General features: G+C 45.9%; 1 protein-coding gene across 3 annotated transcripts; it reads right to left on the bottom strand.

Moving 5' to 3' along the window:
- Window positions 1-155,642: 155,642 nt before the first annotated feature.
- Window positions 155,643-503,096, bottom strand: AGMO (alkylglycerol monooxygenase). 3 transcript variants are annotated; one of them, XM_073676470.1, is made up of 14 exons: window positions 502,704-503,096; window positions 467,479-467,606; window positions 445,960-446,111; window positions 379,127-379,230; window positions 370,578-370,673; window positions 361,843-361,909; window positions 356,359-356,424; window positions 354,081-354,160; window positions 324,960-325,094; window positions 324,156-324,272; window positions 322,657-322,739; window positions 321,518-321,623; window positions 203,683-203,777; window positions 155,643-155,963 (listed from the first exon to the last, which is right to left on the bottom strand). In XM_073676470.1, exons 1-13 carry the CDS (start codon window positions 502,827-502,829, stop codon window positions 203,697-203,699), a joined length of 1,341 nt encoding a protein of 446 aa, XP_073532571.1. In that variant the 5' UTR covers window positions 502,830-503,096; the 3' UTR covers window positions 155,643-155,963; window positions 203,683-203,696. The 3 variants fall into 3 exon arrangements, with proteins under 3 accessions (XP_073532571.1, XP_073532570.1, XP_073532569.1); XM_073676469.1 differs by lacking the exon at window positions 203,683-203,777 and having other exon boundaries at window positions 502,704-502,849; window positions 502,942-503,091; XM_073676468.1 differs by lacking the exon at window positions 203,683-203,777 and having other exon boundaries at window positions 502,704-503,086.
- Between the last annotated feature and the right edge of the window lie 19,882 nt (window positions 503,097-522,978).

The raw sequence follows: 522,978 nt of genomic DNA, 5'->3' as shown, positions 1-522,978 counted from the left end.
TTTTAGGGACCACATCACATTTGAAGTGACTTTGATGGGCCTATATGGCAGAAAATGCACAAAAGTGACACCATTCTAAAAACTGCACCCCTCAAGGTGCTCAAAACCACATTCAATAAGTTTATTAACCCTTCAGGTGCTTTACAGGAGTTAATGGAATGTGGAAGGAAATAATAAACATTTAACTTTTTTTCACAAATATTTTACTTTACCCCCAAATTTTTCATTTTCACCAGGGTAGCAAGAAAAAATGGACCCCAAAATGTGTTGTGCAATTTCTCCCGAGTACACTGAAACCCAGAATGTGCTGGAAAACTACTGTCTGGGAGCACAGCAGGGCTTGGAAGGGAAGGAGCGCCATTTGACTTTTGGAATGCAAAATTGGCTGGAATCGATAGCGGATGCCATGTCACGTTTGGGAGCCCCTGATGTGCCTAAACAGTGGAAGCCCCCAACAAGTGACTCCATTTTGTAAACTAGACCCCTCAAGGAATTTATCTATATGTGTGGTGAGCACCTTGAACCCCCAATGGCTTCACAGAATTTTATAATGTTGAGCCGTGAAAATGAAACAACAAATTTTTCCCACAAAACTGCTATTTAACCTCAAATTTTTGCATTTTCGCCAGGGTAACAGCATGAAAAAATGGACCCCAAAATTTGTTGTGCAATTTCTCCTGAGTACGTCGATACCCCATATATGGCAGAAAACTGTCTGGGAGCACGGCAGGGCTAGGAAGAGAAGGAGCGCCATTTGACTTTTGGAATGCAAAATTGTCTGGAATCGATAGCAGACGCCATGTCACATTTGGAGAGCCCCTGAGGTGCCTAAACAGTGAAAACCTCCCACAAGTGACCCCATTTTGGAAAGCCCCTTGAGGTATCCATCTGCTGGTGTGATGACCATCCAGATACCAAAGGTGCCTTACAGAATTTTAAAATATTGGGACGTGAAAATTAAATATTAAGTTTTTTTCATGAAAAAGTTGATTTAGCCTCAATTTTTTCATTTTCACAAGGGTAAAAGGAGAAAATGGACCCCACAGTCGAATGTGAAATATCTCCTGAGTACTGTACGCCGATACCCAATATGTGGTCAGAAACTACATTTTAGCCATAGTGCAAAGCTCAGAAGGGAAGGAGCGCCATATTGGAGAGCAGATTTTGCTGGAATGGTTTGTTGGTGACATGTCGCATTGTCAGAGCCCCTGAGGTGCCAGAATAGCAGAACCCCCCAAAAGTGACTGCATTTTACAACCTACTCCTCTCAATGAATTCATCTAGCGGTGCAGTGAGCATAGTGACACCACAGCTGTTCTATAGAAATTTATACCATTGGGTGGTGAAGAAAAAATAATTATCACTTTTTTACCACTAAAATGTTGTTTTAACCTCAGATTTTACATGGAAAAATAGGTAGATAGGTAAATAGTCACTACACCCATAGATGAATTCCCAGAGGGGTGCCATTTCCAAATTGGGGTCATTTCAGGGGTGATTCTGCTGTTCTGGCAATTTTCAGAGCCGCTAAGTGCCAGAACAGCAGAATCTCCCCTAAAGTGGATCCATTTTGGAAATGATACCCCTCTGGGTTTAGTGACCATTTTAACGCCATGGATGATTTCCAGGAAAGAGCACGCAGTGGAAGTTATAGATTCTAGAGAAACTCCCCCCTCCCACCCCTGGAAATTGTTAAGTGAGCTCTACTCGACTGTGGCATTCACCAAATGCTTGAATGACAAAATGGGATACATTTTTCCAGTTTAAAAATGTGGTTGTGTGTGGAAGATTTTAAAGCTGTCAGTCAGGCATAAGGCTGGCAATGATGGGCATTGTGGGCAATAGTAGCGGGTATCACGCCTCATCCCTCTCTTAGAACATACACGACATCTTCTCTGGGGGTTCCTTCTTGTTTCTGTTGCTGGAATAAGTGCAATAAAATGTCGCTCTGAGTCTTTTCACATCTTCAGATTCTAATGGATGAGCGGGGCTAACACTTTCAAAAACAAGATTTTCAATGACCTTTTCCTGATAATAAAGGAAAGTATCTGAATTTTCTGCTTTTTTGTATAACACAAAAGAATTATATGTGGCCACCTGAAACAAATAAATAACTAACTTTTTATACCAGGTATATGATTTTCTTGATATTTGGTATTGCTGTAGAACCTGGTCTGCAAGGTCCACACCCCCCATGTGTTTGTTGTAGTCAATGACCGACATAGGTTTTTGCTTTGGAGTAGTGGATCCTAGTTCTACAGAGGCCACTTTGGCATCTGTGTGGATCAAGATGAGGATAAAAATATCTTTCTTATCCTTATACTTGTAGGCAAGCAGCTCTCCGTTGCGTACAGCCCCTGACTGCCCCTTTTGGAACTTTTCATTGACCAATGATTGTGGAAACCCCTGACGTTTTTTCCGAATGGTCGCTCAAGCCCCTATGTTGTGTTCAACCAGACTTTTAAATAGGGGTATGCTGGTGTAGTAAATGTCCACATACTGTACATATTGTAGCCTTTTTGTAAAAATTGATTTATCAGCTCCCTAATGATTTTTCCAAATGTCCCCAGATAAGTAGGGCATCCTGGTGGGTTTAGTTGGTTATCTTCTCCCTCATAAATGCAAAAAGCTGATGTGTATCCGGTTGAACTTTTGCACATTTTATAGAGTTTTATTCCGAACCTTTCCCTCTTAGATGGGATAAATTGCTTGAGGTGCAGTCTTCCTCTGAATTTTACAAGGGACTCATCAATAGAAATGTTTTGCGTTGGGGTGTAGAACCTTAAGAACTTTTCTGTCAAGTCTTCGATGTTGGGTCTGATTTTATACAATCTGTCATGTTCTGAGGCATTTCAGGGCAGGCATTGACTATTGTCGTTAAAATGCCAAAACCTCAGGAGTAGTTCCTTGGAAGAACGACAGAAAACATAGGGGTGTCTTGAACAGGGCGGCTGGACAAGTAGGAGCAAATGCTTGGCTTTTTTGGCAAATGTAAATCCTAAACAATTTTTAATTTCCAGAACATTAGTTGGCGTCCATAAATTTGACCTAGCATTATAGGTTCGTAGATCCTGGCTGATAAATTGAGACGCATATAAATTTGTTTGCATGACAATATGCTCTAGCAAGCTGTCTGTCAAAAGCAGATTAAAAAAATTAATTGGTCTTGTACTGGTCAATATGACGCGCCCCCTGGGCGGTGGGGTACTCGGTAGCCGGGACGGTCGGTGGTGGGGGATGTCACGGTGGCAGTGACTCGGTCATTTGACCCAGGGCGGTCAATTAAAGGGGAATAAAGTAAAAGGAATAAAGTTTTTATATATAATGTTCGTGACGCCACCTGTGGTATGCGGCTATATGGAGCCGCCGCTGCGGTGCAGATCCTCTGGAGCTGATGGTGACGCAGCAGAGTTGGTTCAGCTCTCCACAGGCAGAGCTAAGCTCCAGGGCAGGATAGTAATGTTATGAGGTAGAGGTTGTTGGTGCGGTGTAGTGCAGGGCTGGTGATGGCGCAGCAATAATTTCAGGAGACAGTGGGGTGCAGTCTTCAAGATTTACTCACAGTTGTTCAAGACTCCAGTTTACCAGCGTCAATGTGTAACCTCCAACGTCGTCCTGCGTTCACCAAGGAAGGGGTTCAGCAATCCCTCAGGTAATTCAGGAGTACTTAACGGGACCCCTTTCTGTGTGCCTTCCTCGGTCGTCTTCCTGCGCTTGCTTTCACCCTCCTGCCCTGCGCCTCACAATCAGTGTCCCAAGCCAGTAGCCTCGGATCTTAGCGGGCAATGTGCAGTCCCCTAAATCCTATGCAGCCACCTTTTCGGCTATATAATTGTGGTTTTGGGCAGCTGCACCTTGAAAGTATAGTAGCCTCCGGATTTGTAGCTGAACCTTGTAGTTCTCCACTAGTTAGGGGCTGGTCCCCTCTGCGGCCTGATCCCTCCACGTCCTGGTAGATTCGGGCGCACGGGTGGCTTCCACACTCGCCGTTCCCCTTGGATCCCCTCCGTTCCTCTTGGAGCCTTCCCTCTGCTCCCGTCCTCTCTCTCAGTCTGTTCTCCTGGGCCTCCCAGACTAGGCCCGCTCCTCCTGAGAAGAGCTCCTACAGAGCTCCTGCTCCCAACTCTCTCTCCAAAGACTGCTCTCCTCTGTCTGAACTGACTCCTTCAAGATGGTTCCCTTCTTATATTCCTACTGAAGGTGCTCCCCTTGTCTACTTCCTCCACCCACACCCACTACATGGTTCCCCCTCTCTGGGTTCCCCCCACTTCCAAACAGGGACAGGGCTCAGCATTGTACTCTTGCATATTGCCCCGCCTGCTGGTCTGGAATGGTGCAGTGTTGGATGCAGGTGGGTGGGTCCCAGGCAGCACTCTATCCTTACCTGAGAGTGGGGCACCACACCTCTGGGTGAGATGCAGTACCTCTGTGGCGACTGAACCCGCAGGGGCGCCACACTTGTGTTTCAGGATGGATAAGAATCACCACTTGTTACACTGTTTCTCCTCTGATCTCTCACTGACAGGAGATCAGAGGAGAAACAGCGTTTTTATGAGGCAGATCACCCAGAAAAATTTCCTACTACAACAAACTTTCCCAGTGATTTCTCTCATTGGCTGGCATGACGCTGACGTCATCAGGACCTGAAGCAATCAAGTCTCGATGAGGTCAGGGGTCACAGCCAGCATTCTGTACTGGAATCCCCTCGTTATAAGGGTCCCGATCAGTTCAAAACCAGCTGTTACTATCTTCTAAATGCCACGATTTCTATTGATCATGGCATCTAGAAAATAGGAATGGGTTAACATCATGGGAACCTGATCCAATCACCTGTCAGAGCTGTTGCTCTGCACTAGAATTGCAACGCTTGCAGGATCCTGGGGTTCCTGAGCGCTGCCAGACCACCGACCGTTGATAAACGTAGGCGCTTACTGGGCTCTGTGCAGTGCCGACATATATCTACAGTGGGCAACCGGGAAGCGGTTTAAGAAGCACTCCTCCTCCCATCCAAGTTTCTATCCTCTTAGTATATTGCAGTAATATTATACAGCACTGTGTATTTACAAATGCCCATTTTGCCTTTCTACCCAGTTGATTCGTCTCCTTGCTCTATGTAGAAACAGGAAGCCCCTTGTCCAGAAAATCAAATTGTATGATTTGTACACGATTAATTTGCATTTTAATGCATGAAATAAGTATTTGATATAATAGAAAAACAGAACTGAATATTTGGTTGCCATTACAGAGGTCAGATGTTTGTAATTACAGAGGTCAGATGTTTCCTGTAGTTCTTGACCAGGTTTGCGGACACTGCAGCAGGGATTTTGGCCCCCTCCTCCATACAGATCTTCTGCAGATCTTTCAGGTTTCGGGGCTGTCACTGGGCAACATTGAGTTTCATCTCCCCCAAAGATCATCTATAGGGGTTCAGATCTGAAGATTGGCTAGGCCACTCCAGGACCTTGAAATGTTTCTTACAGAGCCACTTCTTAGTTGCCCTGGCTGTGTGTTTCGGGTCATTGTCATGCTGGAAGACCCAGCCACCACCCATCTTCAATGCTCTTACTGAGGGAAGGAGGTTGTTGGCCAAAATCTCGCGATACATGACCCCATCCATCCTCCCTTCAGTGCAGTCATCCTGTCCCCTTTGCAGAAAAGCACTCCCAAAGTATGATGTCTTCTTGGGAAGGTGTTTATGGGGTTGTACTCATCCTTCTTCTTCCTCCAAACACAGTGAGTGGAGTTGATACCAAATTTTGTTTTATTTTCATAAATATCATAAAAAAGAAAAAAGTTTGAAAAAAAGGATTTAATTTTTAACTTATTTTTTATAGGAGAGAATTTTAAACAGTATTATTGAAGTTATACATGAGAAGAGTCACAACGACGATAATATCGGTTGGTTTTAATTTGCAGCAAATAGTGACAAAAAAACACTATTTGTGTTTAAAAGTGAATAAAAAAAAATATAAAAAAATACTATTTGCACTTTACTAAAACAATGTATGTTTTTATGTATTTTTTATACATTTTTTATGTATTTTTTTAATTATTGAAGTTCATTTATGATTATTTTCACCTAGAAAACTGAAGTTTACATGTCCTAATAGGCAGAAGCTCTTGTCAGCCTTTGAGTACGTTGGCATCCAGCGATCTCATTACCTGCCATGTTGAGCTGAGAGATGATTTTCCCTTTCTCTGTCAAACACCTTGGACACCGCAGTCTCTATTGACCTTGGCTTCTAAGGAGGTTAAACATCCGGGATCTGAAGTTTATCTGATCTTGATCTTAACAGCAAAAGCTCGTGTTACGGGTCCGGGTGGTGGAACCTCTGTGCTTCGGGACAAGGAGGGACCAGAGTGGCATAACTAAGTGCCTACTCGGACCGACCCAGGTCACACGGCAGCTTAGTCGAGTCCGTGAACCAGGGAGGGACCGGGCAGGTGAACCAGGTGCCACTCTGGGACTGACCCTGTGTGACAGCAGGTGACTCCCACGGGTCAGATGACAGGAGCTGATCGGTACAGCGGATGAGCACGGCAGGAAGGCTGGCGGGTGATCCGGGTAGATAAGCAGGCAGGTACGGCAGATAGCCAGACAGGCGCTCCGGGTAGGCAAGCAGGCGGGTACGGCGGTTAGCCAGACAGGTGCTCCGGGTAGGCAAGCTGGCAGGCACGGCAGGCAATTGGCAAGTGCTCCAGGTAGGCTGGCTGGCGGGCATGACAGGTAACTGGCAGGTGCTCCAGGTAGGCAGGCTGGGGGGCACGGCAGGTTTCTGGCAGGTGCTCCAGGTAGGCAGGCTGGGGGGCACGGCAGGTTTCTGGCAGGTGCTCCAGGTAGGTAGGCTGGTGGGCACGACAGGTAACTGGCAGGTGCTCCAGGTAGGCAGGCTGGCGGACACAGCTGTTAGACAGACTGGCGGGCAGGACTGTTAGACAGACTGGCGGGCTGGACTGACAGGCAGACTGGCGGGCAGGACTGACAGGCAGCGGGACCTGAGGGCTGAGGAAAGTGTTAGCACACAAAACAACAACCTAGCACAGACACTTCCATTTTGGAGGAGGTGCCTTATAAAGGGGAAGTCCTCCGGCCATTGGCCGGGGACTCTTTAGGAAGGCGCGCACGGCCCCTTTAAGAGGGAGGGAGCCCGCAAAGTGCCCAGGAAGCTGTGCGCGGTGCGCGCCACAGCAGCAGCAGGAGGGGAGCAAGAAGACGCCGGACTGGGACCGGGTGGTGAGGGGAACGGCGTCTCTGCCCGGCAGGAGGCAGAGACGCCGATGCTACAGTTTGCCTATCAGTTACCACCATGTTCGGTGACATAAATGTATGGCATGGTACCTTAACAAAAAACAATTAGATGTGGAGGCTTGATAAAGGTGCCCATGAGCTTTGATGATAATTTATCTCTATAGATATGATAATTAGTTAAAAAAATAAATGAAATTAATAAGTAATAGATTTGGGCATTTGAATCAAATAAAATAGATCATTAAAAATGTAAAATGTAGAAGATTTTGCATAATGACATTTTATCCCTGTAGGCAGATAAAAGATTTTTTTATTGTTTTTAATACATGAAACTTTTTATGAAAACATTGTTTCAAATGATGGAATTAGGGCTAACATTATTTATGAATCAAAGGCAAGGAAATTCCCATTGTATCTTTTCTTCTCCTATTTAGCATGAATTACTTTCTTTATATGACATGCCATATGTATTGTCTATTAACCCCTTTACCCCCGAAGGTGGTTTGCTCGTTAATGACCAGGCCAATTTTTTACAATTCTGACCACTATCAATTAATGAGGTAATTACTCTGGAACGCTTCAACGGATCCCCCTGATTCTGAGATTGTTTTTTCATGACATATACTTCATGATAGTGGTAAAATTTATTTCATATGATTTGCATTTATTTGTGAAAAAATCGGAAATTTGGCAAAAATGTAGCAATTTTCAAAATTTTAATTTTCATGCCCTTAAATCAGAGAGATATGTCACAGAAAATAGTTAATAAATAACATTTCCCACGTGTCTACTTTACATCAGCACAATTTTGGAAACAACATTTTTTTTTCTTAGAAAGTTATAAAGGTTAAAAGTTGACCAGCGATTTCTCATTTTTACAACAAAGTTTTCAAAACCATTTTTTTTAGGGACCACATCACATTTGAAGTCACTTTGAGGGGTCTTTATCATTATGACAGAAAATACCCAAAAGTGACACCATTCTAAAAACTGCACCCCTCAAGGTGCTCAAAACCACATTCAAGAAGTTTATTAACCCTTCACGTGCTTCACAGCAATTAATCGAATGTGAAAAGAAAAAAATAACATTGAACTTTTTTTCACTAAAATTTTACTTTAAACCCCAATCTTTTTATTTTCACAGGTAACAGGAAAAATTGGACCCGGTGAGCGCTTTGAACCCCCAAGTATTTTGCAAAAGTTTATAACGTAGAGCCGTGAAAAATAAAACACTTTTTTTCCACAAAAACGATGTTTTAGCCGCAAATTTTTTATTTTCATGAGGGTAACAGGAGAAATTAGACCCCAAAAGTTGTTGTACAATTTCTCCTGAGTATGCTGATACCCCATATGTGGGGGAAAGCCATTGTTTGGGTGCACGGCAGGGCTTGTAAGGGAAGGAGCACAGTTTGACGTTTTCAGCGCAAAACTCGCTGGAATTGAGAGCGGACGCCATGTTGTGTTTGGAGAGCCCCTGATGTGCCTAAACAGTGTAAACACCCCCACAAGTGACCCCATTTTGGAAACTAGACCCCTTAAGGAACTTATTTAGATGTGTGGTGAGCACATTGAAAACCCAAGTGTTTCACAAAAGTTTATAACATAGAGCCATGAAAAAAAAACACTTTTTTCCACAAAAATCTTTTTAGCCGCATTTTTTTTTATTTTCACGAGGGTAACTGGAGAAATTGGACCCCAAAAGCTGTTGTGCAATTTCTCCTGAGTACTCTGATATCTGATTTGTTTGAGAAAACTACTGTTTGGATGCATGTCAGGGCTTGGAACGGAAGGAGTGGCGTTATGAAAAGCAGACTTTGATGGAATGGTCTGTGGGCATCATGTCGCGTTTACAGATGTGCCTAAACAGTGAAAATGCCCAACAAGTGCCCCCTTTTTGGAAACTATATCCCCCAATGAATTTATTTAGATGTGTGGTGAGCACCTTGAACCTCCAGGTGCTTCACTGAAAATTATAAAGTTGACTTTTTAAAATAAAAAAAATCTAATTTTTTCCACAAAAATGTTATTTTATCCCAAATTAAATATTTTTCACAAGGGTAACAGGAGAAAGTGGTCCTCAAAATCTGTTGTGAAATTTCTCCTGAGTACGCTGATACCCCATGTGTGCTAGAAAACTACTGTTTGGGTGCACGTCAGGGCTCGGAAGGGAAGTAGTGACATTTTGGAATGTAGACTTCTGTTTTGACGACCTGTGTAGTGGAACCTTGTACAGTGCTGGGGGTGCTGCCATCACCATGTATGGTGGTCAAGAGAAGGACATCCCTCTTGTTCTTATACTTGATCATCAGCAGGTGGTCGCTACATTGGGCTCTGCTATGACCCCTTCTGAGCATCTGCCCAATTAGCGTCTTCGATAGCCCTCTCTGATTTTTGCGGACAGTACCGCAGGCTAAGGGACATGAACAGTGGGATGCTGGTATAAAAGTTATCCACATAGAGGTGATAACCTTTATCCAGCAGTGGGTGCACCAAATCCTACACAATTTTCCCACTCACTCCCAGGACAGGGGGGCATTTAGAGGTTTCAATCCGGGAGTCCTTCCCTTCATAAACCCTAAACTTATGGGTGTACCCTGAGGTACTCTCACAAAGTTTGTACAGCTTAATTCCATACCTGGCCCTCTTACTGGATGTCCCTTTGGGGCACTTCAGCAAACGTGTTGTTGAAGTGCTCGATGACCATCTTAACTTTGAAAACACAATCAAAGTTGGGGTCAGCTTATGTAGGACACCATGCATTATAATTGCAATGCAAGAAGTTGTGGATGGCTTCACAATGTGCTCGGGTCATGACCATTCAGAACACTGGAGTGTTATACCAAACGTCAACACTCCAGTATTACCAAACTTTTTTTTTTCAAGATCCCCATGTGAAGGACCAGGCCCCAAAACTTCATCATTTCTACTACGTCTACAGGAGACCAGTTAGAAAATGACGAAGAGCAGTTTTCTACCAAAAACTGTTGAGCGTACAAATTACTTTGGCCCACAATAAGGTTTAATAAATCCTCAGAGAAAAAGACTTTTAAAAGTCTATTTCTGTGAGGCTGGTGGTGTCAAACTTGATTCCTGATTCAACTACAAAATCAGGAATCAGTGGCTCATAATTTTTGGAGGACGAGGTCCATACGGGGTCAGTAATGGGGAGCGCTGGTTGATCTTCTGTCCTGGGGTGTCTTCGTGGCGGTTCAGCAGCACCTGAGGAGAAAGAAAGCGCCTGAGGAGCACCTGAGGAGGAGAAAGAGGAGGAGGACGATGACGAGGAGTCAGATAAAGAAAGATGAGATCCTCTCCCTTACTGTCAGTGTCGCAGGCAAGAAAAGCGTATGCCTCCTCCACTGAATAGTGGGTTTGGGACATGCGGGACATTTTTTTTTATGCATGTGGCGTGGGCACCACAAGGCCCAGCACGGTGCACGATCGGATCGCCTGACCACTAGTGATGAGCAAGCATGTTCGCTACTGCTCGGTGCTCAGCCCCAGCATATCACTGCTCGAGATGCTCGGCGCTCGCCTAGTATTTCCGGGGTTGCTCGGCGGGAGCTCGGGACTCCTCCCTGCATGTTTGGCGCTCTTTACAGAGTCCATGTGTGGTGCCCTGCTACGCACTGGTGCCACAGAACCCAGAAAGATGCATGGATGGACTTCTCCACAAGAGGCCCTCACACATTCACACACCTCCACCCTACCACCTCAGACCACCAGAGGGAGCCCTGATATGGATATATATAGGGAGGGTGGAGCTAGGCAGCTCAGTTTAGTTGGAGTTAGAGTTTAAAGACAGAGCTCAGAGTTGAGCAGAGAGCGTGCTGACGCTCAGAGAGCAGCGAAGAGGCAGCAAGCTGGCTACTGTGCTTAGGCGAGCCAAGGCCTACAGCACGTGTGAAGGCCTAGTGAGGGCCTTGAGTGGGCCGAAGGTGAGATGAGAAGGAAGAAGTAGCAAGGGGGCAGAGGAGCATACCAGGCTCACCCCGATATATATAACAGACACCGGGTCCGCGCCTACAGGGACCCTTTACACCCAGTAGGAACCACCGGAACCCCTAGAGGACTACAGGTCCCAGGTTCACCAAACACTGATTACAGTACCAGGGCTAGGAGTCACGGAGGCCCCAGCGTCCAGGGAGAGTGATCTCCAAGAGAAGTCCCTACCACCAGGTCAGCAGGTGCAGAGAGAGACAGTAACCAAGCTAGGCCTAGTTCCAGGCAGGCCAGAAGCTTAGCGAGTAAAGCCACGGATCAGGAGGCCCTATACCCGCTCACTGGGGAGAGTCCAAAAGTGCGCCCTTTGTCCGGAGTACCCTGGACCGTGCCTGCAACATCACCAGTAAAGGTACTGAAGCTTACCCCCATGTGAGTGTTCGTCTTTTCTCCGGGACCGTCCTGCCGTCTCTCCCCTGCACCACCATCCATTACACCCCACGCTGCCCTGGAGCTAGCTCTACCTGTGGAGAGCCACACCATCTCTGCTGCCGTAACACCAGCTCCAGAGGACTGCTCCGCATCGGCGGCACCCCTTAGCCGCATTCCACAGGTGGCATCACGAACACTTTAAATCCCTTATAAATACCCCCCTTTTTACTGACCGCCCTGGGTCATGGACCGGGCCAGCTACCGAGATATCCCCCAGCAACCAGAGGCCCGGCTGCCGAGTACCCCATGGCCCAGGGAGCGCGTCAGCCTTGGCGTCACGAACAGGATTCCGTGCCCATTGCCTCCAGGTACTGTGCACCTTAAAAGACTGTAATACTCACTGTGGTGAAGGTTTCCCACCATTCCCAAGATTTCCCGCCATTGTCCGCCATCTTCCTGTCGCTGCGTGGGAAGAAGAGGGGCGTATCCGTGGGAATCGGAGAGGCGTAACCACTGGAAGCGCGGGAAGCCCAGGACACGCCCCGCCCCTGATGTCGAACCAGGAAGTGTCAGGTCCTCGAGGGAGCCCAGAGGACGCTCTGACGTCTGAAGCGAGCGACGCAAGGTCCTAGAAGAAGACCGTCGCCCGCGGAGCTGCGGCCTACCTGAAAAAGAAAGTGAAGATGGTAGGCTCCGGTTCACTAGGGGGGTGCAACCATGGCCAATGACCAGCAAGCCGCCGAGCACCGGTTAATGCTCCTGATGCCCAACTTGCGCCCGGCGCTGCACAGACCAGAGCGGCCGCTCCACCAGCAGCGGTTGTGACTCCGTTGATACCCATGGCCCTGCCGTTTATCCCTGGCTTCCCCAGTATAATGGCAAACCAGACACCCTGTCCAGATTCAAGAGGAAAATATGCGGTGTGCAAGATATATATTCTATGACTGGTAAGCAGAGAGCCGCTGTCGTGCTGGGACAATTGACTGGTGCCGCAGAGCGGGAAGTTGAAACCGGGCCAGCCGCAGACCAGGAATCAGTATCCATCATCTTTAAGAGACTGCAAACTGTGTTTGAAAACTGCACTGAGACGGATCTCCGAATGAGGTTCTACCACTGTGTCCAGAAACCTGAGGACAGTGTCCGGGACTACGCCTGGCGCGTACAGGAAGCCCTGCGGGCCCTGAAGCAGGTTAGTCCAGCCATCATACAAAACAAAAATAAAATGCTGACAGAACAGTTCATCCGGGGGTTGAGGTCCCAGGAGGAGAGCAGGACTGTACGGTGGTGGGCCTTAGACCATCCAGATGCCACCTTTGACACCCTTAAGGACATGGCTATAAAGGGTCTGCAACCCCTGGAAACATCAGATACTGCTATCCAGCGTTACCAGGGTGGGGCCACCCCAGTGCCCGCAGCACCCAATGCTCCTTCACTAACGGCTGAAACAAAGATGCAAACAGTGCCCCCTAGCAAGATGGACAGCCTACGCTCTGAAGTGCGTCAGCTAAGTAAAACCCTGCCCACTGTCCTGAGCACCCTGCAGCTACAGGAGGAGCCCGAGCCGGAAGGAAGGATACTACTCGCCGACAGCCCTCAGGATGTCCCCTGTATGAGAAGAAGAAGGAGGACAACGCCACCCCATAGGAGGACAACGCCACCCCGGAGGAGGACAACGCCACCCCGTGGGAGGACCAACGACTAACGTTGCCCTCCAGGAGAATTTATCTGCTACCGCTGCCAGAAGGCAGGCCACACCGCGCGGAACTGTCCTTTAAACGAGCAAACCCTGAGGGCCGACACCCAGGAGTAAATCAAGCAGGCCCATCAAGCTGGTACCATCGGTTCGTGGGAGGAAGACCTTTCCTGTCCATTGTGCTGGATGGCATCGCGACACCTGCCCTGCTGGACACTGGATCTCAAGTAACCATCATACCTGATGTCCTCTACAAAAGGTACTGGCTCATAGATGAACTCCTGCCGCCAGCCCCGAACCTCTCCGTGTATGCCTCTAACGGCCTTCCTCTTAATCTAGTAGGGGTTAAGGATGTGACAGTGAATGTGGGGAGAGCGGAACTAAAGGACTAAGGACTGATTGTAGTGAAGTCTAATCCAGATTATACAGACTTGTATATGATACTTGGTACAAAAATTGTCGGTAACTGTTTGGGAGAAGTGTTGTTTTTGCTCCAACAGATGGCTGACACTGCCAGACCAGGGCAGAGGAGGGCGCTGCAGAAAGAGATCCGAGCCCTTATGTACCAGCAACAGGTAAAGCTAACAGGTGGTGAAATTGGTGATGTACGGGTGACAGACCCCATACTCATTGTGATTCCCCCGATGAGTGAAATGCTGATTTGGTGTAGGGCAGCAATATGTCTCAAAGGACAGAAGTACCAGGCGGTAGTGGAGCCCATTAGCTCAGAGCACAGACCTACACTCTTAACTACTAGAGGGGTAGTTGATGTACGCAATGGGAGGGTACCTGTACATCTCCTAAATTGTGGGGAGGATGAAGTTAAATTACCAAGATACGCCACTGTTGCCAGGTTGTATACTGTGAATGATGAGTCCATACACACAGTGGAATCCTTGACCCCACCAGATACAGTGGAGGACAATGACTCCGAAGCTCAGTTGGAGGATTGGTGTCAACAGCTCCATGTTGGGTCTGACGCCACTCCTGTCCATCAAAAACAAGGAGTATACAGGGTGGTCCAGGAATATGAACAGGTATTCATCAAACACCCACTTGATTTTGGGAGGATTAAAGGGGTACAACACCATATACCCACAGGTGACCATCCACCCATCAAAGAACGTTACAGGCCAATCCCACCAGCACACTACCAGAAACCGAAGGAAATGTTGCACGACATGAAGAAGGCAGGGGAAATAAGAGATAGCTGTAGCCCCTGGGCAGCTCCCCTGGTCCTGGTCAGGAAAAAGGATGGAAGCATGAGGATGTGTGTAGATTACTGGCAGGTAAACCGCATAACACATAAAGATGCCTACCCTTTGCCCCGTATAGAGGAATCCCTGGCTGCATTAAAGTCTGCAAATTACTTCTCTACCCTTGACCTCACTAGTGGGTACTGGCAAGTAGCAGTTGCGGAAGAGGACCGGGAGAAAACGGCCTTCACTACCCCGATGGGACTCTGCGAATTCAACAGTATGCCGTTCGGACTCTGCAACGCCCCTGGAACGTTCCAGAGATTGATGGAGTGCTGTTTGGGACATTGTAACTTCGAGACCGTGCTGCTATACCTGGATGACGTGATAGTGTACTCCAAGACGTATGAGGACCATTTGAAGCACCTGGCGGAGGTATTTGAAGCGTTGTCCCAGTATGGGATGAAATTGAAGCCTTCCCAGTGCCACCTGCTCAAACGGAAGGTTCAGTACCTGGGGCACATCGTCAGTCCAGAAGGCGTAGCACCAGACCCGAAGAAGGTCACTGCCATCCAGAAATGGCCGGAACCGAAGAATCTCAAGGAGGTACATCAGTTCCTGGGACTGGTCATGTATTACCGGAGATTTGTGAAGGACTACACCAAGAAGGTAGAGCCTTTGCAAGATCTCCTGGTAGGACAGTCCAACAGAGGCAAGAACCCCCCCTTCCTGTGGGGTAAAGAGCAGGCTGAGTCCTTTGCAGTGATGAAAGAGATTCTGACTGGTGAGGAAATCCTGGCCTACCCTGACTACAGCCAACCATTCCTGCTGTACATTGATGCCAGCAACGAGGGACTAGGAGCTGTGTTAAGCCAGAAGCAGTATGGCAAAGAGAAGGTGATTGCCTATGCCAGCAGGAAGCTCCGTCCTACCGAGAGGAATCCAGAAAATTATAGCTCCTTCAAGTTGGAGCTCCTGGCCATGGTCTGGGCCATCACTGAACGATTCAAGCACTACTTAGCCTCCAGTAAGTTCATGGTTTACACTGATAACAACCCCTTGACACATCTAGAGACAGCCAAGTTGGGAGCCATGGAACAGCGTTGGATGGCCCGTCTGTCAAACTATTAGTTCACCATCAAGTACCGGGCAGGCCACAAGAATGCCAACGCCGATGCCCTATCCAGAATGCCTCACCAGTTGGATACTGAAGAAGAAGTAGATGACCTGGAGGAGATTGAGCTACCTGCCTTCCATAGAAATGGGATGGTCCACGAGCAGCGCACCTCCAGGAGGTATCGTGGTAAGACACTAAACCCTTTACCTCACCACAGTTGGAAGGAGACCCAGGACAGCGACCCAGTTGTCAGCCGTATTAAAGAACTGATAACCCAGGAAGGTTCCTCCCTGGAGAAGGATGCTTCTCCACAAGCCAAGCTACTGTGGAATGAGAGAAGCCGGCTATTCATCTATAGAGAGAAACTGTGCCGAAGGTATGTCAACCCTAGGACCCATGAGATGGTATGGCAGATCGTAGTGCCCAGGACAGACATCCAGATGGTGTTGGAGGCCTACCATGATCAAGCAGGGCACTTTGGCTGGAAGAAGCTGGAAACCCTCCTGAAGAATCGGTTTTATTGGGTTGGAATGCAGAGTTCCATAGAGAGGTGGTGCCGGGATTGTGGACCCTGTAGCCTCAGAAGAAAAGACTACAGCAGCCAGAAGGCACCCCTGCAGTCCATCAAGACAACCCAGCCCCTGGAGTTCGTCGCTCTGGATCACGTCAAGCTGTCACCCAGCAGGTCAGGCTACTCGTATGCCCTGACCATGGTGGATCACTACTCACGGTTCCTGGTGGTAGCCCCCGTCAAGGATCTGATGGCAGAAACTGCAGCAAGGACTTTTCAAGCCTACTTCTGCAGCCCCATGGATACCCGGATAAGGTGCTGACGGATCAAGGCCCTGCCTTTGAAGCCAAGCTGTTCAAATAGTTTTGCCATCTGTACGGGTGTAAGAAGATCCGGACTACACCGTACCACCCCCAAACCAATGGGTTATGTGAAAAGATGAATAACATAGTCATCGACCTGTTGAAGACCTTACCCCTAGAAGAAAGAAACCAGTGGCCAGACAAACTACCTGACCTGGTAGATCTCTACAATCATATACCTGTGAGTTCCACCAATTGTACTCCAGCGTACCTCATGAGAGCAAGACCCGGAAAGTTGCCCATGGACCTGGAGCTTGGAGTGGTCGAGCCAGAAGCAGATATGTCCACTGAAGACTGGGATGCGACTCGACAGGAGCAGTACAAGAGAGTACAGGCCTGTGTCGAAGACAGTCTAAGTAATGTGAGAGATAAGCAGGAAGCACAGTACAATAAGAGTGCACCAGCCGAACCCTTGACACCTGGAGAAGTTGTGCTGAAATGAAAGAGAAGAAGCCACAAACTTGATGACCAGTGGGAAAGGGAACCTTACACTGTGTTGAATTCCAGATTCGACAATAGGAAAACCTGCCTAATTAGCAAAGACGGAGGAAGAACAACTGCAACGGTATCGAGAGACCATCTGAAGTTGTGCCCAAGTCCGCTGAAGCCCCAGGAGGAAGTGCCTTTCACCGTACCGGAGGAGCCTTAAGAAGAAGTACTCCATACTGTCTTAGGAGATTTCCCGGCAGATTGGCCTCAACTGGATGGAGCGGTAATAATACATGTGCTACACTTCTACCAACAGCCAGAAGACTCTCCACTGCAAGTAAGACCCCTGTAAGTGCCCCGGAAGAGCCTGCTCAGGAAGAATCCCCGGAAGAAGGATCACCGGTAGAAGCAGAGCCAGTAGGCCCAGTAACCAGTGTACTTGCCAGTCCCGTAGAGAAGTTAAGGCAGTCTTGCAGTCCACCAACATATAGAGCGAAAAATAGCACAAGCATCCACACTACACGCATTCCAGTACTACGTAGGTCATCATGGAGTAAAAAAGGCCAGACCCCTGTCAGGTATAAGGAGTAAGTTAAAAATACCTGTAGTATAAATAGTTACCCAGTAGGGTATTGCATAATATTTATTGTATAAACTGAAAGATATGTGTATATTTGGTTACTCGTAAGGGTATATATAAAGGACTCGGTGGCTGAGAACTGTGAGCAGCCCAAAAACTGTCATGTACATAGTTGCACTCCCTGGAGTGCCCCTTAAGTGACCATGGAACAAAAACCGGTTTGGCGTGGCCGAAGACGTGGTCCAGCACCTGGATCACCTACAGTGCTGGCCAAAAGTATTGGCACCCCTGCAATTCTGTCAGATAGTACTCAGTTTCTTCCTGAAAATGATTGCAATCACAAATTCTTTGGTATTATTCTCTTCATTTAATTTGTCTTCAATGAAAAAAACGCAAAAATAATTGTCCTAAAGCCAAATTGGATATAATTCCACACCAAACCTAAAAAAGGGGGTGGACAAAAGTATTGGCACCATTTGAAAAATCATGTGATACTTCTCTAATTCGTGTAATTAACAGCACCTGTAACTTACCTGTGGCACCTAACAGGTGTTGGCAATAACTAAATCACACTTGCAGCCAATTAACATGGATTAAAGTTGACTCAACCTCTGTCCTGTGTCCTTGTGTGTACCACATTGAGCATGGAGAAAAGAAAGACCAAAGAACTGTCTGAGGACTTGAGAAACCAAATTGTGAGGAAGCATGAGCAATCTCAAAGCTACAAATCCATCTCCAAAGACCTGAATGTTCCTGTGTCTTCCGTGCGCAGTGTCATCAAGAAGTTTAAAGCCCATGGCACTGTGGCTAACCTCCCTAGATGTGGACGGAAAAGAAAAATTGATGAGAGATTTCAACGCAAGATTGTGCGAATGGTGGATAAAGAACCTCGACTAACATCCAAACAAGTTCAAGCTGCCCTGCAGTTCGAGGGTACAACAGTGTCAACCCATACTATCCGTCGGCGTCTGAATGAAAAGGGACTGTATGGTAGGATACCCAGGAAGACCCCACTTCTTACCCCGAGACATAAAAAAGCCAGGCTGGAGTTTGCCAAAACTTACCTGAGAAAGCCTAAAACGTTTTGGAAGAATGTTCTCTGGTCAGATGAGACAAAAGTAGAGCTTTTTTGGAAAAAGCATCAACATAGAGTGTACAGGAAAAAAAAAGAGGCATTCAAAGAAAAGAACACGGTCCCTACAGTCAAACATGGCGGAGGTTCCCTGATGTTTTGGGGTTGCTTTGCTGCCTCTGGCATTGGACTGCTTGACCGCGTGCATGGCATTATGAAGTCTGAAGACTACCAACAAATTTTGCAGCATAGTGTAGGGCCCAGTGTGAGAAAGCTGGGTCTTCCTCAGAGGTCATGGGTCTTCCAGCAGGACAATGACCCAAAACACACTTCCAAAAGCACTATAAAATGGTTTGAGAGAAAGCACTGGAGACTTCTAAGGTGGCCAGCAATGAGTCCAGACCTGAATCCCATAGAACACCTGTGGAGAGATCTCAAAATGGCAGTTTGGAGAAGGCACCCTTCAAATATCAGGGACCTGGAGCAGTTTGCCAAAGATGAATGGTCTATAATTCCAGCAGAGCATTGTAAGAAACTCATTGATGGTTACCGGAAGCGGTTGTTCGCAGTTATTTTGGCTAAAGGTTGTGCAACCAAGTATTAGGCTGAGGGTGCCAATACTTTTGTCCGGCCCTTTTTTGGAGTTTTGTGTGAACCGGAACCCCTGGAGGACTACAGGTCCCAGGTTCACCAAATGCTGATTACAGTACCAGGGCTAGGAGTCACGGAGGCCCCATCCTCCAGGGAGAGTGATCTCCAAGAGAAGGCCCTACCACCAGGCCAGCAGATGGAGAGAGAAACAATAACCAAGCTAGGCCTAGTTCCAGGCAGGCCAGAAGCTTAGCGAGTAAAGCCACGGATCAGGAGGCCCTATACCCTCTCACTGGGGAGAGTCCAAAAGTGCGCTCTTCGTCCGGAGTACCCTGGACCGTGCCTGCAACATCACCAGTAAAGGTACTGAAGCTTACCCCCATGTGAGTATCCGTCTTTCCTCCGGGACCGTCCTGCCGTCTCTCCCCTGCACCACCATCCATTACACCCCACGCTGCCCTGGAGCTAGCTCTACTTGTGGAGAGCCACACCATCCCTGCTGCCATAACACCAGCTCCAGAGGACTGCTCCGCAGCGGCGGCACCCCTTAGCCGCATTCCAAAGGTGGCATCACGAACACTTTAAATCCCTTATAAATACCCCCCTTTTTACTGACCGCCCTGGGTCACGGACCGGGCCAGCTACCGTGATATCCCCCAGCAACCAGAGGCCCGGCTGCCGAGTACCCCACGGCCTAGGGGGCTCGTCAAATGACCATGCAGGGATTGCCTGCCACTCACTGTAATGCCATAGCCATGTTGGTTGTGGCATTACAGTGATTGGCTGGCCGCACAGCGTCATCAGGTCTATATCAGACCTGGCGCCACCATGCTCGTCACAGTCACTCCAGAATCAGACAGTGTAAGGAGAGGTGCTGCTGAGCTAGGGAGAGATTTGCTTGTTTTTAGTTAGTGTTGACATACCAAACTATATTAGAGACACATATCCATCTCAACAAACAGTCCTCCTGAGGACTAATCCATCTGCAGAGATATCAGGCAGGCAGTGTATATAGGCAGGCAGGTAGTGTATATAGGCAGGCAGTGTATATAGCAGACTGCAGTGCATATAGCACAAGAGGCACCATTCCAGTTCTGTCTGCTCCTGCTGCTGTTAGATATTTCTAGAAATAGGCCCAGGTCTCAGGTGCCAGGAATAATTTTTTTTGGATATTAATCCTCATTATTTGCTTCAAAAGCAATCCAGAGAACACAGTTTTTCTGCGCCATTTGCTTTTTGGCATTGCAGAATACAGCCAGGTCCTTTCCATATTACAGCGCTAAAAATCCAGCTATTTAAAACTGTGGTTTGTCCGTCACACGGATCACACATAATTTCGCTGAAAATACTGCCATTTCTGGCCTCCATTAAAAATGTTTTCAGTGTATCATTGAAGCAACTGACATCAGTTTGCTGTTCAAAATAGTTACCTACAGGCCAGGTATTTAAAACTGTGTTTTCTCTGTCACACAGATCACATATACGTTTTCAGAAAATACTGCCATTTCTGGCCTCCATTAAAAATTTGTTTCAGTGTGTCAGTGAAGCAATTGACTCCAGATTGCTGTTCAAAATAGTTACCTACAGGACAGGTATTTAAAACTGTGTTTTCTCCGTCACACGGATCACATATAAGTTTTCAGAAAATACTGCTATTTTTGACCTCCATTAAAATTTTGTTTCAGTGTGTCAGCAAAGTTTTTGACACCGGTTTGCTGTTCAAAATAGTTACCTACAGGCCAGGTATTTAAAACTGTGTTTTCTCCGTCACACAGATCACATATATGTTTTCAGAAAATACTGCCATTTCTGACCTCCATTAAAAAAATTTCAGTATGTCAATGAAGCAATTGACACCAGATTGCTGTTCAAAATAGTTACTTACAGACCAGGTATTTAAAACTGTGTTTACTCCATCACACAGATCACATATACTTTTTCAGAAAATACTGCCATTTGTGGCCTCCAGTAAAAAAAATTTCAGTGTGTCAGTGAAGCAATTCACAGCAGTTTGCTGTTCAAAATACTTACCTACAGGCCAGGTATTTAAAACTGTGATTTGTCCGTCACACGGATCACATATAAGTTCGGTCCAAATTCAGTCATTTGCAGTGAGCGTGGAAGATATTGTCCTCCATTTAAAATGGGCAAGGCGCGTAGCAAGAGATGGGGAACTGGACGTGATGGTGATGATGGTGCATGCAGATACCGAGGCCGTGGGCAAGCTGAAATTGTACCACAACAAACACCCACATCTTCTTGCTCGACCTTCCTGTCCCAATTAATAGGGGACTGCAGAACACCACTATTGAACACAGAGCAGTGTGAAAAGGTTATTGGTTGGATAGCAGATAATGCTTCAAGTCACTTAGCCACTACCACCACCACCACCCTTTTTTCCACACAGTCAAGTCTCAGTAGCTGTGAGTATGGACCACATATTCCTAACCCTGAACCTCCTTCCTCCCACCATGCCGAGTGCCCAGAGACAACTGATCTCGCACTTGGACACTCCATCTCGCCCGGTACACTTGAAGCGGGGCAAGAGGAGATTGCATGTAGCGATGCCCAAATATTTCAGCAGCCACGATCACACGAACGTGACGGTGGGAACATGTCACAAGAGGTGGATGATGATGAGACACAATTGCCAGAAAGTCAGGAGGAGGACCAGAGTGCGGAAGTGGAAGACGAGGTGGTGGATGATATAGTAACTGACCCAAGCTGGCAGGAGGACATGCAGACCGAGGACAGCAGCACACAGGGGGAGCGAGGCAAAGCACCCCAACAGGCAGGAAGAAGCAGTGTGGTGGCCGCAGAAAGAAGGCAGGCAACCGTTCCCCGTAACACCAGCAAGAAGGAAGTTGCCAGTACAACTGTTAGGTCTTCCCAAGTCTGGTTGTTTTTTAAAGACTCTGCCGATAACCCCAAAAAGGCTATTTGCACCACCCGCTAGGCCAGCATCAGCAGGGGTGGCAAAACGACCAGCCTGACCACCACCAGCATGATCAGGCACATGGCAGCAAAGCACCCGACTTTGTGGACCAAACCCCAGGGTCCAGGAAGAGTGTCTGCAGGTGGCAGCATTGCTTTTCCGCTGTTGTGCATGTCCATGGTGCAGGCGAAGATGCCTCCTGCCCTGCACCTGTCGATGCACACTCTCAAGTAGCAGCATCTGGAAGCAGGTCCACGTCCTTGCCCCAGCGCAGAGTTCAGTTGTCCTTACCCCAGTCCTTGAAATGCAAGCGCAAATACGCAGCCAATGCCCCACAGGCCACACTACTAAATTCCCACATTTCACGACTGCTTGCGCTCGAAATTTTGCCTTTTAGGCTCGTGGAGACGGAAGCATTCCGCAACCTGATGGCAGTGGCCGTCCCTTGGTACTCGGTCCCCAGCTGCCACTATTTCTTCCGGTGTGCCGTCCCCACATTACACAAGCACGTGTCCCAAAACATTAGCCGTGCCCTCAACAACGCAGTTACCGGGAGATTCCACCTAACCATGGACACGTGGACAAGTGCTTGTGGGCAGGGACGGTACATCTCGCTGACGGCACACTGGGTTAACATAGTGGAAGCCGGGACCCAGTCAGACCTTGGGACGAACACATCCTCCCGACACCAAGGATTGCGGGCCCTAGGTCAATCAGGGTTGCCCCGACAGTCTACAGCTCCTGCACCTCATCCTCCTCAGCCTCCTCCTCTTCAGCCTCCATCTTCAAAATGACCACATCAGTAACAAGCTAGAAGCACTGCAGCACTGCCTCGGCCAAGCGACAACAGGCTGTGCTGAAGCTAATATTCTTAGGTGAAAAACCACACAATGCTGAAGAGTTGTGGACAGCTCTGAAAGAGCAGGCAGATCTGTGGCTCACACCACTGAACCTACAGCCAGGCATGGTCGTGTGTGAAAATGGCCGGAACCTGGTGGCGGCTCTGAGGCAAGGTGAGCTCACACACGTACCATGCCTGGCCCATGTGCTTAACCTCGTGGTTCAGCGGTTTCTCAAATCCTACTCAGAGCTGCCGGATCTGCTTGTTAAAGTACGCCACCTGTGTGCCCATTTTAGAAAGTCACCTACAGCTTCCGCCGCCCTTGCCGTGTTTCTGCAGAGTTTGCAGCTTCCGACTCACAGACTGGTATGTGATGTCCCCACATGTTGGAACTCTACGCTCCAGATGTTGGGAAGGATTTGGGAGCAGAAGTTGGCAGTTGTTGAGTACCAGCATCAAGAAGGCCGTCGGTTTTCAGTTCAGACACCACACATAAGACCTCAGGAGTGGACATGAATGTCAGACATACAGTACAGACCAAAAGTTTGGACACACCTTCTCATTTAAAGATTTTTCTGTATTTTCATGACTATGAAAATTGTACATTCACACTGAAGGCATCAAACTATGAATTAACACATGTGGAATTATATACTTAACAAAAAAGTGTGAAACAACTGAAAATATGTCTTATATTCTAGGTTCTTCAAAGTAGCCACCTTTTGCTTTGATGACTGCTTTGCACACTCTTGGCATTCTCTTGATGAGCTTCAAGAGGTAGTCACCGGAAATGGTCTTCCAGCAATCTTCAAGGAGTTCCCAGAGATGCTTAGCACTTGTTGGCCCTTTTGCCTTCACTCTGCGGTCCAGCTCACCCCAAACCATCTCGATTGGGTTCAGGTCTGGTGACTGAGGAGGCCAGGTCATCTGGCGTAGCAGCCCATCACTCTCTTTCTTGGTCAAATAGCCCTTACACAGCCTGGAGGTGTGTTTGGGGTCATTGTGCTGTTGAAAAATAAATGATGGTCCAACTAAACGCAAACCGGATGGAATAGCATGCCGCTGCAAGATGCTGTGGTAGCCATGCTGGTTCAGTATGCCTTCAATTTTGAATAAATCCCCAACAGCGTCACCAGCAAAGCATCCCCACACCATCACACCTCCTCCTCCATGCTTCACGGTGGGAACCAGGCATGTAGAGTCCATCCGTTCACCTTTTCTGCGTCGCACAAAGACACGGTGGTTGGAACCAAAGATCTCAAATTTGGACTCATCAGACCAAAGTACAGATTTCCACTGGTCTAATGTCCATTCCTTGTGTTCTTTATCCCAAACAAGTCTCTTCTGCTTGTTGCCTGTCCTTAGCAGTGGTTTCCTAGCAGCTATTTTACCATGAAGGCCTGCTGCACAAAGTCTCCTCTTAACAGTTGTTGAAGAGATGTGTCTGCTGCTAGAACTCTGTGTGGCATTGACCTGGTCTCTAATCTGAGCTGCTGTTAACCTGCGATTTCTGAGGCTGATGACTCGGATAAACTTATCCTCAGAAGCAGAGGTGACTCTTGGTCTTCCTTTCCTGGGGCGGTCCTCATGTGAGCCAGTTTCTTTGTAGCACTTGATGGTTTTTGCAACTGCACTTGGGGACACTTTCAAAGTTTTCCCAATTTTTCGGACTGACTGACCTTCATTTCTTAAAGTAATGATGGCCACTCGTTTTTCTTTACTTAGCTGCTTTTTTCTTGCCATAATACAAATTCAAACAGTCTTTTCAGTAGGACTATCAGCTGTATCCGCCTGACTTCTGCACAACACAACTGATGGTCCCAACCCCATTTATAAGGCAAGAAATCCCACTTATTAAACCTGACAGGGCACACCTGTGAAGTGAAAACCATTTCCGGTGACTACCTCTTGAAGCTCATCAAGAAAATGCCAAGAGTGTGCAAAGCAGTCATCAAAGCAAAAGGTGGCTACTTTGAAGAACCACGAATATAAGATATATTTTCAGTTGTTTCACACATTTTTGTTAAGTATATAATTCCACATGTGATAATTCATAGTTTTGATGCCTTCAGTGTGAATGTACAATTTTCATAGTCATGAAAATACAGAAAAATATTTAAATGAGAAGGTGTGCCCAAACTTTTGGTCTGTACTGTATGTACCATCCTCCAAAACTTTGAGGACTCCACCAAGATGTTGTGCAGATATGACCCCATAATTAGCGTCACCATCACACTTCTCCATCTTCTGAAACGCTCTGCTCACAATCAAAGAGGAAGCATTGCAGGCAGAGCATGATGAGATGGAGCAAGGAACCATACAGGGTGATTACACACAGACCAGCTTCATCTCATCCCAACGTGGATTGGGTGACAATGAGGAAGAGGAGGAGGAGGAGGAAGGACAGGAGCTAGTTTCATGCGCTATAGACGGTACTACCTGCACAACTGTAATACCGTCTGTCCAGCCTGGATGGTTAGAGGACAGAGAGGAGGAGGAGAGCATGGTCAGTCATCCTCTTGGTGAGGACACGGAAGTCTTGCCTGTTAGCATTCTGGCACGCATGGCTGAGTTTATGTTACCCTTTCTTTCCCATGACCCTCGCATTCTCAAAATTTTGGGTGACGATCATTACTGGTTGGTGACACTTCTAGACCCAAGCTACAAGGAGAACTTTACATCTCTTATTCCTGAGGTCGGACAGGTCTACAAAAATGGGGCAATACCAGAAAGCCCTTGCTGCGTAGCTATTAATAAAATTCTCATCTGAAAATTCAGGGACAGGCACAGGCCCTGGGTTGCGGGGTACTCTGACAAGGAGTGCAAAGTTTGGGAAAATGCTGAGAGAATACCGTACCGTACCAAAGTCCTCCGTAATTCCTCTGTGCCTTATAATTATTGGGTATCCTAGCTGGATACGTGGAATGAACTGGCTCTCTACGCCTTGGAGGTCCTGGGCTGTCCTGCCGCTAAGAGATCTCTATAACTAATCTATTTGTCTACCTGAGAAGAAGTGAGATCCCCTCTCGTCTTCAACATGTTTTATCAGAGTGGGTTTTTAGTGCTGCTGGATTGGGCCAGACTTCTCACCACCACTGAATGATAGCAGCATAACATAAACTCAAATCCAGTGTCTTTTTTTGGGAGGTGTATTCCCATGCACCTCTTCACACTCACACATGGGTATACGCTATCTGATTTGGGCAATTTGCTCTTGTCCTCCTCCTTCTCCTCATCCTCATCCTCCACCACTATATCACCAGGGTGACCATGGTCTGTGATGCAACACCTACATAATCTTTTTTAAGGGTGTTTATGATGCCGGTAAAAAAAAATAATTATACAGTATGTTCATGTATACCCCCCAGGGGTAAATGTTTGTCAGCCCATACACTTAGTGCATGGGCATTACAAGTATAGGAGGCCCGCTCCTTTCTAATGGGAACATTTTTCATGAGGCCCTCTAAGTCTCTTCCTATGGGCATTGGAGTGCCTCCCAATTTTTTGCAGCCCTTGCATTCACTGTATAGGCCAACACTATGGGAGACCCTCTCCTTTCTAATGGGAATTTGTCGTTACTGTGGCCCTGCTCTACGTGTCTTTAAATTGTTAGTGGGGTTTTTCCTAAATTTGATCAGCTGGTGGACTCACTGCACACCCTATAACGGTATAGCAGACCCTCTCCTTTCTAATGGAAACATGTCGTACTTGTTACTGTGGCCTTGCTCTGTGTCTTTAAATTCTTAGTGCGTTTTTTCCTAAAATTGGTCAGCCGTTGGACTCACTGCATACCCTATAACTGTATAGCAGACCCTCTCCTTTTTAATGGGAACATGTCGCACTTGTTACTGTGGCCCTGCTCTATCTGTCTTTAAATTCTTAGTGGGGTTTTTCCTAAATTTGGTCAGCTGTTGGACTCACTGCATACCTTATAACTGTATAGCAGACATGCTCCTTTCTAATGGGAATTTGTTGTTACTGTGGCCCTGCTCTGTGTCTTTAAATTCTTAGTGGGGTTTTTCCTAAATTTGGACAGCCGTTGGACTCACTGCATACCCTATAACTGTATAGCGGACCCTCTCCTTTCTAATAGGAACATGTCGTACTCGTTACTGTGGCCCTGCTCTATGTGTCTTTAAATTGTTAGTGGGGTTTTTCCCAAATTTTGTCAGCCCTTGCAGTCACAGCATGGGCATTACTACTATAGGAGACCTACTTCTTTATGATGGGAACATTTTTTTTTACTGAGACCCTCCTCTATGTCTCTTCAAAGGGGTATTGGGTTGCGTCCTAATTTTTTTCAGCCGTTGCAGTCACTGCATGAGCAATAACAGTATAGGAGACCCACTCGTTAATAATGAGAACAGCGAAGCATAGCCGACTGATGGCTCTCTAACAATAGCGAGGTCCGACTGCTGGCCTTTTAAGAATATTAAGGGCCACCTGATGGCCCTATAAAAATAGGCTTTGTCACCTTTAGAGTCCCTCCATCATAAATGACGCAGGATGTGTCTGCTGATGTGTCACACACCACATTGCCAGATAAGGTTATAAAATGTTAAAATGACATTTCCCGGTGAATGCATTTGTCTTAAAAAATAACGTAAAATCAAAACAAAACAGTAGGACTTTTCTTTAGTATAAAAAACAGAGTCGCCAATGTAACCTCAATGTAATCACATTGTTCAGCTTCTGCACCTCCTCCTCCATCTCCGAAATGACCACATCAGTCACAAGCTGAAAGCACTGCAGCACTGCCTTGGCCAAGTGGCAACAGGCTGTGCTGAAGATAACATGCTTAATGCTTAGGTGACAAACCACCCAGCGCTGCAGAGTTGTTGAAAGCTGTAACACAGCAGCCTGATCTGTGGCTCTCACCGCTGAACATACAGCCACGAATGGTCATGTGTGACAATGGGCGGAACCTGGTGATGGAGAAATGACAGCTGGAGTAGATACTGTTTCCCTCTATGCCAGTCCTTTCACCGAGTTATAGAATATGTCTGTGGTGAAATACAACTCCCACTGAGAAGCTGTTTCAGATTGAAAAACATTGGGCCCACCAGAGAATTTGATTCTGAGGGCTCACCTTTCTCCCATGCTCAAGAGCCCCATAGCAGCTGCAAAATTAGCATTATCATGAACTCTCCTGATGTAGAAGCCAGGGCACACCAGAGGATTCTCTGGTGGGACCGTCCAACCCTGCCGAGAAGCAGTCCTGGCAAAGAAAAGTGTGTGGGAAGGTTCCCGGACACTCTATGGCTGCTTTTTTACTGAGGTGGAAACCCACGCAAACACAGTAAGAACATACAAAATCCTTGTAGATGTTGTCCTTGCTGGGATTTGAACCCAGGATCCCATCGCTGCAAGGCTTCAGTGCTAACCACTGATCCAATGTGCTGCCGTTCACCCTCTAATATCTAACAGGCTGGAGAAACTTGCACCTACTGTCACTCTATCTTCAACTCCTTTGTGAGAAACTAATGTATTTGGGCAGCCACTCAGTCTACCAAATAAAATTCCCGAAAAGGAAATTGGGGATGTCTTTGCTACTGGTACTGGGGGCAGTGCTAATACCATGGCGTCGTACCATAGTTTACTTGAAATATTCCAGGCTGGTAGGAGGCAAGCAAATTCCCACAGAAAAGTACCAGCAGTAATGTTCAGGGACCCTCGCTTGTAGAAGGCGGAGACAACACCAGAAGAAATAGTGACGGCTGGGGACCGAGTATGGACATGAGCCATGAGGTTGTGAAAAGCTTCCGCCACCACGAGCCTAAAAAGCCACATTTTAAGTGCAAGCAGCTGCCCAGAAATCTGGAAGTTTAGTATTGCAACCTGTGGGAGGCTGGCTGCATACTTGCGCTTGCATTTCAAGTAACAGAAAACTAAGCAGATGGTGGCCTCTATCATCATCATGGCTTCACCTCGGCACTGTGAACTCTCCTGAAGGAGAAGCCAGAGCATACCGGAGGAGTCTCCATTTTTCTGGTGGGTCCGTCCAACCCTGCCGACAAGCAGCCCTGGCTAAGAAAAGTGTGGGGGAAGGTTCGCGGACACTCTATGGTTGCTTTTTTAATGTGGATCGGCCATGCTTATGCATGTTATTTCTCAAACCGCATTGCAGATCAGGCCATTGCCCAACTCTGTAGTCATGAAATTAAATGCGCAAAGAAAGATGTTTGTGTGTCAAAGCACCACCGAGAAGTGCGAGTTGATGTTAGACGGGCTGCCATTGCTTCTGCAACAAGCTGCATTAGAGGAGTTCCTGGGAGAAATGACACCCAGAGTAGATACGGTTTCCCTCTATGTCTTTCACCGAGCTAAAGAATATGGCTGTGGTGAAATACAACTATCAGCAAAAAAAAGCTGTGGACTGACTCCGTACCGTCCCTGACCACATTCACCTGTCCATGTGTTTGTGGTTTGGTGGTCCTTCCAAGTAAGTGCACTGGGGAGGGCACGGGTAATGTTGTGGGACCCGTGCTTGTGGAAGGCGGAGAAAACACCGGGAGAAATAGTGGCGGCTGGGGACCGAGTATGGACACCCGGCCACCGCCGGCATGAGGTTATGAAAAACTTCCGCCTCCACAAGCCTAAAAGGCCACATTTCAAGTGCAAGCAGCTGTCAAAAATTTGGCAGTATAGTATTGCAGCCTGTGGGTGGCTGGCTGCATACTTGCGCTTGCATTCCATGGAATGGGGTAGGGACAAGTGAATGCTGCACTGGGACAAGGACGTGAACGGTGATTGTTGCAAGTCTGCAATGACAGGTGCATGGCGGGAGGCATCTTTGCATGCGCCAAGGATCATTTATGATGGGCACACTTTTAGGCAGTGATCTGGGAGTCAGAGATGCTTCCAGAAGTCTTCCCCATGCTGTTCCCATGTCTTTTCAGCACTGTATGCATGTGTCTGATGATATCTCACACACCACATAGCCAGATAAGGTTGTAAAATGTTAAAATTACATCTCCCAGTGAATGCATTTGTCTTGGTTGAAAGCAATGCAAAAGTGCAAAAACGCACCAAAAACGCTACGTGTGAACATAGCCCAAGGTGTGGAGGAGCATTTTTGTTTTTGGTTATTTATTTTGCCTTATATACAAGTCATTACCCAGGAAAATCCATTTTGGTTTTGTTTTTGTATGTTTTATTGTGAGTCCGTAAAAGTGGCGTAATACTCTGACAACATTGCTGACAGCAGTGATCTGGGAGTCAGAGATGCTTCCAGGGGTCTTCCCCATGCTGTCCCCATGTCACTTGAGCACTGTTCCCATTGATTTGGCCAATTTTTAGGCCCTCTGCAGACCGCCGGGGGGAGCCGCCTGAATAATGCTCGAGTTTCCCATAGACTTACATTGGGCTCGTTGCTCGGGTCGAGTATTCCAATGTGCTCGACCCGAGTAACGAGCACCTGAGCATTTTAGTGCTCGCTCATCACTCGTGACCACCCTGTACAAAAGAAAGAAAGTCAGTGGAAAAGCGATCAAGTACTGGAAGAAAGGGGGGTTGCGGAGGGTTTTAAAAAGAGGGGGGAAGGAGGAGAGGAGGGTTGGGGTGGACGAGGAGAGATCAGGTAGGGATCTACTTACTGATGTCTTCTCTCTTCTATCTTCTTAGCAGCAGCAGGCAGCAGGGATTGTGGTGTCACAGGCTTCTGTGGCACCACAAGGCCCAGCACAACGGAGATCAGCAGCATGACTGCTCTGTACAAATCTTCAGCGAGTATGAGGGCGTGCAGGTTGGTCACAGGTAGGTCATAGGGCTGTCACCACCCGGTCCCAGGGCGGTCACACGCTCTGATTGGTGCGATCGATGTCATCGTCGATCACACCAATCAGAGCAGGCTGGGGCCAAGCCTGGCATTGCCAAGCACCAGCCTAGGATCAGTACTGTCGCAGCACCGATCCTAGGCTGGACATCAGTGCTTCAGGCAATCTGATTGCCTGAAACACTGAGAAATACTGCGATTGGCTGTTCAGAATTGAGCAGCCAAATCACAGCGATCATACTTGCGGGGGAGGTAGCAACACTCCCCCGAATGACGACACCATCTACCCTGAGGTAAGATGGCGCTGTAAATGTGATGCTTATTAATACTTACCTGATCATTAAGGCTCAGGGCTCAGAGACGTATTATTATACCTCCCATCAAAAAGGGGTTAAACAAAATGTCCTCCTTTGTGATCAGCCTTTTTTTTAACTTGTTTTATTGGGCAAATGTTAAATATTAACAATTTTTAAAATCTGAATAATAATTGTATAAGTTTTGATGTTTTTAATCTTTAAACACTAGAGGGAGAAGCTGCGGTAATTTTCCATGAAAACCTATTGTGGTGCTAGCTCGCATTACGACTGCAGTAAAAGTGGGTGGGACCTGCTTACGTGTGTGATGTCACTCCTCCACGCCCCTTCTGGGCATTTACATAAAGTTAAGGAAGAATCCAGATTAGGTTCACAGTGAGGAACCATTTTGTTGGTGACTGTAATGTGGACACCAAGGACGGATGGCAGCGCCGATTCTGTTAGTTATGTGGACACCAACGATGGCTGGCAGCGCCGATTCTGTTAGTCATGTGGACACAAAGGACGGCGGGCAGCGTCGATTCAGTTAGTTGGTGCTGCTCACCGTATCACACACTGGGATTAGATTTGCGGACTGTACAACGCTCTGGGATTAGATACATGGACTCTATCAGACACTGAGATTAGATAAACAGAATATATCATGCGCTGTGATTAGATATACGGAGTGTATCGGACATGATGGAATTAGATGCATGGTTTAGCGGACTATATAGCACAGGATAGCATTAGATACAAACTCAGTGGTGTGGATCACACATGACTGGATTAGATACATGGCTCAGTAGAGTACATCACATAAAATGGGATTAGATACATGGCTCAGTGGAGTGGATAACACATGATGGGATTAGATATATGGCTCAGTGGTGTGGATAACACATATGGGATTAGATACATGGCTCAGTGGAGTGGATAACACATGATGGGATTAGATACATAGCTCAGTGGAGTGGATAACACATGATGGGATTAGATATTTGGCTCAGTGGAGTGGATAACACATGATGGGATTAGATATATGGCTCAGTGGTGTGGATAACACATGATGGGATTAGATACATGGCTCAGTGGAGTGGATAACACATGATGGGATTAGATATTTGGCTCAGTGGAGTGGATAACACATGATGGGATTAGATATATGGCTCAGTGGTGTGGATAACACATGATAGGATTAGATACATGGCTCAGGGGAGTGGATAACACATGATGGGTGTAACGGGTCTGGGAGGCGGAACCTCTGTGCAACTATACAAGGGGGCGGTCCTTGTAAGGAAGCTGGTGGCTCCCAGGGAAGACGGGCAGGTAGTCACGGCAAGTGACAGGGACAGTCTCTGGGGAGAAGGGCAGGTAGTCACGGCAAGAGACAGGGACAGTCTCTGGGTAGAAGGGCAGGTAGTCACAGCAAGTGACAGGGACAGTCTCTGGGTAGACTAGCAGACAGGTAGCTGGTGGACGCTCCCAGGTGAGCGGGCAAGACTCTCTGGATGGGCAGGTGGTCACAGCAAGTGACGGCAGAGCCTCCAGGTAGGCTAGCAGGCAGGTAGCAGGTGAGCGCTCCCAGGTGAGCGAGCAAGAGTCTCTGGTCAGGCAGGTGGTCACTGCAAGTGACGGCAGAGCCTCCAGGTAGGCTAGCAGACAGGTAGCAGGTGAGCGCTCCCAGGTGAGCGGGCAAGAGTCTCTGGACTTGCAGGTGGTCACGGCAAGTGACGGCAGAGCCTCCAGGTAGGCTAGCAGGCAGGTAGCAGGTGAGCGCTCCCAGGTGAGCGGGCAAGGGTCTCTGGACTGGCAGGTGGTCACAGCAAGTGATGGCAGAGCCTCCAGGTAGGCTAGCAGGCAGGTAGCAGGTGAGCGCTCCCAGGTGAGCGGGCAAGGGTCTCTGGACTGGCAGGTGGTCACGGCAAGTGACGGCAGAGCCTCCAGGTAGGCTAGCAGGCAGGTAGCAGGTGAGCGCTCCCAGGTGAGCGGGCAAGAGTCTCTGGACTGGCAGGTGGTCACGGCAAGTGACGGCAGAGCCTCCTGGTAGGCTAGCAGGCAGGTAGCAGGTGAGCGCTCCCAGGTGAGCGGGCAGGCTGGTCCATAGACAGACTGACAGGTGTCGGAAGGCAGACCGTCGGACCGCAGGCTTGCAAGCAGGTAAGCGGATATCAGGCAGGTATCAAGCAGGAATCTGGCAGGTGACTGGCAGGTAACTGGCAACGGGACCTGAGGGCTGAAGCAGAGTGAAGGCTTTGCAACAACATTGCTCGGGCACCTCCATTTTGGAGGAGGTGCCTTATATATGGTGAGGTCCTCCGGCCATTGGCCGGGGACTCCTTAGGACGGCGCACGCGGCCCCTTTAAGAGAAGGGGAGCGCGCGCGCGCCCTAAGCACAGTGGCCGGGAAGCAGCGCGCGCTGCCAGCAGAACGGGAGGAGGACGCCGGGCACGGAGTGGAGAGGTGAGGGGAACAGCGTCCCTGCCTAGCAGGAGGCAGGGACGCCGAAGCTACAGTACCCCCCCCTTTAGGCCCCCCCTTTTTTAGGCCAGACAGAAATTTATCAAGGATGAGAGGGGCATGGATGTTTTCCCGGGGCTCCGACGTTCTCTCCTCAGGACCAAACCCCTTCCAATCTACCAGAAAAAAGGTTTTTCCTCTTACCCTTTTGGTGGCCAGAATGTTCTCTACCTCAAACTCGTTTTCAGCGGAAACCGGAGCAGGAGGCGTACCTGTAGACTTGGAAAAAGAGTTAAGTACCACGGGTTTGAGGAGAGATACATGGAAGGAGTTAGGGATCCGCAAGTTGGCCGGGAGTTTCAATTTATAGGCCACTGGGTTGATTTGTTTGATAACTTCTAGTGGGTCGATGAACCGAGGCCCTAACTTGTAGGAAGGAATCTTGAGCCGGACATACTTGGACGAGAGCCAGACTTTATCTCCAGGACGGAATTGTGGAGGATCCAGGCGTTTTTTGTCAGCGTGTTTTTTCATCCGCTCGGACGACTGAAGGAGTGCGGATCGGGTACTCTCCCAAATGGAGGAAAATTTGCTAACGAGAGATTCCGCAGCCGGATTGTCCACCGAGGTGGAGACGGGAAATGGGATCCGAGGATGCTGACCGAAGACTACTAAAAACGGGGATTTGGAGGAAGATTCGCTCTCGTGATTATTGTAAGAGAATTCGGCAAATGGCAGGAGATCCACCCAGTCTGAATGGTGGGCATTAACGAAGTGCCGGAGGTAACTGGTCAGGATCTGATTGATCCGCTCCACTTGACCATTGGACTGTGGGTGGTATGCGGAGGAGAAATCCAGGGTGACGTCTAGCAGCTTACATGTGGCTCTCCAGAAGCGTGAGGTGAACTGAACCCCACGATCCGACACGATGTGGAGGGGCAGGACATGGAGACGGAAGATGTGGCAGATAAAGTCTTTAGCCAGCTCGGGTGCAGATGGGAGGCCTGGCAGGGGAATGAAATGAGCCATTTTGGAAAAGCGGTCAGCGACCACCCAAATGACCGTACAACCGGTAGAGACAGGGAGATCTGTTATGAAGTCCATAGCTATATGCTGCCAGGGGGCAGCAGGTACTGGAAGAGGAAGGAGGCGACCGGCTGGCAGGTGTCTCGGAACCTTGTTGCGGGCGCAGGACACACAGGCAGAAACAAAGTCTATTACGTCCTTGTGCAGGGTAGGCCACCAGTAGTGCCGGGTGATAAGATGGAGGGTCTTTCTCTGACCGGCATGGCCAGCAAGCTTAGACGAGTGACCCCAGTGTAGGATCTTCTCCCGATCAGGTACCGTTACGAACGTCTTACCGGGAGGGAGACGATTTAGACTCACGGGGGCCACCTGCATTACTCTGGCGGGATCGATGATGTGTTTAGGTTCCTCCTCAAGATCAGACACCAGAAAGGATCGGGACAAGGCGTCAGCTTTGATGTTTTTGTCAGCCGGGCGAAAATGAAGAACAAAATCAAAGCGAGCAAAAAACAAGGACCACCGGGCTTGGCGCGGGTTAAGTCTCTGGGCACTCTGGAGGTAAGCCAAGTTCTTGTGGTCCGTGTAAATTATTACCGGGTGAAGAGCCCCCTCGAGCAGGTAACGCCATTCCTCCAATGCCAGCTTAATGGCCAATAACTCTCGGTCTCCTATAGAATAGTTGCTCTCGGAAGAGGAGAAGAGTTTGGAGAAGAAGCCGCAAGTTACCATTCTCCCGGAAGACGATTTTTGGGTAAGTACCGCTCCGGCTCCAGAGGAGGAGGCGTCAACTTCCAGGAAGAATTGCTTGTTGCCGTCCGGGCGATGCAGCACCGGGGCGGAAGAGAAAGCCTGTTTTAAGGAAAGAAAGGCTTCCTCCGCTTCGGGCGGCCATTCTCTGGGATTAGTGCCCTTACGGGTGAGCGCAGAGATTGGGGCAGTCCGGGAAGAGAAGTGCGGTATGAAGAGGCGGTAGTAGTTGGCAAAGCCCAGGAACCGCTGAATAGCCTTCAACCCCTCTGGTCGAGGCCACTTCTCGATGGCAGACAGTTTCTCAGGATCCATTCGTAGGCCGGTCTGAGAAATTATGTAGCCCAAAAACGGAAGCGAGGTCTGCTCAAAGAGGCACTTCTCATATTTAGCGTAGAGGTGGTTTTGCCTGAGCCTGAGCAGAACCTGACGAACATCCCCCCGGTGTGTGGGGAGATCCGGAGAGAAGACCAAGATGTCGTCCAGGTACACCACTACGCAGGAGTAGAGAAGGTCCCGGAAGATGTCATTGACCAACTCTTGAAAGACGGCGGGAGCGTTACAGAGACCGAAGGGCATTACCAGGTATTCATAGTGGCCGTCCCGGGTGTTGAATGCCGTCTTCCATTCATCCCCCTGACGGATACGGACCAGGTTATACGCCCCACGGAGGTCCAGCTTGGTGAAGATTCTAGCCCCCCTCAGACGGTCAAATAATTCCGGAATGAGCGGAAGGGGGTATTTATTCTTCACCGTGATCTGGTTAAGGCCTCTATAGTCTATACAGGGACGGAGTGAGCCATCCTTCTTTTTGACGAAGAAGAAGCTTGCTCCCGCCGAGGAAGTAGATGCGGGGGCATTTATGCATATAGCATTTATGCATACTTTATCGAAGTGCCATAATTTAGCAAAGTGCCCTGGCAGTTAGAAAATGGCATTGCTAATATTCATCTTTCTTCTCTTCTTACAGGTATATATTTTTCACTGCTTGTGTGATCTGTCCTGAAAACTGCATTATATCTCCATGCAATGCTCTGCAGCCTATCAATTTCTGGTATATATTTTTCACTGCTTGTGTGATCTGTCCTGAAAACTGCATTATATCTCCATGCAATGCTCTGCAGCCTATCAATTTCTGGTATATATTTTTCACTGCTTGTGTGATCTGTCCTGAAAACTGCATTATATCTCCATGCAATGCTTTGCAGCCTATCAATTTCTGGTATATATTTTTCACTGCTTGTGTGATCTGTCCTGAAAACTGCATTATATCTCCATGCAATGCTCTGCAGCCTATCAATTTCTGGTATATATTTTTCACTGCTTGTGTGATCTGTCCTGAAAACTGCATTATATCTCCATGCAGTGCTCTGCAGCCTATCAATTTCTGGTATATATTTTTCACTGCTTGTGTGATCTGTCCTGAAAACTGCATTATATCTCCATGCAATGCTCTGCAGCCTATCAATTTCTGGTATATATTTTTTCACTCCTCTAGCTTTTTTATTCCATGATACTTAAAGGTCATCACACTTACTTTAAGAGTTTATGATCCATGCCGAGTTTACTAGTCTGTTTTTTTTTTTTTTTCCCTGCACTTTATGGTCTCCTGTTGTCTTTTAAGCTAGTGATTGATTGTTAATGAGTTAAATCTGTGCAGATCTAAGCAGATACGTCCCTATATATTGAGACTTAGTTAAGGGGCAGCATTTATGCGGGGGCATTTATGCATATAGCATTTATGCATACTTTATCGAAGTGCCATAATTTAGCAAAGTGCCCTGGCAGTTAGAAAATGGCAGTTGGACAGGGCAGGAGACAGGTAAGACATGCAAGACAAACCAACAAACTTGCTTACAGATCATCTTTTTTGCAAACAGTATTCACCATTTGTATCTGTGCCATTTATTTTCTGGTTGCTACAATCATCCACATTCACCGTTCTCCCACAAATGCGGCACATTTCATCCATATTAATCCCTCACTCCTCTCTTCTCCTATGTACAGTTGTCATACTCTCTTCACAATGTTATACCACGCAGATCCATTCATTCCCACCATACAACGCAGGAAACGCTCTCACAAATCACTCAATCATCTGCTCACTCTCTGTATCTTCCTTCTATTAGTCGCAGGTGATATTTCTCCCAACCCAGGACCCTCCAGTAATAATAACACTAACTCTTTCACTGTTACATTCAGAAACCCTGCTAATCTCATTAATATTCCCTGCATATCTTCTGTCTCATTCAACTGTGCCCTTTGGAATGCACGCTCAGCTTGTAATAAACTCTCTTACATCCATGACTTTTTCCTCTCTAATTCCCTCAACCTTCTGGCTCTCACTGAAACCTGGATCCAGCAGTCGGACACCACCGCTGCTGCAGCTCTCTCCTATGGTGGCCTACATTTCTCTCATACCCCGCGACCTGACAACAGATCAGGTGGAGGTGTTGGTCTGCTTCTTTCAACAAAATGTACTTTTCAGGTTATCCCCCCAGTACCCTCCCTTATCTTCCCTTCTTTTGAGGCCCACACAGTCAGACTCTACCGGCCCTTCTCCCTGCGAGTGGCGGTTGTCTATCGCCCCCCAGGTCCCCCCCGTCAATTCCTGGATCACTTTGCTGCCTGGCTTACAAATTTTCTATCCTGCGACATCCCCACGATAATCATGGGAGACTTTAACATCCCAATTGGCGATCCTCTTTCCCCATCTGCCACGCATCTTTTATCATTAACCTCCTCCTTCGGCCTTTCACAGCTTGCTAATTCTCCTACACATGAGGACGGGAACACATTGGACCTGATCTTCTCCCGGCTTTGCTCAGTACATGACTTTACTAACTCTCCCCTTCCACTCTCTGACCATAATCTTCTTTCATTCTCTGTCAAGAACTGTGACTCTACTCAAGACACTCCCACCGTCCACACTTATAGAAATTTACGCGCCATTAACACCCAGAAATTTATAAAAAGGTTGCAATCATGATTGGCCCCAATCTCCTCCCTCTCATGTCCCGACTCTGCATTGAAGCATTATAACAAAATAATGCTATGCGCCCTGGATGAAGCCGCACCTCCTACACAAAGAACAATTCGGCATAGACGGCGACAACCCTGGCACACGCCTCAAACACGTCTTCTCCAGAGGTACTCCAGGTGCGCTGAACGGCTGTGGAGAAAATCAAATCTGCCCGAAGATTTCCTCCACTATAAATTTATGCTGAAAACATATAACTCTGCCCTTCACCTCTCCAAACAAACCTACTTTAACAACCTCATCATCTCACTTTCCAATAATCCTAAACGACTCTTTGACACGTTTCATTCTCTCCTCAATCAAACAGCACAGGCCCCGACCACCGACCTCAGCGCTGACGATCTGGCTAACTATTTCAAAGAAAAAATTGACCATATCCGACAGGAAATTTTCTCCCAATCCCCAAATGTTATGCATGCTCCCCCCCGCCACATTGTATCTTGCTCATTTTCTGACTTCGAACCAGTCACGGAAGATGAAGTGATCAGGCTCCTTGCATCTTCTCGCCCTACCACCTGCACCAGCGACCCTATTCCCTCACATCTCCTTCAGTCCCTTGCTCCAGCTGTCACCTCTCACCTAACTAAAATTTTCAACCTTTCCCTCTCATCTGGTATCTTTCCCTCTTCTTTTAAACACGCCAGCATACAACCATTACTTAAAAAACCATCCCTCGACCAGAACTGCACGGCCAACTACAGACCTGTTTCCAATCTTCCCTTTATCTCTAAACTCCTGGAACGCCTGGTCCACTCCCGTCTAATCCGCTATCTCTCAGACAACTCTCTTCTTGACCCTTTACAATCTGGTTTCCGCTCTTTACATTCTACTGAAACTGCCCTCACTAAAGTCTCTAATGATCTACTAACAGCTAAATCTAATGGTCACTACTCCCTGCTGATTCTCCTGGATCTCTCTGCAGCATTCGACACTGTGGATCATCAGCTCCTCCTCACTATGCTCCGCACTATTGGCCTCAAGGACACGGTTCTCTCCTGGTTCTCCTCTTATCTCTCTGACCGCTCCTTCTCTGTGTCTTTTGCCGGCTCCTCCTCCTCCCTACTTCCTCTTACTGTCGGGGTTCCTCATGGATCAGTCCTAGGCCCCCTTCTTTTCTCCTTATACAATGCTCCTATTGGACAAACAATCAGTAGATTCGGTTTTCAGTACCATCTCTATGCTGATGACACCCAATTATACACCTCTGCTCCGGACATCACCCCTGCATTACTACAAAAGACCAGTGATTGTCTTTCTGCTGTGTCTAACATTATGTCCTCCCTCTACCTAAAACTGAATCTGTCAAAAACTGAACTCCTCGTCTTTCCTCCCTCCATTAATCTACCTGTGCCCGATATTGCCATCTCCGTTTGTGGCTCAACCATTACTCCCCAGCTACAAGCCCGCTGTCTTGGGGTCATTTTTGATTCAGATCTTTCTTTCACTCCTCACATCAAATCACTCGCTCGTTCATGTCATCTACACCTCAAAAACATCTCAAGAATCAGGACTTTTCTCACCTTTGACTCGGCAAAAACTCTTACTGTCGCTCTTATTCATTCTCGTCTTGACTATTGCAACGCTCTACTAATCGGTCTCCCTCTTACTAAACTCTCCCCTCTCCAATCCGTCCTGAACGCAGCAGCCAGGATCATATTCCTCGCCAACCGCTACTCAGATGCCTCTTCCCTGTGCCAGTCATTGCATTGGTTGCCCATCCAATATAGAGTTCGTTTTAAACTTATCACGCTTACCCACAAAGCGCTCCATGCTTCAGTACCCCCCTACATCTCCTCCCTTGTCTCAGTCTACCACCCTACACGTGCCCTCCGTTCTGCAAATGACTTGAAACTAAAATCCTCCATAATCCGAACTTCCCACTCCCGTCTCCAAGATTTCTCGCGTGCTGCGCCAATTCTCTGGAATGCACTACCCAGGACAGTTCGATTAATTCCCAATACCCACAGTTTCAAGCAAACCCTAAAAACACATTTCTTTAGACTGGCGTATCACCTAAACACACTCTGTCCATCCCAGCTTTCCCCCATATTAAAATCTTCTTCAACTTCGGGTTCAAACCAACCATGCACATAAAAGCCTCTGTCAGGACTGCACACATACTGGCTGGCGACCAGTCCATGTATTATTATTTATCCTATTCAGTATATCAAGGCTGCATTATACAATATATGTACTTTTTACCTTTTGTGTCTCCCCCACTTCCTCATAGACTGTAAGCTCGCGAGCAGGGCCCTCACTCCGTTCGATATGAGATATGCTTATTCTGTATTGTCTGTATATGTCCCCCTTAAAATTGTAAAGTGCTGCGGAATATGTTGGCGCTATAAAAAATAAACTTATTATTATTATTATTAGATTTCCGAATGAATCCCCGGGCTAGATTCTCCTCAAAATATTCTGACATGGATCGGGTCTCAGCAGCGGACAAAGGGTAAATGCGCCCACGGGGAGGAGTAGTGCCGGGCATCAGGTCGATTGGGCAGTCGTATGGTCTATGAGGGGGTAATGTCTCTGCCTCCTTTTTATTAAAGACGTCCGCATACGACCAATAAGGAGCCGAAAGACCAGGTAGATTGGCTGGAGTTGGAGAAGGACGGACAGGATGGACGGGAACTAAACAAGTCTTATGGCAGTCCTGTCCCCAGCGAAGGACTCCTCTGGTCTGCCAATCAAGCACGGGTGCATGTCTCTGAAGCCAAGGTAGGCCTAGTAAGAGGGCGTGAGAGAGTCCAGGCAGAACATAAAAGAAGATGCTCTCAGAGTGCAGCATTTCCACCTGCAGGGTTATGGATTCGGTGATGAGTTGGATGGGACGTGGTAAGAGGCCCCCATCCACGGCAGCGACAGATAAGGGTACAGCTAGAGGTTTGGTGGGAATGCGGTATTTCTCTACCAGAGAACGAGAAATGAGATTTCCGGCAGCTCCAGAGTCAAGTTGGGCTAGTTCAAAATAATGGTTCTCCCCGCAGATGATAGAGACCGACAGCAACAGAGATGGAGAGGGTTTACTCTTGTCTAGGACGACCTCTCTGAGCGATCCTAGACACAGGCGTTTCCCGACCTCTCCGGGTAGGAACGGATCCGGTGCTCCTTACTGCCACAGTAGAAGCAGCTCCCCTCGGCACGGTGTAACTCTTGACGGGTTTTGACCATCTTGGTCTGGTCGACCTGCATAGGCTCGGGTGAGTGCGCCTGGGGAGTAGCGGGAGAAGTGACAGGTTTCTGAAAGGTAGAGGCTAGACGTGGAAACCTCCTCTCACGGGTGACCTCTTTGGCGCGTTCCTGGAACCGGATGTCAATCCGGGTGGCAAGAGTTATTAAGTCGTCGAGAGTGGTCCCGACCGGCGAGTTCATCTTTAATACGGCCGGACAGACCCTCCCAAAAGACAGACACCAGGGCGTAGTTATCCCAGGCCAGCTCCGAAGCAAGGGTACGAAACCGTATGGCATATTGGCCCACGGTGAGATCTCCTTGATGGAGGCGTAGCAGAGATGATGCGGATGAGGTCTTCCGTCCGGGTTCGTCGAAGACTTTCCGGAAAGCCGTGAGAAAGGCTGGTAGGTTGGACACCAGGGGGTCTCCTCTCTCCCATAGAGGATTTAGCCAAGCCAGTGCCTCCCCCGTGAGATGGGACATGATGAAGGCTACTTTGGCCCGGTCGGAGATAAACTGGTGGGACAGGAGTTCAAAGTGCAGGGTGCACTGGTTTATGAAGCCCCGAGCTTGAGCGGGGTCGCCTCCGAAACGTGGAGGTGCAGAAAGCCGGGGTCCGGGGCAGGATGCCATGGTATTGGTGGGCAGCGGCGCTGCCGGGCTGCGAGTAGAGATGAGCGTTGTTCTACTCGAACTGTTCGAAAATCTCAAATTCGAGCTGTTTTGGGCGGTGTTCGAGCCGTTCGGCGAACACGAACAATTTGAGAAAAATTCGGCTGTTCGAGGTTATGTTCGATAACTGTTCGTGCACCAAAATCATAACTGGATTTTTTCTCAGTAATGATGAAAATTAATGTTAATACGCAGTTTGAGTGTACAGCGGGGTGGGGGGAGGGGCAGGGGATGGATCTCCGCAGGAACAATGAAGATCTCCATTTTTTTTTTCTCTTTCCCGCATTTACAGTGGGGAGGTGCAATCTGTCAGCCTATCAGCAGCGCACACACGGAGCGAAGTGCTTTTTTTCACACAAGCAAGGGCATATGTCATTGGCAGTGTATGTCACATGTCCTTGCCCTATAAGACCAAGCCATTTTCCCCGTCGCCACCATTTTCTCACTGCTGCAGCTGCGTGTTAGACGGCACCGCTGTTGCTGTGTGCGCTATACCTTGTTAATTTCAAGCCAATTTTCGCACAAATATACAAATAGCTTGGGAGTAGGGAATAGTTGTGATTGCAGTCCTTTTAAGGACTAGGTTACAGCATTTCCTACGACTTTTATCAGGGAGGTCTGTGCTCTTAAATAGATAGGTTGTGGGAGTAAAGACTAATTGTAATTGGAGTCCTTTTCAGGACTAGGTTACATCAGTTCCTATCAGTTTTTGCCAGGCAGGTCTGTGCCAGTGCTGTGCAAGTTTTTTTCACAGCATTTGGCTGAATCTAGCAAAGCTAATCCTTTTTGGCCTATTGCAGAGTGTGTTAGTGAATGGAGTAGCCTATCTGTGTTGCAAGATATACCACCTGTGTATAGAATACCAATTTTTTTACTGCACCTAGTGAAGTAAAATCTTTTGGGCATAGCATCATTCTATTAGTCCATCTATACTGACCTCCATCAGGTTGCAAATTGAATATATTTTTTTTCTGCATCTAGCTCTGAAAAAATATTGGGCTTCTAGCTGTGTGTGGGACTTGTTGTATTAGTCCATCTATACTGACCTCCATCAGGTTGCAAACTGCATATATTTTTTTCTTCATCTACCTTTGAAAAAATATTGGGCTTCTAGCTGTGTGTGGGACTTGTTCTATTAATCCATCTATACAGACCTCCATCAGGTTGCAAACTGAATATATTTTTTTCTGCATCTACCTCTGAAAAAATATTGGGCTTCTAGCTGTGTGTGGGACTTGTTGTATTAGTCCATCTATACTGACCTCCATCAGGTTGCAAACTGAATATATTTTTTTCTGCATCTACCTCTGAAAAAATATTGGGCTTCTAGCTGTGTGTGGGACTTGTTGTATTAGTCCATCTATACAGACCTCCATCAGGTTGCAAACTGAATATATTTTTTTCTGCATCTACCTCTGAAAAAATATTGGGCTTCTAGCTGTGTGTGGGACTTGTTGTATTAGTCCATCTATACAGACCTCCATCAGGTTGCAAACTGAATATATTTTTTTCTGCATCTACCTCTGAAAAAATATTGGGCTTCTAGCTGTGTGTGGGACTTGTTCTATTAATCCATCTATACAGACCTCCATCAGGTTGCAAACTGAATATATTTTTTTCTGCATCTAGCTCTGAAAAAATATTTGGCCTTCTAGCAGTGTGTGGGACTTTCTCTATTAGTCCATCTATACTGACCTCCATCAGGTTGCAAATTGAATATAATTTTTTTCTGCATCTAACCCAGCCAATAGTTTTGGCCTAATACCACAGTTTGGCCACTCAGCTCTGCTCGGTTCCCATCCATTGTTTTTTTGTGCAAACAACTCCAGAGTTGTTAATTAGTTAACCACCAAAATGAGTGGAAAAAGGCCTGCTGCTGGTGGAAAGGGGAATAGGCGTGTTGGGAAGGGGAAAAAAGGTTGTGTCCGTGGGGTAGGTGTTAAAGCAACAGTAACATCTGCAGAAGAAAGACCATCTTCCAGCCAAACTAAAATGTCTACTTCTTTTAGCGGACAATGTGATAAGATCCCTTTCTTACGGCCACGCCAATTGCTACAAATTCCAGATGAGGCACAAAAACAGCAGGTGCTTCAACGGATATCAAGTGCTCCTTTAAGTGGGCTCTCCTCCACATCAACTTCAACATCACAAATACTCCAGTCCTCAGAGGTGTCACCCCAATCGCACTTGCTTCCTCACAGCTCCCAAATCTCCAGCTGCCCGTCTGAGTATGAGGTAGAACAGATGGTTGAGTCTGCAGAGCTGTTTACTCATACTATAGCCTGGGAATCAGAGGTCGACTCCAGCGCTTCTGTGAATCCAGACGAGGAAATGATCTGCACTGATGCCCAGAATCTTTATGAGTCGGATCCAGGACCAGACGCAGAAGGTTCTGACCATAATGTAGACCCTCATTCCCAAACTGTAACTCCTGTTGGTGGAGACAATGAGGAAGACGATGATAAGTGTAACATACCTGGCGGCGTCCTTGCTTAGTGGTCCATCTCCCACTGTGCAAGAGCGCGCACTTGATCTCCTGTCCAGAATGTCTCTCTGGCTTCCCTCCATGCTGTCTGTTTGTGTCTGTTTCTGCTGCTTAAGGGCGGCGCCCGATCACTTCCTGCTTTTTGTACCTGCTGTGGGTCACACCCCTTGTGCGTCCTCAGCCTATTGCTGTCTGTCACCTGGTATATAGCTCAGCTGCTCCAATCAATCCCTGCCTGAGCATAGTGTTTCATTCAGTGTGTGCTTGCACTCTGAAGGTGCCAGGTCCCGTTCTGTGTTCTCTTGTCTGCCTTTCCTGGAGGCTGTATTTCCAGGCCTGTCTGAACACGCTCCTAGCCTGTTCCTCCCGCCTTCTAGGGGCCGATTACCTAGACCCGCTCCTGTATCTTGTCTGTCCTGTCTGAACACGCTCCTAGCCTGTTCCTCCCGCCTTCTAGGGGCCGATTACCTAGACCCGCTCCTGTATCTTGTCTGTCCTGTCTGAACACGCTCCTTGCCTGTTCGTCCCGCCTCTCTGGGGGCCGTATTCCCAGACCCGCTCCTGTATCCCTCTGCAGTGTCGGTCTCCTCCGTACACTCAGTTCCAGTCTGAACTCTCTCCTATCCTTTACCTGTTTTGCCTCTATGTCCGATGTCCGTTCCCTTCCTTTTTCTGCAGAGTCTGAACTCGTACCTAACTCCTGCTTGTTGTCTCTGTACTCCCGTTTGTGAGTTTGTGGTCCACTCGCTACTTCACTGCAAGTACCCTGTTGGTATCTGGCTCTGCCTTTCTCTTCCTGTCTGTTCCGTGTGAACAGAGCCCTGTCCCCCCTGCTCTGCCTTGCTCACCGCTCCGGCGGTTCTAGCCTGCTCTGACTCCTCTGCCCACTGCTCCGGCAGTCCTGTCCTGCCCTGCTTCTGCCCGCTGCTCCGGCAGTCCTGTCCTGCCCTGCTTCTGCCCGCTGCTCCGGCAGTCCTGTCCTGCCCTGCTTCTGCCCGCTGCTCTGGCAGTCCTGTCCTGCCCTGCTTCTGCCCGCTGCTCCGGCAGTCCTGTCCTGCCCTGCTTCTGCCCGCTGCTCCGGCAGTCCTGTCCTGCCCTGCTTCTGCCCGCTGCTCCGGCAGTCCTGTCCTGCCCTGCTTCTGCCCGCTGCTCCGGCAGTCCTGTCCTGCCCTGCTTCTGCCCGCTGCTCCGGCAGTCCTGTCCTGCCCTGCTTCTGCCCGCTGCTCCGGCAGTCCTGTCCTGCCCTGCTTCTGCTCGCTGCTCCGGCAGTCCTGTCCTGCCCTGCTTCTGCCCGCTGCTCCGGCAGTCCTGTCCTGCCCTGCTTCTGCCCGCTGCTCCGGCAGTCCTGTCCTGCCCTGCTTGTGCTCGCTGCTCCTGCAGCCCCGTCCTGCTCTGTTCTTGCCCACCGCTTCGGGCGTTCCCTCTCTGCTGTGGTTGTCTACCGCATCTGCGGTTCTGTGACCCAGTCTGTACTGGGTCTTAACCTTTCTGTGCTCCAGCCCGTCCTTTCGGCCAGTACCTCCCTGCCTGCATACTCGCCTGTATCCACCCATCTCCATACCTGCCGTGTTTGCTTATATCCACCAGTCTGTGCCAGCCTAACCTGCCTGTTCCTGAGTCCCAGTGTGTACTGGGTCCTATCCCGCCTGTGTTCCTACCTGCTAGTGCCTCCCTGTCTGCACTCTAGCTGTGCTTGCCTGTACCCCTCTACCTGTATTGTTCCTGAGTCCCAGTGTGTACTGGGTCCTATCCCGCCTGTGTTCCTACCTGCTAGTGCCTCCCTGTCTGCACTCTAGCTGCGCTTGCCTTTACCCGCCTGCCTGCATACCAGTCGTGCCTGCCTATACCCTCCAGTCTGTGCGCCAGCCTAACCAGCCTGATCCAGTAATCCCTGTGTGGGTCAACCCCCGTGTCCGGAGTTTGACCTGGAGTAGCACCTGGTTCCTCTGCCCGGTTTCTCCCTGGTGCACTGGCGTCGTATGCCGTCGTGCCATCTTGGTCGGATCGGCCAGATACTTAGTCACGCCCCTCCAGGCACTCTCCGGTTCATGGTCCAGTGGAATCACTACAATCACACGCACACGCCGCTCAGCCCGGGCGTGTGCATAACAGCATGCTCAGGCCATGGTTCCCGTTGAGCCCCACGGCCTTCGCTCTCTGAGAAGTTTTCCAGCGAATACATGCATTAAAATAAATAAATAAATATATATATATATTTTTTCCTTTAGCTGAGTTCCAGGCGAATTACGCACCCGTCCAGATGGATCTATCTGCTCTCGTTCCCGCGGATCCGCTACGTTATTATGGGGATCCTAGACAAAGTCGTGCATTTGTGGAGCAATGCATGCTACACTTCAAGTTCTACCCTCTATGTTTTCCCACCGATCGGGTTAAGGTGGCATTCATTATGTCTTACCTGGCGGGTGATGCCTTGGAATGGATCAACCCCCTATATGAAACACAGGATCCGATCCTCCTGGACCTAATGGCCTTCCTGGTGGCCTTTCTAATGGTCTTCGATGATCCTAACCCGGAGGCTCCTGCTGAAGCTTCACTTCCCAATATCCCGGAGCAGCCCCAATGGGTAATGTGTGTGGGTAGCGCAATAGTCCTCCAGCCCAATGAGACTACTGCCCACCCAGAATCCTCACAGGGTGACTACGCTTTCCGGAATACTTCTCCCAACCTCAAGAGGCAGTCCAGACGTGCTAGACGTAGAGGCAAGCCGTCACGCCAGGGTCTGTCCTCCCTGAGACCTCCTGACCCCAACCTTGAAGTCCCTACTGAAGCTTCATCTCCCTGTATCCCGGAGAAGCCCCAACGGGTAATGTGCGTGGGTAGTGCACCAGTTCTCCTGCCCGAAGAGACTTCTGCCCATCCAGACTCCACACAGGAGAACTTCCTGCACCCGGCATCAGATGCTTCACCCACTTTAACCGGTGTGCATGTCCAAGGATGCTCCAAAGCTGTGGTTACCTCAGAGTCTGTGCACCTCTACTACATGGCGGAGGACCCCCTGTTGCCTCCTGAATCCTCCGGGATACCACTCGATGACAAATGGAGAGAGAATTCTCTACACCCGGTACTCGATACTTTGTCCGCTTCGTCCTGTGAGCCTGACAATGGGTACCCCAAAGTGGTAGTTACCCCCGAGTCTCTACACCCCTCCGACCAGGCGGAGGACCTCCAGTTGTCTCCTGAACCCTTCGGGGTGCTACCTGGTAGCGAAAGGACAGAGACTCTCCTATACTCTGTACCTGATACCTCGCTCGCTTCGTCCAGTGAGTCCAACCTAGTGTACTCCGAAGCAGAGGTTACTCCCGAGTCTCTACACCCCTCCGACCAGGCGGAGGACCTCCAGTTGTCTCCTGAACCCTTCGGGGTGCTACCTGGTAGCGAAAGGACAGAGACTCTCCTATACTCTGTACCTGATACCTCGCTCGCTTCGTCCAGTGAGTCCAACCTAGTGTACTCTGAAGCAGTGGTTACTCCCGAGTCTCTACACTCCTCTGACCAGGCGGAGGACCTCCAGTTGTCTCCAGAACCCTTCGGGGTGCCACCTGGTGGTAAATGGACAGAGACTTTCCTATATCCTGGATCTGATACCTCGCTTGCTTCGTCCAGTGAGTCCGACCTAGTGTACTCTGAAGCAGAGGTTACCCGTGAGTCTCTACACCCCTCTGACCAGGCGGAGGACCGCCAGTTGTCTCCAGAACCCTTCGGGGTGCCACCTGGTGGAGAATGGACAGAGACTTTCCTATACTCGGTACCCGATACCTCGCCTGCTTCGTCCAGTGAGTCCGACCTAGTGTACTCTGAAGCAGATGTTTTCTCTGAGCCTCTGCACTCTTCTGACCCGGCAGAGGACCTCCAGTTGTTTCCTGAATCCTCCGGGGTACCACCAGAAAACAAAGAGACAGTGTCTTTTCCTCATTATGTACCTGATAACCCGTCTATTTCTTCCTGTGAGCTTGACAAGATGTACCTCGAAGCAGAGATTACCCCCAAGTCTCTGTCCCCCTCCAACCCGGTGGAGGACTTCCAGTTGTCTCCTGCACCCTCTGGGGTGCCACCTGAAAATATGTGGAGAGAGACTTCCTTGTGTGCTGTTCCTGGTACTCCACCCGTTTCGTCTGTTGCTAAGGGTGGCTGGATGGGAGGTAGCATCCTAGCTACCCAGAGGAGACCAGTTTTTCCGGTGGACAGGGGAAGTGATCTCTTCGAAGTGAAGAATTGGCCCTCGAATTCCCTGCGGAAGATTCTGGCAGGCCTGAAGAAGAGGGGGCGTAAGGGGGGGGGTACTGTAACATACCTGGCGGCGTCCTTGCTTAGTGGTCCATCTCCCACTGTGCAAGAGCGCGCACTTGATCTCCTGTCCAGAATGTCTCTCTGGCTTCCCTCCATGCTGTCTGTTTGTGTCTGTTTCTGCTGCTTAAGGGCGGCGCCCGATCACTTCCTGCTTTTTGTACCTGCTGTGGGTCACACCCCTTGTGCGTCCTCAGCCTATTGCTGTCTGTCACCTGGTATATAGCTCAGCTGCTCCAATCAATCCCTGCCTGAGCATAGTGTTTCATTCAGTGTGTGCTTGCACTCTGAAGGTGCCAGGTCCCGTTCTGTGTTCTCTTGTCTGCCTTTCCTGGAGGCTGTATTTCCAGGCCTGTCTGAACACGCTCCTAGCCTGTTCCTCCCGCCTTCTAGGGGCCGATTACCTAGACCCGCTCCTGTATCTTGTCTGTCCTGTCTGAACACGCTCCTAGCCTGTTCCTCCCGCCTTCTAGGGGCCGATTACCTAGACCCGCTCCTGTATCTTGTCTGTCCTGTCTGAACACGCTCCTTGCCTGTTCGTCCCGCCTCTCTGGGGGCCGTATTCCCAGACCCGCTCCTGTATCCCTCTGCAGTGTCGGTCTCCTCCGTACACTCAGTTCCAGTCTGAACTCTCTCCTATCCTTTACCTGTTTTGCCTCTATGTCCGATGTCCGTTCCTTTCCTTTTTCTGCAGAGTCTGAACTCGTACCTAACTCCTGCTTGTTGTCTCTGTACTCCCGTTTGTGAGTTTGTGGTCCACTCGCTACTTCACTGCAAGTACCCTGTTGGTATCTGGCTCTGCCTTTCTCTTCCTGTCTGTTCCGTGTGAACAGAGCCCTGTCCCCCCTGCTCTGCCTTGCTCACCGCTCCGGCGGTTCTAGCCTGCTCTGACTCCTCTGCCCACTGCTCCGGCAGTCCTGTCCTGCCCTGCTTCTGCCCGCTGCTCCGGCAGTCCTGTCCTGCCCTGCTTCTGCCCGCTGCTCCGGCAGTCCTGTCCTGCCCTGCTTCTGCCCGCTGCTCCGGCAGTCCTGTCCTGCCCTGCTTCTGCCCGCTGCTCCGGCAGTCCTGTCCTGCCCTGCTTCTGCCCGCTGCTCCGGCAGTCCTGTCCTGCCCTGCTTCTGCCCGCTGCTCCGGCAGTCCTGTCCTGCCCTGCTTCTGCCCGCTGCTCCGGCAGTCCTGTCCTGCCCTGCTTCTGCCCGCTGCTCCGGCAGTCCTGTCCTGCCCTGCTTCTGCTCGCTGCTCCGGCAGTCCTGTCCTGCCCTGCTTCTGCCCGCTGCTCCGGCAGTCCTGTCCTGCCCTGCTTCTGCCCGCTGCTCCGGCAGTCCTGTCCTGCCCTGCTTGTGCTCGCTGCTCCTGCAGCCCCGTCCTGCTCTGTTCTTGCCCACCGCTTCGGGCGTTCCCTCTCTGCTGTGGTTGTCTACCGCATCTGCGGTTCTGTGACCCAGTCTGTACTGGGTCTTAACCTTTCTGTGCTCCAGCCCGTCCTTTCGGCCAGTACCTCCCTGCCTGCATACTCGCCTGTATCCACCCATCTGCATACCTGCCGTGTTTGCTTATATCCACCAGTCTGTGCCAGCCTAACCTGCCTGTTCCTGAGTCCCAGTGTGTACTGGGTCCTATCCCGCCTGTGTTCCTACCTGCTAGTGCCTCCCTGTCTGCACTCTAGCTGTGCTTGCCTGTACCCCTCTACCTGTATTGTTCCTGAGTCCCAGTGTGTACTGGGTCCTATCCCGCCTGTGTTCCTACCTGCTAGTGCCTCCCTGTCTGCACTCTAGCTGCGCTTGCCTTTACCCGCCTGCCTGCATACCAGTCGTGCCTGCCTATACCCTCCAGTCTGTGCGCCAGCCTAACCAGCCTGATCCAGTAATCCCTGTGTGGGTCAACCCCCGTGTCCGGAGTTTGACCTGGAGTAGCACCTGGTTCCTCTGCCCGGTTTCTCCCTGGTGCACTGGCGTCGTATGCCGTCGTGCCATCTTGGTCGGATCGGCCAGATACTTAGTCACGCCCCTCCAGGCACTCTCCGGTTCATGGTCCAGTGGAATCACTACAATCACACGCACACGCCGCTCAGCCCGGGCGTGTGCATAACAGCAAGACTCAAATACCTGATTGGAGCGACAACTTTAGTTTTTTGTCAGGGCAGGAACAGGTTGGCTCTGAGGACGACGGGTTTGATAATGGAGTGTGATGATGATGAGGTTGGAGATCCTACTTACTGTCAACCCACAGTCAGCCAAGAGATGAGGTCAGCAGAGGAGGTGGAGGAAGATGCTAGTGACGACGAGGTCAGGTTGCGCCTTCCTGGACAGAGACGTAGTACTGGAAGCACGTCAACAACAGCATCCTCAAACACAACTCTGCCTCTCACCACAAGTCGTGGTGGCTCTTCAGGTCGCATGGGTGCTAAGCCTTGCATAGCCTGGGCATTTTTTCAGATCGATAAAGATAACCCAACTCGTGTTATCTGTAACATTTGTCAGCAAAAGCTAAGTAGAGGCCAAAAAATACATAGTTTGAGTACTTCATGCATGAACCGGCACATGGACATGAAGCATAAGTTGCAGTGGGAAGCTCAGTGTGCTACAATGCGGCCTAGCCGGCCGGGCCAACCACCGTCTGCCATATCTTGTGCATCCGCGGCCTCTTCATCCTCTGTGACTGGGGGGACAGCAGTCACACCTGTTTTGGGGCGCAGACCTGCCACCTCTTTACCCGCAACAGCCAGCGTGATTGGCAGGTCATCATTTTCTTTGGAGGTGGTAACACCAGCTGGTGTTGAGCGCTGTCCGACATCGATAGCACCACCTTTGGATCAAGGCAACCTAACATGTCCGCCTGCATCTTCCTCACAGACCGGCAGTTTGCCGGGGACACCCTTATCAACCCCGTCTAAGCACAATAGCCAGCCCTCGGTCCCTCAGATGTGGACAAGTAAAAGACCATTTCCTCCTAGCCATGAGAAAGCTAAGAGGTTGAATTTCACCATCTGCAAGCTCTTGGCTACAGAAATGCTGCCTTTCCGCCTGGTGGACACAGAGGATTTTCGAGACCTTATGTCCGTCGCAGTGCCCCAGTACCAGATGCCCAGTCGGCACTACTTCTCAAAGAAAGGTGTGCCTGCGCTCCACCAGCATGTCGCACACAACATCACCGCTTCTTTGAGAAACTCTGTGTGTGACAGGGTGCATTTCACCACACACACTTGGACGAGTAGGCATGGACAGGGGCGTTACATGTCGCTGACTGGGCACTGGGTAACTATGGTGACAGCAGGACAAGGGGCTGCTGTCCAAGTCTTGCCGTCCCCACGAGTTGTGCGTCAATCCTCTTTATGTCAAAGTTCCTCCACTGCTTCTGCCTCCTCAACCTCCTCTCGGTCTTCCACCTGCACCCAAAGCCTCTCTGGTCATGCCACAAGCTTTCTAACTGCGCAGAAGGGATCCTGCACACCTCCTTACTATGCTGGCAGTAGGGCTCAACGTCATCAGGCGGTTTTTACATTGAAATGTCTGGGAAATGTGAGTCACACAGCTGAGTTGTGGTCAGCTCTGGAGAACCAATTTCATGAATGGTTGTCTCCACTGGACCTGAAACCAGGGAAGGCCGTGTGCGACAATGCTGCAAACCTGGGTGCGGCCCTTCGCCGGGGCAATGTCACACACGTGCCTTGTATGGCTCACGTGTTGAACCTGGTTGTCCAGCAATTTTTAGCCCACTATCCCAGACTAGATGGCCTTCTGCAGAGGGCACGGTCGCTGTGTGCTCACTTTCGCCGTTCGCATCCCGCAGCTCAGCGACTTACATCTCTACAGAAGTCGTTGGGCCTGCCACTTCACCGGCTAAAATGCGATGTGCCTACCCGGTGGAATTTAACTCTGCACATGTTGCAGCAACTGTGGCAGCACCGACAAGCCCTGGTGCAATACGTTCTGACGTATAGCCTGGGCCAACGAGATCCAGAGGTGGGGCAAATCATGCTGGAGGAGTGGTCTCAGATCAGGGACCTATGCACCCTTCTGCACAGTTTTGAAATGGCGACGAAGATGTTTAGTGCTGACGATGCCATTATCAGCATGACTATTCCGGTGATTTACATGCTGGTGCACATGTTAAACAGAATTCGGAGTCAGGTGGTGGCACAAGAGGAGGTGGAGGAAGTAGAGGAGGAGGAGTTGTATGCGGAAGGGCTAACATCTGCAAGGTCCATACGGTCGGCAGCACCAAGGCGGCAGGCATGTGAGGGTGGGGGAGATGGTTTTACCAGGGCGCATGGTAGCAGCCAAACTAGTGAGGAAGGTGCAGGAGCCCAGGAAGAAGTGGAGGACGAACTGATGGAAGACTCATCAGATGAGGGAGACCTTGATCACATTTCTGTTGTGCGAGGTTGGGGGGAGAGGACAGAGGAAGGAAGCATGATTGTTACCTCGCCACCAACACAACAGGGACTTGGTGCTCCTGGATGCGCAACACACATGAGTGCCTTCTTGCTGCACTACCTGCAACATGACCCTCGAATTGTGAGAATTAGAAATAATCCTGACTACTGGGTTGCCACACTGTTAGATCCCCGGTACAAAAGTAAATTTGCAGAAATTATTCCTGCCATAGAAAGGGATGCACGCATGCAGGAGTATCAGCAGAGACTGTTGCAGAATCTTACATGTGCTTTTCCACAAAATACCAGTGGTGCACGTAGTGAATCTCACAGTTCCAACTTGCCAACCGTGGGACCGTCAAGTGTTCAGCACTCAAACCGTAACAGAACCACAGTATCTGCTGGTAACATCAATTTTGCGGAATCATTTCACCACTTTTTTAGCCCATCCTTTGCAAGGCCACAGGAGACAAGAAGTCTGACATATAGTCAACGCCTAGAGACGATGGTACAGGAGTATCTCCAAGTAAACATTGAAGCCACGACTGTGTCACTGGACCCTTGCTCTTTTTGGGCTTCCAATCTGGATAAATGGCCGGAGCTAGCCACTTACGCCTTGGAGATCTTGTCATGCCCCGCAGCCAGCGTTCTGTCTGAACGTGTGTTCAGCGCTGCTGGTGGTGTGCTGACAGATAAGCGCACGCGGCTCTCCACTGATAATGTAGACAGACTCACGTTCATAAAGATGAACAAATCATGGATCCGAAACGACTTTTCTACCCCTGTGTCATCCTGGGGAGAGTAAAAGCTTGATGATTGGTTAAAATCACCCTACCAACCGTTTTAAGCTTTCAAATTACTAATCATGTTTATCTGTATCTTGGCTGGAAAATAATTTGGGCTTTGTAGCAGTGTGCAGCACTGATTCTATTAGGCCATCTATAATAAGCTCCACCAGATTTAAAATTACTAATCATGTTTATCTGTATCTTGACTGGAAAATAATTTGGGCTTTGTAGCAGTGTGCAGCACTGATCCTATTAGGCCATCTATACTAAAGCTTCACCAGATTTAAAATTAATAATAATTTTTACCTGCATCTAGCCCGGAAAATAATTTTGGGGCTCCGAGATGCGCAAGACACATAAGTGCCTTCTTGCTGCACTACCTGCAGCATGACCCTCATATTGTCAGAATTCGAAGTAATCATGACTACTGGGTTGCCACACTCTTAGATCCCCCAAACTTTTCGATCAACCTTTTAATTTTAATAAAGACCAAAAAAATGGTCATTTTTGAAATTATAAGCATTAGCAGGTTGTTAGAAACTGAAATCAAACAGTTTTCAACTCAAAACTTTATTCTAGGTGATGTTACATTTTCACATAGGACCCCTTGTTCGAAAGGAGCTTCTGAACTCTCTCGTCCATTGAATTTGTCAGGTTTTGGATGGTTTCTGCTTCAATTGTTTTGCATGAGGACAGAATACCCTCCCAGAGCTGTTGCTTAGATGTGAACTGCCTCCCGCCATCATAGACACTCCTTTTAATGATGCTCCAAAGGTTCTGAATGGGGTAGAGGTCAGGGGAGCATGGGGGTCACACCATAAGTTTGTCCCCTTTTATGCCCATATCAGCCAGAGATGCAGATGTTTTATGTGCAGCATGAGATGGTGCATTATCATGCAGAAAAATGATCTTGCTGTGAAATACACGGTTCTTCTTCTTGAACCATGGCAGGAAGTGCTGTTTGAGAAAATCCACATACATTATGGAGTTCATCTTTAGCGCCTTCAGGGATCCTAAAGGGGCCGACAATCTCTCTCCCCATGATTCCAGCCCAAAACATTACTCCACCTCCTCCTTGTTGGCGCTGTAGCCGTGTTTGCGTGGGGTGTCCATCAACCAGCCATCCTCCACTCCATCCATCTGGACCATCGAGCGCTGCACGGCACTCATCCGTGAACAAAACAGTTTTGAAATCAGTCTTCATGTAATGTTTGGCCCACTGGAGCCGTTTCTGCTTGTGTGAAGTGGATAGAGGAGGTCGACAGGATGGCGCATGCACAGCTGCAAACCTCTGAAGGACCCTGCATCTTGTTGTTCGGGGGACGTTGGAGGCACAAGCAGCTTCAAAAACTTGTCTGCTGCTATGACAAGGCTTTTTTGCCGCTGCTCTTTCAACCTGACGTAATTGCCTGTAGGAAAGAGTCCTCAATTTGCCCTTATCAGCACGCACACGTGTGTACTGTGAATCAGCTACATACTTCTTGATTGCCAAGACACTTCATCCTGATCATCGCACAATGTTGATTGTAGTCATGCCTTGACCTAAACACTCCACAATTTGTTGCTTCTCAGCAGCCGACACATCCTTTTTCTTTCCCATTTTGGCAGAAAACGTAGGCTGCTTAATAATGTGAGACAGCCTTCTTAAGTAGTCTTGCCTTTCATTGGACACACCTGCCAAACTAATTAGCACAGGTGTCTGCAATTGCTTACAGTGATATAAAGAGCCCTGACACACATCACCATCAATGAGTTTAACTGACAAACAAACAAATTCTTCCCTTATCACTCCTAAACACTTTTTGCATAATAATTTGGAACACAGTGTACATGTGCTTTTCCACAAAACACCAGTGGTTCACGTAGTGAATCTTACAGTTCTAACTTGCCAACCGTGGTCTGTATGGAGTTGTTCAATAAAGGGCCCAAAATTAAGATAACATAGATGGGAGAGGTCTCTATGAATAGGAATTCCTAAGTATTTGATACCCTGTGAGGGCCAGGCAAAGGGAAAGTTGGACTGGATGGAATCCTATATGGATTTGGGGAGGGAGACATCGAGGGCCTCAGACTTCGCTGCATTGATTTTAAAATTTGACCATGTAACAAAGTGATCTATTTCAGCCATAACAGCAGGGATGGATATATGTGATTGAGTGATATATACTAGGACATCATCAGCAAATAGAGAGCACTTGTACTCGGTGCCTCCCACCTCAATCCACCTAATATTGGGGTTATGGCGAATTGATGAGAGCAGGTGCTCCGTCACTTGGATGTATAAGAGAGGGGACAGAGAGCATCCCTGCCTTGTCCCATTGGTGATTGTGAAAGGTGATGAAAATGTTCTGACGCGCCCCCTGGGCCTTGGGACACCCGGAGCCGGACCCTTTTTGGTGGATGCTGGTGGTTGTAGTCTCCGTGGCGGCAACCCGGTTCCGTGGCTCAGGGCGGTCAAACCAGTGGCGGAACTATTTATGTGGTTTTGATGTTTAAATGTCCGACTACGCCACCCGTGGATTGCGGTCAGAGTGAACCGCCGCTCCAGGGCAGACCACTGAGGCTGGTGTTGTGGGTGCAGCAGAGCGTAGCATAACTCCCCACGGGAGGAGTATAGCCTCAGGGCAGTGTATGCGGAGGATGGGGGTGATGGTGCAGGGCAGCATCAGTAACGACACGGAGTCAGTGATGCAGTCCAGGGCCTTTACTCACAGTTCTTATTATCCAGACCACGTCTGCAGGTAACGGCTGCCCACGTCGTACTGTGCTCACCAGGTGAGGGGCTCAGACAACTCCCAGATAACTTTGGAGCGCTTCACAGGACCCCCTTTGTGTGTCCTTTGTCTGGCCTTTCTTACCAACCCTTCTGTCCGGCTGCCTCGGGCCTCCTCTTGGTAAACTTGGCGCCAGTTTCCCTGACCCTATGTGGTGCCTTCCTAGCGGGTGTAGCGAGGGGCTGCGCCACATAAAATGTCACAGCCTCCGGTTTCTAGCTGAGGGTCATTTCCTGCCTCCACTAGTTTCGGGGACCGGTCTCCCCCTTTGGCCTGACCCCTCCACGCAGGTGGATTCGGGCATGCGGTGGCGACTCGCCCGTCCGCACCTCTGGGATCCCTTCATTCCTCGTTCCTGGAGCCTTCTCCGCTCCTCTTCCTTCCTTCTCCCTCTTCCAGGCCTGGGCCTCTGTTACTAGGCCCGCCTCCGGAGCAGAGCTCATGCAGAGCCCCTGCTCCCTGCCACTTCTGCTCAGACTTCTCTGCACTGAACTAAGATGGTGCCCACCTTTTATACTCCCTTCTCAATGCACCCAGGAACTGCTTCCTCCCTGCTCCTGCACTACAGGGTTCCCCTTCCTCAGTGTTCCCTCCCCCCACTCCAGCCAGGGACAGGGACTGTCGTGCTCATCTCAGAGGCATATTGGTCGCCCTGCCCCACGGCAATGTGGTGTAATGCATGCAGGTGTCGGGTCCTGATCCACACTCCATCCTTACCTGAGAGTGAGATATCACACCTCTGGGTGAGGTGCAATACCTCTGTAGCAACCGAGCCCTCAGGGTGCTACAGTTCCATTTATCTTCAGCCTAGGTGACGTATTGTGATACAGGGCCGTGATTTTGGCTATAAAAGGGTCCCCTAGACCCCTACCCCAAGCTTTTTAAGAGAATCATATATGGCGTGCCAGGAGACTCTATGGAATGCTTTCTCAGCATCCAACGAGAGTATCTAATTACAAATTTTTAACTGCATCTAGCCCAGAAAATACTTTGTGCCTAGTAGCAGTGTCTGCTAGTCAGCGGATTATCCCGGCTGTTAAGCAAGCTACACCACCTGTAGTTTGGACACTTAATTTTTTCAAAGGAAATGCTTCGGGACCACGGGATACTCAGTGAAGAGCATCAGGAGGCACCCCAAGGCATAGGGGCTGGGACTGGCAGTAAGATGCCTTGTGGTGGACAGCCGAGCTCGATCCTTATAAAAGCTTTTTAACTGCAGCAGCTTTAGTGGACGCTACTGGAGCTGGAATTACGCGGCTGCTGGCATGAGACTTGCCCTCCAATAGATCCTTGTAAATGGATTTAAAGTGTATTCATTCAAATTAGAGAGACAATTTAAATTAAAAAGCTTAGAGCTGCCTCCACCACAGGGGGGCTCGCTCGACCCACCAGCGGACAGGCACCAGTATTGGGAGAGGGGGGCTGGCCGTCAGGGTTCACCGCGGCTCTGGCACAAACCCGGCGACACGGAGGTGGCACGGGCTGGAGCGGACTGAACGTGTCGGCTTCTCACTTTTTGGATTTTAGAAGGGCATGACATGCCTATATCTGTGTCTCCCCCTCCTTTTACTCCTCCACCTCTTTTCTTTTCGCATGACTATATGTACTTGTCACTTTTCCATGTGTTAGTTGTGTCTTCTGAGCAGTTTGTCAGCTTTTGGACACCTTTGAAGGTGTTTTCTATGTGTTTCTATGTGTTTTTGTTTGCCTGCCATTGGTTTTAACGGTGTTCGAAGGTGTTCGACGAACAGTTCGACGAACAGTTCGGCGAACACACGGGTGTTCGACGAACCGAACCGAACTCGAACACTACGGGGGTGGCTCAACACTAGCTGCGAGTCATGACACTAGCGGTGGCTGCTGGTGGAGCAGTCAGAGTGTCCAGGCGAGAGTTGACATTCCGCAGATGACTCAGGATGGACTCCTGTTGGGACCTCTGACGGGACAGTTCATGACATAGGTCCGAGAGTGAGGGAGCTTGGGTGCCACAGGGTTCCATGGCCCGAGCAAACTGTAACGGGTCTGGGAGGCGGAACCTCTGAGCAACTATACAAGGGGGCTGTCCTTGTAAGGAAGCGGGTGGCTCCCAGGGAAGACGGGCAGGTAGTCACGGCAAGTGACAGGGACAGTCTCTGGGTAGAAGGGCAGGTAGTCACAGCAAGTGACAGGGACAGTCTCTGGGTAGACTAGCAGACAGGTAGCAGGTGGACGCTCCCAGGTGAGCGGGCAAGAGTCTCTGGACAGGCAGGTGGTCACGGCAAGTGATGGCAGAGCCTCCAGGTAGGCTAGCAAGCAGGTAGCAGGTGAGTGCTCCCAGGTGAGCGGGCAAGGGTCTCTGGACTGGCAGGTGGTCACGGCAAGTGACGGCAGAGCCTCCAGGTAGGCTAGCAGGCAGGTAGCAGGTGAGCGCTCCCGGGTGAGCGGGCAAGAGTCTCTGGACTGGCAGGTGGTCACGGCAAGTGACGGCAGAGCCTCCTGGTAGGCTAGCAGGCAGGTAGCAGGTGAGCGCTCCCAGGTGAGCGGGCAGGCTGGTCCATAGACAGACTGACAGGTGTCGGAAGGCAGACCGTCGGACCGCAGGCTTGCAAGCAGGTAAGCGGATATCAGGCAGGTATCAAGCAGGAATCTGGCAGGTGACTGGCAGGTAACTGGCAACGGGACCTGAGGGCTGAAGCAGAGTGAAGGCTTTGCAACAACATTGCTCGGGCACCTCCATTTTGGAGGAGGTGCCTTATATATGGTGAGGTCCTCCGGCCATTGGCCGGGGACTCCTTAGGACGGCGCGCGCGGCCCCTTTAAGAGAGGGGGAGCGCGCGCGCCCTAAGCACAGTGGCCGGGAAGCAGCGCGCGCTGCCAGCAGAGCGGGAGGAGGACGCCGGGCACGGAGTGGAGAGGTGAGGGGAACAGCGTCCCTGCCTAGCAGGAGGCAGGGACGCCGACGCTACAATGGGATTAGATACATTGCTCAGTGGAGTGGATAACACATGATGGGATTAGATATTTGGCTCAGTGGAGTGGATAACACATGATGGGATTAGATATATGGCTCAGTGGTGTGGATAACATATGATGGGATTAGATATATGGCTCAGTGGAGTGGATAACACATGATGGGATTAGATATATGGCTCAGTGGTGTGGATAACACATGATGGGATTAGATACATGGCTCAGTGGAGTGGATAACACATGATGGGATTAGATACCTGGCTCAGTGGTGTGGATAACACATGATGGAATGAGATACATGGTTTAGCGGACTATGTAGCACAGGATAGGATTAGATACACAGCTCAGTGGAGTGGATAGCACATGTTGGGATTAGATACACACTAGGGATCTACCCTATCCTAGGGATAGGTCATCTATGAAAAACTAGTGGACAACCTCTTTAAACTCCATCTCTTGGTAAAATTGACCTTCAGTTGAATATAGAACTGAACAGGATTAAACAGTCAGGACTAACCCTGTGTTCTTCGTAGGTGTTGTACAACACTGTGTTTCAGGAATATGCAGAAGATCCCGGGAAATGACAATCAGCGGAAGCAAGATGAGATTTAGTGTTCCTAATTCCCAGTGAAGCCACAATTGCACATAAGAAAGACACAAAGCTGCAGGCTATAGATGTCAATCTTCTCATTAAACCACTGAAAGATGAAAATTCTGCCCCAGTTAATACTTATTTACCCTTCCAAAGAGACAGCAACTATAGGCTGTCACTGCAATCGATGAGCAAAGACCTTGCCGCTTACCACTGGACAGGTGATCAATGTCTGACCTTCAGGGTCTCACCCAATGGGACATTATCAAATCATTAGAATAGAAAAACCAAAGCAACCTGCATACTGCTGCTGTATTTTATGACTGAAACAGCCAAGTAGTGTAATCAAGATACTAATCGGGCATGCAAAATTATTATACCTCAAAAGGCCAGAAAAACCTCCGAAAGAGTCAGATAAAAAATTAGATTGAGGGAGAGTCCCACCTGGGCTACATATAAACGAGGTCATATAATTTCCGTGTATAGGATGCTTTGTCTCCTCAGTGTCCCTCCTTCCTGTTGCAGCTGAATCTCTTCCCACCTAGCCTGATTGACAGTTACTTTGTTCCCCTCCCTGCTGCTGATACATTTCTAGTCACAATGTCTAATTGACAGTCTTCAGTGACCTCCTTCCTGCTGCTACTGAATCTTTACTCATCTAACCAGATTAACATCTCCATAATATCCCTCTTTTCACCTTTCTACTTTGATTGACAGCTCCTCAGTGACCATCCTCTCTGCTTCTGAATCTCCATCCACCTAACCTGATTGTGTGGCACCCTGCTGTTCACAGGTACCACAGGACCCAGGGTGCATGAATGGACTTCTCCACAAGAGGCCCTCACTACATACAAACACCTCCACCCTTCCACCTCATACCAGTAGAGGGAGCCCGTTAGGGACATATATATATGGAGGATGGAGCCAGGTAGTCAGTCAGTTGGAGCGAGTCAGACAGAGAGTGAGTCCGAGAGCGTGCTGACGCTGAGAGCAGCGAAGACGCATCACGTCTGCTGCTGAGTTCTGAGGGCCCCGAGTGTGGCCAAAGGCAAGAGGAGGAAGGAAAGAGGAGTTGAGGGGGCAGAGGAGCATCATAGGCTCACCCCGATATACAAACCGTACACACAGTGTCCTTTATACCCAGTAGGGATCACCGGCATTCCAGGAGGACTACAAGTCCCTGGCAGACCTGAAGCTAGACCCATTACAGGACCAGGAACCACGAAGGCCCCAGCGACCAGGGATAATGGTTGCCAGCAGAAGGTCCTACTACCGAGCGACAGGTGAAGGAACAGCACGACACAGAAGCTAGGCCCAGTTGCAGGCTGGCCAGGAGCTTAGAAAGAGGGAGAAACGGACCAGGAGGCCTTATACCCGCTCACTGGGGAGAAGTCCTGAAGTGCACCCATCCTACTGAGTACCCTGGACCGTAGCTGACATCCGAACCAGTAAAGGTATTGAAGCAAATCCCCTGTCTCTGTCAGTTACTCCTGCTGCGCCATCCCGCCTGCACTACAAGTCCCAGCATCACCACCCACCAAACTCCACACTGCCCCGGGGGCCCGCTCCACCTGTGGGGAGCAGAAACACCTCAGCTGCCATCCCAACACCCCCGGAGGTCTGAAGCAGCGCTGGTAATCATTACCAGGTACCACAGGTGGCGTCACGAACTATTTACTTTATTTTTATCTCTATCCAAGTTACAATTCCCTTTTTGGTTGACCGCCCTGGGCCACGGACCGGGCCAGCCACTGTGACATATCCCCCCAGCATCCATAGGCCCGGCTGCTGAGTACCCCATTGCCCCGGGGGCACATCAATTGACAGCTCCTCAGTGACCCTGCTCCATGATGCTGAATCTCCACCCACATAGCCTGATTGACAGCTCCTCAGTGACCCTCCTCTCTGCTTTTGAATCTCCATCCACCTAGCCTGATTGACAGCTCCTCAGTGACCCTGCTCCATGCTGCTGAATCTCCACCCACATAGCCTGATTGACAGCTCCTCAGTGTCCTTCCTCTCTGTTTCTGATAGATTTGCTTGTGTATTAGGTAGTGTAGGGAGAAAAACCGTACATTACACATATCCATCTTAACAAACAGTCCTTCTAAGGACTAATCCATCTGCAGAGATATCAGGCAGGCAGTGTATATGTGACGCCCAGCTGCGCTTGGTATCACAGATCCTGGAAGACTGCATTGATGGAATCCTCCACAAGAGGCCCCCATAAACATTCACACATCTCCACCTTCCACCTCAGACCAGCAGAGGCAGTGCAGTCTGGAGACGACAGAGAGTGATTCAGCAGTTCCTCTGAGGAGCTCCTGCAGTAGTCAAGCCTGGAGGTTAGTCTGCAGTGGAGCACAGTCCAGACTCAGTTGTAGCTCAGAATAGTGAGCTTTAGGTGTGCCGGTGCCATAAGATCGGTAAAGCGCGGCAAGCTGCCGTTAGTGTGAGTAGCCTAGTGAGGGCGCGAGTAGGCCGAAGGCGAGTGGAGAGTTAGTGCATAGGGGGCAGAGGAGCTTAACCAGCTCACCCCGAAGCATTTACCGGACACCGGGTCCGAAGCTTACCGGGATCTCTATGACCCAGTAAGGCATTACCGGAATCCCTGGAGAACTACAAGCCCCAGGATCGCTAAAGTGCCGATACGTAACAGAGCCAGGAGACACATAGGCCCCGTAAGCCGAGAGCGTGCACTCCAAGAGAAGGCCCAACCACAACATCAGCCAGCGCAGGACAGAGACAAAGTTAGGCCTAGCTCCAGGCAGGTCAGAAACTTACTACGCACAGGCAAGGAGCAGGAGGCCCTACACCCGCTCATTGGGGAGGATCCTGACATGCACCCTTCACCCTACAGTGCTCCGGGACGTGCCTGAATTCCCATCAGTAAAAGGTACTGAAGTGACTATCGTGTCTGTCCCTGTTCTTGCTCTGACCCGGCTGGGTCTCGCCTGTCCTGCATCCCCCTTCATACACTGCCCTGAGGCCTAGCTCCACCTGTGGGGAGCTATACCATCAAGCTGCCTTATCACCGGCCTCAGTGGACTGCGCAGCGCTGGTGACTCTCACCAGAAGCCACAGGTGGCGTCAAAAACTTTTCTTAAAAATTAATACATTTTCAATGTTTTAAAGAGAGACCCCAGGGTACGGGCCCGGGAGCCGACCACCGCGACATCCCCAATGCAAAGGCCCGGGTACCGAGTCATCCCCATCCCCTGGGCTGGTCATATATAGGCAGACAGGTGAGGTATATAGCAGACTGCAGTGCATATAGCACAAGAGGCTCCATTCCAATTCTGCCTTCTGCTGCTATTAGATATTTCTATACAAAGGCCCAGGTCTCAGGGGCCAGGAATCCTTTTTTTTGGATCTTAATCATCATTATTTGATATCAGAGGTAATTGACAGAGTAACCACAAATAATACTTTTGAACTAGCGGCCGCCATGAGAAATAACACAATGAATAAGTGTGATACTCATTGGTCCTTATGGAACACTCATTTTTCCTCTAAAGAGTCCAGGTAAGATCTAAGACTTTTCCCAAGGTAATATTAATACCAGATACCTCTTTTTCTTTTTTTTTACCTTTTCCTGAAAATAAAGGGTTCTTTGATTTATGTTCAGATTTTAAGTAGAGTGCAAATGGTTCGGTTGACCTAATGTAAATTCACATTTATTTCCTATATCCCTCCAATCCTTCCCCAACCATATACCCTTGCCTTCCCTTCCTACTGATCTTGTTATTTGCATGTTTTTAATCCCATTGTGTGTATTGTATTCCCCCCCATTAAAAAACAATAAAGATAATTTGAAATCCTCATTATTTGCTTAAAAAGCAATCCAGAGAACACCATTTTTCTGCGCCATTTGCTTGTTGGCACTGCAGAATACAGCCAGGTCCTTTCCATATTAGAGCGCTAGAAATCCAGCTATTTAAAACTGTGTTTTCTCCGTCACACGGATCACATATACGTTGTCAGAAAATACTGCCATTTCTGGCCTCCATTAAAAATTTCCTTTAGTGTGTCAGTGAAGCAATTGACACCAGTTTGCTGTTCAAACTACTTACCAACAGGCCAGGTATTTAAAACTCTGTTTTCTCCGTCACACGGATCACATATAAGTTCGCTCCAAACTCAGTCATTTGTAGTGAGCGTGGAAGATACTGTCCTCCATTTAAAATGGGCAAGGCACGTGGCAAGGGACCAGGAACTGGTCGTGATGGTGATGGTGCATGCAGAGGCCGAGGACAAGGCCGTGGGCAAGCTGAAATTGTGCCACAACAAACACCCACATCTTCTCACCTGACCTTCCTGTCCCAATTCCTAGGGGACCGCCGCACACCACTATTGAACCCAGAGCAGTGTCAAAAGGTTGTTGGTTGGATAGCGGATAATGCTTCCAGTCACTTAGCCACCACCACCACCCTGTCTTCCACACGGTCAAGTCTCAAGTCTCAGTAGCCATGAGTCTGGACCGCATATTCCTCACCCTGATCCTCCTTCCTTCCACCATGACGAGTGCCCGGAGACAAATGATCCCACACTTAGACACTTTGAAGAGCTGTTCACTTTTCCATTTATAGATTCGGGCCTCTCGCGATGCCCAAATATTTGAGCAGCCACGGTCACACGAAGGCGACGGTGGGAAAGACACAATTGCCAGAAAGTCAGGAGGAGGACCAGGGTGCGGAAGTGGAAGACGAGGTGGTGGATGATGTAGTAACTGACCCAACATGGCAGGAGGACATGCAGAGTGAGGACAGCAGCACACAGGGGAAGGGAGGCAGAGCACCCCAACATGCAGGAAGAAGCAGTGTGGTGGCCACAGACAGAAGGCAGGCAAACGTTCCACGTAACACCAACACAAAGGAAATTGCCAGTACAACTGTTAGGTCTTCCCGAATCTGGTTGTTTTTTAAAGACTCTGCCGATAACCCCAAAAAGGCCATTTGCACCACCTGCCTGGCCAGCATCAGCAGGGGTGGCAAAATGACCAGCCTGACCACCACCAGCATGATCAGGCACATGGCAGCAAAGCACCCGACTTTGTGGGCCGAACCCCAGGGGCCAGGAACAGTGTCTGCAGGTGGCACCATTGCTTCTTCTGCTCTTGTGCATGCAAGCCAATCCCCTGTCCATGGTGCATGCGAAGATGCCTCCTGCCCTGCACCTGTCGTTGCGCACTCTCAAGTAGCAGCATCAGGAAGCATGTCCATGTCCTTGTCCCAGCCCAGCGTTTAGTTGTCCATACCCCAGTCCTTGGAACGCAAGCACAAATATGCAGCCAACGCCCCACAGGCCACACTACTAAAGTCTCACATTTCACGACTGCTTGCGCTCGAAATGATGCCTTTTAGGCTCGTGGAAACAGAAGCATTCCACAATCTGATGGCGACGGCCGTCCCTTGGTACTCAGATCCCAGCCGCCACTATTTCTCCCGGTGTGCCGTCCCCGCATTACTCAAGCACGTGTCCCAAAACATTAGCCGTGCTCTCAACAACGCAGTTACCGGGAAAGTCCACCTAACCACGGACACGTGGACAAGTGCTTGTGGGCAGGGACGGTACATCTCGCTGACGGCACACTGGGTTAACATAGTGGATGCTGGGACCCACTCAGACCTTGGGACGGAACACGTCCTCCCGACGCCAAGGATTGCGGGCCCTAGGTCAATCAGGATTGCCCCCGCGGTCTACAGCTCCTGCACCTCATCCTCCTCCTCTTCAGCCTCCATCTCCGAAATGACCACATCAGTCACAAGCTGGAAGCACTAGAGCACTGCCTCGGCCAAGCGGCAAGAGGCTGTGCTGAAACTTATATGCTTAGGTGACAAACCGCACAATGCTGAAGAGTTGTGGACAGCTCTGAAAGAGCAGGCAGATCTGTGGCTCACACCGCTGAACCTACAGCCAGGCATGGTCGTGTGGCCGGAACCTGATGGCGGCTCTGAGGCGAGCTCACACACGTACCATGCCTGGCCTATGTGCTTAACCTCGTGGTTCAGCGGTTTCTCAAATCCTACCCGGAGCTGCCGGATCTGCTTATTAAAGTACGCCGCCTGTGTGCCCATTTTAGAAAGTCAGCTACAGGTTCCGCCGCCCTTGCCATGTTTCAGCAGCGTATGCAGCTTCCGGCTCACAGACTGGTGTGTGATGTCCCCCTGCCTTGGAACTCTACACTGCAGATGTTGAGAAGGATTTGTGAGCAGAAGAGGGCAGTTGTGGAGTACCAGCATCAACAAGGCTGTTGGTATTCAGTTCAGACTCCACACATAAGACCTCAGGAATGGACATGGATGTCAGACATATGTACCATCCTCCAAAACTTTGAGGACTCCACCAAGATGGTGAGCGGCAATGACACCATAATTAGCATCACCATCCCGCTTCTCTGTCTTCTGAAACGCTCTCTGCTCACAATCAAAGAGGATGCATTGCAGGTATTTGTGCCTAGCAATGTTAAGAATAGGTTGCAGAGGGAGACAGGGCTTTTGGAGTCTAAGTCCAGGATTCGCCGCACTGAGCATGCCCGTGACCTGGCGGATCATGATTGGTGGTTTGGCACCCACCTGACCCGGTGACCTGGCACCGCCTGATTGGTCCACGGGTGGCGTCACCAATGGCGCATCGGTGGGCAGGGCTTAGTCTTTAAAAGGCCCGCCCACAAACATGGCGGCACGCTCTGATCATTGAGCAGTGATGCTGATGTGTGGACGACTGTGTTCCACGTAGCTTCCATAAGCAGGTGTAGTGGAAATAGGCAGGCTAGTGGAAATAGGCAGGTAGCTCCATCTTGCAGTCTGGCTCTGCCATAGGGGTCGCCTAATACCCTGAGAAGCCTGCAGACGCCCTGTCCACGGCTATCGCCTGTCAGCCACATGGAGTAATACCCTGCAGTCCGGTAGCACGCTGGCTGGAGGCACGTGTACCCGTCAGCGTAGTCAAACACGCATGCTAGCGCCGCCATTGTAGTCCCTGTGCTGTAACAGGACTACAGATAGTTTTTCTCCGCCTATCTCTCGTGCTGCTAACGGAGATAGTGCGTATTGCTATACCCGTTCCAGTGTGCAGTAACACGGAAGGGTTTATCATTTAAGTTGGTTGCTTTCCTTTTCACCCGGAAAGTGTTCAGCAGCAGTCCACCAGGCTGCATCGCGGACCACGGGGTCGGTTGCGTTCCATTATAATAAAGTTGTCTGCAACCGCCCTCCTAACAGGGTGATTACACACAGCCAAGCCTCATCTCATTCCAATGTGGATTGGGTGACAATGAGGAAGAGGAGGAGGAGGAGGAAGGACAGGAGCTAGTTTCATGCACTATAGATGGTACTACCCGCACAGCTGTCATACCGTCTGTTCAGCGTGGATGGCCAGAGGACAGAGAGGAGGAGGAGGAGGAGAAAAGCATGGTCAGTCATCCTCTTGGTGAGGACACAGAAGTCTTGCCTGTTAGTAGTCTGCTACGCATGGCTGAGTTTATGTTACGCTGCCTTTCCCATGACCCTCGCGTTCTCAAAATTTTGGGTGACGGTCATTACTGGTTGGTGACACTTCTAGACCCACGCTACAAGGAGAATTTTATATCTCTTATTTCTGAGGCGGACAGGTCTACAAAAATGAACAACAAAGCATAGCTGGCTGGTGGCTCTCTAACAATAGCGAGGGCCGACTGCTGGCCTTTTAAGAATAGTAAGGGCCATCTGATGGCCCTATAAAAATAGGCTTTATGACTTTCAGAGTCATTCCATAAATAAAACAGGATGTGTCTGATGATGTGTCTGATGATGTGTCACACACCACATTGCCAGATAAGGTTGTAAAACGTTAAAATGACATTTCCCGGTGAATACATTTTTCTTAAAAAATAATGTAAAAAAAACAAAACAATAGGATCTTTCTTTAGTATAAAAAACAGCGTCACCAATTTAACCTCACTTTAATCACATTGTTCAGCTCCTGCACCTCCTCCTCCATCTCCGAAATGACCACATCAGTCACAAGCTGACAGCACTGCAGCACTGCCTTGGCAACAGGCTGTGCTGAAGATAACATGCTTAATGCTTAATTGACAAACCGCCCAGTGCTGCAGAGTTGTTGAAAGCTGTAACACAGCAGCCTGATCTGTGGCTCTCACCGCTGAACAGCCAGGCATGGTCGTGTGTGACAATAGGCGGAACCTGGTGACGGAGAAATGACAGCCGGAGTAGATACGGTTTCCCTCTATGCCAGTCCTTTCGCCGAGCTAAATACAACTCTCAGCAAAAAAAGCTGTGGGCTGGCTCCATACTGTCCCTGGCCATATTCACCTGTCCACGTGTTTGTGCCAGTGACGACACCCGGTCGCCGCTGACATGAGGTTATGAAAAGCTTCCGCCTCCACGAGCCTAAAAGGCCACATTCAAGTGAAAGCAGCTTTAGAGGACTTCCTGGGAGAAATGACAGCTGGGTGAAATACAACTTAGCAAAAAAAGCTGTGGACTCGCTCCGTACTGTCCCTGGCCACATTCACCTGTCCACGTGTTTGTGGTTAGGTGGTCCTTCCCAGTAAGTGCACTGGGGAGGGCACGGGTAATGTTGTGGGACTCGTGCTTGTGGAAGGTGGAGACGACACCTGGAGAAACAGTGGCGGCTGGGGATTGAGTATGGACACCCGGCCGCCGCCGGCATGAGGTTATGAAAAGCTTTTGCCTCCACGAGCCTAAAAGGCCACATTTCAAGTGCAAGCAGCTGTCAAAAATTTGGCAGTATAGTATTGCAGCCTGTGGGAGGGTGGGTGGGTGGCTGGCTGCATACTTGTGCTTGCATTTCAAGGAATGGGGTAGGGACAACTGAACGCTGCAGTGGGACAAGGACGTGGACGGTGATTGTTGCAAGTCTGCAAGGACAGGTGCATGGTGGGAGGCATCTTCGCATGCGCCAAGGATCACTTATGATGGGCACACTTTTAGGTAGTGACCTGGGAGTCAGAAATGCTTCCAGAGGTCTTCCCCATGCTGTTCCCATGTCTTTTCAGCACTGTATGCATGTGTCTGATGATGTGTCACACACCACATGGCCAGATATGGTTGTAAAATGTTAAAATTACATTTCCTGGTGAATGCATTTGTCTTGGTTGAAAGCAATGCAAAAGTGCAAAAACGCATCAAAAACGCTACGTGTGAACATAGCCCGAGGTGTGGAGGATCATTTTTGTTTTTGGTTATTTATTTTGCCTTATATACAAGTCATTACCCTGGAAAGGATGTTCCTTAACATATTTCCCAGGAAAATCCATTTTGGTTTCGTTTTTGTATATTTTATTGTGAGTCCTTAAAAGTGGCGTAATACTCTGACCACGTTGTTGACAGCAGTGACCTGGGAGTCAGAAATGCTTCCAGGGGTCTTCCCCATGCTGTCCCTGTAGCACCCTGAGGATTCGGCTGCTACAGGTGTATTGCACCTCAACCCAGAGGTGTGATATTCCACTCCCGGGTAAGGATGGAGAGTGGAACTGAGCTCGGTAGGCTGCATGCACTACATACATCCCATTTCCGAGGAACAGGCCGACGGTACTCCCACTTAGAAATGTGCAGGTACGACCGAGTCTGTTCCTGGCTGGAGTGGGAGGGGGGTGGTACATCCCATGTAGTGTAGGGGCAGATAGGGGGAGCAGCCTGGGTAAAGTTAGGAGCTCATTGGGTGCTGGTCACCTGAGCTCACACATAGAGGGTGTATATAAGGTGGGCACCAACTAGAATCAGGGTCAGACGCAGAGAGTCAGGAGCAGAGGAGAGAAGAAAGACCAAGACCCAGAGTGAGAGAGGAGAAAAGAGAAAGACCCAGAGCACAGAAGAGAAGGGACCCAAGAACCCAAATCAGAGCACCGGGTGAGGAGTCAGCATCAGGGTACCGGAACCCAAGCTGGTGGGGGCAGAAAACAATCCCCAGCCAGAGACCGGAGACCGTGGGCAGTGTCTGTCACGGTCACCCACCACATTCACCCCGAAGGCACACCACATGAAGGGTCAGGGAACCCAGGGCCAAGGGTGTCCCAACAGAAGGCCCGAGGGAGCTGGACCTAGGTGGATCACTGGTGGGGACGGCTGAAGAAAGGACAGAGGGAGAGCTCAGGGCCACGCTCCGGACTTGTTTGGGGGTTGGCTGGATCCAGGACCTGGTGGACGCAGCACGGCTCGGGTGGTCACTAGCAGCTGGAGTGACCAGTACAACATCTGCAGTAAGTAAACACCCTTAACTGCACAACCCGACTCTGTCTTCACTGCCGTCTGCACTATACCACCACAACCCCCATCCTCTGCGCCTGTCCCCTCTGAGGCTATACCCCTCCCGTTGGGGGTTATCCCACCAAGCTGCGCACCCACCATCAGCCTCAGCGGACCCTGCTGCAGCGGCGGCCACAGTGACCGCATCACAACGGGTGGCGTAGTCGACACAAAAGAACTTTAGTAACATCTGTAGAACTGCCACATCACACTGAGCTTGACGCCCTGGGCACGGGACCGGGTCACAGCCGCTCGGAGACTACAACCCCCCCCCATCTGATCCGGTGCCGGGTATTCCCCTCAAAAAGGAATATGTCCCAGGGGGCGCGTCAACTTTGGCGTAGTCGGCAGGATTACGTGCCCGCAACACCCGGGTACTGCGTGCCTGAAGAAAAGTGCAAGTTTACCTCAGAAAGAAGTCTCCCGCCGGTTCCGGAGGGTCCACGCCATCGGACTCCATCACCAGTCGTTTCCCGCCGATTGTCCGCCATTTCCAACTTGTTCCCGCCATCTGCAGAGTTTCCCGCCACTGGGCGACGCTTCCCGCCAAAACCGCAGATTTCCCGCCTTGGAAGAGCAGCGGACGCCATTATGGGCGTGCCAAAGGAGGGCAAGAGGCCACCTCCCATCGTGGGCCGGGACATAAAATGGCGCCAAAAGTGGAAACCGCCCCCACCAACAGAGACTGTGATGCTGGAGGTGTCTGTCAGCGTGAAAGAACTACCCCTGGAGCTGACAGTCACCGAGTTGCCCCGGGACCGCCCTCGAGGTGGGAGGAGACGAGAGAGAAGAGAAAAGATGGGTGTCGCTTGGAGCAGTCTAGAGCGAGCGCACCCGGAGGCAAGAGGTCTAACGAGGAGTAGCGGAGGAGCTTACCCGGAGATGGAGAGAAAGCAGAACAGCACCGGCCCGCTGGCCAGGAGTCTGCTAGAGACCGAGGAAGGAGGGCAGAGCAGCACCGGCCCGCTGGCCAGGAGCCTGCCGGAAGCAGAGCAGAGCAGCACCGACCCGATGGTCAGGAGCCTGCTAGAGTCCACAACCCCGCTAGGTCTAGCGGAGATCTTAGCGCAGCTCCCCCGAGACCGGGAGTGTGCACAGACTGCCCTGGAGGGCCTCGCACGGAGGATGGCCCGGGTACAGCGCGAGATACTGGCGGAGTGGAGCCGGGAGATGACCCAGCAAGCTGAGACCAGTCAACGGAGCACGCTACCCTGGAAGAGGAAGCTGACCGCCTCTGAGGATGGCGCGGGAGGACCCAAGGCCGGAGACGGCGCCGAGGAGGGAGCCGAACGCATGGAGGCAGGTAAAGGGGACGCCTATACCCCAAGCCGTGACACCGCTCACCTGCCCCAGCTCCCCGTCGCAGAGCCCGAAAGTCCCCCTGCTGTGCCCGTAGCCGCCACGTCACCGCTATGGACTAGGCCCCGACCGGAAGCCGCCGCAGCGACCCCTGTGACGTCACGCGCCTCGACCCGGAGCGTGACAAAGCAGGAAATACCACCAGCCTGGTCGCAAGGCCTAGTACCCCCGGGCGCCGCATCACCAACAGCGCCCCCTACCTCCGCGGAGCCTCCGGCCTGGCCGCAAGGCCAGGTAGCCCAGGGCACCGCCGTCCTAACGGTGCCCTTCACCTTCCAGGTGCCCCAGGCCTGGCCGCAAGGCCTGGGCAACCCGGGCGCCACCACCACCGCGCCCGCGCCCGCAATACCAAGGGTGCCACACCTGGGGGAGGACTTGTTCAGCCAGCTCACATGGCCGGACGGGCGGCCCTTCATCTGGCCCGAAGGATACCATGAGCTGGAACGGCAGCAGAGACTAAGACCCCTGGATGAACCCCTGATTCCGGCTCCGAAGCCCGTGGCACGGATCTCGCCCCCGCTAGCGGAAGCACAGTTTGAGTGGGACCCCACCGGAGAAGATCTAATGGGGTTCACTCAGGAAACTAGGGCCGCTGCAGCAGAGCGTGCGGAGTGCTGCCGCCAACAGCTCGAAGAGTTCGCGAGGGAGCGGAGAGAGAGGCGGGTCCGGGAACAGCAGGCCCAAGTACGGAGTGCCGAGCAGAAGAGCCGGACCAGGAGGGACCCCCGTGCAGCGCACAGTCCCCGTACCACCGGGACTGTAATAAAGTTCAACCAGCAGCACGGGTGGGGCTTCATTCGAGACAACAACACCCACGGCGACGTCTTTGTCACGCGCAGAGACGTGGAGTCCCATCTGCCGGAGGGGCACAGAGGTCGTGACCTCTACATCGGAGATGAGGTCACCTTTACCCGGCACAAGTGTGCCAAAGGACCTTACGCCCTCCACGTACACCGCCTGACGGAGGAGGAGTTGCGGTGCGAGGAGGAGGAGCAAGAGGACCCGGACGGGTCTGAAGTTCAAAGAGCAGGAGGAAGACGCCGTTGAGTGCGGCAGAGCAGGTGCTGTAAATAAGTTACCCAATGGGGGTATAAAGAAACTGAAACTGTTGCTGCTAAAATAGTCCCCGTTGGGACCAGTGAACTGTTTACCCGTTAACCCCTTCATCCTACAGGCTGAGGACTGTGAGCAGCCATTCCCTTCCCTCTACCTGGCCGAGGACTGAGAGCGGCCAACTTCCCCTGTATATAGTTGCGCTTCCTAAAGCGCCCCCTACCGGTTTTATAGGAAAACCAGTTTTTCTAAGAGACTGTCGTACTTTTCCCGGACACACGTTGCACAGTGTCCGGAGGAGGAACCTGAAACAAGAAACGACTACGAGAATGTTTTATCTGAAAAGTTTTATATGATGTTTTATATATATATAATGTTTTATATGTTTATAAAAATTTTGTATGTTTTGGTGTTTTTGTCTTTACAGCCCGAGGACGTGCTGTGATTTACCAGGGGGGAATGTAGCACCCTGAGGATTCGGCTGCTACAGGGGTATTGCACCTCAACCCAGAGGTGTGATATTCCACTCCCGGGTAAGGATGGAGAGTGGAACTGAGCTCGGTAGGCTGCATGCACTACATACATCCCATTTCCGAGGAACAGGCCGACGGTACTCCCACTTAGAAATGTGCAGGTACGACCGAGTCTGTTCCTGGCTGGAGTGGGAGGGGGGTGGTACATCCCATGTAGTGTAGGGGCAGATAGGGGGAGCAGCCTGGGTAAAGTTAGGAGCTCATTGGGTGCTGGTCACCTGAGCTCACACATAGAGGGTGTATATAAGGTGGGCACCAACTAGAATCAGGGTCAGACGCAGAGAGTCAGGAGCAGAGGAGAGAAGAAAGACCAAGACCCAGAGTGAGAGAGGAGAAAAGAGAAAGACCCAGAGCACAGAAGAGAAGGGACCCAAGAACCCAAATCAGAGCACCGGGTGAGGAGTCAGCATCAGGGTACCGGAACCCAAGCTGGTGGGGGCAGAAAACAATCCCCAGCCAGAGACCGGAGACCGTGGGCAGTGTCTGTCACGGTCACCCACCACATTCACCCCGAAGGCACACCACATGAAGGGTCAGGGAACCCAGGGCCAAGGGTGTCCCAACAGAAGGCCCGAGGGAGCTGGACCTAGGTGGATCACTGGTGGGGACGGCTGAAGAAAGGACAGAGGGAGAGCTCAGGGCCACGCTCCGGACTTGTTTGGGGGTTGGCTGGATCCAGGACCTGGTGGACGCAGCACGGCTCGGGTGGTCACTAGCAGCTGGAGTGACCAGTACAACATCTGCAGTAAGTAAACACCCTTAACTGCACAACCCGACTCTGTCTTCACTGCCGTCTGCACTATACCACCACAACCCCCATCCTCTGCGCCTGTCCCCTCTGAGGCTATACCCCTCCCGTTGGGGGTTATCCCACCAAGCTGCGCACCCACCATCAGCCTCAGCGGACCCTGCTGCAGCGGCGGCCACAGTGACCGCATCACAACGGGTGGCGTAGTCGACACAAAAGAACTTTAGTAACATCTGTAGAACTGCCACATCACACTGAGCTTGACGCCCTGGGCACGGGACCGGGTCACAGCCGCTCGGAGACTACAACCCCCCCCCATCTGATCCGGTGCCGGGTATTCCCCTCAAAAAGGAATATGTCCCAGGGGGCGCGTCATCCCCATGTCACTTGAGCACTGTTCCCATCGATTTGGGCAATTTTTAGGCCCTCTGCAGACCGCCGGGGGGAGCCACCTGAAAAATGCTCGAGTTTCCCATAGACTTACATTGGGCTCGTTGCTCGGGTCGAGCATCCGAGTATTCCAATGTGTTCGACCCGAGCATCGAGCACCCGAGCATTTTAGTGCTCGCTCATCACTAGTAGACTCATTAATTCTCTTACTCTTTGGCTTGACTTATAAAATGCTCATTTTTAACATCACAATTATACAGTAATTCTGACATATATTTTCACAGTAAGTACACCAGCCTCAACAGGTTTAATAAATCTATTTAAAAATGAATGCAGACTACACAAATCCAGCCATTCCAGCCCTAGAGCAAGATTGGAAGAGGAATTCTGTCTAATCTAGGCAGTCAGTATAGCCGATTGATTACGCAATTTTTTATAAAATGTTTATTTATTTAAAAAATAGATTTTGTGATGCCTTATCTAACAAGTAAGGAGTTTTATCTACCAAAGTGTACAGGTAGTAACCTGCCTAGTGTGTAGCTAGGGGTTTGAGTCTCCGTATGGAGGCTCTTCAACGGAGCGGCAAATACCTCTTTCCGCAATCATTTAATACATAATGATTAATGAACTTAACTTTTACATACAAAGCTTTATCAAATGAAATAAATGTAAATAATTTTTATAATTTATTTAATGTATTTTTTAATTTATGTAATATTTATTATATGTTTCTGTTTATTGTTTTTATACCATTATTGTGTCACCCGGTGAGCAGCCTGACTCAGAGCTCTCTCGATGTCCAGTTTTTAAACACAACAATTATCTGAAAAAATCTCATTTGAGTTGATATTTTAAAAAATCAGGGAGTTAAATCGGTCTTGAGAAAATATCGGTCCTGATTCATTTTTGCATTTGCGCCTATTATTTGCCAAATTATTGGTATATTTGACTGTTTTTCATTTGCGCTATATTTCTTCTTTTAATTTGCAACTTTTTAAAGTCTATTTTGTATGTGATAAAGAGCAATTTTGATTTTGCACAAAACTCATAAACCACACTAGTCATTTTTAAGGATTTGGATAAAAAAAAAAAAAGAAAAGTAACTTAAAAGAACGCAAATGATGAATCCGACACATAGTTTGCAATCTGACAATGAAAATAAAATTACTTAAGTAAGTTAGTTTCTTGAAAGTAGATGCCCAAAGAACACTAAGGAAGGGATTTATTAAAATTTACTTTTTCTGCGTAAGCTGCCAACTTTTTCTGTCACTTTCCCAAATTGGCAGGAAAATTATTTGTGACTATTTTATGCCACAAAACTATTACAAACAACACATTTTTGTACAAATAAAAATTATAATTAAGTCGCTGTAATAATAATAATAATAATAAAAAAAAAATGGTATTGCTTGGAATAGTATTGGCATGGTGAATCATATTGGCAGGTCATTTTAACAGTGAAATGATTCCCACAAAAACACCCAAAGAATGTTGCTACTCACCCCTACTTGCTAACTAGCCATGGTGCCATATTTCTCTGTGCTGCGCACAGCTTCTGGTTTGCTACCTATCTTCATCATCTACATAAGTCTTAGCTTTATTGGGAGGAAATATCCAGTTTTTAAGCACTTGGGCATGGGGCTGCATGCTATTGTTGACTCCATACTTCCCTCTTAGAACAGCCATGTCACAAACAGCTTAGTGTACATTTATTTTAAAAGACACAGAGCAATCCCGTCACTTATACTAGCGGCACCTCAGACTACTAACCAGCAACACCCGGAGGCGCTTAGGTTACCATGATGGTATCTCCAGGGCAATAGGGACAAAGCAACCAATAAAAAATACAGCCGTGTTAGACATGAGTGGTCCATGCAATGTTATAGTACTTTTTTGTAAGAGGGTAGCCATTCATTTTAAACCCTCTATGAGAAATCTCATGTACACACCTTGTTTTTTTTTCCTGACAGTTTTGTCAAAGAGCTGCGTTTTTGCAAAATGTAGCATGTCACTTCTTTCAGCGTTTTTTCAGCATTGAAAGCAATGGGTAGTGCAAAAAACGCTGCAAAGATGCAGCAAAAAACTCAGGCATCAGGTTTTGCTGTGTTTTTGGTGCCAAAACCTGAGGAAGTTGAATCAAGTAATTTTTTTAGGTTATTTTTTTATGCACTAAACTTCATCAGCATGCACAAGAGACAAATGTACCCTCAAAAAAACGCAGTAAAAAAACGCAGCAAAAATTAGGCAAAAACTCAGCAAAACCTGCTTTTTTGATGTGTTGCTTTGCTGCCACGAGAGCTGGTTTTGCCTGAGGAAAAAAAATACATCACAAAGGCAACGTGTGAACATAGCCTTTAACCCCTTTCTGATGTGGGGCGTATTAATACGTATCTGTGCCCTAGGTCTATTTGGCCAGATATGTATTAATACACCCTGGCGGTTGCGCCTGTACAGAGGCTGTGCGGGCGCAGTCGCCGCCGGGTGTCAGCTGATTGTCACAGCTGACACCCAGTACTATGTGCAAGGAGTGGTGCTGCACCACTCCCTGCACATTAACCCCCAAAATGCTACGACTCCGCAGTCACATCATCACCACCATTGGGGCTGCTGCAACCCCCTAACCTACTGCCTCCTTTCCCATTATCCTCTACAATGTAAGCCTGCAAGGGCAGAAACCTCTCCACCTCTGCTTCAGTCTGTCATTGTTAGTTTTTTCATTGTAATTTATATTTTTATTTTGCATTGTCTGCAGTCTGATGATGGCTGCAATATGATTATATATGGGGTTGACCTGATACTGCAATTGATCACTGTACTAAACTTGGTGCTGCATTCATGTACTGATGATGCTTATGGTGATGTATTCATATACTGATAGTAGATATGGTGCTGTATTCCTATACTAATTGTGTTTCTAGTGATGTATTCATGTACTGATGCCGATTCTGGTGCTGATGAAATATTCATATACTTATGGTGCTTCTGATTATGTAGTCATGTACTGATGGTGCTTTTCGTATTAATTTTTTATGGTGGTTCTGGTCCTTTATTCTTCTACTGATGGTGGTACTGTTGATATAGTCATGTACTGATGGTGGTTCATGTGCTGCATTCATGTACTGATTATGGCTCTGGTGATGTATATTCATGTACTGATAATTGTTCTAGTGATGTATAACTATACTGATGATGCTTATGATGCTATGTTTCTGAAATGATGGTCATTCAGGTGCTGTATTCCTGAATGTTGATGGTAGTTGTGATGCTGTATTTCTGTACTGATGATGGTTCTGGCTATGTATTCCTGTACTGATGGTGATTCTGGTGATGTATTCCTGTATTGATTGTGCTTCTGGTCATCCATTCTGTTATGATCTGCAACATGTACTAAGGAAAGATAGGGGAAAGCTGTCCCTACAGTAAGACTAAGCTGAATCCCTACGATGTAGCGGACTGCCTGTTCCTAGTGAACAGACCCGCCTTAGTCCTCGGCTAGTCTGAGCGAAGACCTATAGAATTAAGGGAGGGGTCCCTAAAAGAACTAAGGACTGGGACAAAAATGGGACACCTCCTAAACAGAGAAGTTGTTGCAGAACACAAAAAGACAAACAGACAAAAATGTACTAGAGGTCCCAGAGGACCAAGCGAACTTGACAGAGAAAGGCACCAGGCTAGAGAAACAGTCAAACACTGAAGTCCAACACAGCCATAAGGGCGGAGCTGGAATATAAAGGCAGATGGTCACGTGACCGCAAAACACATTTGGAAAAAACAAATAGGAGGGTTCTAACAGTACCCCCTCTTTTATGAGGAACCTCCGGATCCTCCAGGCCCAGGCCTATCCAGAAACCTCCTGTGGAAAGCTTTAACAAGCCTAGGAGCAGAGACATCATCCGTCCTTACCCAGGAGTTGTCTTCGGGACCGAAACCCTTCCAGGAGACAAGATACTGTAATCTCCCTCTATGCCATCTAGAGTTCAGGATACGAGAAATTTCATATTCGCCGTCTTTCACCACAGGAGGAACTGTAACAGTGGCGTCCCTATCAGATACATCAGCCTTTTTCAACAAGGAAACATGAAACACAGGATTAATCTTCCAGGAAGTAGGGACCTCCAACCTAACAGCAGACGGGTTAACAATCTGAAGCACTTTAAATGGACCCACAAACTTAGGACCCAGTTTTTTAGAGGGAATCCTCAACCGCAGATTCTTTGAAGACAACCAAACCATGTCACCCACAGTAAACAAAACCTCCTTACGTTTCCTGTCAAAATACTTCTTGGACTTCTTGTTAGCCTCTTGAAGGTTGCAATGTACATTAGTCCAAACTCTCTCCAAATCGCCGGAAAAATTCTCTTCCTCCGGCACCGCCGACCCCAATTTGGAGAAAGAACCAAAAGACGGATGTCTCCCAGTACAATAAAAAAAAGGAGAACACCCAGCAGAGGAGGATGTATGATTGTAAGAGCAAATTCTGCGAGAGGCAGAAACTCAGACCACACCTCTTGATTGTCCACCACAAAACAATGCAAAAACTGTTCTACATCCTGGTTCTTTCTTTCAGTCTGTCCATTAGACTCAGGATGACAACCAGACGAAAATGACAAATGGACTCCCAACCTGTCACAAAAAGCACGCCAAAAGCTAGCCACAAACTGAGGTCCTCTATCAGAAACAATATCCGTGGGAATGCCATGGAGCTTGACAATCTCCTTAACAAACGCCTTAGCGAGTGTCTTGGCGCAGGGCAACTTAATGAATGGAACCAAATGACACATCTTACTAAAACGGTCCACGACCACCCAGATGACAGTAAAACCCTCGGACACAGGAAGATCAGTAATAAAATCCATTGTGAGATGCGTCCAAGGTGCACTAGGAACCTCCAGAGGGCAAAGCAACCCCGCAGCAGGAGTATGTGAAGCCTTTGATCTAGCACATACAGTACACTGACGCACGCACTTGATGACTTCCTTCTGCCATCCAGGCCACCAAAAACTGCGACTGATAAGTCTCTTAGTCTCTGAAATTCCTGGATGACCTGTCAACCGAGACTCATGACACTCCACAAATAAATCTCTCCTAAAGTTCCTAGGTACAAACAACCTCCCATGGGGAGTGTAAGATGGAGCATCATCTTCAGCTTTCAGAATCCCATTCTCCAAAGCGGAGTCCAAAGCCGCCACCACAACTCCTTTCTGTAAAATGCTCTCCTCCTCCTCGGCACTGACCGTAGGAGAGAATATGCGAGATAAAGCATCAGCTTTAACATTCTTAGTACCAGGGATATAGGTAAGAGAAAAATGAAACCAAGAAAAAAATAGTGCCCACCTAGCTTGACGGGCATTCAAGCGCTTGGCAGCATCCAGATAGATCAAATTCTTATGATCTGTGAAAACCTGAATAGGAAATCTAGCGCCTTCCAAAAAATGATGCCAATGTTCAAACGCGAGTTTAATAGCCAGCAACTCCCGATTTCCAACATCATAATTCAGTTCGGTTTCCGAAAAATTTTTTGAAAAGAAGGCACAAGGATGTACTCCATCCCTGTTCTCCTGAGACAAAACTGCTCCAACCCCCACCGAAGAAGCATCAACCTCGACCAAAAAAGGCTTGGTCTCATCAGGCTACATAAGGATAGGGGCAGAACTGAACCTCTCTTTGAGATACTCAAACGCTTCAATGGCCTCAGTAGTCCACTGGACCGTATTCGCACCTTTCCTGGTGAGATCGGTTAGAGGTTTAACAATTGCAGAAAAATTCTTAATGAATTTCCTGTAATAATTGGCAAAACCCAAAAATCTCTGTATAGATTTCAAACCAATTGGCCTAGGCCATTCCTGCACAGCCTGAACCTTCACAGGGTCCATCTCAAAGCCCTCGCTGGAGACAATGTAGCCTAAAAAACTAATTTTCTGCACAGCAAACTCACATCTCTCCAGCTTAGCAAAGAGTGAATTATTACTCAATAACTGCAAAACTTCACGTACACTCTGCCAATGGGACTCTAGATCTGGTGAATAAATCAAAATGTCATCCAAATACAGAACCACATACTTACCAATCAAAGGTCTCAGGATGTCATTAATAAGGTTCTGAAAAAATGCAGGTGCATTGGTAAGACCAAAAGGCATAACCAGATTCTCAAAATGACCTACCGGAGTGTTAAAAGCAGTTTTCCATTCATCACCCTCCTTCACTCGTAACAAATTGTATGCCCCCCAGAGATCAATCTTAGAGAACCACTTGGCCCCCACCAACTGGTTAAACAAGTCAGGAATTAACGGTAATGGGTAGGAATTGCGTACGGTAATCTTATTAATTTCACGAAAATCCAGACATGGACGTAAACCGCCGTCCTTTTTTTTAACAAAGAAAAATCCAACTGCCACAAGCGACTTAGAAGGTCTAATGTGACCAGCAGCCAGGCTAGTCTGTATGTATTCCTCCAAGGCCTTTCTCTCAGGGATAGTTTGATTAAACAAGCGACTCTTGGGAAGAGTAGCACCCGGAACAAACTCAATGGCGCAATCATAATCCCTATGAGGAGGTAAAACTTGCGACTCCTCCTCCGAAAAAAACCCCCAAAAATCTTGAATAGGTACCGGTAATACCCCTTTTCAGCAGCAGAAGGGAAGGAAGGGAGACACAGATCCATTACTAGTGGGTAGACGGAGCCCCACAGGATAGTTCACCTCAGATTAGAAAAAGTGACGACCGACCCCTCCAGCTTAGGCTCCTCCTACTCCCATGTCCTCCAGTCTAAAATTTGAGGTTGCAGAGGATAGTCGCTGCCTTTGCAGCTCCTCAGAAGAATTTTTTATTTTAATCCGGAGACCTGGACCCCCCGTGGTCTAGAGGTCTCAGGGGGTCTCGGCGCTGCTGGGACCCTTGACCCTCCCCTGGCAGATCAGCGTACCCCCTAAGGAGGTCCCCGCAGAAGCCTGCCGGCCCTGGGGGATACAGGGCGCTCCCTGGCGGAGACGCACACCGCTTCTGTGGGGTCCCTGCGCGCTCCGCCGTGGGGGGGAGCAAAGGGCTACGGCGCCACACATCCCTGTGGCGCTCAGCTGGGTAAGTGCTCTCAAAGTTTGAGTGCTTCAGTGGCTGCGGCGGCAGCCGCTGTTACTGTTTCAAGTGGTGACTGCTTTTTTGTCCTTGCAGGAGGATATCTCCGCTGCAGGCGTTTGTGTTATTCTCTGCTGGCAGGGGAGCAGGGGAGCAGGGACGGAGGAGCGCGGGCTCCATTAGTAGCGACGGCGGGGGCGTGGCTTCGCGCCTCTGCTGCCTGTCATCATGGCCTCAGACCGGAAGCGCCAGGAAAGCGCGAGCTGGAGCTGACCCAGCCCCCTCTTCTTCTTCCGGCCATTACCTTGTGCAACCTCCTGCTCCCTGCTCCCCGCTCTCTGCACCAGACACCGAGCACTGTGGCTTAAGAAAGAGCAGTCACCGCGGCCAGCTGGTGAGTCACTTCTGCCTTTTAAGGCAGAAGATTCCTTTTTCACACTATTGCAGCGCAGAGCACCTTACTGCTGGCCTGTTAAGGCAGACAGGGTGTGCTATATACGGCGCTGCTACTTCCCCGCTGAGGAGGCTCTGGGATTCGCACACCGCTGTCCTTTTAAGGCAAAGGTGTATTGCGTGGTCAGCAGCATTAACCCCTTCTGAGGGGTCTGGCCTCATCAGGGCAGTTAACCGTTTCTGGACCCTAGTCTGTTAGGTTAACTTTTGCTCTGCAGGCAGCTGGGGTAGCTCTTCTCCCTCTAAGGAGGAGCTTTAACCCTTCAGTGCTTGGGTTTTTTTTGTATAGGAACAGGCTGTGGTAGCAGAATCACACATCCTCGGTTCCTGTACCCATTGTAAGGGGTTATTACCGCCTTATCCGCGACGCTCGCAACTGTGTGGGGGCATGTCGGATCAGGGACCAGGGGGCACGGATCTCTCTCCCGGTCCGCTTCAGGATCGGTCACACGTATCTGATACGCCGGGGTCTTCGGCGTCAGGTTCGACACTGGTCGGGGGTCTCAGTGATGTTAAAGTGGAGGCGCTCACTCGCTCCATTGACAGTCTGTCTAACCTCCTGGGTCATTGGGTATCAGCTAAGTCCCAACCGACATCACGAGGCAAGAAGCTCCACAGGCCTGTGGTGGCGCTGTCTCCTCCGCGCAGTGCGTCGGAGGCTTCGGAATCACCGACAGACTCTGCTGGTGAGATCTCCGATTCTGATGAAGAGGATCGGCAGGGTCACTCTGCTTCGCTTTCGGGCCGCGTGGACGCTTTTATTGGGGCTATGCGGGAAGCGTTACAGCTGTCTGAAGAGGTGACGAGGCGCCCTGGCAAGTCGGCCCAGCTGTATCAGGAGTCGCGTCGGGCTCGTTCGACGCTGCCGGCGCACGATGAACTTAACGAGGTGGTGGAGAAGGAACGCCTGTGTCCGGATAAATGCTTCCAGGGGATGCGGTTTTTTGATGCCCTGTATCCCTGCTCCACGGAGACGATTGCTAATTGGGTCCCCTCTCCTGAAGTGGACGTGCCATTGTCTCAGCTGAGCAAATCCTCTTTGCTTCCTGTTAAAGGGAAGGCGAGTCTACAGGAAACGCTGGACAGAAGGACGGAGTTAGCGGCGAAGTCCATCTATGAGGCCGCGGGTCATGGATTCCGAGCGGCCTTGGGGGCCATGTGGGCTAGTGAGGCTTCTCTGCGGTGGTTGGATCAGCTGCGGACGGCGTGGCAAGATGGGACTCCGCTGTCTCAGGTGGAAAGGCTTTTCCAGCTGTTGGAAGAGGCGGCCCGATATGGCAGGGATGCAGTGCTGGATACTACTTCGGTTCTGTCCAGGGCTCAATCCTCGGCCGTCACAGTCAGGAGAGCACTGTGGCTTAAACAGTGGACTGGAGACGCTGTATCCAAACAAGGTCTGCTGAGTTTGGCGTACAAGGGTGGTCAGTTTTTTGGTTCGGACCTCACGGAGCTGATTGCTAAGGCCAAGGCCAAGGATTCGGCTTTGCCGCAGCGGAAAGCAGCGGTTTCTATGTCTGGCAAGTCAAGTGCCGGTAGTGGTTGTCGGTCCTTTCGGCCCAGGGGACGGTTCGGTCAGCCCTCTTGGAGATCGGGTCGTCCCTCGTCTTCCGGGAAAAAGACCACCCAGAAATCCCGTACCCCCTGGAAACAACATTTCCGTCAGGACAAACGGGAGGTTGACAAAAAGCCCGCTAAGGCAGACTGACGCCAGGAACCCTCTCGAGGGCTCTCGGGTGGGAGGTCGTCTGCTACAATTCGGGTCGATTTGGGCGTCCCATGTATCGGACGCCTGGGTGACGCGGGTTATGTCGGCAGGCTATTTCATAGAGTTTCATTCTCGACCCCCAGACAGGTTTCGTCAGTCACGCATCCCGTCCGAGCCCAAGCTGGCTGCCGCACTGCTGCGGGAGGTCGACTCTCTTCTGCAGCAGGGTGTGGTGGTTCCGGTTCCGCCGGAGGACCGGGGAAGGGGGTTTTACTCCAACCTTTTTGTGGTTCCCAAAAAGGAGGACAAATTTCGCCCCATTCTGGACCTCAAAGAATTGAATGTTCATGTCCGGACCCGGAAATTCCGTATGGAGTCCCTTCGCTCTGTCGTGGCGGCCCTGTCACAGTACGATTTCTTGGTGTCGACATCCGCGACGCCTATTTGCATGTCCCTATCGGCAGGGCTCACCAGCGCTTCCTGCGTTTCGCCATAGGTCAGGCCCATTACCAGTTTGTGGCCCTACCATTCGGGTTGGCCTCGGCGCCCAGGGTTTTTACAAAGATCTGGCGCCGCTCATGGCGCTTCTTTGAAGGCAAGGAGTTACGATTCTCCCCTACCTGGACGACCTGTTAATTGTGTTGCCCACAGTGGAGGAGGCGGTGACAGCTTGCGATCTCTCCCTTCAGCACCTGGAGGACTTCGGGTGGCTGGTCAATTGGAAGAAGTCGTCATTGGAGCCGTCGCAGTCAATCCTGTTCTTGGGGATGCATTTCGACATGGTACGAGCAGTGGTGTCCCTGCCTCCGGACAAACAAGCGAACCTTCGTCACCATGTCCAGACTATGAGGTTGGCGATGGCGATGTCCCTTCGGAAGTGTATGCGCCTTCTGGGTCTGATGGTGGCGGCAATGGAAGCAGTACCGTTTGCACAATTTCATTCCCGGGGTCTCCAAGATCTTATTCTGACCCGTTGGCATCGATCGCCGGCTTCGCTAGATCGCTGTGTCGGTATCTCCCGCAGGGTGCGAGAGTCTCTTGGATGGTGGTTACGTCTTGAGGCTTTATCCCCGGGGAAATCCTTCCTCCTCCCTCGATGGTCGGTCATTACCACCGATGCCAGCCTGACTGGCTGGGGGGGGTTTGGAGCGATCTCTGGGTTCAGGGGGTCTGGTCGTCAGAGGAGTCTTCTCTGCCGATCAACATCCTGGAGTTGAGAGCGATATTTCTCTGCCTCCGACTTTGGACGGTCCCTTTGAGCGGTCTGCCGGTCCGCATTCAGACGGACAATGCGACAGCTGTCGCGTATATCAACCATCAGGGCGGGACGAGGAGTTCCAGACTCATGATGGAGGTCTCTCGGATCCTGGTATGGGCCGAGTCCAGGGTTCAAGCCATCTCCACGATTCACATCCCAAGAGTGCTAAATACCACGGCGGACTTCCTCAGTCGCGAGCAGGTGGATCCCGGAGAATAGAGTCTTCATCCGGAAGTTTTTGCACTGCTGTGCTCCCGTTGGGGGACTCCCCAGGTGGACTTGATGGCATCCAGGCTGAACGCCAGGATCCCAACGTTCATGTCCAGGTACAGAGACCCGGAGGCTGTGGCGGTAGATGCTCTAGTGGCCCCATGGGACCAGTTCGAGCTGATCTACGTGTTTCCGCCGGTATCTTTACTTCCTCTGGTGATCCGGCGGATCAAACTCGAATGTATTCCGGCGATTTTGGTGGTGCCGGATTGGCCGCGGAGGGCGTGGTATTCAACGCTGGTGTCTCTTCTGGCGGCGCCTCCTTTTCCACTGCCTCTTCGCCCGGACCTGTTAACCCAAGGGCCCATTCGTCATCCGGACCTGAAGTCGCTTCGTTTGACGGCGTGGCACTTGAGACCGAGATCTTGACCCGTCGTGGGTTTTCGGCCGAGGTCATGGCCACCTTGCGGGCGGCCAGAGGTCCAGCTACGACTAGGATTTATCACAGAACTTGGGAGGCCTTCTATTCATGGTGTTCTGAATCGTCAAGGAACCCGAGGGTTTTTTCCATTCCCAACTTCTTGGCTTTTCTGCAGTGTGGTTTGGCCAAGGGTCTGGCGGTTGGTACCTTGCGGGGTCAGGTATCTGCACTATCCGTGCTTTTTCGGAAGGCTATTGCCTCGCGCAGGGATGTGCGTTCTTTTTTTCGCGGGGTTGCTCGTCAGTTTCCGCCTCGGAGGGCGTTTGTGGCTCCTTGGCGGCTCAATCTATTCTTGGAGGCTCTTCAACATGGGCCGTTTGAGCCTATGGATTCAGCTACGCTTTACTTGCTTTCTTGGAAGGTGGCCTTCCTGGTGGCGGTCACCTCTTTGAGAAGGGTTTCTGAGTTGGCGGCACTGTCTTGCTCGCCCCCTTTTCTGGAGTTCCACTCAGATCGCGTGGTGCTTCGTACCCGTGGCGATTTTCTGCCTAAAGTGGTGTCGCGTTTCCACGTCAATCAGGACATCGTGTTGCCCTCCCTCTGTCCGAATCCGAAAAGTCCAAAGGAGCGAGCCTTGCACTCGTTGGATTTGGTGCGGGCTTTGAAGTTCTATCTTACAATCACGCAAGGGTTTCGGAAGTCGGACTATCTTTTTGTGATACCTGCTGGTCGTCGGCGTGGTCAGCGGGCTTCCAAGGACACTATAGCTCGGTGGATACGTTCGGCTATCCTGGAGGCGTACCGGCTCAAGGGCGAGCCTTGTCCGGTTAAGGTTCGAGCTCATTCCACGAGAGCTGTTGGTTCGTCGTGGGCTTTTCATCAGGGGGCCTCGGCACCGCAGCTCTGCCGGGCGGCTACCTGGTGCTCCGTTCACACTTTTACTAAATTTTATAAAGTGGACGTGAGTACTTCTGCCAATGCGGCCTTGGGACGCAGGGTCCTGCAGGCGGTGGTAGTTTAGGTTATCTCTTTATCTAGTTTTGGCGCTTGTTGCACGCTTGACTATGTTGTTGGGGTGTTGGCGATTCTGCCACTGTTTCCCACCCTTGAGTTCTGGACTGCTTTGGGACGTCCCACTAGTAATAGATCTGTGTCTCCCTTCCTTCCCTTCTGCAGCGGAAAGATGGATTTTGGTAAGACCTTACCTGTAAAATCCTTTTCAGCGAAGGAAGGAAGGGAGACACAGCACCCTCCCATGGCAGAAGTGCATTATTGTTTTCCAGATGCGGCGCGACTCCTCTCTGATGGCGGTCATCTGGGCGGGGGTCGGCGCGCTAGGGCTCTGTTCCAGCATTGCCAGCTCATCGCAGTTGTCAGGTCCAGTGAGTAGTGCCTGCGACTGTGTGTTTTTTCTGTTATATGCATAACCTGTTCTCTCGCATTTCAGAATTTTCGGAAGGGGTTGTGTTGTTCCGCTGGTGTTGTCTGCTCTTCCTTAGCTTGTGTACGGTCTGAAGGACATGGGAGTAGGAGGAGCCTAAGCTGGAGGGGCCGGTCGTCACTTTTTCTAATCTGAGGTGAACTATCCTGTGGGGCTCCGCCTACCCACTAGTAATGGATCTGTGTCTCCCTTCCTTCCTTCGCTGAAAAGGATTTTACAGGTAAGGTCTTACCAAAATCCGTCGTTTCCACAGCCGCAATGCGACCATTACAACATTTATCATAGCACTTCAGACTCCAATACTTAATCACATTAGTAGACCAGTCCAATAAAGGATTGTGCAGTCTTAACCAAGGCAATCCTAGAACAACCGGAGAGGGTAAATTATCTTAAACAACCCAGTCCAAAATTTCTTGGTGAACTCCATTGATAGAGAGGGAAAATGCAGCAGTCTTGTGAGTAATACATTTCAAAGGAGTGTTATCAATTGCAATCACAGAAATAGGAGATGACAAAGGTTTGGATTTCAATTTAAGGTTTTCCAAAAACCCTTTATCAATCACATTAAGTGTTGAACCACAATCCACAAATACCTGAAATTCAATCAAATATCCCTGCAAAGTAGTACTCCCAGAAAGAAGTACTCTGCAGAGCGTAAACAACCTATATGGGCGTAACTGACCTTTTTTTTTCTTTACTTAAACGACGCTCACAACACTTAATCAAATGGTCAGCTTTACCACAATAAAGACACAATCCCTCGGTAAACCTCCGGTCTCTTTCCTGAGAGCAGAGTGACATCTCCCCAACCTCCATTGGTTCTCCGCCGTCAGAGCAGATTTTCTGGGGACTAGGAACTGACATTACAGGAGTCTTTACCTCATTGAGCCTGCCCCTCAGTCTCCTGTCTATACGAACAGCTAACTGCATAGCATCCTGCAGAGTCTCAGGTGCAGGGAATGCAATTAGCAAATCCTTAACCCTTTCACTCAGACCAGCAAGAAATAAACATTTCAGCACAGGATTATTCCACTTAACTTCTGAAGCCCATCTCCTGAAGTGTGTGCAATAATTTTCAGCATCATCTGACCCCTGATTTAAACGTCTAAGTTCTGATTCAGCAGATGAGATTCAATCAGGATCGTCATATAATAGCCCCATAGCAGAAAAAAATTCTTCAACAGACCTTAAACACGGATCATTAGGCTGGAGACAAAAAAAGGCCCACCCCCGTGGTTCAATGCGGAAAAGTGACATAATAAAACCAATGCGCTGTGACTCATTCCCAGAAGACCTTGGTCTCAAATGAAAATATAACAATCAAGCAATTTTAAAGGAAAAAAAATCTTGCTGTTTACCATAAAAAACATCAGGCAGTCCTACCTTGGGTTCGACAAAATGCGCTCCGGAACAGCTACTCACGTGTTGCTGAAGCTCGGCCACCTCCAGAGACAATCCCTGCAGGCGCTGAGCCAAATCCTGGACGGAAACCATACTGATCCCCGAATTTCTTTCCTTTTAGTTTTTTAGGCTGGACTTACTGTTATGATCTGCAGCATGTACTAAGGAAAGATAGGGGAAAGCTGTCCCTACAGTAAGACTAAGCCGAATCCCTACGATGTAGCGGGCTGCCTGTTCCTAGTGAACAGACCCGCCTTAGTCCTTGGCTAGTCTGAACGAAGACCTATAGAATTAAGGGAGGGGTCCCTAAAAGAACTAAGGACTGGGACAAGAATGGGACACCTCCTAAACAGAGAAGTTGTTGCAGAACACAAAAAGACAAACAGACAGAAATGTACTAGAGGTCCCAGAGGACCAAGCGAACTTGACAGAGAAAGGCACCGAAGCACCAGGCTAGAGAGACAGTCAAACACTGAAGTCCAGCACAGCCATAAGGGCGGAGCTGGAATATAAAGGCAGATGGTCACGTGACCGCAAAACACAAAAAAAAACAAACAGGAGGGTTCTAACACATTCCTGTTGGTAGTTCTCATGATGTATTTATGTATTGTTGCTGGTTCTTGCGATGTATTCTGATCCTGTACACATGTAACAGTCCATAGCTTGTCAGATAATGTGATGTATGGCTATGTTAATAAAATACTGCAGCATTTGACAAGTTAAAGGGAACCTGTCATGTCAAAAAATGCTATTAGCCTGCAGATATGAGGTTATCTGCAGGTAAATAGCGTTTTGGGACATGAGAGGTTGCCTTTAAGGATTACTACATCTGTATTTGTGTTATGAGCATTAAGTATAAAATTCATTACTGCAACATATGCGATTTTCATACTTATGGTCACGTGCCAACTAGCTTCTCGTCCTCCTTTTCTGAATGAAGCAGGGGTTTTCGTTTTTTCACTGATTATTGAGATAATTAGGAAGAGCAGCTGGTCGGCACTTGACTGTAAGTGTGCAAATTGCATCTGAGAAGACATATGATGACTACTCTAACTTAAACTGTGTATAAAACTAAATTTTTGCCTCCCTCCCCTCCCCTGTAAGAAAACCTAGACTCTGGTTTAACTCCTGTATCTATCCATCATTGAAGGGAAGCTCAAGGACTAGCGATGGCTGCATACTCTATAACAATGTCATGGTTAGTCAAACTGTAGATGAAAATATACAAGACAAAAAAGAAATATATAATGAAGATCAATCTATACCTGCCTCCTCTCAGCTCTGATAGTCAATGACAACTGATGATATAAGGGCTCTCATCAGCCTTGATAATGTTTTTTTTTGGTTGTGCCTCTTGTAAGAATTGTGTATTACAGGAGCAATGAGTGACCTTGCTAATACACAGCAATAAATTGTTACAATATGTTTATATAACAGTACAAAATAGTAGCGATTATAGAGCCAAGACATAATAATATACAGTACAGCAACAAATATTCACTGAGCATGTGATAAACACTGCAACAATAATGTCAGCTGTATGAATATTCACTATACGGCCGTAAGTATGTGCCCCCCTTCTAATTACTGGATTCGGTTATTTCAGACCTTAGAAGGGAATATATTTTATTGGGTTTCGCTGTGACGTTGACAATTCAGTACAAGTTGTGTCCTTGTAGTGAGGTTCTGGACATCTGCAATGGCTGCTGGCATTATGAAACAGGGACACCTTAACAAGATAGAATGAAAGGAGGAAATAAAAGACATAGGAAAGTTAGAAAAAAAAAATAATGAACAGAGAGGGAGGGAGAAAGGGAGCAAGAAAAACAAGATTAAAACATGTGGGAGGAGGTGAAGAGCCTGTCAGAGAAGAGTGAAAAGCAGAGAGGGAAGGAGTGTGGGGAAAAGAGAAAGGAAAGAAGAGAGAAGAAGAAAAGGAGAGATGAAAGGAGAATGTTACTCACCTTTCCCAGCTCCAATGTCGGACTTTGCTCCCTCTCCTGACTCCTATCCAGCTACCATTGTTTTCTGCTAAGCTCAGTCCAGCATTTTTAGGTGATTTCCATGCCTACAACTCTGCTGTATCAAGATTCTAGATTACCAACCCTTTTCAACTATTCTTGGTGTTATTCACACCATTGTCTATGCTATAAAGGCACCTAATAAAAAACTCCCCTCTGCTAAAAGATATCAGTTTGCCTACACCTTTCTGCTATTCCTGTGTATGTATCTGCACTCCTGCTGGAAGACACCAGTTTGCCTACACATCTCTGTTGTTGCTGTATAATAGCACATCTGGCATAGCTGCATCTACTGCTTCCAGTTTTGCTTGCCCATCTGCCGTCTTCAGTACTCTGCTGCACTGGTCTTTGCTGACCCACTTGCCATCTGGCAAGTCCCACTCATCGGCATCATCGCCCTCGTTTCGTGTTGCTCACCTTGACCTGAGGTTTAGAGAACGCACCTCAACAGGCGAGCCCTTAACGGACAATATAAGAGAAGAGAAACGAAGGTTGTAAGAAAGGAAAACATAATGTTGACAAGAAAGAAAGATGGGAAATTAGTAAAAAGGAAGAAACAAAAAGGAATGATGAAGAGGTGAGTTGGAGAGGAACGAATAGGAAGAAAGCAATTGAGAGAATTAGCAAAACAGAAGAAAAGAAAATTAGCAAAAAGGGAGGAACAGTGAGGAATTGAGTGAAGGAAGGGCAAGAAAGAAAGAAGGAAAGAGAAAGAAAGAGAGAGAGAAAGAAAGAAGGGAAAGAGAGAGAGAGAAAGAAAGAAGGAAAGAGAAAGAAAGAAGGAAAGAGAAAGAAAGAGAGAGATAGAAAGAAAGAAGGAAAGAGAGATAGAAAGAAGGAAAGAGAAAGAAAGAGAGAAAGAAGGAAAGAGAGAAAAAGATAGAAAGAAAGAAGGAAAGAGAAAGAAAGAGAGATAGAAAGAAAGAAGGAAAGAGAGAGAGAAAGAAAGAAGGAAAGAGAAAGAAAGAGAGAGAAAGAAAGAAGGAAAGAGAGAGAGAGAAAGAAAGAAGGAAAGAGAAAGAAAGAGAGAGAGAAAGAAAGAAGGAAAGAGAGAAAAAGATAGAAAGACAGAAGGAAAGAGAAAGAAAGATAGAAAGAAGGAAAGAGAGAAAAAGAAAGAAAGAGAAGGAAGGAAAGAGAAAGGAAAGAAAGAACTAAAAGGGAATGAAGCTAACAAAAAGGAAGAAAAAAGAAAATGATAGAGTTAGTAGAAAATGAATTGCGAGGTTAAGAAAGGAAGGAAACAAGAAAGGAGAGGACAATCCTATTGTCGGCCATGACTGTATATATAGTATATATAGTGATGGCACCATTCTGCTTACAATTGTATTGATAGAAGGAATGATATATATTTGTAGTTGGGCTTCATCTGTCTCAACCGCTCAATCAATACCTGAAACAACGATAAAGGTGGAAATACTCCCAAGTATTCAAGGTGTGTCTGTATCTATACATGCAAATATCTTCTTCATGGAGGTCATGAACTTTGGAGCCACCTATCAGAGGTAGCAATCCTAAAAGTCAATATTGACCCTTTAACGAGCCTTGTCACATGACTGATAAAAGCCAAACCAGACACTCTATTTGCAGCCACATGTTTCGGGGTATTGCCCCACATCAGTGTTAAGTACTGTGAGAGGCCTCTGCAAAAGGGGGGTAAGGAATTCTGACTTTTAGGATCGCTACCCCCAACAGGTGGCAATAGAGTTCTATTCCTCTTCCTCTCCCAGCCACTTTACACCAGCTTTGCACCCTCCAGGAGAAACCTTCCCACTTAAGACTCCCTGTACCTCTCCAGTGATACATTGTGTTGGCTACAAACAGCGTTTTTCAAGCACTCCTTTACAAACTTGTGAGCGCAGCTTTCTTTTGCCTTGTTCCCATGAAGAAATTAAGATGGAAGGAAATAAGGAAAGGAACAAGGAATGTATTAAAAAACTAGGAAGCAGATGAAAAAGATGATACTTTTTGAAAATGCAGAATGGGCCCTGAGCTTTCTCTTCCCGCAGCACCGAGCCCCCAGCCTCTGACATTAATGGAAGCCTCATGAGCTTTTCTTCATCCTTCTGAAATGACAATCTGGTTGTTTCAATATGTTTATGGTTTGATATTGCTGGATGGATTATCCTTCGCCATAATCGGATTTGGGCTGAAGCCTCCTCTGCTCCTTATCTTGAAGCCTTTTTCCATTTTCAGCTCTAAGTCCGAGTTTCCAAGCTGGTGTGTTTTTTTGCTTTGGATAAAAGACCTAAACTGTCACTGACTCATTGTATTGTGGATGAGCAGGAGGTCAGGCTCTTACTTAGAAGAACCTGCGTCCATAGACATGACATCACATCTGGCCAGAAGACGACTTCATAAATAAATCATCAGCACCAAAAAGAGGTTAATTATCAGATTAAAATTTCAGTTTCTACTAATGTTCCCAGAATCAATCTTCAGACTTGGAACATTCTATTTACAAAATAAGCAGTTGTTACAATGTAGCAGTCGCAGCCCTGACATTGTATCATTGCACTTCTACTATTAACACTTTGGCGACCAAATTAATGGCTACCAGGGGACTGAACATGGCCCTGAGTCTCAGATGAGGGCATTTGAGGACTGGGGTAAAGATTATTTTTAGTTTAGGCACTGCATTTATCTGAGTCGTCAGCGCGCTATGATATTATCATTGGATTATTATAAAACGCTATTGTTTTGATAGTTGTAGCAATCAAATTAGAGTCTGTGTCATCAAAGCAAAGCTCGGCGCTCCTTCTCATACAGCGGGTTCACAATTTGATTTGCATGTGGCAGAGACAAGTCTATTAATGTAATAGAGATGAATTTGTCATTTTGCGCAGCCCATTTGGGATAGCGCTATGTGTTTGCTGCAGTTTCATGGTTCATACAATTTACAACAAACTTTGCATAAAATAATAATACTGGTGAATATAAGAAAAATTGTAATATATCAGCAGGAATATGCTTCTTTCTCCACTTATGAGCCACTTCTTCCACATTATATCCTGAACTCATCATTAACTCTGAAACATTATTAAAATTCCTATTGCTAAATATGACATGGACCACCAGCTCAGAGAAAGATCAGATTATAGGTGACTTTTGAAGTCCATGAAGAGTAAAAGGGGGAATAGGAGAGATAAGCAAAGTAAGAGCAAGAGGCAAACACAGTTCATTCAGCTGTTATCTCATCCCAGTGTTGGATTCACAGCTACACTGCTTAGTACTGCTGTGCAATGCTCTATATGCTGCTGTTTTCTAATGTTACTCTCACCCCAGTGCTGGATTAACTACCTAGCACTGCTGTATAATGTCCTCTATGCTGCTTCTGCTTTCTAGTATTACTCTCACCCCAGTGCTTTATTCACAGCTGCACTGTTTAGTACTGCTGTGCAATGCTTTATATATGCTGCTGCTTTCTAGTGTTACTTTCACCCCAGTGCTATATTTAATACCTAGTTCTACTGTATAATGTCTCTGCAGTATAATGTCCTCTATGCTGCTTCTGCTTTCTTGTATTACTCTCACCCCAGTGCTGGATTCACAACTACACTGCTTAGTACTGCTGTGCAATGCTCTATATGCTGCTGCTTTCTAGTGCTACTTTCACCCCAGTGCTATATTAACTACCTAGCACTACTGTATAATGTCCTGCAGTATAATGTCCTCTATGCTGCTTCTGCTTTCTTCTATTACTCTCACCCCAGTGCTGGATTCACAGCTACACTGCTTAGTACTGCTGTGCAATGCTCTATATGCTGCTGCTTTCTATTGTTACTCTCACCCCAGTGCTGGATTAACTACCTAACGCTGCAGTATAATGTCCTCTATGCTGCTTCTGATTTCTAGTATTACTCTCACCCCAGTGCTGGATTCACAGTTACACGTCTCAGTCCTGTTGTAAAATATGATCCATTTTGCGGTTTTCTATTAAGTGTTTTATCTCCTGCAATGTCACAGAACAACATAGATGACCAGCTATCCAGTAGTTTACAGCAGAAAAGCTGGGTGACAGGGTGGAGAAAATGTGATGTCAGCCATACCAGGGGAGGAGTCCTGAGGAGATAATTTGCATATTCCCACTGCATTTTGGGGTAAGTGAAGAGTCTCCGCGAGCTCAAAGAACACTGGATTTTGGCTGTTGGAGCTGGAAAGAGGACATCGGTAAACAAGGGGAGGAGTCCTGAGGAGATAATTTGCATATTCCCACTGCATTTTGGGGTAAGTGAAGAGTCTCCGCGAGCTCAAAGAACACTGGATTTTGGCTGTTGGAGCTGAAAAGAGGACATCGGTAAACCGCGCGCCGGTAGGCGCGCGCATTTTGAAGCTTTTTTTTTTAAGCTTTATTCACTGTTTTCAGAACATTAACAATAAGAACATGGAAGAGTCCAGGAGCCATTTGATGAGCTGCATATCCTGCTACATGTTCACAGACTTGCCAGTGGAAAAGCCAAACTTCACATGCCAGAAATGCAAGCTTGTGTCCCTGTTGGAGGAAAAGTTGCGAAATCTAGAAGAGAGGTTAACTACCTTGAAAATTATTAAGGAAGGTGAAGAGTTCTTAGACAGAGCAGAATTATCTCTTCATGATTCAGAAAGAGAAGAAATTCGAACTGCACCTGACGAAACAGAGGAATGGAAGCATGTGACCCACAGAAGCAGGAGGATCGAGAGGCAGTCAGCACCCATACTGCTCAGGAACCAGTACCAGGCTCTCACGCAGGAGAACCATGAAGAAATACAGCAAAATAAGACTTTGCCAGCAATGAATAACCTTGTAAGTCCTCAGAATCCTCCTGGATGGAGAAAGAAGAATGTTGCGAAGAAAAAACGGAGAGTGGTGGTCATGGGGGATTCCCTGTTAAGAGGAACAGAGGTCGCTATCTGCAGACCAGACATAACCTCAAGAGAAATGTGCTGTCTTCCAGGAGCAAAAATTAAAGATGTGTCTGACAGGATATCAAGACTCTTCAGACCTACAGATCACTACCCATTCCTGCTAATACATGTGGGGACAAATGACACCGCAAGAAAGGACCTGGAAACCATCTGCAGTGACTTTGAAGACTTAGGCAAGAAAGTGAAAGAATTGGGAGCGCAGGTGGTCTTCTCATCCATCCTCCCAGTGGATGGCCATGGAACAATGAGGTGGAATAAGATTCTACAGGTGAACAACTGGCTACGTCGATGGTGCCGTCAACAAGGATTTGGATTTCTGGATCACGGAATGAATTACCTATACGATGGACTACTTGCTAGAGATGGGGTGCACCTTACGAAGACTGGAAAACATGTATTTGGAAGTCGCCTTGCTACACTCATCAGGAGAGCTTTAAACTAGAACAATGTGGGAAGGGAAGCAAAAGGCCAGAAAAAGTCATACAGCTGACAAATACTATTGAGATCTCTGCTACTGGAAGTGGAAAAGAAGAACAAAGACAAAAAAATCTAAATAATAAAAATATGGGAGGAAGAGAAACCAATCACAAACTAAAATGTTTTTATACAAATGCACAAAGCATGGGCAACAAACAAGGAGAATTGGAACTACTAATGCAGGAAAAGGAATATGATGTCATTGGAATCACTGAAACTTGGTGGGACGATACACATGATTGGAATAAAAGGCTAAAAGGATACAACTTATTTGCAAGAAACAGACTTGATAAACGAGGAGGAGGTGTCGCATTGTATGTTAGAAAAGCGTATATCTGCACAGAGATTGAAGCTTCAGAGACTGGGAGTTCTGTGGAAACTGTTTGGGTAAGAATACAAGGAGAGAACAACGGAAAGGACACCATTGTAGGCATTTACTACAGGCCACCTGGGCAAGCTGAAGATATGGATGAACTCTTTATGTATCAAATGACCAAGTTCTCCAAAAAATATGACGTAGTGGTCATGGGAGATTTCAACTATCCAGACATTTGTTGGGAATCTCTCTCAAGTAAAACTAACAGGTCAAGCAAATTCTTATCCTCTCTTGCTGACAACTTTATCTTCCAAAAGGTAGGGGAGAAAACAAGGGGATCTGCTACTTTGGATCTAATCCTTATAAACAGGGAGGAAATGGTTGAGGAGGTAAAGGTGGCTGGGACCCGAGGAGGCAGCGATCATGCTATTATAGAATTTTGGATAACTAGAGGAGGAAGACATGTGAAGACTCAAACTTCAAGGTTAGATTTTAGAAAGGCAGATTTTAAGAGACTCAGAAAGAGAATAGGAGGGATCCAATGGCTGGATGTCCTTAAGGACAAAAATGTCCAGGAAGGATGGGAAATTTTTAAAAATGAGATTCTCAAAGCACAATCGTTAACAATCCCGAAAAGTAGGAAGAATGGGAAGCATTTAAGGAAACCAGGATGGATGAACACAGAACTTAAACACATGCTAAAAAGAAAGAAAGAAATGTTTATTAAATGGAAAGAGGGAGGCATATCTAAAGAAGATTATAATGCAGTCTGCAGATCCTGCAGGGCACGTATCAGGTTAGCTAAAGCTGACAATGAATTAAGGCTCGCAAGAGATGTCAAAAGCAATAAAAAAGGATTTTGGGGGTATGTCAAAAGTAAAAGAAAAGTCAAAGATGCTATAGGATTTTTACAGGATGAAAATGGAGAAATGGTAAGAGAGGATGTTGAGAAGGCCGAACTTTTTAATTCCTATTTTGCATCTGTTTTCTCTCAGAAAGAAAATGTAACATCAACTGATCTTCACTGTCCTTTTAAAGGAATAGAGGAATCAAAGTTATCTGTAAACAGAAAGATTGTGAGGGAATATTTAGCTAACATAAATGAGTTCAAGTCTCCAGGTCCAGATGAATTACACCCCAGAGTACTGAACGAGATCGTAGAAGAAATTTTAGAACCACTCTCCATAATCTTTGAAAATTCTTGGAGAACAGGAGAAGTCCCAGAAGACTGGAGAAGAGCAAATGTTGTTCCTATCTTCAAAAAGGGGAAGAAGGTGGACCCAGGGAACTATAGGCCGGTGAGTCTGACTTCTATACCAGGAAAGATCTTTGAACAAATTATTAAACAACATGTATGTAAGTACATGGATAAGAATGAAGTGATTAACCAGAGTCAGCATGGGTTTGTAACTAACAAGTCATGTCAGACTAACTTAATTTCCTTCTATGACAGAATCACTGACTGGGTGGATCAGGGAAATGCTGTAGATATAGTATATCTTGACTTCAGCAAAGCATTTGACAAAGTATCTCACACCATCCTTATTGAAAAAATGACCAAGTATGCAATGGACCAGGCAACTGTTAGGTGGATTCATAACTGGCTTAGTGATCGGACTCAAAGGGTGGTTGTAAATGGCTTCACATCCAGCTGGATGAATGTCTCAAGTGGGGTACCACAGGGCTCCGTCCTGGGACCTGTATTGTTCAACATCTTTATCAATGATTTAGATGAAGGAATTGAGGGTAAACTGATTAAATTTGCTGATGACACAAAGCTAGGAGGGATAGCTAATACTAGAGAAGAGAGAGAGAGGATTTAAAAAGACCTAAATAAACTGGAGCAGTGGGCAGCAACCAACAGAATGGTTTTTAACAGGGAAAAATGCAAAGTACTACATCTGGGCAATAAAAATGAAAAAAGCATATACAGAATGGGAGGAATAGAGCTAAGCAACAGTACATGTGAAAAAGACTTAGGTATACTAATAGATCATAGACTAAACATGAGTCAACAGTGTGATGCAGCAGCAAAAAAGGCAAATACAATTCTGGGATGTATTAACAGAAGCATACAGTCTAGATCACGTGAAGTCATTATCGGTCTTTACTCCTCTTTGGTCAGACCTCATCTGGAATACTGTGTACAGTTTTGGGCACCACATTTTAAAAAAGACATAGACAAACTGGAGCAAGTTCAGAGAAGAGCGACCAGAATGGTGACTGGTCTGCAAACCATGTCCTATGAGGAACGGTTGCAGGATTTGGGAATGTTTAGCTTGCAAAAAAGAAGACTGAGCGGAGACTTAATAGCTGTCTACAAATATGTCAAGGGCTGTCACATTGTAGAAGGATCATCTTTATTCTCATTTGCACAAGGAAAGACTAGAAGCAATGGGATGAAACTAAATGGGAGGAGACACAGATTAGATATTAGAAAAAACTTTTTGACAGTTAGGGTGATTAATGAGTGGAACAGGCTGCCACGAGAGGTGGTGAGTTCCCCTTCAATGGACGTCTTCAAACAGAGGCTGGACAGACATCTGTCTGAGATGATCTAGTGAATCCTGCTTTGAGCAGGGGGTTGGACCAGATGACCCAGGAGGTCCCTTCCAACTCTACCATTCTATGATTCTATGATTCTATGATATTGGTTGCAACCCAGTTTTATCCGAGAGTCTATTACAGTTTGCATGGGAGTCATTACCCAGCTTTTCTAGATCTCTGAATGGATACTATCATTTTCAGCTCCCATAACAGTACGGTTCTCTTTTACTGTACAGCAGGAAAGCTGGGTGACAATGCGTTGCAGTGGCAGCTACTGTCTTAAAACCCAGCTTTTCCTGTACCCAGAATGGTAAATAGCATCCTCTGCATCCAGATTAAATGATATAGCAGGAAAGCTGGGTGACAATGAATTGCAATAATAGCCACTGTCTTAAAACCCAGCTTTTACAGAACCCAGAATGTTAAATAGCATCCTCTGCACCCAGATTAAATGATATAGCAGGAAAGCTGGGTGACAATGATTTGCAATAATAGCTACTGTCTTAAAACCCAGCTTTTCCAGAACCCAGAATGGCAAATAGCATCCTCTACGCACAGAATAGCAGGGACGCTCAGTGACAAATCTTTTAAGTGTTGTGACAGAGGCCACGTTGGTTGTCACCCAACTTTCCCGAAACACAATTTTTGAAATTAGAATATTTTCTGGGCTGATCTGTGTCGCCCATATTTCCTGCCTCTGTCTTCTTCTCCCATTCCTGCTGCTAATTCATTTTTTCCTGTTTTCTCATTCTCCATCTATAAAAAGCCTCGATATACTAATGACATCAGAGAACGCGCGCCCGATCGGCACCTGACCTCGCAATCCCATCTTTGTCTCATTTTTGCTTCCAGTTAAAAGGGTTACATTTCTATAAATACCAGTCTGATCTAATCAGCCGGATACGGAGGTTGTGCTGTGCGACCCCCGGACATGCAGAAGGAGGCGTCCTATAACCTGCTCATTATAGAAATGCAGGAAACGTATAGGAAAATGTCACTGACCCCTGTAAACTATAAAGTATGGATCCTGTCAATCCCAGAGGAACAGAGAATTACTGATATGGAATCGGAATGTTACTATGTATAACGACAAGTGTAAGAATTGGGTTGTGGGGTCCGGGCTCTGTGCAGCCCCTTAGATTCTGCCGCTAAACTCATCACCTGTGCTACCTACAGCAGACTGGAGCCCGTTCAGACTGGAGTATGTGCTTTGCCTTGGATCTTTGGTGCTAATTACACCGCTGTTACTTTCTTTTATTTTTCTTTAGAAATTTTGCACTTTTAGGAATTTTGCACCCAAGGCCACCATCCATTCTCTCTCTCTATCTCTTTGTATTCCTGCTGCTGCCCTGAATATTTTAAATGTTCCCAGGGAGTGTAACTCATAGGCTAATAATGCAGAACATTCCGAAGCCACGCCCCCTGACACACCCTGACACGCCCCCGAGGAGCCTGTGAGCCACACCCACTAGTAAAGGCCATAAAACTAATGCTAAATAAAAGGCCTATATTTCTGAAATAGTATAAAACAAAACTGGGACACTCAAGGGAGTAGACTCTCGGTCTCTGTATTCACTTTACATAGCACACCCTGCTTGTTCAGCGTCTGCAGAATTTACCCTGTAAATTTACATTCTAGGTGGAGTCATCTTTTAATACCATTCACTATACAGTGATACAAAGTTTCTCCCAGAATGCAGTGCAGCCTATCACATGGCCCTAATATGAACCCCACCCCCCCTAGGCTGGAAGGGGTGTGTCTGCTAACAAACTTGTTGATGGTTTCCTAAATCAATCATCTGTGAAAAGAAATAAATCAGATTCAATTATTTATTGAAAGACTTGAAAGAAAATAAAAAGTAAGTACTCCCCACCCCATTCTTCAGCTCCACCCCTAAATAAAATGTCTAGATGCTGCAGATTTTATGGCTGACTATAAGATGCTTTCAGACATGGACACAATCCTGGTGCATTATGGGATGGCGGCAATCTCAGGATTTTGCAGCTATTTATAAGTGAACACCTTGTTTACCGCTTAGAGCCGCTCGACAGCTCCGTCAGAGGATCTGCCAGATAATAAATGATCCGCCACGTCTCACAGATGCCGTCACCACCTCCAATTCTATCTGTAATAACAACTGTTTACAGAATCAGCCGCCAAATCCAAATTTTATTATGAAGTAAAAAAATATATATATATTAATATTGAAATATTCAGGAAAAAAAGTGAAATCTAAAGACTGGCAGATGTATCTCCATTTTAATTAAAATGAACTATAAATAAGAACATTTTAGACAGAAAGACAGACAGATAGATATATAGATAATAGATAGATGATAGATAGATAATAGATAGATGATAGATAGATAATAGATAGATGATAGATAGATAATAGATAGATGATAGATAGATAATAGATAGATGATAGATAGATAATAGATAGATGATAGATAATAGATAGATAATAGATAGATGATAGATAGATAATAGATAGATAATTGATAGATAGATAGATAATAGAGAGATAATAGATAATAGATAGATAATAGATGATAGATAATAGATGGATAATAGATAGATAATAGATAGATAATAGATAGATAATAGATAGATAATAGATAGATAGATAGATGATAGATAGATAATAGATAGATAATAGGTAGATAGATAGATAATAGATAGATGATAGATAGATAATAGATAATAGATAGATAATAGATAGATAATAGATAATAGATAGATAATAGATAGATGATAGATAGATGATAGATAATAGATAGATGATAGATAATAGATGATAGATAGATAATAGATAGATAGATAGATGATAGATATATAATAGATAGATGATAGATAATAGATAATAGATGATAGATAGATAATAGATAGATAATAGATAGATAATAGATGATAGATAATAGATAGATAGATAGATAGATAATAGATAGATAATAGATAAATATATAGATAATAGATAATAGATAGATAACAGATAATAGATAGATAATAGATAGATAATAGATAGATGATAATAGATAATAGATAGATAACAGATAATAGATAGATATATAGATAATAGATAAATGATAGATAATATATAGATAGATAATAAATAGATAATAGATAGATAATAGATGGATAATAGATAGATAATAGATAATAGATAGATAATAGATAATAGATAGATAGATAATAGATAGATGATAGATAGATAGATAATATATACAGTACAGACCAAAAGTTTGGACACACCTTCTCATTTAAAGATTTTTCTGAATTTTCATGACTATGAAAATTGTACATTCACACTGAAGGCATCAAAACTATGAATTAACACATGTGGAATTATTTACTTAACAAAAAAGTGTGAAACAACTGAAAATATGTCTTATATTCTAGGTTCTTCAAAGTAGCCACCTTTTGCTTTGATGACTGCTTTGCACACTCTTGGCATTCTCTTGATGAGCTTCAAGAGGTAGTCACCGGAAATGGTCTTCCAACAATCTTGAAGGAGTTCCCAGAGATGCTTAGCACTTGTTGGCCCTTTTGCCTTCACTCTGCGGTCCAGCTCACCCCAAACCATCTCGATTGGGTTCAGGTCTAGTGACTGTGGAGGCCAGGTCATCTGGCGTAGCACCCCATCACCTTCCTTCTTGGTCAAATAGCCCTTACACAGCCTGGAGGTGTGTTTGGGGTCATTTTCCTGTTTAAAAATTAATGATGGTCCAACTAAACGCAAACCGGATGGGATAGCATGCCGCTGCAAGATGCTGTGGTAGCCATGCTGGTTCAGTATGCCTTCAATTTTGAATAAATCCCCAACAGTGTCACCAGCAAAGCACCCCCACACCATCACACCTCCTCCTCCATTCTTCACGGTGGGAACCAGGCATGTAAAGTCCATCCGTTCACCTTTTCTGCGTCGCACAAAGACACGGTGGTTGGAACCAAAGATCTCAAATTTGGACTCATCAGACCAAAGCACAGATTTCCACTGGTCTAATGTCCATTCCTTGTGTTCTTTAGCCCAAACAAGTCTCTTATGCTTGTTGCCTGTCCTTAGCAGTGGTTTCCTAGCAGCTATTTTACCATGAAGGCCTGCTGCACAAAGTCTCCTCTTAACAGTTGTTGTAGAGATGTGTCTGCTGCTAAAACTCTGTGTGGCATTGACCTGGTTTCTAATCTGAGCTGCTGTTAACCTGCGATTTCTGAGGTTGGTGACTCGGATAAACTTATTCTCAGAAGCAGAGGTGACTCTTGGTCTTCCTTTCCTGGGGCGGTCCTCATGTGAGCCAGTTTCTTTGTAGCGCTTGATGGTTTTTGCAACTGCACTTGGGGACACATTCAAAGTTTACCCAAATTTTCTGACTGACTGACCTTCATTTCTTAAAGTAATGATGGCCACTTGTTTTTCTTTACTTAGCAGCTTTTTTCTTGCCATAATACAAATTCTAACAGTCTATTCAGTAGGACTATCAGCTGTGTATCCACCAGACTTCTGCACAACACAACCGATGGTCCCAACCCCATTTATAAGGCAAGAAATCCCACTTGTTAAACCTGATAGGGCACACCTGTGAAGTGAAGACCATTTCCGGTGACTACCTCTTGAAGCTCATCAAGAGAATGCCAAGAGTGTGCAAAGCAGTCATCAAAGCAAAAGGTGGCTACTTTGAAGAACCTAGAATATAAGACATATTTTCAGTTGTTTCACACTTTTTTGTTAAGTATATAATTCCACATGTGGTAATTCATAGTTTTGATGCCTTCAGTGTGAATGTACAATTTTCAAAGTCATGAAAATACAGAAAAATCTTTAAATGAGGTGTGTCCAAACTTTTGGTCTGTACTGTAGATAGATACAAAACAAATCTGACAAGCATCTGAAAATGCAGCATGTAAGCTACTGTACCTGCAGTATATAAAAAGGAGTGCCGCAGCCTCTGTATGCGCCAAGATATATGCAGACATTTAATATATAAACTTTAAACTGCATTCATGCCATATAGAATATACTTTGAGGTAGCCAATAGAAAACAAATTTTATGCAAATTGAATTAAAGTAAAATTTTGTGAAATTTGCACGTCCCAATGAATTCTAATAATTTGCAAAACCAAAAGAAATCCCACTGACCTTTTAAACATTGCAGAAGATTGCATAATCCAGAGAAGGCTGACATGATCTCAGGTGAAACCGATGGGGCTTCCCCACAATACCTTGGAGCTGGTATAGCATAGTCAGTAAGTGGAAAGTGGAAAAACCTGTATAAAAGCCGAGGCAGGGAGTGCAGCAGCCATTTTAGGGTGATTTAAAATAATGAGAGGACATCAGAGCTCATAGTCCAGCAATACAGATAGCAAGGGAAAGCCATAAAACATTGGACAAATACTCCAGACAGTAATGTGTTGTATGCCAACCAAAGAGTGCAGCTTCACAATGAATGTCTTATTATTATTTATTATTATAGCGCCATTTATTCCATGGCACTTTATACATACAAGAACAATTACACTAATCTTGAACACAATGTGACAGCGACTGGTACAGGAGGAGCGAGGTCCCTGCTCGCGAGGGCTCACAATCTACAAGGGATGGGTGAGGATACAGTAGGTGAGTGCAGAGCTGGTCGTGCAGCGGTATGGTGGATCAGTGGTTACTGCAGGTTGTAGGCTTGTCTGAAGAGGTGGGTCTTCAGGCTCCTTTTGTAGGTTTCCACGGTAGGCGAGAGTCTGACGTGTTGAGGTAGAGAGTTCCAGAGTAGGGGGGAAGCACGGGAGAAATCTTGTATGCGATTGTGGGAAGAGGAGATAAAAGGGGAGTAGAGAAGGAGATCTTGTGAGGATCGGAGGTTGCGTGCGGGTATGTAACGGGAGACTAGGTCAGAGATATATGGAGGAGATAGGTTGTGAATGGCTTTGTATGTCATGGTTAGGGTTTTGAACTGGAGTCTCTGAGCAATGGGGAGCCAGTGAAGAGATTGACAGAGAGGAGAGGCCGGGGAATAGCGGGGGAACAGGTGGATTAGTTGGGCAGCAGAGTTTAGGATGGATTGGAGGGGTGCAAGAGTGTTGGAAGGGAGGCCACAGAGCAGGAGGTTGCAGTGGTCAAGGCGGGAGATGATGAGGGCGTGCACTAGTGTTTTTGCAGATTCGTGGTTGAGGAATGTGCGGATCCGGGAGATATTTTTGAGTTGGAGTCGGCAGGAAGTGGAAAGGGCTTGGATATGTGGTTTGAAGGAGAGCTCAGAGTCCAGGGTTACCCAAAGGCAGCGAGCTTGATGAACTGGGGAGAGTGGACAGCCATTGACGTTGATAGATAGGTCAGTTGGGGGGGTTGAATGAGATGGCAGAAAGATGATGAATTCTGTTTTGTCCATGTTAAGTTTTAAAAATCAAGCAGAGAAGAAGGATGAAATAGCAGACAGACATTGTGGGATTTTAGTTAGTAAGGAGGTGATATCGGGTCCAGAGAGGTAGATCTGTGTGTCATCAGCATAGAGGTGATAATGAAAGCCATGAGACTCTATGAGCTGTCCCAGGCCGAAGGTGTAGATAGAGAAGAGCAGGGGTCCTAGAACTGAACCTTGGGGGACACCGACAGATAGGGGGCGAGATGAGGAGGTGGTGTGTGAGTGGGAGACACTGAATGTCCTGTCTGTTAGGTATGAGGAGATCCAGGATAGGGCCAAGTCTGTGATGCCAAGAGATGAGAGAGTTTGTAGTAAGAGAGAATGGTCCACTGTGTCGAAGCCAGATGACAGGTCTAGGAGGAAGGGGACAGAGTAGTGTCGTTTAGATTTGGCGGTTAGTAGGTCGTTGGTGACTTTAGTCAGTGCAGTTTCAGTAGAATGGTGCAGTCGGAAACCAGATTGTAGGCGGTCGAAGAGGGAGCAGGAGGAGAGGTGGGAGGACAGCTCAGAATGGACGTGTTGTTCCAGTAGTTTTGAGGCATAGGGGAGAAGTGATATGGGGCGATAGCTAGTCAGAGAGGATGGGACAAGGGAGGGCTTTTTGAGGATGGGTGTGATTGAGGCATGTTTGAAGCATGAGGGGAAGACACCAGTTGATAATGACAGGTTGAAGAGGTGGGCTAGGGCTGGGATGAAGCTAGTGGTAAGGTTTAGGATGAGGTGGGATGGGATTGGGTGAAGTTTACAAGTGGTGAGGTGTGATTTGGAGAGTAAAGAAGAAAGTTTATCTTCCGTAATGGTGGAGAAGGTGGTTTTGGAGGAGGAGGGTTGAGTAGGTGTGGGGAGGGGCTGTGGGGGCTTTAGGCAAAAGCTTTGTCTGATGGTGTCAATCTTCTGCTTGAAGAATGAGGCAAAGTCTTCGGCTGAAATAAGAGAAGAGGGAGGAGGCACTGGGGGACGGAGGAGAGAATTGAAGGTGTTGAATAGTTGTTTGGGGTTGTGAGACAGGGAGGATATGATACATGCGAAGTTTGTTTGTTTTGCTGCAGTGAGTGTGGACTTGAAGGTAGTGAGGGACTGTTTGAATGCAATAAAGTGCTCATTGGAGTGGGACCTTTTCCATCTACGCTCAGCAACCCTAGAGGCCCGTCGCAGTTCTTTAGTTACGCTGGTGTGCCAGGGTTGTCTGTTGATTGTGCGAGCTTTGGTATGTGTGAGGGGGGGGTGACCAAATCGAGAGCTGCAGCTGTTGTGGTGTTGTATAAAGTGGCAGCAACATCTGCATCATGTAAGGAACTAATTTCTGTAAGAGGGAGAAGGGATTCAGAGAGTGAGTGTAGGTCAAGGTGTTTGAGATTTCTGCGAGGGTATGCAAGTTTGTGGAGTGGGGATTGTTGCCCTGGAGAGGAGAGGGTAAAGAATGTAAGTAGGTTGTGGTCAGAGAGAGGGAGAGGTGAGTTAGAGAGGTTAGATAGGGAACAGGTGAAGATGAGGTCCAGTGTGTGGCTGTCTTTGTGGGTGGGTGTGGAAGACCACTGAGTAAGACCGAAGGAGGAAATGAGGGATAGAAGCTTAGAGGTAGCTGAGGGGGAAGTATCAATGGGGATGTTAAAGTCGCCCACGAGGATAGAGAGATGTCAACGGAGAGGAAATGAAGTAGCCAAGTGGTGAAGTGGTCAAAGAAAGTGGTGGTTGATCCTGGGGGGCGGTAAATGACAGCCAGTTGGAGGTTGGAGGGGGAGTAGATGCGCACGCAGTGCACTTCAAAAGTGGGGAGAGTAATTGAGGGCGGCAGTGGGATATGGGTGAAGGAGCAGTTATCTGAGAGGAGGAAAACTATTCCTCTACCGTGCTTGCCGGTGGGGCGGGGGGTATGGGAGTGGTGGAATCCGCCATACGAAAGTGCAACAGGAGAGGGGGTGAGCCAGGTTTCATTGATGCCGAGGAAGGAAAGCTTGTTAGTGATGAAGAGGTCGTGAATGTAGGAAAGTTTGTTTCCTTAAGATATTTTATAAAATGAAGGCACTTAGCGCACAAATTGGACAATTCTGGAGTACCCAACAGCTAAGGTCAAGATGTACCTTTCTCTCGAGGGACCCTAATCTCTCAAATATGCCTCTCCTAGGCCTAAAGCAGAAGTACCTTCATTTTATAAGTATAATCTATATAGCAGTAATGCAGATTACATTTCACATATGTATTTTTTGGTTTGCATATAACATAGTAATGGCAGATTGCACCTGTTCACACTTCATTCTCAGAAGGTGATAGTCTCTTTTGGGTTTTTGTAGTAATTTGCTGTAGAACTGCAGCAGTGAAAAAGATGACTGTAGTAGTCTGAAAATAATAAAGAGATCAAATTGATAAGGAGAGAGAGATAGGAGAGGAGACGCAGTACCAGACTCAGAGTGATTGAACAGTGATCCAGTGGAGCTGCATCTGTTCTGCTGCATTTGAGTTACATATACACATAATTGAATTCTTTCTTAATGCACTAGAAAGCAGCAGCAAGGCAGTACGATAGTTTTTACAGGGAAAAAAAATGAAATCAGTGTCAATCAGAGACCATGTCCTTGCTTGTCACAGGCGAATGTTCTGAGTATTTGCATTTCTTGTGCAATCTTTTTTGTAAAGGGGGAAATCATTGTTTTTGAAAAGTACAAAAGAATATTCCCCATAATCCAGACATTTAAGTGCGACTGTCTATCTCTCAAAGTGTTTGTGCCACAAACAGTTTTTTTTTTGCACATCTGTTTTACAAGTCAAATTTTACATCCATAAAGACCTTGCTAATACAGTGCCTTGTTGCAGGTGCTGGATTTTTGTACGTGTATACATCTAGCATTTTTTATACTTTGTCATATTTGGGAAAGCAGATGAATTTTGTTAAAAATATAGAAAATTAAAATAGAAAAAAATGTAGACATGTGCATGTCTGTTTTTTCACATTTCTTTTACTTGTACAATTTGACAACCATACATGCCATACCTATACTACTACATGCTGCCAGATTTTGTTTTCAGTATGTGTATCTCCCTACCTAGCATTTCTTGTTATATCTTTTTGGTAAGGGCTTAGTTGGGTTTGAAAAGATTTTCAAAAGTTAATTTTAATTATAGTGTTGTACAAAATATATGATAAAGGAAAAAGTGGCAATGGCAACTGATTGGGAAACAGTAGCAGAAGCACCACCCCCACTGACATCAGCCATCTGGGCAGTAGTATTACCAAACACAGGCCACAACTGGCCTCCTTTTCTTCCTGCAAGTATATTATGGCACAATACTCATCTCCGTCAAAGCAGGATGATGTTACCTCTGACAGCGACACCATCAGTTTGAGTCAGTGTTCTACACAAAATGGGCAGGACTGATCATAAATGACTAAGATGAATCATTTTAATAATAATTTTAAAATCATGAAAGGTCTGTACTGTTGATTACCACTGGGTTACGGCCCTGAAAGGTCTCTGGTGTGTACATACACAACAGTCTCTTCTCCATTGATATCTCTGTAGTCCATTTTCTCTACCTGTTTATACAGCCAGGACGTTTATCCTTTTTCCACTACAGATGAACTATATGCTATTATAATCCATGAAGGATAAGTAAAGAGCACCTTATAGGCTTTTCATAAGGATCAGTAAAGTAGTGAATGTAACATAGTGTGACTTACATTGTTTGTAGCAAGGACAGTTTGTGTGTGCAACATTAATTATATGTAGCATGGAATGTGTGAAACATAGTCTGTGTGTAGCAAGGAAAGAGTGTGTAACATACATTGTGAGTATTGCATGGAAGGTGTGTGTGTAACATACAGTGTGTGCAGCATCTATAGTGTTTGTGCAACATAGCATGTTAGTGTAATACAGAGTGTATGTAACATACAGTGTGTGTGTGTAGCATGGAGTGTGTGTGTATGTGTGTGTAACATACACTGTGTGTAGCATGCAGAGTATTTGTGTGTTTGTAACATATTTCTGTGTGTTGGTGCAGTATGTTAGCATTTGGGGCCAAACTTTTAATTTTGTCTAGGGCCAAATTTTTTCAAAAACCAGCCCTAGTTTGAAAGATGGTGGCACTAAATTGAGGGATTGACAATAAAGTAAACCTCTTTATCGGGGTCCGACACTGACAATGAAGAGCCCTTGACCAGGACTTGTGTCTGGACCTCCGTCTGCCAGGCACTACCTGCTCACAGACACGTACATGCATTTACACATTACACACACATACTGTATACAAAGTACAAGCACGCACACAAACATACAAACATACTGTATATAAAATATGCTCATGCACATAACACAGGTATACACAATGATATTTTTTTTGTTCATTCATTCCTAGTTGTAACAGACAAAACATTTTTTCTGCATGTTGAGGTTTTGTTGTATATGCAGTTTTTTGGTGGCATTTGACCAAACATGTACAGTATGTCAATGTTATATGTGTATTAACTTAGTAATAATATAATAATATTAATAATAATAATAATAATAATAATATCATATAGTCATATCTGGTCCAACAAAATATTAGACTAAGAAGCATGGAGTTCAAAGGTTTGAAACCCATTATAACTCCCATGTCTGATAGACTTTCTGTCCTAATCTTTTTATGGAATATACATTGACGAAGATATTTTTTTAAACTTTTGGAATAAACAAATTGAATTAATTTTACTTACACAAATATGTGCAGTATATATAGAGACGTATCTCTATGTATTAGTATAATATTCATGTAAGTAAAAGAATACCGTTTTGATCTTTAGGCCACGTTGACGCGGTCAATATTTTACATCAGTATTTGTAAGCCAAAATCAGGAGAGGAACAATCAGAGGAAAAGTATAATAGAAACACGTCACCCACTTCGGTATTTTTCACCCACTCCTGGTTTTGGTTTAGAAATACTGATGTAAACTATTGACCAAATACTGATCGTGTGAATGTGGCTTTGGCAGAGAAAATTCTCCTATTCGTAACAATGCAGTCTGTGGTTCTCTGCTAAAGCTTCTGCCTGCCATGCTACTGGTTGTGAGTTTGAATCACTGGGAAGAACACTCTTTAAGAAAAGCACATAATTAGTATATTAATAATATATGAAGGCATCTAATGCCCCCCAATATCCTGAGTCCTGGTGGGAAACATCCATTGCGACTGGACTCTGCTACCACTCGTGCCCCTTTGCAGATGAACATGTAGTATCTCCCATGTTCTATACAACATTATAGACAGAGATGAATGACTTAATTTGATGCAAATCAAATTTGTGTAAAGCTTTAGGAAGTATACTGGACCCGACAAATACGAACAACTTGTGAATTGATTCACGCGAATCACAAAAAAAATGTCCACCGCCATTTTATATAAATCAGAGGATTGCATGAATCAGAGAAGGCTGATATGACCTCAGTTTTGGCTGTGTGTGCATCCCCGTAATGCCTTGCAGCTGTGATATCACATGTTGCAGCTTAGCCAATAAGGAGGGACTTTCATAGCCTGTATAAAAACCGTGGCAGGGAATGCAGGAGCCATTTTCTGGTGAATCTGGATAGTGAGGGATTTCACAGCTCAGCAATAATGACAGGAAGAGAAAGCCATAAAACACTGAATAAACATTACAGATATTTCCAAGAAAAAAGAGAATTCTCTATAACTAAGAGCACACACAGCACTAGAAACACATAAGAGTGCGTTTTCTATCACTATGTGGATTTTAATTGTGTGATATACATGGAATAAAATTTTAAGATTTTATCTATTTTTTTTGGATGTGCCAATCAACTTTGTTTTTCATGGACATATTTTCTGGGGGTCAACAGTATTTGAAACAGCTCCTATCACACATAAAGGACAGATTGCATCATTCATTGCATGGTGAGCAATTTATTCAATACTAGGGGTGAGCAGACCCATGGATGTTTGGGTGCTCAAATTCGTTGGCGTCAGCCGAACTTTAAAAAAACAAGTACGGTTCGGGTACCAGAATGGTAGCAGAACTTGATCTCGAACTCGATTCAAGTCAATGGGGGGCCCAAACATCCAGTGGTTCCCACGCAGTCCTCTGTCTGACAGTGTGGGAAACACTGTCTCTGACCGACGGTAACCTCACTGAAGTCACCACTGGTCACAGCCGCTGGGTATTGTAGTTCCCGCGCTGTCACACAGAGGACAGCATGTGAGCCAGCAGCTGTGACCGGCGGTGACAAGGTTACCACCGGTCTGGCGCCGGCTGACATGAGTGTCTCCTGCTCTTGCTGATAGCAGCAAGAGCAGGCAACGCTGAAGAGAGCATTTATCAGTCTTTGTCTGTGCATAGTGGTAGCTTCAGTGCTATCCACAGGCACCAGAGACAAAGAAGAAGATGGACGTGGATTACTTTGTGGGATCATTTTATTAATAAATGGGTGAAAACAGCTAGTGTGGGAGGAGCCTTTAATCAAATAAATTTTTTTTTCTGTTTGTGTTTATTTATTTTTACTACTGGGCTAGTAATGGGGATGTCTGACTGACACCTCTCTATTACTAACCCCAAAAACAATTATCCCAATTGCCACTGCACCAGGGTAATCGGGAAGAGCCGAGGCTAGTGCCAGAATTGGCACATCAAATAGGTTGAGCCACTTCTGGGGCAGCTGTAGGCTGATATTTGTAGGTTGGGAATGACCCAATAACCATGGGCATTTCCAGCCTATTAATGGGGGGACCCTAAAAAAATGACATGGGGTCCGCCCTTTTTTTAATAACCAGCTAAGGCAAAGCAGACAGCTGGGGGCTGATATTAATAGGCTGGGAAGGGCCATGGATATTGGCCCCTTCCCACCCTAGTAAGACCATTTCTCAGCCACCCCAGAAATGGCGCATCTATTAGATGCACCAGTTCTGGAGTTTAGCCTCTGCTCTTCCCGATTGCCCTAGTGCAGTGGCAATCGGGGTAATGGGGAAACAATTACCTTCTTTCCCCCATTCATTAAAAAAATAATAATAATAAAAAAATAATCCACAGGGTCCGCCGTAATCCATAATATGGAGGTCCCACGACGATCCCAGTCTTCATCCAGTCTATGGAGTTCTGTTCAGAGAATGGAGCTCCATATACTGGAGCAGCAGCCACTGCCGAGTGAGACCCAGCTGCTGTGAACTGAGGTGACATCAGTAAGGTTATTTCAGCTCACAGTGGCCGGTTCTCAAGAGGGCAGCCTCACTGTAAACGGAGGTAACCTTACTGAAGTCTCCTCAGTTCACAGTAAAAATAGATATATGGCACTCCACGTGTGAGATGTGGTGCTCAAGCAAGGTTCCAACCCGTCGTCAATATAAAAAAAGACTTGGCACTCAGAATGAATTGCAGTGAACTGGAGAGACATTCATTCAGGCAATCATAAATGGTTAAACGTTTTTGGTCCTATGTGTATTCTCTGCAGCGATGTGTGTCACATCCACAGCGCTACTAGAAAGCAGCTTACCTCAAACCCACTGACAATCAGTTCTGATGAAGGTCCTAGAATTCCTTCTGAGTGGCAAGTCTTTTTCTATAGTCACCTCAGTTCACAGCGCCCGGTTCTCATGAGGGCAGCGCGAGTGCCGGACTGATGAGTGACCACGAGTCCAGCCCTGGAGCTGCCGGGAGACCCGGTGGCTGTGAACTCTGGTAAACTTTAAGGTTACCAGAGTTCAGAGTCACAGGCTCTCCTGGCAGCTGTGAGGCCCTGAAACCTTAAGGGAGCATTTCATTTTACTGGATTTTCCAGCAGCTGGAGCACCTGGAGGCTGTGAACTTAGGTTACCTTGCGTGCGTATTTTACTGTTCTTGTTAATAAATAAATGAAAAAAATGACATGGGGTCCCCCTTATTTTTATAACCAGCCAAGGGAAAACAGACAGCTGTGTTGCTGGTCTTATTATGCTGGGAATGGCCAATATCCATGGACATTCCCAGCTTATTATTATATTATTCATAAAGCTGTCTGCTTTGCCTTTACTGGTTATAAAAATGGGGGGACCCTAAAAAAGATGATGTGGGGTTCCCCCTACTTTTAATACCCAGCTAAGGCAAAGCAGACAGCAGTGGACAGATATTAATAGGCTGAGAAGAGCCATGGATATGAGCCCAGCTTAATAAAATCAACCCTCAACCATCCCAGAAATGTTGCATCCATTAGATGAGCCAATTCTGGCTCTTAGCATCAGCTTTTCTCGATTGTGGGGGTAATGGGAATGTGGGGTTGATGTCAGCTGTGTAATGCTGACATCAAGCTCATGGGTTATTAATGGACAGGCAGGTCCGGCTCCAGGTTTTTGTGGGCCCTGGGCGAAAGAGTCTCAGTGGGTCCCTTTAACACATGCCGTGATTCATGATGCACAGATACCTCAAAGAAATATATACTGTATATAGTACAGTGCCGAAGATTTCACTTCTTACATTACATGAGCGATATCTATTGTAAATTCTACAATAGCTCAGAAACTGGTGAATTCTCTGAACGCACTGTGCAGACCGGACAGTATAGTCCTCCATACAGTATTATGGGCCCCATATATTGATCCATGTAGAATACAGGTCCCCATATAACGCTCCATACAGGATATTGGTCCCCATATAATGCTCCATACAGGATATTGGTGCCCATATAACGCTCCATACAGGATACTGGTCCCCATATAACGCTCCATACAGGATACTGGTCCCCATATAACGCTTCATACAGGATACTGGTCCCCATATAACGCTCCATATAGGATACTGGTCCCCATATAATGCTCCATACAGGATACTGGCCCCAATATAACGTTCCATAGAGGATACTGGCCCCCTTATAATGCTCCATACAGAATACTGGCCCCCAAATAATTCCCCATGCAGAATGTCACCCCCCCATATAATGCCCCATGCAGGATGTCACCTCTCCCCCCCATATAATGCTCCATGCAGGATGTCACCTCTCCCCCACATTTAATGCCCCATGCAGGATGTCACTTCTCCACCCCATATAATGCCCCAAGCATGATGTCACCTCTCCCCCCAATATAATGCCCCATGCAGGATGTCACCCCCCCCATATAATGCCCCTTGCAGGTTGTCACCTATCCTGCCCATATAATGCTCCATGCAGGATGTCACCTCTCCCCCCCATATAATGCCCCGTGCAGGATGTCACCTCCCCCCCATATAATGCCCCATGAAGGATGTCACCCCCCGTACAATGCCCCATGCAGGATGTCACCTCTCCCCCCCATATAATGCCCCATGCAGGGTGTCACCCCCCCATATAATGCCCCATGCAGGATGTCACCTCTTCCCCCCATATAATGTCCCAAGCAGGATGTCACCTCCCCCCCCAAATAATGCCCCATGCAGGATGTCACCTCTCCCTCCCTCATAATGCCCCATGCAGTATGTCACCTCTCCCCCCATATAATGCCCAATGCAGGGTGTCACCTCTCCCCCCCATATAATGCCCCATGCAGGATGTCACTTGTTCCCCCCCATATAATTCCCATAATGCCCCATGCAGGATGTCACTTGTTCCCCCCCATATAATGCCCCATGCAGGATGTCACTTGTTCTCCCCCACCATATAATGCCCCATGCAGGATGTCACTTATTCCCTCCCATATAATGCCCCATGCAGGATGTCACTTGTTCCCCCCTCCGCCATATAATGTCCCATGCCTCCATACATATATAAAAAAATCAATTGCTCACCTCACTTCTCACCTGCTGCCGCTGCTCTGGACTCCTCACCCGTGCCGGCATCTTCCCACTCTGCACTGTGACGGCTCAGGAGAGAGCGCGGTGTAAAGATGTCACCGCGTCCTTTGATCTGAGACGTCACAGTGCAGCAGCCGTGGAAGAGACCGGAGCTGCTGCAGAGGCACGGGGAGAGGTAAGTATTGTGCCGGGGCCCTGAGCAAGCGAGGGGCAGCGGGCGCTGACACTGGCACCGCACCGCTCACGGGTCCCATAGCGCGCCGGGGTGCCCGACGGTGAGTGGGACCCCATGCCTCATCAGGGCCCCGGCACTTGCCGGGTGCGCCGGGTGCTGACGCCGGCCCTGTGGAGAGGCATCTATCTGACACCCCCATTACTAACCCAGTAAGTAAAACGAGAAGAAAACAAACCGAAAAAAGGCTTTATTTGAAAAAAACTCCCCAACAATTTGCTTCTTTCCCCCATTTGCTAAAAATAATAATAAGAAAAAAATAATACTAATCCACAGGGTCCACCATAATCCATGATATAGAGGTCCCACAACGATACCAGTGTTCTTCATCAAGTCTATGGAGCCCCGTTCAGAGAACGCAGCTCCATAGACTGGAGCAGCAACCAGGGAGCCTTTAAGGGAGACTTTAAGGTTACTGGAGTTTCCAGCTGCTGGAACACCTAGAGGCTGTGAACTCTGGTAACCTTAGTGCGCATCATCCGGGTTTTACAGCAGTTGAAAACTCCAGTAACCTTAAATTCTTCCTTAAGGTTTCTGGGCCTCACAACTGCTGGGAGATCAGGTGGCTGTGAACTCTGGTAAAGTTACCTGCGTTCACAGCCACCGGGTCTTGCGGCAGCTGGAGTATCAGACTATTGAGTGCCAGAGTGCCGAGTGCCAAACTCGCAGTTGCTCATTAGTCCAGCACTCTTGCTGTCCTCGTGAGAAACAGCCGCTGTGAACTGAGATTACATTAATTGCAGCGTGAGACCCAGCAGTGACTGCTGCTCCAGTCTATGGAGCTGCGTTCTCTGAACGGAGCTCCATAGACTGGATGAAGAAGACTGGAATTGTCATGGTACCTCTACATTATGAATTACGGCGGACCCTGTGGATTATTATTATTTTTTTTATTTTTTTTTTAATAAATGGGGGAAAGATGGAAATTGTTGGGGTGTTTTTTTTTCTAATAAAGATTTTTTTTCTGTATTTTTTTTCTTCAAATATAGATTTTTTTTTTCGGTGTGTTTTCTTCTTTTTTTACTTACTGGGTTAGTAATAGGGGTGTCTGCCTGATGCCTCTCCATTACTAACCCGTGAGCTTAATGTCAGCAGACATTACACAGTTGACATCAACCCCACAATCCCATTACCTTGATTTGCCACCACACCAGGGCAATCGGGAAGAGCAGAAGCTAAACACCAGAATTGGCTCATATAATGGATGCGCTATTCCTGGGGCGGCTGAGGGCTGGGAAGGGGCCAATAACCATGGACCTTCCCAGCCTATTAATATCAGCCCCCAACTGTCTGCTTTGCCTTAGCTGGTTATTAAAAATAGGTGGACCCCACATCATTTTTTGTACGGTCCCCCCATTTTTAATAAACAGCAAAGGCGAAGCAGATAGTTGGGAACTGATATTAATAGGTTGGGAAGGTCCATGAATATTGGCCTCTTCTCAGAATCTTAAGTCCAGCTCACAGCTGTTTGCTTTCCCTTGGCTGGTTATTAAAAATAGGGGGACCTCACGCAGTTTTTTTAATTAACTTATTTATTAGTATTTTTAATTTATTTATTAGTAATAAATAAATGAAAAAAATGTGGTGTGGGGTCCCTCCTATTTTTAATAACCAACTAAGGGAAAGCAGACAGATGCAGGCTTATATTAATAAGCTGGGAATGCCCATGGTTATTGGGCCATTCCCAAACTACAAATATCAGCCTTCAGCCGCCTCATATTTGATGCGTCAATTCTGGCTCTTAGCTTCGGCTCTTCCCAATTTCCCTGATGCGGTAGCAATCGGGGTAATTGTTTTTGGGGTTGATGTCAGCAGCTGGCTGACACCAAGAACCGAGGTTAGTAATGGAGACAGGGCCGGCTCCAGGTTTTTGTGGGCCCTGGGCGAAAGAGACTCTGTGGGCCCCTTTAACACATGCCACGAGTCATGATGCACAGATACCGCAGAGAAATATATATATAGTACAAGGCCGAAGATTTCACTTCTTACATTACATGAGCAATATTTATTGTAAATTCTACAATAGCTCAGAAACCGGCAAATCCTCTCAATGCACAGTGCAGACCGGACAATATAGTCCTCCATACAGTATTATGGGCCCCATATATTGCTCCATGCAGAATACTGGTCCCCATATAACGCTCCATACAGGATACTGGTCCCCATATAACGCTCCATACAGGTTACTGGTACCCATATAATGCTCCATAAAGGATACTGGCCCCCATATAACGCTCCATAGAGGATACTGGCCCCCTTATAACGCTTCATACAGAATACTGGCCCCCACATAATGCCCCATACAGGATGTCACCTCTCCCCCCCATATAATGCCCCATGCAGGATGTCACCCCCCCTTATAATGCCCCATGCAGGATGTCACCTCTCCCCCCATATAATGCCCTATGCAGGATGTCACCTGTCCCTCCATATAATGCCCTATACAGGATGTCATCTCTCCCCCCATATAATGCCCCATGCAGGATGTTGCCTCCCCCCCATATAATACCCTATGCAAGATGTCACCTCTCCGCCCATATAATGCCCTATGCAGGATGTCACCTCTCCCTCCATATAATGCCCCATGCAGGATGTCGCCCCCCCCATATAATGCCCCATGCAGGATGTCACCTCTCCCCCCATATAATGCCCCATGCAGGATGTCACCCCCCCATATAATGCCCCATGCAGGATGTCACCCCCCCCATATAATGCCTCATGCAGGATGTCACCTCTCCCCACCCATATAGAGCCCCATGCAGGATGTCACCTCTCCCCCCATATAATGCCCCATGCAGGATGTCACCACCCATATAATGCCTCATGCAGGATGTCACTTGTCCCCCCCTCCCTTATAATGCCCCATGCCTCCATACATATAAAAGAAAAATCAAATACTCACCTCACTTCTCATCTGCTGCCGCTGCTCCGGACCCCTCACCCGCGCTGGTGTCTTCCCGCTCTGCGCTGTCTGTGACAGCTCAGGAGACAGCGCGGTGTAAAGACGTCACCGCGCCCTCTGACCTGAGATGTCACAGTGCAGCAGCCGCAGAAGAGACTGGAGCTGCTGCGGAGGCATGGGGAGAGGTAAGTATTGCGCTGGGGCCCTGAGCAAGTGGGGGGGAGTGAGCGCTGACACTGGCACCGCACTGCTCACGGGTCCCATAGCGCGCCGGGGTGCCCGACGGTGAGTAGGCCCCCCCGCCTGCTCAGGGCCCCGGCACTTGCCCAGGAGCGCCGGGTGCTGGCGCCGGCCCTGAATGGAGAGGTGTAAGTCAGACACCCCCATTACTAACCTAGCAGTAAATATAAATAAACACAGAAAAAAATACTTTATTTGAATAAAGACTCCCCCACATTCCCTCATTTACCCATTTATTAATTAAAAATAAATCCAGGAAGTTCCGACGGTAATCCAATAGTGAAATGTCCCACGATGCCCATCGAATCCTATAGAGTCTCATTGTGAGAAAGTTCTCAGAACGAGACTTCATAGATTCCCTATAATGATGTAGATGGAGACACTCTGGACGCCATCTGGCCTATGATCCAGGTTCGTCCGTCTTTTTATTAGGCGTGCATAAAAATGCCATCGGCCACAGTTTTGTGCACTTTTGAAAAAAAAGGCCACCGCTGAACAGAGACCAGATGGAGTCCAGAGTAACTCTGCTGCCTCATTATAGTGAATGGATCCCTTGGGGATTTCATCTGAATCACGTCACTTGGAGATTTAGATGGAAACCCCGATATAAGTGCTCAGCGAAGAGTGCAAGATAAATGTGATCCAAAATGTTATGTAAAATATTCCCAATAAAAGCTTCAGCTCCATTTGCAAAAAAAATCCCCACTCAGGTCCGTCATCTGTTAACAAAAATATAGGGGTTTCCACATTACTGGAAGCACAAATCTCTGGAAAAACTAAATGGCTCCTCGCCTTCCAAAAGAAATCCAGAGAATTCTGCGCTCCCAAATTCAAATGTCACCCTCCCTTCTGAACTCCAGTGTGTGTCTAAACTGCAGTTAGCGTCCACATGTTTGTCATTCCTGTAGTGAAGAGAGCCTGCCTAATTTACGGGTCGCTACAGTGTACTGGTCACTACAACGGCAGTTTGCAGCCTTCACTTAGCAACATCCACTGCTGCTTGTTTCTGGAAAACACACATGGAGTCAAAATCATCACTATACCTGTAGATAAATTCACAAAGGGGTATAATTTTCAAAATGGGGTCACTTAAGGGGGATTCTGCTATTCTAGTACGTAGAGGCTTTGTATATGGAGTCCGCATACTATTCTAGGAAAATCTTCGCTCCAGAAGGCAAAAAGCGCTCCGTCCCTCCCGAGTCTCGCCGTGTGGCTAAGCAGTACTGTACAGCCACATATGGGGTATTTCTACATTCAGCAGAAATTGTGGGACACATTTTGGTGCAATTTTTACCCAGTTCCCAGTGTGAAAATATAAAATCTGGGGCTAAAACAAAATTTTCGTGGTAAAAATGTAATTCTTTACTGCCCAATGGTATTAGATTCTGTGACAAACCTGTGGTGTCAATATGATCACTGTACCCCAAGATGAATTCATTGAGAGGTGTAGTTTGTAAAATGGGGTCACTTATGGAGGTTTCAGCTGATCTGGCACCTCAGGGACTCTACCAATGAGACATGGCACCCTCAAACCAGTCCAGCAAAATCTAAACTCCAATATGGCACTTCTTCCCTTCTGAGCTTTGCACTATGCCTCAAAAGTAGTTTTAGACCACATATGGGGTATCTGCGTACTCAAGAGAAATTGCACAACAAATTTTGGGGTCCATTTTTTCCTGTTACCCTTGTAAAAATGCAAAATTTAGTGCTTATTTTCACGGCTCAATGTTATAATCTTCTGTGAATCACCTGGAGGTTCAAAGTGCTCATGACACATCTAAATAAGTTCCCTGAGGAATCTAATTTCCAAAATCATGACACTTGTGGGGGGTTTCAACTTTTTAGGAACGTCAGGGGCTCTATAAACGCAACATGGCATTTGCTAATTGTTCCAGCAAATTTTACATTCAAAAAGTCAAATGGCGCTCCTTCACTTACAAGCCCTGCCATGTGCCCAAACAGTAGTTTTCCTCTACATCTTGAATATCTGCATACTCAGAAGAAATTGCCAAATAAATTGTATGGTGCAATTTTTCCTGTTACCTTTGTGAAAATGCAACATTTGGGGCTAAAAAAACATTTTTGTAGAAAAATGTGATTTCATTATTTTCACGACTCAACGTTGTAAACTTTTGTGAAGCACCTCGGGGTTCAAGGTGCTCACCACACATCTAGATAAGTTCCCTGAGGGGTCTAGCTTCTAAAATGGTGTCTCTTGTAGGGGGTTTCCACATCAGGGGCTTTCCAAGCGCAACGTAGCGTCCACTAATTATTCCAGCAAATTTTACATTCAAAAAGTCAAATGGCGCTCCTTTAGTTCCAAGCCCTTCTGTGCGCCCAAACAGTAGTCTTCCTCCACATATTGGTTATCTGCATACTCAGGAGCAATTTAACAACAAATTGTATGGTGTAATTTTTCTTGTTATCCTGGAGAAAATGCAAAATTTGGGGCTAAAAAAAACATTTTTGTGGAAAAATGTGATTTCTTTATTTTCACGCCTCAACGTTATAAACTTCTGTGAAGCACCTGGGGGTTCCAGGTGCTCACTACACATCTAGATAAGTTCCCTGAGGGGTCTACTTTCCAAAATGGTGTCACTTCTGGGGGTTTCCACTGTTTAGGCACATCAGCGGCTCTCCAAACGTGACATGGCGTCCGTTAATCCGTTAATTATGCCAACAAATTTTACATTCAAAATGTCAAATGGCGCTCATTCCCTTCCAAGCTCTGCCGTGCGCCCAAACAGTGGTTTTCCCCCACATATTGGGTATTGGTGTGCTCAAGAGAAGTTGTACATCAAAATTTGGGGTCCATTTTCCCCTGTTACCCTTGTGAAAGTAAAAAAATTTGGGCATAAAGTAAAATTTTTGTGAGAAACAGTTAAATGTTTATTTTTTCCTTCCACAATCCATTAATTCCTGTGAAGCACCTGAAGGGTTAATAAACTTCTTGAATGTGGTTTTCAGCACCTTCATGGGTGCAGTTTTTATAATGGTGTCACATTTGGGTATTTTCTGTCATATAGACCCCTCAAAGTCACTTCAAATGTGATGTGGTCCCTAAAAAAAAAGTGGTTTTGTAAATTTTGTTGGAAAAATGAGAAATCGCTGGTCAACTTTTAACCTTTAGAACTTCCTAACAAAAAAAAAATTTTGGTTCCAAAAGTGTGCCGATGTAAAGTAGACATGTGGGAAATGTTACTTATTAGCTATTTCGTGTGACATGACTCTCTTGCAAAATGTTCAAAATTTTCGCCAAATTTCCGATTTTTTCACAAAGTCAATCTCAGAATCACCGGGATCCATTGAAGTTACACTGGTCAGAATTAAAAGTTGGCTGCTCAGGAAGGTGAAAACAGGCTTCGGGGTGAAGGGGTTAATTACTAAATGGGTAAATGAGGGGGAGTGTGGGGGAGTCTTTATTCAAATAAAGTATTTTTTTTCCTGTGTGTCTGTACTTTTTTTTAACTAGTCACTTACCATGTTAGCAATGGGGGTGTGTGATAGACGCCGCCTCATTACTAACCTCTGGGCTTGACGTCAGCAGACATTACATTGCTGACATCAACCCCAAATATTACCCCACTTCCCAGCACACCAGGGCAAACGGGAAAAGCCGGGCAAAGCCCCGGAATTGGTGCATCTAATGGATGTGCCTTTTCTGGAGCGGCTGTGGGCTTCTATTTTTAGGCTGGAGAGGGACAAATATCCATGGACCTTTCCAGCCTGAAAATACCAGCCCCTAGCTGTCTGCTGTACATTAGCTGGTTATTAAAAATGGGGGGGCCCGTTTTTTAAAATTATTTGTTTAAGTAATTAAAAAAAAACGCGTGGGGGACCCTCTCTTTTTGATAACCAGCCAAGAGTAAGCAGACAGCTGAGGGCTGCAGCCCACGGCTGTCTGCTGTAACTGCACTTGTTATAAAAAATTGGGGGGGCCCTATGTCTTTTTTTTTTTCTTTCTAACATGGTGCGCCGGCTAATCACAATGATGGTGCCAGAAAAGCTTGTTGATTGGCTGCGCCTTTCAGCAAGATTTATTAATCTGGAGAGCCCAAACAGTAAACTAGATGTACAGTATGAAGTCGGGGTTCAGTACCGGACACTGGGTGTCTGGTTAGGACCCCGAACTTTACAGTTTGGGTTCGCTCATATCTATTCAATATTTTTTCAAACATTACAGATGTGTGTGTGTGTGTATGAGACCACAGAAAAGAAGAACAGTTACCATCCATTTACCTGTAGCCCAATATGGGAAGGTCAATTGTACATTTACACTGTGTTTCTGTTTGGATACAGGAGACCTCAGAGTGTCATACATGTCTTTTAAGGGCAATTGGAGGCTTTTTTGTACTTGCGATTCAAGTGAAATCGATTCGCTGTTAATCTATTTTTGGGGAAAAAAATTGACGAACCTGGAGAACTTGAATTTCAAAAGATTCTCTCATTTCTAATTATACAAAATTCATGTTATTAATCTACAACAACAGTTCCAGAAATGTCCTCTAGATGTCAGTGTTACAATGCAGGAACCAGGAGCAGATCCTGCGCCAAAGAGGGAATGAAAGATTATATTATTATTATTATTATTATTATTAATAATGAATGTTTTCACACAGTTTAATATCTAATATCTATCTATTATCTAATATCTCTCTATTACAGGCGCATCTCACAAAATTAGAATATCATCAAAAAGTTAATTTATTTCAGTTCTTTAATACAAAAAGTGAAACTCATATATTATATAGAGTCATTACACACAGAGGGATCTATTATATAGAGTCATTACACAGAGAGGGATCTATTATATCGAGTCATTACACACAGAGGGATCTATTATATAAAGTCATTACACACAGAGGGATCTATTATATAGAGTCATTACACGCAGAGGGATCTATTATATAGAGTCATTACACAGAGAGGGATCTATTATATAGAGTCATTACACACAGAGGGATCTATTATATAGAGTCATTACACACAGAGGGATCTATTATATAGTCATTACACACAGAGGGATCTATTCTATAGAGTCATTACACACAGAGGGATCTATTATATAGAGTCATTACACAGAGAGGGATCTATTATATCGAGTCATTACACACAGAGGGATCTATTATATAGAGTCATTACACACAGAGGGATCTATTATATAGAGTCATTACACACAGAGGGATCTATTATATAGAGTCATTACACACAGAGGGATCTATTATATAGAGTCATTACACAGAGAGGGATCTATTATATCGAGTCATTACACACAGAGGGATCTATTATATAGAGTCATTCCACACAGAGGGATCTATTATATAGAGTCATTCCACACAGAGGGATCTATTATATAGAGTCATTACACACAGAGGGATCTATTATATAGAGTCATTACAAACAGAGGGATCTATTATATAGAGTCATTACACGCAGAGGGATCTATTATATAGAGTCATTACACACAGAGGGATCTATTATATAGAGTCATTCCACACAGAGGGATCTATTATATAGAGTCATTCCACACAGAGGGATCTATTATATAGAGTCATTACACACAGAGGGATCTATTATATAGAGTCATTACAAACAGAGGGATCTATTATATAGAGTCATTACACATAGAGTGATCTATTCTGTTAATGTTGATGATTATGGCTTACAGACAATGAAAACACAAAAGTCATTATCTCAGTAAATTAGAATACTTTATAACAACAGCTTGAAAAATGTTTTTACTATCCAAAATGTCCTACTGAAATGTCTGATCAGTAAATGCCCTCAATACTTGGTCGGCTCCTTGTGCATCAATTACTGCATCAATGCGGCAATGTGGCATGGAGGGATCAGCCTGTGGCCCTGCTGAGGTGTTATGGAAGCCCAGGTGGCTTTGATAGCAGTCTTCAGCTCATCTGCATTGTTGGGTCTGGGGTCTCTCATCTTCCTCTTGACAATACCCCATAGATTCTCTATAATAGATTCTCTATGGGGTTAAGGTCAGGCGAGTTTGCTGCCAATCAAGCACAGTGATACTGTTGTGTGTAAACCAGGTATTGGTACTTTTGGCAGTGTGGACAGGGGCCAAGTCCTGCTGGAGAATGAAATTTCCATCTCCATAAAGCTTGTCGGTAGAGGGAAGCATGAAGGGCTGTAAAATGTCCTGGTAGACGGCTGCGCTGACTTTGGTCTTGATAAAACACAGTGGACCTACACCAGCAGATGACATGGCCCCCAAACCATCACTGATTGTGGAAACTTCACACTAGACCTCCAGCAGCTTGGATTGTGGCCTCTCCACTCTTCCTCCAGACTCCGGGACCTTGTGGAGTGTGTCAATGACTGCCTTCTGGACATCTGCCAAGTCAGCAGCCTTCCCCATGATTGTGGAGCCTACTGAAACAGACTAAGGGTCCTTTTTAAACGCTTAGGAAGCCTTTGCAGGTGTTTTTTGTTAATTATTTCAATTTACTGATATAATGACTTTTGTGTTTTCATTGGCTGTAAGCCATAATCATCAACATTAACAGAAATAAACACTTGGAATAGATCACTCTGTGTGTAATGACTCTATATAATGAGTTTCGCTTTTTGTATTGAAGAACTGAAATAAATTAACTTTTTGATGATATTCTAATTTAGTGAGACGCACCTGTATCTATCTACTATCTACAGTGTTGGCCAAAAGTATTGGCACCCCTGCAATTCTGTCAGATAATACTCAGTTTCTTCCTGAAAATGATTGCAATCACAAATTCTTTGGTCTTATTCTCTTCATTTAATTTGCTTGAAAGGAAAAAACACAAAAGAGAATGAAGCAAAAATCAAATCATTGATCATTTCACACAAAACTCCAAAAATGGGCCAGACAAAAGTATTGGCACCCTCAGCCTAATACTTGGTTGCACAACCTTTAGCCAAAATAACTGTGAACAACCGCTTCCGGTAACCATCAATGAGTTTCTTACAATGCTCTGCTGGAATTGTAGACCATTCTTCTTTGGCAAACTGCTCCAGGTCCCTGATATTTGAAGGGTGCCTTCTCCAAACTGCCATTTTGAGATCTCTCCACAGGTGTTCTATGGGATTCAGGTCTGGACTCATTGCTGGCCACCTTAGAAGTCTCCAGTGCTTTCTCTCAAACCATTTTATAGTGCTTTTGGAAGTGTGTTTTGGGTCATTGTCCTGCTGGAAGACCCATGACCTCTGAGGGAGACCCAGCTTTCTCACACTGGGCCCTACATTATGCTGCAAAATTTGTTGGTAGTCTTCAGACTTCATAATGCCATGCACACGGTCAAGCAGTCCAGTGCCAGAGGCAGCAAAGCAATCCCAAAACATTAGGGAACTTCCGCCATGTTTGACTGTAGGGACCGTGTTCTTTTCTTTGAATGCCTCTTTTTTTTTCCTGTACTCTCTATGTTGATGCTTTTTCCCAAAAAGCTCTACTTTTGTCTCAACTGACCAGAGAACATTCTTCCAAAACATTTTAGGCTTTCTTAGGTAAGTTTTGGCAAACTCCAGCCTGGCTTTTTTATGTCTCGGGGTAAGAAGTGGGGTCTTCCTGGGTATCCTACCATACAATCCCTTTTCATTCAGATGCCGACGGATAGTACGGGTTGACACTGTTGTACCCTCGGACTGCAGGGCAGCTTGAACTTGTTTGGATGTTAGTCGAGGTTCTTTATCCACCATCCGCACAATCTTGCGTTGAAATCTCTCGTCAATTTTTCTTTTCCGTCCACATCTAGGGAGGTTAGCCACAGTGCCATGGGCTTTACACTTCATGATGACATTGCGCACGGAAGACACAGGAACATTCAGGTCTTTGGAGATGGACTTGTAGCCTTGAGATTGCTCATGCTTCCTCACAATTTGGTTTCTCAAGTCCTCAGACAGTTCTTTGGTCTTCTTTCTTTTCTCCATGCTCAATGTGGTACACACAAGGACATAAGACAGAGGTTGAGTCAACTTTAATCCATGTTAACTGGCTGCAAGTGTGATTTAGTTATTGCCAACACCTGTTAGGTGCCACAGGTAAGTTACAGGTGCTGTTAATTACACCAATTAGAGAAGCATCACATGATTTTTCAAACAGTGCCAATACTTTTGTCTACCCCCTTTTTTAGGTTTGGTGTGGAATTATATCCAATTTGGCTTTAGGACAATTCTTTTTGTGTTTTTTCATTGAAGACAAATTAAATGAAGAGAATAATACCAAAGAATTTGTGATTGCAATCATTTTCAGGAAGAAACTGAGTATTATCTGACAGAATTGCAGGGGTGCCAATACTTTTGGCCACCACTGTATTTATATTGAGGAAGGCTCAATAATGTATTTGATGACTAAACGTGATGTTAACACTTATGGGTGAATAAAGGAGTTACATTTAAATATTAATTCATGACGTATAGTGCTGCCTTGTTTCCATGGATTATATTTTCCTGGACGTTTAGTTGACAGCCCTGCCATTTAAACCCATTATTTCTAAAATATTATTGCTTTATTTTTTATCTATCCTTTATCCAATATATAGTACAGACCAAAAGTTTGGACACACCTTCTCATTTAAAGATTTTTCTGTATTTTCTTGACTATGAAAATTGTACATTCACACTGAAGGCATCAAAACTATGAATTACCACATGTGGAATTATATACTTAACAAAAAAGTGTGAAACAACTGAAAATATGTCTTATATTCTAGGTTCTTCAAAGTAGCCACCTTTTGCTTTGATGACTGCTTTGCACAGTCTTGGCATTCTCTTGATGAGCTTCAAGAGGTAGTCACCGGAAATTGTTTTCACTTCACAGGTGTGCCCTGTCAGGTTTAACAAGTGGGATTTCTTGCCTTATAAATGGGGTTGGGACCATCAGTTGTATTGTGCAGAAGTCTGGTGGATACACAGCTGATAGTCCTACTGAATAGACTGTTAGAATTTGTATTATGGCAAGAAAAAAACAGCTAAGTAAAGAAAAACGAGTGGCCATCATTACTTTAAGAAATGAAGGTCAGTCAGTCCGAAAAATTGGGAAACGACCCTTGGTATTGAAACATAACAAAATCTCAATGTGTAGAATGCCTAAATCACTCATATATTCCATTTTTTACAAAAAGTAATACGATAATGGATGAAAAAAGAAATTCATAAAAAAAATTGTTTTGGGGGAAAAAATGCGCAGAACCAAATATGAATAAATCAGAACAAAATTTGTTCCAGAAAATGAAGTATTTCTCCCAGAAAATGATCACAACTACCCATGTTTAGTTATACACATGTTTATTTCCTTTGTGTATTGGAACAACACAAAAAACTGAAAAAAAAAGGCAAACTGGACATCATTTCACACAAAACCCCAAAAATGGGCCAGAGAAAATTGTTGGCAACTTTCCAAAATTGTGGGTAAACAACATTGTTTCAAGCATGCGATGTTCGTTCAAACTCACCTGTGGCAAGTAACAGGTGTGGGCAATATGAAAATCACACCCAAAACCACATAAAAATGGGAGAAGTTGACTCAATCTTTGCATTGTGTGTCTGTGTGTGCCACACTAAGCATGGAGAACAGAAAGAGGAGAAGAGAATTGTCTGAGGACTTGAGAACCAAAATTGTTGAAAAACATCATATATGCAAATTGCCTCTTCAGAGAAAAAGAGGACTTGTACTCTATAGCGCCACCTATTGGAAGTAGCAATCCTACAAATCACAATCAACCCTTTAACGAGTCGTGTAATATGACTTATGATAAAAGCCAAATCAGAATCTCAATTTGCAGACATGTTGAAAAATATCAACAATCTCAAGGTTACAAGTCCATATTCAGAGATCTCAATGTTCCTTTGTCCTCAGTGCGCAACATAATCAAGAAGTTTACAACCCATGGCACTGTAGCTAATCTTCCTGGACGTGGACGGCACAGAAAAATTGTTGAAAGGTTGCAATGCAGGATGGTGGATAAGCAGCCCCAATCACGTTCCAAATAAATTCAAGTTGTCCTGCAGGCTCAGGGGGCATCAGTGTCAGCACGAACTATCTGTCGACATTTGAATGAAATGAAACGCTATTGGAGGAGACCCAGGAGGACCCCACTGCTAACACAGAGACATAAAAAAGCTAGACTGCAGTTTGCCAAAATGTACGTGAGTGAGCCCAAATCCTTTTGGGAAAGCGTCTTGTGGACAGATGAGACAAAGATGGAGATTTTTGGTAAAGCACATCATTCTACTGTTTACAGAAAACGGAATGAGGCCAACAAAGGAAAGAACACAGTACCTACAGTCAAATATGGTGGAAGGTCACAGATGATTTGGGGTTGTTTTGCTGCCTCTGGATACTTTGACTGTGTACAAGGCATCATGAAGAAGATTACCAACGGACTTTGGGTCACAATGTAGTGCCCAGTGTCAGAAAACTGGGTTTACATCCTGGGTCATGGGTCTTCCAGCAAACACACTTCAAGAAGCCCCCAGAAATGGATGGAAACAAAGCGCTGGAGAGTTCTGAAGTAGCCAGCATTGAGCCTGGATCTAAATCCCATCGAACACCTGTAGAGATATCGTAAATTTGTTTTTGGGAGAAAGCGCCCTTGAAATATGAGAGACCTGGATCAGTTTCTAAAAGAAGAGTGCTCTAAAATTCCAGTTGACATGTATAAGAAGCTTGTTGATGGTTATAGAAAGCTATTGATTGCAGTTATTTATTCCAAAGGGTGCAACTAAATATTAAGTTGAGGGTTCCAACAATTTTGTCTGACACATTTTTGTGGCTTAGTGTAAAATGATGTCCAATTTGCCTTTTTTCCCCCTGTTTTTTTATCTTGTTCCAATACACACAAAGGTAATAAACATGTGTATAATAAAACATTTGTAATTGCAATCATTTTCTTTGAGAAATACTTCACTGGGACAATTTCAAGGGTGCCAACACTTTCAGCCATGACTGTATGTATTTATCTATCTAGTGTCTATTTACTTATCTTTATCTACTGTAAGTATTTTTTTATCTTAAAATGTAACTTTAAGTTATGAGCGAATCAATTCCTAACTGAGCGAAATCATTAGGAATGTCCTGAAAGATTTTGATCCTTTATAGTCACATTTCTTCACCTATTCTTCCACCGCCTCTTCTGCTCGTCTGTTGTTCTATTCCAGCGCTGAGGTCTGTGATTGGCCTCATGTGGTCGCGTGGGTGGGGCGGAGAATCCATGTGACCAATCTGAGGCCAGTAATTAGCCTCGTGTGGTCATGTGGGTGGGGTTCAAGGTCACATATGAGACCAATCTGAGGCCTATGAGTGGCCTCAACACTAGAATGGTGGAGCGATAGAAGAACAGAAGAGCTGGAGATGCGGAGGAGGTAGGGTAAGAACAGGTCAGGAAAGGTAACTATAAAGGTTTATTTTTTGACCCGTTGCCTGCCCTCACAGCAAAGCCAGATACAATGTACATACTGGCCCACACCAGTACATCACAATACCTACCACCTTTGCAAATAATACACAACCTGTACTTTGTGGTGGTCAATTCGATTATGAGAACATAAATCTTTTGTTGGGAGGGAACAAGTGTCACAAAAATGTTCATTTTGAGCTTTTGTGTTGCAGATTCTCCGACTGTACTGTAGATTATCTTATGAAGTTTCATGTGATGTTTTAAACATTTTTGGAGGCTGCCAATACAGTCGCTTGAGATAGATTTATATGAGTTATATAGATGATCGGAGATGAATACGTTACGGCCAAAAGTTTTGAGACTGACAGAAATGTTATTTTTAATAATAATACTAAACTTTTTGTTTATATAGCGCCAACATATTCCACAGCGCTTTATAATTCAGACAGTTTACAGACATTATCGGCACTGTCCCCATTGGGGCTCACAATCTACATTCCCTATCGGATATACCTATATTAGAGCCTTTGTGTTAATGGCACTTCAACCCAATATATTGAACCCACTACAACATAGAAGCACAAGCCATCACAATATAAATACACCAATCTTTATTTAATCAAAATTAGACATATAAAATCATATTAAAAGGGGAAAGAATAGCACAATTAACCCCATCAACTGGTAATACTGGTTCATTCCACAGGAGGGAGCTCAAGCTCCATACAAAGTCTATGCGCGCTTCGCGGTATGCTTCTTCCTGGGGATAGATCTTTCCCCCAAGAAGAAGCATACCGCAAAACGCGCGTTGGGGCCAGTAACACTTCGACAGGTTGTGCCTTTCATTCCCAGCACTTTGCACTTTACGATTAGGTATACTTCCATACTACTGACAGCAGGATTGATTTTCTGCACAAGCATCTTGTATTTTGTTTCCTTTTAGTATACATATAGAATTAGGCACTGCTTGATCCTATACTTATGCACTCCTTTCTTGTAACATTTTATGGACTTGGATGTGTATGATATATTCATTATTTATTATTTGTAATTTGGCACATAAGCATTTTATTAATATCTTCACCTTATTTAGGGTGCAATTATTCTGAGGAGTACCTTGATATACTAACCTCTATGGTAGTTGTTAAGACTTGCTGTGCTGATAGTTATTGTAGTCTTTGTATGGAGCTTGAGTGCTCTCCTGTGGAATGATCCGGTATTACCAGTTGATGGGGTTAATTCTGCTATGCTTTCCCCTTTTAATATGATTTTATATGTCCAATTTTGATTAAATAAAGATTGGTGTGTTTATATTGTGATGGATTGTTCTTCTATATTGTCGTAGGTTTACTAGGTTTATCAGTCTTTGGAGTGTGGGAGGAAACCGGAGAACCTGGAGAAAACCCACGCAAACACGGGGAGAACATACAATCTCCTTGCAGATGTTGTCATTGGTGGGATTTGAACCCAGGACCCCAGCGCTGCAAGGCTGCAGTGCTAACCATTGAGCTGCCCGTTTTTCGCAAAGTTTGCTGCTTCAGTTTTTACAGATTCACTTTATATCAACTCTAGACTGTTACGAACAGTAATGAGGTGAATTGCAAACAATTTCAAAGTCATTCATTGCCATGACAATTAATTTAGTCAGAAAAAAACACATTTCCACAGAGTCTCAGCCCTGCCATAACATGACCTGCTTACGTCATTTCAGTGATCTTCTCATTAGAAAGTGTTAACGAGGACAAGGCAGCTGATTTTACTCTATTTTGCTGATTGAATTATAAGAGCAGACTGGTTGCTTTAAAAGGGGACTGGTGCTTGAAATCATTTATTTTCTTCTGTTAACCATAGTTACCTCCAAAGAAACACACGCAGTAATCATTGCTTTGCTTCATAAGGGGTTTTACAGGCAAGAACATTGCTGCTTGTAAGATTGCTCCTAAATCAACCATTTATCTGATTATCAAGAACTTCAAAGAGAAAGATTCAATTGCTGTGAAGAAAATCCAGCAAGTGCCAGGACCATCTCCCAAAGAGGATTCAGTTCAACTCGAATGTAGAGCTTGCTCAGGAATAGCAGCAAGAACTTCAAAGAGAAAGATTCAATTGCTGTGAAGAAAGCTTAAGGGCACCCAAGAAAGTCCAGCAAGTTCCAGGACCATCTCCCAAAGAGGATTCAGTTCAACTCCAATGCAGAGCTTGCTCAAGAATAGCAGCAAGAACTTCAAAGAGAAAGATTTAATTGCTGTGAAGAAAGCTTAAGGGCACTCAAAAAAGTCCAGCAAGTGCCAGGACCATCTCCCAAAGAGGATTCAGTTCAACTCCAATGCAGAGCTTGCTCAAGAATAGCAGCAAGAACTTCAAAGAGAAAGATTCAATTGCTGTGAAGAAAGCTTAAGGGCACTCAAAAAAGTCCAGCAAGTGCCAGGACCATCTCCCAAAGAGGATTCAGTTCAACTCCAATGCAGAGCTTGCTCATGAATAGCAGCAAGCAGGAGTCATTGCATATCCACGCATAGTGAATCAAAGGATACTGGAGGCTGAAATGGTGTTCAGAGGGCAGCAAAGAAACCACTTCTCGCCAAAAATACCCAACAAGGATAATATTCTACACAAAATACAAGGATTGGACTGCAGAAGTCTGAGGTAAAGTTATTTTCTGTGATGAAACCCCTTTAGACTATTTTGAACATCTGGAAGGATGATTATCTGGGTAAGAAAAGGTGAGCGCTACCATGATTCCTTTGTCATCCAACACTAAAGCCTCCTGAGGCCATTCATGTGTGGGGACTTCTCATCCATGGAGGGGGCTCACTTACAATTCTGTCTAAGAACAAGACCATGAATAAGGAATGGAAACTAAACCTCCTCCAAGACCAATTTCTTCGATCTTCTAGGAGCAATGTGGTGAATGAAGAACAATGTTTTTTCCAGCATGATGGAGACCGTGTCACAAGGCAAAAGTGATAACTAAGTGGCTCGGTGAACAAAATACTGAGATTTTGGGCCCAGGAAACTCCCCAGATCTCAATTACATTGAGAACCCGTGGTCCATCCTGGGTGAACAGACAAAAATCCAGAAATTGTGATAAACTCAAAGCACTAATGAGACAAGAATCAGAGGCCATCAGTCAGGATCTGCCCAGAAGCCGATATTTAGCTGCCGGGGTTAAGAGCAGAAGTCTGGAAAACAAGGGCCAGCGCTGGAAATATTGCGTCATTAGTGAGACGTTTAGGCTACAAACACAATACGCAGTTTGAGGAAGGCTCCGTATTGTGCCTTTTTTCCATGGATTATATTTTTTGGTAACAGTCCTGGGGCTTGCACTTAAATTTTTTATTATACCAGTGCTGCTTTTTGTTTTCTAGATAGACAGGAGATAATAGACGGATAGAAATGAGATCCATGATTTTCCTACCTCCCCCTCCATCTCTCCTCCACCCTTTGAGGCCTCGATAATCCCACTTGTCAAAATTGGCTCCCCAGGCATTTGCCAAAATTGTCAGTCCAGCCCCAATGACTGAATTTTACTCGGTCGGAAAATTATTTCTGAACCTCCAAGTAAACTTATTAATTTTACACAGTTTTTAATAAAAAGTTGATTGTGTGTCAGGCAATGTGTTCTTGTTGAATTCTCTATTGTTGGATCTCTCGAAGGTCGTATTTCAGACCTCGCTGTGGGAAATATCCCATCCAAACACACCACTCCCTGAACCCAACTCAGAAAGAAATAGAATCAAATCCCCGGAGTTACAGTAATATCAGCACAAATAGACACAAAACGCCAGAAAACGCCTCGTAGCTAAACAAAAAAGATTGATGATCCACAGAAATCCTGTCATTTACCAGGGGTGGGATTAATTACACAACTGCCAAGTCTCGTTACTTTTCATGACTAATCATTTTTGTAAGATTCCTGAAATATAATTTCAATAGGAGAAAGGAGAGTGAAGTCGACGTATGCTAGTCTGAGCAATACAAGGTGTTAGGCCACCACTGCAAGACGTATGTGAAACCATAAAACATTCTTTATGAAAAAAAACAGCAAGGGAAGATCAATTAGTAGGACATTGTTTACTTAACACATTGTTAGGGATTCAGATGGTAGGGCATTGAGTTGGTAGGGCATTGTTTACGTTTATACATTTGAATTTGGCATTGAGTTGGTTGGGCAATGTTTACTTAACACATTGTTAGGGATTCAGTTGGTAGGGCATTGAGTTGGTAGGGTATTGTTTACGTTTACATATTTGTAGGGCATTTCACTAATTAAACTGTACTAATACTAACATCCATGCTCATTTGAGGATACCAATATACAGTGCCGGCAAAAAAAATCTTTACAAGTTCAATGAAACCACAAAATCTTAATATTCAAGTGGATTCAAGTGTTTTATTGTGGATATTTTATTACAATTAGTATTTTGTCATGACACCCTTACATTTTATCACCATCTGCAGTCGTTTAGGCATGGATTCAGCAAGGCTGGCTAAGTAGGTGGAGTCCATGTTTACCCACAGTGTCTTCAGCACCTCCTTTAGATTGTTGATGTTGCTGGGTCGTGTCTCTTGAACCTTGTTTTTCATTAAATTCCAGGAATTTTCTATGGGGTTAAGGTCAGGGGAATTACCTGGACACTCTAAAATGTTAATGTTATGGTCACTGAGAAACTTTCTCACGGCCTTGGCTTTGTGGACAGGGGCTCCATCATGCATAAAGTAATTACACTGATGTATGACAAAAAAAGTAAGCATGTGTTCTTCCAAAACAGTAATATAATTGCTTGCTTTCATAGTTATAATCTTGGGAAGGAAGTACAAACCTGCCCTGCCCATGCTTCCACTGAATGCACCCCTCACCATCACACTGTCAGGGTGTTTAACAGTCTTAACTGTATATTTTGGGTCATACCGTGACACGGTACTCGGACGACGCACAACCTTTGAGCCTCCCCTGACCAGCCTGAAAGTGCTCTCATCACTAAACATCACTTTCTTCCACTCTTCAGATGTCCAATCTTGATATTTCTTACAAAAGGCCAGCCGTTTCTTCTTCATTGCTGCTGTGAGCAGGGGCTTCTTTGCGGTACGGCAACTTGGTAGACCCAGGTCCTTCTGCAGGCAGTGACGAATTGTCCTAGTTGCGATGTTCTGGAGGAGCATAGGGTACTTATTTTTTATTTCAACGGCAGTTATAGAAGGATGTGACATCACTTCACGCTCCAGAAGCTTATCAGTCCTTGGTGAAGCCTGACTTCCTCTGCGGTACCATCCCAGGAGGCAATGATGCCGCCGACCGCTTCAGTTGAAAATTGCTTCTCTTGACACTCCCAGATCTCTAGCTGCAGCAATCACCGAATCCCCCTTCTCGAGCAGAGTCAAGGCACAGGATTTCTCTTCCATTTTAAGCTTCTTTCGACCCATTGTGGGAGATAATAAAAAACTGAGGGAGATAATAAAAGACTGCCTAATAGCAAAACTGGCTGAGCTGCACATAACAACCAATCAGAGTGCAGCTTTCGCTTGACCAGAGAAGTGAAAACTGAGCGTTGATTGGTTGATATTTGCAACAAAGCCAGCTTTAATATTAGACAGTTTTTTATTATCTCCCCCATTGTGTACACTTTTAAAAAGTGAAATTATGATGTGGATTTTACGTGTAAAGTTTTTTTTTGCTGCGCAAGTGTAAAGATTTTTTTTTGCCGGCACTGTATTATAGTTTAAACTTGGGAAAATCCCAAATATAAATGTGTTTCACATCTTTCTTTACCTGGGCTTTTTTTTTCACAAAATACGCTGCAAGAAAACTATAGCATCATTTTTGCTGTTTGTTGCACTTAATCAGTGGTTTCTATGGGTGAAAAAATACTGCAAAAACACTGAAAGAATTGACATGCCATTGTTTTTTTTAAAAAAAAGCAGCAGTTTTCCTATGGAGTCAGAAAAAAAAAAGTGTGTGCATGAGATTTCTAAAATATCATAGCTTTTGCTGGTATTATAAAAAGCAGCTTTTAATTTGAATTAAAAAGCAGCAAAAACGCAATATGTGAACATAGCCCTATTCTATTTTAATAATATAAAAGCCTGATAGTGTCAAAATGAAAACACTTCCTGCCTTGTGCCCCAGCAGTTCAGCTTTTACTTTAATATATGGATCTAAATTACTGTCCACATCAATGTTCACATGGTCACTTTTACTATTACTATAGGTGTGAACATTGATACGGATGGTGTTTTGCGGAATGCACTTTAAAAAAGTTGACTCAACTTGGAAAGTTATCACTGGTCCACAGGACGGGTGATACTTTACTGATTGCAGAGGGGTCTGACAGCCGGGACCATCTACCAATAATAACACTAGGACTTTAAAATGCCCATTTAAGCCTTTTAATGCACTTTAAGAGGTCAAATCCTTTAAGGGACATGAGTAGTGTTGAGCGATACCTTCCGATATCAGGAAATATCGTATCGGATCGGATCGGGCCGATACCCAAAAAGTATCGGATATCGCCGATTCCGATACCGGAAACCAATGCAAGTCAATGGGACACAAATATCGGAATGAAAATAAACCCTTTCTTTCCTTGTAGGTTAATTCTACATGAAGTAAAACAACTAAGAATAATGTAGAATGACATGAAAAGCCGGCAATTCATCAGCGGCATACACCGGTACCCGACAATTTACAACTAGTGTTGAGCATTCCGATACTGTAATATCGGGTATCGGCCGATATTCGCGGTATCGGAATTCCGATACTTAATTCCGATACTTTTACAATATCGGATACCGGAATCGGAAGTTCCCATAATGCCTGCGCTCTGTAGTGTCTGTGAAGGATGACAAGTTGGATGGCAGCGCGATCCAGCCTGTCATCAGAATGCCATCCCAGCGGGGGAGAATTCTCCTGATTGTTTAAAAGCCGGCGGGCGGTATAAAGCCGCCGGCTTTTAAACAATCACACAGCCCCATACTGCTTCCCCGCAGCCTCCCACCCCGATCCTCCGCTCCCCTCGCCACCTCCCATCCCGATCGTAAGTTAGGACCGGGCGGGGAGCGCAGCTCCAAGGAGCGGGGAGTGAAGGACCCGGGCGGGGAAGCCGGCAGTGAAAAGACTTCACCGCCGGCTTTCCCGTTCTGTGCTGCGCTTTCCCGCCGGTTATTTCAAATGAACAGCTGAGGTATCAGGTGATGCCGATCAGCTGTTCATTTGAAGTCGCCGCGTTGCCCTCAGAGGGTTCATGTGAGTTCATGCTTGACTGCATTGCATGAACTCACATGAACTTTCCCACGGCCGCACAGGTCAGCCTCACCTCCCAAACCCGTCATGATTAGTGTGTGTGCGGGGTGTGTGTGCGGGGTGTGTGCGCGATGTTTGTGCGGGTGTGCGCGGTGTCTGTGCGATGTGTGCGGGGTGTGTGTGCGGGGTGTGTGTGCGGGGTGTCTGTGCGATGTGTGCGGGTGTGTGCGGTGTGTGTGCGTGCAGGCAGACATAGGCCGATGTGACACTACTACTCCCATCGGCCTATGTCTGTCCCCCGTCCACTCCTGCCAGCAGGATCAGCTCGATGGGAGCAGTAGTTCCCATCAGACTGATCCTGCTATTTAAATTGCCCTACTGTGTCCCCAATAAATGTTAAATACATGTCATTGGTGGCCAGTGGTTACCTAAAAGAAATTAGTTCATACATTACCTGTCCCCGCCGATCGCCACCTAAAATAAAGTAAAAAATAAAAAACTACACCTATACTCACCTAGACACCTAATTCCCCGAAGCCATCGATCTCCTGTAATAAAATATAAAATAATAAACCACAACCTTATCCTTACCCCTCCGTAGCAGTCCACGAGTGTCCCACGAAGATCTCCAGTTCAGAGTAGCCACATAGAATGTGACTGCTCTGAACCGCTGCCGCCGCTAGAATGACAGCATAAGCGGGTTCACCGGAGTTCAGGCAGCGCTGCTCCGGTTAGCTGCTTTACGGCTCTGCTGTATAGTGAGAAATTCCCACGGTACAGCAGTGCCGTAAAGGAGGTCTCCGGAGCTGCGCTGCCTGAATGCACTCCGGTGACATCAGTCAGTGGCTCCCGCTGCCGGGAGCGGACGTGTTCCCGGCAGCGTGAGCTTACAGCAGCCATGCACAGCTGTCACCATCTCCAGATGTGACAGCTGTGCATGGGAGATCAGCGCAGGAACGTGGACAGGTAACTATTATTTTTAGTAAACTAAGAATTAAATAAAATTGTGTGTTTTATTTCAAATAAATTATTTTTTTCTGGGTGTAGTGTGTGTTTTTTCTTTTTAACACTTTGTAGGTTAGTAATGGGGGTGTCTTATAGACGCCCATCATTACTAACCTGGGCTTCATGGCAGCTGGCGCTGACATGAACCCCACCACTATTACCCCCTGCCACCGCACCAGGGCAGCGTGGAAGAGCGAGGCTAAGTGCCAGAGTTGGCGCATCCTATGGATGCGCCATTTCTGGGGCGGCTGACGACTGGTGTTTCTAGCCTGGGAGGGGGCCAATATTCATGGCACCCTTCCTGGGCTATTAATATCAGCCCCCAGCTGTCTGCCTAGCCTTTGCTAGCTATTAAAATAGGGGGGACCCCACATCATTTTTTTTGGGGGGGTCCCCCATTTTAATAGCTAGTAAAGGCTAGGTATTCAGCTGGGGGCTGATATTAGTAGCCTGGGAAGCTCCGTGGGTTTTACCCCCTTCCCAGGCTTCAAACATCTGCCCCAGCCGTCTGCTTAACCTCCGCTAGAGACTAAAATTATGTGGGATCCCACGCCATTTTTTTTTAAAATAAATCCATTATTTTAACACTAAATGACATTTGAGGAGTTAATAAAGATGCAGTCCCTAAATTATTATTTATTTTTTAATAAATTTTTCCCAAAACTTTTGACGTGGGCTTCGCCATATTTTTGTATGCCAGCCAGGTACAGCATCCAGCTTCTATGAACGCGCCATTTTCCGGGGCGGCTGCGGACTGCAATTTGCAGCGGGGGGGGGGGGGGGGCAGAAAGCTTGGGCCTCCCTGCGCTGCAGATTCCAGCCCCCAGCTGCCTAGTTGTACCTGGCTGGACACAAAAATAGGGAGAAGCTCCACGTTTTTTTTTTTTTTAATTATTTCATGAAATTCATGGAATAATTAAGAAAAAAAGGGCTTCCCTATATTGTTGTGTCCAACCAGGTACAAATAGGCAGCTGGTGGATGGGGGCAGCCCGTTCCTGCCTGCTGTACCTGGCTGGACCCAAATATAGTGCAAAGCCCCACGTCAATTTTTTTTAAATTATTTCAGGAAATTCATGAAATAATTAAAAAAAAATTATGTGGGGCTTCGCCCTATATTTGTGTCCAGTCAGGTACAGCAGGCAGGAACGGGCTGCCCCCAACCACCAGCTGCCTATTTGTACCTAGCCGGACACAACAATATAGGGAAGCCCTTTTTTTCTTAATTATTCCATGAATTTCATGAAATAATTAAAAAAAAAAATACGTGGGGCTTCGCCCTATTTTTGTGTCCAGCCAGGTACAACAAGGCAGCTGGGGGCTGGAATCCGCAGCGCAGGGAGGCCCAAGCTTTCTGGGCCCCACCCGCTGCAAATTGCAGTCCGCAGCCGCCCCGGAAAATGGCGCGTTCATAGAAGCGCCATCTTCTGGCGCTGTACCCAACTCATCCAGGGCCCTGGTGCGGTGGCTCACTGGGTAATAAAGGGGTTAAGGCCAGCTTGGCATTATCAGCTGGCCCTAAGCCCGAAATTCATGGGGTCACGCCAAAATTAGACATGACCACCATGAATTTCTAGTAAAGTATTTAAAAAAAACACAAACACCCAGAAAAAAGTCCTTTAATTGAAATAAAGACACAATTCTTTATTGTTCTAAATTAAACCATACTTACAGTCACGCCCATTCCAGCTGAAGCCAACGATCTCCTGCAATAAAAGTAAAATAATAAAGCAACCTCATCCTTACCTTTCCATGGTTCCCAGGACAGCTTCAGCTCTGCTACATCGAGATGACAGGCTGGACCGCAGCAGAACGCTGCCATCCAGCCTGTCATCCCTCAGACACTGAGAAGCGCAGGCATGCTTGCGCTCCTCAGTGTCTCGCTGTGACGGCATCCAGATGAGCGGAGGTCATGTCCAATGAACTCAGCTCACCTCATGCACGTCACTGACAGCGTGGGAAAATTCTCCTGCACTCAGCGCTTCAGCGTGAGAATTTTCCCACGCTGTCAGTGACGTGCATGAGGTGCGCCGAGTTTATTGGACATGACCTCACCTCATGCACGTCACTGACAGCGTGGGAAAATTCTCACGCTGAAGCGCTGAGTGCAGGAGAATTCTCCCACGCTGTCAGTGACGTACATGAGGTGAGCCGAGTTCATTGTCGGCTCATCTGGATGCCGTCACAGCCAGACACTGAGGAGTGGAAGTATGCCTGCGCTTCTCAGTGTCTGCGGGATGACAGGCTGGATGGCAGCGTTCTGCTGCGGTCCAGCCTGTCATCTCGATGTAGCAGAGCTGGAGCCGTCGTGGGAGCCATGGAAAGGTAAGGATGAGGTTGGTTTATTATTTTTCTTTTATTGCAGGAGATCGTTGGCTTCAGCTGGAATGGGCGTGATGGTAAGTATGGTTTAATTTAGAACAATAAAGAATTGTGTGTTTATTTCAATTAAAGGACTTTTTTCTGGGTGTTTGTGTTTTTTTTAAATACTTTACTAGAAATTCATGGCGGTCCTGTCTAATATTGGCGTGACCCCATGAATTTCGGGCTTAGGGCCAGCTGATAATGCCAAGCTGGCCTTAACCCCTTTATTACCCAGTGAGCCACCGCACCAGGGCCCTGGATGAGTTGGGTACAGCGCCAGAAGATGGCGCTTCTATGAACGCGCCATTTTCCGGGGCGGCTGCGGACTGCAATTTGCAGCGGGTGGGGCCCAGAAAGCTTGGGCCTCCCTGCGCTGCGGATTCCAGCCCCCAGCTGCCTAGTTGTACCTGGCTGGACACAAAAATAGGGCGAAGCCCCACGTACTTTTTTTTTAATTATTTCATGAAATTCATGGAATAATTAAGAAAAAAAGGGCTTCCCTATATTGTTGTGTCCGGCCAGGTACAAATAGGCAGCTGGTGGTTGGGGGCAGCCCGTTCCTGCCTGCTGTACCTGGCTGGACACAAATATAGGGCGAAGCCCCACATAATTTTTTTTTAATTATTTCATGATTTTCCTGAAATAATTAAAAAAAAATTGACGTGGGGCTTCGCACTATATTTGTGTCCAGCCAGGTACAGCAGGCAGGAATGGGCTGCCCCCAACCACCAGCTGCCTATTTGTACCTAGCCGGACACAACAATATAGGGAAGCCCTTTTTTTCTTAATTATTCCATGAATTTCATGAAATAATTTAAAAAAAAAATGCGTGGGGCTTCGCCCTATTTTTGTGCCCAGCCAGATACAACTAGGCAGCTGGGGGCTGGAATCCGCAGCGCAGGGAGGCCCAAGCTTTCTGGGCCCCCCCCGCTGCAAATTGCAGTCCGCAGCCGCCCCAGAAAATGGCGCGTTCATAGAAGCGCCATCTTCTGGCGCTGTACCCAACTCATCCAGGGCCCTGGTGCGGTGGCTCACTGGGTAATAAAGGGGTTAAGGCCAGCTTGGCATTATCAGCTGGCCCTAAGCCCGAAATTCATGGGGTCACGCCAATATTAGACATGACCACCATGAATTTCTAGTAAAGTATTTAAAAAAACACAACACCCAGAATAAAGTCCTTTAATTGAAATAAACACACAATTCTTTATTGTTCTAAATTAAACCATACTTACCATCACGCCCATTCCAGCTGAAGCCAACGATCTCCTGCAATAAAAGTAAAATAATAAAGCAACATCATCCTTACCTTTCCATGGCTCCCAGGACAGCTTCAGCTCTGCTACATCGAGATGACAGGCTGGACCGCAGCAGAACGCTGCCATCCATCCTGTCATCCCGCAGACACTGAGAAGCGCAGGCATACTTCCACTCCTCAGTGTCTGGCTGTGACGGCATCCAGATGAGCCGAGGTCATGTCCAATGAACTCAGCTCACCTCATGTACGTCACTGACAGCGTGGGAAAATTCTCCTGCACTCAGCACTTCAGTGTGAGAATTTTCCCACGCTGTCAGTGACGTGCATGAGGTGAGCTGAGTTCATTGGACATGAACTCGGCTCATCTGGATGACGTCACAGAGAGACACTGAGGAGCGCAAGCATGCCTGCGCTTCTCAGTGTCTGCGGGATGACAGGCTGGATGGCAGCGTTCTGCTGCGGTCCAGCCTGTCATCTCGATGTAGCAGAGCTGAAGCTGTCGTGGGAACCATGGAAAGGTAAGGATGAGGTTGCTTTATTATTTTACTTTTATTGCAGGAGATCGTTGGCTTCAGCTGGAATGGGCGTGATGGTAAGTATGGTTTAATTTAGAACAATAAAGAATTGTGTGTTTATTTCAATTAAAGGACTTTATTCTGGGTGTTGTGTTTTTTTAAATACTTTACTAGAAATTCATGGTGGTCATGTCTAATATTGGCGTGACCCCATGAATTTCGGGCTTAGGGCCAGCTGATAATGCCAAGCTGGCCTTAACCCCTTTATTACCCAGTGAGCCACCGCACCAGGGCCCTGGATGAGTTGGGTACAGCGCCAGAAGATGGCGCTTCTATGAACGCGCCATTTTCTGGGGCGGCTGCGGACTGCAATTTGCAGCGGGTGGGGCCCAGAAAGCTTGGGCCTCCCTGCGCTGCGGATTCCAGCCCCCAGCTGCCTAGTTGTATCTGGCTGGGCACAAAAATAGGGCGAAGCCCCACGCATTTTTTTTTTTAATTATTTCATGAAATTCATGGAATAATTAAGAAAAAAAGGGCTTCCCTATATTGTTGTGTCCAACCAGGTACAAATAGGCAGCTGGTGGTTGGGGGCAGCCCATTCCTGCCTGCTGTACCTGGCTGGACACAAATATAGTGCGAAGCCCCACGTCAATTTTTTTTTAATTATTTCATGAAATTCATGGAATAATTAAGAAAAAAAGGGCTTCCCTATATTGTTGTGTCTGGCCAGGTACAAATAGGCAGCTGGTGGTTGGGGGCAGCCTGTTCCTGCCTGCTGTACCTGGCTGGACACAAATATAGGGCGAAGCCCCACGTCAATATTTTTTAAAATAAATCCTTTATTTTAACACTAAATGACATTTGAGGAGTTAATAAAGATGCAGTCCCTAAATTATTATTTATTTTTTAATTAATTTTTCCCAAAACTTTTGACGTGGGCTTCGCCATATTTTTGTATGCCAGCCAGGTACAGCATCCAGCTTCTATGAACGCGCCATTTTCCGGGGCGGCTGCGGACTGCAATTTTCAGCGGGGGGCAGAAAGCTTGGGTCTCCCTGCGCTGCAGATTCCATCCCCCAGCTGCCTAGTTGTACCTGGCTGGACACAAAAATAGGGAGAAGCTCCACGTTTTTTTTTTTTTTAATTATTTCATGAAATTCATGGAATAATTAAGAAAAAAAGGGCTTCCCTATATTGTTGTGTCCAACCAGGTACAAATAGGCAGCTGGTGGTTGGGGGCAGCCCGTTCCTGCCTGCTGTACCTGGCTGGACCCAAATATAGTGCAAAGCCCCACGTCAATTTTTTTTTAATTATTTCAGGAAATTCATGAAATAATTAAAAAAAAATTATGTGGGGCTTCGCCCTATATTTGTGTCCAGTCAGGTACAGCAGGCAGGAACGGGCTGCCCCCATCCACCAGCTGCCTATTTGTACCTGGCCGGACACAACAATATAGGGAAGCCCTTTTTTTCTTAATTATTCCATGAATTTCATGAAATAATTTAAAAAAAAAATGCGTGGGGCTTCGCCCTATTTTTGTGCCCAGCCAGATACAACTAGGCAGCTGGGGGCTGGAATCCGCAGCGCAGGGAGGCCCAAGCTTTCTGGGCCACCCCCGCTGCAAATTGCAGTCCGCAGCCGCCCCAGAAAATGGCGCGTTCATAGAAGCGCCATCTTCTGGCGCTGTACCCAACTCATCCAGGGCCCTGGTGCGGTGGCTCACTGGGTAATAAAGGGGTTAAGGCCAGCTTGGCATTATCAGCTGGCCCTAAGCCCGAAATTCATGGGGTCACGCCAATATTAGACATGACCACCATGAATTTCTAGTAAAGTATTTAAAAAAACACAACACCCAGAATAAAGTCCTTTAATTGAAATAAACACACAATTCTTTATTGTTCTAAATTAAACCATACTTACCATCACGCCCATTCCAGCTGAAGCCAACGATCTCCTGCAATAAAAGTAAAATAATAAACCAACCTCATCCTTACCTTTCCATGGTTCCCAGGACAGCTTCAGCTCTGCTACATCGAGATGACAGGCTGGACCGCAGCAGAACGCTGCCATCCATCCTGTCATCCCGCAGACACTGAGAAGCGCAGGCATACTTCCACTCCTCAGTGTCTGGCTGTGACGGCATCCAGATGAGCCGAGGTCATGTCCAATGAACTCAGCTCACCTCATGTACGTCACTGACAGCGTGGGAAAATTCTCCTGCACTCAGCACTTCAGCGTGAGAATTTTCCCACGCTGTCAGTGACGTGCATGAGGTGAGCTGAGTTCATTGGACATGAACTCGGCTCATCTGGATGACGTCACAGAGAGACACTGAGGAGCGCAAGCATGCCTGCGCTTCTCAGTGTCTGCGGGATGACAGGCTGGATGGCAGCGTTCTGCTGCGGTCCAGCCTGTCATCTCGATGTAGCAGAGCTGAAGCTGTCGTGGGAACCATGGAAAGGTAAGGATGAGGTTGCTTTATTATTTTACTTTTATTGCAGGAGATCGTTGGCTTCAGCTGGAATGGGCGTGATGGTAAGTATGGTTTAATTTAGAACAATAAAGGATTGTGTCTTTATTTCAATTAAAGGACTTTATTCTGGGTGTTTGTGTTTTTCTTTAACTTTGACTATGGGGTTAGTAATGGGGGTGTCTTATAGACGCCTCTCCATTACTAACCTGGGCTTGATGTCAGCTGGCATTATAAGCTGACATCAACCCCAACCCTATTACCCCACTGCCACCGCACCAGGGCAGCGTGGAAGAGCGAGGCTAAGTGCCAGAATTGGCGCATCCTATGGATGCGCCATTTCTGGGGCGGCTGACGGCTGGTGTTTCTAGCCTGGGAGGGGGCCAATATTCATGGCACCCTTCCTGGGCTATTAATATCAGCCCCCAGCTGTCTGCCTAGCCTGTGCTAGCTATTAAATTAGGGGGGACCCCACGTTATTTTTTTTGGGGGGTTCCCCCATTTTAATAGCTAGTAAAGGCTAGGTATTCAGCTGGGGGCTGATATTAGTAGCCTGGGAAGCTCCGTGGGTATTACCCCCTTCCCAGGCTTCAAACATTTGCCCCAGCTGTCTGCTTAACCTCCGCTAGAGCCTAAAATTAAGGGGAACCCCACGCCAATTTTTTTTTAAATAAATCCTTTATTTTAACACTAAATGACAAGTACAGTAATCAACACTATCACTGTACTTCATATATATGTGACTGACATGTTTCTATCTATCTAATCTATGTGTGATTCTCTATTCTTTCTATTCTAAATTGTCGGGTACAGATGCTGAATTGCCGGCCGGCTTTCTTAAAGAGACGGTGCATGAAAACACTATTATTTTTTTAAATAAATCCTTTACACTAAATGACAAGTACAGTAAGCAACACTGTCACTGTACTTCTTATATATGTGGCTGACATGTTTCTATCTATCTAATCTATGTGTGAAGCTCTATTCTGTCTGTTATAAATTGTCGGGTACCGCTGCTGAATTGCCGGCCGGCTTTTTTAAAGAGACGGTGCACGAAAACACTAATATTTTTTTTAATAAATCCTTTACACTAAATGACAAGTACAGTAAGCAACACTGTCACTGTACTTCATATATATGTGACTGACATGTTTCTATCTATCTAATCTATGTGTGATGCTCTATTCTTTCTGTTGTAAATTGTCGGGTACCGGTGAATGCCGCTGCTGAATTGCCGGCTTTTCATGTCATTCTACATTATTCTTAGTTGTTTTACTTCATGTAGAATTAACCTACAAGGAAAGAAAGGGTTTATTTTCATTCCGATATTTGTGTCCCATTGACTTGCATTGGTTTCCGGTATCGGAATCGGCGATATCCGATACTTTTTGGGTATCGGCCCGATCCAATCCGATACGATATTTCCTGATATCGGAAGGTATCGCTCAACACTATTTACAACAGAAAGAATAGAGCATCACACATAGATTAGATAGATAGAAACATGTCAGTCACATATATATGAAGTACAGTGACAGTGTTGGTTACTGCACTTGTCATTTAGTGTAAAGGATTTATTAAAAAAAATATTAGTGTTTTCATGCACCGTCTCTTTAAGAAAGCCAGCCGGCAATTCAGCAGCGGTACCCGACAATTTATAACAGACAGAATAGAGCTTCACACATAGATTAGATAGATAGAAACATGTCAGTCACATATATATGAAGTACAGTGACAGTGTTGCTTACTGTACTTGTCATTTAGTGTAAAGGATTTATTAAAAAAAATAATAGTGTTTTCATGCACCGTCTCTTTAAGAAAGCCGGCCGGCAATTCAGCATCTGTACCCGACAATTTAGAATAGAAAGAATAGAGAATCACACATAGATTAGATAGATAGAAACATGTCAGTCACATATATATGAAGTACAGTGACAGTGTTGATTACTGTACTTGTCATTTAGTGTTAAAATAAAGGATTTATTTAAAAAAAAATTGTCGTGAGGTTCCCCTTAATTTTAGGCTCTAGCGGAGGTTAAGCAGACAGCTGGGGCAGATGTTTGAAGCCTGGGAAGGGGGTAATACCCACGGAGCTTCCCAGGCTACTAATATCAGCCCCCAGCTGAATACCTAGCCTTTACTAGCTATTAAAATGGGGGAACCCCCCAAAAAAAATAACGTGGGGTCCCCCCTAATTTAATAGCTAGCACAGGCTAGGCAGACAGCTGGGGGCTAATATTAATAGCCCAGGAAGGGTGCCATGAATATTGGCCCCCTCCCAGGCTAGAAACACCAGCCGTCAGCCGCCCCAGAAATGGCGCATCCATAGGATGCGCCAATTCTGGCCCTTAGCCTCGCTCTTCCACGCTGCCCTGGTGCGGTGGCAGGGGGTAATAGGGTTGGGGTTGATGTCAGCTTATAATGCCAGCTGACATCAAGCCCAGGTTAGTAATGGAGAGGCATCTATAAGACACCCCCATTACTAACCCCATAGTCAAAGTTAAAAGAAAACACAAACACCCAGAATAAAGTCCTTTAATTGAAATAAAGACACAATTCTTTATTGTTCTAAATTAAACCATACTTACCATCACGCCCATTCCAGCTGAAGCCAACGATCTCCTGCAATAAAAGTAAAATAATAAAGCAACCTCATCCTTACCTTTCAATGGTTCCCAGGACAGCTCCAGCTCTGCTACATCGAGATGACAGGCTGGACCGCAGCAGAACGCTGCCATCCAGCCTGTCATCCCGCAGACACTGAGAAGCGCAGGCATGCTTGCGCTCCTCAGTGTCTCTCTGTGACGTCATCCAGATGAGCCGAGTTCATGTCCAATGAACTCAGCTCACCTCATGCACGTCACTGACAGCGTGGGAAAATTCTCACGCTGAAGTGCTGAGTGCAGGAGAATTTTCCCACGCTGTCAGTGACGTACATGAGGTGAGCTGAGTTCATTGGACATGAACTCGGCTCATCTGGATGCCGTCACAGCCAGACACTGAGGAGTGGAAGCATGCCTGCGCTTCTCAGTGTCTGCGGGATGACAGGATGGATGGCAGCGTTCTGCTGCGGTCCAGCCTGTCATCTCGATGTAGCAGAGCTGAAGCTGTCGTGGGAGCCATGGAAAGGTAAGGATGATGTTGCTTTATTATTTTACTTTTATTGCAGGAGATCGTTGGCTTCAGCTGGAATGGGCGTGATGGTAAGTATGGTTTAATTTAGAACAATAAAGGATTGTGTCTTTATTTCAATTAAAGGACTTTATTCTGGGTGTTGTGTTTTTTTAAATACTTTACTAGAAATTCATGGTGGTCATGTCTAATATTGGCGTGACCCCATGAATTTCGGGCTTAGGGCCAGCTGATAATGCCAAGCTGGCCTTAACCCCTTTATTACCCAGTGAGCCACCGCACCAGGGCCCTGGATGAGTTGGGTACAGCGCCAGAAGATGGCGCTTCTATGAACGCGCCATTTTCTGGGGCGGCTGCGGACTGCAATTTGCAGCGGGGGTGGCCCAGAAAGCTTGGGTCTCCCTGCGCTGCGGATTCCAGCCCCCAGCTGCCTAGTTGTATCTGGCTGGGCACAAAAATAGGGCGAAGCCCCACGCATTTTTTTTTTTAATTATTTCATGAAATTCATGGAATAATTAAGAAAAAAAGGGCTTCCCTATATTGTTGTGTCCGGCCAGGTACAAATAGGCAGCTGGTGGTTGGGGGCAGCCTGTTCCTGCCTGCTGTACCTGGCTGGACACAAATATAGGGCGAAGCCCCACGTCAATTTTTTTTAAAATAAATCCTTTATTTTAACACTAAATGACATTTGAGGAGTTAATAAAGATGCAGTCCCTAAATTATTATTTATTTTTTAATTAATTTTTCCCAAAACTTTTGACGTGGGCTTCGCCATATTTTTGTATGCCAGCCAGGTACAGCATCCAGCTTCTATGAACGCGCCATTTTCCGGGGTGGCTGCGGACTGCAATTTTCAGCGGCGGGGGGGGGGGCAGAAAGCTTGGGCCTCCCTGCGCTGCAGATTCCATCCCCCAGCTGTCTAGTTGTATCTGGCTGGACACAAAAATAGGGAGAAGCTTCACGTATTTTTTTTTTTAAATTATTTCATGAAATTCATGAAATAATTAAGAAAAAAAGGGCTTCCCTATATTGTTGTGTCCGGCTAGGTACAAATAGGCAGCTGGTGGTTGGGGGCAGCCCGTTCCTGCCTGCTGTACCTGACTGGACACAAATATAGGGCGAAGCCCCACATAATTTTTTTTTAATTATTTCATGAATTTCCTGAAATAATTTAAAAAAAATTGACATGGGGCTTTGCACTATATTTGGGTCCAGCCAGGTACAGCAGGCAGGAACGGGCTGCCCCCAACCACCAGCTGCCTATTTGTACCTGGTTGGACACAACAATATAGGGAAGCCCTTTTTTTCTTAATTATTCCATGAATTTCATGAAATAATTAAAAAAAAAAAACGTGGAGCTTCTCCCTATTTTTGTGTCCAGCCAGGTACAACTAGGCAGCTGGGGGATGGAATCTGCAGCGCAGGGAGGCCCAAGCTTTCTGCCCCCCGCTGAAAATTGCAGTCCGCAGCCGCCCCAGAAAATGGCGCGTTCATAGAAGCTGGATGCTGTACCTGGCTGGCATACAAAAATATGGCGAAGCCCACGTCAAAAGTTTTGGGAAAAATTAATTAAAAAATAAATAATAATTTAGGGACTGCATCTTTATTAACTCCTCAAATGTCATTTAGTGTTAAAATAATGGATTTATTTAAAAAAAAAATGGCGTGGGATCCCCCATAATTTTAGTCTCTAGCGGAGGTTAAGCAGACGGCTGGGGCAGATGTTTGAAGCCTGGGAAGGGGGTAAAACCCACGGAGCTTCCCAGGCTACTAATATCAGCCCCCAGCTGAATACCTAGCCTTTACTAGCTATTAAAATGGGGGACCTCCCCAAAAAAAATGACGTGGGGTCCCCCCTATTTTAATAGCTAGCAAAGGCTAGGCAGACAGCTGGGGGCTGATATTAATAGCCCAGGAAGGGTGCCATGAATATTGGCCCCCTCCCAGGCTAGAAACACCAGTCGTCAGCCGCCCCAGAAATGGCGCATCCATAGGATGCGCCAACTCTGGCACTTAGCCTCGCTCTTCCACGCTGCCCTGGTGCGGTGGCAGGGGGTAATAGTGGTGGGGTTCATGTCAGCGCCAGCTGCCATGAAGCCCAGGTTAGTAATGATGAGCGTCTATAAGACACCCCCATTACTAACCTACAAAGTGTTAAAAAGAAAAAACACACTACACCCAGAAAAAAATAATTTATTTGAAATAAAACACATTTTATTTAATTCTTAGTTTACTAAAAATAATAGTTACCTGTCCACGTTCCTGCGCTGATCTCCCATGCACAGCTGTCACATCTGGAGATGGTGACAGCTGTGCATGGCTGCTGTAAGCTCACGCTGCCGGGAACACGTCCGCTCCCGGCAGCGGGAGCCACTGACTGAGGTCACCGGAGTGCATTCAGGCAGCGCAGCTCCGGAGACCTCCTTTACGGCACTGCTGTACCGTGGGAATTTCTCACGATACAGCAGGGCCGTAAAGGAGCTAACCGGAGCAGCGCTGCCTGAACTCCGGTGAACCCTTACGGCCCCGTCATTCTAGCGGCGGCAGCGGTTCAGAGCGGTCACATTCTATGTGGCTGCTCTGAACTGGAGATCTTCGTGGGACCCTCGTGGACTGCTACGGAGGGGTAAGGATAAGGTTGTGGTTTATTATTTTATATTTTATTACAGGAGATCGATGGCTTCGGGGAATTAGGTGTCTAGGTGAGTATAGGTGTAGTTTTTTATTTTTTACTTTATTTTAGGTGGCGATCGGCGGGGACAGGTAATGTATAAACTAATTTCTTTTAGGTAACCACTGGCCACCAATGACATGTATTTAACATTTATTGGGGACACAGTAGGGCAATTTAAATAGCAGGATCAGTCTGATGGGAACTACTGCTCCCATCGAGCTGATCCTGCTGGCAGGAGTGGACGGGGGACAGACATAGGCCGATGGGAGTAGTAGTGTCACATCGGCCTATGTCTGCCTGCAAACACAGACACCGCGCACACCCGCACAAACATCGCGCACACACCCCGCACACACACCCCGCAGACACACTAATCATGACGGGTCTGGGAGGTGAGGCTGACCTGTGCGGCCGTGGGAAAGTTCATGTGAGTTCATGCAGTCAAGCATGAACTCACATGAACCCTCTGAGGGCAACGCGGCGACTTCAAATGAACAGCTGATCGGCATCACCTGATACCTCAGCTGTTCATTTGAAATAACCGGCGGGAAAGCGCAGCACAGAACGGGAAAGCCGGCGGTGAAGTCTTTTCACTGCCGGCTTCCCCGCCCGGGTCCTTCGCTCCCCGCTCCTTGGTGCTGCGCTCCCCGCCCGGTCCTAACTTACGATCGGGATGGGAGGTGGCGAGGGGAGCGGAGGATCGGGGTGGGAGGCTGCGGGGAAGCAGTATGGGGCTGTGTGATTGTTTAAAAGCCGGCGGCTTTTTACCGCCCGCCGGCTTTTAAACAATCAGGAGAATTCTCCCCCGCTGGGATGGCATTCTGATGACAGGCTGGATCGCGCTGCCATCCAACTTGTCATCCTTCACAGACACTGCAGAGCGCAGGCATTATGGGAACTTCCGATTCCGGTATCCGATATTGTAAAAGTATCGGAATTAAGTATCGGAATTCCGATACCGCGAATATCGGCCGATACCCGATATTACAGTATCGGAATGCTCAACACTAGACATGAGTCAAAAAAAGGGACAACCCCTTTAAATTTCCTGAAAGTAAACTGCTATATTTGAAATTATAATAAATAAAACAGTCCCCACTGATCACAGGCTAGTGAGATGAAAGAGTTTAGAAGACCCATAAAATCTACCTAAAATGAAGTATTACAATTTAATTATAATTTTGCCTTATAACTTTACTTTTTTCAGCTTAAAATAGGCTGCAACTAATAACAGCCCAATTATATGGCAATAAAAATCCATCCTTAAAAATGCATGTGTGACTGATGCATATATAATGACCGCGATAACAGTAATGAGTTTTCAATATCCAAATCCTGTTCCCAGTACAAGGAGAGTTTCCTCAGATTCAGCTGCTGGACCGGATTCTGAATAAAGGAGTGTCCTCTATATCTGGCCTAAGTTGCTTTGCAAGATGATTTTTTTCCACTCAGGGTGTGACAGGTTCAGCAACTCGATTCTACAATTTTTGTGTTTGTAAGAACCTTGTAAGCTAATGATATATAACTACTATAATACTGCTTCTATGTACAAGAATATAACTACTATAATACTGCCTCTATGTACAAGAATATAACTACTATAATACTGCTCCTATGTTCAATAATATAACTACTATAATACTGCTCCTATGTACAAGAATATAACTACTATAATACTGCTCCTATGTACAATAATATAACTACTATAATACTGCCTCTATGTACAAGAATATAACTACTATAATACTGCTCCTATGTACAAGAATATAACTACTATAATACTGCCTCTATGTACAAGAATATAACTACTATAATACTGCTCCTATGTACAAGAATATAACTACTATAATACTGCTCCTATGTACAAGAATATAACTACTATAATACTGCCTCTATGTACAAGAATATAACTACTATAATACTGCCCCCCATGTACAAGAATATAACTACTATAATACTGCCTCTATGTACAAGAATATAACTACTATAATACTGCCCCCTATGTACAAGAATATAACTACTATAATACTGCTCCCTATGTACAAGAATATAACTACTATAATACTGCCCCTATGTACAAGAATATAACTACTATAATACTGCTCCCTATGTACAAGAATATAACTACTATAATACTGGCCATATGTACAAGAATATAACTACTATAATACTGCCTCTATGTACAAGAATATAACTACTATAATACTGCCCCTATGTACAAGAATATAACTACTATAATACTGCTCCCTATGTACAAGAATATAACTACTATAATACTGGCCCTATGTACAAGAATATAACTACTATAATACTGCTCCTATGTACAAGAATATAACTACTATAATACTGCCCCTATGTACAAGAATATAACTACTATAATACTGCTCCTATGTACAAGAATATAACTACTATAATACTGCTCCTATGCACAAGAATATAACTACTATAATACTGCCCCTATGTACAAGAATATAACTACTATAATACTGCTCCTATGTACAAGAATATAACTACTATAATACTGCTCCTATGTACAAGAATATAACTACTATAATACTGCTCCTATGTACAAGAATATAACTACTATAATACAGCCCCTATGTACAAGAATATAACTACTATAATGCTGCCCCTATGTAGAAGAATATAACTACTATAATACTGCCCCCTATGTACAAGAATATAACTGCTATAATACTGCCCCTATGTACAAGAATATAACTACTATAATACTGCCCCTGTGTACAAGAATATAACTACTGTAATACTGCTCCTATGTACAAGAATATAACTACTATAATACTGCCCCTATGTACAGAAATATGACTTTTATAATAATGCCTCTATGTACAGGAATATAACTACTATAATACTGCCCCTATGTACAAGAATATAACTACTATAATACTGCCCCTATGTACAAGAATATAACTACTATAATACTGCTCCTATGTAGAAGAATATAACTACTATAATACTGCCCCTTATGTACAAGAACATAATGACTATAATACTGCCCCCTATGTACAACAATATAATTACTATAATACTACATCTATGTACAAGAATATAACTACTATAATACTGTCCCCTATATACAAGAATATAACTACTATAATACTGACCCTATATACAAGAATAAAACTACTATAATACTGTCCCCTATATACAAGAATATAACTACTATAATACTGCCCCTATATACAAGAATATGACTACTATAATACTGCCCCTATATACAAGAATATAACTACTATAATACTGACCCTATATACAAGAATATAACTACTATAATACTGCCCCCTATGTACAAGAGTATAACTACTATAATACTGCTCCCTATGTACAAGAATATAACTACTATAATACTGCTCCTATATACAAGAATATAACTACTATAATACTGCCCCCTATGTACAAGAATATAACTACTATAATACTGCCCCCTATGTACAAGAATATAACTACTATAATACTGCCCCCTATGTACAAGAATATAACTACTATAATACTGTCCCCTATGTACAAGAATATAACTACTATAATACTGCTCCTATGTACAAGAATATAACTACTATAATACTGCTCCTATGTACAAGAATATAACTGCTATAATACTGCCCCCTATGTACAAGAATATAACTACTATAATACTGCTCCCTATGTACAAGAATATAACTACTATAATACTGCCCCTATATGCAAGAATATAACTACTATAATACTGCCCCTATATACAAGAATATAACTACTATAATACTGACCCTATATACAAGAATATAACTACTATAATACTGCTCCCTATGTACAAGAATATAACTACTATAATACTGCTCCTATGTACAAGAATATAACTACTATAATACTGCTCCTATGTACAAGAATATAACTACTTTAATACTGCACTCTATGTACAAGAATATAACTACTATAATACTGCCCCTATGTACAAGAATATAACTACTATAATACTGCTCCTATGTACAAGAATATAACTACTATAATACTGCCCCTATGTACAAGAATATAACTACTATAATACTGCTCCCTATGTACAAGAATATAACTACTATAATACTGCTCCTATGTACAAGAATATAACTACTATAATACTGCCCCTATGTACAAGAATATAACTACTATAATACTGCCCCTATGTACATGAATATAACTACTATAATACTGCTCCTATGTACAAGAATATAACTACTATAATACTGCCCCTATGTACAAGAATATAACTACTATAATACTGCTCCTATGTACAAGAATATAACTACTATAATACTGCTCCCTATGTACAAGAATATAACTACTATAATACTGCTCCTATGTACAAGAATATAACTACTATAATACTGCTTCTATGTACAAGAATATAACTACTATAATACTGCCCCTATGTACAAGAATATAACTACTATAATACTGCCCCTATGTACATGAATATAACTACTATAATACTGCTCCTATGTACAAGAATATAACTACTATAATACTGCCCCTATGTACAAGAATATAACTACTATAATACTGCTCCTATGTACAAGAATATAACTACTATAATACTTCTACGTACAAGAATATAACTACTATAATACTGCTCCTATGTACAAGAATATAACTACTATAATACTTCTACGTACAAGAATATAACTACTATAATACTGCTCCTATGTACAAGAATATAACTACTATAATACTGCCCCTATGTACAAGAATATAACTACTATAATACTGCTCCTATGTACAAGAATATAACTACTATAATACTTCTACGTACAAGAATATAACTACTATAATACTGCTTCTATGTACAAGAATATAACTACTATAATACTGCCCCTATGTACAAGAATATAACTACTATAATACTGCCCCTATGTACATGAATATAACTACTATAATACTGCTCCTATGTACAAGAATATAACTACTATAATACTGCCCCTATGTACAAGAATATAACTACTATAATACTGCTCCTATGTACAAGAATATAACTACTATAATACTTCTACGTACAAGAATATACTGTATATTATTTTTCTGTATGGGAAAAATACAGAAGAATTGTAAATCTACCAGACACAGTAAATACAATGAGATTATGCATAAAATGATTTTTTTTATTATATAGAATTACTTTGTACAGACTATATACAGATTTTCAGATCGGACCTTCCATTTTGATATGAATTACAGTAAGCTCTTTATTTGGGTGTATTAGTCAATCACTTTTACATGTCACCACTTCTGCCGGTGATGTCATTTCAAAGAGTTTTCTCAATATCTATATATGTTGTATTGTATTACTTGATAGAATACATTTGTATTCTGAACTTTCACTCCTGTTTCTGAGGTTTCGTGCTGACGAGCTGTCTTACGGCTTGTAGTCCCCATACAGCCATGCAAATGGAAAATATCACCTAAAAATAAAAAAGAAAATTTTTAACAATTGATAAACAAAAAAATAAATTGACAATATCCAGTATAGATAACAGAGGGTTGTCAGCTTCCTACGGAGAAAATGCAGCCAAATGATTACCAGATACATTTATGAAGACATTATTTCTGTCTGTATTCTTAGTCATCACTTGACCGAAAAAAAATGGGCTTTTTGTCTGATTTTTGTTGGTTTTGACCTTTTTTTACTATATCAACGGCATCATTTGTAATCATTACACCATAGATCAGGTGTTTATCCTGTGGAAAAATGTGTCACGCTCTCTACTGAGACCAATGCTCTACTCCTAGATGTTACCATTCCTTTTGTCAAAGTGGCGTGTCCTTACACAGTTTGACGCCCACAGCACTGATTGGACAATGTCACAATGTGTTTTTATATTTTTTTACCTCTCTGGTTTTGACCTGGCTTATACAACCCTTCCCTGCTAGCCCGTTCCACCAGCCAGCAGCCACTCTGTTGTCATGCTAGGTATGGGAAGTACACAACGAATGACGATGGGAAAAGGTTGGAAGCCCAGCAACTAGGGAAAGGGTGGATGAAGACCCCTAGGTAGATCTAACAAAACCCTGATTCCCCTATCATTCCTAGATAGGTTCCTCACCTATCGCCGAGCAGGATACCTAAACCCTGGCTGTCCCTAGAACTGGGCTCTAGGTAGGGAGTGGAAAAGGTGATCACTAGTCAGTCCCACTGCAACTAAAGACAAACAAGGGAAACAGACAAGGGGAAACAGCTTTGAGAAGACACCAGAGCGATCACGACTACAATCCTCAAAGGAACTCCAAGACGAATCTAGCGGACTGTTAACACACCTGAACGGAGGAATTAACTCTATCACCAGTGACTCTCTGCAGACACTGAGGGCATTTATAGATCAAGCAAGGATGTGTCAATTAGCTGCAGAAGGTGGAGATCACCGCTTGGTCCTAGCGAGAGAAGGATACCACTACACTACAGAGAAGAAAGGATCAAGAAGGTGTCTGCAAGGCCAAGCGCAATGACCTTCTACAGCCGGATCCAGAACAACTGTCTGTCAAACCTGAGACACCCGTGACATCTGTAGACCCAACCCAAGGAGCTCTGTGTAAGTCCAGAACCATGTACAGAGGTTAAAGGGTGAAAGTCAGGGTTCCTTTGAGAACTGCGAGTCGGAGTGGCTAGTAGAAAGCATGTCCATGGAAGCCCTATTGAGAGCTGCTAGGCTACCATGACTAGAGCTGCTTTACATCAGATCATTCATAAATTTCTAGGAGGGATAACAAAGGAACTTCACAACATAGAGATCTAAAACTAGACTCTCCAGAATTTGTTATATTTTTTATTAAAACAGATATATCAGGAGGTGAGTATTCCTCCTTCAATAGTAAAGTAGAAGCAGCAGTAACAGAAAAAGTTCATAAATCAAGAAATCAATGCACATGCAGTTTTAAACTCTAGCTTTTGAAATATGTCTGGTGGTATGCTAGAATGCTGGATTTCTCAATGTATTCCCACCAGAAAGTATTACAATATTATTTCTACTATTTCTTCTATGTAGTGATGAAGAAATCTAAAAAAAAAATTTACTGAAAAAAGTTGAATTTTAAAGTGAGTAATGGTTGAAATTTATGGAAATGCAAGGGCTCAGGGACTTTGCAAAAGTCATCAATGCAAGTGATTCTGCCTCGGCAGTGCCAGTCTATTATCATACAGTACAGATTTAAGCTTGTGGCCCATCATCAGGTGAATAAACTCTTTAGTAGAGATGAGTGGATCAGGCAAAATTTGAATTTGCCTGTTTGTGCTTTTTTTTCCCGGGAAATTTGATTTTCGAAGAAGTTATTTTCCGCAAATTTAATGTACCTTATATATACTCTCCTTACTGCTCACCTCCACGGCCCATCCGCTCATCGCCGTCACCAGTGCATCTTCAGATCGCCATCATTGAATTTCCCAAGGCTCTCACGATAGGCTTGGACTTCCAGCTTTCATCAGCCATGGGAGTGTTCTGCGTATTCGAGAGTAAGGTCATGTCACACTAAGTGATGTCATGACTGTGTGACCTTTCGTGGCCATGGCATTTCAGCTTGAGATGCGACGAGGACCAGAAAGATGATGATGAGCGGTAAGGTGAGTATAAGGATTTTTTTTTAACCTTTCGATAGCCTTTCAAGGTTTAGAAACATGGCGGCTAACGGCCACCATTTTGCCTAATCATCGCGAACGCAAATTACAAAAAAATTTGCATTTATGTTGAAAGCGGATTTTTCAAAAAAATTAAACTAGAGTTTACTCACTCATCCCTACTCTTTAGCTAAAGCACATCTTGTATCTTGTGATTTTTGTAAACTTTCACTTTTGGCCGGAGTTGTGACTTTTCAGAAATATTTCAAGAGCGAATGATAAATGGTCTGACATCATTCCCCCAAGTGCACACATATCAGAACCTTCAGATGAAGATAATTCAGGAAAATATCATATTTATGGTAAGAAAAGAACAGTATCAACTATTGAAAATTGTGATTAATGGTTCAAACTATGAAGAAAGAAAATCACTACTGGAACAAAGGTTCCTTCCAACATTAACAACCGCGGTATGGAGATGAGGGTCTTCTACCATTTCATTACACCCATTCTACTCTCATTGGGAAATGGGCCATGCCCACTTTTGTTCTCTCAGTCTATTATTTAGTACTTTATTATGGTTGAAAACTTTTTTTTTTTAAATACTTTGTATAAAATCTTCATTTCCAAAATAAACACAATATGTAAAATTTTGACTTTTCTTAAATTAAGAAGGTAAAAAAAAAAAAAAAAAAAAAATTACTACTTTGATAAAGTATTATACCAGAAGTAGTCAGAGGTTCACTTGTAACCATATATTAAGTCTTAATTTACAACACAAACACAATACATTAAATATTTTGACTTTTTATATATAAAAAATGGCTTCTGCTGATGATCAACTACATTGGTGCCAGAGGTCAAGATGTAACTTAAAGTTTTAGTAAATTTCTCTGGATGTTCAGCCAGAAATTGGACCTCCCAAATAGATTCTCTTAAACCTAAGTTTAAGTCATGAGCTGGGTCCAACGAGGATTTCAATTCCAAATTTCTCTGTGATTAATTTAAAAAAATTGGAAAAAAATAAAAAAAATTATGTAGTGTCCCATTGGGAAAGTGGTTAATCAAAATAATGGACTGAAAGATGAGAGACTATAAATTAATTCTATTCTCAGCGGGAAGTTTTTTTTTTTCTTCGAATGCATTATTTATTACTGTAATTCGATCAAAAAAATGTTTCTTAATATTATGTGTAAAGTTTTACTTCTAATAAAAAACGCAAATTATAAAAGGTTCAGTTTTTATAAAAATTAAAACAATAAAATGCACCCCCCCCAAAAAAAAATAGTCTAAATGTCAATGGGATCTTATTTAGTGCATAACCACAAGGCTTTGGTAATTGTTTTATTTTCCTGTTTATTAGGGATCATGTAATGATGGTAGTAATATACTCCCCAGTTGTCCCCATGGCATCATGTCACAGCAGCCTAAAGTTTGGGGAATTTCTTTGGATGCTCTGCCAGAAATTAGACCTCCCGAACAAATTCTCTTGAACCTAAGTTTAAGTCACAAGTTTTTGTCCAACCAAGGGTTTCAACTCAAGAGTTCTCCCTGAGAAATTTTAAAAAGTTGGAAAATAGAAACAATTACTGTATGCTGCGCCACATTGAGAAAGTCGTTTCGGAAATGACAATGATGATCACAAACTATTTTTTAAGATGGACTGACACCCATTCTACCCTCAATTGAAACCCAGTATTTATTACTTTACGAATAAATGCATAAAGTCATATTTCCAATAAAAATACAAATTAAGAGGATACATTTTTATAAAATGTAAAATAATTAAATAAAAAAAATTACATAATACTATTTTGCACTACAGGGCTACTTGATGGATAAACGATCGGTAGGAAGATCGATCTTGTGCAAGCCTAGATTTCTCCACCTTTATCTTGATAGTATCAAGCCATTGGGTTGCTGGTCTTCCTCTTTGCCTTGTTTCTTCTATTCTTCTGACCTTCTCCAGTGATTGCTCTATTAGTATGATGTGTCCAAAGTTGGCAAGTCATAGCTTAGCTATCCTTCCTTTGAATGACATGTCTGTCTTGATTTGTTCCAAGATTGATTTGTTTATTCTTCTTGCCATCCATGGTATTGATAGCAACCTTCTCCAGCACCACATTTCGAAGGTGTTGAGTCTTGTTTCTTTATCACAAATATTATATTTGGTCTTATGGTTATTTTGTTTCACCTCCAGCTCTTCGTCAGCTGTGTTCTATTTGTGGTTGTACAATTTATGCACTGGTTGGAGACCATTCTGTGGGAACTACCACAATTGATTAGTATATCTTCACTTTTGCGTTAATACTTTTTTTTTTCAATTGCTGTTCCTACAGATGTCTCTCTCCAGCATGTTTTAGGTTTGATTTGTATAACTGATGTGTGCTTTATCATCATATTAATGCAGTGGCCAGCATTTTTGTTTCTTTATCGTCCAGGTTTTGCATTAGTATGTTACCACAGAAAAGGCCAGACTATGTACGAACTGTGTCTTCATCGCCAGTGAAATGGTCCTCGATTTGAAGACCTTGTCCAGTGACTTCATTTGCCCTTAGTTATCTTACTATTGACTTCACGTGTTGTTGCTGCATCTTGAGTAATCATTGATCAAGTAGGTTGAAGTCCAGTTCATCGCCATCCATCTCAAATGCGTCTAGGTCATACCTGACAGTAGTCAATATCTGTGACCATGTATAGGGTATTAATTTTCAGCATTAACACAATGCATAACATTTTATCCTTTTCTTATGGGAAAAAAAATATTATATTCTTTGATCCGGAACTTCAGTGATACCAAAAGTCTAAAGTTTAGGGAATTTTCCCTGGATGTTCTTCCAAAAAATTGGACCTCCCAAACAGAGTCTCTCAAAGCTAACTTTAACCTATGAGCTGTATCCAAACATGATTTCAATTTCAAAATTCCCCTCATGGAATTTCAAAAGTTGGAAAATGTAAACAATTATGTTGTGCCCCATTGAGAAAGTTGTTTTTGGAGATAATTTTCAGAAATTAATTTTGAAGATAAAGGACTTATACTCTCATTGGGAAATGGCCATGTCAACTTTTCTTCTCCTTATGAATTATCATTTGCTTAATTGAAATCCTAAAAAAAGATCTAAATATTACAATATGTATAAAGTCTTTATTTCCAATAAAAAGACAAATTATAAAATGTTTGACTTTTAAAAAATAAAACTGCAAAATATCTACAATACGGATTTGTTCTATAGTCAAGGGTCTACATGTCACATTGTATAGGGTCCTAATTTACATCATAAACACAATCCAAATTTTTTTTCTACTTTTCTAAAAAAAATTAAACTCCTTGATTATAAACTTCACTGGTGCCAGAGGTCTAACTTAAAGTTTAGGGAATTTATTTGATTGTTCTGCCAGAAATTGGACCTCCCGAACAGATTCTCTTGAATCCAAAGTTAAGCCATGAACTGTATTGAACTAAGATTTCTGCTCCAGATTTGTCCCTGTGGAATTTCCAAAAAGCTGGATAATGGAAAAAATATTATTATGCCCCATCGGGAAAGTTGTTTTCCGAGATAATGGACAGGAAACACAGATGCTGACATTTTTCCCACTTTCCATTTTGACTACCTGTTCTCACTATGACACACGCACAAAAAAGAGCATAATAGCAGACATTAATATCCAGCTGTTTTTAATAAGTGTTGGCTTTACGAATACATTGAGCTGAAGTAACAAAAAAAAAAAAAGTTCTAAAGACCAATTTTTGAAGTCTTTACAGGAAGTCTGAAAATGAGACTAAATATCCACATCCCTATCGATATACTGTAGAAATACAAGTTTGGGGATAAAATTAAAATTATTTATTAGAAAAACATTTTAGGGAAATGAATATCAAATGCAGCTGGAAAAATGATTTTTTTTTTTTCATTTCCGATGTTCTTAAGGAAATCACAGGTTTTTAGTCTAAGTTGCTTTTTTTTATGGGTATGTTTCAATATGATATTCACTTCTTATATTTTATAATCTCTTTAACAAATAATTTTTACCCTATTGACTATGGTTTTATTAGCAAAAAATCTCCCATTCATTTGTTTAGTGATAATTAACAGTATTTTAAGCTTTTATTCTTTGGATAGCATTTTTGTACATAGACAAAAAGTATCAAAATTACTATTAACTGATAATTACTAAATTCTAGTTTGTGTAACAAGTTTAAATATTTGCATCATGTTTGATTTCCTTGCAATGTGTCTCTTTTCATCGCATGTAGATCAGCATTTGAAAATTCCATTTACATGTGTTGTACTCTACATTTTTTCCTAAATTTTAAAGGAATTCACACCAAAAATAGTCAATAAATCTGCCATATTTGAGGTTCAAAACTGTAGAAAGGTTATTGAGTACCTATAACTTACTGGGAAACTTCATAAGGTAAATAGAGACCAAAATATAACAATTCCTAAAATAATTATAATTAGAAAAGTGGTCTCTGTATGTATGTAGTGAGTTGCTTTGATGAGCGCTTTAAAATAGCTGTGTTCCCCCATTGTATATTAACTATTTGCAAGCTACTACTGTATTTCCTCTTTTAATAGATTAACCCTTCAGAAGCAGTCATGTCCTCTACTTGAAGATTATTTTTTTATATGCAGCATTGTCCTCAACCTTTATTTGTGCTATAGTATCCAAGGACTAGTGATGAGCGAGCGCTAAAATGCTCAGGTACTCGTTCCTCGGGTCGAGCAAATTGGAATACTCGGGTGCTCGACCCAAGCAACGAGCCCAATGTAAGTCTATGGAAAACTCGAGCATTTTTCAGGTGGCTCCCCCCGGCGGTCTGCAGAGGGCCTAAAAATTGCCCAAATCGATGGGAACAGTGCTCAAATGACATGGGAACAGCATGGGGAAGATCCCTGGAAGCATCTCTGACTCCCAGATCACTGCTGTCATCAACGTGATCAAAGTATTACCCACTTTTACGGACTCACAATAAAACATACAAAAACTAAACCAAAATGGATTTTCCTGGGAAATATGTTAAGGAACATCCTTTCCAGGGTAATGACTTGTATATAAGGCAAAATAAATAACCAAAAACAAAAATACTCCTCCACACCTTGGGCTATGTTCACACATAGCATTTTTGATGCGTCTTTGCACTTTTGTATTGCTTTCAACCAAGACAAATGCATTCACCAGGAAATGTAAATTTAACATTTTACAACCTTATCTGGCCAGGTATTTAAAACTCTGTTTTCTCTATCACACGGATCACATCCAAACTCAGTCATTTGTAGTAAGCGTGGAAGAAACTGTCCTCCATTTAAAATGGGCAAGGCACGTGGCAAGGGACGGGGATCTGGACGTGATGGTAATGGTGCATGCAGAGTAAGAAGACAAGGCCGTGGGGAAGCCGAAATTGTGCCACAACAAACACCCACATCTTCTCGCCTGACCTTCCTGTCCCAAATTCTAGGGGACCACAGCACACAACTATTGAACCCAGAGCAGTGTCAAAAGTTTGTTGGTTGGATAGCGGATAATGCTTCCAGTCAATTAGCCTCCACCACCACCCTGTCTTCCACACGGTCAAGTCTCAGTAGCCGGGAGTCTGGATCGCATATTCCTCACCCTGATCCTCCTTCCTCCCACCATGCTGAGTACCCAGAGACAACTAATCCCACACTTGGACACTCTGAAGAGCTGTTCATTTTTCCATTTATAGATTCGGGCCTCTCGCCTGGTCCACTTGAAGCGGGGCAAGAGGAGATCGCATGTAGCGATGCCCAAATATTTCAGAAGCCACGGTCACAGGAAGGCGGCGGTGGGAAAGTGTCACAAGAGGGGGACGATGATGAGACACAATTGCCAGAAAGTTAGGAGGAGGACCAGGGTGCGGAAGTGGAAGAAGAGGTGGTGGATGATATAGTAACCCACCCAATCTGGCAGGAGGACATGCAGAGCGAGGATGGCAGCACACAGGGGGAGGGAGGCAGAGCACCCCAACAGGCAGGAATAAGCAGTGTGGTGGCCGCAGACAGAAGGCAGGCAACCGTTCCCCATAACACCAACACGAAGGAAGTTGCCAGTACAACTGTTAGGTCTTCCCGAGTCTGGTTGTTTTTTAAAGACTCTGCCGATAACCCCAGAAAGGCCATTTGCACCACCTGCCAGGCTAGCATCAGCAGGGGTGGCAAAACGACCAGCCTGACCACCACCAGCATGATCAGGAACATGACAGCAAAGCATCCGACTTTGTGGGCTGAACCCCAGGGTCCAGGAACAGTGTCTGCGGGGGGCACCATTGCTTCTTCCGCTGTTGTGCATGCAAGCCAATCCCCTGTCCATAGTTTGTAAAGCCGAATAAAGACTTGCGCCCATCAAGTTCGACCTGTTAGTTCTGTAATTGCTAAAGTTGATCCAGAGGAGGGCAAAAACCCCAAATGATTTGGCCAATCTTCACCTAAGGAAAAATTCCCTCCCGACTCTGAAACCAGCAGTCAGAATAAATCCCTGTATCAACCTACTATTTTATTTTATTTTTAAGTATATGCTGAAATCTGCCTGGTATCTAGAAATGCATCCAGTCCCCGCTTGAACTGGTGTAGTGAATCAGACATTACCGTCTCCTCACTCACTGAATTCCATATTCTCACTGCTCTTACCGTAAAGAACCCCTTCCTATGCTGGTGCTGAAACCTTTTCTCTTCCAGTCTTAGTGAATGCCCTCTTGTTACCGTAATATCCCTCCTTTTGAACAAATCCCGGGCAAGGTCTCTATACTGTCCCCTAACATATTTGTACACATTTATTATGTCCCCCCTCAACCTTCTCTTTTCCAGGCTGAATAGTCCTAGTTTTGCCAACCTCTCTGGGTATTGCAGTCCCTCCATTCCCTTTATTAATTTTGTTGCCCTCCTTTGTACCTTTTCAAGCTCATTTATATCCTTTCTATATATTGGGGCCCATAACTGAGCACAGTATTCCAAGTGTGGTCTGACCAGTGCTTTGTACAGTGGAAGAACAATGTTCTCATCCTTTGCAGCTATACCTCTTCTGATACATCCCATTACCCTGTTTGCCCTTACAGCAGCGGCCTGACTTTGGGCACTCCAATTTAGTTTGCTATCAATCAAGATGCCCAAGTCCTTCTCCATCTCTGAATTCCCCAATGATTTCCCATTCAGTGAGTACTGGTGACTTCCATTTTTCCTTCCCATATGTATGACCTTACATTTCTCCTCGTTAAACCTCATTTGCCATTTAATGCTCCACCTACCCAGCTTATCCAAATCCTTCTGTAGGTCTTCACTATCCTCTTTTGTATTAATTGTTTTACATAACTTTGTGTCATCTGCAAATATTGATATTTTACTATTTATCCCGTTGACTATGTCGTTAATAAAGATATTAAATAACATTGGGCCTAGTACAGACCCCTGTGGTACCCCACTAGTGACGCTTACCCAATCTGAGTATATTCCATTTATAACCACCCTCTGCCTTCTATCCTTTAGCCAGTTAGCTACCCACTTGCAGACATTTTCCCCCAGCCCCATCATTCTCATTTTGTATACCAACCTATTATGTGGCACGCTATCGAACGCTTTTGAGAAGTCGAGATACACGACATCCACTGGTTCCCCCTGATCTACTCGAGAGTAGAGATGAGCGTTGTTCTACTCGAACTGTTCGCCAATCTCAAATTCGAGCTGTTTTGGGCGGTGTTCGAGCCGTTCGGCGAACACAAACAATTTGAGAAAAATTCGGCTGTTCGAGGTTATGTTCGATAACTGTTCGTGCACCAAAATCATAACTGGATTTTTTCTTAGTAATGATGAAAATTAATGTTAATACGCAGTTTGAGTGTACAGCGGGGCGGGGGAGGGGCAGGGGATGGATCTCTGCAGGAACAATGAAGATCTCCATTTTTTTTTCTCTTTCCCGCATTTGCAGTGGGGAGGTGCAATCTGTCAGCCTATCAGCAGCGCACACACGGAGCGAAGTGCTTTTTTTCACACAAGCAAGGGCATGTGTCATTGGCAGTGTATGTCACATGTCCTTGCCCTATAAGACCAAGCCATTTTCCCCATCGCCACCATTTTCTCACTGCTGCAGCTGCGTGTTAGACGGCACCGCTGTTGCTGTGTGCGCTATACCTTGTTAATTTCAAGCCAATTTTCGCACAAATATACAGATAGCTTGGGAGTAGGGAATAGTTGTGATTGCAGTCCTTTTAAGGACTAGGTTACAGCATTTCCTACGACTTTTATCAGGCAGGTCTGTGCTCTTAAATAGATAGATTGTGGGAGTAAAGACTAATTGTAATTGGAGTCCTTTTCAGGACTAGGTTACATCAGTTCCTATCAGTTTTTGCCAGGCAGGTCTGTGCCAGTGCTGTGCAAGTTTTTTTCACAGCATTTGGCTGAATCTAGCAAAGCTAATCCTTTTTGGCCTATTGCAGAGTGTGTTAGTCAGTGGAGTAGCCTATCTGTGTTGCAAGATATACCACCTGTGTATAGAATACCAATTTTTTTACTGCACCTAGTGAAGTAAAATCTTTTGGGCATAGCATCATTCTATTAGTCCATCTATACTGACCTCCATCAGGTTGCAAATTGAATATAATTTTTTTCTGCATCTAGCTCTGAAAAAATATTGGGCTTCTAGCTGTGTGTGGGACTTGTTGTACTAGTCCATCTATACTGACCTCCATCAGGTTGCAAACTGAATATATTTTTTTCTGCATCTACCTCTGAAAAAATATTGGGCTTCTAGCTGTGTGTGGGACGTGTTGTATTAGTCCATCTATACAGACCTCCATCAGGTTGCAAACTGAATATATTTTTTTCTGCATCTACTTCTGAAAAAATATTGGGCTTCTAGCTGTGTGTGGGACTTGTTCTATTAGTCCATCTATACTGACCTCCATAAGGTTGCAAACTGAATATAATTTTTTTCTGCATCTACCTCTGAAAAAATATTTGGGCTTCTAGCTGTGTGTGGGACTTGTTCTATTAGTCCATCTATACTGACCTCCATAAGGTTGCAAATTCAAAATAATTTTTTGTCTGCATCTACCTCTGAAAAAATATTTGGCCTTCTAGCTGTGTGTGGGACTTGTTCTATTAGTCCATCTATACTGACCTCCATAAGGTTGCAAACTGAATATAATTTTTTTCTGCATCTACCTCTGAAAAAATATTTGGCCTTCTAGCTGTGTGTGGGACTTGTTCTATTAGTCATCTATACTGACCTCCATCAGGTTGCAAATTCAAAATAATTTTTTGTCTGCATCTACCTCTGAAAAAATATTTGGGCTTCTAGCTGTGTGTGGGACTTGTTCTATTAGTCCATCTATACTGACCTCCATAAGGTTGCAAACGGAATATAATTTTTTTCTGCATCTACCTCTGAAAAAATATTTGGCCTTCTAGCTGTGTGTGGGACTTGTTCTATTAGTCCATCTATACTGACCTCCATAAGGTTGCAAACTGAATATAATTTTTATCTGCATCTACCTCTGAAAAAATATTTGGCCTTCTAGCAGTGTGTGGGTCTCATTGTATTAGGCCATCTATACCAAGCTCCACCAGCTTTTCAATTAATAATAATTTTTCGCTGCATCTAGCCCTGAAAATAATTTTTCTTCCCAATAGTGGTAGCAATAGAAATATGGGGCGCGCTCCTGGCTTACAAAAATATACGCTTCATAACAAAAAACACCAGCTTAGCGCACTGCATTAATAAGATGGCATCATCGTCTCTCCCAGTGCTAGGCCTACTACCCAGGCTAGCATTCCTGTGCCTAAAACACAATGTATGGGTCCGCGCTAGCCACTATGCTGAGGGGTCTAAAGCTGCTGCTAACGCTTTATAACAATTCAATTGGCAGATTTTCACAGAGCTCTTCCACAATGCCCACCCATCGGGACAACAGTTGCCCACCTTCCCTATGGGATCTAGTGGCGAATAGTTGATGCCATTAATCAGAGCGTCAGTTGCCCCGTCGACGTGGCAAGCATACGGTAAGGCATGGGAAGAGTGGACACGACTAGTAGCAGGCAGACGGGTTGACCAATGTGAACAAGCCAGATCACAAGTCACCATAGAATTTCTCCACCAGCTAATGATGAGGGGCATATCAGGGGCGTCAGCGCAGCGGTGTCTGACCGGAGTAGCATTTCACTTCCAACTACTGAATTGGGGAGATGTGACAAAGATTCATCATCAGACAATCCATAAAAGGGTGGAAAAGGGGTCAGCCAAGTCAGGAGTGTAGACGTCCCGTCCCGTGTCACTAAAACTGATTTCTCACATCATATCCCTAACACCATTAACATGACACTCACAATTTGAAGCAACACTACTGTCTACTGCATTTGTGATCGCCTTCTTCGGGGCGCTATGCATAAGCGAATTAGTCCCTCAATCCAAAATTAGCACCAGTGGAGGCTTATTACACCAGGACGTAGTCATAGCCAATAATGCAATACGTCTACGCATACACAAATCGAAAATGGTTCCAGCAGGCAAGGGCACTTGGGTACTTCTACAACCCACAAACGGTACACTGAGTCGGGTAACAATAGTAAAACCATATCTAACCATCAGATCACAAAGTAATTTGTTCCTATCACACATTGATGGGACGCCATTAGCAAGATACCAGTTCCAAGCTATATTTAATAAATGCATAACATCGTCAGGGAACCACCCCAAAGATTACGGGACACACTCATTCCGCATAGGCGCAGCCACAGAAGCAGCAAGAGCAGGACTGTCAGAAACGGAAGTTCAGAGGATAGAGAGATGGTGATCCACGTGTTTGGCAAGATACATAAGACCGGACTTGTTATCCTAACGTGGTTTGTTTCTTTTACAGGTGACGCTAAGCCAACAGTGTGGGTGATAGGCCACTCGTATATATATTGGGCAGATTAAAGGGCGAAAGTCCGCCCAGGCGGGAGGAAATTAGAGTTTCATAACACATATTTCAACTGGAGAGGTATTAGAGGCCTGCTATGGCCACAGGTACTAATGGAGGTAATCAAGGTAGGGAGAGAGGCAAGATGTCTGGTCATCTTAGTTATACAGGCCGGGGGAAACAACCTAGGTCATCACAAGAGCGCATAACTAATGGCAATAATGAAACTAGACACTGAGCGCTTCAGAGAATTTTTCACAAAACTAGCTATAGTATGGTCAGAGATTGTGCCGATAGCGGTATGGCAAGGTGCGCGAGACATCACGGCCATCGAACGGACAAGGCGGGTAATAAATATTCGGATGGCAAAATTTAGAAGAGACAGAGGCGGTGTAGTGGTACGACACCGACAACTGGAAGGAGATAAAGCAGGCCTCATACGGCCCGATGGTGTTCACTTAATGGATATTGGACTGGACATATTCCTGTCAGGACTCCAGGACGGAGTGGAACAAGCATTAAGAGTGATGGGTGGGGGTCAGAGTCCTGCATACGAGTACGCAGGATCCTCCGTGGCCTGGAAATAGAAAGGACATGTTGGAGAGTTACACTTGTTGGCCAAGTTGCCGGAGTGGAGACCCAGGGCATGCTGCAACAAGCTGAATTATTTTAGAAATAAAATGTCTTTCTAATGGAATGAGTATAAAGAGTTAATAAAGCTGTGACCGATCCTCACCCATCCAGTTGTAAGAGTTACATTATTGTATTGTCAAGGAAAGGGGGGCGGTAGGGGGGCTGAGCGTCTGGGTTTGGTTGGGGGTCCCCACAGTCTGCCTAGGCTAGATGCATTTAAAAATTCTTATTAGATACACAGGCGGTGCAGCTTGCTTCGCAGCTGGGCTACTACGCCCAAAGTATTGCCTAGGCTAGATGCAGTTAAAAATTCTACGCTGACTAGCAGACACTGAAGATTTGGAGCAGACCTCTGAGTAAACAGCTCTTCAGACTCAATCATCTGTGTTACCCCAAGCCATAGTGTATGTAGTTTCTTACAGTTAAAAGGGGGGGGGGGAGCGACCCAACCCACCTGGAATTGACGATGCCAACGTCACGTAAGACACAGCAAGGGGACTCCAAAAAGAGTTTCCATTTTTTCCTAAAATTGTGGCACAGACACCACTTAACCCTAGAACGCATACCTGGGGCCTCGCAGTCCCGCCCTGTTAATTGTTTTCTATTTTCTGCAAGATTACTTTAGTTAGAATTTTGAAACTCTAGGTATTCTTCATGTATATAGTTGTTTGTCATTTGAGTTTGAGTTATTCAATGTTATTTGCACACGGGCCTAAAAGGCCCCAGGTATATGAAAGTGTAGATTTTTATGGTCATGCGTTCTAGGGTTAAGTGGCATCAATTGCCCCACAGTTGCTTAAAACGGTTGGTGAGGTGATATTACCAAATCCTCAAGCTTTTAGCCTCCCAAGGATAACACAGGATTAGAAAAGTCCTTGCGAATCCATGATTTGTTCATCTTTATGAACGTGAGTCTGTCTACATTCTCAGTGGACAGCCGCGTGCGCTCATCTGTCAGCACACCACCAGCAGCGCTGAACACACGTTCAGACAGAACGCTGGCTGCAGGGCATGACAAGATCTCCAAGGCGTGAGTGGCGAGCTCCGGCCATTTTTCCAGATTGGAATACCAAAATGAGCAAGGGTCCAGTGACACAGTCATGGCTTCGATGTTCACTTGGAGATACTCCTGCACCATCCTCTCTAGGCATTGACTATGTGTCAGACTTCTTGTCTCCTGTGGCCTTGCAAAGGATGGTCTAAAAAAGTGGTGAAACGATTTCACAAAATTGCTGTTACCAGCAGATACTGTGTTACTGTTACGGTTTGAGTGATGAAGACTCGACAGTCCCGCGGTTGGCAAGTTAGAACTGTGAGATTCACTTCGTGCACCACTGGTGTTTTGTGGAAAAGCACATGTAAGATTCTGCAACAGCGTCTGCAGATACTCCTGCATGCGTCAATCCCTTTTTATGGCAGGAATTATTTCGGCAAATTTACTTTTGTACCGGGGATCTAAGAGTGTGGCAACCCAGTAGTCGAGATTACTTCGAATTCTGCAATCTGAGGGTCATGTTGCAGGTAGTGCAGCAAGAAGGCACTCATGTGTCTTGCGCATCCAGGAGGACCAAGTCCTTGTTGTGTTGGTAGCGAGGTAAGAATCATGCTTCTTTCCTCTGCCCTCTCCCCCCAACCTCGCACAACAGAAATGTGATCAAGGTCTCCCTCATCTGATGAGTCTTCCATGCCCATCGCCAGTTCATCCTCCACTTCTTCCTCGGCTCCTGCACCTTCCTCAACAGTTTGGCTGCTACCATGCGCCCTGTTTAATCCCTCTCCCCCACTCTCCCATGCCTGCCTCCTTGGTGCTGCCAACCGTCTGGACCTTGGAGATGTTATCCCTTCCGCATACGACTCCTCCTCTACTTCCTCCACCTCCTCTTGTCCGACCACCTGACTCTGAATTCTGTTTAATGTGTGCTCCAGCATGTAAATCACCGGAATAGTTATGCTGATAATGACATCGTCGTCAGCACTAAACATCTTCGTCGCCATTTCAAAACTGTACAGAAAGGTGTGTGGCGCCCCTGAGGGTGCAGTCACCACAGAGTTACTGCATCTCACCCAGAGGTGTGGTATCTCACCCTCAGGTAAGGAAGGCGTATGGCTCGGGACCCTAACACCTGCATCCAACACATACCCGCAGTGGGGTTAGGGCGAGATTGCTCCTAAGGGAGAGCACAGTCCCAGGTCCCTAGCTGGTGGGAGGATCCTATGTAGTGGGTGCTTAGGGGAGCAGCTTAGGGGAGCACATGACAGGGAGAGTATAAATAGGAAGCCATCTTAGAAAGAGCAAGCCAGTCAGAGGAGGAAAAGTGACAGGAGCAGAGGCTCGGCATGAGCTCTGCTCCGGAGGCGGGCCTAGCCTGAGAGGCCCAGGACTGAAGGAGAGAAGAGAGGAGTGGGAGCAGGATGGCTCCAGGAACCGAAGGGACCCTAGGGCTACGGGCTGTGCAGAAGGCCACCTGTACTCCCGCTGCTACCAGGAGGTAGAGGGGTCAGGCCAGATAAGGGGAACCGGTCCCTCAACTAGAGGAGAAACAGCAAGGCTCAACTAGAAACCGGAGGCTGCAGCATTTCATGTACTGCAGGCAAAAGTCCACACCAGTCTCACTAAGAAGGTAGCCACATAGGACCCAGGGGACGGAACACAAGTCGCCCGCCAAGGCCCGAGGATACCGGATAGAAGTGTCACTGGGTGTGAGGTGCAGGGAGAAGGCCAGAGAAAGGACACACAGAAGGGGGTCCTGCTAAGTACTCCGGAGCTATCTGGGGGTGGACTGAGCCCCTCACTGAGTACGCACAGCACGACGGGTGAGATAGCTCTGGTACCTGTAATCTGGACTGCAACAACTGTGAGTAAAGATCTTGGGACTGCACCACACGGACTCTGTGTTCATTACTGACTCCCTGCACTACAACCACCATCATCCACCCACACTGCCCTGAAGCTACACTCTTCCTGTGGTGAGTAATAATACCATTGCAGCAAAACCACCAGCTTTAGAGGACTGTTCCGCAGCGGCGGCCCCTTTGGCCGCACTCCACAGGTGGCGTAGTCGGACATTATAAAATCCATATATACAAATTACCGTTGGATTGACCGCCCTGGGTCACGGACCGGGTCACCGCCACAGTGACTACAACCCCCAGCGTCTACCGGCCCGGTTCTGGGTACCCCACGGCCCAGGGGGCGCGTCAACTTCATAGGTCCCTGATCTGAGACCACTCCTGCTGTGTGATTTGCCCCACCTCTGGATCTCGTTGGCCCAGGCTATATGTCAGAAACTATTGCACCAGGGCTTGTCGGTGCTGCCACAGTCGCTGCAACATGTGCAGAGTTGAATTCCACCGTGTCGGCACATCGCATTTCAGCCGGTGAACTGGCAGGCCCAACGACTTCTGTAGAGATGTAAGTCGTTGAGCTGCGGGATGCGAACGGCGGAAGTGAGCACACAGCGACCGTGCCCTCTGCAGAAGGCCATCTAGTCCGGGATAGTGGGCTAAAAATTTATGGACAACCAGGTTCAACACGTGAGCCATACAAGGCACGTGTGTAACATTGCCCCGGCGAAGGGCCGCACCCAGGTTTGCAGCATTGTCGCACATGGCCTTCCCTGGTTGCAGGTCCAGTGGAGACAACCATTCATGAAACTGGGTCTCCAGAGCTGACCACAAGTCCTCAGCTGTGTGACTCACATTTCCCAGACATTTCAAAGTAAACACTGATGCCGTTGAGCCCTGCTGCCAGCATAGTAAGGAGGTGCGCAGTTAGAAAGCAGGTGGCATTACCAGACAGGCTTTGGGTGCAGGTGGAGGACCGAGAGGAGGTTGAGGAGGCAGAAGCAGTGGAGGAACTTCTAGATAAAGAGGATTGACGTACAACTCGCGGGGACAGCAAGACTTGGACAGCAGCCCCTTGTCCTGCTGTCACCATAGTTACCCAGTGCACTGTCAGCGACATGTAACGCCCCTGTCCATGCCTACTCGTCCAAGTGTCTGTGGTGAAATGCACCCTGTCACACACAGAGTTTCTCAAAGAAGCGGTGATGTTGTGTGCGACATGCTGGTGGAGCGCAGGCACACCTTTCTTTGAGAAGTAGTGCCGACTGGGCATCTGGTACTGGGGCACTGCGACGGACATAAGGTCTCAAAAATCCACTGTGTCCTCCAGGCGGAAAGGCAGCATTTCTGTAGCCAACAGCTTGCAGATGGTGAAATTCAACCTCTTAGCTTTCTCATGGCTAGGAGGAAATGGTCTTTTACTTGTCCACATCTGAGGGACCGAGGGCTGGCTGTTGTGCTTTGACGGGGTTGAGTAGGGTGTCCCTGGCAAACTGCCGGTCTGTGAGGAAGATGCAGGCGGACATGTTAGGTTGCCTTGATCCAAAGGTGGTGCTCTCGATGTCAGAGAGCTCTCAACACCAGCAGGTGTTTCCACTTCCCAATGAACTGACGACCTGCCAATCACACTGGCTGTTGCAGGTAAAGAGGTGGCAGGTCTGCGTCCAAAAACATGTGTGACTGCTGTCCCCCCAGTCACAGAGGATGAAGAGGCCGCGGATGCACAAGATGGGGCAGACGGTGGTTGGCCCAGCCTGCTAGTCCCGCATTGTAGCACAGTGAGCTTCCCACTGCAACTTATGCTTCATATCCATGTGACGGTACATGCATGAAGTACTCAAACTATGGATTTTTTGGCCTCTACTTAGCTTTTGGTGACAAATATTACAGATAACACAAGTTGGGTCATCCTTATCGATCTGAATAAATGCCCAGGCTATGCAAGGCTTAGAGCCCATGCGACCTGAAGAGCCACTACGACTTGTGGTCAGAGGCGGAGTTGTGGTTGAGGATGCAGTTGTTGACGTGCTTCCAGTACTCCGTCTCTGTCCAGGAAGGCGCAACCTAACCTCGTCGTCAATAGCATCTGTGACGCCCCGCTGCGCTTGGTATCACAGATCCTAGAAGAGTGTATTGATGGAATCCTCCACAAGAGGCCCCCATAAACATTCACACATCTCCACCTTCCACCTCAGACCAGCAGAGGGAGCCCATTAGGGATATAAATAGGGAAGGTGGAGCTAGGCAGTTCAGTTCCTCTGAAGAGTTCCTGCAGTAGAGAAGCCTAAGAGAGGTCAGTCTGCAGTGGAGCTCAGTCTAGTCTAGAGAACTCAGTTAATAGTTCAGCAGTGGAGCACGAGGCTCCTGCTAGCTAGATTCAGGGAGCCCAGATAGAGCTTAAGGTGTGCCAGCGTCATAAGATCGGTGAAGCGCGGCAAGCTGCCGTTAGTGTGTATAGCCTATTGAGGGCCCGAGTAGGCCGAAGGCGAGTGGCGAGTTAGTACATAAGGGGCAGAAGAGCTTAACCAGCTCACCCCGAAGCATTTACCGGACACCGGATCCGAGCTTACCGGGATCTCTATGACCCAGTAAGGCATAACCGGAATCCCTGGAGAACTACAAGTCACAGGATCGCTAAGGTGCTGATACGTAACAGAGCCAGGAGACGCTTAGGCCCCGCATACTGGGAGCGTGAACTTCAAGAGAAGGCCCTACCACAAGGTCAGCCAGCGCAGGACAGAGACAAAGTTAGGCCTAGCTCCAGGCAGGTCAGAAACTTACTGCGCAGAGGCAAGAAACAGGAGGCCCTACACCCGCTCATTGGGGAGGATCCTGATATGCACCCTTCACCCTACAGTGCTCCAGGATGTGCCTGAATTTCCTCCAGTAAAAGGTACTGAAGTGACTACCGTGTCCGTTTCCGTTCTTGCTCTCACCCAGCTGGGTCTCGCCTGTCCTGCATTCCCCCTGCATATGCTGCCCTGAGACCTAGCTCCACCTGTGGGGAGCTATACCATCGAGCTGCCTTATCACGGGCCTCAGTGGACTGCTGCAGCGCTGGTGCTTCTCACCAGATACCACAGGTGGTGTCACAAACTCTTATAAAATTAACAATTATCCACCCTTTTAAAGAGTGACCCCAGGGTACGGGCCAGGGAGCCGACCACCGCGACATCCCAAAGGCCAGGCAAAGGCCCGGGTGACCTCATCGACTGGCTGACTGTGGGTTGACAGTAAGTGGGATCTCCAACCTTGTCATCATCACCCTGTGTGTTATCACACCCGTCGTCCTCAAAGCTAACCTCTTCCTGCCCTGACCGAAAAGTCAAGTTGTCGCTCCAATCAGGTATTTGAGTCTTATCATCGTCTTCATCATTGTCTCCACCAACAGGAGTTACAGTTTTGGAACGAGGGTCTACATTATGCTCAGAACCTTCTTCATCTGGTCCTGGATCCGACTTATAAAGATTCTGGGCATCAGTGCAGATCATTTCCTCGTCTGGATTAACAGAAGCTCTGGAGCAGACCTCCGTTTCCCAGGCTATAGTATGAGTAAACAGCTGTGCAGACTCAACCATCTGTGTTACCCCATACTCAGATGGGCAGCTGGAGACTTGGGAGCTGTGAGGAAGCAAGTGCGATTGGGGTGACACCTCTGAGGACTGGAGTATTTGTGATGTTGAAGTTGAGGTGGAGGAGAGCCCACTTGAAGGAGCACTTGATATCCGCTGAAGCACCTGCTGTTTTTGTGCCTCATCTGGAATTTGTAGCGATGGGCGTGTCCGTAACAAAGGGATCGTATCACATTGTCCACGAAAAGAAGTCGACATGTTAGTTTGGCTAGAAGATGGTCTTTCTTCTGCAGATGTTACTCCCCCCCCACCGCGGGGGGCTTGACCCACCAGCGGACAGGCACCAGTATTAGGAGAGGGGGGCTGGCCGTCAGGGTCCACCGCGGCTCTGGCACAAACCCGGCGACACGGAGGTGGCACGGGCAGGAACGGACTGGCCGTGTCGGCTTCTCACTTTTTGGATTTTAGAAGGGCATGACATGCCTATATCTGTGTCTCCCCCTCCTTTTACTCCTCCACCTCTTTTCTTTTCGCATGACTATATGTACTTGTCACTTTTCCATGTGTTAGTTATGTCTTCTGAGCAGTTTGTCAGCTTTTGGACACCTTTGAAGGTGTTTTCTATGTGTTTCTATGTGTTTTTGTTTGCCTGCCATTGGTTTTAACGGTGTTCGAAGGTGTTCGACGAACAGTTCGACGAACAGTTCGGCGAACACACGGGTGTTCGACGAACCGAACTCGAACACTACGGGGGTGGCTCAACACTACTCGAGAGCTAACCTCCTCGTAGAAGTCAATCAGGTTTGTTTGGCAGGAGCCATTCCTCATGAATCCATGTTGGTTCGGGATTAAAAGATTATTAGCATCAAGATGCTCCGTAATTGCCTCTTTAATGAAGCTTTCAAAAATTTTGCCCACAACGGACGTCAGACTCACCGGCCGATAGTTTCCGGCGTCACTTTTCGCTCCCCTTTTGAATATTGGCACTACATTCGCCTGTCGCCAATCAAGTGGCACAGACCCAGTCTCAACAGAGTCCTTAAATATAAGATATAACGGTCTGTCTATCACATTACTTAGTTCCCTTAGTACCCGTGGGTGTATGCCATCAGGTCCTGGTGATTTGTTTATTTTAATGTTACTGAGGCGTTTCTGTACCCCAACTTGGGTTAGATTTGTCATACTTAGTGGAGGATTAAGTTTGTCACTTCTCATTTCTCCTGTTAGTTCGATTTCCTTTGTGAAAGTTGTCGAAAAAAAATTATTTAATAGATTAGCTTTATCCTCATCTTTCTCTATGATTTTGCCTTCCTCACTTTTTATCGGTCCAATATTATCCGATTTAATCCTTTTATTATTTATATACGTAAAGAACTGTTTGGGATTTGATCTACTTTCCCTAGCAATACGTCTCTCTGTTTCCTCCTTCGCTATTTTTATTTGTTTTTTGCAGGTTCTCGTTCTTTCCTTGTAACACATTAGTGCCTCCTTACTGTTTTCCTGTTTTAATCTCTTGAATGCCTCTTTTTTGCTATTTAACGCCCCTTTTACGTTCTTGTTCAACCATATTGGTTTCCTCTTATTTCTGGCCCTTTTATTCCCATACGGTATATATCTCTCGCACTGAGTATTCAGAATTCTTTTGAAGGTTTCCCATTTACTATTCGTATTCCTTTGATTAAGAACATTGTCCCAGTCAATAAGTTGAAGGCTTTCTTTCAGCTGATCAAACTTCGCCCTCCTAAAGTTTAATGTTTTAGTTGTTCCCTTATTGATAACCCTACTGAAGGGCATTTTGAAGTCGATAATATTATGGTCGCTATTACCTAGGTGCCCCTCTATCTGTACCTCAGTTATTCTATCAGGCCTATTAGTCAATATTAAGTCCAACACGGCCTTCCCTCTCGTTGGTTCCTGCACTAGTTGGGAGAGATAATTATCCTTAATATTTGTCAAGAACCTTTTTCCTTTCTGAGATCTACAGGTTTCTGTTTGCCAGTCAATATCCGGGTAGTTGAAATCCCCCATTACAATCACTTCATTATGTTTTGCTACTTTGTCTATTTGTCCTAATAGCAGATTCTCATTCTCCTCTGTTATATTGGGTGGCTTATAGCAGACCCCCAGTAATATTATATTATTATTTTTAGCTCCCTCTATCTCTACCCACATGGACTCGACCCCCTCTTCTCCCTCTCCTATATCTTCCCTTAGTCTGGGTTTTAGACATGACTTTACATATAAGCCGACTCCTCCGCCTTTCCCCTGTTTCCGGTCCCTTCTAAATAAACTATAATCTAATAAATTTACCGCCCAGTCGTAGCTATCGTCTAGCCAAGTCTCTGTTATACCTACGATGTCATACCTCTCCTCCGATATAAGCGCCTGCAGCTCATCCGCCTTATTGGTCAGGCTTCTTGCGTTGGTCAGCATGCAAGATAAAACTTTGGGGTTATTTAGCATCCTATTCTTCTCTAACTGTACTATCCCCACCCCCCTCTCCACCCTCATTATATTCACTTCTCCCCTTCCCCCTTGCTTGCCTCACATCCCACCTATTTCCTTGGTTTCCCCCCCCGTCTCTAGTTTAAAAACTCCTCCAACCTATTAGCCATCTTCTTCCCCAGCACCGCTGCACCCTCCCCATTGAGGTGCAGCCCGTCCCTACGGTAGAGCCTGTAGCCGACCGCGAAGTCGGCCAAGTTCTCCATGAACCCAAACCCTTCTGCCTTGCACCAACTCTTTAGCCACTTATTCACCTCCCTAACTTCCCGTTGGCGCTCCTGTGTGGCTCGTGGGATTGGTAGTATTTCTGAGAAAACTACCTTGGAGGTCCTTGCCCTAAGCTTCCTACCTAGGTCCCTGAAATCATTTTTAAGGACCCTCCATCTACCACTCACTTTGTCATTGGTGCTGATGTGGACCATGACCGCTGGGTCTTCGCCAGCCCCACCCAGTAACCTGTCAACCCGATCTGCGATGTGCCGGACTCGAGCGCCAGGGAGGCAGCACACCGTTCGGCGATCCCGGTCTTTGTGACAGATTGCCCTGTCTGTCCCCCTAATAATAGAGTCACCCACTACCAGAACCTGTCTTGCCTGCCCTACACTTCCCCCCTCCCCCTCTTTACTGGAGCATACACTCCCCCGGCGGTCAGAGGATCTGTCGTGCTCCAATAATGCCGGTTCTGAACCAGCCTTCCTATACTTCTTCCCTCTATCCCTCCTAACTGTTATCCAGCTCCCTGCCTGTTCAGCCTGCACTTCCCCTCTATGCTCCACCCCCAGTATTGACCCATTGAGTGTCTGCTCAGTGAGCAGCAAACTCCGTTCCATGTTGTCGATGCTCCTCAGTACCGCTATCTGAGCAATTAGATCCAGAATTTGGGCTTCCAAGTGCACGATATGCTCACATCTCTCGCAGCAGTATGGATCCTCGAGCGGTTGCTCACGGAATGCATACATTGCGCAAGATGTACACTGCACGGCTCCGGCCAAAATGGACGTCATTCTAAATATGGGGATACAGTCAGTATATAAATACAAGTACAAAACACAATTATTTATATATAGGTGTATGGACGGGGATCAATTAGGGATGTGCAAGTGTATCAATTAGATATCGGCGGGGGATCAGTAAAGTATGGACGGGGGATCAATTAAGTATCAAGTATGGACGGGGGAATCAGATAAGTAGGTCAGGTGGATTAATTAAGTAAAAAGTAAAGTAAAGAAAGATGAAATACAGTCAGCAATTCAGTCCTAAGTCCTCCCTTCCAAACTCCCTGAATCCAAAGTCACTGAAAAACAAGTCACACACTTACTTTCGTTCGCACTTACGCTCCGGACACACGCAGCTCGTTCACACTCGCAAACTAAGAGATTTAAAGAGTTTTTTTTTTTTTTTTTTTTTCCTTTTCCAGCAATGTACCCTTCACCTCAATGCACTTCCAAAGGACTTGATGTCCAACCAGCTGCCCCTTATAAACCCTTAATTATGACCCCTTCCCCTTAATTAACCCCTTGTGAGTAAATCTACACCTCAGGATTTTAGTGCAATGTAGTTAACCCTTAAATACACAGGTAGTAAACTAAGAAACTAAAACTGTAGTGAGAAAATAGGTTTTAAAAAGCCCAATAAATCTAAACAGGTAGAAAAGCACTCAGCAGGTCACAATGCAGCACTCACCGCAATTCACACAGGTATTTTCTGCAGGATTCCCAAATACCTCTTCACTGAAAAACAAGTCACACACTTACTTTCGTTCGCACTTACGCTCCGGACACACGCAGCTCGTTCACACTCGCAAACTAAGAGATTTAAAGAGTTTTTTTTCCTTTTCCAGCAATGTACCCTTCACCTTAATGCACTTCCAAAGGTGCATGGTCCATGGTGCATGCAAAGACGCCTCCTGCCCTGCACCTGTCGTTGCACACTCTCAAGTAGCAGCATCAGGAAGCACATCCACGTCCTTGTCCCAGCACAGCGTTCAGTTGTCCATACCCCAGTCCTTGGAACTTAAGCGCAAATATACAGCCAACGGCCCACAGGCCACACTACTAAATTCTCACATTTCACGACTGCTTGTGCTCGAAATGTAGCCTTTTAGGCTCGTGGAGACGGAAGCATTCCACAACATGATGGCGGTGGCTGTCCCTCGGTATTCGGTCCCCAGCCGCCACTATTTCTCCCGGTGTGCCGTCCCCGCATTACACAAGCACGTGTCCCAAAACATTAGCCGTGCTCTCAACAACGCAGTTACCGGTAAAGTCAACATAACCACGGACACGTGGACAAGTGCTTGTGGGCAGGGATGGTACATCTTGCTGACGGCACACTGGGTTAACATAGTGGAAGCCGGGACCCAGTCGAACCTTGGGACGGAACACGTCCTTCCGACACCAAGGATTGCGGGCCCTAGGTCAATCAGGGTTGCCCCCACAGTCTACAGCTCCTGCACCTCATCCTCCTCAGCCTCCTCCTCCTCTTCAGCCTCCATCTCCGAAATGACCACATCAGTCACAAGCTGGAAGTACTGCAGCACTGCCTCGGCCAAGCGGCAACAGGCTGTGCTGAAGCTAATATGCATAGGTGAAAAACCGCACAATGCTGAAGAGTTGTGGACAGCTCTGAAAGAGCAGCCAGATCTATGGCTGACACCGCTGAACCTACAACCAGGAATGGTCGTGTTTAACAATGGCCGGAACCTGGTGGCGGCTCTGAGGCGAGGCGAGCTCACACACGTACCATGCCTGGCCCATGTGCTTAACCTCGTGGTACATGCATACACATGCATACAGTGCTGAAAAGACATGGGAACAGCATGGGGAAGACCTCTGGAAGCATCTCTGACTCCCAGGTCACTGCCTAAAAGTGTGCCCCTCATAAGTGATCCTTGGCGCATACGAAGATGCCTCCCGCCATGCACCTGTCATTGCAGACTTGCAACAATCACCGTCCACGTCCTTGTCCCAGTGCAGTGTTCCGTTGTCCCTACTCCATTCCTTGGAATGCAAGCTCAAGTATGCAGGCAGCCACCAACCCACTCACAGGCTGCAATACTATACTGCCAAATTTTTGACAGCTGCTTGCACTTGAAATGTAGCCTTTTAGGCTTGTGGAGGTGGAAGCTTTTCATAACCTCATGCCAGTGGTGGCCGGTTGTCCACACTCGGTCCCCAGCCGCCACTATATTTCCCGGTATCGCCTCCGCCTTCCACATGCACGGCTCCCACAACATTACCTGTGCCCTCCCCAGTGCACTTACTGGGAAGGACCACCTAACCACAAACATGTGGACAGGTGAATGTGGCCAGGGATGGTACATAGCCAGTCCACAACTCTTTTTGCTGAGAGTTGTATTTAGCTCGGTGAAAGGACGGGCATAGAGGGAAACTGTATCTACCCTGCGTGTCATTTCTCCCAGGAAGTTCTCTAAAGCTACTTGCACTTGAAATGTGGCCTGAACATTACTGCTGATACTTTTCTGTGGGAATTTGCTTGCCTCCAACCAGCCTGGAATATTTCCAGCAAACTATGGTACAACGCCATGGTATTAGCACTGCCCCCAGTACCAGTAGCAAAGCCATCCCCAATTTCCTTCTCAGGAATTTTATTTGGTAGACTGAGTGGCTGCCCAAATACATTTTCTCACAAAGGAGCTGAATATAGAGTGGCAGTAGGTGCAAGTTTCTCCAGCCAGTTAGATATTAGAGGGTGAACGGCAGCACATTGGATCAGTGGTTAGCAGTAGCACTGAAGCCTTGCAGCAATGGGATCCTGGGTTAAAATCCCAGCAAGGACAACATCTGCAAGGACTTTGCATGCTCTCTCCGTGTTTGCGTGTGTTTCCTCCTCAGTAAAAATAGAGTGTCCGGGAACCTTCCCACACACTTTTCTTAGCAAGGACTGCTTCTCAGCAGGGTTGAACGGTCCCACCAGAGAATCCTCTGGTGTGTCTTGCCTTCTACCTCAGGAGAGTTCATGATAGCGCTAACTTTGCAGCTGCTATGGGGCTCTTGAGCGGGTGAGAAAGGTTATCCCTCAGAATCAAATTCTCAATGTTTTTCAATCGGAAACAGCTTCTCAGTGGGAGTTGTATTTCACCACAGCCATATTCTTTAGCTCGGTGAAAGGACTGGCATAGAGGGAAACCGTATCTACCCTGGCTGTCATTTCTCCGTCACCAGGTTCCACCCATTATCACACACGACCATGCCTGGCTGTATGTTCAGCGGTGAGAGCCACAGATCAGACTGCTGTTACAGCTTTCAACAACTCTGCAGCGCTGGGCGGTTTGTCAATTAAGCATTAAGCATGTTATCTTGAGCACAGCCTGTTGCCGCTTGGCCAAGGCAGTGCTGCAGTGCTGTCAGCTTGTGACTGATGTGATCATTTCGGAGATGGAAGAGGAGGTACATGAGCTGAACAATGTGATTACATTGAGGTTAAATAGGTGACGCTGTTTTTTATATTAAAGAAAGATACTATTGTTTTGTTTTTTTACGTTATTTTTTAAGACAAATGCATTCACCGGGAAATGTCATTTTAACCTTTTACAACCTTACCTGGCAATATGGTGTGTGACACATCATCACACACATCCTGTTTTATTTATGGTGGAGGGACTCTGAAAGTCATAAAGCCTATTTTTATAGGGCCATCAGACGGCCCTTACTATTCTTAAAAGGCCAGCAGTTGGCCCTCGCTATTGTTAGAGAGCCATCAGCCGGCTATGCTTTGTTGTTCCCATTATCAACAAGTGGGTCTCCTATACTGTTATTGCGTATCCAGTGACTGCAAGGACTGCCAAAAATTTGGATGCAACCCAATACCCCTTTGAAGAGACATAGAGGAGGGTCTCAGTAAAAAAAATGTTCCCATTATAAAGGAGCGGGTGGTAATGCCCATGCTGTGACTGCAAGGGCTGCCAAATTTTGGGAAAAACCCCACTGTAGCGTCGGCGTCCCTGCCTCCTGCTAGGCAGGGACGCTGTTCCCCTCACCTCTCCGCTCTGTGCCCGGTGTCTTCCTTCTGCTCTGCTGGCAGCGCGCGCTGCTTCCCGGCCACGGTGCTTAGGGCGCGCGCGCGCTTCCCCTCTCTTAAAGGGGCCGCGCGCGCCGTCCTAAGGAGTCCCCGGCCAATGGCCGGAGGACTTCACCATATATAAGGCACCTCCTCCAAAATGGAGGTGCCCGAGCAATGTTGTTGCAAAGCCTTCACTCTGCTTCAGCCCTCAGGTCCTGTTTCCAGTTACCTGCCAGTCACCTGCCAGATTCCTGCCTGTTACCTGCCAGTCACCTGACAGATTCCTGCCTGTTACCTGCCAGTCACCTGACAGATTCCTGTCTGTTACCTGCCAGTCACCTGCCAGATTCCTGCTTGGTACCTGCCAGATATCCGTTTACCTGCTTGCAAGCCTGCGGTCCGACGGTCTGCCTTCCGACACCTGTCAGTCTGTCTATGGACCAGCCTGCCCGCTCACCTGGGAGCGCTCGTCTGCTACCTGCCTGCTAGCCTACCTGGAGGCTCCGCCGTCACTTGCCGTGACCACCTGCCTGTCCAGAGACTCCTGTCTGCTCACCTGGGAGCGCTCATCTGCTTCCTGACTGCTAGCCTACCTGGAGGCTCCGCCGTCACTTGTCGTGACCACCTGCCTGTCCAGAGACTCCTGTCTGCTCACCTGGGAGTGCTCATCTGCTACCTGCCTGCTAGCCTACCTGGAGGCTCCGCTGTCACTTGCCGTGACCACCTGCCTGTCCAGAGACTCTCGCCTGCTCACCTAGGAGCGCTCACCTGCTACCTGCCTGCTAGCCTACCTGGAGGCTCTGCCGTCACTAGCCGTGACCACCTGCCTGTCCAGAGACTGTCCCTGTCACTTGCCATGAGTACCCGTCCTTCTACCCAGAGACTGTCCCTGTCACTTGCCATGACTACCTGCCCTTCTACCCAGAGACTGTCCCTGTCACTTGCCGTGACTACCTGCCCTTCTACCCAGAGACTGTCCCTGTCACTTGCCGTGACTACCTGCCCTTCTACCCAGAGACTGTCCCTGTCACTTGCCGTGATTACCTGCCCGTCTTCCCTTGGAGCCACCCGCTTCCTTACAAGGACCGCCCCCTTGTATAGTTGCTCAGAGGTTCCGCCTCCCAGACCCGTTACAGTTTGCTCGGGCCATGGAATCCGGTGGCACCCAAGCTCCCTCGCTCTCGGACCTATGTCATGAACTGTCCTGTCAGAGGTCCCAACAGGAGTCCATCCTGAGTCACCTGCGGAGTGTCAACTCTCGCCAAGACACTCTGTGTGCCCCACCTGCAACCACCGCTAGTGTCATGACTCGCAACACGGCAGTGCCGCTGCCCACCAATACCATGGTATCCTGTCCCGGACCCCGGTTTTCTGCACCTCCTCGTTTCGGAGGTGACTCCGCTCAAGCTCGGGGCTTCATAAACCAGTGCACCCTGCACTTTGAACTCTTGTCCCACCAGTTTATCTCCGACCGGTCCAAAGTAGCCTTTATCATGTCCCACCTCACGGGGGAGGCTCTGGCTTGGCTAAATCCTCTGTGGGAGAGAGGAGATCCCCTGGTGTCCGACCTGCCAGCCTTTCTCACGGCTTTCCGGAAAGTCTTCGGCGAACCCGGACGGAAGACCTCATCCGCATCGTCTCTGCTACGCCTCCGTCTAGGAGATCTTACCGTGGGCCAATATGCCATACGGTTCCGTACCCTTGCTTCGGAGCTGGTCTGGGATAACGACGCTCTGGTGTCTGTCTTCTGGGAGGGTCTGTCCGGCCGTATTAAAGATGAACTCGCTGGTCGGGACATTCCTACCACTCTCGACGACTTAATAACACTTGCCACCCGGATTGACATCCGATTCCAGGAGCGCGCCAAAGAGGTTACCCGTGAGAGGAGGTTTCCACGTCTAGCCCCCACCTTCCAGAAACCCGTCACTCCCTCCGTTACTCCCCAGGCACACTCACCTGAGCCTATGCAGGTCGACCAGACCAAGATGGTCAAAACCCGTCAAGACTTACGCCGTGCCGAGGGGAGCTGCTTCTACTGTGGCAGTAAGGAGCACCGGATCCGTTCCTGCCCAGAGAGGTCGGGAAACGTCTGTGTCTAGGATCGCTCAGAGAGGTCGCCCTAGACAAAAGTAAACCCTCTCCATCTCTGATGCTGTCAGTCTCTATCACCTGCGGAGAGAACCGCTATTTCGAACTCGCTCAACTTGACTCAGGAGCTGCTGGAAATCTCATTTCTCAGTCTCTGGTAGAGAAATACCGCATTCCCACCAAACCTCTGGCCGTACCTTTATCTGTCGCCGCCGTGGATGGGGGCCTCTTACCACATCCCATCCAACTCATCACCGAATCCATAACTCTGCAGGTGGGAATGCTGCATTCTGAGAGCATCTCCTTTCATGTTCTGCCTGGACTCTCTCACGCACTCTTGTTAGGCCTACCTTGGCTCCAGAAACATGCACCCGTGCTTGACTGGCAGACCGAAGAAGTACTTCGCTGGGGACAGGACTGCCATAGGACTTGTCTAGTTCCCGTTCATCCTGCTCGTCCTTCTCCTACCCCAGTCAGTCTACCCGGTCTACCGGTTCCCTATTGGTCTTATGCGGATGTCTTCAATAAAAAAGAAGCAGAGACATTGCCCCCTCATAGACCATACGATTGTCCAATCGACCTGATTCCCGGCTCTACTCCACCCCGTAGGCGTATCTATAATTGTCCGCAGCGGAGACCCGGTCCATGTCAGAATATATTGAGGAGAATCTGGCCCGGGGATTTATCCGGAAATCTACCTCCCCAGCGGGAGCAGGCTTCTTCTTCGTCAAAAAGAAGGACGGCTCACTCCGTCCATGTATAGATTATAGAGGCCTTAACCAGATTACAGTGAAGAATAAATACCCCCTCCCGCTCATTCCTGAATTATTTGACCGCCTGTGGGGGGCTAGGATCTTCACCAAACTGGATCTCCGTGGGGCGTATAACCTGGTCCGTATCCATCAGGGGGATGAGTGGAAGACAGCATTCAACACCCGGGACGGCCACTATGAGTACCTTGTAATGCCCTTCGGTCTCTGTAACGCTCCTGCCGTCTTTCAAGAGTTGGTCAATGACATCTTCCGTGACCTTCTCTACTCCTGCGTGGTGGTGTACCTGGACGACATCTTGGTCTTCTCTCCGGACCTTCCTACTCACCGGAGGGATGTTCGTCAGGTCCTGCTCAGGCTCAGGCAGAACCACCTCTACGCTAAATATGAGAAGTGCATCTTTGAGCAGACCTCTCTTCCATTTCTGGGCTACATAATCTCTCAGACCGGCCTACAAATGGATCCTGAGAAACTGTCTGCCATCCAGAAGTGGCCCCGACCAGAGGGGTTGAAGGCTATTCAGCGGTTCCTGGGCTTCGCCAACTATTACCGCCTCTTCATACCGCACTTCTCTTCCCGGACTGCCCCTATCTCTGCGCTCACCCGTAAGGGTACTAATCCCAGAAGATGGCCGTCCAAAGCTGAGGAGGCCTTTCTTTCCTTAAAACAGGCCTTCTCCTCCACCCCGGTGCTGCATCGTCCGGACGGCAACAAACAATTCTTCCTAGAAGTTGACGCTTCCTCCTCCGAAGCGGGGGCGGTACTTACCCAAAAGTCATCTTCCGGGAGAATGGTAACCTGCGGTTTTTTCTCCAAACTCTTCTCCTCTTCTGAGCGCAACTATTCTATTGGAGACCGTGAATTGTTATCCATTAAGCTGGCACTGGAGTAGTGGCGATACCTGCTCGAGGGGGCTCTTCACCCGGTAATAATTTACACGGACCACAAGAACTTGGCTTACCTTCAGAGCGCCTAGAGACTTAACCCGCGCCAAGCCCGGTGGTCCTTGTTTTTTGCCCGCTTTGATTTTGTTCTTCATTTTTGCCCGGCAGACAAAAACATCAAAGCTGACGCCTTGTCCCGATCCTTCCTGGTGTCTGATCTAGGGGAGGAACCTAAGCACATCATTGATCCCGCCAGAGTAATGCAAGTGGCTCCCGTGAATCTAAATCGTCTCCCTCCCAGTAAGACGTTTGTAACTGTACCTGATCGGAAGAAGGTCCTACACTGGAGTCATTCGTCTAAGCTAGCTGGCCACGCCGGTCAGAAAAAGACCCTCCAGCTCATTACCCGGCATTACTGGTGGCCTACCCTGCACAAGGATGTAATAGACTTTGTTTCTGCCTGTGTGGCCTGCGCCCGCAACAAAGTTCCGAGACACCTGCCAGCCGGTCGCCTTCTTCCTCTTCTAGTACCTGCTGCCCCCTGGCAGCATATTGCTATGGACTTTATAACGGATCTTCCTGTCTCTGCCGGTTGTACGGTCATTTGGGTGGTTGCTGATCGCTTCTCCAAGATGGCGCACTTCATTCCCCTGCCGGGTCTCCCGTCTGCACCCGAACTGGCTAAAGACTTTATCCGCCACATCTTCCGTCTCCATGGCCTGCCCCTCCACATCGTGTCAGATCGTGGGGTTCAGTTCTCCTCACGTTTCTGGAGAGCCACATGTAAGTTGCTTGACGTCACTCTGGACTTCTCCTCCGCTTACCATCCACAGTCCAATGGTCAAGTGGAGCGGATCAATCAGAACCTGACCAGTTACCTCCGGCACTTCGTTAATGCCCACCATTCGGACTGGGTGGATCTCCTACCATGGGCCGAGTTCTCTTACAATAATCACGAGAGCGAATCTTCCTCCAAATCTCCGTTTTTTGTAGTCTTCGGTCAGCATCCTCGGATCCCATTTCCCGTCTCCACCTCGGTGGACAATCCGACTGTGGAATCTCTCGTTCGCGAATTCTCCTCCATTTGGGAGAGTACCCGATTCGCACTCCTTCAGTCGTCCGAACGGATGAAAAAACACGCTGACAAGAAACGCCTGGATCCTCCACAATTCCGTCCTGGAGATAAAGTCTGGCTCTCGTCCAAATATGTCCGGCTCAAGATTCCCTCCTACAAGTTAGGGCCTCGGTTCATCGGCCCACTGGAAGTTATCAAGCAAATCAACCAGGTGGCCTATAAATTGAAACTCCCGGCCAACTTACGGATCCCTAACTCCTTCCATGTATCTCTCCTCAAACCCGTGGTACTTAACTCTTTTTCCAAGTCTACAGGTACGCCTCCTGCTCCGGTTTCCGCTGAGAACAAGTTTGAGGTAGAGAACATTCTGGCCACCAAAAGGGTAAGATGACAAACCTTTTTTCTGGTAGATTGGAAGGGGTTTGGTCCTGAGGAGAGAACATGGGAGCCCCGGGAGAACATCCATGCCTCTCTCATCCTTGATAAATTTCTCTCTGGCCTAAAAAAGGGGGGGCCTAAAGGGGGGGGGTACTGTAGCGTCGGCGTCCCTGCCTCCTGCTAGGCAGGGACGCTGTTCCTCTCACCTCTCCGCTCTGTGCCCGGCGTCTTCCTCCCGCTCTGCTGGCAGCGCGCGCTGCTTCCCGGCCACGCTGCTTAGGGCGCGCGCGCTCCCCCTCTCTTAAAGGGGCCGCGCGCGCTGTCCTAAGGAGTCCCCGGCCAATGGCCGGAGGACTTCACCATATATAAGGCACCTCCTCCAAAATGGAGGTGCCCGAGCAATGTTGTTGCAAAGCCTTCACTCTGCTTCAGCCCTCAGGTCCTGTTTCCAGTTACCTGCCAGTCACCTGCCAGATTCCTGCCTGTTACCTGCCAGTCACCTGACAGATTCCTGCCTGTTACCTGCCAGTCACCTGACAGATTCCTGCCTGTTACCTGCCAGTCACCTGCCAGATTCCTGCTTGATACCTGCCAGATATCCGTTTACCTGCTTGCAAGCCTGCGGTCCGACGGTCTGCCTTCCGACACCTGTCAGTCTGTCTATGAACCAGCCTGCCCGCTCACCTGGGAGCGCTCGTCTGCTACCTGCCTGCTAGCCTACCTGGAGGCTCCGCCGTCACTTGCCGTGACCACCTGCCTGTCCAGAGACTCCTGTCTGCTCACCTGGGAGCGCTCATCTGCTACCTGCCTGCTAGCCTACCTGGAGGCTCCGCCGTCACTTGCCGTGACCACCTGCCTGTTCAGAGACTCCTGTCTGCTCACCTGGGAGCGCTAATCTGCTACCTGCCTGCTAGCCTACCTGGAGGCTCCGCCGTCACTAGCCGTGACCACCTGCCTGTTCAGAGACTGTCCCTGTCACTTGCCGTGAGTACCCGTCCTTCTACCCAGAGACTGTCCCTGTCACTTGCCGTGACTACCTGCCCTTCTACCCAGAGACTGTCCCTGTCACTTGCCGTGACTACCTGCCCTTCTACCCAGAGACTGTCCCTGTCACTTGCCGTGATTACCTGCCCGTCTTCCCTTGGAGCCACTCGCTTCCTTACAAGGACCGCCCCCTTGTATAGTTGCTCAGAGGTTCCGCCTCCCAGACCCGTTACACCCACTAAGAATTTAAAGACACATAGAGCAGGGTCACAGTAACAAGGTACGACATGTTCCCATTAGAAAGGAGAGGGTCTGTTATACAGTTATAGGGTATGCAGTGAGTCCAACGACTGACCAATTTTAGGAAAAACCCCACTAAGAATTTAAAGACACACGGAGCAGGGCCACAGTAACAAGGTACGACATGTTCTCATTAGAAAGGAGTGAGTCTGCTATGCAGTTGTAGAGTATGCAGTGAGTCCAACGGCTGACCAATTTTAGGAAAAACCCCACTAAGAATTTAAAGACACATAGAGCAGGGCCACAGTAACAAGGTACGACATGTTCCCATTAGAAAGGAGAGAGTCTCCCATAGTTTTGGCCTATGCAGTGAATGCAAGGGCAGCCAAAAATTTGGAGGCACTTCAATGACCCTTGGAAGAGACGTGGAGGAGGGCCTCATAAAAAAATGTTCCCATTAGAAAGGAGCGGGCCTCCTATACTTGTAATGCCCATGCATTAAGTGTATGGGCTGACAAACATTTACGCCTGGGGGGTATACATGAACATACTGTATAAAAAAAAATTTCTATGGGCATCATAAGCACCCTTTAAAAAAATTATGTGGGTGTTGCATCACTGACCACGGTCACCCTGGTGATATGGTGGTGGAGGATGAGGAGAAGGAGGAGGACAAGAGGAAATAGCCAAAATCAGGAAGCTTATACCCATGTGTGGGTGTGAAAAGGTGCATGGGAATACACCTCCCAAGAAAATACACTGGATTTGAGTTTATGTTACGCTGCTATCATTCGGTGGTGTTGAGAAGTCTGGCCCAATCCAGCCCTTGTTCATTTTTATAAGAGTCAGCCTGTCAGCATTTTCAGTTGATAGGCGGATGCGCTTATCAGTTATAATTCCAAGAGCGGCACTAAACACCCGCTCTGATAAAACGCTAGCGGCAGGCCAGGCCAGGACCTCCAAGGCATAGAGAGCCAGTTCATTCCACGTATCCAGCTTGGATACCCAATAATTATAAGGCACAGAGGAATCACGGAGGACGTTGGTACAGTTGGCGAGGTATACGCTCAGCATCTTCCCAAACTTTGCACTCCTTGTGAGAGTACCCCGCGCCTCAGGGCCTGTGCGATGGGAGGGTCTGAGAAAACTCTCCCAGAACTTTGACAGTGTTCCCCTGCCTCTGCTGGATTGAAGTAGTGTCTCTCTCACCTGTACCCGTTGGTTGTTCAACAAAGTGTGCCCTCTGCCGCCAGCGTTTTCAGATGGGAATTTTATTAATAGTTCCGCAACAAGGGCCTTCTGGTACAGCCCCATTTTTGTAGACCTGTCCGCCTCAGGAATAAGAGATAGAAAGTTCTCCTTGTAGCGTGGGTCTAGATGTGTCACCAACCAGTAATGACTGTCACCCCAAATTTTGAGAATGCGAGGGTCATGGGAAAGGCAGCGTAACATAAACTCAGCCATGCGAGCCAGACTACTAACAGGCAATACTTCCGTGTCCTCACCAAGAGGATGACTGACCATGCTCTCCTCCTCCTCCTCTCTGTCCTCTGGCGATAGTACTGTGTATAGTGCATGAAACTAGCTCCTGTCCTTCCTCCTCCTCCTCTTCCTCATTGTCACCCAATCCACGTTGGGATGAGATGAGGCTTGGCTGTGTGTAATCACCCTGTATGGTTCCTTGCTCCATCTCATCGTGCTCCGCCTGCAATGCATCCTCTTTGATTGTGAGCAGGGAGCGTTTCAGAAGACAGAGAAGCGGGATGGTGACGCTAATTATGGCATCATCGCCGCTCACCATCTTGGTGGAGCCCTCAAAGTTTTGGAGGATGGTACATATGTCTGACATCCATGTCCACTCCTGAGGTCTTATGTGTGGAGTCTGAACTGAATACCGACGGCCTTGTTGATGCTGGTACTCAACAACTGCCCTCTTCTGCTCACAAATCCTTCCCAACAACTGCAGAGTTACAACGCGTGGGGACATCACACACCAGTCTGTGAGCCGGAAGCTGCAAACGCTGCTGAAGCACGGCAAGGGCGGCAGAAGCTGTAGCTGACTTTCTAAAATGGGCACACAGGCGGCGTACTTTAACAAGCAAATCCGGCAGCTCCGGGTAGGATTTGAGAAACCGCTGAACCACGAGGGTAAGCACATGGGCCAGGCATGGTACGTGTGTGAGCTTGCCTCACCTCAGAGCTGCCACCAGGTTCCGGCCATTGTCATACACGACCATGCCTGGCTGTAGATTCAGCGGTGTGAGCCACAGATCTGCCTGCTCTTTCAGAGCTGTCCACAACTCTTCAGCATTGTGCGGTTTTTCAGCTAAGCATATTAGCTTCAGCACAGCCTGTTGCCGCTTGGCCGAGGCAGTGCTGCAGTGCTTCCAGCTTGTGACTGACGTGGTCATTTCAGAGATGGAGGCTGAAGAGGAGGAGGAGGCTGAGGAGGATGAGTTGCAGGAGCTGTAGACTGTGGGGGCAACCCTGATTGACCTGGGGCCCGCAATCCTTGGCGTTGGGAGAACGTGTTCCGTTCCAAGGTCCGACTGGGTCCCGGCTTCCACTATGTTAACTCAGTGTGCCGTCAGCGAGATGTACCGTCCCTGCCCACAAGCACTTGTCCACGTGTCCGTGGTTAGGTGGACTTTACCGGTAACTGCGTTGTTGAGAGCACGGCTAATATTTTGGGACACGTGCTTGTGTAATGCGGGGACGGCACACCGGGAGAAATAGTGGCGGCTGGGGACCGAGTACCGAGGGATGGCTGCCGCCATCAGGTTGTGGAATGCTTCCGTCTCCACGAGCCTAAAAGTCGGGTGCTTTGCTGCCATGTGCCTGATCATGCTGGTGGTGGTCAGACTGGTCGTTTTAGCACCCCTGCTGATGCTGGCCTGGCCGGTGGTACAAATGGCCTTTTTGGGGTTATCGGCAGAGCCTTTAAAAAACAACCAGACTCGGGAAGACCTAACAGTTGTACTGGCAAATTCCTTCATGTTGGTGTTACAGGGAACGGTTGTCTGCCTTCTGTCTGCGGCCACCACACTGCTTCTTCCTGCCTGTTGGGGTGATCAGCTTCCCTCCCCCTGTGTGCTGCTATCCTCACTCTGCATGTCCTCCTGTCAGGTTGGGTCAGCTACTATATCATCCACCACCTCGTCTTCCACTTCCACACCCTGGTCCTCCTCCTGGCTTTCTGGCAATTGTGTCTCATCATCGTCCACCTCTTGTGACACTTTCCCACCGTCGCCTTCGTGTGACCGTGGCTGCTCAAATATTTGGGCATCGCTACATGCGATCTCCTCTTGCCCCGCTTCAAGTGGACCGGGCGAGAGGCCCGAATCTATAAATGGAAAAGTGAACAGCTCTTCAGAGTGTCTAAGTGTGGGATCAGTTATCTCTGGGTACTCGGCATGGTGGGAGGAACGAGGATCAGGGTGAGGAATTTGCGGTCCAGACTCACAGCTACTGAGACTTGACCGTGTGGAAGACAGGGTGGTGGTGGTGGTGGCTAAGTGACTGGAAGCATTATCCGCTATCCAACCAGCAACCTTTTGACACTGCTCTGGGTTCAATAGTGGTGTGCTGCGGTCCCCTAGAAATTGGGACAGGAAGGTCAGGCGAGAAGATGTGGGTGTATGTTGTGGCACAATTTCAGCTTGCCCACGGCCTTGTCCTCGGCCTCTGCATGCACCATTACCATCATGTCCAGTTCCCCGTTCCTTGCCACGTGCCTTGCCCATTTTAAATGGAGGACAGTATCTCCCACGCTCACTACAAATGACTGACTTTGGAGCAAACTTATATGTGATCCGTGTGATGGAGGAAACAGAGTTTTAAATACCTGGCCTGTAGGTAAGTAGTTTGACCAGCAAACTGCTGTGAATTGCTTCACTGACACACTAAAGAAAATTTTAATGGAGGCCAGAAATGGCAGAATTTTCTGACAACGTATATGTGATCCGTGTGACGGAGAAAACACAGTTTTAAATAGCTGGATTTCTAGCGCTGTAATATGGAAAGGACCTGGCTGTATTCTGCAGTGCCAACAAGCAAATGGTGCAGAAAAACGGTGTTCTCTGGATTGCTTTTTAAGCAAATAATGAGGATTAAGATTCAAAGAAAAGTATTCCTGGCCCCTGAGACCTGGGCCTTTGTATAGAAATATCTAACAGCAGCAGAAGGCAGAACTGGAATGGAGCCTATTGTCCTATGTGCACTGCAGTCTGCTATATACCCTGCCTGCCTGCCTATATACACTGCCTGCCTGATATCTCTGCAGATGGATTAGTCCTCAGAAGGACTGTTTGTTAAGATGGATATGTGTAATGTACGGTTTTTCTCCCTACACTACCTAATACACAAGCAAATCTCTCCCTGACGCAGCAGCACCTCTCCCTACACTGTCTGATCCGGAGTGACTGTGACGAGCACAGCGGCGCCAGGTCTGATATAGACCTGATGACGCTGTGCGGCCAGCCAATCACTGTAATGCCCACAACCTACATGGCTACGGCATTACAATGAGTGGCAGGAAAACCCTGCATGTTCACTGGTGCTCTAAAGAGCGCCAAACATGCAGGGATGGGACCCGAGTTCCCGCCCGAGGAACCCGGAAATACTCAGCGAGCGCCGATCATCTCGAGCAGTGAGGTGCTGGGGCGAGCACCGAGCAGTAGCGAGCATGCTCGCTCATCACTACCAAGGACATAACTGATGAATAATATTCAGTATTAAAAAAGTTTAGGATTCTAGTCATGGGATTGATGAAAGTTTTTCCTGATTTGCATTTTGCTGATTTATGGTACATTGGGATACATTGGTGAATTAATTCACAGAGATGATCAAATGAAATCAAGCGGAAGTTAATTCCACTTGAATATTACAAAAAAAACAGCATTTACGAAAATGCAGATTTTTTGCAATTTGCTTCTACGCAGATTCAGAGAAATAGCGGTCGGCTGGCCGTCATTTTGCTGAATCGTAAAGGGTCATCAAAAAGTTAAAAAATAAATAAAATACTTATGCTCGGCTAACCACTCATCTCTACAGCCCCTCCACTCTTCACCGTCCCCCCGTCCAGTCCTCAGTGCATTTTCTGAGTATAGGCGTGACAGGTCACGTTGCATGTTGTGACATTACGCATGCCTCAATTCCATGCCTCTTCAGAGATGGAAGTCATGGCCTAGCAAGAAGAAGCCCCGGAGTTTCAACACAGACCTCAGGGCATAGAGCATAATAAAAGACTTTACATTTCTATAAGAACTTCTTTGTGAATCTAATTTCCGCGTGAACAGGCAAATTTGAATTTTGCCTGATCCATTCATCTCTATTTGGAAGCTTTAGTAAATCAAAAACTCAACTGCATCGGCAGTAGGGGAAGCATGGTCCAGACTTGACCTTCTGCTCTCCATACCACTGCGGCCACCATCTTGGATGCAGAAAGGCGGATCTCAAGAGCTTAGTGGAGGAGGCGGCTGGAGGTAAATAGAGGTCACGGTATAGGATGACCATACAAGACTAATCTATAGTTACTTATCAGTTCAGGATTGGAGGGTCACATTAACCTAAATGAATTGAAACTATTTAAAAAGTTGCCAAAACATTTTAATTCTCACTCCTGTAGGGTGATGGTGTAAAATATGGAAAAAAAAGAAGTGTTTTATCTAAAGATGTTCCAAATTTATCAAACATTGTGTTACTTGTTGATAAATTGGGAGCAAATAAAGGCACCAAAGACGCAAGAAAAAAGTGACTTTGAGGACTCCCCTTGCAATGAATCTCCCCCCCATGTGCAGGAGATATAGACCCTTGTATCTTAAAATAAAGATTCCATCCCAATAAACGTATATTATAAGGTTAAACAGCACAGAAACTTGGACCTGTTGAGTTAAAATCTTTACTAGTAATGAGAGACGTCCATCCTTTCCTTCCTGGATTAACCTTCAGGCAGGAGAAACAACAGCTTTGCGCTGATATAATAACGCGACCTTGTCATACATTCCGAGACGGAGATAATAATTCTCTCATGTTCGAAGCCTGCGTAATGAAAACATGCAATCGACTCAAAGATAATTCCCCATCTCATTCTTCATAGTCACATGAGCTCGATAAAATGGAGACAGAAGAGGAGATTTTAATCATGGAACATGCCGCGAGTGCTCCCCGGACCCCCCCCCCGAATATCCATGTTACCGTTTGCATCCATCTTGTTGCAGTCTCAGTTTGAGCAGTGCCAGCCCTTAGTGGAGATCTTTTGGCTTCTGAACATCTCACATGGGAAAATGTAACATCAGGGATGAAATAACTCTCTGAGTATAAATACGTCTCATCATGAAGATCGAAAACGGGAAATGATTATCGGCAAACGAGCGTAGAGATCAAGTATCAAGAAACAAAGAAGGAAGAACTTAAAGGAAACAGGCTACAGCTACATCACCGTACAAACAACTTTTTCTGTGTCTCCTTAAATAACTCCTTTGACCTGTTTTTTTTTAATTCTACATAACTTTCTATACATGGACTCCCTGCCTGCACATTTGCAAAGATAAAGAAGGAGGAAGAACTAAGGAGCAATACGATAAAAAGTAATAATCTTTATTAAATATTATCAATACAATAAATATTGGGACATAGCACAGACAGACAAGAGACACCCAAGATCAGGATAATCCAGCACCATGCCTCTTGACAAAGCCACCTGTATTGTAGGCGAAACGCGCGTCGAGGCATTTTCCTGCCACGGGTTATCCTGTCCAGCACCTGCAGCCTCTGTTTCCACCTTTTGGTAAGATGTTTCAAGTGTACATAACGTCTATGGGCATATTTTGATGTGTCAACTGGTAGCAGTTTTACAAATCTATGTTGGTACTTGCCCTTTTCTGATGTGTATTCACATTGTCACTCCCATTCAGGTTCTCCTAACCCACTGTGTGTTGCCAATAGGATATATGGGGTTGTAGGCAGCTTGGTGCTGGATTATCCTGATCTTGGGTGTCTCTTGTCTGTCTGTGCTATGTCCCAATATTTATTGTATTGATAATATTTAATAAAGATTATTACTTTTTATCGTATTGCTCCTTAGTTCTTCCTCCTTCTTTACTATGTCTCTGGAGTTGGTAGATTTATGTTGACTTTTGGCATCGTCCAATGGTTAAGCAATGCTTGTTTGTTTTTTCTGCGTATATAAGGCCGTCCTATGCATACATTTGCAAAGATGTCAGCATCCACGAATATAGTAGGAGTTATATGCAATTTATAGTGGGCAATGACAGCTAAATAAAGTCGTAAAGGTGAGGGAGGTCAAACATAAAAAATGAGGAATTGTCCAAACAAGTCATGGCCAAAGTTATTCCATCCACATAATAATTCATTTCGGTGGAGACTCCACAACAGGTCCTGGAAGCTTTGTGAGATAGCAGCTATGGTGAAGACAGCAAAGTACAAACGTAATCTAAGAAGAAAACTTGCCGCAATCCACAAGAGAACTCTAACTAAGAAGTCAACTCCTCCGCCAGCTAGACAACCTCCACCAGTCAAAGCAGTACATGAACTGAAAGACATATCAACAATAGTCATGTTCAAGAGAGTTGGAATCAAAGCCCAGACCTAAATCTAATGGAGAATCTATGGCTGGAATTTCAAAAAGTTGTTCATTAGTTTGCAGATTTGCAACGAATAATGTGGAAATATGGGACTGATCGCACTTGCAAACCTGGAGAGACTTTATTCACAAAGATTCATGGAAAAGCTGTGTTCACATAACTAGAGATGAGTGGATCTTTTGAAATTCAAAATCACCAACTTGGCGAAATTTTCCCCAAAAATTTGATTTTTGGTGGATGAATTTGCATAAATCTCATTACTGGAAAGCTTGTAATTGCTCAGAAAATACAAGTGGGGGAGAGGAGAGAGAAAACCACTGACCATAAGAGCTTACACTCTACAGGAGACAGAGAGAGAGGACCCTGCTGACCATAAGAGCTTACACTCTACAGGTGAGAGAGAGGACCACACGAGCTTACACTCTACAGGAGAGAGAAAGGATCCTGCTGACCATAAGAGCTTACACTCTACAGGAGAGAGAGGACCCCGCTGACCATAAGAGCATACACTCTACAGGAGAGAGAGAGGACCCCACTGACCATAAGAGCATACACTCTACAGGAGAGAGAGAGGACCCCTCTAATCATAAGAGCTTATACTGTACAGGAGAGAGAGGACCCCACTGACCATAAGAGCTTACACTCTACAGGAGAGAGAGAGGACACAGCTGACCATAAGAGCTTACACTCTACAGGAGAGAGAGGACCTCACTGACCATAAGAGCTCACACTCTACAGGAGAGAAAGGACCCTGCTGATCATAAGAGATTACACTCTACAGGTGAGAGAGGACCTCACTGACCATAAGAGCTTACACTATACAGGAGAGAGAGGACCCCACTGACCATAAGAGCTTACACTCTACAGGTGAGAGAGGACCCCGCTGACCATAAGAGCTTACACTCTACAGGTGAGAGAGGACCCCGCTGACCATAAGAGCTCACACTCTACAGGAGAGAGAGAGGACCCCACTGACCAAAAGAGCTTACACTCTACAGGAGAGAGAGAGGGCCCCACTGACCATAAGAGCTTACACTGTACAGGAGAGAGAGGACCTGCTGACCATAAGAGCTTACACTCTACAGGAGAGAGAGAACCCCGCTGACCATAAGAGCTTACACTCTACAGGAGAGAGAGGGAGAACTCTGCTGACCATAAGAGCTTACACTCTACAGGAGCGAGAGAGAGAGGACCTCACTGAGCATAAGAGCTCACACTTTACAGGAGAGAGAGAGAACCCCACTGACCATAAGAGCTTACACTCTACAGGAGAGAGAGAGGACCCCACTGACCATAAGAGCTTACACTGTACAGGAGAGAGAGGACCTGCTGACCATAAGAGCTTACACTCTACAGGAGAGAGAGAGAGAGGACCCGGTGATCAGAAGAGCTTACACTCTACAGGAGAAAGAGAGAGAGAGGACCCTGCTGACCATAAGAGCTTACACTGTACAGGAGAGAGAGGACCTGCTGACCATAAGAGCTTACACTCTACAGGAGAGAGAGAGAGAGAGGACCCGGTGATCAGAAGAGCTTACACTCTACAGGAGAGAGAGGACCTCACTGACCATAAGAGCTAACACTCTACAGGTGAGAGAGGACCCCGCTGACCATAAGAGCTTACACTCTACAGGTGAGAGAGGACCCCGCTGACCATAAGAGCTCGCACTCTACAGGAGAGAGAGAGGACCCCACTGACCAAAAGAGCTTACACTCTACAGGAGAGAGAGAGGGCCCCACTGACCATAAGAGCTTACACTGTACAGGAGAGAGAGGACCTGCTGACCATAAGAGCTTACACTCTACAGGAGAGAGAGAGAGGGGACCCGGTGATCAGAAGAGCTTACACTCTACAGGAGAAAGAGAGAGAGAGGACCCTGCTGACCATAAGAGCTTACACTGTACAGGAGAGAGAGGACCTGCTGACCATAAGAGCTTACACTCTACAGGAGAGAGAGAGAGAGAGGACCCTGCTGACCATAAGAGCTTACACTCTACAGGAGAGAGAGGACCCCACTGACCATAAGAGCTTACACTCTACAGGAGAGAGAGGACCCCACTGACCATAAGAGCTTACACTCTGCAGGAGAGAGAGGACCCCACTGACCATAAGAGCTTACACTCTACAGGAGAGAGAGGACTTTGCTGACCATAAGAGCTTACACTCTACAGGAGAGAGAGAGGACCCCACTGACCATAAGAGCTTACACTCTACAGGAGAGAGAGAGGACCCTGCTGACCATAAGAGCTTACAATCTACAGGAGAGAGAGGACCTCACTGACCATAAGAGCTCGCACTCTACAGGAGAGAGAGAGGACCCCACTGACCAAAAGAGCTTACACTCTACAGGAGAGAGAGAGGGCCCCACTGACCATAAGAGCTTACACTGTACAGGAGAGAGAGGACCTGCTGACCATAAGAGCTTACACTCTACAGGAGAGAGAGAACCCCGCTGACCATAAGAGCTTACACTCTACAGGAGAGAGAGGGAGAACTCTGCTGACCATAAGAGCTTACACTCTACAGGAGAGAGAGAGGACCCCACTGACCATAAGAGCTTACACTGTACAGGAGAGAGAGGACCTGCTGACCATAAGAGCTTACACTCTACAGGAGAGAGAGAGAGAGGACCCGGTGATCAGAAGAGCTTACACTCTACAGGAGAAAGAGAGAGAGAGGACCCTGCTGACCATAAGAGCTTACACTGTACAGGAGAGAGAGGACCTGCTGACCATAAGAGCTTACACTCTACAGGAGAGAGAGAGAGAGAGGACCCGGTGATCAGAAGAGCTTACACTCTACAGGAGAGAGAGGACCTCACTGACCATAAGAGCTAACACTCTACAGGTGAGAGAGGACCCCGCTGACCATAAGAGCTTACACTCTACAGGTGAGAGAGGACCCCGCTGACCATAAGAGCTCGCACTCTACAGGAGAGAGAGAGGACCCCACTGACCAAAAGAGCTTACACTCTACAGGAGAGAGAGAGGGCCCCACTGACCATAAGAGCTTACACTGTACAGGAGAGAGAGGACCTGCTGACCATAAGAGCTTACACTCTACAGGAGAGAGAGAGAGAGGACCCGGTGATCAGAAGAGCTTACACTCTACAGGAGAAAGAGAGAGAGAGGACCCTGCTGACCATAAGAGCTTACACTCTACAGGAGAGAGAGGACCTGCTGACCATAAGAGCTTACACTCTACAGGAGAGAGAGAGAGAGAGGACCCTGCTGACCATAAGAGCTTACACTCTACAGGAGAGAGAGGACCCCACTGACCATAAGAGCTTACACTCTACAGGAGAGAGAGGACCCCACTGACCATAAGAGCTTACACTCTGCAGGAGAGAGAGGACCCCACTGACCATAAGAGCTTACACTCTACAGGAGAGAGAGGACTTTGCTGACCATAAGAGCTTACACTCTACAGGAGAGAGAGAGGACCCCACTGACCATAAGAGCTTACACTCTACAGGAGAGAGAGAGGACCCCACTGACCATATTATTATTATTATTATTTTTATTATTATTATTATTTATATAGCGCCATTGATTCCATGGCGCTGTACATAAGAAGGGGTTACATACAGAATACAGATATCACTTACAGTAAACGGACTAACAATGATAGACTGGTACAGAGGGAAGAGGACCCTGCCCTTGCGGGCTTACATTCTACAGGAACGGGGAAGGAGACAGTAGGTTGGGGGGTTGCAGCAGCTACGGTGGTGTTGGGGAGGCAGCGGGGTCATGGCAGGCTGTAAGCTTTCTTATAGAGATTGAAGGATCCAAATGTGGTGGATAAGGTTCCAGACATATTTTTATTTAGTGCACCAAATATGTTAATTTTATGGTCTTTATAAAGGGGGAGTGGCTCACAGGATAATTATACAGAGCAGCCTAAAGACACGCCTCCAATAAATCCATCCAGCAACACCCCTGTGTTAAAGACCCTAACAATTTGCATATTTTGTGCAGTAAATGAAGAACCTATATTTCTGAAACAGTACGACAGATTTATAAAAATAATCAAGCAAAAAAATGGAATACTCATGGGAACAGCAAGAAAACTAAAAATAAAAATAGTCCACTTTTGACCTGGTGAAAGGTCTCCTTTACGAAGAGCATTTCCCTATCTGGAGGACCTGTACTTTCCTGCATTATTAAGACAGGACAATCATTTGATTGGACATGGTGTAATACCTAATTTCCCCAGTGGTGGCACTGCAGGGAAAGTTTTTAATTTTTGCCTTATTCTTTTTTTAAGTTGCACCTTTGTTTTTTAAGTCTATTTTATATGTGTTCGCCTGTTATTGTTTTATCGTTTTGTTTTTTTTTTGTTTGTCACTAAGGCTGTGTTAGGGGTTTCCAGATATTTTGTTCTGATTCATCAATTGTAACTTTTCAAAAAGTTGTTACATTTTTGCACAAACGTTCTCCTTTTATATACTCATCATTTTTTGCAACATTTTGGTCTAAAAAGACTCAATAAAGAGTCAAAAGGAAAAAAATAAATAGCATTTTAAAATTTTGTGCAGAATCAATGAACTACGGACGTCTTATTGAAGAATTTGGAGCAAAAGCTACCAATGACTACTACAAGACAAAAAAAAACAAAAGAGACATAAAAAAAAAAAAAAAACTTCAGAGACAACCCCCCTTTTTTGCCATTTGTAAAATCCTGCCACTAGATGGAGCTTTACTGTTTCATTCCACCATTGTATAAATAAAAGTTGCTAGTGCTCTTTGGCACACCATGTGGCCAGGCAGAGTATTACAAGTTTAATTTTTTTTTTGTATACTTTATTTATAAAGTTATCTTGGTGTACTAAGAACACAAAATTCTATGATTTAATAGTATTAAATATCATTTTTTTTTGGATGTGTTTAAAAAAATGTTACTTAATATACAGTTGATAAAGACCAAATAATAGAAGAAATGTCCCTTTAATGCGTCGGAATGGAATCGTTACTTAAGCAGCATTTGGGTACAGTCACAATAATTCACATATCACCGTTAGTCATTTATCATATCTTCCGCCCACGTCTTAGTGTATTGCTCATTTGCTCGTACACTAATTCACCATTGTACGTGCTCCCCGCTGACGCGCTGCGGCTTTATAATTGGCAGTATTATTAATGCGATCATTACTGTGTGTGGCTTGTTTACCTCACAAGTGGCTCGTCAGCCGTCTCCTATAATTAATCTTCCCGGCTGCCAGCTACAGTATTACAGTCCGTATATTACAGTACGGGGCTTGTCTTTATTACAGCAGAGGGTTTGTGACAATAATAAATCACATGCATTACAGTTAATTGTGTATACTTAAATATGGGTCACAGGGGGCACCATGTCCTCGGCTACTGCGAATAATCCTCCCTTATGTTTCTGGAAACATGGGGGGACTGGAGCAAGGGGGCGGATTTGCAAACAATTAATTTTTTTTTAGTGCAATTCAATAAAATCATCATATGGCAGCAAAAACAGGGGTAAAAAAAATAGGGCGCATAATCCTGGTAATGACAATACATTAAAGAGGTTGTCAAAGATTAGGAAAAAAAAAAATTACTGTTTGCGTTTCAAAAACAGCGCCACACCTATACACAGGTTGTATGTGGTATTGCAAGTCAGTCCCATTAATTTCAATGAAATTCTGCAATACAACACACAACCTGGGGAATGGAGAGGCGCTATTTTTGGAAAATAGTAAGCTTGTTTTTTTGTTTTTTTTTAAATTTGTACAATCTTTTTTTTAAGACAATTCTGTTTACATTGGAACCTGGCATCCAATAAAAAGCAGATATAAGTGTAAGGGCCGGGCTAATATGTAACATGCAGCGGCCACTGCTGGTGATATGTGGTATTACATGCTGGACATGTCAAATAATTGGCTCACTTTGGTATACATGGACAGGTCAGGGGTCAGATTTTATGCCAATTTATTGGTTATAATTTACGCTGACCGGAATAATTCTTTAATTCACAAGATGAGCCTTTAAGTGCTTTACACTACACAGACACAAGGGGTTAAATGATTTTGTACTTCTCTATGTAAGTCTTTACCAAACGTCTCCTTCCTACTGCTTTCCCACACGGACAATTCTTGCAGATATTTCCCAACCACTGTGCAGGGAGAACTTCTTATATGCTGATGGTCCCTATGGTAATCAAAGGAAATTGTGATATGTTTTCTTCTTTAGTTTCTCAGGGTTTAGTGCTGGATACAATGTAACAGACTCTGCTTACATAACAGCAAGAAAGAGAAAATAGATACAGTATCTAGGATGGATACATGTATCTGTGTATATACAGTGTGCATATATATGTACACTGCTCAAAAAATAAGGGGAACACTGATATAACACATCCTAGATCTGAATGAATGAAATATTCTCATTAAATACTTTGTTCTGTATAAAGTTGAATGTGCTGACAACAAAATCACACAAAAATCATCAATGGAAATCAAATTTATTAACCAATGGAGGCCTGGATTTGGAGTCACCCCCAAAATTAAAGTGGAAAAACCCACTACAGGCTGATCCAACTTTGATGTAATGTCCTTAAGACAAGTCACAATGAGGCTCAGTATTGTGTGTGGCCTCCACGTGCCTGTATGACCTCCCTACAACGACTGGGCATGCTCCTGATGAGGCTGAGTATTGTGTGTGGCCTCCACGTGCCTGTATGACCTCCCTACAACCCCTGGGCATGCTCCTGATGAGGCTGAGTATTGTGTGTGGCCTCCACGTGCCTGTATGACCTCCCTACAACGCCTGGGCATGCTCCTGATGAGGCTGAGTATTGTGTGTGGCCTCCACGTGCCTGTATGACCTCCCTACAACGCCTGGGCATGCTCCTGATGAGGCTCAGTATTGTGTGTGGCCTCCACGTGCCTGTATGACCTCCCTACAACGCCTGGGCATGCTCCTGATGAGGCTGAGTATTGTGTGTGGCCTCCACGTGCCTGTATGACCTCCCTACAACGCCTGGGCATGCTCCTGATGAGGCTGAGTATTGTGTGTGGCCTCCACGTGCCTGTATGACCTCCCTACAACGCCTGGGCATGCTCCTGATGAGGCTCAGTATTGTGTGTGGCCTCCACGTGCCTGTATGACCTCCCTACAACGCCTGGGCATGCTCCTGATGAGGCTGAGTATTGTGTGTGGCCTCCACGTGCCTGTATGACCTCCCTACAACGCCTGGGCATGCTCCTGATGAGGCTGAGTATTGTGTGTGGCCTCCACGTGCCTGTATGACCTCCCTACAACGCCTGGGCATGCTCCTGATGAGGCTGAGTATTGTGTGTGGCCTCCACGTGCCTGTATGACCTCCCTACAACGCCTGGGCATGCTCCTGATGAGGCTCAGTATTGTGTGTGGCCTCCACGTGCCTGTATGACCTCCCTACAACGCCTGGGCATGCTCCTGATGAGGCTGAGTATTGTGTGTGGCCTCCACGTGCCTGTATGACCTCCCTACAACGCCTGGGCATGCTCCTGATGAGGCTGAGTATTGTGTGTGGCCTCCACGTGCCTGTATGACCTCCCTACAACGCCTGGGCATGCTCCTGATGAGGCTGAGTATTGTGTGTGGCCTCCAAGTGCCTGTATGACCTCCCTACAACGCCTGGGCATGCTCCTGATGAGGCTGAGTATTGTGTGTGGCCTCCACGTGCCTGTATGACCTCCCTACAACGCCTGGGCATGCTCCTGATGAGGCTGAGTATTGTGTGTGGCCTCCACGTGCCTGTATGACCTCCCTACAACGCCTGGACATGCTCCTGATGAGGCTGAGTATTGTGTGTGGCCTCCACGTGCCTGTATGACCTCCCTACAACGCCTGGGCATGCTCCTGATGAGGCTGAGTATTGTGTGTGGCCTCCACGTGCCTGTATGACCTCCCTACAACGCCTGGGCATGCTCCTGATGAGGCTCAGTATTGTGTGTGGCCTCCACGTGCCTGTATGACCTCCCTACAACGCCTGGGCATGCTCCTGATGAGGTTGCGGATGGTCTCCTGTGCGATCTCCTCCCAGACCTCGACTAAAGCATCCGCCAACTCCTGGACAGTCTGTGGTGCAACGTGACGCTGGTGGATGGAGCGAGACATGATGTCCCAGATGTGCTCAATCGGATTCAGGTCTGGGGAACGGGCGGCCAGTCCATAGCTTCAATGCCTACATCTTGCAGGAATTGCTGACACACTCCAGCCACATGAGGTCTGGCATTGTCCTGCATTAGGAGGAACCCAGGGCCAACCGCACCAGCATATGGTCTCACAAGGGTTCTGAGGATCTCATCTCGGTACCTAATGGCAGTCAGGCTACCTCTGGCGAGCACATGGAGGGCTGTGCGGCCCACCAAAGAAATGCCACCCCACACCATTACTGACCCACTGCCAAACCGGTCATGCTGAAGGATGTTGCAAGCAGCAGATCGCTCTCCATGGCATCTCCAGACTCTGTCACGTCTGTCACATGTGCTCAGTGTGACCCTGCTTTCATCTGTGAAGAGCACAGGGCGCCAGTGGCGACTTTGCCAATCCTGGTGTTCTGTGGCAAATGCCAAGCGTCCTGCACGGTGTTGGGCTGTGAGCACAACCCCCATCTGTGGACGTCGGGCCCTCATACCACCCTCATGGAGTCAATTTCTAACCGTTTGTGCAGACACATGCACATTTGTGGCCTGCTGGAGGTCATTTTGCAGGGTTCTGGCAGTGCTCCTCCTGTTCCTCCTTGCACAAAGGCCGAAATAGCGGTCCTGCTGCTGGGTTGTTGCCCTCCTGCGGCCCCCCCCATGTCTCCTGGTGTACTGGCCTGTCTCCTGGTAGCGCCTCCAGCCTCTGGACACTACGCTGGCAGACACAGCAAACCTTCTTGCCACAGCTCGCATTGATGTGTCATCCTGGATGAGCTGCACTACCTGAACAACTTCTGTGGGTTGTAGAGTCCGTCTCATGCTACCACGAGTGTGAAAGCACAACCAACATTCAAAAGTGACCAAAACATCAGCCAGAAAGCATTGGTACTGAGATGTGGTCTGTGGTCCCCACCTGCAGAACCACTCCTTTATTGAGGGTGTCTTGATAATTGCCAATAATTTCCATCTATCCTCTATTCCATTTGCACAACAGCATGTGAAATTGATTGTCAATCAGTGTTGCTTCCTAAGTGGACAGTTTGATTTCACAGAAGTTTGATCTACTTGGAGTTATATTCTGTTGTTTAAGTGTTCCCTTTATTTTTTTGAGCAGTGTATGTATATATATATATACAAGGGACATAAAAAAAATCTACATGCCCCTGTTAAAATGCCGGGTTTTTGTCATATAAGGAAACAATCATACCAGGAAGAATCATTTCAGAACTTTTTACACCTTTAATGTTGCCCATAATTTGTTGAAAAACAAACTAAAATCATTTTGAGGAACAAAATGATACCAAATCTAAAACAATGTGATTACAGAAGTGTGAACACCATTTTCTAATTGGTGATATGGTTGTGCTCAGAATTAGCCAATCACATTTATATTTATGGTTAATAGTAGTCAGTGCACAGCCGCCATCAAATACAGGGATTCTGATTAACCCCATATATAGTTTTGCTGTTCTAGAAGGATTTCCCTGACATTTTGTTAGTTGCAATTTCTAACAAAATCCATGATCCATAAACAGCTGGCAACACAGCTCACTGTTGAAAGTTATCAGTCAGGAGAAGGGTACAAAAATATTTCCAAGGCATTAGATATACCATAGACATCAAGACGCCATCAAGAAGTGGCTGAAATTTGACACAACAGAGACATTACCTAGAACAGGACGTCCCTCAAATACTGATGAAAAGACAAGAAGATAAGTGGTCCAGGAGGCTGCCAAGAGGCCAACAGCAATAAAAGAGCTGCAGGAATTTCTAGCAAGTCCTGGTTGTGTACTGCATGTCACAATAATCTCCTGTGTTCTTCATATGTCCTGCTTGTGTGGTACAGTGACAAGCCATTACTTATAAAGAAAAACATCCAAGCCTATGTTTTTCCAAAGCCTCCATCATGTCTACCAAAAGCATGTACGTAACATGTTCTGGGCTGATGAGACCAAGGTGGGATTGTTTGCCCATAATTTCTAAAGGTATGTTTGGTGCAAAGTCAACACTGCGAATCACCAAACAAACACAGTACCCACTTAGAAGCATGGTGGAGGCAACATTATGCTTTGGGGCCATTTTTTGGCAGCCGGAACTGGGGCTTTTGTTATGAAACTATTAACAGTTACAAATATCAGTCAATTTTACATCAAAACCTTCAGGCCTTTGTTAAAATACTGAAGATGAAGAGGAATTTCACCTTTCCACATGACAACGACCCTATACGACCTCCAAATCTACAAAAAGAATGGCTTCTCAAAAAAGATCAGTTTTGGAATGGACCAGCCCAAGCCCGAAGCTGAATCCATGTGACAATCTATGGGTGACTTGAAGAGGGAGCTGTACACTGGAGGTGCCCCCTCAATCTGACAGATATGTAGCTGCTACAAGGAGGAGCGGGCAAAGACCGCCAATTCTAGATGTGATGTGTCATAGAGTCCTACCCAAAAAGACTGAATGCTGCCAGAAATTCAAAAGGGACTTCAACAAAATATAAGCTTAAGGTTATTAATATTTATGCAACCACATTATTTTAGTTCTTTATTGTTGTAAAAAAATTCTGAAATTATTTTCATGGTAATATTTTTTTACATGATAAAAACATGGAATTTTAACAGGGAATGTGTATATTCACTGTATACAAAGTAGATAAAATAGGATCCACCAATCACAATAGGAGATGTCACATCTCCCCTCTTCCTCCTCCTGTACAATGACTGATAACACCTCTATATACAGTAGATAACATAGGATCCACCATTCACAATAGGTGATGTCACATCTCCCCTCTTCCTCCTCCTGTACAATGACTGATATCACCGCTATACACAGTCGATAACAAAGGATCCATCATTCACAATTGGTGATGTCACAGCTCACCTCCTCCTCCTGTACAATCACTGATAACACCTCTATATACAGTAGATAACACAGGATCCACCTTTCGCAATAGGTGATGTCACAGCTCACCTCCTCCTCCTGTACAATGACTGATAACACCTCTATATACAGTAGATAACAAAGCATCCACTATTCACAATAGGTGATGTCACAGCTCACCTCCTCCTCCTGTACAATCACTGATAACACCTCTATATACAGTGGATAACACAGGATCCACCTTTCACAATAGGTAATGTCACAGCTCACCTCCTCCTCCTCCTGTACAATGACTGATAACACCTCTATATACAGTAGATAACACAGGATCCACCTTTCACAATAGGTAATGTCACAGCTCACCTCCTCCTCCTCCTGTACAATGACTGATAACACCTCTATATAGAGTAGATAACACAGAATCCACCATTCACAATAGGTAATGTCACAGCTCACCTCCTCCTCCTGTACAATGACTGATAACACCTCTATACACAGTAGATAACACAGGATCCACCATTCACAATAGGTGATGTCACAGCTCACCTCCTCCTCCTCCTGTACAATCACTGATAACACCTCGATATAGAGTAGATAACACAGGATCCACCATTCACAATAGGTGATGTCACAGCTCACTTCCTTCTCCTGTACAATGACTGATATAACCTCTATATACAGTAGATGACACAAGATCCACCATTCACAATAGGTGATGTCACAGCTCACCTCCTCCTCCTCCTCCTGTACAATCACTGATAACACCTCGATATAGAGTAGATAACACAGGATCCACCATTCACAATAGGTGATGTCACAGATCACTTCCTTCTCCTGTACAATGACTGATAACACCTCTATATACAGTAGACACAGGAATCACCATTCACAATAGGTGATGTCACAGCTCACCTCCTCCTGTACAATGACTGATAACACCTCTATATACAGTAGATAACACAGGAATCACCATTCACAATAGGTGATGTCACAGCTCACCTCCTCCTGTACAATAACTGATAACACCTCTATATACAGCAGATAACACAGGATCCACCATTCACAATAGGTGATGTCACAGCTCACCTCCTCCTCCTCCTGTACAATGACTGATAACACCTCTATATACAGCAGATAATAGAAGATAGAGGGCAAGGAATATCTCTGAATGCTTTTACCAGCAGTTCCTGCAAGATTCTCTCCCGCATCTAAAGATAATAACATAAATAAAATCTAAAATCAAAAAATGTATATAAATTATACAAAAAGAATAGTCATCAATATTTAGGGTTTAATAAATAATATAGGTGATTCACTCTCTTTATATTAGTCACAGGGCAAGCAAAAAATAAAACTCATCCAGCAGCCAAACTACTCCTATAGTGAGTGGACATGTTTGGTCATTTATCTGCTAGAATTGGGAACCAGACACCTCTTCTGTGGATCGGTTTGATTGTCTGAGGTAGGATCTCCACCAATCAGGAAGTGCTTTGTTATAGCAGAAGATGAGGTCCCTCAAGTTTAAAGGCCCCATCTATGCTAGATAAGTCTGAAAGTTACTTTAGGTCAAAACAACAGCTGAATGTTCCTTCCTTCTATCAATAGAGACTAACGTAGTCATCAGAATGTATCTGATTAAATGTATCTAATTAAATGTGTCCGATTGAATGTTTCAACACAAGCATAGGCATCACGAGAATAGAAATCAGTCTTTGTGTGCTAAATTGTATAATCGGACCATATATGGTAAATCCGTTTCCTGCCTTCAGGGTGTATATAAACCCTATGCTTTGTAATAAAGTTAGAGTCTGTTGACACATACTACCTGTCTTGTGTCTTATTCTCTCCGGGCCTGTATACTAAAGGATAGAAGATCCAGAAAGCAGTGACGTCATGCTTATAGAATGATGTCATCATCTCCTAGTGGGAGGAGTTTAATACAAGTCTGTGCTTCTGGGAGAGGCAGTGCATTGTACAGCAGTCATCACTCTCTGTGAAAACACCACGTAGACGTGTAGCTACAAGGCCAGGAATGGTGGCCACCCAGGCAAGAAGACAAGGTGGTTTGCTTGGTTCACGCCAAGGGGAAGTGATACTAATGGCCCCATATGCGCGGAGTTACGTCAGTAGTTTTGGCATTTATGTATCAATTATTTTGCAAGATGTGCAGGGCAAGGTCTCCTTGTGCTATCTCCATTTATGTCTCACTTTTTCCACCACCGATTCTCCTTCGACTTCATAATAGTCGTCTGAGTGGGCCGAGGAGGATCAAATGAACTGGAAAAAAATTAAATCTTTGCTCTGATGTAAGTTGACTAAGTACCATAGCAGAAAAAAAAAAAAATATATATATATAATTGCACCGCTTCTATTACGAACACCTCTTGCAATCAAAAAGTTAATATCCCCTGGAATATCCAGCCGTTGCCTTCTGCAAGAGTTGTAAAAATTCATTGTCGTCAGCTGCGAGCGATAATTCCACTTTCTTGGATATTACAATGTGCGTGGAAGCCGAGCAGACCTTCTGACAGTTCAGCGCCGGAGGGTCTCGCTGCCAAATTTATCAGCTAATATAATGTTTGCAGGATAAGTAAGCAAGAAAGCAACTGAGAGAATGGAGAGAGCGAGGAAACAATGGATATTTTATTCTATTCATTGCCTGGATCTCACAATACACAGAGAAGACTCCACCTATTTCCTTTAGGGTCTTACTGTACGTCATGGTCGAGAGCGGAGGAGGCTCCATCGTGCATCGCGGGAACATGACGTATAGAAGTTCTAAATTAAAAATGTCATTTTATATGATTATTTTTTAATGAAGCCAACATTTCTTGAAATAAAAGACTTCATTCTTCTCCTGCCGTAGAAGTCAAACAATGTAAAAAGCTGTTACTCACAATAAGACATACAGTCATGGCCGAAAGTGTTGGCACCCTTGAAATTGTTCCAGAAAATAAAGTATTTCTCCCAGAAAAATACTGCAATTACACGTGTCTAATTCCTTTGTGTGTATTGAAACAACACAAAAAAAAACTGAGAAAAAAGACAAATTGCACATAATTTCACACAAAACCCCCAAAATGTGTGTACAATTATATGAAGTTTGCCAGTGCCGTATGGTGAAAACTATCCCCAAACCATGATGTTCCACCTCTAAACTTCACTGTTGGTATGGTGTTTTTGGGGTGATATGCATTTTCCTTTTGGCCTCTAAACATTGGGTGTATTATGGCTTACAAATAGTTCAATTTTAGTCTCATTTGACCAGACTATATTCTCCCAGTATCTCACAGGCTTGTCTAACTGTTTTTGAGCAAACATTAAACGCACTTGAACATGCTTTTTGTTCAGCAGTGGAGTCATCTGTGGGGAGCATGCATACAGGCCATGGAGGTTGTGTGGTGAGTGTGCATACAGGCCATGGAGGTTGTGTGGTGAGCGTGCATACAGACAATGGAGGTTGTGTGATGAGCGTGCATACGGGCCATGGAGGTTGTGTGATGAGCGTGCATACGGGCCGTGGAGGTGGTGTGGTGAGCGTGCATACAGGCCATGGAGGTTGTGTGGTGAGCGTGCATATGGGCCATGGAGGTTGTGTGGTGAGTGTGCATACGGGCCATGGAGGTTGTGTGCTGAACGTGTATACGGGCCATGGAGGTTGTGTCGTGAGCGTGCATACAGGCCATGGAGGTTGTGTGGTGATCGTGCATACGGGCCATGTAGGTTGTGTGGTGAGCGTGCATGCAGGCCATGGAGGTTGTGTGGTGAGCGTGCATACGAGCCATGGAGGTTGTGTGGTGATCGTGCATATAGACCATGGAGGTTGTGTGGTGAGCGTGCATACGGGCCATGGAGGTTGTGTGGTGAGTGTGCATACAGGCCATGGAGGTTGTGTGGTGATCGTGCATACAGGCCATGGAGGTTGTGTTGTGAGCGTGCATACGGGCCATGTAGGTTGTGTGGTGAGCATGCATACAGGCCATGGAGGTTGTGTGGTGAGAGTGCATACGGCCATGGAGGCTGAGTGCATCACTTATAATTTTCTTTGAAACAATTGTACCTGCTGATTCCAGGTCATTTTGCAGCTTTCCACAGATGGTCCTTGGCTCTTGGACAACTCTCATAATAATTATTTTCACTCCCCAGTCTGAAATCTTGCGGGAAGCACCTGGTCATGGCTGGTTTATGGTGAAATTATGTTCTTTACACTTCTGGATAGTGGCCCCAGCAATGCTTACTGGAACCTTCAGTACTTTAGAAATTTTTCTGTAACCAATGCCATCAAGTATGTTTTGGAACAATAAGGTTGCAAAGGTCTTGAGACAGCTCACTGATTTTACCCATCATGAGATGTTTCTTGTGTTGCACTTTAGTAATGAGACACCTATTTATAGGCCATCAGTTGAACGAGCTGATATTATTTTTCACTAGGATTGCTTTCTAATTACTGATAGATTTCAGCTGGTGTCAGGACTTTCCAGGGCTTTTTGCACCTCTCTTTCTTCATGTGTCATTTCTCATTTATGGATGATTTCTTTGCCTGGGTGGATTGGATGGGTTGTTACCGACATCTGCTGAGAATTTCATGTCAATAGCACCTTTAGTAATAGATTTACTTAGAAAATTGGTGACGTGTTCAATATTTATTTCACCTGCTGTATCTGATGTTTTATCTACTATTTATCTATCTATCTACAAACAGAAGATGTATACAAACATTGAATATATCGCTCACACCTAAGAATCTCATTACCTTTCTATTTCATAACCCTTATCTTTTATCTGAGCATCTATCTATCTACAGTCCTGCTCATCGTTATTGGACGCCATGAAGGTTAAGTACATAATGTGGAATATCTCCTGAATAAAATGAGTCAAGTGAAACAGTTTTTTGTATAGAGACTCGTGTTAAATACAAAAGAGCAAATGATAAACAATAATTTATAACAAAAAACAACGGGAGGGAAAAACAGAAAAACCTAAAGCTGCTGTGTCTCTGGTATTGGCACCTTTACATTAATTTAGTATGGAAACACATTTTGACTCGCCTGTGGTAAATCACAAAAGAGATTCACCTGTGATTAATTGTCGGTGCCCATGTGACATGAATTAGCCAATGAATGTGTTTTAAAAGCCACATGGTAGGCCCTGTTCCTTTATCACAATGGTGAAGACAAAGGAACTGTCTCAGAACATCAGAACTGCTATCATTAGCAAACACAAGACTTCCAAAGAGTATAAGGCCATCTTCAAAGACCTTGGTATCCCAGTTTCAACATGGCGCAATGTTATTACGAAGTTTGCCAAGCATGGAACCGTCAATAACCTCCCTGGATGTGGGAGAAACAGGAAAATTGATAAGACATGTCTTTGAAGGTTGGTGGAAAAAAACACCACGCCAAACATCCAAAGACCTGAAGGCCAACCTGGAACAGTCTGGGGTCATGGTTTCAACAAATATCATATGCCACACACTAAACCAAGCAGAGCTTTATGGGCGAAGGCCAAGGAAGAAACCATTGCTGAAGAAAAAACATAAAAAGAAATGACTGATCTTTGCCGAAGAGTACCTTGACAAACCACAATTCTTCTGTGAAAATGTTCTGTGGACAGATGAAACAAAAATAGATCTTTTTGGCAAAGCAACAGTTTGTTTACAGACAGCACAATGAAGCTTATAAGGAAAAGAACACATTACCAACAGTTAAGCATGGTGGAGGATCCATAATGTTGTGGGGTTGCTTTGCTGCGTCTGGTACTGGAGGCCTTGAGCGTATCACAGGAATCATGAAATAAGAGAATTATCAAGATATTTTAGAGCGAAATGTCCTACCCAGTATAAGAAAATTTGGTTTGAGTCAAAGATCATGTGTCATCCAGCAAGACAATGACCCAAATCACACATCCAAAAGTACACAGGAATGGTTGAAAAGAAAAAATGGACTGTTTTAAAATGGCAGCAATGAGTCCTGACTTCAATCCCATTGAAAATCTTTGGGGTGAGCTGAAATCTGCCATTGAGAAAAAGAACCTGCAAACATTCAAGAGCTCGAACAAACTGCAAAGGAAGATGGGAGAAAATTCAGCTGAGAAGTGCAAGAAGCTTATAGATGGCTACAAGAAATGTCTGGAGGCTGTCAGCAATGCCAAAGGGTGGGCAACCAAGTATTAATTAGGGGGGCAACCAAGTATTAATTAGGGGCGACTTTATTGTTGTTTATTCTGTTTCTTCTTTGAAATTGCAACATGAAAGTTGAAAAACAATGTTTTATTGTTGTATTACTTTGGACCACTAATTAAAAAATCCTGAGGATATAACTTTGGTACATTTCCATTTATTTCTAAAGATATTGTACAGTCTATGAAAAAAATGAAGGGGTGCCAATAATTGTGAGCAGCACACAGTACCTATCTATTCTCTATCTATCACCTGTTGAACATGACCATTGCTTTCTGTAAAGTTTGGTATCACAGTTGTCTACATAGGAATATTCTTCTTTACTGACAGCAAACAGTGATATGATAAACCCTGAGAAAATGTTAAAGTGTGGAACTTTTCCTTTACAATATTTAAGCTCTATTCACAATGGAAAATCCCTTTGACGTTTCTCCTCTTAAATGGATTCAAAAGTTTATAAAACTAATAAAAAAAAAAAAATCTAATTTTTAGATACAAAACTTCAGCAAAAATATCTGAAATTCCAGCTTTTTATAGCTCGACAAAAAAGAACAACGACCATAAAATCTTCCCCTGGTTGGATTTCAGCAACTTTGGTTGAATGAATTTCCAAGGAAGAAGGAGAAATTCATTGGTCCCCAGTGATCGCTGAGTATATTTTCTCTTCTTCTCTGTACTAAAAAGACTTTTCATGCTCCGAGATTCTCCTAAGAGCTGAAAAATGCACATTATTTCCTCCATTTCCCACAACAGGAAGACGAGTCAACGCCAAGAAAGCAGCGTCGGTCGTCCAAAGTAGAATATGAGCATGTGTCAGTCCCTACATGACATCGCAGTAGAAGGTTTCTGTCATTTCATGCCGCCGCTCATACGCCACAGGGACATGTCAGAACATCAGAAGTAATCAGGTCCGGTAAAAGGTGGAGTAGAGGGGCCACCTGGGCCATTGCCAATATCGCCAATTTACTATGGAGCCCCAGGACTGAACTAACTAAAGAATAAAAGTTCGAGTTGAATTGAATTTGCCTCAAATTTTGTAAAAAAAAAGGATTTTTTTTATGTTTTGCTTTGTGCAAATTCAGTATTTTAGCGACTGTACGGTATTTTACCGACTTGTAGAGCTCCAGGAAAGGGGTAAATAAAACTCCACCTTGCCACATACTTGTCCTAAACCAACAGTCTCCATCAGTTCTTCCACGCAGCTCCCTCCCACCTCTTTGTTACGCTCCACTGCACCGGAAGTCCTCTTCATCCTTCTTCACTCCGTGCTGGGTCTTCCGGTGCCAAAAAAGCTTCTGTCGTCATGCAGCCCATAGTACGTCATGTGAGACACTTAATAGACTTAATAGGCTCTGAGTTATGATGTCTCCACAAGCCCCAGAAGAAATGGAGAAAGTGGACGTTGCACGCAGTGGAGAAGTAAAGAAGAGACCGGAGTGAGCTGCACGGGGGACCGGATTGTAGGATAGTGGTTTCTTTTTTATTTTCTTCACCATTTACCCCGAGTTCTATAAATCGTAGCCATCCACTTTCATGCTGAATTCAGATAAAGTGCATCGTAAAAAACAATATATTAAGGAGAAATAATTTTTTTAAAATTTGAAGCAAATTCAATTCACATTTACCCAATTCTCTCATCTCTATTTTCCCATCATTAAAAATCATTTTTTAGGAGCTGAATTACCATATTATGAATTTAGCTTTCTTTTGGTTGTTGTTTTATTGTAATGGCATTTATTGTATGGTAAAAATGACCTGGAACCATCATTCTCCAGGTGAGTACGATTGCTGCGAAAAAAAAGCATTTGTTTTGCATCGCTGAGGCTTTTATCTTTCCGTCGATGCAGCTGTATGGCGGCGGCTTGTGTTTTGCACGGTGGGTTGCAATTTTTAAGGATACCATTTTGTGGAACATACAACTGTATATATATATATATATATATATATATATATATATATATATATATATATATATATAGTTGTGCTCAAAAGTTTACATACCCCGGCAGAATTTTCCCTTTCTTGGCCTTGTTTCAGAGAATATGAATGATAACAAAAACCTTTTTCTCCACTCCTGGTTATTGGTTGGGTGAAGCCATTTATTGTCAAACTACTGTGTTTTCTCTTTTTAAATCTTAATGACAACCAAAACTATCCAAATGACTCTGATCAAAAGTTCACATACCCCAGTTCTTAATACCGTGTATTGCCCCCTCTAACATCAATGACAGCTTGAAGTCTTTTGTGGTAGTTGTGGATGAGGTTCTTTATTTTCTCAGATGGTAAAGCTGCCCATTCTTCTTGGCAAAAAGCCTCCAGTTCCTGTAAATTCCTGAGCTGTCTAGCATGAACTGCTCGCTTGAGATCTCCCCAGAATGACTCAATGATATTGAGGTCAGGAGACTGAGATGGCCACTCCAGAACCTTCACTTTGTTCTGCTGTAGCCAAAGACAGGTCAACTTGGCCTTGTGCTTTGGATCATTGTAATGTTGGAACGTCCAAGTACGTCCAATGCGCAGCTTCCGGGCTGATGAGTGCAAATTTGCCTCCAGTATTTGCTGATAACATGCTGCATTCATCTTTCCTTCAACTTTTACCAAGTTCCCTCTGCCTTTGTAGCTCACACATCCCCAAAACATCAACGATCCACTACCGTGCTTTACTGTAGGAATGGTGTTCCTTTCATCATAGGCCTTGTTGACCTCTCTCCAAATGTAACGTATATGGTTGTGGCCAAAAAGTTAAATTTTGGTCTTATCACTCCAAATTACCTTGTTCCAGAAGTTTTGAGGCTTGTCTCTGTGCTGTTTGGCGTATTGTAGGCAAGATACTTTGTGGCATTTGCACAGTAATGGCTTTCTTCTGGCGACTTGACCATGCAGCCCATTTTTCTACAAGTGCCTCCTTATTGTGCATCTTGGAACAGCCACACCGCTAGTTTTCAGAGTGTCCTGAATTTCAGCTGATGTTATTTGTGGGTTTTCTTTGCATCCTGAACAATTCTCCTGGAAGTTGTGGCCAAAACCTTTGTTGGTCTACCTGACCGTGGTTTGGTTTTTACAGAGCCCCTGATTTTCCATTTGTTAATCACAGTTTGACGCTGCTGACTGGCATTATCAATTCCTTGGATATCTTTTTGTATTCCTTTCCTGTATTATACAGTTCAACTACCTTTTCCCGTAGATCCGTTGACAATTCTTTTGCTTTCCCCATGACTCACAATCCAGAAACATCAGTGGCTGGATGAAAGATGGAAGAGTCTGTCTGGATCCCAGAAACTCACTCAGCTTTTATGCACACACACTGATTACAAGCAAACAGGTCACAGGTGAGGATGTTACCTTTAGTAGCCATTCAAACCCATTTGTATCAAATTCTGTGCATGTTATCAGGCCAAAATCACCAGGGTATGTAAACTTTTGATCAGGGTCATTTGGATGTTTTTGGTTGTCATTAAGATTTAAAAAGAGAAAACACAGTAGTTTGACAATAAATGGCTTCACCCAACCAATAACCATGAGTGGAGAAAAAGGTTTTTTGTTATCATTGATATTCTCTGAAACAAGGCCAAGAAAGGGAAAATTCTGCCGGGGTATGTAAACTTCTGAGCACAACTGTATATATTTATAATTAGATAGGAAATAAAGGGGTAATTCAAAAACTTTTATGAGTTTTCTTGTTTGTATTTAAACTTTTTTGTTTTCTCTTTATTTGTTTTAGTTATCATAGGGGACTTGAACCTCTGATTATATTATATGATCGATTGTATTATATAAATTTAGATTGTGATCCCCAAAGGGGACAGTGATAATCTCTATACAGCGCTATAGATTTAATTGCACTATATAAGCGAATAAAGGACAAATACCCTAATAAAGTGATTTGAAAAGTTTCTTATCTTTCCATGCTGGACACATTTATTTTAAAAAAAAATATCTAGATTTGAGAGACCTCAGTGGTTAATACCTTTTAATGGCTAACTGAAAGTTAACCAACCACTGAGGACTCTCAAATCTAAATATTTTTCTATCTACTGGCTAACGCGGTACAAAAATATATATTTTCCCTGTTTTAAAAAAAATAAAGTTTAGTTATTTTTTAAGTGCATTATATGATAGTAGGTGGGCTGAAAATAGTAGCATTGGCTGTACAGTAGCTATCTTCTATCAATTTATCTTTTATCTATCTATCTATTATCTATCTATCAATTTATCTATTATCTATCTATCTATCTATCATCTATCTATTCTCTATTATCTATCTATTATCTATCTATTATCTATCATCTATCTATCTATTATCTATTATCTATCTATTATCTATTATCTATATATTATCTATCTATTATCTACCTATTATCTATCTATTATCTATTATCAATCTATCATCTATCTATCTATCTATGATCTATCTATTATCTATCATCTATCTATCTATTATCTATCTATCTATCTATTATCTATCATCTATCTATCTATTATCTATCTATCTATTATCTATCTATTATCTATTATCAATCTATCATCTATCTATCTATTATCTATCTATGATCTATCTATTATCTATCTATTATCTATTATCTATTATCTATCATCTATCTATCATCTATCTATTATCTATTATCTATCTATCTATCATCTATCTATTATCTATCTATTATCTATTATTTATCTATTATTTATCTATCATCTATCTATTATCTATCATCTATTATCTATCTATTACCTATCATCTATCTATTATCTATCTATTATCTATTATTTATCTATTATTTATCTATCATCTATCTATCATCTATCTATTATCTATCTATGATCTATCTATTATCTATCTATTATCTATCATCTATCTATTATCTATCTATCTATTATCTATCTATTATCTATCTATTATATTATCTATCATCTATCTATCTATTATCTATCTATCATCTATCTATCTATTATCTATCATCTATCCATCTATTATCTATCTATTATCTATCTATTATCTAACTATTATCTATCTATTATCTATCATCTATCCATCTATTATCTATTTATCTATCTATTATCTATCTATCATCTATCTATAATTATCTATCTATTATCTATCTATTATCTATTACTATCTATTATCTATCTATCATCTATCTATGTATTATTTATCTATTATCTATCTATCATCTATCTATAATCTATTGTCTATCTATTATCTATCATCTATTATCTATCTATTATCTATCTATCATCTATCTATTATATATCTATTATCTATCATCTATCTATTATCTATCTATTATCTATCTATTATTTATCTATCCATTGTCTATCTATTATCTATCTATTATCTATCATCTATCTATCATCTATTATCTATCATCTATCTATTATCTATCTATTATCTATCTATCTATTATCTATCATCTATCTATTATCTATCTATTATCTATCTATTATTTATCTATCCATTGTCTATCTATTATCTATGTATTATCTATCATCTATCTATCATCTATTATCTATCATCTATCTATTATCTATCTATTATCTATCTATCTATTATCTATATATTATCTATTACAGTATCTATCTATCTATCTATTATCTATCTATTATCTATCATCTATCTATTATCTATCTATCTATTATCTATCTATTATCTATCTATTATCTATCTATCTATCTATCATCCAACTATTATCTATCTATTATCTATCATCTATCTATTATCTATCTATTACAGTATCTATCTATCATCTATCTATTATCTATCTATCTATCTATTATCTATCTATCATCTATTATCTATCATCTATTATCTATCATCTATCTATTATCTATTTATTATCTATCTATTATCTATCTATTATCTATCTATCATCTATCTATTATCTATCTATCATCTATATATCATCTATGTATCTATCTATCTTCTATGTATCTATCTATCATCTATTATCTATCATCTATCTATTATCTATCTATTATCTATCTATTATCTATCTATCATCTATCTATTATCTATTTATTATCTATTATCTATTATCTATCTATTATCTATCATCTATCTATTATCTATCTATCATCTATCTATTATCTATCATCTATCTATTATCTATTTATTATCTATTATCTATTATCTATCTATCATCTATCTATTATCTATCTATCTATTATCTATCTATCATCTATCTATTATCTATTTATTATCTATCTATTATCTATCTATTATCTATCTATTATCTATCTATCATCTATGTATCTATCTATCTTCTATGTATCTATCTATCATCTATTATCTATTATCTATCTATTATCTATCTATTATCTATCTATCATCTATCTATTATCTATTTATTATCTATCTATTTTCTATCTATTATCTATCTATCTTCTATGTATCTGTCTTACATTCTTTAATAATTTATGGCTCAGTCACATTGGAGACCTCTGAGTCCCCTTTCCCGGTGCCCCCCATTACCTGTCACCTTAGTGATTTGTATTTGGATGGTACTTATTCATAATTATTAAAATAAAACCTTTTAAACCTGTGAGTTTGGTTACTGACGCTCTCACAAAATTCAACCAAATAACACAATTTCCACATGGCCGCTCAGGTCTCAATATCGCAGCCAAAAGAGAATGGATTACAAAAATGGGAGAATATATAGACATTATATCATAGTTTCCTGGATCGCATTGAATGTTATAGTTATTCCGCCCTTCTGTGCACTTGTGAATTCCGCAGGTTGTGACATATTGTGCATTGAGCATATCCTGCTCCCGGCGATGCCAGTATACGCTGCAGCCGGCAAGCTGCTCCCACGACCCATCCTGGACCCGGCTCTTGTGATCTTCATAGAGAACTGCGGTGTTAACACATCACTAATGACAGCAGGGACAAGATATGATCAATGGGGTCCTCATGGGCGCCTACTCTTATCCATTAGTTTCATCTTAGAGAGGACCAACACAAGGACAGAAGGGGTCCGTTTCCGATCTGATTTCATTTCCACTGGCCCCCTGCGAATTACCGTTTTGGTTTTTTTAATATCCGCCATACGGTTCCAGAGATAAAGGCCTTTTTTATTTATTGCTAATTTTTAGAGTTTTTACAAAGGAGGCGTGGCTCATAGGATAATTATGCAGAACAGATTAATGACACGCCCCAGAGGAGCCTGGGAGTCACGTTCCTATGGTAGACCATAAAAATAAATATATCCCATATCTCTGCAACCGTATAGTGGAAAAAAAACGGAATAATCAGGGGAACAGTAGGAATAAAATAAGAGTAGAAACTGTCTGCTTTTGACCCCCCTGAACAGTTCCTCTATAATAAAGTCCAGAGGAAAGAAGAAACGTGCAAATTATGGGCTGTGCCCTAGTAGTAGCCATGCCCATCCAAAAATATACCGCATGGTGCAGTGTGGTCCCTTGATAAATATTAAAGAAAACGCCCAGAAAGAACCATGAAGTGGCCTCTGTACTGTGGGCAGTACATAGATAATACAGTGCGGACAGTCCTACCATCGACAGATGAGTAAAAATGATTTGCACTGAATTGAATGTCTGTAAAAATTTAGATTTGCCAATTAGCTGGATTATTATCAGAGCTAGGCAGGGGTTCAAATAAATATGAAAAACCCTTTATGCTCACTTTTTCTTACCTTTTCTTATGCCGATCCCACCATAGCTCCCCGGTCTTCCGTTCTTCTTTTTTGCTCGACTCACTCCAATCGATCTGCGATTGGTCTCGGCATGGGAAAGATGTGGTAGAAGAACCTAAGAGCTGCGGCCAAAAAGGCCCCTCACTGACCACATGCGGTCACGTGGTGGGACAATCCAAGTCATGTGATCTCAAACAGAAACTTCCACGGCCGCAACTCTTGGGTTTTCCATTTCTTCCGTTGCTCTTTTTCCCCTGCTTGAGACCAATCACAGATTGATTGGAGTGAGTCAAGGGATGGAGAAAAGGAAGATTGAGGAGCTGCGGACTTAGACATCCCTATGCCAGTGTAACGTGGTGCGAGGTGGTAGCCATGGGAGAGGTACTTGTGCGTCACGACCCAGCACACTACATGAAAACGGAGGTTCTGGCTTAGTGTGTGGACTTTAGCTGTGACGGCGACACGCCCTTGCAGACCGCATGGTGCTGTTGTTTTCGGCCGGCCAGGACCAGATGTTACAGAGTTCAATGAGGGAGGCCATAGTTCATAAATAAACATATTTTTACAGAACAATAACTTTCGAGGAACTATGTACAGCAAATAGTAGATATTCATCTTCATGGATGTTATCACACCCTTCTTACTCCCTTTCCTGGAATCACTCTTGCTTTTCACTTCAATTAACTCTTCTGCTTCAACACAGCCCAGCACACTATCCCGGGAGCCTCCTCATCCTCAATAATGGCACTACAGTCCAGCAAGCAAGAGTCCTATACTTCCACCCGCGGGAACTTTCCTATGCCAATATGGCCGCTACTTGGCTTTCTACTTTATTGACACCTCTGGACCACCCCACTGGCCTGGGCATTTTCTCTTCGTCTCACTTATCCTTCCTTCTCCGTCCCATTTCTCGACTGACAGACAACTCCGTACCGTCCCGCTAGGCTTCCTGCCCCAGGCCCCGATACTTTTTTCTTTCCTCTTTCTCTCTCGATCGACTCTGGACTAAGACTCGCGTCTCTGTAGGATCTTTCTATCCACTCGGTCATCTCTCTCTTGCCTTAGGACACCCATTGCACGCGGTTCTGCTTCTCAGTCAGACCTAAGGTCTGCTACTATTGCAGGCGCGTCCCTATCTGACCCACTACCAGGAAGTCTTCTGTTGTGCCCTTACTTATCTCCTCCCCCTGGGCTAGTCCCGCTATTAACTCCAACCATTCCGGTCCACTACCTAGTGCCGGGCAGAACACAACTCCATCACCAACAATATTAATAGTTAAACATTTCAAACACCGTAACTTTACATAACTTCAAGGAGAAACGTGGGCAACACTTCTACCTCCTTACATCATCAAATCTATTTTTTTCTAAGTGCTATATAAGAAAATCCCACAGCTTAAACACTAACAAAGAAACCAGAATGCAGGAGACAGTGGAAAAACACAAAATAAAGGCCAATCCCCAGTCATTGATCGTACAGCTGATCTATCGATCTATCAACTATGGTCAGCCTGCTTGCTGATGGTTTCCATAAAAGTCCACCTCTCCTAGATGTGGCAGTGGGGATTATTCCCTATGTATGTATATAAACAGGACTGAGATAGTGAATGTATACTGTATATGGGATAGAGTTGCCTGTTACTAAAACCAATTAATCCCCCTCTTTCCTTATATATTTCACGCTCTTCTTATCAGTCTTCTCTGCTCTTTGTCATTATGTTTTTTAGTTTTTGTTAACAAATAAATCATTTAATAAATTTACTTCTTAAAGACAGACTATAATAAAAAAAAAAGCCTATTGTTTAAATCAAGCATTTTTGGAAATATTTTTTTTTTCCATATCACAATCTTTAATAATAATTAAAAAATAGATACACTTTGCAGTTCTCACACTTGGCCACTGGGTCTTTTATGGACTCTAACTTCCTGTTGTTTCAGGAAATCTACATAAATATTAGACACAATGAATCTGACCCCATTCTGTTGTATTGACGTCTCTAATGAGCGTGTTAAAAGTTCATGGAGAAGGGATGGGGAGGAGGTGAGCTGAGACATCACCTATTGTGTATGGTGGATCCTGTGTTATCTGCTGTATCTAAAGGTGGTATCAGTCATTGTACAGGAGGAGGAGGTGAGCTGTGATATCACCTATTGTGAATGGTGGATCCTATGTGTTATCTGCTGTATCTAGAGGTGGTATCAGTCATTGTACAGGAGGAGGAGGAGGAGGTGAGCTGTGACATCACCTATTGTGAATGGTGGATCCTATGTGTTATCTGCTGTTTCTAGAGGTGGTGTCAGTCATTGTACAGGAGGAGGAGGAGGAGGTGAGCTGTGACATCACCTATTGTGTATGGTGGATCCTATGTGTTATCTGCTGTATCTAGAGGTGGTATCAGTCATTGTACAGGAGGAGGAGGAGGAGGTGAGCTGTGACATCACCTATTGTGAATGGTGGATCCTATGTGTTATCTGCTGTATCTAGAGGTGGTATCAGTCATTGTACAGGAGGAGGAGGAGGAGGTGAGCTGTGACATCACTTATTGTGAATGGTGGATCCTGTGCTATCTATTGAATATAGAGGTGTTATCAGTCATTGTACAGGAGGAGGAGGTGAGCTGTGACGTCACCTATTGCAAATGTTGGATCCTGTGTTATCTACTCTATATAGAGGTGTTCTCAGTCATTGTACAGGAGGAGGAGGAGGTGAGCTGAGACATCACCTATTGAGAAAGGAGGATCCTGTGTTATCTGCTGTATCTAGAGGTGTTATCAGTCATGGTACAGGAAGAGGAGGTGAGCTGTGACATCATCTATTGTGGTTGGTGGATCCTGTGTTATCTACTGAATATAAAAGTGTTATCAGTCATTGTACAAGAGGAGGAGGTGAGCTGTGACATCACCTATTGTGAATGGTGGATCCTGTGTTATCTACTGTATATAGAGGTGTTATCAGTCATTGTACAGGAGGTGAGCTGTGACATCACCTATTGTGGTTGGTGGATCATTTGTTATTTACTGCATATGGAGGTGTCATCAGTCATTGTATAGGAGGAGAAGGAGGTGAGCTGTGATATCACCTATTGTGGTTGGTGGATCATTTGTTATTTACTGTATATGGAGGTGTTATCAGTCATTGTACAGGAGGAGGAGGAGGTGAGCTGTGATATCACCTATTGTGGTTGGTGGATCATTTGTTATTTACTGTATATAGAGGTGGTATCAGTCATTGTACAGGAGGAGGAGGAGGTGAGCTGTGATATCACCTATTGTGGTTGGTGGATCATTTGTTATTTACTGTATATGGAGGTGTCATCTGTCATTCTGCTTTTTAGGATGAGAAAACTGCTGTAAACTCTTCCTGAAGTAATTGTCTAAAAAAGCCCCAGAGGCCAGTGGGGAAATGGCAAGATTACTAGTTTTGTTTTTTAACCCCCTCATGACTGGTCGATTTTCTGTCTTTGCATTTTTATTTTTTTCCCTCTTCTTCTTTCAAGAGCCAAAATGTTTTATTTTTCCGTTGAAATAGCCATATGAGGGCTTAGTTTTTGTGGGACAAGTTGTACTTTTGAATGACATCATTCACTTTATCGTTAAAAATTCCAAGTTCTGAAAAATTGTGAAAAAAGAGCAATTCCGCCGTCGTTGTTTTATTTACCATGTTCACTATATGGTAAAACTGACCTGGCAATATGATTCTCCAGATCAGTACGATTATTCAGCTACCAAACATGTATAGGTTTTTTGTTTTTTTAAATTAGGTGGCCAAAAATTTTTTGGGTAAATTTGTAAAAAAAGAAAAATTTCTGAGACATTACGTTTTCTATTTTTGATCAATGCAGCTATGTGAGGGTTTATTTTTAGTGCCCTGAACTGACATTTTTATTGATACCATTTTGGGGTAGATGCGATGTTTTTGCATTTTTTTCACAGTGTTGGGGGGGGGGTCCAAAAAACTAATTCTGGAGTTTAGATTATTTTCTGATTGCGTCATCTACCGATTGGTTTAAATTGATTTTTATATTTTGATAGATCAGACTTATATGGATGTAGCGGTATAACATATGTGTATTTTTGAAATTTGTTTATTTTTGAAATTTGTTCATTTTTTAATGGGGAAAATGGAGGTGATTTGAACTTTTATATATATATTTTTCATATTTTTATAAACTTTTTTTTTTTTGTTCATTTTCTACTATATTTAATAGTCCCCTTAGGGGACTTATTATACACATCAATACTACAGTACTGCACTGTATAGTGAAAATCATATATGAACGCCAGCTAAGGGTCAGCTTTCACAGCAGTACCGTTATGGCAGGCACAGTGGTCTTCACCAGGCCCATGGCCATCATGGCGCCTTGTTATCGCATCATGGACGGGCTGATGTAGCTTGCAAGCCCACATCAAAGTCAGGGCGCCGACATATGACGTAACTGTACTGATGATATGGTAAAAAAAAAAACATTGTCAACATTTTAAAAAATAAATAAAACACAAAAACCTGATTTAAACAATAGTTAATATTCTGAGGATACACTCCCTTTAAGACCATGTTCGCACTACTGTATTTGAGTATACTGTAATCATAATCAGTAAACTGCTATGGTCGGACCATCTTTACAGTAGTGACAGTGGTACTTGTGTAGTTACAGTAGCTTTCTCTGCTACATAAAGTTTCATACTTGTTAACAAACTTGCAAAAAGTTTTGAAACAAAACCCAGCAAAGCTAGCAAGATGATGGGAGTCTCGGAGCGATAGCGGAGTGTAGGTGTATTGGAAGGGAAGCAAGGACTCAAGGGACAAGAACGTCCTGCCAGAAATGGCTCATGGACAAATCAGAGAGGTGAAAAAGAATGTGACGAGGGTGGGGAGCTGAAGGTCACAAGTTCAAATGTTTTTTATTTGCCAAAATTCCGAGGAAAGCCCAGCACGCAAAGGGATGGAGGAGCGAAAGGAGAGATTTTGTATGGGTTGAGCCACTTTCCTCCAGCAATGAAAGAAAAGAAGCCTGGAGGAAGAGGATGAGTGGGACAATGAGGAGGCCAAGACTTGGGCAGAAAACAAGATGTGAATACAAGGAAAGAAGGACTACATAGCTTAGTTGGAAACCAAACCACCCTCTTTCATGACTGCTGGAATGGCCAAACTCGAAGCAAGCCCCTTCCCAAACTGTGAAAATCATCAGTCAAATGAAATCCACCTCAATGTTTCTATTGGATGTCTTCAGAAGTTTGCCCCTAACCAACGCAAAGTCAACATCTTCACGAAGGAAGAGAAGGAGCAAGAGATACAATGGAGCAAGGAAGACAAATACGTCTTGTACCGCGCATAACATGGAGGTGTTCTCCCAAGTCCTCACATAGTTTTGCATTGTCACGTTCATGGCAGCTTCTATCCAGGATTAGAAATAAACCTTGAAATATCATAAGAAGGATCCAAATGTTCACCAGGAGTGAACAAGAACATTTAACACTTATTAAAACCATAACACATTTCGGCTGTAATCAGCCTTCTTCAGGAGTCTTAAGTGGCATAGTCAAACAGATATGAGCAATCCAGGTTGGGTACCTGGTACATTAAACCCTTGCATGGTCCTCACGTGAGGTAAGATCGCTTCAATTTTCTACTAATTTGGAAACTACTGGCCCAGCCTCACAGAAACAGTGACTTTTCCATATTTCTTTCTCTATTAATCTATATTATTATTTTCCTCACACTCTAATCTTCTCCACTGTTGTGCTGTCACACACTATCTGTGCAGTTTCTTCAGTGTGTTATGACTTCCTCTCCCTATTTCTATGGCTAAGCTGCAAGTTGTGACGTCCTCTCTAGTGATGAGCGAGCACTAAAATGCTCGGTACTCGTTGCTCGGGTCGAGCACATTGGAATACTCGGGAGCTCGACCCGAGCAACGAGCCCAATGTAAGTCTATGGGAAACTCGAGTATTTTTCAGGCGGCTCCCCCCGGCGGTCTGCAGAGGGCCTAAAAATTGCCCAAATCGATGTGAACAGTGCTCAAATGACATGGGGACAGCATGGGGAATACCCCTGGAAGCATTTCTGACTCCCAGGTCACTGCTGTCAGCAACGTGGTCAGAGTATTACGCCACTTTTACGGACTCACAATAAAACATACAAAAACAAAACCAAAATGCATTTTCCTGGGAAATATGTTAAGGAACTTCCGTTCCAGGGTAAAGACATGTATATAAGGCAAAAAAACAAAAACAAAACCAAAAATACTCCTCCACACCTTGGGCTATGTTCACACGTAGCGTTCTTGATGCATTTTTGCACTTTTGCATTGCTTTCAACCTTGACAAATGCATTCACCAGAAAATGTAATTTTAACATTTTACAACCTTATCTTGCCATGTGGTGTGTGACACATCAACAGACACATGCATACAGTGCTGAAAAGACATGGGAACAGCATGGGGAAGACCTCTGGAAGCATCTCTGACTCCCAGGTCACTGCCTAACAGTGTGCCCATCATAAGTGATCCTTGGCGCATGCGAAGATGCCTCCCGCCATGCACCTGTCGTTGCAGACTTGCAACAATCACCGTCCACGTCCTTGTCCCACTGCAGCGTTCAGTTGTCCCTACCCCATTCATTGGAATGCAAGTGCAAGTATGCAGCCAGCCACCCACCCACCCGCAGGCTGCAATACTATACTGCCAAATTTTTGACAGCTGCTTGCACTTGAAATGTGGCCTATTAAGCTCGTGGAGGCAGAAGCTTTTCACAACCTCATGCTGGCGGCGGCCAGGTGTCCATACTCGGTTCCCAGCCGTCACTATATTTACCGGTATCGCCTCCGCCTTCCACAAGCACGGGGCCCACAACATTATCCGTGCCCTCCCCAGTGCACTTACTGGGAAGGACCGCCTAAACACATGGATCAGGGACGGTACAGAACCATTCCACAGCTTTGTTTGCTGAGAGTTGTATTCAACTCGGTGAAAGGACTGGAATAGAGGGAAACCGTATCTACCCTGCGTGTCATTTCTCCCAGGAAGTCCTGTAATTGAGCTTGTTGCAGAAGCAATGGCAGCCCGTCCAACATCAACTCGCCTTTGTCGGTGGTGCTTTGACACACACACATCTTTCTTTGCGGATTTAATTTCATGACTACAGAGTTGGGCAATGGCCTGATCTGCAATGCGGTTTGAGAAATAACATGCAGAAGCATGGCCGATCCACATTAAAAAAGCAGCCATAGTGTCCAGGAAGCTTCCCCCGCACTTTTCTTAGCCAGGACTGCTTCTCAGCTTGGTTGGACGGTCCCACCAGAGAATCCTCTGGTGGGCCCTGGCTTCTACCTCAGGAGAGTTCATGATAGCGCTAACTTTGCGGCTGCTATGGGGCTCTTAAGCGGGTGAGAAAGGTTAGCCCTCAGAATCAAATCCTCTGGTGGGCACAATGTTTTTCAATCTGAAACAGCTTCTCAGTGGGAGTTGTATTTCACCACAGCCATATTCTTTAGCTCAGTGAAAGGACTGGCATAGAGGGAAACCGTATCTACCCCGGCTGTCATTTCTCCGTCACCAGGTTCAACCCATTGTCACACACGACCATGCCTGGCTGTATGTTCAGCGGTGAGAGCCACAGATCAGGCTGCTGTGTTACAACTTTCAACAACTCTGCAGCGCTGGGCGGTTTGTCAATTAAGCATTAAGCATGTTATCTTCAGCACAGCCTGTTGCCGCTTGGCCAAGACAGTGCTGCACTGCTGTCAGCTTGTGACTGATGTGGTCATTTCGGAGATGGAGGAGGAGGTGCATGAGCTGAACAATGTGATTACATTGAGGTTAAATTGGTGAGGCTGTTTTTTATACTAAAGAAAGATCCTATTGTTTTGTTTTTTTTTACGTTATTTTTTAAGATTCATTCACCAGGAAATGTCATTTTAACATTTTACAACCTTAACTGGCAATGTGTTCTGTGACACATCATCAGATGCATCCTGTTTTATTTATGATGGAGGGACTCTGAAAGTCATAAAGCCTATTTTTATAGGGCCATCAGACGGCCCTTACTATTCTTAAAAGGCCAGCAGTCGGCCCTCGCTATTGTTAGAGAGCCATCAGCCGGCTATGCTTTGTTGTTCCCATTATTAACAAGTGGGTCTCCTATACTGTTATTGCGTATGCAGTGACTGCAAGGGCTGCTAAAAATTTGGACGCAACCCAATACCCCTTTGAAGAGACATAGAGGAGGGTCTCAGTAAAAAAAATATTCCCATTATAAAGGAGCGGGTCTCCTATAGTGGTAATGCCCATGCTGTGACTGCAAGGGCTGCCAAAATTTGGGAAAAACCCCAATAACAATTTAAAGACACATGGAGCAGGGCCACACTAATAAGGTACGACATATTCCCATTAGAAAGGAGAGAGTCTGCTATACAGTTATAGGGTATGCAGTGAGTCCAACGGCTGACCAATTTTAGGAAAAACCACACTAAGAATTTAAAGACACATGGAGAAGGGCCACAGTAACAAGGTACGACATGTTCCCATTAGAAAGGAGAGGGTCTGCTATACAGTTATAGGGATGCAGTGAGTCCAACGGCTGACCAATTTTAGGAAAAATCCCACTAAGAATTTAAAGACACACAGAGCAGGTCCACAGTAATGACAAATTCCCATTACAAAGGAGAGGGTCTCTCATGGTGTTGGCCTATGCAGTGAATGCAAGGGCTGCCAAAAATTGGGAGGCACTCCAATGCCCCTTGGAAGAGACGTAGAGGAGGGCCTCATAAAAAAATGTTCCCATTAGAAAGGAGCGGGCCTCCTATACTTGGAATGCCAATGCACTAAGTATATGGGCTGACAAACATTTACGCCTGGGGGGTATACACAAACATACTGTATAATTTTTTTTTACGGGCATCATAAACACCCTTTAAAAAAATTATGTGGGTGTTTCATCACGGACCACGGTCACCCTGGTGATATGGTTGTGGAGGATGAGGAGAAGGAGGAGAACAAGAGCAAATAGCCAAAATCAGGAAGCATATAACCATGTGTGGGTGTGAAGAGGTGCATGGGAATACACCTCCCAAAAAAAGACACTGGATTTGAGTTTATGTTACGCTGCTATCATTCGGTGGTGTTGAGAAGTCTGGCCCAATCCAGCCCTTGTTCATTTTTATAAGAGTCAGCCTGTTAGCATTTTCAGTTGACAGGTGGATGAGTTTATCAGTTATAATTCCACCAGCGCCAATAAAAACCCGCTCTGATAAAACGCTAGTGGCAGGGCAGGCCAGGACCTCGAAGGCATAGAGAGCCAGTTCATTCCATGTATCCAGCTTGGATACCCAATAATTATAAGGCACAGAGGAATCACGGAGGACGTTGGTACAGTCGGCAAGGCACTCCCTCAGCATCTTCTCAAACTTTGCACTCCTTGTGAGAGTACCCCGCACCTCAGGGCCTGTGCGATGGGACGGTCTGAGAAAACTGTCCCAGAACTTTGACAGTGTTCCCCTGCCTCTGCTGGATTGCATTTGTGTCTCTCTCGCCTGTACTACTTGATTGTCCAACGAACTGTAACCTCTGCCGCCAGCGTTTTAATATGGGAATTTTTTTAATACTTCCGCAACAAGGGCCTTCTGGTACAGCCCCATTTTTGTACATCTGTCCGCCTCAGGAATAAGAGATATAAAGTTCTCCTTGTAGCGTGGGTCTAGAAGTGTCACCAACCAGTAATGACTGTCACCCACAATTTTGAGAATGTGAGGGTCATGGGAAAAGCAGTGTAACATAAACTCAGCCATGCGTGCCAGACTGCTAACAGGCAAGACATCCGTGTCCTCACCAAGAGGATGACTGACCATGCTCTCCTCCTCCTCCTCTCTGTCCTCTGGCCATCCACGCTGAACAGACGGTATGACAGTTGTGCAGGTAGTACCGTCTATAGTGCATGAAACTAGCTTCTGTTCTTCCTCCTCCTCCTCTTCCTCATTGTCATCCAATCCACGTTGGGATGAGATGAGGCTTGGCTGTGTGTAATCACCCTGTATGGTTCCTAGCTCCATCTCATCGTGCTCCGCCTGCAATGCATCCTCTTTGATTGTGAGCAGAGAGCATTTCAGAAGACAGAGAAGTGGAATGGTGACGCTAATTATGGTGTCATCGCTGTTCACCATCTTGGTGGAGTCCTCAAAGTTTATGAGGATGGTACATATGTCTGACATCCATGTCCACTCCTGAGGTCTTATGTGTGGAGTCTGAACTGAATACCAACGGCCTTGTTGATGCTGGTACTCAACAACTGCCCTCTTCTGCTCACAAATCCTTCCCAGCATCTGCAGTGTAGAGATTCAACGCATGGGGACATCACATACCAGTCTGTGAGCCGGAAGCTGCAAATGCTGCTGAAACACGGCAAGGGCGGCGGAAGCTGTAGCCGACTTTCTAAAATGGGCACACAGGCTGCGTACTTTCACAAGCAGATCCGGCAGCTCCAGGTAGGATTTGAGAAACCACTGAACCACGAGGTTAAGCACATGGGCCAGGCATGGTACATGTGTGAGCTCGCCTCGCCTCAGAGCCGCCATCAGGCTATTGTTCCACACGACCATGCCTGGCTGTAGGTTCAGCGTTGTGAGCCACAGATCTGCCTGCTCTTTCAGAGCTGTCCACAACTCTTCAGCATTGTGCGGTTTGTCACCTAAGCATATTAGCTTCAGCACAGCCTGTTGCTGCTTGGCCGAGGCAGTGCTGCAGTGCTTCCAGCTTGAGACTGATGTGTTCATTTCGGAGATGGAGGCTGAAGAGGAGAAGGAGGCTGAGGAGGATGAGGTGCAGGAGCTGTAGACTGTGGGGGCCACCCTGATTGACCTAGGGCCTCCTCTGCGTCGGGAGGACGTGTTCCGTCCTAAGGTCCGACTGGTTCCTGGTTTCCACTATGTTAACCCAGTGTGCCGTCAGCGAGATGTACCATCCCGGCCCATAAGTACTTGTCCACGTGTCCGTGGTTAGGTGGACTTTCCCGGTAACCGCGTTGTTGAGGGCACGACTAATGTTTTGGGACACGTGCTTGTGTAATGCAGGGATGTCACACCGCGAGAAATAGTGGCGGCTGGAGACCGAGTACCGAGGGACGGCCGCCGCCATCAGGTTGCGGAATGCTTCCGTCTCCACGTGCCTAAAAAGCAACATTTCGAGCTGATGCTGCTACTTGAGAGTGTGCAACGACAGGTGCAGGGCAGGAGGCATCTTTGCATGCACCATGGACAGGGGATTGGCTTGCATGCGTGACAGCGGAATAAGCAATGGTGCCACCCGTAGACACTGTTCCTGGACCCTGGGGTTCGGCCAAAAAAGTCGGGTGCATTGCTGCCATATGCCTGATCATGCTGGTGGTGGTCAGGCTGGTCGTTTTGCCACCCCTGATGATGCTGGCCTGGCAGGTGGTGCAAATGGCCTTTTGGGTTATCGGCAGAGTCTTTAAAAAACAACCAGACCTAACAGTTGTACAGGCAACTTCATTCGTGTTGGTGTTACCGGGAATGGTTGCCTGCTTTCTTTCTGCGGCCACCACGCTGCTTCTTCATGCATGCTCCCTCTCCCTGTGTTCCTCACTCTGGTCCTCCTCCTGACTTTCTGGTAATTGTGTCTCATCATCGTCCACTTCTTGGGACACTTTCCCACCGTCGCCTTTGTGTGACCGTGGCTGCTCAAAAATTTGGGCAGCGATAAATGCGATCTCCTCTTGCCGCGCTTCAAGTGGACTGGGCGAGAGGCCCGAATCTATAAATGGGAAAGTGAACAGCTCTTCGGAGTGTCCAAGTGTGGGATCAGTTGTCTCTGGGCACTTGGCATGGTGAAAGGAAGGAGGTTCAGGGTGAGGAATATGTGGTCTAGACTCACAGCTACTGAGACTTCACCGTGTGGAAGACAAGGTGGTGGTGGTGGTGTTGGCTAAGTGACTGGAAGCATTATCTGCTATTCAACCAATAACCTTTTGATACTGCTCTGTGTTCAATAGTGGTGTTCTGCTGTCCCCTATTAATTGGGACTGGAAGGTCGAGCGAGAAGATGTGGGTGTTTGTTGTGGCATTTCAGCTTGCCCACGGCCTCGGCCTCTGCATGCACCATCATCACCATCACGTCCAGTTCCCCGTCCTTTGCCACGTGCCTTGCCCATTTTAAATGGAGGACAATATCTTCCACGCTCACAACAAATGACTGAATTTGGAGTGAACTTATATGTGATCCGTGTGACGGACAAACCACAGTTTTAAATACCTGACCTGTAGGTCCCCATTTTGAACAGCAAACTGGTGTCAATTGCTTCACTGACACACTGAAACAAATTTTTAATGGAGCCCAGAAATGGCAGTATTTTCAGTGCAATTATATGTGATCCGTGTGACGGACAAACCACAGTTTTAAATACCTGGATTTTTAGCGCTGTAATATGGAAAGGACCTGGCTGTATTCTGCAGTGCCAACAAGCAAATGATGCAGAAAAACTGTGTTCTCTGGATTGCTTTTTAAGCAAATAATGAGGATTAAGATCCAAAAAAAAATTATTCCTGGCCCCTGAGACCTGGGCCTTTGTATGGAAATATCTAACAGCAGCAGAAGGCAGAACTGGAATGGAGCCTCTTGTGCTATGTGCACTGCAGTCTGCTATATACCCTGCCTGCCTGCCTATATACACTGCCTGCCTGATATCTCTGCAGATGGATTAGTCCTCAGAAGGACTGTTTGTTGAGATGGATATATGTCTCTAATATAGTCTGGTACAACTACACTAACTAGAAACAAGCAAATCTCTCTCTAGCTCAGCAGCACCTCTCCCTACACTGTCTGATCCGGAGTGACTGTGACGAGCATGGCGGAGCCAGGTCTGATATAGACCTGATGACGCTGTGCGGCCAGCCAATCACTGTAATGCCACAACCAACATGGCTACGCCATAGAGCGCCAAACATGCAGGGAGGGGACCCGAGTTCCCGCCAAGCAACCCTGGAAATACTCGGCAAGCGCCGAGCAGTAGCGAACATGCTCGCTCATCACTAGTCCTCAGACTACTCAGATTCACCACGGAGCATTCCCTGTCTCTGCTTTTATAGAGGCTATGACAATCCCTCCTGATTGGATGTGTTTTATACCATGTGATGTAATAGATGAAAGTTGACAACCTCTTTATGCATTTTAGTTCCTGAACTTTCAAGACCAATATTTGTGGCCTCCTACAAGACCCCCTTACACAAAAATCTATTCTGCACTGATGAGAGGCAGGAACCTTAACACTATGGATGGGTCTAAAGATGGGTGTTTGGTTTGGCTAATAACGTTAATTACATTTTTGGCAATTTTTAGGATCCTGGTCCAGGGACCACATCAATGTTGCATGGCTTCCGAATGGAAGACCTAAGAACTGCCTCACACCTGCCGACATCCCCGGCTCCTCTTTTGATTAGCCGGCCAGGTACAATGTTGGGTGTGCATCATGCTGCAATGGAGATGTTTTGCCAGGCCAGCTAACAAAAGAGCATGAAATGCCGGTAGGTAGGAGGCGGGTTGCAGAGCTCCAGCTTGGCAGCTACAGAATACTGATGTCGCCACTGGTCCAGAGTTCTGGACTTTTATTCATTCATCTCTATTAGGTGGCACTAGAGAAGGATTTCTTCCTTCTGAAGTTTGGCTAATTTGCAAACTTTTTCCAATGCAACACTGCGTACAGAACTCCCTTGTGACATGGCAGCAAAACCATTGACAGTCTGCAATGCATATCACAATCACTAGATGGCAACATATAGACCCCTTTAGGAAAAATTACTCTTGACAGAGTATCTCAAAACCAATTTTTTTTTTTAGCTGCTCATCTGCTGCCACTTACGTCCAAGAGGAAACAAGAGGACAGACACATCTGGAGAAGCCACAAATATCAATGCCGCCTAAGAAAGGAATATTTGACATGGATGAAGCAGTTTGAGGTTTAGGGCTGTACTTTTTTAGTAGTTACGGTACTTATAATTCACAATATAATGGTTTTTCCCATTGGCACAAAGACTCCACTCTAAATCCGTGGCTCAAGGATAGAAATTTCCTTCTTCCCATTGACCTCAGTGAAAAGTGAACGGTATCATATGACGAATGCACAGGTTAAAAATACATTTCCAGATCCTCATATAACACGACGAGCCATTATGGAAAGAAAATAATACACATTTTCCAGGGACGTCTTTTCACACAATCGCACGGCCAAAAACAACATAAACAAAATTCCAGATGTATCCAGAGTCCACAACACAAAAGGGTAGAAAAAGAAGTAAAAATGAAAAGAACAGTATCGTAAAAGTGAAGCTGCAGTCGCCATAGAGGCCAATGTATGACTTGGAGGTGAGAAATCTACATTGTATGTAACAAATATGAAGAAGTTATCACCGGAGAGCCCCCCGACGAGCACGCACTGGATGAACGCCGCGCAAGGTCGAATAACTCGGCATATGGAAACTCTTGCATTTCATTGTTCTGACACTCGGCGATGTTGGCAACATTATTTTTGGGGGGAGATTTTTCCATCCTGTCCTAAATTGACAATTTTTTTTTAAATTGCTGGGAATATTTCAGAAACCATAAAATGGAAATGCCCTATAACTGTGCATCATAGGAAACCTCGTAGAGGTCGAGGACAAACAGAGGGCAAGCACCTGACTGTTATGTGACCTGCAGCGAGGGGAAGCCTGAGAGAGGAGCCACAACGCAAAATCTGGAAATGGTAACACATTTACTGTCCTAATTTTTGGAAGCAATCCTGATAAATTTATGGTGTCTTGGGTCTTTGAGGGTTTATACAAACCCGACCCACAAATGGTGTTTCTGGGCTGGATTGTGGCAGTCGCGGGCAGGACTATAGCAACCCTGAATTGATGATACCAGTCTTGGTAACAATTGGAGAAGAGCAAATCGATCCATAAGTCATCGAATTTGTAACAATTTCTCAACATTTTATACTCTGGAAGATCCAAAATTTAGGGGATTTAACATGTACAAATCCAGCAGATCCTCACCTGTCCTAGATCCTCACCTGTCCTAGATTATCACCTGTCCTAGATCCTCACCTGTCCTAGATGCTCACCTGTCCTAGATGCTCACCTGTCCTGGATCTTCACCTGTCCTAGATCCTCACCTGTCCTGGATCCTCACCTGTCCCAGATCCTCACCTGTCCTAGATCCTCACCTGTCTTAGATACCCACCTGTCCTAGATCCTCACCAGTCTTAGATGTTCACCTGTCCTAGATCCTCACCTGTCTTAGATCGACACCTGTTCTAGATCCTCACCTGTCCTAGATCCTCACCTGTCCTAGATCCTCACCTGTCTTAGATGCTCACTTGTCCTAGATCCTCACCTGTCTTAGATCCTCAACTGTCCTAGATCCTCACCTGTCCAAGATGCCCACCTGTCCTAGATCCTCACCTGTCTTAGATACCCACCTGTCCTAGATCCTCACCAGTCTTAGATGTTCACCTGTCCTAGATCCTCACCTGTCTTAGATCGACACCTGTTCTAGATCCTCACCTGTCCTAGATCCTCACCTGTCCTAGATCCTCACCTGTCTTAGATGCTCACCTGTCCTAGATCCTCACCTGTCCTAGATCCTCACTTGTCTTAGATCCTCACCTGTCCTAGATCCTCACTTGTCTTAGATCCTCACCTGTCCTAGATCCTCACCTGTCTTAGATTCTCACCTCTCCTAGATCCTCACCTGTCTTAGATCTTCACCTGTCCTAGATCCTCACCTGTCTTGGATCGACACCTGTCCTAGATCCTCACCTGTCCTAGATCCTCACCTGTCTTAGATCCTCACCTGTCCTAGATACTCACCTGTCCAAGATGCTCACCTGTCCTAGATCCTCACCTGTCCTAGATCCTCACCTGTCTTAGATCCTCACCTGTCCTAAATCCTCACCTGTCCAAGATGCTCACCTGTCCTAGATTCTCACCAGTCCTATATTCTCACCTGTCCTAGATCCTCACCTGTCCTAGATCCTCACCTGTCCTAGTTGCTCACCTGTCTTAGATCCTCAACTGTCCTAGATCCTCACCTGTCCAAGATGCCCACCTGTCCTAGATCCTCACCTGTCCTAGATCCTCACCTGTCTTAGATTCTCACCTGTCCTAGATCCTCACCAGTCCTAGATGCTCACCTGTCTTAGATCCTCACCTGTCTTAGATTCTCACCTGTCCTAGATCCTCACCAGTCCTAGATCCTCACCTGTCCTAGATCCTCACCTGTCTTAGATTCTCACCTGTCCTAGATCCTCACCAGTCCTAGATGCTCACCTGTCTTAGATTCTCACCTGTCCTAGATCCTCACCAGTCCTAGATCCTCACCTGTCCTAGATCCTCACCAGTCCTAGATACTCACCTGTCCTAGATCCTCACATGACTCTGTATTTCACCACAGTCTTCCACAAGGGTCTTTGGTTCTTCCATCGCTGAAGCTTCGCTGAAGCTCACGTTGTAACATTGAAGTTACAGGTGTGTCGGCCCCCAGATGACCATATGAAGAGTTGACAAATCCAAGTCCTGCGTGGAAGATTGGGGAACTGCGGTGGCATAAGGAATCAGATGACGGCATAAGACATTTGCATATATTGAGGGTTTTTTTTTATCCCCTTCTGGGCCCTCTGTTCATTATGCTTTTGGGGTCAAGACAGAGACCTCAGGACACAATAATGCAAATCGGATCACTTTCAATTTGGACCAAATCTGCTTCGAAGTAAAATTGTGAGAGTCGCTTGTCTGTAGTAATAATGACACAACTACACTGGGGTCTTCTTATGAGCAGAGCAGCCCCTTAGACATAAAAGTTGGTGCGCTAGTGTTATGTCTGTGCCAACCTGCCAAATCTCTGTCCATGGAACCCGATATAGTATTGTCACATCGTGCTCCTGCACCATCAACCCGCTGCTCCCCACCGGTCATTGTAGACAGGGCTGCAACGATGGCAATACTTGACCGCTGCAGTCAATCACTAGGCTCAGCAGAGATGTAGAGATAGGCTTGAGAATGGCTGCACTGGTCCCACATTGTAGATGATGGTGTCACTGCTGCAACCCTGTAAAAAAAAGACTCACGGGAGGCGGCACTGGAATGGCATCCCTCCGGCCATGAGTTGGCCATATAGAGCATTAAAAAAGTGAACCAAGTACATTCCTCAAGAGGAAAAAAAAATACTGCTACTGATACCTATTGAGTGCCCAACAGCCGTGTACCTAATGGGGGGCTGGCAGGGTTTAAGATTTGGGTGTTGGGTGCCAATGGAGGCACCAATAAACGACTCTGCCATTTACTGGGGCATTACGTTACGGCAGCAAACTGAAGTCTCCTCCACTGGTAACCATATAATCGCGCCATATAGTGCTTATAAAAGACATAATCTCTTAATAATACTATACATTTTCTAGTGCCCAGACATAAGCAGGGGGCAGGGTTGGAGGAACAAGAGCTATGGGCTTTTTTGGTCCATGCAATAAGTCTGCCCCAAGAAGAAGAAATTTCGACCCTATAAGCTCAGAGAAGAAGTCAATGACTTTTTTGGATTTTTTAAAATTTTAGCTAATACAGAACACAACTTTTCCAACCATTTATTCACCCGATTGACTTAAAAGATGGAAGAGAAGAGATGATGAATTCCCCGATAATTGCAGATATTTTCACGAGAAAGACAATTTTCAAAAATTTTCTTAGGAGAGCTTTCACTTTCGGGTAGAACAAATCTGTGGGAAAATGCGTCCGAAGGCGCCATGTTTCTCGCAGATAAAAGTGATGAATATTGAAAAATAAAATGCGATGGATAAATGAGAGCATCAATTACCGCCCTCAATAGAAACATGTTTCCCTGATTAGAGGCGGCTCGGTAAATGATGGTTAATTTGAGGCATAAGGCAGCTATTGTGGAGAAACAGAGCCCGAGTGTTGCAATCTACGAGCCGCTTCTGGTTCACAAGCTGCAGACATTAAAAATTCATTAGCAGAATCCTTTATATGTGGAGCAATTAAAATGCTCAGTCGTTGGAGAGCAGAGACCTCGTTTAGATTGGATCTTGTGAAAACAGGCGGCCGTCTTCCCTCGTGCTCCGCGTCTTGGAGGCGAATGACAAATAACAGAGGATATTACATAGAATGTCGGGTGGGATGCACGGAACATCGCATACATGTGATCCTATACACTGAACTATCATCAAAGACCCCAATTAATTCACCAGCGCTTAGTTGGATGACTCTTATTGTCATCCTGACGTGTTAAGAGTTTCAGACACGCTGTATATTTGCATGGTAAATTACATAGCCAAAGTAAATTGGGAGTTTGTAGCCGGTACTTGGGTGGATGGAAATAAAAATTTACAATAAAGACAATAATTTTATCATTAGACCCCTTTAAGAAATTATGCAAATATAAAGTCACTTGGAAATAGATATGTAGTAAATTAGTGCCTCCCAATTTACTTTGGCTATGTAATTTACCATGCAAATAGAAAGCGTGTCTGAAACTCTTAACACATCAGGATGAGAATAAGAATTCCTATCAGTATTTGAACTCTAACACAGTAGTTTCAGAGGCTGATGCCTTACCATTAAGCTATCCAGTCAAGTGATACCATCTGATAGCTTTTCTTGTGTTATGAGATCAACCATGAAAATAGTCAGGGTGACTAAAAGTCATTGTGATTGTGATTCTGATGTTTGAAGAAAGTCACACATCAGACTCACACATCAAAATCAAACAACATTTGAATTTGGCTTGCTTGCAGTCTGTGCATAAGTCCCAATGAGTTTTAGACAAGTTTGCACTGAAAATCATATAACCAAATAGAACTCCTAGGTTTTAACAACTGAGTTTATAGCTCAGTGGTTAGTGTACTGGCTTTGGGGCACAGAATTTTGGGTTTAAGTCCCATCAGCGAACAGTTACTTTTTTTTTTAATTATTATTATAGTTGTAAAAGTCACTTGTCAAAGTCACTTGTCAGAATCACTCATCAGAATCACTCGTCAAAATCACTCGTCAGAATCACTCTTCAAAATCACTCGTCAGAATCACTCGTCAGAATCACTTGTCAGAATCACTCATCAAAATCACTTGTCAAAATCACTTATCAAAATCACTCGTTAAAATCACTCGTCAGAATCACTTGTCAGAATCACTCATCAAAATCACTCGTCAAAATCACTTGTCAGAATCACTTGTCAGAATCACTCATCAAAATCACTCGTCAAAATCACTTGTCAGAATCACTTGTCAGAATCACTCATCAAAATCACTTGTCAAAATCACTCGTCAGAATCACTTATCAAAATCACTCGTCAGAATCACTTGTCAGAATCACTCATCAAAATCACTCGTCAAAATCACTTGTCAGAATCACTTGTCAGAATCACTCATCAAAATCACTCATCAAAATCACTTGTCAGAATCACTTGTCAGAATCACTCATCAAAATCACTCGTCAAAATCACGTGTGAGAATCACTTGTCAGGATCACTTGTCAGACAGGGTATTTAGCCTCAAACTGACATCATTCTGATGTTTGATTTTGATATCTGATCATGTCCTAATATGGACACTGTACTGCTGCAGCCAGTTCTCTTACAGCCAGACACAGGGAAGTGACACAGCGAGGAACTGACATGACGGAGATCCTAAGACGCACAGAGAAGATTTCTTATACATTTCTCAGTTTTAGCTTTAATATGAGACAATTGGATCTAGAAAAAAAGTTTAAGGGAGAAAGTTCTGGGATATTTTTTAAAATGTTTGCGCATTCTTTGTTTTTAGTGTTCCTTGAAGACAACTCGATAACATCATGGTGACTGAATTGATACCTTTGTTTCCAGCGTCCAAAATTTCAAATTCGTGAAATGTTTATGAAAATATGAAGATTCATAAGAAGAATTTGGGGGAAACAGTTTAGAAGAAATGTAGGGTAATAGGTTCTGCTGGAGAATATTTATCTGATAAAACTTTTGTCTCACCACCACATGCCACTATAGGGACATGAACAAAAGATCCTTCATTGTGCCCAAAATGTTATGTAAAAAATTGACCTCAAAGGTCCAGGAGAAGACAACTACATTTGAAGTAAACATTTTGGTCAATTATTTGCCACTAGGGTCTATTTCTTATCAGTGCATTCCAAATAATAGACTAAATCATAAGGATAGATTGCAATTAGGGATGAGCGTTCTCTCTTTCATCCTCTCTCTCTCTCTCTCTCGCTCTTTCTCTCTCTCGCTCTTTCTCTCTCTCCTTCTCTCTCTCTTTCATCCTCTCTCTCTCCCTCTCGCTCTTTCTCTATCTTGCCCTTTCTCTCTCTCCCTCTCTCTCTCTTTCATCCTCTCTCTCCCTCTCTCGCTCTCCCTCTCTCTCTTTCATCCTCTATCTCTTTTTCATTCTCTCTCTCTCCCTCCCTCTCTCTCCCTCTCTCTCTCTTTCATCCTCTCTCTTTTTTATCCTCTCTCTCTCTCCCTCTCCTCTCTTTTTCATCCTCTCTCCCTCTCCCTCTCTCTCTTTCATCCTCTCTCTTTTTCATTCTCCCTCTCTCTCCCTCGCTTTCATCCCCTTTCTCTCTCTCCCTCTCTCTTTCATCCTCTCTCTTCTTTATCCTCTCTCTCCCTCTCCTCTCTTTTTCATCCTCTCCCTCTCTCGCTCTCCCTCTCTCTCTTTCATCCTCTCTCTCTGTCTCTCTTTTTCATTCTCTCTCCCTCTCTCTCTTTCATCCCCTTTCTCTCTCTCCCTCTCTCTCTTTCATCCCCTTTCTCTCTCTCTCTCCCTCCCTCTCTTTCATCCTCTCTCTCTGTCTCTCTCTCTTTTATCCTCTCTCTCCTTCTCTCTTTTCATCCTCTCTCTCCCTCTCTCGCTCTCCCTCTCTCTCTTTCATCCTCTCTCTCTCTGTCTCTTTTTCATTCTCTCTCTCCCTCTCTCTCTCTTTCATCCCCTTTCTCTCTTTCCCTCTCTCTCTCTTTCATCCCCTTTCTCTCTCTCCCTCTCTTTCATCCTCTCTCTCTGTCTCTCTCTCTTTTATCCTCTCTCTCTCCCTCTCCTTCTCTCTTTTTCATCCTCTCTCTGTCTGTCTCTCTCTTTCATCCTCTCTCTCTCTCTCATTCTCTCTCTCATCCCAGAACTCCGAACACTAATACTTCCTGGAGAAGTCCATGTTCGGAGTTTCTCACCAGACACTAGGTGTCCGGTACGAAACCCCGAACTTTAAAGGAAATAGGTCAGTAAGATCAACCCCCCCTCCAAACCGGATATATGACCATTCAGGATGTGAAATATAAATCCATCTACACCTTTATATCTTCTATCTGTTGCTGCATTTCCAAGTAATTAGCATTTTAATTCATATGCAAATTATTTGTTAAGTGCTTTGGGTGTGACTGAGCACTTCCTAAGTCTCTGACTCTCTAGGCTGCTTTCCCATCCAGTACAACCCTCTACCTTATTTGATAGCTCGCTGTCTAATTTACTTGTTGGGAGCCCGACAGTGAACTATCAATTACGCTAAAGAGGCCAGTTCTGGCCTGGGAAACCACATGGGGGAGGCAAAGGTTCAGGAAGTGCTCTGTAACGCCCGAATTAATTCCTAATTTGCATGTGAATTACAATGCTAAGGGTTTGTGCACACAAGAAGTATTTGCTGCATTATTGTGGTGTTTTTTCTGTTTTGCCACAAAAACTGAAATATTTCCTAGCACCAGAAAACTTTATCTTTTCCTTGCAGATTTGAAGCAGCTTCATATCTCCAGGATGTCCAATCTTTCATCATTTTTGCAGCGTTTTTCACCCCTTCTAATGAATGGGGGGAAAAAAAACTAATAACAAATGCATGAAATAAAGTCACTAAAAAAGTCAGTATTTTGTGCAGCATTTTTCCTGCCAACACATCAGTATTGGAAGCAGATTTTTCTGCTGTAAATACTGAACATTTGTACGTATCCTAATTACTCAGGAATGCAGCAACAGGTAAAAGATGTAAAGGTCTGAAGAACTGAACTGGAATGCAAATTGGTTTACATTCCAGTTCAGTTCTTCAGGTCTTTTTCAGTCTAACGTGTACAAGCACATATAAGGGTTTGGCCGCCCTTTCCTTGAGCTGGAAAGCTTATTCATCTTGCTTCCCAGGTCTCTGTGTCTCAGTCCTTATCCATACTTATCCATATGTATGCCACTTGACAAATGGTAATATTGGAGTTAGGACTGTCCTTAAGGGTCGCCGTGACGAGGTGGGATGGCTTTCGCATTATTTTGATCAAAATTATGTTAACTAAGTACCCTATATTATTTTCATGCACTATTGCGGTTTATTTATGTATTGCAGGCTATTTGTGTATTGTGTTTCTGTCTTTGTTTTTTTCTTTTCAAAAGATGTAAAGGTGTCTGGATGGATTTATATGTCACATGCTGAAATATGCAGTTTAAGGGAGGGGGAGAGTGGAAATGATCTTATTGACAGATTCCCTTTAAAATGGGCTCTGCCTGTGTTGGAGGAAGGGAAATCATAAATGGTGGGGTCCAAGGAACCCCAGTCTGAAACTATAGCCAAGTCATTACACATGAAGCTTCTGGGCTCCAATGTAAAATTTAATAATAATAATAATAATTTTTTTATTTTTATAGCGCCAACATATTCCGCAGCACTTTACAAATTTTTAGGGGGGACATATACAGACAATACAGAATAGGCATGTTTCATATCGAAAGGAGTGAGGGACCTGCTGCTCGCGAGCTTACAGTCTATGAGGAAGTGGGGGAGACACAAAAGGTAGAATGAACATATATTGTATAATGCAGCCTTGATATACTGAATAGGATAAATAATAATACATGGACTGGTCGCCAGCCAGTATGTGTGCAGTCCTGGCCGAGGCTATTATGTGCATGGTTGGTTTGAACCCGAAGTTGAAGAAGATTTTAATATGGGGGAAAGCTGGGATGGACAGAGTGTGTTTAGGCGATACGCCAGTCTAAAGAAATGGGTTTTTAGGGTTCGCTTGAAACTCTGGGTATTGGGAATTAATCGAACTGTCCTGGGTAGTGCATTCCAAAGAATTGGCGCAGCACGCGAGAAATCTTGGAGACGGGAGTGGGAAGTTCGGATTATGAAGGATTTTAGTTTTAAGTCACTGGCAGAACGGAGGGCACGTGTAGGGTGGTAGACTGAGACAAGGGAGGAGATGTAGGGGGGTACTGAAGCATGGAGCGCTTTGTGGGTAAGCGTGATAAGTTTAAATTGAACTCTATATTGGATGGGCAACCAATGCAATGACTGGCACAGGGAAGAGGCATCTGAGTAGCGGTTGGCGAGGAATATGATCCTGGCTGCTGCGTTCAGGACGGATTGGAGAGGGGAGAGTTTAGTAAGAGGGAGACCGATCAGTAGAGAGTTGCAGTAGTCCAGACGAGAATGAATAAGAGCGACAGTAAGAGTTTTTGCCGAGTCAAAGGTGAGAAAAGTCCTGATTCTTGAGATGTTTTTGAGGTGTAGATGACATGAACGAGCGAGTGATTTGATGTGAGGAGTGAAGGAAAGATCTGAGTCAAAAATGACCCCAAGACAGCGGGCTTGTTGCTGGGTAGTAATGGTTGAGCCACAAACGGAAATGGCAATATCGGGCACAGGTCGGTTAGTGGAGGGAGGAAAGACGAGTAGTTCAGTTTTTGACAGATTCAGTTTTAGACAGAGGGAGGACATAATGTTAGACACAGCAGAAAGACAATCACTGGTCTTTTGTAGTAATGCAGGGGTGATGTCCGGAGCAGAGGTGTATAATTGGGTGTCATCAGCATAGAGATGGTACTGAAAACCGAATCTACTGATTGTTTGTCCAATGGGAGCGGTGTATAAGGAGAAAAGAAGGGGGCCTAGGACTGATCCTTGAGGAACCCCGACAGTAAGAGGAAGGAGAGAGGAGGAGGAGCCGGCAAAAGACACAGAGAAGGAGCGGTCAGAGAGATAGGAGGAGAACCAGGAGAGAACCGTGTCCTTGAGGCAAACATTTCCAACAAGGCCCCAACTATCATGGGTCTTTAATAAAATTGGTCTTCTCCTATGGTCCATAGGGAGCTCTTTGGTCCCCCCCTAAATTGCAGGGCCAATCAAGATCTAATCAATTTACCTTTTATCTAATAACCAAGTAAACAGTATTGAGAAGCAATGCCGGACGTGTGCTGATGGTAACATCCTCAGAGCAGACTGAGTTTGCAGATACACGGATCTCCAGGACATATTGATCTTCTCTTCTATTGGATCAATGACCATATTATATGTGACCCTCAATTAGAGTTGAGCAAAAAAGATTCACAAGACCCTGTTTAAGCAGCCACCTCTGGCCACCGGACCATAGTTTCGTAGGTGGATGGTAGACATAAATCCATCGGGTTTAACATATAGTCTAACATGTTGATCCAGAGGAAGGCTAAGACGCCATGAGGCAGATGCTAATTGTCTGATATTAGGGGAAAAATTCATTCCCGACTCCATATAGCAATCAGACGAGTTCCCTGAATTAATGTCCCATCACAGAATCTACCAAAAGCGGAAGAGAAAAAATACCGCAAAAATAGGTTCTTATCTGGTTAATAATTATCAGAAATTGTATAAATACAGTGGTGGCCAAAAGTATTGGCACCTCTGCAATTCTGTCAGATAATACTCAGTTTCCTCCTGAAAATGATTGCAATCACAAATTCTTTGGTATTATTCTCTTCATTTAATTTGTCTTCAATGAAAAAACACAAAAAGAATTGTCCTAAAGCCAAATGGGATATAATTCCACACCAAACCTAAAAAAGGGGGTAGACAAAAGTATTGGCACTGTTTGAAAAATCATGTGATGCTTCTCTAATTGGTGTAATTAACAGCAGCTGTAACTTACCTGTGGCACCTAACAGGTGTTGGCAATAACTAAATCACATTTGCAGCCAGTTAACATGGATTAAAGTTGACTCAACCTCTGTCCTGTGTCCTTGTGTGTACCACATTGAGCATGGAGAAAAGAAAGAAGACCAAAGAACTGTCTGAGGACTTGAGAAACCAAATTGTGAGGAAGCATGAGCAATCTCAAGGCTACAAGTCCATCTCCAAAGACCTGAATGTTCCTGTGTCTTCCGTGCGCAGTGTCATCAAGAAGTGTAAAGCCCATGGCACTGTGGCTAACCTCCCTAGATGTGGACGGAAAAGAAAAATTGACGAGAGATTTCAACGCAAGATTGTGCGGATGGTGGATAAAGAACCTCGACTAACATCCAAACAAGTTCAAGCTGCCCTGCAGTCCGAGGGTACAACAGTGTCAACCCGTACTATCCGTCGACGTCTGAATGAAAAGGGACTGTATGGTAGGATACCCAGGAAGACCCCACTTCTTACCCCGAGACATAAAAAAGCCAGGCTGGAGTTTGCCAAAACTTACCTGAGAAAGCCTAAAACGTTTTGGAAGAATGTTCTCTGGTCAGATGAGACAAAAGTAGAGCTTTTTTGGAAAAAGCATCAACATAGAGTGTACAGGAAAAAAAAGAGGCATTCAAAGAAAAGAACATGGTCCCTACAGTCAAACATGGCGGAGGTTCCCTGATGTTTTGGGGTTGCTTTGCTGCCTCTGGCACTGGACTGCTTGACCGTGTGCATGGCATTATGAAGTCTGAAGACTACCAACAAATTTTGCAGCATAATGTAGGGCCCAGTGTGAGAAAGTTGGGTCTCCCTCAGAGGTCATGGGTCTTCCAGCAGGACAATGACCCAAAACACACTTCCAAAAGCACTATAAAATGGTTTGAGAGAAAGCACTGGAGACTTCTAAGGTGGCCAGCAATGAGTCCAGACCTGAATCCCATAGAACACCTGTGGAGAGATCTCAAAATGGCAGTTTGTAGAAGGCACCCTTCAAATATCAGGGACCTGGAGCAGTTTGCCAAAGAAGAATGGTCTACAATTCCAGCAGAGCATTGTAAGAAACTCATTGATGGTTACCGGAAGCGGTTGTTCGCAGTTATTTTGGCTAAAGGTTGTGCAACCAAGTATTAGGCTGAGGGTGCCAATACTTTTGTCTGGCCCATTTTTGGAGTTTTGTGTGAAATGATCAATGATTTGATTTTTGCTTCATTCTCTTTTGTGTTTTTTCATTGAAGACAAATTAAATGAAGATAATAATACCAAAGAATTTGTGATTGCAATCATTTTCAGGAAGAAACTGAGTATTATCTGACAGAATTGCAGGGGTGCCAATACTTTTGGCCACCACTGTATATGCTGACCTGATCCAGGATTGTATGGCTGCTGCAGATCCACGGGTGATTTCACCAAGAAGACATATAAAAAATGGAAAGTTTGTGGTCTGTGTCCGCGCTGCCGGCTGATGAAGAAACGTCAAATGCCAGAGATAATATAAAAATTTCATTTTTTTTATTTTTTCTACGCGTTTTGAAGTGTAACCCCCTTCTTCTTCAGGACTATTATCTGTGGCGTTTGACTTTTCTTAATCAGCCGGCAGTGTGGATACAAACCATCATAGAATCTAGAACCCATAATAATGAGTAATACTATATTCTTCAAGAAAGGCATCCAGACGCTTCTTGTACTTTTGTAGTGAATCAACCATTACATCATGTAGCTGAGAGTTCCAAAGAACCATCTCACTGCTGTTATAATAAAGAATCCATAGTCTCACTGCTCTTACAGTAAAGAATCCAAAGTCTCACTGCTCTTATAGTAAAAAATCCATAGTCTCACTATTCTTTCAGTAAGAAATCCATAATGTCACTGCTCTTACAGTAAAGAATCCATAATCTCACTGCTCTTACAGTAAAGAATGCATGGTCTCACTGCTCTTACAGTAAAGAATCCATAGTCTTACTATTCTTCCAGCATAGAATCCATAATCTCACTGCTCTTACAGTAAAGAATTCATAGTCTCACTGCTCTTACATTAAAGAATCCATAATCTCACTGCTATTACAGCAAAGAATCCATAATCTCACTGCTCTTACATTAAAGAATCCATAATCTCACTGCTATTACAGTAAAGAATCCATAATCTCACTGCTCTTACAGTAAAAAATCCATAGTCTCACTATTCTTTCAGTAAGAAATCCATAATGTCACTGCTCTTACAGTAAAGAATCCATAGTCTCACTATTCTTACAGTAAAGAATCCATAATCTCACTGCTCTTACAGTAAAGAATGCATGGTCTCACTGCTCTTACAGTAAAGAATCCATAGTCTTACTATTCTTCCAGCATAGAATCCATAATCTCACTGCTCTTACAGTAAAGAATTCATAGTCTCACTGCTCTTACATTAAATAATCCATAATCTCACTGCTATTACAGCAAAGAATCCATAATCTCACTGCTCTTACATTAAAGAATCCATAATCTCACTGCTATTACAGTAAAGAATCCATAATCTCACGGCTCTTACAGTAAAAAATCCATAGTCTCACTATTCTTACAGTAAAGAATCCATAATCTCACTGCTCTTACAGTAAAGAATCCATAGTTTCACTGTTCTTAAAGTAAAGAATTCATACTCTCACTGTTCTTATACTAAGGAATCCATAATCTCACTGCTCTTACAGTAAAGAATCCATAATCTCACTGCTCTTACAGTAAAGAATCCATAGTTTCACTGTTCTTAAAGTAAAGAATTCATACTCTCACTGTTCTTACACTAAGGAATCCATAATCTCACTGTTCTTACAGTAAAGAATCCATAATCTCGCTGCTCTTACAGTAAAGAATCCATAATCTCACTGCTCTTACAGTAAAAAATCCATAGTCTCACTATTCTTACAATAAAGAATCCATAATCTCACTGCTCTTACAGTAAAGAATGCATGGTCTCACTGCTCTTACAGTAAAGAATCCATAGTCTTACTATTCTTACAGTAAAGAATCCATAGTTTCACTGCTCTTACAGTAAAGAATTCATAGTCTCACTGTTCTTACAGTAAGGAATCCATAATCTCACTGCTCTTACAGTAAAGAATCCATAATCTCACTGCTCTTACAGTAAAGAATGCATGGTCTCACTGCTCTTACAGTAAAGAATCCATAGTCTTACTATTCTTACAGTAAAGAATCCATAGTTTCACTGCTCTTACAGTAAAGAATTCATAGTCTCACTGCTCTTACAGTAAAGAATCCATAATCTCACTGCTCTTACAGTAAAGAATTCATAGTCTCACTGCTCTTACAGTAAGAAATTCATAATCTCACTGCTCACTTTATTAGCGTTTAGGCACTTACCTTTCCTTTCCACAAGATCCCCCCGCGAAAACCTTACAGAAAGGAGGAAACCATGAGTAAGGACACAAAGCTCAATATCCATGAAAGTGATGGCTCTCATAAAAATAACCCCGGTGAAGATGAAGTCCTACGAATATTCTTGTCTTAAATAAAGGCGGAATAGATGGCTTAGTTCACATTTTCAATTGCCTCAATGGCCATCGAAGGTCTCCGAGGCCACCATGAGTCATAATCAGTATGAACCACGCCCTAGTGGGGCGCTCAACATCCCATACAGGAAGGAGATGCATTGACGGCCGAGCTCTCGTCCTCCTTTATTGTAGACAGGGAACGTTTTTGTGTTTATTGAAAAGGTTCCGTATAAAAATAACAAATGAGCCAATAAGTAACGATTCTGCCGGCGTTACCGCTCAATCAGGTCATTGCTCCCGTACAATCCGATCCTAAAATGAGTCTCAACTGTCCGGAGGTTAGAAAAATAAATCTCCAATTAGGATGGAAAATGGTAACCAGACGTGACTGAATGTAGTCGTTGTGTTCATGTAAACAGGCGATTAGAGGAGCAGTCACGAAGAACCAAAACACTTAACCTGATGGGCTGGATCCCCTCCTGGACATCAAAGGAAGCTTCTCTGTGCTTGAAGCCCATCTGTAGGTGGAATCTGTTACATCAGGATATTACAGCTATATGTAGCTCGGGCTAAAGAGCGAGACAATCAGGCGAACTGTTCCCGCTAAGCTGGGACTAGATCAAATAAATGTAATCATACAGCACCTTAATAATTAGCAACAAAGCAACCGGATGTACAGGACCACATAGTATCCAGTAGAGTAGTATTATACAGCTGATAGGACTACATCAGAAAAGGTTATTGTCTGCATCCCTGGTGGTCTAGGGCAGAAAAGAGTTTAATATCTGGATCCCTGGTGGTCTGGGGCAGGAAAGAGTTTAATATCAGGATCCCTGGTGGTCTGGGGCAGGAAAGAGTTTAATGTCAGGATCCCTGGTGGTCTGGGGCAGGAAAGAGTTTAATATCAGGATCCCTGGTGGTCTGGGGCAGGAAAGAGTTTAATGTCAGGATCCCTGGTGGTCTAGGGCAGGAAAGAGTTTAATGTCAGGATCCCTGGTGGTCTGGGGCAGAAAAGAGTTTAATATCTGGATCCCTGGTAGTCTGGGGCAGGAAAGAGTTTAATGTCAGGATCCCTGGTGGTCTAGGGCAGGAAAGAGTTTAATGCCTGGATACCTGGTGGTCTAGGGCAGGAAAGAGTTTAATGTCAGGATCCCTGGTGGTCTAGGGCAGGAAAGAGTTTAATGTCAGGATCCCTAGTGGTCTAGGGCAGGAAAGAGTTTAATGTCAGGATCCCTGGTGGTCTAGGGCAGGAAAAAGCTTAATGTCTGGATCCCTGGTGGTCTGGGGCAGGAAAGAGTTTAATGTCAGGATCCCTGGTAGTCTGGGGCAGGAAAGAGTTTAATGTCAGGATCCCTGGTGGTCTAGGGCAGGAAAGAGTTTAATGTCTGGATACCTGGTGGTCTAGGGCAGGAAAGAGTTTAATGTCAGGATCCCTGGTGGTCTAGGGCAGGAAAGAGTTTAATGTCAGGATCCCTAGTGGTCTAGGGCAGGAAAGAGTTTAATGTCAGGATCCCTGGTGGTCTAGGGCAGGAAAAAGCTTAATGTCTGGATCCCTGGTGGTCTGGGGCAGGAAAGAGTTTAATGTCAGGATCCCTGGTGGTCAATGGCAGGAAAGAGTTTAATGTCAGGATCCCTGGAGGTCTAGGGCAGGAAAGAGTTTAATGTCTGGATACCCTGGTGGTCTACGGCAGGAAAGAGTTTAATGTCCACATCCCTGGTGGTCTAGGGCAGGAAACAGTTTAATGTCAGGATCCCTAGTGGTCTGGGGCAGAAAAGAGTTTAATGTTAGGATCCCTGGTGATCTAGGGCAGGAAAGAGTTTCATGTCAGAATCCCTGGTGGTCTGGGGCAGGAAAGAGTTTAATGTCAGGATCCCTGGTGGTCTGGGGCAGGAAAGAGTTTAATGTCCACATCCCTGGTGTTCTGGGGCAGGAAAGAGTTTAATGTCAGGATCCCTGGTGGTCTGGGGCAGGAAAGAGTTTCATGTCAGAATCACTGGTGGTCTGGGGCAGAAAAGAGTTCATGTCAGAATCCCTGGTGGTCTAGGGCAGAAAAGAGTTTAATATCTGGATCCCTGGTGGTCTGGGGCAGGAAAGAGTTTAATGTCAGGATCCCTGGTGGTCTGGGGCAGGAAAGAGTTTAATGTCAGGATCCCTGGTGGTCTGGGGCAGGAAAGAGTTTAATGTCAAGATCCCTGGTGGTCTAGGGCAAGAAAGAGTTTAATGTCTGGATCCCTAGTGGTCTAGGGCAGGAAAGAGTTTAATGTCAGGATCCCTGGTGGTCTAGGGCAGGAAAGAGTTTAATGTCTGGATCCCTGGTGGTCTAGGGCAAGAAAGAGTTTAATGTCAGGATCCCTGGTGGTCTAGGGCAGGAAAGAGTTTAATGTCAGGATCCCTAGTGGTCTAGGGCAGGAAAGAGTTTAATGTCAGGATCCCTGGTGGTCTAGGGCAGGAAAAAGCTTAATATCTGGATCCCTGGTGGTCTGGGGCAGGAAAGAGTTTAATGTCAGGATCCCTGGTGGTCAATGGCAGGAAAGAGTTTAATGTCAGGATCCCTGGAGGTCTAGGGCAGGAAAGAGTTTAATGTCTGGATACCCTGGTGGTCTACGGCAGGAAAGAGTTTAATGTCCACATCCCTGGTGGTCTAGGGCAGGAAACAGTTTAATATCAGGATCCCTAGTGGTCTGGGGCAGAAAAGAGTTTAATGTCAGGATCCCTGGTGATCTAGGGCAGGAAAGAGTTTCATGTCAGAATCCCTGGTGGTCTGGGGCAGGAAAGAGTTTAATGTCAGGATCCCTGGTGGTCTGGGGCAGGAAAGAGTTTCATGTCAGAATCACTGGTGGTCTGGGGCAGGAAAGAGTTTCATGTCAGAATCCCTGGTGGTCTAGGGCAGGAAAGAGTTTAATATCTGGATCCCTGGTGGTCTGGGGCAGGAAAGAGTTTAATGTCAGGATCCCTGGTGGTCTGGGGCAGGAAAGAGTATAATGTCAGGATCCCTGGTGGTCTGGGGCAGGAAAGAGTTTAATGTCAAGATCCCTGGTGGTCTAGGGCAAGAAAGAGTTTAATGTCTGGATCCCTAGTGGTCTAGGGCAGGAAAGAGTTTAATGTCAGGATCCCTGGTGGTCTGGGGCAGAAAAGAGTTTAATATCTGGATCCCTGGTAGTCTGGGGCAGGAAAGAGTTTAATGTCAGGATCCCTGGTGGTCTAGGGCAGGAAAGAGTTTAATGTCAGGATCCTTGGTGGTCTAGGGCAGGAAAGAGTTTAATGTCAGGATCCCTAGTGGTCTAGGGCAGGAAAGAGTTTAATGTCAGGATCCCTAGTGGTCTAGGGCAGGAAAACGTTTAATGTCTGGATCCCTGGTGGTCTGGGGCAGGAAAGAGTTTAATGTCAGGATCCCTGGTGGTCTGGGGCAGAAAAGAGTTTAATGTCAGGATCCCTGGTGGTCAATGGCAGGAAAGAGTTTAATGTCAGGATCCCTGGAGGTCTAGGGCAGGAAAGAGTTTAATGTCTGGATACCCTGGTGGTCTACGGCAGGAAAGAGTTTAATTTTCACATCCCTGGTGCTCTAGGGCAGGAAAGAGTTTAATGTCAGGATCCCTAGTGGTCTGGGGCAGAAAAGAGTTTAATGTCAGGATCCCTGGTGATCTAGGGCAGGAAAGAGTTTAATGTCCACATCCCTGGTGGTCTGGGGCAGGAAAGAGTTTAATGTCAGGATCCCTGGTGGTCTGGGGCAGGAAAGAGTTTAATGTCCACATCCCTGGTGGTCTAGGGCAGGAAAGAGTTTAATGTCAGAATCCCTGGTGGTCTGGGGCAGAAAAAAGTTTAATGTCCACATCCCTGGTGGTCTAAGGTAGGAAAGAGTTTAATGTTCACATCCCTGGTGGTCTAGGGCAGGTAAGAGTTTAATGTCTGGATCCCTGGTGGTCTAGGGCAAGAAAGAGTTTAATGTCTGGATCCCTGGTGGTCTAGGGCAAGAAAGAGTTTAATGTCTGGATCCCTGGTGGTCTAGGGCAGGAAAGAGTTTAATGTCAGAACCTCTGGTGGTCTGGGGCAGGAAAAAGTTTAAGGCCGGCCATAAACATTAGATGGCTTTCAGCCAAACAATGCGACGGCCATCTCAGCCGACTCTCCAATGCATAGGCGCGCATGCTCGGACGAGTGCTCTTGTGTTCTCTATGACACATTGACCGGCAGCTTATCTCAGGGACAACATTGCCATCATCAGTCCAAAATTAGACATGCATAATCGACATCTCTTCTGCCCATCAATTTTTGCGGTGTGGGGTAGATAAGGGGGTAAATACCTGCATCCCTGGTGGTCAATGGCAGTAGTGGGTTTTGTGTCAGCATCCCTGGTGGCCTAGGAAATTAACTGGGTTAGTGAGAGCCTCCCTGGTGGTCTAGATAAGTAACTGGTTAGTGATAGCCTCACTGGTGGTATAGGGAAGTAACTGGTTAGTGATAGCCTCCCTGGTGGCCTAGGAAATTAACTGGGTTAGTGATAGCCTCCCTGGTGGTCTAGATAAGTAACTGGTTAGTGATAGCCTCACTGGTGGTATAGGGAAGTAACTGGTTAGTGATAGCCTCCCTGGTGCTATAGGGAAGTCACAGGTTAGTGATAGCCTCCCTGGTGGTATAGGGAAGTCACTGGTTAGTGATAGCCTCCCTGGTGGTCTAGATAAGTAACTGGTTAGTGATAGCCTCACTGGTGGTATAGGGAAGTAACTGGTTAGTGATAGCCTCCCTGGTGCTATAGGGAAGTCACTGGTTAGTGATAGCCTCCCTGGTGCTATAGGGAAGTCACTGGTTAGTGATACCTTCCTGGTGGTCTAGATAAGTAACTGGTTAGTGATAGCCTCACTGGTGGTATAGGGAAGTAACTGGTTAGTGATAGTCTCCCTTCTCCCTGGTGGTATAGGGAAGTCACCGGTTAGTGATAGTCTCCCTGGTGGTCTAGGGAAGTCACTGGTTAGTGATAGTCTCCCTGGGGGTATAGAGAAGTAACTGGTTAGTGATAGTCTCCCTTCTCCCTGGCGGTATAGGGAAGTAACTGGTTAGTGATAGTCTTCCTTCTCCCTGTTGGTATAGGGAAGTCACTGGTTAGTGATAGTCTCCCTGGTGGTATAGGGAAGTCACTGGTTAGTGATACCTTCCTGGTGGTCTAGATAAGTAACTGGTTAGTGATAGCCTCACTGGTGGTATAGGGAAGTCACTGGTTAGTGATAGCCTCCCTGGTGCTATAGGGAAGTCACTGGTTAGTGATACCTTCCTGGTGGTCTAGATAAGTAACTGGTTAGTGATAGCCTCACTGGTGGTATAGGGAAGTAACTGGTTAGTGATAGCCTCCCTAGTGGTATAGGGAAGTCACCGGTTAGTGATAGTCTCCCTGGTGGTCTAGGGAAGTCACTGGTTAGTGATAGTCTCCCTGGGGGTATAGAGAAGTAACTGGTTAGTGATAGTCTCCCTTCTCCTTGGTGGTATAGGGAAGTAACTGGTTAGTGATAGTCTCCCTGGTGGTATAGGGAAGTCACTGGTTAGTGATAATCTCCCTGGTGGTATAGGGAAGTCACTGGTTAGTGATAGCCTCCCTGGGGGTATAGGGAAGTAACTGGTTAGTGATAGCCTCCCTTCTCCCTGGTGGTATAGGGAAGTAACTGGTTAGTGATAGTCTCCCTTCTCCCTGGTGGTATAGGGAAGTCACTGGTTAGTGATAGTCTCCCTGGGGGTATAGGGAAGTCACTGGTTAGTGATAGTCTCCCTGGGGGTATAGGGAAGTCACTGGTTAGTGATAGTCTCCCTGGTGGTATAGGGAAGTAACTGGTTAGTGATAGTCTCCCTTCTCCCTGGTGGTACAGGGAAGTAACTGGTTAGTGATAGTCTCCCTTCTCCCCAGTGGTATAGGGAAGTCACTGGTTAGTGATAGTCTCCCTGGGGGTATAGGGAAGCAACGGGTTACTGATAGCCTCCCTTCTCCCTGGTGGTATAGGGAAGTCACTGGTTAGTGATAGTCTCCCTGGTGGTATAGGGAACTCACTGGTTAGTGATAGTCTCCCTGGTGGTATAGGGAAGTAACTGGTTAGTGATAGCCTCCCTGGGGTATAGGGAAGTAACTGGTTAGTGATAGCCTCCCTTCTCCCTGGTGGTATAGGGAAGTAACTGGATAGTGATAGTCTCCCTTCTCCCTGGTGGTATAGGAAAGTCACTGGTTAGTGATAGCCTCCCTAGTGGTATAGGGAAGTCACTGGTTAGTGATAGTCTCCCTGGGGGTATAGGGAAGCAACTGGTTAGTGATAGCCTCCCTTCTCCCTGGTGGTATAGGGAAGTAACTGGTTAGTGATAGTCTCCCTTCTCCCTGGTGGTATAGGGAAGTCACTGAATAGTGATAGTCTCCCTTCTCCCTGGTGGTATAGGGAAGTAACTGGTTAGTGATAGTCTCCCTTCTCCCTGGTGGTATAGGGAAGTCACTGGTTAGTGATAGCCTCCCTAGTGGTATAGGGAAGTCACCGGTTAGTGATAGTCTCCCTGGTGGTATAGGGAAGTCACTGGTTAGCGATAGTCTCCCTGGGGGTATAGAGAAGTAACTGGTTAGTGATAGTCTCCCTTCTCCCTGGTGGTATAGGGAAGTTACTGGTTAGTGATAGTCTCCCTGGTGGTATAGGGAAGTCACTGGCTAGTGATAGTCTCCCTGGGGGTATAGGGAAGTAACTGGTTAGTGATAGTCTCCCTTCTCCCTGGTGGTATAGGGAAGTCACTGATTAGTGATAGTCTCCCTTCTCCCTGGTGGTATAGGGAAGTAACTGGTTAGTGATAGTCTCCCTTCTCCCTGGTGGTATAGGGAAGTCACTGGTTAGTGATAGCCTCCCTAGTGGTATAGGGAAGTCACCGGTTAGTGATTGTCTCCCTGGTGGTATAGGGAAGTCACCGGTTAGTGATAGTCTCCCTGGGGGTATAGAGAAGTAACTGGTTAGTGATAGTCTCCCTTCTCCCTGGTGGTATAGGGAAGTAACTGGTTAGTGATAGTCTCCCTGGTGGTATAGGGAAGTCACTGGTTAGTGATAGTCTCCCTGGTGGTATAGGGAAGTAACTGGTTAGTTATAGTCTCCCTTCTCCTTGGTGGTATAGGGAAGTCACTGCTTAGTGATAGTCTCCCTAGGGGTATAGGGAAGTCACTGGCTAGTGATAGTCTCCCTGGGGGTATAGGGAAGTAACTGGTTAATGATAGTCTCCCTTCTCCCTGGTGGTATAGGGAAGTAACTGGTTAGTGATAGTCTCCCTTCTCCCTGGTGGTATAGGGAAGTCTCTGGTTAGTAATAGTATCCCTGGGGGTATAGGGAAGTCACTGGTTAGTGATAGTCTCCTTGGGGGTATAGGGAAGTAACTGGTTAGTGATAGTCTCCCTTCTCCCTGGTGGTACAGGGAAGTAACTGGTTAGTGATAGTCTCCCTTCTCCCTGGTGGTATAGGGAAGTCACTGGTTAGTGATAGTCTCCCTAGGGGTATAGGAAAGTCACTGGTTAGTGATAGTCTCCCTGGTGGTATAGGGAAGTCACTGGTTAGTGATAGTCTCCCTGGGGGTATAGAGAAGTAACTGGTTAGTGATAGTCTCCCTTCTCCCTGGTGGTATAGGGAAGTAACTGGTTAGTGATAGTCTCCCTGGTGGTATAGGGAAGTCACTGGTTAGTGATAATCTCCCTGGTGGTATAGGGAAGTCACTGGTTAGTGATAGCCTCCCTGGGGGTATAGGGAAGTAACTGGTTAGTGATAGCCTCCCTTCTCCCTGGTGGTATAGGGAAGTCACTGGTTAGTGATAGTCTCCCTGGGGGTATAGGGAAGTCACTGGTTAGTGATAGTCTCCCTGGGGGTATAGGGAAGTCACTGGTTAGTGATAGTCTCCCTGGTGGTATAGGGAAGTAACTGGTTAGTGATAGTCTGGCTTCTCCCTGGTGGTACAGGGAAGTAACTGGTTAGTGATAGTCTCCCTTCTCCCTAGTGGTATAGGGAAGTCACTGGTTAGTGATAGTCTCCCTGGGGGTATAGGGAAGCAACGGGTTACTGATAGCCTCCCTTCTCCCTGGTGGTATAGGGAAGTCACTGGTTAGTGATAGTCTCCCTGGTGGTATAGGGAACTCACTGGTTAGTGATAGTCTCCCTGGTGGTATAGGGAAGTAACTGGTTAGTGATAGCCTCCCTGGGGGTATAGGGAAGTAACTGGTCAGTGATAGCCTCCCTTCTCCCTGGTGGTATAGGGAAGTCACTGGTTAGTGATAGTCTCCCTGGTGGTATAGGGAAGTCACTGGTTAGTGATAGTCTCCCTGGTGGTATAGGGAAGTAACTGGTTAGTGATAGCCTCCCTGGGGGTATAGGGAAGTAACTGGTTAGTGATAGCCTCCCTTCTCCCTGGTGGTATAGGGAAGTAACTGGATAGTGATAGTCTCCCTTCTCCCTGGTGGTATAGGAAAGTCACTGGTTAGTGATAGCCTCCCTAGTGGTATAGGGAAGTCACTGGTTAGTGATAGTCTCCCTCGGGGTATAGGGAAGCAACTGGTTAGTGATAGCCTCCCTTCTCCCTGGTGGTATAGGGAAGTAACTGGTTAGTGATAGTCTCCCTTCTCCCTGGTGGTATAGGGAAGTCACTGATTAGTGATAGTCTCCCTTCTCCCTGGTGGTATAGGGAAGTAACTGGTTAGTGATAGTCTCCCTTCTCCCTGGTGGTATAGGGAAGTCACTGGTTAGTGATAGCCTCCCTAGTGGTATAGGGAAGTCACCGGTTAGTGATAGTCTCCCTGGTGGTATAGGGAAGTCACTGGTTAGTGATAGTCTCCCTGGGGGTATAGAGAAGTAACTGGTTAGTGATAGTCTCCCTTCTCCATGGTGGTATAGGGAAGTTACTGGTTAGTGATAGTCTCCCTGGTGGCATAGGGAAGTCACTGGCTAGTGATAGTCTCCCTCGGGGTATAGGGAAGTAACTGGTTAGTGATAGTCTCCCTTCTCCCTGGTGGTATAGGGAAGTCACTGATTAGTGATAGTCTCACTTCTCCCTGGTGGTATAGGGAAGTAACTGGTTAGTGATAGTCTCCCTTCTCCCTGGTGGAATAGGGAAGTCACTGGTTAGTGATAGCCTCCCTAGTGGTATAGGGAAGTCACCGGTTAGTGATTGTCTCCCTGGTGGTATAGGGAAGTCACCGGTTAGTGATAGTCTCCCTGGGGGTATAGAGAAGTAACTGGTTAGTGATAGTCTCCCTTCTCCCTGGTGGTATAGGGAAGTAACTGGTTAGTGATAGTCTCCCTGGTGGTATAGGGAAGTCACTGGTTAGTGATAGTCTCCCTGGTGGTATAGGGAAGTAACTGGTTAGTTATAGTCTCCCTTCTCCTTGGTGGTATAGGGAAGTCACTGCTTAGTGATAGTCTCCCTAGGGGTATAGGGAAGTCACTGGCTAGTGATAGTCTCCCTGGTGGTATAGGGAAGTCACTGGTTAGTGATAGTCTCCCTGGGGGTATAGGGAAGTAACTGGTTAATGATAGTCTCCCTTCTCCCTGGTGGTATAGGGAAGTCACTGAATAGTGATAGTCTCCCTTCTCCCTGGTGGTATAGGGAAGTAACTGGTTAGTGATAGTCTCCCTTCTCCCTGGTGGTATAGGGAAGTCACTGGCTAGTGATAGCCTCCCTAGTGGTATACGGAAGTCACCGGTTAGTGATAGTCTCCCTGGTGGTATAGGGAAGTCACTGGTTAGTGATAGCCTCCCTAGTGGTATAGGGAAGTCACCGGTTAGTGATTGTCTCCCTGGTGGTATAGGGAAGTCACCGGTTAGTCATAGTCTCCCTGGGGGTATAGAGAAGTAACTGGTTAGTGATAGTCTGCCTTCTCCCTGGTGGTATAGGGAAGTAAATGGTTAGTGATAGTCTCCCTGGTGGTATAGGGAAGTCACTGGTTAGTGATAGTCTCCCTGGTGGTATAGGGAAGTAAGTGGTTAGTTATAGTCTCCCTTCTCCTTGGTGGTATAGGGAAGTCACTGCTTAGTGATAGTCTCCCTAGGGGTATAGGGAAGTCACTGGCTAGTGATAGTCTCCCTGGTGGTATAGGGAAGTCACTGGTTAGTGATAGTCTCCCTGGGGGTATAGGGAAGTAACTGGTTAATGATAGTCTCCCTTCTCCCTGGTGGTATAGGGAAGTAACTGGTTAGTGATAGTCTCCCTTCTCCCTGGTGGTATAGGGAAGTCTCTGGTTAGTGATAGTCTCCCTGGGGGTATAGGGAAGTCACTGGTTAGTGATAGTCTCCCTGGGGGTATAGGGAAGTAACTGGATAGTGATAGTCTCCCTTCTCCCTGGTGGTATAGGAAAGTCACTGGTTAGTGATAGCCTCCCTAGTGGTATAGGGAAGTCACTGGTTAGTGATAGTCTCCCTGGGGGTATAGGGAAGCAACTGGTTAGTGATAGCCTCCCTTCTCCCTGGTGGTATAGGGAAGTAACTGGTTAGTGATAGTCTCCCTTCTCCCTGGTGGTATAGGGAAGTCACTGAATAGTGATAGTCTCCCTTCTCCCTGGTGGTATAGGGAAGTAACTGGTTAGTGATAGTCTCCCTTCTCCCTGTTGGTATAGGGAAGTCACTGGTTAGTGATAGCCTCCCTGGTGGTATAGGGAAGTCACTGGTTAGTGATAGTCTCCCTGGGGGTATAGAGAAGTAACTGGTTAGTGATAGTCTCCCTTCTCCCTGGTGGTATAAGGAAGTTACTGGTTAGTGATAGTCTCCCTGGTGGTATAGGGAAGTCACTGGCTAGTGATAGTCTCCCTGGGGGTATAGGGAAGTAACTGGTTAGTGATAGTCTCCCTTCTCCCTGGTGGTATAGGGAAGTCACTGATTAGTGATAGTCTCCCTTCTCCCTGGTGGTATAGGGAAGTAACTGGTTAGTGATAGTCTCCCTTCTCCCTGGTGGTATAGGGAAGTCACTGGTTAGTGATAGCCTCCCTAGTGTTATAGGGAAGTCACCGGTTAGTGATTGTCTCCCTGGTGGTATAGGGAAGTCACCGGTTAGTGATAGTCTCCCTGGGGGTATAGAGAAGTAACTGGTTAGTGATAGTCTCCCTTCTCCCTGGTGGTATAGGGAAGTAACTGGTTAGTGATAGTCTCCCTGGTGGTATAGGGAAGTCACTGGTTAGTGATAGTCTCCCTGGTGGTATAGGGAAGTAACTGGTTAGTTATAGTCTCCCTTCTCCTTGGTGGTATAGGGAAGTCACTGCTTAGTGATAGTCTCCCTAGGGGTATAGGGAAGTCACTGGCTAGTGATAGTCTCCCTGGTGGTATAGGGAAGTCACTGGTTAGTGATAGTCTCCCTGGGGGTATAGGGAAGTAACTGGTTAATGATAGTCTCCCTTCTCCCTGGTGGTATAGGGAAGTAACTGGTTAGTGATAGTCTCCCTTCTCCCTGGTGGTATAGGGAAGTCTCTGGTTAGTGATAGTCTCCCTGGGGGTATAGGGAAGTCACTGGTTAGTGATAGTCTCCCTGGGGGTATAGGGAAGTAACTGGTTAGTGATAGTCTCCCTTCTCCCTGGTGGTATAGGGAAGTAACTGGTTAGTGATAGTCTCTCTTCTCCCTGGTGGTATAGGGAAGTTACTGGTTAGTGATAGTCTCCCTTCTCCCTGGTGGTATAGGGAAGTCTCTGGTTAGTGATAGTCTCCCTGGGGGTATAGGGAAGTCACTGGTTAGTGATAGTCTCCTTGGGGGTACAGGGAAGTAACTGGTTAGTGATAGTCTCCCTTCTCCCTGGTGGTATAGGGAAGTCACTGGTTAGTGATAGTCTCCCTAGGGGTATAGGGAAGTCACTGGTTAGTGATAGTCTCCCTGGTGGTATAGGGAAGTCACTGGTTAGTGATAGTCTCCCTGGGGGTATAGAGAAGTAACTGGTTAGTGATAGTCTCCCTTCTCCCTGGTGGTATAGGGAAGTAACTGGTTAGTGATAGTCTCCCTGGTGGTATAGGGAAGTCACTGGTTAGTGATAATCTCCCTGGTGGTATAGGGAAGTCACTGGTTAGTGATAGCCTCCCTGGGGGTATAGGGAAGTAACTGGTTAGTGATAGCCTCCCTTCTCCCTGGTGGTATAGGGAAGTAACTGGTTAGTGATAGTCTCCCTTCTCCCTGGTGGTATAGGGAAGTCACTGGTTAGTGATAGTCTCCCTGGGGGTATAGGGAAGTCACTGGTTAGTGATAGTCTCCCTGGGGGTATAGGGAAGTCACTGGTTAGTGATAGTCTCCCTGGTGGTATAGGGAAGTAACTGGTTAGTGATAGTCTCCCTTCTCCCTGGTGGTACAGGGAAGTAACTGGTTAGTGATAGTCTCCCTTCTCCTTAGTGGTATAGGGAAGTCACTGGTTAGTGATAGTCTCCCTGGGGGTATAGGGAAGCAACGGGTTACTGATAGCCTCCCTTCTCCCTGGTGGTATAGGGAAGTCACTGGTTAGTGATAGTCTCCCTGGTGGTATAGGGAACTCACTGGTTAGTGATAGTCTCCCTGGTGGTATAGGGAAGTAACTGGTTAGTGATAGCCTCCCTGGGGGTATAGGGAAGTAATTGGTCAGTGATAGCCTCCCTTCTCCCTGGTGGTATAGGGAAGTCACTGGTTAGTGATAGTCTCCCTGGTGGTATAGGGAAGTCACTGGTTAGTGATAGTCTCCCTGGTGGTATAGGGAAGTAACTGGTTAGTGATAGCCTCCCTGGGGGTATAGGGAAGTAACTGGTTAGTGATAGCCTCCCTTCTCCCTGGTGGTATAGGGAAGTAACTGGATAGTGATAGTCTCCCTTCTCCCTGGTGGTATAGGAAAGTCACTGGTTAGTGATAGCCTTCCTAGTGGTATAGGGAAGTCACTGGTTAGTGATAGTCTCCCTCGGGGTATAGGGAAGCAACTGGTTAGTGATAGCCTCCCTTCTCCCTGGTGGTATAGGGAAGTAACTGGTTAGTGATAGTCTCCCTTCTCCCTGGTGGTTTAGGGAAGTCACTGATTAGTGATAGTCTCCCTTCTCCCTGGTGGTATAGGGAAGTAAATGGTTAGTGATAGTCTCCCTTCTCCCTGGTGGTATAGGGAAGTCACTGGTTAGTGATAGTCTCCGTGGTGGTATAGGGAAGTCACTGGCTAGTGATAGTCTCCCTGGGGGTATAGGGAAGTAACTGGTTAGTGATAGTCTCCCTTCTCCCTGGTGCTATAGGGAAGTCACTGATTAGTGATAGTCTCCCTTCTCCCTGGTGGTATAGGGAAGTAACTGGTTAGTGATAGTCTCCCTTCTCCCTGGTGGTATAGGGAAGTCACTGGTTAGTGATAGCCTCCCTAGTGGTATAGGGAAGTCACCGGTTAGTGATTGTCTCCCTGGTGGTATAGGGAAGTAACCGGTTAGTGATAGTCTCCCTGGGGGTATAGAGAAGTAACTGGTTAGTGATAGTCTCCCTTCTCCCTGGTGGTATAGGGAAGTAACTGGTTAGTGATAGTCTCCCTGGTGGTATAGGGAAGTCACTGGTTAGTGATAGTCTCCCTGGTGGTATAGGGAAGTCACTGGTTAGTGATAGTCTCCCTGGTGGTATAGGGAAGTAACTGGTTAGTTATAGTCTCCCTTCTCCTTGGTGGTATAGGGAAGTCACTGCTTAGTGATAGTCTCCCTAGGGGTATAGGGAAGTCACTGGCTAGTGATAGTCTCCCTGGTGGTATAGGGAAGTCACTGGTTAGTGATAGTCTCCCTGGGGGTATAGGGAAGTAACTGGTTAATGATAGTCTCCCTTCTCCCTGGTGGTATAGGGAAGTAACTGGTTAGTGATAGTCTCCCTTCTCCCTGGTGGTATAAGGAAGTCTCTGGTTAGTGATAGTCTCCCTGGGGGTATAGGGAAGTCACTGGTTAGTGATAGTCTCCCTGGGGGTATAGGGAAGTAACTGGTTAGTGATAGTCTCCCTTCTCCCTGGTGGTATAGGGAAGTAACTGGTTAGTGATAGTCTCCCTTCTCCCTGGTGGTATAGGGAAGTAACTGGTTAGTGATAGTCTCCCTTCTCCCTGGTGGTATAGGGAAGTCTCTGGTTAGTGATAGTCTCCCTGGGGGTATAGGGAAGTCACTGGTTAGTGATAGTCTCCTTGGGGGTATAGGGAAGTAACTGGTTAGTGATAGTCTCCCTTCTCCCTGGTGGTACAGGGAAGTAACTGGTTAGTGATAGTCTCCCTTCTCCCTGGTGGTATAGGGAAGTCACTGGTTAGTGATAGTCTCCCTAGGGGTATAGGGAAGTCACTGGTTAGTGATAGTCTCCCTGGTGGTATAGGGAAGTCACTGGTTAGTGATAGTCTCCCTGGGGGTATAGAGAAGTAACTGGTTAGTGATAGTCTCCCTTCTCCCTGGTGGTATAGGGAAGTAACTGGTTAGTGATAGTCTCCCTGGTGGTATAGGGAAGTCACTGGTTAGTGATAATCTCCCTGGTGGTATAGGGAAGTCACTGGTTAGTGATAGCCTCCCTGGGGGTATAGGGAAGTAACTGGTTAGTGATAGCCTCCCTTCTCCCTGGTGGTATAGGGAAGCAACTGGTTAGTGATAGTCTCCCTTCTCCCTGGTGGTATAGGGAAGTCACTGGTTAGTGATAGTCTCCCTGGGGGTATAGGGAAGTCACTGGTTAGTGATAGTCTCCCTGGGGGTATAGGGAAGTCACTAGTTAGTGATAGTCTCCCTGGTGGTATAGGGAAGTAACTGGTTAGTGATAGTCTCCCTTCTCCCTGGTGGTACAGGGAAGTAACTGGTTAGTGATAGTCTCCCTTCTCCCTAGTGGTATAGGGAAGTCACTGGTTAGTGATAGTCTCCCTGGGGGTATAGGGAAGCAACGGGTTACTGATAGCCTCCCTTCTCCCTGGTGGTATAGGGAAGTCACTGGTTAGTGATAGTCTCCCTGGTGGTATAGGGAACTCACTGGTTAGTGATAGTCTCCCTGGTGGTATAGGGAAGTAACTGGTTAGTGATAGCCTCCCTGGGGGTATAGGGAAGTAACTGGTCAGTGATAGCCTCCCTTCTCCCTGGTGGTATAGGGAAGTCACTGGTTAGTGATAGTCTCCCTGGTGGTATAAGGAAGTCACTGGATAGAGATAGTCTCCCTGATGGTATAGGGAAGTAACTGGTTAGTGATAGCCTCCCTGGGGGTATAGGGAAGTAACTGGTTAGTGATAGCCTCCCTTCTCCCTGGTGGTATAGGGAAGTAACTGGATAGTGATAGTCTCCCTTCTCCCTGGTGGTATAGGAAAGTCACTGGTTAGTGATAGCCTCCCTAGTGGTATAGGGAAGTCACTGGTTAGTGATAGTCTCCCTCGGGGTATAGGGAAGCAACTGGTTAGTGATAGCCTCCCTTCTCCCTGGTGGTATAGGGAAGTAATTGGTTAGTGATAGTCTCCCTTCTCCCTGGTGGTATAGGGAAGTCACTGATTAGTGATAGTCTCCCTTCTCCCTGGTGGTATAGGGAAGTAACTGGTTAGTGATAGTCTCCCTTCTCCCTGGTGGTATAGGGAAGTCACTGGTTAGTGATAGCCTCCCTAGTGGTATAGGGAAGTCACCGGTTAGTGATAGTCTCCCTGGTGGTATAGAGAAGTCACTGGTTAGTGATAGTCTCCCTGGGGGTATAGAGAAGTAACTGGTTAGTGATAGTCTCCCTTCTCCCTGGTGGTATAGGGAAGTTACTGGTTAGTGATAGTCTCCCTGGTGGTATAGGGAAGTCACTGGCTAGTGATAGTCTCCCTGGGGGTATAGGGAAGTAACTGGTTAGTGATAGTCTCCCTTTTCCCTGGTGGTATAGGGAAGTCACTGATTAGTGATAGTCTCCCTTCTCCCTGGTGGTATAGGGAAGTAACTGGTTAGTGATAGTCTCCCTTCTCCCTGGTGGTATAGGGAAGTCACTGGTTAGTGATAGCCTCCCTAGTGGTATAGGTAAGTCACCGGTTAGTGATTGTCTCCCTGGTGGTATAGGGAAGTCACCGGTTAGTGATAGTCTCCCTTCTCCCTGGTGGTATAGGGAAGTAACTGGTTAGTGATAGTCTCCCTGGGGGTATAGAGAAGTAACTGGTTAGTGATAGTCTCCCTTCTCCCTGGTGGTATAGGGAAGTAACTGGTTAGTGATAGTCTCCCTGGTGGTATAGGGAAGTCACAGGTTAGTGATAGTCTCCCTGGTGGTATAGGGAAGTAACTGGTTAGTTATAGTCTCCCTTCTCCTTGGTGGTATAGGGAAGTCACTGCTTAGTGATAGTCTCCCTAGGGGTATAGGGAAGTCACTGGCTAGTGATAGTCTCCCTGGTGGTATAGGGAAGTCACTGGTTAGTGATAGTCTCCCTGGGGGTATAGGGAAGTAACTGGTTAATGATAGTCTCCCTTCTCCCTGGTGGTATAGGGAAGTAACTGGTTAGTGATAGTCTCCCTTCTCCCTGGTGGTATAGGGAAGTCTCTGGTTAGTGATAGTCTCCCTGGGGGTATAGGGAAGTCACTGGTTAGTGATAGTCTCCCTGGGGGTATAGGGAAGTAACTGGTTAGTGATAGTCTCCCTTCTCCCTGGTGGTAAAGGGAAGTAACTGGTGAGTGATAGTCTCCCTTCTTCCTGGTGGTATAGGGAAGTAACTGGTTAGTGATAGTCTCCCTTCTCCCTGGTGGTATAGGGAAGTCTCTGGTTAGTGATAGTCTCCCTGGGGGTATAGGGAAGTCACTGGTTAGTGATAGTCTCCTTGGGGGTATAGGGAAGTAACTGGTTAGTAATAGTCTCCCTTCTCCCTGGTGGTACAGGGAAGTAACTGGTTAGAGATAGTCTCACTTCTCCCTGGTGGTATAGGGAAGTCACTGGTTAGTGATAGTCTCCCTAGGGGTATAGGGAAGTCACTGGTTAGTGATATTCTCCCTGGTGGTATAGGGAAGTCACTGGATAGTGATAGTCTCCCTGGGGGTATAGAGAAGTAACTGGTTAGTGATAGTCTCCCTTCTCCCTGGTGGTATAGGGAAGTAACTGGTTAGTGATAGTCTCCCTGGTGGTATAGGGAAGTCACTGGTTAGTGATAATCTCCCTGGTGGTATAGGGAAGTCACTGGTTAGTGATAGATTCCCTGGGGGTATAGGGAAGTAACTGGTTAGTGATAGTCTCCCTTCTCCCTGGTGGTATAGGGAAGTCACTGGTTAGTGATAGTCTCCCTGGGGGTATAGGGAAGTAACTGGATAGTGATAGTCTCCCTTCTCCCTGGTGGTATAGGAAAGTCACTGGTTAGTGATAGCCTCCCTAGTGGTATAGGGAAGTGACTGGTTAGTGATAGTCTCCCTGGGGGTATAGGGAAGCAACTGGTTAGTGATAGCCTCCCTTCTCCCTGGTGGTATAGGGAAGTAACTGGTTAGTGATAGTCTCCCTTCTCCCTGGTGGTATAGGGAAGTCACTGAATAGTGATAGTCTCCCTTCTCCCTGGTGGTATAGGGAAGTAACTGGTTAGTGATAGTCTCCCTTCTCCCTGTTGGTATAGGGAAGTCACTGGTTAGTGATAGCCTCCCTAGTGGTATAGGGAAGTCACCGGTTAGTGATAGTCTCCCTGGTGGTATAGGGAAGTCACTGGTTAGTGATAGTCTCCCTGGGGGTATAGAGAAGTAACTGGTTAGTGATAGTCTCCCTTCTCCCTGGTGGTATAGGGAAGTTACTGGTTAGTGATAGTCTCCCTGGTGGTATAGGGAAGTCACTGGCTAGTGATAGTCTCCCTGGGGGTATAGGGAAGTAACTGGTTAGTGATAGTCTCCCTTCTCCCTGGTGGTATAGGGAAGTCACTGATTAGTGATAGTCTCCCTTCTCCCTGGTGGTATAGGGAAGTAACTGGTTAGTGATAGTCTCCCTTCTCCCTGGTGGTATAGGGAAGTCACTGGTTAGTGATAGCCTCCCTAGTGTTATAGGGAAGTCACCGGTTAGTGATTGTCTCCCTGGTGGTATAGGGAAGTCACCGGTTAGTGATAGTCTCCCTGGGGGTATAGAGAAGTAACTGGTTAGTGATAGTCTCCCTTCTCCCTGGTGGTATAGGGAAGTAACTGGTTAGTGATAGTCTCCCTGGTGGTATAGGGAAGTCACTGGTTAGTGATAGTCTCCCTGGTGGTATAGGGAAGTAACTGGTTAGTTATAGTCTCCCTTCTCCTTGGTGGTATAGGGAAGTCACTGCTTAGTGATAGTCTCCCTAGGGGTATAGGGAAGTCACTGGCTAGTGATAGTCTCCCTGGTGGTATAGGGAAGTCACTGGTTAGTGATAGTCTCCCTGGGGGTATAGGGAAGTAACTGGTTAATGATAGTCTCCCTTCTCCCTGGTGGTATAGGGAAGTATCTGGTTAGTGATAGTCTCCCTGGGGGTATAGGGAAGTCACTGGTTAGTGATAGTCTCCCTGGGGGTATAGGGAAGTAACTGGTTAGTGATAGTCTCCCTTCTCCCTGGTGGTATAGGGAAGTAACTGGTTAGTGATAGTCTCCCTTCTCCCTGGTGGTATAGGGAAGTTACTGGTTAGTGATAGTCTCCCTTCTCCCTGGTGGTATAGGGAAGTCTCTGGTTAGTGATAGTCTCCCTGGGGGTATAGGGAAGTCACTGGTTAGTGATAGTCTCCTTGGGGGTACAGGGAAGTAACTGGTTAGTGATAGTCTCCCTTCTCCCTGGTGGTATAGGGAAGTCACTGGTTAGTGATAGTCTCCCTAGGGGTATAGGGAAGTCACTGGTTAGTGATAGTCTCCCTGGTGGTATAGGGAAGTCACTGGTTAGTGATAGTCTCCCTGGGGGTATAGAGAAGTAACTGGTTAGTGATAGTCTCCCTTCTCCCTGGTGGTATAGGGAAGTAACTGGTTAGTGATAGTCTCCCTGGTGGTATAGGGAAGTCACTGGTTAGTGATAATCTCCCTGGTGGTATAGGGAAGTCACTGGTTAGTGATAGCCTCCCTGGGGGTATAGGGAAGTAACTGGTTAGTGATAGCCTCCCTTCTCCCTGGTGGTATAGGGAAGTAACTGGTTAGTGATAGTCTCCCTTCTCCCTGGTGGTATAGGGAAGTCACTGGTTAGTGATAGTCTCCCTGGGGGTATAGGGAAGTCACTGGTTAGTGATAGTCTCCCTGGGGGTATAGGGAAGTCACTGGTTAGTGATAGTCTCCCTGGTGGTATAGGGAAGTAACTGGTTAGTGATAGTCTCCCTTCTCCCTGGTGGTACAGGGAAGTAACTGGTTAGTGATAGTCTCCCTTCTCCTTAGTGGTATAGGGAAGTCACTGGTTAGTGATAGTCTCCCTGGGGGTATAGGGAAGCAACGGGTTACTGATAGCCTCCCTTCTCCCTGGTGGTATAGGGAAGTCACTGGTTAGTGATAGTCTCCCTGGTGGTATAGGGAACTCACTGGTTAGTGATAGTCTCCCTGGTGGTATAGGGAAGTAACTGGTTAGTGATAGCCTCCCTGGGGGTATAGGGAAGTAACTGGTCAGTGATAGCCTCCCTTCTCCCTGGTGGTATAGGGAAGTCACTGGTTAGTGATAGTCTCCCTGGTGGTATAGGGAAGTCACTGGTTAGTGATAGTCTCCCTGGTGGTATAGGGAAGTAACTGGTTAGTGATAGCCTCCCTGGGGGTATAGGGAAGTAACTGGTTAGTGATAGCCTCCCTTCTCCCTGGTGGTATAGGGAAGTAACTGGATAGTGATAGTCTCCCTTCTCCCTGGTGGTATAGGAAAGTCACTGGTTAGTGATAGCCTTCCTAGTGGTATAGGGAAGTCACTGGTTAGTGATAGTCTCCCTCGGGGTATAGGGAAGCAACTGGTTAGTGATAGCCTCCCTTCTCCCTGGTGGTATAGGGAAGTAACTGGTTAGTGATAGTCTCCCTTCTCCCTGGTGGTTTAGGGAAGTCACTGATTAGTGATAGTCTCCCTTCTCCCTGGTGGTATAGGAAAGTAAATGGTTAGTGATAGTCTCCCTTCTCCCTGGTGGTATAGGGAAGTCACTGGTTAGTGATAGCCTCCCTAGTGGTATAGGGAAGTCACCGGTTAGTGATAGTCTCCCTGGTGGTATAGGGAAGTCACTGGTTAGTGATAGTCTCCCTGGGGGTATAGAGAAGTAACTGGTTAGTGATAGTCTCCCTTCTCCCTGGTGGTATAGGGAAGTTACTGGTTAGTGATAGTCTCCGTGGTGGTATAGGGAAGTCACTGGCTAGTGATAGTCTCCCTGGGGGTATAGGGAAGTAACTGGTTAGTGATAGTCTCCCTTCTCCCTGGTGCTATAGGGAAGTCACTGATTAGTGATAGTCTCCCTTCTCCCTGGTGGTATAGGGAAGTAACTGGTTAGTGATAGTCTCCCTTCTCCCTGGTGGTATAGGGAAGTCACTGGTTAGTGATAGCCTCCCTAGTGGTATAGGGAAGTCACCGGTTAGTGATTGTCTCCCTGGTGGTATAGGGAAGTAACCGGTTAGTGATAGTCTCCCTGGGGGTATAGAGAAGTAACTGGTTAGTGATAGTCTCCCTTCTTCCTGGTGGTATAGGGAAGTAACTGGTTAGTGATAGTCTCCCTGGTGGTATAGGGAAGTCACTGGTTAGTGATAGTCTCCCTGGTGGTATAGGGAAGTCACTGGTTAGTGATAGTCTCCCTGGTGGTATAGGGAAGTAACTGGTTAGTTATAGTCTCCCTTCTCCTTGGTGGTATAGGGAAGTCACTGCTTAGTGATAGTCTCCCTAGGGGTATAGGGAAGTCACTGGCTAGTGATAGTCTCCCTGGTGGTATAGGGAAGTCACTGGTTAGTGATAGTCTCCCTGGGGGTATAGGGAAGTAACTGGTTAATGATAGTCTCCCTTCTCCCTGGTGGTATAGGGAAGTAACTGGTTAGTGATAGTCTCCCTTCTCCCTGGTGGTATAAGGAAGTCTCTGGTTAGTGATAGTCTCCCTGGGGGTATAGGGAAGTCACTGGTTAGTGATAGTCTCCCTGGGGGTATAGGGAAGTAACTGGTTAGTGATAGTCTCCCTTCTCCCTGGTGGTATAGGGAAGTAACTGGTTAGTGATAGTCTCCCTTCTCCCTGGTGGTATAGGGAAGTAACTGGTTAGTGATAGTCTCCCTTCTCCCTGGTGGTATAGGGAAGTCTCTGGTTAGTGATAGTCTCCCTGGGGGTATAGGGAAGTCACTGGTTAGTGATAGTCTCCTTGGGGGTATAGGGAAGTAACTGGTTAGTGATAGTCTCCCTTCTCCCTGGTGGTACAGGGAAGTAACTGGTTAGTGATAGTCTCCCTTCTCCCTGGTGGTATAGGGAAGTCACTGGTTAGTGATAGTCTCCCTAGGGGTATAGGGAAGTCACTGGTTAGTGATAGTCTCCCTGGTGGTATAGGGAAGTCACTGGTTAGTGATAGTCTCCCTGGGGGTATAGAGAAGTAACTGGTTAGTGATAGTCTCCCTTCTCCCTGGTGGTATAGGGAAGTAACTGGTTAGTGATAGTCTCCCTGGTGGTATAGGGAAGTCACTGGTTAGTGATAATCTCCCTGGTGGTATAGGGAAGTCACTGGTTAGTGATAGCCTCCCTGGGGGTATAGGGAAGTAACTGGTTAGTGATAGCCTCCCTTCTCCCTGGTGGTATAGGGAAGCAACTGGTTAGTGATAGTCTCCCTTCTCCCTGGTGGTATAGGGAAGTCACTGGTTAGTGATAGTCTCCCTGGGGGTATAGGGAAGTCACTGGTTAGTGATAGTCTCCCTGGGGGTATAGGGAAGTCACTAGTTAGTGATAGTCTCCCTGGTGGTATAGGGAAGTAACTGTTTAGTGATAGTCTCCCTTCTCCCTGGTGGTACAGGGAAGTAACTGGTTAGTGATAGTCTCCCTTCTCCCTAGTGGTATAGGGAAGTCACTGGTTAGTGATAGTCTCCCTGGGGGTATAGGGAAGCAACGGGTTACTGATAGCCTCCCTTCTCCCTGGTGGTATAGGGAAGTCACTGGTTAGTGATAGTCTCCCTGGTGGTATAGGGAACTCACTGGTTAGTGATAGTCTCCCTGGTGGTATAGGGAAGTAACTGGTTAGTGATAGCCTCCCTGGGGGTATAGGGAAGTAACTGGTCAGTGATAGCCTCCCTTCTCCCTGGTGGTATAGGGAAGTCACTGGTTAGTGATAGTCTCCCTGGTGGTATAAGGAAGTCACTGGATAGAGATAGTCTCCCTGATGGTATAGGGAAGTAACTGGTTAGTGATAGCCTCCCTGGGGGTATAGGGAAGTAACTGGTTAGTGATAGCCTCCCTTCTCCCTGGTGGTATAGGGAAGTAACTGGATAGTGATAGTCTCCCTTCTCCCTGGTGGTATAGGAAAGTCACTGGTTAGTGATAGCCTCCCTAGTGGTATAGGGAAGTCACTGGTTAGTGATAGTCTCCCTCGGGGTATAGGGAAGCAACTGGTTAGTGATAGCCTCCCTTCTCCCTGGTGGTATAGGGAAGTAATTGGTTAGTGATAGTCTCCCTTCTCCCTGGTGGTATAGGGAAGTCACTGATTAGTGATAGTCTCCCTTCTCCCTGGTGGTATAGGGAAGTAACTGGTTAGTGATAGTCTCCCTTCTCCCTGGTGGTATAGGGAAGTCACTGGTTAGTGATAGCCTCCCTAGTGGTATAGGGAAGTCACCGGTTAGTGATAGTCTCCCTGGTGGTATAGAGAAGTCACTGGTTAGTGATAGTCTCCCTGGGGGTATAGAGAAGTAACTGGTTAGTGATAGTCTCCCTTCTCCCTGGTGGTATAGGGAAGTTACTGGTTAGTGATAGTCTCCCTGGTGGTATAGGGAAGTCACTGGCTAGTGATAGTCTCCCTGGGGGTATAGGGAAGTAACTGGTTAGTGATAGTCTCCCTTTTCCCTGGTGGTATAGGGAAGTCACTGATTAGTGATAGTCTCCCTTCTCCCTGGTGGTATAGGGAAGTAACTGGTTAGTGATAGTCTCCCTTCTCCCTGGTGGTATAGGGAAGTCACTGGTTAGTGATAGCCTCCCTAGTGGTATAGGTAAGTCACCGGTTAGTGATTGTCTCCCTGGTGGTATAGGGAAGTCACCGGTTAGTGATAGTCTCCCTTCTCCCTGGTGGTATAGGGAAGTAACTGGTTAGTGATAGTCTCCCTGGGGGTATAGAGAAGTAACTGGTTAGTGATAGTCTCCCTTCTCCCTGGTGGTATAGGGAAGTAACTGGTTAGTGATAGTCTCCCTGGTGGTATAGGGAAGTCACAGGTTAGTGATAGTCTCCCTGGTGGTATAGGGAAGTAACTGGTTAGTTATAGTCTCCCTTCTCCTTGGTGGTATAGGGAAGTCACTGCTTAGTGATAGTCTCCCTAGGGGTATAGGGAAGTCACTGGCTAGTGATAGTCTCCCTGGTGGTATAGGGAAGTCACTGGTTAGTGATAGTCTCCCTGGGGGTATAGGGAAGTAACTGGTTAATGATAGTCTCCCTTCTCCCTGGTGGTATAGGGAAGTAACTGGTTAGTGATAGTCTCCCTTCTCCCTGGTGGTATAGGGAAGTCTCTGGTTAGTGATAGTCTCCCTGGGGGTATAGGGAAGTCACTGGTTAGTGATAGTCTCCCTGGGGGTATAGGGAAGTAACTGGTTAGTGATAGTCTCCCTTCTCCCTGGTGGTAAAGGGAAGTAACTGGTGAGTGATAGTCTCCCTTCTTCCTGGTGGTATAGGGAAGTAACTGGTTAGTGATAGTCTCCCTTCTCCCTGGTGGTATAGGGAAGTCTCTGGTTAGTGATAGTCTCCCTGGGGGTATAGGGAAGTCACTGGTTAGTGATAGTCTCCTTGGGGGTATAGGGAAGTAACTGGTTAGTAATAGTCTCCCTTCTCCCTGGTGGTACAGGGAAGTAACTGGTTAGAGATAGTCTCACTTCTCCCTGGTGGTATAGGGAAGTCACTGGTTAGTGATAGTCTCCCTAGGGGTATAGGGAAGTCACTGGTTAGTGATATTCTCCCTGGTGGTATAGGGAAGTCACTGGATAGTGATAGTCTCCCTGGGGGTATAGAGAAGTAACTGGTTAGTGATAGTCTCCCTTCTCCCTGGTGGTATAGGGAAGTCACTGGTTAGTGATAGTCTCCCTGGGGGTATAGGGAAGTCACTGGTTAGTGATAGTCTCCCTGGGGGTATAGGGAAGTCACTGGTTAGTGATAGTCTCCCTGGTGGTATAGGGAAGTAACTGGTTAGTGATAGTCTCCCTTCTCCCTGGTGGTACAGGGAAGTAACTGGTTAGTGATAGTCTCCCTTCTCCCTAGTGGTATAGGGAAGTCACTGGTTAGTGATAGTCTCCCTGGGGGTATAGGGAAGCAACGGGTTACTGATAGCCTCCCTTCTCCCTGGTGGTATAGGGAAGTCACTGGTTAGTGATAGTCTCCCTGGTGGTATAGGGAACTCACTGGTTAGTGATAGTCTCCCTGGTGGTATAGGGAAGTAACTGGTTAGTGATAGCCTCCCTGGGGGTATAGGGAAGTAACTGGTCAGTGATAGCCTCCCTTCTCCCTGGTGGTATAGGGAAGTCACTGGTTAGTGATAGTCTCCCTGGTGGTATAGAGAAGTCACTGGTTAGTGATAGTCTCCCTGATGGTATAGGGAAGTAACTGGTTAGTGATACCCTCCCTGGGGGTATAGGGAAGTAACTGGTTAGTGATAGCCTCCCTTCTCCCTGGTGGTATAGGGAAGTAACTGGATAGTGATAGTCTCCCTTCTCCCTGGTGGTATAGGAAAGTCACTGGTTAGTGATAGCCTCCCTAGTGGTATAGGGAAGTCACTGGTTAGTGATAGTCTCCCTCGGGGTATAGGGAAGCAATTGGTTAGTGATAGCCTCCCTTCTCCCTGGTGGTATAGGGAAGTAACTGGTTAGTGATAGTCTCCCTTCTCCCTGGTGGTATAGGGAAGTCCCTGATTAGTGATAGTCTCCCTTCTCCCTGGTGGTATAGGGAAGTAACTGGTTAGTGATAGTCTCCCTTCTACCTGGTGGTATAGGGAAGTCACTGGTTAGTGATAGCCTCCCTAGTGGTATAGGGAAGTCACCGGTTAGTGATAGTCTCCCTGGTGGTATAGGGAAGTCACTGGTTAGTGATAGTCTCCCTGGGGGTATAGAGAAGTAACTGGTTAGTGATAGTCTCCCTTCTCCCTGGTGGTATAGGGAAGTTACTGGTTAGTGATAGTCTCCCTGGTGGTATAGGGAAGTCACTGGCTAGTGATAGTCTCCCTGGGGGTATAGGGAAGTAACTGGTTAGTGATAGTCTCCCTTCTCCCTGGTGGTATAGGGAAGTCACTGATTAGTGATAGTCTCCCTTCTCCCTGGTGGTATAGGGAAGTAACTGGTTAGTGATAGTCTCCCTTCTCCCTGGTGGTATAGGGAAGTCACTGGTTAGTGATAGCCTCCCTAGTGGTATAGGGAAGTCACCGGTTAGTGATTGTCTCCCTGGTGGTATAGGGAAGTCACCGGTTAGTGATAGTCTCCTTGGGGGTATAGAGAAGTAACTGGTTAGTGATAGTCTCCCTTCTCCCTGGTGGTATAGGGAAGTAACTGCTTAGTGATAGTCTCCCTGGTGGTATAGGGAAGTCACTGGTTAGTGATAGTCTCCCTGGTGGTATAGGGAAGTAACTGGTTAGTTATAGTCTCCCTTCTCCTTGGTGGTATAGGGAAGTCACTGCTTAGTGATAGTCTCCCTAGGGGTATAGGGAAGTCACTGGCTAGTGATAGTCTCCCTGGTGGTATAGGGAAGTCACTGGTTAGTGTTAGTCTCCCTGGGGGTATAGGGAAGTAACTGGTTAATGATAGTCTCCCTTCTCCCTGGTGGTATAGGGAAGTAACTGGTTAGTGATAGTCTCCCTTCTCCCTGGTGGTATAGGGAAGTTACTGGTTAGTGATAGTCTCCCTGGTGGTATAGGGAAGTCACTGGCTAGTGATAGTCTCCCTGGGGGTATAGGGAAGTAACTGGTTAGTGATAGTCTCCCTTTTCCCTGGTGGTATAGGGAAGTCACTGATTAGTGATAGTCTCCCTTCTCCCTGGTGGTATAGGGAAGTAACTGGTTAGTGATAGTCTCCCTTCTCCCTGGTGGTATAGGGAAGTCACTGGTTAGTGATAGCCTCCCTAGTGGTATAGGTAAGTCACCGGTTAGTGATTGTCTCCCTGGTGGTATAGGGAAGTCACCGGTTAGTGATAGTCTCCCTGGGGGTATAGAGAAGTAACTGGTTAGTGATAGTCTCCCTTCTTCCTGGTGGTATAGGGAAGTAACTGGTTAGTGATAGTCTCCCTGGTGGTATAGGGAAGTCACTGGTTAGTGATAGTCTCCCTGGTGGTATAGGGAAGTAACTGGTTAGTTATAGTCTCCCTTCTCCTTGGTGGTATAGGGAAGTCACTGCTTAGTGATAGTCTCCCTAGGGGTATAGGGAAGTCACTGGCTAGTGATAGTCTCCCTGGTGGTATAGGGAAGTCACTGGTTAGTGATAGTCTCCCTGGGGGTATAGGGAAGTAACTGGTTAATGATAGTCTCCCTTCTCCCTGGTGGTATAGGGAAGTAACTGGTTAGTGATAGTCTCCCTTCTCCCTGGTGGTATAGGGAAGTCTCTGGTTAGTGATAGTCTCCCTGGGGGTATAGGGAAGTCACTGGTTAGTGATAGTCTCCCTGGGGGTATAGGGAAGTAACTGGTTAGTGATAGTCTCCCTTCTCCCTGGTGGTAAAGGGAAGTAACTGGTTAGTGATAGTCTCCCTTCTCCCTGGTGGTATAGGGAAGTAACTGGTTAGTGATAGTCTCCCTTCTCCCTGGTGGTATAGGGAAGTCTCTGGTTAGTGATAGTCTCCCTGGGGGTATAGGGAAGTCACTGGTTAGTGATAGTCTCCTTGGGGGTATAGGGAAGTAACTGGTTAGTGATAGTCTCCCTTCTCCCTGGTGGTACAGGGAAGTAACTGGTTAGAGATAGTCTCACTTCTCCCTGGTGGTATAGGGAAGTCACTGGTTAGTGATAGTCTCCCTAGGGGTATAGGGAAGTCACTGGTTAGTGATATTCTCCCTGGTGGTATAGGGAAGTCACTGGTTAGTGATAGTCTCCCTGGGGGTATAGAGAAGTAACTGGTTAGTGATAGTCTCCCTTCTCCCTGGTGGTATAGGGAAGTAACTGGTTAGTGATAGTCTCCCTGGTGGTATAGGGAAGTCACTGGTTAGTGATAATCTCCCTGGTGGTATAGGGAAGTCACTAGTTAGTGATAGCCTCCCTGGGGGTATAGGGAAGTAACTGGTTAGTGATAGCCTCCCTTCTCCCTGGTGGTATAGGGAAGTAACTGGTTAGTGATAGTCTCCCTTCTCCCTGGTGGTATAGGGAAGTCACTGGTTAGTGATAGTCTCCCTGGGGGTATAGGGAAGTCACTGGTTAGTGATAGTCTCCCTGGGGGTATAGGGAAGTCACTGGTTAGTGATAGTCTCCCTGGTGGTATAGGGAAGTAACTGGTTAGTGATAGTCTCCCTTCTCCCTGGTGGTACAGGGAAGTAACTGGTTAGTGATAGTCTCCCTTCTCCCTAGTGGTATAGGGAAGTCACTGGTTAGTGATAGTCTCCCTGGGGGTATAGGGAAGCAACGGGTTACTGATAGCCTCCCTTCTCCCTGGTGGTATAGGGAAGTCACTGGTTAGTGATAGTCTCCCTGGTGGTATAGGGAACTCACTGGTTAGTGATAGTCTCCCTGGTGGTATAGGGAAGTAACTGGTTAGTGATAGCCTCCCTGGGGGTATAGGGAAGTAACTGGTCAGTGATAGCCTCCCTTCTCCCTGGTGGTATAGGGAAGTCACTGGTTAGTGATAGTCTCCCTGGTGGTATAGGGAAGTCACTGGTTAGTGATAGTCTCCCTGATGGTATAGGGAAGTAACTGGTTAGTGATACCCTCCCTGGGGGTATAGGGAAGTAACTGGTTAGTGATAGCCTCCCTTCTCCCTGGTGGTATAGGGAAGTAACTGGATAGTGATAGTCTCCCTTCTCCCTGGTGGTATAGGAAAGTCACTGGTTAGTGATAGCCTCCCTAGTGGTATAGGGAAGTCACTGGTTAGTGATAGTCTCCCTCGGGGTATAGGGAAGCAACTGGTTAGTGATAGCCTCCCTTCTCCCTGGTGGTATAGGGAAGTAACTGGTTAGTGATAGTCTCCCTTCTCCCTGGTGGTATAGGGAAGTCCCTGATTAGTGATAGTCTCCCTTCTCCCTGGTGGTATAGGGAAGTAACTGGTTAGTGATAGTCTCCCTTCTCCCTGGTGGTATAGGGAAGTCACTGGTTAGTGATAGCCTCCCTAGTGGTATAGGGAAGTCACCGGTTAGTGATAGTCTCCCTGGTGGTATAGGGAAGTTACTGGTTAGTGATAGTCTCCCTGGTGGTATAGGGAAGTCACTGGCTAGTGATAGTCTCCCTGGGGGTATAGGGAAGTAACTGGTTATTGATAGTCTCCCTTCTCCCTGGTGGTATAGGGAAGTCACTGATTAGTGATAGTCTCCCTTCTCCCTGGTGGTATAGGGAAGTCACTGGTTAGTGATAGCCTCCCTAGTGGTATAGGGAAGTCACCGGTTAGTGATTGTCTCCCTGGTGGTATAGGGAAGTCACCGGTTAGTGATAGTCTCCTTGGGGGTATAGAGAAGTAACTGGTTAGTGATAGTCTCCCTTCTCCCTGGTGGTATAGGGAAGTAACTGGTTAGTGATAGTCTCCCTGGTGGTATAGGGAAGTCACTGGTTAGTGATAGTCTCCCTGGTGGTATAGGGAAGTAACTGGTTAGTTATAGTCTCCCTTCTCCTTGGTGGTATAGGGAAGTCACTGCTTAGTGATAGTCTCCCTAGGGGTATAGGGAAGTCACTGGCTAGTGATAGTCTCCCTGGTGGTATAGGGAAGTCACTGGTTAGTGATAGTCTCCCTGGGGGTATAGGGAAGTAACTGGTTAATGATAGTCTCCCTTCTCCCTGGTGGTATAGGGAAGTAACTGGTTAGTGATAGTCTCCCTTCTCCCTGGTGGTATAGGGAAGTCTCTGGTTAGTGATAGTCTCCCTGGGGGTATAGGGAAGTCACTGGTTAGTGATAGTCTCCCTGGGGGTATAGGGAAGTAACTGGTTAGTGATAGTCTCCCTTCTCCCTGGTGGTATAGGGAAGTAACTGGTTAGTGATAGTCTCCCTTCTCCCTGGTGGTATAGGGAAGTAACTGGTTAGTGATAGTCTCCCTTCTCCCTGGTGGTATAGGGAAGTCTCTGGTTAGTGATAGTCTCCCTGGGGGTATAGGGAAGTCACTGGTTAGTGATAGTCTCCTTGGGGGTATAGGGAAGTAACTGGTTAGTGATAGTCTCCCTTCTCCCTGGTGGTACAGGGAAGTAACTGGTTAGTGATAGTCTCCCTTCTCCCTGGTGGTATAGGGAAGTCACTGGTTAGTGATAGTCTCCCTAGGGGTATAGGGAAGTCACTGGTTAGTGATAGTCTCCCTGGTGGTATAGGGAAGTAACTGGTTAGTGATAGCCTCCCTGGTGCTATAGGGAAGTAACTGGTTAGTGATAGCCTCACTGGTGCTATAGGGAAGTAACTGTTTAGTTATAGCCTCTCTGGTGGTCTAGGGAAGTCACCGGTTAGTGTTACAATCCCTGGTGGTCTAGGGAAGTAACTTGGTTATGTGATAGCCTCTCTTGTGGTCTAGGGAAGTAACTGGTTAGTGATAGCCTCTCTGGTGGTCTAGGGAAGTAACTGGTTAGTGATAGCCTCCCTGGTGGTATAGGGAAGTAACTGGTTAGTGATAGCCTCCCTGGTGGTATAGGGAAGTCACTGGTTAGTGATAGTCTCCCTGGGGGTATAGAGAAGTAACTGGTTAGTGATAGTCTCCCTTCTCCCTGGTGGTATAGGGAAGTAACTGGTTAGTGATAGTCTCCCTGGTGGTATAGGGAAGTCACTGGTTAGTGATAGTCTCCCTGGGGGTATAGGGAAGTAACTGGTTAGTTATAGTCTCCCTTCTCCCTGGTGGTATAGGGAAGTCACTGCTTAGTGATAGTCTACCTAGGGGTATAGGGAAGTCACTGGCTAGTGATAGTCTCCCTGGTGGTATAGGGAAGTCACTGGTTAGTGATAGTCTCCCTGGGGGTATAGGGAAGTAACTGGTTAGTGATAGTCTCCCTTCTCCCTGGTGGTATAGGGAAGTAACTGGTTAGTGATAGTCTCCGTTCTCCCTGGTGGTATAGGGAAGTCACTGGTTAGTGATAGTCTCCCTGGGGGTATAGGGAAGTCACTGGTTAGTGATAGTCTCCCTGGGGGTATAGGGAAGTAACTGGTTAGTGATAGTCTCCATTCTCCCTGGTGGTACACGGAAGTAACTGGTTAGTGATAGTCTCCCTTCTCCCTGGTGGTATAGGGAAGTAACTGGTTAGTGATAGTCTCGCTTCTCCCTGGTGGTATAGGGAAGTCACTGGTTAGTGATAGTCTCCCTGGGGGTATAGGGAAGTCACTGGTTAGTGATAGTCTCCCTGGTGGTATAGGGAAGTCACTGGTTAGTAATAGTCTCCCTGGGGGTATAGGGAAGTCACTGGTTAGTGATAGTCTCCCTGGGGGTATAGGGAAGTAACTGGTTAGTGATAGTCTCCCTTCTCCCTGGTGGTATAGGGAAGTAACTGGTTAGTGATAGTCTCCCTTCTCCCTGGTTGTATAGGGAAGTCACTGGTTAGTGATAGTCTCCCTAGGGGTATAGGGAAGTCACTGGTTAGTGATAGTCTCCCTGGTGGTATAGGGAAGTAACTGGTTAGTGATAGCCTCCCTGGTGCTATAGGGAAGTAACTGGTTAGTGATAGCCTCACTGGTGCTATAGGGAAGTAACTGGTTAGTTATAGCCTCTCTGGTGGTCTAGGGAAGTCACCGGTTAATGTTACAATCCCTGGTGGTCTAGGGAAATAACTTGGTTATGTGATAGCCTCTCTGGTGGTCTAGGGAAGTAACTGGTTAGTGATAGCCTCCCTGGTGGTATAGGGAAGTAACTGGTTAGTGATAGCCTCCCTGGTGGTCTAGGGAATTAACTTGGTTATGTGATAGCCTCCCTGTGGTCTAGGGAAGTAACTAGTTAGTGATAGTCTCCCTCGTGGTCTAGGGAAGTAACTTGGTTATGTGATAGCCTCCCTGATGGTCTAGGGAAGTTATTAGTTAGTGATAGTCTCCCTGGTGGTCTAGGGAAGTAACTAGTTAGTGATAGTCTCCCTGTGGTTGTAGGGAAGTAACTGGTTTTTATAGCCTCTCTGGTGGTCTAGGGAAGTAACTGGTTAGTGATAGCCTCCCTGGTGGTCTAGGGAAGTAACTTGTTTATGTGATAGCCTCCCTGGTGGTCTAGGGAAGTAACTAGTTAGTGATAGTCTCCCTGGTGGTCTAGGGAAGTAACTGGTTAGTGATAGCCTCTCTGGTGGTCTAGGGAAGTCATTGGAATAGTGATAGCCTCCCTGGTGGCCTAGGGATGTAACTGGTTAGTGATAGTCTCCCTGGTGGTATAGGGAAGTCACTGGTTAGTGATAGTCTCCCTGGGGTTATAGGGAAGTAACTGGTTAGTGATAGTCTCCCTTCTCCCTGGTGGTATAGGAAAGTTACTGGTTAGTGATAGTCTCCCTTCTCCCTGGTGGTATAGGGAAGTCACTGGTTAGTGATAGTCTCCCTGGGGGTATAGGGAAGTAACTGGTTAGTGATAGTCTCCCTTCTCCCTGGTGGTATAGGGAAGTAACTGGTTAGTGATAGTCTCCCTTCTCCCTGGTGGTATAGGGAAGTCACTGGTTAGTGATAGTCTCTCTGGTGGTATAGGGAAGTAACTGGTTAGTGATAGCCTCCCTGGTGGTATAGGGATGTAACTGGTTAGTGATAGCCTCCCTGGTGCTATAGGGAAGTAACTGGTTAGTGATAGCCTCACTGGTGCTATAGGGAAGTAACTGGTTAGTTATAGCCTCTCAGGTGGTCTAGGGAAGTCACCGGTTAGTGTTACAATCCCTGGTGGTCTAGGGAAGTAACTTGGTTATGTGATGGCCTCTCTGGTGGTCTAGGGAAGTAACTGGTTAGTGATAGCCTCCCTGGTGGTATAGGAAAGTAACTGGTAAGTGATAGCCTCCCTGGTGGTCTAGGGAATTAACTTAGTTATGTGATAGCCTCCCTGGTGGTCTAGGGAAGTAACTAGTTAGTGATAGCCTCTCTGGTGGTATATAGAAGTAATTGGTTATTGATAGCCTTCCTGGTGGTATAGGGAAGTAACTGGTTAGTGATAGTCTCCTTGGTGGTCTAGGGAAGTAACTTGGTTATGTGATAGCCTCCCTGGTGGTCTAGGGAAGTAACTAGTTAGTGATAGTCTCCCTGGGGTTGTAGGGAAGTAACTGGTTAGTTATAGCCTCTCTGGTGGTCTAGGGAAGTAACTAGTTAGTGATAGTCTCCCTGGTGGTCTAGGGAAGTAACTGGTTAGTGATAGTCTCCCTGGTGGTCTAGGGAAGTAACTTGGTTATGTGATAGCCTCCCTGGTCGTCTAGGGAAGTAATTAGTTAGTGATAGTCTCCCTGGTGGTCTAGGGAAGTAACTAGTTAGTGATAATCTCCCGGGTGGTCTAGGGAAGTCACTGGTTAGTGTCAGAATCCCTGGTGGTCTAGGGAAGTCACTGGGATAGTGATAGACTCCCTGGTGGTCTAGGGAAGTAACTTGGTTATGTGATAGCCTCCCTGGTGGTCTAGGGAAGTAATTAGTTAGTGATAGTCTCCCTGGTGGTCTAGGGAAGTAACTAATTAGTGATCATGTCCCTGGTGGTCTAGGGAAGTAACTGGTTAGTGATAGTCTCCCTGGTGGTCTAGGGAATTAACTGGTTAGTGATAGCCTCCCTGGTGGTCTAGGGAAGTAACTTGGTTATGTGATAGCCTCCCTTGTGGTCTAGGGAATTAACTGGTTAGTTATAGCCTACCTCGTGGTCTAGGGAAGTAACTAGTTAGTGATAATCTCCCTGGTGGTCTAGGGAAGTCACTGGTTAGTGATAGTCTCCCTGGTGGTCTAGGGAATTAACTGGTTAGTGATAGTCTCCCTGGTGGTCTAGGGAATTAACTGGTTAGTGATAGCCTCCCTTGTGGTCTAGGGAATTAACTGGTTAGTGATAGCCTCCCTCGTGGTCTAGGGAAGTAACTAGTTAGTGATAATCTCCCTGGTGGTCTAGGGAAGTCACTGTTTAGTGTCAGAATCCCTGGTGGTCTAGGGAAGTTATTGGGATAGTGATAGCCTCTCTGGTGGTCTAGGGAAGTCACTGGGATATTGATAGCCTCCCTGGTGGCCTAGGGAAGTGACGAGTTAGTGTCAGTATTCCTAGTGGTCTACAAAGGTAATGAAATTAATTTTAAGATCCCTAGTGGAGAACAATGAAGAGGTTAGTATTGTGTAACAAAATAAATTAATAAATAAAACCACAGTTACACAAATCCCCAGCAAAAAAAAACAAAAGTTTTTTATATTGTTTTGCAGAATTTTTGTCAAACTAGAACTTTTTTTTTGCCACAAATTTGTGAGGACCTGAATGTGTGTATAAACCCGCACTGATCTCCACAATGTGTGACCTGACGTTCACCAATTTACCAGAATTTACTCATTTCTTTCCAAGTTGTCTCATTCTTAGACTCCCAGAGGAAACGCAATTATATGAAGTAATGTGGTTTATTATATTTCCTTACACGCTTATTAACTCTCGCGGAGAGCTCACAGAAACGCTAATTAGTTCCAACACGTAGTCACATGACACATGAGGCGGAATTATAATATTGTGAGGACAGCCCATTAGTAAATACCCTATTACAGAAGGTTTATTTCTGAGAGGTCGGGAGTCCTTGTTCAAGACCATCATCGAAGTATCCATTACATGAAAGGGTCTTAAAATGTCTCTGCATTGCATGAACTGCACTTCTCTAGACCACCAGGGATGATATAATTAACCCCATCACTACTCTAGCGCACAAGGGATGTTATAATTTGCCCTTTCACTACCCTAGCTGACATTGAATGGTCTCATTAACTCATCACTACACTAGCTCACCAGGAACCATTTTATTAACCCCTTTACCCTTTTAGCCTCTAGGCTCTGAGACTGTGGTAGGTGTAACTCAGGGGGTCACGCCATGTCACAAAGTGATACTCACAATATGTTCACGCTGTATTTATTATGCACAGCACCCTCAGAGTATTGCAATATTCACACTGACCAACAAAGCGTACAGTACACACAAAAGAAATCCTATTTTTTTGTGGTTCATTTGTCAGACTTGCTGTATAGACTGTGGCAGATTAGCAGATTCATCTCATTACAATTTTGGTAAGGTACTGACAGCTGTATCATAGTAGTTCACTTGTCAGCCTTTCTGTGTGGACTGCACCAGAATGAGCAGAGTCATCTCGTTATAATCAGAGTACTGACTGATATATTGTACTGCTCGTATACTAGGTAAGGCAGGATAGTAAAACTATCCAGTAAAGCAGAAACACACAAAAAAAATTCTATTTTTTGTAGTTCACAGGTCAGCCTTGATGTACAGATTGTGACAAAATTAGCAGAGACATCTCATTATCATTAGAGTGTTTGCAAAGTATTGAAAGTTTTATTGCACTGTTGGAGAACCAGATAAACCAGAATAGTAACACTGGTCAGTAAAACACAGAAAGTCGGACACCCAAAAAGTCATATTTATTGTAGTTCACTTGTCAGCTTTTCAGTGTCGACTGCGCCAGAATGAGCAGAGTCATCTCATTGTAATCAGTGTTGGCGGAGTATCGACAGATTTATTGTAATGCAGGAGGACTAGATAAGGCAGGATACTAACATTGGCAACTAAAGCACACACACAAAAAAAAAATCCTTGCTGTATAGACTGTGACAGGATGAGCAAAGTCATCTCATTAGAGTATTGGCAAGGTATTGACAGCTCTGTTGTACTGCTGGCCACGTAGATGAGACAAGATAGTATAACTATCCAGAAAAGCATACACATACAACAACAAAAAATCCTAATTTTTTATAGTTCACTAGTTAGACTTGCTGTATAGACTGTGGCAGAATGAGACAAGTCATCTCATTAGATGTAGATTGTCAATTTAAAGTATATCTTATTTGGTTGTATTTTAGATCAAGTCATTGCGGCTTTTCCACCGCACAGACAGAACTTCCCGCTAGGATATTTCAAACCTCGGTTTTGCCACCTGAACCTGCAGCCGCTGCCTGATTTTTGCAAAGTTTCACATTTCTCTATTCACGTGCGAATCGCATCAGTAGAAGAGATGCCTAATAGATTCCAGAGTCTGTGTCTGTGCTCGGCCCCGACGGTCCGGAGGCAGGAAAGGGATAATGAGCAGATTTACCCTTAGGTGCCGTGTCAGACTCGCGGGACGGGAGAGGGGGGGACGTGAAGGCTTTAGGTGGGCGGCCTCCCCCAGATCTGCAGGGCAATTTTACAGTCAATTGGATGCCACATCTGGAGCCATACATCACTGACTGCAGAGCCGATGCTGGCTCACACCTGTCAAATCCCAGGGAAAACGGATCCATGCCTGTGACAAATATCATCGGGGGGTTTGTTTTCTGTGTAAAACACATTTATCTCCCATACAAAATCTATGAAGCGTGGACGGTATATATATACAGATAGGAAAGATGGAATTCCCCCTCCTCAGGACCCGTCATCATAGCACAACACATTACAGATCAACTTACTTTTCTACATATCTATCTATTATCTATCTATTATCTATCTATCTATCTATCATCTATCTATCTATCATCTATCTATCTATTAGTGATGAGCGAGCATACTCGCAAGTACTCGGTACTCGCCTAAGTATCTCAGTACTCGAAATGCTCGGAGCTCGCCGACTACTTACGAGATGCTCGGGCGGATGCTCGGGTCTCCTCCCTGCATGTTTGGCGCTCTGGAGCCAATCAACATGCAAGGATTGCCTGCCACTCACTGTAATGCCGCAGCCATGTTGGTTGTGACATTACAGTGATTGGCTGGCCGCACAGCGTCATCAGGTCTATATCAGACCTGGCGCTGCCATGCTCGTCACAGTCACTCAGGATCAGACAGTGTAGGGAGAGATTTGCTTGTGTATTAGGTAGTGTAGGGAGAAAAACCGTACATTACACATATCCATCTTAACAAACAGTCCTTCTGAGGACTAATCCATCTGCAGAGATATCAGGCAGGCAGTGTATATAGGCAGGCAGGCAGGGTATATAGCAGACTGCAGTGCACATAGGACAAGAGGCTCCATTCCAGTTCTGCCATCTGCTGCTGTTAGCTATTTCTAGACAAAGGCCCAGGTCTCAGGGGCCAGGAATACTTTTTTTTGGATCTTAATCCTCATTATTTGCTTAAAAAGCAATCCAGAGAACACCGTTTTTCTGCACCATTTGCTTGTTGGCACTGCAGAATACAGCCAGGTCCTTTCCATATTACAGCGCTAGAAATCCAGCTATTTAACCCCTTAAGCCCAGAGGGTGGTTTGCACGTTAATGACCAGGCCAATTTTTACAATTCTGACCACTGTTACTTTATGAGGTAATTACTCTGGAACGCTTAGACGGATCCCCCTGATTCTGAGAATGTTTTTTCGTGACATATTGTACTTCATGATTGTGGTAAAATTTCTTCGATATCACTTGCGCTTATTTGTGAAAAAAACGGAAATTTGGCGAAAATTTTGAAAATTTTGCAATTTTCAAAATTTGAATTTTTATGCCCCTAAATCAGAGAGATATGTCATGCAAAATGGTTAATAAATAACATTTCCCACATGTCTACTTTACATCAGCACAATTTTGGAACCAAAATTTTTTTTTGTTAGGGAGCTATAAGGGTTAAAAGTTGACCAGCGATTTCTCATTTTTCCAACAAAATTTACAAAACCATTTTTTTAGGGACCACATCACATTTGAAGTCACTTTGAGAGGTCTTTATGACAGAAAATACCCAAAGTGACACCATTCTAAAAACAACACCCCTCAAGGTGCTCAAAACCACATTCAAGAACTTTATTAACCCTTCAGGTGCTTCACAGGAATTTTTTGAATGTGGAAGAAAAAAATGAACATTTAACTTTTTTCACAAAAATGTTACTTTAGACCCAATTTTTTTTATTTTCACAGGGGTAACGAGAAAAAATGGACCCCAAAATTTGTTGTGCAATTTCCCCTGGGCACGCAGATACCCAATATTTTGGGAAAAAACACTGTTTGGGCGCACGGCAGGGCTCGGAAGGGAAGGAGCGCCATTTGACTTTTTGATTGTAAAATTTGCTTGAATAATTAGCGGACGCCATGTTGTGTTTGGAGAGCCCCTGTGTGCCCAAACATTGGAGCTCCCCCACAAGTGACCCCATTTTGGAAACTAGACCCCCCAAGGCACCTATCTAGATGCATAGTGAGCACTTGGAACCCCTAGGTGCTTCACAAATTGATTCGTAAAAATGAAAAAGTAAAAAAAAAAACACTTTTTCATTTTTATGAATCAATTTGTGAAGCACCTGGGGGTTCCAAGTGCTCACTATGCATCTAGATAGGTGCCTTGGGGGGTCTAGTTTCCAAAATGGGGTCACTTGTGGGTGAGCTCCAATGTTTGGGCTCACAGGGACTCTCCAAATGCAACATGATATCCGCTAACAAATTGTCGGCTCACATTGTTAGCGGACACCATGTTGCGTTTGGAAAGCCCCTGTGTGCCCAAACATTGGAGCTCACCCACAAGTGACCCCATTTTGGAAACTAGACCCCCCAAGGCACCAATCTAGATGCATAGTGAGCACTTGGAACCCCCAGGTGCTTCACAAATTGATTCATAAAAATGAAAAAGTGAAAAAAAAAAACACTTTTTCATTTTTATGAATCAATTTGTGAAGCACTTGGGGGTTCCAAGTGCTCACTATGCATCTAGATAGGTGCCTTGGGGGGTCTAGTTTCCAAAATTGGGTCACTTGTGGGAGCGCTCCAATGTTTGGGCACGCAGGGGCTCTCCAAACGCAACATGGCGTCCGCTAACAATTTGAGACGATTTTCCATTCAATTTGTTAGCGGACACCATGTCGCGTTTGGAGAGCCCGTGATGTGCCTAAACAGTGGAGCTCCCCCACAAGTGACCCCATTTTGGAAACTATACTCCCCAAGGATTTTATTAAGGTGTATAGTGAACATTTTGAACCCAGAGGTACGACAAAGAATTTGTTTACATTAGGTCATCATATTGAATAAGTTGTCATTAGTCTTGAGCGCAAGTGCTCACTACTTGAGTTTGCATCGGGTACTCAGGTATGCACCATGTACAGCGTGTGCTCGAATGACATGCTCGAGTCCCTGCTCCGCATGTTTCACGGTTATTAGACACCCCAAAAAAAACATGCGGGGATCGCTCGTACATGGCAGGCAATCCCCGTAAAGTTTTTTTGGCCGCGAAGCATATGGGGCAGAGACTCGAGCATGTCACTCAGATACCCACGATACTCAATGCATACCAGAGCACCTGATGCAAACTCAAGAAGCGAGCACTTGCGCTCATCACTAGTCGCCATATCGTCATCTTTTTTTCTTACTTTTGAAAAAAATCCCAACCCCATCACAACCCTAACCCCAACCCCAGCCCTAACCCTAGCACAACCCTAACCCTAGCACAACCTTAGCCCTAGCACAACCCTAGCCCCAAACCCAGCCCTAACCCTAGCCCAATCCTAACCCAAGAGTTTATTTTTTAGGCCGTTCCTCGTGCGGTATAAGTGATTAGATGACTTTATTCTTCAGGTCGGTGTGATTACAGCAATACCAGAATCATATGGGGTTTTTATGACTGACAGCTGTCACACACTAAAAGACGCATTTTTTGTAAAATCTAGTTTTTGCATCGCCATATTTTGAGAGCTATAATTTTTCTAGATTTTGGCAGACAGTCATGTGACGGCTCGTTTTTTGCGGGATGACTTGACGTTGTTATTGGTGCCATTTTCAGGCACGTGACATTTTTTGATTCCGATTTTTGGGAGGCAGAATAAACAAAAACCAACAATTCAGGAATTGTTTTTTTGTTTTTTTTTATTCTGTTCCGCGTGTGGTAAAATTGATAAGGCAGCTTTATTCTTCGGGTCAGTATGTTTACAGCGGTACGACATTTATATCGTTTTTCTATGTTTTGCACTTTTACATAATAAAAGCAATTTTATAGAAAAAAATATTTTTTAGCATCGCTTTATTCTGAGAGCTATAACTTTTTTATTTTTTGGATGATGGAGCTGTATGGTGGCTTGTTTTTTGCAGGACGAGATGACGTTTTCAGCGGTACCATTTTTATTTATATTTGTCTTTTTGATCGCGTGTTATTCCATTTTTTGCTTGGCGGTATGGTGATAAAGCATTGTTTTCTGCTTTGTTTTTTTTTGTTTTTTTTACCATGTTCACTGAAGGGGTTAACTAGTGGGACAGTTTTATAGGTCAGGTTGTTCCGGACGCGGCGATACCAAATATGTGTACTTTTATTGTTTGTTTTTTTATAATAATAATTATTGATGGGTACATTATATTTTTATTTTTGGTGGATTATTTTTTTTATTTTTTTTTTATATTTTTGCAATTTTTTATTTTATTTTTTTTTTCACTTTCTGGAAGCTTATATAGTTTATTACTTTGTCCCACTCTGGGACTTTCACTTTTTTTTCTCTGATCGCCTGCATGGCACAGGAATGCAGCACCATCCCTGTGCCATGCAGGCTGTCAGCGCCGGACAGGGAGAAGATTGTTTGGAGATGCACTGCGCATGTCCAAACAATCTTCCTGCTGTTTGGTGACCCGGATGTTGTCATGACGATATCGGGTCGTCATGGCAACACCCGGGAAGCCTTTGCAGACAGCGCTGGAAGCCGGAAGAGGAGGTGAGTATCTGCGATCACCTCCCCTTGCCCCCGCAATGCTGCGATCGACTTTGATCGACTTCGATTGCAGCATCGCGGGGGTTAATGTGCTGGGAGCGGTGCAGGACCGCTCCCTGCACATAGTATCGGGTGTCAGCTGTGACAATCATGATCGCGCCCGCACACAGGCTGAGTCCCAGGGCACAGACGCGTATTAGTACGTCAGATGTTGTTAAGGGGTTAAAACTGTGGTTTGTCCATCACACGGATCACATATACGTTATCAGAAAATACTGCCATTTCTGGCCTCCATTAAAAATTTCTTTCAGTGTGTCAGAGAAGCAACTGACATCATTTTGCTGTTCAAACTACTTACCTACAGGCCAGGTATTTAAAACTGTGGTTTCTCCGTCACACAGATCACATATAAGTTCGCTCCAAACTCAGTCATTTGTAGCGAGCGTGGAAGATACTGTCCTCCATTTAAAATGGGCAAGGCACGTGGCAAGGGACGGGGAACTGGACATGATGGTGATGGTGCATGCAGAGGCCGAGGCAGTGGGCAAGCTGAAATTGCGCCACAACAAACACCCACATCTTCTCGCCCAACCTTCCTGTCCCAATTCCTAGGGGACCCCAGCACACCACTATTGAACCCAGAGCAGAGACAAAAGGTTGTTGGTTGGATAGCAGATAATGCTTCCAGTCACTTAGCCACCACCACCACCCTGTCTTCCACACGGTCAAGTCTCAGTAGCCGGGAGTCTGGACCGCATATTCCTCACCCTGATCCTCCTTCCTCCCACCATGCCGAGTCCCCGGAGACAACTGATCCCACACTTGGACACTCTGAAGAGCTGTTCACTTTTCCATTTATAGATTCGGGCCTCTCGCCCGGTCCACTTAAAGTGGGGAAAGAGGAGATCGCATGTAGCGATGCCCAAATATTTGAGCAGCCACGGTCACACAAAGGCGACGGTGGGAAAGTGTCACAAGAGGTGGACGATGATGAGACACAGTTGCCAGAAAGTCAGGTGGAGGACCAGGGTGCGGAAGTGGAAGGCGAGGTGGTGGATGATATAGTAACTGACCCAACCTGGCAGGAGGACATGCAGAGCGAGGACAGCAGCACACAGGGGGAGGGAGGCAGAACACCCCAACAGCCAGGAAGAAGCAGTGTGGTGGCCGCAGAAAGAAGGATGGCAACCGTTCCTCGTAGCACTAACACGAAGGAAGTTGCCAGTACAACTATTAGGTCTTCCCGAGTCTAGTTGTTTTTTAAAGACTCTACTGATAACCCCAAAAAGGCCATTTGCACCACCTGCCTGTCCAGCATCAGCAGGGGTGGCAAAACTAGCAGCCTGACCACCACCAGCATGATCAGGCACATGGCAGCAAAGCACCCGACTTTATGGGCTGAACCCCAGGGCCCAGGAACAGTGTCTGCGGGTGGCACCATTGCTTCTTCCGCTGTCGTGCATGCAAGTCAATCCCCTGTCCATGGTGCATGCGAAGACGCCTCCTGCCCTGCACCTGTCATTGCACACTCTCAAGTAGCAGCATCAGGAAGCACGTCCACGTCCTTGTCCCAGCGCAGCGTTCAGTTGTCCATACCCCAGTCCTTGGAAAGCAAGCGCAAATACGCAGCCAACGCCCCACAGGTCACACTACTGAATTCTCACATTTCATGACTGCTTGTGCTTGAAATGTTGTCTTTTAGGCTCGTGGAGATGGAAGCTTTCCGCAACCTGATGGCGGCGACCGTCCCTCGGTACTCGGTCTCCAGCCGCCACTATTTCTCCCGGTGTGCCGTCCCCGCATTACACAAGCACGTGTCCCAAAACATTAGCCGTGCCCTCAACAACGCAATTCACGGGAAAGTCCACCTAACCACGGACACGTGGACAAGTGCTTGTGGGCAGGGACGGTACATCTCGCTGACAGCACACTGGGTTAACACAGTCGAAGCCGGGACCCAGTAGGACCTTGGGACAAAACACGTCCTCCCGACGTCAATGATTGCCAACCCTTGGTCAATCAGGGTTGCCTCCACGGTCTACTGATCCTGCACCTCATCCTCGTCAGCCTCCTTCTCCTCTTCAGCCTCCATCTCCGCAATGACCACATCAGTCACATCAGCAAGGGAGTCACAAAAACACTGAACTTCAGGAGGGCAAAGTTTGATCAGCTAAGAGATGCCCTTCACCTTATAGACTGGGATAGTATCTTTAGTAATAGGAGCACGGATAGAAAATGGGAAATTTTCAAAACAGTCCTACATAGTCACTGTAGAAGGTACATACCTTATGGGAATAAAAGGGCTAGAAATAGGAGGAAGCCAATGTGGCTAAATAAGGAAGTCAAGAGGGCAATGAAAAACAAAAAAAGGGCTTTCGGTAAACTTAAACAAGAAGGCAGCGAGGAAGCGCTAATATCTTATAGGGAAAAAAACAAAATCTGTAAGAAACAAATAAGAATAGCAAAAGAGGAGACAGAGAGACTAATTGCCAAGGAAAGTAAAACGAATCCCAAACTGTTCTTTAACTATATAAACAGTAAAAGGATTAAAACTGATGGCGTTGGGCCATTGAAAAATAACCTGGGTAAAATCATAGAGGGTGATGAGGGTAAAGCAAACCTACTCAATAGCTTCTTCTCCACTGTTTTCACAAAAGAAAACAATTTATCGGAGGAAATGCAGAGTGATAAAGTAAACCCTCCGCTAAATATCACCCACCTAACCCAGGAGGAAGTTCAGAAACGCCTAAATAATATCAAAATAGACAAGTCACCAGGCCCAGATGACATACACCCCCGGGTACTAAAAGAATTAAGTAATGTGATAGACAGGCCGCTGTATCTTATATTCAAGCACTCTTTATGGACAGGGACTGTCCCAATAGACTGGCGCCAAGCAAATGTGGTACCAATATTCAAAAAGGGGTCTAAAAGTGACCCTGGGAACTATAGAGCAGTCAGCTTAACGTCTGTTGTGGGTAAATTGTTTGAAGGATTTCTTAGAGATGCTATTGTAGAATATCTTAATGATAATAACTGTCTAACTCCACATCAACATGGATTCATGAGGGATCGCTCCTGATCGCCTTCTACGAGGAGGTGAGCTCACAGCTGGACCGGGGAGAGTCAGTGGATGTTGTATACCTTGACTTCTCCAAAGCGTTTGATACCGTGCCACACAAAAGGTTGGTATATAAAATGAGAATGCTTGGTCTGGGGGATAATGTGTGCAAGTGGGTAAATAGCTGGCTGAGTGATAGAAAGCAGAGGGTGGTTATCAATGGAGTAAGCTCAGGGGGTGTCAGGGTTACTAGCGGGGGGCCTCAAGGGTCTGTCTTGGGCCCTATATTATTTAATATATTTATTAATGATCTAGTGGAAGGGTTGCATAGTAAAATAGCAATATTTGCAGATGATACTAAACTTTGTAAAGTAGTTAATACAGATGAGGATAGGGCACAGCTACAGGAGGATTTAGATAAATTGGGGAGTTGGGCCAAAAAATGGCAAATGGGGTTCAATGCCGATAAATGTAAGGTCATGCACATGGGAAAGAAAAACAGCAGTCACCCATACATATTAAATGGGAAACCGTTGGGGAAATCTGACATGGAGAAGGACCTGGGCGTCTTGGTTAATAGCAAATTAAATTGGAGTGCCCAGTGTCAGGCAGCAGCTGCGAAGGCAAATAGAGTCATGGCATGCATCAGAAGAGGAATAGGGGCATATGATGAGAACATTGTTCTTCCTCTGTATAAAGCGCTGGTAAGGACGCACTTAGAATATTGTGCACAGTTCTGGGCTCCGGGGCTCAGGAAAGACATATTGGAGCTAGAGAGGGTACAAAGCAGGGCGACTAAGGTAATAAAGGGAATGGAGGGACTAGAATACCCAGAGAGGTTGTCAAAATTAGGCCTATTTACGTTGGAAAAGAGAAGGCTTAGGGGAGACCTCATAAACATGTATAAATACATCAGGGGGCTGTACAGAGATCTCTCCCATGACCTGTTTATACCAAGGATGGTGACAAAGACGAGGGGGCACACTATGCGTCTGAAGGAAAGGAGGTTCCTGCACCAGCATAGAAGAGGATTCTTTACGGTCAGAGCCGTGAGACTCTGGAACTCTCTGGGAGAGGAAGTGGTGATGTCCAACTCACTTAATGAGTTCAAGAGAGGCCTGGACACCTTTCTTGAGAACAATAAAATTACATCTTATGCTTAGTTATAATTAATTAATCCAGGGATTTAATGTGACTGCCAGATTGGTGTTGGGAAGTGAATTTTTCCTCAATGATGTAAATTGGCCTATACCGCATGTTTGTTTTTTTTGCCTTCCCCTGGATCAATGCTGCGGAATAGCTGCAGTGCACAAGAAATAGGCTGAACTGGATGGACGCTTGTCTTTTTTCGGCCTTATTAACTATGTAACTATGTAACTATGTAACCTGGAAGCACTGCAGCATTGCCTCGGCCAAGCGGCAACAGGCTGTGCTGAAGCTAATATGCTTAGGCGACAAACCGCACAATGCTGAAGAGTTGTGGACTGCTCTGAAAGAGCAGGCAGATCTGTGGCTCACATCACTGAACCTACAGCCAGGCATGGTCGTGTGTGACAATGGCCGGAACCAGGTGGAGTATTATTACTATGGTGAACAGGTGGGAAGTCAGGGCAGGTGGAGTATTATTACTATGGTGGACAGGTGGGAGTTCAAGGCAGGGGGAGTATTATTACTATGGTAGACAGGTGGGAGGTCAGGGCAAGTGGAGTATTTTTGCTATGGTGGACAGGTGGGAGATCAGGGCAGGTGGAGTATTATTACTATGGTGGACAGGTGGGAGATCAGGGCAGGTGGAGTATTATTACTATGGTGGACAGGTGGGATGTCAGGGCCGGTGAAGTATTATTACTATATTGAAAAGGTAGGAGGTCAGGGCAGGTGGAGTATTATTACTATGGTGAACAGGTGGGAGGTCAAGGCAGGTGAAGTATTATTAGTATGGTGGACAGGTGGGAGGTCAGGGCAGGTGTAGTATTATTAGTATGGTGTTGTAGCGTCGGCGTCCCTGCCCTCTGCTAGGCAGGGACGCTGTTCCCCTCACCTCTCTGCTCCGAGCCTGGCGTCCTCCTCCCGCTCTGCTGGCAGCGCGCGCTCCTTCCCGGCCACTGTGCTTAGGGCGCACGCGCGCTTCCTCCCTCTTAAAGGGGCCGCGCGCGCCGTCCTAAGGAGTCCCCGGCCAATGGCCGGAGGACTTTACCATATATAAGGCACCTCCTCCAAAATGGAGGTGCCCGAGCAATGTTGTTGCACTGTTCACTACTCTGCTTCAGCCCTCAGGTCCCGTTGCCAGTTACCTGCCAGATACCTGCCAGATACTTGCCAGATTCCTGCCAGATTCCTGCCAGCCTGATATTCTACTACCTGCCTGCTAGCCTGAGGTCCGACGGTCTGCCTTACTACTCCTGTCAGTCTGTCTAAGGACCAGCTTGCCCGCTCACCTGGGAGCGCACATCAACTACCTGCCTGCTTGCCTGAGGTCCGACGGTCTGCCTTCCAACTCTTGTCAGTCTGTCTATGGACCAGCTTGCCCGCTCACCTGGGAGCGCACATCTGCTACCTGCCTGCTAGCCTACCTGGAGGCTCTGCCGTCACGTGCTGTGACCAACTGCCTGTCCAAGTGACTCCTGCCCGCTCACCTGGGAGCGCTCATCTGTTGCCAGTCTGCTAGCCTACCTGGAGGCTCTGCCGTCACATGCTGTGACCACCCGCCTGTCCAGAGACTTCTGCCCGCTCACCTGGGAGCGCTCATCTGCCGCCTGTCTGTTGGTCTTCCTGGGAGCTCCGCCGTCACATGCTGTGACCACCTGTTTATCCAGAGACTCTCGCCTGCTCACCTGGGAGCTCACGTCTACCATCAGCCGCCACAGGTCGTACCAACCCTTTACCCAGAGACTGCCCCGGTCACTTGCCCTGACCATCTGCTCGTTCACCCAGAGACTGCCCCGGTCACTTGCCGTGACCATCTGCCCGTTCACCCAGAGACTGCCCCGGTCACTTGCCGTGACCATCTGCCCGTTCACCCAGAGACTGCCCCGGTCACTTGCCGTGACCATCTGCCCGTTCACCCAGAGACTGCCCCGGTCACTTGCCGTGACCATCTGCCCGTTCACCCAGAGACTGCCCCAGTCACTTGCCGTGACCATCTGCCCGTTCACCCAGAGACTGCCCCGGTCACTTGCCGTGACCTCCTGCCCGTTCTTCTAGAGACTGTCCCATTCACCTGCTGTGACTGCCTGCCTGGTCGCCACCCGCTCCCTTACAAGGACCGCCCCCTTGTATAGTAGCTCAGAGGTTCCGCCTCCCAGACCCGTTACAGGTGTACAGGTGGGAGGTCAAGGCAGGTCGAGTATTTTTACCATGGAGGAGAGTTGAGAGGTCAGGGCAGAGGGAGTATTATTACTATGGTGAACAGGTGGGAGGTCAGAGCAGGGGGAGAATTATTACTTTGGTGGACAGGTGGGAGGTCAGGGCTGGTGAAGTATTATTTCTATGGTGGACAGGTGGGAGGTCAGGGGAGGTGGAGTTTTATTACTATGGTGAACAGGTGGGAGGTCAGGGCAGGTGGAGTTTTATTACTATGGTGAACAGGTGGGAGGTCAGGGCAGGTGGAGTATTATTTCTATGGTGGACAGGTGGGAGGTCAGGGAAGCCGTAGTAGTATTAGTATGGTGGAAAGGCGGTAAATCAAGGCAGGAGGAGTATTATTACTATGGAGGAGAGATTGGAGGTCAGGGCAGAGGGGAGTATTATTACTATGGTGGACAGGTTGGAGGTCAGAGCAGGTAGAGTATTATTACTATGGTGGACAGGTGGGAGGTCAGAGCAGGGGGAGTATTATTACTATGGTGGACAGGTGGGAGGTCAGAGCAGGTGGAGTATTATTACTATGGTGGACAGGTAGGAGGTCAGGGCAGGTGAAGTATTATTACTATGGTGGACAGGTGGGAGGTCAGGGCAGGTGAAGTATTATTACTATGGTGGACAGGTGGGAGGTCAGGGCAGGTGAAGTATTATTACTATGGTGGACAGGTGTGAGGTCAGGGCAGGTGTAGTATTATCACTCTCGTGGACAGGTGGGAGGTCAGGGCAGGGGGAGTATTATTATGGTGAACAGGTGGGAGGTCAGGGCAGGTGGAGTAATATTACTATGGTGGACAGGTGGGAGGTCGGGGCAGGTGTAGTATTATTACTATGGTGGAATGGTGGAGGTCAGAGCAGGTGGGATGTTATTACTATGGAGGACAGGTGGGAGGTCAGGGCAGGTGGAGTATTATTACTATGATGGACAGGTGGGAGGACAGGGCAGGTGAAGTATTATTACTATGGTGGACAGGTGTGAGGTCAGGGCAGGTGTAGTATTATCACTCTCGTGGACAGGTGGGAGGTCAGGGCAGGGGGAGTATTATTATGGTGAACAGGTGGGAGGTCAGGGCAGGTGGAGTAATATTACTATGGTGGACAGGTGGGAGGTCGGGGCAGGTGTAGTATTATTACTATGGTGGAATGGTGGAGGTCAGAGCAGGTGGGATATTATTACTATGGAGGACAGGTGGGAGGTCAGGGCAGGTGGAGTATTATTACTATGATGGACAGGTGGGAGGACAGGGCAGGTGAAGTATTATTACTATGGTGGACAGGTGGGAGGTCAGAGCAGGTGGAATATTATTACTATGGTGAACAGGTGGGAAGTCAGGGCAGGTGGAGTATTATTACTATGGTGGACAGGTGGGAGTTCAGGGCAGGTGGAGTATTATTACTATGGGTGACAGGTGGGAGGTCAGGGCAGGGGGAGTATTATTACTATGGGTGACAGGTGGGAGGTCAGGGCAGCTGGAGTATTATTACTATGGTGGTCAGGTGGGAGGTCAGGGCAGGTGGAGCATTATTACTATGGTGGACAGGTGGGAGGTCAGAGCAGGGAGAGTATTATTACTATGGTTGACAGGTGGGAGGTTAGGGCAGCGGGAGTATTATTATGGTGAACAGGTAGGAGGTCAGAGCAGGTGGAGTATTATTACTATGGTGGACAGGTGGGAGGTCAGGGCAGGTGGAGCATTATTACTATGGTTGACAGGTGGGAGGTCAGAGAGATGGGAGTATTATTACTATGGTGGACAGGTGGGAGGTCAGAGAGATGGGAGTATTATTACTATGGAGGACAGGTGGGAGGTCAGGGCAGGTGGAGTATTATTACTATGATGGACAGTTGGGAGGTCAGGGCAGGTGGAGTATTATTACTATGGTGGACAGGTGGGAGGTCAGTGCAGGTGGAGTATTATTACTATGGTTGACAGGTGGGAAGTCAGGGCAGGTGGAGTATTATTACTATGGTGGACAGGTGGGAGGTCAGAGAGATGGGAGTATTATTACTATGGTGGACAGGTGGGAGGTCAGAGAGATGGGAGTATTATTACTATGGTGGACAGGTGGGAGGTCAGGGCAGCTGCAGTATTATTACTATGGTGGACAGGTGGGAGGTCAGTGCAGGTGGAGTATTATTACTATGGTTGACAGGTGGGAAGTCAGGGCAGGGGGAGTATTATTACTATGGTGGACAGGTGGGAGGTCAGAGAAGGGGGAGTATTATTCCTATGGTGGACAGGTGGGAGGTCAGTGCAGGTGGAGTATTATTACTATGGTGGACAGGTGGGAGGTCAGGGCCGGTGAAGTATTATTACTATATTGAAAAGGTAGGAGGTCAGGGCAGGTGGAGTATTATTACTATGGTGAACAGGTGGGAGGTCAAGGCAGGTGAAGTATTATTAGTATGGTGGACAGGTGGGAGGTCAGGGCAGGTGTAGTATTATTAGTATGGTGTACAGGTGGGAGGTCAAGGCAGGTCGAGTATTTTTACCATGGAGGAGAATTGAGAGGTCAGGGCAGAGGGAGTATTATTACTATGGTGAACAGGTGGGAGGTCAGAGCAGGGGGAGAATTATTACTTTGGTGGACAGGTGGGAGGTCAGGGCTGGTGAAGTATTATTTCTATGGTGGACAGGTGGGAGGTCAGGGGAGGTGGAGTTTTATTACTATGGTGAACAGGTGGGAGGTCAGGGCAGGTGGAGTTTTATTACTATGGTGAACAGGTGGGAGGTCAGGGAAGCCGTAGTAGTATTAGTATGGTGGAAAGGCGGTAAATCAAGGCAGGAGGAGTATTATTACTATGGAGGAGAGATTGGAGGTCATGGCAGAGGGGAGTATTATTACTATGGTGGACAGGTTGGAGGTCAGAGCAGGTAGAGTATTATTACTATGGTGGACAGGTGGGAGGTCAGATCAGGGGGAGTATTATTACTGTGGTGGACAGGTGGGAGGTCAGAGCAGGTGGAGTATTATTACTATGGTGGACAGGTAGGAGGTCAGGGCAGGTGAAGTATTATTACTATGGTGGACAGGTGGGAGGTCAGGGCAGGTGAAGTATTATTACTATGGTGGACAGGTGGGAGGTCAGGGCAGGTGAAGTATTATTACTATGGTGGACAGGTGTGAGGTCAGGGCAGGTGTAGTATTATCACTCTCGTGGACAGGTGGGAGGTCAGGGCAGGGGGAGTATTATTATGGTGAACAGGTGGGAGGTCAGGGCAGGTGGAGTAATATTACTATGGTGGACAGGTGGGAGGTCGGGGCAGGTGTAGTATTATTACTATGGTTTAATGGTGGAGGTCAGAGCAGGTGGGATATTATTACTATGGAGGACAGGTGGGAGGTCAGGGCAGGTGGAGTATTATTACTATGATGGACAGGTGGGAGGACAGGGCAGGTGAAGTATTATTACTATGGTGGACAGGTGGGAGGTCAGAGCAGGTGGAGTATTATTACTATGGTGAACAGGTGGGAAGTCAGGGCAGGTGGAGTATTATTACTATGGTGGACAGGTGGGAGTTCAGGGCAGGTGGAGTATTATTACTATGGGTGACAGGTGGGAGGTCAGGGCAGGGGGAGTATTATTACTATGGGTGACAGGTGGGAGGTCAGAGAGATGGGAGTATTATTACTATGGTGGACCGGTGGGAGGTCAGAGCAGGTGGAGCATTATTACTATGGTGGACAGGTGGGAGGTCAGGGCAGCTGGAGTATTATTACTATGGTGGACAGGTGGGAGGTCAGGGCAGGTGGAGTATTATTACTATGGTTGACAGGTGGGAAGTCAGGGCAGGGGGAGTATTATTACTATGGTGGACAGGTGGGAGGTCAGAGAAGGGGGAGTATTATTCCTATGGTGGACAGGTGGGAGGTCAGAGCAGGTGGAGTATTATTACTATGGTGAACAGGTGGGAGGTCAGAGAAGGGGGAGTATTATTCCTATGGTGGACAGGTGGGAGGTCAGAGAAGGGGGAGTATTATTCCTATGGTGGACAGGTGGGAGGTCGGGGCAGGTGTAGTATTATTACAATGGTGGACAGGTGGGAGGTCAGTGCAGGTGGAGTATTATTACTGTGGTGGACAGGTAGGAGGTCAGGGCAGGTGGAGTATTATTACTATGGTGGACAGGTGGGAGGTCAGGGCAGGTGGAGTATTATTACTATGGTGGACAGGTGGGAAGTCAGGGCAGGGGGAGTATTATTACTATGGTGGACAGGTGGGAGGTCAGGGCAGGGGGAGTATTATTACTATGGTGGACAGGTGGGAAGTCAGGGCAGGGGGAGTATTATTACTATGGTGAACAGGTGGGAGGTCAGGGCAGGTGGAGTATTATTACTATGGTGGACAGGTGGGAGGTCAGGGCAGGGGGAGTATTATTACTATGGTGGACAGGTAGGAGGTCAGGGCAGGTGGAGTATTATTACTATGGTGGACAGGTGGGAGGTCAGGGCAGGTGGAGTATTATTACTATGGTGGACAGGTGGGAAGTCAGGGCAGGGGGAGTATTATTACTATGGTGGACAGGTGGGAGGTCAGGGCAGGTGGAGTATTATTACTATGGTGGACAGGTGGGAGGTCAGGGCAGGGGGAGTATTATTACTATGGTGGACAGGTGGGAGGTCAGAGAGATGGGAGTATTATTACTATGGTGGACAGGTGGGAGGTCAGGGCATGAGGAGTAGTGTTGAGCCACCCCCGTAGTGTTCGAGTTCGGTTCGGTTCGTCGAACACCCGTGTGTTCGCCGAACTGTTCGTCGAACTGTTCGTCGAACACCTTCGAACACCGTTGAAACCAATGGCAGGCAAACAAAAACACATAGAAACACATAGAAAACACCTTCAAAGGTGTCCAAAAGCTGACAAACTGCTCAGAAGACATAACTAACACATGGAAAAGTGACAAGTACATATAGTCATGCGAAAATAAAAGAGGTGGAGGAGTAAAAGGAGGGGGAGACACAGATATAGGCATGTCATGCCCTTCTAAAATCCAAAAAGTGAGAAGCCGACACGGCCAGTCCGCTCCTGCCCGTGCCACCTCCGTGTCGCCGGGTTTGTGCCAGAGCCGCGGTGAACCCTGACGGCCAGCCCCCCTCTCCCAATACTGGTGCCTGTCCGCTGGTAGGTCGAGCGAGCCCCCCTGTGGTGGAGGCAGCTCTAAGCTTTTTAATTTAAATTGTCTCTCTAATTTGAATGAATACACTTTAAATCCATTTACAAGGATCTATTGGAGGGCAAGTCTCATGCCAGCAGCCGCGGTAATTCCAGCTCCAGTAGCGTCCACTAAAGCTGCTGCAGTTAAAAAGCTTTTATAAGGATCGAGCTCGGCTGTCCACCGCAAGGCATCCTACTGCCAGTCCCAGCCCCTATGCCTTGGGGTGCCTCCTGATGCTCTTCACTAAGTATCCCATGGTCCCGAAGTATTTCCTTTGAAAAAATTAAGTGTCTAAACTACAGGTGGTGCAGCTTGCTTAACAGCCGGGATAATCCGCTGACTAGCAGACACTGCTACTAGGCACAAAGTATTTCCTGGGCTAGATGCAGTTAAAAATTTGTAATTAGATACTCTCGTTGGATGCTGAGAAAGCATTCCATAGAGTCTCCTGGCACGCCATATATGATTCTCTTAAAAAGCTTGGGGTAGGGGTCTAGGGGACCCTTTTATAGCCAAAATCACGGCCCTGTATCGCAATACGTCACCTAGGCTGAAGATAAATGGAACTGTAGCACCCTGAGGGCTCGGTTGCTACAGACGTATTGCACCTCACCCAGAGGTGTGATATCTCACTCTCAGGTAAGGATGGAGTGTGGATCAGGACCCGACACCTGCATGCATTACACCACATTGCCGTGGGGCAGGGCGACCAATATGCTCCTGAGATGGGCACGACAGTCCCTGTCCCTGGCTGGAGTGGGGGGAGGGAACACTGAGGAAGGGGAACCCTGTAGTGCAGGAGCAGGGAGGAAGCAGTTCCTGGGTGCATTGAGAAGGGAGTATAAAAGGTGGGCACCATCTTAGTTCAGTGCAGAGAAGTCTGAGCAGAAGTGGCAGGGAGCAGGGGCTCTGCATGAGCTCTGCTCCGGAGGCGGGCCTAGTAACAGAGGCCCAGGCCTGGAAGAGGGAGAAGGAAGGAAGAGGAGCGGAGAAGGCTCCAGGAACGAGGAATGAAGGGATCCCAGGGGTGCGGACGGGCGAGTCGCCACCGCACGCCCGAATCCACCTGCGTGGAGGGGTCAGGCCAAAGGGGGAGACCGGTCCCCGAACTAGTGGAGGCAGGAAAAGACCCTCAGCTAGAAACCGGAGGCTCTGACATTTTATGTGGCGCAGCCCCTCGCTACACCCGCTAGGAAGGCACCACATAGGGTCAGGGAAACTGGCGCCAAGTTTACCAAGAGGAGGCCCGAGGCAGCCGGACAGAAGTGTTGGTAAGAAAGGCCAGACAAAGGACACACAAAGGGGGTCCTGTGAAGTGCTCCAAAGTTATCTGGGAGTTGTCTGAGCCCCTCACCTGGTGAGCACAGTACGACGTGGGCAGCCGTTACCTGCAGACGTGGTCTGGATAATAAGAACTGTGAGTAAAGGCCCTGAACTGCATCACTGACTCCGTGTCGTTACTGCTGCTGCCCTGCACCATCACCCCCATCCTCCGCATACACTGCCCTGAGGCTATACTCCTCCAGTGGGGAGTTATGCTACGCTCTGCTGCACCCACAACACCAGCCTCAGCGGTCTGCCCTGGAGCGGCGGTTCACTCTGACCGCAATCCACGGGTGGCGTAGTCGGACATTTAAACATCAAAACCACATAAATAGTTCCGCCACTGGTTTGACCGCCCTGAGCCACGGAACCGGGTCGCCGCCACGAAGACTACAACCACCAGCATCCACCAAAAAGGGTCCGGCTCCGGGTGTCCCAAGGCCCAGGGGGTGCGTCAGAACATTTTCATCACCTTTCACAATCACCAATGGGACAAGGCAGGGATGTCCTCTGTCCCCTCTCTTATACATCCTAGTGACGGAGCACCTGCTCTCATCAATTCGCCATAACCCCAATATTAGGTGGATTGAGGTGGGAGGCACCGAGTACAAGTGCTCTCTATTTGCTGATGATGTCCTAGTATATATCACTCAATCACATATATCCATCCCTGCTGTTATGGCTGAAATAGATCACTTTGTTACATGGTAAAATTTTAAAATCAATGCAGCGAAGTCTGAGGCCCTCGATGTCTCCCTCCCCAAATCCATATAGGATTCCATCCAGTCCAACTTTCCTTTTGCCTGGCCCTCACAGGGTATCAAATACTTAGGAATTCCTATTCATAGAGACCTCTCCCATCTATGTTATCTTAATTTTGGGCCCTTTATTGAACAACTCCATACAGACCACGGTTGGCAAGTTAGAACTGTAAGATTCACTACGTGAACCACTGGTGTTTTGTGGAAAAGCACATGTACACCGCGTTCCAAATTATTATGCAAAAAGTGTTTAGGAGTGATAAGGGAAGAATTTGTTTGTTTGTCAGTTAAACTCATTGATGGTGATGTGTGTCAGGGCTCTTTATATCACTGTAAGCAATTGCAGACACCTGTGCTAATTAGTTTGGCAGGTGTGTCCAATGAAAGGCAAGACTACTTAAGAAGGCTCTCTCACATTATTAAGCAGCCTACATTTTCTGCCAAAATGGGAAAGAAAAAGGATGTGTCGGCTGCTGAGAAGCAACAAATTGTGGAGTGTTTAGGTCAAGGCATGACTACAATCAACATTGTGCGATGATCAGGATGAAGTGTCTTGGCAATCAAGAAGTATGTAGCTGATTCACAGTACACACGTGTGCGTGCTGATAAGGGCAAATTGAGGACTCTTTCCTACAGGCAATTACGTCAGGTTGAAAGAGCAGCGGCAAAAAAGCCTTGTCATAGCAGCAGACAAGTTTTTGAAGCTGCTTGTGCCTCCAACGTCCCCCGAACAACAAGATGCAGGGTCCTTCAGAGGTTTGCGCCATCCTGTCGACCTCCTCTATCCACTTCACACAAGCAGAAACGGCTCCAGTGGGCCAAACATTACATGAAGACTGATTTCAAAACTGTTTTGTTCACGGATGAGTGCCGTGCAGCGCTCGATGGTCCAGATGGATGGAGTGGAGGATGGCTGGTTGATGGACACCCCACGCAAACACGGCTACAGCGCCAACAAGGAGGAGGTGGAGTAATGTTTTGGGCTGGAATCATGGGGAGAGAGATTGTCGGCCCCTTTAGGATCCCTGAAGGCGCTAAAGATGAACTCCATAATGTATGTGGATTTTCTCAAACAGCACTTCCTGCCATGGTTCAAGAAGAAGAACCGTGTATTTCACAGCAAGATCATTTTTCTGCATGATAATGCACCATCTCATGCTGCACATAAAACATCTGCATCTCTGGCTGATATGGGCATAAAAGGGGACAAACTTATGGTGTGACCCCCATGCTCCCCTGACCTCTACCCCATTCAGAACCTTTGGAGCATCATTAAAAGGAGTATCTATGATGGCGGGAGGCAGTTCACATCTAAGCAACAGCTCTGGGAGGGTATTCTGTCATCATGCAAAACAATTGAAGCAGAAACCATCCAAAACCTGACAAATTCAATGGACGAGAGAGTTCAGAAGCTCCTTTCGAACAAGCGGTCCTATGTGCAAATGTAACATCACCTAGAATAAAGTTTTGAGTTGAAAACTGTTTGATTTCAGTTTCTAACAACCTGCTAATGCTTATAATTTCAAAAATGACCATTTTTTTGGTCTTTATTAAAATGAAAAGGTTGATCGAAAAGTTTGGGGGATCTAAGAGTGTGGCAACCCAGTAGTCATGATTACTTCGAATTCTGACAATATGAGGGTCATGCTGCAGGTAGTGCAGCAAGAAGGCACTTATGTGTCTTGCGCATCTCGGAGCCCCAAAATTATTTTCCGGGCTAGATGCAGCTAAAAATTATTATTAATTTTAAATCTGGTGAAGCTTTAGTATAGATGGCCTAATAGGATCAGTGCTGCACACTGCTACAAAGCCCAAATTATTTTCCAGTCAAGATACAGATAAACATGATTAGTAATTTTAAATCTGGTGGAGCTTATTATAGATGGCCTAATAGAATCAGTGCTGCACACTGCTACAAAGCCCAAATTATTTTCCAGCCAAGATACAGATAAACATGATTAGTAATTTGAAAGCTTAAAACGGTTGGTAGGGTGATTTTAACCAATCATCAAGCTTTTACTCTCCCCAGCATGACACAGGGGTAGAAAAGTCGTTTCGGATCCATGATTTGTTCATCTTTATGAACGTGAGTCTGTCTACATTATCAGTGGAGAGCCGCGTGCGCTTATCTGTCAGCACACCACCAGCAGCGCTGAACACACGTTCAGACAGAACGCTGGCTGCGGGGCATGACAAGATCTCCAAGGCGTAAGTGGCTAGCTCCGGCCATTTATCCAGATTGGAAGCCCAAAAAGAGCAAGGGTCCAGTGACACAGTCGTGGCTTCAATGTTTACTTGGAGATACTCCTGTACCATCGTCTCTAGGCGTTGACTATGTGTCAGACTTCTTGTCTCCTGTGGCCTTGCAAAGGATGGGCTAAAAAAGTGGTGAAATGATTCCGCAAAATTGATGTTACCAGCAGATACTGTGGTTCTGTTACGGTTTGAGTGCTGAACACTTGACGGTCCCACGGTTGGCAAGTTGGAACTGTGAGATTCACTACGTGCACCACTGGTATTTTGTGGAAAAGCACATGTAAGATTCTGCAACAGTCTCTGCTGATACTCCTGCATGCGTGCATCCCTTTCTATGGCAGGAATAATTTCTGCAAATTTACTTTTGTACCGGGGATCTAACAGTGTGGCAACCCAGTAGTCAGGATTATTTCTAATTCTCACAATTCGAGGGTCATGTTGCAGGTAGTGCAGCAAGAAGGCACTCATGTGTGTTGCGCATCCAGGAGCACCAAGTCCCTGTTGTGTTGGTGGCGAGGTAACAATCATGCTTCCTTCCTCTGTCCTCTCCCCCCAACCTCGCACAACAGAAATGTGATCAAGGTCTCCCTCATCTGATGAGTCTTCCATCAGTTCGTCCTCCACTTCTTCCTGGGCTCCTGCACCTTCCTCACTAGTTTGGCTGCTACCATGCGCCCTGGTAAAACCATCTCCCCCACCCTCACATGCCTGCCGCCTTGGTGCTGCCGACCGTCTGGACCTTGCAGATGTTAGCCCTTCCGCATACAACTCCTCCTCCTCTACTTCCTCCACCTCCTCTTGTGCCACCACCTGACTCCGAATTCTGTTTAACATGTGCTCCAGCATGTAAATCACCGGAATAGTCATGCTGATAATGGCATCGTCAGCACTAAACATCTTCGTCGCCATTTCAAAACTGTGCAGAAGGGTGCATAGGTCCCTGATCTGAGACCACTCCTCCAGCGTGATTTGCCCCACCTCTGAATCTCATTGGCCCAGGCTATACGTCAGAACGTATTGCACCAGGGCTTGTCGGTGCTGCCACAGTCGCTGCAACATGTGCAGAGTTGAATTCCACCGGGTAGGCACATCGCATTTTAGCCGGTGAAGTGGCAGGCCCAACGACTTCTGTAGAGATGTAAGTCGCTGAGCTGCGGGATGCGAATGGCAGAAGTGAGCACACAGCGACCGTGCCCTCTGCAGAAGGCCATCTAGTCTGGGATAGTGGGCTAAAAATTGCTGGACAACCAGGTTCAACACGTGAGCCATACAAGGCACGTGTGTGACATTGCCCCGGCGAAGGGCCGCACCCAGGTTTGCAGCATTGTCGCACACGGCCTTCCCTGGTTTCAGGTCCAGTGGAGACAACCATTCATGAAATTGGTTCTCCAGAGCTGACCACAACTCCTCAGCTGTGTGACTCACATTTCCCAGACATTTCAATGTAAAAACCGCCTGATGACGTTGAGCCCTACTGCCAGCATAGTAAGGAGGTGTGCAGGATCCCTTCTGCGCAGTTAGAAAGCTTGTGGCATGACCAGACAGGCTTTGGGTGCAGGTGGAAGACCGAGAGGAGGTTGAGGAGGCAGAAGCAGTGGAGGAACTTTGACATAAAGAGGATTGACGCACAACTCGTGGGGACGGCAAGACTTGGACAGCAGCCCCTTGTCCTGCTGTCACCATAGTTACCCAGTGCCCAGTCAGCGACATGTAACGCCCCTGTCCATGCCTACTCGTCCAAGTGTCTGTGGTAAAATGCACCCTGTCACACACAGAGTTTCTCAAAGAAGCGGTGATGTTATGTGCGACATGCTGGTGGAGCGCAGGCACACCTTTCTTTGAGAAGTAGTGCCGACTGAGCATCTGGTACTGGGGCACTGCGACGGACATAAGGTCTCGAAAATCCTCTGTGTCCACCAGGCGGAAAGGCAGCATTTCTGTAGCCAAGAACTTGCAGATGGTGAAATTCAACCTCTTAGCTTTCTCATGGCTAGGAGGAAATGGTCTTTTACTTGTCCACATCTGAGGGACCGAGGGCTGGCTATTGTGCTTAGACGGGGTTGATAAGGGTGTCCCCGGCAAACTGCCGGTCTGTGAGGAAGATGCAGGCGGACATGTTAGGTTGCCTTGATCCAAAGGTGGTGCTATCGATGTCGGACAGCGCTCAACACCAGCTGGTGTTACCACCTCCAAAGAAAATGATGACCTGACAATCACGCTGGCTGTTGCGGGTAAAGAGGTGGCAGGTCTGCGCCCCAAAACAGGTGTGACTGCTGTCCCCCCAGTCACAGAGGATGAAGAGGCCGCGGATGCACAAGATATGGCAGACGGTGGTTGGCCCGGCCGGCTAGGCTGCATTGTAGCACACTGAGCTTCCCACTGCAACTTATGCTTCATGTCCATGTGCCGGTTCATGCATGAAGTACTCAAACTATGTATTTTTTGGCCTCTACTTAGCTTTTGCTGACAAATGTTACAGATAACACGAGTTGGGTCATCTTTATCGATCTGAAAAAATGCCCAGGCTATGCAAGGCTTAGCACCCATGCGACCTGAAGAGCCACCACGACTTGTGGTGAGAGGCAGAGTTGTGTTTGAGGATGCAGTTGTTGACGTGCTTCCAGTACTACGTCTCTGTCCAGGAAGGCGCAACCTGACCTCGTCGTCACTAGCATCTTCCTCCACCTCCTCTGCTGACCTCATCTCTTGGCTGACTGTGGGTTGACAGTAAGTGGGATCTCCGACCTCATCATCATCACCCTGTGCGTTATCACACCCGTCGTCCTCAGAGCCAACCTGTTCCTGCCCTGACAAAAAACTAAAGTTGTCGCTCCAATCAGGTATTTGAGTCTTATCATCGTCTTCCTCATTGTCTCCACCAACAGGAGTTACAGTTTGGGAATGAGGGTCTACATTATGGTCAGAACCTTCTGCGTCTGGTCCTGGATCCGACTCATAAAGATTCTGGGCATCAGTGCAGATCATTTCCTCGTCTGGATTCACAGAAGCGCTGGAGTCGACCTCTGATTCCCAGGCTATAGTATGAGTAAACAGCTCTGCAGACTCAACCATCTGTTCTACCTCATACTCAGACGGGCAGCTGGAGATTTGGGAGCTGTGAGGAAGCAAGTGCGATTTGGGTGACACCTTTGAGGACTGGAGTATTTGTGATGTTGAAGTTGATGTGGAGGAGAGCCCACTTAAAGGAGCACTTGATATCCGTTGAAGCACCTGCTGTTTTTGTGCCTCATCTGGAATTTGTAGCGATTGGCGTGGCCGTAAGAAAGGGATCTTATTACATTGTCCGCTAAAAGAAGTAGACATTTTAGTTTGGCTGGAAGATGGTCTTTCTTCTGCACCTACCCCACGGACACAACCTTTTTTCCCCTTCCCAACACGCCTATTCCCCTTTCCACCAGCAGCAGGCCTTTTTCCACTCATTTTGGTGGTTAACTAATTCACAACTCTGGAGTTGTTTGCACAAAAAAACAATGGATGGTAACCGAGCAGAGCTGAGTGGCCAAACTGTGGTATTAGGCCAAAACTATTGGCTGAGCTAGATGCAGAAAAAAATTATTTTTAATTTGCAACCTGATGGAGGTCAGTATAGATGGACTAATAGACCAAGTCCCACACACCGCTAGAAGGCCAAATATTTTTTCAGAGGTAGATGCAGAAAAAAATATATTCAGTTTGCAACCTGATGGAGGTCAGTATAGATGGACTAATAGAGAAAGTCCCACACACTACTAGAAGGCCAAATATTTTTTCAGAGCTAGATGCAGAAAAAAATTATATTCAGTTTGCAACCTGATGGAGGTCAGTATAGATGGACTAATAGACCAAGTCCCACACACAGCTAGAAGCCCAAATATTTTTTCAGAGGTAGATGCAGAAAAAAATTAGTTTTAATTTGCAACCTGATGGAGGTCAGTATAGATGGACTAATAGAATGATGCTATGCCCAAAAGATTTTACTTCACTAGGTGCAGTAAAAAAATTGGTATTCTATACACAGGTGGTATATCTTGCAACACAGATAGGCTACTCCACTGACTAACACACTCTGCAATAGGCCAAAAAGGATTAGCTTTGCTAGATTCAGCCAAATGCTGTGAAAAAAACTTGCACAGCACTGGCACAGACCTGCCTGGCAAAAACTGATAGGAACTGATGTAACCTAGTCCTGAAAAGGACTCCAATTACAATTAGTCTTTACTCCCACAACCTATCTATTTAAGAGCACAGACCTGCCTGATAAAAGTCGTAGGAAATGCTGTAACCTAGTCCTTAAAAGGACTGCAATCACAACTATTCCCTACTCCCAAGCTATCTGTATATTTGTGCGAAAATTGGCTTGAAATTAACAAGGTATAGCGCACACAGCAACAGCGGTGCCGTCTAACACGCAGCTGCAGCAGTGAGAAAATGGTGGCGATGGGGAAAATGGCTTGGTCTTATAGGGCAAGGACATGTGACATACACTGCCAATGACACATGCCCTTGCTTGTGTGAAAAAAAGCACTTCGCTCCGTGTGTGCGCTGCTGATAGGCTGACAGATTGCACCTCCCCACTGCAAATGCGGGAAAGAGAAAAAAAAATGGAGATCTTCATTGTTCCTGCAGAGATCCATCCCCTGCCCCTCCCCCCACCCCGCTGTACACTCAAACTGCGTATTAACATTAATTTTCATCATTACTGAGAAAAAATCCAGTTATGATTTTGGTGCACGAACAGTTATCGAACATAACCTCGAACAGCCGAATTTTTCTCAAATTGTTCGTGTTCGCCGAACGGCTCGAACACCGCCCAAAACAGCTCGAATTTGAGATTGGCGAACAGTTCGAGTAGAACAACGCTCATCTCTAATGAGGAGTATTATTACTATTGTGGACAGGTGGGAGGTCAGGGCAGTCTGATTCTGGCAGTATTCCTGTTGCTAATCCGTGTACTCTGCCTGTTAAAGCCAATATGAATTATGCACACCTCATTCACATCGCCCTCTAGTGGTGCACATAGATTTTACAAGCAGTAGAAAAGAGACATTTTGCCATGTGCTACAGAAACCAGGCCACTGTATTACTACAGAAACAGTCCGATCAGAAGACTGTCTAGAAATTACGACCGCTTCTTTTTTCTCTCCTAATTTAGGACCAAATAAGTGTTAAAATGACTGCAGTAAAGTTTGCAGTAAGAGCAGAGGTTGTGATGAGTTGGTGTCTTGGCAAATTGAGATAATAAAAACTAATGAGGCGTGTGAAATCCATGTGGTGTATAATCCGTGCAGCAGAGGTTACAGAGGTGTCCATATGCAATTAATTAGGAGAGGAAGTTCAAAACTCTTCCAAGTAGTTTGCTTAACTTTTTTTTATAGATAGAACTATTAAACCAAAGCCCTCAGTCATCAGCCGCACGTTAGGGACACTTTGACCAGAAAGTGAAGCAGTGTTGAACTTGTTAGTGAAGAAGAGCTGAGTTTGTGTGTCTCTTATGCCTCACCAGTCTCCGCAGTCCAGTGGTTTATATTGGTGACCTGTTGTCTGCTGATCCAACCCTTAGGGTCCAGTGGCTGCAGGTTTAGTCTCAGGTTCCTTGTGTTTAGTGGTTTAATAATCCAGCCATATTAGCCAGTAATTCAGTAGTCAGTCCCTGATGCCCTGTGCTAGGATCTATAATACCTGGTGCATAACTTTGACAAGTTATGTGCTTGAGTCCATGATGTCTATTTGTTTAGGACTTAAGTCCCTGGTATACAGTGGGTTAGTTCCACAGTCCCTGGTGTACAGTGGGTTAATTTTACAATTTCTGATGTACTGTGGGTTAGTTCTACAGTCCCTTGTGTACAGTGGGTTCATTCTACAGTCCCTGGTGTACAGTGAGTCAGCTGTACAGTCCCTGGTGTACAGTGGGTTAATTCTACAGTCCCTGGTGTACACTGAGTCAGCTGTACAGTCCCTAGTGTCCAGTTTGTTAGTTCTACAGTCCCTGGTGTACAGTGGGTTAGTTCTATAGTCCCTGGTGTACAGTGGGTTAATTCTACAGTCCCTAGTGTACAGAGGGTTATTTCTACAGTCCCTGTTGCACAGTGGATTACTTTTACAGTCTCTCATGTCCAGTCAGTTAGTTCTACAGTCCCTGGTGTACAGTGGGTTAGTTCTACAGTCCCTGGTGTACAGTGGGCTAGTTCTACAGTCCCTGGTGTACAGTGGGTTAGTTCTACAGTCCCTGGTGTACAGTGAGTTAGTTCTACAGTCCCTGGTGTACAGTGAGTTAGTTCTACAGTCCATGGTGTACAGTGGGTTAGTTCTACAGTCCCTGGTGTACAGTGGGTTAGTTCCACAGTCCCTGATGTACAGTGGGTTAGTTCCACAGTCCCTGGTGTACAGTGGGTTAGTTCTACAGTCCCTGGTGTACAGTGGGTTAGTTCCACAGTCCCTGGTGTACAGTGGGTTAGTTCCACAGTCCCTGATGTACAGTGGGTTAGTTCCACAGTCACTGGTGTACAGTGGGTTAGTTCCACAGTCCCTGATGTACAGTGAGTTAGTTCCACAGTCCCTGGTGTACAGTGGGTTAGTTCTACAGTCCCTGCTGTACAGTGGGTTAGTTCCACAGTCCCTGATGTACAGTGGGTTAGTTCCACAGTCCCTGGTGTACAGTGGGTTAGTTCCACAGTCCCTGGTGTACAGTGGGTTAGTTCTACAGTCCCTGGTGTACAGTGGGTTAGTTCTACAGTTCCTGGTGTACAGTGGGTTAGTTCTACAGTTCCTGGTGCACAGTGGGTTAGTTCCACAGTCCCTGGTGTACAGTGGGTTAGTTCTACAGTTTCTGGTGTACAATGGGTTAGTTACACAGTCCCTGGTGTACAGTGGGTTAGCTACACAGTCCCTGGTGTACAGTGGGTTATTTCTACAGTCCCTGGTGTACAGTGGGTTAGTTCTACAGTCCCTGGTGTACAGTGAGTTAGCTGTACAGTCCCTGGTGTACAGTGGGTTAGTTCTACAGTCCCTGGTGTACAGTGAGTTAGTTCTACAGTCCATGGTGTACAGTGAGTTAGTTACACAGTCCCTGGTGTACAGTGGGTTAGCTACACAGTCCCTGGTGTACAGTGGGTTAGTTCTACAGTCCCTGGTGTACAGTGAGTTAGTTCTACAGTCCCTGGTGTACAGTGGGTTAGTTCTACAGTCCCTGGTGTACAGTGAGTTAGTTCTACAGTACATGGTGTACAGTGGGTTAGTTCCACAGTCCCTGATGTACAGTGGGTTAGTTCCACAGTCCCTGGTGTACAGTGGGTTAGTTCTACAGTCCCTGGTGTACAGTGGGTTATTTCTACAGTCCCTGGTGTACAGTGGGTTTGTTCTACAGTCCCTGGTGTACAGAGAGTTAGCTGCACTGTCCCTGGTGTACAGTGTGTTAGTTCTACAGTCCCTAGTGTCCAGTTTGTTAGTTTTACAGTCCCTGGTGTACAGTGGGTTAGTTACACAGTCCCTGGTGTACAGCGGGTTAGTTACACAGTCCCTGGTGTACAGTGGGTTAGTTCTACAGTCCCTGGTGTACAGTGGGTTAGTTCCACAGTCCCTGATGTACAGTGAGTTAGTTCCACAGTCCCTGGTGTACAGTGGGTTAGTTCTACAGTCCCTGCTGTACAGTGGGTTAGTTCCACAGTCCCTGATGTACAGTGGGTTAGTTCCACAGTCCCTGGTGTACAGTGGGTTAGTTCCACAGTCCCTGGTGTACAGTGGGTTAGTTCTACAGTCCCTGGTGTACAGTGGGTTAGTTCTACAGTTCCTGGTGTACAGTGGGTTAGTTCTACAGTTCCTGGTGCACAGTGGGTTAGTTCCACAGTCCCTGGTGTACAGTGGGTTAGTTCTACAGTTTCTGGTGTACAATGGGTTAGTTACACAGTCCCTGGTGTACAGTGGGTTAGCTACACAGTCCCTGGTGTACAGTGGGTTATTTCTACAGTCCCTGGTGTACAGTGGGTTAGTTCTACAGTCCCTGGTGTACAGTGAGTTAGCTGTACAGTCCCTGGTGTACAGTGGGTTAGTTCTACAGTCCCTGGTGTACAGTGAGTTAGTTCTACAGTCCCTGGTGTACAGTGAGTTAGTTACACAGTCCCTGGTGTACAGTGGGTTAGCTACACAGTCCCTGGTGTACAGTGGGTTAGTTCTACAGTCCCTGGTGTACAGTGAGTTAGTTCTACAGTCCCTGGTGTACAGTGGGTTAGTTCTACAGTCCCTGGTGTACAGTGAGTTAGTTCTACAGTCCATGGTGTACAGTGGGTTAGTTACACAGTCCCTGGTGTACAGTGGGTTAGCTACACAGTCCCTGGTGTACAGTGGGTTAGTTCTACAGTCCCTGGTGTACAGTGAGTTAGTTCTACAGTCCCTGGTGTACAGTGGGTTAGTTCTACAGTCCCTAGTGTACAGTGAGTTAGTTCTACAGTCCATGGTGTACAGTGGGTTAGTTCCACAGTCCCTGATGTACAGTGGGTTAGTTCCACAGTCCCTGGTGTACAGTCGGTTAGTTCTACAGTCCCTGGTGTACAGTGGGTTATTTCTACAGTCCCTGGTGTACAGTGGGTTTGTTCTACAGTCCCTGGTGTACAGAGAGTTAGCTGTACTGTCCCTGGTGTACAGTGTGTTAGTTCCACAGTCCCTAGTGTCCAGTTTGTTAGTTTTACAGTCCCTGGTGTACAGTGGGTTAGTTACACAGTCCCTGGTGTACAGCGGGTTAGTTACACAGTCCCTGGTGTACAGTGGGTTAGTTCTACAGTCCCTGGTGTACAGTGGGTTAGTTCCACAGTCCCTGATGTACAGTGAGTTAGTTCCACAGTCCCTGGTGTACAGTGGGTTAGTTCTACAGTCCCTGCTGTACAGTGGGTTAGTTCCACAGTCCCTGATGTACAGTGGGTTAGTTCCACAGTCCCTGGTGTACAGTGGGTTAGTTCCACAGTCCCTGGTGTACAGTGGGTTAGTTCTACAGTCCCTGGTGTACAGTGGGTTAGTTCTACAGTTCCTGGTGTACAGTGGGTTAGTTCTACAGTTCCTGGTGCACAGTGGGTTAGTTCCACAGTTCCTGGTGTACAGTGGGTTAGTTCTACAGTTTCTGGTGTACAATGGGTTAGTTACACAGTCCCTGGTGTACAGTGGGTTAGCTACACAGTCCCTGGTGTACAGTGGGTTATTTCTACAGTCCCTGGTGTACAGTGGGTTAGTTCTACAGTCCCTGGTGTACAGTGAGTTAGCTGTACAGTCCCTGGTGTACAGTGGGTTAGTTCTACAGTCCCTGGTGTACAGTGAGTTAGTTCTACAGTCCATGGTGTACAGTGAGTTAGTTACACAGTCCCTGGTGTACAGTGGGTTAGCTACACAGTCCCTGGTGTACAGTGGGTTAGTTCTACAGTCCCTGGTGTACAGTGAGTTAGTTCTACAGTCCCTGGTGTACAGTGGGTTAGTTCTACAGTCCCTGGTGTACAGTGAGTTAGTTCTACAGTCCATGGTGTACAGTGGGTTAGTTCCACAGTCCCTGATGTACAGTGGGTTAGTTCCACAGTCCCTGGTGTACAGTGGGTTAGTTCTACAGTCCCTGGTGTACAGTGGGTTATTTCTACAGTCCCTGGTGTACAGTGGGTTTGTTCTACAGTCCCTGGTGTACAGAGAGTTAGCTGTACTGTCCCTGGTGTACAGTGTGTTAGTTCTACAGTCCCTAGTGTCCAGTTTGTTAGTTTTACAGTCCCTGGTGTACAGTGGGTTAGTTACACAGTCCCTGGTGTACAGCGGGTTAGTTACACAGTCCCTGGTGTACAGTGGGTTAGTTCTACAGTCCCTGGTGTACAGTGGGTTAGTTCTACAGTCCATGGTGTACAGTGAGTTAGTTCTACAGTCCATGGTGTACAGTGGGTTAGTTACACAGTCCCTGGTGTACAGTGGGTTAGTTCCACAGTCCCTGGTGTACAGTGGGTTAGTTCCCCAGTCCCTGGTGTACAGTGAGTTAGTTCTACAATCCCTGGTGTACAGTGAGTTAGTTCTACAATCCCTGGTGTACAGTGAGTTAGTTCTACAGTCCCTGGTGTACAGTGAGTTAGTTCTACAGTCCCTGGTCTACAGTGTTTTAGTTCTACAGTCCCTGGTGTACAGTGGGTTATTTCTACAGTCCCTGGTGTACAGTGGGTTTGTTCTACAGTCCCTGGTGTACAGAGAGTTAGCTGTACAGTCCCTGGTGTACAGTGGGTTAGTTCTACAGTCCCTAGTGTCCAGTTTGTTAGTTTTACAGTCCCTGGTGTCCAGTTTGTTAGTTCTAGAGTCCCTGATGTCCAGTTTGTTAGTTCTACAGTCCCTAGTGTCCAGTTTGTTAGTTTTACAGTGCCTGGTGTCCAGTTTTTTAGTTCTACAGTCCCTGGTGTCCAGTTTGTTAGTTCTACAGTCCCTAGTGTCCAGTTTGTTAGTTTTACAGTGCCTGGTGTCCAGTTTATTAGTTTTCCAGTGCCTGGTGTCCAGTTTGTTAGTTCTACAGTCCCTGGTGTCCAGTGGGTTAGCTCTATTATATTCTATAGCCTCTGGTATCCAGTTGTTTTTGCTTCAATCCTCGGTGTGCAGTACTTTAGTTCTACAGTCTCTAGCATCTAGTTGTTTTGGGCTTTATATGGGATCCTGTTTTTTACACCAATGTGCCCTTAATTGGATACATAAATAGGGCAAAAGACCCCTTAAGTGATGGACTTTGAGCTACCGATAAAGAAGTTAAATAGCGCACCATGTGCTCAGGAATGAAATTGCAACTAAAATCCATCATATGGATATTTCTACTATATAGCATTATCATTATGTGACGCAGTAGCTATGTATGTATGCAGTCAGCTCCCACATTCCCCGTAGTGGTAGTTGCAGGTGCAATTTTATCATTTATTTCTATTTTTACAGCAGGTTTTTTTTTTTTATCTCTGTAACAGATCTTTCATTTAATATGAAATTAAACAATGCAGTACTTTTAAAGTATTTAGGAAAAATAACATTGTATTATTTATATACCGTATAAAAGCACAAAGCTCAGATTTGAAATACAATATGTAGAAGACTACGGATTCCAGGCTCAGCAGGGAGCCCATTGGACTGAATTTACTCTGGCTAAGAAAGAAGAAGTTTATGGAGTATGAAAGTTTTATTTTCCGACTTTTAGTTACATTATAGTTCTTCTCTTGTCAGTCACAAGTGCTCTGCTGTGCCAGGGAGATTCATAGCTCCCGAAAGACAGATACTTTCCATGGTACATACCTCTCATCCAACCCAGAGCAGATATTACAGAGAGGAAAGATCACTGCATTTACCGAAATATCAAGAAATATCCCCAATGATATAAAGCAGCTGATACAGACTGATAATATACTCCAGCCAGAGTCAGGGCAGCGCTTACAAGCTCCTAAGTATGCAGCATTCAAGTGTGCGATCCTTGCCGAGGAAACCGGCCACCGCTGACAGACTGCAGAGGTGGCCGGTAGCCTAGAAAACAAGCTGTTAACTATAGAATTAAAATTCCCTCTGTTCTTCAGAATGCAGATGATTTCTAATAAGAAACTAATTGCAAAGTTGTTTGTTTTTACGAGCAATTTGCAATTTTTTTAAACTCGATTAGAACACTAAGAAAACCCCTTTAAGACATGCATAACTTAAAAAAGATTTCCTCCTACAAAATAAGGCAGAACGTCATGTTCGGTGAGCTCATAGGTAGCTGTGTCCTTCCCCCAAGACCATCTATAGACATAGTCGCAACGTTGATGGCGCACCAGAACTGATTAATAGAGGAGCCGGGGATGACGGCAGGTAAGAGGCGGCTCTCAGGCATCACGTGACCCCCCGCTGATATCATGTCAAGTGAGGTGTGACATCAGTGATGCGGTCCCCGTGGTGGATGCCGGGCTGTGGATGGGGTCATCCCATGGGTCACACCCAGCATCCGACGCGCGCTTTCCCAATGAATGGGGAGAGGGAGAGCGCGCGTTGGATGCCGGGTGTGACTCGCGTGGTAACCCCGTCCACTGAGTCACGCCCGGCTGCAGCCGGGGGTCATGTGATGCCTGTGAGCGGTCAGCGATAGCGCCACTCACAGGCAGTAACAGCAGCGCAAAGTATTTACAAAGATACTTCTTTTCAACATAAAAATACATTGGCCAATTATCAACAGTAGTGGACAACCCCTTTAAGTGTGACAAACATGCAAAAGAATAAGAAATCAGGAAGGGGATACTTTTTTCACACCACTGTACCTATAATCTATCTATCTTTATTATTTGGTTATTTATATATTATTTTTTTACCACTGCCCCCATCTGTATAACGTATTGAGTAATTGCCTTTAACTCCACCTTACAGATAATTTGCATCACAATATCAATTTCATTTTGCTCCATTTCTTTCTTTTTTTTAAGTATCCTGTGCTTTTTCTTTCCCCCCAAAAAATTGTCTGAAAATAATTCCTTAAAACAGACGCAGACATCCCATGCAACTCGAAATTTATTCCACATACGTCTCAAAACAATTGGTTTCCCCTTTATAGCTCGCTCTGCCTTCATATGACACTTCATAAACTTCTTCAAAACTCCATCTTGAAAACCACTATCCCTATACCTGGTAAGCGCTGGAACACCTAAGAAATCGATGGTGGAGATCAGACTGGTTTATGAAGTGTAAGATTTCTGGAGCGGATCTGTGTAGTGGAAACCAAGAGCAGAGCAGAGGCTGAGCGAGCATAAACCTGCCATAAATAGGGGGCGAGCATAAACCTGCCATAAATAGGGGGCGAGCATAAACCTGCCATAAATAGGGGGCTAGGAATGGGTGCAAGCGAGCCAAACACCGCAGAAAAACACTCCACTAATGCGCCTTGTTAGGGGGAAATATTATCTCGGGAAGGAAAAAGAACAATGATGATGATGATGATGAAGTCACAAGCAACAAACTGATGAAAAATATAAATATATGTCGTGTAAGATTAGAACAATGAATCAACTGTGAATAAGCAAAAAAATAAACACAAAAAGCCAAAAAATAAAAGAAACTAAAAAAAAAAAAAAAATTGGAATTTTTTATTTACATTTTCTTAAGAGGATGATTTTTTTCATCTTGTGAAAACAGAAACATCTGATTTTATGTGGCCAATCCCATTATGTTTTCAGTCTTCATGTCGATCTGTATATCCATCTCTTTCTATTCATCTTTCTCTGTCTTTCTTTTTCTTTCTCTCTCTTTCTTTCTATTCATCTCCTTCTATCTCTCATAATTCTAATCTATCTATTATCTATAGTAACAAAACTTCAACACCTCCTAAGTGTGAACAGGTGCCAGCTGCAGTAACTGCATAATATACAAAAAAGAAAGCACAGCAGCACTATGTGAAGGCCAAGATATGTTTGTCCATTTAGTTGTAGGCTCTTAGCCCGAAAGTGACATGTAGGGTAGAATAGGACCCATGAGACGGGAGGTCACCTTGACATGGTTGATGGGCACACATTACTGAGTAACAATACAGTTTAGATTCAATGTTTCCATTGTTTTCATGTATCTCGGCCTTCACAAAGTGCTGTTGTGTCTTCTTTTTGTATATCTATCTATTATATATCTTATCTATTATCTATCTATTATCTATCTATCTATTTATCTATCTATTATCTATCTATTATCATCTATTATCTAATATCTATTATCTATCTATCTATCCATTATCTATATATTATCTATCTATTATCTATCTATTATCTATCTATTATCTATCATCTATCTATTATCTATTATCTATCTATTATCTATCATCTATCTATTATCTATCATCTATCTATTATCTATTATCTATCTATTATCTATTATCTATCATCTATCTATCATCTATTATCTATCTATCATCTATCAATTATCTATCTATCATCTATCTATTATCTATCATCTATCTATTATCTATATTATATCTATCTATTATCTATCTATTATCTATCATCTATCTATTTTCTATCTATTATCTATCATCTATCTATTATCTATCTATTATCTATATTATATCTATCTATTATCTATCTATTATCTATCATCTATTATCTATCTATTATCTATCTATCATCTATCTATTATCTATCATCTATCTATTATCTATGTATCTATTATCTATCATCTATCTATTATCTATCTATCTATTATCTATCTATTATCTATCTATTATCTATTTATTATCAATCTATCTATTATCTGTCTATTATCTATCTATATATTATCTATATATCATCTATCTATTATCTATCTATCTATTATCTATCTATTATCTATCTATTATCTATCTATTATCTATTATCTATTATCTATCTATCATTTATCTATTATCTATCATCTATCTATTATCTATCATCTATCTATCATCTATCTATCTATCTATCATCTATCTATTATCTATCTATTATCTATCTATCTATTATCTATCTATTATCTATCTATTATCTATTATCTATCTATTATCTATTATCTATCTATCATTTATCTATTATCTATCATCTATCTATTATCTATCATCTATCTATCATCTATCTATCTATCTATCTATCATCTATCTATTATCTATCTATTATCTATCATCTATCTATCTATTATCTATCTATTATCTATCTATTAGCTATTTATTATCTATCTATCTATTATCTATCTATTATCTATCATCTATCTATTATCTATCTATTATCTATCTATTATCTATTATCTATCTATCATTTATCTGTTATCTATCTATTATCTATGTGTTCATTTATCTATCCATTTCTTTCTTTCTTTCTATCCATCTCTCTATCTCTCTACCACTTGTACGCAGTCAGACTTGGTTTTCTTACCTGGCATATCGCTGTGAGATTGGGAATGTCTGTGGTTAAGTAGCCATGTGTTTGAAGCATCAGGAACACAAAACATCGGACAGTTTCCAGCACGGCGGCATTGGGTCTAAAATTAACATAATGATCAAATATAAAAGAAATAAAATGATATTTTCTAGAATCATATATTATTATTTTTTTAACTGTGAATTCCAGTTTCAGTGGATGGAGCTCGGTATGACGAGCCGTTACACAACTGTTCTTGCTTCCTGTCATTTATCAGAGACACTTTCCTAAAGGAAAGATCTCTTTCGTGGTCTCGTGATGGCACACAGGGGGCACAATGGTGGACCTTAGAGGGATACTTTGGGAAACGCTCCAGACCTGCACCTCTGACTGAAGGCTCTAATGTGAGGTAAACAGTGTTACAGCGGGGTATTTTTACAATATATGTCACTATATGTCCCACACTGGGGGTCACGTTCAGGGCTCATATCTGGGGATTTTTCTGGAATTTAGGTCAAACGTTAACTTAGAATGAAAACAACTGAACCAAAATCAGAAATTAGAAGGATGTTATGAGCTAATTCCAAAATGGCCGCCAATATGGCTGCACTTCCTGTTGACGCTTTTTCAAAAATGGCCGCCTCAACGAAACAAAACAAGGCAATATCTCTGGACATAAGAGAAATATGGTTACAGAACCTCGGATGCTGATAGAATCTGTGATTTATGGCCATATCTATAAATTGACAAGTGAATCCCTTTAAGAATCAGCGATTTAATGCCCCTTACAAATAACAAAGGCGGCCACAATTATAATTCTTCCCTTGAAAGAGAAGTAAAAACAATGTACTAAACACAATGGATAAGCCACGCCAGTCCTGTCTATGTGCTTAGCTGGCATGTGGGTTAATGAACTGAGCTGAGCAGCAATTCCAGACATGACCTGTAGAAGAGAATGGCGCTGTTTCAGGGACAAAAAAATATGGCCCTTTACTTCCCCTTTAAGCTTTTTTCAAAGAGATGATTGGATGATTCTGAATGTGTAACTCAAGATTCTTACATACTAATAGGTATTGTTCTTAAGACTGGAAATCCCCTTTAAGAACAATTTATAAAAAAAAAATTACTGGATTAATGAATAAAGTGCTGCTCACTTATTCTCCAAAAAGTATCCAAAGGCTGTTAAGGTCAAGAGAATGTAAAGAATCCTCACAAGGAGTATTGTTTGCGTTAACACCTGTAAGTAAAAAAAAAGAAAACAATTATAGCAACCTAAGAGACGGGAAGAAGTGTCCAGTTTATTTTATTCCCACTTTTCCCATGAGTATTCTGTGTGTTTTTTTTTTTTAATTTGAATCCATCATACGGTGCCAGAGATATTACTAATTTTTATGGTTTTTAATAGGGGGCAGAGCTCCCAGGGTAATAATATAGGGCAGCCTAAAGACCCGCCCCCGAGGATCCTGTGAGTAATACCCTACCCTGGTAAAGACCATAAATATTAGCACTAAATAAAAAAGCTCGTATCTCTGGAGATAAAAGAAAAAAAAAAGAATATACTCATGGGAACAGCAGGAATAAAAATATATAAAAAACTGAACACTTCAGACCTGGAGACAGGCCCTCTTTAACCCCATCTTAACTAAATTATTTGTTTTTCAATGTCTTAAAACTTTTAGTATTTTTGCACACAATGTGATAAAGGACTGTGGCTTTTTTAAGTTAGGACATTTTTTTCCATAATTTTCATATCAATATGTTTCCCTTATTTACTTCAATCAGATGTAAAATGTTGAAATAAAAAAAAAACAAATGTATAGTTGCCGTCACCCAGCAGTTGATGGGTACAATTACTTTTTTATACATAATAATTATATTTTTTACACAAAAAGCATTATTATTATTTATTAATATGATATATTATATATATATATATATATATATATATATATATATATATATATATATATATATATATATATATATATATATATATAATATATTATCAATATTATTATTTGTATATTATGCCACCCCAAGAAGTCATAAAAAACTAAATACTTTTTTTTTTTTTATTATGGCATTTTCCATTGCCGGTTACAGATGAAGACAAATTCCAACATGTCAACCATATAAATGACATTCAAAACTGAAGAAATCTTCTATGTGATTGCCAAGTTTAACATAGACAGTATGCAATAGTCTCTTATGTATAAAAAAGAAAGACAAAATGACCCGAGACCTGGAGGTATTTAATTTATTATTTATAATAATAATAACTAAAAAATAAAAGGTCTCAGGTCATTGCAGAAAACCATAAATAATAATAATAATGATAATATTTATGGTTTTCTGTAATGACCTGAGATCTTTTATATTATTATTATTATTATTATTATTAGTAGTAGTAGTAGTAGTAGTAGTAGTAGTAGTAGTATTTATAGTTTTATGTAAATATTATTTTACTATTTTTTGACCTTTTATTTTTTATTATTATTATTATTAGTAGTAGTAGTATTATTTTATTTTTATTTTTTTTATTACTGGTTTTATATAATTATTATTTCACTATTTTTTAGTTTTTTTGTGTCATGTATATACATTCTTAGAATTTGAAACAGTTACAAACACTATCCATAACATAAAAACTTACAAATTTAGCTTCAAACATGTGCTGATAGACGGCAAGGAGGAGAATAAAATGACCCATCGCATATATCTGCGAGAATGTTGACAGCATTGGGTCATAGGGTTTTTCATCTCCGGTAACCTGAAAACAATCAAAAAGTGTAGAAATTACTGTAAATCTATGAAATACTGAAATCTAGTTCCTGAAGTATAGTATATATTCGGCCCTGGTTCCTCGGGGGCGGGGTTGTCCTGTCTTCACAACATTAGCAAACATTGAAGAGACAGAATCTAATTGTTGTAATAAAGTTGGAAATCTTTTCAGGCCGATTCCCTAAAATCGTCCAACAGATCCTATTCGATTGGTATATAATTTGGTCCAATCACAAAGGGCCCTGACAGCCATGAAAAAAACATCTATTATACTTTGAGATCTCTCTTAAAGAAAAGGGGTGTAAAAAATGAACACATTATACTAAGATATTCCAGGCCCCCCAAATAGACATGTGAGGGGAGTGCAGGTCCTCTGTAACCTCCTACAATTGATAAATGCATCTCCACCTTTGTATCAGCTGATGGGACTTGAGTAATATAACATTCTATTACATGTATCAATATCTCGCTCTTCCCTATGGGGGCTTTGTCCTATAATTGCCAGAAATCATAGGATACATTAAACAATGCACATGAAATGGCCCCTCAACAAACTCAGCTCCACGACATCAACAAATAATAAGTCTGTCACCCCTGGAATTCTGATACATTTTCATCACTGAAGTTCTGGGATATAGAAAAATATATTAACTTACATTGAAATATAATAACGTACTTTTGGAAGTTCCTCCGGAAGTCCAAGCCGAGGTTTTCCTGGTCCCCATCCTGGTCCTTTAAATATTACAGACAATTTGTTCAAGAAACCAGGCGTACCCCAAAATGTTTTCCACATGTAGACACAATGCTGCACCTATAAAAACACATTTACATATCACGTGAATTCCTCTGATTGTTACTCCTGGAAATGGTCAGCAAACCTGACAACAAACACTAACAGTAACTTATAATAAACTTCTGTGAAGTGAGTGCAGCTCTGGAGTATAATACAGGATGTAACTCAGGATCGGTACAGGATCAGTAATGTAATGTATGTACACAGTGACTGCACCAGCAGAATAGTGAGTGCAGCTCTGGAGTATAATACAGGATGCAACTCAGGATCAGTAATGTAATGTATGTACACAGTGACTGCACCAGCAGAATAGTGAGTGCAGCTCTGGAGTATAATACAGGATATAACTCAGGAACAGTAATATAATGTATGTACACAGTGACTGCACCAGCAGAATAGTGAGTGCAGCTCTGGAGTATAATACAGGATGTAACTCAGGATCGGTACAGGATCAGTAATGTAATGTATGTACACAGTGACTGCACCAGCAGAATAGTGAGTGCAGCTCTGGAGTATAATACAGGATGCAACTCAGGATCAGTAATGTAATGTATGTACACAGTGACTGCACCAGCAGAATAGTGAGTGCAGCTCTGGAGTATAATACAGGATATAACTCAGGAACAGTAATATAATGTATGTACACAGTGACTGCACCAGCAGAATAGTGAGTGCAGCTCTGGAGTATAATACAGGATGTAACTCAGGATCAGTAATGTAATGTATGTACACAGTGACTGCACCAGCAGAATAGTGAGTGCAGCTCTGGAGTATAATACAGGATGTAACTCAGGATCAGTAATGTAATGTATGTACACAGTGACTGCACCAGCAGAATAGTGAGTGCAGCTCTGGAGTATAATACAGGATGTAACTCAGGATCAGTACAGGATCAGTAATGTAATGTACGTACACAGTGACTGCACCAGCAGAATAGTGAGTGCAGCTCTGGAGTATAATACAGGATGTAACTCAGGATCAGTAATGTAATGTATGTACACAGTGACTGCACCAGCAGAATAGTGAGTGCAGCTCTGGAGTATAATACAGGATGTAACTCAGGATAAGTAATGTAATGTATGTACACAGTGACTGCACCAGCAGAATAGTGAGTTCAGCTCTGGAGTATAATACAGGATGTAACTCATGATCAGTAATGTAATGTATGTACACAGTGACTGCACCAGCAGAATAGTGAGTGCAGCTCTGGGGAATAATACAGGATGTAACTCAGGATAAGTAATGTAATTTATGTACACAGTGACTGCACCAGCAGAATAGTGAGTGCAGCTCTGGAGTATAATACAGGATGTAACTCAGGATCTGTAATGTATGTACACAGTGACTGCACCAGCAGAATAGTGAGCGCAGCTCTGGGGTATAATACAGGATGTAACTCAGAATCAGTAATGTAATGTATGTACACAGTGACTGCACCAGCAGAATAGTGAGCGCAGCTCTGGAGTATAATACAGGATGTAACTCAGGATCATTACAGGCTCAGTAATGTAATGTATGTGCACAGTGACTGCACCAGCAGAATAGTGAGTGCAGCTCTGGAGTGTAATACAGGAGGTAACTCAGGATCAGTAGTGAAATGTATGTACACAGTGACTGCACCAGCAGAATAGTGAGTGCAGCTCTGGAGTATAATACAGGATATAATTCAGGATCATTACAGGCTCAGTAATGTAATGTATGTGCACAGTGACTGCACCAGCAGAATAGTGAGTGCAGCTCTGGAGTGTAATACAGGAGGTAACTCAGGATCAGTAGTGAAATGTATGTACACAGTGACTGTGTAACACGGGTACTTTAGATGCAGCGACACAGAAACACAGAAACACAGAGCAGCCAATACAGGGTTACTAAACAGGGGAAGTTTATAATAACAGGGTCAATCTCCATGCAGGGAGTAACAGGGGAAAATATGGGGGAAAACAAGGAAAGTAGCAGGTAAAAGTCTTTAACTGACAGTTCACAGTTTAACTAGATATGGCAGAGTCAAACCGGTTGTAAACGACAGTTTTTACACTTAGCTGACTCTTTTCCTCCACAAGGCAGTTGTCAGCTGATGCCGGTGTTGATTTCTTCAGGCTTCCCCACCCAAACAATGCTCCATCTTCTGACGGCAGTGGGCAGTCTCCGGTTTTACCCGCTGAGCCCCTAGTCCATAACACGGCACCTCACGTGCCGTGCCACCGACCCTGCATCTCTTCTCTAGTCGGCTTGACTCCTCCGGTCCACTGCACTCGGCTCTTGCTCCCAGTCCTGGAGCCAGGAACCTGGACCCTCTCACACTGCTCTCCCTTTCCTGCCCAAACGTCCTCGTCTCTTCCTCTCTGTACTCACGCCACCAGTCTCCCGGTCACCTGACCTCCCAGTTCTCCCTCTGGACACGCCCCTAGCTTCCAAGTCACCTGACTCCTGTGCTCGCAGTCTGTCTTCCCCCTGCAACCAGAGGCACGGCCCAGGCAGTTCCGGATCCCTTGCTCTGAAAGTACTTACACTCCGGTCTTCCCCCTTACAACTGCACCAGCAGAATAGTGAGTGCAGCTCTGGAGTATAATATAGGATGTAACTCAGGATTAGTACAGGATCAGTAATGTAATGTATGTACACAGTGACTGCACCAGCAGAATAGTGAGTGCAGCTCTGGGGTATAATACAGGATGTAACTCAGGATCAGTAATGTAATGTATGTATACAGTGACTGCACCAGCAGAATAATGAGTGCAGCTCTGGAGTATAATACAGGATGTAACTCAGGATCAGTAATGTAATGTATGTACACAGTGACTGCACCAGCAGAATAGTGAGTGCAGCTCTGGAGTATAACACAGGATGTAGCTCAGGATCAGTAATGTAATGTATGTACACAGTGACTGCACCAGCAGAATAGTGAGTGCAGCTCTGGAGTATAATACAGGATGTAACTCAGGATCAGTAATGTAATGTATGTACCCAATGACTGCACCAACAGAATAGTGGGTGCAGCTCTGAAGTATAATACAGGATGTAACTCAGGATAAGTACAGGATCAGTAATGTAATGTATGTACAGAGTGACTGCACCAGCAGAATAGTGAGTGCAGCTCTGGAGTATAATACAGGAGGTAAATCAGGATCAGTAATGTAATGTATGTACACAGTGACTGCACCAGCAGAATAGTGAGTGCGGCTCTGGAGTATAATACAGGATATAACTCAAGATCAGTAATGTAATGTATGTGACTCACCCCCTGGGCCGTGGGGCACTCGGAACCGGGCAATAAGGAGACGATGGGGGTAGTAGTGGCGACCCGGTCCCATGGCTCAGGGTGGTCAGACCAGTGGTAGTCTTTCAGGTGTTTTAGATAATGTCCGACTACGCCACCCGTGGATTGCGGTTATTAGGAACCGCCGCTGCAAGGCTGTCTGCTGGGGCTGATGATGTGTGCAGCTGGGATGGTGTGACTCCCCACGGGAAGAGTGCGGCCCCAGGGCAGTATAATGGATGGTGGGAGTGATGGTGGTGAGAGTCCCAATACCGGTAGTGCTGGAGGCGCGAAGGAGCACACAGACAACAAGTTACAGTCCAGGGTCTTTACTCACAGTTCATGTGCTCCGGGTCACTTCGGCACCGGTAGTGACCGCCCGAGCCGTGCTGCGTCCACCAGGTGTGGCGCTCGGTCAACTCCCAGGCAGTTCAGAAGTATGGCTCAGGACCCCCTTTTGTCCTTTCTCTGGCCTGCCTCACCAGTGACCCACTTTTGTCCAGCTACCGCGGACTTGTGCGGTTAAACGTGGGCCCCATCCTCCGCTGTCCTATATGGTGCCTTCCTAGCAGGTTTGATGAGGTGTCGCACCAATAAATGATCACGACGACCGGTCTTTGGCTGAGGGTAGTTTCTCCTCCACCAAATTGGAATCCGGTACCCTAAATCTGCCTGACCCTTCACCCTGGATTCTCGTGGGTTCTTAGGGTCCCTTCCACCTTCTTGTTCCTGAGCCCTTCTGTTTCTCTGTCTCTTCTTCTCCTTTTCTGTTCCTTCCTGTTCCTTTCTGTTCCTTTCTCTTGGAGCTGGGATGAGACGCAATCTCAGCTCCCCTTCACCTCCTCCTCGGCCTCTCACTAGGCCCTCCTGGAGTAGAGCTCCTACAGAGCCTCTACTCCCTGTCTTCTCCTCTCTGGACAGAACCTAGATCCAAGATGGTGCCCACCTTTTATACCTCCCTCTGATCATGAGCCCAGGTGACTAGCAACCAATGGGCTCCTACCTACGCTCAGGAACCAACCCATATCTGCCCCTACAGCACTGGGTGCTCCACCCCCCTCCCCACTCCAGACAGGGACATAGTCGGTCGTGCCTGCACTTCTGTCTAGTGGGAGCACCGTTGAGCTGTCCCTCGGAAATGGGGTGTGTGTGCTGTATGCAGCTAACTGAGTCCTGGTCCATACTCCATCCTTACCCGGGAGTGGAATATCACACCTCTGGCAGAGGTGCAATACCCCTGTAGCGGCCGAACCCTCGGGGCGCTACATATGTACACAGTGACTGCACCAGCAGCACATTGAGTGCAGCTCTGGAGAATAATACAGGATGTAACTCAGAATCAGTACAGGATCAGTAATGTAATGTATGTACACAGTGACTGCACCAGCAGAAAAGTGAGTGCAGCTCTGGAGCATAATACAGGATGTAACTCAGAATCAGTACAGGATCAGTAATGTAATGTATGTGCACAGGGACTGCACCAGCAGAATAGTGAGTGCAGCTCTGGAGTATAATACAGGAGGTAACACAGGATCAGTAATGTAATGTATGTACACAGTGACTGCACCAGCAGAATAGTGAGTGCAGCTCTGGAGTATAATACAGGATGTAACTCAGGATCAGTAATGTATGTACACAGTGACTGCACCAGCAGAATAGTGAGTGCAGCTCTGGAGTATAATACAGGAGGTAACTCAGGATCAGTAATGTAATGTATGTACACAGTGACTGCACCAAGCAGAATAGTGAGTGCAGCTCTGGAGTATAATACAGGAGGTAACTCAGGATCAGTACAGGATTAGTAATGCATGTACACAGTGACTGCACCAGCAGAATAGTGAGTGCAGCTCTGGAGTATAATGCAGGGTGTAACTCAGGATCAGTACAGGATCAGTAATGTAATGTATGTACACAGTGACTGCACCAGCAGAATAGTGAGTGCAGCTCTGGTGTATAATACTGGATGTAACTCAGGATCAGTACAGGATCAGTAATGTAATGTATGTACACAGTGACTGCACCAGCAGAATAGTAAGTGCAGTTCTGGAGTATAATACAGGACGTAACTCAGGATCAGTACAGGATCAGTAATGTAATGTATGTACACAGTGACTGCACCAGCAGAATAGTGAGTGCAGCTCTGGAGTATAATACAGGATGTAGCTCATGTAATGTATGTACACAGTGACTGCACCAGCAGAATAGTGAGTGCAGCTCTGGAGTATAATATAGGATGTAACTCAGGATCAGTAATGTAATGTATGTACACAGTGACTGCACCAGCAGAATAGTGAGTGCAGCTGTGGAGTATAATACAGGATGTAACTCAGGATCAGTAATGTAATGTATGTACACAGTGACTGCACCAGCAGAATAGTGAGTGCAGCTCTGGGGTATAATACAGGATGTAACGCAGGATCAGTACAGGATCAGTAATGTAATGTATGTACACAGTGACTGCACCAGCAGAATAGTGAGTGCAGCTCTGGAGTATAATACAGGATGTAACACAGGATCAGTAATGTAATGTATGTACACAGTAGAGATTGCAGCTCTGGGGTGTAATAATCGATGTGACTCAGAATCAGTATAAAGTAAGTGATGCAATTTATATACACAGGGACTGAAGTTTTTATTTAGATTATTGTTATGTCTATTGAAGCTCTTTTACAGGTTATGAATCTTCTTAATCCTTGAAATGTCTTAGAAAAATATATCTTCGTGTTAACATAATATAAAAAAGTATAAAAAGGACATAAAATTTCAGCCAATAAATGTTTATAAACACCAGGCGGCTCAGCATGAGTCGCAGCTCAACACATTCCCTGTAGCAAATGAGGCGTTTTACAAGGCAGTGAGTAAGTATTTCATCCAGAGCTGTAATCAAGGAGGAAGGTGATGAATAGACACAACATGGAACTCATCTGAGAGTCCTGAATGGTTAATTAGGATCGGCCATCATCTTATATACACAGAGAACAGCAAGCGAACATTACAAACAAGCAGCAGCTATTGATGAATAGCTCCGTGATCCGGGGTTGGGGTTTTGGGGGGTTGTTGGAGGGGCGACCTCCACAGCTGCTTTAATGTCGCAAGGACAACCATAAAACCGCACTCTCCGGCTATGTACAGCCTTGCTGTACCTCGGATTAGGTCCTATCTCATTTTTATGGTCAATTTTGGAAATCAAATTTCATAGATGCATTAATTTTTTTTTAATTTGGACCCTGAACAAAAATCTACATAATTCAGACTGTCAGTAAATTCGCAGGCGGTCGGTAGATCTGCAACAAGGCCATTCAAAAATGGGAACTCGCTGGAGTTGAGCAATACAATTTGTAGGACCCTCCGTGGTTCAGCAGCCACGCCGGTAGTCCTCCTCCTACCTGCCAGTTCTCCTCTTCCGATTAGTTGGTCTGGCACAACGTCACCGCTGTGTCATGACATACTCATGATGTCAGGCAGACTAATCAGAAGAGGCGCCAGGGATGCCCGCAGATAGGAGAGAGTTTGCAGGGCTTTGGCTCGGCAGCCATGCAACGACTGTCGTGGCCACTGAACTGGAGTCCTGCTAATTTTTTTTGTTCAACTCTAAAATTCATCTCACAGTTGAAAAGCAATTTAATAAGATGAGTTAGGTGAAAACATAGAAACCAAAAAAAGGATTACTGAAAAGTATTATTACTTTGCCTTTGTATTTAGGAGAGTGACATGTCAAGCCTGACATGCAAAGGTGAGGAGACTTTTAAGCAGCAATGCTCCTCTGGCTCGATAGAGAGTCGATATTGACTTTTAGGATTGCTACTTCCTATAGGTGGCACTAGCATACTAGTCCTCTTCCTCTCTGGAGAGACAATTTGCATATCTAGGTGTTTGTCATTTTTACACAAATGGCTACTGATGTGGTATCAGTGGCAACACAAAAATAAAATGAGGTCGGTGGAGAACTCAGGTCAAAAAGTATATGGATGTCCACTGCTTATTTTATAAAAATGGAACCAATTTTCAACCAAAGAATTTTGAAAAAGTTTAAAAAATGTAGGACTAAATATTACCATAATAATAAATCACTATTGTGCCCTAATAATACTGCTATACTGTGCTCATATATCACTGCAATACACCGCATAGAATGATCAGGCTCTGGGTTTCCAATTTGAGCTTCAGAGACTAGTAGTTGAGCTTTTTGGAGAGAGTGAGTTAGTCCTTAGCTGGTAGAGACTGAGGGGCATTTGCCTTCCAATAAGTCCCTGTCTTAGTCTTCAGTTAATCTATAATATAACCGGGGATGTGTGTCTCTGTCTGAAGCCTCTATAGACACTGAACGCATACCGCGATCTAAGGCGCCATACTTACATACTTACCTGACCAGGAGGAGTGTTGCTGCGGCGCCTCTCTTCACCGGAGCCCGGGCAGGAGTGAGGCGTCGGATCGGCGTATGAGGATAGCGCTATCCGGCGCCATTTTACTGAAGACACATTTACAGTGTGTCTAAAGCAAAATGGCGCCGGACAGCGCGGTGCTCCGGCGCTGCACTCCTCCCCCGGCCTCCGGCAGAACAGGATGTAGCATCGCTGGAGCACAGAGAAGAAAGGTGAGTATAACTGTTTATTTTTTTTGTATGTGTGCAGCGTGAAAGGGATGAGGGGGCCACACATACCAGGATTGGGGATGAGGGGGCCACACATACCAGGATTGGGGGGTGAGGGGACCACACATACCCACACATACCAGGATTTGGGATGAGGGGGCCACACATACCAGGATTGGGGGGTGAGGGGACCACACATACCAGGATTGGAGGGTGAGGGGGCAACACATACCAGGATTGGTGGGTGAAGGGACCATGCATACAAGGATTGGGGGGTGAGGGGACCATGCATACCAGGATTGCAGGGTGAGGGGACCATGCATACCAGGATAAGGATGAGGGGTGCCATGCATACTAGGATGAGGGATTGGGTGCCATGCATACTAGGATGAGGGATTGGGTGCCATGCATACCAGGTTTCTGGGATGAGGAGGCCATACATACCGGAATTGGGATGAGGGGTGCCATACATACCAGGATAGGGATGAGGGGTACCTTGTATGCCAGGATAGGGATGAGGGGTACCATGTATACCAGGATTGGGGATGAGGGGACCATGCATACCAGGATAGGCATGAGGAGTGCCATGTAAAGCAGGATTGGGGATGAGGGGCCCATGCATACCAGGATAGGGATGAGGGGTGCCATGCACACTAGGATGGGGGTGAGGGAGCCATGCATACTGGGATTGGGGATGAGGGGTATCATGCATACCGGGATTGGGGATGAGGGGTATCATACATACCAGGATTGGGGATGAGGGGTGCCATGCATACCAGGATTGGGGATGAGGGAGCCATGCATACCAGGATTGGGGATGAGGGAGCCATGCATACCAGGATTGGGGATGAGGGAGCCATGCATACCAGGATTGGGGATGAGGGGTGCCATGCATACTAGGATTGGGGATGAGGGGTGCCATGCATACCAGGAATGGGGATGAGGGGTGCCATGCATACCAGGATTGGGGATGAGGGGTGCCATGCATACCATGCATACCAGGATTGGGGATGAGGGGTGCCATGCATACCAGGATTGGGGATGAGGGAGCCAGGCATACCAGGATTGGGGATGAGGGGTATCATGCATACCAGGATTAGGGATGAGGGGTATCATACATACCAGGATTAGGGATGAGGGGTATCATACATACCAGGATTGGGGATGAGGGGTGCCATGCATACCAGGATTGGGGATGAGGGAGCCATGCATACCAGGGATTGGGGATGAGGGAGCCATGCATACCAGGATTGGGGATGAGGGAGCCATGCATACCAGGATTGGGGATGAGGGAGCCATGCATACCAGGATAGGGGATGAGGGACCATGCATACCAGGATTGGGGATGAGGGGTTCCATGCATACCAGGATTGCGGATGAGGGGTGCCATGCATACGGGGATTGGGGATGAGGGGTGCCATGCATACCGGGATTGGGCATGAGGGGTGCCATGCATACCAGGATTGGGCATGAGGGGTGCCATGCATACCAGGATGGGGGATGAGGGGTGCCATGCATACCAGGATTGGGGATGAGGGGTGCCATGCATACCAGGATTGGGGATGAGGGGTGCCATGCATAGCGGGACTGGGGATTTGGGGTGCCATGCATACCAGGATAGGGATGAGGGGCCATGCATACCAGGATTTGGATGAGGGGCCCATGCATACCAGAATGAGGGATACCATACATACCAGGATAGGGATGAGGGATGGGGTACCATGCATACTAGGATAGGGACGAGGAGTACCACACATACCAGGATTGGGGATGAGGGGTGCCACGCATACCAGGATTGGGGATGAGGGGTGCCATGCATACCAGGATTGGGGGTGAGGGGTGCCATGCATACCAGGATTGGGGGTGAGAGGTGCCATGCATACCAGGATGGGGATGAGGGGTTCCATGCATACTAGTATTAGTGGTGAGGGGTGCCATGCATACCAGGATTAGTGGTGAGGGGTGCCATGCATACCAGGATTGGGGGTGAGGGGTGCCATGCATACCAGGATGGGGATGAGGGGTGCCATGCATACCATGATAGGATGGTGGGGACAGGGTGGGGGCAGCACAAATACCAGGAGTGGGGAAGCACATACCAGCATGGGAGACCATATACCAATAAAAATTCTCGCCACCCGGGCGTAGAATGGGTTCAATAGCTAGTATATATATAGTACAGACCAAAAGTTTGGACACACCATCTCATTTATTATTATTTAAAGATTTTTCTGTATTTTCATGACTTTGAAAATTGTACATTCACACTGAAGGCATCAAAACTATGAGAATGCCAAGAGTGTGCAAAGCAGTCATCAAAGCAAAAGGTGGCTACTTTGAAGAACCTAGAATATAAGACATATTTTCAGTTGTTTCACACTTTTTTGTTAAGTATATAATTCCACATGTGGTAATTCATAGTTTTGATGCCTTCAGTGTGAATGTACAATTTTCATAGTCATGAAAATACAGAAAAATCTTTAAATGAGAAGGTGTGTCCAAACTTTTGGTCTGTATTGTATATAGTGTGGGAAAAAAAGTATTTAGTCAGCCACCAATTGTGCAAGTTCTCCCACTTAAAAAGATGGGAGAGGTCTGTAATTAACATCATAGGTCGACCTCAACTATGAGAGACAAAATGAGAAAACAAATCCTGAAAATCACATTGTCTGATTTGGAAAGAAATTTTTATTCAAATATTGGTGGAAAATAAGTATTTGGTCAATTACAAACAAGCAAGATTTCTGTCTCTCACAGACCTGTAACTTCTTCTTTAACCCCTTTACAGCCCATGACGTATTAATACGCGTCAGTGCCCTGGGCTTTAAGAGCCTGACCCGTATTAGTACGTCATCGCGATCGCGCGCGCACACAGGCTGTGCGGGCGCGATCGCCGCCGGGTGTCAGCTGATTGTCACAGCTGACACCCGGTACTATATGCAGGGAGCGGTCCCGCAACCCCCGCAATGCTGCGATCGAAGTGGCAAGGGGAGGTGATCGATATACTCACCTCCTCTTCCGGCCTCCAGCGCTGTCTGCCGCGGCTTCTCCAAACGCAACATGGTGTCCGCTAACAATTTGAGCCGATTTTCCATTCAATTTGTTAGCGGACACCATATTGCGTTTGGAGAGCCCCTGTGTGCCTAAACATTGGAGCTCCCCCACAAGTGACCCCATTTTGGAAACTAGACCCCCAAAGGCACCTATCTAGATGCATAGTGAGCACTTGGAACCCTCAGGTGCTTCACAAATTGATTCGTAAAAATGAAAAAGTGGAAAAAAAAATACTTTTTCATTTTTACAAATCAATTTGTGAAGCACCTACGGGTTTCAAGTTCTCACTATGCATCTAGATAGGTGCCTTGGGGGGTCTAGTTTCCAAAATGGGGTCACTTGTGGGGGGTTTCCACTGTTTAGGCACATCAGGGGCTCTCCAAATGCAACATGGCGTCCGCTAATTATTCAAGCAAATTTTACAATCAAAAAGTCAAATGGCGCTCCTTCCCTTCCGAGCCCTGCCGTGTGCCCAAACAGTGTTTTTTCCCCACATATGGGGTATCTGCATGCCCAGGGGAAATTGCACAACAAATTTTGGGGTCCATTTTTTCTTGTTACCCCTGCGAAAATAAAAAAAATTGGGTCTAAAGTAACATTTTTGTGAAAAAAGTTAAATGTTCATTTCTTTCTTCCACATTCCAAAAATTCCTGTGAAGCACCTGAAGGGTTAATAAAGTTCTTGAATGTGGTTTTGAGCACCTTGAGGGGTGCAGTTTTTAGAATGGTATCACTTTTGGGTATTTTCTGTCATAAAGACCTCTCAAAGTGACTTCAAATGTGATGTGGTCCCTAAAAAAATGGTTTTGTAAATTTTGTTGGAAAAATGAGAAATCGCTGGTCAACTTTTAACCCTTATAGCTCCCTAACAATAATAAATTTTGGTTCCAAAATTGTGCTGATGTAAAGTAGACATGTGGGAAATGTTATTTATTAACTCTTTTGTGTGACATATCTCTCTGATTTAAGGGCATAAAAATTCAAATTTTGAAAATTGCAAAATTTTCAAAATTTTCGCCAAATTTCCATTTTTTTCACAAATAAACACAAGTGATGCCGAAGAAATTTTACCACAATCATGAAGTACAATGTGTCATGAAAAAACTTTCTCAGAATCAGGGCAATCTGTTGAAGCGTTCCAGAGTAATTACCTCATAAAGTGACAGTGGTCAGAATTGTAAAAATTGGCCCGGTCATTAACGTGCAAACCACCCTCGGGGATAAAAGGGTTAAGAGGCTCCTCTGTCCTCCACTCATTACCTGTAGTACTGGCACCTGTTTGAACTTGTTATCAGTATAAAAGACACCTGTCCGCAACCTCAAACAGTCACACTCCAAACTCCACTATGGTGAAGACCAAAGAGCTGTCGAAGAACACCAGAAACAAAATTGTAGCCCTGCACCAGGCTGGGAAGACTGAATCTGCAAGAGGCAAACAGCTTGGTGTGAAGAAATCAACTGTGGGAGCAATAATTAGAAAATGGAAGACATACAAGACCACTGATAATCTCCCTGGATCCGGGGCTCCACACAAGATATCACCCCGTGGAGTCAAAATGATCTCAAGAACAGTGAGAAAAAATCCCAGAACCACACAGGGACCTAGTGAATGACCTGCAGAGAGCTGGGACCAACATTACCCAGGCTACGATCAGTAACACACTACGCCGCCAGGGACTCAGATCCTGCAGTGCCAGACGTGTCCCCCTGCTTAAGCCATTACATGTCCGGGCCCATCTGAAGTTTGCTAGAGAGCATTTGGATGATCCAGAAGAGTATTGGGAGAATGTCATATGGTCAGATGAAACCAAAGTAGAACCGTTTGGTAGAAACACAACTCGTCATGTTTGGAGGAGAAATAATGCTGAGTTGCATCCAAACAACACCATACCTACTGTGAAGCATGGGGGTGGCAACATCATGCTTTGGGGCTGTTTCTCTGCCAAGGGACCAGGACGACTGATCCGTGTACATGAAAGAATGACTGGGGCCATGTATCGTGAGATTTTGAGTGCAAACCTCCTTCCATCAGTAAGAGCATTGAAGATGAAACGTGGCTGGGTCTTTCAGCATGACAATGATCCCAAGCACACAGCCAGGGCAACGAAGGAGTGTCTTCATAAGAAGTATTTCAAGGTCCTGGAGTGGCCTAGCCAGTCTCCAGATCTAAACCCTATAGAAAACCTTTGGAGGGAGTTGAAAGTCCGTGTTGCCCAGTGACAGCCCCAAAACATCAGTGCTCTAGAGGAGATCTGCATGGAGGAATGGGCCAACATACCAGCAACAGTGTGTGCCAACCTTGTCAAGACTTACAGAAAACGTTTGACCTCTGTCATTGCCAACAAAGGATATATAACAAAGTATTGAGATGAACTTTTGTAATTGACTAAATACTTATTTTCTACCAAAATTTGAAAAAAAATTCTTTCCAAATCAGACAAGGTGATTTTCAGGATTTGTTTTCGCATTTTGTCTCTCATAGTTGAGGTCGACCTATGATGTCCATTACATGCCTCTCTCATCCTTTTAAGTGGGAGAACTTGCACAATTGGTGGCTGACTAAATACTATTTTCCCCACTGTATATATATATATATATATATATATATATATATATGTATACATACATATATACTGTATATATACATATATATATATATATATACATACACTGTACACTGTTGGCATATATATATAAATACATACACTGCTCAAAAAATAAAGGAAACACTTAAACAACAGAATATAACTTCAAGTAAATCAAACTTCTGTGAAATCAAACTGTCCACTTAGGAAGCAACACTGATTGACAATCAATTTCACATGCTGTTGTGCAAATGGAATAAACAATAGATGGAAGTTATTGACAATTATCAAGACACCCTCAATAAAGGAGTGGTTCTGCAGGTGGGGACCACAGACCACATCTCAGTACCAATGCTTTCTGGCTGATGTTTTGGTCACTTTTGAATGTTCGTTGTGCTTTCACACTCATGGTAGCATGAGACGGACTCTACAACCCACAGAAGTTGCTCAGGTAGTGCAGCTCATCCAGGATGGCACATCAATGCGAGCTGTGGCAAGAAGGTTTGCTGTGTCTGTCAGCATAGTGTCCAGAGGCTGGAGGTGCTACCAGGAGACAGGCCAGTACACCAGGAGACGTGGAGGGGGCCGTAGGAGGGCAACAACCCAGCAACAGTACCGCTACCTCCGCCTTTGTGCAAGGAGGAGCACTGCCAGAGCCCTGCAAAATGACCTCCAGTAGGCCACAAATGTGCATGTGTCCGCACAAATAGTTAGAAACTGACTCCATGAGGGAGGTATGAGGGCACGACGTCCACAGATGGGGGTTGTGCTCACAGCCCAACACAGAGCAGGACGCTTGGCATTTGCAACAGAACACCAAGATTGGTAGAGTCGCCACTGGCGCCCTGTGCTCTTCACAGATGAAAGCAGGTTCACACTGAGCACATGTGACAGACGTGACAGAGTCTGGAGACGCCGTGGAGAGCGATGTGCTGCCTGCAACATCCTTCAGCATGACCGGTTTGGCAGTGGGTCAGTAATGGTGTGGGGTGGCATTTCTTTGGAGGACAGCACAGCCCTCCATGTGCTCGGCAGAGGTAGCCTGACTGCCATTAGGTACCGAGATGAGATCCTCAGACCCCTTGTAAGACCATATGCTGGTGCGGTTGGCCCTGGGTTCCTCCTAATGCAGGTGTGGCACCCCAGGGGTCTGGTTTCCACAGTAACAGCAATGTTATGTCTGAGAGCAGGTGGGAGGTCTCTTGGTCAGGAATCCTATGCATGCCACACCTCCTGCCCAGTCCTGGGAGGGGAAGGACTTCCCCTATATAAACCTGGGGCTGAGGCAGGGTTAGAGAGTAGAGAAGAAGTAGAGACAGAGAAAAGAAGCAAATATAGGAACAGAACATCAGGAGCTCTGTGGGAGCAGTGTTACAAGGAGTCAGGGGCTGGCAGCTGCAGAGCTCGCCCTGACTGAGAAGATTTCTTACCGGACCCGGAGTCCGAGGCTGTGGGGACTAACTCCTACCCAGCAGCAGAATCCGTCAGGCAGGGGATTCCAGGTCCTCTGGCCAAGAAACCCGAAGGCACGGTCACACGCATGGGACCAGCACCGCCGTCGTGGAGCGGAAGCTACTAGAAGGCCCCGAGTCACCGGCCATACGGGTGAGCACCACACGGTACACTCAGGGACGTGGGCTACTTATACCCGCCTCTAGCAAGGTAGCCAGAAGAGTACAGTCAGTTTGGGAGGCCTACAACTCCGCCTGGCCAGGGGAGATCCCATCTGCTCAAGGACCGACCAGGCCCCAATCGCTAGCCAGTACTCCGGGAGGGTCTATCGTTGTCACCAGTAAAGACCCTGAACTACACCGTACCGTCTCTGAGTGGCTCCTGCTACCCCCATCATCCACGTCGGCTGCCCTGAGGCCATACCCCTCCCGTTGGGGGTTATACTATCACGCTGCACAATCCTACCACCGGCCTCAACGGTCTGCCCTGCAGCAGCAGCTCCTTAGCTGCATTCAACGGGTGGCGTAGTCGTACAACATCTACCGCTAATCCAGCGCCACTTAGTCTGACTCCCTGGGCACGGACCGGATCACCGCCACGAGACTACAACCCTTAAGAGATCCGGCTCCGGGTAAGCTCCCGCGTGCGCAACGCAGCGCGACACAGGCCCAGGGGCACGTCAACTTTTGGCATAGTCGGCAGGATTTCGTGCCCGCAACCACCGGGTACTGCGTGCCTGAAAAAGACTGTTCAAACTTACCAGTGGTGAAGATTCCCGCCATCCGGCACCATCTTCTACATTCTTCCCGCCATCCGCGAAGTTTTCCCGCCATCCGGCGCCATCTTCGGCCTTCTTCCCGCCATCCGTGGAGGTTTCCCGCCATTGGACGCCATCTTGAGGACGCCGCGCGGGAAGAAGAGGGGCGTGGACTCCGAAAGCGCGCGAGAACTGAAGTCCCGCCTCACGTCCGGACGTTGCGTAAGGTCCTGGAAGGAGCCCAGCAGACGCCGACGTCACAGGAGCGCGACGGAAGGTCCTCAACCCTGACGATCCACTGCGGAGCCGCGGCCTACGGAAGAGGATCATCGCAAGGTAGGCCACGGTCCACTAGGTGGGAGAAGGATGTCGGATACGGAGGAGAGCTTCACCGCTTCAACCCCCGCCAGCGCCACCGCTGTTGCGGTCATGCCTTTCACCATGCCCTATATCCCGGGGGCAGCCTGGCTACCCCAGTACTCAGGGGAATCGCATACCCTGCATGACTTTAGAGAAAAGCTGGATAGCCTCTTCCAGGTGTACCCCCTTACAGAAGAGCAAAAAGTGAGCATCCTGGTGGCCCAATTAACCGGGGCAGCCCAAAGGGAGGTAAAGTCCTGGCCACCTGGGGGGAGGACTGTCGCAGGAATACTGGCCCGGCTGAGGGACACCTTTGATACCCGCACCTCAGCCGAGATCAAGCTCAGATTCTACGGGTGCAAACAGCGGGCACATGAGAGTATAAGGGACTATGCATTAAACCTACAAGAAGCCCTGAGAGCCATTAAGCAGACCGACCCTGACGGCGTGGGAGACGAGGACAGGCTGTTGACTGAACAATTTATAGAGGGTTTATATTGCAATGCCCACCGAACCCAGTTGCGGGCAATGGCCTTACAGGACCCTCATCTGGGATTTGCACAGTTCAAGGACAGAGCCATCCGGGTGCTCCGAGAACCGGCACCAGGTGGCGTTGTGACCCACAGACGCCCCACTACCACTTACCACCAGGAGGCGGCGCCCTTGTCGGCAGGGCCTGTGGGAGCTGATGCGCAGGCTTTGAGCAATGACCCGGCTCCAGACCTGCACCATCAGGTCCAAGAGCTAGCTAAAAGCGTTGCTGCGCTAACCCGAACTGTGCAGTCTTTACAGGTTTCTACTCCAGGGAAGATCCAGCTGGCATCCGGACCGGAGGACATCCCGTGGCGTCGACCAAGGAGGACCCCACCGGCCAGAGGAAGACCCAGCGACCGATACAACGAGGACGGACGACCCATCTGCCACCGCTGTAATCAACCCGGACATATGGCAAGGTACTGTCCTTTAAACTGGCACAACCTAGGGTAGAGGGCCAACCCCTAGGAAAAAGATCATCAGGCCCATCGAACTGGCGCGACAAATATGTGGGAGGATGTCCAGTCTTGCCTGTGGTACTGGATGGCATTCCTATGAGTGCCCTACTGGACACCGGGTCACAGGTCACCACCATCCCGTACGTGCTCTTCAAGCAGTACTGGAATGACTCGGATATTACCCGCTACCCTGACGACGACTTGAGTATCATCGCCAGCAATGGTCAGCCCGTGCCACAGATCGGATTTAAAGAGGTGACCATTAAAATTGGTAGAGTTGAACTGGCAGCACAGGGACTGATCATTGTTGACATTGACAAACACGAGAGTCACCCAAAGATAACTCTAGGAACTAATGTAATTGAAAATTGTCTTGCAGAGGTGATTTTCCTTTTACAGCAGGTTGCCAAGAACGCCAGCTCCGGCGAGCAGCGAGTGCTCCAAAAAGAGATCCGGGCACTGATGCGACGGCAACAGGTGGAACTCTCCGGCGGTGAGATTGGTAGCGTGAGAATGTGTGACCCTTTCCCTATTGCCATGCCCCCGAAAAGTGAAATGATGATTTGGTGCCGGGCAGCTATTGGTCTGAGAGGTAGAGATTACCAGGCAATGGTAGAACCAGTTTACTCAGACAGTAGGCCCACCATCTTGACAGCACAGGGGGTGGTTAATGTACGCCATGGGAGGGTGCCCGTTCGCATAATCAATATCGGGAAGAGGGAAGTGTACCTGCCCCGGTATGCCACGCTAGCCAAATTATATTCCATTAACCAAAATGCTATACAATCTGTGGAACCCTTGCCTCCATCTCACCCGGAGGAAGGTAACGGCTCTAAGAAAACAATGGAGGACTGGTGTCAGCAACTACATTTGGGTACTGACTCCACTCCCTCACACCAGAAACAGGGAGTCTATCGGGTGGTTCAAGAGTACGAGAGAGTGTTTAGTAAACACCCGTTAGACTTCGGGCGAGTCAAGGGGGTAGAACACCACATCCCCACGGGAGACCATCCTCCCATAAAAGAGAGGTATCGACCCGTACCCCCTGCACACTACCAACACGCCAAGGGGATGCTTAGAGACATGAAGGAGGCTGGGGTGATCAGGGATAGCTGTAGCCCCTGGGCAGCTCCACTAGTCTTAGTCAAAAAGAAAGACAACACCATGAGGATGTGTGTAGATTACCGGAAAATCAACCGTATCACACACAAGGATGAGTACCCCTTACCAAGGATAGAGGAGTCTTTGGCTGCTTTAAGATCTGCTAACTTCTTCTCTACCTTGGATCTCACTAGTGGGTACTGGCAGGTTCCTGTAGCAGAGGCGGACCGGGAGAAGACCGCATTCACCACCCCGATGGGACTTAGCGAGTTTACCTGCATGCCGTTCGGACTCTGCAACGCACCAGGAACCTTCCAACGATTAATGGAGTGCTGTCTGGGCCACAGAAACTTCGAGACGGTCCTGTTGTACCTGGACGATGTCATCGTATATTCTAAGACTTATGAGGACCACCTGAAACACCTGGTGGAAGTGTTCGAAGCTCTGGCAAGCTACGGCCTAAAGGTGAAACCCTCCAAGTGTCACCTCCTGAAACCAAAGGTGCAGTACCTGGGACACGTGGTGAGCGCTGACGGAGTGGCTCCCGACCCTGATAAGATCACCGCAATTAAGGAATGGCCAAGTCCCTCCAGTGTAAAGGAAGTGCGGCAGTTCCTCGGGTTGGTAGGCTACTACCGCAGGTTCATCCCCGGTTTCACCAAAAAGGCAGCTCCTATGCAGGACCTCCTGATAGGCCAGTCCCGGAAGGCCAAGAACCAGAAGCCGCCCTTCAGATGGGAGAAGTTGGAAGAAGAGTCCTTCCGCCAGCTGAAGATGGCCCTCACGGGGGATGAAATCCTGGCGTACCCGGATTACAGCCAGCCCTTTATCCTCTACACCGACGCAAGTAACATCGGGCTAGGAGCCGTGCTGTCCCAGATCCAGCAGGGGAAAGAGCGAGTAATCGCTTACGCCAGCCGAAAACTGCGACCCACCGAAAGAAACCCTGAGAATTACAGCTCATTTAAGCTAGAGTTCCTGGCAGTGGTGTGGGCAGTCACCGAACGCTTTAAGCACTACCTCGCTTCTTCCCGGTTCGTCGTGTACACGGATAACAACCCGTTGACACATCTGGACACGGCAAGACTCGGTGCCCTAGAGCAGAGATGGATGGCCCGCCTGTCCAACTACGAGTTCACCATCAAATACCGGGCAGGACGCTCCAATACCAACGCGGACACCCTGTCCAGGATGCCAAACCTACCGGACGTAGGAGAGGATCCAGAGGGACTGGAAGAAGTCGAACTCCCCGCGTTTCACCGTCATGGGACGATCCAGTATTCCCATCGGGTAAGGAGTAAGCAAGGCGCTACGCTTAACCCCTTACCTCACTACAACTGGGCGGAAACGCAAGACAGTGACCCTGCTGTCCGGCTGGTGAAGGAGATGCTGACTCAGCCAGAGGCTCGCCTTGACCCAGACGCTCCGGAGGAAGCCAAGCAACTGTGGGCAGAAAAGAGTAGACTGTTCCTTTACAAGGGGAAGTTGTGCCGCAGGATGGTTAACTCCCGGACGCATGAACTAATCTGGCAAGTAGTGGTGCCACGACGAGACGCAGCCATGGTGATGGAGGCATACCACGATGGAGCTGGGCATTTCGGATGGAAGAAGCTGGAGTTCCTGCTGCGCGGGCGGTTCCATTGGGTAGGCATGAGGGGAACCATCGAGAGGTGGTGCAGAGACTGTGGCCCGTGCAACCTGAGGAGGAAGGATCGTGCCAGCCAGAAGACTCCCCTGCAGTCCATCGTCACCCGGTAGCCGTTGGAACTGGTAGCCTTGGATCATGTAAAACTGACCCCAAGCAGAAGTGGCTACGTCTACGCGTTAACCATTGTGGATCATTACTCCCGGTTCTTGGTTGTCGTCCCCGTCAAGGACTTAACGGCTCAAACAGCAGCTAGAGCCTTCCAGCAGCACTTCTGCCATCCACACGGGTACCCGGACCAAGTGCTGACGGACCAGGGACCTGCCTTTGAAGCGGAGGTCTTCCAGGAATTCTGCAATCTGTATGGCTGCCGGAAGATAAGGACGACACCCTATCATCCGCAAACTAATGGACTTTGTGAGAAAATGAACCAGGTGGTAATGGATCTTCTGAAAACGTTGCCCCTGGAAGAACGCAGTCTGTGGCCTGAGAAGCTGCCCGATCTGGTGGACCTATACAACCACATCCCGGTAGTTTCCAACAACTGTACCCCGGCTTACCTAATGAGGGCGAGACCTGGTAAGTTACCTGTTGACCTGGAAATGGGAGTCCTGACACCCGAGGACACTTCACCAGAAGCAGACTGGGACACAGAGAGGCAGCAGCAGTACCGGAAAGTACAGGAGAGCGTGGAGCGAAGTCTCTGTCAGGCTAGGGAGAGACAAGAGAAAACTTACAACCAGTATGCTCCCGCTGTTCCCCTGGTGCCCGGAGAGCAGGTCTTGAAGAGGAAAAGATGGCTCCACAAGTTGGACGACCAGTGGGAGAAGGACCCGTACACCGTACTGCCCTCAAGCCACGAGAACCCGAAGGTCTGTACCATCAGTAAAGACGGAGGGGAGACCACAGCCATTGTATCCCGGGATCACCTGAAGAAGTGTCCTGAACAGCTACGGAACCCTGAAGAGGAACAAGAAGACCATCGACTCGTAGAGGAAAGGGAAGATATGGTTAGTACTGTGCTCGGAGACTTCCCTCGGTCTTGGACTCAAGTCAATGGTGCAGTTGTGGTACCCGTACTCACCTTCCTCCAACCAGCATCCCAAGCACCTACGGAGCAACAGGTAGAGCTGGAAGAACAGCCGGTCCAGGAGGCAGAAGACCCCACACCAGCAGACCAGGAGGATCAACCCTCTGCTTGCAGTGAGCCTGCCATATCCCTAGTGAGCCAAAGGGCCCGTAGACCGCTGCCCAGTTTACCCTTAACAGCTCCTACACCCTGTAGTTCAGGGCCAGACAGTCAGCTCCGTAGGTCCACTAGGGCCACTAGAGGCCAGTTACCCGCACGTTGGAGGATTTGAAGTGTATAAATTGTTTTATTTGTGGTTACCTGTTTTTCTTGTTGCTTGTGTATAATTATGTGTTTCTAGTTGTTTATAGGAGTCTTTGGTGGATTTACCGGGAATCCTGTGTACATAGTTGGAGCGTAACCCAGGACGGACTAAAGACTGTTAAGGACTCGGGGCAGGACAGACCCCTACCTGGTTACGTCTCCCTGTTTTGGTGAAATGGACACCTTGCTTTCTTCAAAGACTGCACCCGGTTACGGACATGCCGTGACCACCTTTATGTGTTTCTTTATTGTATTGTTATTGTTATATCTTGTTATGTTTTCCTAAAATATGTTTAGTCCCGGAGTACTAAATTTCACTAGGGGGGAATGTGGCACCCCAGGGGTCTGGTTTCCACAGTAACAGCAATGTTATGTCTGAGAGCAGGTGGGAGGTCTCTTGGTCAGGAATCCTATGCATGCCACACCTCCTGCCCAGTCCTGGGAGGGGAAGGACTTCCCCTATATAAACCTGGGGCTGAGGCAGGGTTAGAGAGTAGAGAAGAAGTAGAGACAGAGAAAAGAAGCAAATATAGGAACAGAACATCAGGAGCTCTGTGGGAGCAGTGTTACAAGGAGTCAGGGGCTGGCAGCTGCAGAGCTCGCCCTGACTGAGAAGATTTCTTACCGGACCCGGAGTCCGAGGCTGTGGGGACTAACTCCTACCCAGCAGCAGAATCCGTCAGGCAGGGGATTCCAGGTCCTCTGGCCAAGAAACCCGAAGGCACGGTCACACGCATGGGACCAGCACCGCCGTCGTGGAGCGGAAGCTACTAGAAGGCCCCGAGTCACCGGCCATACGGGTGAGCACCACACGGTACACTCAGGGACGTGGGCTACTTATACCCGCCTCTAGCAAGGTAGCCAGAAGAGTACAGTCAGTTTGGGAGGCCTACAACTCCGCCTGGCCAGGGGAGATCCCATCTGCTCAAGGACTGACCAGGCCCCAATCGCTAGCCAGTACTCCGGGAGGGTCTATCGTTGTCACCAGTAAAGACCCTGAACTACACCGTACCGTCTCTGAGTGGTTCCTGCTACCCCCATCATCCACGTCGGCTGCCCTGAGGCCATACCCCTCCCGTTGGGGGTTATACTATCACGCTGCACAATCCTACCACCGGCCTCAGCGGTCTGCCCTGCAGCAGCAGCTCCTTAGCTGCATTCAACGGGTGGCGTAGTCGTACAACATCTACCGCTAATCCAGCGCCACTTAGTCTGACTCCCTGGGCACGGACCGGATCACCGCCACGAGACTACAACCCTCAAGAGATCCGGCTCCGGGTAAGCTCCCGCGTGCGCAACGCAGCGCGACACAGGCCCAGGGGCGCGTCACAGGAGAATGCCAGACCTCATGTGGCTGGAGTGTGTCAGCAGTTCCTGCAAGATGAAGGCATTGAAGCTATGGACTGGCCCGCCCGTTCCCCAGACCTGAATCGATTGAGCACATCTGGGACATCATGTCTCGCTCCATCCACCAACGTCACGTTGCACCAGACTGTCCAGGAGTTGGCGGATGCTTTAGTCCAGGTCTGGGAGGAGATCCCACAGGAGACCATCCACAACCTCATCAGGAGCATGCCCAGGCGTTGTAGGGCGATCATACAGGCACGTGGAGGCCACACACAATACTCAGCCTCATCAGGAGCATGCCCAGGCGTTGTAGGGAGGCCATACAGGCATGTGGAGGCCACACACAATACTCAGCCTCATCAGGAGCATGCCCAGGCGTTGTAGGGAGGTCATACAGGCACGTGGAGGCCACACACAATACTCAGCCTCATCAGGAGCATGCCCAGGCGTTGTAGGGAGGTCATACAGGCACGTGGGGGCCACACACAATACTCAGCCTCATCAGGAGCATGCCCAGGCGTTGTAGGGAGGTCATACAGGCACGTGGAGGCCACACACAATACTCAGCCTCATCAGGAGCATGCCCAGGCGTTGTAGAGAGGTCATACAGGCACGTGGAAGCCACACACAATACTCAGCCTCATCAGGAGCATGCCCAGGCGTTGTAGGGAGGTCATACAGACACGTGGAGGCCACACACAATACTCAGCCTCATCAGGAGCATGCCCAGGCGTTGTAGAGAGGTCATACAGGCACGTGGAGGCCACACACAATACTCAGCCTCATCAGGAGCATGCCCAGGCATTGTAGGGAGGCCATACAGGCACGTGGAGGCCACACACAATGCTCAGCCTCATCAGGAGCATGCCCAGGCGTTGTAGGGAGGTCATACAGGCACGTGGAGGCCACACACAATACTCAGCCTCATCAGGAGCATGCCCAGGCGTTGTAGGGAGGTCATACAGGCACGTGGAGGCCACACACAATACTCAGCCTCATCAGGAGCATGCCCAGGCATTGTAGGGAGGTCATACAGGCACGTGGAGGCCACACACAATACTCAGCCTCATCAGGAGCATGCCCAGGCGTTGTAGAGAGGTCATACAGGCACGTGGAGGCCACACACAATACTCAGCCTCATCAGGAGCATGGCCAGGCGTTGTAGAGAGGTCATACAGGCACGTGGAGGCCACACACAATACTCAGCCTCATCAGGAGCATGCCCAGGCGTTGTAGGGAGGTCATACAGGCACGTGGAGGCCACACACAATACTGAGCCTCATTGTGACTTGTTTTAAGGACATTACATCACAGTTGGATCAGCCTGTAGTGTGTTTTTCCACTTTAATTTTGGGGGTGACTCCAAATCCAGGCCTCCATTGGTTAATAAATGTGATTTCCATTGATGATTTTTGTGTGATTTTGTTGTCAGCACATTCAGCTTTATACAGAACAAAGTATTCAATGAGAATATGTCATTCATTCAGATCTAGGATGCGTTATTTGAGTTTTCCCTTTATTTTTTTGAGCAGTGTATATATATATATATATCTATCTAACAGTGGGCTCATACCTTTGTGCCATATTTTTGGTGTAGAAAACTTCTTACGGAATCCTGAACATAAAGTGTAATATATCAGTTGTCCTGTGGTGGCACTGCAGGTAAATTGAACAACTGATTTTTTGTTCCTCTACTATTATTATTAAAATTATTATTATTATTATTATTATTATTATTATTATTAATTTTGCTTGCTTATATAGCACCATTAATTCTCCAGTGCTCTAATGTCCCCATTGGGGCTCACAATGTTAACCACCTATCAATATGTCTTTGGCGTGTGGGAGGAAACCCTCAAAGACATACAAACTCCTTGCAGATATTCTCCTTAGTGGGATTTGAACCCAGGATTCCAGCGTGCTAACCACTGAGCCACCATGCTGTGCACAGCTGAGAACTAGACGTTCCACCTACAGTGACCAAATTACCATTTTGAGAGCCTTCAAAATCCATAATATTCAGAAGCATCAGAATAATGCAAAATTAAAAAAACATCACCTGGTCGTCTATCTTTTTTACTGGATCATAACTGTAATGCTTCATTTGTCCTGCGGTGGCACTGTAGGGAAATTGAACACTTGCTACTTTGCTCCTCTACTGATCACAGCTGATCATTCTATTTTTCAAAACATACAATATTACTGAATGTAAAAAAAAAATCAGTTGGACAACAAATGTCTTTGGAGTGTGGGAAGAAAGAAGAAATCCAAGACCGCAGCACTTCTAAGAAACAATGCTAACCACTCAGCCACCAAGCTGCCCTCAGCTGATTACTGAAGGTCACACCTGCAGTGACCACATTACCATTTTTAGAGCCTTCAAAATTAATAATATCCAGAAATATAAAATAATACTAAATGTTAAATAAAAAAAAAACACCTGGGCATCAATTATTCTGGATAGCTCAAAATTGTAATCCTTTATTTGTCCAGGGGTGGCACTGCAGGGAAATTGTACACTTGCTAGTTGGTTCCTCTACTGATTACATGTGATCATTGGAGGATCCAAAACACACAATAGTACTTATTGAAAAAAAAAAAAAAAATCACCTGGACATCGAGTATTTCAAACATATTTACTGGGTGGTTCAGAACTGTAATTCTTCATTTCTCCAGTGGTGGCACTGCAGGGAAATTGAACACTTGCTAGTGGGTTCCTCCAATGATCACAGCTGATCACTGAAGGTCGCAATTGCAGTGATCAAATTACCATTTAGAAATTCTTCAAAATCCATAACATCCAGAGAAATAAAATAATACTGAATGTGAAAAAAAATTCACCTGGAAATCAATTTTCTTTTTACTAAGTGAGTCATAACTGATATCCTTTATTTCCATAAATAAAGGGTATTTAGGGCACCACTCAGTATCCCATGCAGACTTGGTACACATACTCTAAAAATCCAAGGCACCGGGTATCTTCCTTCCACAAAAATTAATTTTTATTGACACAAGTGTAGAGACAGGAAAATTTTGCAACGTTTTGGCCACGCAGAGCCTTCTTCAAGCCAAGAAAAAAAGTGCATTGAATCTTTGGAGTATGTGTAATACTTTATTTGTCCTATGGTGGCACTGCAGGGAAATTGAACACTTGTAACTTGGTTCCTTTACTGATCACAGCTGATCATTGAAGATTCCAAAACATACAATAATAATGAATGTAAAAAAAAAAATCACCTGGACATCAGGTGGGATTTGAACTCAAGACCCAAGCGCTACAAAGAAACAGTGATAACCACTGAGACACCCCACTGCCCACAGCTGAACATTGGAGGTCCCACCTGCAGTGATCATACAATAGTACTGAATGTAAAAAATAAATAAATACAAAAATCACCTGTTTAAAATATATTTTCTGGGTGGGTCAGAACTGTAATCCCTCAGCATCCGGGAACGGGCTGCCCCCAACCACCAGCTGCCTATTTGTACCTGGCCGGACACAACAATATAGGGAAGCCCTTTTTTTCTTAATTATTTCATGAATTTCATGAAATAATTAAAAAAAAGAAATACGTGGGGCTTCGCCCTATTTTTGTGTCCAGCCAGGTACAACTAGGCAGCTGGGGGCTGGAATCCGCAGCGCAGGGAGGCCCAAGCTTTCTGGGCCACCCCCGCTGCAAATTGCAGTCCGCAGCCACCCCGGAAAATGGCGCGTTCATAGAAGCGCCATCTTCTGGCGCTGTACCCAACTCATCCAGGGCCCTGGTGCGGTGGCTCACTGGGTAATAAAGGGGTTAGGGCCAGCTTGGCATTATCAGCTGGCCCTAAGCCCGAAATTCATGGGGTCACGCCAATATTAGACATGACCGCCATGAATTTCTAGTAAAGTATTTAAAAAAAAAACACAAACACCCAGAATAAAGTCCTTTAATTGAAATAAACACACAATTCTTTATTGTTCTAAATTAAACCATACTTACCATCACGCCCATTCCAGCTGAAGCCAACGATCTCCTGCAATAAAAGAAAAATAATAAAGCAACATCATCCTTACCTTTCCATGGTTCCCAGGACGGCTCCAGCTCTGCTACATCGAGATGACAGGCTGGACTGCAGCAGAAAGCTGCCATCCAGCCTGTCATCCCGCAGACACTGAGAAGCGCAGGCATGCTTGCACTCTGCAGTGTCTCTGAAGAATGGCATGCTGGATGGCAGCGCTCAGCTGTGATCCAGCCTGTCATCTCAATGCCATCCCAGCGTAGGAGAATTCTCCTGCTGAAGCGCTGAGCGCAGGAGAATTCTCCCACGCTGTCAGTGACGTGCATGAGGTGAGCTGAGTTCATTGGACATGAGCTCACCTCATGCACGTCACTGACAGCGTGGGAAAATTCTCCTGCACTCAGCGCTTCAGCAGGAGAATTCTCTCACGCTCACTGCAAGCGCAGGCGAATTTTTCCACGCTGTCAGTGACGTGCATGAGGTGAGCCGAGTTCATTGGGCATGACCTCGGCTCATCTTTATGCCGTCACAGCGAGACACTGAGGAGCACAAGCATGCCTGCGCTTCTTAGTGTCTGCAGCATGGCAAGCTGGATGGCAGCTTTCGGCTGCGATACAGCTTGTCATGTGAATGTAGCAGAGCTGGAGCCGTCGTGGGAACCATGGAAAGGTAAGGATGAGGTTGCTTTATTATTTTACTTTTATTGCAGGAGATCGTTGGCTTCAGCTGGAATGGGCGTGATGGTAAGTATGGTTTAATTTAGAACAATAAAGAATTGTGTCTTTATTTCAATTAAAGGACTTTATTCTGGGTGTTTGTGTTTTTTTTTTAACTTTGACTATGGGGTTAGTAATGGGGGTGTCTTATAGACGCCTCTCCATTACTAACCTGGGCTTGATGTCAGCTGGCATTATAAGCTGACATCAACCCCAACCCTATTACCCCACTGCCACCGCTACAGGGCAAAGGGAAGAGCAAGGCTAAGTGCCAGAATTGGCGCATCCTATGCATGCGCCATTTCTGGGGCGACTGACGGCTGGTGTTTCTAGCCTGGGAGGGGGCCAATATTCATTGCACTCTTCCTGGGCTATTAATATCAGCCCCCAGCTGTCTGCCTAGCCTTTACTAGCTGTTAAAATAGGGGGGACCCCACGTCATTTTTTTGGGGGTCCCCCATTTTAATAGCTAGTAAAGGCTAGGTATTCAGCTGGGGGCGGATATTAGAAGCCTGGGAAGCTCCACGGGTATTACCCCCTTCCCAGGCTTCAAACATCTGCCCCAACCGTCTGCTTAACCTCCGCTAGAGCCTAAAATTACGGGGAACCCCACGCCAATTTTTTTTTTAATAAATTCTTTATTTTAACACTAAATGACAAGTACAGTAAGCAACACTGTCACTGTACTTCATATATATGTGACTGACATGTTTCTATCTATCTAATCTATGTGTGAAGCTCTATTCTTTCTGTTCTAAATTGTCGGGTACCGGTGTATGCCGCTGATGAATTGCCGGCTTTTCATGTAATACATTCTACATTACTGTTAGTTGTTTTCCTTCATGTAGAATTAACCTACAAGGAAAGAAAGGGTTTATTTTTATTCCGATATTTGTGTCCCATTGACTTGCATTGGTTTTCGGTATCGGAATCGGCGATATCCGATATATTTTGGGTATCGGTCAAATCCAATCCGATCCGATATTTCCCGATATCGGAAGGTATAGCTCAACACTAATCACAGCTGATCATTGAAGATTCCAAAATATATAATAGTACCGATTGTAAAAAAATAAATAAAATCACCTGGACATCGAATGGGTCAAGAGTATTTACTGAGTGGGTCAGACCGCAGTGATCAAATTACCATTTTGAGATCCTTCAAAATTTGTAATATCCAGAGAAATAAAATAATACTGAATGTTAAAAAAAAAAATCACCTGGGCATCAAACATTTTTACTGGGTGGTTCATAACTGTAATACTTTATTTGTCCTGTGGTGGCACTGCAGCGAAATTGAACACTTGCTAGTGGGTTCTTCTACTGATCACAGCTGATCATTATAGACTCCAAAATATACAATAGTACCGAATGCAAAAAAATAAATAAAATCACCTGGACATCGAATGGGTCAAACGTAATTACTGGGTGGTTCATAACTGTAATACTTTATTTGTCCTGCGGTGGCACTGCAGGGAAATTGAACACTTGCTAGTGGGTTCTTCTACTGATCACAGCTGATCACTGAAGATTCCAAAATATACAATATTACTGAATGTAAAAAAATAAATAAAATCACCTGGACATCAAACATTTTTACTGGGTGGTTCATAACTGTAATACTTTATTTGTCCTGCGGTGGCACTGCAGGGAAATTGAACACTTGCTAATGGGTTCCTCTACTGATCACAGCTGATCACTGAAGATTCCAAAACATACAATAGTACTGAATGTAAAAAAATTAAATTAAAATCACCTGGACATCGAATGGGTCAAACGTATTTACTGGGTGGGTCAGACCGTACACAACTTTGTCTTTTTCCGGCACGAAAGTTCCTTAAAAGCAGAAAATAATAAATCACGTTTACTAATTATATCCAAAGATCCAGGTAATTAATTTTCCCTTCCGCATAATTTATCTCGTTGATTTACCAGCGTTCTCTCGACACACTGTTGCTGTTGTTAAGTCAACAAATGCATATAATTAGCTCCTTTAAAACGTATTTATAGGATAGCGTAATCTATCACTCGTATATATCATTTCATGGTGCTGATTGCAGCGCCGTCAGTCAGGAGCCAGAAGTTCATTTGGCAGCGTGAGCCAAGTATCATAATCCAATGAGCTTAACAAACGCAGGGTGTGTGGAGCTGGAATATTGATGAGCTCTTACGTGCGCAATCATCTCTAATTACACATAAAGGCTCGTAGTCAAAGCAGCAAGGATAGCAAGCATCAGCCTCAGAAAAATATTACAAGTGTGGGGAAAAAAATGCACAAACTAGACTCAAGTAAAAAAAAAAATTAGTAAAAAAAACAAAAAAATTGGAACACATTAAAAAAAATACCAAAACAAAAAAAAAGTTTGGTAATTTTGTAAAAAAAAAAAAACTTACCAAAATTTTCTCACCATTGTGGAAGTTTAAATTTGATACAATTTTATTACATTTCATTAAAAAAAGATCAATTTTTAAATTGGTAGTAACTACAATTTTTTGAATCTTTCTTATGTCACCTTGCGAAAAAAAACTTTGCTAAATGTTGAGCAATATAGGAACAGAAAAAGAGGTACTGAGCTGGGAAAAATAAAATACATCTGAAAATAATTATTAACAATTTGATAGAAAAGAGCGACTTGAAGATTTATAATTTTTTTTATATTTTTGGAAGAGTTTGACTATGTTTTTTTCTAGGTCCATTTTACAATGGGGATCCATCACATTACACTGAGATTCTGCTCGATTAATTTTGATTTGGTTAAACAGAACCGGTCACTTGTCATAAATATGTATTTTTTTACAGGGTGTAAATGCCGAAGTTCTCCCGAGTCCGGCGTAATTTTTCTTTTGATCCTACACCTCCCCATTCCTGAGATATGGCTCCTTCTTCCCTAAACATACAAATCTTGCATTTTCATCCTAGTGGGCGTGGTCTTCAAAAAAACACCCATAAGGAACACCTGAAGATCACGCCCAGTTGGATAAAGAGACAAAAATTATATACAATGAAGAAGTGGCTAAATCTCAGGAATGGAGAGGCGCAGGAACTAAAGAAAAACATTGCCAGATTCAGGAGAACAGCGGCATTTACACCAGGCTAAAAAAACCCATATCTTTATGACAATAGACAGGTCCTTTTTAACCAAAATTAATTGAGAAGACTCATTGGGAATTTTAGTTCAAAATGGACCCAGAAATAAATTTGTAAAAATTGGTCCAAAAATGTGGTAATATGAGAACTGTACAAAACCAAAGGTGCCACCGAACTACACATTGATTTACATACTTGTCAGCATCTTAATTTTTAATGCCAGGAACAGGTTTGTAAAAAAGAGATGGTTGGAAAAAACACACCCCAAAGTGGGCATTTTTATGTGTTCCTGGAGGCTAAACTTAAATATTCTCACTTTTAATTTTTGGGGTAAATAAGCATTTTTAAGGGACGCACCAAGAATCTTCTGGCCCCATTCATCAATTGAGGGTTTTTTTAAGCTATTTTTCTTTTTTTGGTAGCTATTGATGTTTTTGGCACCAAATTCTTAATAACTGCACATGTAGTTCATGAATTTTTCGCAAAATCAAAAATGCGCTTTTTTTTTTTTTTTAACCTTTTTTTTTTTTGTTAATTTTTGCCGCAAAAAGTCGCATGTTCTGATAAAATGTTGCAAAATTTGCAGGCATACAGAAAATCACTCACTCCAGGGGAAAACTAGAGTAAATCTGTGCAAATTTTGACAACTTTTTCTTTTTTTTACTCAACCAAAAACATCTGGAAACTCCAAACATCGGCCACAATGATGACCTTAGAAAAAACAGACGGACACACATCAAATAGATTTAAAAAAAAAAAGGCATTTGGAGCAAATCAAAACCAGGTGAAAAACACCAAAAACGACAAAAAAGGTGCAAATACAATAATGACTGAACCTTTTTTCAATAAAAACAACATATGGTGCAGAATCCATTTGTATGTGACTATCAGAGAGAGCGTCATAAGAAAAGTATATGAGACAGTTGGACACGAGGTGATCACTTACCAAATATCCGGTCCCAGATAATCAGTGTGCCGCCATAATTAGAATCGATGCAGTATGGGTTTCTACCTGTAAAAATTTTTGGAAAGTTTATGCATAAAAAATGCTAACAATATTCTCAGTACAGTCATGGCCAAAAGTATTGAGAATGAGACAAATAGTAATTTTTCCAAAGTTTACGGCTTCATTTTTTGTAATGGCAATTTGCATATACTCCTGAATGTCAAAGAGTGATCAGCTTAACAGCAATTACTGTACTTGCAAAGTCAATATTTGCCCAGAAAATGAACTTTAACCCCCAAAACACATTTCAACATCATTGCAGTCCTGCCTTAAAAGGAGCAGCTAACATCGTTTTAGTGATTGATCCATTAACACAGGTGTGGGTGTTGATGAGGACAGGGCTGGCGATCAATCAGTCATGATTAAGTAAGAATGACATCACTGGACACTTTAAAAGGAGGCTGGTTCTTGGTATCATTGTTTCTCTTCAGTTAACCATGGTTATCTCTAAAGAAACACGTGCAGCCATCATTGCACTGCACAAAAATGGCCTAACAGGGAAGAGTATCGCAGCTACAAAGATTGCACCTCAGTCAACAATCTATCGCATCATCAAGAACTTCAAGGAGAGAGCTTCCATTGTTGTCAAAAAGGCTCCAGGGCGCCCAAGAAAGACCAGCAAGCGCCAGGACCGTATCTTAAAACTGTTTCAGCTGCGGGATCGGACTACCAGCAGTGCCGAGCTTGCTCAGGAATGGCAGCAGGCTGGTGTGAGTGCTTCTGCACGCACTGTGACGCGGAGACTCTTTGAGCAAGGGCTGGTTTCAAGGAGGGCAGCAAAGAAGCCTCTTCTCTCGAGAAAAAACATCAGGGACCGACTGATATTCTGCAAAAGGTACAGGGAGTGGACTGCTGAGGACTGGGGCAAAGTCATTTTCTATGATGAATCCCCTTTTCGATTGTTTGGGACATCTGGAAAACAGCTTATTCGGAGAAGAAGAGGTGAGCGCTACCACCAGTCTTGTCTCATGCCAACTGTAAAGCATCCTGAAACCATTCATGTGTGGGGTTGCTTCTCAGCCAAGGGAATCGGCTCACTCATAGTCTTGCCTAAAAACACAGCCATGAATAAAGAATGGTTCCAGAATGTCCTCCAAGAGCAACTTCTCCCAACCGTCCAAGAGCAGTTTGGCGCCCAACAATGCCTTTTCCAGCATGATGGAGCACCTTGCCATAAAGCAAAGGTGATAACTAGTGTTGAGCATTCCGATACTGTAATATCGGGTATCGGCCGATATTCGCGGTATCGGAATTCCGATACTTAATTCCGATACTTTTACAATATCGGATACCGGAATCGGAAGTTCCCATAATGCCTGCGCTCTGCAGTGTCTGTGAAGGATGACAAGTTGGATGGCAGCGCGATCCAGCCTGTCATCAGAATGCCATCCCAGCGGGGGAGAATTCTCCTGATTGTTTAAAAGCCGGCGGGCGGTAAAAAGCCGCCGGCTTTTAAACAATCACACAGCCCCATACTGCTTCCCCGCAGCCTCCCACCCCGATCCTCCGCTCCCCTCGCCACCTCCCATCCCGATCGTAAGTTAGGACCGGGCGGGGAGCGCAGCTCCAAGGAGCGGGGAGTGAAGGACCCGGGCGGGGAAGCCGGCAGTGAAAAGACTTCACCGCCGGCTTTCCCGTTCTGTGCTGCGCTTTCCCGCCGGTTATTTCAAATGAACAGCTGAGGTATCAGCTGATGCCGATCAGCTGTTCATTTGAAGTCGCCGCGTTGCCCTCAGAGGGTTCATGTGAGTTCATGCTTGACTGCATGAACTCACATGAACTTTCCCACGGCCGCACAGGTCAGCCTCACTTCCCAGACCATCAGCCCGTCATGATTAGTGTGTGTGCGGGGTGTCTGTGCGTGTGTGTGCGCGATGTTTGTGCGGGTGTGCGCGGTGTCTGTGCGATGTGTGCGGGTGTGTGTGCGTGCAGGCAGACATAGGCCGATGTGACACTACTACTCCCATCGGCCTATGTCTGTCCCCCGTCCACTCCTGCCAGCAGGATCAGCTCGATGGGAGCAGTAGTTCCCATCAGCCTGATCCTGCTATTTAAATTGCCCTACTGTGTCCCCAATAAATGTTAAATACATGTCATTGGTGGCCAGTGGTTACCTACAATAAATTAGTTCATACATTACCTGTCCCCGCCGATCGCCACCTAAAATAAAGTAAAAAATAAAAAACTACACCTATACTCACCAAGACACCTAATTCCCCGAAGCCATCGATCTCCTGTAATAAAATATAAAATAATAAACCACAACCTTATCCTTACCCCCCCGTAGCAGTCCACGAGTGTCCCACGAAGATCTCCAGTTCAGAGCAGCCACATAGAATGTGACCGCTCTGAACCGCTGCCGCCGCTAGAATGACGGGGCCGTAAGGGTTCACCGGAGTTCATGCAGCGCTGCTCCGGTTAGCTCCTTTACGGCCCTGCTTTATCGTGAGAAATTCCCACGGTACAGCAGTGCCATAAAGGAGGTCTCCGGAGCTGCGCTGCCTGAATGCACTCCGGTGACCTCAGTCAGTGGCTCCCGCTGCCGGGAGCGGACGTGTTCCCGGCAGCGTGAGCTTACAGCAGCCATGCACAGCTGTCACCATCTCCAGATGTGACAGCTGTGCATGGGAGATCAGCGCAGGAACGTGGACAGGTAACTATTATTTTTAGTAAACTAAGAATTAAATAAAACTGTGTGTTTTATTTCAAATAAATTATTTTTTTCTGGGTGTAGTGTGTTTTTTCTTTTTAACACTTTGTAGGTTAGTAATGGGGGTGTCTTATAGACGCCCATCATTACTAACCTGGGCTTCATGGCAGCTGGCGCTGACATGAACCCCACCACTATTACCCCCTGCCACCGCACCAGGGCAGCGTGGAAGAGCGAGGCTAAGTGCCAGAGTTGGCGCATCCTATGGATGCGCCATTTCTGGGGCAGCTGACGACTGGTGTTTCTAGCCTGTGAGGGGGCCAATATTCATGGCACCCTTCCTGGGCTATTAATATCAGCCCCCAGCTGTCTGCCTAGCCTTTGCTAGCTATTAAAATAGGGGGGACCCCACGTCATTTTTTTGGGGGGGGTCCCCCATTTAATAGCTAGTAAAGGCTAGGTATTCAGCTGGGGGCTGATATTAGTAGCCTGGGAAGCTCCGTGGGTTTTACCCCCTTCCCAGGCTTCAAACATCTGCCCCAGCCGTCTGCTTAACCTCCGCTAGAGACTAAAATTATGGGGGATCCCACGCTATTTTTTTTTTAAATAAATCCATTATTTTAACACTAAATGACATTTGAGGAGTTAATAAAGATGCAGTCCCTAAATTATGTGGTAGAATTCTCACGCTGAAGCGCTGAGTGCAGGAGAATTTTCCCACGCTGTCAGTGACGTGCATGAGGTGAGCTGAGTTCAGCTCATGTCCCTATGGATGCGCCATTTCTGGGGCGGCTGACGGCTGGTGTTTCTAGCCTGGGAGGGGGCCAATATTCATGGCTCCCTTCCTGGGCTATTAATATCAGCCCCCAGCTGTCTGCCTAGCCTTTGCTAGCTATTAAATTAGGGGGGACCCCACGTCATTTTTTTGGGGGGGTTCCCCCATTTTAATAGCTAGTAAAGGCTAGGTATTCAGCTGGGGGCTGATATTAGTAGCCTGGGAAGCTCCGTGGGTATTACCCCCTTCCCAGGCTTCAAACATTTGCCCCAGCTGTCTGCTTAACCTCCGCTAGAGCCTAAAATTAAGGGGAACCCCACGCCAATTTTTTTTTAAATAAATCCTTTATTTTAACACTAAATGACAAGTACAGTAAGCAACACTGTCACTGTACTTCATATATATGTGACTGACATGTTTCTATCTATCTAATCTATGTGTGATTCTCTATTCTTTCTATTCTAAATTGTCGGGTACCGCTGCTGAATTGCCGGCCGGCTTTCTTAAAGAGACGGTGCATGAAAACACTAATATTTTTTTAAATAAATCCTTTACACTAAATGACAAGTACAGTAAGCAATACTGTCACTGTACTTCTTATATATGTGGCTGACATGTTTCTATCTATCTAATCTATGTGTGAAGCTCTATTCTGTCTGTTATAAATTGTCGGGTACAGATGCTGAATTGCCGGCCGGCTTTTTTAAAGAGACGGTGCACGAAAACACTAATATTTTTTTAAATAAATCCTTTACACTAAATGACAAGTACAGTAAGCAACACTGTCATTGTACTTCATATATATGTGACTGACATGTTTCTATCTATCTAATCTATGTGTGAAGCTCTATTCTGTCTGTTATAAATTGTCGGGTACCGCTGCTGAATTGCCGGCCGGCTTTTTTAAAGAGACGGTGCACGAAAACACTAATATTTTTTTTAATAAATCCTTTACACTAAATGACAAGTACAGTAAGCAACACTGTCACTGTACTTCATATATATGTGACTGACATGTTTCTATCTATCTAATCTATGTGTGATGCTCTATTCTTTCTGTTGTAAATTGTCGGGTACCGGTGTATGCCGCTGATGAATTGCCGGCTTTTCATGTCATTCTACATTATTCTTAGTTGTTTTACTTCATGTAGAATTAACCTACAAGGAAAGAAAGGGTTTATTTTCATTCCGATATTTGTGTCCCATTGACTTGCATTGGTTTCCGGTATCGGAATCGGCGATATCCGATACTTTTTGGGTATCGGCCCGATCCAATCCGATACGATATTTCCTGATATCGGAAGGTATCGCTCAACACTAGTGATAACTAAATGGCTCATGGAACAAAACATAGAGATTTTGGGTCCATGGCCTGGAAACTCCCCAGATCTTAATCCCATTGAGAACTTGTGGTCAATCATCAAGAGACGGGTGGACAAACAAAAATCAACAAATTCTGGCAAAATGCAAGCATTGATTATGCAAGAATGGACTGCTATCAGTCAGGATTTGGTCCAAAAGTTGATTGAGAGCATGCCAGGAAGGATTACAGAGGTCTTGAAGAAGAAGGGGCAACACTGCAAATATTGACTTGCTGCATTAACTCATTCTAACTGTCAATATAACCTATTGGTACTCATAATATGATTGCAATTATATTTCTGTATGTGATATAAACATCAGACAAATACTAATAAAAACCAGAGGCCAGCAGATCATGTGAAAATATAATTTTGGTGTCATTCTCAAAACTTTTGGCCATGACTGTAGATTGATGGGGTCACTAATGAGGTCAACATTGTCTCTAGTAGATGCCGGTCATGGAATCACCAAACTTAGATGATCATGTGCCTACAAGAAACCGAGGTATCTCGTCAATGGAAGCTAAGTCAGATGTCTCCTAATGTGAATTATGCTTTAATATTTTGTACTTATTAGTCAAGTAAAAAGTGGGTCTACACCGGAGCCACCCCTGTCTCCTCTGCCACAAGGAACCTACCATGATGGACTCGGTGATGACTTGGAGTATTGAGGATCAGCTCCAGTGGACCCAGATTATTTATGAACTGTAGGGAAAGACATATTGTCATTGTACAACGTCATATATTATAGAACTAGGAAAAAGTGCCAACATTTTTGCAAAATACATGAAAGGAAGCACAAGTCTTTCCCCTTCCATTATTACCCTTAAAGGATGTGTCTTTAGATTGGAGCAATTTTTTTTATTTTCGTTTTTGTCTCACTGTGTTCCGGAAGGCATAACTTTTTCTTTCCTTTACGTTGCTTTCTGAAGTCATGAAGTAGGGATGAACGGACCGGTGGAAGTTCGGATTCTGGTATCCGAACTTGAACTGTAGCCGAACTTGAAACTAGAACTCGATCCCCATTGAAAATAATGGGAACCTGAACTTTGTATCTGCAAAATCTCTCTCTCTCTCTGACTTCCCCGGAGGGACTGCACTTCCCCTGGAGCTCCGAACTTTAAAACAAACTCAAGGGAGAAGTCCATGTTTGGAGTTTTGCACTTGACACCGAGTGTCCTCTACGAACCTCAAACATTTAAGTTCAGGTTCGCTCATCTCTTGACTATTTATTTCATTTTTTTTTTTTTAACTGTGGAAAAAGATCAGTTATGCAATTGATTTTCTTGTTTTTTTTTAAGTACTTTTTGAACACTCATGGGCCGACTCATTATTGCATTTGTGTCTGTTTTTGGTGTTTTGTGTCTTTTTTTGCTTACACCAAATTCATCTTTCCATCTGCGCTTTTTAAAGTCTATTTTATATGTATTCACCCATATTTTTTATTTTTTTTTAGGTTGCCATTTTGGGCCGTTGGTTTACAGTTTTTTCTAGATGTTTTCTCCCGATTCATCATTTGCAATTTTTTAAAAAGTGGCAACATTTGACCAAACGTACTTCTACAGCCGCACCAAAAGTGATTTTATGTACACTAAGGATTTTATTGTTTAAGCAATTTTTCAAAATTTTGCAAAATGTGAAACTTTTTTAAACTAAAAAGTTGCAAAAATGGTTAAAGACAGAAAAAAAATATTTTTTCAAAAACAAAAACGCAAAAAATTCATAAACCAATGTGAACCAATTTTATGAATTTGTATCAAAAAACATCAGCTACTACCACAAGATAAAGAAAGAAAAATGACTTAAAAAACCCACAAATGATGAATCCGGGCCCATGATGGCTTGAAGTGGTGGTTAGAAACAAAGAACTATCCTGGCTCCACATATTTTATAATGGAATACTGTGCCAAAACCCTCAAAGGAATTCAAGGGAACGAAAAAGAGGACAAGGGGTACACATATTGGGCACCAAGTATTCTGAATAACAAATAAATATCAAACAACAAGGATTGAAGAAATATACATATGTCAATTTTATTTAGAACATTGAACACACACTGACAATTAAAACATACATAAAACCATGTAGAAAGTCCCCTCAAAGTGAAATGTATAGAAATATACATAGAGTCCATTTAATATTAAAGAGGCAATATGTAGAACTCCCCCAAATCTGAACATATACAGTACAGACCAAAGGTTTGGACACACCTTCTCATTTAAAGATTTTTCTGTATTTTCATGACTATGAAAATTGTACATTCACACTGAAGGCATCAAAACTATGAATTAACACTTGTGGAATTATATACTTAACAAAAAAGTGTGAAACAACTGAAAATATGTCTTATATTCTAGGTTCTTCAAAGTAGCCACCTTTTGCTTTGATGACTGCTTTGCACACTCTTGGCATTCTCTTGATGAGCTTCAAGAGGTAGCCACCGGAAATGGTCTTCCAACAATCTTGAAGGAGTTCCCAGAGATGCTTAGCACTTGTTGGCCCTTTTGCCTTCACTCTGCGGTCCAGCTCACCCCAAACCATCTCGATTGGGTTCAGGTCTGGTGTCTGTGGAGGCCAGGTCATCTGACGTAGCACCCCATCACTCTCCTTCTTGGTCAAATAGCCCTTACACAGCCTGGAGGTGTGTTTGGGGTCATTGTCCTGTTGAAAAAAAAATGATGGTCCAACTAAACGCAAACCGGATGGAATAGCATGCCGCTGCAAGATGCTGTGGTAGCCATGCTTGTTCAGTATGCCTTCAATTTTGAATAAATCCCCAACAGTGTCACCAGCAAAGCCCCCCCACACCATCACACCTCCTCCTCCATGCTTCACGGTGGGAACCATGCATGTAGTGTCCATCCGTTCACCTTTTCTGCGTCGTACAAAGACACGGTGGTTGGAACCAAAGATCTCAAATTTGGACTCATCAGACCAAAGCACAGATTTCCACTGGTCTAATGTCCATTCCTTGTGTTCTTTAGCCCAAACAAGTCTCTTCTGCTTGTTGCCTGTCCTTAGCAGTGGTTTCCTAGCAGCTATTTTACCATGAAGGCCTGCTGCACAAAGTCTCCTCTTAACAGTTGTTATAGAGATGTGTCTGCTGCTAGAACTCTGTGTGGCATTGACCTGGTCTCTAATCTGAGCTGCTGTTAACCTGCGATTTCTGAGGCTGGTGACTCGGATAAACTTATCCTCAGAAGCAGAGGTGACTCTTGGTCTTCCTTTCCTGGGGCGGTCCTCATGTGAGCCAGTTTCTTTGTAGCGCTTGATGGTTTTTGCAACTGTACTTGGGGACACTTTCAAAGTTTTCCCAATTTTTCGCACTGACTGACCTTCATTTCTTAAAGTAATGATGGCCACTCGTTTTTCTTTACTTAGCTGCTTTTTTCTTGCCATAATACAAATTCTAACAGTCTATTCAGTAGGACTATCAGCTGTGTATCCACCTGACTTCTGCACAACACAACTGATGGTCCCAACCCCATTTATAAGGCAAGAAATCCCACTTATTAAACCTGACAGGGCACACCTGTGAAGTGAAAACCATTTCTGGTGACTACCATCAAGAGAATGCCAAGAGTGTACAAAGCAGTCATCAAAGCAAAAGGTGGCTACTTTGAAGAACCTAGAATATAAGACATATTTTCAGTTGTTTCACACTTTTTTGTTAAGTATATAATTCCACATGTGTTAATTCATAGTTTTGATGCCTTCAGTGTGAATGTACAATTTTCATAGTCATGAAAATACAGAAAAATCTTTAAATGAGAAGGTGTGTCCAAACTTTTGGTCTGTACTGTATATATTGGTATAGTAAGTATATAAAATTATTAATACTCCAATCTAAATGATCTATGTATAGATATAAAGCCCTTCTGGCCTATAGAAAGTGTACCCTAATACTACCCAATATAGGAAAGGACAATAAGGCAACCAAATATCTAATCAATAATATATACCAAAAGATAAAAAGAGTGTGTATATATGACACAGACCGTAAATGTTCATAAAGGGGGGAGAAAATGACACTAAGTCAGGCCGCACGTATTACGCCACCGCCGTGGCTTCCTCAGGGATATAGTATAGTGACCATACTAAGGACCAGGGGGCTCATTGCGGGTGGAAGAAAGGCGATTCTGGCACCTAAACAGGAAAGGGTTCTTTACAGTCAGAGCAGTCAGACTGTGGGATGCCGACCACAAGAGGTAGTGATGGCCGACACTATAACAGCTTTATACAAGGGCCGACACTATAACAGCTTTATACAGGGGCCGACACTATAACAGCTTTATACAGGGGCCGACACTATAGCAGCTTTATACAAGGGCTGGATGATTTCCTCACTACACATAACATTGTGGGCTACAGTTAAATTAGACAAAATATTACACCTATAGTAGTACATTTAATACGATAATAGTAATTACATAACTAGTATCATAATTAGGATGATCCAGGGTTCTAGGGGTCAAGAAGGAATTCTTCCCCTGTGACATAAATTGGCTGAATGAGTCCTGGGGTTTTTGCCTTCTTCTGGATCAACAGATTTAGACATAGGGATTTTAGTAATACCATTATTAGAATCACAAGAGTAACACAAAATATAAAACCAATTAAAAAATTATATACAGGTTCATTTTTAACTGTAATAGTGCAGCAATAATAAAAATGGTAATAATACATTTGTGAGGCTCGGTCCCAGTAAGTTAGTAAGTTAATGTAGGGAGTACAATCGTGGGAGAAAGGTTGAACTGGATGGACCTAGATCTTTATTCAACCTATGGTACTATGTAAAATATCAGGCGTACATAAAAAAAACTCAAGTAGAGTTGTGCCAAATTTTGCAACTTTTTTTTTTAAAAAAGTTGCATTTTATGAATTAGTGTAGTAAATCTATAAAAGCCACATTGATGTAAAAAATCAGAAAACTAACTAAGCCGCTACTTGAAAAAAGGCCTAAATCGTATGAAAAATGTGTGGCAAATCAAAATGTCATCATTCTATTGATCATTGAGGGGCCAGGGATAAAGCCCCCCAAAAATCTAACATTCATCACCAATCCAGTGAATAGAAATGTATTTTCTAGGACAATCCCCTTAAGACAATTAGTGATTACCGGGATTGATGATCATTCTCTGGCTTAGCACTGCCAAAAATATTGATACAGGTATAACCAAAAATGCCGCGGCTCCTCTGCTATTTTGGAAACCTGCATGCGCAATGCGTGCACCCAACTGAAAGCAACAAAATTCACTTTTCTTTAAGGTTTTGAATAGAGATGACGGAATCCTTTGAAATTCAGATTCTCCAGATTCGCCTTATTTTTCAACAAAAATTGGATTTGCGGGAAATGGAAAGTACTGTAAAATTGCCCTCCTAACTGTGTATGACACAGTTCTCTTATTTTCTTCACTGCTGTGCTGTCACTCAATAACAGTACAGTTTGTTCAGTGTTTTATGGCTTTCACTTCCTATCTCTATGGCTAAGATGTGAGATGTAACGTCTTTTTACTATCCAGATTCACCATACAATTGCTGCTGCATTCCCTGCCTGTGCTTTTATAGTGGCTCTGGTAGTAACTGCAGTAGCAACCAGCAGAGAGCTGAACATCTTGATGAGAATCTTGTATATATGTCGGGATCAATACAAAATCTAGTGAAACTTTTACTCAAAAGTACAGCTCTTATGTACCTAGATTTCGTAGAACAGATTGTGGCTACGAGTTAGAAACTCAAGTAAGGCGTCCGCTCACCGTATTTACACAGATGGAGTCAGTGGACGCATTTGTAAAGCAAAATCTCAGCAGGGGACAGAGGCAAGCAAAACCAACACTGGGGATTACTGCTTGTTTCCTTAGTCTCGCAAAACGCAAATCTTAGGATTCAATCCTGATTTATTCTGTTTTTCTACCTGATGAGGCCGTTTTCTACTTCATTGAGCGCATTACACAACCATAGCCGCATGTCCATACTACAGCGTACAAAGAAAATATTTGATGATTGGAGATAAAACAATCTCAGCAAGTTAGCCATGTTAGGATAATACAGAGCTCCAGAGGGGGAGACTCTACAGAGCCGGGAGATGAGAAATAAAGGCCACTCCAGCCTCAGCTACACCAGAATGTGGATATACAATGGATAAAAGGGGAATTGGATGTTTCGCCCCCAGCAGTTCGCCCCCAGCAATTCGCCCCCGGGTACATTTCACCCCCGCACCTTTCGTCCCCAGCATTTGGCGCCCAGGATGTTTTGCCCCCGCACATCTCACCCCCGCACATATTGCCCCCAGTTCGAAACGTCCGGGGGCGAAACGTGCGGGGGCAAAATGTGCGGGGGCGAAATGTACCTGGAGGCGAACAGATGGGGGCGAACTGCTGGGGGCGAACTGCTGGGGGCGAAACTTTGTATAACCGGATAAAAGAGAAGCGTCCAAATGTACTATTTCCTGTAAGAAATCTGAATTATTCAATAATCTATCCATCTAGATAGCATAACATAACCAATAATGCATTACTATTTGTACCAGAAAATATCTCCTATAATACTGTCCATATGTTCAAGAATATAACTACTATAATACTGCCCCTATGTACAAGAATATAACTACTATAATACTGCCCCTATGTACAAGAATATAACTACTATAATACTGCCCCTATGTACAAGAATATAACTACTATAATACTGCCCCCTATGTAAAAGAATATAACTACTATAATACTGCCCCCTATGTACAAGAATATAACTACTATAATACTGCTCCTATGTACAAGAATATAACTACTATAATACTGCCCCCTATGTACAATAATATAACTACTATAATACTGCTCCTATGTACAAGAATATAACTACTATAATACTGCTCCTATGTACAAGAATATAACTACTATAATACTGTCCCTATGTACAAGAATATAACTACTATAATACTGCCCCCTATGTACAATAATATAACTACTATAATACTGCCCCTATGTACAAGAATATAACTACTATAATACTACTCCTATGTACAAGAATATAACTACTATAATACTGCTCCTATGTATAAGAATATAACTACTATAATACTGCTCCTATATACAAGAATATAACTGCTATGATACTGCTCCCTATGTACAAGAATATAACTACTATAATACTGTCCCTATGTCCAAGAATATAACTACTATAATACTGCCCCTATGTACAATAATATAACTACTATAATACTGCTCCTATGTACAAGAATATAACTACTATAATACTGCTCCTATGTACAAGAATATAACTACTATAATACTGCCCCTATGTACAATAATATAACTACTATAATACTGCTCCTATGTACAAGAATATAACTAATATAATACTGCTCCTATGTACAAGAATATAACTACTATAATACTGCCCCTATGTACAAGAATATAACTACTATAATACTCCTCCCTATGTACAAGAATATAACTACTATAATACTGCCCCCTATGTACAAGAATATAACTAATATAATACTACCCCTAATGTACAAGAATATAACTACTATAATACTGCCCCCTATGTACAAGAATATAACTAATATAATACTACCCCTAATGTACAAGAATATAAGTACTATAATACTGCCCACTATGTACAAGAATATAACTACCATAATACTGCTCCTATGTACAAGAATATAACTACTATAATACTGCTCCTATGTACAAGAATATAACTACTATAATACTGACACTATGTACAAGAATATAACTACTATAATACTGCCCCCTATGTACAAGAATATAACTACTATAATACTGCTCCTGTGTACAAGAATATAACTACTATAATACTGCTCCTATGTACAAGAATATAACTACTATAATACTGCTCCTATGTACAAGAATATAACTACTATAATACTGCTCCTAAGTACTAGAATATAACTACAACAATATTGCCACCTGTTTATAAGAATATAACTTCTATAATACTGCCCCCTATGTACAAGAATATAACTACTATAATACTGCCCCTATGTACAGGAATATAACTACTATAATACTGCTCCTATGTACAAGAATATAACTACTATAATACTGCCCCTATGTACAAGAATATAACAACTATAATACTGCTTCTATGTACATACGTGACGATGATGGGTGTGAACCCACTGCGCCACTGGCCGAGCTTACTCTATATTACTAACTGGTGTTCATCAGAGCCTCTGATGGTGAGGCTAGGCATGGGACGTTAGGATTGTCACCAGGTTCAACTGCAGGGCAGTCCGTGGACCTACAGCAGCTGACCTGTGGGTCAAAAGCACAAATACGAAGCACAGAAGGTGAAGACAGAGACGTTGTGAGATGGGGCGGGTGGCATAGGTTGAAAATACAAAGCCAGGGTCTGGAGCGGAGAGAACAGAATAAATTAATAAACAGGCCGATTTGGTAAGGGGAGAGTCAAAACAATATTGAACCTTGACAGGGAACTAGTGAGAAACTGCATCTAGGACCTAAACGCAGACAAGGTGTGGAGGGAGAAGCTGCCTAATATATCCACTGATGGCAGGAGATAGGCCAAGGAAGCAAAACTCTGCAGAACACAGTGTTTTTAAATTCCGGCAGAGTCTGGCCACTCGTCTCTATAGCTGGATGGAGACTTTCCAGGTACAGGAGGATGTTGCTGTGCTGGAAGTTTTGCACGAGGCAGCTCAGCAAGATGGTCTGACACTGGGAGGAGCACAGCGGTGCACACATTGATGGGTTTGAAAGACCATTGCAATGTGACTTTGGATTTTCTCTTGGTTTAGTAGAACCAGTGTCCCCAAAGATCTTATTGAAGGTCTTGTGGACCCAACAGTTGAGTAGAAGTCTATGTTGGATATTGCAGTGGTTTTACTCATTAGGACAATGTGAATGAAGATGCCTTCAGGTCTTTCAGCAAACAATATGACTTTTTATCTTATCAGATGACTGGCTTGTTCCCATCACACCCTAAAACCCCAGACTCTCCTTGGTATGAAATAGACATATCCACAATTTCCAATTAATAATTTCGGAAATCTCAACTTGTTTTTTTTTTTTTTTACCTTGGCAGGAAAATCTATCGAAAATGTATTCTCCTATCAAGACCCAAAATGTTACAAGATGCAGACGCCGGTTACATGGAAGGAAAGGGGGGGGGGGTGCTGATATTCTACAGATCGAACAAAAGAATGTTATCTAATTGAGACCAACTGCTCTCATTGTTCCTTATAAACTCGGCAATATATTCCCGAGAAGCCAACACATGGTTCTCTTTAAGGAAGTCAGACGAAGATTTCTCATACACAATAAATCAGGTTCTGGTGGACAATGCCCAAAGCAAAAAGCGGAGGCAAGAAATAACCAGAATGTCTACCTCAGTGTGGATCCAGAATTGGTACAGGAGATTAAACTGGAGGTGGACAGCAAATACGGACGGAGGGATGAAGAGGGCCATTGGCCAGTAGAACATCTAAAAGTCAAGAAGAAAAAAACAAGAGGTTATGCAGACAAGAAATAATAAATGCTACTTAGTAGATAGGGATGCATTTCCTTTTCAATATTTTGTTTCCTACTCTTACCCATCTTAAAGGGGTTGGAGAAAAAAAAATTACTCTTTTTTTTTAAACACAGTACAACATCAGCCTACAGGTAGTATGTGGTATTGCTGCTCCTCCCCAATCATTTTGATGAGTTGCAATACCAAATACAACCAGTGAGCAGGGGTGGTGCTGTTTTTGGAAGCGTTCTTCTAAACCTCTACAAGGGGTTTTCCTGTCTCATAAAGTGATTACATATGGTAACCATATTATAGAATCACTTTATGATCTGTAGGGTCCAACTTATGGGACCCCCACTGATACTGAGAGTGAAGAATTCCCCCTATTCATTTCTTTCCTGACTGCGCAAGGAACTGCAGCTGACCCTATTTACTTGGATGGGGGTCGCACCGCAGTTCCCTGCAAACGTGGATAGTGGGGGGGAATTGTGCAAGGGTAAAATAAAGAAAGATGGAAAGCGCTACATCGGTGGTGCGTCTGCTTCATATATTATATGAAGGTGGCGCATCTGTAAAATATTATTAATGTTGCAAATAATAATAATAATAATGTAAAAATATATAATCAACTAAATGTAATATAAAAATTATATCCCCACATAAAAATATTATTATTATTACTCATTGTCAATTTCTCTTATAATTGTGTCTGTTTTTGTTCTACAATTCTATTTGCTTTTGGTCTTTTCTGGTCTTTTATGAAATTTGTTTTACTTTTTTTTTTCTGTTCTACAATGTTGCAGAAATAGAGATGATACAGATAAGAAAAATAAATGTAACAAAATAATCCAAAAATCACTGGATGCATTGGAGTATGAAGGACATGAAGAACAAGAGACAGGTGTAAAAGAAATGATGAAATTATTATTGATCATAATAGTATAGTACTATTACAATAAATAATAATGAAAAACAAGTTTAATAATAAAAAATAACTACACAAATAAAAAATATTAATGCATAAACAATATTAATAAGACTATATAAATGACTGCAAAAAAGATAACTTAAAATAAATAATGCAAAAACATATCAAACACTGATATATAAATGTATAAATTATATTGTATCACTAATTTAAGAAAAATTACACAAAAATAATGACAAAAATATAAAAATAATGCAAAAAATACTACTAATAATAATAATTACAAAAAATAATGCAAAAAATATATAATAATAATAAATAAAAATGCAATAATAATAATTGCAAAAAATAATGTAAATGATAAGAAATAAGAAATGCAATAATAATAATAATAAATAAAAATGCAATAATAATAATAATAATAATTGCAAAAAATAATGTAAATAATAATAAATAAGAAATGTAAGAATAATTAAAAAAAATAATATTAATAATAATAAGTACCAAAAATATTGCAAAATGATAATACATACAAAAAAATCCAATAATAATAATAATAATAATAATAATAAATAAAAATGCAATAATAATAATAATTGCAAAAAAATAATGTAAATAATAATAAATAAAAAATGCAAGAATAATTTTCAAAAAAAATAATAACATTAATAATAATAAGTGCAAAAAATATTGCAAAATAATAATTCATACAAAAAAATGCAAGAATAATAAATAAAAATGAAATAATAATAATAATGGCAAAAAATAATGCAAATAATAATAAATAAAAAATGCAATAATAATAAATAAAAAAATTATATTAATAATAATAATTACAAAATATGCACAATAATAATATATAAAAAATTGCAATAATAAATGAAAAATAAATAAATAAAAAATAAATATAATAATAATAATAATAATAATAATATAGAGGTAAAATCATTGTTGCTTATCGTTTATTTGTTGCCTACAATATTATACCAGATACAAGTGTTTCCAGGTGCTGGGCTGAGGGCAGGTGGGATCTGCTGCTGGGCACATTGTGACCCCGGGTTTAGGAATAATGGACTCAGGTCCGCACAGATGAGCCCAGAGTGGGATTCCTGCAGCGGGCTCCTCTAATGTCTGCACGTCCAGGTCCAGTTACAGGTGATCTCTGGGGGGGACACGTTACAAGTGTAATATTTTACATGGAGCTAAACTCGCATTAATGAGCTGCAGGTGGAGGAGACGGGCGCCATTCGGTCACTTTTAATGGAGTTCTCTCCTCCGTGTTCTGCGTCCAATTTATGTGATTTGTAAAGTATCTCGCTGCTTTCAGGTGTTTTCACACTCACGGGAAACCCAATACGATGTGCAGAAGTGATGCTCGGCTTCCAGGCCGGGGCACAGCCGTAGTACAGCGGGTACAGAGGGGGCAGGGGCGTTTAAGAATCCGAATATAGGAAGCCCAATACAACAACAAAAAATCAAAAAGTGAGTGACCCCCTTATAGACTTTATATAAATTCAGTGAGGAACGCTAATATTCAATCAATGCTGGTAAGTTACATATAACACTGCCACCCAGTGCTGAGATAATACCGCCATACAGTGCTCCAGAAGAGGAACAAACACCAATAAAAAAGAAGTATATTCACTCGCTATACATGAACACACATACAGCGCTCACTGCATGCACGTACTGTCCCATGAGCACAGGTATATACTGTACATGCTCAACCGTATACCTGCTTCCACCATGTATTACATTGACAATAAAGGTTTACAATTTCCACAGCTTACATTTTCCCTTATTTAAAAATGACTAAAATATTTTTGACCTAATATAAAGAGTCCTCTCTAGTCTTAATTTCCTCTGCGGCAATGGGTAACATCCCTGGTGGTCTGGTGGTTCCCAACGAGCCTAAAGCAGGTACCCCTCCCTCAAAGAAGTCATAATCAAGAAGTACAGCATGATCTCATGACACATACCCCATATGTATATGTGTAGGACCACGTACCGTATGTTAAGAATCTGGGAGTTATAGCAGTAAAAGGGTTCATAGAAACATTTCTGGTGGGCTAAGGTGATAAATAAGGTTAATAATAACATTCCTGGTGGGCTACGGTAGAAAAGGGGTTAATAATAACATTTCTGGTGGGCTATGGTAGAAAAGGGGTTAATAATATTTCTGGTGGGCATTGTAGTTAAGGGGTTATTGATAATATCCCTGGTTGGCTGTGGTAGTAAAGGGTTAATTATAACATCCCTGTTGGCGTGGGGTAGGGAAGGGGTTAATAAAAATATTCCTGGTGGGATAGGGTAGCCACATCCCTGGTGGGCTAGGACAGTGAATGGTAAAGCATCCTTGTTGTGCACATGAAGTGAAGGGGTTAAGGTTCATATCCCTGGTGGGCTTGCACAATATTTTCTAACAATCCTCTACCCCACTCCAAGAAAATGAAGTTCCCCAAGACTATGAACTGATATTGTGCAGAACATAAGAAGTGCAGCAGGGACACATTGTGAGCACCTTTTGGGGGCATGGCGCGTCCCCCCTGGAATACATGTACAAAAGGTTCAGAACCTGGGAATTATAGCAGTGATTGGTTAATGAGAATTTTCTGCTAGGCCGGGGTGGTGAACGGATTCATTATATTATCCCTGGTGGGCTACAGTAGTTAAAGAGTTGATAACATCCCTGGTGGGCTAGGAAAGTGAATAGGTTAATTATACCATCCTTGGTGTGCCACAGTAGTCAAAGAGTAAATGAAAAGCTAGAGCATAGGTTAATTCTACTATCCCTGGTGGGCTACAGTAGTTAAAGGGTCAATGATATCATCCCTGGTGGGCTAGGATAGTGAATAGGTTAATTATTATCCGTGGTGGGCCACTACAGTAAGGGGTAAATGATAACGTTCCGGTATTGAATTGGTTAATTATACTAGCTCTGGTGGGCATTTTAGTTAAGGGGTTATTGATAACATCCCTGGTGGGCTAGTGTAGTGATTCAGTTAATCATACTATCCCTGGTGGGCTACAGTAGTTAAGGGATTAATTCTAATATTCATATGTACATATAGAAATTAGCGCCACACTTTTCCACAGGTGGAATGTGGTGTTGCAGCTCAGTCTCATTCACTTTAATGGAACAGAGCTGCAGTACCAGACACAACCCTCGGACAGGTGGGGCGCTACGTTCTACAAGCTTAGGAGCCACAAATCTATTCCTCCTGCGCCCGGGAACTTTTAATATTTTATTGGATTTGCCGCCATCAACGTCAAAGTAATTCAGAAAAGATCTGACAGCCGCTGCGTTCACTTTGAGGGTGCAGCTGGTCACAGCAGGAGCTGCGCTCCTTAATAAGCCCGGACTGAAACCCCACATTTTTCTCGTTGCATGAAGGTTATTACATATCCATGTGAGGACACATTCCGGCACAGTTTTTTTAGGCTGTGGGCATAACGCTCACACTTCTCCATCCTCATCCTCACATCCAGAGGAGCAGATGCAGCAGAGCTGAGTTTTGGATTTGTGTCACCCAACCCAGCAGCACAGAGTATTTCAGGATTCAATTGCAGGATCCACAGTAGCACAGAGTATTTAAGTTGAGGAATGTTCTGATTTATTTCAGGTTTTGCGGACCGTCATAGACTGAGAGCTACATTGCAGAAGGTACAGAATCCCTAACACAGCAGCACAGAGTATTTCAGGAAAATACTGGATTTTGTCAGATATCATGATGAACTGATAGCTGCACAGTGTAAGGTGCAGCGTCTCGAGCAGCACAGAGCATTTCAGGAGGAAGTCTCAGAAAGAGAGCTACATGGTAAAAGCAGCAGACAGCACAGAGTATTTCAGGACAGGAATGAACTTGACTTTGTGAAAAGGCATAAACTGATGCATAGTGTAAAAAAGCAAGGTCCAGAGCAGCACAGAGTATTTCAGGAGGGCAATGTGCAGAGATGTTTTATAATGTCACAGACTGAACATAATATAACATTACAAAAGGAGCATGATCTCCAGCAGCACAGAGTATTTCAGGAAAGGAATGCACTGATTTTGTGAGATGTCATGAATTGAGAGCTCCGTGGTGATACTGGCAGTGTCTCCAGCAGCACAGAGTATTTTGGAACATAACAGACTGAGATTTACATAGTGGAATGAGAAGGATCCCCAACAGCACAGAGTATTTCAGGAAAGGAATGTGCTGATTTTGTGAGAAGTCTTGTACTGAGATCTCTGAAGTGTAGTTACTGTATTCACAAAACTCCTGAGCTCCCCCTAGTGGTGACTGCGGGAACAGAATTTTATGAATTCTTTGTAGATTTTATGAAGCTTTTTTTCAGTAAAACAAATCTCAGACCCGGGTAAAATAATATCGTGAGAAATTACTCAGGATATTCCACAAGCGGATGGTGGATAATTAGGATTCCCCCTGCAGAGCTTTTCTCTGAATTTCCAGGCATCAGTTACTATAGAAGGAGATCCAGGAGCTGCGCTCGGAGGGCTGAGCCTATAAGATGTCTTTTCCTGTTTTATATAGCAGCGCCGGCCAGATGACCTTACACATTTCCCAGGCACCTGCTGCAACACAAACTGTTACAGGTCATAAGAGATGCCGATCGCTCCGGCCCTTCTTCTCTGCGCTCTTCAGATATTTTTCTTGGCACCGGACACTGAACAGGTGAAATGAAGAACAGCTCAGCTTGTTTACGCTCTTCTTAAAGAGATATGCTGCGCTCAGCGGTCCGGGACGAGGGGAGGGAAATTACTTTTAAAAATAGAAAATAATTTCGCAGTCAGATAAGGTGATAGCGAGAGGGCTTAGAAAGAGGATTTATAGCATATCTGAAAAATAATTATAGATAAAGGCAAAATAAAATGGAACCTGGAACCGTAATAATAATGTTATTTGTACAAAGTGGAGAGCCTGAGAAAAAACAAAATCATACGCTATATTTCACCCAAAAGACCTTTTATTCTAACATCGCTTACTGCTCTGCAGCTACTTCCTAAAGCTGCTCCTCACAGGCTTCCTCCTCTGAAGATATTGGCGGAAGCGGCTCCTCAGACTTCCTGCTCTGTAGCTATTGGCTGGAGCTGCTCCTCCCAGACTTCCTGCTCTGCAGCTGTTGGCTGGAGCTGCTTCTCACAGACTTCCTGCTCTGCAGCTATTGGCTGGAGCTGCTCCTCCCAGACTTCCTGCTCTGCAGCTATTGGCTGGAGCTGCTCCTCCCAGACTTCCTGCTCTGCAGCTGTTGGCTGGAGCTGCTTCTCACAGACTTCCTGCTCTGCAGCTATTGGCTGGAGCTGCTCCTCACAGATTTCCTGCTCTGCAGCTATTGGCTGGAGCTGCTCCTCACAGATTTCCTGCTCCGCAGCTATTGGCTGGGGCTGCGCCTCACAGACTTTCTGCTCCGCAGCTATTGGCTGGAGCTGCTCCTCACAGACTTTCTGCTGTGTTCCTTTTGACTGACTAAAGCTGCTCCTCACAGACTTGCTGAGTTATTAACTTAAGCTGCTGCCCAGAGATCTCTTTTTCTGCAAAAAGTGGCTTAAGTTGCTCCTCACAGACTTCCTGCACTGAAGCTATTGACTGAAGGTGCTCCTCTCAGGCTTCCTGTTCTGCAACTAATGACTGAAGCTGTAGCCATATACTTCCTGCTTTGCAAGTATTATATGAAGTTGCTCCTCAAGAAATTCCTGCTCTTCAGCTATCAGATGTAGCTGCTCCTCACATACTTCCTATTCTGCTATTATTGGCTAAATATGGCACTCACAAACTTCCTGATCTGTATCTATTGGATAAAGCTGCTCCTCACAGACTTCCTGCTCTACTGCTATTGGCTGAAGTTGCTCCTCACAAACTTCCTGCTCTGTGGCTAGTGGCTAAACCTGTCACCACATACTCCCTGCTTTGCAAGTATATGAAGCTGCTCCTCAAAGATCTCTTTCTCTACAACTATTGTGGGAAGTTGCTCCTCACAGGCTTCCTGCTCTGGGGCAAGTGGCTGAAGCTGTAGCCACACACTTCCTGGTTTGCAAGTATTATATGAAGCTGCTCCTCATGAAATTCCTGCTCAGCTGGTATTGGATGAAGCTGCGCCTCACATACTTCCTGCTCTGCAATTACTGGTTAAAGATGGCACTCACACACTTCTTGTCTGTATCTATTGGTTGAAGCCGAACCTCACAGACCTCCTGCTCTGCTGCTTTTGGCTGAAGTTGTAGCCCTCCCAGACTTCCTGTTCTGCTGCTTTTGGCTGAAGTTGTCCCCCCCCCAGACTTCCTGTTCTGCTGCTTTTGGCTGAAGTTGTTCCCCCCCAGACTTCCTGTTCTGCTGCTTTTGGCTGAAGTTGTTCCCCCCCAAGACTTCCTGTTCTGCTGCTTTTGGCTGAAGTTGCTCCTCACAGACTTCCCGCTCTGCTGCTATTGGATGATGTTGCTCCTCACAGACTTTCTTCTCTGAAGAGGTGATTATAGGCAATTTTTCCAGCAGAGCTCACAGGCAACCATTTAGTCAAGAACCTATTATATAAAGAGCACTTTTGAAACTTGCATTTGAGGGGAAAAAAATATTAAGCCTGGTGGGTTACATGACTATAGTACAGTCTTTCCTTAATTTTTTCCTTTTGACTTCAGATATCCTGAGTAGAGTTTTGTTTTTTTTGTATTTGGTGCCATAAATTTTTAAAGGAGTTTTCCACTTCTTTTGAAAAGTTTAGGAAAGACTTCAAACTTCACACATAAATCACCTCTCTTATGGTCTCTATTGGGACGGGATGTGATGATGCTCCGACCACCAGTCACCTGACGGTTGGAACGGCGTTATTCTAGTCTCGCTGCAGACTCCAGTGTTAAAGAGAACCTGTCACTTCCCATAAATATATATATATATATATTATTTATTTATTTATTTAAGCAGATGTTAATGCCGCTGTTCTCCTGAATCTGGCGATGTTTTTCTATTGTTCCTTGCTCCTCTCCATTCCTAAGATATGACCCCCCTCTTTCCTGTATATAGATTTAGTATTTTATCCAAGTGGGCCTAGCCCTCAAATATTCGTGGGAGTCTTCTGGAGGACCACTCCCCTTTGGCTAACAAGTCTAGACTTAGATATTTTGAAAAAAGGGGCTATATCTCAGAAATGGAGAGGAGCAGGAAGAAAAGAAAAACAGATTCAAAGAGAACAGCGGAATTCACAGCCGGTAAAAAAATAAACATATTTATGACAAGTGACGGGTCATCTTTAGTATGGCTTCATTCTACCTACTATAAGCATCTGAAAACTTTTTCAAAAGTGGTGGAAAATCCCTTTAAAGTTGTCCTGTGCCGCCATGTTGAATCGAATCATAGTGTTTTTTGCATAATTCCGGAATCATAAGTTACGGAAGCTCAGGAGACATTTATATCTATATGTATTAGTAAAGTGAAAAAAATATGGAGGCGACTTGATGTAATCCCCTTTCTCTGTGTCCTTATGGATGGACGCTATTATGACTTACCCAAGAAAAATATTTCTGCAGGAAGGACTGGCGTAGAGCTGTGGTTAGGTTGTAATCCTCGGAGCTGTGGTGCGTTTGATGCCCGGCCCAAATGATGTTAACTTCTGTAGAAAAATTAAAAAGTACTGATAAATAATTGACCACAACATATATTACGGAACCGTATGTGCCGCCCCTATCCAAACACTGTACGAACACCAGTGTTCAAGTAACAATAAATAAATAAGTCAAAAAAATAACATTATCTCATTGAGTCAAATATCACTCGCGAGACGTCACAGAGAAAATTATTAAGATGCAATGTCGTGCGACACCGTCCTAGAGATACAATTTCTTATACAGCATTTGACGCGCCCCCTGGGCCATATTCTTTTAGGGGAATATCCGGAGCCGGATCAGATGGGAGTTGTAGTCTTCCGAGTGGCTGTGACCCGGTCCGTGCCCAGGGTGTCAAACTCAGTTGTATGTGGCAGTCATACAGATGTTATAAGTTCTTTATTGTCGACTACGCCACCCGTTGTGTTGCGGTCACTGTGGCCGCCGCTGCAGCAGGGTCCGCTGAGGCTGTTGGTGTAGGTGCAGCTTTGGTGATATAACCCCCAACGGGTGGGGTATAGCCTCAGGGGGATCAGGTGCAGAGGATGGGAGTTGTGGTGATGCAGTGTAGACGGCAATCAGAGACAGAGTCGGGTTATGCAGTTTAGGATGTTTTACTCACTGCTGATGTTCTGGCCACTCCAGCTTCGAGTGACCTCCCGAGCCGTGCTGCGTCCACCAGGTTCTGGATCCAGCCAACTCCCAAATAAGTCCGGAGCGTGACCCTGAGCTCTCCTTCAGTCCTTTCTCTGGCCGTCCCCACTATTGATCCACCCAGGTCCAGCTCCCTCGGGCCTTCTGTTGGGACACCCTTGGCCTTGGGTTCCCTGACCCTCCTCGTGGTATGCCTTCGTGGTGGATGTGGTGGGTGACCGTGGCAAACGCTGCCCACGGTCTCCGGTCTCTGGCTGGGGAGTGTTTTTACCCCCACCAGCTTGGGTTCCGGTACCCTGATGCCGACTCTTCACCCGGGGATTTAAGTTGGGATCTTGGAGTCCTTTTCTGCTGTTTCCCCCCTCTGGGTCTCTCTCTCTCTTCTCCTCTCTCACTCTGGGTCTTTCTTCTCCTCTGCTCCTGACTTTCTCTCTGCAACTGACCCTGTTCTTAGTTGGTGCCCACCTTATATACACCCTCTATGTGTGAGCTCAGGTGACCAGCACCCAATGAGCTCCTATCTTTACCCAGGCTGCTCCCCCTATCTGCCCCTACACTACTTGGGATGTACCACCCCCCTCCCACTCCAGCCAGGAACAGACTCGGTCGTACCTGCACATTTCTAAGTGGGAGTACCGTCGGTCTGCTCCTCGGAAATGGGATGTATGTAGTGCATGCAGCCTACCGAGCTCAGATCCACACTCCTTCCTTACCCGGGAGTGGAATATCACACCTCTGGGTTGAGGTGCAATACCCCTGTAGCAGCCGAATCCTCAGGGTGCTACATTCCCCCCTGGTAAATCACAGCACGTCCTCGGGCTGTAAGACAAAAACAACACCAAAACATACAAAATTTTCATATAAACATATAAAACATATAAAACATTATATATATATAAAACTTTTCATATAACATTCTCGTCGTCTCTTGTTTCTGGTTCCTCCTCCGGACACTGTGCAACGTGTGTCCGGGAAAAGTGCGACAGTCTCTTAGAAAAACTGGTTTTCCTATAAAACCGGTAGGGGGCGCTTTAGGACGCGCAACTATATACAAGGGGATATGGCCGCTCTCAGTCCTCGGCCAGGTAAGGAGGGAAAGGGAATGGCTGCTCACAGTCCTCAGCCTGTGGGATTAAGGGTAAACGGGTAAACAGTTCACTCAGCTGGTCCCAACGGGGACTATATTAGCAATAACAGTTTCTTTATACCCCGATCGGGTAACTATTTACAGCACCTGCTCCGCTGTACTCAACAACGTCTTCCTCCTGCTCCTTCTTTGGGGATCTCAGCTTCAGACCCGTCCGGATCCTCTTGCTCTTCCTCCTCACATCGCAGCTCCTCCTCTGTCAGGCGATGCACCTGGAGGGCGTAAGGTCCTTTGGCACACTTGTGCCGGGTAAAGGTGACCTCGTCCCCGATATAAAGGTCACGACCTCTGTGCCCCTCCGGCAGATGGGACTCCACATCTCTGCGCGTGACAAAGACGTCGCCGGGGGTGTTGTGGTCTCTGATGAAGCCCCACCCATGCTGCATATTGAACTTAATTACAGTCCCGGTGGTGCGGGGACTATGCGCTGCACGGGGGTCTCTCCTGGTTCGGCTTTTCTGCTCGGCGCTCCTTATTTGGGCCTGTTGTTCCCGGACCCGCCTCTCTCTCCGCTCCCTCGCAAACTCCTCGAGCTGCTGTCGGCAGCACTCAGCACGCTCCGCTGCAGCTGCCCTGGTTTCTTGAGTGAACCCCATTAGGTCTTCTCCGGTGGGGTCCCACTCAAATTGGGTCTCTTCAAGCGGGGGCGAGATCCTTATCACGGGCTTCGGAGCCGGAATCAGGGGTGCACACATGGCCCCAACTCTCCTCTGGTGCTCCAGTTCATAATATTTCTGGGGCCAGATGAAAGGCTGCCCGTCCGGCCACGTGTGCTGGGCAAACAAGTCCTCTCCCAGACGCGGCACCCTTGGTTTTATGGGTGCGGGCGCGGTGGTGGTGGCGCCCGGGTTGCCCAGGCCTTGCGGCCAGGCCTGGGGCACCTGGAAGGTGAAGGGCACCGTTAGGACGGCGGCGCCCTGGGCTACCTGGCCTTGCGGCCAGGCCGGAGGCTCCGCGGAGGTAGGGGGCGCTGTTGGTGATGCGACGCCCGGGGGTACTAGGCCTTGCGACCAGGCTGGTGGTACTTCCTGCTTGGTCACGCTCGGGGTCGAGGCGTGTGACGTCACAGGGGTCGCGGCGGCGGCTTCCGGTTGGGGCCTAGTCTGCGTCGGTGACATGGCGTTTTCGGGCACAGCAGGGGGACTTTCGGGCTCTGCGACGGGGAGCTGGGGCAGGTAAGCGGTGTCCTGGTTTGGGGTATAGACGTCCCCTTTACCTGCCTCCATGCGTTCGGCTCCCTTCTCGGCGCCGTCTCCGGCCTTGGGTCCTCCCGCGCCATCCTCAGAGGCGGTCTGTCTCCTCATCTTGGCTGGCGTGCTCCGGGTCTTGGTTTGCTGGGCCATCTCTCGGCTCCACTCCGCCAATGTCTCTCGCTGTACCCGGGCCATCCTCCTTGCGAGGCCCTCCAGGGCAGTCTGTGCACACTCCCGGTCTCGGGGGAGCTGTGCGAGGACCTCCACTAGGCCTAGTGGGGTCGTGGTTTCCAGCAGGCTCCTGACCAACGGGTCGGTGCTGCTCTGCTCTTCTTCCAGCAGGCTCCTGGCCAGCGGGCCGGTGCTGCTCTGCTCTCTGGCCATCTCCGGGTGAGCTTCTCTGCTACTCCTCTCCAGGCTTCCTGCCTCCGGGTGCGCTCGCTCCAGACTGCTCCAGGCGGCACCCATCTTTGTTCTCTTCTTTCGTCTCCTCCCCCTTCGAGGGCGGTCCCGGGGCCACTGGGTGACTGTCAGCTCCAGGGGCGGTTCTTTCACGCTGACAGACACCTCAAGCATCACAGTCTCTGTTGGTGGGGGCGGTTTCCACTTTTGGCGCCATTTTCGGTCCTGGCCCACGATGGGAGGTGGCCTCTCGCCACCCTCTGGCACGCCCATAATGGCGTCCGCTCTTCCAAGGCGGGAAACCTTTGGAAATGGCGGGAATCGCTTCCCAGTGGCGGGAAACTCTGCAGATGGCGGGAAAAAGTTGTTAATGGCGGACAACCGGCTGGAATCGACTGGTGATGGGGTCCGATGGCGGGGACCCTCCGGAACCGGCAGGAGACTTCTTTCTGAGGTAAACTCGCACTTTTCTTCAGGCACGCAGTACCCGGGTGTTGCGGGCACGTAATCCTGCCGACTACGCCAAAGTTGACGCGCCCCCTGGGCCATATTCTTTTAGGGGAATATCCGGAGCCGGATCAGATGGGAGTTGTAGTCTTCCGAGTGGCTGTGACCCGGTCCGTGCCCAGGGTGTCAAACTCAGTTGTATGTGGCAGTCATACAGATGTTATAAGTTCTTTATTGTCGACTACGCCACCCGTTGTGTTGCGGTCACTGTGGCCGCCGCTGCAGCAGGGTCCGCTGAGGCTGTTGGTGTAGGTGCAGCTTTGGTGATATAACCCCCAACGGGTGGGGTATAGCCTCAGGGGGATCAGGTGCAGAGGATGGGAGTTGTGGTGATGCAGTGTAGACGGCAATCAGAGACAGAGTCGGGTTATGCAGTTTAGGATGTTTTACTCACTGCTGATGTTCTGGCCACTCCAGCTTCGAGTGACCTCCCGAGCCGTGCTGCGTCCACCAGGTTCTGGATCCAGCCAACTCCCAAATAAGTCCGGAGCGTGACCCTGAGCTCTCCTTCAGTCCTTTCTCTGGCCGTCCCCACTATTGATCCACCCAGGTCCAGCTCCCTCGGGCCTTCTGTTGGGACACCCTTGGCCTTGGGTTCCCTGACCCTCCTCGTGGTATGCCTTCATGGTGGATGTGGTGGGTGACCGTGGCAAACGCTGCCCACGGTCTCCGGTCTCTGGCTGGGGAGTGTTTTTACCCCCACCAGCTTGGGTTCCGGTACCCTGATGCCGACTCTTCACCCGGGGATTTAAGTTGGGATCTTGGAGTCCTTTTCTGCTGTTTCCCCCCTCTGGGTCTCTCTCTCTCTTCTCCTTTCTCACTCTGGGTCTTTCTTCTCCTCTGCTCCTGACTTTCTCTCTGCAACTGACCCTGTTCTTAGTTGGTGCCCACCTTATATACACCCTCTATGTGTGAGCTCAGGTGACCAGCACCCAATGAGCTCCTATCTTTACCCAGGCTGCTCCCCCTATCTGCCCCTACACTACTTGGGATGTACCACCCCCCTCCCACTCCAGCCAGGAACAGACTCGGTCGTACCTGCACATTTCTAAGTGGGAGTACCGTCGGTCTGCTCCTCGGAAATGGGATGTATGTAGTGCATGCAGCCTACCGAGCTCAGATCCACACTCCTTCCTTACCCGGGAGTGGAATATCACACCTCTGGGTTGAGGTGCAATACCCCTGTAGCAGCCGAATCCTCAGGGTGCTACACATTTATCATAAAAAAAAAAATAAATACAGCTTCCATAAAATTACAATTTACATAAATAGCTACAGTAACTTTTGTAAGTACATTGAGTTACAGGCTGCATAATACTCCAGAGCTGCGCTCACAATTCTGCAGAAGTGAAAGTACACAGTGTTTGTGCATCTGGACAGGAGCTTGCCCTAATGGTTCACAACTGGAGAATATAGCATTATTCCCATCAATCGATCGGATGTCAGGATAGTGGCCGTGTAAAGTTTCTCGCTGCTGCACCAGGTCCGGTCGCGGCGATAGGAGAATCGGAGGTATGTTTTTGGAAAAATGGATTAAAAACACAAAGAAAATAACTCAGATATTTAGGTCTGATGTGTGTTTATCATACAATAAACCAGTGACGTAATGTGCAAGGGATCAGAGAAGTTATAAATTATATGGAGGTGCAAAATTTCACCCCTCACCTGTCAAATAATCCAATTCTCTTCTGCGCTAATCCGCTTCTCCCTGGAGCAGAGAGCGCCCCCGCCTGGTGACCTGTGAGTTTACGAGGTTCTCGGTATGATAAAGTGCGATTTGTTATCTCTGTCGCTGCCTATGCAGAGCGCAGCAGCCAATGTCAAATTCTTCTGGACTGCGGTGCTCTGCATAGGCAGCAAAAGTATTGAATCGTGTGCACTGCACTGTATTGTAGCCCAGTTCCCTGCTCTCCCCTGACTTGTAAGGTCTGTCCAAAATGTAAAAAAGTGTCCCCTGTAGAAAAAAGAAAACACAATAAAATTAAAATACATTTTTACATTTTTACACACTCCAGGACTAAGCTTAGGGTTAGGACTAGGGTTAGGGCTAGTACTATGGTTTGGTCTAGGACTAGAGTTAAGGCTAGGATTAGAGTTAGGGCTAGAACTAAATTTAGGACTTGGATTAAGGTTTGGGCTAGGACTAAGGTTTGGGCTAGGACTAAGGTTTGGGCTAGGACTAAGGTTTGGGCTAAGACTAAGGTTTGAGCTAGGACTAAGGTTTGGGCTAGGACTAAGGTGTGGTCTGTGGCTAAGGTTTGGGCTAGGACTAGAGATAAAGCTAGGACTAAAGTTAGGACTAAGACTAAGGTTAGGGCTAGGACAAAGGTTAGGGCTAGGAATAGAGATAAAGCTAGGACTAAAGTTAGGGATAGGACTAAGGTTAGGTCTAAGACTAAGGTTAAGGCTTAGACTAAGTTTAGGACCAGGGATAGGACTAGAACTAAGGTTAAGGCTAGGGCTAGAGTAAAGGCTAGGACTAAGGTTAGGGCTAAGACTAAAGTTCAGACTAGGACTAAGGTTTGGGCTAGATCAAAGGTTAGGACTATGGTTAGGGCTTGGATTATGATTAATGCTAGGAATAAGGTTAAGGCTAGGACTAAAGTTAGGGCAGGGGACTAAGGTTAGAGTTAGGGTTAACTAGGCTTAGGGCTAGAGAAATAAAATAGCCCCATAAACAATATTTAAAAAAAAAAAATTAAAAAAAAAAAATTAAAACATAATTATAACTTTATAAACAAAACGAAAAAGAGGATGAAAAACCAGACTGTATTTCCATCAGTTATTTTTAGGAGGGATAAAAGCGCCCAATGCTGGACTGGTGGTAGGAACTCAGTGGGTGCCAACGGTCCTTGAGTTAGGGGGTGCAGAATAGCTGCTGTGCTTCGGGCACTGCTGACACCCATTTATTTGATGGCTGTGCGGCGGACAGCTGACCTTCATGACATCAGGTAATAATAGCCAGGGAACCTTTCTCCAGACTGGACACAATACTGAAGAACTGAGTGCCCTATTGTTTTTTATATTAGTTATTGCGTATAGTTACTTTGGAAGCAGAGTTTGTTCTAACATCTAGAATTAATCATCTATTTCATCAGTTTCCGGAGCCGTCACATTGATGGGAGTACCCCTCATTAGCAGTAGTCCGTCCCTAGCATTCTCCTTGAAGTACGGCTTCCAGCTGAGGCCGCGCTCCGCGACAATCTCAAAAATAGAGCCTGCTGCAATCCAATAGCCCGCGCTGCCTAGAAGTAAAGAAGATGCAATTTCTATCATAGACCAACAACACAGCCATAACTATGCCATACAGAGAGGATGATGGAATCCAGGACGGAGCATTGAAACTCTCAGAATCCATCAAGGCGATGGCTAAGGAGCCTCATTCTGCAGAGTGTGCACAGTGTCGGATTAAAAGACACTTTGTAAATGGGACAGCAGCCAAGGACGGTATATAGTATACTCTTAAGTGTCATCTCAGTTACAAATTGCACCTTTATTTCAGGATCCATTAAGGGATAGAAAAAAAAAATGATAAAAATAAATTGAAAAAAAAAATAAAAATAAAAAAACAAAACAAAGATAAACTGCAAAAAAAATAAATGCAAAAGGATATATACAAATGAAAAAAATGAAAAAAAAAAAAAATTGAATAAAGATGCTGAAAACTCAGATGGAGCAGTGAGGATGTATGTTACGTTCTGCTCTTGCATCGAAATAATACAGGATACATTTTAACGTGTCAGAAAGAGAATATATATATTAAAACCAAACTTTTATTAGAACCATGATAAAAAGGAGCTAAACGTAAGTAAAATCAATAAACAAATGATTATTATTCAGAGTGTGTCCATAGGCAAACACAAAAATCGTTTTGAGATAGTTTACGCCAAGATTTTCAGGTAATCCGAAAAGTCCCGGTGCTTGGGCATTAAGTAGTTTGTCCACAATTGCCTTAAGTTTGTCAAGATTTGCTGCTTATTCTCTTGGCTCAGCAGCAGCCACGTGTCTGTCATCTCGTCAACTTCTCCTGACTTCAGTCCTACAACCAGAGATATTTTCAAGCTCAATCCAGTTTACTTAAGTATTGTCCACATCAACCTTTCAGCAAGATACCAACTTAAGTCTCCAGCTTGTCTATACAACATTGCATTCCTGTGATTTACCATTCCCTTGATGGAAGATATCAGATGGTTTTTACTTCTCTGTTACATTGCTGCTATTAACCATTGTCCTGCTGGAGGAGTCCAGACTGTGTATACTTCTCATTTACTCCTGGGTTTAACCACTGCCTTTCCTGAAGGTATCAGACTATATTCCTGTGATTAACTACTTCCCTGCTGGAAGATAGCATTTTCTTGTTCTGCTATTGTTCCTGTGTCTTTTCACACACCTGGCTCTGCTTTTTCTGTGCTACCTGCTTTGCTTGTTTCTCTTCCATCCTGCATATCCTACTTTCCTCATAGGATCCACGTGCCATCCATCAATACATGTTGCACTGTCACCTCTGGTCACCAAGATGTACTTCTTCAAGAATCCATCTCACTACTATCACCAGGTAAGTCTATAACAGTATCTACAAGTCATGTTGCAAGGGGAAATTGGTTGAGCCCTGAACATAGAAAACATCAATAATTTCCCCAAACCTGTGAGTGACACAAACCCTCAGATCCCAAAATTTCCAGTGGTGTCCTTTGTCCTTCACGGACTGATTAACTCCAGAATACCACCAACAATTGACAAGTAAGTTATAGATATGTCTCAGGCCTAGAAACATCAAAGAAACTCCTGGTACCCGGGTTGCCCAACCCTACTCCAAATTGATGAATTCTGATGTCATCTCTCCAGGTCATTATTGTTGAAGGTTGTGAGATACAACTGAAACCGAACAAAGTTGTAAAAAAAAAAAACTTTTTAAAGGTCTTGGCTAGTGTTGAGCCACCCCCGTAGTGTTCGAGTTCGGTTCGGTTCGTCGAACACCCGTGTGTTCGCCGAACTGTTCGTCGAACTGTTCGTCGAACACCTTCGAACACCGTTAAAACCAATGGCAGGCAAACAAAAACACATAGAAACACATAGAAAACACCTTCAAAGGTGTCCAAAAGCTGACAAACTGCTCAGAAGACACAACTAACACATGGAAAAGTGACAAGTACATATAGTCATGCGAAAAGAAAAGAGGTGGAGGAGTAAAAGGAGGGGGAGACACAGATATAGGCATGTCATGCCCTTCTAAAATCCAAAAAGTGAGAAGCCGACACGGCCAGTCCGCTCCTGCCCGTGCCTCCTCCGTGTCGCCGGGTTTGTGCCAGAGCCGCGGTGAACCCTGACGGCCAGCCCCCCTCTCCCAATACTGGTGCCTGTCCGCTGGTGGGTCGAGCGAGCCCCCCTGTGGTGGAGGCAGCTCTAAGCTTTTTAATTTAAATTGTCTCTCTAATTTGAATGAATACACTTTAAATCCATTTACAAGGATCTATTGGAGGGCAAGTCTCATGCCAGCAGCCACGGTAATTCCAGCTCCAGTAGCGTCCACTAAAGCTGCTGCAGTTAAAAAGCTTTTATAAGGATCGAGCTCGGCTGTCCACCGCAAGGCATCCTACTGCCAGTCCCAGCCCCTATGCCTTGGGGTGCCTCCTGATGCTCTTCACTAAGTATCCCATGGTCCCGAAGCATTTCCTTTGAAAAAATTAAGTGTCTAAACTACAGGTGGTGCAGCTTGCTTAACAGCCGGGATAATCCGCTGACTAGCAGACACTGCTACTAGGCACAAAGTATTTCCTGGGCTAGATGCAGTTAAAAATTTGTAATTAGATACTCTCGTTGGATGCTGAGAAAGCATTCCATAGAGTCTCCTGGCACGCCATATATGATTCTCTTAAAAAGCTTGGGGTAGGGGTCTAGGGGACCCTTTTATAGCCAAAATCACGGCCCTGTATCGCAATACGTCACCTAGGCTGAAGATAAATGGAACTGTAGCACCCTGAGGGCTCGGTTGCTACAGACGTATTGCACCTCACCCAGAGGTGTGATATCTCACTCTCAGGTAAGGATGGAGTGTGGATCAGGACCCGACACCTGCATGCATTACACCACATTGCCGTGGGGCAGGGCGACCAATATGCCCCTGAGATGGGCACGACAGTCCCTGTCCCTGGCTGGAGTGGGGGGAGGGAACACTGAGGAAGGGGAACCCTGTAGTGCAGGAGCAGGGAGGAAGCAGTTCCTGGGTGCATTGAGAAGGGAGTATAAAAGGTGGGCACCATCTTAGTTCAGTGCAGAGAAGTCTGAGCAGAAGTGGCAGGGAGCAGGGGCTCTGCATGAGCTCTGCTCCGGAGGCGGGCCTAGTAACAGAGGCCCAGGCCTGGAAGAGGGAGAAGGAAGGAAGAGGAGCGGAGAAGGCTCCAGGAACGAGGAATGAAGGGATCCCAGGGGTGCGGACGGGCGAGTCGCCACCGCACGCCCGAATCCACCTGCGTGGAGGGGTCAGGCCAAAGGGGGAGACCGGTCCCCGAACTAGTGGAGGCAGGAAACGACCCTCAGCTAGAAACCGGAGGCTCTGACATTTTATGTGGCGCAGCCCCTCGCTACACCCGCTAGGAAGGCACCACATAGGGTCAGGGAAACTGGCGCCAAGTTTACCAAGAGGAGGCCCGAGGCAGCCGGACAGAAGTGTTGGTAAGAAAGGCCAGACAAAGGACACACAAAGGGGGTCCTGTGAAGTGCTCCAAAGTTATCTGGGAGTTGTCTGAGCCCCTCACCTGGTGAGAACAGTACGACGTGGGCAGCCATTACCTGCAGACGTGGTCTGGATAATAAGAACTGTGAGTAAAGGCCCTGAACTGCATCACTGACTCCGTGTCGTTACTGCTGCTGCCCTGCACCATCACCCCCATCCTCCGCATACACTGCCCTGAGGCTATACTCCTCCCGTGGGGAGTTATGCTACGCTCTGCTGCACCCACAACACCAGCCTCAGCGGTCTGCCCTGTAGCGGCGGTTCACTCTGACCGCAATCCACGGGTGGCGTAGTCGGACATTTAAACATCAAAACCACATAAATAGTTCCGCCACTGGTTTGACCGCCCTGAGCCACGGAACCGGGTCGCCGCCACGAAGACTACAACCACCAGCATCCACCAAAAAGGGTCCGGCTCCGGGTGTCCCAAGGCCCAGGGGGTGCGTCAGAACATTTTCATCACCTTTCACAATCACCAATGGGACAAGGCAGTGATGTCCTCTGTCCCCTCTCTTATACATCCTAGTGACGGAGCACCTGCTCTCATCAATTCGCCATAACCCCAATATTAGGTGGATTGAGGTGGGAGGCACCGAGTACAAGTGCTCTCTATTTGCTGATGATGTCCTAGTAGATATCACTCAATCACATATATCCATCCATGCTGTTATGGCTGAAATAGATCACTTTGTTACATGGTAAAATTTTAAAATCAATGCAGCGAAGTCTGAGGCCCTCGATGTCTCCCTCCCCAAATCCATATAGGATTCCATCCAGTCCAACTTTCCCTTTGCCTGGCCCTCACAGGGTATCAAATACTTAGGAATTCCTATTCATAGAGACCTCTCCCATCTATGTTATCTTAATTTTGGGCCCTTTATTGAACAACTCCATACAGACCACGGTTGGCAAGTTAGAACTGTAAGATTCACTACGTGAACCACTGGTGTTTTGTGGAAAAGCACATGTACACTGCGTTCCAAATTATTATGCAAAAAGTGTTTAGGAGTGATAAGGGAAGAATTTGTTTGTTTGTCAGTTAAACTCATTGATGGTGATGTGTGTCAGGGCTCTTTATATCACTGTAAGCAATTGCAGACACCTGTGCTAATTAGTTTGGCAGGTGTGTCCAATGAAAGGCAAGACTACTTAAGAAGGCTCTCTCACATTATTAAGCAGCCTACATTTTCTGCCAAAATGGGAAAGAAAAAGGATGTGTCGGCTGCTGAGAAGCAACAAATTGTGGAGTGTTTAGGTCAAGGCATGACTACAATCAACATTGTGCGATGATCAGGATGAAGTGTCTTGGCAATCAAGAAGTATGTAGCTGATTCACAGTACACACGTGTGCGTGCTGATAAGGGCAAATTGAGGACTCTTTCCTACAGGCAATTACGTCAGGTTGAAAGAGCAGCGGCAAAAAAGCCTTGTCATAGCAGCAGACAAGTTTTTGAAGCTGCTTGTGCCTCCAACGTCCCCCGAACAACAAGATGCAGGGTCCTTCAGAGGTTTGCAGCTGTGCATGCGCCATCCTGTCGACCTCCTCTATCCACTTCACACAAGCAGAAACGGCTCCAGTGGGCCAAACATTACATGAAGACTGATTTCAAAACTGTTTTGTTCACGGATGAGTGCCGTGCAGCGCTCGATGGTCCAGATGGATGGAGTGGAGGATGGCTGGTTGATGGACACCCCACGCAAACACGGCTACAGCGCCAACAAGGAGGAGGTGGAGTAATGTTTTGGGCTGGAATCATGGGGAGAGAGATTGTCGGCCCCTTTAGGATCCCTGAAGGCGCTAAAGATGAACTCCATAATGTATGTGGATTTTCTCAAACAGCACTTCCTGCCATGGTTCAAGAAGAAGAACCGTGTATTTCACAGCAAGATCATTTTTCTGCATGATAATGCACCATCTCATGCTGCACATAAAACATCTGCATCTCTGGCTGATATGGGCATAAAAGGGGACAAACTTATGGTGTGACCCCCATGCTCCCCTGACCTCTACCCCATTCAGAACCTTTGGAGCATCATTAAAAGGAGTGTCTATGATGGCGGGAGGCAGTTCACATCTAAGCAACAGCTCTGGGAGGGTATTCTGTCCTCATGCAAAACAATTGAAGCAGAAACCATCCAAAACCTGACAAATTCAATGGACGAGAGAGTTCAGAAGCTCCTTTCGAACAAGGGGTCCTATGTGAAAATGTAACATCACCTAGAATAAAGTTTTGAGTTGAAAACTGTTTGATTTCAGTTTCTAACAACCTGCTAATGCTTATAATTTCAAAAATGACCATTTTTTTGGTCTTTATTAAAATGAAAAGGTTGATCGAAAAGTTTGGGGGATCTAAGAGTGTGGCAACCCAGTAGTCATGATTACTTCGAATTCTGACAATATGAGGGTCATGCTGCAGGTAGTGCAGCAAGAAGGCACTTATGTGCCTTGCGCATCTCGGAGCCCCAAAATTATTTTCCGGGCTAGATGCAGCTAAAAATTATTTTTAATTTTAAATCTGGTGAAGCTTTAGTATAGATGGCCTAATAGGATCAGTGCTGCACACTGCTACAAAGCCCAAATTATTTTCCAGTCAAGATACAGATAAACATGATTAGTAATTTGAAAGCTTAAAACGGTTGGTAGGGTGATTTTAACCAATCATCAAGCTTTTACTCTCCCCAGGATGACACAGGGGTAGAAAAGTCGTTTCGGATCCATGATTTGTTCATCTTTATGAACGTGAGTCTGTCTACATTATCAGTGGAGAGCCGCGTGCGCTTATCTGTCAGCACACCACCAGCAGCGCTGAACACACGTTCAGACAGAACGCTGGCTGCGGGGCATGACAAGATCTCCAAGGCGTAAGTGGCTAGCTCCGGCCATTTATCCAGATTGGAAGCCCAAAAAGAGCAAGGGTCCAGTGACACAGTCGTGGCTTCAATGTTTACTTGGAGATACTCCTGTACCATCGTCTCTAGGCGTTGACTATGTGTCAGACTTCTTGTCTCCTGTGGCCTTGCAAAGGATGGGCTAAAAAAGTGGTGAAATGATTCCGCAAAATTGATGTTACCAGCAGATACTGTGGTTCTGTTACGGTTTGAGTGCTGAACACTTGACGGTCCCACGGTTGGCAAGTTGGAACTGTGAGATTCACTACGTGCACCACTGGTATTTTGTGGAAAAGCACATGTAAGATTCTGCAACAGTCTCTGCTGATACTCCTGCATGCGTGCATCCCTTTCTATGGCAGGAATAATTTCTGCAAATTTACTTTTGTACCGGGGATCTAACAGTGTGGCAACCCAGTAGTCAGGATTATTTCTAATTCTCACAATTCGAGGGTCATGTTGCAGGTAGTGCAGCAAGAAGGCACTCATGTGTGTTGCGCATCCAGGAGCACCAAGTCCCTGTTGTGTTGGTGGCGAGGTAACAATCATGCTTCCTTCCTCTGTCCTCTCCCCCCAACCTCGCACAACAGAAATGTGATCAAGGTCTCCCTCATCTGATGAGTCTTCCATCAGTTCGTCCTCCACTTCTTCCTGGGCTCCTGCACCTTCCTCACTAGTTTGGCTGCTACCATGCGCCCTGGTAAAACCATCTCCCCCAGCCTCACATGCCTGCCGCCTTGGTGCTGCCGACCGTCTGGACCTTGCAGATGTTAGCCCTTCCGCATACAACTCCTCCTCCTCTACTTCCTCCACCTCCTCTTGTGCCACCACCTGACTCCGAATTCTGTTTAACATGTGCTCCAGCATGTAAATCACCGGAATAGTCATGCTGATAATGGCATCATCAGCACTAAACATCTTCGTCGCCATTTCAAAACTGTGCAGAAGGGTGCATAGGTCCCTGATCTGAGACCACTCCTCCAGCGTGATTTGCCCCACCTCTGAATCTCGTTGGCCCAGGCTATACGTCAGAACGTATTGCACCAGGGCTTGTCGGTGCTGCCACAGTCGCTGCAACATGTGCAGAGTTGAATTCCACCGGGTAGGCACATCGCATTTTAGCCGGTGAAGTGGCAGGCCCAACGACTTCTGTAGAGATGTAAGTCGCTGAGCTGCGGGATGCGAACGGCGGAAGTGAGCACACAGCGACCGTGCCCTCTGCAGAAGGCCATCTAGTCTGGGATAGTGGGCTAAAAATTGCTGGACAACCAGGTTCAACACGTGAGCCATACAAGGCACGTGTGTGACATTGCCCCGGCGAAGGGCCGCACCCAGGTTTGCAGCATTGTCGCACACGGCCTTCCCTGGTTTCAGGTCCAGTGGAGACAACCATTCATGAAATTGGTTCTCCAGAGCTGACCACAACTTCTCAGCTGTGTGACTCACATTTCCCAGACATTTCAATGTAAAAACCGCCTGATGACGTTGAGCCCTACTGCCAGCATAGTAAGGAGGTGTGCAGGATCCCTTCTGCGCAGTTAGAAAGCTTGTGGCATGACCAGACAGGCTTTGGGTGCAGGTGGAAGACCGAGAGGAGGTTGAGGAGGCAGAAGCAGTGGAGGAACTTTGACATAAAGAGGATTGACGCACAACTCGTGGGGACGGCAAGACTTGGACAGCAGCCCCTTTTCCTGCTGTCACCATAGTTACCCAGTGCCCAGTCAGCGACATGTAACGCCCCTGTCCATGCCTACTCATCCAAGTGTCTGTGGTGAAATGCACCCTGTCACACACAGAGTTTCTCAAAGAAGCGGTGATGTTATGTGCGACATGCTGGTGGAGCGCAGGCACACCTTTCTTTGAGAAGTAGTGCCGACTGGGCATCTGGTACTGGGGCACTGCGACGGACATAAGGTCTCGAAAATCCTCTGTGTCCACCAGGCGGAAAGGCAGCATTTCTGTAGCCAAGAGCTTGCAGATGGTGAAATTCAACCTCTTAGCTTTCTCATGGCTAGGAGGAAATGGTCTTTTACTTGTCCACATCTGAGGGACCGAGGGCTGGCTATTGTGCTTAGACGGGGTTGATAAGGGTGTCCCCGGCAAACTGCCGGTCTGTGAGGAAGATGCAGGCGGACATGTTAGGTTGCCTTGATCCAAAGGTGGTGCTATCGATGTCGGACAGCGCTCAACACCAGCTGGTGTTACCACCTCCAAAGAAAATGATGACCTGCCAATCACGCTGGCTGTTGCGGGTAAAGAGGTGGCAGGTCTGCGCCCCAAAACAGGTGTGACTGCTGTCCCCCCAGTCACAGAGGATGAAGAGGCCGCGGATGCACAAGATATGGCAGACGGTGGTTGGCCCGGCCGGCTAGGCCGCATTGTAGCACACTGAGCTTCCCACTGCAACTTATGCTTCATGTCCATGTGCCGGTTCATGCATGAAGTACTCAAACTATGTATTTTTTGGCCTCTACTTAGCTTTTGCTGACAAATGTTACAGATAACACGAGTTGGGTCATCTTTATCGATCTGAAAAAATGCCCAGGCTATGCAAGGCTTAGCACCCATGCGACCTGAAGAGCCACCACGACTTGTGGTGAGAGGCAGAGTTGTGTTTGAGGATGCAGTTGTTGACGTGCTTCCAGTACTACGTCTCTGTCCAGGAAGGCGCAACCTGACCTCGTCGTCACTAGCATCTTCCTCCACCTCCTCTGCTGACCTCATCACTTGGCTGACTGTGGGTTGACAGTAAGTGGGATCTCCGACCTCATCATCATCACCCTGTGCGTTATCACACCCGTCGTCCTCAGAGCCAACCTGTTCCTGCCCTGACAAAAAACTAAAGTTGTCGCTCCAATCAGGTATTTGAGTCTTATCATCGTCTTCCTCATTGTCTCCACCAACAGGAGTTACAGTTTGGGAATGAGGGTCTACATTATGGTCAGAACCTTCTGCGTCTGGTCCTGGATCCGACTCATAAAGATTCTGGGCATCAGTGCAGATCATTTCCTCGTCTGGATTCACAGAAGCGCTGGAGTCGACCTCTGATTCCCAGGCTATAGTATGAGTAAACAGCTCTGCAGACTCAACCATCTGTTCTACCTCATACTCAGACGGGCAGCTGGAGATTTGGGAGCTGTGAGGAAGCAAGTGCGATTTGGGTGACACCTTTGAGGACTGGAGTATTTGTGATGTTGAAGTTGATGTGGAGGAGAGCCCACTTAAAGGAGCACTTGATATCCGTTGAAGCACCTGCTGTTTTTGTGCCTCATCTGGAATTTGTAGCGATTGGCGTGGCCGTAAGAAAGGGATCTTATCACATTGTCCGCTAAAAGAAGTAGACATTTTAGTTTGGCTGGAAGATGGTCTTTCTTCTGCAGATGTTACTGTTGCTTTAACACCTACCCCACGGACACAACCTTTTTTCCCCTTCCCAACACGCCTATTCCCCTTTCCACCAGCAGCAGGCCTTTTTCCACTCATTTTGGTGGTTAACTAATTCACAACTCTGGAGTTGTTTGCACAAAAAAACAATGGATGGTAACCGAGCAGAGCTGAGTGGCCAAACTGTGGTATTAGGCCAAAACTATTGGCTGGGTTAGATGCAGAAAAAAATTATTTTGAATTTGCAACCTGATGGAGGTCAGTATAGATGGATTAATAGAACAAGTCCCACACACAGCTAGAAGCCCAATATTTTTTCAGAGGTAGATGCAGGAAAAAAATATATTCAGTTTGCAACCTGATGGAGGTCAGTATAGATGGACTAATAGAGAAAGTCCGACACACTACTAGAAGGCCAAATATTTTTTCAGAGCTAGATGCAGAAAATAATTATATTCAGTTTGCAACCTGATGGAGGTCAGTATAGATGGACTAATAGACCAAGTCCCACACACTGCTAGAAGCCCAAATATTTTTTCAGAGCTAGATGCAGAAAAAATTATTTTTAATTTGCAACCTGATGGAGGTCAGTATAGATGGACTAATAGACCAAGTCCCACACACTGCTAGAAGCCCAAATATTTTTTCAGAGCTAGATGCAGAAAAAAATTATTTTTAATTTGCAACCTGATGGAGGTCAGTATAGATGGACTAATAGACCAAGTCCCACACACTGCTAGAAGCCCAAATATTTTTTCAGAGCTAGATGCAGAAAAAAATTATTTTTAATTTGCAACCTGATGGAGGTCAGTATAGATGGACTAATAGAACAAGTCCCACACACTGCTAGAAGCCCAAATATTTTTTCAGAGCTAGATGCAGAAAAAAATTATTTTTAATTTGCAACCTGATGGAGGTCAGTATAGATGGACTAATAGACCAAGTCCCACACACTGCTAGAAGCCCAAATATTTTTTCAGAGCTAGATGCAGAAAAAAATTATTTTTAATTTGCAACCTGATGGAGGTCAGTATAGATGGACTAATAGACCAAGTCCCACACACCGCTAGAAGCCCAAATATTTTTTCAGAGCTAGATGCAGAAAAAAATTATATTCAGTTTGCAACCTGATGGAGGTCAGTATAGATGGACTAATAGAATGATGCTATGCCCAAAAGATTTTACTTCACTAGGTGCAGTAAAAAAATTGGTATTCTATACACAGGTGGTATATCTTGCAACACAGATAGGCTACTCCACTGACTAACACACTCTGCAATAGGCCAAAAAGGATTAGCTTTGCTAGATTCAGCCAAATGCTGTGAAAAAAACTTGCACAGCACTGGCACAGACCTGCCTGGCAAAAACTGATAGGAACTGATGTAACCTAGTCCTGAAAAGAACTCCAATTACAATTAGTCTTTACTCCCACAACCTATCTATTTAAGAGCACAGACCTCCCTGATAAAAGTCGTAGGAAATGCTGTAACCTAGTCCTTAAAAGGACTGCAATCACAACTATTCCCTACTCCCAAGCTATCTGTAGATTTGTGCGAAAATTGGCTTGAAATTAACAAGGTATAGCGCACACAGCAACAGCGGTGCCGTCTAACACGCAGCTGCAGCAGTGAGAAAATGGTGGCGACGGGGAAAATGGCTTGGTCTTATAGGGCAAGGACATGTGACATACACTGCCAATCACACATGCCCTTGCTTGTGTGAAAAAAAGCACTTCGCTCCGTGTGTGCGCTGCTGATAGGCTGACAGATTGCACCTCCCCACTGCAAATGCGGGAAAGAGAAAAAAAAATGGAGATCTTCATTGTTCCTGCAGAGATCCATCCCCTGCCCCTCCCCCCGCCCCGCTGTACACTCAAACTGCGTATTAACATTAATTTTCATCATTACTGAGAAAAAATCCAGTTATGATTTTGGTGCACGAACAGTTATCGAACATAACCTCGAACAGCCGAATTTTTCTCAAATTGTTCGTGTTCGCCGACCGGCTCGAACACCGCCCAAAACAGCTCGAATTTGAGATTGGCGAACAGTTCGAGTAGAACAACGCTCATCTCTAGTCTTGGCAGCTTACAGTGCACTTACTTGGTGTAATACGAAATATGCTTCATTTCTATATACATTTTCTCAATCCATCCTGAAGGTTTGCCGATAATCTCCTGTTAAGTGAAGTTCTCGTGGTGTCCCCCGCTGGTTCTGGCACGAGGAACGCTCCCATAGTATTTTTAGCATGTGTGAAAAACTTCTCAGTAGAACAGATGAAATGCATGGCTTAACAAAATATTTTGGCAGCATCAAAAAGTACAATAGAGAAGACCACCCCCGATGTGCTGTTTATATAGCGGGACTGATTGTTTAGTAGTGTTCACTCTCCAGCCGTGCCGTGTATTATCCCGGCAAATTAGTAAGGACAATTTTAATTTTTTTTTTTACTTTTTATTGTGTCTCTGCGAGCTCTAATTATCATTTAGCAAAAGGTACATCTACTAAACATCTAGTAGAAAGTGATGAAAAAAGCAATGATCCTCCATCATCCTATAGATGGAGGCTCACAGAGAGAGGAGTCTCCTGCACTAGTACAATGTTTGGTATTGTATGATATTCTATAATGTATAGTAATGTTGCCAAGAACTGACATATTCAGTGTTTGAATTTATCTTACCCTCTAATATAAGGGGTGGAAGAACTCCCTAGGACACAGCTGAGCAGTAGTGACTCTTCAATAATGTCCCAAGTAGCCAAGAACTGAAAAAGCAACTGATGTCCCTTTAAGGGGCTCATAGTACAGGTGGAGAATGATTAGAGGAGCGGTATTGTCCAAAAAAAAACTTTTAGCAAATGACCAACTTCTCGCAACTATTCACACCTAGCGTCTGCACTCAAAGTAATGCATCTCTTCGAGTGTATTTCCAATTGGCCTATATTTCATTGCACTCCTGTGATTAACCATTGCTCTGCTGGAATATACCAAATTGCATATACTACCTTGTTACATCTCTGCTATTAACTATTATTTTGTTGGTAGATCCCAGACTGTATTTACATCTCTGTTGCCTTGCTGCTATTAACCATTGACTTGTTGCTAGATCCCAGACTACATTTACTTCTCTGTTACCTTGCTGCTATTAACCATTGTCTTGTTGCTAGATCCCAGACTGAATTTACTTCTCTGTTACATTGCTGCTAATAACCATTGCCATAGAATGCCAGTTTGCATTTTCTTCTCAGTTATTTCTGTGTTTAATCCTTGGAGATATCAGACAAGCGAAAAAGAAGCTTGACTGCCCCAACATCATACAAATAGTTGTCAACATTTCTGGAGATCTTTAAGCCCGGACTCCACTCTTTTCAGTAACGTTTGTCCTTGAACACTTACTTTCAGGTGGGGTTTATGGAAACCTCACCCCATTTGGACCCAAATGTCCCAAAATTTAACATTAGTGTTTGAGAAATAGGACAAGTCCTGCCCAGAGTAAAGTTGTGATCGCCTTCAACTTAGTGGGAAACACCAACCTTTGAGCAAAGTTGACATAAACCCCGCCTTTTTCCATTCCTAGATGGTCTGAATTTGCCAGGGTTGCTTTTGAAAATGTGAGAGAGTTGCAAAGTATGCATCGACCCAAGGACAGGTGAGTAAAGATTAAGTCCCTTCCTAAAGACTAAAATCAGCAGGAGTGGAGGTAAAGCCCTGGCAGAGCGTTCAGAGTGAACCACCCTCCAGCAAAAGAATGGGTGGCTCAGGGGTTAGTATGTAGGAGAAGAGGGAGTCTCTCTCCTGTGAAGAGTCCAAAGTGGAAAAGCTATACAGGTAGGAGATGGAGGCACCACACTTATTGACATGGGGGAAGTCTGACAGATGAGCCTCGACCTCATGGGAAAAAGTTCCAAAAATGAGGGAGCGCTAAAAGCCAAGGCCTTACAGGTGAAAGATGAAGGCTCCCGGCTGGTATTGACTCTTGGTTTAGTTACCTCCTAGAGGTGTCACTAAAGACAGTCTGCTTTCTGGTGAAAAGCTAATTTGCATTTCTTTTTTCTCATGGAGCATTGCCTGAACTATAAGACTCCATAAACTCTAACTGTTGCTCTCTACAAAGCGAAACAGCACCCTCCGATACCTTATTTAAAGGGTCAGCCCTACTTTTAATGAGGATGCCAGGCTACGACACCAACTTGCTACATAGTGGGGATTTTGAAGACAACGCATTCAAATATCAATGAAACATTAAACCTCACCAATGAAAATCCATGGTGCTTCAGAGATAAAGTCCACTGTTTGCAGTGATTTCAATATTCTTAAAGGAATTTTCATGTCCCACGACCTGGGAATCATGTATTGTTGATGTTGTGTTACTACTGTGCAATAATGTTTGCCTTTTAGAAGTTTGTCCTTCTTCTCATCCTGCCAGGTCTACCTAGCTCTGACATCAGTAACCACTCCCTTCTTCCTCATTCTCTATGTGTGTCAGGCATCTTAAGATGCTCATGTTTTGCATCTCCGGTTCAGAATAGTCTTTTTACCTACTGTAATTGTGCATAATACAAGAATTCAGCTTGAAACAAAACCTTCTGAAATCTTCATATCTGTCTGCAATTGAGTCAAGTCATCTGATGAAATCTCTTTGTGTGAGTATTGGTACATAGCCAAAAAATGGTGTCTCAAGAGCCCCACAATAGTGGCCAAGTTATGGAGTGAGAATAGGGATAGCCCAACAGGAAAATTGTAGGTAAGTATATATTTTATTTTTAGACCACATTGGACTCGGTTGTAAAAAAAAAACATAAAAAGGTCTGGACAACCCCTGTTTGGCCATTGATCTCTAAAAATATTTGGGTACCGGCGTTAACTGGAGACTGGTGTTGATCAAGTATGTATCAGTAACCCTTTCCGGCGAGCACGCTCGGGTGCTCGCTGAGTATTTTGGCATACTCGGCGTTTCATTGACTGGCAGTGAATGAAATGCCGAGCACGCCAAAATACTCGGCGAGCACACTCGGGTTAATGATACATACTCGATCAACACTACTGGAGACCATCTGTCATCCTCGTTGTCGGAGCTTTTAAGCCCATTGAGGTTCACAGTGGTCGCCTTTTTACCATGACCGTCACTTGACCCAAAGTTCAACTTGCGTCACTAGTCTAAAAAGTTATTTGCCTCCTGCCCCATGGAAAAGGGGTGTCCATTAGGCTTTACTGCCATCAATTTACCAGATAACAACCTGTGATAGAATAATGATGAGTTGTACCAAACTACAAACCCAGCTCTGCTACGTCTGAAGAGCTGATGTCATCTGTGGTACCGAGCAGCTGTCAAATAAAAGCAGAGGCTGAGCATTTCAATTAAAGTTTATAGTAAGAGAAGTGGCCAGGAGCAGGTGGTCAATATAAAAATAAAACGGCATCTTCAGGGTCAACACATTCCTATAAGAAACATTTAATAACGCTAGGTGCCAGCTGCTCGGCCGCCCTGTGATGCTTCAGATTCAGAACCAGCCACGTTTTTGCAATACAGAATTTGTTCTATTTAGAAGATATCCCGCGGAGGCTTCCTGGCACCTCTTCTCCTAGAGCGACTTTTTTTGCAGACCTTGCTAACACAAGATCATCTTACATCGCCAATATTGAAATACATCCTCCGTCGACGACCGCGCTCTGGAAGCTCGCAGCGTAGAAATATTACTAGAGTTACATCTAAAGCAACAGTGCAAGAGTCAAAAGTGATTGACCCCATGGCTGGTCACCGGCAGAGTCCATAGTCCTCCCATTATACCATTTATTTTAGTTTTTTTGTAAGTATTTATGTTATTACTACAACAGTTTAAACTTTGAATGAAAAAAAAAATTCAAACATAATTAAAGTTTTTAGGGTTCCCCACTTTGAACAATCCCTTTTTGTTGGAAAGTCGTCTTCTAAGCGCAGAGCAAAAATTGGACTCCAAAGCTACGATACATCAAGATCATGGGTGTGGGGTGGAGTGCGAGGCTCATGATTTATTAAGATCCGCACGCCTCTTAGTGAATCGGGAGCGCCCGAGCAGTTCTGGGTGCGCCTCGCCACAAATCTTACTCTAGTCCCTGCTGGAGTAAGATTTGTGGCAAAGTGAATGCCGCCACTTTTCACGAATTTGATGAACAGTGGACGACACGCTCCACATCCCACCCCAGCGTGAAAACGTCAAAAGTCGCAAAATTGCACCCAAATTTCAAAACTTTTTATACCAGAATTCTGGAGTAAAAGCTTTGACGAATCAGGCCCCAAATGTTTACCTGTAACTAGAAGAACCTCACAAAAGTTTTTATTCTTTTTGTCCTCGAGGGTAAGTGAGAAATTACACAGTAGGAGGAAGGTACTGTACTGGAGGTGACCTCTGCAGGACTTTCCCCTAAAGAGTGAATTCATTGCCTATTTTTTTTAGTTTTTACCAGAAAAGTGGATAAATGATTCACCGCAATTAGTTTGATGCTGGTTAAACCAAGATCTAGAGAAAAGTCTAAGGAGGTTTGAATTCCAAAGTCACCATGAAAATCAATTCAAAAATCCATAACAGGTGTCACAATTGTTCCATCAGACACTGTATTATGAAGCTATTTTCCCCTATAAGTAGAGGTCAGTTTTAAGAATTTGCGCATGATCCTAACTTGATTCCTCACTCAAAGATACTGTAGCTTACGTGGACACAATACAATTTACCTGGAACGGATCTACAATCAGAAGGGGGCAGCTAGTTTAGTGGTTTCAGTCCCTCAATGAGGGCAATATTGGCAGTTTTACACAGCATGTGGTATTGAACTTGGCAATTGCACATCATAGTTGAATCACACAACTTGGTAGTTAAACTACAGAGTTCAGGCACAGAGCTTGATAGTTACATAATTGAGGCACACAGCTTGGTGGTAACACATTGAAATTGAGCCACAGAACTTGGCAGTTGCACAAAAAAAAAGTTGAAGCACAGAGTTTGATGGTAACACATCAAAACTGAGACAAAGAACTTGGTTACACATCAGAGTTGAGGCACAGAGCTTGCCAGTTACACAACAAGGTTGAAGCCCGAAGCTTGGTGGTCACACATTGGAAGTGAGGTGCAGAATTTGATAGTTATAACATCAGAATTTGTAGCGCCGGCGTCCCTGCCCTCTGCTAGGCAGGGACGCTGTTCTCCTCACCCCTCTGCTCCGAGCCCGGCGTCCTCCTCCCGCTCTGCTGGCAGCGCGCGCTCCTTCCCGGCCACTGTGCTTAGGGCGCGCGCGCGCTCCCTCCCTCTTAAAGGGGCCGCGCGCGCCGTCCTAAGGAGTCCCCGGCCAATGGCCGGAGGACTTCACCATATATAAGGCACCTCCTCCAAAATGGAGGTGCCCGAGCAATGTTGTTGCACTGTTCACTACTCTGCTTCAGCCCTCAGGTCCCTTTGCCAGTTACCTGCTAGTTACCTGCCAGAAATCTGCCAGTTTGCTGTCTGTTTCCTGCCTGACATTCCTCCTACCTGCTTGCTAGCCTGAGGTCCGACGGTCTGCCTTCCAACTCCTGTCAGTCTGTCTATGGACCAGCTTGCCCGCTCACCTGGGAGCGCACATCTGCTACCTGCCTGCTAGCCTACCTGGAGGCTCCGCCGTCACGTGCTGTGACCACCTGCCATTCCAGAGACTCCTGCCCGCTCACCTGGGAGTGCTCATCTGCTGCCTGTCTGTTGGCCTACCTGGAGGCTCCGCCGTCACATGCTGTGACCACCCGTTTATCCAGAGACTCTCGCTTGCTCACCTGGGAGCACACATCTACCATCTGCCTGCTAGCCTACCTGGAGGCTCAGCCATCACAGTTCGTACCTACCCTTTACCCAGAGACTGCCCCGGTCACTTGCCATGACCTCCTGCCCGTTCATCCAGAGACTGCCCCGGTCACTTGCCGTGACCTCCTGCCCGTTCATCCAGAGACTACCCCGGTCACTTGCCGTGACCTCCAGCCCGTTCACCCAGAGACTGTCCCGGTCACCTGCTGTGACTGCCTGCCCGTCTTCCCTGGTCGCCACCCGCTCCCTTACAAGGACCGCCCCCTTGTATAGTAGCTCAGAGGTTCCGCCTCCCAGACCCGTTACAGTTTGCTCGGGCCATGGAACCCGGTGGCACCCAAGCTCCCTCACTCTCGGACCTGTGTCATGAACTGTCCCGTCAGAGGTCCCAACAGGAGTCCATCCTGGGTCACCTGCGGAATGTCAATTCTCGCCTGGACACTCTGACTGCTCCACCAGCAACCACCGCCAGTGCCATGACTCGCAATCCGGCAGCTCCGCTGCCCACCAATACTATGGTATCCTACCTCCACGCTTCGGAGGCGACCCCGCTCAGGCTCGGGGCTTTATAAATCAGTGCACCCTGCACTTTGAACTCCTGTCCCACCAGTTTAACTCCGACCGGGCCAAAATTGCCTTCATCATGTCCCATCTCACCGGGGAGGCCCTGGCCTGGCTAAATCCTCTATGGGAGAGAGGAGACCCCCTGGTGTCCGACTTGCCTGCCTTTCTCACGGCTTTCCGGAAAGTCTTCGACGAACCCGGACGGAAGACCTCATCCGCATCATCTCTGCTACGCCTCCGTCAGGGAAGTCTCACCGTGGGCCAATATGCCATACGGTTCCGTACCCTTGCCTCGGAGCTGGCCTGGGATAACGACGCTCTGGTATCTGTCTTCTGGGAGGGTCTGTCCGGCCGTATTAAAGATGAACTCGCCGGTCGAGACATTCCTACCACTCTCGATGACCTAATAACTCTTGCCACCCGGATTGACCTACGGTTCCAGGAGCGTGCCAAAGAAGTCACCCGTGAGAGGAGGTTTCCACGTCTAGCTCCTACTTTTCAGAAACCCGTCACTCCCTCCGTTTCTCCCCAGGTACACTCTCTTGAGCCTATGCAGGTCGACCAGACCAAGATGGTCAAAACCCGTCAGGACTTACGCCGTGCCGAGGGGAGCTGCTTCTACTGTGGCAGTAAGGAGCACCGGATCCGTACCTGCCCGGAGAGGTCGGGAAACGCCTGTGTCTAGGTTCGCTCAGAGAGGTCGACCTAGACAAGAATAAATCCTCTCCATCTCTGCTGCTGTCAGTCTCAATTATCTGCGGGGAGAATCGTTATTTCGAACTAGCCCAACTTGACTCTGGAGCGGCCGGGAATCTTATTTCACAGGCCCTGGTAGAAAAATACCGCATTCCCTCCAAACCTCTGGCTATACCATTATCTGTCGCTGCTGTGGATGGGGGCCTCTTACCACGTCCCATCCAACTCATCACCGAATCCATAACTCTGCAGGTGGGAATGCTGCATTCTGAGAGCATCTCTTTTCACGTTCTGCCTGGACTCTCTCACGCCCTCTTACTAGGTCTACCTTGGCTCCAGAGACATGCACCCGTGCTTGACTGGCAGACCGGAGAAGTCCTTCGCTGGGGACAGGACTGTCATAAGACTTGTTTGGTTCCTGTTCATCCCGCCCGTCCTTCTCCTACCCCAATTAATCTACCTGGACTTCCGATTCCCTATTGGTCATTTGCTGATGTCTTTAATAAAAAGGAGGCAGAGACATTACCCCCTCATAGACCATACGACTGTCCTATCGACCTGTTACCCGGTACTACGCCTCCCCGTGGGCGTATTTACCCATTGTCCGCTGCTGAGACCCGGTCGATGTCCGAATATATTGAGGAGAATTTGGCCAGGGGATTCATCCGGAAATCTACCTCCCCGGCGGGAGCAGGCTTCTTTTTCGTAAAAAAGAAGGACGGCTCTCTCCGTCCCTGTATAGACTATAGAGGCCTTAACCAGATCACGGTGAAGAATAAGTACCCCCTTCCGCTCATTCCAGAATTATTTGATCGTCTTAGGGGGGCTAGAATCTTCACCAAACTGGACCTCCGTGGGGCGTACAACCTGGTCCGTATCCGTCAAGGGGGTGAATGGAAGACTGCATTCAACACCCGGGACGGCCACTATGAATATCTGGTAATGCCCTTTGGTCTCTGTAACGCTCCTGCCGTCTTTCAAGAGTTGGTCAATGACATCTTCCGGGACCTTCTCTACTCCTGCGTAGTGGTGTACCTGGACGACATCTTGGTCTTCTCTCCGGATCTCCAGACTCACCGGAGAGACGTTCGTCAGGTCCTGCTCAGGCTCAGGCAGAATCACCTCTTCGCTAAATATGAGAAGTGCCTCTTTGAGCAGACCTCGCTTCCGTTTTTGGGCTACATTATTTCTCAGACCGGCCTACGAATGGATCCAGAGAAACTGTCTGCCATCGAGAAATGGCCCCGACCGGAGGGGTTGAAGGCCATTCAGCGGTTCCTGGGCTTCGCCAACTACTACCGCCTCTTCATACCGCACTTCTCTTCCCGGACTGCCCCAATTTCCACGCTCACCCGTAAGGGCACTAATCCCAGAGAGTGGCCGCCCGAAGCAGAGGAGGCCTTTCTTTCCTTAAAACAGGCCTTCTCTTCCGCCCCGGTGCTGCATCGCCCAGATGGCAATAAGCAGTTCTTCCTGGAGGTTGACGCCTCCTCCTCTGGAGCCGGAGCGGTACTTACCCAAAAATCATCTTCCGGGAGAATGGTAACTTGTGGCTTCTTCTCCAAACTCTTCTCCTCTTCTGAGCGCAACTATTCCATAGGAGATCGAGAGTTATTGGCCATCAAGCTGGCATTGGAGGAGTGGCGTTACCTGCTCGAAGGGGCTCTTCACCCGGTAATAATTTACACTGACCACAAGAACTTGGCTTACCTCCAGCATGCCCAGAGACTTAACCTGCGCCAAGCTCGGTGGTCCTTGTTTTTTGCTCGCTTTGATTTTATTCTTCATATTCGCCCGGCTGACAAAAACATCAAGGCGGACGCCTTGTCCCGATCCTTTCTGGTGTCTGATCTCGAGGAAGAACCGAAACACATCATCGATCCCGCCAGAGTAATGCAGGTGGCTCCCGTGAGTCTAAATCGTCTCCCTCCCGGTAAGACGTTTATATCAGTACCTGATCGGGAGAAGATCCTACACTGGGGTCACTCGTCTAAACTAGCTGGCCACGCCGGTCAGAAAAAGACCCTCCAGCTTATTACTCGGCACTACTGGTGGCCTACCCTGCACAAGGACGTAATAGACTTTGTTTCTGCCTGTGTGTCCTGCGCCCGCAACAAGGTTCCGAGACATCTGCCAGCCGGTCGCCTCCTTCCGCTCCCAGTACCTGCTGCCCCCTGGCAGCATATAGCAATGGACTTTATAACTGATCTCCCCGTCTCTGCCGGTTGTACGGTCATTTGGGTGGTCGCTGACCGCTTTTCCAAGATGGCTCATTTCATTCCCCTGCCAGGCCTCCCGTCTGCACCCGAGCTGGCTAAAGACTTTATCCGCCACATCTTCCGTCTTCATGGACTGCCCCTCCACATAGTGTCGGATCGTGGGGTACAGTTCACCTCACGCTTCTGGAGAGCTACTTGTAAACTGCTAGACGTCACCCTGGACTTCTCCTCCGCTTACCACCCACAGTCTAATGGTCAAGTGGAGCGGATCAATCAGAACCTGACCAGTTACCTCCGGCACTTCGTTAATGCCCACCATTCAGACTGGGTGGATCTCCTGCCATGGGCCGAATTTTCTTACAACAATCACGAGAGCGAATCTTCCTCCAAATCCCCGTTTTTTGTTGTCTTCGGTCAGCATCCTCGGATCCCATTTCCCGTCTCCACCTCGGTGGACAATCCGGCTGCGGAATCTCTTGTTAACAAATTTTTCTCCATATGGGAGAGTACCCGGTCCGCACTCCTTCTGTCATCCGAGCGTATGAAAAGACATGCTGACAAAAACGTCTGGATCCTCCTCAATTCCGTCCAGGGGATAAGGTCTGGCTCTCGTCCAAGTATGTCCGGCTCAAGATTCCTTCCTATAAGTTAGGGCCTCGGTTCATCGGTCCTCTGGAGGTCATCAGTCAGATCAACCCGGTGGCCTATAAATTGAAACTCCCGGCCAACTTGCGGATCCCTAACTCCTTCCATGTATCTCTCCTCAAACCTGTGGTACTTAACTCTTTTTCCAAGTCTACAGGTACGCCTCCTGCTCCGGTTTCCGCTGAAAACGAGTTTGAGGTAGAGAACATTCTGGCCACCAAAAGGGTAAGAGGGAAGACCTTTTTTCTAGTAGATTGGAAGGGGTTTGGTCCTGAAGAGAGAACGTGGGAGCCCCGGGAGAACATCCATGCCCCTCTCATCCTAGCTAAATTTCTCTCTGGCCTAAAAAAGGGGGGGCCTAAAGGGGGGGGTACTGTAGCGCCGGCGTCCCTGCCCTCTGCTAGGCAGGGACGCTGTTCCCCTCACCCCTCTGCTCCGAGCCCGGCGTCCTCCTCCCGCTCTGCTGGCAGCGCGCGCTCCTTCCCGGCCACTGTGCTTAGGGCGCGCGCGCGCTCCCTCCCTCTTAAAGGGGCCGCGCGCGCCGTCCTAAGGAGTCCCCGGCCAATGGCCGGAGGACTTCACCATATATAAGGCACCTCCTCCAAAATGGAGGTGCCCGAGCAATGTTGTTGCACTGTTCATTACTCTGCTTCAGCCCTCAGGACCCGTTGCCAGTTACCTGCCAGAAACCTGCCAGTTTGCTGTCTGTTTCCTGCCTGACATTCCTCCTACCTGCTTGCTAGCCTGAGGTCCGACGGTCTGCCTTCCTACTCCTGTCAGTCTGTCTATGGACCAGCTTGCCCGCTCACCTGGGAGCGCACATCTGCTACCTGCCTGCTAGCCTACCTGGAGGCTCCGCCGTCACGTGCTGTGACCACCTGCCATTCCAGAGACTCCTGCCCGCTCACCTGGGAGCGCTCATCTGCTGCCTGTCTGTTGGCCTACCTGGAGGCTCCGCCGTCACATGCTGTGACCACCCGTTTATCCAGAGACTCTCGCTTGCTCACCTGGGAGCACACATCTACCATCTGCCTGCTAGCCTACCTGGAGGCTCAGCCATCACAGTTCGTACCTACCCTTTACCCAGAGACTGCCCCGGTCACTTGCCGTGACCTCCTGCCCGTTCATCCAGAGACTGCCCCGGTCACTTGCCGTGACCTCCTGCCCGTTCATCCAGAGACTACCCCGGTCACTTGCCGTGACCTCCAGCCCGTTCACCCAGAGACTGTCCCGGTCACCTGCTGTGACTGCCTGCCCGTCTTCCCTGGTCGCCACCCGCTCCCTTACAAGGACCACCCCCTTGTATAGTAGCTCAGAGGTTCCGCCTCCCAGACCCGTTACAGAATTGAAGGGGAAAACTTGACGGTAACATAACAGAGTCGAGGAACTCTACTTTGTAGTTACACATCAGAATGAATGTACACATGTTGGTGATAATAGATCAAAATTGAGGCATAGAGCTTGTTGGTTGGGCATCAGAGTTGAGGCACATAACTTTGTAGTTACATTTCTGTAAGTTGGTGGACATATTTTTAGGGTTAGTTGGTTGTTAAACAAATTTTAGCTAAAAAAAAAGAGCTTGAAATGGTTTAATACAGTCCTAGCAGACCTCAAAGCGTTATACACATCCTTTCAGGAGGCTTTGCAGTACTTTTGATTTAATCAATTTTTCGGAACACATATGGCAAGGAGGGTGAAGTTAAACTTCAAACAATTTTCTCATCTCTACCGGTTACACTTCAGAGACATGGCACAGTTCTTGGTGATTTCCCTTCAGATTCGAGGCACAGTGTTTGGTGATTATCAGCAAGAAGAGGAAGAGTCTTGTAAGACAGTGTAACGGACCTCAGGGTGGTAGTCATTGGGCGAGTGTCGCTTCTTAGACACCTCGGCCCGCTACACGAAATAGTGTACTGTGGAGTAGCATGTGCGACGATGCTTCGAGATCTGAGATCTCCACAATCCCTGTTAATGCGCTGGGTGCAGAACTTTCCCGCATTTCCCTCACAGTCAAGAAGCCAAGAACATTAACTCCAGCAGGTCTAATATTAAGAGCAGTTAAGTGTAGGTGCATAAAGAAGGTGGAGGTCCAGAAACACCGTATCAGATCTTATGGTTGCAACTTGTTCAGCTGCCCAACTCCAACCACAAATTCTCCTCAGCAGTGCTCTAACAGGTGCTTCTTGGCTCTACCCAATACACTCACTATCTCACTGTATTATTGCCTGGCCGTCTGACAACCAGCTGTGGAGGTGGTTCTCACACTTTGCTCATCACAAACACTGGCTCAGTATTCATGGTTGATTCCTCCCTACCTGGCTATCGCTGGTCACTGCTTCTCACACTGCTTCTCAAGTTTCTAACTGGGTGTCTCGAGGGTTATAGGGTATTCAGCTTTCTTATGGACCTGATGTGCTAAAATGCTCCCTCTTGCAACATTTACTTTCTCTGCCCACCTGAACAAGAGAACATGGTATACTCAATGCACTACACTGATGAGTAGTCACCAGCGCTCAGGACCATGGTTCTGCCTCTCCGAAACATGGTCTTTCTAAAGCAAAACACCACCTTACATGCTTCTATGGAGAATACCATCCATTATGGAGGCAATAAGAGCAAGCAGAGTGTCCAATGCTCCACTGAAACACGTCGCCTTCCTCCATACAGCCTCTGACAACCACTACAGCCCTAGACACTGAGGCTCTATCTGTCCTTAAAAAAAAAAGTTTTAAGAATCTCAGACATTTTATTGGATTCATACCTGCTGAAGGTCTAGGGAATCATCCTAAGAAGGACCCCTAAACTATAGGATGCCAACGTACTGTATCTCAGCCGATGTTCGAAGAGACTTTTTTGATCTTATGGGAAATGCTTTTCTTTGAATCCATAGAAGAAAAAAAACTTTGTCCAAGAATCTCGTGAGAAGTTTCTGAAAGACTCTTTGTAATTTGGTAAACACAAGAGTTACTCTAGCATCATAGTCCAGCCACTGTGCACACACAACATTCCACAGTCAATCATCATTTACATGATGGCGTATTTATGACGGGGCGCATAGAATTATGCAACTGTACATTTTTTTGCCAATTTGGAAACACCCATGTACGGGGCCGAATGTTTAATTAAATCCAAGTGGGAACCATTTAACAAGCGAGCATAAAATCTACGACCGATGAGGTGAATATGAGCACTTTGCAGCTCTGGTGAAACAAGTTTATTTAGGTAATGATTCGTGCATGCTCCGGTAATAAATTGGAGCACAAGTAAAGTGGAGTTATTTGCAGAACGCGTCAGATGTGGAAGGAAATTGGCTCTGCTTTCTTTGGAAATGAATCGTAGTTAAATTAGAAAGCTCTATTGTTTGCTACAGTCGTGGTTTTCAGCCGGGAACTTCCTAGAGAATCATGGAGTTTCCACTGAAGACATGCAGTATTAAAGGGGTATTCCATCTTGGCTTACTTAAAGGGCTTGTCCGGTCAAAACAAGTAATCACTTATTCAGATGAGAAAGTTCTTACTTGGTGGGGTTCGACAGCCCATCATAATGGGACACTTTTATTCCCATTAGAATGGAGCATGGCTTTGTCTTTTTTCTGGCAGCCCCATAGAGAATGAACGAAGCATCTGACGTGACACTTCATTTTTATAGGGATAAAAGTGCCTTGTTTTCATTTGACAACCCCTTTTAATATTAAAGGGGATGTACAAGTTTACAAAAAGATGGCTGCTTTCTTCCAAAATAAACGCCACCTTCTTCCATAGGTTGTGTCAAGAATTCTAGCTCGGCTCCTTTGAAATAAAAGTTGCAATATTATACACAACATGCAGAAAGGTTGCTGCTATTTTAGGCAGAAAACAGCCATATTTCACAATTCTGGATAAAGCTTTCCATTTCATTAACACAGTAACACAGACCTGTAGAAGCGTTTTCACGCGAAACAGCTGTTGTCTGCTTTTTTCTTCCCCTCTCTCCCTGCTTGCCGGACCTTTTATCCTTATGGAATAAAGATATTGCTTTTAAGGACTGGTGAGTGCAGCTCATTTTTCTTTCTTATGGTTATTTTGGACTGTTTAAACTTTTTTATGAGCTTTTGCACCTGAAAGGTTACCAAGTCCTATCTAGGTGTCTGCATTGTACATGTTCAGCTTTGCACTGACTATTGCAGCTGCTTGCAGGTGGTGCAGGTTTTTCACTTTCTTTGCTGTAAGACTTTCCATTTCATTAGCAGTTGGGAACCATAGTATTTTATAATATGCTAAAGTCCTGATCCTTATTTTTGCATTATCAAATGATATGGCCCAATAATCAATCCCTTGTAGTGCATCAGTGGGTTAACGAAATTAAATTCAATATGGTTTTAAGAAGCTCTTTTTCTTACGGATGTTTTAAATAAACATTGTTAAAAAAAGCAGAGACATAGCTATAGGGGATGCACAGGTAGCAATTACACCCACTCTCTGGTACATGATGGGACTCGGAGGCTTCTCTGACAAAGAATTCCCTCCTAGCAAAAATAGTCAAATTCTTGATTTATAAGCCACCACTAGAGGGAGCTCAGGAGCTTGCTGAATATGGATACATTATAGGAGCTGCATACAATAGGCTCCCTCTAGTGGTGGTTACAGGTAGACAAAATGTGATATGTAGCTTTATATCTATGGGATTTGGAACTTTGTATAAGAAATTATCATTCCAAATATATATTATTGAAATGAATCAGAATTTCTACTTAAAAAAGGAAATGGTATGACAAGGTGGAGGTCCCTTTTTACCCTGACGTTGACCCATGGTTGCACTCTTTTGCTGTTGGCTTCTATGATATCATACTTGCTATCCCCAGGCTGCCTTCTCATACAGAAAACCAAAAATACAGAATAAAAATATCTCACATCCTGTCCTTTTCAAGTCCTTTGCCTCCTCTGCAATCTGCGTTGCCAGAACCTTTCTGTCCGGGAAGATTTATAATTTTCCCTAAAGCGAGGTCAACATCCCTCCATCACCAGAGGACTTCTTAAAAAAAAGAGCAACATCTATTTGCAGCTCAATAGCATAGAATATTTGGCTCCAGCATTTGGGATTTTTTTTCTGAACGACTATTACATAGCAGACGAGTCCAGGATTCTGCGGGGCGCATTCATCAATCCTCAAGCACAGTAGTAGTAATGTGTCATCATCTGAGTCCACATCTGTGCAGAATTAACAACCTGCGGAGATCCTGGATGGGGCACAGGATGCCGGGTGGCACAATCTATAGTGATGAATCATGTTAGGGGGCTTCATGCTGACAGGGGAAACACCGACAAATCTAAAAGTTACAAAATATTTAAAGCAAATCTCCAGTTAAATATGTAGGATCAGATGTCCCATTATCTTGATGTTTCTTCATGACCTCATAATAAAGACGTTGCTTCCTGTATTAATGTTATAGTAAGGTTTCTACATTGTACTACTGCTACTCTCCTGAGACAAGCTCTCAGTTCTCACTTTCCCTCCTTGGCTGCGTCAGCCTCCTCTCCTGCCTATCAGGTTGCTGAGGCAACCTGCCGCACCCATGATTGGTTACTGAACCTGCTCAAGCGGCAGTATGTTGCCTGAGTATTCTGGTAGTTGGGTGGCTTGCCACTACTTTGTGATACAACAGTTCAACATTTCCCCAACAGACATTTCATTTTCAACCCCACTTCACCCTTAGCTGTACTGCTGCAACAGACGGTGTCTGTCCATCTTGTTTAAGAACTCCTGGTCCAAACCTGGGGCATCGAGGATCCACATCACGGCAAGAAACTGCAATGTAATATTCAACTCTCTGCATTGTAGCAGGAGATGCTGGTGTTCTCCATGACAACTTTTTCCCCATGTCATAAGAAAAGTGTCAGACGCCACCCATCATTGTATCACTAGTGATGAGCGAGCATACTCGCAAGTACTCGGTACTCACCCGAGCATCTCAGTACTCGAGATGCTCGGGCGGATGCTCAGGTCCCCTCCCTACATGTTTGGCGCTCTTTACAGGGCCAATCAACATGCAGGGATTGCCTTCCACTCACTGTAATGCTGTAGCCATGTTGGTTGTGGCATTACAGTGATTGGCTGGCCACACAGCGTCATCGGGTGTATATCAGACCTGGCTCCGCCATGCTCGTCACAGTCACTCCGGATCAGACAGTGTAGGGAGAGGTGCTGCTGCGTCAGGGAGAGATTTGCTTGTGTATTAGGTAGTGTAGGGAGAAAAACCGTACATTACACATATCCATCTTAACAAACAGTCCTCCTGAGGACTAATCCATCTGCAGAGATAACAGGCAGGCAGTGTATATAGGCAGGCAGGCAGGGTATATAGCAGACTGCAGTGCATATAGCTCAAGAGGCTCCATTCCAATTCTGCCTTCTGCTGATGTTAGATATTTTTATACAAAGGCCCAGGTCTCAGGGGCCAGGAATACTTTTTTTTGGGATCTTAATCCTCATTATTTGATTAAAAAGCAATCCTGAGAACACAGTTTTTCTGCGCCATTTGCTTGTTGGCACTGCAGAATACAGCCAGGTCCTTTCCATATTACAGCGCTAAAAATCCAGCTATTTAAAACTGTGTTTTCTCTGTCACACGGATCACATATACGTTGTCAGAAAATACTGCTGACTCGCCCCCTGGGCCGTGGGGCACTCGGATCCGGGCAATAGGGAACGATGGGAGTAGTAGTGGCAACCCGGTTCCGTGGCTCAGGGTGGTCAGGCAAGTGGTAGTCCGTTATGTGCTATTGATTATATCCGACTACGCCACCCGTGGATTGCGGTTATTAGGAACCGCCGCTGCATGCAGACCGCTGGGGCTGATGAGGTGTGCAGCTGGGGTAGTGTGACTCCCCACGGGAAAAGTGCGGCCCCAGGGCAGTGTAGTGGATGGTGGGAGTGATGGTGATGAGAGTCCCAGTACCGGTAGTGCTGGAGGAGCGAAAGAGCACACAGACAACGTACTGCAGTCCAGGGTCTTTACTCACGGTTAATATCCAAGTCACTTCTGCAGGGAATGACTGCCCGAGCCGTGCTGCGTCCACCAGGTGAGGGGCTCGGTCAACTCCCAGGCAGTTCAGGAGCATGGCACAGGACCCCCTTTAATCCTTTCTCTGGCCTGCCTCACCAGTGACCCACTTTTGTCCAGCTGCCGCGGACTTGTGCGGGTAAACGTGGGCCCCGTCCTACGCTGTCCTATATGGTGCCTTCCTAGCAGGTTTGATGAGGTGTCGCACCAATAAATGATCACGACGACCAGTCTTTGGCTGAGGGTTGTTTCTCCTCCACCAACTTGGGATCCGGTACCCTTAATCTGCCTGACCCTTCACCCTGGATTCTCGTGGGTTCTTAGGGTCCCTTCCACCTTCTTGTTCCTGAGCCCTTCTGTTCCTCTGTCTCTTCTTCTCCTTTTCTGTTCTGTCTTCTCCTCCTTCCCTTGGCCTCTTCTCCAGGCCCACTTCTCCTTCTCCTCTCAGGCTCCGGCCTCTTCTCTAGGCCTGCCTCTGGAGCAGCACTCAGCCTGAGCTGCGGCTCCCTGTCAGCTCTCCTCTCCTCACAGACTGAACACTGTTCTAAGATGGTGCCCACCTTTTATACCTCCCTCTGACCATGAGCCCAGGTGACCAGCAACCAATGGGCTCCTTCCTACGCTCAGAAACCAACCCCTATCTGCCCCTACAGCACTGGGTGTTCCACCCCCCTCCCCACTCCAGGCAGGGACATAGTCGGTCGTGCCTGCACTTCTGTCTAGTGGGAGCACCGTTGAGCTGTCCCTCGGAAATGGGGTGTGTGTGCTGTATGCAGCTAACTGAGCCCTGGTCCATACTCCATCCTTACCTGGGAGTGGAATATCACACCTCTGGACTGAGGTGCAATACCGCTGTAGTGGCCGAACCCTCGGGGAGCTACATTCCCCCCTGGTAAAGCACAGCACGTCCTTGGGCTGGAAAAGAGCAAAAACAGTCGATTACAGGACATGCAAAACTTTTTAAAACTTTTTACATTTAGAAACGGACGATATTGTTCAACTCCCTTTATGGGACACACTTTTCTTTTCTTGTCACACTATTATAAAACACATACTAATACTTCTGGAACTCTTTTGTCACTTATCATATAAAACGGTCTCAAAATTATGTAAAACATTTTCTAGCAGCATATTAAACTCTTCATGTAAAACATTTTTTTAAATAAGACACATTCTTGTATCCTTGGATCATGGCCGCGGTGCAACTTGCGACCAGGTGTTCTTTCTTCTTCTAAGTGCAACAGTCCAGCAAATTTGCCTTGAGGTAGACGTTGCAGTCTTTTTTATAAAACCAGTAGGGGGCGCTTTAAGAAGCGCAACTATATACAAAGGGGTGGCCGCTCTCAGTCCTCGGCCAGTTTTGGGAAGGGAAATGGCTGCTCACAGTCCTCAGCCTGGTAGGGGATGTAGGGGATAACTTTCACACAGTCCTATATCAGTCCCAACGGGGGCCACACTCAATTTGAAACAGTCCCACACAGTTCTCTGTACCCTGACGGATAACTATGTACAATTCCACTTTACCGTTCACTGGTAACGGTGTCCTCCTGATGCTCCTTCTTCCTCATGATCTTCAGGCCCGTCCGGGCCCTCCTGGTACTCAGAGTCCGAGTAGTGCTGCTCCTCCTCCTCTACTACTCTGTGGACGTGGAGGGCGTACCATCCCTTCATGCCTTGGTGTCGGGTGTAAGACACCACATCCCCTGGAAACAGATCTCGCCCTCGATGACCCTCTGGCAGGTGGCTCTCCACATCTCTCCTCGTCACGAACACATCGCTGATGGTCTCAGGGTCTCGGATGAAACCGCAGCCATGTTCCATGTGAAATTTCACGACAGTCCCGGTGACTCGGGGACCGCGGGCAGCTCGGGGATCTCGTCGGGCCTTCATCTTCTGCTCCGCACTTTGGGCCTGCAGCTTCTCCTGTTTCATGCGCAGCTCCCGCTGCTCCCTCTCGAACACCTCCAGCTGTTGGCGGCAGTACTCCCGTCGACGGGCGGCGTACGGGGGCGCTAGGCCTTGCGACCGGGCCTGCGATTGTGGTCTGCTGATCACGCCCGGGGTCAGAGGGCACGGCGTGGGGCGGGGCTCGCTGGTGGTGTCGATGGCCTGGGAACCGGTTGGTAGCGGTGGAGGCACGGTGTCGATGGCGGGTTCAGGTACGTTGGGCTCCGCAACAGGGTGCAGGGGCAGGTCGGCGGCCCCAGGGTTCGGGGTAGGGCCGTCTCCGTTACCTGCCTCTGCTGTTGCGGCCTCCTCCGCGGCGTCGTCCTCGGCCTCCGCTCTGCTTTCACTGCCCTCGGTGGCTGGTGTGCCGCTGGATGTCGACGGCGCCTCCTGCTGCAGGATCACGGCCCGCCGGGCCATTTCTTCTTTCCACCCGGCAATCACGTCCCGCTGCGCCCGGACCATCCTCCGATCCAGCTCCTCCAGCGCAGCCCGCACATACTCAGGGTCTTCCTTGGGGAGGTGTGCTAGCAGCTCCGTGAAGCTGCATGGGGAATCGGCCTGCAGCAGGCCACACGCCAGGGCGCTGGAGCTGGTTCCTGTCTCTATCTTTGGGTGTGGCCTGGCCAGACTGATCCATACCGCACCCTGCCCCACAGTTTTCTTCTCTTCCCACCCCCATTGGGGGTGGTCCCGGGGCAACTTGGTGACAATCACTTTCAGGGGCAGCGCCCCCACCTTGATGGACATCTCCACAGCCGTGCTCAGGGCTGTTGGGGGCGGGCTCTTTCTTTGGCGCCATTCTGGGACCTGGCCCACGATGGGAGGTGGCTTCCTGTTGTCTTTTTGCGTGCACATTATGGCGCTCGTTCTTCTGGGGCGGGCGCCATCTTTCGTACAATAAAACAGTCTTTTTTCAGGCGCGCAATACCCGCTTGTGGTGGGTGGGTAACGATCCTGCCGACTACGCCAAAGCTGACTCGCCCCCTGGGCCGTGGGGCACTCGGATCCGGGCAATAGGGAACGATGGGAGTAGTAGTGGCAACCCGGTTCCGTGGCTCAGGGTGGTCAGGCCAGTGGTAGTCCGTTATGTGCTATTGATTATGTCCGACTACGCCACCCGTGGATTGCGGTTATTAGGAACCGCCGCTGCATGCAGACCGCTGGGGCTGATGAGGTGTGCAGCTGGGGTAGTGTGACTCCCCACGGGAAGAGTGCGGCCCCAGGGCAGTGTAGGGGATGGTGGGAGTGATGGTGATGAGAGTCCCAGTACCGGTAGTGCTGGAGGAGCGAAAGAGCACACAGACAACGTACTGCAGTCCAGGGTCTTTACTCACGGTTAATATCCAAGTCACTTCTGCAGGGAATGACTGCCCGAGCCGTGCTGCGTCCACCAGGTGAGGGGCTCGGTCAATTCCCAGGCAGTTCAGGAGCATGGCACAGGACCCCCTTTAATCTTTTCTCTGGCCTGCCTCACCAGTGACCCACTTTTGTCCAGCTGCCGCGGACTTGTGCGGGTAAACGTGGGCCCCATCCTCCGCTGTCCTATATGGTGCCATCCTAGCAGGTTTGATGAGGTGTCGCACCAATAAATGATCACGACGACCGGTCTTTGGCTGAGGGTAGTTTCTCCTCCACCAACTTGGGATCCGGTACCCTTAATCTGCCTGACCCTTCACCCTGGATTCTCGTGGGTTCTTAGGGTCCCTTCCACCTTCTTGTTCCTGAGCCCTTCTGTTTCTCTCTCTCTTCTCCTTCTTTCCTGTTCTGTCTTCTCCTCCTTCCCTCGGCCTCTTCTCCAGGCCCACTTCTCCTTCTCCTCTTAGGCTCCGGCCTCTTCTCTAGGCCTGCCTCTGGAGCAGCACTCAGCCTGAGCTGCTGCTCCCTGTCAGCTCTCCTCTCCTCACAGACTGAACACTGTTCTAAGATGGTGCCCACCTTTTATACCTCCCTCTGACCATGAGCCCAGGTGACCAGCAACCAATGGGCTCCTTCCTACGCTCAGAAACCAACCCCTATCTGCCCCTACAGCACTGGGTGCTCCACCCCCCTCCCCACTCCAGGCAGGGACATAGTCGGTCGTGCCTGCACTTCTGTCTAGTGGGAGCACCGTTGAGCTGTCCCTCGGAAATGGGGTGTGTGTGCTGTATGCAGCTAACTGAGCCCTGGTCCATACTCCATCCTTACCTGGGAGTGGAATATCACACCTCTGGACTGAGGTGCAGTACCCCTGTAGCGGCCGAACCCTCGGGGCGCTACACTGCCATTTCTGGCCTTCATTAAAAATTTGTTGCAGTGTGTCAGTGAAGCAATTGACAGCAGTTTGCTGTTCAAAATAGTTACCTACAGGCCAGGTATTTAAAACTATGGTTTCTCCGTCACATGGATCACATATAAGTTCGCTCCAAATTCAGTCATTTGTAGTGAGCATTGAAGATACTGTCCTCCATTTAAAATGGGGAAGGCACGTGGCAAGGGACCAGGAACTGGACATGATGGTGATGGTGCATGCAGAGGCCAAGGACAAGGCCGTGGGCAAGCTGAAATTGTGCCACAACAAACACCCACATCTTCTCGCCCGATCTTCCTGTACCAATTCATAGGGGATCGAAGCACACCACTATTGAACCCAAAGCAGTGTCAAAAGAAAGAAGCAGTGTGGTGGCCACAGAAAGAACGCAGGACCTGTTCCCCGTAACAATAACACGAAGGAAGTTGCCAGTACAACTGTTAGGTCTTCCCGAGTCTGGTTGTTTTTTAAAGACTCTGCCGATAACCCCAAAAAGGCCATTTGCACCACCTGCCTTGCCAGCATCAGCAGGGGTGACAAAACAACCAGCCTGACCACCACCAGCATGATCAGGCACATGGCAGCAAAGCACCCGACTTTGTGGCCTGAACCCCAGGGTCCAGGAACAGTGTCTGCGGGTGGCACCATTGCTTCTTCCGCTGTTGTGCATGTAAGCCAATCCCCTGTCCATGGTGCATGCGAAGATGCCTCCTGCCCTCCACATTTCATTGCACACTCTCAAGTAGCAGCATCAGAAAGCACGTCCACGTGTTTGTCTCAGCGCATCGTTCAGTTGTCCGTACCCCAGTCCTTGGAATGCAAGCGCAAATACGCAGCCAACGCCCCACAGGCCACACTACTAAATTCTCACATTTCACGACTGCTTGCGCTCGAAATGTTGCCTTTTAGGCTCGTGGAGACAAAAGCATTCCGCAACCTGATGGCGGCGGCCGTCCCTCGGTACTCGGTCCCCAGCCACCACTCTTTCTCCCGGTGTGCCATCCCCGCATTACACAAGCACGTGTCCCAAAACATTAGCCGTGCCCTCAACAACGTGGACAAGTGGTTGTGGGCAGGGACGGTACATCTCGCTGACGGCACACTGGGTTAACATAGTGGAAGCTGGGACCCAGTCGGACCTTGGAACGGAACACGTCCTCCCGACGCCAAGGATTGCGGGACCTAGGTCAATCAGGGTTGCCCCCACGGTCTATAGCTCCTGCAACTCGTCCTCCTCAGCCTCCTCCTCCTCTTCAGCCTCCATCTCCGAAATGACCGCATCAGTCACAAGCTGGAAGCACTGCAGCACCTCTCTCGGCCAAGTGGCAACAGGCTGTGCTGAAGCTAATATGCTTAGGTGACAAACCGCACAATGCTGAAGTGTTGTGGACAGCTCTAAAAGAGTAGGCAGATTTGTGGCTCACACCACTAAACCTACAGCCAGGCATGGTCGTGTATGACAATGGCCAGAACCTGGTTGCGGCTCTGAGGCAAGGTGAGCTCACACACGTACCATGCCTGGCCCATGTGCTTAACCTCATGGTTCAGCGGTTTCTCAAATCCTAGCCAGAGCTGACGGATCTGCATGTTAAAGTATGCCTCCTATGTGCCCATTTTAAAAAGTCAGCTACAGCTTCCGCCACCCTTGCCATGTTTCAGCAGCGTTTTCAGCTTCCGGCTCACAGACTGGTGTGTGATGTCCCCACGCGTTGGAACTCTACACTGCAGATGTTGGGAAGGATTTGTGAGCAGAAGAGGGCAGTTGTTGAGTACCAGCATCAACAAGGCCGTCGGTATTCAGTTCAGACTCCACACATAAGACCTCAGGAGTGGACATGGATGTCAGACATATGTACCATCCTCCAAAACTTTGAGGAATCCACCAAGATGGTGAGCGGCGATGACGCCATAATTAGAGTCACCATCCCGCTTCTCTGTCTTCTGAAACGCTCTCTGCTCACAATCAAAGAGGATGCATTGCAGGCGGAGCATGATGAGATGGAGCAAGGAACCCAACAGGGTGATTACACACAGCCCAGCCTCATCTCATCCCAAAGTGGATTGGGTGACAATGAGGAAGAGGAGGAGGAGGAGGAAGAACAGGAGCTAGTTTAATGCGCTATATACGGTACTACCTGCACAGCTGTCATACCGTCTGTTCGGTGTGGATGGCCAGAGGACAGAGAGGAGGAGGAGAGCATGGTCAGTCATCCTCTTGGTGAGGACACGGAAGTCTTGCCTGTTAGTAGTCTGGCTGAGTTAATGTTACGCTGCCTTTCCCATGACCCTCGCGTTCTCAAAATTTTGGGTGACAGTCATTACTGGTTGGTGACACTTCTAGACCCACGCTACATGAAGAACTTTATATCTCTTATTCCTGAGGCGGACGAAGTCTACAAAAATGGGGCTGTACCAGAAGGTTCTTGTTGCGGAACTATTAAAAAAAATCCCTTCTGAAAACGCTTGCGGCATAGGGCACACTTCATTGGACAACCAAGAAGTACAGACGAGAGAGACATAACTTCAATCCAGCAGAGGCAGGGGAACACTGTCAAAGTTGTGGGAGAGTTTTCTCAGACCCTCCCATCGCACAGGCCCTGAGGCGCGGGGTACTCTCACAAGGAGTGCAAAGTTTGGGAAGATGCTGAGGGAGTACCTTGACGACCGTACCAAAGTCCTCCGTGATTCCTCTGTGCCTTATAATTATTGGGTATCCAAGCTGGATACGTGGAATGAACTGTCTCTCTATGCCTTGGAGGTCCTGGCCTGCTCTGCCACCAGCGTTTTATCATAGCGGGTTTTTAGTGCCGCTGGTGGAATTATAATTGATAAGCGCATCCACCTGTCAACTGAAAATGCTGACAGGCTGACTCTTGTAAAAATGAACAAGGGCTGGATTGGGCCAGACTTCTCAACACCACCGAATGATAGTAGCGTAACATAAACTCCAATCCAGTGTCTTTTCTTGGGAGGTGTATTCCCATGCACCTTTTCACTCCCACACATGGCTATATGCTTCCTGATTTTGGCTATTTGCTCTTGTCCTCCCCCTTCTCCTCATCCTCCACCACCATATCACCAGGGTGACCGTGGTCCGTGATGCAACACCCACATAATTTTTTTAAAGGGTGTTTATGATGTACGTAACAAAAAAAATGTATACAGTATGTTCATGTATACCCCCCAGGAGTAAATGTTTGTCAGCCCATACACTTAGTGCATGGGCATTACAAGTATAGGAGGCCCGCTCCTTTCTAATGGGAACATTTTTTTATGAGGCCCTCCTCCATGTGTCTTCCAAGGGGCATTGGAGTGCCTCCAAATTTTTGGCAACCCTGGCATTCAATGCATAGGCCAGCACTATGGGAGACCCACTTCCTAATAATGGGAACATTGTTTCATGAGGCCGTCTACATCTCTTCCAAGGGGCAATGGAGTGCCTCCAAATTTTTGGCAATCCTTGCATTCACTGCATAGGCAAACGCAATGGGAGACCCACTTCCTAATAATGAGAACATTGTTTTCAGGAGGCCCTACTCTAAGTCTCTTCAAAGGAGTATTGGGGTGCATCCAAATTTTCAAAGTGGTTTTGGGGTGCGTCCAAATTTTGGGCAGCCCTGGCACTCTGCATACGCAATAACAGTATAGGAGACCAACTCTTTAGTAATGGGAACAATAAAACATAGCCGGCTGATGGTTCTCTAAGAATAGTGAGGGCCGACCGCTGGCCCTTTAAGAATAGTAAAGGCCGTCTGTTACGGATCTGGGTGGTGGAACCTCTGTGCTGCGGTGCAAGGAGGGGCCAGAGGGACGTGACTAAGTATCAACTCGGTCCGACCAAGTTTGCACGTCGGCTCAGTCGACTCTGTGAACCAGGGAGGAACCGACCAGAGGGACCAGGTGCCACTCTGGGACCGACCTTGTATGAAAGCAGGTGACCCCCATGGGTCAGAAGGCAGGAACTGACTGGTACAGCGGATGAGCTTCGGCTGGCAGGCTGACGGGTGGTCCGGGTAGACAAGCAGGCTGATTAGGCAGATAGTCAGGCGAGTGTTCCGGGTAGGCAAGCTGGTGGCACAACAAGTAGCTGGCTGGTGCTTCCAGGTAAGCGGGCAGGCAGGCACAGCAGGTAACAGACAGGTGCTTCCAGGTAAGCGGGCTGGCAGGAACGGCAGGTAACAGGCAGATGCTTCCAGGTAAGCAGGCGGGCAGAGCCCATAGACAGACTGGCAGAGTGTACTGTAAACAGACTGTCAGGCTGAAGAGAAGTCAGGTTAGCGGACTGAACAGAAGATCAGGCTGGCGAACAGGACTGACTAGCAGAGGACCTGGGGGCTGAAGCAAAGTAAGAAGCACAAAGCAATAACCTTGCACGGGCACCTCCATATTGGAGGAGGTGCCTCTTATAGGGAAAGCCCTCCGGGGATTGGTAGGGGACTTTTTAGGATGGCGCGCACGGCCCCTTTAAGAGGGAGGGAGCGCGCGCGCCCTAAGCACGGAGCCAGGGAAGCTGCGTGCACCAGCAGCAGCTGCGGGGAGGCCGGAAGACGCTGGAGCAGGACCACGGCAGTAAGGGGTCGGCATCTCTGCCTGGCAGGGGGCAGAGACGCCGATGCTACACCGTCTAATGGCCCTTTAAAAATAGGCTTTGTGACTTTCAGAGTCCCTCCTTCATAAATGAAGCACGTTGTGCCTGATGATGTGTCACACACCACATGGCCAGATAAGGTTGTAAAATGTTAAAATGACATTTCCCAGTGAATGCATTTGTCAAGGTTGAAAGCAATGCAAAAGTGCAAAAACCTATAAAAAATGCTACTTGTGAACATAGCCCAAGGTGTGGAGGAGTATTTTTGTTTTTGGTAATTTATTTTGCCTTATATACAAGTCATTACCCTGGAAAGGATGTTCCTTAACATAATTCCCAGGAAAATCCATTTTGGTTTTGTTTTTGTATGTTTTATTGTGAGTCCGTAAAAGTGGCGTAATACTATGACAATGTTGTTGACAGCAGTGATCTGGGAGTCAGAAATGCTTCCAGGGGTCTTCCCCATGCTATCCCCATGTCATTTGAGCACTGTTCCCATCGATTTGGGCAATTTTTATGCCCTCTGTAGACCGCCGGGGGGTGCCGCCGGAAAAATGCTCGAGTTTTCTATAAACTTACATTGGGCTCGTTGCTCGGGTCGAGCACCCGAGTATTCCAATGTGCTCGACCCGAGCAACGAGTACCCGAGCATTTTAGTGCTCGCTCATCACTTATGTATTACCATTCTTTCCCTTCACAAATGTCAGTTGGCTGCTCACCTAAAGGCTAAGCTCCACCCAAAAAAGTATGCAATTTCTGAGAGAGAACTAATTTGCTTACTTTTTTTCACATAGAGCATTGCCTGTAAAACTACAAACTCATCTCTTCTCTTTAAGGCTATGTTCACACATTGCGTTTTTGCTGCATTTTTTTTTATGCAGGCAAAACCTACTCTCTTGGCAGTAAAGAAGTTGCTTACAAAAAGAAGGTTTTGCTGCGTCAAATTATTTAGTGGAAAAAGATTTTTATGTCTGAAAAATATAGTAACAGTGGAGGTTGGGTGAATTGGTCTGGAATAGCTTACCTTAATCATTGGCAGAGCATTGAGTTTGTAGGACACTGTTTACTTTCACACTTTGGTCTGCCCTTGAGTTGACCAGGTATTGTTCAATTTCACACCTTGGTTGGCCAATATTTACTTTGAACACATCACTAATCCTAATTAAACTGTACTAATCCTAATGGCCATCTCAGGTGATGAGTCTAAGACATTATGGTTTAAACTTGGCAAAATCACAAAAATAAATATGTTTTACATACTATTGCACATGTTTTTTTCACTAAAAACACAGCAAAACCTGATACCTTTGTTTTTTGCTGCGTCTGCGTTTTTGCTGTGTTTTTACACTTAGTCATTGCTTTCAATGGGTGAAAAAATGCTGTAAAAATGCTCAAAAAACACTGAAAGGTTACATGCTGCAGTTTTCAAAAACACAGCAGTTTTCCAGTTCAGTCAGGAAAAAAACAATGTGCATGCATGAGATTTCTGAAATCTCATGGCTTTTGCTGGTGTTGTAAAATGCAGCTTAAAATTTCCATAAATTTGCATAAAAAAGCAGCAAAAATGCAAATTGTGAACATAGCCTAAGAGTTTCTGAATGTCATCAATCTGGTACCCACGTTGTAAAAGTCCTCTTTCTACACTGCAACAGTACAGTTCTATACATCCTGTTTATGTCATACGGACAATGACTACGGATCACTGGTTATGCTCGTCAATAGAAGCTGAGCTGTAGTACCCAGAAATGGCCACTAAATAGTGTGCGTAGCTATAGAGTCCAACTCCATACACTTTTAAAGTACGACCGCCGCCGAAGATGAGGACAGCTGATCGTGGGAGTGTTTGGTGTTCGACCCCATCAGTCTCATATTGATGACCTATCTGCATTAACGTAAAAAAATGGATGGCTGATCACCAATATAACTATTAATATTCTTCTCCGGATAATTTCACTAAGCTTTACAATAACTTAGAATGGTAAGAACATTACACCTCCATACCGCCCAACATTTGAATCCCTATTTATGAGAAATGTTCCACCCTGACTTATAAGTCCCACCCCAATTTATAAGTCCAACCCCTGATTTGTAAGTCCCACCCCTGATTTATAAGTTTAATCCCTGATTTCTCAGGCTCATGCCTGATTTAAAAGTTTCACCCCTGATTTTTAAGGCCCACCCATGATTTATAATCCCCACCCCCAATTTACAAGTCCAACCCAATTTATAAATACCATTTTTGATTTATAATTCCTACACCTGATTTATAAGTCTCACCCCTGATTTAAAAGTCTCGTCTTTAATTTATAATTCCTACCACTGATTTATAAGTCTCACCCCTGATTTATAACTCTCACCCCTGATTTATAACTCTCACCCCTGATGTAAAAGTCTCACCCCTGATTTATAAGTCTCACCCCTAATTTATAATTCCTACCACTGATTTATAAGTCTCACCCCTGATTTAAAAGTCTCACCCCTGATTTATAATTCCTACCTATGATTTATAAGCCTCACCCCTGATTTAAAAGTCTCACCCCTGATTTATAATTCCTACCTCTGATTTATAAGCCTCACCCCTGATTTAAAAGTCTCACCCCTGATTTAAAATTCCTATCTCTGATTTATAAGTCTCACCCATGATTTATAATTCCTACCACTGATTTATAAGTCTCACCCCTGATTTATAATTCCTACCTCTGATTTATAAGTCTCACCCCTGATTTATAATTCCTACCTCTGATTTATAAGTCTCACCCCTGATTTATAATTCCTACCTCTGATTTATAAGTCTCAACCCTTATTCATAACCCCCACCCCTGAATTATAAGTCACACCCCTGATTTAAGTCTCGCCCCTGATTTATAATTCCTACCACTGATTTATAAGTCTCACCCCTGATTTATAAGTCTCACCCCTGATTTATAATTCCTACCCCTGATTCATAAGCCCCATCCATGAATCATGAGTCCCACCCCTGATTTATAAGTCTAACCCCTGATTTGTAAGTCCACCCTTGATTTATAAGTTTCACCCCTGATTTATATTCCCCACCATCAATTTGCAAGTCCCACCCAATTTATAAATACCATCTCTGATTTATACGTTTCACCCCTGATTTATAATTCCTACCCCTGATTTATAAGTCTCACCCCTGATTTATAATTCCTACCCCTGATTTATAGGTTTCATACCTGACTCATAAGCCTCACCCCTTAATTATAACTAATACTCCTGATTTATAATCCTCACCCCCAATTAACAAGTCCCACCCAATTTATAAATACCATTTCTGATTTATAAGTCTCACCCCTGATTTATAATATCCTACCCCTGATTTATAAGTCCCACCCCTGATTTATAATATCCTACCCCTGATTTATAAGTCCCACCCCTGATTTATAATATCCTACCCCTGATTTATAAGTCTCACCCCTGATTTATAATTATTACTCCCTAATTTGCTCTGTAACACCCACAAGCCCCCTAGAAATGCCCATTTGCATTGGCAAAGACCCCTTTTGGGAGGTATGTCCCTACTGTTTGGTTGATACCCAGGTTTCTGGGAAGACTGAGCTTGGAAACTGCCCAATGTTATAGTAATACAGCTAATCCAATGCCCCAATTTGGATTTTAGGAAATATGGGTGACATCCTCTTCTGAAGCAGATATAACCGGATGAGGATAACTCAAGGACTGCGGATCTTCTATAACAGATGTTACCACAATATATTTAATTTCGGGAAGGGCTCAGTATAATGTCCAGGTTTCGGCAGCTCATTCATTTACATCCTCAGCCCGGGATGAGAAATTGACTTTTCCTGTATGTATTTCTCACTGGTTCTCATGGGGAATTCTTCCTCATTTTTTTTCGGAGGGTGTCAGGGGATTGTAAACATCCGCAAACTGACAGGATCTTGGTTATCTGCCTCCAGCTGCAAACAAATCTTCCGTATTGCAGTCGTACAACTTGAGAACAAGATTTTACTGAATAAAACATTATGAAAAGAAACAAAAGCCGACATGAAGGACGCGCTTCCACAGACGCCGCCAGCAGCCAGCAATTATGTTCTCAAAGCGGGGGAAGTGTAGTGAAATACATCTCCGAACCATAATACTTTTATCTGCCAGAGTCCTAAAACTCCAGCAGGTATTTCCCTCAAAACCCTACATTCTGAATGGCATAAAAATCAAATTATACAACTTTGGGTCATGAGAATGACCTGGATTACCTGAGGTCATTCTCACACTATAGACTAAACTCCCTAATTCCCCTGTACTGCAGAGCGCACTCCAGGGAAATTAGGGAGGCAATGTTGAAAATGACCTTGCATTTATTTCAAGTTAATTGTCTGTTCCCTATATCATTTCAAGACGAATTTGTGCTAACACACTGGAGTTTTATAATCAATTTGTCACTTGCTCTAAGGAATGACTCTGACCATTCTTAATGCTACTGATGTGTTCTTCCTTACCTATGCAGAACGGGTGGCACCAGATGACCAGAATTGAGAAATAACACACTTTTGTGAAATTCTGTCGGGAGTTGTTTATTATGCTTATGGTGATATCATGTTTGTATAGTTTTTGTTTGATGTTTGTTTGTTTCGCTACTTTAAAAAAAAATATATGAAAAAAAAACACGTAGGCTTTAATCAGCATATCCCGACAGGCTTAACTTTTTGCTTTTTCAGCCCGTAGAGTTGCAATGGGCCTGTTTTTTACAGGTCAAGCTGTGATGTTTTTTAATAACATTTTGGGGAATGACTTTCTGATCTCTTTTATCCCATTTTTGGAATGTGAAGTAACAAAAAAAGCAGCAATTCTGCCATTTAGATTTTTTTCCCAGTAAAAGGGGTGATTTTAACTTTTTTTTAAGATTTTTTTTTTTAAGGTTTCATGGTCTGGGCTTCATAGGTGTAGACACAGGAGCCATCAGATGCAGCTAAAAGGCAAGGGCGGCACAACTGCAGTTCCAAGGTTGCAACCGTAAAGGCGGCCCGTCAATGCCAGCGCCTATTTCAGCCGGAAGTGCTTCTGAGCATGCATAGTCCCCAGAAATGTATTGCGGCGCAGAGACCGGCGGACTCCCTGCACTGCAATACACGCCACTGGCCGTTGTGCCGGCTATGGAAGAGGGTGGCGTGTGTGGGAGCGAAAGAAGGTAAGAAGAAACATTTATTTTTTTATTTAAATATGTTGGAAAAGAGCGATAGAACGGAGGACATTATTATTGGAAAGGGCCCAGGATGAGGAACATTATACCAGGAAGGGGCCCAGGATGGGGGACATTATACCAGGATAGGGGGCATTATAACAGAAAGGGGCAAGGACAGGGTACATTATTAAAGAAAGGGGCGAGGATGGAGGACATTACAGCAGGAAGGGGCCTAGGATGGGGGACATTACACGGGACATCATACCAGGGAGAGTCCCCTGGATGGGAGACATAAAACCAGGATGGGGGACATTATTACAGGAAGGGGCCCAGGATGGGGGATATTTTACCAGGATGGGGGGCATTAAAACAGGAAGGGGCCAACAGGGGACATTATTAAAGAAAGGAGCCAGGATGAGGGACATTACACGGGACATTATACCAAGGAGAGACCCCTGGATGGGAGACATAAAACCAGGATGGGGACATTATTACAGGAAGGGGTCAGGATGGGGGATATTATTACAGGAAGGGGCCCAGGATGGGTGACATTATTACAAGAATGAGCCAAGACAGAGGACATTATTACAGGAAAGGGCCAGGATGGGGCACATTATTTCAGGAAGGAGCCAGGATGGGGACATTAGTGCAGGATGTGGCTCAGGATGGGGGATATTATTACAGGAATGAGCCCGGACACAGGACATTATTATAGGAAGGGGCTATGATTGGGGGCATATTACGGATGGTACCAGGATGGGGGACACTATTACATGGAGGTGAACACTTATGTCTTTATAGGATTTATAACTCTACAAGGGCCCATACATCTGACCAACGTGCAGGTGGGGACCCAGGTCCAAATTTTGCACCAGGGCCCATCGGACTTTAGTTACGCCACAGCTAAGAAGATGTGACCAGCGTAAGCTCCGATTGCAGCCGTTTCTCATGGGTGACTCCATACAATTTCGCTCCATACAGTCTGTAGATATTTGCCATAAATATACGGCAGATGTCACCAAGGTTTAGCAATAACTTTGAGGTTGGAAACATCCGTATACAGGGTTACTTCTAACATACAGGTATGGCGCCAAAATATTATTCTGTACAGTGTCAATAATAGTGCCATACAATGCAAAGTGCTTATGTAATACCAAAACATACTGGTCAACTAGGACATGTACAGAGAACTAATATAGACGTAAAGATATTGAAACAATACTACCATACAGTTTACATTAACGTCTCTGGTGAGCTCGGACTCAACTAATATAATCCTGTTGGTTTACTGATTGGACTTTAAGGAATTTCGAGAGCCAGTAGGACTCTTCAAGTTCTCGCCATTTTACTGAAAATTCTAATGAACTTTACTCCCAATTATATCTGTTTTTCAAGGAAAGCTGGCAAGTGATATAACACAACGGATGATGATGACCCTAAATAGCAAACCTGCCAATCAATTCAGGAACGAGGCTTCTATTTCTGTGTCACTGGACACATTACTCCATCGGGACTTCAGAAAACAGTCTGACAACCACTATGGAAGCTACAATGCAAGACGTGTTTTCGTTGTCACCCAGATTTGCAGCCACTAGGAAATGGGTGCATAAAATTTTACATAAAAACTTGGACTCTCAACTTTCGCAAAACTGTCAAAAAAGTGTCAAAAAAATCCCTAATTGCTGAGCGAGCACATGCGTAAGAAAAAGCAAAGAGAAAAGCAGATCAAGTCTGTTTCCTTGAATTACTGAGAATTTGTAATCTTCATTTTACACCCACGATCGCCCCAGAAGACGTGAACTCCACTTCACATTAGAACAATTTACTCTCCGGAAGAGGGATTACTCCAGCGAGAGACATGGGAAGACCACTCGAGTCATTCTGCTTTCCACTTAACTCTGCCAAAATGTAATAGAGCATAGACCTCTCATGTCCTGACTCACTTCGCCGCGCCGCGTCTGTCATCTCAAAATATTAAACACGTCCTGTGAAAAATGACAAAATAAAACAAGAAAAATGTTCCTGCTTCTTGTACAGAAAAAAAAAAAATTGAAACTAAAAAAAAATTACATTTTATAATAGTAAGTTAAAAAAGTAATCCATTACAAAAAAAAAATCAGATTAAATTTCTATTTGTAATGTTTCTGTAATTATTAGTTTATAAAATTTGTAATTGGAGATGAGAAAATTGATTTGTAATGAATCAAATTTGCTAACAATTTCCCCCAAAATTTTGATTCATAAGAAAGAATCTGAATTTCTCTGGATTCGATTTGCATGAATCCAAGTGGAAGTCATTTTTTCTGGATTCTTTTTATGGCTGAGAAAGGGTTAAAAATGATAACAGTTTATGACGCGCCCCCTGGGACATATTCCTTTTTGAGGGGAATACCCGGCACCGGATCAGATGGGGGGTTGTAGTCTCCGAGCGGCTGTGACCCGGCCCCGTGCCCAGGGCGTCAAGCTCAGTGTTATGTGGCAGTCCTACAGATGTTATTAAGAGTTCTTTTGTGTCGACTACGCCACCCGTTGTGATGCGGTCACTGTGGCCGCCGCTGCAGCAGGGTCCGCTGAGGCTGATGGTGCCGGTGCAGCTTGAGATGGTATAACCCCCAACGGGTGGGGTATAGCCTCAGGGGGAACAGGTGCAGAGGATGGGGGTTGTGGTGGTGCAGTGCAGACGGCAGTGAAGTCAGAGTCGGGTTGTGCAGTTAAGGGTGTTTACTTACTGCAGATGTTGTACTGGTCACTCCAGCTTCGAGTGACCACCCGAGCCGTGCTGCGTCCACCAGGTCCTGGATCCAGCCAACCCCCAAACAAGTCCGGAGCGTGGCCCTGAGCTCTCCTTCTGTCCCGTTCTCTGGCCGTCCCCACCAGTGATCCACCTAGGTCCAGCTCCCTCGGGCCTTCTGTTGGGACACCCTTGGCCTTGGGTTCCCTGACCCTTCATGTGGTGTGCCTTCGGGGTGGATGTGGTGGGTGACCGTGGCAAACGCTGCCCACGGTCTCCGGTCTCTGGCTGGGGAGTGTTTTTACCCCCACCAGCTTGGGTTCCGGTACCCTGATGCCGACTCTTCACCCGGGGATTTAAGTTGGGATCTTGGAGTCCTTTTCTTCTGTGCCTCTGGGTCTCTCTCTCTCCTCTCTCACTCTGGGTCTTTCCTTCTCCTCTGCTCGCTGACTTGTTCTCTGCATCTGACCCTGTTCTTAGTTGGTGCCCACCTTATATACACCCTCTATGTGTGAGCTCAGGTGACCAGCACCCAATGAGCTCCTAACTTTACCCAGGCTGCTCCCCCTATCTGCCCCTACACTACTTGGGATGTACCACCCCTCTCCCACTCCAGCCAGGAACAGACTCGGTCGTACCTGCACATTTCTAAGTGGGAGTACCGTCGGTCTGCTCCTCGGAAATGGGATGTGTGTAGTGCATGCAGCCTACCGAGCTCAGTTCCACACTCCATCCTTACCCGGGAGTGGAATATCACACCTCTGGGTTGAGGTGCAATACCCCTGTAGCAGCCGAATCCTCAGGGTGCTACATTCCCCCCTGGTAAATCACAGCACGTCCTCGGGCTGTAAGACATAAAACATCACCAAAACATACAAATTTTTCATATGAACATATAAAACATATAAAAAACATTATATAAATAACATATCTTAGCAGATAAAACTTTCTCGTCGTCTCAGGCTCCTGGTTCCTCCTCCTCCGGACACTGTGCAACGTGTGTCCGGGAAAAGTGCGACAGTCTCTTAGAAAAACTGGTTTTCCTATAAAACCGGTAGGGGGCGCTTTAGGACGCGCAACTATATACAGGGGAAGTTGGCCGCTCTCAGTCCTCGGCCAGGTAAGGAGGGAAAGGGAATGGCTGCTCACAGTCCTCAGCCTGTGGGATTAAGGGGTTAACGGGGGAACAGTTCACTCAGCTGGTCCCAACGGGGACTATATATATGTAGCAACAGTTTCAGTTTCTTTATACCCCGATCGGGTAACTTATTTACAGCACCTGCTCTGCCGCACTCAACGGCGTCTTCCTCCTGCTCTTTGCTTGTAGCTGTTCGTAACTTCAGACCCGTCCGGGTCCTCTTGCTCCTCCTCCTCGCACCGCAACTCCTCCTCCGTCAGGCGGTGTACGTGAAGGGCGTAAGGTCCTTTGGCACACTTGTGCCGGGTGAAGGTGACCTCGTCTCCGATGTAGAGGTCACGACCTCTGTGCCCCTCCGGCAGATGGGACTCAACGTCTCTGCGCGTTACAAAAACGTCGCCGGGGGTGTTGTGGTCTCTGATGAAGCCCCACCCATGCTGCTGGTTGAACTTGATCACTGTCCCGATGGTGCGGGGACAATGCGCTGCACGGGGGTCCCTCCTGGTCCGGCTCTTCTGCTCGGCGCTCCGTACTTGGGCCTGTTGCTCCCGGACCCGCCTCTCTCTCCGCTCCCTCGCAAACTCTTCGAGCTGCTGTCGGCAACACTCAGCACGCTCCGCTGCAGCTGCCCTGGTTTCCTGAGTGAACCCCATTAGGTCTTCTCCGGTGGGGTCCCACTCAAATTGGGCTTCTTCCAGAGGAGGCGAGATCCTTATCACGGGCTTCGGAGCCGGAATCAGGGGTGCACACATGGCCCCAACTCTCCTCTGGTGCTCCAGTTCATAATACTTCTGGGGCCAGATGAAAGGCTGCCCGTCCGGCCACGTGTGCTGGGCAAACAAGTCCTCTCTCAGACGCGGCACCCTTGGTTTTACGGGTGCGGGCGCGGTGGTGGTGGCGCCCGGGTTGCCCAGGCCTTGCGGCCAGGCCTGGGGCACCTGGAAGGTGAAGGGCACCGTTAGGACGGCGGCACCCTGGGCTACCTGGCCTTGCGGCCAGGCCGGAGGCTCCGCGGAGGTAGGGGGCGCTGTTGGTATTGCGGCGCCCGGGGGTACTAGGCCTTGCGACCAGGCTGGTGGTACTTCCTGCTTGGTCACGCTCGGGGTCGAGGCGTGTGACGTCACAGGGGTCGCGGCGGCGGCTTCCGGTTGGGGCCTAGTCTGCGTCGGTGACATGGCGTTTTCGGGCACAGCAGGGGGACTTTCGGGCTCTGCGACGGGGAGCTGGGGCAGGTGGGCGGTGTCCCGGCTTGGGGTGTAGACGTCCCCTTTACCTGCCTCCATGCGTTCGGCTCCCTTCTCAGCGCCGTCTCCGGCCTTTGGTCCTCCCGCGCCATCCTCAGAGGCGGTCTGTCTCCTCATCTTGGCTGGCGTGCTCCGGGTCTTGGTTTCAGCTTGCTGGGCCATCTCCCGGCTCCATTCCGCCAATATCTCGCGCTGTACCCGGGCCATCCTCCGTGCGAGGCCCTCCAGGGCAGTCTGTGCACACTCCCGGTCTCGGGGGAGCTGTGCAAGGACCTCCACTAGGCCTAGTGGGGTCGTGGTATCTAGCAGGCTCCTGACCAACGGGTCGGTGCTGCTCTGCTCTTCTTCCAGCAGGCTCCTGGCCAGCGGGCCGGTGCTGCTCTGCTCTCTGGACATCTCCGGGTGAGCTTCTTTGCTGCTCCTCTCCAGACTTCTTGCCTCCGGGTGCGCTCGCTCCAGACTGCCCCAGGCGGCACCCATCTTCGTTCTTTTCTCTCGTCTGCTCCCACTTCGAGGGCGGTCCCGGGGCAACTCGGTGACTGTCAGCTCCAGGGGTAGTTCTTTCACGCTGACGGACACCTCTAGCATCACAGTCTCCGTTGGTGGGGGCGGTTTCCACTTTTGGCGCCATTTTCTGTCCCGGCCCACGATGGGAGGCGGCCTCTCGCCCTCCTTTGGCACGCCCATAATGGCGTCCGCTGCTCTTCCAAGGCGGGAAATCTTCGGATTTGGCGGGAAGCGTCGCCCAGTGGCGGGAAACTCTGCAGATGGCGGGAACAAGCTGGAAATGGCGGACAATCGGCGGGAAACGACCTGTGATGGGGTCCGATGGCGTGGACCCTCCGGAACCGGCGGGAGACTTCTTTCTGAGGTAAACTTGCACTTTTCTTCAGGCACGCAGTACCCGGTTGTTGTGGGCACGTAATCCTGCCGACTACGCCAAAGTTGACGCGCCCCCTGGGACATATTCCTTTTTGAGGGGAATACCCGGCACCGGATCAGATGGGGGGTTGTAGTCTCCGAGCGGCTGTGACCCGGCCCCGTGCCCAGGGCGTCAAGCTCAGTGTTATGTGGCAGTCCTACAGATGTTATTAAGAGTTCTTTTGTGTCGACTACGCCACCCGTTGTGATGCGGTCACTGTGGCCGCCGCTGCAGCAGGGTCCGCTGAGGCTGATGGTGCCGGTGCAGCTTGAGATGGTATAACCCCCAACGGGTGGGGTATAGCCTCAGGGGGAACAGGTGCAGAGGATGGGGGTTGTGGTGGTGCAGTGCAGACGGCAGTGAAGACAGAGTCGGGTTGTGCAGTTAAGGGTGTTTACTTACTGCAGATGTTGTACTGGTCACTCCAGCTTCGAGTGACCACCCGAGCCGTGCTGCGTCCACCAGGTCCTGGATCCAGCCAACCCCCAAACAAGTCCGGAGCGTGGCCCTGAGCTCTCCTTCTGTCCCGTTCTCTGGCCGTCCCCACCAGTGATCCACCTAGGTCCAGCTCCCTCGGGCCTTCTGTTGGGACACCCTTGGCCTTGGGTTCCCTGACCCTTCATGTGGTGTGCCTTCGGGGTGGATGTGGTGGGTGACCGTGGCAAACGCTGCCCACGGTCTCCGGTCTCTGGCTGGGGAGTGTTTTTACCCCCACCAGCTTGGGTTCCGGTACCCTGATGCCGACTCTTCACCCGGGGATTTAAGTTGGGATCTTGGAGTCCTTTTCTTCTGTGCCTCTGGGTCTCTCTCTCTCCTCTCTCACTCTGGGTCTTTCCTTCTCCTCTGCTCGCTGACTTGTTCTCTGCATCTGACCCTGTTCTTAGTTGGTGCCCACCTTATATACACCCTCTATGTGTGAGCTCAGGTGACCAGCACCCAATGAGCTCCTAACTTTACCCAGGCTGCTCCCCCTATCTGCCCCTACACTACTTGGGATGTACCACCCCCCTCCCACTCCAGCCAGGAACAGACTCGGTCGTACCTGCACATTTCTAAGTGGGAGTACCGTCGGTCTGCTCCTCGGAAATGGGATGTGTGTAGTGCATGCAGCCTACCGAGCTCAGTTCCACACTCCATCCTTACCCGGGAGTGGAATATCACACCTCTGGGTTGAGGTGCAATACCCCTGTAGCAGCCGAATCCTCAGGGTGCTACATTTATACTCGTCTGTCTGATGCCCACCCTGTACCTGTCCTGCCACCGCAGCTCCCCATTTGGTTTTCTGCTCATTTCAGATCGGTCTTTTCTGCCACTAAGTTTGCATTATTCTTCTCTTTTATCTTCTGCTCTTCAATTTTTGGGCACGGACTGGGCCCCACATGATCTCTTGGGAAGCGACGCACGTCAGTGACATGTATCACTCTATATTCTGACTCCATAACTGCGGGAGTGTAGGCTGTGTGAGACTTCGTTTCTAAGTATGTCTATGCGTACCGGTACTCGCACGAAGACATTTCATCAGACAGCTTGACTCGACTGCATATAGGAAGATTCCAGAAGAAGGTTTATTTAATTACAGCAGAAGTAGCTTTAACAGCTGCAGAAGGTAAAAAGACTATTCTGAACTATAGCTTCAAGACATGAGGGTCTTAAGATGGCTGACATACAAAAAATGAGGAGGAAGGGAGGGGTTACTGACATCAGAGCTATAGAGGCAGACAGGGAGAGAGGGAGGACAAATTAGTAAAAGGCAAACCTTACTGCATAGTAACGCAACAGTAACAATACAATACAATGCTGTATGATTCCCAAGTCATGGGACATGACACCCTACGTGGTCAAACGTGGTATCACACATCATATGCTTTGCACCCCAAATGACCATGTAGCACACAGTCAGCGTCAAAAAACAAAGACCAATCTGAAGCGAACTAAGGATTGGGTGTTTAGTTGTGACGGCAGAACAGGTGAGGGGGCGAGAACAGGACAGGTGAGTAAAATCTTTAATTATTTTTTAACCCTTTTCCTGGTACTTCGTTTACTATGATTTGAGGTCTGAAGAAACCTCAGATAGTAATTAGTGTCTTTTTGGGGTAGATTAGACCCAAACCAAATCTAATCTTCTTCCTAACTTGAGTGAATCTGCCCAAAAACTAATTTTCATTGGATTCAATCATCACTATTTGTGATATTTGAAAAGAAAAATCATTCCTGACTTTAGGACAGGTCTGTGGTCATGCAAAACATTGTATGTATTCATCCTGCTACTCTATCCAACGTTGATAGTTGCGCTGCGCTCGGTCATTCTCACCAATGCTATGGACTTTATCAGACCGGTAGGGCTTACATGTGACCGACCCACTACTCTGGTTGAGTCAGATCAGAAATGGAGAGAACAGTGGACTTATGTCCTCATTCTGGAGATTAGTGAGGGTCCCACGGTGCGATCCTTACTTATCCAGTGGATAGGCGATAAACTTAAAATTTTTAATATAATATTATAGTTTTTAAATAAAGTAAAAAAAAAAAAACTTGAACAAAACTTTCTGAAATGACGAAACAATGCAAGAAAAATGCAAAGACACATACTCTACAATATCCATACACCGGTATAAGGTGATGTATGGTTATCTGGAAAGCTCCATTAAGAAACGATGGGGACAGATTTGGACGCTGCCACTCCTAGTACATAGACCATCCCACGAGACTAGACGGAGTGTGGAGAAGAAGAAATCAAACAATAGTCCAGGAAACACTATCAAAGTGCTCCGAAGTGTTAAGAGGAAGAAGACACGAGGGTCAGATCATTACTTATAAATATAGCGGAGAAGTGATTGCTGCTCTTCAAAAGTATCAAAAAGAATAAAAGTTTTTTCTATTATTAAGTACAAAAGTAGTAGAAATAAAAAAAGAACAAAAAAAAAAATAAGAACGAATCAATGGATGTGAAAAACACAACGAGGGAATTAGCGGATTTATGTGTTACACTAATGGTGCAGAGCAAACTCGTTACCTTACTAGGCTCTTTTTTATGAGCATCTGCGGTAATACATTAGGAGTAGAGATGAGTGGATCGATTCTGCAAGAATCTCAATATAAATGGATCAACTAGAATGTTATAGAGAGTAAAAGACAGAGACCCATGACCCCATAATGCCTGACAAGTACCCCACCCTATATCACAGCCAATCATCAGGGACTATAGGTGTGAAGTCACTGATGATTCTCAGCCACTATAAAAGCCTAAGCAGGAGGTGCTGCTGTCATGTGTGAGGGATTGTGAATAGGAGGGAGGACCTCAGAGCTCAATCAGAGAGACACAGTGCACAGAATACAGACAGAGTGTGAGGTGAAAAGGATGGATGCATTTAATTGCAAGAAATTAATAGAAAGAGAGAGAAATAGGATTTATTGTTAAGCAAAGGGGACAATCAGAAAGGGACAGAAATGCCAAATTCTTCAATTCACAATCACACTGTGTCTGTGACTTCATTAAGTCTGCTCTGTGTCTGAGTGCAGTAACAATTTATCAGAGCATCATTTTAAGACACTTGTGCAGCGTCAGTGACTGCCGCACCCAGTATTGCTGTTTGTATTTTCTCAAGTCAAACTAACAATTAATTTATAATCGTGTATAAGCCGACTTTTTCAGCACATTTTTTAGGCTGAAAAAGCCCCCCTCAGCTTATACTCAAGTATATACTTACATTCCGGCTGTGGAACGTGGTGGGGGTGGGAGGAGTTGCGGCGGTGGAGGAGCGGCGCACAGGCAGAAGCCGGCGGCTGCAGCTACCACGTGTGCCCGCTGCTAGAGAGAATGAATATTAACTCTTCTCAATGCCCATGGGAGTGGAGAGGAGTGAATATTCATTTTCTTTAATAGCGCACAATGTGAGTCGCAGCCGCCGTCTTCCTGCAGCGGCTCAGCTATCCTGTGTGCCTGCTATTAGAGAGTATGAATATTCACTCTTCTCCACTCCCATGGGCATGGAGAGAAGTGAATATTCATTCTCTTTAGTATCGGGCACACAGGATTGCTGAGCCGCAGCAGGAGCTCCGGCCATGCTGACAGTGCGCGCTATTAAAGAAAATGAATATTCACTCCTCTCCACGCCCATAGTCCCGGCGTGGAGAGGAATGAATATCCCCGCAGCTCACCTCAGCATATAAGGGTGCATGGCAGTGACTTCATGCGCTGCTGAGATCAGCTACTGGCAGAACATGATGCAACGCTGGAACAGAGGGGAGGTATTTAGAAGTGTTTATTTTTTTCATGTGTGCAGTGATGGGGTCATGCATACCAGGATAGGGGGGCCATGCATACCAGGATCAGAGATGAGGGGACCATGCATATCAGGTTTGACAATGAGAAGGCCATGCATACCAGGATTGGGGATGAGGGGGCAATGCATACGATGATCGGGGATGAAGGGGCCATACATATCAGGATTGGGGATGAGGGGGCTATGCATAGCAAGATTGGGGATGAGGGTGGCCAAGCATACCAGGATTGGTGATGAGGGGGCCATGCATACCAGGATTGGGGATGAGGGGGCTATGCATAGCAAGATTGCGGATGAGGTGGCCATGCATACCAGGATTGGGGATGAAGAGGCCATCTATACCAGGATTGAGGATGAAGGGCCCATGCATACCAGGATTGGGGATGAGGAGGCCATGCATACCAGGTTTGGGGATGAGGGGGCTATGCATACCAGGATTAGGGATGAGGGGTGCCATGCATATCAGGATTGGGGATGAGGGGGCCATTCATGCCAGGATTGGGGATTAGGGGGCCATGCACACCAGGATTGGGGATGAGGGGGCCATGCATACCAGGATTGGGGATGAGGGGGCCATGCATACCAGGATTGGTGATGAGGGAGCCATGCATACTAGGATTGGTGATGAGGGAACCATGTATACCAGAATTGGGGATGAGGGGTGCCATGTATACCAGGATTGGGCTGAGGGGGCCATGCATACCAAGATTGGGGATGAGTGGGCAATGCTTACCAGAATGGGGAAATTTACCAGTAAATGCTGCATCTCCCACCCTAGGCTTATACTCGAGTCAATAAGTTTTCCCATTTTTTTGTGGTAAAATTAGGAGCCTCGGCTTATATTCGGGTCGGCTTATACTTGAGTATATACATCGCTGTTAATTCTAGTTCAATCTGTTATAATGTAGTCAGCCTCGGCACAAAAAAATTGTGCAGACTCATTTAAAGATGTGGAAATAGACAAGGTGATGTAAAAGCTTAAAAGGCTGTTAGTGAAGTGCACAGTGTTAGTTACTACTGGTTACGTTCGATTTACCCTAAGCTATAAATGTTGTGGTCAGTCCTAGGAGACCACCGAGTGTTACACACGTCTTTTCAGGGTCATTGAAGGCTTTGGAGCACTTTCAATTTCTGCAGAATCGATTTGATCAGAATCAAATTTTTCATCTGAATGACATCCAAAACGATTCTTGAAAAATTAGTTCATCTCTAATTAGGGGCTCATCTGTTTTTGCACTACTTAACCAAGGACCGCTAATTCTGCAGTGGAGAAAGGTAGGATCAGCAGCACATGTATATGGTGAGATGCCATTATTATTTTAATATGCAACCGCGGAGTTTTGTCTGGCCCTCTTTCATTTATAGTAAGCTCTGGAGACAGATTCCCAGGGAGATCTATGGTTCACGCCCATAGCCTGGAACAGTTCATTTACATATTAAGAAAAAGGTGGATCTCTCTGGAATAAGACATCAGATCGCAGATATCAAGGTATCATATTATTCAGCTTCCCATGACCTACATGCCCATATAGACGGCTTAGGAGGGTGGATCCTACTGACAGATTCCCTTTAAAGATGACGTGAGCTGAAACTCCATGTTTTTGAGGCGTTTTGAGATGTGGAGGAGATTTTCGAGAGTTTCCACTCAGTTTCTGCTCAGTCGCTATGTGCACACTACGTCTTTCAAACTCAGGCCCTAAAAGATCAAAACTCTTCAAAAATGTTTTCAAAATCGCATCAAGGAAATGAAAAATTCCTCCAAAAACTCTCAAAAGAAGAAGCTTTTCCTGAAACGGTTTCCACTTGAAAAACCCGTAATTCTTAACCGCCTCAAAAACTTTTCTGTGCACAAACCTCAAGGAGCCCTTCTATTCTTTTTATCCAGGGTCACTTATACAAAACTTTTCTTTCTCCTATTAGCGATTTCATTCCACCATAAATATCACACAAGTTCATGTTTAAAGTGATATTACCCCCTGGTAGCCGGAGAGGCGCGCTGGAATGCCTCCGCAATGATACTGAATGAGCTGTGCCAACTTTTGGCAAGGAGTGAAATCTGTCTGGAGGGCAGGGAGGAGTCAGATGTCAACCTCAGGTAATGTAGCTTGCTGACAGCGACATATGGCGGCTCCATTAGCTGTGATGGAAAAATTGGGGCTGTATTGAAAAGGTTTAGGAGGAAACCGGAGACGACCTGTTTTTCGACACATACAGCACTTAGTACGGACGAAGACTATCCACAGGAAAATATCAATTGCAAAAATAGCACTGCCATATAGTGTCCAAATAATAGTGCCATATTAAGTTCAAACAATGCCACTATATGTTGTGAAAATAGCACTGCCATATAGTGTCCAAATAATACCGTCATATAAAGTCCAAATATTGCCACCATCTCTTGTGAAAATAGCACTGACATATACTGTCCAAATAATACCGTCATATAAAGTCCAAACAATGCCACCATATATTGTGAAAATAGCACTGCCATATAGTGTTCAAATAATACCGTCATATGAAGTCCAAACAATGCCACCATATATTGTGAAAATAGCACTGCCATATAGTGTTCAAATAATACCGTCATATAAAGTCCAAACAATGCCACCATATATTGTGAAAATAGCACTGCCATATAGTGTCCAAATAATACCGTCATATAAAGTCCAAATATTGCCACCATCTCTTGTGAAAATAGCACTGACATATACTGTCCAAATAATACCGTCATATAAAGTCCAAACAATGCCACCATATATTGTGAAAATAGCACTGCCATATAGTGTTCAAATAATACCGTCATATGAAGTCCAAACAATGCCACCATATATTGTGAAAATAGCACTGCCATATAGTGTTCAAATAATACCGTCATATAAAGTCCAAACAATGCCACCATATATTGTGAAAATAGCACTGCCATATAGTGTTCAAATAATACCGTCATATAAAGTCCAAACAATGCCACCATATATTGTGAAAATAGCACTGCCATATAGTGTTCAAATAATACCATCATATAAAGTCCAAACAATGCCACCATATATTGTGAAAATAGCACTGCCATATAGTGTTCAAATAATACCGTCATATAAAGTCCAAACAATGCCACCATATATTGTGAAAATAGCACTGCCATATAGTGTTCAAATAATACCGCCGTATGAAGTCCAAATAGTGAAACCATATATTGTGAAAATAGCACTGTGATATAGTGTCCAAATAATACTGTCATATAAAGTCCAAATAGTGCCACCATATAATGTGAAAATAGCACTGCCATATAGTGTCCAAATAATGCTGTCACAAAGTGTCCAAATAATGTCATCACACATTGTGAAAATATTACTGCCATAAATTATCCAAATGATAAAGTCCAAATAATAGCATACAAACAGTGCCCCAACATATACAATGCAGACCAAAAGTTTGGACACACCTTCTCATTTAAAGATTTTTCTGTATTTTCATGACTATGAAAATTGTACATTCACACTGAAGGCATCAAAACTATGAATTAACACATGTGGAATTATATACTTAACAAAAAAGTGTGAAACAACTGAAAATATGTCTTATATTCTAGGTTCTTCAAAGTAGCCACCTTTTGCTTTGATGACTGCTTTGCACACTCTTGGCATTTTCTGTACTGTATACTATACTGTACTGTATGTCCAAAATAATAATGCAATATAAAACTCACCTAATACCCTCAGGAAGTGTCCAACAGTGCCACCAAGTAATGAAAAAATAATACTGACATACAGTACATTTTCAAAACAACATTTACATAGTATCCAAAAATGACACCATAGATAACTAAACTAATACTGCTATATAGTGTCCAGATAACACAGTCTTATAATGAAAAAATGAAATATTTACGTAGTATCCAAATGGTGCCACCATACATTGTGAAAATAATACTGATATATAGTTTTAAAATAATACATTTAAATGGTATCCAAACTACGACACCTTAAATTACCAAAATGATACTGCTATATAGTGTCCCCATAATGCTGATATATAAAGTCCATACAATACTACCATCTGTTGCCAAAATAATACTGTTACTCGGTGTTCAAACAGTGGCACTATTTATTGTAAGAATAATTCTACTATATAGCGTTCAAATAAATCTGTAACATAGTATCTAAATAATGAAACCACATAGTGGCAAAATAATAATGGTATATAACATTCAAATGATACCCTCATATAGTGTACAAACAGGGCCAACTTAGATTGTGAAAATAATACTGATATCTTTTTTAAAAATGATACATTTACAATGTATCCAAACAATGACACCATGCATAACCAAAATATTACTGCTAAATTGTGTCCTCATAATGCTGATATATAATGTCTAAACAATACTACCATATATTGTCAAAATAATTCTACCACATAGCAATCAAATAATTCCCTGATGTGGTGTCCAAACACTACCCCCATATATTGTGAATATAATACTGCTGTTAAGGTTGAAAATGATAGTAGTCATATTCTTATACAGTGGGGAAAATAAGTATTTGATACACTGCCAATTTTGCAAGTCTCTTACAATTGAATTGTACCTACGATAAAAATTACAGACCTCTCCATTCTTTGTAGGTGGGAAAGCTTGGAAAATTGGCAGAGTACCAAATACTTATTTTCTCCACTGTACATTAAAAGCAGTATTATTGCAGTTATATTCTTCTACACAGGGGGCAGTACTATAGTAGTTATATTCGTGTACATAGGAGTAGTATAGTAGTTATATTCTTGTACATAGGAGCAGTATTATAGTAGTTATAATCTTGTACGTAGGGGCAGTATTATAGTAGTTATAATCTTGTACATAGGGGGCAGTACTATAGTAGTTATATTATTGTACATAGAGGGCAGTATTATAGTAGTTATATTCTTGTACATAGGGGGTAGTATTATAGTAGTTATATTCTTGTATATAGGAGCAGTATTATAGTAGTTATATTCTTGTACATAGGGAGCAGTATTATAGTAGTTATATTCTTATACATAGGGGCAGTATTATAGTAGTTATATTCTTGTACATAGGAGCAGTATTACAGTAGTTATATTCTTGTACATAGGGGCAGCATTATAGTAGTTATATTCTTGTACATAGGAGCAGTATTATAGTAGTTATATTCTTGAACATAGGGGCAGTATTATAGTAGTTATATTCTTGTATATAGGGGGCAGTATTATAGTAGTTATATTCTTGTACATAGGGGCAGTATTATAGTAGCTATATTCTTGTACATAGGAGCAGTATTATAGTAGTTATATTCTTGTACATAGGGGCAGTATTATAGCAGTTATATTCTTGTACATAGGGGCAGTATTATAGTAGTTATATTCTTGTACATGGGGCAATATTATAGTAGTTATATTCTTGTACATAAGAGCAGTATTATAGTAGTTATCTTCTTGTACATAGGGGCAGTATTATAGTAGTTATATTCTTGTATATAGGGGCAGTATTATAGCAGTTATATTCTTGTACATAGGGGCAGTATTATATTAGTTATATTCTTGTACATAGGGGCAATATTATAGTAGTTATATTCTTGTACATAAGAGCAGTATTATAGTAGTTATCTTCTTGTACATAGGGGCAGTATTATAGTAGTTATATTCTTGTACATAGGGGCAGTATTATAGTAGTTATATTCTTGTACATAGGGGCAGTATTATAGTAGTTATATTCTTGTACATAGGAGCATTATTATAGTAGCTATATTCTTGGACATAGGGGGCAGTATTATAGTAGCTATATTATTTCTTGTACATAGGGGGCAGTATTATAGTAGTTATATTCTTGTACATAGGGGGCAGTATTATAGTACTTATATTCATGTACATAGGGAGCAGTATTATAGTAGTTATATTCTTGTACATAGGGGGCAGTATTATAGTAGTTATATTCTTGTACATAGGGGGCAGTATTATAGTAGTTATATTCTTGTACATAGGGGGCAGTATTATAGTAGTTATATTCTTGTACATAGGGGCAGTATTATAGTAGTTATATTCTTGTACATAGGAGCAGTATTATAGTAGTTATATTCTTGTACATAGGGAGCAGTATTATAGTAGTTATATTCTTGTACATAGGGGGCAGTATTATAGTAGTTATATTCTTGTACATAGGGGGCAGTATTATAGTAGTTATATTCTTGTACATAGGGGCAGTATTATAGTAGTTATATTCTTGCACATAGGAGCAGTATTATAGTAGTTATATTCTTGTACATAGGGAGCAGTATTATAGTAGTTATATTCTTGTACATAGGGGGCAGTATTATAGTAGTTATATTCTTGTACATAGGGGGCAGTATTATAGTAGTTATATTCTTGTACATAGGGGCAGTATTATAGTAGTTATATTCTTGTACATAGGGGCAGTATTATAGTAGTTATATTCTTGTACATAGGGGGCAGTATTATAGTAGTTATATTCTTGTACATAGGGGGCAGTATTATAGTAGTTATATTCTTGTACATATTGTTTTCCAGTACATCTGTATAACATCGTAACAGTACCTACCATGCGCCATTCTGTGGAACCAATAATATGCAAAGTCCACACCAAGGAATGTTAACCACCAGGTCCAAGCGGAATCCCAAGGCAATTCTGCCATTCTGTAGTTGTTCCATACGTAGATGTAAGTGGTCACCTCAACACCTCTGAAGGCAACACTGTATTTTAAAGAAAAGTATCACCTGTATTAATCGTGTTGAAAAAAGACTTTCTATTTTTAGTTCTTTAGAAGCCAAACAAAACTCAAGAGATCATGATACAGTCTAAGTCTACATTGAGATTGCATTTTTCATCCCTCAGTGGTCTTCTGATCTGGGCTTCATGCTCACATCCCTGCACCCTCCTGCTGGATCAGTGCTTGTGTAATGCACATTCTTGTGGAGATTTAGTCTTGGGCTTCACCTGTGGCATGCAATATTTGGAACAGTATGAGACTAGAGGGAGAGATGAGGAGCAACACAGCTAGAAAGTAACTGCCTAAAAATAACTGCCTAAAACCTGGAGCTTTGGAGTTTTACAAGTGAATGAGGCAAAGCTGCAATACCAAGTATATCCTGTACATAGAGGTGGTGCCCTTGTGGCAAGAAATAATCCATGTTATTCTAATTCTGAAAATTCACATTGTCCAGGAGTAAAGTCATTCTAACTACCCAGACCTGTTCCTGAGAGCCCCTCATCAGCCAACTTTGCCTCTCTTCCTCCTTAAGATGTCATTGATCAAAGCCCATATTGCTACAGGTAGAAGCCCCCAACTCAAACTAATTGGGTTCTGCTCGAGCTTGATGTTGGTCACTGCCCAAACTGGTGTCCTCCTAAGGTTGAGATTGTATGTCTCACGTTTAGGTCCCGTAAAAGCACTGTTACGGGTGTGTCAGGTGTAAAAGACAGTTGCTCTGGATCTGTCTGTAGGTTACTGCACTTGGCATTGTAGACACCTTCTTAATCCTTCGGCAACCTCCCTCCTGCTGCTGATTGACACACCCTTGCATGAGAGTTAAAAACCCTCAGTTTGCTCCAGGCAATAGCCGGTGATACTTCTTTGTTTCTTTGTGCATGCTTGGAGCACTAGCTGTTGGCTGGCTTCTTCTCTGGTGCCCTTGGAGGATAGTTGGCGTTACTTCTTTGTTATCTGCTCAAGCTAAGTTAATCCCCTTTGTTTGTCTACCTTGTTGTCTTTAGTTTGTAGTGGGGCCCGACCAGTGCTCACCCCCCCTCCATATCTGGGGCCAAGCTCTAGGGACATACAGGGTTTAGGGTCCTGCTTGGTGATAGGTGTGGAACCTATATAGGGACGGTAGGGTAGGTGTGCTATTATATCTGCCTAGGGGTCTCCACTCCCCCTTTCCCAAGTGTTTGAACTTCCTCCCCCTCTTCCCTTTGTGTTGCACTTAGTCTTTCCCACACCTTGCGTGACAAGCACATACCCTAAAAGTGGCCCACCACTCACGGTCTCCATAGATTTCTTGAGGTCCACTTCTTCTCTCTGGCCTCCAGCTTATGGACATTTCTCAAGTTCATCAGCACATGGCACATCATAGCATAATGTTTAGCCATTAGCTTTCCCTCTCGACTCCACCATAACACAAGCACGCTTGGCTCAGCTTGATAGGGTGAGGGAAATAAATCACCGGTCAACCTCCCAGGAAAACAACATGATCAGGCAGGTGTTTTAATTCAACATGATCAATCCTTTTCTCCTCCAATCGATCATCTGTCACTGGATTGGGAATATTTCCTGTACATGAGATGGTCATCCAGTCCTGCTCCAGTGCCTGACACAGCTATACGTCTATAGTCATCAGTGTCTAGGTGCTGTTGTGAAGAGACTATGTCTTTGCCTATTGGTTGCAGTTGTGGACGTGGTGAGGACGGGGTTCTTCTCTTTGAAACCCCAAGTAGTTAAATGTATTTTATAGTAATGTATGTTATCTGAAAGCAAACCTCCTGGGGCTGCAGTATAAGCTAGACAGGGTTAACCATAATGGCCAGCCCAGATTGGGAGGAGGAACTAGGAGTTAGTGTCAAGAACAGGAAGTTCAAGTTAGTTAGCGGGAGTGTGGAAAAGTGATAGCAAAGGTCATAGAAAGTGGGCTGCTAGGGCCAACATGAGTCTGTTACTCGGGGCAGTGGATTGCCATATAATAATTCCGTGTGAACCCATCTGTCGGCCTTGGGACCTCGAGATGTATATTGGGGCCTTTGGGCATACTAAGCCTGCGATGCTGCAGGGAAAGATGGACTCAGACTCTAAGAGGCGGAAGATAATGGAATCTGGGTGCACTACTTTTGGTGGAGAAGAATTCCTACTGCTAGAGGAGTTAGCAAGACGGATGCTCTACCCAGACCGAGAACTAGGGCTGAAGTTATGTCTGGTACCTGTGGGAAAGACTGTAACCTGTTGTGCCCTATCCTACATGCTTCATTGTAATGATCATAAACTGCCCAGTAAAAGTTTGACTGTTATAAAGCATTCGGTGTTCCCTGGATTGTGTGCTGCAGTTCTGGAATATGGAGGCCTGGAGCCAGTGGAGGCCTATGGGCCACAAGTGAGTATGATGCACCTCACAAATATTAACACATAGGGACTGGGGCACGATTTTCTTGTAGGGTGCCAGAGCGTGCAGAAGCAGCAGCTTGCCCACGACTACCTCGCTCAGGCACCTTATACAGTCACGGGCGTAACCTTAAAATGAACAAATACAGAAAGAGTACCCCTTTAAATATGTCTGTGATAATACCACATACCCAATAAGAACACATGCCTAAACCACAGAGCTTGCACTTTATGTTTATTGTTTAATCTTATGTTCATGATTTCCATGGGGTGTAACATATTTTAGCCTGAAATTAAAGGTACAAAAACATCCCGTCTATCGTTATAAAAAAGAAACGAAAAAAAACCCAAAGTACAAAGAGCAGCAACCAGATGCCAATCTGCTGCACCGAGGAGAAGGGGGTTTGTAGAATGTGGTTCCAATTGTTTCACATTTTACCTCGGGATAATAGGGCACTGCCACTCGCCGCACAGAGCTAAAGCGGCGGAAACTGAAATCTCCCATTTCCTGCGCAGGTGCCAGGCGTTAAACGAGCTCTCGATTTACTGGCCTGTCAGAGAGAGCAGCGGCGCTGACACAAAGCCACCAGAAAGATGGCCGCAGGAACCCCACCCATGCCGATAATCCTGGAGCAACGAAGACAATGATGGAACGGTACTACAAGGGACAATGATTATAATAACCATTATCAGAGGCAAAATGGAGGAAAAAATGATAATGTAGATAGATAGATAATGTATAGATAGATAATATATGGATAATAGATAGATAATAGATAGATAGATAGATAATAGATAGATGATAGATAATAGATAGATGATAGATAGATAATAGATAGATAATAGATAAATAATAGATAGATAATAGATAATAGATAGATAATAGATAGATAATAGATAGATGATAGATAATAGATAGATAATAGATAGATAAATAATAGATAATAGATGATAGATAATAGATAATAGATAGATAATAGATAGATAATAGATAGATAATTAATAGATAATAGATAGATAATAGATGATAGATAATAGATGATAGATAATAGATAGATAGATGATAGATAATAGATAGATGATAGATAATAGATAGATAATTATAGATAGATAATAGATAGATAATTATAGATAGATAATAGATAGATAATAGATAATAGATAGATAATTATAGATAGATAATAGATAGATAATTATAGATAGATGATAGAGAATAGATAGATAATAGATAGATAATAGATAGATAATAGATTAATGATACATAGATAATAGATAGATGATAGAAAATAGATAGATGATAGATAGATAATAGATAGATAATAGATAGATGATGGATAATAGATAATAGATAGATGATAGATAATAGATAGATAATAGATAGATAATAGATAGATGATAGATAATAGATAGATAACAGATAATAGATAATAGATAGATAGATAATAGATAGATAATAGATAGATGATGGATAATAGATAGATAATAGATAATAGATAGATAATAGATAGATAATAGATAGATAATAGATAATAGATAGATAATAGATAGATTATAGATAGATAATAGATAGATAATAGATGATAGATAGATAATAGATAGATGATAGATAGATGATAGATAATAGATAGATAATAGATAGATAATAGATAGATTATAGATAGATAATAGATAGATGATAGATAGATGATAGATAATAGATAGATAATAGATAGATAATAGATGATAGATAGATGATAGATAGATGATAGATAATAGATAGATGATAGATAATAGATAGATTTCCTCCCCTGTTAGTGCAGTTGATCTCCAAACATTGACCATTTCCCATACAGTTCCCATACTATGTCTGCACTCTGGGCCTGCTGGGCATTATAGTTCTACTACAGCCCCCAGCCCGATCCCCTTGTTACTGATTCCCTCTTTCCCGCCATGGGCTGCGTAGTTCCTCCCCAATAATCAGTGCAGGACTCAGGAGCGTTGACACTTCCTGGATGTAGAGGAGCCTCTATGATGAGGAGCTCACTCTGATTGATGGGTCATTATTAATCTCAGATATTTTCACTGCATTTTTTTTTTTTGTGGCGAAACTCTTCTCCAAATCAGTAAAGCACCCCCCCCCCCCCTTCAGGATGGATGGACCCAGCACTGCATTAATTTTCCGCTCAGCTGTTAATGATTTTCACTGTTTTCTCCCGTGTTGTGGGGGTCTCGGCCTGGAGACGTCCACTGAGTGGATTCTGTCAGCCCTGCTAGATTTTTATTCAGGCTGAAATGTGTTTGACTGTGGAGGAAACCTGAGCCCTGAGCTGCAGCCTACGACAAGACTTCCTAACACCTCCGATGGAACGCCAGATGTAGCAGAGCTGAACGTGCAGCTTAACTCTCTGGCACTATGCCATGTAAGCCCTTACTTCATCCATTGTATCCATAGATAATGGAGCAGGTCCATCCGCCTTCATCTGCTCAAGTACAACCCCATTTTGTGCTGCCATTTTAGGCCTTAAAGGGGTGTCTGCTGCTTGGACCTTCATAGCAAATCCTCATACAAGTTTTGCAGATAACAGCTACACCAATGGGACCCCACCCCTCCATATTATGAGAATGGGGCCCCATCCAGCGACATACCTATCCTTTGACATAAAACAAGGCAAAATTGCTTTTGGGTCACAAAATTGACTAATATGCCAAGATACTGTCCCAATTTTTGTACACAATAAAATGCAATACACTTTTTTTAGTGAGTTTTTCTTTATGGGCTTCTGTCAGCATAATAGGTGCTAGAACTTCCTTTCTTTACACTTCCCACCATGTATTGCAAAGACTCATACCCATACATTCCAGTAGAAAAACAAGGACCCACCTCCAGTTCTTCTAGAGAGACAAAGATCCGCCCTATTTCCTATAGAGCGACAGACCCACCTCCACTTTCTGTAGAAAGACTGAACCACCTCTACTTTCTGAAGAGAGACAAAGATGACGCGCCCCTGGGTCTTCGTCGTGCAGCATCGCACGCACGGGGGAGGGCTTACCCGGAGCCGGATCCGATGGGAGTAGTAGTCTCGTGGTGGTGACCCGGTCCGTGCCCAGGGTGTCAAACTGAGTGGCGGTGTATTAGCAGTAGATGTTAGAAATGTTCGACTACGCCACCCGTTGAATGCGGTCATGAGACCGCCGCTGCAGGGCAGACCGCTGAGGCCGGTGATATGGTTGTGCAGCGTAGATGGTATAACCCCCAACGGGAGGGGTATGGCCCCAGGGCAGCAGATGTGGATGATAGTGGTAGTGATGGTGCAGCAAGGAAGCTCAGAGACGTGTGGTGCAGTTTCAAGGCTTTTACTCACAGGTGTTGCTCCGGTCACTTTGGCCAGCAGTGACCACCCGAGCCGTGCTGCATCCACCAGGTGCGGGACTCGGCCAACTCCCAGGCAGTTCCAGAGCGTGGTCCTGAGCTCCCCTCTCTTCCTTCCTACAGGCCGTTCTCACCAGGGACCCACCTATGTCCGGCTCCCTCGGGTCTTTTGGTGGCGAAACCTTTCCCGGCTTCCCTGACCCTATGCGTGGTCTGCCTTCCTGGTGGATATGGTGAGGGGTCGCGCCAAAGCTTGTCCACGACCTCCGGTTCCTGGCTAAGGATGATTAGCCTCTGCCAGTTTGGGATCCGGTACCCTTTTCTGCCAACCCTTCACCCGTTAACTTGTTCTCTTGTGGGATCTCAGGGTTCCCTCTCTCCTTGTGTCTCTGGGCCTCTCTTCTTCCTTCTCTCTGCTTCAGGCCTGGCCCTGGAGCTGGGCCCAGCCAGAGCCACAGCTCCCTGTCAGCCCTCTCTGGCTGAACTCTCTCTCAGCTTCTCCTCTGACTCAACCCTGTCTCAAGATGGTGCCCACCTTTTATACTCCCTCTGACACCCGAGCCCAGGTGACTAGCACCCAATGGGCTCCTTCCTATGCCCAGAGTCCCTCCCCTGTCTGCTCCTACACTACTGGGATGTTCCTCCCCCCCTCCCACTCCAGCCAGGGACAGACGCTGTCGTACCTGCACATCTACCTAGTGGGAGTACCGTTGTTCTGTCCCCCGGAAATGGGATGAGTGTAGTGCATGCAGCTACTGAGCTCAGTCCCACACTCCATCCTTACCCGGGAGTGGAATACCACACCTCTGGTTCGAGGTGCAATACCCCTGTAGCAGCCGAGTCCTCGGGGTGCTACATTCCCCCCTGGTAAACCACAGCACGTCCTCGGGCTGGAAAAGAGTAAAACATACCAAAACATACAAACTTTTTAAAACATACACTAACAGGTAAAACATCATAAACATTATCAGCAAATATAACATGACAGGTAACTTCTTATATATTATTCTAGCAGTATAAACTTTTGATATAAAACTTTTTCATATATAATGTTCTTGATCTTCTGGCCACGGTGCAACTTGTGACCAGGTAAAGTGCCACAGTCACTGGAAGAAAAACAGCAGTTCTCCTATAAAACCGGTAGGGGGCGCCTTAGGAAGCGCAACTATTTACAGGGTATGGCCGCTCTCAGTCCTCGGCCAGTGGGGATAAGGGATGGCTGCTCACAGTCCTCAGCCTGATTAGGGATAGGGACACACAGATAAACAGTTCACACTAGTCCCAATGGGGACCACACTTAAATTGGCAGCATGACAAGTACCCCTACGGGTAACTATATACAGTTTCAGTTTATGCTACTTCCCTTCAGCAGCGGTGTCCTCTCCTTGTCTCCTCCTGAGGGTAATCTTCAGACCCGTCCGGGTCCTCTTGTTCCTCCTCATACCGCAGCTCTTCCTCCGTCAGCCGGTGCACATGAAGGGCGTATGGTCCTCTTGCACACTGATGCCGGGTGAAGGTGACCTCGTCACCCAGGTAAAGGTCACGTCCACGGTGTCCCTCTGGCAGATGGGACTCGACATCCCTGCGGGTAACAAAGACGTCGCCGGGGGTTCTGTGATCCCTGATAAAGCCCCAACCGTGCTCCAGTTGGAACTTGATTACAGTCCCGGTGGCGCGGGGACCGTGGGCTGCACGGGGGTTTCGCCGGGTCCGGCTTTTCTGCTCCGCACTTTGGACCTGCAGCCGCTCCTCGCGGACCCGCCTCTCTCGCCGTTCTTTGTTGAAGACCTCTAGTTGTTGTCGGCAGCACTCCGCACGCTGGGCTGCGGCCGCCCGGGTCTCTTGGGTGAACCCCATGAGGTTTTCACCGGTGGGGTCCCATGCGAACTGCGCCTCCTCCAACGGGAGTGGGGTGATCTTGGCGGGCGCCGGAGCCGGGATCAGGGGCTCACACAGGGGCCTTTCCTTCCGGAGTCGGGGACTGAGGTACTCCGGTGGCCATTCAAAGGGCTGCCCATCCGGGCAAGTATGCTGTGCGAACAGGTCTTCACCTAAGGGCAGCACTGTGGAGGTCGAGGGCGCGGTGGTGGTAGCGGCGCCCGGATTCACCAGGCCTTGCGACCAGGCCGGTGGCACTCTGAAGGTGAAGGGCACTGTGGATACGGCGGTGCCCGGGGGTACTCGGCCTTGCGACCAGGCCGGTGGCGTTTCCTGCTTGGCCGCGCTCTGGATTAAGGCGCGTGACGTCACAAGGGGCGTGGCCGCGGCTCCTGCCGCTTGAGGCCTAGTTTGGAGCGGTGGCGGTGCAGCAACGGGCACGGTAAGGGGGATTTTGGGCTCTGCGACGGGGAGCTGGGGCAGGCTCACGGCTACTAGGCCTGGGGTGGTGACGTCCCCTTTACCTGCTTCCATCTCTTCAGCTCCTTCCACGGCGTCGTCTCCGGCCTTCGTCCCTCCTGCACCATCCTCAGAGGCAGACAGACTCCTCGTCCCGGGTGGCGTCCTTTGCTGGCGGGTTCCAGCCTGCAGGGCCATTTCTCTGCTCCACTCGGCCAGCACTTCTTGCTGCACTCGGGCCATCTTCCGAGCCAAGCCCTCCAGCGCGGTCTGTGCATGCTCCCGATCTTTGGGGAGCTGTGCCAGGATCTCCACCAGGCCTTCTGGGGTGGCGGCCTGCAACAGGCTCCTGACCAGAGGGTCGGTGCTGCCTGACTCTCCCTCCATCTCCGGGTGCGATCTTTCCAGACTCCTCCAGGCTGCACCCATCCTCTCTCTTTTGTTCTTGATCCGCCCATACTGAGGGTGGTCCTGGGGCCACTTGGTGATTGTCAGTTCCAGGGGCAGACCCCTCGCTCTGATGGACATCTCTATCATTGCAGTCTCTGCTGGAGGGGGCGGTCTCCGCTTTTGGCGCTCTTCTGGGACCAGGCCCACGATGGGAGGTGGTCTCTTGCCACCCTCTGGCACGCCCATAATGGCGTCCTCTCTGCCAGGGCGGGAAATCGTCTCAGATGGCGGGAATCGTCTCCTAATGGCGGGAAACTCTGTGGATGGCGGGAAAAGGCTGCAGATGGCGGACAAGTGGCGGGAAACGACCCGAGATGGCGTCCGATGGCGGGGACCCTCTGGAATTGGCGAGAGACTTCTTCTTACGGTACATATAAGCTTTTCTTCAGGCACGCAGTACCCGGTAGTTGCGGGCACGAAATCCTGCCGACTACGCCAAAGTTGACGCGCCCCTGGGTCTTCGTCGTGCAGCATCGCACGCACGGGGGAGGGCTTACCCGGAGCCGGATCCGATGGGAGTAGTAGTCTCGTGGCGGTGACCCGGTCCGTGCCCAGGGTGTCAAACTGAGTGGCGGTGTATTAGCAGTAGATGTTAGAAATGTTCGACTACGCCACCCGTTGAATGCGGTCATGAGACCGCCGCTGCAGGGCAGACCGCTGAGGCCGGTGATATGGTTGTGCAGCGTAGATGGTATAACCCCCAACGGGAGGGGTATGGCCCCAGGGCAGCAGATGTGGATGATAGTGGTAGTGATGGTGCAGCAAGGAAGCTCAGAGACGTGTGGTGCAGTTTCAAGGCTTTTACTCACAGGTGTTGCTCCGGTCACTTTGGCCAGCAGTGACCACCCGAGCCGTGCTGCATCCACCAGGTGCGGGACTCGGCCAACTCCCAGGCAGTTCCAGAGCGTGGTCCTGAGCTCCCCTCTCTTCCTTCCTACAGGCCGTTCTCACCAGGGACCCACCTATGTCCGGCTCCCTCGGATCTTTTGGTGGCGAAACCTTTCCCGGCTTCCCTGACCCTATGCGTGGTCTGCCTTCCTGGTGGATATGGTGAGGGGTCGCGCCAAAGCTTGTCCACGACCTCCGGTTCCTGGCTAAGGATGATTAGCCTCTGCCAGTTTGGGATCCGGTACCCTTTTCTGCCAACCCTTCACCCGTTAACTTGTTCTCTTGTGGGATCTCAGGGTTCCCTCTCTCCTTGTGTCTCTGGGCCTCTCTTCTTCCTTCTCTCTGCTTCAGGCCTGGCCCTGGAGCTGGGCCCAGCCGGAGCCACAGCTCCCTGTCAGCCCTCTCTGGCTGAACTCTCTCTCAGCTTCTCCTCTGACTCAACCCTGTCTCAAGATGGTGCCCACCTTTTATACTCCCTCTGACACCCGAGCCCAGGTGACTAGCACCCAATGGGCTCCTTCCTATGCCCAGAGTCCCTCCCCTGTCTGCTCCTACACTACTGGGATGTTCCTCCCCCCCTCCCACTCCAGCCAGGGACAGACGCTGTCGTACCTGCACATCTACCTAGTGGGAGTACCGTTGTTCTGTCCCCCGGAAATGGGATGAGTGTAGTGCATGCAGCTACTGAGCTCAGTCCCACACTCCATCCTTACCCGGGAGTGGAATACCACACCTCTGGTTCGAGGTGCAATACCCCTGTAGCAGCCGAGTCCTCGGGCTGCTACATTGACGCTCCCCATTTCCTGCAGAGAGACAAACCCACCTCTACTTCCTGTAGAAAGACAGAACCACCTCTACTTCCTCTAGAAAGACAGAACCACCTCTGCTTCCCATAGAGAGACAGAACCACCTCTACTTCCTGTAGAAAGACAGAACCACCTCTGCTTCCCATAGAGAGACAGACCCATCTCTACATCCTGTAGAGACAGATTCACCTCTACTCCCTGTAGAGACAAAGACACGCCCCATTTCCTGCATAGAGACAAAGACCCACCCCAACTTCCTGTAGGGAGACAAACCCACCGCTACTTCCTGTATGGAAACAGACCCACCTCTTCTTCCTGTAAGAAGACAGACCCAACTCTACTTCCTGTATGGAGACAGACCCATGTCTGATTCCTGTATGGAGACAGACCCACCTCTACTTCCTGTATGGAGACAGACCACCTCTGCTTCCTGTATGGAGACAGACCCACCTCTACTTCCTGAATGGAGACAGATCTACCTCTACTTCCTGTAGACACAAAGACCTGTCCTATTTCCTACAGAGAGACAGACCCACCTCTGCTTCCTGTAGAAAGACAGAACCACCTCTACTTCCTGTAGAAAAACAGAACCACCTCTATTTCCTGTATATAGACAAAGACCCACCCTATTTCCTATAGAGACAAAGACCCGCCCCATTTCCTATAGAGAGATAAAGACCCGCCCCATTTCCTATAGAGAGACATAGACCAGCCCCATTTCGTATAGAAAGACAGAACCACCTCTACTTCCTGTAGAGACGGAGCCCAGCCCCATTTCTTGTAGAAAGACAGAACCATCTCTACTTCCTGTAGAGAAACAGAACCACCTCCATTTCCTGTATATAGACAAAGACCCACCCTATTTCCTATAGAGACAAAGACCCGCCCCATTTCCTATAGAGAGACAAAGACCAGCCCCATTTCGTATAGAAAGACAGAACCACCTCTACTTCCTGTAGAAAGACAGAACCACCTCTACTTCCTGTAGAGACGAAGCCCAGCCCCATTTCCTGTAGAAAGACAGAACCACCTCTATATCCTGTAGAGAGACAAAGACTTACAGTACAGACCAAAAGTTTGGACACACCTTCTCATTTAAAGATTTTTCTGTATTTTCATGACTATGAAAATTGTACATTCACACTGAAGGCATCAAAACTATGAATTAACACATGTGGAATTATATACTTAACAAAAAAGTGTGAAACAACTGAAAATATGTCTTATATTCTAGGTTCTTCAAAGTAGACACCTTTTGCTTTGATGACTGCTTTGCACACTCTTGGCATTCTCTTGATGAGCTTCAAGAGGTAGTCACCAGAAATGGTTTTCACTTCACAGGTGTGCCCTGTCAGGTTTAATAAGTGGGATTTCTTGCCTTATAAATGGGGTTGGGACCATCAGTTGTGTTGTGCAGAAGTCTGGTGGATACACAGCTGATAGTCCTACTGAATAGACTGTTAGAATTTGTATTATGGCAAGAAAAAAGCAGCTAAGTAAAGAAAAACGAGTGGCCATCATTACTTTAAGAAATGAAGGTCAGTCAGTGCGAAAAATTAGGAAAACTTTGAAAGTGTCCCCAAGTGCAGTTGCAAAAACCATCAAGCGCTACAAAGAAGCTGGCTCATATGAGGACCGCCCCTGGATAGGAAGACCAAGAGTCACCTCTGCTTCTGAGGATAAGTTTATCTGAGTCACCAGCCTCAGAAATCGCAGGTTAACAGCAGCTCAGATTAGAGACCGGGTCAATGCCACACAGAGTTCTAGCAGCATACACATCTCTACAACAACTGTTAAGAGGAGACTTTGTGCAGCAGGCCTTCATGGTAAAATAGCTGCTAGGAAACCACTGCTAAGGACAGGCAACAAGCAGAAGAGACTTGTTTGGGCTAAAGAACACAAGGAATGGACATTAGACCAGTGGAAATCTGTGCTTTGGTCTGATGAGTCCAAATTTGAGATCTTTGGTTCCAACCACCGTGTCTTTGTGCGACGCAGAAAAGGTGAACGGATGGACTCTACATGCCTGGTTCCCACCGTGAAGCAAGGAGGAGGAGGTGTGATGGTGTGGGGGTGCTTTGCTGGTGACACTGTTGGGGAGTTATTCAAAATTGAAGGCATACTGAACCAGCATGGCTACCACAGCATCTTGCAGAGGCATGCTATTCCATCCGGTTTGCGTTTAGTTGGACCATCATTTTTTTTTCAACAGGACAATGACCCCAAATACACCTCCAGGCTGTGTAAGGGCTATTTGACCAAGAAGGAGAGTGATGGGGTGCTACGCCAGATGACCTGGCCTCCACAGTCACCAGACCTGAACCCAATCGAGATGGTTTGGGGTGAGCTGGACCGCAGAGTGAAGGCAAAAGGGCCAACAAGTGCTAAGCATCTCTGGGAACTCCTTCAAGATTGTTGGAAGACCATTTGCGGTGACTACCTCTTGAAGCTCATCAAGAGAATGCCAAGAGTGTGCAAAGCCGTCATCAAAGCAAAAGGTGGCTACATGGAAGAACCTAGAATATAAGACATATTTTCAGTTGTTTCACACTTTTTTGTTAAGTATATAATTCCACATGTGTTAATTCATAGTTTTGATGCCTTCAGTGTGAATGTACAATTCTCATAGTCATGAAAATACAGAAAAATCTTTAAATGAGAAGGTGTGTCCAAACCTTTGGTCTGTACTGTACTTCTGACTTCTTTTAGAAAAATGAAGATTTGCCTCACTTCTTTATAGAGTGAAAGACCCTACCACACTTTCTCTAGAGAAACAAAAACCCCACTCCACTTCCTGTAGAGAGACAGGATTCCAGAAAGGTAATGGTGTAGAAGCCACAATGACTGATGGATGCACAATTTGATTGTAAGAGACTAATACAACCCCACATCTGGTACTTGTGCCAGTCCGGCTGCGGTAGATGGTGGCCTCCCTGAGGCTCATAGTGGCCTGGTAGGACAGGCTGTGAGCCAACAGTCACTTCGACTCAGATCAACTTGGTGGAAACTCCTATAGAGTTCATGTACGGAGAGGAGTCCTGACAGGTTCTCACCACCCTAACACACACAGACAACTTCCCAATTTTTCGCACAATTTGGTCATTTTGGTCAGTATACTTTGCCTCGAGCGCGGGCAGATTTTGGATGTAATTTCACCTCTTTTGGAAGCCACGTGTCCATCCTATGCCCTTCCCTTGTCATTCGCTTTCTTCCTAAATGAAGAATCCTTGAAGAATAGCTGGGATGTTTTGAGGTTTCAGGCAGATTTGGCAGAAAATGAGAGATTTCTGACTTTTCCGGGAGTCTGGTGGGTCTCACCTAGTTTTGAGAACCTCTCGTATGTTCTGGGGGAGTTAGCCAGTGTGCCCAATAGAAAAAAAATGCTATAACAAGACCCCCCTCTCTAGTATCAAAGGCCAAAGCAAAATTTGCACCACAGTAAAGAGTAAAAAAAAGGCTATAAACTCCGCTACATCTATAAAACAAAGCCTCCTTCACATCACATTCTGTGTGTGGTAATGAAACCATTCACTTTGATGGAACCAAGCAGCAATACCGGACCTGACAGTTACACTGGGGTGGTGCTGTGGTGCTGCTGTTCTTTTTGTTTGTTTGTTTGTTATGTTTTTAAAACAAAAGAAGCCATGATTTCCTTCTTTACCTTGTACCCTTATATATAAAAAGTGTACCTAAACGCTGCAACATCGAAGAAATTTTTCCTACATTCTGCAAAATAAGGTTTGATACATCTCATAATACGCACTGTGATACATCAGACTCATTTTTGATGCATTCTACAAACTCAGCTCTGCTACATCTAACAAGCTCAGCTCTAATACTTCTGACAAACTCAGCTTTGCCACATTTGACAAACTCAGCTCTGCCACATCTGACAGACTCAGCTGTGCTACATCTAATCAATTCAGTTCTGCTACATCTAACAGACTCAGCACTGCTACATCTAATCAATTCAGTTCTGTTACATCTAACAGACTCAGCTCTGCTACATCTGAAAAATTCAGCTCTGCCACATCTCACAGACTCAGCTCTGCTACATCTAATCAATTCAGTTCTGTTACATCTAACAGTGGGAAATAGTGACCACAACATTATACAATTCCACATGTGCTTCAGTAGGGTGCCCAGCAAGGGAGTCACAAAAACACTGAACTTCAGGAGGGCAAAGTTTGATCAGCTAAGAGATGCCCTTCACCTTATAGACTGGGATAGTATCTTCAGTAATAGGAGCACGGATAGAAAAGGGGAAATTTTCAAAACAGTCCTACATAGTCACTGTAGAAGGTACATACCTTATGGGAATAAAAGGGCTAGGAATAGGAGGAAGCCAATGTGGCTAAATAAGGAAGTCAAGAGGGCAATGAAAAACAAAAAAAGGGCTTTCGGTAAACTTAAACAAGAAGGCAGCGAGGAAGCGCTAATATCTTATAGGGAAAAAAACAAAATCTGTAAGAAACAAATAAGAATAGCAAAAGAGGAGACAGAGAGACCAATTGCCAAGGAAAGTAAAACGAATCCCAAACTGTTCTTTAACTATATAAACAGTAAAAGGATTAAAACTGATGGAGTTGGCCCATTGAAAAATAACCTGGGTAAAATCATAGAGGGCGATGAGGGTAAAGCAAACCTACTCAATAGCTTCTTCTCCACTGTTTTCACAAAAGAAAACAATTTATCGGAGGAAATGCAGAGTGATAAAGTAAACCGTCCGCTAAATATCACCCACCTAACCCAGGAGGAAGTTCAGAAACGCCTAAATAATATCAAAATAGACAAGTCACCAGGCCCAGATGGCATACACCGCCGGGTACTAAAAGAATTAAGAAATGTGATAGACAGACCGCTGTATCTTATATTCAAGCACTCTTTATGGACAGGGACTGTCCCACTAGACTGGCGCCAAGCAAATGTGGTACCAATATTCAAAAAGGGGTCTAAAAGTGACCCTGGGAACTATAGAGCAGTCAGCTTAACATCTGTGGTGGGTAAATTGTTTGAAGGATTTCTTAGAGATGCTATTGTAGAATATCTTAATGATAATAACTGTCTAACTCCATATCAACATGGATTCATGAGGGATCGCTCCTGCCAAACAAACCTGATCGCCTTCTACGAGGAGGTGAGCTCACAGCTGGACCGGGGAGAGTCAGTGGATGTTGTAGACCTGGACTTCTCCAAAGCGTTTGATACCGTGCCACACAAAAGGTTGGTATATAAAATGAGAATGCTTGGCCTGGGGGATAATGTGTGCAAGTGGGTAAATAGCTGGCTGAGTGATAGAAAGCAGAGGGTGGTTATCAATGGAGTAACCTCAGGGGGTGTCAGGGTTACTAGCGGGGGGCCTCAAGGGTCTGTCTTGGGCCCTATATTATGTAATATATTTATTAATGATCTAGTGGAAGGTTTGCAGAGTAAAATAGTAATATTTGCAGATGATACTAAACTTTGTAAAGTAGTTAATACAGATGAGGATAGGGCACAGCTACAGGAGGATTTGGATAAATTGGGGAGTTGGGCTAAAAAATGGCAAATGGGGTTCAATGCCGATAAATGTAAGGTCATGCACATGGGAAAGAAAAACAGCAGTCACCCATACATATTAAATGGGAAACCGTTGGGGAAATCTGACATGGAGAAGGACCTGGGCGTCTTGGTTAATAGCAAATTAAATTGGAGTGCCCAGTGTCAGGCAGCAGCTGCGAAGGCAAATAGAGTCATGGCATGCATCAGAAGAGGAATAGGGGCATATGATGAGAACATTGTTCTTCCTCTGTATAAAGCGCTGGTAAGGCCGCACTTAGAACATTGTGCACAGTTCTGGGCTCCGGTGCTCAGGAAAGACATATTGGAGCTAGAGAGGGTACAAAGGAGGGCGACTAAGGTAATAAAGGGAATGGAGGGACTAGAATACCCAGAGAGGTTGTCAAAATTAAGCCTATTTACATTGGAAAAGAGAAGGCTTAGGGGAGACCTCATAAACATGTATAAATACATCAGGGGGCAGTACAGAGATCTCACCCAAGACCTGTTTATACCAAGGATGGTGACAAAGACGAGGGGGCACACTATGCGTCTGGAGGAAAGGAGGTTCCTGCACCAGCATAGAAGGGGATTCTTTACGGTCAGAGCCGTGAGACTCTGGAACTCTCTGGCAGAGGAAGTGGTGATGTCCAACTCACTTAATGAGTTCAAGAGAGGCCTGGACGCCTTTCTTGAGAACAATAAAATTACATCTTATGCTTAGTGATAGTTAATTAATCCAGGGATTTAATCTGACTGCCAGATTGGTGTCGGGAAGTGAATTTTTCCTCAATGATGTAAATTGGCCTATACCTCATGGTATAGGAATAGCGGAATAGCTGCAGTGCACAAGAAATAGGCTGAACTGGATGGACGCTTGTCTTTTTTCGGCCTTATAAACTATGTAACTATGTAACTATGTAACAGACTCAGCTCTGCTACATCTGAAAAATTCAGCTCTGCCACATCTCACAGACTCAGCTCTGTTACATCTAATCAATTCAGTTCTGTTACATCTGAAAAACTCAGCTCTGCCACATCTGACAGACTCAGCTCTGAAACGTCCAATCAATTCAGTTCTGCTACATCTGAAAACCTCAGCTCTGCTACATCTGATAAACTCAGCTCTGCTATATCAGACAAACCCAGCTCTAATACTTCAGATAAACTCAGCTCTGCTACATCAAACAAACTCAGCGCTAATACTTCTAACAAACTCAGCTCCGCTATATCTAACAAACTCAGCTCTGCTACATCTGACAAACTCAGATCTAATACTTCAGATAAACTCAACTCTGCTACATCTGAGAAAATAAGCTCTGCTACATCTGACAAACTCAGCTCTGCTACATCTGACAAACTCAGCTCTGCTACATCTGACAAACTCAGCTCTGCAACATCTGACAAACTCAGCTCTAATCTGCCAAATTCAACTCTAATACTTCTGACAAACTCAGGTCTGCTACATGATGTGACACACTCAGGTCTGCTATATCTGACAAACTTAGGTCTGCTACATCTAACAAACTCAACTCTGCTACATCTGACAAACACAGCTCTCTGCGTCTGACAAACTCAGCTCTGCTACATTGTTTCTTTTTTTTTCTTCTAGCGTTCAGGCTCTTCATCTTTTCTCTGTCCGTGGTTTGTTTCACATAACGAGAATAGAAAACGTGTTGAATACAAAGCTCAGCGTCCCGGATAATTGCCGTTCCCGGGGAATTCAGCTGCTCAATTTGTTAGGGAGGGTGGACCCGGGTTTAGTACTCAGCGGCTTTGTAGGAGTCGTGCAGAATGACAAATCCAGCACCTGTGGGGAGTTATCTGCTCCAGAACGTCCCTCGCAGCTCATCAATTACGGATTGTTTCTACGCAGTTAGTGCAAAATCCAGAATAAATGCGGCGGCTCCACGCGGAGTAATGAAGTGACATTACACATGGAGGAGGCGAATACGTCCTGCGCACAGAGCCGCCGCTGCCAAGACTGCTGCCGGCATGAAATATCAGGGTGGATCATGCCAGGGCTTTATCGTAAGCCCGTTTGACCGCTGCATTTGTCTATGTAGCAGAGCCGAGTTTGCCGCCAGTCACAGGTCATTGTCACATAGCGATGTGTGACAAAGTGATTGTTACATTAGCAAAATAGAACTTCTTTGGTCTGGAAGCAGCGCCACTCTCGCCTATAAGGTTGTGTCTGGTATTGCAACTCCATTCTCTTGAATTTGACTGGGTTGCAATACCAGATATGTCCTATGCAAAAGAGTGGCGCTGTTTTTAGAAATAGGGCAGAGTTCGGTGAGGGTTCACAATGCAACTGCACAACAGATTCGGCTCCGCTACATCATTGACCCCTCTTTAATGCATATATATTCAGCTGATCACTCAGGCAAGAATTTCTGCACTCCTCCATACTCCATGGCACCCCCAGTAGTGAAGAGGAAATAGGTAGTATGGAGGGAGATATCTGAGGTCTATGATAAGGGGGCGGTCTGGAAGTTATAGAAGGGTGGGTCGGAGGTCTGAATTAAGGGTTTTGATTTAAGGTCTTTATTTAGAGGGTCTGGTTTTGAGTTTTTATTGGGGGGTCTAGTTTATTTTCTTCAATGTAAAATTGGGTCTAGGGTCTGTATTAAGTGAGATCTGGTCTGAGAGGTACTGCTGCATCCAATGGTACTATAAGTACTCTATAATACATGTGGATGGGAGAGAGCTTGCAGTACCACTCATGTCCACTACACAATGTATGGCGCTGTGCTGCTTAAAGGGAATCTGTCAGCAGGGTTTTGCTATGTGGTCCGAGAGCAGCACAATGTAGGGGCAGAGACCCTGATTCCAGAGTGAAGTGTCACTTTCTGGGCTGCATGCTTTTATTTGATACAATCACTGATTGCCGCAGATCTAGCAGAGCTCTGTATAACCACGCACACACCACTGATTGGCAGCTTCCTGTGTGCACTGTATATTGATAGAAAGCTGATAATCAGTGGAGGGGGTGAGTTTGGACCAGGAGTGATAATCTCCTGCTGAAAAAGCATTGAAACAACAGCACTCAGCCTAATAAGGGTCTCATTGCTGGAATCAGGGTCTCTGCCCCTGCACTCTACTGCTCTCGAGTTACATAGTTAAAATCTGAAAGATTCTCTTTAAGGTGCTCTACATAACCTTTAATCAGCTGATCAGTGAGGGTGTGAGGATTGGATCCCCCCCCCACTCATCTGATACAAATAGTCTATCCTACCAATAGGTTACCATTCTAAAAGTTCAGAGAAACCCCTTTAAAGAGGACCTTTCTGTCACGTACAGTGTGGGAAAGACTAAGTGCAACACGAAGGGATGAGGGAAAGGAAGCCCAGACACTAGGGAAAGGGGGAGTGGAGACCCCTAGGCAGATCTAATAACACCCTGCCTACCCTACCGTCCCTGTATTGGTTCCACACCAATCGCAGAGCAGGAAACCTAAGCCCTGTATATCCCTAGAGATAGGCCCTGAATAGGGAGGGGGAGGGGATGAGCAATGGTCAGTCCTCACTATAAACTAAAGACAACAAGGGAGACAAACAAAGGGGGAAAACTTAGCTTGAGCAGACACCAGAGAGATAACACCAAATGTCCTCCAAGGGAACCAGAGAGGAAGCTAAGCCGACTGCAAAAACTCCAAGCCTTCACAAGGGAAAATGTGAATATCACCAGCAAGTCCCTGAAGCAGATTGAGAGTTTATAAACACCCCAACCAGGGTGTGACAATCAGAGCAGGAGGGAGGTTGACGCTGGGTGCAAGAGTCAGAAGGATTAAGAAGGGCGTCTGCAATGCTTAATGCAGTGACCCTCTTTCACCAGATGCAGAGCCACTGTTTGTTACATCTGACACACCCGTGACATTGTCACCAGGTCAAGAGTGGCCAGTGTTTGCTCTTTTTTATTCCTTCTGCTCTCTTGGGTACACCATTTTTTTTTTTTTAATCCGCCAAACGGATCCATAGAGCTGGACTTTTTGTTTAATGCTAATTTTTATGGTCTTTACAAGAAGACGTTGCTTACAAGATCCTCGGGGGCGTGTCTTTAGGCTGCACCGAATAATTACCCTATGAGCCACGCCCCCTCATAAGCAAAATACAAATTAGAATAAAATTAAGAGGCCCATATCTCTGGAAACATATGGTGGATTTAAAAAAAAAATATGGAAAACTCAGGGGAGCAACAGGAATAAAATAAGAGCAAAAACTGGACACTTTAGGGCAAAATTAATTTATTCATGGAAATATTTTTTGAAGATTTTTTTTTCTCCCTGGGGGGCTACGTTTGCCTTAAAGGGTTTGTGTCCTATTTTGTTAACAATATTTATTTTTTTATTACATTTTGCCACTATTTTTTGGGGTCCCATGAAACCACTAAAGTTTTTAATTAGAATGTATTTAATAATATATTGTAACTGAGCTAATAAATAGTTTCAGGCTTCATTCGGTGTTTGGGGTCTGCCATTTGTTTGATGCTGAATTATTTAAAGGGATTGTCCTATACTATGAGATTAATGACCTATCCATAGAGTAGATGTGTAGATGTGTGGTGGTCCAGCACTCGGTATCCCCAGCGATCACTGCTGATATCACAGAGCTAAAGAGAATGTGATCTGAGTGGCAGTACCGGCAATGGCCACTACATCATGTTTGGAGCTGTGATATTCTACTACAATGGGATCTGCAGGGGGAGGTGCCAGGTGTCTGACCCACCTACGGTATTCTGAAATTGATGACCTATCCATATCCTACTCTTTCAAGAATGTGATAAAATATGAGTTTCCATCCGTTTTGATGGTTAAACAGGTTAAAATGATTTTTCATAATTAGAACAGCGTCACTCACGCCTGCAGGTTGTGTGTGGTACTGCAGCTCTGTCCCATTTCATTCTCAAGCAGAAATACTACACACAACCCATAACATTGCTACTAAAAGTCCAGAATTTTCTGAGGCTGTCATAGATATTTGGAAACAATTCAGACAAAGCCGGGCATATCATGGTTAGAAAAAGTATGAGGTTTCATCCAAAACTTGGCCAACTTTGGGTTAGTCCTAAATTTAAGAGTCCCTAACCAATATTGGTATTTATGTCCATGTTGGACTCTTCCTAGAAGAAAAGGAGTCACGTTTTCCTAATTCTGAACAGCCCCTTTAAGTTCAGGGTTTTACTTTAAACAATTCTTCAGCTTTTCTAAGGAATATTTTATAAATCCGTAGACTGACCCCCCTCCACCGGCCGATCTGCTTTTCCACTAATAAATCTCGGAGCTTCTCCCCTCATTCCCGGATCATTCGCCAAGCAGCAATTCACTCTTGGTAGGTCCATAAAACTCCAATTACAGTAAATGCTCATGAATTTACTGTCGGTTTTATGTAAAATACTATAAAAGTACCTGTAATCCAGAATATTACAGATTATGTCACGCACATCACACTAGAGCTGAGCGCCGCCTGCAATTTAGAATTAAATTGTTCTATGAGCTGCGATGTTCTGGAATGAAGCGTCCTTGGCTCCAGACTCCTCAGATCTTCCAGTTCAGGGACTAAAAAAAAAAAGACTTTTCCAACCACAACAAAAATTTGACTTACTCTGGCAGGCGAGACATCACTCCTGCCGAAAGGGACGTCAGTCCATCATTAATCCGGAGTGTTTGACCCTTCACAGCCCAACTCGCTATCATCTCCAGCACCAGCATCATCATAAAATAAACGGTGGCCTGAAAAACACCAAGGAAGGAACGAAAAGTCATATAATGACCAAAACCTCATAATGTTCTCATGTATCATCATCAGCTCGGAAACAAGCAAAGAATGCCGCCATTATTTACAACAGATATTTTATATTCATCTATCTTCTGGTTGTTACACAAAAGTATTATAGTAGTTATATTCTTGTACATAGGAGCAGTATTATAGTAGTTATATTCTTGTACATAGGAGCAGTATTATAGTAGTTATATTCTTGTACACAGGAGCAGTATTATAGTAGTTATATTCTTGTACATACGGGAAGTATTATAGTAGTTATATTCTTGTACATAGGAGCAGTATTATAGTAGTTATATTCTAGTACATAGGAGCAGTATTATAGTAGTTATATTCTTGTACATAGGAAGCAGTATTATAGTAGTTATATTCTTGTACATAGGGGCAGTATTATAGTAGTTATATTCTTGTACATAGGGAGCAGTATTATAGTAGTTATATTCTTGTACATAGGGAGCAGTATTATAGTAGCTATATTCTTGTATATAGGGGGCAGTATTATAGTAGTTATATTCTTGTACATAGGGGGCATTATTATAGTAGTTATATTCTTGTACAATAGGGGGCAGTATTATAGTAGTTATATTCTTGTACATAGGGAGCAGTATTATAGCAGTTATATTCTTGTACATAGGGAGCAGTATTATAGCAGTTATATTCTTGTACATAGGGGCAGTATTATAGTAGTTATATTCTTGTACATAGGGGCAGTATTATAGTAGTTATATTCTTGTATATAAGGGGCAGTATTATAGTAGTTATATTCTTGTACATAGAGGGCAGTATTATAGTAGTTATATTCTTGTATATAAGGGGCAGTATTATAGTAGTTATATTCTTGTACATAGAGGGCAGTATTATAGTAGTTATATTCTTGTACATAGGGGCAGTATTATAGCAGTTATATTCTTGTACATAGGGAGCAGTATTATAGTAGTTATATTCTTGTACATAGGGGCAGTATTATAGTAGTTAAATTCCTGTACATAGGAGCAGTATTATAGTAGTTATATTCTTGTACATAGGGAGCAGTATTATAGTAGTTATATTCTTGTACATAGGGGGCAGTATTATAGTAGTAATATTCTTGTACATAGGGAGCAGTATTATAGTAGTTATATTCTTGTACATAGGGAGCAGTATTATAGTAGTTATATTCTTGTACATAGGGGGCAGTATTATAGTAGTTATATTCTTGTACATAGGGGGCAGTATTATAGTAGTTATATTCTTGTACATAGGGGGGCACTATTATAGTAGTTATATTATTGTACATAGGGAGCAGTATTATAGCAGTTATATTCTTGTACATAGGGAGCAGTATTATAGCAGTTATATTCTTGTACATAGGGGTAGTATTATAGTAGTTATATTCTTGTACATAGGGGGCAGTATTATAGTAGTTATATTCCTGTACATAGGAGCAGTATTATAGCAGTTATATTCTTGTACATAGGGAGCAGTATTATAGCAGTTATATTCTTGTACATAGGGAGCAGTATTATAGCAGTTATATTCTTGTTCATAGGGGCAGTATTATAGTAGTTATATTCTTGTACATAGGGGGCAGTATTATAGTAGTTATATTCCTGTACATAGGAGCAGTATTATAGTAGTTATATTCTTGTACATAGGGAGCAGTATTATAGTAGTTATATTCTTGTCCATAGGGGCAGTATTATAGTAGTTATATTCTTGTCCATAGGGAGCAGTATTATAGTAGTTATATTCTTGTTCATAGGGGGCAGTATTATAGTAGTTATATTCTAGTACATAGGGGGCAGTATTATAGTAGTTATATTCTTGTACATAGGGAGCAGTATTATAGTAGTTATATTCTTGTACATAGGGAGGAGTATTATAGTAGTTATATTCTTGTACATAGGGGGCAGTATTATAGTAGTTATATTCTTGTACATAGCGAGCAGTATTATAGTAGTTATATTCTTGTACATAGGGAGCAGTATTATAGTAGTTATATTCTTGTACATAGGGAGCAGTATTATAGTAGTTATATTCTTGCACATAGGGAGCAGTATTATAGTAGTTATATTCTTGTAAATAGGGAGCAGTATTATTGTAGTTATATTCTTGTACATAGGGGGCAGTATTATAGTAGTTATATTCTTGTACATAGGGGGCAGTATTATAGTAGTTATATTCTTGTACATAGGAACAGTATTATAGCAGTTATATTCTTGTACATAGGGGCAGTATTATAGTAGTTATATTCCTGTACATAGGAGCAGTATTATAGTAGTTATATTCTTGTACATAAGGGCAGTATTATAGTAGTTATATTCTTGTACATAGGGGCAGTAATATAGTAGTTATATTCTTGTACACAGGAGCAGTATTATAGTAGTTATATTCTTGTACATAGGAGCAGTATTATAGTAGTTATATTCCTGTACATAGGAGCCGTATTATAGTAGTTATATTCTTGTACATAGGGTCAGTATTATAGTAGTTATATTCTTGTACATAGGGGCAGTTTTATAGTAGTTATATTCTTGTACGTAGGAGCAGTATTATAGCAGTTATATTCTTGTACATAGGAGCAGTATTATAGTAGTTATATTCTTGTACGTAGGAGCAGTATTATAGCAGTTATATTCTTGTACATAGGAGCAGCATTATAGTAGTTATATTCTTGTACACAGGAGCAGTATTATAGTAGTTATATTCTTGTACATAGGAGCAGTATTATAGTAGTTATATTCTTGTACATAGGAGCAGTATTATAGTAGTTATATTCTTGTACATAGGAGCAGTGTTATAGTAGTTATATTCTTGTACATAGGGAGCAGTATTATAGTAGTTATATTCTTGTACATAGGGAGCAGTATTATTGTAGTTATATTCTTGTACATAGGGGCAGTATTATAGTAGTTATATTCTTGTACGTAGGAGCAGTATTATAGCAGTTATATTCTTGTACATAGGAGCAGCATTATAGTAGTTATATTCTTGTACACAGGAGCAGTATTATAGTAGTTATATTCTTGTACATAGGAGCAGTATTATAGTAGTTATATTCTTGTACATAGGAGCAGTATTATAGTAGTTATATTCTTGTACATAGGAGCAGTATTATAGTAGTTATATTCTTGTACATAGGGAGCAGTATTATAGTAGTTATATTCTTGTACATAGGGAGCAGTATTATTGTAGTTATATTCTTGTACATAGGGGCAGTATTATAGTAGTTATATTCTTGTACATGGGGCAGTATTATAGTAGTTATATTCTTGTATGTAGGAGCAGTATTATAGCAGTTATATTCTTGTACATAGGAGCAGTATTATAGTAGTTATATTCTTGTACGTAGGAGCAGTATTATAGTAGTTATATTCTTGTACATAGGAGCAGTATTATAGCAGTTATATTCTTGTACATAGGGACAGTATTATAGTAGTTATATTCTTGTACATAGGAGCAGTATTATAGTATTATATTCTTGTACATAGGAGCAGTATTATAATATTTATATTCTTGTACATAGGAGCAGTTTTATAATAGTTATATTCTTGTACATAGGAGCAGTATTATAGCAGTTATATTCTTGTACATAGGAGCAGTATTATAGTAGTTATATTCTTGTACATAGGAGCAGTATTATAGTAGTTATATTCCTGTACATAGGAGCAGTATTATAGTAGTTATATTCTTGTACATAGGGGCAGTATTATAGTAGTTATATTCTTGTACATAGGGGCAGTATTATAGTAGTTATATTCTTGTACACAGGAGCAGTATTATAGTAGTTATATTCTTGTACATAGGAGCAGTATTATAGTAGTTATATTCCTGTACATAGGAGCAGTATTATAGTAGTTATATTCTTGTACATAGGGGCAGTATTATAGTAGTTATATTCTTGTACATAGGGGCAGTATTATAGTAATTATATTCTTGTACACAGGAGTAGTGTTGAGCCACCCCCGTAGTGTTCGAGTTCGGTTCGGTTCGTCGAACACCCGTGTGTTCGCCGAACTGTTCGTCGAACTGTTCGTCGAACACCTTCGAACACCGTTAAAACCAATGGCAGGCAAACAAAAACACATAGAAACACATAGAAAACACCTTCAAAGGTGTCCAAAAGCTGACAAACTGCTCAGAAGACACAACTAACACATGGAAAAGTGACAAGTACATATAGTCATGCGAAAAGAAAAGAGGTGGAGGAGTAAAAGGAGGGGGAGACACAGATATAGGCATGTCATGCCCTTCTAAAATCCAAAAAGTGAGAAGCCGAGACGGCCAGTCCGCTCCTGCCCGTGCCACCTCCGTGTCGCCGGGTTTGTGCCAGAGCCGCGGTGAACCCTGACGGCCAGCCCCCCTCTCCCAATACTGGTGCCTGTCCGCTGGTGGGTCGAGAGAGCCCCCCTGTGGTGGAGGCAGCTCTAAGCTTTTTAATTTAAATTGTCTCTCTAATTTGAATGAATACACTTTAAATCCATTTACAAGGATCTATTGGAGGGCAAGTCTCATGCCAGCAGCCGCGTAATTCCAGCTCCAGTAGCGTCCACTAAAGCTGCTGCAGTTAAAAAGCTTTTATAAGGATCGAGCTCGGCTGTCCACCGCAAGGCATCCTAGTGCCAGTCCCAGCCCCTATGCCTTGGGGTGCCTCCTGATGCTCTTCACTAAGTATCCCGTGGTCCCGAAGCATTTCCTTTGAAAAAATTAAGTGTCCAAACTACAGGTGGTGTAGCTTGCTTAACAGCCGGGATAATCCGCTGACTAGCAGACACTGCTACTAGGCACAAAGTATTTCCTGGGCTAGATGCAGTTAAAAATTTGTAAGTAGATACTCTCGTTGGATGCTGAGAAAGCATTCCATAGAGTCTCCTGGCACGCCATATATGATTCTCTTAAAAAGCTTGGGGTAGGGGTCTAGGGGACCCTTTTATAGCCAAAATCACGGCCCTGTATCGCAATATGTCACCTAGGCTGAAGATAAATGGAACTGTAGCACCGAGGGCTCGGTTGCTACAGACGTATTGCACCTCACCCAGAGGTGTGATATCTCACTCTCAGATAAGGATGGAGTGTGGATCAGGACCCGACACCTGCATGCATTACACCACATTGCCGTGGGGCAGGGCGACCAATATGCCCCTGAGATGGGCACGACAGTCCCTGTCCCTGGCTGGAGTGGGGGGAGGGAACACTGAGGAAGGGGAACCCTGCAGTGCAGGAGCAGGGAGGAAGCAGTTCCTGGGTGCATTGAGAAGGGAGTATAAAAGGTGGGCACCATCTTAGTTCAGTGCAGAGAAGTCTGAGCAGAAGTGGCAGGGAGCAGGGGCTCTGCATGAGCTCTGCTCCGGAGGCGGGCCTAGTAACAGAGGCCCAGGCCTGCAAGAGGGAGAAGGAAGGAAGAGGAGCGGAGAAGGCTCCAGGAACGAGGAATGAAGGGATCCCAGGGGTGCGGACGGGCGAGTCGCCACCGCACGCCCGAATCCACCTGCGTGGAGGGGTCAGGCCAAAGGGGGAGACCGGTCCCCGAACTAGTGGAGGCAGGAAACGACCCTCAGCTAGAAACCAGAGGCTCTGACATTTTATGTGGCGCAGCCCCTTGCTCCACCCGCTAGGAAGGCACCACATAGGGTCAGGGAAACTGGCGCCAAGTTTACCAAGAGGAGGCCCGAGGCAGCCGGACAGAAGTGTTGGTAAGAAAGGCCAGACAAAGGACACACAAAGGGGGTCCTGTGAAGAGCTCCAAAGTTATCTGGGAGTTGTCTGAGCCCCTCACCTGGTGAGCACAGTACGACGTGGGCAGCCGTTACCTGCAGACGTGGTCTGGATAATAAGAACTGTGAGTAAAGGCCCTGAACTGCATCACTGACTCCGTGTCGTTACTGCTGCTGCCCTGCACCATCACCCCCATCCTCCGCATACACTGCCCTGAGGCTATACTCCTCCCGTGGGGAGTTATGCTACGCTCTGCTGCACCCACAACACCAGCCTTAGCGGTCTGCCCTGTAGCGGCGGTTCACTCTGACCGCAATCCACGGGTGGCGTAGTCGGACATTTAAACATCAAAACCACATAAATAGTTCCGCCACTGGTTTGACCGCCCTGAGCCACGGAACCGGATCGCCGCCACGAAGACTACAACCACCAGCATCCACCAAAAAGTGTCCGGCTCCGGGTGTCCCAAGGCCCAGGGGGTGCGTCAGAACATTTTCATCACCTTTCACAATCACCAATGGGACAAGGCAGTGATGTCCTCTGTCCCCTCTCTTATACATCCTAGTGACGGAGCACCTGCTCTCATCAATTCGCCATAACCCCAATATTAGGTGGATTGAGGTGGGAGGCACCGAGTACAAGTGCTCTCTATTTGCTGATGATGTCCTAGTATATATCACTCAATCACATATATCCATCCCTGCTGTTATGGCTGAAATAGATCACTTTGTTACATGGTAAAATTTTAAAATCAATGCAGCGAAGTCTGAGGCCCTCGATGTCTCCCTCCCTAAATCCATATAGGATTCCATCCAGTCCAACTTTCCCTTTGCCTGGCCCTCACAGGGTATCAAATACTTAGGAATTCCTATTCATAGAGACCTCTCCCATCTATGTTATCTTAATTTTGGGCCCTTTATTGAACAATTCCATACAGACCACGGTTGGCAAGTTAGAACTGTAAGATTCACTACGTGAACCACTGGTGTTTTGTGGAAAAGCACATGTACACCGCGTTCCAAATTATTATGCAAAAAGTGTTTAGGAGTGATAAGGGAAGAATTTGTTTGTTTGTCAGTTAAACTCATTGATGGTGATGTGTGTCAGGGCTCTTTATATCACTGTAAGCAATTGCAGACACCTGTGCTAATTAGTTTGTCAGGTGTGTCCAATGAAAGGCAAGACTACTTAAGAAGGCTCTCTCACATTATTAAGCAGCCTACATTTTCTGCCAAAATGGGAAAGAAAAAGGATGTGTCGGCTGCTGAGAAGCAACAAATTGTGGAGTGTTTAGGTCAAGGCATGACTACAATCAACATTGTGCGATGATCAGGATGAAGTGTCTTGGCAATCAAGAAGTATGTAGCTGATTCACAGTACACACGTGTGCGTGCTGATAAGGGCAAATTGAGGACTCTTTCCTACAGGCAATTACGTTAGGTTGAAACAGCAGCGGCAAAAAAGCCTTGTCATAGCAGCAGACAAGTTTTTGAAGCTGCTTGTGCCTCCAACGTCCCCCGAACAACAAGATGCAGGGTCCTTCAGAGGTTTGCAGCTGTGCATATGCCATCCTGTCGACCTCCTCTCTCCACTTCACACAAGCAGAAACGGCTCCAGTGGGCCAAACATTACATGAAGACTGATTTCAAAACTGTTTTGTTCACGGATGAGTGCCGTGCAGCGCTCGATGGTCCAGATGAATGGAGTGGAGGATGGCTGGTTGATGGACACCCCACGCAAACACGGCTACAGCGCCAACAAGGAGGAGGTGGAGTAATGTTTTGGGCTGGAATCATGGGGAGAGAGATTGTCGGCCCCTTTATGATCCCTGAAGGCGCTAAAGATGAACTCCATAATGTATGTGGATTTTCTCAAACAGCACTTCCTGCCATGGTTCAAGAAGAAGAACCGTGTATTTCACAGCAAGATCATTTTTCTGCATGATAATGCACCATCTCATGCTGCACATAAAACATCTGCATCTCTGGCTGATATGGGCATAAAAGGGGACAAACTTATGGTGTGACCCCCATGCTCCCCTGACCTCTACCCCATTCAGAACCTTTGGAGCATCATTAAAAGGAGTGTCTATGATGGCGGGAGGCAGTTCACATCTAAGCAACAGCTCTGGGAGGGTATTCTGTCCTCATGCAAAACAATTGAAGCAGAAACCATCCAAAACCTGACAAATTCAATGGACGAGAGAGTTCAGAAGCTCCTTTCGAACAAGGGGTCCTATGTGAAAATGTAACATCACCTAGAATAAAGTTTTGAGTTGAAAACTGTTTGATTTCAGTTTCTAACAACCTGCTAATGCTTATAATTTCAAAAATAACCATTTTTTTGGTCTTTATTAAAATGAAAAGGTTGATCGAAAAGTTTGGGGGATCTAAGAGTGTGGCAACCCAGTAGTCATGATTACTTCGAATTCTGACAATATGAGGGTCATGCTGCAGGTAGTGCAGCAAGAAGGCACTTATGTGTCTTGCGCATCTCGGAGCCCCAAAATTATTTTCCGGGCTAGATGCAGCTAAAAATTATTTTTAATTTTAAATCTGGTGAAGCTTATTATAGATGGCCTAATAGGATCAGTGCTGCACACTGCTACAAAGCCCAAATTATTTTCCAGTCAAGATACAGATAAACATGATTAGTAATTTGAAAGCTTAAAACGGTTGGTAGGGTGATTTTAACCAATCATCAAGCTTTTACTCTCCCCAGGATGACACAGGGGTAGAAAAGTCGTTTCGGATCCATGATTTGTTCATCTTTATGAACGTGAGTCTGTCTACATTATCAGTGGAGAGCCACGTGCGCTTATCTGTCAGCACACCACCAGCAGCGCTGAACACACGTTCAGACAGAACGCTGGCTGCGGGGCATGACAAGATCTCCAAGGCGTAAGTGGCTAGCTCCGGCCATTTATCCAGATTGGAAGCCCAAAAAGAGCAAGGGTCCAGTGACACAGTCGTGGCTTCAATGTTTACTTGGAGATACTCCTGTACCATCGTCTCTAGGCGTTGACTATGTGTCAGACTTCTTGTCTCCTGTGGCCTTGCAAAGGATGGGCTAAAAAAGTGGTGAAATGATTCCGCAAAATTGATGTTACCAGCAGATACTGTGGTTCTGTTACGGTTTGAGTGCTGAACACTTGACGGTCCCACGGTTGGCAAGTTGGAACTGTGAGATTCACTACGTGCACCACTGGTATTTTGTGGAAAAGCACATGTAAGATTCTGCAACAGTCTCTGCTGATACTCCTGCATGCGTGCATCCCTTTCTATGGCAGGAATAATTTCTGCAAATTTACTTTTGTACCGGGGATCTAACAGTGTGGCAACCCAGTAGTCAGGATTATTTCTAATTCTCACAATTCGAGGGTCATGTTGCAGGTAGTGCAGCAAGAAGGCACTCATGTGTGTTGCGCATCCAGGAGCACCAAGTCCCTGTTGTGTTGGTGGCGAGGTAACAATCATGCTTCCTTCCTCTGTCCTCTCCCCCCAACCTCGCACAACAGAAATGTGATCAAGGTCTCCCTCATCTGATGAGTCTTCCATCAGTTCGTCCTCCACTTCTTCCTGGGCTCCTGCAGCTTCCTCACTAGTTTGGCTGCTACCATGCGCCCTGGTAAAACCATCTCCCCCACCCTCACATGCCTGCCGCCTTGGTGCTGCCGACCGTCTGGACCTTGCAGATGTTAGCCCTTCCGCATACAACTCCTCCTCCTCTACTTCCTCCACCTCCTCTTGTGCCACCACCTGACTCCGAATTCTGTTTAACATGTGCTCCAGCATGTAAATCACCGGAATAGTCATGCTGATAATGGCATCGTCAGCACTAAACATCTTCGTCGCCATTTCAAAACTGTGCAGAAGGGTGCATAGGTTCCTGATCTGAGACCACTCCTCCAGCGTGATTTGCCCCACCTCTGAATCTCGTTGGCCCAGGCTATACGTCAGAACGTATTGCACCAGGGCTTGTCGGTGCTGCCACAGTCGCTGCAACATGTGCAGAGTTGAATTCCACCGGGTAGGCACATCGCATTTTAGCCGGTGAAGTGGCAGGCCCAACGACTTCTGTAGAGATGTAAGTCGCTGAGCTGCGGGATGCGAACGGCGGAAGTGAGCACACAGCGACCGTGCCCTCTGCAGAAGGCCATCTAGTCTGGGATAGTGGGCTAAAAATTGCTGGACAACCAGGTTCAACACGTGAGCCATACAAGGCACGTGTGTGACATTGCCCCGGCGAAGGGCCGCACCCAGGTTTGCAGCATTGTCGCACACGGCCTTCCCTGGTTTCAGGTCCAGTGGAGACAACCATTCATGAAATTGGTTCTCCAGAGCTGACCACAACTCCTCAGCTGTGTGACTCACATTTCCCAGACATTTCAATGTAAAAACCGCCTGATGACGTTGAGCCCTACTGCCAGCATAGTAAGGAGGTGTGCAGGATCCCTTCTGCGCAGTTAGAAAGCTTGTGGCATGACCAGACAGGCTTTGGGTGCAGGTGGAAGACCGAGAGGAGGTTGAGGAGGCAGAAGCAGTGGAGGAACTTTGACATAAAGAGGATTGACGCACAACTCGTGGGGACGGCAAGACTTGGACAGCAGCCCCTTGTCCTGCTGTCACCATAGTTACCCAGTGCCCAGTCAGCGACATGTAACGCCCCTGTCCATGCCTACTCGTCCAAGTGTCTGTGGTGAAATGCACCCTGTCACACACAGAGTTTCTCAAAGAAGCGGTGATGTTGTGTGCGACATGCTGGTGGAGCGCAGGCACACCTTTCTTTGAGAAGTAGTGCCGACTGGGCATCTGGTACTGGGGCACTGCGACGGACATAAGGTCTCGAAAATCCTCTGTGTCCACCAGGCGGAAAGGCAGCATTTCTGTAGCCAAGAGCTTGCAGATGGTGAAATTCAACCTCTTAGCTTTCTCATGGCTAGGAGGAAATGGTCTTTTACTTGTCCACATCTGAGGGACCGAGGGCTGGCTATTGTGCTTAGACGGGGTTGATAAGGGTGTCCCCGGCAAACTGCCGGTCTGTGAGGAAGATGCAGGCGGACATGTTAGGTTGCCTTGATCCAAAGGTGGTGCTATCGATGTCGGACAGCGCTCAACACCAGCTGGTGTTACCACCTCCAAAGAAAATGATGACCTGCCAATCACGCTGGCTGTTGCGGGTAAAGAGGTGGCAGGTCTGCGCCCCAAAACAGGTGTGACTGCTGTCCCCCCAGTCACAGAGGATGAAGAGGCCGCGGATGCACAAGATATGGCAGACGGTGATTGGCCCGGCCGGCTAGGCCGCATTGTAGCACACTGAGCTTCCCACTGCAACTTATGCTTCATGTCCATGTGCCGGTTCATGCATGAAGTACTCAAACTATGTATTTTTTGGCCTCTACTTAGCTTTTGCTGACAAATGTTACAGATAACACGAGTTGGGTCATCTTTATCGATCTGAAAAAATGCCCAGGCTATGCAAGGCTTAGCACCCATGCGACCTGAAGAGCCACCACGACTTGTGGTGAGAGGCAGAGTTGTGTTTGAGGATGCAGTTGTTGACGTGCTTCCAGTACTACGTCTCTGTCCAGGAAGGCGCAACCTGACCTCATCGTCACTAGCATCTTCCTCCACCTCCTCTGCTGACCTCATCTCTTGGCTGACTGTGGGTTGACAGTAAGTGGGATCTCCGACCTCATCATCATCACCCTGTGCGTTATCACACCCGTCGTCCTCAGAGCCAACCTGTTCCTGCCCTGACAAAAAACTAAAGTTGTCGCTCCAATCAGGTATTTGAGTCTTATCATCGTCTTCCTCATTGTCTCCACCAACAGGAGTTACAGTTTGGGAATGAGGGTCTACATTATGGTCAGAACCTTCTGCGTCTGGTCCTGGATCCGACTCATAAAGATTCTGGGCATCAGTGCAGATCATTTCCTCGTCTGGATTCACAGAAGCGCTGGAGTCGACCTCTGATTCCCAGGCTATAGTATGAGTAAACAGCTCTGCAGACTCAACCATCTGTTCTACCTCATACTCAGACGGGCAGCTGGAGATTTGGGAGCTGTGAGGAAGCAAGTGCGATTTGGGTGACACCTTTGAGGACTGGAGTATTTGTGATGTTGAAGTTGATGTGGAGGAGAGCCCACTTAAAGGAGCACTTGATATCCGTTGAAGCACCTGCTGTTTTTGTGCTTCATCTGGAATTTGTAGCGATTGGCGTGGCCGTAAGAAAGGGATCTTATCACATTGTCCGCTAAAAGAAGTAGACATTTTAGTTTGGCTGGAAGATGGTCTTTCTTCTGCACCTACCCCACGGACACAACCTTTTTTCCCCTTCCCAACACGCCTATTCCCCTTTCCACCAGCAGCAGGCCTTTTTCCACTCATTTTGGTGGTTAACTAATTCACAACTCTGGAGTTGTTTGCACAAAAAAACAATGGATGGTAACCGAGCAGAGCTGAGTGGCCAAACTGTGGTATTAGGCCAAAACTATTGGCTGGGTTAGATGCAGAAAAAAATTATTTTTAATTTGCAACCTGATGGAGGTCAGTATAGATGGACTAATAGAACAAGTCCCACACGCTGCTAGAAGCCCAAATATTTTTTCAGAGATAAATGAAGAAAAAAATTATTTTTAATTTGCAACCTGATGGAGGTCAGTATAGATGGACTAATAGACCAAGTCCCACACACTGCTAGAAGCCCAAATATTTTTTCAGAGCTAGATGCAGAAAAAAATTATTTTTAATTTGCAACCTGATGGAGGTCAGTATAGATGGACTAATAGACCAAGTCCCACACACTGCTAGAAGCCCAAATATTTTTTCAGAGCTAGATGCAGAAAAAAATTATTTTTAATTTGCAACCTGATGGAGGTCAGTATAGATGGACTAATAGAACAAGTCCCACACGCTGCTAGAAGCCCAAATATTTTTTCAGAGATAAATGAAGAAAAAAATTATTTTTAATTTGCAACCTGATGGAGGTCAGTATAGATGGACTAATAGACCAAGTCCCACACACCGCTAGAAGCCCAAATATTTTTTCAGAGCTAGATGCAGAAATTTTTTTTATTCAATTTGCAACCTGATGGAGGTCAGTATAGATGGACTAATAGACCAAGTCCCACACACAGCTAGAAGCCCAAATATTTTTTCAGAGCTAGATGCAGAAAATTTTTTTATTCAATTTGCAACCTGATGGAGGTCAGTATAGATGAACTAATAGACCAAGTCCCACACACTGCTAGAAGCCCAAATATTTTTTCAGAGCTAGATGCAGAAAAAAATTATTTTTAATTTGCAACCTGATGGAGGTCAGTATAGATGGACTAATAGACCAAGTCCCACACACTGCTAGAAGCCCAAATATTTTTTCAGAGCTACATGCAGAAAAAAATTATTTTTAATTTGCAACCTGATGGAGGTCAGTATAGATGGACTAATAGAACAAGTCCCACACGCTGCTAGAAGCCCAAATATTTTTTCAGAGATAAATGAAGAAAAAAATTATTTTTAATTTGCAACCTGATGGAGGTCAGTATAGATGGACTAATAGAACAAGTCCCACACGCTGCTAGAAGCCCAAATATTTTTTCAGAGATAAATGAAGAAAAAAATTATTTTTAATTTGCAACCTGATGGAGGTCAGTATAGATGGACTAATAGACCAAGTCCCACACACTGCTAGAAGCCCAAATATTTTTTCAGAGCTAGATGCAGAAAAAAATTATTTTTAATTTGCAACCTGATGGAGGTCAGTATAGATGGACTAATAGAACAAGTCCCACACGCTGCTAGAAGCCCAAATATTTTTTCAGAGATAAATGAAGAAAAAAATTATTTTTAATTTGCAACCTGATGGAGGTCAGTATAGATGGACTAATAGACCAAGTCCCACACACTGCTAGAAGCCCAAATATTTTTTCAGAGCTAGATGCAGAAAAAAATTATTTTTAATTTGCAACCTGATGGAGGTCAGTATAGATGGACTAATAGACCAAGTCCCACACACCGCTAGAAGCCCAAATATTTTTTCAGAGCTAGATGCAGAAAAAAATTATATTCAGTTTGCAACCTGATGGAGGTCAGTATAGATGGACTAATAGAATGATGCTATGCCCAAAAGATTTTACTTCACTAGGTGCAGTAAAAAAATTGGTATTCTATACACAGGTGGTATATCTTGCAACACAGATAGGCTACTCCACTGACTAACACACTCTGCAATAGGCCAAAAAGGATTAGCTTTGCTAGATTCAGCCAAATGCTGTGAAAAAAACTTGCACAGCACTGGCACAGACCTGCCTGGCAAAAACTGATAGGAACTGATGTAACCTAGTCCTGAAAAGGACTCCAATTACAATTAGTCTTTACTCCCACAATCTATCTATTTAAGAGCACAGACCTGCCTGATAAAAGTCGTAGGAAATGCTGTAACCTAGTCCTTAAAAGGACTGCAATCACAACTATTCCCTACTCCCAAGCTATCTGTATATTTGTGCGAAAATTGGCTTGAAATTAACAAGGTATAGCGCACACAGCAACAGCGGTGCCGTCTAACACGCAGCTGCAGCAGTGAGAAAATGGTGGCGACGGGGAAAATGGCTTGGTCTTATAGGGCAAGGACATGTGACATACACTGCCAATCACACATGCCCTTGCTTGTGTGAAAAAAAGCACTTCGCTCCGTGTGTGCGCTGCTGATAGGCTGACAGATTGCACCTCCCCACTGTAAATGCGGGAAAGAGAAAAAAAAATGGAGATCTTCATTGTTCCTGCAGAGATCCATCCCCTGCCCCTCCCCCCGCCCCGCTGTACACTCAAACTGCGTATTAACATTAATTTTCATCATTACTGAGAAAAAATCCAGTTATGATTTTGGTGCACGAACAGTTATCGAACATAACCTCGAACAGCCGAATTTTTCTCAAATTGTTCGTGTTCGCCGAACGGCTCGAACACCGCCCAAAACAGCTCGAATTTGAGATTGGCGAACAGTTCGAGCTGTTTTGGGCGGTGTTCGAGCCGTTCGGTGAACACGAACAATTTGAGAAAAATTCGGCTGTTCGAGGTTATGTTCGATAACTGTTCGTGCACCAAAATCATAACTGGATTTTTTCTCAGTAATGATGAAAATTAATGTTAATACGCAGTTTGAGTGTACAGCGGGGCGGGGGGAGGGGCAGGGGATGGATCTCTGCAGGAATAATGAAGATCTCCATTTTTTTTTCTCTTTCCCGCATTTGCAGTGGGGAGGTGCAATCTGTCAGCCTATCAGCAGCGCACACACGGAGCGAAGTGCTTTTTTTCACACAAGCAAGGGCATGTGTGATTGGCAGTGTATGTCACATGTCCTTGCCCTATAAGACCAAGCCATTTTCCCCGTCGCCACCATTTTCTCACTGCTGCAGCTGCGTGTTAGACGGCACCGCTGTTGCTGTGTGCGCTATACCTTGTTAATTTCAAGCCAATTTTCGCACAAATATACAGATAGCTTGGGAGTAGGGAATAGTTGTGATTGCAGTCCTTTTAAGGACTAGGTTACAGCATTTCCTACGACTTTTATCAGGCAGGTCTGTGCTCTTAAATAGATAGATTGTGGGAGTAAAGACTAATTGTAATTGGAGTCCTTTTCAGGACTAGGTTACATCAGTTCCTATCAGTTTTTGCCAGGCAGGTCTGTGCCAGTGCTGTGCAAGTTTCTTTCACAGCATTTGGCTGAATCTAGCAAAGCTAATCCTTTTTGGCCTATTGCAGAGTGTGTTAGTCAGTGGAGTAGCCTATCTGTGTTGCAAGATATACCACCTGTGTATAGAATACCAATTTTTTTACTGCACCTAGTGAAGTAAAATCTTTTGGGCATAGCATCATTCTATTAGTCCATCTATACTGACCTCCATCAGGTTGCAAACTGAATATAATTTTTTTCTGCATCTAGCTCTGAAAAAATATTTGGGCTTCTAGCGGTGTGTGGGACTTGGTCTATTAGTCCATCTATACTGACCTCCATCAGGTTGCAAATTAAAAATAATTTTTTTCTGCATCTAGCTCTGAAAAAATATTTGGGCTTCTAGCAGTGTGTGGGACTTGGTCTATTAGTCCATCTATTTATTACCTCCATCAGGTTGCAAATTAAAAATAATTTTTTTCTTCATTTATCTCTGAAAAAATATTTGGGCTTCTAGCAGTGTGTGGGACTTGGTCTATTAGTCCATCTATACTGACCTCCATCAGGTTGCAAATTAAAAATAATTTTTTTCTGCATCTAGCTCTGAAAAAATATTTGGGCTTCTAGCAGTGTGTGGGACTTGGTCTATTAGTCCATCTATACTGACCTCCATCAGGTTGCAAATTGAATAAAAAAATTTTCTGCATCTAGCTCTGAAAAAATATTTGGGCTTCTAGCGGTGTGTGGGACTTGGTCTATTAGTCCATCTATACTGACCTCCATCAGGTTGCAAATTAAAAATAATTTTTTTCTGCATCTAGCTCTGAAAAAATATTTGGGCTTCTAGCAGTGTGTGGGACTTGGTCTATTAGTCCATCTATACTGACCTCCATCAGGTTGCAAATTAAAAATAATTTTTTTCTGCATCTAGCTCTGAAAAAATATTTGGGCTTCTAGCAGTGTGTGGGACTTGGTCTATTAGTCCATCTATACTGACCTCCATCAGGTTGCAAATTGAATAAAAAAAATTTCTGCATCTAGCTCTGATAAAATATTTGGGCTTCTAGCGGTGTGTGGGACTTGGTCTATTAGTCCATCTATACTGACCTCCATCAGGTTGCAAATTAAAAATAATTTTTTTCTGCATCTAACCCAGCCAATAGTTTTGGCCTAATACCACAGTTTGGCCTCTCAGCTCTGCTCGGTTACCATCCATTGTTTTTTTGTGCAAACAACTCCAGAGTTGTGAATTAGTTAACCACCAAAATGAGTGGAAAAAGGCCTGCTGCTGGTGGAAAGGGGAATAGGCGTGTTGGGAAGGGGAAAAAAGGTTGTGTCCGTGGGGTAGGTGCAGAAGAAAGACCATCTTCCAGCCAAACTAAAATGTCTACTTCTTTTAGCGGACAATGTGATAAGATCTACAAGAGCTACAAATTCCAGATGAGGCACAAAAACAGCAGGTGCTTCAACGGATATCAAGTGCTCCTTTAAGTGGGCTCTCCTCCACATCAACTTCAACATCACAAATACTCCAGTCCTCAAAGGTGTCACCCAAATCGCACTTGCTTCCTCACAGCTCCCAAATCTCCAGCTGCCCGTCTGAGTATGAGGTAGAACAGATGGTTGAGTCTGCAGAGCTGTTTGCTCATACTATAGCCTGGGAATCAGAGGTCGACTCCAGCGCTTCTGTGAATCCAGACGAGGAAATGATCTGCACTGATGCCCAGAATCTTTATGAGTCGGATCCAGGACCAGACGCAGAAGGTTCTGACCATAATGTAGACCCTCATTCCCAAACTGTAACTCCTGTTGGTGGAGACAATGAGGAAGACGATGATAAGACTCAAATACCTGATTGGAGCGACAACTTTAGTTTTTTGTCAGGGCAGGAACAGGTTGGCTCTGAGGACGACGGGTGTGATAACGCACAGGGTGATGATGATGAGGTCGGAGATCCCACTTACTGTCAACCCACAGTCAGCCAAGAGATGAGGTCAGCAGAGGAGGTGGAGGAAGATGCTAGTGACGACGAGGTCAAGTTGCGCCTTCCTGGACAGAGACGTAGTACTGGAAGCACGTCAACAACTGCATCCTCAAACACAACTCTGCCTCTCACCACAAGTCGTGGTGGCTCTTCAGGTCGCATGGGTGCTAAGCCTTGCATAGCCTGGGCATTTTTTCAGATCGATAAAGATGACCCAACTCGTGTTATCTGTAACATTTGTCAGCAAAAGCTAAGTAGAGGCCAAAAAATACATAGTTTGAGTACTTCATGCATGAACCGGCACATGGACATGAAGCATAAGTTGCAGTGGGAAGCTCAGTGTGCTACAATGCGGTCTAGCCGGCCGGGCCAACCACCGTCTGCCATATCTTGTGCATCCGCGGCCTCTTCATCCTCTGTGACTGGGGGGACAGCAGTCACACCTGTTTTGGGGCGCAGACCTGCCACCTCTTTACCCGCAACAGCCAGCGTGATTGGCAGGTCATCATTTTCTTTGGAGGTGGTAACACCAGCTGGTCTTGAGCGCTGTCCGACATCGATAGCACCACCTTTGGATCAAGGCAACCTAACATGTCCGCCTGCATCTTCCTCACAGACCGGCAGTTTGCCGGGGACACCCTTATCAACCCCGTCTAAGCACAATAGCCAGCCCTCGGTCCCTCAGATGTGGACAAGTAAAAGACCATTTCCTCCTAGCCATGAGAAAGCTAAGAGGTTGAATTTCACCATCTGCAAGCTCTTGGCTACAGAAATGCTGCCTTTCCGCCTGGTGGACACAGAGGATTTTCGAGACCTTATGTCCGTCGCAGTGCCCCAGTACCAGATGCCCAGTCGGCACTACTTCTCAAAGAAAGGTGTGCCTGCGCTCCACCAGCATGTCGCACACAACATCACCGCTTCTTTGAGAAACTCTGTGTGTGACAGGGTGCATTTCACCACAGACACTTGGACGAGTAGGCATGGACAGGGGCGTTACATGTCGCTGACTGGGCACTGGGTAACTATGGTGACAGCAGGACAAGGGGCTGCTGTCCAAGTCTTGCCGTCCCCACGAGTTGTGCGTCAATCCTCTTTATGTCATTTTTCCTCCACTGCTTCTGCCTCCTCAACCTCCTCTCGGTCTTCCACCTGCACCCAAAGCCTGTCTGGTCATGCCACAAGCTTTCTAACTGCGCAGAAGGGATCCTGCACACCTCCTTACTATGCTGGCAGTAGGGCTCAACGTCATCAGGCGGTTTTTACATTGAAATGTCTGGGAAATGTGAGTCACACAGCTGAGGAGTTGTGGTCAGCTCTGGAGAACCAATTTCATGAATGGTTGTCTCCACTGGACCTGAAACCAGGGAAGGCCGTGTGCGACAATGCTGCAAACCTGGGTGCGGCCCTTCGCCGGGGCAATGTCACACACGTGCCTTGTATGGCTCACGTGTTGAACCTGGTTGTCCAGCAATTTTTAGCCCACTATCCCAGACTAGATGGCCTTCTGCAGAGGGCACGGTCGCTGTGTGCTCACTTCCGCCGTTCGCATCCCGCAGCTCAGCGACTTACATCTCTACAGAAGTCGTTGGGCCTGCCACTTCACCGGCTAAAATGCGATGTGCCTACCCGGTGGAATTCAACTCTGCACATGTTGCAGCGACTGTGGCAGCACCGACAAGCCCTGGTGCAATACGTTCTGACGTATAGCCTGGGCCAACGAGATTCAGAGGTGGGGCAAATCACGCTGGAGGAGTGGTCTCAGATCAGGGACCTATGCACCCTTCTGCACAGTTTTGAAATGGCGACGAAGATGTTTAGTGCTGACGATGCCATTATCAGCATGACTATTCCGGTGATTTACATGCTGGAGCACATGTTAAACAGAATTCGGAGTCAGGTGGTGGCACAAGAGGAGGTGGAGGAAGTAGAGGAGGAGGAGTTGTATGCGGAAGGGCTAACATCTGCAAGGTCCAGACGGTCGGCAGCACCAAGGCGGCAGGCATGTGAGGGTGGGGGAGATGGTTTAACCAGGGCGCATGGTAGCAGCCAAACTAGTGAGGAAGGTGCAGGAGCCCAGGAAGAAGTGGAGGACGAACTGATGGAAGACTCATCAGATGAGGGAGACCTTGATCACATTTCTGTTGTGCGAGGTTGGGGGGAGAGGACAGAGGAAGGAAGCATGATTGTTACCTCGCCACCAACACAACAGGGACTTGGTGCTCCTGGATGCGCAACACACATGAGTGCCTTCTTGCTGCACTACCTGCAACATGACCCTCGAATTGTGAGAATTAGAAATAATCCTGACTACTGGGTTGCCACACTGTTAGATCCCCGGTACAAAAGTAAATTTGCAGAAATTATTCCTGCCATAGAAAGGGATGCACGCATGCAGGAGTATCAGCAGAGACTGTTGCAGAATCTTACATGTGCTTTTCCAAAAAATACCAGTGGTGCACGTAGTGAATCTCACAGTTCCAACTTGCCAACCGACTGTGTCACTGGACCCTTGCTCTTTTTGGGCTTCCAATCTGGATAAATGGCCAGAGCAAGCCACTTACGCCTTGGAGATCTTGTCATGCCCCGCAGCCAGCGTTCTGTCTGAACGTGTGTTCAGCGCTGCTGGTGGTGTGCTGACAGATAAGCGCACGCGGCTCTCCACTGATAATGTAGACAGACTCACGTTCATAAAGATGAACAAATCATGGATCCGAAACGACTTTTCTACCCCTGTGTCATCCTGGGGAGAGTAAAAGCTTGATGATTGGTTAAAATCACCCTACCAACCGTTTTAAGCTTTCAAATTACTAATCATGTTTATCTGTATCTTGACTGGAAAATAATTTGGGCTTTGTAGCAGTGTGCAGCACTGATCCTATTAGGCCATCTATAATAAGCTTCACCAGATTTAAAATTAAAAATAATTTTTAGCTGCATCTAGCCCGGAAAATAATTTTTGGGCTCCGAGATGCGCAAGACACATAAGTGCCTTCTTGCTGCACTACCTGCAGCATGACCCTAATATTGTCAGAATTCGAAGTAATCATGACTACTGGGTTGCCACACTCTTAGATCCCCCAAACTTTTCGATCAACCTTTTCATTTTAATAAAGACCAAAAAAATGGTCATTTTTGAAATTATAAGCATTAGCAGGTTGTTAGAAACTGAAATCAAACAGTTTTCAACTCAAAACTTTATTCTAGGTGATGTTACATTTTCACATAGGACCCCTTGTTCGAAAGGAGCTTCTGAACTCTCTCGTCCATTGAATTTGTCAGGTTTTGGATGGTTTCTGCTTCAATTGTTTTGCATGAGGACAGAATACCCTCCCAGAGCTGTTGCTTAGATGTGAACTGCCTCCCGCCATCATAGACACTCCTTTTAATGATGCTCCAAAGGTTCTGAATGGGGTAGAGGTCAGGGGAGCATGGGGGTCACACCATAAGTTTGTCCCCTTTTATGCCCATATCAGCCAGAGATGCAGATGTTTTATGTGCAGCATGAGATGGTGCATTATCATGCAGAAAAATGATCTTGCTGTGAAATACACGGTTCTTCTTCTTGAACCATGGCAGGAAGTGCTGTTTGAGAAAATCCACATACATTATGGAGTTCATCTTTAGCGCCTTCAGGGATCCTAAAGGGGCCGACAATCTCTCTCCCCATGATTCCAGCCCAAAACATTACTCCACCTCCTCCTTGTTGGCGCTGTAGCCGTGTTTGCGTGGGGTGTCCATCAACCAGCCATCCTCCACTCCATTCATCTGGACCATCGAGCGCTGCACGGCACTCATCCGTGAACAAAACAGTTTTGAAATCAGTCTTCATGTAATGTTTGGCCCACTGGAGCCGTTTCTGCTTGTGTGAAGTGGATAGAGGAGGTCGACAGGATGGCGTATGCACAGCTGCAAACCTCTGAAGGACCCTGCATCTTGTTGTTCGGGGGACGTTGGAGGCACAAGCAGCTTCAAAAACTTGTCTGCTGCTATGACAAGGCTTTTTTGCCGCTGCTCTTTCAACCTGACGTAATTGCCTGTAGGAAAGAGTCCTCAATTTGCCCTTATCAGCACGCACACGTGTGTACTGTGAATCAGCTACATACTTCTTGATTGCCAAGACACTTCATCCTGATCATCGCACAATGTTGATTGTAGTCATGCCTTGACCTAAACACTCCACAATTTGTTGCTTCTCAGCAGCCGACACATCCTTTTTCTTTCCCATTTTGGCAGAAAATGTAGGCTGCTTAATAATGTGAGAGAGCCTTCTTAAGTAGTCTTGCCTTTCATTGGACACACCTGCCAAACTAATTAGCACAGGTGTCTGCAATTGCTTACAGTGATATAAAGAGCCCTGACACACATCACCATCAATGAGTTTAACTGACAAACAAACAAATTCTTCCCTTATCACTCCTAAACACTTTTTGCATAATAATTTGGAACGCAGTGTACATGTGCTTTTCCACAAAACACCAGTGGTTCACGTAGTGAATCTTACAGTTCTAACTTGCCAACCGTGGTCTGTATGGAATTGTTCAATAAAGGGCCCAAAATTAAGATAACATAGATGGGAGAGGTCTCTATGAATAGGAATTCCTAAGTATTTGATACCCTGTGAGGGCCAGGCAAAGGGAAAGTTGGACTGGATGGAATCCTATATGGATTTAGGGAGGGAGACATCGAGGGCCTCAGACTTCGCTGCATTGATTTTAAAATTTTACCATGTAACAAAGTGATCTATTTCAGCCATAACAGCAGGGATGGATATATGTGATTGAGTGATATATACTAGGACATCATCAGCAAATAGAGAGCACTTGTACTCGGTGCCTCCCACCTCAATCCACCTAATATTGGGGTTATGGCGAATTGATGAGAGCAGGTGCTCCGTCACTAGGATGTATAAGAGAGGGGACAGAGGACATCCCTGCCTTGTCCCATTGGTGATTGTGAAAGGTGATGAAAATGTTCTGATGCACCCCCTGGGCCTTGGGACACCCGGAGCCGGACCCTTTTTGGTGGATGCTGGTGGTTGTAGTCTTCGTGGCGGCGATCCGGTTCCGTGGCTCAGGGCGGTCAAACCAGTGGCGGAACTATTTATGTGGTTTTGATGTTTAAATGTCCGACTACGCCACCCGTGGATTGCGGTCAGAGTGAACCGCCGCTACAGGGCAGACCGCTAAGGCTGGTGTTGTGGGTGCAGCAGAGCGTAGCATAACTCCCCACGGGAGGAGTATAGCCTCAGGGCAGTGTATGCGGAGGATGGGGGTGATGGTGCAGGGCAGCAGCAGTAACGACACGGAGTCAGTGATGCAGTTCAGGGCCTTTACTCACAGTTCTTATTATCCAGACCACGTCTGCAGGTAACGGCTGCCCACGTCGTACTGTGCTCACCAGGTGAGGGGCTCAGACAACTCCCAGATAACTTTGGAGCGCTTCACAGGACCCCCTTTGTGTGTCCTTTGTCTGGCCTTTCTTACCAACACTTCTGTCCGGCTGCCTCGGGCCTCCTCTTGGTAAACTTGGCGCCAGTTTCCCTGACCCTATGTGGTGCCTTCCTAGCGGGTGGAGCAAGGGGCTGCGCCACATAAAATGTCAGAGCCTCCGGTTTCTAGCTGAGGGTCGTTTCCTGCCTCCACTAGTTCGGGGACCGGTCTCCCTGTTATGTTCTGCTACCAAAGCTAAGGAAAGAGAGGAGATCTGTCCCTACTATGAGACTCAGCTGAATCCCTACGATGTAACAGGGAACCTGATCCTGCGATCAGACCTGCTAAAGTCCTAATCTAGTCTGTACGAAGACCTATAGATGTGGGGAGGGAATCCCTACAAGTACTAAGGACTGGGAGGAATATGGGACACCTCCTAACAGAAATAGTAGCAGACAGACGAACAAACAAAATAGATAGAACATAGAGGTCCGTAGACCAAGCAAACTAACAGAGTTAGATACAGAGCACAGGCTAGCTAGAAAGTAGATATACAATGAAGTCCAGCAAAGCCAGAAGGGCGGAGCAGGACTAAATAGGCCAACAAGGTCATGTGACCAGCAAAGGAAAAAAAACCTAACAGCAAGGTTCTAACAGTACCCCCCCTTCTAAGAGGATCCTCCGGATCCCCTAGGACCAGGCTTATCAGGAAATCTCCTGTGAAACGCTCTGATAAGTCTGGACGCGGAAACATCATCTGACCTCACCCAAGAGTTATCCTCGGGTCCGAAACCTTTCCAGGCCACAAGATACTGCAAACTACCTCTATACCGTCTAGAGTCAAGGATGCGAGAAATTTCATATTCCCCGTCCTCCACCACCGGAGGAACAGAGGCAGAGGCGTCACCATCCGACACAACAGCTTTTTTTAACAGAGAGACATGAAAGACCGGATTAATTCTCCAGGAGGTAGGAACCTCCAACCTAACAGCAGATTGGTTGACAACCTGAAGCACCTTAAAGGGCCCTACAAACTTGGGACCCAATTTCTTAGAAGGAATCCTCAACCGCAGATTCCTAGAGGACAACCAAACCATGTCACCAACAGCGAACAAAACCTCCTGTCGTTTCCTATCAAAGTAGTCTTTAGATTTTCTGTTGGCCTCCTGAAGATTACCACGCACATCCGTCCAAACTCTTTCCAAATCACCGGAAAAATTCTCCTCCTCAGGCACGGCAGATCCCAACTTGGAGAACGACCCAAACGACGGATGTCTCCCAGAACAACAAAAAAAAAGGCGAACAACCAGCAGAAGAAGATGTATGATTGTTCAGAGCAAATTCGGCAAACATACCTTAGGCTCCAAGAAATGTGCTCCAGGACAGTTACTCACGTGCTGACGGAGCTCGGCCACCTCCAGAGAGAGTCCCTGCAGGCGATGAGCCAAATCCTGAACCGACACCATGATGGAACAGAAAAATCTTTCCTTAGAGAATTTGCTGGTCTGGACTTACTGTTATGTTCTGCTACCAAAGCTAAGGAAAGAGAGGAGATCTGTCCCTACTATGAGACTCAGCTGAATCCCTACGATGTAACAGGGAACCTGATCCTGCGATCAGACCTGCTAAAGTCCTAATCTAGTCTGTACGAAGACCTATAGATGTGGGGAGGGAATCCCTACAAGTACTAAGGACTGGGAGGAATATGGGACACCTCCTAACAGAAATAGTAGCAGACAGACGAACAAACAAAATAGATAGAACATAGAGGTCCGTAGACCAAGCAAACTAACAGAGTTAGATACAGAGCACAGGCTAGCTAGAAAGTAGATATACAATGAAGTCCAGCAAAGCCAGAAGGGCGGAGCAGGACTAAATAGGCCAACAAGGTCATGTGACCAGCAAAGGAAAAAAAACCTAACAGCAAGGTTCTAACACTCCCCCTTTGGCCTGACCCCTCCACGCAGGTGGATTCGGGCGTGCGGTGGCGACTCGCCCGTCCGCACCCCTGGGATCCCTTCATTCCTCGTTCCTGGAGCCTTCTCCGCTCCTCTTCCTTCCTTCTCCCTCTTGCAGGCCTGGGCCTCTGTTACTAGGCCCGCCTCCGGAGCAGAGCTCATGCAGAGCCCCTGCTCCCTGCCACTTCTGCTCAGACTTCTCTGCACTGAACTAAGATGGTGCCCACCTTTTATACTCCCTTCTCAATGCACCCAGGAACTGCTTCCTCCCTGCTCCTGCACTGCAGGGTTCCCCTTCTTCAGTGTTCCCTCCCCCCACTCCAGCCAGGGACAGGGACTGTCGTGCCCATCTCAGGGGCATATTGGTCGCCCTGCCCCACGGCAATGTGGTGTAATGCATGCAGGTGTCGGGTCCTGATCCACACTCCATCCTTATCTGAGAGTGAGATATCACACCTCTGGGTGAGGTGCAATACGTCTGTAGCAACCGAGCCCTCGGTGCTACAGTTCCATTTATCTTCAGCCTAGGTGACGTATTGTGATACAGGGCCGTGATTTTGGCTATAAAAGGGTCCCCTAGACCCCTACCCCAAGCTTTTTAAGAGAATCATATATGGCGTGCCAGGAGACTCTATGGAATGCTTTCTCAGCATCCAACGAGAGTATCTACTTACAAATTTTTAACTGCATCTAGCCCAGGAAATACTTTGTGCCTAGTAGCAGTGTCTGCTAGTCAGCGGATTATCCCGGCTGTTAAGCAAGCTACACCACCTGTAGTTTGGACACTTAATTTTTTCAAAGGAAATGCTACGGGACCACGGGATACTTAGTGAAGAGCATCAGGAGGCACCCCAAGGCATGGGGGCTGGGACTGGCACTAGGATGCCTTGCGGTGGACAGCCGAGCTCGATCCTTATAAAAGCTTTTTAACTGCAGCAGCTTTAGTGGACGCTACTGGAGCTGGAATTACGCGGCTGCTGGCATGAGACTTGCCCTCCAATAGATCCTTGTAAATGGATTTAAAGTGTATTCATTCAAATTAGAGGGACAATTTAAATTAAAAAGCTTAGAGCTGCCTCCACCACAGGGGGGCTCGCTCGACCCACCAGCGGACAGGCACCAGTATTGGGAGAGGGGGGCTGGCCGTCAGGGTCCACCGCGGCTCTGGCACAAACCCGGCGACACGGAGGTCGCACGGGCAGGAACGAACAGGCCGTGTCGGCTTCTCACTTTTTGGATTTTAGAAGGGCATGACATGCCTATATCTGTGTCTCCCCCTCCTTTTACTCCTCCACCTCTTTTCTTTTCGCATGACTATATGTACTTGTCACTTTTCCATGTGTTAGTTGTGTCTTCTGAGCAGTTTGTCAGCTTTTGGACACCTTTGAAGGTGTTTTCTATGTGTTTCTATGTGTTTTTGTTTGCCTGCCATTGGTTTTAACGGTGTTCGAAGGTGTTCGACGAACAGTTCGACGAACAGTTCGGCGAAGACACGGGTGTTCGACGAACCGAACCGAACTCGAACACTACGGGGGTGGCTCAACACTACTGCTGATCAGGAAAGAAAAACTGGAGAAAGGTTTAATCTCTGTGCCCAGAAAGGAGACTTGGGCTAAAGAGAAAAAAAAAGAATCCAGAGCCCAGACTGTGAGCAGAAAACGCTTCATAGGGAATAAGGACATTAAATATAAAACTGTGTACAGCATTGTGGAGCAAGGAAGCCCAGTGAGAAGTGCAGCGCTGATATCAGGGGCACAATGTGAGGGGTCCGAGACACCAGAAAGTGCCGCAGAGGAAAGTGTGCCAGCAAACGAGGGGTTAACTGCAGTGACCTCTCTATGCAGCAATGAAGTGAGCTCAGCTGCTGAGAGTGAGAAAGAAAGTGCACCCTGTACTGATACTGTGAGTGAGACCCCCCTCAGCGCTGTGAGTGAGACCCCGCTCACTGGTGCTAGTGAATGTCTGTCTGCAACAGATAATACAAATATTATAATGGACTCTGAGCCCTCCATGTCAGTGAATGGAGATAATACTGTGCAGCAATCAGTGGTGATGGACTCTATGTCATGTATGTCAGCGGATGGCGACCACACTGCAGTGGTAATGGACTCTCAACCCTCCATGTCAGTGAATAGAGACAATACTGTGCAACCATCAGTAGTAGATCTGGGTGTTGTTGCAGCACAGTCAGGTGTCAGTAATCATGGAGCTAGGGAGAGCTCCAGCACTAATCCTCCAGCAGCGGTGGAGATCTCCAGCACTGATCCACCTGCGGCTGGTGAAAGCTCCGGCACTGACCCATCTGCGGCTGGTGAAAGCTCCAGCACTGACCCATCTGCTGACCATCAGTTCAGGAGACTGTTCTCTAATGTCACCAGACCAGTGAACCCCCCGCCTCAGAGGAGAAACACAGTCAGGATAAAATACACAGGACCAGAGGAGAACATCCCATCCAGAATTTACATTGGGAAAGTTCTCCTAAAAGACTTCATGAAGTTCAATGCGTCTGAGGTCTACGCTCTGATCCATATCCCATCCAGCAGGATCTATGACATCAGCTTTAAGCTCCACTGCGATCTGGATCTGTTCTGGAACATCTATAATGACACCAGAGAAGATAAGATCTGGGATCACCTCCATTGTATCCAGCTGTCTAAGCCGCAGGAGATAACGGCCACTGTTCTGTTCCAGTCTGAGGTGGTGGCGGTGGCGGATCTGCAGCACTGGCTGAACCGGCAGTGCATAGTTAGAAGTCATCCCGACAAGATCTATGATGAGGAGCAGATATGGAATGGAGGATATACAGTGAAAATCCAGCTGATACAAGAGAGCTGTGTGACCAGACATCTGCCGCACTCCTTCTACCTGGGCTCAGAGAGGGGGATCTGCTACTACCCTGGTCAGCCACGTCTGTGCCATAGATGTGGGGGCCGGCACCTCGCCATAAACTGCTCTCGTATCACATGCTCATTATGTGGACAGTCAGGTCATACAAAGGACAAATGCACAGGAGCTGTCATCTGTAATCTGTGCTCAGAACCAGGGCATACGTTCCGGGATTGCCGGCATGCAGAACACAATAAATATAATGGCCAGACCTCCTCAGAAGTTATTCAGGAAGATGTCACCAGAGGTTCTGATGTCCCAGAAGCCGATATGGATGAGGACAGAAGTCACAGTATCAGTGAACCTGCTCCAGAGTCTGAGGTACTAACGGATGCTGCACTACTAGGACCACCAGCCACTGAAGAACCACCTAAAGGCCCACCAGCCACTAAAGAAAGACCTAAACCGCCATCAGCCAATATAATAAGACCTAAGCTTCGATCAGCCACTAAAGTAGGGCCTAAAATGCCAGTTGTTAAAGAGAGGCCTAAGGTGTCCAGAAAGCCTGCCACCAAACCATCCAAACATCAGCCCAGTACATCTGTGGAAGCAGTTAGTCCGCCTGCACTGTCCAGTGTGGATGAGGAAGGCTTTGTGACCGTAAAAAGAAAAAATGCATCTGTGGATCCCACCAGAAAAGTCACAACAGTACAGAAAACCTCTGAGCCTCCAGTGATGGCGATAAGTCCTGGATGTTACAATGTGCTGGGAGAAGACCAAGATGAAGAGTCACAAATGGAGCAAAGTCCTTCATGCGTCCTCGAAAACGTCTCTGATGAGGGGGATCCTGACCCTCCCGTGTCCACAAAGAGATGGGGCACTACAGGTGACAGCAGTGGAAGGAGGAAGAAGACCAAAAAGTCTAAGTGATCAGGATGCGGCTGAGAATAAGCTCTATTAATGTGAACAGTGTGAGGACTGTGAGCCAGCGGCAGGCGATTTACCAGCATTTGTCTGACGAGAGATCTGACGTCTTCTTCTTGCAGGAGACGTATTTGAAGAGCAATGCTCATGTGTATGCAGCCAAGAGAGACTGGAGACTTGGGCCGTCATTCTGGTCCTTCGGTCTGGAGAGAAATGACGGTGTGGGGGTCCTCTTTAATACCATGAATGTCCAGGTGGACAGAGTCCTGGAGATCTGTCCGGGTCGCTGTCTGATGCTGGACTTTACATTGGACTCCATCCATTATAGAGCGATAAACATTTATGCTCCGCAGACCAGGAAAGAGCGGAGGGAACTATTTGACCACATGAAACCATATTGCTTTACATCTAAAGTATTTATATTGTGTGGGGACTTTAATAATGTGTCCTGTAATGTGGACAGATCCAGCAGTCATAAGCAACTAAGATATGATGAGACGTTCCTTAATAATATAGTCCAGCAGGCCCACCTCGTAGACCCGTATGGGTCTCATCATACCAGTAAGACGTACACTTACCATAAGGGTGGTAATGCCAGTAGGATAGACCGGGTGTATATAAAGAGGGAGGTGAGATGCTCTCAGTACAGGATCAGCCCCCTGGAGTATTCGGACCATTGTATGGTGAGTGTGACGCTGGATCTGGCCCAAGCTGTGGTCTGTGGAAAGGGGTACTGGAAGGTGAACAGCTCTGTAGTCCAAGATCCTCGGTTCAGAGAGGCCTTCACCACATGCTATAATGAACGTAGGACCACCCAGTGTATGTGTGATGACACAGCTGAGTGGTGGGAGATCATGAAGAGCGACATCAAGCAGCTTATTATACGAGCAGCCAGGAGACGTAGTAATATGGATTATATGAGATACACAGCCCTGAGACTGCACCTCAGCCAGCTATACAGCAGGATGAATGGTGGTGAGGAGGTGGACGGACGGAGCGTCGGCCATATAAAGCAGCGGATGAGGGAGCTGCAGTACGATCGCCTCAAGTCTCTCAAGGCGGAGGGACAGTTTGATAGTTGGGGCGTCCATAACCCAGATCCCTTTATTGCTTGTAAGAACAGGGTTAGTAAGAAGCTGATCACTGGCTTGTTAGATGAGAATGGGGTGGAGCAGTCAGAGCCGGAGAAAGTCCACAGGATCATTGGGGATTATTATAGAGATCTGTATAAAGGGGCTCATATTGATAAGGATGACATTAAAGCCTATCCGAAGGGGGTGTCCCTACCAACTTTAGACCTGGTGCAGGCATATAGTATGGCCGATCCCATAACTGAGGATGAGGTGAAGAGGAGCATTGATTCCTTAAAGGCCAACAAGAGCCCAGGACTGGACGGCCTGACCAGCGAGTTTTACAAAGAGTTCAGGGACTTGTTGGCTCCGGACCTGGTGCAGGTCTATAATGATTGCCTCTCTGCAGGGAAGCTCCTACAGTCCCAGTATAGATCTGTTCTGGTTCTCTTAGCAAAGAAGGGAAATCTAAAAGATGTAAAGAACTGGCGTCCACTGTCTTTGCTAAACATTGACTATAAAATCCTGGCCAAGATCTTGTATTATCGGCTGAGCGAGGTGGCGGGTGAGCTGATCATCGCCAACCAGACGTGTGGTGTGACGGGTCGGACGATAGAGGACTCATTGCTGCTGGTGAGAGAAGCTGTGATGTACATTAAGCAGCACAATGTGGGGGCGTATATTGTGGGCTTAGACCAGAGTAAAGCCTTTGATAGAGTCCATCATGACTACTTGTACCAGGTGTTGTTACACTATGGCCTCCCGGTGCGGTTTGTGCAGTGGCTGCAGGTTGTGTATAAGGAGGCTGTAAGCCTGCCACTGATTAATGGTCACTTGGCCGAGCCCTTCAGGATCATGTCAGGGGTGAGGCAGGGCTGTCCTCTCAGCCCATTGTTGTATGTCTTTAGTCTGGATCCTTTCCTCAGAAAAGTGCAGGATCATAGAGGTTTCACAGGACTGAGGTGTTGCCTGCAGAGTACAGTGGAGGATGTAAAGTTCTGCGCCTATGCGGATGTCGTGTCGGTTGTGGTTTCTTCTAGAGATGACTGTGCGGCTCTACAGCAGGAGATGACAGCCTTCTCCAATGTGTCTAACTCCTCTGTGAACATGGAGAAGAACGAGGCGTTGTGGTTGGGGGGTGACAGTGATGTCTTCTCTGTGCCCTTCAGAACAGTTCAGGGTCAGATAAAGATTTTGGGAGTAGTGTTTGGAGCTGTAGATGATGGGAAGGTGAACTGGGAGGAGAAGCTGGTGGTGTGTGAGCAGAAGGTGCAGAGCTGGAGACACTGGAAGCTGACGTATCTGGAGAAGGTCCGCCTGCTGAAGACCTTCCTGCTCCCGCTCTTCCTCTATATCAGTGTGGTGTTCCCGGTGCCCGATGCGTTACACCCCAGACTTACCAATGTCTTCTTTCACTTCTTGTGGGGTAACAGAGTGAATGTGGTCAGGAGAAACATTGTCTATCTCCCCCATAAGGAGGGTGGTCTCTCCATGCCCTGTCCTGAGCTCTTCTTTAATCTCATGTTTCTTATGAAGAACTTTTCATTTTGTAAGAATTCAGAGAAGACGCCATGGTCTTGTTTGTTTAAGAGCCAGATCCAGCAGTTTGTGTCCGTGTGGTCGGTAGGGGACCCCAACAAGAGAATCTCAGGCCGACTAAAGAATAATGTTTCTTGGTATGGTGTCCATGTAATAAGTAAGGTCATTAGATGGAGGATCCTGTATGAGGACGTCAGGCAGCTCAGTAGGAAGGAGTTGTATAAGAACGTGCTGTCATCTCACTTTAGTGTCCATGTTCAATTGAGGGGCGCCCCAAGTCTAGATGTAAAACAGGCTGCAAAAAACGTACTAGATCCCAGAGTTCCCACTCATATGAGAGACGTGGCGTGGCTGGGGCTCCATGGTAAGATGTACGTCAGAGATAACCTAAAGTGCAGGAATGTATCAGACAGATCCTGTCCTAGGGAAGAGTGTCCCCATATACAGGAGACTATGGAGCATCTGCTTCTAGAGTGTCCCTTCAGTATGCAGGTATGGGAGTGTGTGTCCTTGTCCCTAAAGTTACCGCACCTGGTGGGACAGTCATATGGTCAGCTGCTGTACGGAGACTTCCAGCCTGAGCTCAGGGCGTATAACCGGAGCTCACTATATGTAATAAATGTGGTGACCATCTATCATCTGTGGTGTGCACGGTGCTGCCTGCTCATCAATAAGGAGGTCCTGTCCTGTGATAGTGTCAGGTATAAGATCCTGGAAAGTCTCAAGTCAGTGTATAAGAAGGATATAAAGATTAACTCAGGTAATGTGAACTGGAGGAACATTCATGTGGCGGGATTTATCAACGTTATCTAATGTCATTGTGTAAGTGATGTAACAACACAGGATTTATTTTCTTTAATATTTATTATTTTGAGATTTTAATGTAATTATTCTGTAATATTTGGTTGTCAGTTTTAAATAAAAAGATCATTATAGTAGTTATATTCTTGTACATAAGGGGCAGTATTATAGTAGTTATATTCTTGTACATAGGGGGCAGTATTATAGTAGTTATATTCTTGTACACAGGGGCAGTATTATAGTAGTTATATTCTTGTACATAGGAGCAGTATTATAGTAATTATATTCTTGTACATAAGGAGCAGTATTATAGTAGTTATATTCTTGTACATAGGGGGCAGTATTATAGTAGTTATATTCTTATACATAGGAGCAGTATTATAGTAGTTATATTCTTGTACATAGGAGCAGTATTATAGGAGTTATATTCTTGTACATAGGGGGCAGTATTATAGTAGTAATATTCTTGCACATAGGAGGCAGTATTATAGTAGTTATATTTTTGTACATAGCAGCAGTATTATACCAATTATATTCTTACACATAGGGGGCAGTATTATAGTAGTAACATTCTTGCACATAGGGGGCTGTATTATAGTAGTTATATTCTTGTACATAGGGAGCAGTATTATAGTAGTTATATTCTTGTACATAAGGGGCAGTATTATAGTAGTTATAGTCTTGTACATAGGGGCAGTATTACAGTAGTTATATTCTTGTACATAGGGGGCAGTAATATATTAGTTATATTCTTGTACAGAGGAGCAGTATTATAGTAGTTATATTCTTGTACATAGGGGCAGTAATATATTAGTTATATTCTTGTACATAGGGGCAGTATTATAGTAGTTATATTCATGTACATAGGAGCAGTATTAGAGTAGTTATATTCTTGTATATAGGGAGCAGTATTATAGTAGTTATATTATTGTACATAGGGGGCAGTATTATAGTAGTTATATTCTTGTACATAGGAGCAGTATTATAGTAGTTATATTCTTGTACATAGCAGCAGTATTATAGTAGTTATATTCATGTACATAGGGAGCAGTATTCTAGTAGTTATATTCTTGTACATAGGGAGCAGTATTATAGTAGTTATATTCTTGTACATAGGAGCAATATTATAGTAGTTATATTCTTGTATGTAGGACCAGTATTATAGTAGTTATATTCTTGTACATAGAAGCAGTATTATAGTAGTTATATTCTTGTACATAGGGGGCAGTATTATAGTAGTTATATTCTTGTACATAGGAGCAGTATTATAGTAGTTATATTCTTATACGTAGGGAGCAGTATTATAGTTATATTCTTGTACATAGGGGGCAGTATTATAGTAGTTATATTCTTGTACATAGAGGCAGTATTATAGTAGTTATATTCTTGTACTTAGGGGTAGTATTATAGTAGTTATATTCTTGTACATAGGGGCAGTATTATAGTAGTTATATTCTTGTACATAGAAGCAGTATTATAGTAGTTATATTCTTGTACATAGGAGCAGTATTATAGTAGTTATACTCTTGTACATAGGAGCAGTATTATAGTAGTTATATTCTTGTACATGGGGCAGTATTATAGTAATTATATTCTTGTACATAGGGGCAGTATTATAGTAGTTATATTCTTGTACATAGGGGTAGTATTATAGTAGTTATATTCTTGTACATAGGAGCAGTATTATAGTAGTTATATTCTTGTACATGGGAGCAGTATTATAGTAGTTATATTCTTGTACATAGGAGCAGTGTTATAGTAGTTATATTCTTGTACATAGGGGACAGTATTATAGTAGTTATATTCTTGTACATAGGGGCAGTATTATAGTAGTTATATTCTTGTACATAGGAGCAGTGTTATAGTAGTTATATTCTTGTACATAGGAGCAGTGTTATAGTAGTTATATTCTTGTACATAGGGCACAGTATTATAGTAGTTATATTCTTGTACATAGGGGCAGTATTATAGGAATTAAATTCTTGTACATAGGGGCAGTATTATAGTAGTTATATTCTTGTACATAGGGGCAGTATTATAGTAGTTATATTCTTGTACATAGGGGCAGTATTATAGTAGTTATATTCTTGTACATAGGAGCAGTATTATAGTAGTTATATTCTTGTACATAGGGGCAGTATTATAGTAGTTATATTCTTGTACATAGGGGCAGTATTATAGTAGTTATATTCTTGTACATAGGAGCAGTATTATAGTAATTATATTCTTGTACATAGGGGCAGTATTATAGTAGTTGTATTCTTGTACATAGGGGCAGTATTATAGTAGTTATATTCTTGTACATAGGAGCAGTGTTATAGTAGTTATATTCTTGCACATAGGGGCAGTATTATAGTAGTTATATTCTTGTACATAGGGCACAGTATTATAGTAGTTATATTCTTGTACATAGGAGCAGCATTATATTAGTTATATTCTTGTACATAGGGGCAGTATTATAGTAGTTATATTCTTGTACATAGGAGCAGTATTATAGTAGTTATATTCTTGTACATAGGGGCAGTATTATAGTAGTTATATTCTTGTACATAGGAGCAGTATTATAGTAGTTATATTCTTGTACATAGGAGCAGTATTATAATAGTTATATTCTTGTACATAGGGCACAGTATTATAGTAGTTATATTCTTGTACATAGGAGCAGTATTATAGTAGTTATATTCTTGTACATAGGAGCAGTATTATAGTAGTTATATTCTTGTACATAGGGGCAGTATTATAGTAGTTGTATTCTTGTAGATAGGGGCAGTATTATAGTAGTTATATTCTTGTACATAGGAGCAGTATTATAGTGGTTATATTCTTGTACATAGGGGGCAGTATTATAGTAGTTATATTCTTGTACATAGGAGCAGTATTATAGTGGTTATATTCTTGTACATAGGGGGCGGTATTATAGTAGTTATATTTTTGTACTTGTATTCTTACCATCGTGGACAGATAATATATTAAAGTTTAATAAAAGTGAGGCTTAATTCTCGCTGTACCGAAATGCAGAGAAGAGTCCAAAATCTAGGTTGGTAAACATTGAATATTTGACCTATTATTTTCATACCGTCTGTCGTCTTAGAATCCATATGGATAAATATATGGAAATTGCGTCGTTACCACCGTCCCGTACGGTTCTCACCTTATCCACGTAATCCGGTACATCTTCTATTGTTTTGAAGGAGGTTTCATTTGGATGCAAGACATAAAACATCATCCGGACGCCCTGGGAGATGGACTGCTCGCTCCGGCCTGTGAATCCCCCCATGGCTGACGGGAGCTCAGCAGCTGCAGGGAATGGAAGAAGAAACCAAGGATTTCTATGTGCACAGTCGCATGCACTGACTGCGTTTTCACATTCGTGTCACAAGCAGACGTACATTGTTTGGAGACTCTTCCTGGTGAAACCTGATACAGAAGGAAGAAAGGCGGAGGCCACGTGATTCACTCAGTCAAAAGTCCAGAGGGAAAAAGCTCAATGGAGGCCAAGGGGAAGAGTGGAGGAGATAGAGGAGGACAGAGGAGGCTGCTGACATACAATGCACTGGATACAATGTCAACTTGTACTTTACACTTTGTTACATTGATAACTCGTGACCCTGAAATACTTTCCACTGTAAAGAATCGATCAAAACTGCTGCTGAGTCATACAAAGTAACACGCAAAATAATAATAATAATAATTACAAATAAATATCAAAAAAATTGTAAACATTTCTTGGAATACTTTAGAAAAAATTTTTTGTATACTATTTAAAGAGATTATCCAAGACTAAGTTTGTATGTCCATAGTAAAAAAAAAAAAATAAAAAAAAAATGTCATGCTGATTGATAGTCGCCGGCTCCCTGCTGGCTAGCTGCGGGGAACCAATGATGTTGGCAGTCACGGCCCCATCGACAGAGCAGCCCGGAAATGGAAGAGATTGCTGATCATCCGAAGATTGAGCAAAACGTATCATCATGGGTGCATCATTCTGTGTAAACCAAGAAGGATGGCAGCCTATGAGCTCTGCGAGATCTAGTTTGGGTTGCTCAGTGCACATAGTTGGCTTTTGGTCTGACTGTGTAAACATGTATTCAAATGACCGCTGGTTGGTAAAAGTTTTCTGATCGGCGGTCGTATTGTGATTTTTTTTTTTATTGAAAATCGCATTATGGGGTGATTCAAAGAGGGACATCATTAGTGTATTGAAGCACAAAGGAGGCATTACTTTTGCACAGGGGCACAAAAGGGAAATTACTATTGTATGGGAGCACAAAGGGGGGCATGACATAATTATTGTAAGGGGTAAAAAGGGTGAAACTGCAGTGAAACTGCAAAAGGGAAATGACTTCTGTATGGGGGCAGAAAAGGGGCACTATTATTATGTGTCACTACAATTGAATGAAGAATGGGGTGCACTGGTACTTGTGGGGACACAAAACTGTTGTATGGTAATGGGAGCTGGAATTATTGCTATGTAGGGCACTATGAAGTTTGTGTAGAGGTGAGGAATAGTGATGGGGGCAGCATGACCCAGCAACTCTGATGAGCGGTGACGTTAATGATGTCTCGGCTGTTCAGAGCCGCAGGGTCTCGCACAGTGCAGCGTGACCTAGCAGTGGTTATCTGCAAAGACTATGGAGAACCAGAGCCAAGCTCCAAAATCTTTGCATGGAGGATTCGCTGGATTCGCTGAGACTACGTCAGACCTGTGTGGGATTTTTAAATGTAATAAAGTGATGAACCAGGGAAAGTGTTGAGAAGTGTTTATTTAATACTTAAAGTGCTTTCTGTGCATGGGCGTACCCACCGTGGGGCAGATGGCGGCAGCTGCCCCCCCCTAGAAGCAGGCATGCAAGCCGCACACCAGGGCCGGCGTCAGCACCCGGCACACCCGGGCAAATTCCAGGGCCTTGAGCAGGCGGGGGGGGGGGCCCTCACCGTCAGCGCCCACTCCCCCCCGCTTGCATAGGACCCCGGCACAATACTTACCACTCCTCGTGCCTCCGCAGCAGCTCCTGCATCCTCCGTGGCTGCTGCACTGTGACGTCTCAGGTCAGAGGGCGCGGTGACGTCTTTACACCGCGCTCTCTCCTGAGCAGTCACAGCGCAGAGCGGGATGAGGCCGGCGACGCTGGAGCCCGGAGCAGCGGCAGCAGGTGAGACGTGAGGTGAGTATTTGATTTTTTTTTATTATTATATGGAGGCATGGGGCAGTATAAGGGATGGAGGTGAGGTGGGGGTGTGTGACATCCTGCATGGGGCATTATAAGGGGGGGTGACATCCTGCATGGGGCATTATAAGGGGGGGTGACATCCTGCATGGGGCATTATAAGGGGGGGGTGACATCCTGCATGGGGCATTATAAGGGGGGGTGACATCCTGCATGGGGCATTATAACGGGGGGGGTGACATCCTGCATGGGGCATTATAAGGGGGGGTGACATCCTGCATGGGGCATTATAAGGGAGGGGGGGTGACATCCTGCATGGGGCATTATAAGGAAGGGGGTGTGTTTGACATCCTGCATGGGGCATTATAAGGGAGGGGGGTGTGACATCCTCCATGGGGCATTATAAGGAAGGGGGGGTGTCATCCTGCATGAGGCATTATAAGGTGGGGTGACATCCTACATGGGGCATTATGTGGGGGGAGAACAGCCTGCATGAGGTATTATGTGTGGGGAACACCCTGCATGGAGCGTTATATGGAGGCCAGTATTCTGTATGGAGCGTTATATGGGGGCCAGTATTCTGTATGGAGCGTTATATGGGGGCCAGTATCCTGCATGGAGTGTTATATGGGGGCCAGTATCCTGCATGGAGCGTTATATGGGGGCCAGTATCCTGCATGGAGCATTATATGGGGGCCAGTATCCTGTGTGGAGTGTTATATGGGGGCCAGTATTCCGTATGGAGCGTTATATGGGGGCCAGTATCCTGTATGGAGTGTTATATGGGGGCCAGTATTCCGTATGGAGCGTTATATGGGGGCCAGTATTCTGTATGGAGCATTTTATGGGGGCTAGTATTCTGTATGGAGCATTTTATGGGGGCCAGTATCCTGTATGGAGCGTTATATGGGGGCCAGTATTCTGTATGGAGCATTATATGGGGGCCAGTATTCTGTATGGATCATTATATGGGGGCCAGTATCCTGTATGGAGCGTTATATGGGAGCCAGTATTCTGTATGGAGCGTTATATGGGGGCCAGTATCCTGCATGGAGCGTTATATGGGGGCCAGTATCCTGCCTGAAGCGTTATATGGGGGCCAGTATCCTGCATGGAGCATTATATGGGGGCCAGTATCCTGTGTGGAGTATTATATGGGGGCCAGTATTCCGTATGGAGCGTTATATGGGGGCCAGTATCCTGTATGGAGTGTTATATGGGGGCCAGTATTCCGTATGGAGCGTTATATGGGGGCCAGTATTCTGTATGGAGCATTTTATGGGGGCCAGTATTCTGTATGGAGCATTTTATGGGGGCCAGTATCCTGTATGGAGCGTTATATGGGGGCCAGTATTCTGTATGGAGCATTATATGGGGGCCAGTATTCTGTATGGATCATTATATGGGGGCCAGTATCCTGTATGGAGCGTTGTATGGGAGCCAGTATTCTGTATGGAGCGTTATATGGGGGCCAGTATTCTGTATGGAGCGTTATATGGGGGCCAGTATCCTGCATGGAGCGTTATATGGGGGCCAGTCTCCTGCCTGAAGCGTTATATGGGGGCCAGTATTCTGTATGGAGCGTTATATGGGGGCCAGTATACTGTATGGAGCATATATGGGGGCCAGTATCCTGTATGGAGCGTTATATGGGGACCAGTATCCTGTATGGGGCATTTTATGGCGGCCAGTATACTGTGTGGAGCAATTCGCCGGTTTCTGAGCTATTGTGGAATTTATAATAGATATCACTCATGTAATGTAAGAAGTGAAATCTTTGCATTGTACTAAATATATATTTCTCTTCGGTATCTGTGACCATGTCTTGCCCCCCCCACCTAGTTTTGATCCTGGGAATGCCCATGTTTCTGTGTGTTTTTTCTTATTACTTGGTTGGTAGTTGGGGTGTCTTATAGACTCCTCTCCATTACTAACACCAGGGCTTGATGCCAGTTGTGTTTTTGGACAATTCACAGCTGACATAAACCCCAAGCACCATTACCCTGATTGCCACCGCACCAGGTTATCTGGAAAAGCAAAGGATAAGCGTCAGTATTGGGGCATCTCATGTGAAGGCCACTTCTGGAGTGGCTGTGGGACGGTGCTTTTAGGCTGGGAAGGGCACAATACCCAGGGACCTTCCCAGCCTGATAATATCAGCCCCCAGCTGTCTGCTTTACCTTGGCTGATTGCTAAAATGTGGGGGAAACCCAATTTGTTTTTTTAATTTACTTATTTAATAGGTTAATACATGTACAGTAAACTACACGCACAAGACACTAATTATGTATCTCACGGATATCTATTATCTATCTATTATCTATCTATCTATTATCTATCATCTATCTATTATCTATCTATTATCTATCTATTATCTGTCTATTATCTATCTATCATCTATCTACACATATACACACAGACGGCCAAAAGAAAACTACATGGATAGTAAAAACGGACCGTCTCACGAGTACATTTTTTAAGCGGATGTGTGAATGGGACCTTAAGGTGGCAAGATAAACCAGCAATTATAAAAGGAACAGGAAAACTGAAACTGATACATTGTGTTATTATGATTTAGGGCCCGAGGGGGTGGAGGAGGATATATAGCGGACCAATAGGAGAATCCCTGTGTCGTGCTCCACCCCCTCGGGGCCTGCATTATAATAACAAAGTTCTGATTGCAGCATTTTTTTTAACCTGAATCTATAATGAGTTTTCTTTGCCAAGTACAACAGATTGAGAATCTGGATATTCTAACTTCTTGATAAATAATGCTTACAATACATCATATGAGCAGACGGAAAAGACGCGGGCGCTTGGTCCTGACCTGCTACAAAAAGATTTGTAATGCGACTGAGACTTATTTTTATTAAAACCTACTGTAACCCCCTCCTCCGCTCCCCCAGACCCGCAGTGGAGCTGGAAACAGTAAGCGGCTCAGGATCTGCCTCATTTACACACATAATATATAATTCACTTCTGTCACTGACAGATCTCCTTTATTACTTGTATTTACTGTAGAAATATTCAGTTCATTTCACCTCCTCGGTCTTTCCTAGACCACACGTGAAATGCCTTAAAGGGACCCTATACCTAAAATCTCCTGTATATTTGCAGTGTAGATTTCTGCAATGTGCTGTTTTCTGTTATCAGCCAGAAACCTTATTGGCCAATTCATGAGAGTCCATCAGCCACGACAAGGTGACCTTTCTCTGATGGGACCCTAAACCTAATATTTATCAAACATTTATTATCTATCTATTATCTATCTATTATCTATCATCTATTATCTATCATCTATCTATCTATTATCTATCTATTATCTTTCTATCATCTATCTATCATCTATCTATTATCTATCTGTTATCTATCTATTATTATTTATTATTATAGCGCCATTTATTCCTTGGCGCTTTACATGTGAGAAAGGGGTATACATACAAGAACAATTACAATGATCTTTAACAAAACAAGTCAGCGACTGGTACAGGAGGAGCGAGGACCCTGCCCGCGAGGGCTCACAATCTACAAGGGATGGGTGAGGATACAGTAGGTGAGGGTAGAGTTGGTCGTGCAGCGGTATGGTGGAGTGGTGGTTACTGCAGGTTGTAGGCTTGTTGTTAGAGGTGGGTCTTCAGGTTTATTTTGAAGGCTTCCATGGTAGGCGAGAGTCTGATGTGTTGGGGTAGAGAGTTCCAGAGTAGGTGGGAAGCACGGAAGAAATCTTGTATGCGATTGTGGGAAGAGGAGATAAGAGGGGAGTAGAGCAGGAGATCTTGTGAGGATCGGAGGTTGCGTGCAGGTAAGTACCGGGAGACTAGGTCACAGATATATGGAGGAGACAGGTTGTGGATGGCTTTGTATGCCATGGTTAGGGTTTTGAACTGGATTCTCTGGGCAATGGGAGCCAGTGAAGGAATTGACAGAGAGGAGAGGCCGGGGAATAGCGGGGGGACAGGTGGATTAGTCGAGCAGCAGAGTTTAGGATAGATTGGAGGGGTGCGAGAGTGTTAGAGGGGAGGCCACAGAGCAGGAGGTTGCAGTAGTCGAGGCAGGAGATGATGAGGGCGTGTACTATTGTTTTTGCGGATTCGTGGTTGAGGAATGTGCGGATCCGGGAGATATTTTTGAGTTGGAGTTGGCAAGAAGTAGAAAGGGCTTGGATATGAGGTTTGAAGGAGAGATCAGAGTCCAGGGTTACCCCAAGGCAGCGAGTTTGTGGGACTTGGGAGAGTGGACAGCCATTGACGTTGATAGATAGGTCAGATGGGGGGAGATGAATGGGAAGGTGGAAAGATGATAGCTCTATCTATCTATTATCTATCTATCTATCTATCTAGGATGTATATGGATAGTACATATACTCCTTACCACTCAGGAAGGTATGGACGCCCTTGTGGTTGCTTGTTGACCCAAATTTATTGTGGTCACTTGCACTGCTCTCTCCATACCCACAGTGGAGTTCAGTGGAGTTTTGCTTGTAGATGTAGAGACGCCTTTACAATATGTGGAAAGTGAGAAAAAAAGGAAAACACAGTGTTTGCGGGAGCTGCCAAGTCCAGAGTAACCCGAGTTACCAGGAGATTAGAAAGAGGGGAATTTTATTGACAACGCGTTTCGGAGTTGTTCTAACTCCTTCATCGGATACTCCTTTACAATATGGGGCTTCTATAACCGTTCCGATGGTCCAGTTCACTGAAGTGAGATAGGATTTCCCACCAAATTTTTACTAAGAAGCCTCAAACAATCCTAATCTGGTACTGGTTACAATAAAAGTAATAGTCTGACAGTAATAGTCTGGGCATCATGCAAAAGAAACCCTGGGGTCCTCTCAAATACTCCTAGAGCATGACTTTTGCACGCTAGTATTTAGAGCTGCAACCAGTTGTGGAGACACATGGAGAGAGCAAGAGTCACTGCGGCTGGATGTGAGTGGTAGGCGGAGCCAGAACAGTACAGCGCCATACACTGTGTAGTGGTCAGCCTCGGTACTGCAGCTCAGATCACATTCACTTTAATAGGAGCTGCAGTACTGAGAACGTCCACTACTAGGTGTAAGGAGCTTTAATGTCAGAGCATTGGATGCTGTTGACTTCTTAGGATGCGTGACCTCCTAACAGCTGAACGATGGGGGTGCTGATGGACGGACCAACACCAACGTACTATTGGTGATGACCTATCCTAATGAAAAGCAGGGGTGCAACCATAGTAGGTGTAGGGAATTCAATCGCACCCAGGCCATGGAGCCTAAAGGGGCCCAAAAGATCCCTCTCGTCCATATAAAAAGACCAATAATGGTTTGTGATAGTTTGGGGCCCTGTTGGAAATATTGCATTGGGGCCATGAGCTTCAAGGTATGCCACTAAGGATAAGTCATCAATATGACAGTTCTGGACAACCATTTTAATGTATAGTGTGAGCCAGTAGCCGTAACCACATATCACGTCACATTTATAATACTGGGGTCTTCCTATGTGGCAGAGGGGACTTTAGAACAGGTAACGGGTGCCGAATGCGAATGCCATCTCCGCACCCCCATAATTACACCCCCAGTGTAAGGAGTGATGCGACTGTTTTATCCCAATGTGCCAATGGGGTAAAAAGTTGGGCAACCGGACCTGGTGCCCCACCCGTTCCCAGGCACCATACCTGTACTATGCTTCCATAAGGAGAAACTTTTGCCTTGTTTCCTCGCTCGGCACATTGCAGTAACTTTTCCAGGATCTTGCTATTTTCCTTTTTTTTTTACAGCACTCTCTGCGGTCAAGCACTCACGTGTAATGAAACACATCCTTGACGCCCATACGGACCTGCTTCCCGAGAATCGGCCGCTCTATTCACAGTGCAAGCAATAACTACATAATTCCCCTACATTAAACTACCGGGGATGTGTACAAACTTTCATCCCAGGCAATTACTCCTGAACGGGAACTGCAAATTTCCTATCTGTAAAAAAAAAAAAAAATGTTTCCGTTATTTCTAAGGTGTGAACAGGATGGAAAGAGACAGACGAGAGACTTTACCAGACCGGCGTCCTGTCAGCGGGCTGCCCGGGAATGGATGTGGGGGGGGGGGACTGGACATAAAACTCGACTCCACGTTTTATCTGTCTGGTCCTTATGAAATGTTATTAGACGCGGCGTTCAGAATACATTTCCTCAGGAATTCGCCCGCATGTGCGTCGTGAGATGTGTGCAACTGCAGGGGGAGATTTTCAAAATTTTACGTTCTAAGTTGCTATTTTAAATATCACGGGCATTAAAATGAAAAAAAAATATATATATATATATTTCTGCAGAATGAGAGGAATGTTATTACTGGACCTGTGCATGAATGAGAAACACCAAGGGAAATAATCTGTCTGCAGATATTAGGAATGACCCAATCCTAATCCTGGTATTTGCTTGCACGCTCTCTCGAATGGGGGGTTGCGCCATCGGAATTGTGAATTTGTTAATATGTCCTTTGCCATTACAATAATGCACTTCGTATTTAACGCTGGCAAGTAGGAAGCGAGTGTGAGGAGACTCAAAGGCAAAACTTTATGTACATAACTATTGGGGGGAAAAGCAGAGCAGGCGGTCACCCCAGCCATACTGCCGCGATGGAGCTCAACCGGTTCAACAGCCACTTGTGCACAGAGCAGATACACTTAAACGGTTAGACGATTTAGGAATGCTTAGCTTGCAAAAGAGAAGACTGAGAGGAGACTTAATAGCTGTCTACCAATATCTGAAGGGCTGTTACATTGTAGAAGTATCATCTTTATTCTCATTTCCACAAGGAAAGACTAGAAGCAATGGGATGAAACTGAAAGGGAGAAGATACAGATTAGATATTGGAAAAAAACTTTTTGACAGTGAAGGTGATCAATGAGTGGAACAGGCGGCCACGAGAGGTGGTGAGTTCTCCTTCAATGGAAGTCTTCATACAGAGGCTGGACAGACATCTGTCTGATGGTTTAGTGACTCCTGCATTGAGCAGGGGGTTGGACACAACATCCCTGGAGGTCCCCTCCAACGAGAATGTGACACCCCAGGGGTCTGGTTGCCACAGTGATAGAGATGTTATGTCTGAGAGCAGGTGGGAGGTCTCTTGGTCAGGGATCCTATGCATGCCACACCTCCTGCCCAGTCCTGGGAGGGGAAGGACTTCCCCTATATAAACCTAGGGCTGAGGCAGGGTTAGTGAGTAGAGAAGAAGTAGAGACAGAGAAAAGAAGCAAATATAGGAACAGAACATCAGGAGCTCTGTGGGAGCAGTGTTACAAGGAGTCAGGGGCTGGCAGCTGCAGAGCTCGCCCTGACTGAGAAGATTTCTTACCGGACCCGGAGTCCGAGGCTGTGGGGACTAACTCCTACCCAGCAGCAGAATCCGTCAGGCAGGGGATTCCAGGTCCTCTGGCCAAGAAACCCGAAGGCCCCGAGTCACCGGCCATACGGGTGAGCACCACACGGTACACTGAGGGACGTGGGCTACTTATACCCGCCTCTAGCAAGGCAGCCAGAAGAGTACAGTTAGTTTGGGAGGCCTACAACTCCGCCTGGCCAGGGGAGATCCCATCTGCTCAAGGACTGACCAGGCCCCAATCGCTAGCCAGTACTCCGGGAGGGTCTATCTTTGCCACCAGTAAAGACCCTGAACTACACCGTACCGTCTCCGAGTGGTTCCTGCTACCCCCATCATCCACGTCGGCTGCCCTGAGGCCATACCCCTCCCGTTGGGGGTTATACTATCACGCTGCACAATCCTACCACCGGCCTCAGCGGTCTGCCCTGCAGCAGCAGCTCCTTAGCTGTACTCAACGGGTGGCGTAGTCGTCCAACATCTACCGCTGATACATCGCCGCTCAGTTTGACTCCCTGGGCACGGACCGGGTCACCGCCACGAGACTACAACCCTCAACAGATCCGGCTCCGGGTAAGCCCCTGCGTGCGCAACGCAGCGCGACACAGGCCCAGGGGCGCGTCAACTTTTGGCGTAGTCGGCAGGATTTCGTGCCTGCAACCACCGGGTACTGCGTGCCTGAAAAAGACTGTTCAAACTTACCTGTGGTGAAGATTCCCGCCATCCGGCGCCATTTTCAGCCTTCTTCCCGCCTTCCGTGGAGTTTTCCCGCCGTTGGACGCCATCTTGAAGACGTCGCGCGGGAAGAAGAGGGGTGTGGACTCCGAAAGCGCGCGAGAACTGAAGCCCCGCCTCACGTCCGGACGTCGCGTAAGGTCCTGGAAGGAGCCCAGCAGACGTCGACGTCACAGGAGCGCGACGGAAGGTCCTCAACCCTGACGATCTACTGCGGAGCCGCGGCCTACGGAAGAGGATCATCGCAAGGTAGGCCACGGTCCACTAGGGGGGAGGAGGATGTCGGATACGGAGGAGAGCTTCACTGCCTCAACCCCCGCCAGCGCCACCGCTGCTGCAGTCATGCCTTTCACCATGCCCTATATCCCGGGAGCGGCCTGGCTACCCCAGTACTCAGGGGAGTCACATACCCTGCATGACTTTAGAGAAAAGCTGGATAGCCTCTTCCAGGTGTACCCCCTCACAGAAGAGCAAAAAGTGAGCATCCTGGTGGCCCAATTAACTGGGGCAGCCCGAAGGGAGGTAAAGTCCTGGCCACCTGGGGGGAGGACTGTCGCAGGGATACTAACCCGGCTGAGGGACACCTTTGATACCCGCACCTCAGCCGAGATCAAGCTTAGATTCTACGGGTGCAAGCAGCGAGCACACGAGAGTATAAGGGACTATGCCCTGAACCTACAAGAGGCCCTGAGAGCCATTAAGCAGACCGACCCTGACGGCGTGGGAGACGAGGACAGGCTGTTGACTGAACAATTTATAGAGGGTTTATATTGCAATGCCCACCGAACCCAGTTGCGGGCAATGGCCTTACAGGACCCTCATCTGGGATTTGCACAGTTCAAGGACAGAGCCATCCGGGTGCTCCGAGAACCGGCACCAGGTGGCGTTGTGACCCACAGACGCCCCACTACCACTTACCACCAGGAGGCGGCACCCTTGTCGGCAGGGCCTGTGGGAGCTGATGCGCAGGCTTTGAACAATGACCCGGCTCCAGACCTGCACCATCAGGTCCAAGAGCTAGCTAAAAGCGTTGCTGCGCTAACCCGAACTGTGCAGTCTTTACAGGTTTCCACTCCAGGGAAGATCCAGCTGGCATCCGGACCGGAGGACATCCCGTGGCGTCGACCAAGGAGGACCCCACCGGCCAGAGGGAGACCCAGCGACCGATACAATGAGGACGGACGACCCATCTGCCGCCGCTGCAATCAACCCGGACATATGGCAAGGTACTGTCCTTTAAACTGGCACAACCTGGGGTAGAGGGCCAACCCCCAGGAAAAAGATCACCAGGCCCATCGAACTGGCGCGACAAATATGTGGGAGGACGTCCAGTCTTACCCGTGGTACTGGATGGCATTCCTATGAGTGCCCTACTGGACACCGGGTCACAGGTCACCACCATCCCGTACGTGCTCTTCAAGCAGTACTGGAATGACTCGGATATCACCCGCTACCCTGACGACGACTTGAGTATCATCGCCAGCAATGGTCAGCCCGTGCCACAGATTGGATTTAAAGAGGTGACCATTAAAATCGGTAGAGTCGAACTGGCAGCACAGGGACTGATCATTGTAGACATTGACAAACACGAGAGTCACCCAAAGATAACTCTAGGAACTAATGTAATTGAAAATTGTCTTGCAGAGGTGATTTTCCTTTTACAGCAGGTTGCCAAGAACGCCAGCTCCGGCGAGAAGCGAGTGCTCCAAAAAGAGATCCGGGCACTGATGCGACGGCAACAGGTGGAACTCTCCGGCGGTGAGATTGGTAGCGTGAGAATGTGTGACCCTTTCCCTATTGCCATGCTCCCAAAAAGTGAAATGATGATTTGGTGCCGGGCAGCTATTGGTCTGAGAGGTAGAGATTACCAGGCAATGGTAGAACCAGTTTACTCAGACAGTAGGCCCACCATCTTGACAGCACGGGGGGTGGTTAATGTACGCCATGGGAGGGTGCCCGTTCGCATAATCAATATCGGGAAGAGGGAAGTGTACCTGCCCCGGTATGCCACGCTAGCCAAATTATATACCATTAACCCAAATGCTATACAATCTGTGGAACCCTTGCCTCCATCTCACCCGGAGGAAGGTAACGGCTCTAAGAAAACAATGGAGGACTGGTGTCAGCAACTACATTTGGGTACTGACTCCACTCCCTCACACCAGAAACAGGGAGTCGATCGGGTGGTTCAAGAGTACGAGAGAGTGTTTAGTAAACACCCGTTAGACTTCGGGCGAGTCAAGGGGGTAGAACACCACATCCCCACGGGAGACCATCCTCCCATAAAAGAGAGGTATCGACCCGTACCCCCTGCACACTACCAACACGCCAAGGGGATGCTTAGAGACATGAAGGAGGCTGGGGTGATCAGGGATAGCTGTAGCCCCTGGGCAGCTCCACTAGTCTTAGTCAAAAAGAAAGACAACACCATGAGGATGTGTGTAGATTACCGGAAAATCAACCGTATCACACACAAGGATGCGTACCCCTTACCAAGGAAAGAGGAGTCTTTGGCTGCTTTAAGATCTGCTAACTTCTTCTCTACCTTGGATCTCACTAGTGGGTACTGGCAGGTTCCTGTAGCAGAGGCGGACCGGGAGAAGACCGCATTCACCACCCCGATGGAACTTAGCGAGTTTACCTGTATGCCGTTCGGACTCTGCAACGCACCAGGAACCTTCCAACGATTAATGGAGTGCTGTCTGGGCCACAGAAACTTCGAGACGGTCCTGTTGTACCTGGACGATGTCATCGTATATTCTAAGACTTATGAGGACCACCTGAAACACCTGGCGGAAGTGTTCGAAGCTCTGGCAAGCTACGGCCTAAAGGTGAAACCCTCCAAGTGTCACCTCCTGAAACCAAAGGTGCAGTACCTGGGACACGTGGTGAGCGCTGACGGAGTGGCTCCCGACCCTGATAAGATCACCGCAATTAAGGAATGGCCAAGTCCCTCCAGTGTAAAGGAAGTGCGGCAGTTCCTCGGGTTGGTAGGCTACTACCGCAGGTTCATCCCCGGTTTCACCAAAAAGGCAGCTCCTATGCAGGACCTCCTGATAGGCCAGTCCCGGAAGGCCAAGAACCAGAAGCCGCCCTTCAGATGGGAGAAGTTGGAAGAAGAGTCCTTCCGCCAGCTGAAGATGGCCCTCACGGGGGATGAAATCCTGGCGTACCCGGATTACAGCCAGCCCTTTATCCTCTACACCGACGCAAGTGACATCGGGCTAGGAGCCGTGCTGTCCCAGATCCAGCAGGGGAAAGAGCGAGTAATCGCTTACGCCAGCCGAAAACTGCGACCCACCGAAAGAAACCCTGAGAATTACAGCTCATTTAAGCTAGAGTTCCTGGCAGTGGTGTGGGCAGTCACCGAACGCTTTAAGCACTACCTCGCTTCTTCCCGGTTCGTCGTGTACACGGATAACAACCCGTTGACACACCTGGGCACGGCAAGACTCGGTGCCCTAGAGCAGAGATGGATCGCCCGCCTGTCCAACTACGAGTTCACCATCAAATACCGGGCAGGACGCTCCAATTCCAACGCGGACGCCCTGTCCAGGATGCCAAACCTACCGGACGTAGGAGAAGATCCAGAGGGACTGGAAGAAGTCGAACTCCCCGCGTTTCACCGTCATGGGACTATCCAGTATTCCCATCGGGTAAGGAGTAAGCAAGGCGCTACGCTTAACCCCTTACCTCACTACAACTGGGCGGAAACGCAAGACAGTGACCCTGCCGTCCGGCTGGTGAAGGAGATGCTGACTCGGCCAGAGGCTCGCCTTGACCCAGACGCTCCGGAGGAAGCCAAGCAACTGTGGGCAGAAAAGAGTAGACTGTTCCTTTACAAGGGGAAGTTGTGCCGCAGGATGGTTAACTCCCGGACACATGAACTAATCTGGCAAGTAGTGGTGCCACGACGAGACGCAGCCATGGTGATGGAGGCATACCACGATGGAGCTGGGCATTTCGGATGGAAGAAGCTGGAGTTCCTGCTGCGCGGTCGGTTCCATTGGGTAGGCATGAGGGGAACCATCGAGAGGTGGTGCAGAGACTGTGGCCCGTGCAACCTGAGGAGGAAGGACCGTGCCAGCCAGAAGACTCCCCTGCAGTCCATCGTCACCCGGCAGCCGTTGGAACTGGTAGCCTTGGATCATGTAAAACTGACCCCAAGCAGAAGTGGCTACGTCTACGCACTAACCATCGTGGATCACTACTCCCGGTTCTTGGTTGTCGTCCCCGTCAAGGACTTAACAGCTCGAACAGCAGCTAGAGCCTTCCAGCAGCATTTCTGCCGTCCACACGGGTACCCGGACCAAGCGTTGACAGACCAGGGACCTGCCTTTGAAGCGGAGGTCTTCCAAGAATTCTGCACTCTGTATGGCTGCCGGAAGATAAGGACGACACCCTATCATCCGCAAACTAATGGACTTTGTGAGAAAATGAACCTGGTGGTGATAGATCTTCTGAAAACATTGCCCCTGGAAGAACGCAGTCTGTGGCCTGAGAGGCTGCCCGACCTAGTGGACCTATACAACCACATCCCGGTAGGTTCCACCAACTGTACCCCGGCTTACCTGATGAGGGCAAGACCTGGGAAGCTACCTGTTGACCTGGAGATGGGAGTCCTGACATCCGAGGACACTTCACCAGAAGCAGACTGGGACACAGAGAGGCAGCAGCAGTACCGGAAAGTACAGGAGAGCGTGGAGCGAAGTCTCTGTCAAGCTAGGGAAAGACAAGAGAAAACTTACAACCAGTGTGCTCCCGCTGTTCCCCTGGTACCCGGAGAGCAGGTCTTGAAGAGGAAAAGGCGGCTCCACAAGTTGGACGACCAGTGGGAGAAGGACCCGTACATCGTATTGCCCTCAAGCCACGACAACCCAAAGGTCTGTACCATCAGTAAAGACGGAGGGGAAACCACAACCATTGTATCCCGGGATCACCTGAAGAAGTGTCCCGAACAGCTACGGAACCCTGAAGAGGAACAAGAAGACCCTCGACCCGTAGAGGAAAGGGAAGATATGGTTAGTACTGTGCTCGGAGACTTCCCTCGGTCTTGGACTCAAGTCAATGGCGCAGTTGTGGTACCCGTACTCACCTTCCTCCAACCAGCATCCCAAGCACCTACGGAGCAACAGCTAGAGCTGGAAGAACAGCCGGTCCAGGAGGCAGAAAACCCCACACCAGCAGACCAGGAGGATCAACCCTCTGCTTATAGTGAACCTGCCATGCCTCTAGTGAGCCAAAGCTGCCCAGTTTACCCTTGACAGTTCCTACACCCTGTAGTTCGGGGCTAGACAGTCAGCTCCGTAGGTCCACTAGAGGCCAGTTACCCGCACGATGGAGGATTTGAAGTGTATAAGTTGTTTTATTTATGGTTACCTGTTTTTCTTGTTGCTTGTAAATAATTATGTGTTTCTTGTTATTTTTAGGAGTCTTTGGTGGATTTACCGGGAATCCTGTGTACATAATTGGAGCGTAACCCAGGACGGACTAAAGACTGTTAAGGACTCGGGGCAGGACAGACCCCTACCTGGTTACGTCTCCCTGTTTTGGTGAAATGGACACCTTGCTTTCTTCAAAGACTGCACCCGGTTACGGACATGCCGTGACCACCTTTATGTGTTTCTTTATTGTATTGTTATTGTTATATCTTGTTATGTTTTTCTAAAATATGTTTAGTCCCGGAGTACTAAATTTCACTAGGGGGGAATGTGACACCCCAGGGGTCTGGTTGCCACAGTGATAGAGATGTTATGTCTGAGAGCAGGTGGGAGGTCTCTTGGTCAGGGATCCTATGCATGCCACACCTCCTGCCCAGTCCTGGGAGGGGAAGGACTTCTCCTATATAAACCTAGGGCTGAGGCAGGGTTAGTGAGTAGAGAAGAAGTAGAGACAGAGAAAAGAAGCAAATATAGGAACAGAACATCAGGAGCTCTGTGGGAGCAGTGTTACAAGGAGTCAGGGGCTGGCAGCTGCAGAGCTCGCCCTGACTGAGAAGATTTCTTACCGGACCCGGAGTCCGAGGCTGTGGGGACTAACTCCTACCCAGCAGCAGAATCCGTCAGGCAGGGGATTCCAGGTCCTCTGGCCAAGAAACCCGAAGGCCCCGAGTCACCGGCCATACGGGTGAGCACCACACGGTACACTGAGGGACGTGGGCTACTTATACCCGCCTCTAGCAAGGCAGCCAGAAGAGTACAGTTAGTTTGGGAGGCCTACAACTCCGCCTGGCCAGGGGAGATCCCATCTGCTCAAGGACTGACCAGGCCCCAATCGCTAGCCAGTACTCCGGGAGGGTCTATCTTTGCCACCAGTAAAGACCCTGAACTACACCGTACCGTCTCCGAGTGGTTCCTGCTACCCCCATCATCCACGTCGGCTGCCCTGAGGCCATACCCCTCCCGTTGGGGGTTATACTATCACGCTGCACAATCCTACCACCGGCCTCAGCGGTCTGCCCTGCAGCAGCAGCTCCTTAGCTGTACTCAACGGGTGGCGTAGTCGTCCAACATCTACCGCTGATACATCGCCGCTCAGTTTGACTCCCTGGGCACGGACCGGGTCACCGCCACGAGACTACGACCCTCAACAGATCCGGCTCCGGGTAAGCCCCCGCGTGCGCAACGCAGCGCGACACAGGCCCAGGGGCGCATCAAGAACATTCTAGGATTCTATAAACTCTTGGTAGAGCAAGGAGCCACAGTCTCACTGCTCCACTGCTCTGCATTCTGTAGGAGTCTGCTCGCTTTAAGGCTTCAGCCTTCATATGGGCTGAAGCCCATGGCAGAGGATCCCCAAATCCAGGTGAATCCATCCATCATTCCCAAGAAGACTCATGGCTGTACTAGCTCAAAAGAGTGCTTCTACTCAATACTGAGCAAAGGGTCTGAATACTTATCACCATGTGATATTTCAGTTTTTCTTTTCTAATAAATTTGCAAAAATTTGTACATTTCTGTTTCTTTTCGGTCAAGATGGGGTGCAGAGTGTACTTTAATGTGAAAAAAAAAATGAACTTTTTAGAATTTATCAAATGGCTGCAATAAAACAAAGAGTCAACATTTTAAAGGGGTCTGAATACTTTCCGTACCCACTGTATATCCTTCCAATTTAATTAATAATAAGTCAGTTCATATATGGTACACACCTACATATCATGTGCTGATGGCGCATGCGCACCACGGTGAGGAGCGTGTAATTGTTATAATCTCGAACTATAACTAATGATGGAGACTACTGATAATAAAACATTTAAGTCAACATGTCTACCTTAATGACCCTTTCTAGAAAGTAATTTTTGGGTATTCTATATTGCAGAAATAAACAAGTGATAGAAATACTATGAAAATTTATTAAATAAAAATTAATGAGGAATATGTGTATAAGTGGAATCAATGTATAATCAATACATAAGTATGATGAAATAAAAAAGGACATATCAAGAAAAAGAAGATAGAAGTGATAAATAATCCAAAGTGCATGTAGTGCTGAAAAATAAGTGTAAAACAATATCTATAAGGTGCTTTGTGTGTATACCAGTATAAAAGGTGTAAAAAGTGCATAATGTGCCCATATATCTTCTCGATATATGCACCATTGAGCATAAAAGTATTATTTACAATCAAAGTGCATATAATAAAAATGCACCAAAATAATGCACATAAAAAAGTGCAAATGCTGAAAAATACTCTGATGCAAAAATGGCAAATATAAATACCCAAAAAGATATACAAATGTATATAAAGCGACGTGCGTGCGTTAATAAAGTGCATGAGTGACATAACTGCAATAAATGTATGAAAGTACACATAAAGTGACATAAGTGCTAAAATTAAAGTGTAAAAAATATATGTAGACATGGTACCTAAATATGTGGATACTTGAAAAGACATATCTCTATGTAATTAAAGTGCAATAATTAAACTAATAAAGTGCATTTAGACATAATGCATAGACATGTGGATGTCACCAAATAACAAATCTCTTTGTAATTAAAATGTAATAAAGTGCATATAGACATAAACATAGACATATGGATGCTACAAAAGGCAGATCTCTTCCACAAGGATGACACAATTCCAGCTGGGCATCCTCCAAGCTTGAAACTTGCAAATGTGAACTACAAAGAAACAAAAAAGACGAAAGAATGAAATATACCATATATGGCCCCTAGAAAAAGAAGACATTTGTGAAAGACTAAAATATATTTAAATAAAGCAGACCCCATTTGAATATACAGTATGCATTAAGCTTTTTCTTTATTGGTTCATAGTGTTGCAAACACAATGTGAAAGCATGGAGGAGATTATCAAGCAATTGGTCCAGGGCAATCTGCAGCTGCAGCAGTTTTAGCAGTTTCAGCAGCAGAAGTCCTGGCTCCATATCTCACTGGGGAACCACAGAAAGCTTACTATGATCTTGCCCTGCAGGATGCCAAAGAGTACTGCAAGCTGAAGGCAGAGATTATGGCATGTTAGGGTGTAACCCTGACAGTAAGGACGCAAGGGGAGGCCATGCAAAAAAACACTCTGGAGGAAGACGTTGAGGCTTTTTCAGACTGTCTTTGAGAGGGTGACAAACAGTGAGAAACTGCTCCCACAGCAATAGGTAGATAGTGACCAGCCCTTGCTTTGGACAGTGGGGGAGGGTATGTAAGAAAGCAGGAGGTAAAGTCCTGGATGGCAGATATGTGTCACCAAGGTGGTTGGGCTTGGTAATGTAATGTCTGTACAAGTAACACTAGGTTACTGAGAGGGTTTTAACTTGACTGGATTTTGGGTCCAGGATTTAGGAGCAGCAAAAGAGTCTGAGTGGAAAAGGTCGTTCCCATAATCCGCCCAGGGCTTACAGGCCTAATAACCGCAGCTGAGTTAGCTCAGCAAAGTGGAGTTTGAAATGGAGCTGAGCAGAGGTGTGTTTGTCTGATGATGTTTGAACTGATACTTCCTGGAATACTAAGATCGGTGAGGCTGCTACATTTACCTCGTTTCATTGTGCCTGAAGAAAGAACTGTTTCTTTTTTTCATTTGTACTGGAGAAAATCTTTTTTTGTTTCGGAGCTGTAAAGTTTATGATGGACAATAAACTTTATGCTGTTTTTAATATGAAAACCCTGTGCCGGTGTGTATCCAAGCAGCTACCAGAGAGCTGAATTCTTACAATATGTAGACATTATAGGGAGGACAGTATTACTTTTGTTGAAGCACTTGAAACATTTTTTATTGCTAAGGGGACATTATTTCTTTTTAGGGGCACTCAAGGCATTGTAACTGAGAAAGGGGCACACAGGGGGCTTTATTCCTTTCTAAAGTGCAAAAGGTGGGCACAAATACTTTCTAGGGCACTCATATAGGGCATTAATATTTCCTAGGGGTAATTTTACCATCTAGAGGGCACAAAGGAGGCATTATGCTTTATAAGGAGCACAGCGGTGGGCTGTATTATGTGGGGGCACAGTGGTGAGCATTATTAAATGGGGCACTAAGAGGTACACTGTGTTTGAACCAAACAGTAGATGCAGTAATGGGCACACATATGGCAGCAGCGGCTCAGCATTGGGGTATCAGCAAGATGAGGGGTTTGTGCAAATTGAGAATAGATGGGGACGGGGCCTGAAATGTAAGAAGTCAGATGTGTTTTTGTTGTAATCTCTGCAGACAAGTCGTGGCTGGAAGAAGTTGTCATAACGGTCTGGACAAGATGGAAAATGTTGGAAAAATTAATAACTCCAGAAAAAAATAATGTCAGCTTTATGTCACTATCTATAACTGTATGGTAATCTCTTACATATTCCACAGGACTGGTATCTACCACTATATGGTTATCATAGATAGATGAAGAATTTGGATGGACTGAAAATGGAGAATCCCTTTAACCCTCTCATTGAATTTCAATAGGCTCTAACTGAACATCTTTTAATCTCATTTCTGTTTTTTTAATGCTGTACTAAATCAATGCAGATGGGAATAGCTGAGAAAGACGGTGAGGAAAGCTACGTTTTGTGGCCACATGTAACTAGGTCTATTAGATAATTTTGGCAAAGTCTATGGAATTTTAGAATAATGTTTTTTTTAAATTGCTTTCATTAGGGTTTCTAAAGTCGCAGCTCTTCCAATTACCACAGGTTTTTAAATTCTACGTTGCCAAGAGAAGCTTATAATTTTCTAGGTGGATATTCTA

The sequence above is a fragment of the Phyllobates terribilis genome, unplaced genomic scaffold (assembly GCF_046119375.1).
Source record: "Phyllobates terribilis strain yellow unplaced genomic scaffold, ASM4611937v1 Scaffold_4__5_contigs__length_816908805, whole genome shotgun sequence".
NCBI classification, from domain to species: domain Eukaryota; kingdom Metazoa; phylum Chordata; class Amphibia; order Anura; family Dendrobatidae; genus Phyllobates; species Phyllobates terribilis.
This window is presented reverse-complemented; position numbering and strand designations above follow the sequence as displayed.

Bases quoted from the DNA above. Each gene is read 5' to 3' on its own strand.
- AGMO (XM_073676469.1), bottom strand. From the start codon at position 502,829: ATGGGGGGATTCACAGGCCGGAGCGAGCAGTCCATCTCCCAGGGCGTC. The intron at 325,095-354,080 runs GTGATTTTAATT...GTGTTTTTATAG, and splicing joins TTGACCCATTCGATGTCCAG to GTGCAGCATTGTGTCTACAT. The intron at 155,964-321,517 runs GTAAGAAAACCA...TTTTATTTTTAG, and splicing joins ATCTCACAGCGATATGCCAG to GTGATATTTTCCATTTGCAT.